Here is a 567,449-nt window from a genome sequence, read left to right on the forward strand (position 1 = left end):
AACTTCGGCCGGATGAATATAAACTAAAAAGTATATAAAATCTAAACGAGGAAAGAGTGTGAGAGTCATCTAACAAGACATACCTGATAATCCCAATTGCCACAAAAAAAGACTTTTTAAGAAACATGCATAGAGAAACATCTCTACCTCTTCTTCAATAAGCAATATATCTGGATGTTCCTCCTCAGCTGTATGCAGTATGAATGCAATACTCTTCAGTAAATACAATATCGTTTCCTCATATGCTCGTTTACGTTTAACCAAGGTTCCTGTTTCTTCAATTCCTGAAACCCGAATAGCTTAAAATAATTCCTTAGTTTTCATCAAGGGTTAATGCACTGTACGCAGTTTAATTTGGAATAGTTCTTGTTAATATAATTTCATTTCCTTCTTGTGATGTATGTTCGTTACCCAGTCAAGACATGATAGAAAACCACATATCACTATGATATCAGAAACATCTCACACGACTGATATCGTACATGTGATACAATTAAGATATCAGTCTGATATCAAAAATACAGACAGACAGACAGACCGACCGACCGACCAACCGACATAGTGAACTATAGAGTCGCGTCCACGCGACTAAAAATGGAAAAGCCCAGAGTATGCCAGCGTTTTAAAGAAACTTTGAAACGTTGAGGATTCGCTGCCTAAATCGCCAAGGTGTTACGGGGCCTTTAGGGTTTTGAAATAATTTTTTTTTGTATTGCATATATATATAATTAGCTCTCTAATTTTCCTGGCTGATTTAGTTTTTTGATTATTTTATTTTGTATCTTCATTGAGATCCAGAAACTGATACTCACAGCATTTTCATTTTTTTCAGTATTTTTATTTTGATTTATAATTATTCATAAATATTACTTTCCTGCATAGTGTTTTATATAATAATAATATTATTATTTTATATTATTATATTTTAACTTTTCGTGTAAACTATTATATGTACCGTTGTTTTGTGAACTGTTGAGGGCGTCATGTATGTCAGCCAATGCCGTTTTGAGTTACACTCGTTAAACAATAATTAATACAATAATAATTATGTAAAACTAATCTTAACAGCGCATGAGTAGAAACCTTCAATCAATTGTTGTCGGTATTATATTCGGTATATTTCACAGTTTATTTACCAAGAAAGACATCAAACAACTTAAACAACTAGCCAATGAGTAGATCCGATTGGAAAAAAAAAAATTCCCAACAAGAGATATACGGAGCAGCCCAAGCGGAAATGTCGGCAGACTTTTCATCGTAGAGGCAGTAATAATCATCATCACAGTTTATTTTCATATCACATGATATTTATACTCCGTCCTTCAAACATTATAATTATTTCTATACAGAATAGTGTATCTAGGCCTATAAATGCACATTATGCCTAGACGAAGATCAGTATATCACAAGTGACGTCATTCAATACTCAACAATATGGGCTACTCTCTAGTGACATTCCCATTTCCCGTCTGTTAGCCTAGGCGCTAGAAAACGTATAGGTTAACGAATGTAATGATACTTACGTTAATCAAGTGAAAATTGTTATGAAATCGACCAGCATTAGGAAATTGTAGGCTTACACACTTTGAAAGATATGTTTTAAACTTCGCGCGCTAACTGGCTATTACGACACGTCATTTCATCGCAAGGCCTGCGGGTGGACTGCAATATAGCATTACAATTACTGTACAGCGTAAACATTCATTATTCCACAGTATACCAAACCCATGCTATTCTCCAAATTCAACTCATAACATGCATTTAGTAAACGTAACTTAACGTTCTTGTTTTGGTTGCTTTACGTAGTTTTTGTCGTCAGTTAAAATTTGAAAAGCTCGGCTCTTTGTCCAGTCGTTATCATACAGTCGCAAACAAAAATAAAAGAGGCCACCAGTTGTCGGAAAAACAAAAATTACTTATTATTATTTATTTCCTTATTTTATATTACTATTCTTCTTTCTTATAGATTTATCGTATTTCAACATTACAGTAGACTTTAGTCCTGACGACGGAATAGTTTTTGAGAACCGCCGCTGATACGACGTAAAATAAAATAGAATACTTATTACAAAATAGAATGTATGTAAGCTTTTATTACCAAAAGAATTAGTAAGTATAATAATAATCAAAATCTTAAATAAAATATAATTTCAGAATTAGGCCTAATATCATATAAAATACCATAACACACTCGCCTGCGCCAAGTTAATTAGAATTGTTAGTGTATTGTACAGAGCAATTGGATAATGATTTACATAAAGATATTTAGGATATAATAACATTTTTAATTTAATATCTTATTTTTACTATTTTTTTTCAGAAGTAAAAACAGTAAATGTTGACGATAAAGAAAGCACAGGACTGATCGGTGTTGGATAGAGGCGGGATTATTTTTTTTTATAAAATACAAACATTATTACCGATATAGCTCTGAGTTTTGTCCACACATCAAACTGAGGCATTCACTGTTATAATACAAAAAGCTTTGATTATTTACATCCTATAAAGACTCTAAAACATATACGCGCTTGTACTATGCAGTATATATTAGTTTTATGGTCCAACATTACATAAAGAACTCCTTCTGAAATTGTTCAAAGCACAAGTTTTCTTTTTGAACAATTGTTCATATTCCCTTTTTTCCCTTTACCGCATTTTTAAAGTTTAGGTTGAATAAGAAAGTTTCTTTTCTTAAAAGATATATTGTCCCCCAAAAAACAAAATACTCAGTTAAATTCAACTAAAACCGCATTAGTAGGCAGCCAATTTTGGTAAATATATATTTTTTTCGATCCAATTTTTGATAGGAGTGAATAATTATTATGTGATAGGCTATATTAAAAAAAATGTTTTTGGATTTTATAGTACAACATTATTACACGTTGCAATCTTGTCCATGAGTATGGCAATGTTAACCAGTGTAAAAGCACTACATCCATTTAACTTAACAGTTGTATTTAGTGGTATTTTACTTTACGTTAGCATATTCCTCGTACATTTTCAGGTAACACATGGCAGCATCGTAGCAAAAGCTGTACTGAACCTAGAAACACAATATTAAACACTATTACTATTTTTAAATACATCTAAAGCTCTGTCAACACTGTCAAACTAGTTTGACAAAAAAGTGTGATGTACCTAAATATTGTAGTGATTTTACATCAGCATGTCCATATATGGGCACATCACTTTGTTGTCGTAAGTTTGATAGTGTAGACAGAGCTTTACATTGACGATTATTTCTAAAAGCTTCTGATTCTGAAGTAGTTTGATAAGACGTCGATTTTTTGGCGTATTTTATTTACGATATAAAACAATTTTGTTATTAGCAATGAATGTCTTTATCGAAATTCAGCTTTAAAGCAACCTTTGGTTTAATTTGAGTCACATTTTAAGCATTTTGTTTTAAACTGTACTGATTATTATAAACCGCAAAACAGTTGTATGCCCATTTGAACAAATACAATGAACTGTAACTTGTAAGTTATGCTAATTGAAATATGAATTATCATGTAGCAAGAAATTGAAAGAAACAAACACAATTGGTAATGATAGAAAGTTAAATGATAACAATAATACAATAAAAACAAACTTTACCTCCGAGTCCACCGCAGTAGGGCATGCTGACCTCAGTGCTTTAAGTGTCTGGAATACATCCACCATCTTGTCTTCTCGCATTTTCTGGATCACTGAATAAACTAGGCAGAATAATCCAGATCTACCAAAATCATTCCTATTACATAAATACATTGTATTAATAATACATTACATTCACTCTTCCCCTGGAAATACGAATTCAATAGATTATGTATTAACAAGTTGTTACTGTAACAATTTTGTTTTTGTGAAGAAGAGAAATACATGTTTATCAGTGGAAAACATTTATCATATAAAATAATTATTTAAGTTTACTTTTACTTTGTTGTTACTTACATGCAATGAACAGTGATTGGTGAAGTATCATCTCGTTCCATTATTTTCATAATGATTTTAACAAATGCATCAACTTCTGGAACAGTTTCGTGTTTTGGCCATTGGTTAACCTCATACTGAACAATGTATCGTATTCCATCATCCTTAACGAAAAACAAATCAATGAATCAATTCCGTATCTACAGCAGGAAGATACTGGAAATGATGGTTGATAAGCAGACGATGATTTAAATCACCATCTCATTTAATTAAAATACACAGAAAGGTTACTACGGTTACTTATAATATTTTCGTTTCAACTATTTCATTGATAATTAGTGTACAATTCATGGCATCATCTATGCATAGGCCTATTCACTGACTTTACGAAAAATTAAATATTAACCTTTTCTAAGACAAGTCGTCTCTCATTCATAAATTCATTCTGATAATTTGATTTGACAGTGACTGTATATTCACCAAATGTTTGTTTCTGATTGATCTTTTTTGGGAGGTACACTGCAATCGTTATATCTTCCATCTCATTTAGTTGTACAATGACGTCAGATTTATAGTCAAACACCAAACGCCAGAAATCCATAGTATTGGTAGTATGCAATGGTGTCCGAGTAACGATAAAAGCACGATGATCACTGTAACGCTTCGGAATAAAACAAACTAAACTTTAATTGAAAAAAACACGATTATAGAGAAAGAGAAAATGTGGGGGGGTAAATAGCATATGATGATGATGTCTTTTTATATCGTTGTATAGTACTGTAAGTTATTTTATTCGAAAGAAATCGCTCTGTCTATCTTACTACGAGTAAACCTACAATGCCTACTGTACGTCATTTTTGTGTTTCTTAAATGTATCAAGATGATTTGAAATGTTGAAATAACAATGTATATTGTGCCATTTTCTAATATCAAACTGGCTCGAGTTAATTGTTAATAGATGTAAACGAGTTTTCACATTTTGATGTTAAAACTTAATATTGCATGTTATGAGACTGGTTGTAACGACATCCTCAGTCTCCTCAATACATGCTTTCCCACAACCTGGTACCTACCTCAGCATGTGAAGCGTTAATGTATTCTTCACCAGCGTCAACATTTATTTGGAAACACCGTTTATTTACTGTAAATTAAATAAAAACAAATCATTATAGAGTAATTATTATTGTATTGTCATTATATTTGATTCTGGTCACCTAATTTCACTGCGTCATCAACTCAGCTAACGTCAAGTCAAGTCTTCTTTTAATTAACAAGAATGGTGTAGGCCTAATTTTACGGCATTTCACATTAATGCTTAAAAAAGTTCCTCTTTAAAAAAAAATGTTTTTATATTTGTATAGACAAAGAAAATGAAAGAATTTTTTAACGTCAATTGTTATCGTTTAACATCAAGTCGTAACATACTAATCCTAAGGTATAGAACTTACAGATCAAAACATCTGGTCGTCTGGCACGTGACGTGTCACCATCCAAATGACGTAGATGCAAACTGTTTACAGTCTAAAAAGAAAAGAGGCTATTATTTTACGAATTGATTATTTGTTTTATTTTACCGTTTTATAATAATTGAAAATCGTGGTTGGAGAAATGGAAACCATAATAATACACGTATTTAAGACGTGTAATTTACAAGACAAAAAATTTAAAAAACGTATTACTTATTATTATAGTGTTGGTATTTATAAATATTTTTATTTCCATAATATTATTCTCTACCAAGCCTCTTCCTAAAATGCTACGTTTTCCTAAAACAGGTGGAGGAGGAAGGAAGGTTGATCTATTGTATGTATATGATTATTATTAATCTACTACATCTATATTTTTCTATAATATTTTATATTGTGTGTTTTTACCACTTTTAAACTATCTTGTTATTTTGAAAGATTTAAAATAAATTTTAATTTAATAAATAAATCAGTAGTAAATATAGCATACCTCAAATTCTTTCTTGAAACCGTTCCTGACGCTTGATTGGCGTTTCCTCACATAGTCAAGAAGTTGGGACAACTCAATAGGTTTGCATTCTTCGTCATCTAGTTCTGTGACATCAACAGCATGATTTGGTACAGGCTCTGGTACCGGCTCTGGTTCCGGAATTGGTTCTATGTACACGGGCTCAGCAGAAGAAATGACAAGATCAGACATAGGCATTTCATATGCACCTTGATCTTGTTTACGTTCGGGTTCTATGCATACTGGTTCAGCAGCAGAAGAAGTGGAACCATTAGACTTTTCCAGATTTGCAACATCATTAACAGGATCCTGTTCAGGCTCAGCGTATATGGGTTCAAAAGAAGATGTGGCACCACTAGCTTGAACACTTTCATATTCATTCGGTTCATATTTTTTGTACAAACTTTGGTAATTTGTATCTATTGCGTTTATATCTTGTTGACTAGTAGAAGTTTTACCAACCTCTGTTTTCTCACTTGATTGTTTCAAACTAAAATAAAACAAAGAAATTCATACGATTGTTATAAGTCGATGGTTATTTTGAGTTTCTTCTTCTCCTTTTTCCTTGCAACGCCACTCCGAGTAAATTGTTATTTTAAAATTGGCAAAAAACTATATGACTGATACCTTACCGTTTAAATATTATCAAAGTGATAGTAACTACGAAAACTGCCACAACTACCGAACCAATTACAACACCTATTACGTAACCTAGAAAGTAAAATATTACTGTACTTGAATATGAATACCTTGTTTTAATGCATTCAATGTGAACTGGTCGGGTTTTCTTTCAATTAAGTTTAACCCAATGCACAATTTAAAAAAAAAACCCACAACAATTACAGTGGGAACGGTCAGATATTTCGATAAAATTGTCTAATTCTTATGATTTTGGCTTATTCATACTGAATGCAAATAAGAAAATTCAAAAAAGTAAAGTGTGTTGATGATTTCACTAACCTTCTAGTTTCTTTTCGTCTGAAAAATTATTGTTAGTTGACGGATTACAATCAATCCCAAACATAATTGTCTTTGTGTCAGACGTCGTATTAACGTTTAGATACGACGCAAAAACTGTGAATGTATATTCAAAACAGGGCTCAATTCCGTCACTAAATATAACTTCAGTTTCCGTTGTAATTCCTTGACGATATATACCACCTGATAGTTCATAATGGTAGGTCACCTGACAGTCTGGTGCGTCACATGAAGCGTTCCATTTCACCAGTAAATGTGTTCCATTTACAAAATAATTACTTTCTATCGATGGCTCTATATACGAATAGAAATAGAATTTGTAGAACAGGTGTTGATTTTACTTACACTATCAATATAAAAATATTTAGAAATTATTCAACACAAAATATTTGTTTAATTGTCAATCCTCTTTTTAATTTATGTTTTAAAAAGATAACAAGCAGAAAGTAGTTTTCTTTTGTGTTTGATTCACCCTCATTAAACAAAGTTTTTTTTAATGAAATAAATAAATAGGTCTAAAAGAAATTAATATATAATGGGTTAATTATTATCATGTTGTCATAGTATTCAACAAACTAAGTGTATTTTTGCATACAAAGTCTAACTCACCTGATGGTGCAGTTTGTACTGTTATCTCCGGTCCCCAATTACCAGCAATCCCCATATTATTAACAACTCGAGCGTTTATGATATAACGAGTACAACGTGATAATCCTGATAGTTCAACCTGTTTAGAACTGTTTGTTGTGTTGACTACATCTAGTATATTTCTATTTATGTCTGAATACTGCACTTGATATCCAAGAATATAGTTACACTGGATTCGATCATAATCACTAGATACAGGCTGAAAATAAAGTATACCATTAATTTACACTGTATTTGTAATTGTATAATAATGTTGAATTTAAAAAAAAAACAAGAAATAAAAACGGTTTATAACAAATATAAAACTCTTGAGAATAATGTAACATTTATAAAAAAAAAAAATTTATTTTATTCAACTGTTTCTTTGAATGATTGAATCCAATTATTTGGAGGTCTGGCATAACTTAATCCATAAATGAATGCTGATTACCTTTAAATTCAAGATTACTTTTCTATCTTTCCTTGTTTGTAATGTTGTTACTGGTTCTACCAACGGTTCTAGAGTAAGTGTAACAAATATTGCAATACATTAGGAAGAAAAATATAATGAAGTAATTGGCCTATAAAAACAGCCAGAATAAAGTATAAACATATATGTAATAGAAAAATATTTACAGGCAATCAAATAATTATTTTTAAAAGATATGTACAGTTCTAATCGTATTTGTTATTTAGTGGACTGAATAAAAAATTCGTGTTTTTTTTTTTCATGCACTGAAATGTTAAAATTGTTTTTTTGTATCTTTAAGTTTATACGTTTTCAGTAGGCACTTTCAGCACAAGCTCTGCTTTTTTAAATCAGTGCCTCTTTCATTTTTTCTGTATATTGAAGGAAATTATAGTTATTTTTGTTTATTAATGAAGGAAATAAATGTTATTTTGATTGATTGATTGATTGTAAAGTAAATACAGTATTTATTTTCCCTTTTTAACACTAACAATGAGGGATTTAATTGCAGTGAAACAAACATTTTACCATGAATGATTTTCTTTCTTCAATGCTACAATTATGATATAATAACTATTAATACGGTGGTTATTTTTTTATTTTTAAATTAACGTTTATGGTATCTGAAAAAAAAATTAAGATTAAATTAAGTTATAGTACTAGGAAGTTTTTACTACTATATTGTTTTTTCTTTATTTTATTTTTTGTTTTAGGGGGGCTATTCATTACAAGCTACCGTATGCTTCCTTTTAGGCTCCTACACTTTTGTAAGACAATAAAGTGTGTAATAAAATTAAATGAAATAGTAGGCGTATTCCATTAAAAAAAAATAGTTGGCTAGAATGTTATGGGTGAATATGATCTGCATGCGTATAGATATCTCAAGGTTAACAAATGATGCTGAAAAATAGTGCTTACTTGAACAAAGCAATTTCGTCGATCCAACGTTACTTGTTGGTCCACCTTTCGGACTATTGTAAACCTTTCTAACAAATTGTGATCTAAACTTTATTGTCGCATTTGGAATTAGGTTATCAATTTTCAATAAATTATTCTTAACAGGAAGAAGAGTCCATGTATTATTAAACTCTGGCAATTTATACGAAAGCTTCCACTTTGTAATTGTTCCTGTTCCATAGTCTTCACCTGGAATCCAAGTGACGTCAAAAGTCAATGTAGTTGCTGTCTGGTTTACAATAGTTGGCGGCTCAGAACGATATGGTAATGCTAAGACAAAATAAAATACAGAATAATTTTAATGTGTGTGTAAATTGTTTAGCCTACTATATAATGACAAATATTTGTTCTATAAGAAATTAGAATGAGAATTTCAGAATAGAAATATAAGAATGTTTTACTTTATGTTTTTATTTATGACTTGTCCACCTGGCAGATACACTGCCAACAAATATTAATATGAAAACGAAAGATCAGAAAATTACAGGGGCGGAGAGTGAATTGTATACTAGTAGTAAATGTGTATCAACACTTTATGGTGTTACCTATACTACAGTTTGGTCCGGCCCAAGCCTTATGACACCCATTATCGCAACTTCCATCTCGATTACAATCTTCAGAGTCTTTGCAGTGACATGGGTAGTTACACAAATCACCAAAGAATCCGGATGGACAGAACAGAGGTACTAATGTAACAAAGCAGAGTATTAATTATAAACCAATGTGATTTGAATACATATCAAAGTATGCTGTGTGAGAATATAGTAAATTCTTTGTTGGAATCTAGATTTAGACAGACGTTGATGTTCGTATTTTATTGCAAAGTAATATTTGGTGTTATAGGCCACGCGTGTAAGAAATTCTATAAGAGTTGTTAATTATCTACCACATGCGTATTTCTTGGCTTTTCATTATATTTGTTGTTTTGTTTATTATATTATATTTATAGTATACATTCTTATAGGCCCATAACGATAAGTCATGTTGGTACACTCAGTAAAGAAATTTTTAGAATCACAACAACGATTAAATACAGCATTAATTAGGCCTATAACTAGATAATGTATACATAATTTAATAATAACTACAAATACTACCGAGACATATTTTTCCAGTGTAATCGTCTATACACGTTGACACAGGCCCACATCCACGCGTTGTATCACAATTTCCGCTGTCACAGTGACAAACCTGGCGGCAATCAGCTCCATAGAAACCTGTGTCACACTCTATAATATACAGATTTTTTATACAATGCAGAGACAACAATTATAGAATTATGTCACTGACAATTATAATACAAACATTAATAAATATACATACCTGAACTTAATAAAATTATAATACATATTTGTAATGACAATAAAAACAATACAATGATGACAATGTAAAAATCAACGAATATTGTAATAATGAATTACAATTTTTTTAAACAACATATAGATAATTAGTAGTATATTAGTCAGTATACCTAATAATATTCAAACTAATAAAAACAGTAATCATTATTGTGTTTCTAACCATTATAACATCTATTTCCAGTGTTAAAATGCATTGATGCATGCAAAACCAACACTATATTTATAATATTTAAATGTTAACCTTTATTGCAATCGCTTCCTCCAAAACCATTGTGGCATGCACAACCAACTGGATCAGGTGGACATAAAAGATTTCCTTTGCAATTTCCACCAGTAGCACACACATAGTTGCAGTCACGGCCCCAGTGGTTATTTCCACAACCTTTAATAAATCAAACAACAGGTAAAATATGCAGATCTACAATAGGCATTACGCTATAACCAATCGATCTAAATCATTTCAAGAATCAAATGTAATATACATACATACAAACCTATATATTTGGTTAATGTCTGTTTTGTGCATTAGCTTAACAAGTAAATTATTCATTATTGCATAATTTTAAAGAGCAAACGCAATATTAGTCCCTACCATGTTGACAAGATAGGCCATTGAATCCTGCTGGGCAAATACAGATACCCGTCTTATCGTCACAGACTCCACCATTATAACATACGGGACAGTCCATTTCACAGTCTGGAGGATTCCACTTTGGCGAGGGACAAGCTAAATACAATTATGAATAATTAAACAACACGACATTGTGAAATACGATAACGAATAATTATAAGAAAGTTTATCTATCAGATTATATGTTGGCACAGAATAGATAAATAAACATATAAAGAACTTTAAAGAACCCCAATTAACAAATCGGCCTTATAATTATAGAGTGATAGATATTATCATAAAGAAATTATTTCAAGAACGAGGATGCTAATTATTATAGACATCTGAATTACGTAACTTCATACAAAAATTATTTTGTAAAATACACATTATGAATGAGATCTGCTTTACAACATGATCAAATAATAAGCCTTCCTGTAATATTACAAGCATAATAAACATTTTTCTATGGAAAAGTTGTAGCAATCAATAATTTTGTAAACGTACTGTACCTCTAACAATAAGTCTCATGATACCATGGTTACCATTAGGACTATCACCTGTATAACATTCATATACGCCATCATCTTTTCTTCGTATGTTCTCAATCACAGCAGACGTATTACCCCTCAGATTGTGTATTTCTTCACCGTAATTATGTCTCCAACGTAAATCATTAAGATCACTACCTTTACTGATATTGATAGTGACACTCTCTCCAATACCGACTGTTATCGTTCTGTGCTTCATTTCAATAGTGGCTGTAAACAATATCATTTATACCAAGCGCATTGTCACAAATGGTAATAATAATTAATCGATAGTTTACTTAATGATCATTCTATTTAAAACATATCAAACAAACCAATGAAGACTATTAAATAAGTACAGGTTATTTTAACATTACTAGATGTTCTAGTTAACAAGAATACAGTAAAAAGAGATATATTTACTAAAAAATATAATAATTTAAGTAAAAATGTGTATAACATTATATTACTTGACAAATAATTAGATTAAATTTTGTTTAGTTAATTTAACCAAACCGGAAATAGCGAGAAACAAGTCCTATGCATATACACTGTCCAAATTATAAGTAATTATGGTTGGGTTGCTTGTCTTGTGAAGTCGTGAGAAATAAAAGGTTTAAAACTATGCTGGCTTTTTGTAGGTTTAGGCATTATATTTTATGTTTACCGTAGGTGTCGTACTGAAAAGTTTAAAAATCAACAATACGATATATAGAGAAATGTTTGTGCCTGTTTTTTTTTTCTTTGGTAATTCCATTTCATCTTTGACTGTCAATGTGAACTTGTATGTATTTAAATCGTAATAAATAAAAAATTACGGCGTGCATGCCATGTACTAACCTGAAGAGGATGTCAACACAATTGCTGAATGTGTTACTACTTCACCTTTCTTTGCTACAAATGAAAACACACCAAATTTTTTAGTTGTTTGTAATTGAGCAACACCTAGATACGTGTGTTGTCCGTGTAATCGATAATCAATCTTGCTGTTTGTGTCAAATATTTTACCATCCGGCATATCTATTAGTTGACTTTGATCGTCGTCAGTAACACTAACAATATCAGCCCAAGTCACGTTATCCTTTCCATTAATGTTCTTGTATAATATTCCAACTGACAATTTTCTAATGTCTTTGTCTTCTTGAAGTGCGTATCCTCGAAACCAACTGTTACGAATAGAAGGTGACGAAAATGGTTTTCCAGAAAATACGGTTATATCCAATGGATCTGCAATATTTAAAAACATAAAATAACTCTATAGATTTAAATAAAACAGAAATCGGTAGCATTTCAGTGCTATGTTAGTGCCAGGTTCAGCTGAATGTTAATTGATCATTCAAATAAGTACTGATTTGTTGTATTACACGATTTAAAAAAAAGAACCTTCTTTGCAGTAAGGGGATAATTATTATAATTATTCAGTAACATCCATATTAATAATTTTAACACAAATGTTTTAAATGAAGACATTGAAAATAAATTAAATAAACGGGGGAAAAATTCAGATGAATTGAATTTTACGTTTGTAGTATTTTTGTAGTTGTAATTTCCGGGAGAGTAACCAGATATAACATAAGCTAAGAGAAAAATAGATATATTACTGAAAAGTAGAATTTCTATATTTAACCATTTTAGGAAAGTCATGTTTTTCGTTACGATTTTTGTTACACATATTAAACGTTATGTACAATTAATATATTAAATAACAATTACATATTTATATTTGACGCCTGTAGCTGAGCTTCGTTTATAAACTTGATATAACTATTTGCATTAAAAATGTAGGCTGAAATAATGTTCATCATAATGTGAAGGCCTATTTCAAAATAAAAACTGAAAACACACCGGAGCAGGAAATAACTGCAATCAATCATTTTTGATTAAAAAATGTAGGCCTAAATAATTTTCATCATAATGGTAATGAAACTGTCATATAATTTGTAGGCCTATTTTCAAAAACAAAAACACATCGGAGCAGGAAATAACTGCAATCAATCACAATACAATAACTATAATAAACATCAACGATATTTACATGGTAATCTGCAAAAATCTGATTATGAATTTGAGTGTATTTTTTTAGGGGAAAATTTTGCAAAACTTCGGCCGGATGAATATAAACTAAAAAGTATATAAAATCTAAAACGAGGAAAGAGTGTGAGAGTCATCTAAAAAGACATACCTGATAATCCTAATTGCCACAAACAAAGACTTATTATACAAAGCTGAACACTTTTTAAGAAACATGTATAGAGAAACATCTCTACCTCTTCTTCAATAACCAATATATCTGGATGTTCCTCCTCAGCTGTAGGCCTATGCAGTATGAATGCAATACTCGTCAGTAAATACAATATCGTTTCCTTGTATGCTCGTTTACGTTTAACCAAGGTTCCTGTTTCTTCAATTCCTGAAACTCGATGATTATTTTAATAGCTTAAAATAATTCCTTAGTTTTAATCGAGGGTTAATGCACTGTACGCAGTTTAATTTTGAATAGTTCTTGTTAATAAATATAATATCATTTCCTTCTTGTGATGTATGTTCGTCAACGTTTTATGTTTAGACAAGTTTCCTGTTCTTCCAATTCCACCGGACACAGATGATTATTTTAATAATATTTAAATTGTTTCCTTTTACGTTACTTGAACATTTACTTCCTCCATTTCAACTTACAATGTTGTATTTGAATTTTATTTACAGTGATTCCTTAATTATCTGAGGGGCTGATAGGTGATGAGGAAAGATGACGAGGTCACAGGATGATCGAAGATGTGAACTGATGTTAAAAGGAAGAATGTAGATGAGATAGGTAACGCAGACTTTCTCGACCAGTATGATTGGTTCCACATTTTATGTGGTTTTCACAACTTGGGATCAATCGTAACATAGGGGTCAGCAGGAAAACAATAAACAAAACATGATAACAAAAAACTTATGCACACAAATAACATAATACAGTTTTGTCTTTCGCACAAATATACATTGTTTTGATCTTCAGGTTGTTCATGGATTTAGGATCAAAGGTCAGGAATGAGGTATTTTTTTGCTGTAGTAGCCTAATTGGCGTTATACTAAAACGACGGTACTGACATTTTAGCTATATACAGCTTGGAAGCTGTATATTAAAGCTAAAACTAATTAATAATTGGTAGAGTATTTTTAAATACTCTACATTTATTATTTTCAAAACAATTTTTCATGTGTGGGCAAATCAAGCTTAAAACAAATGTTAGTGTAAGGGATCACATAAAAAAGTATAATAATTTACTAATTCTAGTTATGATTCGAAATGGTCTACTAGGTTAATGTTCTATTGAACACTATATATCTAAGGACAACTTGACCGATGACCATATTTTTTACAACGTGTTAGGGATGTACATATGATTTCAGAACAATCGTGAGATTAAGGATATCGCCGCACGCGCTCGCCGTAAAGCCGTCGCCGTAAATTGCTGTAACGTCACAGGTGTATCGCAAAATCTACTTAATGAGTCCAGGTAAGCAAAAGAAACAATCAAAAAATCAACATTTATATTTTAAAAAATTTATTTACAAAGTGTGTTTATTAGAAATTTTCTCGATTTGCCAGACTTTGCCATAAAACTCATTACGTAAATTTTGCGATGCACCTGTGACGTCACAGCAATTTACGGCGACGGCTGTACGGCGAGCGCGTGCGGCGACATCCTTAATTTCGCGATGGTTCTGAAATCATATGTACATCCCTAATACGTTGTTAAAATATGGTCCTCGGTCAAGTTGTCCTTTAAATTTGAGTGTTTGTTATAATCATTACGTTATTTCCAATGCATAATTACCTCTGATTAAATAGTACAAATCATGTACCAACAACTTATTTTCTATATATTCGATTCATTTGCTTTGTATTGTTTGTATCCTGAATTAAATGCTATTTAATTACATAAGGAATAAGCATACCATTATTCTAAGCACTACTCAGGCTCTGAAGTTGACAATTAAGGAAACGATTGGAATAGACAACAAAGCCGATAATAACGAGGAAACAATAATAACAGATCAAATATTTCTGGCATGAAGGTCAAAAAAGGTAACAATGTTTTTAAACAATTCGGAATATTAATTGAAAAATGTATCAATGTCGCAACATTTTGAAATTAGTTCGCTAACAACGTGAGACAGAAGATACTTTAGTTCAATCTATTTTTCTATTCAGTAAAAATGTAATTATGATAGCATTTTACATTATCTGATATTGAGGGAGGCGTTTATTCGAATAAATACGGTATATAAAATATAACGTATTACCTATGATGAATGACAACATACAACTTACATAAACAAACGTACACAAACTACTGAAATTAACGGACACGCAGTCAGCAGATGTACACGTCCAATACGTCATGTACATGTAAGAAATGGAAAAGCCCAGAATATGCCAAAAAGAAACTTTGAAACGTTGAGGACTCGCTGCCTAAATCGTAAAGGTGTGACAGGGCCTTTGGGTTTCAAAATAAATTGTTCACAAACAAATATTTTTTTTTGTAATACATATATATATAATTAGCTCTCTAATTTTCCTGGCTGATTTAGTTTTTTGATTATTCTATTTAGTATCTCCATTGAGATCCAAAATACTAATACCCACAGCATTTTTTCAGTGTTGTGCTTTTGATAATTATTCATCAACATTACTTTCCTGCATAGTGTTTTATATAATATTATTTTATATTATCATATTTTAACTTTTCGTGTAAACTATTATTATGTACCGTTGTTTTGTGAAGTGTTGAGGGCGTCATGTATGTCAGCCTATGCCGTTTTGAGATATCCTCGTTAAACAATAATTTATACAATATTAATTATGTAAAACTAATCTTAACAGCGCATGAGTAGAAACCTTCAATCAATTGTTGTCGGTATTATATTATTCGGTATATTTCACAGTTTATTATCATATCACATGATATTTATACTCCGTCCTTCAAACGTTATATTTCTATACAGAATAGTGTATCTAATGCACATATGCCTAGACGAACATCAGTATAGCACAAGTGACGTCAATCAATACTCAACAATAGGGGCTACTCTCTATAGTCACATTCCAACAGCGTCTGTTAGCCTAGGCTCTAGAAAACGTATAGGTTAACAAATGACATGATACTTACTTAAATCAAGTGAAAATTGTTTCATTAGGTAAATGTAGGCTTACACACTTTAAACGATAATGTTTTGAACTTCGCGCTAACTTGCTATTACGACACGTCATTTCGACTCAGGGCCTGCCGGCCGGCGGCAATATATTAGCATTAGCATCATGACTGTACTGTATAATTCAGCGTAAACATTCATTAATCCACAGTATACCAGTCCGTTGTAAACCGATATTATCCTTGTTGACGGAAACAATCAGTCTTTAAATTCATGCTATTCTCCAAATTCAACTCATAACATGCATTATTTAGTAAACGTAACTTAACGTTCTTATTGTTGGTTGTTTTACGTTGTTTTTGCCGACGGTTAAAATTTGAAAAGCCCGGCTCTTTGTCCAGTCATTATCATAAAGTCAAACAACAATAAAGGAGGCCTTTAGTTGTCGGAAAAAACAAAAATTACTTATAAGCAGCGCATTTATTATTTATTTATTTATTTTATATTACTATTCTTCTTTCTTAATTGATCGTATTTCAACATTATAGTAGCATTATACTGACGACGGAATAGTTTCTGACAACCGCTGATAGGAAGTGAATTTAAATAAAATACTTATTACAGAATAGAATGAATTTATAAGCTTTTATTACCGAAAGAAGTAGTAAGTATAATATTAATAAGCTAAATCTTAATTAAAATATGATTTCAGAAATAATATAACCAGTTCAAAACGTAGCATAACACACTCGCCTGCGCCTAGTTAATTAGAATTGTTAATGTAATGTACAGAGCAATTGGATAATGATTTACATAAAGCTATTTAGGATATAAAAACATTTTTTATTTAACGTCTTATTTTTATCATTTTTTAGAAGTAAAAACAATAAATGTTGTCGGTAAAGAAAGCACAGGACAGATCGGTGTTGGATGGAGGCGGAATTATTTTTTCCATTATTTCGCTTATTTTCAACGGATAATTAACGCCTACAGTTCGTTTTCTTACTCCACAAAAAACTGGGACATTCACTGTTATAATACAAAAAGCTTTGATTATTTACATCTTCTAAGACTCTAAAACATATACTCGCTTGAATGCAGTATATATAGTTTTATGGTCCACCATTAAATAAAGAACTCCTTCTGAAATTTTTCAAAACACAAGTTTTCTTTTTGAACAATTGTTCATACTCCCTTTTATGTTTATATTATGTTATGTTCGCATTTAAAGTTTAGGTTGAATAAGAAAGTTTCTTTTCTTAGATATATTGTCCCCCAAAAACAAAATAACCAGTTAAATTCAACTAAAATCACACTAGTAGGCAGCCGATTTTGGTAAATATATATTTTTGTCGATCCAATTTTTGATAGAATTTAAATTGGCATATTTTAAAAATGATTTTTTCTTCAGAGGGACAATATAACACAAAAAAGTTAATTCAAACAAACTGAATTAAACAGGGCTGTCCATCTGAAGATTAGTACAACTAAACTACCCCCAGAATTGAAAGACCTTAGCTATGATACAAGAAGTAATGCAATGCATCTTTCGACACATGACTATAGAACGTTCTTGTCAACTATTCAAAATGGTCCATGGTTACAACAATTTAAATTCAAATGATTATTTTACATTCAATAAGGAAAATAGAACACAAGGCCATAACTTCAAAATCCTTAAGCAACATACCAGGACAATGCACAGAAAAAAAGTTTTTCTCATATTTCATTGTCGAAAAATGGAACAATTTACTGCCCGTCACAGTAAATTCGAAGTCAATTAATGAGCTAAAAACACAATTAGAAAGATACTACAACCAGAGAGAGCTCAACAAACAATAAGAAGAATTGATGGTCACAAAAGCGAAATCTTAAGAAATCTCTATTAACAAATGAACAAATGAATTAAATCCATTTAACAGTTGTATTTAGTGGTATTTTACTTTACGTTAGCATATTCCTCGTACATTTTCAGATAACACAGGGCAGCATCGTAGCAAAAGCTGTACTGAACCTAGAAATACAATATTAAACACTATTACTATTATTAAATAAAGCTCTGTGAACACTGTCAAACTAGTTTGACAATAAAGTGTGATGTACCAAAATATGTTAGTGATATGACATCCCCATTTCCATATATGGGCACATCACATTTTTTGTCACATAAAGTTTGATATTGTAGACGATTACTTCGAAAAGCTTCTGATTCTGAAGTAGTTTTATATAAGATGTAGATTTTTTTGGTTTATTTTATTTACGACATAAAACAATTTGTTTTGTTTTGCAATGAATGTCTTTTTGGCGATTCAGATTCTAAGCACCCTTTGGGTTAATTGAGTTTGAGCACACAATCAACGAATTTTAAGCATAAGTAATTATTAAAATGTATAAGAAATTAAACGAAAAAAATCATTGGTATGATAGAAAATCAAGAAAGATAGGAGAGACAATAAGACGCAATAAAAAGAAACTACCTCAGAGTCCACCGCAGTAGGACATGCTGACCTCAGTGCTTTAAGTGTCTGGAGTACATCCACCACCTTGTCTTCTCGCATTTTCTGTATCACTGAATAAACTAGGCAGAATAATCCAGATCTACCAAAATCATCCCTATTGCATAAATACATTTTTTAAAACAATTTTTTTTTTGTGAAAAAGAGAAATACATGTTTATCATTGGAAAAGCATTTATCACATACAATAATTATTTAAGTTTACTTTTAATTGTTGTTGTTGTTACTCACATGCAATGAACAGTGATTGGTGAATTACCCTCTCGTTCCATTGTTTTCATAATGATTTTAACAAATGCATCAACTTCTGGAACAGGTTCGTGTTTTGGCCATTGGTTAACCTCATACTGAACAATGTGTCGTTTTCCATCATCCTTAATGAAAAACAAATCAATGAATCAATTCCGTATCTACAGTAGGAAGATACTGGAAATAATGGTTGACAAGCAGACCATCTACTTTAATTAAAATACACAGAAAGGTTACTAAGGTTACTTATAATAAAAAAATTTCATTGATAATTAGTCTATAAATCGTGGCATCATCTATGCATCATAGGCCTATTCACTGACTAGTTGTTTTACGAAAACAAATATTAACCTTTTCTAAGACAATTCGTCTCTCATTCATAAATTCATTCTGATAATTTGATTTGACAGTGACTGTGTATTCACCAAATGTCTGTTTCTGATTGATCTTTTTTGGGAGGTACACTGTACTCGTTATATCTTCCATCTCATTTAGTTGTACTGTGACGTCACATTTATAGTCAAACACTAAACGCCAGAAATCCACATTGTTAGTATGCGATGGTGTCCGAGTAACGATAAAAGCACCATGATCACTGTAACGCTTCGGAATAAAACAAACTAAACTTTAATTTAAAAAAACACGATTATACAAAACAAAAGAGAAAATGTAGGGGATACTTGCGCATGTCTTTTTATATCGGTGTATAATACTGTAAATTATTTTATTCGAAATAAATCGCTCTGTCTATCTTACTACTAGTAAACCTACAATGCCTACTGTACGTCGTTTTTGTGTTTCTTAAATGTATCAATATGATTTGAAAAGTATTATTAGTATTCTGCCATTTTCTAATATCAAACTGACTCGATTTAATTGTTAATAGATGTAAACGAGTTTTCACATTTTGATATTAGAACTTAATATTACATGTTGTGATACTGGTTGTAACGACATCCTCTCCTCAAAACATGCTTTCCCACAACCTGGTACCTACCTCAGCATGTGAAGCGTTAATGTATTCTTCACCAGCGTCAACATTTATTTGGAAACACCGTTTATTTACTGTAAATTAAATGAAAACAAATCATTATAGAGTAATTATTATTGTTTTGTCATTATATTTGATTCTGGTCATCAACTCAGCTAACGTCAAGTCAAGTCTTCTTTTAATTACCAAAAATGGTGTAGGCCTAATTTCACTGCGTTTCACTTTAATGCTTAAAAAAGTTCCTCTTTCTTCAAAAAAAATTTTTTTTTATATATATTTGTATAGACCAAAGAAAATTAAAGAATTTTTCATCGTCAATTGTTATCATTTAGCCTAACATAATCAAATCGTAACATACTAATCCTAAGGTATACAACTTACAGATCAAAACATCTGGTCGTCTGGCGCGTGACGTGTCATCATCCAAATGACGTAGAAGCAAACTGTTTACGGTCTATAAAAAAATAAGAGGCTATTATTTTACACATTGATTAATTTTTGTTAGTTTTATGTAACCGTTTTATAATAATTGATAATTAAAATCATGTTTGGGGAAATGGAAACCATAATAATCAATACACGTATTAAGACATGTAATTTACAAAACAAGAAATTTAAATAACGTATTATATTATTTTTAGTGTTGGTATTTATAAATATTTTTATTTCCATATGATATTATTCTCTACCAAGCCTCTTCCTAAAATGCTACGTTTTCCTATAACAGGTGGAGGAGGAAGGAAGGTTGATCTATAATATGGTTATTATTAATCTACTACATCTATATTTTTCTATAATATTTTATAATTACAGTTTTATTTGTTTTTTACCACTTTTTATTTGAAAGATTTAAAATAAATTTTAATTTATAAATAAATCAGTAGTAAATATAACATACCTCAAATTCTTTCTTTAAACCGTTCCTGACGCTTGATTGGCGTTTCCTCACATAGTCAAGAAGTTGGGACAACTCAATAGGTTTGTATTCTTCGTTATCTAGTTCTGTGACATCAACAGCATGATTTGGTACAAGCTCTGGTTCCGGCACTGGTTCTATGTACACAGGCTCAGCAGCAGAGTAAGTCCCAATAGCAGACATAGGCATTTCATATGCAACTTGATCTTGTTTATGTTCGGGTTCTATGTATACTGGTTCAGCAGCAGAAGAGATGGAAACATTAGACGTAATGTTTTTATATTCACTTTGCTCTTCCAGATTTGCAACATCATTAACAGGATCCTGTTCAGGCTCAGCGTATATGGGTTCAACAGAAGGTGTGGCACCACTATCTATTGCGTTTAAATCTTGTTGACTAGTAGAATCTTTACTAACCTCTGTTTTCGCGCTTGATTGTTTTAAACTAAAACAAAGAAATGAATACGATTATTATAAGTCGATGGTTATTTTGAGTTTCTTCTTCTCCTTTTTCCTTGCAACGCCACCCCGAGTAAATTGTTATTTCAAAATTGACAAAAAACTATATGACTGATACTTTACCGTTTAAATATTATCAAAGTGATAGTAACTACGAAAACTGCCACAACTACCGAACCGATTACAACACCTAGTACGTAACCTAAAAGTAAAATATTACTGTACTTGAACATGGATACATTTTTTAACCCAATGCACAATTAAAAAAAAAACCCACAACAATCAGAGTGGGAACGGTCAGATATTAAAATATTTTCTAATTCTTATGATTTTGGCTTATTCATACTGAATACAAATAAGAACATTTCAAAAAGTAAAGTGTGTTGATGATTTCACTAACCTTCTAATTTCTTTTCGTCTGAAAAATGATTATTAGTTGACGGATTACAATCAATCCCAAACAGGATTTTCTTTGTGTCGGATGTCGTATTAACGTTTAGATATGACGCAAAAACTGTGAATTTATATTCTATACAGGGCTCAATTCCGTCACCAAATATAACTTCAGTTTCTGTTGTAATTCCTTGACGAAATATACCACCTGACAGTTCATAATGGTAGGTCACCTGATAGTCTGGAATGTCACATTTAGAAGCGTTCCATTTCACCAGTAAATGTGTTCTATTTGCAAATGTATTACTTTCTATCGATGGCTCTATAAACGAATAGAAATAGAATTTGTAGGTCAAAGGTGCTCATTTTACTTACACTATCAATATAACAAATATTTAAAAATTATTCAACACAAAATATTTGTTTAATTGTCAATCCTCTTTTAATCCCTGTTAAATTTATGTTTTAAAATGATAACAAGCAGAAAGTAGAAGTTTTCTTTTGTTTTTGACTCAACCTCATTAAACAAAGTTTTTTTTAATGAAATAAATATATAATGGGTTAATTATATCATGTTTTCATAATATTCAACAAACTAAGTGTATTTTTGCATACAAAGTCTAACTCACCTGAGGGTGCTGTTTGTAGTGTTATCTGCGGTCCCCAACTTCCAGCAATTCCCATATTATTAACAACTCGAGCGTTCATGATATAACCAGTACAACTTGATAATCCAGATATTTCAACCGGTTTAAAACTGTTTGTTATGTTGACTTTACCTTGTATATTTCTATCTATTTCTGAATACTGCACTTGATATCCAAGAATATAGTTACACTGGATTTGATCATAGTCACTAGAAACGGCCTTAACGTAAAGTATAATATTAAATTAAAGTACATTGTATTTACAATTGTAGAATTTTAAATTTTAAAAAAGAAAACAATTGTGAATTGAATCTTGTGAATAACATATCATACCATGATAATGATTCAACTTGTTCTTTGAATTATTGAATCATATAAACCATAGATCCAGTGTACACAGTTATAACCGGTGCACTTTAAAGAACCCAGTTTATTATTCAGAAAGAGTAGGGGGTTACCCCGGTAAACTGGTTCACACAATAGCCCCAGGGGATTACCACCTATCTGATAGGACATTGAATAATTCACTATTGGTAATCCTTGGCCACATTGCCTAAAGACATAAATAAAATAAAATAAAAATAAAATTCGGTGTCTGATAAAAACTTAATCCATAAAAAAAAATGCTGATTACCTTTAAATTCAAGATGATTATATTATCTTTGCTAGTTGTTAATGATATGTCTGGTTCTACCAAAGGCTCTATAAAAAGAAAAAAATTCAAATCAAAAGATAATAAAACAACCAGAACAGTAAATTGAATAACAAATAAAATCAATATTTACAGGGAAAATAAGATTTCTATTTTTATATATTTAGTAAAATACTAATTCGTCTTTTACTAGTATATGAATAGATAAGTTGTGTTATTTGTAATACATCGTGTAATTGAATCATACATTTAGGCCTCTTTTATTAAGCTAAAACAGAAAATATGGTCAAATAATTGTAGTGAAACAAACTTTTCACCATGGAGTATTTTGACAATAACACAATTATAATAATTAAATATGATAAAAAAAAATCCTATTTTCCCTCTAATCAAATCGCGATTATGTGGTATGTAGAAACAAGGCATGTTATATTAGCGTAACAAACACTGTTTTGATTTTTAGATTTTAATTTTTGATTCGAAAATAAATAAAAATATTTGTCGTTGAATTAAAACCACATTGTACATGTAATCTGAAATACGCATGCTCTGATGATTCCTCGAATCCGACATGAAGTCATCCGACATAAAACATGATGGTAACTCTGAACATTCAGAACAACTCTGATGATTCAATTAGGCCTCTATAAGTATATTATGACCTCACAATTTTAATTATTCAGAGTTATACATTTTAAAAACTATTATTCTATTCTTTTGGAATAATAGTTTAATTCATTTGGGGTGAATATGATCTGTTCCTTGAGTATTGGATTCAGTCTTTAAGGAACGATTATGGAAAAATGGTGTACATTATTATGCTTACTTGAACAGATCAGCATTATCTTTCGTGTATTACTTCTTGGCCCACCTATCTCTTCACCATTAACCATTCTGAAAAATTGTGATTGCAACTTAACCAGCTCATTTGGCACTAGTTTATATATTGTCAATGTGTTATTGGTATTATCTGTAGATTTCCAACCATTGTTCCCGGATTTATACAAGAGTCTCCATTTTGTAATTATTCCCCTTCCATAGTCTTTACCAGGAATCCAAGTGACGCCACATGTTAAAGTGCTTACTGTCTGGTCTTCAACAAATGGCGGTTTAGAACGGTATGGTAATGCTAACAAAATAATATAATTAAATTAATAAATAATTAAAATATAGCTGTTAAATGAAAGATAGGATTATATTTTCTGTATGTAATGAAAAATAATTAAAGAAAGAACGAAATAAGAAAAAAAAGAAAAGAAAAAGAAAGAAAGAAAAAAAAAACATGGAAATGATGTCATAGATCCGAGTAGAAGTAAAACTAAAGTTCCATCCTCTTTTACATATAATAATGATATTATACATTATTTGCAAATTAATGATTATTTTGTTAGAAACGATATTGAGTTTATTTTGACACAATATTCTGAATACCCTACAAACACAGCGCAACTATAATGTTTATTGCTATGTTAACGAAGAAGAGGTACAGTACTCAAAGTTATTGAATTTATTGATTCAAACAAAGCCCCAGGATATGAAGATTTTTTTTACAATATTAATTTAACGCCGCTATCACACACACGCACACACCCCACACCCCGCGATTTTTAGTCGCGTGCAACGCGACTCTATAGCTCACTATGTCAGTCGGTCGGTAAACTCTAAATGTCGGTAAACACTAACTCAAATTTGCGCACGCGACTGCAGGCATGTATATTGTCTTGTTAATTTGTCGCTTCAAACTGGATTGATACCACCAGGGAAGTTGAAAAAGTCCAAAGTAGTTACTGCCATTTACATGTGGAAAATGGGACCTCCAATTATACTATTATTTAAGTTTAAAGTGTTAAGTCAGTGTGGGTTGCGCTAAACAAACACTAAACTTATCATGCTATTTATCGAATTGGTCCATAGAATACTGAAAGTGTTCTAGAAAAAGGACTATGTACTTTTATGAATTTGTCAAAAGCGTTTGATATCGATCATCGTATTCTGTTGAGCAAATTGGTATCGTTTTAAAGATGTTTACGAACTATTAAAATTGATATGGAAGTCCTCTTGAAGTGCCATAAACGAAAGTTGTCAAATGTATTACTTTCTCTAAATTGTCATTTTAAACGTATATGATATTCATAAAGTAAACGTCACAAGATTTGTGACAAATGTAAGAATTAAATCTTGTTTTAAATATGTCTAATAGCACTGTTTCATAGACTGAATTCGAAATTCACTTGACTTGTAGTCAATTTATACACATATGAGCCTATGGACAAAATGTTGTTTTATGTAAAAGGGTCCTGCAAAAACAGATTGGTCAATTTCGGAGTGCAAGATCCTTGCCATCGATTATGTACTGTAATTGTATTATAAACGATGGCTTACAGTAAACAAATGTGAATTAAAAAAAATGTAGAACATTTTTTTTGCCGTATTTGCATTGTTGTACCTTTTCGAAAATGAAATGGTACGTTGAATGAAGGAGGTAGAAAGGGCCTACACCACAGAAGAAGCTAAAAAGAATACACAATAGGCCTATTTATGAAAACTAAATATAGTAAATATATAAAAAAATCTGCAAGGATTTAAAATGTCACTAGCCTTAAACAACTACAAATAAAAGAACAATGGATTGAAATAATACTACTTCACACGTCTTGGAGCATCGTACAAGGTTTTTTGTCCTTTAATTTAATGTTATTTGTAATTGAAGTAATGCCTGTGACAATATATGTGACAATATATGTAAACGAATGTGCTTAATCAAAAGTAACATGTAATGCTACGTTTGATGGTAATAAAAGTGGGATGATCCACAAAAACGTTACCTATGCTGCAATCAGTTCCAGCCCAAGCCTCGTTACATCCCTTAGTACAACTTCCATCACGATTGCAATCTTCAGAGTCTTTGCAGTGACATGGGTAGTTACACAAAACACCGAAGAATCCGGATGGACAGAACGGAGGTACTAGTGTAACAAAACAGAGTATTAAAAATAAACCAATGTGATTTAAATACATATCAAAGTATGCTGTGTGAGAATATAGTACATTCTTTGTTGGAATCTAGATTTAGACAGACGTTGATGTCCATATTTTATTGCAAAGTAATGTTTGGTGTTATAGGCCACGCGTGTAAAAAATTCTATAAGAGTTGTTAATTATCTACCACATGCGTATTTCTTGGCTTTTCATTATATTTGTTATGTTTATTATATTATATTTATAGTATACATTCTTATAGGCCCATAACGATAAGTCATGTTGGTACACTCAGTAAAGATATTTTTGGAATCACAACAACTGTTAAATACAGCATTAATTAGGCCTATAACTAGATAATGTATACATAATTCAATAACTACAATACTACCGAGACATCCTTCTCTAGCGTAATCGTCTGTACATGTTGACGTAGGCCCACATCCACTCGTTGTATCACAATGTTCGCAGTGACAAACCTGGCGGCAATCAGCTCCATAGAAACCTGTGTCACACTCTATAAACAGATTTTTTTATACAATGCAGAGACAACAATTATAGAATTATGTCACTGACAATTATAATACAAACATTAATAAATATACATAACTGAACTTAAATAACATTATAATACATATTTGTAATGACAATAAAAACACCTATTATATTTAATCAATACGATGATGACAACGTAAAAATCAACGAATATTGTAATCATGAATTACAATTATTAACAACAGATAAATAAGTAGTAGTATAGGTATCAGTATACCTATTAATATTCAAAATAATAAAACAGTAATCATTATTTTGTTTGTAACCATTATAACATATTATTTCCTCTCAAAATGCATTGATGCATGCAAAACCAACACTATATTTATATTATTTAAATGTTAACCTGTATTGCAATCATTCCCTCCAAAACCATTGTGGCATGCACAACCAACTGGATCAGGTGGACATAAAAGAATTCCTGTGCAATTTCCACCAATAGAACACACAAAGTTGCAGTCACGACCCCACACAACCTTTAATAAATCAAACAAAACGGGTAAGTATGCAGACATAGGCATAAGCTAATAAATAGACCTAAATCATCTCAATAATTAAATAATAATAATAATAATACACAGGTACATCCAAATGATAAATTATAAAAACAAAATTCAACCTTATTTTGTGTATAAGCTTAAGAAATCAATTTTAATTATTAATTATTACGCACTTTTAACGAGCAAACGCAATACCTTGTTTGCAAGAAGTTCCTTTAAATCCTGCTGTGCAAATACAGACACCCGTCTTATCGTCACAGACTCCATTATAACATACGGGACAGTCCATTTCACAGTCTGGAGGATTCCACTTTGGCGAGGGACAAGCTAAATACAATTGTGAATAATTAAACAGTGCCAAAATGATATCTAATAATATAAATAGACAAATAAAGGTTTCAAGATTACAACAGATTACAAAAAAATCCAATAAACAAATAGGCATAATATCTTATAGAGTGAGTGATGGATAAAATAAATTATTTGAGGAACGAGGATGCTAATTGTAATAGACTTCTGAATTACGTAACTTTAGATAAAAACATTCAGAAGTCAAATTTATTTTGTAAAATACACATTATAGATGAGAACTGCATTACAAAATGATCAATATTAACAAACATATATTAATAATCATTCTTCTATGGGAAAGGTTGTAGCAATCAATAATTTTGTAAACGTACTGTACCTCTAACAATAAGTCTCATGATACCATGGTTACCATCAGGACTATCACCTATATAACATTCATATACACCATCATCTTTTCTTCGTATGTTTTCAATCACCGCAGACGTATTACCCCTCAGATAGTCTATTTCCTCACCGTAATTATGTCTCCAACGTAAATCGGTAAGATCACCACCTTTACTAAGGTTGATAGTGACAGACTCTCCAATACCTACTGATATTGTTCTATACTCCATTCTAATTACAGCTGTAAAGAATAAGAGATAAAAATGTGGTTTTAGAATAAGAGTAAATTTTATTAGTTAAAATAATGGTAGTAGGTTCCATTACGATCTATCTGGACTTACTCACCAGAATCGGATGTCAAGACAATGGCTGAATCTGTAACTACTTTGCCTTTCTTTGCTTCAAATGAAAAAACTCCAACTCTATCATCAGGTTGTAAGTCAGTAACACCTAGAAACTTGTGGTCGATGAACGTTCGAAATTCAATCTTGCTATTTGTGTTAAAGATTTTACCATTGGGCATACTTTTCTCTTGTTGTTGTACAGTATTTTTATGAGGCTTAGTATCATTCCAAGTCACTTTATCTCTCCCATCAATATTCTTGTACAATATTCCAACTGATAAATTGCTGATGTCTTTGTCCTCTTGAATTGCGTATCCTCGAAACCTGCGTTTACCACTATATCTGGACGTCAATGGTGTATCAGAATACACGGTTATATCTAATGGATCTTCACAAAGAGATATATAAATAATGTTTGACTTATTATACAAATAATAAGTATAAGTATAATACAAATATGAATACTATTAAATATAAATACTTAAAGTACAAATATTGTTATGGATAAACTTGGTATGTGAATATTTTTAATTAAAGTGGTTTTGAACAAAAACTGAATATCTAATTGGGCGAGAAAACACATCGTAGAAAATTATTATTATTTTTGTTTTTTTAATTGTAATAATATCTTTTAACTTTTATCTAATTTATATTATTTTTATCTAATATTCTAAGTGAAGATAACTGGATAAATTGATTGTTAATAATAATTGATATCCGTTTTTGTATGTAACTCTGAAATATTGTATACTAGGTCTTTTGTTCTACTTCAATGGATATTTTATTTTTAAGATTGCAATAGTTTCAGTAATTGAATGAATAACAAAATTAAGCGGATTGTGTAACAATATAAAATCTAAACAATGGAATTAACTTGATTATATTTAATTTTTCCTTTAGGCCTAATGGTTTAAAAAAATTGTGTTTCTAAAATAAACACATTTCGGTAATATAATAAATCCATGTCCATATTCTTTCGTACCGATTTATAATGCTTATTTAAGAGATTGGGCATTTTGTACATAATAGGCAACTTATTCCACTAATCAATAGAGGTGTGTATGAATGATAATCTACTATGTATTACCTGATTTTAGTTTATATATAGACTTTCTTGTTTAAATAAAGTTATTCTTCGGGCATTCATCAATTCAATATAGACCATATTACTGCTATCAATTGACATACCCTTTCGACTAAAATAATCCAAGGAGTCCATTAAATAAGTCGTAATAGGCTATATAACTCATAACAATAAATAGTGAACTCAAACGAAGAAAGAGAAAGAGATTGCTCTAACCTTTCAAGACATACCTGATAATCCTAATTGCCACAAACAAATACTTAAGATAAAAAGCTGAAAACTTGTATAGAGAAACATCTCTACTCCTGCCCTACTAACCACTATATCTGGTGGTCTTCAATTGTACTCCATATGAACGCAATGTTTGTCAGTAAATATAATATCGTTTCTTTGTATGATCGTTTTATGTTTAACCAAGTTTCCTGTTTCTTCAATTCCTGAAACTCGATGATTATCTTAATAACGTAAACTAATTCCTAAGTTTTAATCGAGGGCACTGACCGCAGTTTAATTGTTTCTTTGTGATTATGTTCGTTAACTTTTTATGTTTAAACAAGTTTCCTGTTCTTGCAATAATAAAATTTAAATTGTTTATTTTTACGTTACTTGACTATTTACTTCTTCGAGTCCATTTCAATTTCCAATATTGTATTAGAATTTTATTTACAGTGATTCCTTAATTATCTGAGGGGCTGAGGATAGATGAGGAGGAAAGATGAGGAGGTCACAGGATGATCGAAGATGGGAACCGATGTTAAAAAGAAAGAATGTAGATGAGATAGGTAGAGTATCTAGTTGCAGAAGACCATTTTACGTGGCGTTCACAACTTGGGATCAAAGGTAACATAGGGCAGCATGGTAACAATTAAAAAAAGTTAAGAAAAAAAAACACTCCTCATGCACACAAATAACATACTACGTTTTAGTCTTTCGCACATTATTTATACATTGTTTTGATCTTCATGTTGTTTAGGATCAAAGGTCAGGAATGGGGTGTTTGTTTTTGTAGTAGAGGCGTTATAATAAAATAATGTACTGAGATAGACTTATTTGTATTTATATACAGCTTAAATACTCTACCAATTATAATGATGATATCTTGTGAAAAGTTGTGGGTCAATCAAGATTAAAACAAATGTTAGGGAAGGGATCACCTCAAAAGAGTATATTAATAGTCATATTATCATAATAGTAATATCATTTGTTCAATGAAGGTCAAGTAAGTGATGTAATTAAGTATATTAATTGAAAAATGTAACAACATTTGGAAATTAGCTCGTTAACAATTACGTGAGACAGAAGATACATGTTTAACTAGGCTTAAAGGACAACTTGACCGAGGACCATATTTTAGGGATGTACCTATATGATTTCAGCACCATCGTAAGATTAAGGATATCGCCGCACTCGCCCGCCGTACAAGCCGTCGCCGTAAATTGCTGTGACGTCACAGGTGCATCGCAAAATTCTGGCAAATCACGAACATTTCTAGTAAACACACCGTAAAAATATAAATGTTGATTTTGTTATTGTTTATTTTGCTTATCTAGACTCATTAAGTAGATTTTGCGATGCACCTGTGACGGAACAGCAATTTATGTAAATGATTTAAATAAATTGTTCACAAAAATAAAATTGTAATGCATTATTATATAATTATCCATACAAATAAAACATCGAAAAAGCCCGTACCTTGGCTGGTCAATTTAAAGTGTCTTACATCGGCTCAATGTTTTGGAACAACCTGCCTTTAGATTTAAAGAATATTTTTTCTAAAAATTAGTTCGTTAAACATATAACAGAACTTTTATTATCAAGATACTGATTTAAGGTGGCCCATCTCTTATGGTTTTTGTCTGTCCTTTATTTTGTTAATTTCATTGTATTGCTATTTTCCATTGTTATTGTTTGTATACAATGTAGGCCTATTTGTTAGTTTGGGACAAACGCTCGATTAGCGAAAGCTATTTTTTTTGCTCCAATTTTCTATTGGTGAATAAATAAGTAAATGATACATTCCTGCTTAGTGTTTTTAAATTTTATTTTGATATATATATATATTATTATTATTTTATATTATTCATTCATTCATCTTTTTATTTCAGAATACAATGGTGATATAATATATCCATAGCAAAAGAGAAAAAAAATCTTAATATAAGAGCTCATAGAACAAAAATAAAAATGTATATACACCTATATAAAAAAGTCAATGCAACAAGGCATTCCATTGTGTGTGCATTCTTGACACATTAAGAACGTGGCGATTAATGGCCATGATCAAAGAATTACTACTTGCGTTCACACGATTTTTAAAACTAAAAACAGATTTTCTAATGAACTCTAATGTTCTAAAGTTTCATGTAAACTTTTATGTACCGTTGTTTGGTTTGTTGAGGGCCTCATGTATGTCAGCCTATGCCGTTTTGAGTTACCATCGTTGAATAATAATTAATAAAATGATAACTAAAACTAATCTTAACAGCGCATTCAATCAACTGTGGGTATTTGTGTATCTGTTGTATCATATGCTATTTTCATAGCACATGATATTTATACTCCATCCTCCAAATCATTATTGTTCTATTCATAATAATATATCTATGCATATGCCTAGTCACCTAATCAGTATAGGACAAGACGTCATACAAGCCAACAATATGATCTACTCTAAGTTTATTCAGGTCCAAAAATGGAATTATACTTACGTAGATCAAGTTAAAATTGTTTTGCAATCGGCAGTAAAATGTAGGCCTAGCCTCGTTGAAAGAAAGTGTTTTGAAATTTGCGCTACCTGGCTACTACGACACGTCATTTAGACATGGCAACCTATTATTGAATGTAGATTCATCGTAAACATTCATTGTTTCACAGCCACTCAATATTAAACCGATATAATCCTAGTTGAATGAAACAGTTTGTCTTGAAGTTCATGGTATTTTCTCAACATTCAACTCCTAACATACATTATTCAACAAACATATCTAAACTGTTTTTGTTGATCTACCTTGTTTTTGTCGTCGGTTAAAATTTGAAAAGCTGGGCTCTTGGTCCAGTCGTTATCATACAGTCGCAATATTCGACAATGAAGGATGCCATCAGCTTCCAGAAACGTTTGCTTCTTCAGTATGTTACAGTTATAAGCAGCGAATTTATTACGATTTTTTACTATTATTACTCAACTATCAATAATGTTTTGCAATAGATATTTTAAATAAATGGTTTTTAATTGTAACAAATCTAATAACGCTGTATCTTATTATAATTTGATTTATTTTAATCACTTTTCTGGATGGTTAAGGATCATTAATTGTTAATAACCTTAGTAACAATGTTATTCTTAGTTGTAAACTTGAACTGGTGAATTTGTACATCAACGGAGATTGAAAAAAAAAATGTTGGAATGCCTTTTTGTTGTTTTTCCTGGTTATTTGCTGTTTATGAAAAAACCCAGTTTTTATATGTATCTGTATTCCTTATGTTTATGTTAAATGAATAATAGTTACAGTTTTTCTTGTTAATATCGAGCCGGGGATTTTTTTCTTAACGTTCATAATTTCAGCAGTACAGTATTGCGTACTTTTAGCCATGGTGACGGAATTTTTTCTGACTCTCTTTTTTAAAATGTTGAACCGCTGATACAAAGTGAAATAAAATAAAATACTCATTATAGAATAATGAATTAAGCTTTTATTACTTACAGTAGTAGGCCTAAGTATAATTATAACTAAAGAGCAAAATAATTCTATAAAATATGTTACAACTTCATGCATCGCCATGGGATAAACATAGGCCTAAACTAATTAGAATATTAGTATATATATAATAATAATATCAGTTAGTGTGATGTAAAGAGAAATCAAATAAGATTTACATTAAAATATTATTGCCATGTCGGTTCGTCGGCTTGTTCAGAAGTGAAACCCGTGTTGGGTTGACGATAAACTAAGCACAAGAGAGATCGGCCTCCATTATTTAGCTTGTCACTCATTGGGTTCGTGTTTTTCGTACAAACTTTGATAACTTATTGCGTTTAAATCTTGACTAATAGAAGCTTTATTAACTTCTGTTTTCGCGCTTGATTGTACAGTATTAAATCTAGAATGAAACAAAGAAATTAATACGATTAAGTCGATCGTTATATTGAGTTTCCACCCGAGTAAATCGTTATCTTAGACGGCAAAAACTGTATGTGTGATACTCTACCGTTTAAACAAAGTGATGGAAACTATAACAAATGCCACACACACTACAACTACCAAACCAATTACAACACCTATTACGTAACCTGTAAATAAAAGCATTACTGCACTTATTTAATAAGTATTATTTTACTATTAAGTATTATATATAATATTTTGTCTCTTACTGTAAAATAGTTTAGACAATAATACCAAAATAATTCTAACTAGACATGAAACTCGTCACTTTGACGAGTTAGTTATCCGCACAACGACAAACGCCACGTGCACGTCATACGTTGGAATATTGCACACAGATAAAGATTATGGCATTATGACAAGAACTGAAGAATATGATATGCTGTTAGTGCTGAATTCTGTCAATTTGTGTCATATAGTATATACATGCAAACAGTATAATCTGTATACATATTACATACAGTGTAGAATAGGTGAAATTACGGGACCCGCCATTTATTCCAATTTTTAACATGGCGACGGTATCAAAATGAAACACTTAAATAGCAATTTCTGAAGGAAATTATCTCAGGAACAACATATTAACGTGTAGAAGTAATTTGAATACGTAAAATATAGATGCGCACCCTTTTAAATGTGATGAACTATTACGCAAAATATGAAAATACGACTTTTTTTATTCAACTGGCCATATGATGACGTCACAACATCCGATTGGCAAAATGTTTACATGAATTCGTATCTACAATCCAATAGCTTCCAGAAAAAGTTTTAATCGTGATTATCACATTTTATTCTTACGAGCTATTACAGATTAAAATTTACTGTAAAGATGAAATTAATGACCCACGTAATTAAAATTTTTAGGCATGATGACGTCATAAAAATTAAAATATTTTTATCTCATGCTAAAGAAAGTTGATTGACCTACACAATATATAAATTTAGGAGAAAAAGGAATACAGATAAGCGTGATGCGCTCTATTGAATGTGATGAGCAATAACGAAAGAGACAAAAATCCTATATTTTACATTCGTGTGGCCATACGATGACGTCACAATGTTTTTTTAGCCTTATCGATGCATGATCCGATATCTACAACTCATCAACTTCTAGATTTTGTAATAAAAATAAACGGTTCACGGTTTACTTTAGAAACTATGACTGTTTAAAAAAAGACATAATTTTGACGATTTTTTAAGCTTTTTCATAAAAAACGCGCACGAATTGTCTTATTCAACGTGTTCGTATGGCGTTATTTAAACTGGAAAAGGTCTAAATTGTTTTCAAAATTACTAGGAAAGACTTGAAAAATATAATTCAAGAGAAAAAAATATGTTTTTAACGCTACGTGCGCACCGCGTGCGTAAAAAATTGCGCGCCCGTGGGAATTTTTGACATGCTCAAAATGACAAGAAACGCATAAAAAGTTGATTAGAAATTAATTTTGCGCATTTTGAAATTTTAAATGCGCGTGCGCGCGTAACTTCTTGTGAAACATGCCATTTTTAATCCGTAGAAAGTTTGCCCCTGATATGACTTAAATTTTGTCAAAGTGTCAATACTAAATGACTTTTGGCTTTTAATCTATAATCAATCATTGAAATTCATAAAATTGCGCGTAAGTCACGTTGCGCAACTATGACGTCATTCAAAAATAGGAGGTGCACAACTTCACGTAAATGCCCATATGTTGTCAAAGTTATGAAATGTTATGTTTACATATTTTAGAGAAACACGACTCACAAAAAGGAAGGAAGGAAAGAAGAATAATACAGAAAAAAAATATTGATCTCATACAATAACAAGGAGTTATCCGCTTGGTATACCAAGCGGATAACTAATAAAAGTATTGCTTGAACACAGTATATCAAATGTAAACGGGTCGGGCTTTTTCTGGATTGTGAAGTTTAACCCACTGCAATTTGAAAAAAATGATCAGATATGTATCGTCTGAACTTAAGAGTTTCTGATCTGGGCTATTTCAACCAAATTAGAAAATCCCAACAAGTAAAGTGTGTTTATTATTTCACTAACCTTCTAGTTTCTGTTTGTCTGAAATGTTATTGTTATCTGGCTGATTACAATCAGTTCCAAACATGAACTGTGTTGTGTCACATGTTAAAGTGGTTGCTGTCTGGTTTATAACAGTTGGCGGTTCAGATCGGTCAGGTAATGCTAACAAAACAAAATAATTAAACTTATAAATATGGTTATTTAATAAAATAAAAGATAGGATTTATTATTTTGCCGGAAGTCAGGGAACAATGTCAGTTGTACAGGGCGACTATGTGAAAATAACCCTGTGATATCAGTTGTACAGGGCGAGTATGTGAAAATAACCCTGTGATATCCACACATTTCGATCGGAAACGCTACATTTTGTCGTTGTAAAAGGCAAAAATGGAAAAATATCGTAATATCCGGGCGGTTTAGAATGTATTCTGTGCCTGTGATGTTTAACGCAGATCATGAAAGCGAAAGTGCTTGATACAAAATGTAGAGCCAAATAGAAATAAAAATAGAAATAAAAATAGAAATAACTGATTATTTAGAGCCAAGCACATGAAGATTGAGTTTATACTCATGAAACAGCCTGTAGTGCAATAAAATGTTCAGTTGGTAATTTACTAGCGTCTTTATCATTTATTTCTATATACTATATATTTAGATCTTTGACAATTGTTTACACAAACAATAAGTGATCACATAATAATTAAATATTTACAAAATGGGATATAACTTACAAGGAATCGGTATTGTTGAAACTATGAAATCATCGCTCCATGGACCAAAGCCCATATCAGTAAACGCACGTACAAGAAATGTGTAATCTTTATTTTCTTCCAATGTTTTAAAAACAACTCCAGGGGTATTGACAGTAGCTGTTTTAATCATGTAGGTATTACGTGATGTGTTTCCTTCGTACAATTCGTATTCAAAGTGAGTTATTATACCATTTCTTTTATCCTCACTCGGTTCTTTCCATTTTAAAATTAAGGTGTTCCTCGACAACTCGTAGGTGATATTCTTTGGACGACCAGTAGGTACTGTGGAACAAGAAGATGATCAAATTATGAGATTGATAGTGTAGACATAACACAAAACGTAACGATAATAATAGTTACATACCAGACTGTTGTGTGGTAGCGTTCATGGTGGAAAATTCTCCAAGCTTTGTTGTCTTCGCACCGACCATAATAATATAGTTAGTGTATGGCTTCAGGTTTTGAATGTAAAAAAAGTGTTTGTAAAAAGATGCATAAAGTGTCTTAACTACACCGGTTCTTTGATCAATGTACGTTATATTAAACGATCTGATTTCGCCATTTGTGACAGTTGGGTTCTTCCATGTCACCAATATAGTCTCACTGGCCTGAACAGTTACTGTCATCATTTGTACAGGTCCCGGAGCTGTGTATCAGTAAAAACAATACATCTCTACATTAGCTTACATTTAGTAAATGGAGCGATAGTATTAAATGTTCTTCTGTAATGAATGTTAAACGGACCGGACAAAGTCATGGACTAAATTAAAATTAATTTACTATAACCTATTGTTCTGTCTTTAACAATTTAGGAGGTTGAAAAATATTTCTTATTTTCAATAATTGTATTGCATGCTAATTTTATCTTAAATTAACTTGGTAAATCGAAAATGATTTTTTTATAGGTTGCTTCACATAAGATTCAGTCAAGATTTTAAATTGTTGAAGAATACATAAATCACTCTACCTCCATCTTCTGTATAGACTCTTCGCAAAACGCTAAAAACTCCCCGGCCTCCACAGCTTTTAGCCAAAATTTTGCAATAGTATAGTGTTGACGCTTTCAGTCCCGTTACGTCATATTGATATACATCTGGTGTGGTGACTGAAATTGTTTTCCATATCAATGTTCCCTTCATTCGGCACGTAATGACAAACTCTGTTATAACCATGTTGTCGGATGTTGTGAACTATAAGTAAACAAACGTATCGCACATTAATATTTGCTTTTATGATACAAGTATACATAAAAAACAATACAGTATGTATTCTACTAGATGTGTTTGACCAGAATATTTGGAGCGAACAAGTTTGGTATAAGGAGAGCTTTTATTCAGTACTATGTTTTTTTGCATGAATTATCATTATTTAAATACATTAATACAAAATTATATTGAAACTTACTGTCCAAGTCACACGAATACTACTTTCACTTGTTGCTTTTAATTCAAAATCGGGGCTTCGATATGGCGCTGAAAACAAAAATATATAAATATCCACCAAAATAAACAAAACTGTAGACGAATAAATGTAGATGTATGGGAATAGCATGTGTATCGCAGTCTAGCTGGACTGAATTGCGCATAGAAATATACCGTACCGATTCATTTGTAGTTTATTTCTAAAGTACCGTTCCGCTAAATTAATTAATTCATATAAATTCAAAGGAAGGAGAACAGATTTTTCATAAGAGAGGTTTGTTATGTTATACCTCCGTGGTTAAGTTAACGCTGCGAGAAAGAAACTTGCTGGTTTTAGATATAGGTCTATATTTATAATTCTCGCAGATTTTCCCATCTGCTTTGCAATTCAATTTTGATATATACATTTTTTTCTATTTACTAAATAGTAGGCTAATGAATACCAACATTTCATCGTTATACTGCCAGTACCTATACAGTGATGTTACCTTTACAGCTTAACCGGATTCTGATTGATGGCCCCGCATGCCCTTCTCCTCCAGGACCAGGTCTTTTTAGAGAAACATACAACTCATACTCGGTATCATATTCTAATAATTCACTTGTCACTTCAATAACACTGCTGTTTTGCAATCCACTATCGATGACTTGTTTTTGCCATTGAGCAGTAGAAGACGCAGTTCTCTTGAAGTTAAGTATGACAGCTATGATTGGTCCACCCCCTGAATGTTCTTCAAAGTTAAGGTCTATGCGCATTACCCCCTGTGCATTACTGATTACAGTCGGTGGGTTCAGGGGAGTAGGTGGATCTGATGAACAACAAATGTTAAATATGCATACGTCAAATCAATGGTTAACAATACTAATTTCTATCTCTCCCTTTTAATTAAAGTTATTTTTATATTCTTAGTGCATGGAATTAAAATGTTCTAAAAGATATTACTACTATCAATAGATTGAATATAAGTAATGCATACGTCATATAAATGATTATATGGAAACTCAAACCAGGGAAGAGTGAGAGCAATTACTCTACTTTTTCAAGACATACCTGATAATGCTAATTGCCACAAACAAAGACTTATAAAAAGCTGAAAACATGTACAGAAAAACATCTCTCTTGTAACTCCCTAATCAATATATCTAGGTGGTCCTCAGTTGTACTCTAGTATTTGTGTAATGTTCGCACAGTAATAACACAACGTTCTCGGTCAGTATAGATATATTGCATTTTTTTTATAGTGAATTGTTTCCTGTTTCAGGCACTCAATGGTTATTAGTTATCCGCAATTGATTAGGCCTATACCCTGTGATTGTGATTAAACCCCTTGTGATTCTCACATTACTTGTTTTCATAGCTTTTCTTTTCTATTTATGTCTCTTTGTTTTGGTTACGTACCTCCAAAATTTTACATAAAAAATCATTTTGTAACTTGGCCAACATATAGAACATATGTGAGTTTGTGCGCCTCCTGTTTTTTTTAATGAAGCCAAATGTTCGCAACGTGATTTATGCGTGATTTGATGAAACTATATGATTGATCATAATTTAAAAATCAACAGCCATTTGGTTTTTATTGAAAGGTCAACTTCATATGAATTAAAATCTCATATCTTTCGTGTTCAATTCTATTAATTTTCATGAACTTCAAATGCAAAATAACGAAACACGTGCACGTTAAACTTTGTGAATAAATATGCCTATGTCGAATCTATTATTGCTCCTTATATCAATGGTTACCGCCATTTTTTAAAACTCGTTATGGAAGCTTATAAGCTGTAGTTTTAGGGCCTATAATTTATAATTTATGTAAAATGTCTTAATTTTTCCTTTTACGTAACATATTTACAATATTGTATTGGATACATTATTTACAGTGTGGTGTAAGAATGAAGTATATGCCATATACGGAGGATTATTGGTCATTAAGATAAAGATTTAAATATGTCGATGTACAATATTGTATTGGATACATTATTTACACTAGTTTTTTATCTGAGGGGCTGATGGTAGGAGAGTAGGAAGGACGACGAGGTTACAGGAGAAAATCGAAGATGGAAAACGATATCAAAATGAAGAAGTGTGATGTCAGAATGAAAATAGGCCTATATGCCATATACGGATATTGATCATTAGGATAAAATGAATGTTTCCTAAAGGCAAGATGCATTCCTCTCACTGCTTCATTAAACCATTTTCCAATAATGTAAGTATTATAGATTTTGTGATTCAAATTGCAATAACACTTTTGACTGTGTTAACCCATTTAAAATCAATGTAACTTTTGAACTGCTATTTTTCTAATATATCTAGGCCTATAAAGTGGTGTTATACTCACGTTATTCCAATAGAAAATGTAGGCAGATAATACTTTGAACTTCGCGCTACCTCGTTATTTAGCTCATATTTTGTACTATTGATTCATCGTAAACATTGATTATTTGTTGTTATTATCCTTGTTGAATGAAACAATCAGTCTTTAAATTTATAGTATTTTCCATATCCAACTCGTAAAATGCATTATTTAACAAACGTTCCTGTTTTGTTTGCTATTGTCGTCGGTTAAAATTTGAAAAGCTGGGCTCTTGGTCCAGTCGTTATACAGTCGCAATCAACAATGAAAGAGGCCACCAGTTAGGATTAGGCTGCGAATGATTAAGCCTACTATAATTGTTACAAAACTGCTTATGATTGAGATTATTTTGTCAATGACAATGTAAATAGACAACATTAAATAAAGAATCACAGACTGAGATATATTCGTTTGTATTAAAATCAAATGACTCGAAATGAATGAATTAATATATAAATCTCGAAGTGTCCAGTTTATTATTATTTTAAGCTTTATTACAATTCGCTATTTACGGAATGATTATATTTTGACTTTTCATTGATATAAATAATTTAAACAATCAAAGAATTTCTTTCTTTTTTAAACAAGGAACAGTAGTTTAATTAGTAACTATTAATATCTAAATTTTACAATAAACGCTTGTTTATAATATCATAACAAAAGAGGATAATATGGAAGAATTTATATGGACATTTAGAATTTACACGATGTCTGGCACTGAATAAAATGATAAGTATCATATTTATTGTTTATTATGATATTTCTAATAAAATTGGTAGTTCACTCCAGAGAAAAAAAAATCAATCAATAAAATGGTTATTTATTTGTACATAAACCAATGTAACTTCTCTATCCGTTGGTATACCATTTACAACATACTTTTAATTGGCCTATTTTACCATTGAATGTGAGGCAGAATTTAATTTTATGTAAATTTAACTTTAACATTTATATATAATCACTTTAATTCTCTCTGCATTTAAAACGTATTTGTCTTTATAATAATAGTATTTAATGTGTGTATACATGATAAAACCAATGTAAAACAATTATATAATAATATATTATAAATATTGTAGTTAAAATAATTAAAAAGTCGTCTACAATTAAGTGTAATATTATCTAATATTAAAATATTATCTATAACTTTACGAGTGCTTAGTGTTGTGGGATAATATAGAATTTGCGTTTGAATAAACGTCTACGTCTACGTTTACGTCTGATAGACTTAAGCTTGGTTCCTATTAGCGCAAAGTAAGCGAGTTGACCAATCACAAGCGATGGATAATTCAAACTGTCGATTGTCATTGGTCAACTCTCTTCTTGCCTTGCGTTCTAGTGGGAACCAAGCATAAAGAAAAAACGCATGTCTTGACAATAATTCTCTGACACTCTGAAGCAATGTTCCTGTATTCAAGCTATGAATAAGGATGGTTTTAATTGTGAACATTAATCAGTAATGTAACCTACCAAACGATACTTTTATTTTATTTAATGTTGAATGAAGTTTGATTATTATTTCCTATGAAAGAGTGTACCAACGATTACATTACTTTAGAATGGTTAAACATGAATCACTGTATAACTGCAATGTACGTACAACTAATAACTATGACCTTGTCAACAAGCAGTCAGGTGATAAAGATCTCTGATAAAAATCGAAACGTTCGAGTAAATACTAAATAAATCTTTTAAAAAAGAAAATACAACTATAAATAGTTTAATGACTTCACTACTTTAAACATTGACATATTCTTGATAATTCTGCAGGTAACATTTTGCTGCATCGTAACAAAAGTTGTATTGAACCTACAAGTAAAAACATTTAATCAATTTAAGAAGTGTACAACAATATTTTGGGTTGTTAGTGATTTAGTTTAATTCGTCTAACTATATAATTCATATAACAAGACTAACATGTAATGGTGGTGGGCTGGTTGAGTCTTTATTATACACTGTTTGGCTGTGATAGTAATGTGTACACGACGCATATAACGAAATAAAAATCTAGTCTGATGTTCTTGTACGATTTCACAAACTCACCTAAAAAACTAGTATCGTATGCTTAATGATTTTGGTAGGAGTGGAATTTAAATTAACCTAAAAGTTTATGACAATTTTTAACAATAATTGCAATACCTTAGTTTTCACCATAGTAGGACAGGTTGAACGCAGTGTTTTAAGTGTTTGGAATACATCCACCACCTTGTCATCTTTCATTTTCCCAATCATTGAATGAACTAGGCAGAATAATCCAGATCTGCAAACTCCATCTCTAATAATACAGAAAAGAAATTCAAAAATCAGACTCAACTATTGTAATTCGACGATGAAGCTAATTAATGTAAATAGAAAATATAAATAGGCATAATGGTTATTTAATTTAGATATTCAAATAATTATAATCACTCGACCTAATATTTTTTTAAAAAGCTTGTGAAATTCTCTATTACTTTCCAAAGTTAAATTAGCAATTTATTTGATTGTTAAGTGACATTATTGTATTACAATTATGTTTTTTATAACATTGTAACATGTACACAAATACTTTTGAAGATAATAAAAGTGGGATGTTGTTTTTGATAACTCCATTGGGTAATTATACTATTATTAGTTCAAATAATCTTGAATCTTGAAAACGAAACAACAACAGCAAGGAACAATAATTACGATACTGTACTTACAGACAGTGCACGATGATTGGCTTGTTACTAGAAACAACGCCCTCTCCAATGTTTGTAATGAACCTCACAAACTGATCCATCTTTGGAACGTTCTTTCCTTTTGGCCATTGCCGGAACTCAAAGTGAACAATTTCCCGTACGTTGTTTTCCTTAAAAATATAATAATAAATTTAATTACTCCTGTTTCTTTCTTTAATTTTCTACGTACGCCGTTATTGTTAATAATAACAAATGTTAAAATAAAATAATAATAACTAAAAACAATATTTATTATTCATTTATTTATTCACTTCCTTAAATTTAATCTTCAAATAGTAATATTTTTTTAGGCATATCATGGTTGTTTTTCTTCTTATTTTTTCAATTGTTGACTCATATGCAGTACATTCATTACTCAGAAAATTCAATAATTTGTAGCAACTACTGTAGTAATAATAATATATATCGAATATCGACATAATGTACAATAATAAAAAGTCACCTTTTCTAGTGATATCTTTCTTTCGATCATAAAGTCATTCTTCACTACTGATTTTACAGTGACGGTAAATTGCCCGAATTTCATAGGTTGCTTTATTTGCTTGTCAAAGTACGCGCCACACGTTTGGTCCATTTCATTCAGCTGCACAATGACGTCAGATTTATAGTCAAACACCAACCGCCAGAAATCCTCAGTAGTATTAGCTGGGTCAGCCAAAGGAGCCTGTGTCACGATGTACGCGTCGCGCTTCTTGTAATTCTTTAAAAATAGAAATACGTACTATGATTAATGTCATAAAACAGAAATAATTTATTTGTATGAAACAATATAGCATTTTACTTAACGCACTAAGGTAATAAAATATAATTCATATTTTGCGTAATACCAATTTCAATGTTATAGAAACACACTGAAAAATACTGATAATACAATAAATAATATACAAGTAAGTGTATGTTACGTAAATATCGTCTTACGTCACAGAATGATGCGTTGATGTAATCAGTACCACGGTCGGATGGTGAAATTAAGAATGGACGAGCTTTGTTTACTGCAAGACAACAAGAACAGTTTTATCAACATCTCTACCTACTGTATTGAATTATGTGCCAATACAACGCAATGAAGATATCAATTATGTTTGTAACCAGAATAAATAAGGATTTTAACTATATTTTGTATTTCATTATATGCAGTATTCGTTGGCCTATTTTTGTAAACAGAACCAACCAAATATTGCAAATTCAAAAAAACAAAAAAGCTTAACATTAAAAGATACAAAGGCTTAAAAGTATAAAAAAGAGAGATTATGTCATTAACATGAATAAATAATGACAAACAAATGAAAAAAAAAACGTCTGAAACTGAAATTTTAGTTATTTAAAAAAAATCATAACCTAATGTGTTTCTTATATCATACAGCAGAAAAACAAAATCTAGAACTTACGAGGTAATACGTCATCGAATCTGTTCTTGAAAATGTTTTCAGGTTGCCTTGCGTGTGACGTAAGATCATCAACAGGAAGTGGAAACAAACAGTTCAAAGTCTATGTGTAAATAAAATAAAAAGTGTTGAGAGGGCGTCTCATACTAGGAGAAAGTTCTTAAATAAAATAAATAATAAGCAATATCGTGAATTATTCATTCATTCAGTATAATAGTTACTGAAATGAATTATGATTAGAATTAAACTTAGCAATGCTCACCTTGAGTTGAAAATCAAAATGTGTGTGAGTTTGTTGTGTTTGTCTTGGTAGTTCGTTTTGCAATTCAGTTACAGGAATTACAGTCTTTCCACAAAACAGTTCTTCAAGTAGGACGGCATAGATGAACTTATATTGTTCCTGTAAATAAAATTAATAACAATTTAATTGTTAGTGTTTATACGCCATACTGACATATGATTTATGTTGAAACCAACCAAAATAAACAAAGGCATTCTGAAGTTTGCTTTTATATGTGAAAGTGTGAGCATACGTGAAATATAAACTTATTTATTGAATTTGATATTATTTTGCTAATTTTGTCAGTTGAAGAGAGATATTTAAATAATGAACGAATTGATTATTAACCTCTGTTTGAACCATTTGGATACGGTTCTGCCTCATACTTCGTACAAAATTGAAGACGTCCACTTTGCATTGGTCCTTCGACATATCCAACATGGCTGCAATGGCGATCACAGTTCCCGTCCTACCAGCTCCAGCGCTAACCAATGTATAGTAAAAGTTATATCAACCGAATAATATAATAATAACAATATATACAACATGACTGCAATTGCGATCATTATTCATCATATGTTACATATTCAATGGTGATAATGAGACTCATCTGTCATGGAAAATCCTAATTACCATATTGATGTAATCATAATGTCATGGTTGTTTAAATATCTAAATTTTTTGAATAAAATAGAGTACCGAAACTGATGCTGTCATTCGGCTAACTAAATTAATATGATTTTGAAAAAGATCAAAGCTTATAATCTCAGTTTGTAGTTTTTCAGTTAGATTAATTACCTGCAATGTACAATAACTGGCCCACTGTTACTAGCAAACTTCTGCTGAGTTTTTCTAAACGCTTGGATAAAATCGATTAACTGCGGGACTGCATTTGGGACACTTTTGTCAGGCCATTCGGTGAAATGATACTGGTATAAATTATAGATGCTATCCTCATCTCCCACCTTCAATAATAAATCAAGACAAATAAACAGTATTTTATTATTTTATCTAATGTTTTGGTGTGATCTTTAAAAATAACGGCTAAATACATGATGGTAATTAAAATGATTATATTAAAGCAGCTTATGGATGACTAATGATCATTTTAAATTGAGACCACAATAATAACATTGTTGTCTCAGTTACAAACGTGTTAGTAAAATTTGTTTTGAAGTGTAATGTTTTAATAAAGAAACGGTGTTGTAGGATAGAAAAAACTTCAAATGAATGGATAAAAAATTATTTTTACCTTCTGAATTTGAAAAAGTCTTGCCACATAGTAACCGTGATTGGTTTCACCCGCATTCGTTACAGACAATTCTGCGTACACCTGCATATTATGTAAGTCAGGCCAATATTGTTCACATTTTTTCTGCAAAATTAAAACAAAATTGAATACAACAAAATTAAATACAACAAAGCACATTATCAATTATAGCAGCGACTAAATTAATGACATTAGTTTAAAACGTAGGCTACGCATTACTTGAACGTACAGAGAAAAATAATTTGTATCATGAAGAATTTTGCCATGTCCTAAAGAATGCTCAATATACATCTTATTCAAACATTTCGCACCGTCTGAAAGTTAGTATTTGTAAATCAAAATTGGTACAAGTACAGAGAAAAAAACTCAATAATGTCATTATGAAGATGATAATGAACATTTCGTCTTTTTTAGTATTTTTTTAAAATATTTTATCGGATACCATCGCAAATATATACTAGAAAACTATAATACCCTCGTTCCCTCTACAAGATTTGTAACAACGACAATAACTCTAGACTTCTCCTTCCAGACCATTCTCCACATATCGTTGATTGAAGCCATACTTGGACCTGAAAATGTAAAGCTAATACAAATTACTATTACTAACACATTAAAACATTGTATACATTATTAGTATCTTGTTTATATTTTGTATACATTTTTAGACTCTTCAGCTCACTATGTCGGGTTGGTCGGTTGGTCGGTAAACATTAACTTGAGCACGCGACTAAACTAAAGAGGTTTGATGATATGATGTATTAAACTGGCCTAATTAGTTCTTACCTTGGCAGGCGATGAACTCATGTGGTATTGTATATCCCTGAAATAAAAAAGTGTAGATTAAAATGGGTAAAATTCAAAACAGCAACTAACTAACGATTGATGATTACATAGCAACTCGGGAATAAAGCTTTTGATTTTTCTACTAATATACTGCATAGGCCTACATACAGCATTATATTATATCACCTATAACTTGCTTAAATGATCATAACACAAACTCGCTCGGACAGATTGCTATTTTTCTTGTATCATCACTGTCTCTATTCCTGCATGCAATTTAAACATTGCTTAAATCGCACTTGAAGTAGTAGAATGTATTGTTATGCACCAGAAATAAATATTAAAAGAAAATAATATTTATCACTTGTGGAATATCAGTCAATATTTATGTAGTCTGGTCACTTTAGCCCAATGTAAAGTATCTCAGTTGCCAATTACCTTCTTTTATGCAAAAATGCAATTATCATCACTTGAGGAATGTCAGTCAATATTTATGTTGCCTGGTATGGCAAGCCCACTGGGAAGTATCTCAAGAAAAATCAACCTTTTTTGCAAATTACCTTCTTTTATGCGAAAATATCTTGTTTTTAAAATAATATTTATCTCATTATCAGAATTGTATTAAAATGGCTTACATCAAGATATGAAGCGTTTATGTAGTCGGATCCCGGATCATCTTCGATCTTGTCAAGAACCACACGGGTGTTGTCATCTGAAATGTGAATAGTTAATAAGATTGTATAAATAAAAACAACTCAGACAGCGACCGACCTAAAAGCTACGCCTGACGCTAGCTCAAGTCGGGATTCAACTCAGACAGCACCAACGAGTCAAGACGTTTAGTCGGACTCATCGTACGAGGCTGTCTGAGTTGGCTTAGGTCTAATGATTAGGCGCGGAATAATGCCAGCCATAACCCTTCATGCGAGCTGAAACGAAAAATAATGTTACTCAATGTACGTTTAGGAAAATAAAAATATAGCATATCTATGTTACGATAAATGATGATAACAACATTTTTTTTATAAAACTTACATGGAATTACGTTTGCATATCGATTTTTCTTTGTATTTATTGACGATTTTGCGATAGTGCTCGAGAATAAGGGCTTGTTGCCAAGATCCTGAAACAAATTATATTATTAATTAATAATTAATATACTCTGAGTACAGTATGTGATAAGTACTTTCTGAACAATAGAGTGGCTTAGTATTTAGGGTAAGCCATGTAAAAAAAAATAATGCTGGCAATTTTGAAAAAGCCTTATATAAAGTGATGTGCATCAACAATGTGTAAGGCTAAATATTGAGAAAACAATTCATGAATTTAGAGTAAATAATTATTTTTAGAGGTTGTAAGTAAAACACAATACTATATTTTACCCTATTGGTAGTCAGTTTTATACTATGCTATATTTTACCGTTAATAAAAAAAAAACAATTTTTGCCCTTGCAGATTGCAGTGTAATGTCACACATTTTTATACATTTATCAATCAAATTAAAGAATATTATCTACCAGGAAACAAAGTAAAGTAAGTTTTACTAATAGGCCTACTGTACGAAGCATAGCAATACGTACCTCAAACTCTTTCTCAAAGCCACGTTCAACACTTAATTGACGCTTCGTCACATACTCATGTAGTTTGGATAACCCAATGGGTTTGTATTCTTGGTTGTCTAAGTTTGTGTTATCATACACTGGTTCCAGGTCAAGTTCAGGATCAGGTTGATTTTCACATTCAGAATCGGCATCATTATCAGCGTGCTTTTTTGAAGAATTGTCGACACCTCTCACTTCATCATATGCAGTGTCTTTAAATACAATGCAACCCATTATCATTGACATTATATAAACCTTTTTTTTCAAAATCAGTACTCAAAACGATGATTAAATCTTCATTTTTTACCTTTAATATATCAAAAATCAAGTCTAACCGAATACCATGATAACATAGTTTTACTTCTCTTCACTGAAATCCTACCACGCCTTCCAATCCTAACCGCCTAGTTATCCTACAGCACTTACTAAATCCACTCACCTACTAAACATACTCTGCCTATTATTCCTATCCCATCCTTCTAAACCCAATCCGCCCACAAATCCTTATATACATGTAAAAATCTTACCTTCTATGTCTTGTTCTTGTAGAATGTTGCGAGATAAAATACAGGTGGATAAACTAGCGTCTTTTTTATTTCTTCGCCTAATTAAAAAGACAATCCAGAACAAAAATAATAACCAAAATAATATATAGACTCAGAAATTCATTATCTCCAAACTAGCTCATTGCATATTTGTAATGTTAACTTTGACCAATAATGTACTGTACAATTCCTCATCTTATTTGTATGTGTATTTTAAAACTATTTTTATCTATCTTTCGTCTTTTTATAACCTCTGTATACATTTGTATTACTTTTGGAATAAGGAAAAAAAATTTACTTTCGTATTTTGATAATAGGCCTAAAAATATCTTGTATTTCGAATGATTTAATAAGAATATTATTATTTGATATGGTTAACAACAATGTATCATATAGTATCATTATACAACAATGCAGATATTACCGTTCAATTAATATCAAAATTAGAAGAAGTACCACAACCACCGGAACCAAGCTACCAATTATCACACCTACATACGAGTCTAAAAACAATTGGAATAATGACTGAGTACTAAAAATAAAAGTCAAGCATTTCAACAACCGAAATTTGCTAACGGAAATAACATATACTAAACAAGTATAATTATGTTACCCACAAGATTCTCATCTTATTGGGATCCTGCCTTCGTCCATTTTCTAAATTATCTCGTGTCATTATTGTTTTTGTTACTTTTTGTCTTTTGGGCGTAAATAAAAGTTGCTTTGAATTTGAGATGTTGTTTCTAATTAGTAATAAAACAACAAACAAACAACTTAAACGATTATTATTTATTAAAATGTAAATAATAAAAATAAATTTCAATTTAAACCAAAAATATAATACATTAAAAGAAAGCTGAATGAAATTCTTATTCAACAACAATAAAGTCAGCAAGCATTATGACAAGATTTACATTCTTTTTCTAACCTTTTTACTTACCTTTATCGCAACCAGTCCCAACCATTAGTTTTATTGTATCAGATGTACCATTAACGTTTAAATATGACGCTAATACTGCGAATGTATATTCTATACAGGACTCAATTTCTTTTCCAAATATAACTTCAGTTTTTGTTGTATTCCCTTGTTGAAATATACCACCTGACAGTTCATAATGGTAGGTCACATGACGGTCTGGGATGTCGCACGAAGCATTCCACTTCATTTGCAAGTGTGTACCATTTAGGAACGGATTGCTTTCTATTGATGGCTCTATCATTGGAACAGAAAGAAAGTGACTGCGCTGGAGGTAGCCATTTAGCAAAAGGTCGATATAGGCCTAGGCCTAATAGTGCCAAAACGTTTGATTATATCGGATGTTCTTATCATAATCAATGTAGATAGGAGTATAACATTTCTTTTAAATCCATAGTCTAGTTTTAATTACAGAAAAAAAAATGTATCGATTTCATCCATATTTTGAATTAGCCAATATATTAAATTTCTACCAAAAATATAGTATTTTTACGGGTGCGTTAAAAAAAACTCACCTGACGGCGCTGTTTGTACCCTTATATTCTGTCCCCAATAACCAGCAATCTCCAAATTATTAACAACTCGAGCGTTTACGATATATTCAGTACAGCTTGATAATTCGGATAGTTCAACTTCTAATTGAGTACTGTTTGTTGTGTTGACTACACCTTGTACATTTCCATCTATGTACGAGTATTGCACTTGATATCGAAGAATATAGCTACACTGGATGTGTACAGGAGCACTAGAAACAGGCTGAAAATATAAGAAAATGATGTTTATTTATATTTAGCAAACTGTATTAATCAGAAACGACAAATAAGAACAAATGCTCACTTGGCGTGGCAAATCTGTGAACCTTTAAATCATATGGCTTTCTATATTCTGTATTAATTTCATTATCATCATTTAGGTTTATTTTTTCTTCGAACTTGCATAAATATTTTTTAAACAAATAATTACCACCGAACTTGCGCTAATGGCTAGGGTTGGATAAAAGCCCAAGTAAGCAACGGGTACTGCATCAAATGGATGATGATTGTGTGCTAGCCTTGCGTCTCAGTGAGTTAAGTAATGCCCTATTATACTCTGGCGTAATTGTGTAGACCTACTTTATACTAAGTACATTGAGAACACTTGCAAACAAATTGGAAGTAATTCTCGAGTGAGATTCGAACTCACAACCGCAGATCACTAGCCTAATGATTCCAGCCCAAGTAACAGGCTGAAAATATAAATATCAAACGTTTTTACAAGAAAAAATAATAGAATGAAATATACCTTTAATCTTACGATGACCTGATTATCTTCAACGGTGTTTAATTCTATCTCAGGTTCTTCTAAAGGTTCTATATAATACGTAATAAAGTTCATTATTACTGATAAAATAGGGGACCATATAGTTTTAAAAAATGTACAAGTTACTTGATAGTTACTAGCAAGTTTATAATATAATAAATGATAGTTTGGACACTGACATTTACAAAAACAAATTATTTAAAAACCTAAAATATCAATAATTATTAAAATATTAGAGCTTACTTGTACATATGGTGTTGGTTGATCCAATGGTACTCTGTGGTCCATCTACCTCAATACCACCAACCATCCTCGAAAATTGAGAGTAAAATTGAACTTGAGTATTTAGGGTAAGATTATCAATAACAATTAAATTGTTACCCGTGTCATTTATTAATACAAATGAATTCATCTCCGATGATTTATACGAAAACTTCCGTCTTGTAATTGTTCCTGTTCCATAGTCTTCACCAGAAATCCAAGTGACGTCAAATGTTAGAGTAGTTGCTGTTTGGTGTACAATTGGTGGTCCAGAACCATATGGTAATGCTAATTATGAACACAAATAAAAGTATTTCATTAGGGTAGACCACTTGTAGAACGAGATGGCCATCCGACTCGGTGAATGAAACGAAACATTTTATCAGGGCCTTCGTTTATAAAGAATATATATTTAAAAAAAAAGGATTTCATACCTCTGTATATAGTTAGACGTTTAAAGCTAAAAAAACATATAACAAAATAATATCTTGCATAATAATAGTGTATGGCATTACCTATGCTGCAGTTTGGTCCAGCCCAAGCTCCATGACATCCATTAGGACAACTTCCATCTCGATTACAATCTTCAGAGTTTTTGCAGTGACATGGGAAGTTACACAAAACACCAACAAATCCAGACGTACATTCTGAAGGTACTACACAAACAAAGCATACTTGAATAATGTTTGAACATTGAAATAAAAATGTGTTCACCTCGGTCGTAGTTTTTTAGTTTTTACAGTATGATATGGATGTGCTTATAAAGGATGGTAGTATATATTTTAGTGTATTAGCAACTTAAGAAAAGGGGTCAGAAATATTGACATAACTAGAAAGCCACTCCTAGAGTGCATACCTCCGCCTACTGTAAATTTCTCCTACATAAGATTTCTCCGGGGAAAAAATATATATTTATATATATTTGTGTGTGTCTTAATGCTGTTATAAATGATTTAGGCTAATTTCACTACAAGCATGTGTATGCGAGTTTGGTGTAATGGTTATGTAACAATTAGCCTTTCAATTAACAATAGCTTCAGTTGACTAACAATAGAACAGCAACGCGAAAATCAAACGAGTGAATTTGAAAAGAAATAGGTTTTTTAAACTACTCTCATCAAAAAAGGTGCACGTTAAATCAAATGTTTTAAAATTACAAATCACCAATTATAACTCTTGCCTCTTGTACAAAAATGAAGTGTTTTGGACAAGTAGTTCTCGAAAAAATGCAATTTCAGTTTACTTGTTACTTTAAGACTGCTCGCCGGCTTTTGAAAAATTCTGTCCTATCTTTTATCGCTTTTATCACTAGCAGGTCTGAAAAGTATACTAAAAAGTGGTCCAGAATCCAAAATTTAATGGAATGGTCCTTGACCACATATCTATCTGTATATTTATTTTGGTAAAGATCTTGTAATTACTTTTTGAGTAATCCTGCTAACAAACAAACAAACAAATGAAAGCACTCAGAAACTGAGTGAAGTACTTGGCAAAATATATCAACTGATAGGGAGCATGTTAAATGATACATTTTTTGCTTTAGGTATTAGATTTACATGGTTCAAATCCTGCTGGGGTTTATAATTTGTTTAAATAATTTTTTATACAATGACCTTTCTAAAATCAAGATTGACCAGGAGTTAAAGAGTGTCTTGAACCTGTGTCGATTTTCGGCGCCCCTGTCTTAACCCGTGGAGTAAGCTTAACCGCTCGACCAGTCGACTAATATGTTGGTCCATATAAAAGAATATGTCCATGTTAAAAGAAGACAGAATGCGTGCTATTTAATATATCGTACGGAAGATAGGCTTTTGTGACATGACCAATATATCCATTTTCCTGAAAATCAATAGGAATGTTCTGTAAGTATATTATATCTATGTTCAGAATAAAATAAGAAAGGACACGACACGCTGGTACTAAAAAACTAATTATCAACTAACAATAGATTCATTTGAATAATAATAGAACAGCAACGCGAAAAATAAACGGGTGAATTTGAAAAGAAATATGTTTTTTAAAACTACTCGTATCAAAAAATCTGTAAATTAAATCAAATTATGTTTTGAGAATTACAAATCACAATTTATAACTCTTGCCTCTTGTCCAAAAATGAGGTTTTTTAGACAAGTACTTCTCGAGAAAATGCAATTTCAATACACTTGTTACTTTAAGACTGCTCGCCGGCTTTTGAAAATTGTCTCCTATCTTTTAACACTAGCCGGTCTGAAAATAATATCATTTTTGTTATTTGTGAAGTTATTAATAAACCAATTTTGTCGATTTTCAATAGGCATGGTCTGAAAGTATATACCTATCTACACCCAAAAATTCAGAATTATAACTTGAAAACTGTAGGCGCTATCGTGCTAACAAACAAACATACAAACAAACAAAGTAAATACTATACTTGGCAAAATTTTTTTTGCCAAGTAATAAACAGACAGACAAACAGACAGACAAACAAACACACGCGATCGATTACATATACCTCCTTGGCGGAGGTAAATTATGTGCAACTCATTCTGTGTAATCACATGCGTTTGTGGCAGGCTTGGAAAAAATAGGGTATGTATCCCAGACGAAGTTGATTAGAAGGATTTGCATTGTCTGCTTATTTCTATGGGCATACTAATAAATAGAAAATGGCTATACGATACCTTGACAAGTATCACCAGTGTATCCATCCAAACAGTCTGACCCGGATGAACATCCTGTGTGTTTATCACAAACACTATCGTCACAGTGACATTCTTGGCGACAATCAGCTCCATAGTATCTAGCTGCACATACTATAAACCATTTAGTGTTTTATTATTGTATATCATAGCCATGATTGTTTTGAAAATTATAGGCATACAGTATACTGTTCCGTAGTTTTTATGCAAAGGAATTCCATTATTTTATATATGTCCCCCGAATTTTTGTATTATTTATATGCCATTTTAAAGTCACATACTATTTATGCACTTGACAATGGATCGGAAAAATAATATTTACCTAAAAAACTAAAATTTCAAGCAAAACATAATAAAATTGTCTGTCAATTGGGGGTCATAATGTATTAAAACAGTAAAATAGCCTATTCAACGTCTATTTATTTTTCATGTTTTTGAGAGAAAATACATCTTCAAAATGTAACAATATTATATTACTTGACTATTCTCATAGAATTCCAACAATTATAGTTCCTATGATATTAATACTCTATAACCTGTACTACAATTGTTTCCTCCAAAACCATTGATGCATGTACAACCAACTGGATCAGGTGGACAAAAAAGGTTTCCAGTACAAGTCGAACCCTCATTTTTACTACACACAGAGTCACATTTACGACCCCAGTTGTTATTTCCACAACCTATCGGATTAAATAACATACAATTACGTGCAATATGATGCATGTTATATAAACACCTCTGCGTATTTTAACAGTATATAATTGAGGCCTACCGTTTTCACAAGAATCGCCGTCGAATCCTGCTGGGCAAATACAGACACCCGTTTTATCGTCACACACTCCACCATTATAACATACGGGACAGTTCATTTCACAGCCTGGAGGATTCCAATTTGGCGAGGGACAAGCTATTTGGTAAATATGTACGAATAATTTAAGTATATGAAAATGCATTTAACAAGTTGTTATCAAATTCAGCTGCACTGCAAAATATGTTTAGCTTATAATTTCAGCAAAATTAAGCCTCCAATATTAGATCTAAGGCCTATACGTCTAAGCATTGCCTATGGTTTCTCAGAAACCAAATTGTCAAAACCTATAATATAGAGCTTTTAAACCAAAATAAATTTAGTTAAATAATTGTATATGCAATTAAAATATTAAATTCTTGTATTGCAACCTACCTCTAACAATAAGTCTCATGATACCATGGTTACCATCAGGGCTATCACCTGTATAACATTCATATACGCCATCATCTTTTCTTCGTATGTTATCAATCACAGCAGACGTATTACCCCTCAGATTGTATATTTCTTCACCGTAATTATGTTTCCAACGTAAATCGTTACGATCAACATCTTCACTTAGATTGATAGTGACAGACTCTCCTATACCGACCGTTATTGTTCTGTACTCCATTTCAATATTGGCTGTAAACAATAATATTAGTAAACTATAGTATTGAAATAAAAATGAAATTAGAAATGCTTTAGTTATAAACATTAAACACATTAATATGTATATATTTGACAATAAAGATAAGCATCATAACATTACTCACCAGAAGCGGATGTCAATACAATTGCTGATTTCGTAACTACTTCGCCTTTCTTTGCTTTGAATGAAAAGACACCAACTCTTTCGGTCTGAGATTGTAAGTTGTTATTATTAACACCAAGCCACGTGTGAATCACATCGTTTACTCGGAATATAATTTTGCTGTTTGTGTTAAATATTTTATATTCTGGCATATTTTTTGATTGTGGTTTTTGACCACTATCATATTCAGTATCATCCCAAGTCACGTTGTCTTTCCCATCAATATTCTTGTATAATATTCCAACTGATAAGTCTCTAATATCGTTGTCGTCTTTAAGTGTGTATCCTCGAAACCAACTACTACCAGATGACATCAGCGGTGTTTCAGAAAAACATGTTATATCTAATGGATCTTGAAAAAAAATATTTTTGAATAAATCATTTTGAATCAGGCCGCTACTTGCTCCAGAAATGGTCCCAATTGTAGAGAAAACAGTACCGTACTGTATACACAATTTAATTTATAAAGTAATTTTCATAGGTGGTCGTGTTAGCCTATTTAATATAGTAGGCCTTTATATTTCATTTATTGGAAACCACATAGCACCGGTCAGAGTAATGTTTAATTTTACAACATACTTCGACCAAACAATACGTAAACTTTTGCAAGTAATCTATACGATTTACTGAATTTAGAATCAGACGGATCAAGTAAAATGTAAAGTAAAGACTATTATGCATGCTATGTGAATGCACAGAGGAATTTGACGGACCTTCGGAGTTTTGATAAAATTAAATTATATTGAGGGACGAATTTTGAAAAAATATGTTATCTTTTGAAAATCCTGTAAAAAGATAGCTGTTATACAAAAATAAACATTGTTCCAGTTGGTATATAAAAACTTTCTAAAAAAATCTAAAATCTAAAAATCTCTAAACCGAGAGGATTTGAGAGTACACAAAACTACCTAAAAAATTAAATTAAAATTGAACAATATAAAAATTATTTAAGACGAATACATGAATGAAATACAACCGAACAAATAGGAGAAGTATGGCCGATCGTCAGTATGTTATACAAGCATCAATTAAAAGGAATCATTGATAAATGCTAAACTAAATAGGCTAATAAAACCTACCCGATGATCTGCTTTGGCACGTCAGAAAGAGAAGAAGAAAATAGTTTCGAAAACGTTTGACCAACATCTCCACGAAAGTCACGAATGTGTTACATTTACCCACAATCTTAACTAAATGCCTAACACTGTAAATCAGTTCAACTATACAACAGGTAGTAGTGAATTATTATTGTAAATTACAACTTATACTAGTTTATAATGCGTTTCCTTGTTTATTTAGGTGTCCATTTGGCGATAAGATGAACTTTAGTTAGTTCCTAGTTCTTATGTAAATAGATTAGTTATTTTGATACTGAAACTTCAGCATCTTTCATCTAATTATAGTAGTGTACTGTATTTGTTGATTTATATGTTTTTATCACTTTAGTCAAGACAAAACAACACTACATTTTACAATAATCATCATGAAGTGTATGAAAGTATATTATTACTACTTTCAGAAAGTGTTTTTCTTTGTTCTGCCCAACAACTAGTCTATACTCTAGCGAATAACTGTAATATTAGCCTTTTATTATTATTTTTTTTTTTTAAACGGGATTTCTGTAGTTATGTGTTGAATGCCAGAGGTTAATTTCAGTTTCAGCAGTATATTTTCGATAATGAGCAGTGACCAGTTTGACCAAACTATTTAATCAATGGCGAAAGTCAAGACATCAAAAAGCTAAAGCGGTGACACCAGTCTTAGCGATTGTCTGCACGAAAATGTCAGCAGCCAGAACATGTTTATACTAGAAATGGCACTGTATGCACAATCTGACTTTCCAATATCATCATCACAATTTTCTACATTGAACAAAATTGAACTGTATCGTGAAATTTCACTTGCTAGAGTTTTTTTTTCAAGAATGATTTCCTTGTGTATTTAGATGTCATTTATCAAATATAATAGGAACTTGTATGCTATATACTAGTGCATATGTAAACTAGACATAGTGATTTTGACACTTGACTACTACTTACTTCACACGATACACGATAATGAATAATTAGAAGTAGATTCAATTGCATAATACATCAGCTGTTTACACTTGTAAAATGGTAAGAAACTTTTAATAACTTCTTATCAGTCAGGGTGATTTAACATCATAAAAAATCCAAAATGTCCTGCATCTTACTAGGAAAATTTCCAAATTAAGTTTAATTTAGAAAGTATAAAACAATAGGTAATTTAATTGAAACCATCTAATGAATTTTACATGACTAGGAAAATAGTTAAAGATAACAGACCAATTCAGACATTAGTTTAAAGAAGTCGACAGATTGTCAACGAATCGTCACTAAAGCCTGGTTTCCACGAGAGACGCAACGCAAGGACGATGGATTTTTAGGACTGCCGCTTTTAGGTAAACACAGTAGGTATTCAGTAAAAAATAGTAACATTTAAAATATATATGTTTGACATATTTTCTACTTCTTGGTGAAACTACGGATTTCACACCGTAAAGTAAGCCATTCAAACTACCGGAATAAATGGTTACCTACTGAGTACCATACCCAATAATAAAACTGCTCACCATTGTACTTCCCGCGTAATGTACACGCAAATAACAACAGTCTCCAATAAGTGTGCTTACGACTTGCGATCTACCAGCTTAAATAAACAATGTAAACACTAATCACTTATTCTTTCAATTACTGTACTAAATTATGTTAGTAATTTTCCAAACATTGACGGTATTCTTGATATACTAATAATACTTACTGTGGAAGATAGCGACTGACGATTAGTTGGCGGTAACTCTATGGAAAATATGCCATTCTTCAAGTCGTAAATATGCGAAGCTTGTGAAGCCACCAGCCGTTTCATAATAAGACAGATGCGAATTATAACAAATGGACCGAGAATATTTTGTGATGATGGCTTTCCTTTATTAAATTGCATAGTACATTAATATATAATACAGTTAGTTTACAATTTGTTTTTTCAATCGGTAAGTTCAGGAATGTGATGATGTAAAGCTGTATGTTATGTTATATATGTATGTTATTAGCTTCAAAATTATTTAAAATTAATTTAGTTGCTCTACGCTGAAGTCCCTCAATTTGTCTTATATAAGTTTTATAATTGGGAGACCAGACACTAGAGCAGTATTCTAGGTACAATACTTAAATATATATTAAATATATATATATGCATATATTATGCGTTGTGTTGGTGTGTGTGTGTGAGTATACACACATAGCCTGTTTTATATTATTTGTATTCATACTCTTGCTATAAAATATAAAGAAAGAATTCACATGTACTGGATCTAATAAACTGAATATTTTCTTTTTAAGAAAAATAAATATATAAATAATCATGTTAGAAAAACACTATTTATCGCTTTATGCTGACAAACAACTCTAAAATGTGTATAGGAAATGTTTTTTTAATTTTTATATCTATTATGTTGTGTTTATTGTTTTATGTTTTTAATGTAAAAAGGTCCTGCGAAAACAGAAGTGTAAACTTCTCTATGTAGGATCCTTGCCATCATTTATGCTATGAAACTATATTTATAAACCAAATAACGGTCAATAATTCACTGATGTTGATATTGGCACATTATGTCGTCATTCGTGAAAACGCATATTGGCGATACACAGTCAGAAACGTATACAGTATACTGTAAATAATAAGTAAGACAATTTATTATACTACATATAATATATTATTAAAAGTATAATACCGAAATAAAAGAATCACAGATAATACGTCCTTTGCTAATACGTCCTTATATTGCTAATAACTATGATTTAGAAATTGATTAAATATCAGCCTATTTATCTTTTTATTGATATCACACATTATAATATATATTGTTACGGTTTACTTCTTTTTGTGTTTCCAATGCTGTACTATTACATATGCCTATATGTATGTGACTCATTATGAACTATACTATGTATATAAAAAATGGAGGTTATCTGTGCCTATTCTCTACTTAAATATTTTAAAAGTATATATTATATAGAATCATGTGTAGATGTTTACATTAGTGATATTATGTAATGTTTTAGATAATATAATTTAGTTATATTACAATAATAACAGTATCAAAGTGTCTGAATATGAAAATGATATACGATAATTACAATTGGAGTGAAACAATACACATGGTCTAACATTTCAATCGAATGATGAATGGTCCAATAAATAACAACAAATGAGTGTCGGCCAGTATGTAAAGTAGCCTATTTATTGCATCTGGTGAGGATGAGGTTGCATTAACTATGAATGAATTTGAGGTTTGGGGTGTTTATTACCTGAATGATGCGAGTATAGGTTTCGGTTTTCGGCCAGTTTTCCAGTATTAGCCTACTATACCTCCGAATGATAAGTGTGATTGTTTCCAACGTATAGTAAAATGAGGATGTTAATGACTCGGTTTGCGCGTAGTATTCAATCGTTGTGAGGTTTGTATGAAAGTCAGTATTCAACTTATTACCTGACTAATGAAGGTTGTAAAGTTGTATATTGTCTCTGCTAGTAGTACTGTACTACTATACTTGTTTTGTGAAGTTTTGGATATTCAGCTATAAATGGTATTGAACGTAGAGTCGATAATAAGTGATGTAATGTTTGGGAGTGTCTCAACTAGTAACACTCAACATATTACCTCTGATGAAGGCTGTGAGGTTTTAGTCTGTTATATTTAAAGTAGGAAATGGAAAAGGCTATCTTGCACGGTCAACCATGTGTATAAATTTAAAGGTTTTTCTATAGGTAGTTATTACTTTTAGGTTTCTAGATAATGAAACCGTATACGAATGAATATACGTATCAAGTATTAAGCACTGCTTTAAACATTGACATATTCTTGATAATTCTGCAGGTAACATTTTGCTGCATCGTAACAAAAGTTGTATTGAACCTACAAGTAAAACAGTCAATAAAATAATATAAGTATAATAAGTATGTGTGTAAGTAGGTCTAAGTAGGCCTATAATAAGTATTAGTATAAGTATTGTATATTATGTATGGTACGATATGGTTCTCACAAATAATAAAAAAAAATAGACTTGAATCATTGGTTATGAATCATTTAACTTTAACTCACAATATATGATGAAGGAAGTACAATTTTTTTTTATGGAAGCAACCATTAAAACAGAAATACTCCGAAACTATATTCTACAAATGTGAATCTTATTATCGGTGGTGATGGATGACGATGGTGGTACTAACAATGTGTTATCTGTGACAAGTTTATGACAATATTTAACAATAATTGCAATACCTTAGTTTTCACCATAGTAGGGCAGGTTGAACGCAGTGTTTTAAGTGTCTGGAATACATCCACCACCTTGTCATCTCTCATTTTCCCAATCATTGAATGAACTAGACAGAATAATCCAGATCTGCAAACTCCATCACTAATAGACAAAAAAAAGCATATTGTTAGAAACTTTTTTAATTAATACAGTGAAGTTAATAATTCTTCATGTCCTCGTTTTATTAAAAATATAAACATGGTTCCAAATTGATATTCAAATAAATATTAGATAAAAATAGCGTACACCATACAACCTAATAATTTAAAAGATTGTACGTAATCATGGAGGAAATATATATATTTCCCCCATAGTGTAATAATCCTAAATCAATTTTTATATTCTAAAAATTAAATTGACATTTCTTGATTGAAAAGTGAGAATGTTGTAAAAAGATTTTTTATTAAAATATTATGTTTTTGTCATTGAAATGTACTTTTATATAATGTACTAAGATATCGAACTTACGTAATACAAACATAGATTGTAAGTTTTTTAAATTTTGTTTGATAAACTCCAAATGGTTAATTTAAGTTATACTATTATTAGTTATATAATCCCTTCTTTAAAAAGAAACAGCTAATAAGGAAACATAATGACAATATGTATTCTTACAGACAGTGCACGATGGTTGGCTTGTTACTAGAAACAACGCCCTCTCCAATGTTTGTAATGAACCGCACAAACAGATCCACTTTGGGAACGGGCTTTCCCTTCGGCCATTGCCGGAACTCAAAGTGAGCAATTTCCCGTACGTTGTTTTCCTTAAAGACGAAACATAGCAATAGACTCAAGATTCATTAAATGTTGGTCTAATTGTTTTGCTTGGCATAATTAAGACAATAAAACAACAAAGAAAAACTGTTAAAAAACTGGAGAAAAAAAATGCAGATTGTAAAAATGCCATAGGCCCTGTAAAATACTGTTAAAATTCAAAGTAAAAATTACAGCAAAGAGTTATCTTCGAACGTTAGAATTGTACATATTAATGATATTTACAACAAAAGACTTCCTAGTTCTACATAGATTATAATAATAATATTCATGTATACTTCCTTATATTTATTGTTGTACAGTAATACCTTTACTAGACATAATATTTATTCTATTCTTCGTAATTGTTTTAATAATTGTAGAAATTACATCCATCTCTAATAATAATAAACAAAAAGTTACCTTTTCTAATGATATTTTTCTTTCGATCATAAATTCCTTCTCCATTGCAGATTTTACAGTGACAATAAATTGCCCAAATTTCATTGGTTGCTTTATTTGCTTGTGAATGTACGCGCCACATGTTCTGTCCATGTCATTCAGCTGTACAATGACGTCAGATTTATAGTCAAACACCAACCGCCAGAAATCCTCAGTGGTATTGGCTGGGTCAGCCAAGGGAGCCTGTGTCACAATGTACGCGTTGCGCTTCTTGTAAACCTAGACAGAAAAATAGAGAACAACCTTTGTAACAACACACCATTTGATATCAGCAATCAAGACAATGATGTATTTGTGTATTTATAATGTAATATATGTAAAATTGTAATTTTTTGTGTTAAAAAATGTAATATCCTTACGTCACAGAAAGATGCATTTATATAATCAGTACCACGATCGGATGGTGACATCAATATCGGACGAGCTTTATTGACTGCAAAAAATAAAAATTATATTAATTTGAATTATTCCATCTCATCCAAAACGCGATAAAGAAGAGGCAGCTTATTTTTTCCAGCAAAAAGACGTCATTTATGAGTTATTAATAGGCCAGCAAAACTTATTTTACAAAAAAATAAAAAAAATAGGGCTAGGCCTACTATGTGTTTAAGTGACTAGATTTAAATGCTAGTTTTGGTATGGCCTTGTTTATACTGAGCATAACTCAATGGTTTTCTTTTTAGTAGACACTAGAACTTACGTGGTACTACGCCATCGAATCTGTTCTTAAAAACATTCTCTGGTAGTCTTGCATGTGACGTAAGATCATCAACAGGAAGTGGAAACAAACAGTTCAAAGTCTAAATAAATAAAAAGTGTTGAAAGGGAGTTTCAAACTGGGGAAAGATTTTCTTTTAGAGTGAAGCAAACGTGTTTTTTCATTCCTTGTAAGTTAAAGATTGTCCCAAAAAAAAAAAATGAACAATAAATGAATAGGTTATTTTGTAGTTTAATAAAAACCGAAAACAAATGTTTTCACTTAAAAATGACAAAATAAAAACTAAAAACTCATTGACTGGCAGCAAATATTGTTTTGCCTTAAATTAAAGTTTTTAGGTAAATACACTTTGATTCAATTAATGTGGCCATTAAAATGGCATATTCAATTAAAACATTTATCAGTATTTATTCAGGGAGGCAATACACTTATTATTAAAACAAATGATTGAAAAATAATGCTCACTTTGAGTTGATAATCAAAATGTGATGGCGTTTGTTGTGTTTGCCTCTGTATTTCGTTTTGCAATTCAGTTACAGGAATTACAGTCTCTCCACAAAACAACTCTTCAAGTATGACGGCATAGATAAACTTATATTGTTCCTGTAGATGAAATACATAGTTTAACAATGCAATATTAATGTTTGTAGGCTAAGTGCGAGGAGCGGATGCTTAATGCTTTTCGGATATGGCTCTGAGTGCCAAATAACGACAGGATGCGAACAATATTGTAGGTTTGATAACATACTGTAATCGGAAAAGTAAGGTAATCCAAGATTATTATATTGTTATAGATATCATTACCGTACCGTAATGTATGTAGGCCTACACTTTATAGCTTATCGAGATCACTATTAAATAGTGAACTCGATAAGCTATATTTTCAAGAAGGTAGTTTTTGGTAACACAGGTCATCCGTATGTGTACATTTGGTTTATATTTGGTTTATTGGAGTAAGCAAAAAGGGTTTATCATTAACTTCCTTCACTAAATTATTTATAAAACGGTTTATATTCTGCCATATAACGTAAACAAACCAATTACCCCACCCCTCCCCACCCCCAAACAAACAAAATATTGTTTCTTGTAACTTTTCTTTATTTTGTTTATTTCTATTGTGCCAGTTTGGGACTCATTCATAAAGAAACAATAGATCAACTGATTGACGTCTAACCTCTGTTTGAACCATTTGGATACGGTTCTGCCGCATACTTCGTACAAAATTGAACACGTCCACTTTTCCTTGGTCCTTCGACATATCCAACATGGCGGCTATAGCGATTACAGTTCCCGTCCTGCCAGCTCCAGCACTAACCGATTAAAATATAATGATACGTCAGTATATTTTTAAATTTATTTGAACTTTATAACAATATAAAGAGTTGTTTGTGGAAATTATTTTTTTATTGACGTAATTGTAATGTCATGGTTGTTTTAATATATTTTTTCTGCAATGTGCAATGCTTGGAAAAAATGTATAAATGTATTTCAAAGTTATTGAATCCAATCGATTAAGTAATCGACGATATTGGAAACACTCTTGTTTGGTCATTAAAAACAAAGTTGATGATCATATTACCTGCAATGTACAATAACTGGTCCACTGCTAGCAAATTCCTGCTGAGTTTTTCTAAACGTTTGGATAAAGTCGATTAACTGCGGAACGGCGTTGGAAACACTCTTGTCTGGCCATTCCGTGAAATGATACTGGTATACAACATTGTAAGTGTTTTCTCCATCTCCTACCTTATACATTTAAATACAAGATTAAACTTACGATAAACTTTTAAAGAAACCGAGGAAACTGTAATGTGCAAAACAATGACTGGATGTTCGAATTAAATACCTTTTTTGGGTTAGAGAGAGACTTATTCGTATAAAAATAATTGTTTCAAGTTAATTTGTATTACCGACGTATTAATTTAAATCCTCAGATCTCACGCATTATATATTTAAAAAAAAGATATTCTGTTATTGTTTTCTAATAGATGTTAGTTGATTGCATAAGTACAGACTAAAGAGTTTTCATTTGTACTAAAAACTAAAAACAAAAAAACAATGATTTCAGGCCTACCGTATGTCGTACAAGTGTACACATTAGTTAGGACTGCCATTTTTCGGTCTTTTCAAAGTTTTAAATTACAATCAAAGAAATAACAATTAAATAAATTAAAGAAAATAAACATGCATTAGCATTAGCTAGACATAAAATAATTTTTACCTTCTGTACTTGGAAAGTTCGGATCACATAATAACCGTAGTTGGTTTCATCGGCATTCGTCACGGATATATCTGTGTATACTTTTCTACTGTTCAAGTCAGGCCAATATTGTTCACATTTTTTCTAAAGTAAAAGAGCAAAAAAATGTTTATTAACAACACTAAAGTTACAATAAACATTATATCTATGTCTGTAAATTGTTTTAAAATTGTCAAAGGATATTGCATATTGATTTTACAGCATACAGAATATGTTTTTTTAAATAATTTACCCACACCTCTATTTCTCTTACGTGCACACTCACCATTTCTGGGACAAATCCAACGTGTAGATTAACAGTGTTTGAATCATTCTTTGATTATTAACCGGGTGTAAGTATATGCATAAAGTTAGCTCAATACAACTAATCATTGTTACTTCTTTCTAAAAGCAGTGTAAATGTATACTTAATTATGTAATAAACAAAATAAAGTACCCTCTTTCCCTCTACAAGATTCGTAACTACGACAATAACTCTAGACTTCTCCTTCCAGATCATTCTCCACATATCGTTCACTGAAGCAACATTTGGTCCTGAAAATCATAAATAATTAAGGGTGTTTATTAATTCCAAACTATACTATATTGTCGTAAATGTTATTATTATCTTGTCTATTTGAATTTATTTTTTGCAAATTGAAAAAAGTTTTTTTTTTAGATAAAATTTATGATGCCATATAAAGTGTAGACTTTAAAACACAATTACATTTAAGAAATGTTTACCTTGGCAGGCGATGAACTCATGTGGTATTGTATATCCCTGAAAAGAAGTAATTTCAATTTGTAAAAATAAAAGTTTTTTTAAACTAGCAACTATAATATCATCATAATTATTTTCAAATGAATGAAAGAAAATTGTTATGTGCGTACATTCACTATAATACATGTTTGGTTGAAATCGTGCGTGTGGGCATAATGTGACTTGGTCTACTTTGAGAGCATCCTGGACATTTGCTCACTTTTAGTTGCGATTTTAAATTAGTTTTCTTCTAACATGCGTAATCATGTAATAATTTCAATAATTTATTCTTAATTTTAATAACATTTAACAACTTACATCTAAATATGAAGCGTTAATGTAGTCAGATCCCGGAACATCGGCAATTTTGTCAAGAACCACACGGGTGTTGTCATCTAATGTAAGAAACTTAATCATTACTTAATACTGAGCAAACGTTCAGAACGTTTGAGAGACGTTCAACTGATTATCACATAAACAAATATATTGTTACGAACTATCACCATACTTTCTATGTTTAGAAAAAGTACGCATAATAATGAAATATAAACGTTTTAAAAATATGTAACTTACATGGAATTACGTTTGCATATCGATTCTTCTTTCGATTTACTGATGATTTTGCGACTATGCTCGGGAATAAGGGCTTGTTGCCAAGATCCTTAGATAAAAAACAATACTCAATCAGTATGGGAACATTAAGGAAAGTCATGTTTCAAAACTGTGCATTACGTAGATGCAGTAGATAAACAACCATACAGTATACAGTGCATTAATTTTTCATTATTATTATTTATTAAGGCAAAAGATATATTTCACAAAATATAATAATAATCAGCAAATTAAACAAGCAAAAGCACAAAACAGCCTAAGCCACTGACACCAATTGACACATATGCAATGTAACCTACCTCAAATTCTTTCTCAAAACCTTTTTCAACGCTTAATTGACGCTTCGTCACATACTCATGCAGCTTTGATAAATCGATTGGTTTGTATTGGTTATCCAACTGTGTGTTGCCATAGACAGGTTCCTGGTCAATTTCATTATCGGGTTGATATTCGGATTCAGACTCGACCTCGTCTTCGGTGTGTACTTGCTCTTTTGAAGAATTGTCGACACCTCTCACTTCATCATATGCATTGTCTATAAACATAAAACAAATTGTTTTTACTTATCGTGTACCGGTATATACATTTGGTTTTCAAAATATCACTAGTTATGTTATCGCTTATAGTTATGAACATGATGTAATCGAAATATATAATCTTAATTGTAAACAACTTTTCAGTCCAACCTAATAGTATATTAACTTCTAATTTAAAATCTACTCCTCAACCCCTCTCTCTTTTACATATACATGGGTATTTTACCTCCTAAATCTTGTTCTTGCAGAATTTTACGAGCTGAACCACCGGCCGAGGATACACCAGTGCCAAATGCGCCAGCGCCGGATACACCGGGACTTTTATTACTTCTACGTCTATAAGTGAAAAAAAAACAAGATTTTATTATCGTTTTCTTGCGATATAATCATAAAAAGGGTTAATGTTTCAATAATAGGCATAATGAAAAATAATATAATCGGAGAGGAATACAAATTTTAATTCGGTTTAAATTTATCCGTTTACCGTTTGATTACTATTAACACAACAATAAGTACCACCACGAGCGCTGGAATCAGGCAACCAATTATCACACCTATCGAAGCCCCTGTACCTGAAAATGAACAGAAATACAGTTGTTTTGTATTGCAGTCTTGTTGAAACCCAATTTGCAGTAATCGTATAGCCTATTATTAGTCTTTTTCACCATCCTTCAGATACCACCACCTCAACCAACATTAACTTTTACACCGTAAACACCCGATTTGTACAGTGCCTAAACGAGGCAAAGTAAAACAAAGAATGTTTAGAATTTAGAAAAATAATTGCACTTACCTTGATCCGAACAATTCGATCCAACAATGATTGTTGTTGTATCAGACGTCCCATTAACATTTAAATAAGATGCTAATACTGAGAATGTATATTTTATACATGACTCAATTCCTTCACCAAATACAACTTCAGTTTCTGTAGTATTTCCTTGCTGAATTATTCCACCTGACAGTTCATAATAGTAGGTCACCTGATAGTTTGAGATGTTGCACGTAGATGCTATCCATTTCATCACCAAATGTGTTCCATTGAATGAATCATCTTCTATTGATGGCTCTAATAATATTAGAATAAATAACTACAGAAATAAATTATTATATAATAATATTATATATATATTAAATTATTTTATATTAGTAACACTAAAGCTGGTTTTGTTAAATGTTCATGCACATTTTACGATGGACACCTTCTCCTTTGTTAAATCCTTTTTGGAACGAACTCAAACTTTCACCCTCTTATTTAGCCATATTAGCTAATTTCAGGATACAATGCGACTTTTAAATTTTTGTTTTGTTTTAATTGGAACTATATAAATGTTTGATTATTACTGTGACCGATTATATGAGTTTTACTGGTTCTGGAATCTTTTTCAGTCTTTTTGCCAAGAATTTTCTAACGGTAGAGTTGCTTAGATTGTATTCACCCACGATGCCAACCGAATACATTTTACAGTCAAACCACTAACAATTGTTTTACTGAATCAACATATTCTACAAAATGTAATTGAATAGAATACATTAAAATGACTGGATTGAGAGGCCATCTAAAACCGCGATAAAAAAGTTTGACCGCTTATGTCGACACTTTCCATCAACCTCGTTCACTCTAAATGTCTTGATGTATTTAAAACCTGACATAGTATGAATATTTTAGGAACACTTTTGTAAAGTAGATTGTCTGTTCTAAAATTAATGAAAACGATACCTGATGGAGATGTTTTTACCGCCGATAGTTCCTCTCCCCAATTACCAGCAATATCCATATTATTAACAACTCGAGCATTTACGTCATATGAAGAACACCATGATAATTCTGATATTTTAACTTCTAATTGAGAACTACTTGTATTGATTACACGGTTTTCATTTCCATCTATCTTCGAGTATTGCACTTGATATCGAAGAATAGAGTTACATTGAATTCTATCATAATCATCAGAAACATTCTAAATAATAATAATAATTATGAATATTAAAGTTTAGTAGTAATTTAATGTAATAGTAACTAAGTATGTACTAATCGTCTACAAGTTAAATAATGCACGACCGATTATGAATGTTACTATTTGTATTATGTAACTATTAACTGTAGGCCTATGATACGTTTGAAATATATTCTTAATAAATTCTAAATTTGAATGATTATAGACCTACCTTTAAATTTACGATGACCTGATTTCCAATAATTGTTGTTAATTCTATCTTAGGTTCGTCTAAAGGTTCTAAAACATAAAACAATTGGTTAATACCGAGCAATTGGAAACTATACAGTACTCTATCGAATGCTGACAAAACAGATTTATTACATCATGTATAGATTCATATTGGCCTATAATAATATATGAAAAGATAAGTAGGCCTAATAAAAACGATTTACCATGAACTTCAACTGATGCTAATTAGTTTACACATAAAACAAACAATTTAATCTTTTTTTGGATTGCAAGATTTCAATGATATTGTTGTGAAACGTTGTAGCTTACTTGTACATATTGTATTTGTGGATCCAATTGTACTTCTTGGTCCTTCTACCTCAATACCACCAACCATCCTCGAAAACTGAGAGTAGAATTGAACTTGCGTATTTGGGACGAGTTTGTCAATGACAACAATAAATAAATCATTATGTGATTCAGTTACTGAATTAAATGAATCCATCTCTGATGATTTATACGAAAGCTTCCGTTTTGTAATTGTTCCTGTTCCATAGTCTTTACCAAAAATCCATCTCACGTCAAATGTTATAGTAGTTGCTGTCTGGTTTACAACATTTGGTGGATCAGAACCGTATGGCAATGCTATTTTTTAGGAAAAAATAAAAGCATTTTTTATTTACAAACTGAAGTTATTTTTTAAATTGAAAAGGTAGCATGTTGATCCTGTTGTCATCATATACCGTGGAGTATCTTATCGGGATCTTATAGTAGTTTGTCATTATTAACATTTACTGTATTTCATTACTAACTCTAGAATCTAAAAAATTGACATTGTAGGCCAACATATGAGTTTACTGAGTCATTCATTGTTGGTATATGCCACTAGTGCCAATAATGTATTGTATTGATGATATACTAGAAATTAATGAAATTCCGATAGCCAACAACAAAACAACTCTTATTATTAGCGCATCTATTCTATACTGTATAGTTTTAATCGTTACCTATGCTGCAGTCCAGTCCAGCCCAAGCCTGATGACATCCAGTAGTACAACTTCCATCTCGATTACAATCTGCAGAGTCTTTGCAGTGACATAAGAAATTACACAAATCACCAAAGAATCCAGACGAACAGCCTGAGGTGGCCTCTACACAGAGCAAAGATATATTTGTTCAAATTTATCACATGGTACAGCAACAAAGTTGAAGATAATGCGACTTTAAACTACTCTATTGGCATATACAGTACCTTGACATGTATCACCAGTATATCCAGACCAACAGCTTAACTCGAAACATCCCGTGTGCGCATTACAATTGTCACAGTGGCATTCTTGGCGACAATCAGCTCCATAATATCCAGTCTGACACACTATAAAAGAAATATGTGTGATCATACTTTGTTTGTTATCATTATTATTATTTCTGATCTTACTATACTTGATTTACTACATTACAACAATATTAAATGTACTTTTTTATCATATATAATACTAATAATTCTACTACTAATGTACTACTATAACAATTACCTGTATCACAATCGTTTCCTCCAAAACCATTTTGGCAAGCACAACCAACTGGATCAGGTGGACATAAAAGAGCTCCTTTGCAATTTCCATCAGAAGAAGAAGAACACACAACGTTGCAGTCACGACCCCAATCATTATTTCCACAACCTATCGCAAATAAAAATGTTCAATAGAATCCATGTACACCTCAGCGTATTTTAGCAGTTTATAATTAGGCCTACCTTTTTCACAAGACGCGCCGTTGAACCCTGCTGGGCAAATACAGACACCCATCTTATCGTCACACACTCCACCATTATAACATACGGGACAGTCCATTTCACAGTCTGGAGGATTCCATTTTGGTGAAGGACAAACTAATAGATAACGTTACACAATTTAAATACATGTTGTATTGGTAAAGCTTATAATAAAAATAATATGTGAGAGTTAGGCCTATAGAACAGAAACTAAACTTTATATAGTAGTTTGATGTTAAAGTTAGTTAAAGTAACTAGGCTTATGGTTCATCTTTTCCCTATAAAACAACGTTTTAAATTACACAAAATAGTAAACTATGATTAAATTTCTTTTTTATCTAGTGCCAGAAAAAATAACAAGATACAAGATAAATTTACTCATAATTTTGGATTCAATTGAATTTATTTCAAAATGTAAATTTTAGGTTCTAAAATTGAACTTTTATAAATCAATACAATCCTAACAACAAGCTAAGTTCAAAATCTGCTTGTGCTTTGTACCAGTACCATGGATGGAATCCAAATATTAATAAAGTTGGAAGACGATTGCAGCATTAACCGATCAACATTGAGGCATTCTCTACCATACTTTATTTTGTTAAACTTCAATTTTAATGTATTTTGAAATTGCAATAAACTTTCCTCGTATCGTACCGTATACTTTATTTTGGAAACACATACCTAACTTTAACCTTTAAAATGTATTAATATTCAATAATTGTGGTGGTCTGACGTGTTTTTATTTTATAGAATGTCTTGTTTTTATCTGCAGTTAATCATGTAATAACTGTTAACACTGACCTCTAACAATAAGTCTCATGATACCATGGTTACCATCCGGTCTATCACCTGTATAACATTCATATACGCCATCATCTTTACTTCGTATGTTTTCAATTATAGCAGACGTTTTATCCCTTAGATTTTGTATTTCCTCTCCGTAATTATGTCTCCAACGTAAATCGGTAAGATCAACACCTTTACTGAGATTGATAGTGACAGACTCTCCAATACCGACCGTTATTGTTCTGTACTCCATTGTAATATTGGCTGTAAAATCATATCAAACTAGTAATAGACGTATTACTAATATGCTGGTGTGTTATTATCTAGTTAAACATCATAGCTAAAAAAACAAATTGACACTAGTTTTGGTATAAGATTAGATAGTCATGCCTTTTACTCACCAGAAGCGGATACCAGTACAATTGCTGAGTTCGTGACTATTCCATTTTTCTTTGCTTCAAATGAAAAGACACCAACGCTTTCAGCATCCTGTAATTCACTAACACCTAGATACGTAAAATCTTTGTGTAATCGGTATATAATTTTACTTTCAGTAGTAAATATTTTACCGTTTGGCATATTTTTACTTTGCGCCCTAGAGCCACCATTAAAATTCCCAGTATCAGCCCAAGTTACGTTTTCTTCTCCATTCTTGTACAATATTCCAACTGATAAATCTCTAATGTTCCTGTCATTCTTAAGTGCGTATCCACTAAACCCACTATTTTCGCCAACCAGTGGTGTTGCAGAATATGTTGTTATATCTAATGGATCTTGAAAGAAAACAAATTGTATTATCAATTACAGTCAATTCACTGCAGTTAAGGTAGTTCAGTAAGATATCAGGTAAATCAAACTAGAACATAGCCTCGGAAATTTGACTTCATCAACATGATCTAGCATCAACTTCATTTGAGTAGGCTATAGCACAGTAAAGAGAAACAGTTTACATAAAGATTAATAAATATCATCCGTCAGGGCACTACCAGATTCACAGTGAATTAACAACGTAATGTTAATTATGTGCCCTGACGGATGATACATTAATAAATTTCATCCGTCCTAGATAAGCCCATTGAATTTACACATTTACACAATATTATATCCAATAAAATATCAATACATTCAAACCAATATATTTGAAATTACAACATCGATACAAATTTCACAATGAAGTAAAAAGATGAGAATTCCAATCAGGAAATAGTGGAAATATTAATTGCCGAAAGAGATGTAGACGGTTAGGACAGAAACAAAAACAACAAAAATAGAAGCAATGAAAACATAATATTTATGCTGGAGAAATGCCCTACCTTTTAAAAATAAATAAAAATGGAATATTGCTTTGTAATCGACACTGTAACGTACAGAAAGAAAAAAAAGAGATTTGGAAGACGGAAAATGAAAAGGCATGCGTGTTAGTGGAAAACATCTAGCTGTAAATAAAAAATTCCCACATTATAATATACGCTATGAAATATTCTTTAGATTAGTGGATATTACGTTCCTTTCATGAATATATTGTTTGTAGAGTCATAGAAAGTTTATCAAGTGTGACTTGTGTAGAACACGATTTATTCATACGTAAACAAATAATACAATATCTGTTTTTATGCGTGTAACTGGATCTCAGCTTTTATATAGTAAACAGTTCTTATAACTCATCATGATCTTAGCCAATGATTGCCAACATACGCTGTTATGGTCACCCTCTTTAAATAAGGTTGAATAGAACAATAAATAAAAACAAATAAGACAAAATTCTTCAAAATATTTTGCATCGACAAATGTGGGACTTTGTTGACTAGTTGCTGATTAATAAAACTGTAGGCCTATTCGTCTAGGCTATGTTAACCAGAACATGTGCTGTGTTTAGCAAAATGGCACCCTTACTCTATTTAAATTAATTATAATGTGGCCATAATTGCTATTAAAACATAATTATACAGTATGGCTTCCTTATAATATGTATTATTTTATCTTATTGTTTTTTTAAAACAGTCTGAAATATTGAATATTGAAACATTTTATTTATACTGGGCGGTCGCTTCAGTCAAAGACTAGTCTCCCATAGGCCAGTTATGATCAGTGACTGTGATGTACTAGTACACCGGGGTAACCCCCTACTCGTCTCGAAAGTGGTTCTTTAAAGTGCACATAAGCTAGATGTGTACACTGGACTCACGGTGTATATAGTCCCTATCCTAGAAGACTCGTTCTACTACCAGAACCACGGAGTGAGTGAGCCTCGAACCCTTGTCGATGATGGCTAGTTCCACTGTTTTAACCGCTCGGCCACTCACTCGTGTAGGCCTATCCCTTATGTCAAGTACCACGTTTATTTAAATAAAACTAAAAACTCCGATTTCAAATAAAGTAGCCCTGAGCAGGATTATACAAAACATAATTATAAACATACCTGATCTTGAATGGAATGCCAAAGAGAAAGCTATAACCAGGCGGAACAAGTTTACACAACGTTTAGCCAACATCTCCACTAATGTCTACACGTCATGTTCATTAGGTAGCCAGTTATAATAGCAATGGTACGCTCATACACGTGTCTAGAATTTAATATTCGAATAGAACGCTATATAATACAATCTATAGCAATGAAGTAGTTAAATTAGTGAAACACAACGGACTTATACGGCACCAAATAATAATATGAAGTGTTTCCTTGTTTATTTAGGTGTCTGTAAATTAACCCATGACCCTTTTATCTAGTAATAATCCTATTTCCTCATACTTTAAAACCGGTACTATAAAAGCTGAATAGATATCACCAACAACAAAAACTATTGTCTAATTTTAGCATCGCGAAAGAAAAATAAATATTATATAATGGTATATTTGATTGATTCATGTACAACATCAGAACTTTTCATCAGCAGTGATATTTATATTTCGCTTATTATTCATAACAATGAGTTTGCTACTTTACACAACTCGTTTGGTAGGCTATATTAAGTCTTGGTAGTGTTTTGTTTATGTATCACTACGTATATTCACACAACAGGTTATAATCAGAACCTCCCCTACAAAAATTGCTTATTTTGAAAAGTGCACTTTACAAAGCGTATAAGGAAATAATATTATTAACAATTATAAGTGGCGTATACAGAACCATGGAGCGCACCCTTTAGTATTATTGACTTGGGACGATATGCTTCAATGCATTTTGATAATAAAAATAGACTATCTTTTCAAACTATCACGTAGACTAACATTGAATCCTGATTGGATATCAAGCGACGATATTTTAACCAACAATAATGTAACATTAATCCTAAATAATAGAATAATTATAGCATGTAAACAATATTTGTAAAGGTTTATATTCACAAATATTTCTAAAATCATTACTACTATAAAAATGTTGAGGCAGCTGATTATAAATATAATACTGCTAAGATTATCGGATTAAATGATCTTTATAAGGTTGAAGTTTGTTATGTTTATTTTGTTTATAATCATTAAATTTTCCCAAAATACAGCATGTTTCAAAATGGTCTTTTAAAATATGCATTGAATTAATATTTGTTTCTGTTTAAAATTCGTTAGTACAGTATGGCTTTCAAAATTCTACAGCGATATATTTGTTGTCAAAACACAGGTGTAGGGACAAACCGGAATGTATGGATGTTTTTATATTATACATAGTCAACAGGTTTACGAGAGTTATCCTACATTTTCGGCCTGAAATAATGTAACGTACCGTACTGCTTGAGTTTAACCGATAGAGAACGATACATTTGTCAATGTTGTTACTTATTTCGTCGTTGTAAAACGTTTCTTCCACCTGTCAGCATCATTACGTTTCATGTTGTTGTTGTTGCTACACTTTATAAAACTCTCCCTTATACATATCAGCCTAATTACTTTGCTTTCTGTTGCTTTGGATTGAGTGCTTGTTCCATTCATTTGCATAATATATGGTCAAACCAGGTTAGCATACGTAGACCCTTACTAACTTCGTGACGGTTCTTGAATTGATGATTACATTTTAATCTCCGACAACTCTCTTTTCAGAATAATTAGTGAATAATTGTAACTTAGAGTTTTGATTTGAAGTAATTTGAATTTTATTTCAAAAATAAACTAAATAAAAAAAACATTATTGGTGATAATAATTATTTATTAAAATAGTTATTTGTGAAGATTGTAAGAAATAATTCAGGTAGAAACTCTTCGCAAAATAAATTTTTATTTTTATGTACACAGTAGAACCGTCGGGATCGCGAATGGTTTAAACTCTTAGAATATTTGAAAGTAGGCCTACATCTAAGAAGATCTTTTTATTATATTAGTTTACAAAATTGTATATCATGTTCCGTTATTATTTCTTAATGTGCAACTAGTTTTAATAATAATGTCTTTCAAATGTTAGTCGTGAGAGAGTTCTGAAGAGATATTGTTGTTATACATTAGGAGTAGTCAATTGACAAATCCGTTTTTAAAATAAAAATTTCCGTCAACAGTTTTAAAAGAACGCTTACATTTATACACATATTTTAGAACTACTAATTTTAAATAACAAAAAACAGGAAGTTTAAATTATTGTGGTATTTATATCATCCTAAGGCTAAATATTATATTTTTTCCACTTGAATCTTACTGTAAACCTCTGTACACGTGTCTGCTCTATTTATTTCCGTTAAAAATATCTATCTTCTATAATTTAAACATTTTGTTGAATAATAAAAAGAAGCGTGTTTTTTTCAATTTTGTTTGCATATTGGTTAACCATTTTTTTGGAGAAGAGAACTTTATAAGAAAGAGCGCTTTTTATCCAACTACCATGGTTTTTTTTTCAAAAATCGTACTATTATCTACATTTTGTTGCAGAATGCTTATTGAATTTTCCATTCGGTGTTTCTTCTCTACTACGGATAACTCAATAGGTTTGTATTCTTCAATTTGTAATTGTGTTACCATAAACATGTTCCGGTACAGACTGTTGAGAGTTTGCGTAAACGTGTCTAGGTTGAGAAGTAGCAACAGCAGGCTTAATACCTTCATATTCACTTTCTTTATATTTTTTAGACAAACTTTGATAATCAGTATCGATCGTGCTTATATCTTGTTGAGTAGTTGATGATTTACCAACGTCTTTTTCTGAATGTATACGTCTAAACCTAAAATTAACAAATTGTAGCGTACCGTTATAATTATTTTCCCCTCTGTCTGTCAAAGAGGCAAGGCTTGTGGTTTCGTCAGATAATTAATTATCTATCTATTTTCAACTACAGTAGTAGTCTAAAAGTAATATCTTACCGTATAAATATCATCAAGGTAATAGCAACAGTTGCAATTATTGAGCTAATTACAACACCTATAACGTAACCTGGAAAATATAAAAGGATACATTTAAATATTGTTTAATGTTGAATTGTCAAGCTCCTTGACGAAAAGTCTAGATTCTAAACTCAATATTCTTTTAAAATTATCATAAGAATTACTGATTCAGAAGCGAAATAAGGAAATGTGTCCCTAACCTTGCTTCTTTTGGTCACAATCTATTCCAAACATAGTTGTTTTTGTGTCAGAAGTCCCGTTGACATTTAAATAAGATGCTAATACTGTGAATGTATAGTCTTTACATGACTCAATTCCTTCACCAAATACAACTTCAGTTTGTATTGTAGTCCCTTGCTGAAATAATCCACCTGACAGTGCATAATGGTAGGTCACCTGATAGTCTGGGATGTCGCACCATGACGCTTTCCACTTCATCAGCCAATGTGTTCCATTACTAAATGGATTACTTTCTATCGATGGCTCTATTATTGAAGATATAGAATAGACTATATATTGGAAATAATTACTTATAATTAGGCCAATTGTTTTTATATTTAAGTAACCATGATCACTTAAAACGTATTCCGGCGATTTTATACCAAAACATAGCATTTGAAATAATAATAACTTAATATTCAAAATAAAACTGATGTATGTTACGTTAGTTTACCTGATGGCGCTGTTTGCACCGTTATCTCCTGTCCCCAACTTCCAGCAATATCCATATTATTAACAACTCGAGCGTTTACTACATAAGCAGTACAACTTGATAATGCTGATAGTTCTACTTCTAATTGAGAACTGTTTGTTGTATTGACTACGTATTGTGTATGTCCATTAATGTCCGAGTATTGCACTTGATATCGAAGAATAGAGTTACATTGGATGCTATCATAATCACTAGATACAGGCTGAAAATACAAAAGAAAAACATCCAGTATAGAATAGGAGAATACAGTATTGACCCTTTATTTGGATCAGATACAAGTACCCATTACCAATTTTTGTTATGTTATGAGGAATAACAATTAAAGAATTCTTCGATATGAGTTACTACGTTTAAGTCTTCTACTGAACTAAAGGGTTTGACATATTATACCGACCCTTTGAGAAACTATTTACGTTGTTAAAACGTATGTTGGTCTAATACTTTTAATAAATTCTGCAACGTAATTTATACTTTTAAAATAATGGTGGAATATTTTCGGACCCTTTTAGAAACTTTTTACGTCGTACAAAAATACTTTTACTAAACGTACATATACAGAAACGTAATGTATAGGCTACTAACAAGAAGAAATCTATAGTAAACACTGATATCATGGAGCTATAAAATTATTATTATTATAGCTCCATGCTGATATAATACCTTTAAACGCACGGTCATCTGGTTATCTCCAACGGTTTTAAATTCTATCTCAGGTTCTTCTAAATGTTCTACATATCACAATGTAATACAATTGATTAGAACCGGAAAAAATAACATACACTCAGGTATGTTCATTAGTAGCTCCATTTTTATATTATTTTTATTATTTTGTATGAGATCTTTATGATTCTTTATTTTGTTCATTGTGTAACACTTATCTCAAAAAGTGAAATGCCAATGATCACCAAAATAAAAAAAAAAAGTCTTTTAATTATTTGAACTTAATCCTAATAAGCTTTTCAGCGTGATTCGTGACGTCATTTATACGCCATTTTGATAAATCACTTTATCAATCATATTATTTTCCATAACTCTTAATCAAAATATTAATGAAATTCACTATACATACACTTCAGGTCAAAAGTAAAATATTAGGAAAACAATTAATGTATGCGTACACAAGGTCGTTAATAATTTAAAAAGCTCAAAATTACGTTTGAGTATGAATTAGGCCATTTGCGTTGTTTAAAAAAAGTACGCGCGATACTAAATACGATTTTTTTTCAACAAATCACATTCTACTCATCTTTCTTAAATCTGTCTACAATATCAAACTAGTTTGACAAAAAAAAGTGTGATGTGCCCAAATATGGTAATGATATGACATCATCATGTCCATACATGGTCAAATCACATAAAGTTTGATAGTGTAGACTGAGCTTTAGGACATTCGCCAAATTTGAGTTCATTCCGACTTAGTGCTATACGAGCAGGTTAATAATGACAAAATGCGCAAAATGAAAGGTGACCTCCAATTTGTTTAACTTTCATAAGTGCTAATGAGCAGATATGAATTCATGTGCACATTTGACATGCACAGTTTTATGACGTCATCATATGGCCACCTTTGATTTGTTTTTCCTTTTATCTTAGACCATCATATTCAACAGAGCGCATATCACTTATCTGTGATAAATTTTCTTTTAAATTGTAATTTTATGCTTGCTCAATCAATTATATTTCTCATGCATTGCCAAAATATTAATTTTGAAGACGTCATCACGCCTAATCGAGAATTACGTAGGTCATTATAATTTCACCTACACCGTTTACTGAATATCTCACAGCTCTTTAGAATTTATAGGTGACCTTGATATTTATAAGTTATTATGAAAAAGCTGCTGAAATGTAGATTTACATTACATTATACAACATGCACCGCGCTTCTACGTGTCCAATTTTCTTCCAAATATTATATCATTTTGCTCAAATCATTATTTTTCGAAATTGTCATCTTCATGTTTGATTTTGATAACGTCATCATACCAAAATATTAGAATATATTTGGGTCCCGTAATTGTACCTATGCTATACTGTAGCTATGCAGAATACTGTATATGAAATAATAGCATATAACTCAGCAAGATTAAGATTAAGATTTTCTTAAATTAGATGTCGGTAAAATTATCTTTTATCACAATGACCACCTATCAATCGTCAAAGTGACGAATTAAATTCTAGTTATTATTTATTACTGTCTATAGGTCTATTAAGAGTAGTTCAACTTACGTCTGCAGATGCTTTGTTATTTTACTTATGTAACTGGTATAATTAGTAATTTTGTTTTAATGATTTTGCTGAATATTAGAGCTTACCTGAACATATTGTGTTGGTTGATCCAAGTACACTTCTTGGTCCATCTACCTCAATACCACCAACCATTCTTGAAAATTGAGAGTAGAATTGATATTTTGTATTTGGGATGAGATTACCAATAGAAATAAATAAATCATTATCTTCTTCAGCTAATGATATAAATGAATCCATCTCCGATGATTTATACGAAATTTTTCGTTTCGTAATTGTTCCTGTTCCATAGTCTTCACCGGAAATCCAAGTGACGTCAAACGTTACAGTAGTTGCTGTCTGGTTTACAACTCTTGGCGGTTCAGAACGGTATGGTAATGCTAATTGTTATATAAATAAATGCAAACTTTTTTATGTTTCAATCCAATAGATTAGATATTTTGCATCATGAATGATCGTGAATGTCACACGTTAACAGATTTGATTATTATAATTTGTGTTATAATTTTTATTGGAGTTGTTCCATTATTACGGTACGGGGTATTTTTTGCTCGAATATTTCATAGTAAGTTGTATCAGGCCCAATTGTGCCAATCTAAACTAAAAAAACACACAGATTTTTATAATATTTATGTCTATCGTTACCTATGCTGCATTTTGGTCCAGCCCAAGCTTCATGACATCCAGTAGGACAACTTCCATTTCGATTACACTTTACCGAGTCCTTGCAGTGACATCGGAAATTACACAACAAACCAAAGAATCCAGATGAACAGGACGGGGGTACTTTAAATAAAAAAAGCAGGTACATGTGTTTTTTTTTAAATAACGCATGGGATTTGTTCAAGCTTTGGGGTATCCTAAATATACATATATACTATAAAACTGGTATATAATATATTGTAATATAATGATATACATTTATAATTGAGAAATCAACCTTTGTATTAGAATTCAAATAAGTTCTCAAACTTGACCCAGAAAGTCCAGAGGAGAGTTTGTCCAGATGTTTAAAAAGTACATTTAGTCCATTTAGTTTATAATAGGATCCCTAAAGAAAACACTTTGTTTAACTTTGTGACTTTTCCCATCGTTAAACCAGGAGAGATTGACACTATTTAAGTACAGATTTGACAGTGTTATCCGTCATCGAAATACCTTATTATACCGTTAATCACTCCCACCTAAACACCCCTGGATCAACTTATGACCAATCGTTACCCACACAGATGACGTAGTGACATATGCAAATGAACCGAAGCGAATATACCCCCAAGTTTCAGAAGAGCCAAGACACACCTTACAGCCACTTCATGGAGTACACACCTTACAGCCACTTTACAGAGCACACACCTCACACCTCACCGACAGCATCACTGATCCTCTGTTCCTTGGTAAGTTAGTTAGCTGCATCATTATTATTGTATCAAGTATTATACTGAATAAACAATATATGTGTTACGACAGTCAAGCGAGTAGAGTCTTCCTTACAAGTCAGTACCTCATAACAACACTATATTACAATATCTTTCAGAATTACTACGTATGCAAAAGTGACAAAAAACAAAACTAAACGATTATACAATTGAATATTAAATAACATCTAAAGATATGGTGAGTTAGTGTTAATTTGCAAAGTGAAGATAAAACAAACTACAATTGGTAATCTCCTTGGTAGTATCAGGGAAATAGTCTGATTGTGTACACTACCTTGACAAGTATCACCAGTGTATCCATCCAAACAGTCTGATCCGGTAGAACATCCTGTGTGTTTATCATAAACACTATTGTCACAGTGACATTCTTGACGACAATCAGCTCCATAGTATCCAGCCACACACGCTGTAAAATAATTTATTATATTTTATCACAGATACCTGTTATCATCTAACTGTTATTATTTTTAATTTTACTTGATTTAACAAATAATTACAATATTAACTAGATTTAATTCGTCATTATGCATTGATTAATAAAATCAATTGAATAAAGATAATTGATTTTTAAAGGATATATTGATTGATTGATTTTGTCAGAATCTTTAATTATTTATAATGAACGAATAGGATCTTGCTATCGCAAATAGCCGGTGTCACAATCCGATCAAAGATCCCTCCGCGTATTTATTTAATTTTTTAAATTATTTATTCCACATTTATTTAGTCAATTTTATTTTTATTTTATCAATTACATCATAATTGCAATACAACTGATAACAAGGATCCTGCATCAATAAGCTGTAGCTTCGTTTTTTGTAGGACCTTTTTACATAAAAACAATTTTTAACTCAAAGATTGTTAGATCATAATAGCGCACATGCAATATATATTTTAAAGTTTTACTGTTGATGGATGTTTTAAATAATGTTTTAAATTGTAAATTTGTTCTATGTATGATGTAATTGTGAATCATTTAATTTTAATCAATTTTTTTTGTCGAGGAAAACAATTTTCCATGTACATTTTAGTATATATGGGACGAATAAAGATTTGATTTGATTTGATTGATTTGAATATACGTAAATAGAACTTAGATAAAACAGTTTGTTATTTCAGCACAAGAAAATGTCATAATTTGATTTGTCGAAATTAATTTTTTAAAATGTAACATGCAATTAATGATGACTTCAACTTTTTTCACCTAATTTCATAAAAAACATACATATGATACACTTTAACACTTTAAGAAAATAAATAGGGGTTCCCGAGCATTTTGACGATCTATATTAATTTTTAAATTTAACATATTTTCACCTTTTTGTTAACTTACACGTGCGTATCTTGTCACTTTTTATGTGCTCCTCTAAAACAATTTCGAGTTGAAAAGTGAATCAAATATGATGATATATTAAAGAAAGGTTGTAAAACAGAAATCGGGTAAAAAAAGTGCGTATCAACGTTTAACGCGTAATGCGCTTGAAAAAAATCTGCGCACTCATGGTAATTTTTTAAACGCCTGAAACGTACTCTAATTTCATCGAAAATAAAATTTTTAGGCGCGCTTACACATGCGATGTATGCGCTACTCACTAATTGTATTGCCATATGATGAAATATGATCTGAAAGATATGAGTACCAAATTTGACCGCGTAATGTTTGATTGCGCACCGTGAAAACATAATCACATCGATTCCTGGCCATAAGGAATAGACTCTAAAAAACTGACTTATCTAGATAAAACTGATATCAAGATAATTGACAGACAAAATAATGCTAAAGAAAGAATAAATAAAGATTTTGACAGAATCAAAAAGGTTATATGCATTATCATAATATTACAATACTACTACTTATCATAACAGTAGGCCTACAGTACTGAACTATAATGTATTAACCTGTATTACAATCGTTTCCCCCAAAACCATTTTGACAAGCACAGCCGACTGGATCAGGTGGACACAAAAGAGCTCCTTGGCAATTTCCATTAGAGGCACATTTAACGTTGCAGTCACGACCCCATTTGTTATTTCCACAACCTATCCCAAATAAAATACTTAATGTTGAATAGCACGTTATCTTTATTATCTTTTCACATACTGTACATTAGCATTATTTATATATTACCGTGTGCACAAGCGTCGCCGTCGAACCCTGCTGGGCAAACACATAAACCCGTCTTATCGTCACACACTCCGCCATTATAACATACGGGACAGTCCATTTCACAGTCTGGAGGATTCCATTTTAGCGAAGGACAAGCTAATAGACAACGATTTACAAAATGTAAATACATGAAATTGTATTGTAGTTTATAATACATCTTTATGTGAGCTATAGAACAGAACGTAACTTAAATGTGGCATTAAAGTAATTTGAGGCAGTTTCAATTACGTTGTAAAATCACACAAAGAAATATAAACTATGACTAAACTTCTTTTTAACCAGTACCATACTGTAGTAACTATACTTATTTTATTCTATTTGATCAAAAGAAGACAAATTTACCAATAAATTGATTATTTGGATCCAAATATAATTGTTTCAAAATATAAACTAGTTTATTTTGGAAATAAAACCTAACTTTACTTGTTTATTCGCCACTAAAAACTTTTAAGTAATATTGAAATCAAATGTCTGTAGTAGTTTTTACAGAATTTCTTGTATTCATCAATGTAGTTGAAAATCAAAACAATGATTGACTTTTAATAACTGTTTATTACCTTAATACCTTACCTCTAATAATAAGTCTCATGATACCATGGTCACCATCAGGACTATCACCTATATAACATTCATATACGCCATCATCTTTTCTTCGTATGTTTTCAATCACAGCAGAATTAAACCCCATCAGATTTTCAAGTTCATTATTGTAATTATGTCTCCAACGTAAGTCAGGAAGATCACCACCTTTACTGAGATTGATAGTGACAGACTCTCCAACACCGACCGTTATCGTTCTGTACTCCATTTCAACATTGGCTATAACATTTATGAATATAAACTAATAGTAATACTGTTTAATATTTTTTTATTTAACAATAACCTCTTTTAAAAAAGTTATATTTTTGCTATACTTTAGAGATGCATTGTCCTCCTGAAAAATAATTCTTAATCATTTTTTGTTGAATATGCAATTTTAATGTAACATAATAGTTATCCACTTTGACTAAAAATTGGATAGAAAAAAAATGTATTTATCTAAACATAACTGTAAATTAAAGCAAGAAATGGGAATTTTGTTAACCATTTATTTTGTTATTTTGTTTTATATTTTTACAAAATAAGATACTTCATGTCATTACTCACCAGAAGCGGATGTCAGTACAATTGCTGAGTTGGTGATTACACTATTTTTTTTGGCTTTGAATGTAAAGACACCAACTCTATCTGAAGCCTGTAATCCAGAAACACCTAGACATGTCCAATCTGTAGCCTGTATTCTGTATCTAATTGTGCTTCCGATGGGAAATATTTTACCTCCTGGCATAACTTTTTGTTGTAGTCTATTGTTGGGAACAGTATCAGTATCAGCCCAAGTCACGTTATCCTTCCCATCTATATTCTTGTATAATATTCCAACTGATAAATCTCTAATGTCTCTGTCATCTTGAAGTGCGTATCCTTGAAACCAACTGTTACTGTCAACTAGTGGCGTTCCAGAGTAAAGAGTTATATCTAATGGATCTTGAAAAAAAAACATATTGTATTATCAATTACAGTACATTCACTGCATTTAAGTTAGTTCAGTTACTCAAAGTAGACCATAACCTCGGACATTATGAGACTCATTATCATTATCAGATATATATCAACAACCTCATCATAATGTTTAGCACAATAAAGAGAAATAGTTATTATAATTATACCATAATCTATTTATGCTAATAAGGAATATGTATTATATTAAAGCCAATAAGGTGTGCAATGACTTTTAAGCACTAATACTGATTGGTTGATTCTATCTTCAATTTAAATTAATGTATTATTTATTACTAGCTTAATCATGATAATCAACGTGTTCTCATGATACGTAATTTACTTCCATAGAAGAGCATGTTAGCAAACCAAGTTAAATTTTCATTGTGAACACAATTACTATTACTACTTTCGTCAACCAGTGGTGTTCGAGAAAATGGCCAAATGGATCTTTAAATAATAGTGTACAATTTACTGCAGTTAGGTTAATATAATCACAGTATAATATTTACCTAACAAATAACACAGTATCTTTGTTGAATACAATTCAAATTTTCCGCGTCTTATGTACATGTGTTCGATCCAATCATTAAAGAAATAATAGTAAAATTAATACAGATATTTTTCCTCGATGATCTAATCATGGAGGTATTATACATCCATGGTCCAAACGTAATGATTAGCATGGGGAAACCTGTTTCGGTTCTAATTTAACCTGTGATATACCCTTGGAGAAATAATTCCATGATATACCGTAACACCGTTGTGTAAGCTTCATCTTTTATTTATAATAAAAAAGCAATACAGTTAAGCAAAAATTCAAATTAATCAAATATTTCTGTGTCACCTAAATTGAAAAGTCATAGAAAAATAATTTGTCACATAGGCGCGGCCTTACATAAGTCCAATGAATTTACACATTAATTTTAAAAATGTTATATTCAATGAAATATCAATAAATTCAAAACAATATATTTGAAATTACAACATCGATACAAATTGCACAATGAAGTAAAAAGGTGAGAATTTCAATCAGAAAAGGTGGAAATAAGAATTCCTGACAGAGATGTAGACGGTTAGGACAGAAACGAAAACAACACAATTTATGCAGGAAGAATGCCCTACTTATTAAAAAACAATAACAATTAATGGAATATTGGTTTGTTACCGACACTGTAAAGTACAGAAAGAAAAAGAAAGAGATTTAGAAGATGGAAAAATGAAAAGGCATGCGTGTTAGTAGAAAACATCTAGCTGTAAATAAACATTCTAGATGCCCACATTATAATATATACGCTATGACATATACTTTAGAATAGAAAATATTACTTTCCTTTCATGAATATATTGTTTGTAGAGTCATAGAAAGTGTATCAAGTGTGACTTGTGTAGAACACGCTCTACCCATACATAAATAAATAATACAATATCTGTTTTTGTGCGTGTAACTGGATCTCAGAGAGTAATAGTTATTATAACTCATCATATTCTTAGCCCTTGATTGTCAGCATAAGCTGTTAGGGCCACCCCTATAAATAAGGGTTAATAAAACAATAAACAAAACAAAATAAAAAAAAATCTTCAAAATAGTTTACATCGACAAATTGGTGACTTTGTTGACTAGCTGCTAAATAACATAATATAAGTTTAGGCTAAGCTAACCAGAATATGTACGTTGTTTAGAAAAGGCACCCTTACTCTATTTAATTTAAATAGATGTGGCCATAATTGATATTACAACATATATTGCTTCCTTATCTTTTATATTATATTATTAGTTTATTGTGTTTTGAAAATAGTCATCAGAAATATTGAATACTTGAAATATTTTATTTATACTGGGCGATCGCTTCAGTCAACGACTAGTCTCCCAGAGTGCCCAGTTATGATCAGCGACTGTGATGTACTAGTACACTGGGGTAACCCTCTACTCGTCTCGAAAGATGTAATCATGGTTCTTTAAAGTGCACATGAGCTAGATGTGTACACTGGACTAACGGTTTATATAGTCCTCTTATACTCGTTCTACCAGCAGAACACCGGATCGAGTGAGCTCGAACCCTTGCCAATGTTATGGCAAGTTCCACTGTTTTAACCGCTCGGCCACTCACTCGTATATCCGTTATGTCAAGTAACACGTTTATTCAAATAAAACTAAAAACTCCGATTTCAAATAAAGTAGGCCTGAGCAAGGTTATACAAAATATAATTATAAACATACCTGATCTTGAATGAAATGCCAAAGAGAAAGCTATAACCAGGCGGAACAAGTTTACAAAACGTTTAGCCAACATCTCCACTAATGTATACACGTCATGTTCATAAAGTAGCCAGTTATAATAGCAATGGTACGCTCATATACGTGTCTAGAACTTATTATTTGGATAGATTGCTATATAATACAATGTTATTTTGAAAAGTGCACTTGGCGATTTACAAAGCGTTTAAGGAAATAATAATATTAACAATTATAAGTGGCGTAAATCGAACCATGGAGCGAACCCTTTGTGTTTATCATAAAGAGATCCGTTTAGAATTATTGACTTATGACGATATGCTTCAATGCATTTTGATAATATCTTTTAAACTATCACATAGGCTCACATTAAGAATCCTGATTGAATGCCGCTTGATATCAAGAAACGATATTTTAACCAACAATATGTAACATTAATCCTAAATAATAGAATAATTATAGCATGCACACAATATTTGTAAGGGGTTATATTCACGAATATTTCTAAAATCATTACTACTATAAACATTTTGAGGCAGTACAAATCTAATACTGATAAGATTATTGCATTAAATTATCTATAAGGTTGAAATTTGTTATGTTTATTTTGTTTATAATCATTAAATGACCACAAAATACAGCATGTTTCAAAATGGTCTTAAAATATGCATTGAATTAATATTTCGTTTCTGTTTAAAATTCGTTAGTACAGTATGGCTTTCAAAATTCTACATCGATATATTCGTAATTGTCAACACACTCTACAGGTGTAGGGACAAACCGGAATGTATGGATGTTTTTATATCAGGTTTACGGGAGTTATCCTACATTTTCGGCCTGAAATAATGTAACGTACCGTACTGCTTGAGTTTAACCGATAGAGAACGATACATTTTGTTAATGTTGTTACTTCCTCCGTTGTTGTAAAACGTTTCTTACACCTGTCAGCCTATTACGTTTCATGCTGTTGTTGCTACACTATATAAAAAAGCTTCTTTATTCATATCAGCCTAATTACTTTGCTTCTCTGTTGCTTTGGATTGAGTGCTTGGTCCATTCATTTGCATAGTATGTGGTCAAACCAGGTTAGCATATGGTGACGGTTCTTGAATTGATGATTACATTTTAATCTCCGACAACTCTCTTTTCAGAATAATTAGTGAATAATTGTGACTTGGAGTTTCGATTTGAAGTAATTTGAATTTTGTTTCAAATAATAAAAGAAACATGATTGGTGATAATTGTATATAATATGTATTAAATAGTTATTTGTGAAGATTGTAAGAAATAATTCAGTAAAATATTTTTATGTACACAGTTATAGGCCTACCAGTCTGGATCGCGAATGGTTTAAACTCTTAAAATATTTGAAAGTACATCTAACGAAGCATGTTTTTATTATATTAGTCCACAACATTGTATAACATGTTCCGTTATTATTTCTTAATGTGCATCTAATTTTAATAGTAATGTCTTTCAAATGTTAACATCTAATTACTCAACTCCCTGACGCAAAACTACACTTACAATCCTGTCGGTGCAGTACCCGCTGCTTACTTGGGCTCGAATCTAACCACTAGCCATCAGCGCAAGCTCGGTGGTCTAGAGGTATGAACGCCAGGCTAGTGATCTGGAGGTCGTGGGTTCGAGTCCCACCCGAGAACTACTTGCGAATTTTTTCGCAAGTATTCTCAAATGTACTTAGTATAAAGTACACAAATTACGTCAGAGTAGGGCAAAACATCTAATTACTCAACTCCCTGACGCAAAACTACAATTACAATATATTATATAAGTTATATTACAATAATAACAGTATCAACGTGTTTGAATATGAAATTGATATACTATAATGGCCATTGGAGTAAAACAATACGCATGGCCCAATAGAATATAAAAGGGTGACCTAATTAAAAAAGAGTGTCAGCCAGTATGTAAGGTGAAGAAGAGGTTGTATTACCTCTGAATGATGATGATTATGAGGTTTAAGGGTGTTAGCCAGTTTTCAAAGTGTATTACTGTACCTCCGAGTAACAGACTCGGTTCGGGCGTACGTAGCATTCAATCGTTGTGCGGTTTCTAAGAAAATCAGTATTCAACTTTTTACCTCTGACTAATGAGTGTTGTAATTGTTGGGATATTCAGCTAGTGTGTGAGTGTCTCAGCTAGTAGCACTAAACGTTGTGAGGTTTTAGTCTGTTATATTTAAAGTAGGAAAAGGAAAAGGCTATCTGCATAGTCAACCGTATGTATAACTTTTTTTTGTTTTTCAATAGGTAGTTATTACTTAGTTTCTAGGTAATGAATATACGTATCAAGTATTAAGCACTCCTTTAAACATTGACATATTCTTGATAATTCTGCAGGTAACATTTTGCTGCATCGTAACAAAAGTTGTATTGAACCTACAAGTAAAACAGTCAATAAAATAATATAAGTATGATATGTATGTGTAATTAGGCCTAAGTATAATAAGTATCGTATAATAACGTATGCAACAAATGTCCTTAATCTATGACTAAAAACAAATAATTTAAATACTTACCTGTAGACTTACTCGTGTTCGTGTAAGTATTTAACGAGACTTGAATTATTGGTTATGAATTTGTTAACCTTAACTCAAAATAATGATAAAGGGAGTACAAATCTCATGGAAGCAACCATTAAAATAGAAATACTCCGAAACTATATCATAACAATGTGAATCTTATCTCGGTGTTCATAGCGCTGATGATTGACGATGGTGGTACTAATATTACCTACAATTCTATGAAATAATTTAACAATAATTACTATACCTCATTTTTCACCATAGTAGGACAGGTTGAACGCAGTGTTTTAAGTGTTTGGAATACGTCCACCACCTTGTCATCTCTCATTTTCCCAATCATTGAATGAACTAGGCAGAATAATCCAGATCTGCAAACTCCATCCCTAATAGACAAAAAAGGCATATTTTTAGACATTTTTGTAATTAATACAATAAAGCTAATTCTTCATGTAATTCGTTTTATTAAAAATATAAATATGATTCTGAATAGATAAAAATACCGTACGCCATACAACCTAATAATTTAAAAGATTGTATGTGTAATAATCCTAAATGAATTTTTACATTCTAAAATTAAATTGACATTTCACATTTTTTTATTAAAAAATTATATTTTTGTCATTGAAACATTATATAATGTACTAAGATATCGAACTTACGCAATACAAACATAGTGAGTTTTTTAAATTTTGTTTGATAAACTCCAAATGGTTATCCTAATTTAAGTTATACTATTATTAGTTCAATAATCACTTCTTTAAACGAAACAGCTAATAAAGAAACATAATGACAATATGTATTCTTACAGACAGTGCACGATGGTTGGCTTGTTACTAGAAACAACGCCCTCTCCAATGTTTGTAATGAACCGCACAAACAGATCCACTTTGGGAACGGTCTTTCCTTTTGGCCATTGCCGGAACTCAAAGTGAGCAATTTCCCGTACGTTGTTTTCCTTAAAGACGAAACATAGCAATAGACTTAAAATTCAAGAAATGTTATTTTTCTACTTTGAAATGGAAATTTGTTTTGAAGGCATAATTAAGACAACAAAACAACAAAGAAAAACTGTTTAAAAACTTAAAAAAATGCAGATTTTAAAAATGCCATAGGCCCTGTAAAATATTGTTAAACTTAAAAAAAAATGAAATAACAAAGAGTTATCGTCGAACGTTAGAGTTGTACAATGATATTTACAACAAAAGACTTCCTAGTTCTACATAGATTATAATAATACTATTCATGTATACTTCCTTGTATTTATTGTTCTACAGTAATACCTTTATTAGACATAACATTTATTTTAATTACTGTAGAAATTACACTCATCTGTATTAATAATCAACAAAAAGTTACCTTTTCTAGTGATATTTTTCTTTCGATCATAAATTCATTCTTCATTTCAGATTTTACAGTGACAATAAATTGCCCGAATTTCATTGGTTGCTTTATTTGCTTGTGAATGTACGCGCCACACGTTCTGTCCATGTCATTCAGCTGCACAATGACGTCAGATTTATAGTCAAACACCAAACGCCAAAAATCCTCAGTAGTATTGGCTGGGTCAGCCAAGGGAGCCTGAGTCACAATGTACGCGTTGCGCTTCTTGTAAACCTAGACATTAAAATAGAGAACAACACTCTACCTTTGTAACAACACAAGATATACAATGCTTATTGCAATAACCATAACCATATTGTGTTTTATGGAAAATTGAATCATATTAACTGCCAAAAAAAGGGCAAGAGGTGGGGCGGGGAGAGAGAAAAACTACACCATTGATATCAGACAATGATGTATTTGTGTATTCATATGTATGTAAAATCGTAACTTATTGTGTAAACAAAATTTAATATCCTTACGTCACAGAAGGATGCATTTATATAATCAGTACCACGATCGGATGGTGACATCAATATCGGACGAGCTTTATTGACTGCAAAAAATAAAAATTATTCTATCCAATTCAATTGCAACGAGATAAAGAGGTAGCTTATTTTTTCCAGCAGCAAAAACAAAAAATAGGGCTAGGCCTAATATCTGTTTAAGTGACTAGATTTAAATGCTAGTTTTGGTAAGGCCTTATTTATACTGAGCATAACTCGATTAAAATATATTTTCTTTATGTAGGAGACACAGGCATCAGAACTTACGTGGTACTACGTCATCGAATCTGTTCTTAAAAACATTTTCTGGTAGTCTTGCATGTGACGTAAGATCATCAACAGGAAGTGGAAACAAACAGTTCAAAGTCTAAATAAACAAAAAGTATTGAAAGGGAGTTTCAAACTGGGGAAAGATTTTCTTTTAGAGTGAAGGAAACGTGTTTTTAAAGATGTATTGTTCACAAAAAACATGAAAAATGACTGAATAGGTTATTTTGTAGTTTAATAAAATCACTTCCGTAGACTAAAAACAAAGAAAAAATGTTCTCACTAAATGAAAAAATAAAAATGATTAAATTCAAATGATTGTTGGAAAAAAAATGCTTACCTTGAGTTGATAATCAAAATGTGATGGCGTTTGTTGTGTTTGCCTCTGTATTTCGTTTTGCAATTCAGTTACAGGAATTACAGTCTCTCCACAAAACAACTCTTCAAGTATAACGGCATAGATAAACTTATATTGTTCCTGTAGATAAAATACATAGTTTAAATTCAATGCAATATTAATGTTTGAAGTGCGAGAAACGGATGCTTAATGCTTTTCGGATGTGGCGCCAAGTGCCAAATAACGACGGGATGCGAACAATATTGTAGGTCTTATAACATCTGTAATATGGAAAAGTAAGGTAATCCAAGATTGTTAAATTGTTATAGATACCATAACCGTACCGTAATGTATGTAGGTCTACACTTTATAGCTTATCGAGTTCACTATTTAAAAAAGGTAGTATTTGGTAACACAGGTCATTCGTATAATTATGTGTACACCAGAATATATATTGGTTTTTGTTCAATAGAGTAAGCAAAACAATATATGATTAACTTCCTTAATTTACTTTTATATTCTGCCATATAAAGTACAAAACTGATTAACCCAAAAATAAAGAAAATTGTTTGTTGTAACTTTTCTTCATTCTGTTTATTTCTATCGGGACAGTTTTGGGGTCATTCGTTTAAAACAGATCAACTGAGTTATGTCTAACCTCTGTTTGAACCATTTGGATACGGTTCTGCCTCATACTTCGTACAAAATTAAACACGTCCACTTTGCCTTGGTCCTTCGACATATCCAACATGGCGGCTATAGCGATTACAGTTCCTGTCCTACCAGCTCCAGCACTGATCAATTTAAATATAAAGAACATAAAAACAATTGTCTACTTTTCTTTAAATTTCTAGAAAAATATTTATTGCAATTTATTATATTTAATGTACAATAACGTTTGTTTTAAATATCATATTTCTCTTTTGAAGTATTATTACCTGCAATGTACAATAACTGGTCCACTGCTACTAGAAAATTTCTGCTGGGTTTTTCTAAAAGTTTGGATAAAGTCGATTAACTGCGGAACGGCGTTGGAAACACTCTTGTCAGGCCATTCAGTGAAATGATACTGGTATACATTGTAGATACTTTCTTCATCTTCTACCTTCAAGAATAAAACAAATATGATAGAAACTAATTAAACTAGAAACTTTCGCATGCAACAGGCTAGTGATTGATCTTACATTATTTTCAAATGGGCTTTAACTTCTTAAATTATAGAAATGTTCATTCACATGAATTTAAGACAGTGTATTCAATGCAATTTTGTTTTGTAAATTTTGTTTCGTTAATAAAAACTAAATCTACATTTCCAGGTAAAATTACTACTTTAGGAAATAAATACCGACGAAAATTAAGTTTGGACTAAATTATTGATCAACTTTAAAAAAAAAATATTGTAATTTATAAAAGTCTGAGCTTGACGTGTAATTAACTGGATACAACACAACATAATTATTTCACCTTCTGAACTTGAAAATTCCGGGTGACATAATGACCGTAGTTGGTTTCACGGGCATTCGTCACAGCTATATCCGTGTATACTTGTGTATTGTGTAAGTCAGGCCAGTATTGTTCGCATTTTTTCTGAAGTAAAGAAAACAAATGTACCACCAAATTTAAAAAATTTGTAATGTTTGTGATTCGTGTAACCAATATAACGTAAAAGCATGTTGAGTTATGATAACATTTTGTTTTAATTTGACCCACAACTATTGTTATTAATTTCAGTCTACATCAATATGCGTTCAATACACAGGTAATAATATTTAAAATAAGGATTGTTATTATAATTATTTATATTATTATTTGTTTATGTATTAGATTCCATCTAACACCGATTGCACAATTATAACATAAATTAGAGTACCCTCTTTCCCTCTACAAGATTCGTAACAACGACAATAACTCTAGACTTCTCCTTCCAGATCATTCTCCACATATCGTTGACTGAAGCCACATTTGGTCCTAAAAGTTATTTAATGGTGAATAAATAATATTAATAGTAATTAATAGTATATCGTCATAATAAAATATGTTTGGAAAATGTTTAGATCAGGTTTGTAAAAATGTAATTTATCATATCAAAACTTACCTTGGCAGGCGATGAATTCATGTGGTATTGTATATCCCTGAAAAAGTATACAACCTCAATATTTGTCGAGTGCACAAATGATTGTTAACAAATAAGCTAAATTTAGTGACTAGAGTACGATCATTCCAATTAAAAATCACCTTTTTTAAAAGTCAAATTTCTCAATGAATCTATGACGGATATTATGTTGTTGTAGTAAATGTGTTTTTGAATGTACTCTTTTGTTGCCAATTAATTCATAGTATGCGTAACTACTTTAAAAAGTATGGCTTTGTAAACTTACATCCAGATATGAAGCATTGATGTAGTCAGATCCCGGAACATTGTCAATCTTGTCAAGAACCACACGGGTATTGTCATCTGAAATTTAAATATTATAATCATTATAGTTGTAACTAAAATTGTAAGTTGAAGTTTAGCTAATAAAAAGAATAACACATTAACACCATTACGTCTTTATTAACGTCATAAATCTGTACGTTTCTGCAGACCTTAATAATGATAGTGAACATGTTTGTGAAACTTACATGGTATTACGTTTGCATACCGATTCTTCTTTCTATTTACTGAAGATTTTGCGACTGTGCTCGGAAACAGGGGCTTGTTGCCAAGATCCTTAAGATAAAAGAACAATAAAATGGTGTATTATAGTGTTATGTAGTATTATATTATCATCACAAGAATCAGACCACATGCATTCATACAAAAATACAATATTAAATGACCAAGTACAGTAAACATAGTAAAGCTTAGTTCTCACTAGGACGCAACGCAATGACGTAAGCGCAAGTGAGTTGATCAATCACAGTTGACAGGTCATCGCGTCGTGATTGGTCAAGATGAGCTTGCGCTGTACTTACGTACCTCAAACTCTTTCTCAAAGCCACTTTCGACACTTAATTGACGCTTCGTCACATAGTCATGTAGTTTCGATAACTCGATTGGTTTGTATTCTTGGTTGTCCAACTGTGTGTTACCATAGACAGGTTCCTGATGAATTTCAGTATCAGGTTGATATTCGGATTCAGACTCGACCTCGTCGTCAGTGTGTACTTGTTCTTTTGAACAGTTTTCGACACCCCTCACTTCACTAGGGGCACCGTTCACTTCGTCATAGGCACTGTCTATAAACACAAAACTTCAATTCAATTATTTTGTAAAATTTAATCAACCGGTACTTGTAAAACATAATAATACATCTTTAATTTTCAGACATACTACCAACAATCATCACTCGCCAATGAGTACGGTACCTTTTTCACCCTTTGAGTTTAGTATCTTACCTCCTATATCTTGTTCTTGTATAATTTTACGAGATACATGACCACTAGTGGATACACATGCACCGGATACACCGCCAGCACCTTTATAACTTCTACGTCTAATTTAAAAGAAAAACATGTATGTGTTTTGTTTTTTCTGAAAGTGCATATTAAAGAAAGCGAGGTATTCTCAAAATACAAAATAATCCCACTCAAGAATATTACTGGAAAGTATTCTAAAACTTATTATAAAGTACAATTACGTAAGATTAGAGAAAACCTCTGACCACATAGTGATAAAAACAATTACAGGATTGGATTATAACAGAATATTAAGAACAGCAAAAATGTCAATTACCGTTTAATTACAATCAACACCAGAAGAATTATCACAAGCACTGGAATCAGGCATCCAATTATCAAACCTATTGGAGTTCCAGAATCTTAAAATAAATAATTAATGTATAATTATTTAGTAATTTATTAAGTAAGTTGTTGAGAGAAGGGAGGAATTTTACGTATAAGTATTATATTACAACCAACATGAAAGTACAATGGTTCTTTACTTAATCCAAAACGGAATATAAAGCAAGTGCGATATGTTTATAACATTGCTTACCCTGACTTCCAGAATCACAATCTGTCCCAAGCATAACTGTCGTTTTGTCAGATGTCCCTTCAACGTTTAAATATGACGCTAGTACTGTGAATGTATATTCTATACAGAATTCAATTTCGTCAAAAACAACTTCAGTTTCTTTAGTATTTCCTTGCTGAACAATTCCACCTGACAGTTTATAATGGTAGGTCACCTGATAATCTGGGATGTCACATGTAGAAGTGTTCCACTTCATCTGTAAATGTGTTTCATTCGCGAATGGATTACTTTCTACCGATGGCTCTATTATAGGAACAGAGAATAAATAGACTATTGAACATAATTAGGCCCTTAAAATATCTTTAGAATAACAATACTGCAGTTCTCGTATAAGTACTCATTTTAACTCTGTCTCTTTTCTTATTTGTATCTTATTATTGATATTGTACTAAACCAGCCTAAATAGTTTATAGAATTGCTAACCATTACCTGATGGTGCTGTCTGTATCGCTATGTCCTCTCCCCAATTACCAGCAATATCCACATTATTAACAACTCGAGCGTTTACGGTATAAGCAGTACAACTTGATAATCCTGATAGTGTAACTTCTAATTGAGAACTACTTGTTGTATTGACTACACCTTGTGTATTTCCATCTATTTCTGAGTATTGCACTTGATATCGAAGAATAGAATTACACTGGATACGATCATAATCACTAGAAACAGGCTGAAAATAAAATAAGAATAATGTATGTCTTGTTCTAACAATTTTGTTCATTATTATAAGGTAAACACCTACTTTAACAGGAATATAGCAGATACAGATGAAGGCAATCTGTTTTGTCTTTTAGAATCCACAAGCATCTAAATTTAACTCTGTCGTTTCAATTCCTAATTAAATTATAATAAACATTTGCGCAAATATTTATGATCAATCAATTTATTATTAGAGAAATATAAATTAGATTCTCAATACAAGACGATTAAAAATTGACGAATACTCGGCATTTTCTCTGTGTTAAGGAATAGCTATACTACGGAAGCCCGTTCGGGCCACAAGTTAAGTTAACTATATTTTAAAAGCTGTTATCTGGCGGCCGTCACTTAATTATCTGGCGGCCGCCACTTAATTATCTGGCGGCCGCCACTTAATTATCTAGCGGCCGCCACTTAATTATCTAGCGGCCGCCACTTAATAATTAGTACATGTCCCGTCACGTGACATGTACGTGCATTGGATCAGAGGCGATGTTGCATACAATAAAAGGCATGATTGCATTGCCGCCAGATAATTAAGTGGCGGCCGCCAGATAACAGCTTTTAAAATATAGTTAACTTGTGGCCCGAACGGGCTTCCGTACTATACTGCTGATGTCGTTTGTTTATCGTTAACCAGAATAAAAGTATATAGGCCTAACCATATTATAAATTGATTGCCTAAAGAAAAAAAGTTTTATTTTGTTAAAAAGTTATTTCGTAAACTTGTGATTACAAAATGTGATATATTATTTTAATCTTAAACGATAGCATGTTTAATATGCCTACAATAATATTAACGACATTGTGAGAAGAAATGCATCAAAGAATACATTTATGAAAACCTAGTGAAAGCTCTTACACGGCGTATATTTCAGAGCATAGATTAATACAGCAAACAATCCAAACCACGATGTACTATTTTTAAGACATGCATTATGCAGATTTATGACAATAATAATTTGAAATTTACCATTAAACGTATGGAGACTTGGTGATCTTCAGTGTTCTTTAACTCAATCTTGGGTTCTTCTAAAGGTTCTATATTATAGGTAATGCAATACTTGATTAGACTGAGAAACGAAATGGAAAGTAATTATCAAACCCTGTATACAACCAGGGAAGAGAGTCACTCCTCCCTAATAAAACTGTGTTCTTTTCTAAAAATAATAATCTTCCTTACTTTTTATTATATAATTTTAGACAAATTACAAATTATATACAAAATGCCATCATTTTTCTCTTGTAGTAACAAAGTAATTGCTAGGTTTTTCTTTTTTGGTAGGTTTTAATTTAGATCTCAAATTAATAAAAATTAGAGCTTACTTGTGCATATGGTGCTCGTTGATCCAAGTTCACTTCTTGGTCCATCTACCTCAGTACTACCAACCATCCTCGAAAATTGAGAGTAAAATTGAACTTGCGTATTTGGTATGAGATTATTAATGACAATAAATACATCATTATCTGGTTCAGTTATTGACATAAATGAATTCATCTCCGATGATTTATACGAAAGCTTCCGTTTTGTAATTGTTCCTGTTCCATAGTCTTCACCAAGAATCCAAGTGACGTCAAAAGTTAGAGTAGTTGCTGTCTGGTTTACAGTTGGAGAATCAGAGCGGTATGGTAAGGCTAATTACGAAAAAAAAGAGAATAAATAAACTATTGAAATATATTTAGTAGTTTATTCTTGGATTCTCCTTTTTTAAATTGTACAAATACTTGCCCTGAACACGCACAATTTATTATAAACAATTACCTGATGGCGATGTTTGTACCATTATGTCCTCTCCCCAATTACCAGCGACCTCAAAGTCATTAACAACTCGAGCGTTTACGACATAAGCAATACAACTTGATAATCCTAATATTTCAACTTCTAATTGAGTACTGCTTGTTGTATTGACAATATCTTGTATATTTCCATCAATATCTGAGTATTGCACTTGATATCGAAGAATAGAGTTACACTGAATTCGTTCAGGAACACTTGAAACCGCCTGAATATAATTATAATAAAAATACTTATATCAAGGTAAAGTAAATTCCTTCTTTATCAGGAAGTTAAAGAAATATGTTATGTTCATTCATTTTAAAACTTTTTTATTTGTAACTAATTATCGTATCGTTTATATCGCCGGGAGCATTTCTTCTTCTGCTTCATATCTGTTGCGCGTACAATTGAGTGCAGTTGTTAAAGAAAAATATATAGTGAAAAACCTAGTAAATTTTAGAGTATAAATTAATGTATCAATCATTTGAAAAACCATGGCATTTTATTTTTAAAACATACATTCCGTATATTTATTTCGGCAAAGCTGCGTAGAAACATGATTCCAAATGTTTAAAAACATTGTGAAATTTACCATTAAACGTATGGTGACTTCGTGATCCTTAATGTTCCTAAACTCAATCTTAGGTTCTTCTACAGGTTCTATATCATAGACAATGCAATAATTGATTAGAACTGAGTGAATAGAAACGAAATAGAATGTATCCTGTCACTTCAAAACATAGGCCTATAGATGAAACCATGTATAAAGAAAAATTACAAAATGTATCTATTTTATCTATCTATAATATTTATTATTATAGAATGTTTAGAAATATATTTACACATAAAAAATGTATTAGTAATACAAAATGTATTTGAAAATATTTTTCAAAAATGAATCAATTGATGATATTAAAAATAAAAAACAAATATTGATGCTACATTTAAAAGCCTACACCAAATATTCCTAATTGGTTGATTGTTGTGAAACAATACTGATAAATGTGTTGGAAGGATCTGAATTCGACCTGAAATGATACGTTACTACCGGTACTATACTTACTAGTACATATGGTGCTCGTTTGTCCAAGTGCACTTCTTGGTCCATCTACCTCAATACCACCAACCATCCTCGAAAATTGAGAATAGAATTGGACTTGGGTATTTGGGGTGAGATTATCAATAACAATAAATAAATCATTATCTGGTTTAACTATAGATGTAAATGAATCCATCTCTGATGATTTGTATGAAAGCTTCCATTTTGTAATTGTTCCTGTTCCATAGTCTGCTCCGGGAATCCAAGTGACGTCAAACGTTAAGGTAGTTGCTGTTTGGTTTACAGTCGGTGGTTCAGAACGGTATGGCAATGCTATTATAAAAGAAAACGCATTCGAACTTTTTTTAAATAACACATTGTGTTTTTTTTTTAAATATAAAATCAGAATTATTTATTAGAATATGCAAATGTGGCCATATGGTTTATATGATGATACATATATACAAAAAAATAAAACTACATTTTTAGTAATACGTGATCCTTATGTAAGCAAACTATATCGATGTCATGATATATGCAAGATACATAAACAACTGTTCTGTTTTTAACAATTTCTATTCACAGCAGCAGATAGTAATAACTAACAGGCCTATTCTCCCTACTTTAAGAAACGAGTTTATCTACAAAATGCTACTTCTGAGTAATTTACCTAAACGCGGTTTATAGTATAGTATTTTATTTTCAAATGAATATATATTTTTTAGAAGTAGATTAAAAAATATTTCTCATAGTTTTCAATTATTATTTTTTTGGCGGGGTGGGGCGTGAATGTGGGGAGTGAAATTGCAGATAAAGCCTTTTCCCGAATTATTTTGTACTGTACTTTTTTGTCATATTTGCAGTTATTTTGTTAGTTTTTGAGTTGAAATACATTTAAAATGTAATTTAGATCAGGTAATTTGCTGAATAAGTTGTAAAAATACAAATATATATAAAAAGAAACTTTTCTGATGAGAGCATAAAAAGTGCTTCATTATTTATTCATCATACTGATATCTGATAGGTCAATATCTATTTGGTTTCACTTAATTGGGAAGTGATTGTTAGTTAAGTTGAGTTGTTAGATTATTTATATCGGTGTTTGTAGATAACATAAATTTTATAATAAACTTCATATTTATAGACATATTTTGAGATAAATGGTCAATTTGGGCAGTATTATTCTCTATCTCTATTATACATTCCTGACTAATATTTTATGACATGTCTTAATGTGTGTCGTTACCTATGCTGCATTTTGGTCCAGCCCAAGCCTCATGACATCCATTAGTACAACTTCCATCTCGATTACACTCTTCAGAGTCTTTGCAGTGACACGGAAAGTTACACAACACACCAAAGAATCCGGGTGAACATAAGGTAGGTTCTTCGGAAGCAAGCGTATGTTTTTAATTATTAATTAGTCTATCAACTAGATACGTGTCCTCGCAAATTATAAATTATTATAAAAATAATATTGTTAATATATACTAATACAAAAATATGGTGAAAACAATAGAAAATAGAATCTAATTAATATATACTTAGACATTGGTCACCAGTGTAACCAGATGAACATGCTGATGCTGAATTGCATCCTCTTACTCGATTACAGTTGTTATTGGCACAGTTACATTTTTGCTGACAATCAGCTCCAAAGTATCCATTTCCACACCCTTAAAAACAAAGTGGCTCTAGTAGTAACTATTCAGAAAATTGTGAACAACAATGACGAAAACAGTAACAGCGATAGAAACAAAAAAGACACGTGAGGCACCGAAAGTTCTATCACCATAATATTAACGTGACGGAGAATTAGAGAGCGTCGATTACGCTTAGGAACGTAAGGCTCATCAGTTCCACACCGGTGTGTGAATTACATACGGTACCGTCGATAACTGATTTAATGTTGGCGCTAATTTACGCTTTGTGGCTGCACTCTGCCAAATGAACGTTATCATGAGAAATGAACGTTATCATGAGTAATAAACGTTTTATTTCTTTATATTAAGTGTATCATTGAACATCTAAATAATACATCATACAACTTTTGAAGCAGATGGAAAGTAGGGCTACGTATCATAAGTAAAATTGTTTTTGAAACAATATTTTACGACATTATAACGGATTTATTAATAATAATATGTAAATATCTTATCTAAATATTTCCATCATAGAAAAACATTACCAATAATAAGTATTAACCTGAAGTACAGTATTTTCCTCTAAAACCATTGATGCATGCACAACCAACTGGATCAGGCGGACATAAGAGAGATCCACTGCAATCTCCACGAGAAGAACACACAGCTGTGCAGTTACGACCCCAGTTATTTCTGCTACAACCTATTATGTTATTACAGTGCACATTAAACAAATACCAATTCTATATTTTTTAGAATGCTTTTCAATCATTGTTTTAGTTCTTATATCTGTTTATGCAGATGTGCCTATTATTCTCATAACCCAAGTTAAGAATGTTTTTAGTCACGTGCAACGTGACTCTACAGCTCACTATGTCGGTCGGTTGGCCGGTCTGTCGGTTGGTCGGTAAACACTAACTTGAGCACGCGACTGCAGTCATGTATATGGCCTTATTTACAGAAGTTTTAATACATCTTTTTAAATAAATGTTCACGGTTTTTCTTTTACTATGAATAACATGTAGTTTTTGGCTTCCAAAAACCAGTAACGAATCCGAGTATATTTTATAATAACCCATTTCAGAATTTAAATTTTGTATCTTTCAACAATAACTATTATCTGCATACTTAAAACAATATAAACTACTGTATGTTTTTACATTATGTAATTACCGTGTTTACAAGCGTCGCCGTCAAATCCTGCTGGGCAAATACAGACACCCGTCTTATCGTCACACACTCCGCCATTATAACATACGGGACAGTCCTTTTCACAATCTGGAGTATTCCATTTTGGTGAAGGACAGGCTAAACAAAATTGATAAAAATACAATAATAATAATATTTACAGTCTCTCTGCAAGCCAAATTATGGTCAATGTATTTTTATTTTTTATAATCAATTGATATAAATTAGGCCTATACTTCAAAATTAAATCATACACACTCAAAATTGATTTCAGAACTTGATTGATAGTGTGCAATTACAGTTAGTATCCAAAGGTCTATACAGTGGTCTTTTCATTGCATTTAGCCATAGTAGAAAAGGTAAATAATTGCTGATTAAAGATTTTATTAGAACATATTTAAAAAAAAACTTAAAGCTTACATCTAACAATAAGTCTCATAATACCATGGTTACCATTAGGACTACCACCTGTATAACATTCATATACGCCATCATCTTTTCTTCGTATGTTTTCAATCATAGCAGACGTACTACCCCTCAGATTGTGTATTTCCTCACCATAATTATGTCTCCAACGTAAATCGTTAAAATCAGCACCTTTAATGAGATTGATAGTGACGGAATCTCCTATACTGACTGTTATTGTTCTGTGCTCCATTTCAATAGTGGCTATAAAATAATTAGGCAAATATTAATAATAAAAGTTAGGTTTGCGCGTTATACGATGTGTTTCGAAAGTATAATATGATTGAGAATGTCTTGACGTTTCGGTTGTTATGCTAAAACAGTCTCCTGGAGAAAGCTAGGCAAGGAAAGATGAGTATCAGGTGAGGTCAACAGAATGCAAATAATAGTACATAACGTATTGATATATAGACTTTGTTTTATGTTTTTGAATAACCTATCAAACAGATATACATTTTTTTAATGAATTAAGGCATGAATAACACCATGACCTTACTCACCAGAAGCGGATGTCAAGACAATTGCTGAATTTGTGACTACTCCATTTTTCTTTGCTTCAAATGAAAATACACCGACTCGTTCAGCCTGGGTTGGTAAGACAACACCTAGATACGTGTTGACAGTGTGTACTCGATATCTAATTGAGCAACTTGTTGGAAATATTTTATTATTTGGCATAATTTTAGATAGATCAGTACGAGTATTGGTACCCGTATACGGCCCAGTATCATCCCAAGTCACGTTGTCTTTCCCATCAATATTTTTGTATAATATTCCAACTGATAAGTCTCTAATGTCTTTGTCGCTGTCAATTGTGTATCCTCGAAACCAACTATTACCAAAAGTTTCAACCAGTGGTGTTCCAGAAAATGTTGTTATATCTAAAGGACCTTTAAAGAAAATTCCATTTTATGATTAATTTATTATTAATTCCATACTCATGTTCATATTCCCCTATAGAGTTAGCAGTCGCATTAAAAAAATCACATACTCAGCCCGTCAAGATATGAAACGTAAATAATATCATATTGGGGTTATTCTCTTCAAAAAAGGAGGAACACGCGATGTTTTAACATACTAGATAAATTAAATACAATTGTAATTGTGTATATTTCCTAACCATACCATAATGCCGTTGTGTTGTAAAAGCCTTCAAACAGACATGCGTGGAAGAACTTCACAATAATTATGTGGTCACTACAATATTGTTTAAAGTATTGAAATAGCTATTAAAGTTCCCGTTTAGCTATGGAAATGTTCCCATGTTCCCATCCTCTATCGTCAGTGTCCTACGCCATCCATGACAAGCGAACAAGATTACGTAACCTTAATTGGTTTAAATTAGTCGTCTTGTCTATTTAAAATGAATAGTATACACATGTACAAGTTTATAGTAGAGTCAAGATCTAAATTACGGAACTTCTGTACAGAAAACATTCAGCCGACTACTGTAAGTTGATTACTGCGAGGATTAACTATGTATTAGTATATGTTCCCTATGCATGACGTAGTGTCAGTACAATAACATTTATTGTATTATATATTAACAATTTATTCATACAAGAAAAAAACAATACAGCTTATTCCATTGTGTTGGTACTAATGTGTAGTGTATAATGTTGATCTGCTGTCAGCTGTATCGGAGTAGGCCTAGTTGACTATTATATAACAGTTTCGTTAGAAACGCAATGTGAAGCGCACCAAATCAGTTTTTTATGGAGATTTTTAATCATTGTGTAGTAGAAACACACCCTATACAATCCTATATATGTTATATTTACTAGTAGAGTGACCACTTAGTTTGGCTTCCTTCTACACGCACATCTCTCAATATGTTTGAAAAACATCGGTGGTATAGGCCTACCGGTTTCCCATCCCTGAACAACTAAATGTAAACTGTATGCTTGCGTACACTGTAGTAAAAGGAGTAGGCCAACGTCAAACCTTTGTTTTATTTATGTAGGCCTAGGATCAACATAATATCAATGAATACAATTACAGAACACCGAATTTAAACAATGTATAAACTAAGTAGCCTACATACCTGAGGAGAACCCGGAATGAAACGTCATAGACAGAGCTAGTATCAAGTAGAACGAGTTTGTAAAAAGTTTAGCCAACATCTCCACTAAAGTCCACACACCTTCTTGTGTACAGAGAATGAGAAGGTGGTTAGTTCTAGCAGTGGTACCTTATTAAGTGTCTGAAACTTAATATTCGGTCGGTATGCCGTAGTATACTTAACAAGGTAAAGCAATGAAGTTAACAGTCGCATTAGTAAATCTATTCTTAACAACAACAGACCTATCTCTCCCAATACAAATTGTTTCCTTGTTTATTTAGGTGTCGGTATATTAACCCATGACCCCTTTATCTTATAGTAATCGTCACTATTTCCTCATAGGCTAAAACCGGTACTAAAAGTTGAATAGATATACACTCTATTTTTAAAAACAACTCATAGAGAACAGAAACATTATAATGAATATGTAAAAGAAAAGAATAGTAGTATGCTATACAGTGAGCAGAAGTCTGAACAGAGGAAGAAAACGGAGGGCCAGGGAGTGAGGTGGGAAGGCGTAGACATGTACATTACATCCCAACTGTTCACGTCTGAATATTATATTGTTTTTTGCTTTATTCACCAAAATGATTTGGATAGGTAGTGATGTTATGACAATGAATATAATCACTACTTCAGGCCCATCATAACCAGGAGTTTTATAAGGTGTTTAAGACGGGTCTTTCCCAAAAGTTAGGGTTAATTTAAGAAGAGTTCTTCAGCGAAGATTTTAAATGACGTGGATTGAACCTTGGTGTTTAAATAAAGAGATCCGTTTTGTATTGTTGACATTTGTGACGATCTGCTTCAATGAATAACATATTATAATAGAAATAGACCATACTTTTAAACTATCACAGGCCACAACTGAATCCTGATTGGTATCATAGATGATAGAATAATTATAGGTAATTAATACAGTATGCAATATTTTTAGGGTTTATATTCATGAATATTTCACATTTCATTGATATTAAGCCTATATACAAACTGCCAAACTGTTGGGATTACACCAATGTATCATTGTTCACTTCGAACCGTATGAACCTTGGTTTAATTAAATTATTTCTATATGGTTGAAGTTGTTATGTTATTTTAATTTAATAATACCAGGGTTCTGATAATCTTACTCATTAATTTTTACAAAATATATTTCATAATGTTATCCAAGTGGTCTTTTAAAATATTGTATTTAATAAACTGTTATAAAATATATATATATATATATATATAAATACGTTGGTTCAGGAATAATAATAAACCCACATAGTTTTCATCATTTTGTAGAGCTATTCATTGTCAAAGCACTTTACATGTGTAGGCACAGATAACAATTGATGTATGTTTTTGTATGTTTATAGGCAAAACGTATCGACGGTTCCTTTACGCGAGTTATCCGAGAGATTCAACAACCTGTATAAATAAAGTAACGTACCGTAGGCCTACTCTTCATGAGTTTCTTTTAACTGTTAGCATAGACAAACGATACATTTTTTGCTATTAGTACTTTTCCGCTTGTTGTTGTTGTTGCTACCACACGTTCATTCTACCCGCGCCAGTCTCATTATACAAACAGTTTCTTTTACCCGTCTGTCTCATTACTTCTTGTTGTAGGCCTATATTGTATAAAACGTTTCTCTACCTGTCATTACTCCTCCTGTTGTTGTTGACTGTTGCGTTGGCTTGAGTTCTTGATCCATTCATTTGCATAATATGTGGTCAAACCAAGTTGGTGAACGCCGAACACAACATTTTTTTACTTTATGACGATTCTTAAATTGATGATACAACTCTTACTGTATTTATTTTTTTTTCAGAATAAATTATTGATTTCGAGTTTTGATTTGAAGTGATTTTATTTTTTTGCAAGCACGAGATAAATATATTATAGGTAAAAGCAGATGAAGACGGATACAAATGTTAAAGTAAACAAATATATTCAAACATATTTTTGAAAAAAACCACAGAACACCGCCCAATGATATCTGAATTATTAATTAATTAATTAATAAGTTACATATTTAATCTGCATACAGATATGTATAATATCTAATTATTACTAAAGATGTTTTATGAAGTGATGAAGAATTGTTGTATTAATAATCTATATATAAATTATGGTTAATTCTGACATTGGCGAGCACAATGCAAAAACTTCGGTACAAATCTCCGCCTTGGATACCTACCTTATCTATCTCAGATGTATCGCGAAACGTAGATTTGATAACATTAGTTTTCACATCGACGCTATTATTCCATTTTTGTCTTTTACAACGACAAAATTTTGCGGTACCAATCGAAATTTGTGGATTTATCACAGGGTTATTTTCACACACTCGCGCTGTTAGTACGGGTTATTATGTCTTCCAGCTCGATATTTGTGCCAAAATATATTTTTTTAGCTAACTTTGTTATTCTTGAGATGCTGAATCCAAAAAAGTTAGGTGCCATTTTTTTCGACCACTCCTTCAGCCGCCATTTTGTATTTCAAAATGGCCAAAGTTGGTCATCCATGGTATCATTGGAAAGGGAATTTAATATTGATTATTTTATTCCATTACACCCATATCAATAAACGCATAGTTACATAGTAATTGCGAAATAAAACAAATCACGTGACCAATAAAGGTCAAAGGTCAAAATGCAATTTTACCAAAATACTGTACTGTTTGGTATCGTTGGATAGATTTTTTTTATTCTGAATACAGTTTACTAATATCTATTCTATTTTACTTTGTTTGTTGTCATAATGTTCCAATTATGTAAATAAATTGTTTTTAAATGTTCCTTGTTGTTTTATCATGCTAATTACTTCCTTATTTACATACAACCTGTCCTATTGGAATATAAGTATACTTTAGGCGTTGTTTTCTGTTCTTCTGATGACGAGAATAGTTTCTCGAAACATGTCACATTTTAAGGCAGTTTGCCTATTCATTAAATGCCTCGCTATACTCATTTTAACAATGAAAAAATAGTCTCCTTCGTATTAAGATTAATACGGTTTTTCTTACTGGTTTTACAATTCATTCAAAATATGTTTGTTTGATTTTCTTTCTACTTTGTCATTGTCCATTTATATGTTTTATATTATATATTATCTTAATACTGAATAAGTACCGTACGGTACTGGATTACACTTAACTTCAATGTCAAGTTTCCGAGTTATTTAATTTAAAATCAAAATAACTATAGTCCGTGAAGAAAGGTGAAATAAACTGTTGTCAAATCACATCTTTGTTTTGTTTCGTTGGATAGCTTTTTAAATTCTGAATCTATTTTATTTTTAGTAGTTTACATTTCTGTTTTTCGAAAAAAGAAAAAAATGCTACGGGGAATGGTATCATTTGCGTAGCGTTCAAAATCATTTGTATTTTTGTCAAAGCGGGTACCAAACAATTTAAAGCCATTGTGCACAATGCCAATGTTAATTAGCATGCCTTTCTCTTTCTCTTTGAACGTCAGATTAAGTGCAGCAAACAGAATGTTTGCATTTGATATTATTATACAGTGAAAAAATCTTAAGAATTAAGAAAAAAAAACAAGATCAATTAGTTTTCCTTAAAGAAAGTTTACACGAAATAAAGAAAAGTCAGTGTCATACTGCTGCCTTTACTACCTTTACAAAATACCAATCGATATTATATTGTAAAGAAACGAATTACGGTGTTTTTAACGTCTAAAAGATCCCTTTGATTTTTACGTATGGTTTGTGATTATCGCAATATAAAACTATACGTTGTTATTAAAAGTCACATAGAATAATTAATCAAACTATACTTGTTTGTGGTAACTTAACTTTAAGAAAGAAAGAAGGGAAACAAAATCCGCTTTCCAGCAATAATATTCAAATTAGTTTGAGAAAAACGAAATCTTTTAACTACAAAGACACTTTATAAATATGTAACGTATGTAACGATTTCAGTTATTGAATTTCCTTTTATATATTTGTATTTTAATTTTGTTACTTTTACTGCATTTCTCAGTTATATTTATCAAAAATGCAGTGGGGGTTTTTTAAAGAGTGAAGTGCGACCACACTCCGGTAGGGGATGGAATCGGCTTTTCAGTCATCGGTGCGTTTTGAATTATTATTATTATTATTATGTTATTGTTCTTGGGCATGATCCCATTGTATCTGTTTGTTGTTAGTATTTGTATTCTTATGTGTATGAGCATATGCCACCGATGAATTGTATATTCAATAAATTATGTTATCATCTGGAACGGTGGAAGATTTTTCGACTACTTATACACAGTATAGATGAACTGTTTTCTATCCTGTCTTTATGGTCACACAAATATCCAATATATATAATATAAGAATGTGTACATAAATTAATTTAAATAAGCAACAACTTTTTTATCGATTTACTTTATCTATATGCAACCATGCTATTGCCAGAAAACCATGTTTGAAAAAAAACGACATAGACGCCACTGCACTGGTTATAGTTATAAATAAAACTACATTAACTAGCAGAATTAAGACATATCTAAATTCTGCTGTAGTAGTTGTATGAACTTGCTCAAATAAAAGGTACCAAAATCAATTACTTTACCTCCAAGATTATGTTTGCGTCGCAACCGGCAAAGCAATGGTTGTTTGATCTTGTTTTTAGTCGCGTGGACGCGACTCTATAGTTCACTATGTCGGTCGGTCGGTCTGTCTGTCTGTCGGTCCGGTATCACTATGCGTTTTAGCACGCGACTTATGGCTGTTGGCCTTGTACTGTACTTGCAATGCGAAAACCGGGCATATCGAGGATCTTGATAGTTAAACTTAACTTATACTAAAGTATTTTCACACTGAAATTGTTATTATAACCAGATAAATGTTACCAACATTTGAATGAATTATGGTTATTTAACCAATAAGAAAAACCGTATTTATCTTAATACGAAGGAGACCTTTTTTATTGTACATTTAAAAACAATTTATTAATTGGAAAATTATGACAATAAACAAAGGAAAATCGAATAGATATTAGTAAAACTGTATTCAGAATAAAAAAAGCTATCCTACGATACCAAACAGTAAAGTATTTGAGAAAATTAAAATGTTGACCTTTTGACCTTTTTGGTCACGTGACTTGTTTTATTGTTAAATAAATATGTAACTATGCATTTTTTGTAATGGGATAAAATGATCAGTATTACATTCCCTTTCCGATGATACCATGGATGACAAAGTTCAGTGTAGAATGTCGGCCATTTTTAAATACAAAATGGCGGCTGAAGGAGTGGTCGAAAAAAATGGCACCTAACTTTTTTGAATTCAGCAACTCAAGAATAACAAAGTTAGCCAATAAAATCTATTTTGGCACAAATATCGAGCTGGAGCTAGTTTTTCTTACATATGTGACTGTACTATGTTGTTCAGATGGCTTCCGGGTCCGTCACTTCCGGCAAAATGGCCGTTGGTGGCGCCATTCGATATTAAATACAAAAATATTTTAGTGGTTCAACGTATCGTGAACTCTGAAATTAGATTCTATTTATTAATCATTTAGGCCTAATCAAATTTAGGTGCGATTCAATGTTACTATAGGAGGCCTGGTAGGCCTACCAGGGAAACACCTTTACTGTTTATATTATCGATTATTTCTGTTGCTTGCTCTATTTATAATAATTATAAATGGTGTGTACTACGACCAATATATGCCATTCGATATTAAATACAAAAATATTTAGTGGTTCAACGTATCGTGAACTACTGAAATTAGATTTACATTTAATCAAATTTAGGTGCGATTCAATGTTACTATAGGAGGCCTTGTAGGCCTACCAGGGAAACACCTTTACTGTTTATATTATCGATTATTTCTGTTGCTTGCTCTATTTATAATAATTGTAAATGGTGTGTACTACGACCGATATATAAGTAGGCTACGACAGTTGTTATTTGATAATTTGTGATATAAATGTTAAAGCACCGCTGATTGTCATCCACTTTGATAAACTATGCTTTTGGTCTCTTGGTACGGTCACGTTAGAGACTGTTTCAGTGATTGATGACCCCTATTAACGGTTTCCTCCTGTGTCTAACGTTCAGATAATATATATAATAATATAATATGTATATTATACGTATACTTGTCTTTACAATTATATTATTTGCATTAATACCTATTGTTGTAAAGTTTTTATATCATTACAGGATAATTAATGTACATTATTTTTAATTACATCTATTGAGTGAATTTTTCTCCCCTTTACTGTCCTATAACCACCGATTGCTGTCAAGTGTCCATACATCAACACTGACAGGGGACATAATCAATCATAATTGGTATACATTTCGCATCTTACCAAACTTATTTTCAGTACAGGTTCAAATCTCACACACTCAATCGCCGGAAGACCGAATATAAAAATTAGCGTTGTTCATGTTTTCGAGAACCATTCGGGTACAGCCACTAGAGGGTCGCGAGCGAAGCGAGCGAACCCTCTAGTATTTATAATAATCAACATTTGCATATTGCCTGAAATATTTGTATTTTCTATTTTAGATATTTAGACAATTAATAAAAGAAAGATTGGTTTTCTCTGCGTAAGCTTGGTTCAAACTAGGATAATCAAAAGCGAGTTGACTAATGCTACGTGACAGGTCGGATGATCTATCGTTTGTGATTAGTAAACAAACAATTTACTTACATTCACATTCCTTTGGAAATGATTAGTATAACTGTCGACTTGATTAATTTTTGTGTCGGTACTGTATCTACATATTTTTTACATTTGTTTCTCTACTACAGAAAACTAAATTGTTTTATAATCTTCACTTTTCAAATGTATTATCATAAACATGATCCGGTACAGGTTGAGTGTCAGCAGGCTGGGTGTTTGCGTACACGTGTTCACCAGAACCTGCAACGATAGGCTTTATACCTTCATATTCACTTTCTTCATATTTTTTAGACAAACTTTGATAATCTGTATCTATGGCACAAACATTTTGTTGAGTAGCAGATACTTTATCAACGTCTTTATCAACGTCTTTTTCTGAATGATTTCTAAATCTATAAAATGAACAAATGTACCGTAGTTGTTAATAATAGTTCATCATCGTAAAGGTTGTCTTTCTATTTTTTTTTCAGATATTATTTGATCGTAATGTTCTGTATATATCATTGTCTAATTTCTTAATTTTTTCAACCATATAGTAACAGTATAAAATTAATCAAATTAAATACAGAAATTACTTTACTTTAGAGTAATACTTTACCGTTTAGAAACCGTCAAGGTGACAGCAACTGTGATAACTGTCCAAAGTATTGAGCCAATTATAACCCCTATGACGTAACCTGAAAATAGGACATTTTATCGTTTTTATAGTTATTATTATTATTTTTTTAAATGGTTTTTCTCGTGTAGAATTTTTTTTAACGAAATACTACATACAGCTTCTTGACGAAAGGTCTAGTTTCTAAACAATTATTTATGTATCCTTTAACATTTATAACATCCATATATAAAGCTAGTACGAAAGCCCAATCTTAATCCAAAAGCAATATAGAAAAATACACACCTTGATTATTCTGGTTTTTTTCTGGTGAATCACAATTTGTTCCTAACATAAATTTCTTTGTGTCAGATGTCCCATTAATGTTTAAATGTGACGCAAATACTGTGAATATATATTCTTTACATGACTCAATTCCGTTACCAAGTACAACTTCAGTTTCTGTAGTATTTCCTTTCTGAAATACACCACCTGACAGTTCATAATGGTAGGTCACCTGATAGTCTGGTATGTCGCACAGAGAAGCTTTCCACTTTATCACAAGATATGTTCCATTCGTGAATGGATTACATTCCATCGATGGTTCTATATTGGGAATATAAAATAAATCAATTAAATTGAATAGATATACTGTAAGTGGTATTTAACGTGACAAAGAATCTTTAACGAACCATTATGTCCTCTCCCCAAGTACCAGCAATCTCCCAGTTATTAATAACTCGAGCGTTTACGACATAAGCAGTACAACTTGATAATCCTGATAGTTCAACTTCTAATTCAGAACTACTCGTTGTGTTGACTACATCTTGTATATTTCCATCTATGTCAGAGTACTGTACTTGATATCGAAGAATAGAGTTACAATGGATTCGATCATAATCACTAGATACAGGCTGAAAATATAAACAATTTATGTAAAGTAAATAGATAAAATATTCTGTTAAAATATTTGTTTGCTATGTAGATCTGACAATGTATGCTTTACTATAATAATTATACTGTTTTGCGAGAAGAAAGAGTTTTAAAAATAGGCTTCATGTGAAAGTACCGCACTGATGTAATAATCACAAACGTTTTATACGATTCAATGACATACTTTTTAATTAGTGTAACAATATAATAATGAGACATTTGCCGTGTTTGAAATCTGTGAATTATGAACAATAACATTGAAAACTATAGGCACCATTGTAAATATACTTCACCTTTACACTTAAGATCATCTGATCATTTGTTGCTGCTTTCAACTCTATCTCAGGTTCATCCAAAGGTTCTGTATTATAGAATAAAACAATAAAAAACCAAAATTTATACCAAACGACAGTTTGTGAATTAATTGTATGACTCTAATTTTGTTATTATACTGTAGTATCTCTGTAGTTAGCAATTTCACAGCTTACTTGTGCATATGGTGCTTGTTGATCCAAGTTCACTTCTTGGTCCATCTACCTCAATACCATCAACCATCCTCGAAAACTGAGAGTAAAATTGAACTTGAGTATTTGGTATGAGATTATCGATAAAAATAAGCAAATAATTATCTGGTTCAGTTATTGATATAAATGAATTCATCTCCGATGATTTGTATGAAAGCTTCCGTTTTGTAATTCTTCCTGTTCCATAGTCTTTACCAAAAATCCAAGTGACGTCAAACGTTAAAGTAGTTGCTGTCTGTTTCACAACAGTTGGTGATTCGGAGCGGTATGGTAAGGCTAATTACGAAAAAAAAAAAAGAAAAGACACTAAACATAAGTTATTCTGTTTTTTTTAAAAATAAAATTGAGAATAATTTATAAAGGTATGTCTATGACATTTTTTACTGTGTTACCTATGTTGCAGTTTGGTCCAGCCCAGGCATCGTGACATCCAATTGAACAACTACCATCTCGCTTACACTCTTCAGAGTCTTTGCAGTGGCATGGGAAGTTACACAAGACACCAAAAAATCCAGATGAACACGACACAGGCTCTTTAGAAACAAAGCATATTATTATTGTAGCAATTACCAACAAAAATTATAAAATTATGTGAAATTATACTTTTTACTCAACATAGATAATGCTTGCCACTGATGTAGAGTACAAGATGATAACCAAATGTACGTTCGTTTGTAGAAAAGACATTGGATGAAGTATTAATTTTTAAATGATTATGATAAGGAAATCTGTAAGAATGTAAAAAACGCCGCACAAACCGAGATTCGAACTTAAAATTGTATAAAAAAAAAGTTACCGAAATCTTTAAATGTTTTTAGAGTTTGCATATTAAGGATACGCAAAATGCCTGCGAAAAGTATTTGAATATTTGTAGAATGTTACTACTAAATACGCTTTTTTATCAAAACCATTTGTTTAATTACATTAAATGTATAATTATGACAGGAATAGATAAAGAAAAGTATCTACAGCAGATAATATATTACCTAAACATTTGTCGCCTGTGTAACCAGACGAACATGTTAACACGGTACCGGTACATCCTGCTATTTGATTACAATCACTGTTACAGTTACATTTTTGCCGACAACCTGCTCCATAGTATCCAGCCACACACTCTGAAAAAATGAAATACGGTAATTCAGGTTTATTGAAAAGGTAAATACAAAGACAATACGCCAGGATAAACCGGTTATTGTCACTGAAGTAAAGTGATAAAACTACACTTAGCCTACACTTAGCCTAATTTTGTAAACTATACAAATTATGAAACACCATCAGTGGTGTTGGGAACTAATTAGTTATCAATAATTTTAATTATTAACCTGTAGTGCAATCTTTGCCTCCAAAACCATTGATGCACGAACAACCAACTGGATCAGGAGGACATAGAAGAGCTCCTTCGCAATCTCCACCAGTAGAACACTTATTCTTGCAGTCACGGCCCCAGTTGTTATTTCCACAACCTGTTGTTATAGATATTTTCATAAATTAAAATGATACACCAAACGCAATTTCAAATGGCATACATACCAATAAATTCTATGTTTCAACATTGTTTAAATTACCATCTTTACAACTGACGCCTTCAAATCCTGCTGGGCAAATACAGACACCCGTCTTATCGTCACACACTCCGCCATTATAACATACCGGACAGTCCATTTCACAATTTGGAGGATTCCACTTTGGTGAAGGACAAGCTATTAACAAATTAGTATAAAATAATAATTAATTTGTCTGATAATATATTATCTTTGTAAGCCAAATTATAGGGTCAAAATTGTCTTATTCTTAGAACCAATTATGAAGTACAATAGTACATTTAAACACAAAAGTTCATACGACAATCGTACACAAAGTGATTTCAAAATGCCAACGTGTGCAAATGGCTATTGGTGTTTAAAGCATGATTATCAATTAAGTCTAGACTTGATCCTTTTCTTGATCCAGGCATGCAGTTGCAAAAATAATTGCTGATTGACTTTTTTTAATAGAAACTGCAACCCAGACATAGGCCTACCTCTTACAATCAGCCTCATAACACCATGGTTACCATCAGGGCTATTGCCTGTATAACATTCATATACGCCATCATCTTTTCTTCGTATGTTTTCAATCACAGCAGACGTATTACCCCTCAGATTGAGTATTTCTTCACCGTAATTATGTCTCCAACGTAAATCGGTAAGATCACCATCTTTACTGAGATTGATAGTGACAGACTCCCCAATGCCGACAGTTATCGTTCTATATTCCATTTCAATATTGGCTGAAGAATAATAAAATTACTATTACTATTGCTAAATAGACTTACGTAATGTGATGTTCTGTTAATACACTATAAAAAGAAATTAAATTTTAAAAAAAGAGTATCAAATCAATCAATCAAGTATTCGTTATTTATCATCATAAACATGAAAATAACATCGTGACCTAACTCACCAGAAGCGGATGTCAATACAATTGCTGAATGTGTGACTACTCCATTTTTCTTTGCTTCAAATGAAAATACACCAACTCGTTCAGCTTGTGTTGGTATAGTAACGCCTAGATACGTGTGAACATTGTGTACTCGGTATCTAATTGAGCAACTTGTTGGAAATATTTTATTGCTTGGCATATTTGTTGTTCTTTCATAACCAGTATTAGTACCCGTATACGGCCCAGTATCATCCCAAGTCACGTTGTCCTTCCCATCAATGTTTTTGTATAATATTCCAACTGATAAATCTCTAATGTCTTTGTCGCCGTCAATTGTGTTTCCTCGAAACTCACTATTGACATTTCCAATCAGTGGTGTTCCAGAAAATGTTGTTATATCTAATGGACCTTTGAAAAAATTTGCAGTTACATTATGTTAAGTAAGTGGGAAAGAAAGAGAGAGAGAGGGTAGATATATTTGCTTTAAAATGTCTATAGAAAAGAGAAGAATGTGATACACCGTAATGAATTTGGAAGACAATATAATTTATTGTGTCTTAACTGTATTTAGAAACCGCAAGTTTTTACATCAGAATACCGATCGGGTGAATGCATGTTTTTGCTTTTTTATTTGAATTAGAAAAAGTTAATTCAATACTCATGTTCATATTCCCCTCTCTAGAGTTAGGACTCGTATTCATACTAATAAATCACATACTCAGCTCGTGAAGATATCAAACGTAAAAAAAACAAAATACAAAACACATTGATAAATAATAATATTATTAGATCTTTAAAAAAGAAGGAACACGCGATGTTTTAACATACCAAATGTTTAGAAAATTAAATAAAATTGTAACATAATGCACCGTTGTGTTGTTAAAGCATTCAAACAGACATTCGCGAAAGAACTTGACGCATAAATATGGGGCCACTATGATAGTATTGTTTAGGGTATTGAAATAGGTATTATTAACCGATATACGGTCAGTTTCCGTTTATCTATGGAAATGTTCCCATCCTCTATCGGAAGTGTCCTACAAGATTACTGTGGACTAACATATGTAACATTAATTGGTTCAAATTAGTCTAATTTGTCTATTTAAAATGAATAGTATACATGTACAAGTTTATAGTAGAATCAAGATCTAAATTACGGAACTTCTGTACAGAAAACATTCCAGTCGCCCAGTTGCTAGGAGTATGTTTCCTCATGCATGGCTAGACGTAGTATCAGTACAGTAAATATATATCAGTTTACATTACCGATGTATTCATACAATAACAAATAATACAGTTTATTCCATTGTGTTGGTACTCACGTATCTCTACTGAGTAAGGCATGAATGTCATAATGAAAGCAGTTTCAATAGAAACTCAATAAAGCGCACTAAATAAATATGTATAGGGATGTTTAACGTTGTAATTGTAGTTTTGCGTTGCGTAGATTTTTAACGTTGTTCAGTAGAAACCACAATCCTCTATTATTATGTTATATTTACCAGTAGAGTGGCCGAGTATTTTGGCTTTCTTCTACACGCGCATCTCTTATTATGTTTGATAAATATCGGTGATAATTCATACCTCAGTTTCCCATCAACTAAACTCAACTAAATATAAACTGTAAATATAAAGTACATTGTAGTCTCATTGCAGTCCTATTTCAGTATAGGGAGTATGTAAAACCTGTTTTATCCACATGTAGGATCAACAAGAAATGAATAAAAATAGAGAACACCGATGTTAAACAATGTAAATCTAAATACATACCTGATGAGAATCCAGAATGAAACGTGAAAGAGAGAGTTATTATCAAGTAGAACAAGTTTGGAAAGTGTTTAGCCAACATCTCCACTGAAGTTCACACACGTTCTTGTGTACAGAGAATAAGAAGGTGGTTATAGTTCTAGTGGTACCTTATTAGACGTGTCTGAAACTCAATAGATTCTGTTAGTATGCCGTGGTATACTTAACAAGTTGTTTCCTTGTTTATTTAGGTGTCGGTACATTAACCATTTAATCGTCCTAAAACCGAAAAGTTGAATAGATATACAATACAGTACTAGTATATCATTAAAAGCAACTATTGAGGCCTGGCATCACAAAAGCAGCGCAGAGTCGCAACCCGAACTTTTGAGATATTTAGCCTTGAAGTTTAGAATGTGAAAAACGGCCTAACCTATCCATTTTAAAATTTCAATAAAAAAACGATACTATAAACACTTATCTTTAACATATTAAACTCTTATTCATAAAAAAAATATCACAAGTATGTGTATTTTGCAATTATTTAAGTCCTTTAAGCCATTGAAAATCATTAGGAAATTGTATTTTTATTCACTCAAAATCAACTGACTTTTACGGCGCATTTGTAAACAAACCGCTAACACGAATCACGTCATGTTTGGTACCTATCTGTTCGAAAATATATCAGCTACCATAATTTTTAACAACCAAAAGAATTTTTTTAATCTACCCAATGGAAATTGGTTTTATTAAGGTGTGTATTTTTCTTACTGTTATGTATATTTTAAGGAGGGATGTGAATAGAGGTGCTTGTCACCTGTGCATCCCTTTCTTTTCGCTGCTTTTTTTGTGTTGTGTTTTTGTATGCAGTGATAAAGTTTAATAAATAAATAAAAAATAAATAAAAAGTTAGGTTGCTGAAATTTCTAACAAGAATTTGTGAATCCTTGACTGTGATTGGCTATAGAGATAAATTACTTCATAGAAAACACAAAAATCATAATGGAAAATGAGATAAATGTAGAAGAAAAGAAGAGTGGTATGCTTTATGTACAAGATGAGAAGTCGTCTGAGTAGAGGAAGAAAACGGAGGGCCAGGGAGTGAGGTGGGTAGGGGTAGATGATTGATATGTGTCCTTTACATCCATCTGAAAGCACTGTATTATGTTATTGATTTGCCTATTTATTCACCAAAATGATTTTGGTAGGTAGTGTTGATATGTCAATGAATATAATAACATGATGTCACTACTTCAGGCCCATAATAATAAGACGGTGGAGGACGATCCCATCCAAAGTTAGGCTTATTTAGAAAAGAGCAGTTCAGTCAAGTTTATGAGGAGGAAATGAATAATTAATTTCAAAATTAAGTGGCGTGGATTGAACCCTCTGTGTTTATAAAGAAATCCGTTTTGTATAATTGTTGATATTTGTGACGATATGCTTCAAAGAATGTTTATAATAAAAAGAGACTATCTTATTACACTATGACGTAGGCCACAACTGAATCCTGATTGGGTGCCCCTTGTTATTATTATATCAAGAAACGATTCTTAACATTCATCCTGATTATAGAATTATAGAACGTAATTAATACGGTATGCAATATTTGTAGAGTTTATATTCATGAATATTTCACATTTCATTGATATTATAATATACATTGGTAGCGTACCTGACTACAAACTGTCAAAAATTGGGGATAACACAAAATGTATAACATTGTTCACTTTGAACAGTCTAAACCTTTGTTTAAATACTACAATTAAATTATCTCTATGGTTGAAGTTGCTATTTATTTAATAATACCAGGATCCCTGGTAATACTCATTAATTTTCACAAAATATGTTTTATAATGTTATCACAATGGTCTTTTAAAATATTGTATTTAATAAACTGTTTGAAATACGTTGGTTCAGTAATAATATTACTGATTAATAATAAACCCATATTATGGTTTTCAACATTTTGTATATAATATTATTCATTGTCAAAGCACTTTAAATGTGTAGGCACAGATAACAACGCCATATACATGGCTGCAGCCGCGTGCTCAAGTTAGTGTTTACCGACCACCCGACCGACCGACCAACCGACCGACATAGTGAGCTGTAGAGTCGCATTGCACGCGACTTGCACGCGACTAAAAATTGCTGTAGGTTTTTGTATGTTTATAGGCAAAAAGTGTCGATGGGTCTATTACGAGAGTTATCCGAGAGATCCGATAAAAACCTAAATTACCTGTATAAATAATGTAACGTACCGAACTGTTTCTTCTAACTGTTAGCATGGACCAACAATACATTTTTGTCAATGATGTTTTTTTGGCGCTTGTTGCTACATTCATGTGTATAATAATGGTCAAACCAGGGGTTGAACGACGAAAAACATGTTTTACTTTGTGACGATTTTTGAATGATGATACAACTCTCACTGTATTTATTTTTTTAAGGAATAAATTATTGATTTCGAGTTCTGATTTGAAGTGATTTTAATTTGTTTCCAAGCAACACGAGATAATGTACATCAGATGAAGACGGATACAAATAAAAAGAGATATTAAAATAAACAAATATACTTTTTAAAATATTTTTGAAACCCACAGGCAAATTCTAAACCGCCCAGTGATATATGAATAATAATTAATAAATTTGAAACGATAAATATATAATTAAATATTTAATGCATACATTTAAATTGAATTAAAAAGTCAACTAAAGTATATAAAGCTACATTCTCATTCAAGCAAATTAAAAAGTTTATGAAAGATATATTAGGTCCCTGGAAAAATTAATTAAAATATAATATAATAATTTAAAGTTAAATTGAGTTGAATTAGCCATTTTATTGTTGCATGATAGTTAAACCGGAGCTTAATGGGTTTCTTTTGTCAATTCGGTTTATTTTGTTTTTGATAAATAAAAATAATAATTATATATTTTCGAAAATGTTTTTTTTTTGTGCTGTGTGAGAATAATCAGAAATCGGCCTAATTCATGTAGAAACGCAGAAAAAGTCAGACAAACAGGCCCGCCAAAATTAAAAGTTGTGAAAAGATATTTTAATTACAAATTAGGAGTAGAGCTGCCAATTATTCCAAATGATTTGATCAATGCTAGAGCCGCGAATGGTAAAATCAACGCAATGTTAGAGTTTTGATTTGAATCTTTAAAAAAAAAAAAAAAACCATGAATAGTGATAATAATTATTTATTATTAAATAGTTTATTTGTGAAGATTGTAAGAAATAATTCAGGTAGAAACTCGGCGCAAAATAAATTCTCATTTTTTATGTACACAGTTATAACAGTCGGGATCGCGAATGATTTTTTTATTGAACCATGTTTCATGAGGGTAGCCCATCCAGCAAAGCTGATCATTGGGGCGCTCGACAATACAATACAAACACTGAAAAAATACATTATCATAAAAAATTAATTTTAAAAAACTACTATAAATATAAAAATTGTGATAACATTTCAAGATTTAAGGTTTAAACCCTTAGAATATTTGAAAGTACATATAACGAAGCATGTTTTATTATATTAGTCCTGAAAATTGTATAACATGTTCGGTTATTATTTCTTATTTCTTAACATTTTTAAAAAGTCGTATCCTATTTACATTATCTATATTTTGTTGTAGTATGCTTAAATGTAACATCAATTTGGTATTTCTTCTCTGCTACAGAGAACTTAATAAGTCTTCAATTTGTAATTGTGTTACCATAAACATGTTCTGGTACAGGCTGTTGAGGGTTTGCGTAAACGTGTTCAGGTGGAGAAGTAGCAACAGTAGGCTTAATACCTTCATATTCACTTTCTTTGTATTTTTTAGATAAACTTTGATAATCAGTATCGATCGTGCATACATCTTGTTGAGTAGTTGATGATTTACCAACGTCTTTTTTCGAATGTATACGTCTAAATCTAAAATTAACCAATTGTAGCGTACATTTATAATTAGTTTACCCTCTGTCTGCCAAAGAGGCAAGGCTTGTGGTTTCGTCAGGTAAGTCATTATCTAATTTCTTTAATTTTCAACCACAGAAGTAATCTAAAAGTAATAGCTTACCGTTCAAATATCATCATGGTAATAGCAACTGTCGCAATTAATGAGCTAATTACAACACCTACAACGTAACCGTAACCTGAAAATAAAAAAGGACACATTTAAATATTTTTTCATGTTGAATTTTCAAGCTCCTTGACGAAACTTCATATTGTTTTAGAATGTTCATAACAATTACTGATTCAAAATCTGAGAGAAAGAATGGATGCTAAATAAGGAAATGTGTTCTTAACCTTGCTTCGTTTGGTCACAATCTATTCCAAACACAGTTGTTTTTGTGTCAGAAGTCACGTTATCATTTAAATATGACGCGAAGACTGTGAACGTATATTCTATATTTGACTCAATTCCTTCACCAAACAAATTTCAGTTTTTGTTGTACTTCCTTGCTGGAATATTCCACCTGACAGTTCATAATAGTAGGTCACCTGATAGTCTGTTCGAGTGTCGCACATAGATCTCCACTTCATCAGCCAGTGTGTTCCATTAGTAAATGGATTACCTTCTATCGATGGCTCTATTGGAAAATAGAATAGACTATATATTGGAAATTATTAGGCCAATTAGTGTTTCTAACGAAATAATGTTTCATATTATTTGTATAAATTAAAGTAACCCTGATCCCTAACCCAAAAACTGATGTCTGTTACGTTAGTATACCTGATGGTGTTGTTTCTACTGTTATGATCTGTCCCCAATTTCCAGCAATCTCCAAATTATTAATAACTCGAGCGTTTACGACATAAGCAGTACAACTTAATAATCCTGATATTTCAACTTCTAATTGAGAACTGTTTGTTGTGTTGACAACATCTATTGGATTTCCATCAATGTCCGAGTATTGCACTTGATATCGAAGAATATAGTTACATTGGATACTATCATAATCATCAGAAACCACCTAAATGATAGGAATATTAAAGTTTATGTGATAACATGAACATATGTAATAGTTAGTAGTTACATTGAATTCACTAGATATAGACTGAAAATACCAGGCAATGTAAATTGTTTTTAAATATAGAAAAAAATACAGTAAACGACTCGTTATTTGGATCTGATACAGAAATAATTTTATTTCATGAGAACAAACAATTGGAGAAAACTTCGAATGAGTTACTACTAGAAACATTGTACGTCGTTAAAACTGTGTAACACTTTTACTGAAGATACAGATACAGAAACGTAATGTATAGGCTATTTTTAGGTGGTGCAGTATTTGCGGACCCTTTGAAGAACATTAAGGACGGGAAAGCTATAAATACTACTTTCATTGAACGTACATATACCAATAACGTGATGTATTTGAAACATTCTAACAAGAAGACATCTATAGAGAACATTGACAGAGAGGCATCTGTAGTAAACACTGTTACAATACCTTTAAACTCACGATCATCTGATTATCTCCAACTGTTTTTAATTGTATCTCAGGTTCTTCCAAAGGTTCTATATTATCATATGTAATACAATTGATTAGAACGGAAAAATAATAAATTACTTGTTTTATACAGTACTCTCAGGTATGTTGTTCATTGGTAGGTTCATTTTCATAGTATATATTTATTATGACAGTTTATGAATTGCTATTAGTATTACATCTTTCGTATGCAGATGCTTTGTTATTTTTTACGGATTACTGTAATATAACTAGTATTAGGTTATTTTTTGGTAATTTTGTTTAATTATTTTGCTGAATATTAGAGCTTACCTTCACAGATTGTGTTAGTTGTCCCAAGTGCACTTCTTGGTCCATCTACCTCAACACTACCAACCATCCTCGAAAATTGAGAGTAGAATCGATATTGTGTATTTGGGATGAGATTATCAATTACCATAAATAAATTATTATCTGATGCAGTTATTGATATAAATGAATTCATCTCCGATGATTTATACGAAAGCTTCCGTTTTGTAATTGTTCCTGTTCCATAGTCTTCACCAGAAATCCATGTGACGTCAACAGTTATAGTTGTTACTGCCTGGTTTACAACACTTGGCGGTCCGGACTTGTATGGTAATGCTATACTTATTTAAAAAAATAAATGTCATTCACTTGATCCTGTGTCATCTTATACCAAGGAGGGTCTAATATAAGTCTCTTACAAATCTTATAATATATCACATCATTAACAGGTATTTGATTACTATGTATATAATTATTATGATTAGTTCTCACATAAAAGTATTACTGTAGGCCCTACATTTTTTATTGATGCATATCACTGAATGAACTGAATTATAGAGTTCTATGCTAACATATACCAATAATACATGTTATATTAATGTAGGCCTACATGCATGAATAAACTGTCTAAATCATCCTGTGAAAAACTAAACTGGAAATTAAATAAATTAAACTATAGCCTATCTTTCCAACCGTTGAATTATAAACAATATAGGATATAATGTGTTCATATTATGTTATCGTTACATATGCTGCAATCAGTTCCAGCCCAAGCCTCGTTACATCCATTAGGACAACTTCCATCTCGATTACAATCTTCGGAGTCTTTGCAGTGACATGGATAGTTACACAAGACACCAAATAATCCCGACGGACAGCCTAATGTGGATTCTAAACAGAGCAGAGATATAGTTAAATATATTACATCGTACAGTTAGTGTTATTAAAAAAAAGATAATACGACTACAATATCAAGCTACTATTTGCATATACAGTACCTTGACATGTATCACCAGTATATCCAGACCAACAGGTTAACCCGAAACATCCCGTGTGGGCATTACAATTGTCACAGTGGCATTCTTGACGACAATCAGCTCCATAATATCCAGTCAAACACTCTATAAAAGCGATCTGTGTTTTCATACCTTGTTTTTGTTAAATATTATTTCTGATCTCACCATACTTTATTTACTATATTACAGCAATAATATAAATATTAACGTCACTTTTTTACCATAATATAACATTAATACTTCTACTACTAATAAAGTACTACTATAACAATAACCTGTATTGCAATCCTTTCCTCCAAAACCATTGATACATGTACAACCTACTGGATCAGGTGGACATAAAAGATATCCTTTGCAACTTCCACTAGAAGAACACACAACATTGCAGTCACGACCCCAATTGTTATTTCCACAACCTATCGCAAATAAACACGTTAAATAGAATCCATTTAATATTTATTTGTTTACACAGATTTTAGCAGTTTATAATTAGCCCTACCGTTTTCACAAGAATCGCCGTTGAATCCTGCTGGACAAATACAGACACCCGTCTTATCCTCACACACTCCGCCATTATAACATACTGGACAGTCCATTTCACAGTCTGGAGGATTCCATTTTGGTGAGGGACAAGCTAATAGATTTTCATTAAAATATAAAATACATGCAGTTGTATTACTCGACAGGTTTATAAATTATAGAACAGAAAGTAACTTTATATTCGGCAAATCTGAGTAATGGTTTAAATTACAGAAATATAAACTAATATATAATTAAATGTTTTTCAATATCAGAAAAAAAATAACAACTGTACTATTATCTGTACTTATTTATTTTCTCGCAGGTCTATTTTTATCAACAGAAGATGAATTCACTATTTGGATCCAGATAAAATTAATTCAAAATATAAACTTTTGGAAACAAACAAGTTACAGTATTCGGCATGAAAACCTTTAAACAATATTGTACAGTAATTATAATATTTGTGGTGGTTTGACGTGTTACACTTTTTACAGACTATTTTGTATTATTCATTTGTAACACTTACCGCTAACAATAAGTCTCATGATACCATGGTTACCATCCGGGCTATCACCTGTATAACATTCATATACGCCATCATCTTTTCTTCGTATGTTTTCAATCACAGCAGACGTATTACCCCTCAGATTGTGCATTTCCTCGCCGTAATTATGTCTCCAACGTAAATCGTTAAGATCACTTCCTTTACTGAGATTGATAGTGACAGACTCTCCTATACTGACCGTTATCGTTCTGTGCTCCATTGAAATATTGGCTGTAAAAATTGAATCAATACGTCAAAGAAACTAATCGTAATAATGTAATGGGCTGATGTGTTTTTCTAGTGAACAATCACATCACATGTCTTCACCGTAGTTATGTCTCCAACGTAAATCATTAAGATCACCACCTTTACTGATATTTATAGTGACAGACTATCCAATACCGACTGTTATCGTTCTGTACTCCATTTTCACATTAGCTGTAAAATTATGGCAATGTCAACTAAGTAGTGTAATAGGCTGATGTGTTTTCTAGTTGATCATTTTGATCTTTATAACAATAATAGCATGAGATACATCATGTCATTACTCACCAGAAACGGATGTCAGTACTATTGCTGAGTTGGTAACTACACCATTTTTTTTTGCCTCAAATGAAAATACACCAACACTTTCTGCAGCCTGTAATCCACTAACACCTAGAAATGTCCAATCTCTAGCGCGTATTCTGTATCTAATTATGCTACCGATGGGAAATATTTTACCGTCTGGCATATTTTCCAATCTCTCTCTAGAGCTGGGACCGTTAAAATTACCAGTATCAGCCCAAGTCACGTTATCTTTCCCGTCGATATTCTTGTACAATATTCCAACTGATAAATCTCTAATGTCTTTGTCATCTTGAAGTGTGAATCCTCGAAAATAACTATTCTGGTTAACCAGTGGTGTTCCAGAAAATATTGTTATATCTAATGGATCTTGAACAAAAAAAGATTGTATAATCCTCACGAGGCAGATGCAGAATTTACAGTACACACATATATGACAGTCAATTTACTTTTTATTAATTATGTAGGTCTAAAAGTAGACTATTGCCTCGGAAAGTGTCGCAAAAATAATAAAGTAGGACGGAATGCAATACATACATTACTTTAAGTGATAACGTATTATTTTATCACAGTTCTACTTAACCGATGTTACGAAAAAAATCGGTATAGGGCTATTTGCAACAGATAGTTCATTTATCACATTGACAATGTGACACCCACCCTGTCTTGTATAGAGCGTATTTCAATTAGGGTGGGTTATAAAATTAATAACAGCTTTAACGTTTCAGTATTTATAAGACAGAACATGGTCCGAACCGTCCCACGAAATTATTGCTTCCGTACACTTCAACAAGAATAGCATTTGTAATACAAAGCAGGGGCGGATTTTGTAATATATATATCAGGCAAAGAACAGTAATTCTAAACCGCCCGGTGATATACTGAAATTTAATTGATTAGTTTTAAGCGATAAAGATAAGGAAATCTGTGAGAATGAGAAAAAGTCGCCCCAACCGAGACTCGAACTCGGACCGCCTGCTTGATATGCAGATATCCTAACCATTAGACCACTGGGGCTTTCATGGTATTGTTCAAACTCGATTGGATAGCGACTCTTCAACATTCTCGGCGTGGTACAGCGGAACAGCACTAGTCCTCAGTTGTACGCACGCGCACCAGAGATCAAATTGATACGCCCTCATCTTTCAGTATTTTTATTATATATAAATATTATGCAGCCATTTACATACGATTTTATCAACGATTTTACAGGAAAGGGGGGTACAAATCAACATTTAAAATCGTTAAAATCTTCAAAAATTTTTAAAAGTTAAACCGAGTTCAACTTCAACGTTACGATCGGTAAAACTGACTGACCAATCAAATAGTTCATAAATTACGTCATCATTGTTTGTGAAAAAATACGTACGCGCTGACAATTCTTGATTTTTTACAACGCGACGATGTTTTTTGTACTCTTTTAAAGTCTGATATTTCAAAATAACAAGTGTAAGTAAAACTAAATTTTAATATAAAAACAATTTAATTTAATGTCTTTAGTGTAAAGACTAGATTAAGATATCGGCGAAAACATGTCCTATGCCGGCTGGGTTGAAGCATCAAAACTTTTTCAATTTTCACACGGGCCCGGCTGCGCGTGACCGGCCTTGGCTTCGCAAAACTTCACGTCCATGTGTCCCAGCAACGTTGAAAGAACCAAGAAACCATTCACGATCGCGTAAAAAATGTGTGAAAATTCGCGACGGGAAAACAGGCTTTAGGCGCAAAAAAAACAGTTCCGTATATTAAATATGGTCTATAAAACCTACTATATTCAGATAATTATATGACAACAATCGACTGGCCAAAACGCCTCAGATGCTATCTCTGGGCGTTTAGAAACACATTTTCCGGGGGAGCATGCCGGACCACCCTAGACGATTATTTTTCCCATATCGGCCCCCTCTCTATCAACATCCTAGATCCGCCCCTGCAAAGATTATTTTAATGAATACATATTAGAACCCTGAGCAAATAGTGAACAAGCTATATACAATTATGATAATATGCCTGTATAATTAAAAAACACTACCTGCGAATCCAAAATGGAACGTCAAAGATAGAGCTATAACCAGCCGGAACAAGATTGGTAAACGTTCGGTCAGCATCTCCACTAAAGTCCAATTTGTAGGTGGCTACTAAGTTTAAGTGGTACGCTCATTTACGTGTCTAAACTCAATATTTGGTTAGTATGCTGTGTTATATTTAATATGTAAAGCAATGAAATTAACAGAAATTAATAGATTACTCAATCTTAACAACATACCTATACGGTACTCGCTCAATAATAATACAAAGTACTGTATTTCCTTGTTTATTTATGTGTCGTTATTAACCAATGGCTCCTTTATCTAGAAATCAATAGATATGTATACAGTATAGCAAATGAAAAAGAAATATATGTGAAAAATGGCAAGAATTGAAGATGGTATGCTAAATGGACAAGGTGAGAATATGTATGATCCTATGAAGAAAATGAAGGGCCTAAAGAGAAGGGATGGGGTAGATGATGATTACAATAATATATAGTCCTACTGTTTTGCTTCTTTATTCATCAAAATGATTTCCAACTTTACAGAACAATTTGTTATATACTGTAAATGTTTTTGAATACCATAACCTTTTATCACTACGTACAATGATTATTATTCACATAAGGTCTTGGGGCGAGGAAGGGGTTTTCCGTCAAAAGAAAACTCAGAAAAGCGTATAAGGAAATAAATAAAATTGTAAAATTAAGTGGCGTGGATCGAACATTGGTGTTTATAAAGAGATTCGTTTTGTATTTTTGACAATTGTGACGATATGCCTCAATACATTTTTATAATAACAATAGACTATCAAGCTTAGCTATTACTTAAGGACTTCTTTAATATTAACAATAGAACGTAAACATGTTATACTTTGGTGGTATGGGTTTATGTTCACTAATATTAGATTTGTGCAGCTGATCTAATACTGCCAAAACTTATTGGATTACACATATTTATTACATTTTCTCAAATTCATTCGTCTGAACTTTTATGCAAAATAAATAAATATTCTAAAATTAATTATCTTTATAAGGTTTATCCATAATCACTATTTTCCTCATAATGTTTCATTGGTTCTGTATATTTTGTTATACAGAATTATTCGTTGTACAGCAAACAGGTATCTGTTTAAGGACGTTTAATTTTCATACAAAACATACACAAATACCGATTTTCATATTTTAGTCAAAAAGCGCTAACGATCGGTTTCGAAGAAAGGTAGATTCCATCTGTATAAATAACAACTGATATTACTGTAGTACCTGCCGATAGAGGACGGTAAATCGGGACGGTAAATGAAGGGGACGGTAATTAAGCGAGCGTGACGGTTATTTGGAGACAAACACGATGGCGGTCAGTGTGTCCCTTTCTCTCCCTCCCTTCCTTCCTCTCCTCCTAGACATAGTCCGCAGAAAAAAAAACAACATGAAAGTATGTGATAATATAGGCCTACAACAAATGAAAACGGATACAAAAAAAACAGATATATGTTTAAAATTGTTTTTAATAGGCATAGACCTAAATTTAAATGCAATTAAAAAAGGATTCAATCAGCGTATGAAATAGCAACATTCTTTATCATTCCAGACAATTAAAAGTTTATTATAATACTACACCCCTGAAAAAATAATGTTTCAAAAGTTTTTGAGTTGAGTTGAGCCATTTTATTACTGCATAATAATATAGTTATTATTTATGTATTGGACAGAAAATTGGATTAAACAAAAATAATTATTTGCGGATTTGAAAAAAATAGTCAATGATCTGGAAGTCAATGCGTTTTTTGTTAATTTAACTGTTTATTTTATTTTTTTATAAGCGAAATCATTATTATTTTTTTTTTTTTAGCAAAGGCGGAAAACTATTAAATTAACAATGGCCTATTAAATGTTTTATTTTAGTCATCTTTGCACAATACACCTTTAATTAGTGACATTTTATTAAATTCTACTCGCGGAAGAGTCGGAATCTATATTTTAAGTTTTCTTCCATATTATTTCGAATTTTAAGAATGTTCTCTTTAGGCTAGCCTACTACTTGTTTCAGTTCCAGCATATTGTTTTTCTTTAGGCTAGCCTACTACTTTCAGTTCTAGCAGTTTTCCTATATTGAGAACAGACGTTAAAGTCTTAATTGTTGTATCTAGATAATCCTATCATATTATTTTAATTCCGTTCCACTTGAATCTTACTGTAGGCTATTTTACACGTGTCTGCACTAATGATTATTATTTATATATTATGTTAACTTAAAAATTGCAATTCTCTAATATACAATTGTACAATTGATTTTTTTTTGGCATATTGGTTAAATATTTTTTTTTAGAGAAGAGAACGTGAGAATTAGCGGGGTTGTTTTTCAAACTACCATATCTAAAAAAAATGTATTTACATTATTTACATCAGTTGATTTTTATGTAGTATGATTAGCGAAAGCATCGATTTGATTGTTTTCCCTTCAGTATTTCTTCTCTACTAAGGGGAACTCAGTAGTTTGTTTTTTTCATTTTTCAATTATTACTATAAACATGATCCTGTACAGAATCAGACTCGGAGTTTGCGTAAATGAATTCAGGCGGACACGTAGTAACAGTAAGCTCAATATCTTCATATACACTTTGTTCATATTTTTCCGACAAACTGTGATAATCAGTATCTATTGTGCATACATTTTTTTTAACAGCAGAGGATTCAACAGCGTCTTTTTCTGAATCTATACGTCTACATCTAAAATAAACAAAGTGTATGTATATTTTACCAACAAATTTACAATTATATAAATGGAAAATTAAAAACACAAAAAAATGTGAGTTATGTGATGTAACTGAGGATGAAAACCACATGTTTTTCAAATGTAAAAGCAATGTCTTATTATGGAAAAAAATCAATGAAATATTTAAAAAGTTAGATAATAGTAACTGTTCTTTTGAAGAACTAGTTTTTGGATCTGAATGCAACATAAAGAATAAGTTATACTCAATTGCTCTATATTCTATATATAAAATAAAAATATTGTCAGAATTAAATAGGTCAATCTGTAAAAACTCATGGATTATGTTTAAAAATATACTTACACAAGAGCATTCCATGAATGTATTTTATTAATTTTTTTTTTTATTTTTTTTTATTTTGAAGGTAACTGTAAATAAAGTAATTTGTACAAAAATGTAAATAGTATAAATAAAACAGAAAGAGAAAAAAAAAAGGAAAAACACTAAAAAGGAGAGTAAACAAGAAGCACGGAAAAAGCTATACTATACAAGAAACTAGTTGCTTTTGATTCTATATATGTATTGATATTGTTTCTGTTTATATGTAATGTAAATGTATAAATGATTGCTTACAGACTTCTTTTATTTTTAAAGATGTAAGGGGAAACTTTATATTTATAAATGAAAATATTTATATATTTAAAAAGATAATACGCAAACATAAAAAAAAAAATTGTTTATTTATCAAAATGATTATGTTTTGAAATGAAATAAAGGTGAGTGAACCTCACAAAAGAGAAAAAAAAAAAAAAAGTGTATGTATATTTATTTCATCAACGGATCTCTTTTTCAGAAATAATTTGATCGTAACATTCATAAGTCATAGTCATTATCTAACGTCTTTTCATTTTCAACCACAGTAACAGTCTAGGAGTGATACTTTACCGTTTCGATATCATCAAGGTGATAGCAACTGTGAGAACTGTCCAAAGTATTGATGATCCAATTACAACTCCTATTAGTATTACGTAATCTGAAAAACATGAAACATGTCACATTGTTATAGTTGTAATTTTTAATATTTTTTTCCATGTAGAATTCTAGGTCTAAATCTCTTCCACTGTTTCCATTAACAATACCAATACTTTATATCAATCAATCTCAATACACACCTAATTGCTCTTTCTGGCTTGGATCACAATTGGTTCCAAACCTAAATTTCTTTGTTTCAGATGTACCATTATTGTTTACATATGATGCAAATACTGTGAATGTATATTCTATACTTGGCTCAATTTCTTCACCAAATAATACAAGTTCAGTTTCTGTTGTACTTCCTTGCTGAAAGAATCCACCTGACAATTCATAATAGTAGATCAGCTGATAGTCTGTGATTCCACAAGTAGGAGATTTCCACTTTATCACAACATGTGTTCCATTTGTGAATGACCCACTTTCAATCGCTGGCTCTAGCATTACAATATAGAATAAAAAATAAATTATTATAAGCCTAATCGTTACTTACAAGGATGGTAATATGTCTAGAATAGGGAAGAGTAAACATTTCACTCTTCCCTGATTAGGACTATTATATATTTTAGTAAATGGTCAACCAACCTGATGGCGCTGTTAGTATCTTTGTATTTTGTCCCCAATTACCGGCAATATCCATATTATTAATAACTCGGGCGTTTATGACATATTCAGTACAACTTGATAATCCTGATAGTTCAACTTCTAATTGAGAACTGTTTGTTGTGTTGACAACATCTTGTGTATGTCCATCAATGTCCGAGTATTGCACTTGATATCGAAGAATATAGTTACATTGGATGCTATCATAATTACTAGATACAGGCTGAAAATACAACAACAAAAATTCAGGTAAGGTAAAATTGGTATGACAGCTATGACATGGAAACCAGAAGGAAGTGGGAGAGTCGGACGGCCCAAAACAACATGGCGAAGAACAGTGGAAAAAGAGGGAGAAACCCTTAGATGGAGGATATGAAACGAAGCAAAACTATAACCAACTGGAAAATTTCCACTGCAGCCTTATGATACACGAGGCATGCAGAGGTTAGGTAAGGTAAAATATAACCAAAATACAGTAAATGACAAATACCGTTGTTTGGATATGATACTAGTAACCGATTTAATATTTAAAATCTAAAAAACTTTGACACCTAGCTACTACTAAACTATAGGCGATGAAATATATGCGGACCATTTTAGAAACTGTTTACGTCATTAAAACCTAAAACAGCAACATAATGTATACTTTTAGGCGACAGAACATCTGCGGAACCTTTGAGAAACCATTTACGTCATGAAAACTATGTAATACTTTCACTGAACATACATAAATACCAATAACATAAGGTATAATGTATGAAACATTCTAACAAACAAGAATAAATCTATATTAAACAATGTACCTTTACACTCACGATCATCTGATTATCTTCAACTGTTTCTAATTCTATCTCAGGTTCTTCTAAAGGTTCTATTTCATAATACAAAAAATAAATTGCAAACAGTAGGTAAGTTGATGTTGATTTACGGCCTATTATTATAGACCTAAAACAACGACTTTGGGTTTAATTGCTGATTAACAGTAACATAACTAATAGACTTCGCATCTTTTTAATGATTTTGCTGTAATATTCTTACCTAAACAGATTGTGTTGGTTGATCCAAGTGTACTTCTTGGTCCATCTACCTCAATACCACCAACCACCCTCGAAAATTGAGAGTAGAATTGAACTTGAGTATTTGGGATGAGATTTTCAATAACAATAAATAAATCACTATCTGGTTTAACTATAGATGTAAATGAATCCATCTGCGATGATTTATACGAAAGCTTTCGTCTTGTAATTGTTCCTGTTCCATAGTCTTCACCAAGAATCCAAGTGACGTCAAATGTTATATTTGTTGCTGTCTGGTTCGCAACACTTGGCGGTTCAGAACGATATGGTAATGCTAATTATTAAATAAATGCAAATTGTTTATGTAAAAACTGTTTAAATTCATTTCAATAGGGTATAGCAGAGAATGCTGATCATGTGCCATCAAGGGGAATCTTGAATATGTCACACATATTAACATATTTTATTTTTGTTATAATTTTTAGACTTACCATTATTACGGTAGAGTATTATAGTGCTCGACTAACAGTAGTTTATAATGCTATTTCAAGCTACTGCAGTATTGTGTTGTGTATTATGCATGTCTATCAAAACTGAAAATTACACTTTTTATATTAGTGTTTATGATCCTTACCTATGCTGCATTCATTTCCAGTCCAAGCCTCATGACATCCATTAGGGCAAATTCCATCTCGATTACAAATTACAGAATCTTTGCAGTGACATGGATAGTTACACAAAACACCAAAGAATCCAGACGGACAGAACGGAGGTACTAATATAAAAAAACAAAAACAAAACAGGTCCATATGATTTTAAAAACAAAAAACTTTCCATAAAAGATATGACTATAAAACGATATCTTTTGGATTTAATACTTAGGCAAAAGTAAAAAAAAAAAATTATGGAGCAATGGTTTTGAATATTGAATAATATTTATATAGTAAGTTAACTTTAGTTTGCAAAGTGAAGATAAACCAAACAACTTAAATAAATTAGAAACTGAGTGAAATACTTGGCAATACAGAGAAAGCAATAGAGGGCGTGATATTTATTATTTCGGCCCATATTGAAGATAAAAATAACTCGAGATTTTAATCAGAATTTGTAACCAATACATCAATTATTCTGACAATCAATAGACATGTCTGGAAGTATATAACTAATAACGCCTAAAAAGTCAGGATGATAACTTAAAAATTGTGGACGGATCCGTGCAAACAAACAACCAAAAACAAAAGAAACAAAGCTATAACTATACTTTTGCTAAGTAACAAATAGTGGTAGTATCACAGAAGTATATACTTATAGAGTATACAGTACCTTGACAAGTATCACCAGTGTATCCATCCAAACAGTCTGACCCGGATGAACATCCTGTGTGTTTATCACAAACACTATCGTCACAGTGACATTCTTGGCGACAATCTGCTCCATAGTATCCAGCTGCACACACTATAAAACGTAGTTCAGTATTATTCCATCACAAATAATAATATGTTTACAGTTTTCACATCTTATTTTATCATTATTTCTTATCTTACTTGATTGCACATGTAATAATAACCAATCATAATATAGCAATAATGCTAATACAGTATTAATTATAAACTTGCAATTAAATCTATATATTATAGATTTACATAAGGGCAAATTTCAATAACCTGTACTACAATCGTTTCCTCCAAAACCATTGATGCATGTACAACCAACTGGATCAGGTGGACAAAAAAGCATTCCAGTACAATTCGCACCCTCACTGCTACATACAGAGTCACATTTACGACCCCAGTTGTTATTTCCACAACCTATCGCAAATAAAATACATACAATTACGTTCAATAGGATGTATGCTATGTTTTATTTGTTAATTACACGTCCACGTATTTTAGCAGTTTATATTTAGGCCTACCGTTTTCACAAGAAGCGCCGTTGAATCCTGCTTGGCAAATACAAAGACCCGTCTTATCGTCACACACTCCGCCATTATAACATACGGGACAGTTCATTTCACAGTCTGGAGGGTTCCATTTTGGTGAGGGACAAGCTAATAAAGACAACATTTAAAGTGAACACACTATACGATTATATTGGTTGGTATATTTGTTTTAGTACAAACAGAATTCTGTGACTAATGTTTAAGTTTTAAGTTTATACATCATGTTTTCCAAACTAGCATTTCAAATCTCAAAAACTACATAATAAACTAATTTAAAAATAAAATAAACGTAATTCATTTCAAAATGTACTTTTCTTTTGTACCATTGTTTAATAATATCCCTATAAATCTGTATCCATGCTGTTTATTTTTTAAAAAAGTAGAATTATTATTATTATATGAACCGGCCACATCAAATATTTTATCTGACGTGTTTCCATCTGATTAATTTATGTGTAATAAATGTTATAACTTACTTCTAACAATAAGTCTCATGATACCATTGGTACCATTAGGACTACCACCTGTATAACATTCATATACGCCATCATCTTTTCTTCGTATGTTTTCAATCACAGCAGACGTACTACTCCGCAGACTGTGTATTTCCTCGCCGTAATTATTTCTCCAACGTAAATCGTCAAGATCACTTCCTTTACTGAGATTGATAGTGACAGACTCTCCTATACCGACTGTTATCGTTCTGTGCTCCATTTCAATATTGGCTGTAAAAATTGAATCAATAGGTCATACAAACTGAACGTAATCATGTAATGATGCTGATGTGTTTTTCTAGTTAATCACCTCTATACAAACAAATAATTGATAATTTTGAACACCATAAGGATAGCAGGCATTACTCACCAGAAGCAGATTTCAATATTATTGCTGAATGTGTGACTACTCCATTTTTCTTTGCTTCAAATGAAAAGACTCCAGTCTGAGTTTGCAAGTTATTAACACCTAGAAGTGTGAAATATTGGTGTGTTCGGTATTTAATTATACTTTCGGTTGAAAATATTTTACCGTCTGGCATATCTTTTGTTTGCTGCCTAGAGCTTGGCCCTTTAAAATTACCAGTATCAGCCCAAGTCACGTTATCGTTTCCATCAATATTCTTGTACAATATTCCAACTGATAAATCTCTGATGCCTTTGTCTTTTTGAAGTGCGAATCCTTGAAACCAACCATTACTATTCGCGTCAACTAGAGGTGTTCCAGAAAGTGCTGTTATATCTAATGGCTCTTTAAAGAATTAAAAAAATAGTAATTCTTAATGAAGTTAAAGTGAATCCAATCGGGTGAATAATAGTACTGTAGACCATTTGCGGGAATACGGTATACATGTCGAATAAATAGATTATAATATAAAAATGTGACACACTATTAGCAGTGGCTGTTTGCAGATTGGAGGTAACCTTATGATTGGTCTTTCTATTGTTACGGCAACTTTCAGATAGTTATTGCTTCCACACACAAAATATATATAAGTATATTTCAATACAAACTAATGAATAAAATGAGGAACCCCGATTTCAAAAAAATGTAAGCAAGTCAGTATAAAACATACCTGAGAATCCGGAATTAAACGTAACACATAGAGTCGCAATCAGGTGGAACAAGTTTGAAAAACGTTTAGCGAACATCTTCACTAAGCTCACAGGTACCAGAATTAGTAGCTGGCTAGTCCTAGTAGTACTCTCATTCAAAACTCAATATTCGATTAGCAAATATACCATAGGCCTAATATTTAAGAATGTGTAACAATGACATTAACAGTTGAATTAGTGAATGTTCGGATTTCCGAAATTGACGTTTGGGGGCGTAAAGATTGGTTTTGGTTGTTGAAGAATTATAGTAGTGGAAGTTATTATAGCAGATAACAATTAGATTCTTATTCCTGAAGGTCGATACCGAATTATGATTTGAATACATGCGGCAAATAAAGCCAGAATCAATAGTTCAGTAGGCATGTTTGTATCATATTAATATATAAAAGTATAAGTTTTAACGTCATACCGTAGGCCTATTTTATTTCTCAAATTGTATTCAGTATAGTATTTAAAAGTAAGTAATTTATTTTAGCTATTTTTATATTTTCCTTCTGCATTTATATATTCTATTTGTTACTGTTAAGTGTATTTTAAGGGGGATGTGGATATAGAGATGCTTGTCACATGTTCATCCCTTTCTTTTTTCTGCCTACATGTTATGTTATGTGTAGTGATAAAGTTTAATAAATAAAAAAAAAATAAACGATACAAAGTTCGATCTTATGTTTACGAAATAAAACTGAAACAAGGGAACACCGAGTGCAATCTCATATGTCATATTACTAAGTCAATTATTGGATTCTCTATGATGAGAATCATTCGTTAATTGTGTGGAGACGATTTGTCTGCTCTCGGGGGATCCACCCGGTAACCGTTTTAGTGATTGTGGCCGTAAAATATGTATGCGCACAGCAGTAGCTGAGAGATTGGATCAAATAGTGGACGTCGTATAGCCGATTACCATCATTTTAGTGCCCTTGAATTGCAGACTATTTTTGGTGAAGTGACATATACACAGTCAACTCACAACCATTGTTCGCGGATGGACCTGATCCCTGAATCATCGCCAATTGCTTTCTTTTACCACACGGACAACCTGTAATTTTGCAACCCAACTTGGACGTGCTAACGAATCAGAAAGGTATTTTCGACATGGCACAACGACCTATCCTTGCATTCTGGGATTGTTCAAATAGTACAACGTTCAAAGATTGGATATTTTCGTTCTAGTACTTGAACCTGGGTTAAAGGGGGCACAGTACCTTTCGAGGATTAACAATGTATAATTGTTGTGGATGTAAAGCCTGGGAAGGACAATCTTGTTCTTAAGGCCATGTAATGGTAATGGTAATGTAGAAAGATCGCAATTTTTCTTCTAAATAAGATAATATATTACGTAAAAGTCCTTCAGACGTCTGAACATTTAATTACTGTAATATTATTAAATATAGATTGTTTTGTAGTGGTTATTCATGTTAATTCGTCACAAAGCGGGAGTGTTTCGAATTTCCGAACATTGGCGTTAGGGGTGTGAATATTTTGGTTGTAGAAGAATTGACAGCGAGAAAGTCAGAGTTATCTAATAATATTATATAGGTGGACGTAAGTTATTATATTATAGTTTGTGTATTCAGACTTTTCCAAAGGATAAAGTACGGCTAAAGTAACTATAACGAGTTCGTTGTATCATCATCCGGATGGATGATACGTAGGCCTACGTATTAATAATACAAAGTGTTTCCTTGTGTGGTTTTATCAACTCGTGACTATATCTTTTACAAATAATTGTCTTATATTTAACACTTAAATGGAACAGTTATGGCATTCATTCGCAAAAAGAATCGATCTACAATCATTTAAACATAAACTTAATTTAAATGTTTTCCTTTTTTGACAGTTTATACTGTACCATAATAATAATTATAATTACTAGGAAGTGTAGACGATGGTTCTCGGAATGATAATGTTCTTCTTTTAAGTTTTCTGTCGGTTACCATTATTGAAAATGCTTGACATTCGTAAAACTAAACTATTCTGTTTCACAGTGTCTTAGATGATTAATAACATTTTAAAGTATAGTCTTTATTATTTGGTAGGGCCCTTATAGGGCGGAGGTGGGGAGGCGGAGTTCATTTGACTCGAGGGAGGGGCTTATTCGAGGGATATATGTTAAATTTTTTAGTTTTAATAATATGGTAACATTTATAATCAAATGAAATCCTCTATCTAATAGATATGAAAAGTGGTAAAAAAGAATAACAAATGCTTGGTAAATTGTAGATAACAGTGCGATGAATTCTACTACAAATAGTATAATTGTGTTATTATAAATGTGGATGGGATGGACGTTTATTAGATAGTTGGGTTGGCGTCGTGATTATTATTCAAAGTGATGTTTTATTGGAGAGGCGTTTATTTAATAAATATCATCCTAATAAGTATTAATACATTATTTAATTTAAACATCTTTTGAAACTAACTGCCGTGACAGAGTGGGCCATTTCGGCCCAAGAAAGAAGACATTACGGCTTGCAACATGGGCAGACATCTCGGTCCTAACAGGACACAGATAGCCTACAGTTATTCCTGCCAGCTTACTTAATAAAACTCAGCTATCGGGATTTCACTCGATTAATGTCTTATCATCAAATCTCCCTATGTAATTTTATAATACTATTCTTCACAATATATTCCGATTCTTTATGGCGTATATTTAATTTGATCTTTATTAATTTGCAGTATAATTTTTATTTATTAACTACTGTACCTTTCACACGCGCGGTCCGTTCCTAAAATAAACAAAAAACTAAAATGGCTATGACTAATGGCCAACTTAAGCTCCAGTCCTACTATAGTATCTGTTTTTTTCTTCCGTCTTCCAAAGGGACACTGTATTGATTGATGGAAAGTGCCTGTTTCCAGTCACCTTTAGGGTCAAATCTATTATTTTAACTGCTCCCTTATGTATAAAAGAGTGAAAATAGTTGAAACCAAGTTTCTGCAAGGTGAACTTATCATAAACCCGGAAATAACTTGACCACCAAGAATTGAAATTGAGTAGAAAATCTACTGTTGAAATCATAAATGTTGTTAAAAAACTCTTTATAATATCTTGCTAAGATAGAAATATGGAAAAATAGCGTCGAACTGCACATTAATGTTATCAAATCTACGTTTCGCGGTACATCTGAGATAGATAAGGTAGGTATCCAAGGCGGAGATTTGTACCGAAGTTTTTGCATTGTGCTCGCCTATGTCAGAATTAACCATAATTTATATATAGATTTAAAATGTGTTGTGCATGTGCGCGGACGCAGACGAGAAGTAAGACAGTGAGTTGATCTGGGTCTCCGTATTAATTTAATTAATTAGTTAAATTAAACTTAATGTCGGTAATTGTAGATCTTAATTAAGTTGGTTGATTATCGTAACTAATTTGCCTTTCAAATTTGTTTGTTTTGGTATTGACAGATAAATAAATGTATTTTTTTTAAATAACGATTTTATATAAATAATTTCATTTGATTTCAGTCTTTTAATTAAGATTTTCCATATTACACAGGTACGATAAAATATCGTCCGATAGAATACCAAACTTAGCGCGCTTATGAAGAACAATATTTCGAGGCGCGATAAGACATTGAATGTACTTTATGCTTTTTTTCATACTGTTAAAATATACTGGTAATAGGCCTATTAGTTCAATGTGATTTGCAGTATTTTGTATAGAATTTGAATCGTCAAAATAACTAGTCGTTTGCCTAGGTAGGTAAATTATAATATAAAACATATATATCTCAATTTGATGATGTTAAAAGTGCCCGTTTTCGGATTTGATTGATTTGATTAGAAAATAGAAACACAAGCATAAGATAAACGTATACAGTATATACCAGGTAAATACAACAAAAATACATTAAAGCCATATTTTTTTTAAAGCATTCTAACTTTATTGTTTGTAAAATGCTACCGAATAATATTTAAGGTTATTTGTTATTATTTATTATTAGTGACATTTAATTCAATCATACACAAAATAAAAGTGTATTACGTTTTCTCACTCCGAACCTTTAATGAACCTTTAACTAAATAATTAAATTATAAAACTAAAATAAAATGTATAGCTCTATTATACATGCAAGCGCATTTGAGTGAACACCTATGTCTATGTTTTAACTTAACTACTGTACATCTACATATCTAATTACATAATATGGAATGCAGTTTGCAAAAATTAGAAAACAAGAAAAAGTAATGAATTGCCTCAACCAATACATTTTAGAAGTATATCTTTGACCTAAAAATGAAGTTTTTAGCATACACAATGCTCATTTTTAAAAATCAATCTAAACCTTTTGGTATGTTAGTTTTTAGTCGCGTGCAAACGCGACTTTACAGCTCACTATGTCGGTCGGTTGGTTGGTTGGTCGGTCGGTTAGTTAGTTGGTCGGTCGGTCGTTCGGTTGGTCGGTCGGTAAATACTAACTCAAATTTGAGCACGCTAACTGCAGCCATGTATATGACCTTGTTTATTTGTATTATTCTAAAATAATTACAATTGTTAGTAAAATCCCGAATGTCAATTATGTCAATACTTGCAAAACATGACAATCAAAGGGGTAATAAATTTGTTAGTACGGATTTCAAAAATATATATATTGAAATCTTAATATGAACAAAGCGCAGTGGACTGAATTAGATTAACATTATTAAAATGCTCCTCTTTTACTGTATTTTTAAAATGCTGTTATTAAAACCATGAGAATTCTGAGTAAAACAAATATTAAAATAAAATCGTAACAGTTTTTCTCCTTGAAAACGTCCAGAACAGATCTTTTCAAGTTCCAAGTTCAACAATAACAAAAGTCCATAACAATAACCATCCAAAATATCCTGAAATATAAAATTATTGAAGAAACGTTTGCATTATATTTTTTTTATTTATCTTGTGTGGTTCACCACCACCTTTATTCATTCAATGTTTCATTACATATTTTCTAAAAATGTTCTACCTTTTTTCGTTATTTTCTGTTTTTCCTCATTGATATCTTAATTTTAACCTTAGTATCATACCATTAATACAAAGTATTTACTTCTTAAGATTTTTTGTTATTAAATCCTCTATTTAAAATAACCAATTGTATATAAATTAAAATACTTAACTACATACATATTCATTTATATATATATATATATAAACAAATCAGGCAAAGAACATTAATTTGTATGCCTAGGACTAAGTCATACTTAATTAATGTATAATATTATGCAAAAGTAAAAATGTGTGGAAAGGATATATATATATATATATATATATATCCTTTCCACACATTTTTACTTTTGCATAATATTATACATTAATTAAGTATGACTTAGTCCTAGGCATACAATACAAACCTTTCAGTTGTTGAACAAAGATGCATAAGTTATGGTGAAGTACAACCGCATCTTACACTTATAGTAAGCCCAAAAGCTGAAAAGAAAACATATTACTGAGTAAGATAATACATGATTGGAAGTTTGCGGATTTAATTGTATTAAAGGCTTACCTGTGGTGGTGTTTGTTGATCCAAGTGCACTACTTGGGCCATCTACTTCAATACCACCAACCATCCTCGAAAATTGAGAGTAGAATTGATATTGTGTATTTGGGATAAGATTATTAACAATAAATACATCATCATCTGGTTCAGTTACTGATATAAATGAATCCATCTCCGATGATTTATACGATAGCTTCCGCTTTGTAATTGTTCCTGTTCCATAGTCTTCACCAGGAATCCAAGTGACGTCAAATGCTAGGGTGGATGCTGTCTGGTACACGATAGTTGGCGGTTCAGAACTGTACGGTAATGCTATAATTTTGAAAAGAAAATGTACAGAAGACTATTCCAAAAGAAAAGATAGGTCTATATGTTTTAGTTTTTCCATTATTGTATCATTTTTAAGATCAAAAGCGATTATTTTTTATTTTAACACCCAAAATCAACAAATTAGTAATTCCAATGTACGGATATGTAAGTTACCTACCTATACTACAGTTTGATCCAGCCCAAGCCTCATTACATTCATTAGGGCAACTTCCGTCTCGATTACAATCTGCAGATCCTCTGCAGTGACATGGGTAATTACACAAAACACCGAAGAATCCAGACGGACATGCCTCGGGAACTACACAAAAAATCAGTTTTTAAACCATTTAAATTAAAGGAAATGATGTACAGTTGACTAATGTTATTTACCAAGAAGTTATCGTTTTTCTGTACAGTTTCTTGATTCTTGAATGAGAAGTATTTCAATTTCTACTGTCTTTGATTAAACTGTATTGTATGTAATAGAAATTATGGTACTGCTTATTTTTATGCAAGGTTATAATCTAAAATGCATGACACTGAGAAAATGTTTTCTAAATCTTGTATATATGATCAAAAGGAGAAATGAGTCGAATTAAATATTATTGAATAAAGTCTCTGAAAGGGAGAAAATGAAAAAAAGACAAAGACAAGAACTGATATACTATTACTGTACCTAGACAGTTATTGCCTGTGTAACCAGAAACACGTGTTGACCCAGAAGTACACCCTGCTACCAGGGAGTTGCTCCCCGCTGCTACTTAATTACACTGGCTGTCGTCACAGTTACATTTTTTCGTCAATCCGCTCCATAGCTAATAACTATACTTAACAAAATTCTATTTTGCTAAGTAACAAATTGTGGTACTTTCACAGAAGTATATACTTTTAGAGTATACAGTACCTTGACAAGTATCACCAGTGTATCCAAACGAACAGTCTGATCCGGATGAACATCCATTGTATGTATTACAATCACTGTCGTCACAGTAACATTCATGGCGACAATCCGCTCCATAGTATCCAGCCATGCACTCTTAAAAAGATTTAAGATTTTAAGATAAAGATTTTAATATCAATAAGATAACCTTTGATGAGATACTGTAGATACCTTGTACGCAGAGAAGGAACGTTTGATGGCGAGGGTTTCAAATAACGTGCCAAAGAAATTGAGGCAAGGGCACGTTCTTGTTTGTGATAGGAAATGGTTCAGCGCCGTACAAGTGACTTTTATCTATATGTGATAATGCAGTTTAGGTAGGTATCCAATCCTAAAGAGAATCATCAGGCCGTAAGACCACAGAGGAAATATATGTGTAGTTACTAAATCAAAAGCCTTGGTGATGTCAAGTAAAATATTAAAATGTCATAATAGTATCAGAAACAGCTGAGATGTGAAGGTATCTTTCAACGTGATTGTGACAAATATAGTGGATACATGATTTTTACATTCTTCCAAATTGTCCATTCGGAAATCATTATGTATGTAGGTAACAACGTTGTATTCTATAAAAAAACAGCTTTCAGGACATTTTTATTATTAAATATCTATTTCTAAATTATTAAACCAAAATCGAATTGTTGCAATACGGTAGTGTTAAGCTAAAAAATATAGAAAACACGCAGTTTTAATTGGTCTACTGTCTTTTGATTTTTGTCTTAGCCAAAATAACAACAATTATTACATAACAACCTGTATTGCAATCGTTTCCTCCAAAACCATTGATGCATGCACAACCAACTGGATCAGGTGGACACCAAAGATATCCTCCGCAATTTGGAAAACAAAAAAAGTCGCAGTCACGCCCCAACTCGTCATTTCCACAACCTAAAAAATTAAAAATAAGACATATGACTTTGTATATAAGATTACATCGGAGATTGCCAGACCTTTTGCTCGATGGCAATGACTTGAAAAATCTTTGTTTATTCAATTATTTGATATATAAAACGTATGGTTATTTGTTATTCATTTTTATTTAAAGATGTATATATTCTTCACGAGTAGACTCATTTTTTGTATCGCCATAAAACAAAATCGTAGGAGGTATAATGAGCAGACCGTTTCTGTTCTGTTTCTTCATGCGTGAGAGGGCGATGAATTAGGGTGTGTACCGATGTTGCATTCGTTCAGATCATTGTCAAAGGTAAACATATATAGTTTAATCACAAAATCACTTTCAGACAGTGATATGGTGTAATGGTAAGGGATCAGAATAGTGTGTTTACTCATTCGAAAAGGCTATTGGTATTGTCTTCCAGTGTGCTGATCTGGATAGTCACTGCACTGCTGATTGCCCTGGGTCCACAGAAGGCCACATCCAATGTTCTGCTGTTTCTAGTTAAGGTTGAGGACGATTATATAATTATTTTTATATTTACATTTAGGCCTAAACATAAACACAACTTATATAATTATATATATTATTATTTTAATTGTATTATGTATTTGATCAAAATAAATTTCAATAACAATACTGTACATAAGAAAAAAGTACGGGGTTACCAGAAATACCGTAAATCTTCTAATAGTAACCCACTACTCTAATAGTAACCCTCCTTCTAATAGTAACCCACCCTAAAAACAATCAACGAATTGCAATTAGGGTTACAATTAGAAGATTTACGGTATACTAATAAAAGGAAGTAAACTTCTTCTTCTTTCTTGGAGATCCAAGAAACATTTATTATATATGGCCTTTGGCCCAAATAATATACAATGTAATACAATATTAAATAAATATAATTTGAGTGCGTTTAAAAATTCTGTTCTACGTTTAAATGAAAAAAATAAATATTTTCCAATAAGATCAGAATTTGTGGTAGACATAAGATAAATATATTTTAATTTTATGAAATTATGAATTTAGTTCTAATATCTGAATAAAATGGACAAACTAAAGTGAAATGATATTCATCTTCAATTGATTGTAAAGCACATAATTTGCATAATCTTTCATTTCTATTTATACAATTCCATCTTCCTTTTTTAATTTCTAATTCTAATATTCCTAGTCTTATATTAGTCATAATTTGTCTATGTTTGTAAGTTGTTACTTTAGTTAGATATTCTTCAATTCCAAAATTATATTTAATGTGTTTGTAATATTGGAGCTTAGAGTGTAGCCTAGTATCTTCATAGAATTTCTGTCGTTCAATGTCTGTAAGCCTTTGTTTAAAATTTGAAATAAAAGTATATATATTATTAACCTGTTGTGAGTACCATATGTTACCAAATCCATTTATGCATAGTATTTGTTTTACGTCATTGGCCCAATATTGCTCATTTCTTTGAGCTTTTCTATATTGAAAATCATAACATTGTTTAATAAATTTGTCATTATCCATTTGGATTACTCTTAGCCAGTAACGAATTATATTAATGATAATTTGAATTTGGATAGTAAATCTTCCACATTCTCCTCTCACTGCAACACTTGGTGCAGAATTACCTATTCCTAGAATGTATTTACAGAATCTTAGATGAACTTTCTCTAATACTGATATATCATTTAAACCCCATATTTCACTACCATAAAGTAAGATTGGCATAATCTTAACATCAAATATGGTTCCATATAATAACTTGGAGGTTGCCAAAACGCCTATGGGTCAATCCCTTTAATGTGAACAAAGCTTTATTAGCTTGTTGACAATTGTATTCTTTTTTGCTTTATTCCAATTACCATTTGAGTTGAAAACAACTCCTAAATATTTAAAGAATTTGACAATGTCAACTGTATTTCCATTGTAATTCCATTTTTCAAATTTGTTAAGATTACCACCATTCTTAAACACTACAATATTACTCTTGTTAACATTAACAGTTACATCCCATCTTGTAGAGTAGGTAGATAACTTGTTTAAATAATATAAGGTCGACCATAAACGGTATAACCAAACAATATAAGGTCATCTGCATAGAGTAAATGATTAATTTTTAGATTTCCTATTGGGATTCTATGCTCGTCGCCTTCCTCATTTAATGTTTCACTCAAATCATTAATAAAAATATTAAATAAAAAAGACGAGAGTGGCGAACCCTGTTGTATACCTATTAAACATTTGAAAGAATTACTAATATTGCCGTCGACCTTAACATGTGCTGATAACTTATTGTACATTGAATTAATAACGTTTAACATTTTCCTTTTACTCCTGAATTTTGTAGTTTTATGTGAAGATATTGATGTCAATGAAAGCAACATATACTTTCCCACGATTTTTTCTTAGGTATTTGTTAATTATTGTGTTAAGAATAAATACATTATCCGATGTTCTGAACCCCTTTCTAAAACCGGCTTGTTCCTGAGGTAGAATGTTATTATCTTCTGCCCAAAATTGTAATCTTTTATTAATAATATGTAAGAAAATTTTAGCAAAAACAGGAATAAGTGGTATTCCTCTATAATTCTCTGGTTGTTCTTTGTCACCTTTTTAAAATATTGGGATAATAAGGCAGGTTGCCCATTGCTGTGGAAACTGTCCTGTATTATACATTATATAATTTTGTTATTAGATTGATTACATTTTGAGATGAGTGTATAAAAAGTTCTGGTAATAATCCATCGATTCCAGGTGGTTTACCTGTTTTGTTGGGATTTAATGGCATGAATTACCTCATCTACTGTAATGTCATTATTTAGGTCAAATTCGTTCAGGTTCATTAGTAATGATACTTTCTACATTTTGATTATCTCTATTTTCATTATTATAAAATAAGGATTCGAAGTGAGTGCGCCATGTATTAATATGTATGTTATTTGGAAAATTTTGTTTTGTTTGTTTTAGTTTAATCCAGAATGATTTTGAATTTTTTTCTCCTAATGATCTAATCAATTCTCAACTACTCAACATGAGTAGTAGTAGTCGTAACAAGTCAATAAACAATATGACATAGCCCTTTAAACTTTTCTATTTCTTTATGTTTGTATGTAGGTAGCGTAGAAAGTTTCATCATACAGAAAATATAAAGAAAAAAAATAGCACTGTAAGTACGCTTCATTGCATTAAATCAACTTAAATATGATAAATTACATGCTATAGAAATATAAATTAGGCTATTACCAGTTTCGCAAGCATCGCCTTTAAATCCAGATGGACAAATACAGACACCCGTCTTATCGTCACACACTCCACCATTATAACATACGGGACAGTCCATTTCACAGTTTGGAGGATTCCATTTTGGTGAAGGACAAGCTAATAAACAAATTTAAAAAAAATCTAAATACATTGCTTTTATGAAAGCGATTTTATTGGATCGTGATTATAGTGATATTCATTTTACTTTTATTTCGGATACGTACGTCCATATAGCTACAAGACCAATTGCATTCCATTAAAAAAAACAAGTTTAAACAAAAATGGCAAACACAAAAAAGAAAAGAAACCGGTATCAGATCATCTCCATCATTTTGTATTGGAGCCTGTTGAGTCGGATGGTGAAATCCTGGTAAAAATCATTGCTTGGTTGTTTTGAAAGCTTACTTAAGAAAATATAGTAAATGACTTAAACATAGTCAAGATGATGTTTTGATAAATGTGACCCTAGATATATGAAGTGTGGTTAATAATTATACTTTTTTCCGATTTAGTTACTTTATGTTCCTATTATATGCATAATCAAGTATTTATTGTTTTCATTTTCATTATTCTTTAGATATGCTAAGTCATTTATGACATTTATTCTACTTTCAATTTGATATTCTTTTATTGTTTTATATATATGGCTAATCATAGTTTCAAAACGTTCCGTCGGTAACGGTAAATAATTATTATATCACCAAAATACTAAAGTTTAAAAAAAAATGTGTTTATAACTTATTGAAACAGAGTTCTTTTCTTATGAGTGAAATAGTCCATGCTTATTGAACCAATAATTGTGCTCAACTATTGTATGTAAGCTATTATTTGTGAAAAAAGTTGAAGGTAAATATAAACTAGTTTGCAAATTGAAAAAATAAAACGTCAAACAAATAGTTTCAAATTGTTTTGTATATCATTGTGCAAAGTGATTTAGATTTAGATAATCGCATTTACAGCGTACTCAATCAAAAAGTCATGATTTGTAATTAAAAACCTCTACCTACCTCTAACAATCAGCCTCATGATACCATGGTTACCATCCGGGCTATCACCTGTATAACATTCATATACGCCATCATCTTTTTTTCGTATGTTTTCAATCACAGCAGACGTATTACCCCTCAGATTGTGTATTTCCTCACCGTAATTATGTCTCCAACGTAAATCGTTAAGATCACCACCTTTACTAAGGTTGATAGTGACAGACTCTCCAATGCCAACTGCTATTGTTCTGTACTCCATTCTAATTACAGCTGCAAAGAATAAGAGATAAAAATGTTCTAGAATAAGAGTTAATTTTGAATAGTGAAAATGATGGTATAAATATAAGATAAGATGAGATATATCATGCAATTACTCACCAGAAGCGGATGTCAAGACAATTGCTGAATTTGCGACTACCCCATTTTGCTTTGCTTCAAATGAGAAAACACCAACTCTCTCAGTCTGAGTATGTAAGTCATTAACACCTAGATACGTGAGATCGGTGAGTACAGCGAATTCAATTCTGCTGCTTGTGTCAAATATTTTACCGTTTGGCATACCTATCGTTTGACTCGTCTCGTAGTCATCACTTGTATATCCAGTATCATCCCAAGTCACGTTATCTTTTCCATCAATATTCTTGTATAATATTCCAACTGATAAATCTCCGATGTCTCTGTCGTATCGAAGTCCTCGAAAGCAACTGCTAGATGACACAAGTGGTGTCCTAGAAGCAATGACTATATCTAATGGATCTTAAAAATAATAACACATTTATGATTTTCAGTCATCCTAATGCAGTTAATAAGTAGAAACTAACACACAAGCAAGAGTAACACTTTTTTTTCTGAATTTCAATCGCGGTCATCTGATATAAGACTGGAATTATCGACGCTTAATAGCACAAAATAAGAATAAATGTGGCTTGGATAGCAGCGTTTTATTTGTTAAGTACAATTAATGTGTTGATTACTCAGACCATAGTGTCATGTAAAAAACGTAACGCCAAAAATACAATATATTTTTAGTATCTCTTTTTCAATATACAATGGAATCATGATTGTAACATTTCAAACTTACGTTTCTCTTGTCAATTTACAATTGTCCAATAAAATGAAAAAAAATTAAATTAAAATAGAATCCCGATACCAGGTGACTGATAAAAACATACATATGTCTTCAAACATGCACCCGATTCTGTAGCTGTTAGTACACTCAGTGTGGAAGACTGTCGACAGTCTGCCAGAGACCTGTCTGACTGTATTAAGTACTTTTAATACACGATATCGCTGTCATTAGGTTCCTATCTAGAGACAATTTGTAACGTTATAATAGTGTATTCAATATAAAATCCACTCGGCAACCAGAATAGTAGCAGGTTTATCGTATTGCCATGCAAGAATGGATAGGCGTTTTCCTCTGCTTTTTGGCCTTCTAGTCAGTTATTGTTATTGATTATACGAATTACGTAATTAGTTTAGTAGCTCATCTACCTTTTTAGCAGGGCATACTCAATATCGTAGAGGCTAGGCCTACTACACTCAGGTTAAGTATGAGTTGGCATGGTACGAGTCGACCAGGGTACAACCACTAGCCTTACTAGAAGAACATAGGCTATAGGTCTGCGGGAATGGGAAATCTGGCCTAGAAGGCATAGGCCTACAGGAATCCAGTCAAGTCGCCCCATCGCAAAGTCGCCCCATCGCAAAGTCGCCCCATCGCAAAGTCGCCCCATCGCAAAGTCGCCCAATACAAAGTCGCCCCATCGCATTGGGTACGCCCAAAAAAAAGCCATCATATGAGCATTAAAAGGTCTCGTAGAGCCAGCGGTGTTAGCCTACTACGCATCACTACTACTACTAGCTAGGCCTAGCCTAGAGTTCATTTTAAATTAAGTAGGCCTAGGGCTCGAGTAGTAATTTCGGTCGCGTTTTCGGCCTATTTTTCAGGAAATGTGAGAGGTGAGGTGGGTTAGCCAAGCTAGGCTAACCTAACCTGTAAGTAGTATTCTAGCCCATCCATGATGGGTACGCCCGGGTTGGAATTGGTACATGTTGACCCGTATCCGTATTCTTCTAGCTAGGGTGCTGGTAAACCCGTACCCATGCCATCCAACTTAGCTAACTCGTACCCAAATAATTGGTCAACTCGTACCCTGGGCTAACCCATACCTAAACCAACCCGTATGTAATATAAATATAAAATATAATAGTTAATTATATCTCAACCGTAATAGTAATATTAGTAAATAACGATTATTTTATTTACCATTACTATTACTGTTACTGTTGAGATATAATTAACTATTATATTTTATTTGGAATACCAACCGAATGAATCTTTTTAATGAATATAAATATACTTTTAATAGCATTAAACATAGGTACGGGCCAGCCCATGATGAGTACGAGCCAGCCCATGAGGGTATGAGTGAGCCAAAATGTTGGGTACGAGTTGGCATGGGTACGGGTTGACCTGTATCCTTCTTGCTAATCTTACTAGGCCTAGTAGAGTAGGTCTACGCTACCAAGTCCGGCTACAATAATGGTATTCTGTTTATAGCTTTATTGGGCGATAGCTTGGTTCAAATCTGGGTTGGGACGGCTTTTTGTCATTCTAAAACAGATTTCCTTATCATAATAAAATAATATATGAATTTAACTGTAATATTGTATACATAATATTAGTAATTGCCATTGCATTTATTATTATTATTATATCATATACGGTTACCCCTTAATTATACTATAGTATAAAACTATAATTTCCTTGTTATATTTTACAATATTTTCTTCACAATTCAACAATTTTGTCTTTCACAGCACAAATTATCATACTGAATCATCAGTATTTTCTTGAGGCTAAACTACAGTACACGGTATACTGGTACTACCATCATTCCTGGCCCGTCAACCTGGACCACATTACAGTATGGTCCAACACATAAGTACAGCCATACTACTGATTTAAAATAGTGAATTACACCCTGTGGTCAAGACTTTATTTGCTCTTATGCTTATTTCCTCCAAATACAGAGTATGTAGGGCTTTCAATTTGCTTTTATACATGTTAATTTAAAAATCGTTTATGCCTATTGTTGTATCAAATTTAGACTTTAAATACTGGGATGATCACCCTAAATTTTCTTTTTCAATTAATAATTTTATATTTCACAGCTTTTTATTCATAACTGTTAAATTGCATCCCAATACATGGTACCTATTGGTATTATATCTAAAAATACAAAGGTGGCCAACACAGATAGTTTGATATATACAGTACTCTCTTATAAATAGATGTATCTCTCTAAACTACTCCAACTACCTAATTAGCATACTACTGTACACTTTGTAGACAAGAAATAAATTGTATCCACCTAGAGGACTTATGGTAGTACAGTCGATCGTCCTGTCACTGGCCCGGTCAACATAATCTACGCCTAGATTATTACAGTAATTAAAGTAATTATTACAGAGATTTTTTTTTTTTTCAGAAAAGTTATGTGTAGAGAAAGCAGTACTCGTATTAAAAACTAAGCAGGTTGTACTCTTGAACGCAAACTGGCAGGATATTTTAAATATTTTTTATTGTTGAAATGATGGAATCCTAACTTCATTTTCCACGAATTGGAGACAAAGACATATTACGATCCTTTTATTTAAATTTATTTGGATAGACCTCCATGTAAATTCATTAAAGGCTATATGATTGTTTTATATTTTAATATGTGATAGTAGAAAATCATTGTGCATAATGAGGACTAAGAATCTAATATTTACTTGCATTCTCATCTTTTTAAAATTGTATTTATAATGCTGGTAATGAGTTTACTATTGAAAAAGTCAAATTGTGGCACACCTCTAACCTTGTTAGAACTGACTGTGTTCTACATTATTCTGCTATATAATAGTGCTTCCACCATACTTCAACCTGGTAATTGAATAAATTCCACCGGGGTAAAATTTAAACTAATTATCATCCTTTAACATAAAGTATCCTCCTGAAACATGTATTTGTACTGTACTTCATCTAATATCCATTACTTAATACTAATTTGGGTGATTTATGTCTAACTTCAGGAATGATCTGAGGCTAGAAAAACGAATTTCTGTACATATAATTTATATAAAAAATAAACCAATGTTTTCCTAATAACTTAACCCCTAGGTTGATAACTAACAAAGAAATTATTGGAATTGTGTTCTTACACTATAGGTGTACTGTATCTACATATGCATACTGCGTTGAAAAGAAGAATGTTTTATAGTTATTATAGGTTATTTCCAAATATTAAAGGTCTGATATCTAACAGAAAATAAATGTTACCAAACTATGTTTTTGAAAATCTTTATGATATAATAATTATAATAATATGAACATAATATTAAATTATATTGACTATTTTTGATAATCATCATGTCCTTATAAATTCATTTATATTTATTTTGTGGTAATATAGTTCATATATTATGTATTAAATAAATTGGTAAGGCCCTATACTGTTTATATTTAAGGAAAGTTTATATACACTATTATTTTATGCCTACCAATATTAGTATTAATTGTTTATGTAACTATTTTGTCTAATTCCATTAGATTTTTGTATAGGCCAATGGCATTAATGTTTTTCTCAAAGCAAATTAGCCTAATAATGCCATATTTAGACACATAATTCATTGATTTCTGATATTCTGTACTTGTGTATGCATTACTAAAATAGTAGTTATTTTATTACTTTTATAATGTATGTATAAACATTTATTCATTTTTTTTTTTACATTTTTTAATTTAAAAATTATTAAAATACCTATCTCCTTTCTGTTATTGTTACTATTATAATATTTTTTGAGGCAGATTGATTTCAATAAAAAAAATTTAAAACAATTAATTTGACTTATAGTGTACTATGTTAGTTCAGAAGATGAAGTGTGTGTGGGCAGAATCCGGTGTGTTGGAGGTTGGTGATGTGAGGTGTATTTTTGTCACTTTAAGTCCTAAATTAGATGTTTTCTGAAGAAAAGAAGTAATAGGATAGGCTTTCAAACAACTTCAAGAAGATTCACACATAAATAATTACTTCCAAATAAAATAGTATGTAACAGTGTATATTACAGTACATTGAATAAACTCGAGCGGAAAAATAACACACATAAAAAAACATTCATTTTCTTGTCGAAAAGTGCCCTCTCTAGTTTTCTATTAATTTATTAATAATTATTATTAATTAATGAGTAATATAAACATATTTTTAACATTTATTGCTTGAAGCTTATTCTACTCCTAACAAAGTTTCATACCTCCAAATTTCATCAACGTATTCAAAGCACTTCAATAAATATCACATTGAACATTAAAAATTAGGGTTATGATAGAATTTTGCTTAAAAACATATACAAAAAACATCGATAAAAAATATTTTTTTCACATCACCAACACACCAGATTCTGCCCACACACACTTCATCTCCTGAACTAACATAGTACAGTATAAGTCAAATTAATTGTTTTAAATTTTTTTTATTGAAATCAATCTGCCTCAAAAAATATTATAATAGTAACAATAACAGAAAGGTAGATAGGTATTTTAATAATTTTTAAATTTAAAAATGTAAAAAAAAATGAATAAATGTTTATACATACATTATAAAAGTAATAAAATAACTACTATTTTAGTAATGCATACACAAGTACAGAATATCAGAAATCAATGAATTATGTGTCTAAATATGGCATTTTCAGGCTAATTTACTTTGAGAAAAACATTAATGCCATTGGCCTATACACAAATTCAATGCAATTAGACAAAATAGTTACATAAACAATTAATACTAATATTGGTAGGCATAAAATAATAGTGTATTATAAACTTTCCTTAAATATAAACAGTATAGGGCCTTACCAATTTATTTAATACATAATATATGAACTATATTACCACAAAATAAATATAAATGAATTTATAAGGACATGATGATTATCAAAAATAGTCAATATAATTTAATATTATGTTCATATTATTATAATTATTATATCATAAAGATTTTCAAAAACATAGTTTGGTAACATTTAGATTCTGTTAGATTTCAGACCTTTAATATTTGGAAATAACCTATAATAACTATAAAACATTCTTCTTTTCAACGCAGTATGCATATGTAGATACAGTACACCTATATTGTAAGAACACAATTTCAATAATTTCTTTGTTAGTTATCAACCTAGGGGTTAAGTTATTAGGAAAACATTGGTTTATTTTTTATATAAATTATATGTACAGAAATTCGTTTTTCTAGCCTCAGATCATTCCTGAAGTTAGACATAAATCACCCAAATTAGTATTAAGTAATGGATATTAGATGAAGTACAGTACAAATACATGTTTCAGGAGGATACTTTATGTTAAAGGATGACAAATTGGTTTAAATTTTACCCGGTGAAATTTATTCAATTACCAGGTTGAAGTATGGTGGAAGCACTATTATATAGCAGAATAATGTAGAACACAGTCAGTTCTAACAAGGTTAGAGGTGTGCCACAATTTGAGATAAGTGGAAACATGACTTTTTCAATAGTAAACTCATTACCAGCATTATAAATACAATTTTAAAAAGATGAGAATGCAAGTAAATATTAGATTCTTAGTCCTCATTATGCACAATGATTTTCTATCACATTTTAAAATATAAAACAATCATATAGCCTTTAATGAATTTACATGGAGGTCTATCCAAATAAATTTAAATAAAAGGATCGTAATATGTCTTTGTCTCCAATTCGTGGAAAATGAAGTTAGGATTCCATCATTTCAACAATAAAAAATATTTAAAATATCCTGCCAGTTTGCGTTCAAGAGTACAACCTGCTTAGTTTTTAATACGAGTACTGCTTTCTCTACACATAACTTTTCTGCAAAAAAAAAAAAATCTCTGTAAATATGTATTTTAATTACTGTAATAATCTAGGCGTAGATTATGTTGACCGGGCCAGTGAGAGGACGATCGACTGTACAGTACTACCATAAGTCCTCTAGGTGGATACAACTTATTTCTTGTCTACAAAGTGTACAGTAGTATGCTAATAGTACTATTATTAGATTAGGTAGTTGGAGTAGTTTGGATATCTATTTATAAGAGAGTACTTTATATTTATAGATATAATACCAATAGGTACCATGTATTGGGATGCAATTCAACAGTTATGAATAAAAAAAACTCTGTATGCTTTTTTCTAGCTGTGAAATATAAAATTGTTCATTGAAAAAGAAAATTTAGGGTGATCATCCCAGTATTTACAGTCTAAATTTGAACGTTATGCAACAATAGGCATAAACAATTTTTAAATTAACAGGTATAAAAGCAAATTGGAAGCCCTACGTACTCTGTACGTTGGAGGAAATAAGCATAAGAGCAAATAAAGCCAAACCGTATAATATATAATAATAATTATATGCAATGGCAATTACTATGTATACAATATTACAGTTAAATTCATATATTATTTTATTATGATAAGGAAATCGTGAAAGTACGTTGTTTGTTTTACTTTTGTATTTTTGGCGGCGATTGCCTTCCATAAATCTGTTTTAGAATGAGGAAAAGCCGTCCCAATCCAGATTTGAACCCAGCTATCAATAAAGCTATAAACAGAATAGACTATTATTGTAGCCGGACTTTAGCGTAGACCTACTCGAGGCCTAGTACGATTAGCTAGAAGGGTACAGGTCAACCCGTACCCAAATTTTGGTTTACTCGTACCCAACACTTTGGCTCACTCGTACCCATCATGGGCTGGCTCGTACTAATCATGGGCTGGCCCGTACCTATGTTTAATGGCGAATGCTATTAAAAGTATATTTATATTACATACGAATTGGTTTGGGTACGGGTTAGCCCAAGTGGGTACGAGTTGACCAATGATTTGGGTACGAGTTAGCCAAGTTGGGTTGGCATGGGTACGGGTTGACCAGCACCCTAGCTAGAATACAGATACGGGTCAACCCGTACAAATGCCAACCCGTACCCATCATGGATGGGCTAGAATACTACTTACAGGTTAGGTTAGCCTAGCTGGGCTGGATTAGGCCAACTTCGGCCACAGACAATTTCGGCCACAGACAATAATACTACCATATCTATGGAACGCCCATAGTGCCATTGATAGAGGAACAATGAGACACGACAATGTAATACAGGATTATCGATTTCATTGTGTTTTACTTTTGTTTTTTGTTTTTACACAGGAAAACACGGACACAGACAAACTTGGCAATTAATTAATTAATGAAAATAAAATACGAACACGTATTTTGTAGCTAGGTGGCATGATGAGAGAAGAAACAAAGAATTACGTAGATACCGATATTTCAGAGTACAAAAAATACAATACGGTTGAAATTAAAATGTATAGTTTTTACAAATAAAAGAAATGAATTGAATGAGGCCTAAGTGATACTAATTGTATGTACATTTTTCTATAAATATAAAACGAATTGAAGTACGTAGGGATATATACTAATTTTATTGTGTCGAGGTACAATAAATATAACTTTGAAGGAATAAGAATCGGAAGAAACAATTAAAGAGTATATAATTATTAAGAATTAATGTTGTAAGATGTAAATGAAACACAAATAAATGTTAATAGAAATGCGTGCGTTTGTTTTTGCGTGTAAAATTTTACCTAATAAAATGAACTTGAAATATTAGTAAAACACCACTACCCAAGAGGAATTATGCGAAGGCATTGAAGAATTTTTTTTTAGATATGTTTCTGAACAGGCTCAGAATGAATTTCTGCCTGTGTGCGTCATGAGGTAAGGTAAAAACATTGAATTACTCCTGTTTGTATTAAAAACCAATCAAATTAATGAAGACGACAAAGTTTTATTAAATTTATTTTTTTTATCACTAATTTTCTTCTTGATTCTGCTTGTATTGATGTGTGAGTTCCTGATATTCTTTATTGCTCCTGGAAATTTTAATTAATTTCCACTTTTTTGACCATATTTTTAATGATTCAATGTAATTGTTTCAACATTGAATCCAGAAGATGACTTATTTTCCTCAATATTTCACTTCTGCTTCTCATTTTAGTGTTTTTAGTAGTGATTTTTGTAGGCTTCAAACTGGTGGAGTACAGCCTACTTGTTCTGAATGGTTCACTGTTGGTAAGCCCTTTTGGCCCCCTCAACCTGATGTAAACATTAGGCCTAGCCCTGTGCTATGCTGGCCTAGGCCTAGCCCCATTAATTCCTTTGGTGTCTATCCATCTCTCTATACTGGGCCTAGCCCTGTATCTACCTTTGACTTGCGTGTGTATAGTAGGGGTACGCTACTACAACTTCGAAATTGTCGTAGACAATGGATTTCCCCCTCTACATATCAGGTGTTGAAAGAATGCGGTATTTTCAGATCATACCGTGGCTGTAGGGCTGGTAAAAGAGTTACTATTCGGAAACCTATACCTGTTCTTTCTACCCAGCATTCTTTACCTAAAGCAGGTCGTGGTGTCAACTTTACCAACTTATGCTACCCCACCACCATCAGCCATCGCCTGCCCAGTCACTCAGGTGCTAAGATTAACTTAGCCACATGGAATGCCAGATCTATTAGGGCCAAGAACAAATCAACTGCGCTCTGTGATTTTATCATTGATAATCATCTTGATATACTGGCTGTTGTGGAGACATGGCTGACGGGTGATAGTAGAGATGATCGCACCATTGCTGATATAAAAACAACACTGCCTAACTACAATGTTGTTCATACCCCTCGGACTCATGGCCGGGGTGGTGGCATTGCAGTCATTGTTCGTGATGGTATTCAGATACATTGTTGCGAGTCTCCTCCTTTCAAATCCATGGAATGCTCAAAGATTACTTTGGCTTCTTTTTCTTCCTCTTTTCAGCTTGTGGTTGTCTATAGGGTTCCTCCAAATGCCAAAAACAAATTAACCTCATCTATGTTCATTAATGAATTTTCTTCTTTACTAGAATCATTAAGTGTGAACTCCTCCAAGTTAGTCATTTTAGGCGATTTTAACTTTCATGTTGATAATTCTAACAACAGGGATGCTGTATTGTTCCTCAACACTCTTGAGACATTCGATTTATATCAGCACATCCATGACCCAACTCACATCGCCAACCATACTTTAGATTTACTTATCTCCCGCAAAGAATCTGACCTGCTTAGCAAAATATCCATCCAACATGGTATGCCTTCGGACCATCATGCCATTAAGTGTCAGGTTAACATTAATCGTCCTGGGCCCAGCATAACACAAGTAGTTTCACGAAATGTCAAAAACATAGACATCGTCAAATTCCAGTCTGATGTTCTTGATTCTCTCTCACAATGTTCCCTGGCCTCTGACATTGATTCTATGGTGAAGGGGTATAATGTGTCGTTACAGAAAATATTAGATTCTCATTCTCCACCTGTGCTTCGCACTCTTGTGCTTCGCCCTCATGCACCCTGGTATACAGGTGAACATCGTTCAATGAAGCAGGAGCGTCGACGTCTGGAGCGCAAGTGGCTGAAATCTGGTCTCATGGTAGACAAACAACTGTACCATAATCAGTGCACTAACTACAATGAACATCTTTATAAGGCCAAGACGGAGTATCACAAAGATGAGGTATTAGGATGTGATCAACGCAAGTTATTCCGTGTTGTTGACAAGTTAACATCTACTGCCATCTCTAGTCCTCTTCCAGCTCATGATGATGCTAAAACTCTTGCAAATCTATTCTCTGACTTTTTTAAGAATAAGATTGAGAGATATTGCAGAACTTTTTCATCAACCTCCCCTCATTATGTTGAATCTCAATCATGTAAAAGTAATTTCAATACCTTTGACCCTGTCTCTGCTGATGATTTACTTAATGTCATTAAGTCAGCCTCCATTACCTCTTGCTCCCTGGATCCGCTTCCTCTTAAATTATTTAAGACTTGTCTTCCTACCCTTCTTCCCTTCTTTACAAAAGTTGTCAACACCTCACTGAGCTCAGGTATCTTTCCATCTTCACTCAAACATGCCTGCATAACACCATTGTTAAAGAAGCCATCTTTGGATGTTGAGGAATTTGCAAGTTACAGACCCATTTCCAATCTTCCATTCCTTGGAAAAATTATTGAGAGGGTTGTGTCCAGTCAGCTGCAATCATATCTGAATAGAAATGGGTTATTTGCCACTAGACAATCCGCCTATCGTCCAAACCATAGTGTAGAATCTGCACTTCTTCTTGTGCATAATGATATTAGCATTGCACTTGACAACCATAATGAGGTTCTTATGGTCCTTTTAGACTTCAGTGCTGCTTTTGACACCATCAACCATAAGCAGTTATTACATCGTCTATCATCACGTTACGGTATCTCTGGAATTGGTCATAATTGGTTTGCATCATATCTAAATGATAGGTCCCAGTCCATTGTCATCAAGGATGTTTTGTCGAACCCGACTCTGCTTACAGTTGGTGTTCCACAAGGGTCTGTGGTTGGTCCTCTTCTGTTTATTTTATTTACCGCCCCACTACTTGACCTTATTGAATCTCACAATGTGAAGTGTATGGCGTACGCTGATGACACTCAGCTTTATGTCACTTTCAACCCTAATCAGCGTAATTCTGCTGTCAGTAAACTTGAATCCTGTATTGCCGAAGTCAGAGCATGGTGTCAATCTAACAACCTGGTTATGAATGATGCTAAAACAGAACTTATTCATTTTTCTTCTCGTTTTAAGCCTGCGTGTTGGACTGCCTCTGTTAAGATTGGTAATTCTTTCATTCAACCATCGTCATCCTGTAGAAACCTTGGAGTTGTCATGGATTCAACGCTTTGTATGTCCAATCAGGTACATAACATCTGCAAAGCTGGGCTTCACGCTATTCGTAAAATTGGAAGCATTCGGAAGTACCTGGATTCAAGATCAACTGAGATTCTTGTTCACGCCTTTGTTACATCAAGGCTAGACTGTTGTAACTCATTACTTTATGGCTTACCAGCAAAGGATATCTCTAAAATTCAGCGAGTCCAGAACACAGCTGCCCGATTGGTCGTTCAAAGCCCCATAAGGCAACATATCACACCTGTGCTGAGACAGCTTCACTGGCTTCCGGTAACACAAAGAATTACATTCAAGATCCTGCTCTTTGTTTTCAAAGCTCTTCATAATTCTTCATCTAAGTTCATTTCTGAACTTATTCAACCTTATGTTCCTAAGCGGTCTCTGAGATCTCGATCTGAGTCTCTTCTTGCCCATATATTTCATCCCTCCACTAAGTTTTATGGAAATCGTTCATTTTCTTCGGCATCCGTTTCTCTATGGAATGCGTTGCCTATTGAAATCCGTCAGGCTACTTCCACCAGTGTCTTCAAATCTCTCCTCAAAACCCACCTTTTTAATTTGTAATTTTTCAAAATTTTCTGTCTTTGTAAAGCGCATTGAGGCTTTCAGCATAATGCGCTATATCAAGTACCAGTTATTATTATTATTATTATTATTCCTCTTTGTTCCTTAGGTCACCTAAGCAATGGAAGGAAAAACGTTTTAATTAAATTTCTTTTTTTTTCTTAGCATTTCTTTTTTCATAGCCAAACTATTAATACATGAGATGCGATAACTAATAGCAAAAACAATAGCACGGTCTAATATATGCGTGAATGGCGCGCCATAGAAATCTGTTGTGGCCGAAACTGTCTGTGGCCGAAACGGTCATATGCCGCTGGGCTAACCCACCTCACCTCTCACATTTCCTGAAAAATAGGCCGAAAACGCGACCGAAATTACTGGAGCCTAGGCCTATCTACTTAATTTAAAATTAACTCTAGCCCTAAATAATAGTGATCCATAGTAGGCTAACACCTCTGGCTCTACGAGGCCTTTTTATGCTCATAGGATATGATAGGATAGCTTTTTTTGGGCATACCCAATGTAGGCCTATGCCTATCTAGGCCAGATTTCCCATTCTCGCAGGACTATAGCCTATGCTCTAGTAGGTGTACCCTGTCGATTCACCCCCTGGTCGACTCGTACATGCCAACTCGTACTTAACTCCCTAAACTCGTACCACCCAAATAATTGGTTGATTTGACGCTAGTAGGCCTAGCCTAGCTACGATATTCATTATGCCCTGCTAAAAAGGTAGATGAGCTACTAAACTAATTACGTAATTCGTATAATCAATAACAATAATTTACTAGCCTAGGCCTAGAAGACCTAAAAGCGGCGGAAAACACCTATCCATGCATGGCAATACGATAAACCTGCTACTAATACTATTCTGGTTGCCGAGTGGATTTTATATTGAATACATATTATAACGTTACAAATTGTCTATAGATATGAACCTAATGACAGCGATATCGTGTATTAAAAGTACTTAATACAGTCAGACAGGTCTCTGGCAGACTGTCGACAGTCTTCCACACTGAGTGTACTAACAGCTACAGAATCGGGTGCACCATAAAACATACCTAATGATTCCGATAGACACGTCAAAAAGAGACCTACAACCAGGCGAAACAAGCTTGGAAAACGTTTAGCCGACATCTCCATTAAATTTCAGGATAGGTTGTATAATACTTTTCGATTGGAAACTTTCGTTGTTAACGTAAAGATTCGTTGAGTACTTTTTGTATTCGAATTGTAAATTTGTGCTCAACAGAAAGTCATTCGAATAGAAAACGTTGACAACGAAAGCTTTTTCGTTAAGAACAATCTCAACGCTCAAAATAGTCCGTTAAAAAGTACTCAACGGAAAAACTACTCAACGGTTCACTCGAATACGACAAGCATTAGCAGTGACTGTAATAAGTGAACGACTGACTGCACAACAGTTACAATTATTGTCCCTATCATTACCCAATACCACTGCCCAATACTATAAAGTATTTCTTTGTAAATTGAGTTGTTGTTCATAAACTTGACTGACTGATTCTCTTGTCCTTTTTTTTCCTCATACAATTGTATCAGTACTGAAACTTGAATAGATTCCCCCATGATTCTATAGACCATAGTTTATTTTAACATAGTGGAGATAATTAATAGACATTTAGGGTAAATCAGGAAAGAAAGAGCTGAAGAATGATAATGAATAATATATTTTTCTATTGTAACAGTATTGTACAATGGGTCGTAGGCTTGTACTTATTGAATAAATAAATGAAATGAAAATTAATGTAAGTGTTTATCGAGAATTAATAGTTTGTAATAAAAGTACTATATATTTCTGACATTTCTTATTATATTAGTTGATTCTATTTTAAGCTCTGTCTACACTATTTATGTGACAACTAATGTAGAAACAGTCAACAGCTTATGTAGTAACGAAAATTGCCTCCCAGCTTATGTAGTTACTATCGCCAGCTAATGTAGAAAATGTTATATATTTTACAAAAATGTCTATAATTCATGTGCAAGCATCGATCTTTACTTAGCAAATGACCACCTCTTTTAAGAAACCACAACCTCTTTCTCTCTATTAAAGAACCGCTTCTCATAATCGACTATCTCCCGTCACAACGACCTCTGGTAAGTGACCACATCTATTGAACGACCACCATCTCTTTTAAGGGACCATTTATCATAATCGACCACCTCTCGGAAGTGGTCCCTTAAAAGAGGTGGTCATTTACGAGAGGTGGTCGCTTACGAGAGAGGTGGTCGATTATGAGAAGTGGTCCATTATGAGAGGAGGTGATCCCTTACGAGAGGTGGTCGATTATGAGAAGCGGTCCCTTAACAGAGATGGTTGGTTACGATATGTGGTCGTTTTAGAAAGTTGGTTGCTTACGAGAGGTGGAAAGACTGATAGCTAAGTAAAGATCGATGCATTTGCACATAAATGAGACATTTTTGTAAAATATATAACATTTTCTACATTAGCTGGCGATAGTAACTACATAAGCTGGGAGGCAATTTTCGTTACTACATAAGCTGTTGACTGTTTCTACATTAGCTGGTGTTGATTTTTATTTACTACATAAGCTGTTGGTGTTTCTACATAAGCTGGAGGTTTTACTACAAAAGCGGTGGATTGTTCTACATTCACGGTTGTTTCGACATTAGCTGGCGTTTTCTACATTAACGGTTGTAACAAGGCAGCCCAGAGACATTTGGTTAAATGAGCTAGGTACCAATATCTGACTATTTAAGTGTGTTGGGGGTCACTTGAAGTCAATGAAAATGGGAGTCTGTCGGGTACGAACTGCGTCTGCGTCTAGACTGGGGGGGGGGGGGGGGGGACTCCGAAAAGTGCTAAAAAATCGGCACCGGTTAGATGAGAGAGATACCACCTAATTTTACCACCATGGGATGCCCATTGGCAATCATCCTTATACCAGTATCACAAACAACAGACTTGTTGTCTGCTGCAATAGGCCCGCCAGACCCCCCGAGGGACCACTCAAAATAATGCCAAATGAACAAGTTGTGTTCATACAATACTAAACGGATAACAACAGACTAATTGTCTGCTGCACCGCAAGTACCAGACACCCTAAAGTTAGACTAGAGATTGTAGCACAAAACGTTGAATTTCACCTATATGGTTTCCATTTCTGTTTTCTAATGTCAAATTAATATTATATTATTAGTATCTCTATGTAATATATAATATATTCATATTGTACTAGTTAGCATCTACATACGGTTATACTGCACTTTAAAATGATTGTATTTTATTATCAATATTTTGCTATATTTTGTTATATTTGTACTGTATTAGTCAAATACATGTAAATAACTCCACATTTTCTGTCCGATTTTTTTAGGCCTAGCTACCTACTTTAGCTAGCCCAGCCAGGTCAAGTAGACCTGACCATTTTGACAATAATATTATAAGACAAGACACACTGTGGAATGGCGAAACCTACCACAGCTTTGGAACAACAAATAGTAAAGGAGTTTCTATCTTGTTTAAGTCTAGTTTATATGTTAAAGATATTAAACTCAAATTTACAGACGAAGAAGGTAGAATACTAATTTTAAGCTTCAGTTTTAATGAAAAAGTAATAAATCTTATAAATGTGTACGCTCCTAATAATTATAAAGAAAGAGAAATGTTCTTTAAGAAACTGGATAGAAAAATTGTCTCTCTACGCAATGATAATGATGAACTCATTATAATGGGAGGAGATATGAATTGTATTTTAGAACATAAAGTAGATCAAAGAAATAGCAAACCTATTCAAAAATATGACAATTCATCGAATATCTTTAAAAAATTAATGAAAAATCACAATTTAACTGATATATGGAGACAGTGCCACAGTGATAAAACACAATTTACCTGGAGGCGAAAAGATACTTTTCGTAGATTAGACTACTGGTGTATTTCTAGTGATCTCCAAAAAAATGGCGATATTCTTTCAACAGATATTAGGCCCTTTTTATTTTCTGACCATCAAGCAATCTCACTTAAACTCGTAAATACCAACCAAGTGAAAGGTCCAGGAATTTGGAAAATAAATAATAGCATCTTAAATGATGATACATACGTAGAAAATATAATACACATAATAGAAATCATTAAAAATAATGAAAACAATTTAAGTCCAGACCTTCAATTGGAATTCCTGAAAGTTAAAATAAAAGAATTCACTCGTAGATACTGTACAAAGAAAAAAAAAGAAAGAAATACCCAACAACAGTTACAATTATTGTCCCTATCATTACATAAGCTGGGAGGCAATTTTCGTTACTACATAAGCTGTTGACTGTTTCTACATTAGCTGGTGTTGATTTTTATTTACTACATAAGCTGTTGGTGTTTCTACATAAGCTGGAGGTTTTACTACAAAAGCGGTGGATTGTTCTACATTCACGGTTGTTTCGACATTAGCTGGCGTTTTCTACATTAACGGTTGTAACAAGGCAGCCCAGAGACATTTGGTTAAATGAGCTAGGTACCAATATCTGACTATTTAAGTGTGTTGGGGGTCACTTGAAGTCAATGAAAATGGGAGTCTGTCGGGTACGAACTGCGTCTGCGTCTAGACTGGGGGGGGGGGGGGACTCCGAAAAGTGCTAAAAAATCGGCACCGGTTAGATGAGAGAGATACCACCTAATTTTACCACCATGGGATGCCCATTGGCAATCATCCTTATACCAGTATCACAAACAACAGACTTGTTGTCTGCTGCAATAGGCCCGCCAGACCCCCCGAGGGACCACTCAAAATAATGCCAAATGAACAAGTTGTGTTCATACAATACTAAACGGATAACAACAGACTAATTGTCTGCTGCACCGCAAGTACCAGACACCCTAAAGTTAGACTAGAGATTGTAGCACAAAACGTTGAATTTCACCTATATGGTTTCCATTTCTGTTTTCTAATGTCAAATTAATATTATATTATTAGTATCTCTATGTAATATATAATATATTCATATTGTACTAGTTAGCATCTACATACGGTTATACTGCACTTTAAAATGATTGTATTTTATTATCAATATTTTGCTATATTTTGTTATATTTGTACTGTATTAGTCAAATACATGTAAATAACTCCACATTTTCTGTCCGATTTTTTTAGGCCTAGCTACCTACTTTAGCTAGCCCAGCCAGGTCAAGTAGACCTGACCATTTTGACAATAATATTATAAGACAAGACACACTGTGGAATGGCGAAACCTACCACAGCTTTGGAACAACAAATAGTAAAGGAGTTTCTATCTTGTTTAAGTCTAGTTTATATGTTAAAGATATTAAACTCAAATTTACAGACGAAGAAGGTAGAATACTAATTTTAAGCTTCAGTTTTAATGAAAAAGTAATAAATCTTATAAATGTGTACGCTCCTAATAATTATAAAGAAAGAGAAATGTTCTTTAAGAAACTGGATAGAAAAATTGTCTCTCTACGCAATGATAATGATGAACTCATTATAATGGGAGGAGATATGAATTGTATTTTAGAACATAAAGTAGATCAAAGAAATAGCAAACCTATTCAAAAATATGACAATTCATCGAATATCTTTAAAAAATTAATGAAAAATCACAATTTAACTGATATATGGAGACAGTGCCACAGTGATAAAACACAATTTACCTGGAGGCGAAAAGATACTTTTCGTAGATTAGACTACTGGTGTATTTCTAGTGATCTCCAAAAAAATGGCGATATTCTTTCAACAGATATTAGGCCCTTTTTATTTTCTGACCATCAAGCAATCTCACTTAAACTCGTAAATACCAACCAAGTGAAAGGTCCAGGAATTTGGAAAATAAATAATAGCATCTTAAATGATGATACATACGTAGAAAATATAATACACATAATAGAAATCATTAAAAATAATGAAAACAATTTAAGTCCAGACCTTCAATTGGAATTCCTGAAAGTTAAAATAAAAGAATTCACTCGTAGATACTGTACAAAGAAAAAAAAAGAAAGAAATACCCCAAAAAATAATTTACTTAATGAAGTTGATGAACTAACTAGTCAATTAAATGTTTCCTACACTGAAAATACAGACAAAATATTAGGAGATAAAATAAAACAGTTAGATGACATCTACCTTCTAGAAGCACATGGTGCGAAAATAAGGTCTAGAATCGAATGGTTCGAAAAAGGTGAAAAGAATAATAAATTCTTTTTAGGATTAGAAAAAACTAAAGCAAAAAGAAAACACATTAACGCTGTATTAAAAAGAAATGGTAAATATACTTCGAATAACGAAGAATTTTTGAAAGAAGAAGTTATATTCTATACAAACCTTTATTCTAATAAAGAGATACCTGCAGATAAAATGAATAAATACCTAAACAATACATATCTTAACATTTTATCTGATGAAGAAAAAGTAAAATGTGAAGGTCTTCTATCTGTAGATGAATGTACAAAAACGATTTTTAAAATGAAATTAAATAAAAGTCCAGGTATTGATGGCCTAAGTGTAGAATTTTATCGCACTTTTTGGAACCATTTAAAACATATCCTATGCGATTCTTTAAACTATAACTATAATAATGGAAAGTTATCTACAACACAAAAAAGAGGTATAATTAACCTTCTATATAAAAAGGGACAGAGAGAAAACTTAGAAAACTGGAGACCGATTACTCTTCTTAATGTCGATTATAAAATATTAGCCCATGTATTAGCTAACAGATTACAAAATGTGATAGGATCTATAGTAAATGAAGATCAAAAAGGATATGTAAAAAAAAGGTTTGGAGGAGAAAATGTAAGACTAGTAAATGACATACTAGACTTTACAAGCTTAAACAATATGCCAGGTGCAATTGTATTTCTAGACTTTGCAAAAGCCTTTGACTCATTAGATAGAGTACTATTATTTAAGACTTTAAGTCATTTCGGTTTTGGTAATTCTTTTATCAAATGGATAAATGTAATTTATAAAGAAACAAATTGTGTTATAGTAAATAACGGATGGCTCTCAGAAAGCTTTAATATGGAGTGCGGGGTGAGGCAAGGCTGCCCATTATCAGCGCTACTATTTATTTTGGTGACAGAATTAATGGCCACAAATATAAGAAAAAATCCTAAATGTAAAGGAATTACATTACCAAACAGCAATAACGAAAATGACAACATTGTAAAGATTGCTCAACTTGCAGACGATACAGTTATTTTTACGCAAGATGAAAGTAGTCTAAAATATTTTTTCGATGAAATTGATCTATTCTGTAAAGTGTCAGGATTAAAACTAAATAAAAATAAGACAAATGGTATGTGGATTGGTTCAAACAAAAATAATATGTCAAAACCATTCAATATTGTATGGTCCAGTAAACCTGTACAATTTCTAGGAATACATGTAGGCTATGATAAACAATTATGTGAATACAGAAATTGGGAGAAAAAAGTTACCAACTTAGAAAATGTATTAAAATTATGGAAAAGACGTAACCTAAGTTTTTTTGGTAAAATTACTATTATAAAAACACTAGCAATATCAAGGTTTATATATACTGCTAGTATTATTGAGGTACCTAAGGAAATAATTACAAAAATAGAAAAACTGTTATATGACTTCCTTTGGGGAAATAAAAAAGAAAAAATAAAACGAACAACATTAATTAGAAATGTGAAAGAAGGTGGTTTGAATATGCCAGATCTCACTTCGGTGATAGAATCTCTCAAACTAACCTGGGTTAAGAGACTCTTAAGCCCAGATCCAGGTAAATGGAAATGCATTCCAAAGTTTTACCTTCACCCTATTGAATATACAGTTAACATAACGCAGTTGAATTTAGAAGAGCATGCTAACTTAGGCAGTATGCCTTTATTTTATAGAAATATGATGAAGTCTGTTGTAAAATTAAATAATATCATACATGTAAAACCAAAAACTACTATGGAAATAAAAAACCAACAATTATGGGAAAACAGACATATCATATTGAACAACAAATCTATGTATTTTAAGGTATGGTTATCTTCTGGGTTTAAAACAATCGGAGATATTTACATGAATGATAGAGTACTTTCACCTTGTGAAATATTTCCTAAACTGTATAAAAGGCATAATGCCTTAATTGAATATATGCAATTGTTAAAAGCCATACCAAAAGAGTGGAAAGAAATTATTGAAAAAGATAATACAAAAAAGGAAGACAATAGTATTCCTAGTCTACGACTTTATATGAAAAATAAAGGAACTGTCTTCTATAATCATTTTATTAATAGATGTTCAAATATACCAAATTCACAAATGAAATGGGAAATAGAACTAGGTAAAGCAGACATTGATTGGAGTAATGTTTGGTACTATAAAGTTTATAGACTAAAACATATACCCAAAGTTGCTCAATTTAATTTTAAACTTCTGCATAGAATACTACCATGTAAAAAACGATTGAAAATTTGGAACTTAGCAGGTAATGATTTATGTGATAAATGTATAAACAAGGTTGAAACTGAAAAACACATGTTATATAAATGCAGTGTAATTCAATGGATATGGCTTAAATTTAAAAATGTCATAGCTAAGAGCTTTTCAAACGAAGACCCAATAACTTGGTCTACAATTATTACTGGATCAAATAACATAATTGTAAATGAATTGATTTCATTATTTGTATTCTCTATATATAAGTTGCATATATTAACAAAACCTGAAAAAAAAGGAAACAACTATGAAAAAAAGATCTGGAATCTTTTTATTACTGAAGTAAAGCATTTAATTGAGAATGAGTATAAGTGCTACTACTTTAAAGCTCAATGTAAATGGGGAGATATAAAGGAAAATCTCCTTAAATTAATGAAATAAAAAAATTCTATTTGTATCTCTTAAATACATTGTATATAGGCCTAGTAAATATAATACGTTTAAGATATGTCATCCGGGTATGAAGCGTCTCACATACACACAGAGCCAAAATATTACCTTGGACTTGCACTTTGTATGGACTCTAACCTTACGGTTCTCATTATATATATCATTCCATCCTATCCATTCTAAACACCCTTTTTTCAAGCTTTTGCATTCTTCGTTTTTCATCTCATCCATTTTTGTCTTGGTGAAAAGGAAAGATACTTTATATTCTTCCCCCGAGTTTATAGCCTCTCTACCCAGACACGGACACGAACAGAATAAAACAATAATAATCACTTTTTCATAAGTACGTTTTTTTTTAAATCAATTTTTATCGTCATTTTATTGCCATCGACATATTTTAACTAATTGTATTTTTAAAAATGTATATGAATGTAAATGTGGTTTCTTTTTAACATCAAAATAATCTTAGCCTATGTATATACTGTTTAAAAGAGATGTATTTTTTTTTAGCAATATACCTTATAAATAAGAGAAATATATAAATGTGCATATATATATAATATTATATTTATAACTGTCAGAGAACTATAATAAAAGTGGGACGAACCCACACAAGACAAAAAAAAAAGTAGACCTAGTTGTCCAATGACTCCCAGCCAAGTTAGGCCATGGCCTTATTTCTTGTTTTATACTGTTGGACTGTATCCTGCAGCCCCCACCCCCGGGTGGGGGTTGGGGGTCATTATTTCCTCGAAAACACAAGGAGACGTGATGGACTGAAACATGCCAGGTGTGTGTAGGGCACAGTCATGTCGGACAGCAACAGTTTGGTATGGTGCCGCGGTGCGGTGTACAGTATCAGGCATATTTTCTACCAAACATCCTAATATTTTCAATAACACTAATTTCCAAGCATCTAGCGCAGGGGCGGACCTAGGGGTGTTGCCATAGTGGCCCGGGCAACACCCTTAATTTCATACTAAATGTTGTTTCTGACACTAAATTAAAATTGAGTCACATTTCTTCGTATACAATATCCATATTTATACGTTATAGAAGTCCAGTCTGAAAGAGAATATTTGTAAATTGGCATAGCAGTCACCAATAGGCCTACTATACCGCGCACAGATAAAAGTAGATAAGTTTCTGAGCATACGCAGAACAAATTTCTGATTGACTAGTTTCTTGTGGTGCGCGCGTCAGAGAGCAGGGAGATGTATCTCTCTTGATGAGAGGTACGAAAGGAGGCCAACACACACTGTGTTCGGGAAAAACCCGTCATATGGGTCGTCAATTTGTTCATAATTATTGCTTTTTTCCATAATTAAAGGCCAAATCATAGTTTTGCGTATAGTTTTATTTTTCCGTGTAGTACCCAGTTTATCTTCATTTCCGTATACGTCCGTAATATTAGGGCGAATTTCAGAATTAACAGAGAATTATTATAACGCGTCGGTAGCTGAGCAAACTCGGAACTTGATAGACTTAGTCATAAAGTAGTTACAGAGTTTTACGGCATTTTATCATTGTTCAATGTTTTGTTGTTAGCTTATTGTTAAAATTGGTAAAAGAAGTAAGTCTGGCGCCAACGAATTTAGCGACCTTCACAACCAAAATATTTCACACAAAAAAATTATTTTAAATGGAACGCTACATAAACAATCCTCCGGCACTTCACCACTGCATAAATACCAGAAAAGGTCGTATCTTTGTTACGTTTTACATCAATCCATTTTGATATCACGCAATCCATTTTTCAACAATGGTAGTATAATAAATTTTGATTGAATAGTGAGGGATTAGTTACAGTGTGTTGACCTTAAATAAACCATTGGTAATTTACTGAAAATCCAAAATAAACTTGTGTTATAATACAAGCAATAACCTCTAATGGATCAAGCATTCACATATGAACTTTGCGACAAAACAAAAATATAGCTTATTCATTCCTTTTAAATATTAGGCATATTACCTAGGCTGATAATCGATTTGTCCATAATTATTGCGTTTTGCCGGGGGTTTTCCATAATCTAAGGCCATTTTTTAGGCCGTCCGTAAATATTAGGCCGAATTTCCGTAGTAATTTATGGAAGTTCCGAAATTTGAACCGTGTTATACAGGTAGCAGAGCAAAGTTTGCTTCCTTCTGCAAATGTCATATCATAATTTTCTTTGTTTTATTTTGGAGTGTGGTTTAAACAACACTTTTTTAAAGTTTAGTGGATAAATAAAAAATGAATTTTTGAAATTGTGGTTTTAACATCTGACTTTATTTAGCATTTAATTGAAAATAACACAATTTAACGTTTTGCTCAATATATTTATAGCAGCTTCATATTTTTTGTATAACTTTTTGAAATTATTAATTGCTAATAAATTTACAATAACTGAGTACAGTTATTAGAATGTAATACCGTACCAGAAGTACCTTCATCGGGAACTTCCCCGTGATGTTCGCATTGAACGAAAACAAAAATGTTATCCTATAGGCCTATTGTTAGTCGCGTATGTTTTATTACCGGTCGAATAACATTATGCTACGATCCTCTGTTTGCTAGCGCACTATAGAGTGAGTGACATTTCCGTCGAACTAGAGGTGCAATTTATTATGAATTTTACGTGCGAGTACCATGTAGGGGTGTCATTTAACAATTTTCTTGCCCAAATACTCATTGTCTACAGCACTGGAATCTTTGGGCAATCCTCTTAAAATAGTCCTGCGAGTCTGCGACCGCCCCTGTAGCGCTCTATCTTTTCTATTTGATATTAAATCACATAAGCTGGTTACACCGGAGGTAATTCCCATAAGAGGGGCCTTTTTGGGAAAAAAGAACCCCCCTGTAAAAATCCTGGCTACGGGCTTGGGCATCCTTATACCAGTATCACAAACGACAGACTTTTTGTCTGCTGCAATAGGCCCGCCAGACCCCCCGAGGGAGGGCCTAAAATATGGCTAGCATAGATGAGTGAAGTACCACTCAAAATTAATACCAAATGAACAAGTTGTGTTCATACAATACTAAATGGAGAACAACAGACTAATTGTCTGCTGCACCGCAAGTACCAGACACCCTAAAGTTAGACTAGAGAACCCCCCCCCCCTCCCCCTTTCCCCAACTAGCCCAGCTTAGATATTGTAGATACCACCAGCAACCAATGTTTTATGATTTAGCACATTGTAAGCAATACCAAATGACCTATTACAGACTATCTGTACACTGCCTTCAGGCCCGTAGCCAGGGGAGGGGGGGGGGGGTGTTTATGGTTCGGGCGAACCCCCCTTTACAGCGTACCTCAAATAACCCTTTTTAAGGCTCAATATTAACTTTAAAATGATTGTATTTTATTATCAATATTTTGTTGACTATTTTGCTATATTTTGTAATATTTGTACTGTATTAGTCAAATACATGTAAATAACTCCACATTTTCTGTCCGATTTTTTTAGGCCTAGCTACCTACTTTAGCTAGCCCTGCCAGGTCAGTAGACCTAGTTGTCCAATAATTCCCAGCCAAGTTAGGCCATGGCCTTATTTCTTGTTTTATACTGTTAGACTGTATCCTGCAGCCCCCACCCCCGGGTGGGGGTTGGGGGGTAATCATTTCCTCGAAAACACAAGGAGACGTGATGGACTGAAAAATGCCAGGTGTGTATAGGGCACAGTCATGTCGGACAGCAACAGTTTGGTATGGTGCCGCGGTGCGGTGTACAGTATCAGGCATATTTTCTACCAAACATCCTGATATTTTCAATAACACTAATTTCCAAGCATCTAGCGCAGGGGCGGACCTAGGGGTGTTGCCTTAGTGGCCCGGGCAACACCCTTAATTTCATACTAAATGTTGTTTCTGACACTAAATTAAAATTGAGTCCCATTTCTTCGTATACAATATCCATATTTATACGTTATAGAAGTTCAGTCTGAAAGAGAATATTTGTAAATTGGCATAGCAGTCACCAATAGGCCTACTATACCGCGCACAGATAAAAGTAGATAAGTTTCTGAGCATACGCAGAACAAATTTCTGATTGACTAGTTTCTTGTGGTGCGCGCGTCAGAGAGCAGGGAGATGTATCTCTCTCTTGATGAGAGGTACGAAAGGAGGCCAACACACACTGTGTTCGGGAAAAACCCGTCATATGGGTCGTCAATTTGTTCATAATTATTGCGTTTTTCCATAATTAAAGGCCAAATCATAGTTTTGCGTATAGTTTTATTTTTCCGTGTAGTACCCAGTTTATCTTCATTTCCGTATACGTCCGTAATATTAGGGCGAATTTCAGAATTAACAGAGAATTATTATACCGCGTCGGTAGCTGAGCAAACTCGGAACTTGATAGACTTAGTCATAAAATAGTTACAGAGTTTTACGGCATTTTATAATTGTTCAATGTTTTGTTGTTAGCTTATTGTTAAAATTGGTAAAAGAAGTAAGTCTGGCGCCAACGAATTTAGCGACCTTCACAACCAAAATATTTCACAAAAAAAAATTATTTTAAATGGAACGCTACAAAAACAATTCTCCGCTTCACCACTGCATAAATACCAGACAAGGTCGTATCTTTGTTACGTTTTACATCAATCCATTTTGATATCACGCAATCCATTTTTCAACAATGGTAGTATAATAACGTTTGATTGAATAGTGAGGGATTAGTTACAGTGTGTTGACCTTAAATAAACCATTGGTAATTTACTGAAAATCCAAAATGAACTTGTGTTAAAATACAAGCAATAACCTCTAATGGACCAAGCATTCACATATGAACTTTTCGACAAAACAAAAATATAGCTTATATTCATTCCTTTTAAATATTAGGCATATTACCAAGGCTGATAATCGATTTGTCCATAATTATTGCGTTTTGCCGGGGGTTTTCCATAATCTAAGGCCAATTTTTAGGCCGTCCGTAAATATTAGGCCGAATTTCCGTAGTAATTTATGGAAGTTCCGAAATTTGAACCGTGTTATACCGGTAACAGAGCAAAGTTTGCTTCCTTCTGCAAATGTCATATCATAATTTTCTTTGTTTTATTTTGGAGTGTGGTTTAAACAACACTTTTTTAAAGTTTATAGTGGATAAATAAAAAATGAATTTTTGAAATTGTGGTTTTAACATCTGACTTTATTTAGCATTTAATTGAAAATAACACAATTTAACGTTTTGCCCAAAATATTTATAGCAGCAGCTTCATATTTTTTGTATAACTTTTTAAAATTATTAATTGCTAATAAATTTATAATAATTGAGTACAGTTATTAGAATGTAATACCGTACCAGAAGTACCTTCATCGGGAACTTCCCCGTGACGTTCGCATTGAACGAAAACAAAACTGTTATCCTATAGGCCTCTATGTTAGTCGCGTATGTTTTATTACCGGTCGAATAACATTGTGCTACGATCCTCTGTTTGCTAGCGCACTATAGAGTGAGTGACTTTTCCGTCGAACTAGAGGTGCAATTTATTATGAATTTTACGTGCGAGTACCATGTAGGGGTGTCATTTAACAATTTTCTTGCCCAAATACTCATTGTCTACAGCACTGGAGTCTTTGGGCAATCCTCTTAAAATAGTCCTGCGAGTCTGCGACCGCCACTGTAGCGCTCTATCTTTTCCAATTTTTCTTACCTCAGCCCCACCCTTGATGAGGCCAGGGTCCTGGGCAGGAAACTCTTAACAGAGAGGGTGCTCTTGTGGCTGGTGACCAATATCATTGGTGTTTTGATCGTTTGATATTAAATCATATAAGCTGGTTACACCGGAGGTAATTCCCATAAGAGGGGCCTTTTTGGGAAAAAAGAACCCCCCTGTAATATGTCGAGTTAAAAAATCACTATGTGCATGTTCCCGAGAATTTGCAGTTTAGTGGAGCGTGTACACAAAAGTTCTCCAAGACAAAGTGTTCTCTTATCTGCTTAGGGTAATTATTTTAAAAACGAAATATTGAGGGCGCCGTCCAAAATATGACTGTGGTAAATTTGAGCGAAGCGCAGGTACGTGTTGCTTGGTGCTTGGCTGCCTATGCCTAGCGTAACATCAAAGCGAGTGAGGACTTTAAAAACTGCCATTTATCAAAATTGACCTGGCATTTTAGTAAATTTTTTTAGTAAATTACTTTCAATAAAAGTATAATTATATTATAATCATGAATCATTCCTGATTCAAATGCAAAATGTGCAAAATAGATCAAAAACTATACTCGTTTTGTAGTTACGAATATGACTGGTGATATTCGTCAACACGAATACGCTTTACGAATATGAAATGGGGATCAGCTCAAAAGTTTCACAAATGTGTGACGTATCCGTTTTCGTTATCGTATTCGTAAGATTGCGAAAACTCCCTATTGTCGATTATAAATACGCTTTCCTAACCACTACAAATTACAGTCTTCGTTGTTTTTAGACTATGCCTAGTTATAATTATTGACTTCATTTATTTTTCTTCCGATACTCTGTTGCCATCATCACACCTTCTCAGATAACACAATGCAGCGTCATAGCAAAAGTTGTATTGGATCTAAATTAGTAAAATAATAATAAAAATACTGTTAAATACAAAGTAATACGTTCACGTAATGTGCTTGTTAGATTAGTTAGTCCAGGGTTCACTCTTCCCTGGTTAGTCCAACGATTGTTACGTATATAATTTTCTCATAAACTAAATTTCGTCACTATTAAAACTAAATAAAAAAAACCTTGTCTTCTCACCTCAGAGTCCACCATAGTGGGGCATGCTGACCGCAGTGCTTTAAGTGTTTGGAATACATCTACTACCTTTTCATCTCGCATTTTCTAGATCATAGAATAAACTAGACAGAACAAGCCTGATCTGGAAACACCGTCTCTAGAGATTGATATAGATTGTGTTTTTATAGTTTCCGTAAAACTTAATTTAAAACTGACCAACTTACAGGCCCGTCGTGTTTCCGCAGCTACAAATTAACTAATAATTAGCCGATAACCGAGGTTTAACTGATTCTACTCGAGAAATATTAACCGATAATTATCTCATTCAAATCGGATAACTATCGGAAAAATGCGATAAAGTTTTACCTTTGACCTGAAGAAAAATGGTTGTGTTGTGAGTGTGTACCTGGTTGTTTTATAATGAATGATCATGCGCACTTTATTTTTTAATTGATTACCTGATTGGTTCACAAATTTCCGAACAATTTTTTTTGTGTCTACGTTGAAAATACAAAATGTTAACATAATTATAAAATTTCAATATTTTTAGTATTACATAATACGATGACAAACTGCTGTAGAAAGAATACGCTACATTTTCCGTTACTAATATATTAATATTCTAATAACAAATAGAGAATATTTCAATTTATACCCACGTGCAATGAACAGTGATCGGTGTATTGATAGAAGACGTAGCACGTCCTTTCATTATCGTCATAATGAATTTAACAAATGCATCAATTTCAGGAACAGGTTTATTTTCTGGCCATTGGTTAACTTCATACAGAATAATTTGCTGTACATTGTTATCCTACAAACACAAAACAGATAGTTATTAGTTTGAATTTTACTTACAAACATTTATTTTATTGTTCAGTTGCTATTTTTGCAATAACCATTTTATTTAAACGTTTTCTGTTTTTTCCCCTCATCTTAGGAATTATGTAAACAATTGTTCTACTGCAGTTACTCCAGTAACTACATCATTTACTGCAATAAGGATAATCAAAGTTGGTTTTAATGTAGAGGTGTAGGCATATGAGGCAGTCACTGCATTAACAGTGTATATTATATTATAATCTTCGAAAGAATCTTGCTAATATTTGTTGTAATAATTGTAAACAAATTTAGATAGTGCTGTAACTCATGCAATAGCATGATTTTGACATGGTACTTCAGTAAAATACAACAAGAAAAAAATGTAGTAACCTTTTCTAGATTTAATTTTCTCACAGTCATATATTCGTTCTGAAAGTTTGACTTAGCAGTCACAGTTAATTCACCAAATGTTTGTTTCTGGTTGATCTTCTTCGGGAGGTACACTGCACTCGTTAGGTCTTCCATCTCATGTAATTGTACAATGACGTCAGATTTACAATCAAACACCAAACGCCAAAAGTCGATCGTGGTATCCGATAATGTGTCCGAGTAACAACAAAAGCACGGCGACCCTTGTGACTCTAGGATATAAATAAAACAGAACACCGGAAAATATTAAAATAAGTATTTAAAAAAGAGTATTCCTTCTATAATTGTCTTGCATGTGAATATTACTATCTTTAAAAATTGCTTTTGAGATCTGTTTTTCATTTTATTACGTTCTCATATTAATTGAGAAACAACATGGTTTTAGGTTCAGTTTGATTTCACATAGCGCTAGCTTATGCCCTTCCTTTGAATGAAACGTTCATGTCCTCATACCTCAATGAGCGCAGCATTTACGTAATCTGCACCACTGCCAACATCCGGATTTAGTTGAAAACATCTTTTAGTCACTATGATAAATTAAATAATATTAAGAAGCTTAATTGATTGCTACTAATAATCGGGCTTATGATAGTCGAGGTTTGTCCTGAGTACAAACATATCAAATTCGGTGCATGAATAAATATATTGATCTTCAGATATACATACGGACTGACAAGCAAAACTAGAATTTTAAACCTAGGACTATACTATTCATTTCCACTATACTTAATTCTAACATTCTCATGTAAATAGTAGGTTATTTAGGTCACTAATTGGAAAGTTAGAAACATCATGGAGAAAACTAATAATCCTCTATTAGGTAAACTCTCGCACATTACATTTGGTATTAAAAGGGAGTTAAGTCAGAAATTCGTTTGTAAGAGTACAATTTTAAACATTATATTAGAGCCACTTATTGCAAATAATTAAAAAAGTAAGCAGATTAATCTTAAAGCAGCATACCTGATAAAACAAATCCACACGTCAAACTGAGAGTAATAACCAGACGAAACAAAATTGGAAAGCGTTTGGCCAACATCTTCACTAAGGTTGAAACATATTCACTTGTATAGACCTAACCAATACTAAAATAACTATATACAGTATGGTATTGTATTATTTGCGTAACAATTGGATAACCCAGTCACGTACAATGTATAAGGAAATAAAACATATTAAAAAATACGTGTTTCAACAGCAAGTGTCCCGGGATGTAAATAAAATAGATCTATTGTCAACGTTGTTACAGGGTTCGTATATATGCTTCAATTGATTTCGACAATAATAACTAGAAAAATCAACGCCCACACCAAACTAATATATGCAGCCCAAACACATTCTCTCGGCTGCGGATAATTATTCCATTGTAACTAATTGATGTATGTCGCTTCATAAATCTTTTACATCATAAAGGAATCGATCTGATAACAAACCAGCAACTTTTAACATAAATATTTTACACTACACAAAATCAGTTTGTCTTTTATGAGTGTTTGTTTGTGCTGTGTGCTTGTAAAAACAGATTGCAGTAGAATAAAAATAATAATTAATAGATAAATGACAATTTTGTTTTTAAGTACAGCATTTTGAATTACTTATTTTACTCTTGACATCCGGAGGTTGCTGGGACACCATTTGTCTGGGTGGTTGAGGGAATTGCCCTGGTTCTTGCTCTGCCATCAATGTGTGGTGGCTCAAGTCACTTTTGAAATCCTTTTGCTCTGTTTTTTCTTATTTTTTTTCCTTGAAATATTTTTCACGCTGCTGCTTTAGCCCGCTACGTCACAAGAGATGACTCATGTATAAGCTGAAAGCAAGCAGCATTTATAGTACTAGAGACTGACGTTTTTGGCTAAAATGCATACTCGACTATAATTTATAGGTCCCAGCTGCTGGACCCAAAAAACCTCTGGGAAAAGAGTCTATGAGGGCTCACGGTTGAACGATTTTGGATTCTTGCCCTTTGATTGGTTGACGCGAATCAACAAATTGTAGAAGAATTTCCACTTGTACCAACTTGAAGTCACGTCGTCTCTAGAGGGTATTCAGTTGCATGCCTACAGTTCAGTTTGAGGTCACAGACAAACAGGCTACAGCACATTAAATTTAAAAATTGACCATTTTTAAATGTCATTTTTGAATTAGTATAATAATAATAATAATAATCTATAGATTAATATTTGTTGGCAAATAATACATTTTTGGAAAGGTACACATGTCTTCTTTCAAATGCTGTGTATACAATTAACTAGTGAAAAAATGGGCATGTGATTCATAATTAAAGAACTATCTGTGATTTGTATGCGATAAAGGACATCTTTTTAATAATTAATCATAAATTAATCAAAAGAACAATGATTAATTTTAAAATGTCGAGCGGCGTTTTTTGTAAGAAATATTTCTTATTTATGTACGCTTTTTATATATTTTTTATAATATAAAAAATTGTAAATAAGTGCCCTAATTCAACTTTTTTCATTTAATCTTTTTTTTATTTTTTATATTGTACTTATGATGTTTTTATTGAAATAAAGATACCGATATATATATATTTAATTATTTTCTATGAATTGGGTTTCAACTTAACCTTGTATGTAGAAATCAATACCTCGACGTATGTAGTAGTATAATGTCGGTCCATAAACTTCTGACAAGTAAGCGTATACAATAACGACAATCAGCTAAATTTATTCGTACTTTATTTACAACACATATCCCTACCAATTTTTCTCCGTCTTTATGCTATTTATACATTACTTCATTCTAGTAATCAATAGCAATAACTAGCGACATAAATAATAGTGTAACTAGCGCCGCCACATACCATTCAAAACGTCGTATGAGCATGTAAGATAATACGATACAATGTTCTGATTTCTGATTAGCTTAGCAACAATTATTTGCACGATACCACTGACAATAATATATAAACAATTTCAGCAAAAAAATAAAGGAAAGCAAATAAAAAAGTTATAATAATATTATTCGGACATCTGCGCTATTCCACCATCATTGTATACGTTGCTTGCGTGTCCATCCAGTTTTATTTGCAATACATTTTCTGTATGTATACATGTTTACAATGCTACTATATTTGTTAAGTGCCAGATCACAATGTCTTATAGTCCTACAATGTAACCATTGTCTGACACAGCGACACAAGGTAAATAACGGTTATTTATAGTGATAGTCATCATAAAGAACTTATATGGTAGTGCTTTCTGGGTTATATCATTATTCTACATTTAAGAAAAACACTAACTACTCATTCAAAATCATGTTTTTCGTAAACTATTTGTCAAATATTCTTTATCTGGTTTTATCAGTTTGGGTTGTCGAACAGAGTCTTCAGGTATGTTAAACGATTAAAATACGATACAGAGTAGGAGTAATATATTTATAGCTTGCAAATTTGTTTAGCCAGTTTTATCAGACACAAGGAGTGACAATGGAAATAAAGTGAACTAACAATGTAGCCAACTTTCAGAATGGCAATTTTAATCAAATGCATTTCTTGATTCTTGTTCCTCTCTTTTCAGTTTTAAGTCTCATTTAGATTTAACTGAAATTTGTTGAAAGTTGTTCATAATAATTCAAAATGAATCACTTACTATCCATTTGCAGATCCATTGGATATAAAATTATTTTCTACGACACCACTAACGACGCCTAGTGGTAGTTGGTTTGCTGGATACATACTTCGAGGCGACAAAGACATTCGAGATTTATCAGTTGGAATAATGTACAAGAAAATCGAAGAGAAAGATAACGTGACTTGGAATGATACTGGGCATACGGGTGGTAATACTATTTATACAGATTTTCAAAATAAGCCTATGCCAAACGATAAAATATTTACTCCCACAAGTGAAATAATATACAGAGTACACTATAGTCTAACAGCACTCTGAGTTACAGAATTACAACCTCGAATTGAAAGAGTTGGCGTTTTTTCATTTGAAGCAAAGAAAAATGGAGTAGTCACAAATTCAGCAAATGTCAAAAATAATAGAATTAATAGTTTTTCACTTTGATCGACAAAAAAATTATTTACCTGATAGAAAAACGTAATTTAAAGCAAGAAATACTTAAATGTCTGTCAGACAATGGTTTTTGGTTAAAATTAACCGTTTCTTTTGTCTTTTTATAAGTGAAATAATTTTGTTTTCGCTTATTTTTTTTACAGAAGTGAACAGCTTTATTAAAACTGCAAAATGGCCTATTTTAAGTCTGATTTTATTAATCTTTATTTTTCATATTTTTGGGACAATAGGCTACATCTTTAAAACTATACTTTAAAACACGGATCGACACTTTGGTTTTTATATTATTCTCAACACGCAAACTAGACTATTTATTTATTTGCTGATCCCGCTTGTAAACAATAATATGTATTAGGAATTGTTTAATTTAGTCAAGCCGCTATGTCATTACCGCTTTCAAATAAAAATTACGACTTACGCTACCGGGTATTGCTAACAATTAAAATTAGTTTAAATATAGGTAAAGGTATTGAAACAATGCTTTGTTTGGCCGCGTACTCTACGGTTTCCTTTACTTACTAGTCATTTAAGTTTACAATTACGTTATTATAGTTCAATTATGTATAAATAATTGTCACCACTAAACAGATGTTTATAAATAAACATGTACATGCGATACCATGTTTTAGTTTCATTGACTAAATAAGACAAAACGTTTATTGTCGAAACGTGTTCTTTTAACCATTAATTTTTCTTTCAGTTTCATTTGAGTAATAATTCTTGTAAAATAATATAATGTAAAAGTTAGATTGAGTATACAAGAAATCAGTTATATAAAGTCTAGGACTGCTACACTATGCTGGTCTTTTTAGGCATAAGTGAACATAGAAGGTGAACATTGAAATGTTTTTCGTTAAACATCTGTCAAATGTGTGCCATCTGGTTATAGCAATTATATCTTTTGGTTGTCAATTAGAATCTACAGGTAAGCTAAACGGTTAAACTAATATCACAAGGCTTAGATAACCTATTATAGTGTTCCATTATTTATTTTATCATGGATTCATACAAAGATATATACCACCAGCAGTGGTTATAGAATAACGACTGTTAATATTCTATAATGTCACGTCACAAATCAACTAAAAAGCCTAAAAGAACTACTTGATGCTCTTAATAATATAGCAGAAGGAAATAGTCATTCAAACCAAATTACGCTCTTTCAGTACCATGAAAGATTGTAATAAGCCGAGAATAAATTATTAATCATATATTATCTCATATAAATATTTCCTATAATTTAAGATCCATTAGATATAACATTATTTTCGGGTAGCCCATTGTCGCAAAGGAGCGCCTGGTTTCGAGGATACGCACTTCAAAACGACAGTGACATCAGAGATCTATCAGTTGGAATATTATACAAGACTATTCATGGTAGAAATAACCTGACTTGGAAGAATACCGAGTATTCGGGTAATCATACTGGTAATATGAAAGTTAAAGATATTCCAGACGGAAATGTGTTGTTGTGCAAAATTATATACCGATTACACCCCAATTTGACTTTTCTTGGTGTTTATAATAACGTCGTACGACCTCAGATGATTGGTGTATTTTCATTTCAAGCAAAGAAGGATGTAATAGTCGCCAACTCGGCAATTGTCTTGACATCCGCTTCTGGTGAGTAACTAATTATCAGCTATTTATAATAATAATATATCTATTTACTCCAAAATAAATCTATACAAATGATTCAAATTTATTTATTTGTCATCGCATACGTACACAGTGATATTTCGAAACAGTTTCAAGCGTTTTATTAGTTTAACGATTAGTTTACACTTCGTGGTCCATTTGCTTTAATGAGAATAGGCTACATGATATTTTGAAACATTTTCACAGATATCAGCACTCAATTGCAATTTTTAGTATTTAGGCTATTATTGGTATTTCACAGCCAATATTATAATAGAGTACAGAACGACAACGGTCGGTATTGGAGAGTCTGTCACTATCAATCTCAGTAAAGGTGGTGATCTTAACAATTTACGTTGGCGACATAATTACGGTGAGGAAATACACAATCTGAGGGGTAATACGTCTGCTGTGATTGAAAACATACGAAGAAAAGATGATGGCGTATATGAATGTTATACAGGCAATATTCCTGATGGTAATCATGGTGTCATGAGACGTATTGTAAGAGGTAAGATTTAAAATTATTGCTCATGAATTGTTTTTGATTTTAATTTATCATTATGATCGTATACATAAATAGAATGAATATTTTTTAATAGAGCCGTCGTTCATTATCACCATTATTATATCACTTTTTATTAAGAATAATTCCAATTAAATGACACGTGATAATCAAATTGAAATAAATACAATGAGTCGTTTTATATCTATGATCAGAGCAAAGATATCGTCACGATTTCTGTTAATTGCTCTTTACTGTAATATTCAAGCTTGTCCTTCGCCAAAATGGAATCCTCCAGATTGCGAGGAAGACTGTCCTGTATGTTATAATGGTGGAATTTGTGATGATAAGACGGGTTTCTGTATTTGCCCAGCAGGATTCGACGGTGATGCTTGTGAACACGGTAATATAAACTATTGCTAAATTACATGGTATAAACAAATAAACATAACATACATTATTATTGAATATAGTTTTATGTATTTTATTTGCAATAGGTTGTGGAAATAACAAATGGGGTCGTAAATGTGACTCTGTGTGTTCTTCTACTGGGGGAAATTGCAAAGAGGCACTTTTATGTCCACCTGATCCAGTTGGTTGTACATGCATCAATGGTTTTGGAGGAAACAAATGTAAAACAGGCACGAATCATATTAGTTATCATAATTAGGAGGCCTATGTTACCCTATGATAATGTTAATTATATATAGTTATTAATTAATTAGTTATTATATTATTACCTTTCTCTATATCACTTAAAAATAGTGAAATTACTTAATATTGTTGCAGTATCATATAATAAGATGCCAAACAAATTTGCAAAAACCCGTTTATAGTTAAGGTAATGTAGAATATTAAGAATAAGAAGGTAGTAAATAGGTTATTGGTGAAAGTTTAAATTTGAGAGTTGTTCGATAGACCATATAATGTATTTTGTATTTGTTTCATTCCAATCTAATAGCGAATCATCGCCACTAACAGGCTGGTTAAAATCTATAAAAAAAACTACTTAAGATAAAAAAAATAAGGCAAATGAAGTGACAAAAATCGTGAAAACCTCATGGCTTGTAGGCTATCTTGTTAGAACCACACATTTGAAACACATGAAGTAGGCCTACTCTTGGATAAGTCCACATTATTCAATAATTATTAATTTTAAATATTTATAAACAATCGTTTTGGTCTATATGAAAAATTTCAAATAGAAATATTTTCATGGAATAAAACCCAAAGGTACTTCGTACTGGACTGTATTCCAAAAACTTGACATTTAATTTTTTATTTGTAGGATTAGATAAAAACTAATCATATTAAACTATGTTTTTTGAAGAATGCGAAGCTGGTTTCTATGGAGCGGATTGTCGTCAAACATGTCATTGTGACATTGTTGATTTTAATCCACACACAGGATGTACTTCCGGGTCAACATGCTCGTCAGGTTATATTGGTAGTATGTGTTTAGGTAAAGGATTTGGCGTTTTATGCATTTGTACCTTTAATAAATGTATGTGTGCCTACAAACACACTGTTATGATTTGTCTTTTCCATTTTGGGACGCTATCACATGTTAATGTAAACCATCCATTAAGCCGTCCTCAACTATATTTATAAATTATAATACATTTTACATGACGAATACTGCCAATAGTTCAAAATACAACATTACCATAATAATAATCACTAACACAAACAAAATAGTAACGTAATTATATCCTAGGTGTATCAAATAGGAATAAAATCGATCCGATCATTCTACTGTTTTCTACAGTTAATCACTGTTAGTTTTTTAACTGTATGGCCAATATTCTGAAAGATAGAACAACTGTCAAATCAGAATCTTTAAATTGTTTTTATAGAACCTATATTCTGTCCGCCGGGATTCTTTGGTGAGTTGTGTAATTTCCAATGTCACTGCAAAGACTCTGAAGATTGTAATCCAAGTGGAAGTTGTCCTAATGGATGCCGTGAAGCTTGGACTGGATCAAAGTGTAACATAGGTAACTGTACTTACTTACTTACTTAGGCCTACATTCATTTATTTAGTAGATTCAAAGACACCCTGATTACAGGCCAAATTTAAAAAAACAACACGTCTCTATAAAAAAAATGTGTCTTAATAACTTACTGAAAAGCAAAAAAAAAAACAACATACAAACAAATTGATGAGTATAAAAGATTAAGAATAATGTTGTCTAAAATTTAAATAAAGAAGAAAGAAAGGACCTTATAGATGTGAAGTTCATACAATGTTATTCAATCAGTCATAATCTGTGTTTTTAATTACAACTGTACAGTTAAACTGTACAACAATCATCAATCAGGCGGTAATCAATGTGTTCGATGCAGTAACATAGTATTCTAAAATCTTCAACATTTGTTTTAAGTTGAGCTGTGATGCTTATGATTTACTTTCTGTTAAAATTTACATTATTCAGAATAATTCCAAGTTGTACCAATATATGCCTTATTGTTTCAATAATTAGCATTACCATACCGTTCTGAACCGCCAACTATTGTCAACCAGACAGTATGTACACTGACTTTTGACGTCACTTGGATTCCTGGTGAAGACTATGGAACAGGAACAATTATAAATCGAAAGCTGTGGTACAAATCATCGGAGATGGATTCATTTGTATCAAGAACTGAACCATGTAACGATGTATTTATTGTTATTGATAATCTCATCCAAAATACTCAATATCAATTCTACTCTCAATTTTCGAGGATGGTTGGTGGTATTGAGGTATATGGACCAAGAAGTACAATAGGATCAACAGACACAGCAGCAGCAGGTACGTTATTAAATTGTTACACAAATATATTTAACAATTATATTATAATGGATGTGATAAGTAGGGTCTTAAATTATCATAAAAGATTTAATATATAATATTTAAATGGTTGATAGTATTCTTTCCAATTCATAGGTTTTTTTGTTTCACTTTCATTTTACGATTTATACTTTGTTTAGACTAAACTGTCGTATATTGCAATAAAAAATGCTTTGAAACGATGCACTCATCACAGGCTAGATTCCTTAATATATTATATTATTGATTAGTAAAATAACCCTGTCATTTGTCTTTCTTAAAAATATTTAATTGCTGAGGATGACTCAGTTTACCAATTTACTATGATAATAGAACCGCTGGAAAAACCTGAGATAGAATTGAAAGCTAATGAGGGAAATCATGTCATCTTAAGTATAAAGGTAAGCCTATATAGATTTAAATTATTGTTTTTTTATGTATTTATATGTATACGTAATTGACTTATGTTTATATGTATTTGTTTGCTATGACTCAAAACATTTAAACATTGCTATCCGAAAAACTGCAAATATTAGCCAAGCTTGCTGCCATCCCTTTATACCTCTATTAACAAAATTAATAATACTAGAGGGTGAGCTCGCTTCGCTCGCCCCCCCTCTAGGAAGTGTAGACGATGGTTCTCGGAATGGTAATGCTCTTCTTTTACGTTTTCTGTCGGTTACCATTATTGAAAATGCTTGACATTCGTAAAACTAAACTATTCTGTTTCACAGTGTCTTAGATGATTAATAACATTTTAAAGTATAGTCTTTATTATTTGGTAGGGCCCTTATAGGGCGGAGGTGGGGAGGCGGAGTTCATTTGACTCGAGGGAGGGGCTTATTCGAGGGATATATGTTAAATTTTTTAGTTTTAATAATATGGTAAAATTTATAATCAAATGAAATCCTCTATCTAATAGATATGAAAAGTGGTAAAAAAGAATAACAAATGCTTGGTAAATTGTAGATAACAGTGCGATGAATTCTACTACAAATAGTATAATTGTGTTATTATAAATGTGGATGGGATGGACGTTTATTAGATAGTTGGGTTGGCGGGGGCGGGGGGGGGGGGGGGTGTGGGGGTGGGGATGTGGTGATTATTATTCAAAGTGATGTTTTATTGGAGAGGCGTTTATTCAAATAAATATCATCCTAATAAGTATTAATACATTATTTAATTTAAACATCTTTTGAAACTAACTGCCGTGACAGAGTGGGCCATTTCGGCCCAAGAAAGAAGACATTACGGCTTGCAACATGGGCAGACATCTCGGTCCTAACAGGACACAGATAGCCTACAGTTATTCCTGCCAGCTTACTTAATAAAACTCAGCTATCGGGATTTCACTCGATTAATGTCTTATCATCAAATCTCCCTATGTAATTTTATAATACTATTCTCCACAATATATTCCGATTCTTTATAGCGTATATTTAATTTGATCTTTATTAATTTGCAGTATAATTTTTATTTATTAACTACTGTACCTTTCACAATAATAAACAAAAAACTAAAATGGCTATGACTAATGGCCAACTTAAGCTCCAGTCCTACTATAGTATCTGTTTTTTCTTCCGTCTTCCAAAGGGACACTGTATTGATTGATGGAAAGTGCCTGTTTCCAGTCACCTTTAGGGTCAAATCTATTATTTTAACTGCTCCCTTGTGTATAAAAGAGAGAAAATAGTTGAAACCAAGTGAACTTATCATAAACCCGGAAATAACTTAACCGCCAAGAATTGAAATTGAGTAGAAAATCTACTGTTGAAATCATAAATGTTGTTAAAAAACTCTTTATAATATCTTGCTAAGATAGAAATATGGAAAAATAGCGTCGAACTGCACATTAATGTTATCAAATCTACGTTTCGCGGTACATCTGAGATAGATAAGGTAGGTATCCAAGTATTTGCATTGTGCTCGCCTATGTCAGAATTAACCATAATTTATATATAGATGCTTAATAATATGCCTTCTTTATTTTCAGCCTGTTTATAGTGATTATGAGCGAATCCGGTGTAACTCTATTCTTCGCTACCAAGTGCAATACTCAGACATAGATGGCACTATACAAGATGTAATAAATACAACTAGTTCTCAAATAGACTTAGAACTATCAGGATTGCCAAGTTGTACTGGTTATATCATAAACGCTCGTGTTGTTAATGTCCTGGAGATTGCTAGTAGGCCTAAATGGGTAGAAGACATAATTATACAAACAGCACCATCAAGTATGTTCAGTTATTCACTGTGTTTTTATTGCCTTGACTTGATAACAGATTTAAGAGATTGCTGGTTAAATTACGGACAGAACTTAACGATACAAACACCGACCTCAGTTTTGACTGTAGGTTAAAGTATCTCTAAAGTACATAAACCAATAGTGGTTACCTGGATGAATTGACATAGGCCTTTTCCCCTTCAAAGGGGAGAACATAACCGAAAAGTAAAAATTTCTAAACTCCCCTCTAAGACAGAGGTATCGCCCATGATCCACGCCCTCAAGTGGGCGGCAACGCCCATGCATACCTCAAATAAATACATTTTTACTTTTCGGTAAGCTAGTCACGTATTAGACTCCATTACATATAGTGTTACATTTATATGTTCTACGAATAAGAAACAAATAATTTCTATAGTTATCTAAAAAATATACAGTACTAGATAATATAATGAGTACTCAGAAATATAGACTTATAGTTTCAATTTCAGCTCAAGTGTAAGTTTAGACACGCTATGAATATTAGTCTACAGCATAGACTATCAAAGGTGAAACCTTGCATAACACACTGGTTTTTATTACAAAGTGACAAGTTGACTATTTGATTTAATTGTTATTACTTAATTGATTTTTTATTTTGTTTATAGTACCATCAATAAAAAGTAATTCATTTGCAAATGATACATATTTGCTTATTAAGTGGAACGCTTCTACATGTGACATCCCAGATTTTCAGGTGACCAACCATTATGAACTGTCAGGTGTAACATTTCAGCAACGAAGTAGACCTACAAACAAAACTGAAGTTGTATTTGGTGAAGGAATTGAATCGTGTATAGAATATACATTCATAGTCTTGTCATATTCAAATATTAATGGGACATCTGAGACAAAGAAATTTATATTTGAAACTGATTGTGATCTATCAGATAACATCTCAGACAAAAACAAATTTGGATTCAGTAAGAAACATATTTTTCAAAATAATCAGAAATATTAATGTCATGTTATATTTTAACGATTATAAACTCTGCTATTTAGCAGATAACTGGATAGTGATTAAAAAAGGAAAGGTATTGCTTAAAAACCAATGTCTTGTAAGGAAGCTTTCGATTCCAGAAAATGCTACTATAGGGATATACACACCAAGATATATTAAATTACCATGGATGTTATTTATAATGATTGTTGCAATGTTATATTTTTCAGGTTACGTAATAGTAGCAGGTGGTTCATTGCTTGTTGCAATTATCACAGTTGCAATAATGTTGGTGATATTTAAACGGTAAAGCACTCTATCAACTAAAATTGAAAGTAGGCCTACATATTTTAAAACTTTTACCATTAAAAGTCAGCGTGTACTTTTTTTTCCTATTAGACCGATCTTGAAACAAGAACAAGATACAGATTATCAAAGCCTGTCTAAGAAATATCAACGGAATGAATATGAAGTTATTAGGGATAATGTCGATGATAATTCTGCTGCTGAATCCATCTACCCAGATTCTGAGCTTGTATCGCAACGGGAACCTGGCCCCCACAACTTAACAATCGATAATGAAGAATACAAACCAATTGAGTTATTAAAACTACATGACTATGTGAGGAAACGACAATTAAGCGTTGACAATGGTTTTGAGAAAGAATTTGAGGTAAGCTAAAAGTTGTTTTAACTGCTTAGTATATTATAACACATTTCATTTTCAGTTTCACTAACTATTTACAATTCCTTTAATTTTACCGAAGATTTTTAATAACGACATTTCCAAGCCAGAATCTCTTTGATCTGTTAGATATCCATAATTCCATCCATATACGGTTCTGTGCCAATGCTATTTGTCAGTCAGTTCACATAACTACAGAGTTCCATCACATGATTCATTGTGCATTTAGTGTTGAAATATCATTTTAGGTATCGCAACTTGATACCAACAAGCCTTTCCATTCTTGGAACGTTGCCGAATTACCGGGAAACAGAAAGAAAAATCAAAATTCTAATGTCATTTCATGTGAGTTTATTATTTATGTGTTTAATGTATCTAATGTTAGTTGCACTTGCCAGCATATGTCAATCTAAAAAAAATATCCTAAGTTTGTATTTACGAAAGAATGAATAAAGAGAAAAGAAAAAAGTTTGAACCGTGAAACAGATATTTCGCTTTATTAAAAAAATATGTATTCAAGATTTTAAAAATGAAAAAATGGTAATAAATAATGAATAATTTAAGACTAAATCGCTTTATTTCAGATGACAACTCTCGAGTGCTTGATACTGTTCCCGGATCTGACAATATAAATGCTTCGTATGTAGATGTAAGTTGCTTTATGAAAGTCTAGTTGAGAAGATACTATTTATTGCGCAATCAATCGATTACCTAATGTTATATCTTACACCATTACAGTGGCAGGGTCTTCAATTTGTGAAATTAAGTGCTGTTGTTACCCTAATTTCTATTTATAAAATTATAGTGATGGAGGGCTGGGTCAACACGTCACAAAATGTTTTAGGAGAAACGTGCATTGTTATACAATAAAAATCTGTGTTTTATTTTCAGGGACGTTATGAACCACGAGAATTTATTGCATGCCAAGGTAAACTTTATTTATACCAAGATCATCATAATAATAAATACAATCTATAAAATCCTGTTTCCGAATTTAAATATTGTTTACATTTGAAATTTATACTGACAGCCAACCAGCAATCTTTCAACATATTAACATCAACCAATCAACAGTACTAGCAATAGTATGTTTAATATCATTTTTAAGAGCCATTGTCTGTAAGAATCAAAGAAATATCAAAAATAGTGGCAGACTCAAAAAAATGGATTTCTTTCAAATTTTGCACATGGCTATATATGTGTTGAGAGAAATCAAATATGAAGTATTTTTTATTTCACACATATATTTCCATGGCAACGGCCAAATTTGTGTTTTTGACAAATTTTGTCCTTTTTTAAGGTTTTTTAAAATGGATATTGGTACTACTTTGATGAAGGGTATTTTTGTTTTGTTCATTTAATTATAAAAAATAATTAGTGTATGCATAATAACAATGCATTGTGTACCTGTTTCATATTTTTTTTAAATTTTTGATTTCATACTTTGGGAGATACCATTTATTTAAAAAGGGGTGTTTTTCACTTTTTTTTAATTGTTAAATGCAACTAAACTTTACTTCACCATAACGCCCAAAGTGGTGTTTTTTTTAGCTGATTTATTACAAATAGGTAGTTCTAATGTTTAATAAGTGATTTCTAAAATAAAATACTGGGGTATTTTAAAAATCTACAAGCAGTGTTGCGAGAAACATAGACATTTTTATAAAAAAAAAACATGGTATATTGGTAAAAACATTTTATTTTCTTTGGTTATCTGATTTGAAACTCATTTGTCAGAAAAATTCTTAATGTTTTATATAGTTCTAGTTGTGTTGTGAGAAAAAAAAACAATATTTTTAATTATAGATTCTGTAATTCCCAGTTTTAATGTCATTTTATAGGTTTATCCTCTAGAAATTTGAATAAATTATCATATCGTTGTGAATTTTTTTTTCTTTGCAACAGATTACTCATCTATTATTTTGAAGCTCCTCTTTCATTTTGTTACTTCTTTTATTTGCTAACCTAAACAGATCCCACATGCCCATCCACCACCACTTCCGACTACACCCTCACCCCCTTACCCCGACAATAACCACAAAAAGATAAACTGCAACACTTTGGTCGATCATCCACTATAGAGTGTCAAATTCATGCATTCAAGCACAACCCACACTGCCGCTACCATCGCCCCAACCAATAGACCGATTCAAACTCCTCCATCCCACCCCCTCCACCTTTCTCCAAGCCCCCACCCACCCCAAGTTAAAAATTGCAATACAAAAGATAGGACATAAAGTTAAGTTTTTAGACCCTCGTCTCCAACCCCCTAACTATTTAAAACTCCTGGATCTACCACTTTCCCCTCCCCAAAATTGAACCAATCAAAAGTCAATGATATACTCAGATATGTTAATGCTACATAACAAATATTGAAGACCTGATGTGAAATTTCATTTCATTTAAGGTCAGCATGTAAAATATCACACTTTATATTAAATATTGGTTTTAAATTCTATATTTTTTTTACTGTGATGGTTGTATTCAGTAGTAATTATTAATTAATAATTATCTGATAATGATTTAATTTCCCTTAGTTATGCATAGCAACAGTTACTATGGTAACTAAAATTGAGATATTCTTTAGATTTTTCATACTTATCTTATACAAATTTAAATTTGTAGATTATTAGCAGGCATACCTTATTAGCATTTTCAAATTACCATTTCACAAGGTCATATTCGTAAGGATTCTGTGATTATTTTTGTTCATGAAAACCCCATATTTTATTTACAGCGGGCACCTCCCGTAAACGGCCACCTTCCTTAACGAATGCACTTTGAAAAGCCTGTTTGTTCTATCTAATTAGTGCATTTGGTACCTACCGTAAGCGGCCACCTCCCGTAAGCAGCTGCGGGCACCTTTTTATACTAAAAATGAGATTTTTTGTATGATAAATGACCTCCCGTAAGCGGCCACCCGAAAAATGTGATACTTATTGCATGGACTTATGAATTAGAGGTCCATGTTTATTGTATTTCTTTATATATTAGCTTTATTTCGAAGCGGTTTTAAAAACATTACTGTGAAGAGATGAGAAAACTACACAGATTTTGACCGACCATTTTTCATATGTTAAAAGCTTTTAAAATTTGTCTGAAATTGCTAAAAAAAACTAAACCACCTGATTATAAATAATAATACAATTAGCTGGAAAATTGAGAGGCTCGTTTCGTTAAGAATATCGTGCATAGCCATAATACGTGATTTTGGCCCATTATCGGCAGACCACTTTTCCAGGTCCCGAGGGTGGCCACTTACGGGAGGTTCAACTGTATTTTAAAAAACAATTATCCTTAGTTACGCATAGAAACAGGTTCTAAGATAACATAAATAATACATTTTGACATAATTTGACCCAACAAATGACCCTTTCACAAGATCAGACATTATCTGGGATTCAGTAGATGGGTAAATTTGGAGAGAAAGTAGTAGCTATGTAATCAATTTTTTGTAGTCATGAAACCCCATATTAAAAACATTGTACTTAGTTACGTATAGAAACAGTTGCTACAATACATTGTAGGTAAAATGTTGATGTCATTTGACCTTAATATGTAAAATTTAAATTATGAAAAAACCCATATTTTTAAAATATTTTCGCATAGAAACAGTTACTATGGTAAAATGTTGACCTCATTTGACCTAAAAATGAATGAATTTACAAGGTCAAGTTTGTCATCACTTTAAGATTATTAGAATGCAGTAGAAGTAAAATTGAGAAAAATTACAAATGCAATCAATTCTTTGTATTCATAAAAACGCCAATTTTTTCGATTTTTTTTTAAATTACTTTCCTTAGTTACACATAGAAATGGTTGCTAAGGTAACACTAGAGGTAAAATATGAAAATTGTTGAGAATTTTTATGAACTATCTTGTAAATTTTGATCAAACATTAATAGTTGTAGTAAAGTGGGGACCTGTCCTGTTTTGCATTCTGACCCCTTTTGACCTCAAATGACCAATTTACAAGGTCAGATTTTTTGGGAGGTCTTTCTGTATCTCTTTACACAAAATAGATGTAAAAATTTATAAAAACCTTGACGCAATTATTTCAAAGTTTAACATTATTTTCCATCAACTAAATATTTCAATACAAAATACTGTTTTTCTGGCAATTAATTGAAATAAACCTGGCAACACATTCTCCTATGTTATCTAAACTATTCGTATGACTCTAGTTGCATTATGACAAGCCATATATTATTTTATTATTGGATTAGCCATATTTAAATTGTGTTTCATGTGTTTTGTTTGTTGATATTTTGTTTGTATTTTTTTGTATTTTTCGTATTTTCCTGGCAACACAAAACCTATGTACGTAATTTACCCCAGTGTTTTTTTCGTGATTATTGTTGACAAACCTATTGACTATCAAATTTCAAAACCTCATTGATATAAAAACACCACTTTGGAAGTTATAGGTACGTTTATGATGTATACTTTTATAAAAAAAATATTTTTTAAAAACACCCCTTTTTAAAATAATGGTATCAACCAAACTCCATTTTGTAAATTTTTTTTTTCTACATTAAATGAAACTCAATACATGTTGTTTACACTGCTATAAACAAAAACTGTATACTGTAAGTATTTTTGGTTAAAATAAGTATACAAGTTTGTACTTTTTTACTATAGAAAATCTGTGAAAAATGGCAAAAACATCAAAATTTGAATAATTGACCGTTGTCATGGCAACGGAGGCTAAAAATTAAAATGAATGTTGTAGATATGCTTTTTATTGAAATGTCTATTCATGGTAAAAATTTGAGAGAAATCCATTTTTTTACATCTGCCACCAAATCTTTGATTTTTACAGACAATGGCTCTTTTAATATTCTAACATTGATCAGTTTTATTGGAACTGGATAGGCTACCCTCAGTAAAGATGGTAATAAATAAATAAATAAATAAATAAATAAATTATTGTTTGTGGTTACCAGTTTTACAAGCATCGCCTTTAAATCCTGCTGGACAAATACAAACGCCCGTCTTATCATCACACACTCCTCCATTATAACACACGGGACAGTCCATTTCACAGTCTGGAGGGTTCCATTTTGGTGAAGGACAAGCTAATAACATTAGTAAAATAAAATAATAACTTGTACGGTAGGCCCATTTATGAGGTCAATAATGTTATTTTATTTATATAAAGTATAATTTAAAATTTAATTTAAACAATACTCAGTTTACACAAATTGATTTCAAAAGGTTAACTTGATTGACATTGTGCAATTAGTATAATATAAAGGTATATACAGCTTGATCTTTCAAATGGTATGTTTAAGGAATTGTAGAGTCATATTGAAAAGGTAGATAATTGCTGATTGATGATTACCGTTTCATAAAAACAAAACTTCTACTTACATCTAACAATAAGTCTCATGATACCATGGTTACCATCAGGACTACCACCTGTATAACATTCATATACACCATCATCTTTTCTTCGTATGTTCTCAATCACAGCAGACGTATTACCACTCAGACTGGGTATTTCCTCACCGTAATTTTGTCTCCAATGTAAATTGTTAATATTACCACCTTTACTGAGGTTGATAGTGACAGACTCTCCAATACCGACAGTTATCGTTCTATATTCCATTTCAATATTGGCTGAAGAATAATAAAATTACTATTACTATTGCTAAATAGACTTACGTAATGTGATGTTCTGTTAATACACTATAAAAAGAAATTAAATTTTAAAAAAAGAGTATCAAATCAATCAATCAAGTATTCGTTATTTATCATCATAAACATGAGAATAACATCGTGACCTAACTCACCAGAAACGGATGTCAATACAATTGCTGAACGTGTGACTACTCCATTTTTCTTTGCTTCAAATGAAAATACACCAACTCGTTCAGCTTGTATTGGTATAGTAACGCCTAGATACGTGTGAGCATTGTGTACTCGGTATCTAATTGAGCAACTTGTTGGAAATATTTTATTGCTTGGCATATTTGTTGTTCTTTCATAACCAGTATTAGTACCCGTATACGGCCCAGTATCATCCCAAGTCACGTTGTCCTTCCCATCAATGTTTTTGTATAATATTCCAACTGATAAATCTCTAATGTCTTTGTCGTCGTCAATTGTGTTTCCTCGAAACTCACTATTGACATTTCCAATCAGTGGTGTTCCAGAAAATGTTGTTATATCTAATGGACCTTTAAAAAAAATTGCATTATGTTAAGTAAGTGGGAGAGAAAGGGGGAGAGAGAGAGAGAGGGTAGATATATTTGCTTTAAAATGTCTATAGAAAAGAGAAGAATGTGATACACCGTAATGAATTTGGAAGACAATATAATTTATTGTGTCTTAACTGTATTTAGAAACCACACGTTTTTACATCAGAATACCGATCGGGTGAATGCATGTTTTTGCTTTTTTATTTGAATTAGAAAAAGTTAATTCAATACTCATGTTCATATTCCCCTCTCTAGAGTTAGGACTCGTATTCATACTAATAAATCACATACTCAGCTCGTGAAGATATCAAACGTAAAAAAAACAAAATACAAAACACATTGATAAATAATAATATCATATTAGATCTTTAAAAAAGAAGGAACACGCGATGTTTTAACATACCAAATGTTTAGAAAATTAAATAAAATTGTAACATAATGCACCGTTGTGTTGTTAAAGCATTCAAACAGACATTCGCGAAGAACATAAATATGGGGCCACTATGATAGTATTGTTTAGGGTATTGAAATAGGTATTATTAACCGATATACGGTCAGTTTCCGTTTAGCTATGGAAATGTTCCCATCCTCTATCGGAAGTGTCCTACAAGATTACTGTGGACTAACATATGTAACATTAATTAGTTCAAATTAGTCTAATTTGTCTATTTAAAATGAATAGTATACATGTACAAGTTTATAGTAGAATCAAGATCTAAATTACGGAACTTCTGTACAGAAAACATTCCAGTCGCCCAGTTGCTAGGAGTATGTTTCCTCATGCATGGCTAGACGTAGTATCAGTACAGTAAATATATATCAGTTTACATTACCGATGTATTCATACAATAACAAATAATACAGTTTATTCCATTGTGTTGGTACTCACGTATCTCTACTGAGTAAGGCATGAATGTCATAATGAAAGCAGTTTCAATAGAAACTCAATAAAGCGCACTAAATAAATATGTATAGGGATGTTTAACGTTGTAATTGTAGTTTTGCGTTGCGTAGATTTTTAACGTTGTTCAGTAGAAACCACAATCCTCTATTATTATGTTATATTTACCAGTAGAGTGGCCGAGTATTTTGGCTTTCTTCTACACGCGCATCTCTTATTATGTTTGATAAATATCGGTGATAATTCATACCTCAGTTTCCCATCAACTAAACTCAACTAAATATAAACTGTAAATATAAAGTACATTGTAGTCTCATTGCAGTCCTATTTCAGTATAGGGAGTATGTAAAACCTGTTTTATCCACATGTAGGATCAACAAGAAATGAATAAAAATAGAGAACACCGATGTTAAACAATGTAAATCTAAATACATACCTGATGAGAATCCAGAATGAAACGTGAAAGAGAGAGTTATTATCAAGTAGAACAAGTTTGGAAAGTGTTTAGCCAACATCTCCACTGAAGTTCACACACGTTCTTGTGTACAGAGAATAAGAAGGTGGTTATAGTTCTAGTGGTAGTAGTCTTATTAGACGTGTCTGAAACTCAATAGATTCTGTTAGTATGCCGTGGTATACTTAACAAGTTGTTTCCTTGTTTATTTAGGTGTCGGTACATTAACCATTTAATCGTCCTAAAACCGAAAAGTTGAATAGATATACAATACAGTACTAGTATATCATTAAAAGCAACTATTGAGGCCTGGCATCACAAAAGCAGCGCAGAGTCGCAACCCGAACTTTTGAGATATTTAGCCTTGAAGTTTAGAATGTGAAAAACGGCCTAACCTATCCATTTTAAAATTTCAATAAAAAAACGATACTATAAACACTTATCTTTAACATATTAAACTCTTATTCATAAAAAAAATATCACAAGTATGTGTATTTTGCAATTATTTAAGTCCTTTAAGCCATTGAAAATCATTAGGAAATTGTATTTTTATTCACTCAAAATCAACTGACTTTTACGGCGCATTTGTAAACAAACCGCTAACACGAATCACGTCATGTTTGGTACCTATCTGTTCGAAAATATATCAGCTACCATAATTTTTAACAACCAAAAGAATTTTTTTAATCTACCCAATGGAAATTGGTTTTATTAAGGTGTGTATTTTTCTTACTGTTATGTATATTTTAAGGAGGGATGTGAATAGAGGTGCTTGTCACCTGTGCATCCCTTTCTTTTCGCTGCTTTTTTTGTGTTGTGTTTTTGTATGCAGTGATAAAGTTTAATAAATAAATAAAAAATAAATAAAAAGTTAGGTTGCTGAAATTTCTAACAAGAATTTGTGAATCCTTGACTGTGATTGGCTATAGAGATAAATTACTTCATAGAAAACACAAACATCATAATGGAAAATGAGATAAATGTAGAAGAAAAGAAGAGTGGTATGCTTTATGTACAAGATGAGAAGTCGTCTGAGTAGAGGAAGAAAACGGAGGGCCAGGGAGTGAGGTGGGTAGGGGTAGATGATTGATATGTGTCCTTTACATCCATCTGAAAGCACTGTATTATGTTATTGATTTGCCTATTTATTCACCAAAATGATTTTGGTAGGTAGTGTTGATATGTCAATGAATATAATAACATGATGTCACTACTTCAGGCCCATAATAATAAGACGGTGGAGGACGATCCCATCCAAAGTTAGGCTTATTTAGAAAAGAGCAGTTCAGTCAAGTTTATGAGGAGGAAATGAATAATTAATTTCAAAATTAAGTGGCGTGGATTGAACCCTCTGTGTTTATAAAGAAATCCGTTTTGTATAATTGTTGATATTTGTGACGATATGCTTCAAAGAATGTTTATAATAAAAAGAGACTATCTTATTACACTATGACGTAGGCCACAACTGAATCCTGATTGGGTGCCCCTTGTTATTATTATATCAAGAAACGATTCTTAACATTCATCCTGATTATAGAATTATAGAACGTAATTAATACGGTATGCAATATTTGTAGAGTTTATATTCATGAATATTTCACATTTCATTGATATTATAATATACATTGGTAGCGTACCTGACTACAAACTGTCAAAAATTGGGGATAACACAAAATGTATAACATTGTTCACTTTGAACAGTCTAAACCTTTGTTTAAATACTACAATTAAATTATCTCAATGGTTGAAGTTGCTATTTATTTAATAATACCAGGATCCCTGGTAATACTCATTAATTTTCACAAAATATGTTTTATAATGTTATCACAATGGTCTTTTAAAATATTGTATTTAATAAACTGTTTGAAATACGTTGGTTCAGTAATAATATTACTGATTAATAATAAACCCATATTATGGTTTTCAACATTTTGTATATAATATTATTCATTGTCAAAGCACTTTAAATGTGTAGGCACAGATAACAACGCCATATACATGGCTGCAGCCGCGTGCTCAAGTTAGTGTTTACCGACCACCCGACCGACCGACCAACCGACCGACATAGTGAGCTGTAGAGTCGCATTGCACGCGACTTGCACGCGACTAAAAATTGCTGTAGGTTTTTGTATGTTTATAGGCAAAAAGTGTCGATGGGTCTATTACGAGAGTTATCCGAGAGATCCGATAAAAACCTAAATTACCTGTATAAATAATGTAACGTACCGAACTGTTTCTTCTAACTGTTAGCATGGACCAACAATACATTTTTGTCAATGATGTTTTTTTGGCGCTTGTTGCTACATTCATGTGTATAATAATGGTCAAACCAGGGGTTGAACGACGAAAAACATGTTTTACTTTGTGACGATTTTTGAATGATGATACAACTCTCACTGTATTTATTTTTTTAAGGAATAAATTATTGATTTCGAGTTCTGATTTGAAGTGATTTTAATTTGTTTCCAAGCAACACGAGATAATGTACATCAGATGAAGACGGATACAAATAAAAAGAGATATTAAAATAAACAAATATACTTTTTAAAATATTTTTGAAACCCACAGGCAAATTCTAAACCGCCCAGTGATATATGAATAATAATTAATAAATTTGAAACGATAAATATATAATTAAATATTTAATGCATACATTTAAATTGAATTAAAAAGTCAACTAAAGTATATAAAGCTACATTCTCATTCAAGCAAATTAAAAAGTTTATGAAAGATATATTAGGTCCCTGGAAAAATTAATTAAAATATAATATAATAATTTAAAGTTAAATTGAGTTGAATTAGCCATTTTATTGTTGCATGATAGTTAAACCGGAGCTTAATGGGTTTCTTTTGTCAATTCGGTTTATTTTGTTTTTGATAAATAAAAATAATAATTATATATTTTCGAAAATGTTTTTTTTTTGTGCTGTGTGAGAATAATCAGAAATCGGCCTAATTCATGTAGAAACGCAGAAAAAGTCAGACAAACAGGCCCGCCAAAATTAAAAGTTGTGAAAAGATATTTTAATTACAAATTAGGAGTAGAGCTGCCAATTATTCCAAATGATTTGATCAATGCTAGAGCCGCGAATGGTAAAATCAACGCAATGTTAGAGTTTTGATTTGAATCTTTAAAAAAAAAAAAAAAACCATGAATAGTGATAATAATTATTTATTATTAAATAGTTTATTTGTGAAGATTGTAAGAAATAATTCAGGTAGAAACTCGGCGCAAAATAAATTCTCATTTTTTATGTACACAGTTATAACAGTCGGGATCGCGAATGATTTTTTTATTGAACCATGTTTCATGAGGGTAGCCCATCCAGCAAAGCTGATCATTGGGGCGCTCGACAATACAATACAAACAGTGAAAAAATACATTATCATAAAAAATTAATTTTAAAAAACTACTATAAATATAAAAATTGTGATAACATTTCAAGATTTAAGGTTTAAACCCTTAGAATATTTGAAAGTACATATAACGAAGCATGTTTTATTATATTAGTCCTGAAAATTGTATAACATGTTCGGTTATTATTTCTTATTTCTTAACATTTTTAAAAAGTCGTATCCTATTTACATTATCTATATTTTGTTGTAGTATGCTTAAATGTAACATCAATTTGGTATTTCTTCTCTGCTACAGAGAACTTAATAAGTCTTCAATTTGTAATTGTGTTACCATAAACATGTTCTGGTACAGGCTGTTGAGGGTTTGCGTAAACGTGTTCAGGTGGAGAAGTAGCAACAGTAGGCTTAATACCTTCATATTCACTTTCTTTGTATTTTTTAGATAAACTTTGATAATCAGTATCGATCGTGCATACATCTTGTTGAGTAGTTGATGATTTACCAACGTCTTTTTTCGAATGTATACGTCTAAATCTAAAATTAACCAATTGTAGCGTACATTTATAATTAGTTTACCCTCTGTCTGCCAAAGAGGCAAGGCTTGTGGTTTCGTCAGGTAAGTCATTATCTAATTTCTTTAATTTTCAACCACAGAAGTAATCTAAAAGTAATAGCTTACCGTTCAAATATCATCATGGTAATAGCAACTGTCGCAATTAATGAGCTAATTACAACACCTACAACGTAACCGTAACCTGAAAATAAAAAAGGACACATTTAAATATTTTTTCATGTTGAATTTTCAAGCTCCTTGACGAAACTTCATATTGTTTTAGAATGTTCATAACAATTACTGATTCAAAATCTGAGAGAAAGAATGGATGCTAAATAAGGAAATGTGTTCTTAACCTTGCTTCGTTTGGTCACAATCTATTCCAAACACAGTTGTTTTTGTGTCAGAAGTCACGTTATCATTTAAATATGACGCGAAGACTGTGAACGTATATTCTATATTTGACTCAATTCCTTCACCAAACAAATTTCAGTTTTTGTTGTACTTCCTTGCTGGAATATTCCACCTGACAGTTCATAATAGTAGGTCACCTGATAGTCTGTTCGAGTGTCGCACATAGATCTCCACTTCATCAGCCAGTGTGTTCCATTAGTAAATGGATTACCTTCTATCGATGGCTCTATTGGAAAATAGAATAGACTATATATTGGAAATTATTAGGCCAATTAGTGTTTCTAACGAAATAATGTTTCATATTATTTGTATAAATTAAAGTAACCCTGATCCCTAACCCAAAAACTGATGTCTGTTACGTTAGTATACCTGATGGTGTTGTTTCTACTGTTATGATCTGTCCCCAATTTCCAGCAATCTCCAAATTATTAATAACTCGAGCGTTTACGACATAAGCAGTACAACTTAATAATCCTGATATTTCAACTTCTAATTGAGAACTGTTTGTTGTGTTGACAACATCTATTGGATTTCCATCAATGTCCGAGTATTGCACTTGATATCGAAGAATATAGTTACATTGGATACTATCATAATCATCAGAAACCACCTAAATGATAGGAATATTAAAGTTTATGTGATAACATGAACATATGTAATAGTTAGTAGTTACATTGAATTCACTAGATATAGACTGAAAATACCAGGCAATGTAAATTGTTTTTAAATATAGAAAAAAATACAGTAAACGACTCGTTATTTGGATCTGATACAGAAATAATTTTATTTCATGAGAACAAACAATTGGAGAAAACTTCGAATGAGTTACTACTAGAAACATTGTACGTCGTTAAAACTGTGTAACACTTTTACTGAAGATACAGATACAGAAACGTAATGTATAGGCTATTTTTAGGTGGTGCAGTATTTGCGGACCCTTTGAAGAACATTAAGGACGGGAAAGCTATAAATACTACTTTCATTGAACGTACATATACCAATAACGTGATGTATTTGAAACATTCTAACAAGAAGACATCTATAGAGAACATTGACAGAGAGGCATCTGTAGTAAACACTGTTACAATACCTTTAAACTCACGATCATCTGATTATCTCCAACTGTTTTTAATTGTATCTCAGGTTCTTCCAAAGGTTCTATATTATCATATGTAATACAATTGATTAGAACGGAAAAATAATAAATTACTTGTTTTATACAGTACTCTCAGGTATGTTGTTCATTGGTAGGTTCATTTTCATAGTATATATTTATTATGACAGTTTATGAATTGCTATTAGTATTACATCTTTCGTATGCAGATGCTTTGTTATTTTTTACGGATTACTGTAATATAACTAGTATTAGGTTATTTTTTGGTAATTTTGTTTAATTATTTTGCTGAATATTAGAGCTTACCTTCACAGATTGTGTTAGTTGTCCCAAGTGCACTTCTTGGTCCATCTACCTCAACACTACCAACCATCCTCGAAAATTGAGAGTAGAATCGATATTGTGTATTTGGGATGAGATTATCAATTACCATAAATAAATTATTATCTGATGCAGTTATTGATATAAATGAATTCATCTCCGATGATTTATACGAAAGCTTCCGTTTTGTAATTGTTCCTGTTCCATAGTCTTCACCAGAAATCCATGTGACGTCAACAGTTATAGTTGTTACTGCCTGGTTTACAACACTTGGCGGTCCGGACTTGTATGGTAATGCTATACTTATTTAAAAAAATAAATGTCATTCACTTGATCCTGTGTCATCTTATACCAAGGAGGGTCTAATATAAGTCTCTTACAAATCTTATAATATATCACATCATTAACAGGTATTTGATTACTATGTATATAATTATTATGATTAGTTCTCACATAAAAGTATTACTGTAGGCCCTACATTTTTTATTGATGCATATCACTGAATGAACTGAATTATAGAGTTCTATGCTAACATATACCAATAATGCATGTTATATTAATGTAGGCCTACATGCATGAATAAACTGTCTAAATCATCCTGTGAAAAACTAAACTGGAAATTAAATAAATTAAACTATAGCCTATCTTTCCAACCGTTGAATTATAAACAATATAGGATATAATGTGTTCATATTATGTTATCGTTACATATGCTGCAATCAGTTCCAGCCCAAGCCTCGTTACATCCATTAGGACAACTTCCATCTCGATTACAATCTTCGGAGTCTTTGCAGTGACATGGATAGTTACACAAGACACCAAATAATCCCGACGGACAGCCTAATGTGGATTCTAAACAGAGCAGAGATATAGTTAAATATATTACATCGTACAGTTAGTGTTATTAAAAAAAAGATAATACGACTACAATATCAAGCTACTATTTGCATATACAGTACCTTGACATGTATCACCAGTATATCCAGACCAACAGGTTAACCCGAAACATCCCGTGTGGGCATTACAATTGTCACAGTGGCATTCTTGACGACAATCAGCTCCATAATATCCAGTCAAACACTCTATAAAAGCGATCTGTGTTTTCATACCTTGTTTTTGTTAAATATTATTTCTGATCTCACCATACTTTATTTACTATATTACAGCAATAATATAAATATTAACGTCACTTTTTTACCATAATATAACATTAATACTTCTACTACTAATAAAGTACTACTATAACAATAACCTGTATTGCAATCCTTTCCTCCAAAACCATTGATACATGTACAACCTACTGGATCAGGTGGACATAAAAGATATCCTTTGCAACTTCCACTAGAAGAACACACAACATTGCAGTCACGACCCCAATTGTTATTTCCACAACCTATCGCAAATAAACACGTTAAATAGAATCCATTTAATATTTATTTGTTTACACAGATTTTAGCAGTTTATAATTAGCCCTACCGTTTTCACAAGAATCGCCGTTGAATCCTGCTGGACAAATACAGACACCCGTCTTATCCTCACACACTCCGCCATTATAACATACTGGACAGTCCATTTCACAGTCTGGAGGATTCCATTTTGGTGAGGGACAAGCTAATAGATTTTCATTAAAATATAAAATACATGCAGTTGTATTACTCGACAGGTTTATAAATTATAGAACAGAAAGTAACTTTATATTCGGCAAATCTGAGTAATGGTTTAAATTACAGAAATATAAACTAATATATAATTAAATGTTTTTCAATATCAGAAAAAAAATAACAACTGTACTATTATCTGTACTTATTTATTTTCTCGCAGGTCTATTTTTATCAACAGAAGATGAATTCACTATTTGGATCCAGATAAAATTAATTCAAAATATAAACTTTTGGAAACAAACAAGTTACAGTATTCGGCATGAAAACCTTTAAACAATATTGTACAGTAATTATAATATTTGTGGTGGTTTGACGTGTTACACTTTTTACAGACTATTTTGTATTATTCATTTGTAACACTTACCGCTAACAATAAGTCTCATGATACCATGGTTACCATCCGGGCTATCACCTGTATAACATTCATATACGCCATCATCTTTTCTTCGTATGTTTTCAATCACAGCAGACGTATTACCCCTCAGATTGTGTATTTCCTCGCCGTAATTATGTCTCCAACGTAAATCGTTAAGATCACTTCCTTTACTGAGATTGATAGTGACAGACTCTCCTATACTGACCGTTATCGTTCTGTGCTCCATTGAAATATTGGCTGTAAAAATTGAATCAATACGTCAAAGAAACTAATCGTAATAATGTAATGGGCTGATGTGTTTTTCTAGTGAACAATCACATCACATGTCTTCACCGTAGTTATGTCTCCAACGTAAATCATTAAGATCACCACCTTTACTGATATTTATAGTGACAGACTATCCAATACCGACTGTTATCGTTCTGTACTCCATTTTCACATTAGCTGTAAAATTATGGCAATGTCAACTAAGTAGTGTAATAGGCTGATGTGTTTTCTAGTTGATCATTTTGATCTTTATAACAATAATAGCATGAGATACATCATGTCATTACTCACCAGAAGCGGATGTCAGTACTATTGCTGAGTTGGTAACTACACCATTTTTTTTTGCCTCAAATGAAAATACACCAACACTTTCTGCAGCCTGTAATCCACTAACACCTAGAAATGTCCAATCTCTAGCGCGTATTCTGTATCTAATTATGCTACCGATGGGAAATATTTTACCGTCTGGCATATTTTCCAATCTCTCTCTAGAGCTGGGACCGTTAAAATTACCAGTATCAGCCCAAGTCACGTTATCTTTCCCGTCGATATTCTTGTACAATATTCCAACTGATAAATCTCTAATGTCTTTGTCATCTTGAAGTGTGAATCCTCGAAAATAACTATTCTGGTTAACCAGTGGTGTTCCAGAAAATATTGTTATATCTAATGGATCTTGAACAAAAAAAGATTGTATAATCCTCACGAGGCAGATGCAGAATTTACAGTACACACATATATGACAGTCAATTTACTTTTTATTAATTATGTAGGTCTAAAAGTAGACTATTGCCTCGGAAAGTGTCGCAAAAATAATAAAGTAGGACGGAATGCAATACATACATTACTTTAAGTGATAACGTATTATTTTATCACAGTTCTACTTAACCGATGTTACGAAAAAAATCGGTATAGGGCTATTTGCAACAGATAGTTCATTTATCACATTGACAATGTGACACCCACCCTGTCTTGTATAGAGCGTATTTCAATTAGGGTGGGTTATAAAATTAATAACAGCTTTAACGTTTCAGTATTTATAAGACAGAACATGGTCCGAACCGTCCCACGAAATTATTGCTTCCGTACACTTCAACAAGAATAGCATTTGTAATACAAAGCAGGGGCGGATTTTGTAATATATATATCAGGCAAAGAACAGTAATTCTAAACCGCCCGGTGATATACTGAAATTTAATTGATTAGTTTTAAGCGATAAAGATGAGGAAATCTGTGAGAATGAGAAAAAGTCGCCCCAACCGAGACTCGAACTCGGACCGCCTGCTTGATATGCAGATATCCTAACCATTAGACCACTGGGGCTTTCATGGTATTGTTCAAACTCGATTGGATAGCGACTCTTCAACATTCTCGGCGTGGTACAGCGGAACAGCACTAGTCCTCAGTTGTACGCACGCGCACCAGAGATCAAATTGATACGCCCTCATCTTTCAGTATTTTTATTATATATAAATATTATGCAGCCATTTACATACGATTTTATCAACGATTTTACAGGAAAGGGGGGTACAAATCAACATTTAAAATCGTTAAAATCTTCAAAAATTTTTAAAAGTTAAACCGAGTTCAACTTCAACGTTACGATCGGTAAAACTGACTGACCAATCAAATAGTTCATAAATTACGTCATCATTGTTTGTGAAAAAATACGTACGCGCTGACAATTCTTGATTTTTTACAACGCGACGATGTTTTTTGTACTCTTTTAAAGTCTGATATTTCAAAATAACAAGTGTAAGTAAAACTAAATTTTAATATAAAAACAATTTAATTTAATGTCTTTAGTGTAAAGACTAGATTAAGATATCGGCGAAAACATGTCCTATGCCGGCTGGGTTGAAGCATCAAAACTTTTTCAATTTTCACACGGGCCCGGCTGCGCGTGACCGGCCTTGGCTTCGCAAAACTTCACGTCCATGTGTCCCAGCAACGTTGAAAGAACCAAGAAACCATTCACGATCGCGTAAAAAATGTGTGAAAATTCGCGACGGGAAAACAGGCTTTAGGCGCAAAAAAAACAGTTCCGTATATTAAATATGGTCTATAAAACCTACTATATTCAGATAATTATATGACAACAATCGACTGGCCAAAACGCCTCAGATGCTATCTCTGGGCGTTTAGAAACACATTTTCCGGGGGAGCATGCCGGACCACCCTAGACGATTATTTTTCCCATATCGGCCCCCTCTCTATCAACATCCTAGATCCGCCCCTGCAAAGATTATTTTAATGAATACATATTAGAACCCTGAGCAAATAGTGAACAAGCTATATACAATTATGATAATATGCCTGTATAATTAAAAAACACTACCTGCGAATCCAAAATGGAACGTCAAAGATAGAGCTATAACCAGCCGGAACAAGATTGGTAAACGTTCGGTCAGCATCTCCACTAAAGTCCAATTTGTAGGTGGCTACTAAGTTTAAGTGGTACGCTCATTTACGTGTCTAAACTCAATATTTGGTTAGTATGCTGTGTTATATTTAATATGTAAAGCAATGAAATTAACAGAAATTAATAGATTACTCAATCTTAACAACATACCTATACGGTACTCGCTCAATAATAATACAAAGTACTGTATTTCCTTGTTTATTTATGTGTCGTTATTAACCAATGGCTCCTTTATCTAGAAATCAATAGATATGTATACAGTATAGCAAATGAAAAAGAAATATATGTGAAAAATGGCAAGAATTGAAGATGGTATGCTAAATGGACAAGGTGAGAATATGTATGATCCTATGAAGAAAATGAAGGGCCTAAAGAGAAGGGATGGGGTAGATGATGATTACAATAATATATAGTCCTACTGTTTTGCTTCTTTATTCATCAAAATGATTTCCAACTTTACAGAACAATTTGTTATATACTGTAAATGTTTTTGAATACCATAACCTTTTATCACTACGTACAATGATTATTATTCACATAAGGTCTTGGGGCGAGGAAGGGGTTTTCCGTCAAAAGAAAACTCAGAAAAGCGTATAAGGAAATAAATAAAATTGTAAAATTAAGTGGCGTGGATCGAACATTGGTGTTTATAAAGAGATTCGTTTTGTATTTTTGACAATTGTGACGATATGCCTCAATACATTTTTATAATAACAATAGACTATCAAGCTTAGCTATTACTTAAGGACTTCTTTAATATTAACAATAGAACGTAAACATGTTATACTTTGGTGGTATGGGTTTATGTTCACTAATATTAGATTTGTGCAGCTGATCTAATACTGCCAAAACTTATTGGATTACACATATTTATTACATTTTCTCAAATTCATTCGTCTGAACTTTTATGCAAAATAAATAAATATTCTAAAATTAATTATCTTTATAAGGTTTATCCATAATCACTATTTTCCTCATAATGTTTCATTGGTTCTGTATATTTTGTTATACAGAATTATTCGTTGTACAGCAAACAGGTATCTGTTTAAGGACGTTTAATTTTCATACAAAACATACACAAATACCGATTTTCATATTTTAGTCAAAAAGCGCTAACGATCGGTTTCGAAGAAAGGTAGATTCCATCTGTATAAATAACAACTGATATTACTGTAGTACCTGCCGATAGAGGACGGTAAATCGGGACGGTAAATGAAGGGGACGGTAATTAAGCGAGCGTGACGGTTATTTGGAGACAAACACGATGGCGGTCAGTGTGTCCCTTTCTCTCCCTCCCTTCCTTCCTCTCCTCCTAGACATAGTCCGCAGAAAAAAAAACAACATGAAAGTATGTGATAATATAGGCCTACAACAAATGAAAACGGATACAAAAAAAACAGATATATGTTTAAAATTGTTTTTAATAGGCATAGACCTAAATTTAAATGCAATTAAAAAAGGATTCAATCAGCGTATGAAATAGCAACATTCTTTATCATTCCAGACAATTAAAAGTTTATTATAATACTACACCCCTGAAAAAATAATGTTTCAAAAGTTTTTGAGTTGAGTTGAGCCATTTTATTACTGCATAATAATATAGTTATTATTTATGTATTGGACAGAAAATTGGATTAAACAAAAATAATTATTTGCGGATTTGAAAAAAATAGTCAATGATCTGGAAGTCAATGCGTTTTTTGTTAATTTAACTGTTTATTTTATTTTTTTATAAGCGAAATCATTATTATTATTTTTTTTTTAGCAAAGGCGGAAAACTATTAAATTAACAATGGCCTATTAAATGTTTTATTTTAGTCATCTTTGCACAATACACCTTTAATTAGTGACATTTTATTAAATTCTACTCGCGGAAGAGTCGGAATCTATATTTTAAGTTTTCTTCCATATTATTTCGAATTTTAAGAATGTTCTCTTTAGGCTAGCCTACTACTTGTTTCAGTTCCAGCATATTGTTTTTCTTTAGGCTAGCCTACTACTTTCAGTTCTAGCAGTTTTCCTATATTGAGAACAGACGTTAAAGTCTTAATTGTTGTATCTAGATAATCCTATCATATTATTTTAATTCCGTTCCACTTGAATCTTACTGTAGGCTATTTTACACGTGTCTGCACTAATGATTATTATTTATATATTATGTTAACTTAAAAATTGCAATTCTCTAATATACAATTGTACAATTGATTTTTTTTTGGCATATTGGTTAAATATTTTTTTTTAGAGAAGAGAACGTGAGAATTAGCGGGGTTGTTTTTCAAACTACCATATCTAAAAAAAATGTATTTACATTATTTACATCAGTTGATTTTTATGTAGTATGATTAGCGAAAGCATCGATTTGATTGTTTTCCCTTCAGTATTTCTTCTCTACTAAGGGGAACTCAGTAGTTTGTTTTTTTCATTTTTCAATTATTACTATAAACATGATCCTGTACAGAATCAGACTCGGAGTTTGCGTAAATGAATTCAGGCGGACACGTAGTAACAGTAAGCTCAATATCTTCATATACACTTTGTTCATATTTTTCCGACAAACTGTGATAATCAGTATCTATTGTGCATACATTTTTTTTAACAGCAGAGGATTCACCAGCGTCTTTTTCTGAATCTATACGTCTACATCTAAAATAAACAAAGTGTATGTATATTTTACCAACAAATTTACAATTATATAAATGGAAAATTAAAAACACAAAAAAATGTGAGTTATGTGATGTAACTGAGGATGAAAACCACATGTTTTTCAAATGTAAAAGCAATGTCTTATTATGGAAAAAAATCAATGAAATATTTAAAAAGTTAGATAATAGTAACTGTTCTTTTGAAGAACTAGTTTTTGGATCTGAATGCAACATAAAGAATAAGTTATACTCAATTGCTCTATATTCTATATATAAAATAAAAATATTGTCAGAATTAAATAGGTCAATCTGTAAAAACTCATGGATTATGTTTAAAAATATACTTACACAAGAGCATTCCATGAATGTATTTTATTAATTTTTTTTTTTTTTTTTTTTTATTTTGAAGGTAACTGTAAATAAAGTAATTTGTACAAAAATGTAAATAGTATAAATAAAACAGAAAGAGAAAAAAAAAAGGAAAAACACTAAAAAGGAGAGTAAACAAGAAGCACGGAAAAAGCTATACTATACAAGAAACTAGTTGCTTTTGATTCTATATATGTATTGATATTGTTTCTGTTTATATGTAATGTAAATGTATAAATGATTGCTTACAGACTTCTTTTATTTTTAAAGATGTAAGGGGAAACTTTATATTTATAAATGAAAATATTTATATATTTAAAAAGATAATACGCAAACATAAAAAAAAAAATTGTTTATTTATCAAAATGATTATGTTTTGAAATGAAATAAAGGTGAGTGAACCTCACAAAAGAGAAAAAAAAAAAAAAAAGTGTATGTATATTTATTTCATCAACGGATCTCTTTTTCAGAAATAATTTGATCGTAACATTCATAAGTCATAGTCATTATCTAACGTCTTTTCATTTTCAACCACAGTAACAGTCTAGGAGTGATACTTTACCGTTTCGATATCATCAAGGTGATAGCAACTGTGAGAACTGTCCAAAGTATTGATGATCCAATTACAACTCCTATTAGTATTACGTAATCTGAAAAACATGAAACATGTCACATTGTTATAGTTGTAATTTTTAATATTTTTTTCCATGTAGAATTCTAGGTCTAAATCTCTTCCACTGTTTCCATTAACAATACCAATACTTTATATCAATCAATCTCAATACACACCTAATTGCTCTTTCTGGCTTGGATCACAATTGGTTCCAAACCTAAATTTCTTTGTTTCAGATGTACCATTATTGTTTACATATGATGCAAATACTGTGAATGTATATTCTATACTTGGCTCAATTTCTTCACCAAATAATACAAGTTCAGTTTCTGTTGTACTTCCTTGCTGAAAGAATCCACCTGACAATTCATAATAGTAGATCAGCTGATAGTCTGTGATTCCACAAGTAGGAGATTTCCACTTTATCACAACATGTGTTCCATTTGTGAATGACCCACTTTCAATCGCTGGCTCTAGCATTACAATATAGAATAAAAAATAAATTATTATAAGCCTAATCGTTACTTACAAGGATGGTAATATGTCTAGAATAGGGAAGAGTAAACATTTCACTCTTCCCTGATTAGGACTATTATATATTTTAGTAAATGGTCAACCAACCTGATGGCGCTGTTAGTATCTTTGTATTTTGTCCCCAATTACCGGCAATATCCATATTATTAATAACTCGGGCGTTTATGACATATTCAGTACAACTTGATAATCCTGATAGTTCAACTTCTAATTGAGAACTGTTTGTTGTGTTGACAACATCTTGTGTATGTCCATCAATGTCCGAGTATTGCACTTGATATCGAAGAATATAGTTACATTGGATGCTATCATAATTACTAGATACAGGCTGAAAATACAACAACAAAAATTCAGGTAAGGTAAAATTGGTATGACAGCTATGACATGGAAACCAGAAGGAAGTGGGAGAGTCGGACGGCCCAAAACAACATGGCGAAGAACAGTGGAAAAAGAGGGAGAAACCCTTAGATGGAGGATATGAAACGAAGCAAAACTATAACCAACTGGAAAATTTCCACTGCAGCCTTATGATACACGAGGCATGCAGAGGTTAGGTAAGGTAAAATATAACCAAAATACAGTAAATGACAAATACCGTTGTTTGGATATGATACTAGTAACCGATTTAATATTTAAAATCTAAAAAACTTTGACACCTAGCTACTACTAAACTATAGGCGATGAAATATATGCGGACCATTTTAGAAACTGTTTACGTCATTAAAACCTAAAACAGCAACATAATGTATACTTTTAGGCGACAGAACATCTGCGGAACCTTTGAGAAACCATTTACGTCATGAAAACTATGCAATACTTTCACTGAACATACATAAATACCAATAACATAAGGTATAATGTATGAAACATTCTAACAAACAAGAATAAATCTATATTAAACAATGTACCTTTACACTCACGATCATCTGATTATCTTCAACTGTTTCTAATTCTATCTCAGGTTCTTCTAAAGGTTCTATTTCATAATACAAAAAATAAATTGCAAACAGTAGGTAAGTTGATGTTGATTTACGGCCTATTATTATAGACCTAAAACAACGACTTTGGGTTTAATTGCTGATTAACAGTAACATAACTAATAGACTTCGCATCTTTTTAATGATTTTGCTGTAATATTCTTACCTAAACAGATTGTGTTGGTTGATCCAAGTGTACTTCTTGGTCCATCTACCTCAATACCACCAACCACCCTCGAAAATTGAGAGTAGAATTGAACTTGAGTATTTGGGATGAGATTTTCAATAACAATAAATAAATCACTATCTGGTTTAACTATAGATGTAAATGAATCCATCTGCGATGATTTATACGAAAGCTTTCGTCTTGTAATTGTTCCTGTTCCATAGTCTTCACCAAGAATCCAAGTGACGTCAAATGTTATATTTGTTGCTGTCTGGTTCGCAACACTTGGCGGTTCAGAACGATATGGTAATGCTAATTATTAAATAAATGCAAATTGTTTATGTAAAAACTGTTTAAATTCATTTCAATAGGGTATAGCAGAGAATGCTGATCATGTGCCATCAAGGGGAATCTTGAATATGTCACACATATTAACATATTTTATTTTTGTTATAATTTTTAGACTTACCATTATTACGGTAGAGTATTATAGTGCTCGACTAACAGTAGTTTATAATGCTATTTCAAGCTACTGCAGTATTGTGTTGTGTATTATGCATGTCTATCAAAACTGAAAATTACACTTTTTATATTAGTGTTTATGATCCTTACCTATGCTGCATTCATTTCCAGTCCAAGCCTCATGACATCCATTAGGGCAAATTCCATCTCGATTACAAATTACAGAATCTTTGCAGTGACATGGATAGTTACACAAAACACCAAAGAATCCAGACGGACAGAACGGAGGTACTAATATAAAAAAACAAAAACAAAACAGGTCCATATGATTTTAAAAACAAAAAACTTTCCATAAAAGATATGACTATAAAACGATATCTTTTGGATTTAATACTTAGGCAAAAGTAAAAAAAAAAAATTATGGAGCAATGGTTTTGAATATTGAATAATATTTATATAGTAAGTTAACTTTAGTTTGCAAAGTGAAGATAAACCAAACAACTTAAATAAATTAGAAACTGAGTGAAATACTTGGCAATACAGAGAAAGCAATAGAGGGCGTGATATTTATTATTTCGGCCCATATTGAAGATAAAAATAACTCGAGATTTTAATCAGAATTTGTAACCAATACATCAATTATTCTGACAATCAATAGACATGTCTGGAAGTATATAACTAATAACGCCTAAAAAGTCAGGATGATAACTTAAAAATTGTGGACGGATCCGTGCAAACAAACAACCAAAAACAAAAGAAACAAAGCTATAACTATACTTTTGCTAAGTAACAAATAGTGGTAGTATCACAGAAGTATATACTTATAGAGTATACAGTACCTTGACAAGTATCACCAGTGTATCCATCCAAACAGTCTGACCCGGATGAACATCCTGTGTGTTTATCACAAACACTATCGTCACAGTGACATTCTTGGCGACAATCTGCTCCATAGTATCCAGCTGCACACACTATAAAACGTAGTTCAGTATTATTCCATCACAAATAATAATATGTTTACAGTTTTCACATCTTATTTTATCATTATTTCTTATCTTACTTGATTGCACATGTAATAATAACCAATCATAATATAGCAATAATGCTAATACAGTATTAATTATAAACTTGCAATTAAATTTATATATTATAGATTTACATAAGGGCAAATTTCAATAACCTGTACTACAATCGTTTCCTCCAAAACCATTGATGCATGTACAACCAACTGGATCAGGTGGACAAAAAAGCATTCCAGTACAATTCGCACCCTCACTGCTACATACAGAGTCACATTTACGACCCCAGTTGTTATTTCCACAACCTATCGCAAATAAAATACATACAATTACGTTCAATAGGATGTATGCTATGTTTTATTTGTTAATTACACGTCCACGTATTTTAGCAGTTTATATTTAGGCCTACCGTTTTCACAAGAAGCGCCGTTGAATCCTGCTTGGCAAATACAAAGACCCGTCTTATCGTCACACACTCCGCCATTATAACATACGGGACAGTTCATTTCACAGTCTGGAGGGTTCCATTTTGGTGAGGGACAAGCTAATAAAGACAACATTTAAAGTGAACACACTATACGATTATATTGGTTGGTATATTTGTTTTAGTACAAACAGAATTCTGTGACTAATGTTTAAGTTTTAAGTTTATACATCATGTTTTCCAAACTAGCATTTCAAATCTCAAAAACTACATAATAAACTAATTTAAAAATAAAATAAACGTAATTCATTTCAAAATGTACTTTTCTTTTGTACCATTGTTTAATAATATCCCTATAAATCTGTATCCATGCTGTTTATTTTTTAAAAAAGTAGAATTATTATTATTATATGAACCGGCCACATCAAATATTTTATCTGACGTGTTTCCATCTGATTAATTTATGTGTAATAAATGTTATAACTTACTTCTAACAATAAGTCTCATGATACCATTGGTACCATTAGGACTACCACCTGTATAACATTCATATACGCCATCATCTTTTCTTCGTATGTTTTCAATCACAGCAGACGTACTACTCCGCAGACTGTGTATTTCCTCGCCGTAATTATTTCTCCAACGTAAATCGTCAAGATCACTTCCTTTACTGAGATTGATAGTGACAGACTCTCCTATACCGACTGTTATCGTTCTGTGCTCCATTTCAATATTGGCTGTAAAAATTGAATCAATAGGTCATACAAACTGAACGTAATCATGTAATGATGCTGATGTGTTTTTCTAGTTAATCACCTCTATACAAACAAATAATTGATAATTTTGAACACCATAAGGATAGCAGGCATTACTCACCAGAAGCAGATTTCAATATTATTGCTGAATGTGTGACTACTCCATTTTTCTTTGCTTCAAATGAAAAGACTCCAGTCTGAGTTTGCAAGTTATTAACACCTAGAAGTGTGAAATATTGGTGTGTTCGGTATTTAATTATACTTTCGGTTGAAAATATTTTACCGTCTGGCATATCTTTTGTTTGCTGCCTAGAGCTTGGCCCTTTAAAATTACCAGTATCAGCCCAAGTCACGTTATCGTTTCCATCAATATTCTTGTACAATATTCCAACTGATAAATCTCTGATGCCTTTGTCTTTTTGAAGTGCGAATCCTTGAAACCAACCATTACTATTCGCGTCAACTAGAGGTGTTCCAGAAAGTCCTGTTATATCTAATGGCTCTTTAAAGAATTAAAAAAATAGTAATTCTTAATGAAGTTAAAGTGAATCCAATCGGGTGAATAATAGTACTGTAGACCATTTGCGGGAATACGGTATACATGTCGAATAAATAGATTATAATATAACAATGTGACACACTATTAGCAGTGGCTGTTTGCAGATTGGAGGTAACCTTATGATTGGTCTTTCTATTGTTACGGCAACTTTCAGATAGTTATTGCTTCCACACACAAAATATATATAAGTATATTTCAATACAAACTAATGAATAAAATGAGGAACCCCGATTTCAAAAAAATGTAAGCAAGTCAGTATAAAACATACCTGAGAATCCGGAATTAAACGTAACACATAGAGTCGCAATCAGGTGGAACAAGTTTGAAAAACGTTTAGCGAACATCTTCACTAAGCTCACAGGTACCAGAATTAGTAGCTAAGTACCAGAATTAGTAGCTGGCTAGTCCTAGTAGTACTCTCATTCAAAACTCAATATTCGATTAGCAAATATACCATAGGCCTAATATTTAAGAATGTGTAACAATGACATTAACAGTTGAATTAGTGAATGTTCGGATTTCCGAAATTGACGTTTGGGGGCGTAAAGATTGGTTTTGGTTGTTGAAGAATTATAGTAGTGGAAGTTATTATAGCAGATAACAATTAGATTCTTATTCCTGAAGGTCGATACCGAATTATGATTTGAATACATGCGGCAAATAAAGCCAGAATCAATAGTTCAGTAGGCATGTTTGTATCATATTAATATATAAAAGTATAAGTTTTAACGTCATACCGTAGGCCTATTTTATTTCTCAAATTGTATTCAGTATAGTATTTAAAAGTAAGTAATTTATTTTAGCTATTTTTATATTTTCCTTCTGCATTTATATATTCTATTTGTTACTGTTAAGTGTATTTTAAGGGGGATGTGGATATAGAGATGCTTGTCACATGTTCATCCCTTTCTTTTTTCTGCCTACATGTTATGTTATGTGTAGTGATAAAGTTTAATAAATAAAAAAAAAATAAACGATACAAAGTTCGATCTTATGTTTACGAAATAAAACTGAAACAAGGGAACACCGAGTGCAATCTCATATGTCATATTACTAAGTCAATTATTGGATTCTCTATGATGAGAATCATTCGTTAATTGTGTGGAGACGATTTGTCTGCTCTCGGGGGATCCACCCGGTAACCGTTTTAGTGATTGTGGCCGTAAAATATGTATGCGCACAGCAGTAGCTGAGAGATTGGATCAAATAGTGGACGTCGTATAGCCGATTACCATCATTTTAGTGCCCTTGAATTGCAGACTATTTTTGGTGAAGTGACATATACACAGTCAACTCACAACCATTGTTCGCGGATGGACCTGATCCCTGAATCATCGCCAATTGCTTTCTTTTACCACACGGACAACCTGTAATTTTGCAACCCAACTTGGACGTGCTAACGAATCAGAAAGGTATTTTCGACATGGCACAACGACCTATCCTTGCATTCTGGGATTGTTCAAATAGTACAACGTTCAAAGATTGGATATTTTCGTTCTAGTACTTGAACCTGGGTTAAAGGGGGCACAGTACCTTTCGAGGATTAACAATGTATAATTGTTGTGGATGTAAAGCCTGGGAAGGACAATCTTGTTCTTAAGGCCATGTAATGGTAATGGTAATGTAGAAAGATCGCAATTTTTCTTCTAAATAAGATAATATATTACGTAAAAGTCCTTCAGACGTCTGAACATTTAATTACTGTAATATTATTAAATATAGATTGTTTTGTAGTGGTTATTCATGTTAATTCGTCACAAAGCGGGAGTGTTTCGAATTTCCGAACATTGGCGTTAGGGGTGTGAATATTTTGGTTGTAGAAGAATTGACAGCGAGAAAGTCAGAGTTATCTAATAATATTATATAGGTGGACGTAAGTTATTATATTATAGTTTGTGTATTCAGACTTTTCCAAAGGATAAAGTACGGCTAAAGTAACTATAACGAGTTCGTTGTATCATCATCCGGATGGATGATACGTAGGCCTACGTATTAATAATACAAAGTGTTTCCTTGTGTGGTTTTATCAACTCGTGACTATATCTTTTACAAATAATTGTCTTATATTTAACACTTAAATGGAACAGTTATGGCATTCATTCGCAAAAAGAATCGATCTACAATCATTTAAACATAAACTTAATTTAAATGTTTTCCTTTTTTGACAGTTTATACTGTACCATAATAATAATTATAATTACTAGGAAGTGTAGACGATGGTTCTCGGAATGATAATGTTCTTCTTTTACGTTTTCTGTCGGTTACCATTATTGAAAATGCTTGACATTCGTAAAACTAAACTATTCTGTTTCACAGTGTCTTAGATGATTAATAACATTTTAAAGTATAGTCTTTATTATTTGGTAGGGCCCTTATAGGGCGGAGGTGGGGAGGCGGAGTTCATTTGACTCGAGGGAGGGGCTTATTCGAGGGATATATGTTAAATTTTTGAGTTTTAATAATATGGTAACATTTATAATCAAATGAAATCCTCTATCTAATAGATATGAAAAGTGGTAAAAAAGAATAACAAATGCTTGGTAAATTGTAGATAACAGTGCGATGAATTCTACTACAAATAGTATAATTGTGTTATTATAAATGTGGATGGGATGGACGTTTATTAGATAGTTGGGTTGGCGGGGTGGGGGGGGGGGGGGGTTCGTCGTGATTATTATTCAAAGTGATGTTTTATTGGAGAGGCGTTTATTTAATAAATATCATCCTAATAAGTATTAATACATTATTTAATTTAAACATCTTTTGAAACTAACTGCCGTGACAGAGTGGGCCATTTCGGCCCAAGAAAGAAGACATTACGGCTTGCAACATGGGCAGACATCTCGGTCCTAACAGGACACAGATAGCCTACAGTTATTCCTGCCAGCTTACTTAATAAAACTCAGCTATCGGGATTTCACTCGATTAATGTCTTATCATCAAATCTCCCTATGTAATTTTATAATACTATTCTTCACAATATATTCCGATTCTTTATGGCGTATATTTAATTGAACTGCACATTAATGTTATCAAATCTACGTTTCGCGGTACATCTGAGATAGATAAGGTAGGTATCCAAGGCGGAGATTTGTACCGAAGTTTTTGCATTGTGCTCGCCTATGTCAGAATTAACCATAATTTATATATAGATTTAAAATGTGTTGTGCATGTGCGCGGACGCAGACGAGAAGTAAGACAGTGAGTTGATCTGGGTCTCCGTATTAATTTAATTAATTAGTTAAATTAAACTTAATGTCGGTAATTGTAGATCTTAATTAAGTTGGTTGATTATCGTAACTAATTTGCCTTTCAAATTTGTTTGTTTTGGTATTGACAGATAAATAAATGTATTTTTTTTAAATAACGATTTTATATAAATAATTTCATTTGATTTCAGTCTTTTAATTAAGATTTTCCATATTACACAGGTACGATAAAATATCGTCCGATAGAATACCAAACTTAGCGCGCTTATGAAGAACAATATTTCGAGGCGCGATAAGACATTGAATGTACTTTATGCTTTTTTTCATACTGTTAAAATATACTGGTAATAGGCCTATTAGTTCAATGTGATTTGCAGTATTTTGTATAGAATTTGAATCGTCAAAATAACTAGTCGTTTGCCTAGGTAGGTAAATTATAATATAAAACATATATATCTCAATTTGATGATGTTAAAAGTGCCCGTTTTCGGATTTGATTGATTTGATTAGAAAATAGAAACACAAGCATAAGATAAACGTATACAGTATATACCAGGTAAATACAACAAAAATACATTAAAGCCATATTTTTTTTAAAGCATTCTAACTTTATTGTTTGTAAAATGCTACCGAATAATATTTAAGGTTATTTGTTATTATTTATTATTAGTGACATTTAATTCAATCATACACAAAATAAAAGTGTATTACGTTTTCTCACTCCGAACCTTTAATGAACCTTTAACTAAATAATTAAATTATAAAACTAAAATAAAATGTATAGCTCTATTATACATGCAAGCGCATTTGAGTGAACACCTATGTCTATGTTTTAACTTAACTACTGTACATCTACATATCTAATTACATAATATGGAATGCAGTTTGCAAAAATTAGAAAACAAGAAAAAGTAATGAATTGCCTCAACCAATACATTTTAGAAGTATATCTTTGACCTAAAAATGAAGTTTTTAGCATACACAATGCTCATTTTTAAAAATCAATCTAAACCTTTTGGTATGTTAGTTTTTAGTCGCGTGCAAACGCGACTTTACAGCTCACTATGTCGGTCGGTTGGTTGGTTGGTCGGTCGGTTAGTTAGTTGGTCGGTCGGTCGTTCGGTTGGTCGGTCGGTAAATACTAACTCAAATTTGAGCACGCTAACTGCAGCCATGTATATGACCTTGTTTATTTGTATTATTCTAAAATAATTACAATTGTTAGTAAAATCCCGAATGTCAATTATGTCAATACTTGCAAAACATGACAATCAAAGGGGTAATAAATTTGTTAGTACGGATTTCAAAAATATATATATTGAAATCTTAATATGAACAAAGCGCAGTGGACTGAATTAGATTAACATTATTAAAATGCTCCTCTTTTACTGTATTTTTAAAATGCTGTTATTAAAACCATGAGAATTCTGAGTAAAACAAATATTAAAATAAAATCGTAACAGTTTTTCTCCTTGAAAACGTCCAGAACAGATCTTTTCAAGTTCCAAGTTCAACAATAACAAAAGTCCATAACAATAACCATCCAAAATATCCTGAAATATAAAATTATTGAAGAAACGTTTGCATTATATTTTTTTTATTTATCTTGTGTGGTTCACCACCACCTTTATTCATTCAATGTTTCATTACATATTTTCTAAAAATGTTCTACCTTTTTTCGTTATTTTCTGTTTTTCCTCATTGATATCTTAATTTTAACCTTAGTATCATACCATTAATACAAAGTATTTACTTCTTAAGATGTTTTGTTATTAAATCCTCTATTTAAAATAACCAATTGTATATAAATTAAAATACTTAACTACATACATATTCATTTATATATATATATATATAAACAAATCAGGCAAAGAACATTAATTTGTATGCCTAGGACTAAGTCATACTTAATTAATGTATAATATTATGCAAAAGTAAAAATGTGTGGAAAGGATATATATATATATATATATCCTTTCCACACATTTTTACTTTTGCATAATATTATACATTAATTAAGTATGACTTAGTCCTAGGCATACAATACAAACCTTTCAGTTGTTGAACAAAGATGCATAAGTTATGGTGAAGTACAACCGCATCTTACACTTATAGTAAGCCCAAAAGCTGAAAAGAAAACATATTACTGAGTAAGATAATACATGATTGGAAGTTTGCGGATTTAATTGTATTAAAGGCTTACCTGTGGTGGTGTTTGTTGATCCAAGTGTACTACTTGGGCCATCTACTTCAATACCACCAACCATCCTCGAAAATTGAGAGTAGAATTGATATTGTGTATTTGGGATAAGATTATTAACAATAAATACATCATCATCTGGTTCAGTTACTGATATAAATGAATCCATCTCCGATGATTTATACGATAGCTTCCGCTTTGTAATTGTTCCTGTTCCATAGTCTTCACCAGGAATCCAAGTGACGTCAAATGCTAGGGTGGATGCTGTCTGGTACACGATAGTTGGCGGTTCAGAACTGTACGGTAATGCTATAATTTTGAAAAGAAAATGTACAGAAGACTATTCCAAAAGAAAAGATAGGTCTATATGTTTTAGTTTTTCCATTATTGTATCATTTTTAAGATCAAAAGCGATTATTTTTTATTTTAACACCCATAATCAACAAATTAGTAATTCCAATGTACGGATATGTAAGTTACCTACCTATACTACAGTTTGATCCAGCCCAAGCCTCATTACATTCATTAGGGCAACTTCCGTCTCGATTACAATCTGCAGATCCTCTGCAGTGACATGGGTAATTACACAAAACACCGAAGAATCCAGACGGACATGCCTCGGGAACTACACAAAAAATCAGTTTTTAAACCATTTAAATTAAAGGAAATGATGTATATATAGACAACAAGCGAGGGCGTTTTCTAAGTAGTTTATTCCCTAATTCACTTCGTAAAGTCAACTATACAAAGTTACAGCCATCACTCCCATCGATTTTCCTGACTAACCCGCGTTCTTTAATCTACCGTGTGGACGAACTAGAAACCCTTCTACTTCAAAATTGTATTGATTTAGCAGTTGTCACAGAGACTTGGCAAACACCGCAAATAACAGATGATGCACTGATGATTAACAACTTCAATATTTATACCTATCATAGAACGCATAAGAAGGGTGGTGGAGTGGCCGTATATGTTAATTCTGAATTTCTGTCGCGAAGAATACCTGAAATAGTAGTACCCGAAGAGCTAGAGTGTGTTTGGGTTTTTATAAGACCGAAGAGGCTCCCCAGAGCTGTATCCTCTATTATAGTTTGTGGAATATATATTCCACCTAATTCTTCTGACCAACAACTGCTTTTGGATCATATTATTAAATCTCTTGACAGTCTTAAACTTAAACACCCAGACGCTGGCTTCATTATTATGGGGGACCTGAACAGAACTGACCTAGCCCCACTATGCCGTGCACATAACCTAAAACAAATTGTGAAAGAACCAACGCGAGGGGATGCAATACTAGATATTATAGCCACCAATCTGAAGCAGTATTATTGCAATCCCCGAATTGTGTCGCCGATGGGTGCTAGCGATCATAATTGTGTTCTGTTGTCAGCAACTACAAGGACGAATAGCAACAAAATCGAAAAGCGTGTAATCAGACCAATGAAAGCGAGAAGTGTTGAAGAATTTGGCCGTTGGATAACTACCCATGACTGGAACGAGGTTATTAACGCGAGTAATACTGAACAGAAAACGCAATCATTTTATTTGTCATTGACTTCTGCTATCAACACTTTCTTCCCGGTTAAATCCATTAAGATACATCCAACTGATAAGCCATGGATTTCGCAACAAGCAAAGGATCTTATAATGAAACGTCAACACGCTTTTACTAATCATGGTAAATCGCTGCAATGGAAATTCTATAGGAATATGGTACAAAAAGTGATCAAGAAAGACAAAATGAACTTTTACAATGAACGTTTATTAAACTTAAAAGCCACTAATCCCCATAAATGGCACCAAGGCGTGCAGATGTTAGCTAATAAAACTAAACCCCAACCACTTATTAGTGTAGAGGATATTCCGCAGGATGACTATCATGGTATAAGTAATTTTGTAAACAACCATTTTGCTATAACTTCCCAAAGCAGACCTAGTATTGATTTATGTAAGCTTCCTACGTATTTACCTGCCAATAAACCCCCTAATGTAAAAGAATGGGAAATGTACAATCAATTAAGAAAAGTTAAAGTAAATAAGTCCCCGGGCCCTGATAATGTGCCTAACAGATTAATAAGAGATTTTGCATGCGAACTAAGCATCCCTATGACTAATATCTTAAATGCCTCCCTCAGTGAGGGTCATGTCCCAACTATGTGGAAGGATGCTATTGTTACTCCTGTCCCCAAAGAAAATGGTTGTACTAGGGTTGACAAATTTCGACCAATCTCGCTTACATGTATCCTAGCTAAGGTAGCTGAGGGCTTCATTAAAAAATGGCTCTTAACAGATATCGAGAAAAATCTTGATAACAACCAATATGGTTGCCGTAAACACTTTTCTACAACCCATAATTTGGTTGATCTACTAAATGTGTTCTATGAAGGTAGTAACATTCCCAAATCTGTTGGTCAGTTAGTTTTAACTGACTTTAGTAAAGCATTCGATTGTGTTGACCACACAATAGCAGTTTCTAAATTAGTAACACTTGGCTGTAGACCTGAAATTGTACCGTGGTTAATTAGCTTTTTGTCAAACAGAACCCAACAAGTACGCTATAAATCCACATTATCAATGAGTGTTAATCTAACATGTGGCGTCCCTCAAGGCACACTCCTTGGGCCTATGATCTTTCTTGCTCTAATTAATGATGCCATGCAAGACTCGCCATGTAAAACTTGGAAATATGTAGATGATTTGTGCATAGGACAGATAGTAAAAAAGGATGAAATTTCCTCAATTCAGAATGATGTTGCTTTACTGAATGTATGGTCTAATGAAAACAAACTAAAACTTAACCCAACTAAATGTAAAACTATGTATTTTAACTTTCAAAGAAATCAATATGAACATGAACCCCTTTTGATTGGTAATGCTACAATTGAAATCGTTAATGAAACTAAGTTACTAGGTTTATGGATACAAGCCAACCTCAAATGGGACCGTAATGTTAAAGAAATTGTATCGAAAGCCAGCAGACGTCTGCATATATTGTGTAGATTAAGAAAGTTCAATCTTCCGAAATTTGATCTTGTAGATGTATTTAAGAGTTACATAAGACCAAGTGTTGAATATGCTGTCCCAGTATGGCATTCTAGTCTCACTAAGAAACAAAGGGATATGATAGAATCTGTCCAAAAAAGGGCTTGCAGAATAATATTGTGTAATGACTACATATGTTATGACCAAGCACTCAATGATCTTTCTTTAGATACTTTATCTGATAGAAGGCGTAATCTATGCTATAAGTTTGCTCTGAATTGTTCAAAAAGTATTCATTTTGGAAAATGGTTTCCAGTGAAGAATGTAAGTAACATGAAACTAAGACGTGTAAAGTATCAACAACCCAAATGCAGAGTTGAAAGATATAGAAAAAGTGCAATACCATACCTTATCTCGCTTCTAAATGAATAATCATTATATATCACCCAGTACAGCTATGCAATTCTTATTGGTCCTTTTTGGTGTTTTTTTTTTTCTATTTTAATATTTTAATGCTAAACTTGTTGAATGTTCCTGTATTGTATTTCTTGTGTAAATTGCCTCCTTTTTTATATATAATTATCATTGGTTTTATACTTTTATACAAATTTTAATATTGAGAAAATGTAAATATCTTTGTAATTCAGCTAAGGCTGCGATGATGATAGTGAAATAAATGAAATGAAATGAAATGAAATATACTTAACAAAATTCTATTTTGCTAAGTAACAAATTGTGGTACTTTCACAGAAGTATATACTTTTAGAGTATACAGTACCTTGACAAGTATCACCAGTGTATCCAAACGAACAGTCTGATCCGGATGAACATCCATTGTATGTATTACAATCACTGTCGTCACAGTAACATTCATGGCGACAATCCGCTCCATAGTATCCAGCCATGCACTCTTAAAAAGATTTAAGATTTTAAGATAAAGATTTTAATATCAATAAGATAACCTTTGATGAGATACTGTAGATACCTTGTACGCAGAGAAGGAACGTTTGATGGCGAGGGTTTCAAATAACGTGCCAAAGAAATTGAGGCAAGGGCACGTTCTTGTTTGTGATAGGAAATGGTTCAGCGCCGTACAAGTGACTTTTATCTATATGTGATAATGCAGTTTAGGTAGGTATCCAATCCTAAAGAGAATCATCAGGCCGTAAGACCACAGAGGAAATATATGTGTAGTTACTAAATCAAAAGCCTTGGTGATGTCAAGTAAAATATTAAAATGTCATAATAGTATCAGAAACAGCTGAGATGTGAAGGTATCTTTCAACGTGATTGTGACAAATATAGTGGATACATGATTTTTACATTCTTCCAAATTGTCCATTCGGAAATCATTATGTATGTAGGTAACAACGTTGTATTCTATAAAAAAACAGCTTTCAGGACATTTTTATTATTAAATATCTATTTCTAAATTATTAAACCAAAATCGAATTGTTGCAATACGGTAGTGTTAAGCTAAAAAATATAGAAAACACACAGTTTTAATTGGTCTACTGTCTTTTGATTTTTGTCTTAGCCAAAATAACAACAATTATTACATAACAACCTGTATTGCAATCGTTTCCTTCAAAACCATTGTTGCATGCACAACCAACTGGATCATGTGGACAAAGAAGAAGTCCTGCGCAATCCACACCACAATACATCTGGCATTCAGGCCCCGAGTAGTCATATTCACAACCTAAAAAATTAAAAATAAGACATATGACTTTGTATATAAGATTACATCGGAGATTGCCAGACCTTTTGCTCGATGGCAATGACTTGAAAAATCTAGTTCTATGCTGGGGATACTGTGGATGCATTGCAGGAATTTAGGGGGCATTATTATGAATATGCATCATCTGCTCTGCGCTCACCCTCTGAATGAACTTTTTAATACGCTTTCCGTCGAGCCGGCTGACTTGTGTAGTCGAATGGATTATACTATGGACTTTGCATGTCAATGTATAAGGTTTGAATCCCATGACAAACTTGTTTTTACTTTAGTGTGTGAGAGAGATTATTTAGAGTTAGAGGGTTAAGTCTTAGTTGTATTTAGGAAGTAGTTCGGCTATCTTTCACGTATCTTTCAGAGAAAGTCTCTGGAAAAAATCTACGCGCCCGGGTCACTTAACCACCCGGGTAAGTGATGGGGAATGTATTCAGCTCGGGAAGAACCCGTGTGCTTGCGTGCTCGCGGTGTAAACAGTCCCGCGTATGTTTTCCCGGTTGGTTGCTATCCTCGCTCACTAATAGTATATAATCTACATATAATTAAGATAAGACTGGTTTTGTTTATTCAATTATTTGATATATAAAACGTATGGTTATTTGTTATTCATTTTTATTTAAAGATGTATATATTCTTCACGAGTAGACTCATTGTTTGTATCGCCATAAAACAAAATCGTAGGAGGTATAATGAGCAGACCGTTTCTGTTCTGTTTCTTCATGCGTGAGAGGGCGATGAATTAGGGTGTGTACCGATGTTGCATTCGTTCAGATCATTGTCAAAGGTAAACATATATAGTTTAATCACAAAATCACTTTCAGACAGTAATATGGTGTAATGGTAAGGGATCAGAATAGTGTGTTTACTCATTCGAAAAGGCTATTGGTATTGTCTTCCAGTGTGCTGATCTGGATAGTCACTGCACTGCTGATTGCCCTGGGTCCACAGAAGGCCACATCCAATGTTCTGCTGTTTCTAGTTAAGGTTGAGGACGATTATATAATTATTTTTATATTTACATTTAGGCCTAAACATAAACACAACTTATATAATTATATATATTATTATTTTAATTGTATTATGTATTTGATCAAAATAAATTTCAATAACAATACTGTACATAAGAAAAAAGTACGGGGTTACCAGAAATACCGTAAATCTTCTAATAGTAACCCACTACTCTAATAGTAACCCTCCTTCTAATAGTAACCCACCCTAAAAACAATCAACGAATAATAACCCAGGGTTACAATTAGAAGATTTACGGTATACTAATAAAAGGAAGTAAACTTCTTCTTTCTTGGAGATCCAAGAAACATTGATTATATATGGCCTTTGGCCCAAATATTATACAATGTAATACAATATTAAATAAATATCATTTGAGTGCGTTTAAAAATTCTGTTCTACGTTTAAATGAAAAAAATAAATATTTTCCAATAAGATCAGAATTTGTGGTAGACATAAGATAAATATATTTTAATTTTATGAAATTATGAATTTAGTTCTAATATCTGAATAAAATGGACAAACTAAAGTGAAATGATATTCATCTTCAATTGATTGTAAAGCACATAATTTGCATAATCTTTCATTTCTATTTATACAATTCCATCTTCCTTTTTAAATTTCTAATTCTAATATTCCTAGTCTTATATTAGTCATAATTTGTCTATGTTTGTAAGTTGTTACTTTAGTTAGATATTCTTCAATTCCAAAATTATATTTAATGTGTTTGTAATATTGGAGCTTAGAGTGTAGCCTAGTATCTTCATAGAATTTCTGTCGTTCAATGTCTGTAAGCCTTTGTTTAAAATTTGAAATAAAAGTATATATATTATTAACCTGTTGTGAGTACCATATGTTACCAAATCCATTTATGCATAGTATTTGTTTTACGTCATTGACCCAACATTGCTCATTTCTTTGAGCTTTTCTATATTGAGAATCATAACATTGTTTAATAAATTTGTCATTATCCATTTGGATTACTCTTAGCCAGTAACGAATTATATTAATGATAATTTGAATTTGGATAGTAAATCTTCCACATTCTCCTCTCACTGCAACACTTGGTGCAGAATTACCTATTCCTAGAATGTATTTACAGAATCTTAGATGAACTTTCTCTAATACTGATATATCATTTAAATCCCATATTTTGCTACCATAAAGTAGGATTGGCATAATCTTAACATCAAATATGGTTCCATATATTAACTTGGAGGTTGCCAAAACGCCTATGGGTCAATCCCTTTAATGTGAACAAAGCTTTATTAGCTTGTTGACATTTGTATTCTTTGGCTTTATTCCAATTACCATTTGAGTTGAAAACAACTCCTAAATATTTAAAGGATTTGACAATGTCAACTGTATTTCCATTGTAATTCCATTTTTCAAATTTGTTAAGATTACCACCATTCTTAAACACTACAATATTACTCTTGTTAACATTGACAGTTACATCCCATCTTGTACAGTAGGTAGATAACTTGTTTAAATAATATAAGGTCGACCATAAACGGTATAACCAAATAATATAAGGTCATCTGCATAGAGCAAATGATTAATTTTTAGATTTCCTATTGGGATTCTATGCTCGTCGCCTTCCTCATTTAATGTTTCACTCAAATCATTAATAAAAATATTAAATAAAAAAGACGAGAGTGGCGAACCCTGTTGTATACCTATTAAACATTTGAAAGAATTACTAATATTGCCGTCGACCTTAACATGTGCTGATAACTTATTGTACATTGAATTAATAACGTTTAACATTTTCCTTTTACTCCTGAATTTTGTAGTTTTATGTGAAGATATTGATGTCAATGAAAGCAACATATACTTTCCCACGGTTTTTTCCTAGGTATTTGTTAATTATTGTGTTAAGAATAAATACATTATCCGATGTTCTGAACCCCTTTCTAAAACCGGCTTGTTCCTGATGTAGAATGTTATTATCTTCTGCCCAAAATTGTAATCTTTTATTAATAATATGTAAGAACATTTTAGCAAAAATATAATATAATTCTCTGGTTGTTCTTTGTCACCTTTTTTAAATATTGGGACAATAAGGCTGGTTGCCCATTGCTGTGGAAACTGTCCTGTATTATAAATTATATAATTTTGTTATTAGATTGATTACATTTTGAGATGAGTGTATAAAAAGTTCTGGTAATAATCCATCGATTCCAGGTGATTTACCTGTTTTTTGGGATTTAATGGCATGAATTACCTCATCTACTGTAATGTCATTATTTAGGTCAAATTCGTTTTCATTTACAGCAGGTTCATTAGTAATGATACTTTCTACATTTTGATTATCTCTATTTTCATTATTATAAAATAAGGATTCGAAGTGAGTGCGCCATGTATTAATATGTATGTTATTTGGAAAATTTTGTTTTGTTTGTTTTAGTTTAATCCAGAATGATTTTGAGTTTTTTTCTCCTAATGATCTAATCAATTCTCAACTACTCAACATGAGTAGTAGTAGTCGTAACAAGTCAATTAACAATATAACATAGCCCTTTAAACTTTTCTATTTCTTTATGTTTGTATGTAGGTAGCGTAGAAAGTTTCATCATACAGAAAATATAAAGAAAAGAAATAGCACTGTAAGTACGCTTCATTGCATTAAATCAACTTAAATATGATAAATTACATGCTATAGAAATATAAATTAGGCTATTACCAGTTTCGCAAGCATCGCCTTCAAATCCAGATGGACAAATACAGACACCCGTCTTATCGTCACACACTCCACCATTATAACATACGGGACAGTCCATTTCACAGTTTGGAGGATTCCATTTTGGTGAAGGACAAGCTAATAAACAAATTTTAAAAAAATCTAAATACATTGCTTTTATGAAAGCGATTTTATTGGATCGTGATTATAGTGATATTCATTTTACTTTTATTTCGGATACGTACGTCCATATAGCTACAAGACCAATTGCATTCCATTAAAAAAAACAAGTTTAAACAAAAATGGCAAACACAAAAAAGAAAAGAAACCGGTATCAGATCATCTCCATCATTTTGTATTGGAGCCTGTTGAGTCGGATGGTGAAATCCTGGTAAAAATCATTGCTTGGTTGTTTTGAAAGCTTACTTAAGAAAATATAGTAAATGACTTAAACATAGTCAAGATGATGTTTTGATAAATGTGACCCTAGATATATGAAGTGTGGTTAATAATTATACTTTTTTCCGATTTAGTTACTTTATGTTCCTATTATATGCATAATCAAGTATTTATTGTTTTCATTTTCATTATTCTTTAGATATGCTTAGTCATTTATGACATTTATTCTACTTTCAATTTGATATTCTTTTATTATTTTATATATATGGCTAATCATAGTTTCAAAACGTTCCGTCGGTAACGGTAAATAATTATTATATCACCAAAATACTAAAGTTTAAAATGAGTGAAATAGTCCATGCTTATTGAACCAATAATTGTGCTCAACTATTGTATGTAAGCTATTATTTGTGAAAAAAGTTGAAGGTAAATATAAACTAGTTTGCAAATTGAAAAAATAAAACGTCAAACAAATAGTTTCAAATTGTTTTGTATATCATTGTGCAAAGTGATTTAGATTTAGATAATCGCATTTACAGCGTACTCAATCAAAAAGTCATGATTTGTAATTAAAAACCTCTACCTACCTCTAACAATCAGCCTCATGATACCATGGTTACCATCCGGGCTATCACCTGTATAACATTCATATACGCCATCATCTTTTTTTCGTATGTTTTCAATCACAGCAGACGTATTACCCCTCAGATTGTGTATTTCCTCACCGTAATTATGTCTCCAACGTAAATCGTTAAGATCACCACCTTTACTAAGGTTGATAGTGACAGACTCTCCAATACCAACTGCTATTGTTCTGTACTCCATTCTAATTACAGCTGAAAAGAATAAGAGATAAAAATGTTCTAGAATAAGAGTTAATTTTGAATAGTGAAAATGATGGTATAAATATAAGATAAGATGAGATATATCATGCAATTACTCACCAGAAGCGGATGTCAAGACAATTGCTGAATTTGCGACTACCCCATTTTGCTTTGCTTCAAATGAGAAAACACCAACTCTCTCAGTCTGAATTTGTAAGTCAGCAACACCTAGATACGTGAATGAGTTGCTTACAGTGAATATAATTCTGCTGCTTGTGTGAAATATTTTACCGTTTGGCATACCTATCGATTGTGTCGTCAAGGTATCACTATATCCAGTATCATCCCAAGTCACGTTATCTTTTCCATCAATATTCTTGTATAATATTCCAAGTGATAAATCTCTGATGTCTGTGTTGTGTTGAACTCCTATAAACCCACTGCTAGATGACACAAGTGGTCTGCGAGTATAAACTAATGCATCTTAAAAATAATAACACATTTATGATTTTCAGTCATCCTAATGCAGTTAATAAGTAGAAACTAACACACAAGCAAGAGTAACACTTTTTTTTCTGAATTTCAATCGCGGTCATCTGATATAAGACTGGAATTATCGACGCTTAATAGCACAAAATAAGAATAAATGTGGCTTGGATAGCAGCGTTTTATTTGTTAAGTACAATTAATGTGTTGATTACTCAGACCATAGTGTCATGTAAAAAACGTAACGCCAAAAATACAATATATTTTTAGTATCTCTTTTTCAATATACAATGGAATCATGATTGTAACATTTCAAACTTACGTTTCTCTTGTCAATTTACAATTGTCCAATAAAATGAAAAAAAATTAAATTAAAATAGAATCCCGATACCAGGTGACTGATAAAAACATACATATGTCTTCAAACATAAAACATACCTGATGATTCCGATAGACACGTCAAAAAGAGACCTACAACCAGGCGAAACAAGCTTGGAAAACGTTTAGCCGACATCTCCATTAAATTTCAGGATAGGTTGTATAATACTTTTCGATTGGAAACTTTCGTTGTTAACGTAAAGATTCGTTGAGTACTTTTTGTATTCGAATTGTAAATTTGTGCTCAACAGAAAGTCATTCGAATAGAAAACGTTGACAACGAAAGCTTTTTCGTTAAGAACAATCTCAACGCTCAAAATAGTCCGTTAAAAAGTACTCAACGGAAAAACTACTCAACGGTTCACTCGAATACGACAAGCATTAGCAGTGACTGTAATAAGTGAACGACTGACTGCACAACAGTTACAATTATTGTCCCTATCATTACCCAATACCACTGCCCAATACTATAAAGTATTTCTTTGTAAATTGAGTTGTTGTTCATAAACTTGACTGACTGATTCTCTTGTCCTTTTTTTTCCTCATACAATTGTATCAGTACTGAAACTTGAATAGATTCCCCCATGATTCTATAGACCATAGTTTATTTTAACATAGTGGAGATAATTAATAGACATTTAGGGTAAATCAGGAAAGAAAGAGCTGAAGAATGATAATGAATAATATGTTTTTCTATTGTAACAGTATTGTACAATGGGTCGTAGGCTTGTACTTATTGAATAAACAAATGAAATGAAAATTAATGTAAGTGTTTATCGAGAATTAATAGTTTGTAATAAAAGTACTATATATTTCTGACATTTCTTATTATATTAGTTGATTCTATTTTAAGCTCTGTCTACACTATTTATGTGACAACTAATGTAGAAACAGTCAACAGCTTATGTAGTAACGAAAATTGCCTCCCAGCTTATGTAGTTACTATCGCCAGCTAATGTAGAAAATGTTATATATTTTACAAAAATGTCTATAATTCATGTGCAAGCATCGATCTTTACTTAGCTATCAGTCTTTCCACATCTCGTAAGCGACCACCTATCTTAACGACCACACCTCTCGTAAATGACCACCTCTTTTAAGAAACCACAACCTCTTTCTCTCTATTAAAGAACCGCTTCTCATAATCGACTATCTCCCGTCACAACGACCTCTGGTAAGTGACCACATCTATTGAACGACCACCATCTCTTTTAAGGGACCATTTATCATAATCGACCACCTCTCGGAAGTGGTCCCTTAAAAGAGGTGGTCATTTACGAGAGGTGGTCGCTTACGAGAGAGGTGGTCGATTATGAGAAGTGGTCCATTATGAGAGGAGGTGATCCCTTACGAGAGGTGGTCGATTATGAGAAGCGGTCCCTTAACAGAGATGGTTGGTTACGATATGTGGTCGTTTTAGAAAGTTGGTTGCTTACGAGAGGTGGAAAGACTGATAGCTAAGTAAAGATCGATGCATTTGCACATAAATGAGACATTTTTGTAAAATATATAACATTTTCTACATTAGCTGGCGATAGTAACTACATAAGCTGGGAGGCAATTTTCGTTACTACATAAGCTGTTGACTGTTTCTACATTAGCTGGTGTTGATTTTTATTTACTACATAAGCTGTTGGTGTTTCTACATAAGCTGGAGGTTTTACTACAAAAGCGGTGGATTGTTCTACATTCACGGTTGTTTCGACATTAGCTGGCGTTTTCTACATTAACGGTTGTAACAAGGCAGCCCAGAGACATTTGGTTAAATGAGCTAGGTACCAATATCTGACTATTTAAGTGTGTTGGGGGTCACTTGAAGTCAATGAAAATGGGAGTCTGTCGGGTACGAACTGCGTCTGCGTCTAGACTGGGGGGAGGGGGGACTCCGAAAAGTGCTAAAAAATCGGCACCGGTTAGATGAGAGAGATACCACCTAATTTTACCACCATGGGATGCCCATTGGCAATCATCCTTATACCAGTATCACAAACAACAGACTTGTTGTCTGCTGCAATAGGCCCGCCAGACCCCCCGAGGGACCACTCAAAATAATGCCAAATGAACAAGTTGTGTTCATACAATACTAAACGGATAACAACAGACTAATTGTCTGCTGCACCGCAAGTACCAGACACCCTAAAGTTAGACTAGAGATTGTAGCACAAAACGTTGAATTTCACCTATATGGTTTCCATTTCTGTTTTCTAATGTCAAATTAATATTATATTATTAGTATCACTATGTAATATATAAAATATTCATATTGTACTAGTTAGCATCTACATACGGTTATACTGCATTTTAAAATGATTGTATTTTATTATCAATATTTTGCTATATTTTGTTATATTTGTACTGTATTAGTCAAATACATGTAAATAACTCCACATTTTCTGTCCGATTTTTTTAGGCCTAGCTACCTACTTTAGCTAGCCCAGCCAGGTCAAGTAGACCTAGTTGTCCAATGACTCCCAGCCAAGTTAGGCCATGGCCTTATTTCTTGTTTTATACTGTTGGACTGTATCCTGCAGCCCCCACCCCCGGGTGGGGGTTGGGGGTCATTATTTCCTCGAAAACACAAGGAGACGTGATGGACTGAAACATGCCAGGTGTGTGTAGGGCACAGTCATGTCGGACAGCAACAGTTTGGTATGGTGCCGCGGTGCGGTGTACAGTATCAGGCATATTTTCTACCAAACATCCTGATATTTTCAATAACACTAATTTCCAAGCATCTAGCGCAGGGGCGGACCTAGGGGTGTTGCCATAGTGGCCCGGGCAACACCCTTAATTTCATACTAAATGTTGTTTCTGACACTAAATTAAAATTGAGTCACATTTCTTCGTATACAATATCCATATTTATACGTTATAGAAGTCCAGTCTGAAAGAGAATATTTGTAAATTGGCATAGCAGTCACCAATAGGCCTACTATACCGCGCACAGATAAAAGTAGATAAGTTTCTGAGCATACGCAGAACAAATTTCTGATTGACTAGTTTCTTGTGGTGCGCGCGTCAGAGAGCAGGGAGATGTATCTCTCTTGATGAGAGGTACGAAAGGAGGCCAACACACACTGTGTTCGGGAAAAACCCGTCATATGGGTTGTCAATTTGTTCATAATTATTGCGTTTTTCCATAATTAAAGGCCAAATCATAGTTTTGCGTATAGTTTTATTTTTCCGTGTAGTACCCAGTTTATCTTCAATTCCGTATACGTCCGTAATATTAGGGCGAATTTCAGAATTAACAGAGAGTTATTATAACGCGTCGGTAGCTGAGCAAACTCGGAACTTGATAGACTTAGTCATAAAGTAGTTACAGAGTTTTACGGCATTTTATCATTGTTCAATGTTTTGTTGTTAGCTTATTGTTAAAATTGGTAAAAGAAGTAAGTCTGGCGCCAACGAATTTAGCGACCTTCACAACCAAAATATTTCACACAAAAAAATTATTTTAAATGGAACGCTACATAAACAATCCTCCGGCACTTCACCACTGCATAAATACCAGAAAAGGTCGTATCTTTGTTACGTTTTACATCAATCCATTTTGATATCACGCAATCCATTTTTCAACAATGGTAGTATAATAAATTTTGATTGAATAGTGAGGGATTAGTTACAGTGTGTTGACCTTAAATAAACCATTGGTAATTTACTGAAAATCCAAAATAAACTTGTGTTATAATACAAGCAATAACCTCTAATGGATCAAGCATTCACATATGAACTTTGCGACAAAACAAAAATATAGCTTATTCATTCCTTTTAAATATTAGGCATATTACCTAGGTTGATAATCGATTTGTCCATAATTATTGCGTTTTGCCGGGGGTTTTCCATAATCTAAGGCCATTTTTTAGGCCGTCCGTAAATATTAGGCCGAATTTCCGTAGTAATTTATGGAAGTTCCGAAATTTGAACCGTGTTATACAGGTAGCAGAGCAAAGTTTGCTTCCTTCTGCAAATGTCATATCATAATTTTCTTTGTTTTATTTTGGAGTGTGGTTTAAACAACACTTTTTTAAAGTTTAGTGGATAAATAAAAAATGAATTTTTGAAATTGTGGTTTTAACATCTGACTTTATTTAGCATTTAATTGAAAATAACACAATTTAACGTTTTGCTCAATATATTTATAGCAGCTTCATATTTTTTGTATAACTTTTTGAAATTATTAATTGCTAATAAATTTACAATAACTGAGTACAGTTATTAGAATGTAATACCGTACCAGAAGTACCTTCATCGGGAACTTCCCCGTGATGTTCGCATTGAACGAAAACAAAAATGTTATCCTATAGGCCTATTGTTAGTCGCGTATGTTTTATTACCGGTCGAATAACATTATGCTACGATCCTCTGTTTGCTAGCGCACTATAGAGTGAGTGACATTTCCGTCGAACTAGAGGTGCAATTTATTATGAATTTTACGTGCGAGTACCATGTAGGGGTGTCATTTAACAATTTTCTTGCCCAAATACTCATTGTCTACAGCACTGGAATCTTTGGGCAATCCTCTTAAAATAGTCCTGCGAGTCTGCGACCGCCCCTGTAGCGCTCTATCTTTTCTATTTGATATTAAATCACATAAGCTGGTTACACCGGAGGTAATTCCCATAAGAGGGGCCTTTTTGGGAAAAAAGAACCACCCTGTAAAAATCCTGGCTACGGGCTTGGGCATCCTTATACCAGTATCACAAACGACAGACTTTTTGTCTGCTGCAATAGGCCCGCCAGACCCCCCGAGGGAGGGCCTAAAATATGGCTAGCATAGATGAGTGAAGTACCACTCAAAATTAATACCAAATGAACAAGTTGTGTTCATACAATACTAAATGGAGAACAACAGACTAATTGTCTGCTGCACCGCAAGTACCAGACACCCTAAAGTTAGACTAGAGAACCCCCCCCCCCCTCCCCCTTTCCCCAACTAGCCCAGCTTAGATATTGTAGATACCACCAGCAACCAATGTTTTATGATTTAGCACATTGTAAGCAATACCAAATGACCTATTACAGACTATCTGTACACTGCCTTCAGGCCCGTAGCCAGGGGAGGGGGGGGGGGTGGGTGTTTATGGTTCGGGCGAACCCCCCTTTACAGCGTACCTCAAATAACCCTTTTTAAGGCTCAATATTAACTTTAAAATGATTGTATTTTATTATCAATATTTTGTTGACTATTTTGCTATATTTTGTTATATTTGTACTGTATTAGTCAAATACATGTAAATAACTCCACATTTTCTGTCCGATTTTTTTAGGCCTAGCTACCTACTTTAGCTAGCCCTGCCAGGTCAAGTAGACCTAGTTGTCCAATAATTCCCAGCCAAGTTAGGCCATGGCCTTATTTCTTGTTTTATACTGTTAGACTGTATCCTGCAGCCCCCACCCCCGGGTGGGGGTTGGGGGGTAATCATTTCCTCGAAAACACAAGGAGACGTGATGGACTGAAAAATGCCAGGTGTGTATAGGGCACAGTCATGTCGGACAGCAACAGTTTGGTATGGTGCCGCGGTGCGGTGTACAGTATCAGGCATATTTTCTACCAAACATCCTGATATTTTCAATAACACTAATTTCCAAGCATCTAGCGCAGGGGCGGACCTAGGGGTGTTGCCTTAGTGGCCCGGGCAACACCCTTAATTTCATACTAAATGTTGTTTCTGACACTAAATTAAAATTTAGTCCCATTTCTTCGTATACAATATCCATATTTATACGTTATAGAAGTTCAGTCTGAAAGAGAATATTTGTAAATTGGCACAGCAGTCACCAATAGGCCTACTATACCGCGCACAGATAAAAGTAGATAAGTTTCTGAGCATACGCAGAACAAATTTCTGATTGACTAGTTTCTTGTGGTGCGCGCGTCAGAGAGCAGGGAGATGTATCTCTCTCTTGATGAGAGGTACGAAAGGAGGCCAACACACACTGTGTTCGGGAAAAACCCGTCATATGGGTCGTCAATTTGTTCATAATTATTGCGTTTTTCCATAATTAAAGGCCAAATCATAGTTTTGCGTATAGTTTTATTTTTCCGTGTAGTACCAAGTTTATCTTCATTTCCGTATACGTCCGTAATATTAGGGCGAATTTCAGAATTAACAGAGAATTATTATACCGCGTCGGTAGCTGAGCAAACTCGGAACTTGATAGACTTAGTCATAAAATAGTTACAGAGTTTTACGGCATTTTATAATTGTTCAATGTTTTGTTGTTAGCTTATTGTTAAAATTGGTAAAAGAAGTAAGTCTGGCGCCAACGAATTTAGCGACCTTCACAACCAAAATATTTCACCAAAAAAAATTATTTTAAATGGAACGCTACAAAAACAATTCTCCGCTTCACCACTGCATAAATACCAGACAAGGTCGTATCTTTGTTACGTTTTACATCAATCCATTTTGATATCACGCAATCCATTTTTCAACAATGGTAGTATAATAACGTTTGATTGAATAGTGAGGGATTAGTTACAGTGTGTTGACCTTAAATAAACCATTGGTAATTTACTGAAAATCCAAAATGAACTTGTGTTAAAATACAAGCAATAACCTCTAATGGACCAAGCATTCACATATGAACTTTTCGACAAAACAAAAATATAGCTTATATTCATTCCTTTTAAATATTAGGCATATTACCAAGGCTGATAATCGATTTGTCCATAATTATTGCGTTTTGCCGGGGGTTTTCCATAATCTAAGGCCAATTTTTAGGCCGTCCGTAAATATTAGGCCGAATTTCCGTAGTAATTTATGGAAGTTCCGAAATTTGAACCGTGTTATACCGGTAACAGAGCAAAGTTTGCTTCCTTCTGCAAATGTCATATCATAATTTTCTTTGTTTTATTTTGGAGTGTGGTTTAAACAACACTTTTTTAAAGTTTATAGTGGATAAATAAAAAATGAATTTTTGAAATTGTGGTTTTAACATCTGACTTTATTTAGCATTTAATTGAAAATAACACAATTTAACGTTTTGCCCAAAATATTTATAGCAGCAGCTTCATATTTTTTGTATAACTTTTTAAAATTATTAATTGCTAATAAATTTATAATAATTGAGTACAGTTATTAGAATGTAATACCGTACCAGAAGTACCTTCATCGGGAACTTCCCCGTGACGTTCGCATTGAACGAAAACAAAAATGTTATCCTATAGGCCTATTGTTAGTCGCGTATGTTTTATTACCGGTCGAATAACATTGTGCTACGATCCTCTGTTTGCTAGCGCACTATAGAGTGAGTGACTTTTCCGTCGAACTAGAGGTGCAATTTATTATGAATTTTACGTGCGAGTACCATGTAGGGGTGTCATTTAACAATTTTCTTGCCCAAATACTCATTGTCTACAGCACTGGAGTCTTTGGGCAATCCTCTTAAAATAGTCCTGCGAGTCTGCGACCGCCACTGTAGCGCTCTATCTTTTCCAATTTTTCTTACCTCAGCCCCACCCTTGATGAGGCCAGGGTCCTGGGCAGGAAACTCTTAACAGAGAGGGTGCTCTTGTGGCTGGTGACCAATATCATTGGTGTTTTGATCGTTTGATATTAAATCATATAAGCTGGTTACACCGGAGGTAATTCCCATAAGAGGGGCCTTTTTGGGAAAAAAGAACCCCCCTGTAATATGTCGAGTTAAAAAATCACTATGTGCATGTTCCCGAGAATGTGCAGTTTAGTGGAGCGTGTACACAAAAGTTCTCCAAGACAAAGAAATGTTCTCTTATCTGCTTAGGGTAATTATTTTAAAAACGAAATATTGAGGGCGCCGTCCAAAATATGACTGCGGTAAATTTGAGCGAAGCGCAGGTACGTGTTGCTTGGTGCTTGGCTGCCTATGCCTAGTGTAACATCAAAGCGAGTGAGGACTTTAAAAACTGCTATTTATCAAAATTGACCTGGCATTTTAGTAAATTTTTTTAGTAAATTACTTTCAATAAAAGTATAATTATATTGTAATCATGAATCATTCCTGATTCAAATGCAAAATGTGCAAAATAGATCAAAAACTATACTCGTTTTGTAGTTACGAATATGACTGGTGATATTCGTCAACACGAATACGCTTTACGAATATGAAATGGGGATCAGCTCAAAAGTTTCACAAATGTGTGACGTATCCGTTTTCGTTATCGTATTCGTAAGATTGCGAAAACTCCCTATTGTCGATTATAAATACGCTTTCCTAACCACTACAAATTACAGTCTTCGTTGTTTTTAGACTATGCCTAGTTATAATTATTGACTTCATTTATTTTTCTTCCGATACTCTGTTGCCATCATCACACCTTCTCAGATAACACAATGCAGCGTCATAGCAAAAGTTGTATTGGATCTAAATTAGTAAAATAATAATAAAAATACTGTTAAATACAAAGTAATACGTTCACGTAATGTGCTTGTTAGATTAGTTAGTCCAGGGTTCACTCTTCCCTGGTTAGTCCAACGATTGTTACGTATATAATTTTCTCATAAACTAAATTTCGTCACTATTAAAACTAAATAAAAAAAACCTTGTCTTCTCACCTCAGAGTCCACCATAGTGGGGCATGCTGACCGCAGTGCTTTAAGTGTTTGGAATACATCTACTACCTTTTCATCTCGCATTTTCTAGATCATAGAATAAACTAGACAGAACAAGCCTGATCTGGAAACACCGTCTCTAGAGATTGATATAGATTGTGTTTTTATAGTTTCCGTAAAACTTAATTTAAAACTGACCAACTTACAGGCCCGTCGTGTTTCCGCAGCTACAAATTAACTAATAATTAGCCGATAACCGAGGTTTAACTGATTCTACTCGAGAAATATTAACCGATAATTATCTCATTCAAATCGGATAACTATCGGAAAAATGCGATAAAGTTTTACCTTTGACCTGAAGAAAAATGGTTGTGTTGTGAGTGTGTACCTGGTTGTTTTATAATGAATGATCATGCGCACTTTATTTTTTAATTGATTACCTGATTGGTTCACAAATTTCCGAACAATTTTTTTTGTGTCTACGTTGAAAATACAAAATGTTAACATAATTATAAAATTTCAATATTTTTAGTATTACATAATACGATGACAAACTGCTGTAGAAAGAATACGCTACATTTTCCGTTACTAATATATTAATATTCTAATAACAAATAGAGAATATTTCAATTTATACCCACGTGCAATGAACAGTGCTCGGTGTATTGATAGAAGACGTAGCACGTCCTTTCATTATCGTCATAATGAATTTAACAAATGCATCAATTTCAGGAACAGGTTTATTTTCTGGCCATTGGTTAACTTCATACAGAATAATTTGCTGTACATTGTTATCCTACAAACACAAAACAGATAGTTATTAGTTTGAATTTTACTTACAAACATCTATTTTATTGTTCAGTTGCTATTTTTGCAATAACCATTTTATTTAAACGTTTTCTGTTTTTTCCCCTCATCTTAGGAATTATGTAAACAATTGTTCTACTGCAGTTACTCCAGTAACTACATCATTTACTGCAATAAGGATAATCAAAGTTGGTTTTAATGTAGAGGTGTAGGCATATGAGGCAGTCACTGCATTAACAGTGTATATTATATTATAATCTTCGAAAGAATCTTGCTAATATTTGTTGTAATAATTGTAAACAAATTTAGATAGTGCTGTAACTCATGCAATAGCATGATTTTGACATGGTACTTCAGTAAAATACAACAAGAAAAAAATGTAGTAACCTTTTCTAGATTTAATTTTCTCACAGTCATATATTCGTTCTGAAAGTTTGACTTAGCAGTCACAGTTAATTCACCAAATGTTTGTTTCTGGTTGATCTTCTTCGGGAGGTACACTGCACTCGTTAGGTCTTCCATCTCATGTAATTGTACAATGACGTCAGATTTACAATCAAACACCAAACGCCAAAAGTCGATCGTGGTATCCGATAATGTGTCCGAGTAACAACAAAAGCACGGCGACCCTTGTGACTCTAGGATATAAATAAAACAGAACACCGGAAAATATTAAAATAAGTATTTAAAAAAGAGTATTCCTTCTATAATTGTCTTGCATGTGAATATTACTATCTTTAAAAATTGCTTTTGAGATCTGTTTTTCATTTTATTACGTTCTCATATTAATTGAGAAACAACATGGTTTTAGGTTCAGTTTGATTTCACATAGCGCTAGCTTATGCCCTTCCTTTGAATGAAACGTTCATGTCCTCATACCTCAATGAGCGCAGCATTTACGTAATCTGCACCACTGCCAACATCCGGATTTAGTTGAAAACATCTTTTAGTCACTATGATAAATTAAATAATATTAAGAAGCTTAATTGATTGCTACTAATAATCGGGCTTATGATAGTCGAGGTTTGTCCTGAGTACAAACATATCAAATTCGGTGCATGAATAAATATATTGATCTTCAGATATACATACGGACTGACAAGCAAAACTAGAATTTTAAACCTAGGACTATACTATTCATTTCCACTATACTTAATTCTAACATTCTCATGTAAATAGTAGGTTATTTAGGTCACTAATTGGAAAGTTAGAAACATCATGGAGAAAACTAATAATCCTCTATTAGGTAAACTCTCGCACATTACATTTGGTATTAAAAGGGAGTTAAGTCAGAAATTCGTTTGTAAGAGTACAATTTTAAACATTATATTAGAGCCACTTATTGCAAATAATTAAAAAAGTAAGCAGATTAATCTTAAAGCAGCATACCTGATAAAACAAATCCACACGTCAAACTGAGAGTAATAACCAGACGAAACAAAATTGGAAAGCGTTTGGCCAACATCTTCACTAAGGTTGAAACATATTCACTTGTATAGACCTAACCAATACTAAAATAACTATATACAGTATGGTATTGTATTATTTGCGTAACAATTGGATAACCCAGTCACGTACAATGTATAAGGAAATAAAACATATTAAAAAATACGTGTTTCAACAGCAAGTGTCCCGGGATGTAAATAAAATAGATCTATTGTCAACGTTGTTACAGGGTTCGTATATATGCTTCAATTGATTTCGACAATAATAACTAGAAAAATCAACGCCCACACCAAACTAATATATGCAGCCCAAACACATTCTCTCGGCTGCGGATAATTATTCCATTGTAACTAATTGATGTATGTCGCTTCATAAATCTTTTACATCATAAAGGAATCGATCTGATAACAAACCAGCAACTTTTAACATAAATATTTTACACTACACAAAATCAGTTTGTCTTTTATGAGTGTTTGTTTGTGCTGTGTGCTTGTAAAAACAGATTGCAGTAGAATAAAAATAATAATTAATAGATAAATGACAATTTTGTTTTTAAGTACAGCATTTTGAATTACTTATTTTACTCTTGACATCCGGAGGTTGCTGGGACACCATTTGTCTGGGTGGTTGAGGGAATTGCCCTGGTTCTTGCTCTGCCATCAATGTGTGGTGGCTCAAGTCACTTTTGAAATCCTTTTGCTCTGTTTTTTCTTATTTTTTTTCCTTGAAATATTTTTCACGCTGCTGCTTTAGCCCGCTACGTCACAAGAGATGACTCATGTATAAGCTGAAAGCAAGCAGCATTTATAGTACTAGAGACTGACGTTTTTGGCTAAAATGCATACTCGACTATAATTTATAGGTCCCAGCTGCTGGACCCAAAAAACCTCTGGGAAAAGAGTCTATGAGGGCTCACGGTTGAACGATTTTGGATTCTTGCCCTTTGATTGGTTGACGCGAATCAACAAATTGTAGAAGAATTTCCACTTGTACCAACTTGAAGTCACGTCGTCTCTAGAGGGTATTCAGTTGCATGCCTACAGTTCAGTTTGAGGTCACAGACAAACAGGCTACAGCACATTAAATTTAAAAATTGACCATTTTTAAATGTCATTTTTGAATTAGTATAATAATAATAATAATAATCTATAGATTAATATTTGTTGGCAAATAATACATTTTTGGAAAGGTACACATGTCTTCTTTCAAATGCTGTGTATACAATTAACTAGTGAAAAAATGGGCATGTGATTCATAATTAAAGAACTATCTGTGATTTGTATGCGATAAAGGACATCTTTTTAATAATTAATCATAAATTAATCAAAAGAACAATGATTAATTTTAAAATGTCGAGCGGCGTTTTTTGTAAGAAATATTTCTTGTTTATGTACGCTTTTTATATATTTTTTATAATATAAAAAATTGTAAATAAGTGCCCTAATTCAACTTTTTTCATTTAATCTTTTTTTTATTTTTTATATTGTACTTATGATGTTTTTATTGAAATAAAGATACCGATATATATATTTAATTATTTTCTATGAATTGGGTTTCAACTTAACCTTGTATGTAGAAATCAATACCTCGACGTATGTAGTAGTATAATGTCGGTCCATAAACTTCTGACAAGTAAGCGTATACAATAACGACAATCAGCTAAATTTATTCGTACTTTATTTACAACACATATCCCTACCAATTTTTCTCCGTCTTTATGCTATTTATACATTACTTCATTCTAGTAATCAATAGCAATAACTAGCGACATAAATAATAGTGTAACTAGCGCCGCCACATACCATTCAAAACGTCGTATGAGCATGTAAGATAATACGATACAATGTTCTGATTTCTGATTAGCTTAGCAACAATTATTTGCACGATACCACTGACAATAATATATAAACAATTTCAGCAAAAAAATAAAGGAAAGCAAATAAAAAAGTTATAATAATATTATTCGGACATCTGCGCTATTCCACCATCATTGTATACGTTGCTTGCGTGTCCATCCAGTTTTATTTGCAATACATTTTCTGTATGTATACATGTTTACAATGCTACTATATTTGTTAAGTGCCAGATCACAATGTCTTATAGTCCTACAATGTAACCATTGTCTGACACAGCGACACAAGGTAAATAACGGTTATTTATAGTGATAGTCATCATAAAGAACTTATATGGTAGTGCTTTCTGGGTTATATCATTATTCTACATTTAAGAAAGACACTAACTACTCATTCAAAATCATGTTTTTCGTAAACTATTTGTCAAATATTCTTTATCTGGTTTTATCAGTTTGGGTTGTCGAACAGAGTCTTCAGGTATGTTAAACGATTAAAATACGATACAGAGTAGGAGTAATATATTTATAGCTTGCAAATTTGTTTAGCCAGTTTTATCAGACACAAGGAGTGACAATGGAAATAAAGTGAACTAACAATGTAGCCAACTTTCAGAATGGCAATTTTAATCAAATGCATTTCTTGATTCTTGTTCCTCTCTTTTCAGTTTTAAGTCTCATTTAGATTTAACTGAAATTTGTTGAAAGTTGTTCATAATAATTCAAAATGAATCACTTACTATCCATTTGCAGATCCATTGGATATAAAATTATTTTCTACGACACCACTAACGACGCCTAGTGGTAGTTGGTTTGCTGGATACATACTTCGAGGCGACAAAGACATTCGAGATTTATCAGTTGGAATAATGTACAAGAAAATCGAAGAGAAAGATAACGTGACTTGGAATGATACTGGGCATACGGGTGGTAATACTATTTATACAGATTTTCAAAATAAGCCTATGCCAAACGATAAAATATTTACTCCCACAAGTGAAATAATATACAGAGTACACTATAGTCTAACAGCACTCTGAGTTACAGAATTACAACCTCGAATTGAAAGAGTTGGCGTTTTTTCATTTGAAGCAAAGAAAAATGGAGTAGTCACAAATTCAGCAAATGTCAAAAATAATAGAATTAATAGTTTTTCACTTTGATCGACAAAAAAATTATTTACCTGATAGAAAAACGTAATTTAAAGCAAGAAATACTTAAATGTCTGTCAGACAATGGTTTTTGGTTAAAATTAACCGTTTCTTTTGTCTTTTTATAAGTGAAATAATTTTGTTTTCGCTTATTTTTTTTACAGAAGTGAACAGCTTTATTAAAACTGCAAAATGGCCTATTTTAAGTCTGATTTTATTAATCTTTATTTTTCATATTTTTGGGACAATAGGCTACATCTTTAAAACTATACTTTAAAACACGGATCGACACTTTGGTTTTTATATTATTCTCAACACGCAAACTAGACTATTTATTTATTTGCTGATCCCGCTTGTAAACAATAATATGTATTAGGAATTGTTTAATTTAGTCAAGCCGCTATGTCATTACTGCTTTCAAATAAAAATTACGACTTACGCTACCGGGTATTGCTAACAATTAAAATTAGTTTAAATATAGGTAAAGGTATTGAAACAATGCTTTGTTTGGCCGCGTACTCTACGGTTTCCTTTACTTACTAGTCATTTAAGTTTACAATTACGTTATTATAGTTCAATTATGTATAAATAATTGTCACCACTAAACAGATGTTTATAAATAAACATGTACATGCGATACCATGTTTTAGTTTCATTGACTAAATAAGACAAAACGTTTATTGTCGAAACGTGTTCTTTTAACCATTAATTTTTCTTTCAGTTTCATTTGAGTAATAATTCTTGTAAAATAATATAATGTAAAAGTTAGATTGAGTATACAAGAAATCAGTTATATAAAGTCTAGGACTGCTACACTATGCTGGTCTTTTTAGGCATAAGTGAACATAGAAGGTGAACATTGAAATGTTTTTCGTTAAACATCTGTCAAATGTGTGCCATCTGGTTATAGCAATTATATCTTTTGGTTGTCAATTAGAATCTACAGGTAAGCTAAACGGTTAAACTAATATCACAAGGCTTAGATAACCTATTATAGTGTTCCATTATTTATTTTATCATGGATTCATACAAAGATATATACCACCAGCAGTGGTTATAGAATAACGACTGTTAATATTCTATAATGTCACGTCACAAATCAACTAAAAAGCCTAAAAGAACTACTTGATGCTCTTAATAATATAGCAGAAGGAAATAGTCATTCAAACCAAATTACGCTCTTTCAGTACCATGAAAGATTGTAATAAGCCGAGAATAAATTATTAATCATATATTATCTCATATAAATATTTCCTATAATTTAAGATCCATTAGATATAACATTATTTTCGGGTAGCCCATTGTCGCAAAGGAGCGCCTGGTTTCGAGGATACGCACTTCAAAACGACAGTGACATCAGAGATCTATCAGTTGGAATATTATACAAGACTATTCATGGTAGAAATAACCTGACTTGGAAGAATACCGAGTATTCGGGTAATCATACTGGTAATATGAAAGTTAAAGATATTCCAGACGGAAATGTGTTGTTGTTGTGCAAAATTATATACCGATTACACCCCAATTTGACTTTTCTTGGTGTTTATAATAACGTCGTACGACCTCAGATGATTGGTGTATTTTCATTTCAAGCAAAGAAGGATGTAATAGTCGCCAACTCGGCAATTGTCTTGACATCCGCTTCTGGTGAGTAACTAATTATCAGCTATTTATAATAATAATATATCTATTTACTCCAAAATAAATCTATACAAATGATTCAAATTTATTTATTTGTCATCGCATACGTACACAGTGATATTTCGAAACAGTTTCAAGCGTTTTATTAGTTTAACGATTAGTTTACACTTCGTAGTCCATTTGCTTTAATGAGAATAGGCTACATGATATTTTGAAACATTTTCACAGATATCAGCACTCAATTGCAATTTTTAGTATTTAGGCTATTATTGGTATTTCACAGCCAATATTATAATAGAGTACAGAACGACAACGGTCGGTATTGGAGAGTCTGTCACTATCAATCTCAGTAAAGGTGGTGATCTTAACAATTTACGTTGGCGACATAATTACGGTGAGGAAATACACAATCTGAGGGGTAATACGTCTGCTGTGATTGAAAACATACGAAGAAAAGATGATGGCGTATATGAATGTTATACAGGCAATATTCCTGATGGTAATCATGGTGTCATGAGACGTATTGTAAGAGGTAAGATTTAAAATTATTGCTCATGAATTGTTTTTGATTTTAATTTATCATTATGATCGTATACATAAATAGAATGAATATTTTTTAATAGAGCCGTCGTTCATTATCACCATTATTATATCACTTTTTATTAAGAATAATTCCAATTAAATGACACGTGATAATCAAATTGAAATAAATACAATGAGTCGTTTTATATCTATGATCAGAGCAAAGATATCGTCACGATTTCTGTTAATTGCTCTTTACTGTAATATTCAAGCTTGTCCTTCGCCAAAATGGAATCCTCCAGATTGCGAGGAAGACTGTCCTGTATGTTATAATGGTGGAATTTGTGATGATAAGACGGGTTTCTGTATTTGCCCAGCAGGATTCGACGGTGATGCTTGTGAACACGGTAATATAAACTATTGCTAAATTACATGGTATAAACAAATAAACATAACATACATTATTATTGAATATAGTTTTATGTATTTTATTTGCAATAGGTTGTGGAAATAACAAATGGGGTCGTAAATGTGACTCTGTGTGTTCTTCTACTGGGGGAAATTGCAAAGAGGCACTTTTATGTCCACCTGATCCAGTTGGTTGTACATGCATCAATGGTTTTGGAGGAAACAAATGTAAAACAGGCACGAATCATATTAGTTATCATAATTAGGAGGCCTATGTTACCCTATGATAATGTTAATTATATATAGTTATTAATTAATTAGTTATTATATTATTACCTTTCTCTATATCACTTAAAAATAGTGAAATTACTTAATATTGTTGCAGTATCATATAATAAGATGCCAAACAAATTTGCAAAAACCCGTTTATAGTTAAGGTAATGTAGAATATTAAGAATAAGAAGGTAGTAAATAGGTTATTGGTGAAAGTTTAAATTTGAGAGTTGTTCGATAGACCATATAATGTATTTTGTATTTGTTTCATTCCAATCTAATAGCGAATCATCGCCACTAACAGGCTGGTTAAAATCTATAAAAAAAACTACTTAAGATAAAAAAAATAAGGCAAATGAAGTGACAAAAATCGTGAAAACCTCATGGCTTGTAGGCTATCTTGTTAGAACCACACATTTGAAACACATGAAGTAGGCCTACTCTTGGATAAGTCCACATTATTCAATAATTATTAATTTTAAATATTTATAAACAATCGTTTTGGTCTATATGAAAAATTTCAAATAGAAATATTTTCATGGAATAAAACCCAAAGGTACTTCGTACTGGACTGTATTCCAAAAACTTGACATTTAATTTTTTATTTGTAGGATTAGATAAAAACTAATCATATTAAACTATGTTTTTTGAAGAATGCGAAGCTGGTTTCTATGGAGCGGATTGTCGTCAAACATGTCATTGTGACATTGTTGATTTTAATCCACACACAGGATGTACTTCCGGGTCAACATGCTCGTCAGGTTATATTGGTAGTATGTGTTTAGGTAAAGGATTTGGCGTTTTATGCATTTGTACCTTTAATAAATGTATGTGTGCCTACAAACACACTGTTATGATTTGTCTTTTCCATTTTGGGACGCTATCACATGTTAATGTAAACCATCCATTAAGCCGTCCTCAACTATATTTATAAATTATAATACATTTTACATGACGAATACTGCCAATAGTTCAAAATACAACATTACCATAATAATAATCACTAACACAAACAAAATAGTAACGTAATTATATCCTAGGTGTATCAAATAGGAATAAAATCGATCCGATCATTCTACTGTTTTCTACAGTTAATCACTGTTAGTTTTTTAACTGTATGGCCAATATTCTGAAAGATAGAACAACTGTCAAATCAGAATCTTTAAATTGTTTTTATAGAACCTATATTCTGTCCGCCGGGATTCTTTGGTGAGTTGTGTAATTTCCAATGTCACTGCAAAGACTCTGAAGATTGTAATCCAAGTGGAAGTTGTCCTAATGGATGCCGTGAAGCTTGGACTGGATCAAAGTGTAACATAGGTAACTGTACTTACTTACTTACTTAGGCCTACATTCATTTATTTAGTAGATTCAAAGACACCCTGATTACAGGCCAAATTTAAAAAAACAACACGTCTCTATAAAAAAAATGTGTCTTAATAACTTACTGAAAAGCAAAAAAAAAAACAACATACAAACAAATTGATGAGTATAAAAGATTAAGAATAATGTTGTCTAAAATTTAAATAAAGAAGAAAGAAAGGACCTTATAGATGTGAAGTTCATACAATGTTATTCAATCAGTCATAATCTGTGTTTTTAATTACAACTGTACAGTTAAACTGTACAACAATCATCAATCAGGCGGTAATCAATGTGTTCGATGCAGTAACATAGTATTCTAAAATCTTCAACATTTGTTTTAAGTTGAGCTGTGATGCTTATGATTTACTTTCTGTTAAAATTTACATTATTCAGAATAATTCCAAGTTGTACCAATATATGCCTTATTGTTTCAATAATTAGCATTACCATACCGTTCTGAACCGCCAACTATTGTCAACCAGACAGTATGTACACTGACTTTTGACGTCACTTGGATTCCTGGTGAAGACTATGGAACAGGAACAATTATAAATCGAAAGCTGTGGTACAAATCATCGGAGATGGATTCATTTGTATCAAGAACTGAACCATGTAACGATGTATTTATTGTTATTGATAATCTCATCCAAAATACTCAATATCAATTCTACTCTCAATTTTCGAGGATGGTTGGTGGTATTGAGGTATATGGACCAAGAAGTACAATAGGATCAACAGACACAGCAGCAGCAGGTACGTTATTAAATTGTTACACAAATATATTTAACAATTATATTATAATGGATGTGATAAGTAGGGTCTTAAATTATCATAAAAGATTTAATATATAATATTTAAATGGTTGATAGTATTCTTTCCAATTCATAGGTTTTTTTTGTTTCACTTTCATTTTACGATTTATACTTTGTTTAGACTAAACTGTCGTATATTGCAATAAAAAATGCTTTGAAACGATGCACTCATCACAGGCTAGATTCCTTAATATATTATATTATTGATTAGTAAAATAACCCTGTCATTTGTCTTTCTTAAAAATATTTAATTGCTGAGGATGACTCAGTTTACCAATTTACTATGATAATAGAACCGCTGGAAAAACCTGAGATAGAATTGAAAGCTAATGAGGGAAATCATGTCATCTTAAGTATAAAGGTAAGCCTATATAGATTTAAATTATTGTTTTTTTATGTATTTATATGTATACGTAATTGACTTATGTTTATATGTATTTGTTTGCTATGACTCAAAACATTTAAACATTGCTATCCGAAAAACTGCAAATATTAGCCAAGCTTGCTGCCATCCCTTCATACCTCTATTAACAAAATTAATAATACTAGAGGGTGAGCTCGCTTCGCTCGCCCCCCCCCCCCCCCCCTCTAGGAAGTGTAGACGATGGTTCTCGGAATGGTAATGCTCTTCTTTTACGTTTTCTGTCGGTTACCATTATTGAAAATGCTTGACATTCGTAAAACTAAACTATTCTGTTTCACAGTGTCTTAGATGATTAATAACATTTTAAAGTATAGTCTTTATTATTTGGTAGGGCCCTTATAGGGCGGAGGTGGGGAGGCGGAGTTCATTTGACTCGAGGGAGGGGCTTATTCGAGGGATATATGTTAAATTTTTTAGTTTTAATAATATGGTAAAATTTATAATCAAATGAAATCCTCTATCTAATAGATATGAAAAGTGGTAAAAAAGAATAACAAATGCTTGGTAAATTGTAGATAACAGTGCGATGAATTCTACTACAAATAGTATAATTGTGTTATTATAAATGTGGATGGGATGGACGTTTATTAGATAGTTGGGTTGGCGGGGGCGGGGGGGGTGTGGGGGTGGGGATGTGGTGATTATTATTCAAAGTGATGTTTTATTGGAGAGGCGTTTATTCAAATAAATATCATCCTAATAAGTATTAATACATTATTTAATTTAAACATCTTTTGAAACTAACTGCCGTGACAGAGTGGGCCATTTCGGCCCAAGAAAGAAGACATTACGGCTTGCAACATGGGCAGACATCTCGGTCCTAACAGGACACAGATAGCCTACAGTTATTCCTGCCAGCTTACTTAATAAAACTCAGCTATCGGGATTTCACTCGATTAATGTCTTATCATCAAATCTCCCTATGTAATTTTATAATACTATTCTCCACAATATATTCCGATTCTTTATAGCGTATATTTAATTTGATCTTTATTAATTTGCAGTATAATTTTTATTTATTAACTACTGTACCTTTCACAATAATAAACAAAAAACTAAAATGGCTATGACTAATGGCCAACTTAAGCTCCAGTCCTACTATAGTATCTGTTTTTTCTTCCGTCTTCCAAAGGGACACTGTATTGATTGATGGAAAGTGCCTGTTTCCAGTCACCTTTAGGGTCAAATCTATTATTTTAACTGCTCCCTTGTGTATAAAAGAGAGAAAATAGTTGAAACCAAGTGAACTTATCATAAACCCGGAAATAACTTAACCGCCAAGAATTGAAATTGAGTAGAAAATCTACTGTTGAAATCATAAATGTTGTTAAAAAACTCTTTATAATATCTTGCTAAGATAGAAATATGGAAAAATAGCGTCGAACTGCACATTAATGTTATCAAATCTACGTTTCGCGGTACATCTGAGATAGATAAGGTAGGTATCCAAGTATTTGCATTGTGCTCGCCTATGTCAGAATTAACCATAATTTATATATAGATGCTTAATAATATGCCTTCTTTATTTTCAGCCTGTTTATAGTGATTATGAGCGAATCCGGTGTAACTCTATTCTTCGCTACCAAGTGCAATACTCAGACATAGATGGCACTATACAAGATGTAATAAATACAACTAGTTCTCAAATAGACTTAGAACTATCAGGATTGCCAAGTTGTACTGGTTATATCATAAACGCTCGTGTTGTTAATGTCCTGGAGATTGCTAGTAGGCCTAAATGGGTAGAAGACATAATTATACAAACAGCACCATCAAGTATGTTCAGTTATTCACTGTGTTTTTATTGCCTTGACTTGATAACAGATTTAAGAGATTGCTGGTTAAATTACGGACAGAACTTAACGATACAAACACCGACCTCAGTTTTGACTGTAGGTTAAAGTATCTCTAAAGTACATAAACCAATAGTGGTTACCTGGATGAATTGACATAGGCCTTTTCCCCTTCAAAGGGGAGAACATAACCGAAAAGTAAAAATTTCTAAACTCCCCTCTAAGACAGAGGTATCGCCCATGATCCACGCCCTCAAGTGGGCGGCAACGCCCATGCATACCTCAAATAAATACATTTTTACTTTTCGGTAAGCTAGTCACGTATTAGACTCCATTACATATAGTGTTACATTTATATGTTCTACGAATAAGAAACAAATAATTTCTATAGTTATCTAAAAAATATACAGTACTAGATAATATAATGAGTACTCAGAAATATAGACTTATAGTTTCAATTTCAGCTCAAGTGTAAGTTTAGACACGCTATGAATATTAGTCTACAGCATAGACTATCAAAGGTGAAACCTTGCATAACACACTGGTTTTTATTACAAAGTGACAAGTTGACTATTTGATTTAATTGTTATTACTTAATTGATTTTTTATTTTGTTTATAGTACCATCAATAAAAAGTAATTCATTTGCAAATGATACATATTTGCTTATTAAGTGGAACGCTTCTACATGTGACATCCCAGATTTTCAGGTGACCAACCATTATGAACTGTCAGGTGTAAAATTTCAGCAACGAAGTAGACCTACAAACAAAACTGAAGTTGTATTTGGTGAAGGAATTGAATCGTGTATAGAATATACATTCATAGTCTTGTCATATTCAAATATTAATGGGACATCTGAGACAAAGAAATTTATATTTGAAACTGATTGTGATCTATCAGATAACATCTCAGACAAAAACAAATTTGGATTCAGTAAGAAACATATTTTTCAAAATAATCAGAAATATTAATGTCATGTTATATTTTAACGATTATAAACTCTGCTATTTAGCAGATAACTGGATAGTGATTAAAAAAGGAAAGGTATTGCTTAAAAACCAATGTCTTGTAAGGAAGCTTTCGATTCCAGAAAATGCTACTATAGGGATATACACACCAAGATATATTAAATTACCATGGATGTTATTTATAATGATTGTTGCAATGTTATATTTTTCAGGTTACGTAATAGTAGCAGGTGGTTCATTGCTTGTTGCAATTATCACAGTTGCAATAATGTTGGTGATATTTAAACGGTAAAGCACTCTATCAACTAAAATTGAAAGTAGGCCTACATATTTTAAAACTTTTACCATTAAAAGTCAGCGTGTACTTTTTTTTCCTATTAGACCGATCTTGAAACAAGAACAAGATACAGATTATCAAAGCCTGTCTAAGAAATATCAACGGAATGAATATGAAGTTATTAGGGATAATGTCGATGATAATTCTGCTGCTGAATCCATCTACCCAGATTCTGAGCTTGTATCGCAACGGGAACCTGGCCCCCACAACTTAACAATCGATAATGAAGAATACAAACCAATTGAGTTATTAAAACTACATGACTATGTGAGGAAACGACAATTAAGCGTTGACAATGGTTTTGAGAAAGAATTTGAGGTAAGCTAAAAGTTGTTTTAACTGCTTAGTATATTATAACACATTTCATTTTCAGTTTCACTAACTATTTACAATTCCTTTAATTTTACCGAAGATTTTTAATAACGACATTTCCAAGCCAGAATCTCTTTGATCTGTTAGATATCCATAATTCCATCCATATACGGTTCTGTGCCAATGCTATTTGTCAGTCAGTTCACATAACTACAGAGTTCCATCACATGATTCATTGTGCATTTAGTGTTGAAATATCATTTTAGGTATCGCAACTTGATACCAACAAGCCTTTCCATTCTTGGAACGTTGCCGAATTACCGGGAAACAGAAAGAAAAATCAAAATTCTAATGTCATTTCATGTGAGTTTATTATTTATGTGTTTAATGTATCTAATGTTAGTTGCACTTGCCAGCATATGTCAATCTAAAAAAAATATCCTAAGTTTGTATTTACGAAAGAATGAATAAAGAGAAAAGAAAAAAGTTTGAACCGTGAAACAGATATTTCGCTTTATTAAAAAAATATGTATTCAAGATTTTAAAAATGAAAAAATGGTAATAAATAATGAATAATTTAAGACTAAATCGCTTTATTTCAGATGACAACTCTCGAGTGCTTGATACTGTTCCCGGATCTGACAATATAAATGCTTCGTATGTAGATGTAAGTTGCTTTATGAAAGTCTAGTTGAGAAGATACTATTTATTGCGCAATCAATCGATTACCTAATGTTATATCTTACACCATTACAGTGGCAGGGTCTTCAATTTGTGAAATTAAGTGCTGTTGTTACCCTAATTTCTATTTATAAAATTATAGTGATGGAGGGCTGGGTCAACACGTCACAAAATGTTTTAGGAGAAACGTGCATTGTTATACAATAAAAATCTGTGTTTTATTTTCAGGGACGTTATGAACCACGAGAATTTATTGCATGCCAAGGTAAACTTTATTTATACCAAGATCATCATAATAATAAATACAATCTATAAAATCCTGTTTCCGAATTTAAATATTGTTTACATTTGAAATTTATACTGACAGGCAACCAGCAATCTTTCAACATATTAACATCAACCAATCAACAGTACTAGCAATAGTATGTTTAATATCATTTTTAAGAGCCATTGTCTGTAAGAATCAAAGAAATATCAAAAATAGTGGCAGACTCAAAAAAATGGATTTCTTTCAAATTTTGCACATGGCTATATATGTGTTGAGAGAAATCAAATATGAAGTATTTTTTATTTCACACATATATTTCCATGGCAACGGCCAAATTTGTGTTTTTGACAAATTTTGTCCTTTTTTAAGGTTTTTTAAAATGGATATTGGTACTACTTTGATGAAGGGTATTTTTGTTTTGTTCATTTAATTATAAAAAATAATTAGTGTATGCATAATAACAATGCATTGTGTACCTGTTTCATATTTTTTTTAAATTTTTGATTTCATACTTTGGGAGATACCATTTATTTAAAAAGGGGTGTTTTTCACTTTTTTTTAATTGTTAAATGCAACTAAACTTTACTTCACCATAACGCCCAAAGTGGTGTTTTTTTTAGCTGATTTATTACAAATAGGTAGTTCTAATGTTTAATAAGTGATTTCTAAAATAAAATACTGGGGTATTTTAAAAATCTACAAGCAGTGTTGCGAGAAACATAGACATTTTTATAAAAAAAAAACATGGTATATTGGTAAAAACATTTTATTTTCTTTGGTTATCTGATTTGAAACTCATTTGTCAGAAAAATTCTTAATGTTTTATATAGTTCTAGTTGTGTTGTGAGAAAAAAAAACAATATTTTTAATTATAGATTCTGTAATTCCCAGTTTTAATGTCATTTTATAGGTTTATCCTCTAGAAATTTGAATAAATTATCATATCGTTGTGAATTTTTTTTTCTTTGCAACAGATTACTCATCTATTATTTTGAAGCTCCTCTTTCATTTTGTTACTTCTTTTATTTGCTAACCTAAACAGATCCCACATGCCCATCCACCACCACTTCCGACTACACCCTCACCCCCTTACCCCGACAATAACCACAAAAAGATAAACTGCAACACTTTGGTCGATCATCCACTATAGAGTGTCAAATTCATGCATTCAAGCACAACCCACACTGCCGCTACCATCGCCCCAACCAATAGACCGATTCAAACTCCTCCATCCCACCCCCTCCACCTTTCTCCAAGCCCCCACCCACCCCAAGTTAAAAATTGCAATACAAAAGATAGGACATAAAGTTAAGTTTTTAGACCCTCGTCTCCAACCCCCTAACTATTTAAAACTCCTGGATCTACCACTTTCCCCTCCCCAAAATTGAACCAATCAAAAGTCAATGATATACTCAGATATGTTAATGCTACATAACAAATATTGAAGACCTGATGTGAAATTTCATTTCATTTAAGGTCAGCATGTAAAATATCACACTTTATATTAAATATTGGTTTTAAATTCTATATTTTTTTTACTGTGATGGTTGTATTCAGTAGTAATTATTAATTAATAATTATCTGATAATGATTTAATTTCCCTTAGTTATGCATAGCAACAGTTACTATGGTAACTAAAATTGAGATATTCTTTAGATTTTTCATACTTATCTTATACAAATTTAAATTTGTAGATTATTAGCAGGCATACCTTATTAGCATTTTCAAATTACCATTTCACAAGGTCATATTCGTAAGGATTCTGTGATTATTTTTGTTCATGAAAACCCCATATTTTATTTACAGCGGGCACCTCCCGTAAACGGCCACCTTCCTTAACGAATGCACTTTGAAAAGCCTGTTTGTTCTATCTAATTAGTGCATTTGGTACCTACCGTAAGCGGCCACCTCCCGTAAGCAGCTGCGGGCACCTTTTTATACTAAAAATGAGATTTTTTGTATGATAAATGACCTCCCGTAAGCGGCCACCCGAAAAATGTGATACTTATTGCATGGACTTATGAATTAGAGGTCCATGTTTATTGTATTTCTTTATATATTAGCTTTATTTCGAAGCGGTTTTAAAAACATTACTGTGAAGAGATGAGAAAACTACACAGATTTTGACCGACCATTTTTCATATGTTAAAAGCTTTTAAAATTTGTCTGAAATTGCTAAAAAAAACTAAACCACCTGATTATAAATAATAATACAATTAGCTGGAAAATTGAGAGGCTCGTTTCGTTAAGAATATCGTGCATAGCCATAATACGTGATTTTGGCCCATTATCGGCAGACCACTTTTCCAGGTCCCGAGGGTGGCCACTTACGGGAGGTTCAACTGTATTTTAAAAAACAATTATCCTTAGTTACGCATAGAAACAGGTTCTAAGATAACATAAATAATACATTTTGACATAATTTGACCCAACAAATGACCCTTTCACAAGATCAGACATTATCTGGGATTCAGTAGATGGGTAAATTTGGAGAGAAAGTAGTAGCTATGTAATCAATTTTTTGTAGTCATGAAACCCCATATTAAAAACATTGTACTTAGTTACGTATAGAAACAGTTGCTACAATACATTGTAGGTAAAATGTTGATGTCATTTGACCTTAATATGTAAAATTTAAATTATGAAAAAACCCATATTTTTAAAATATTTTCGCATAGAAACAGTTACTATGGTAAAATGTTGACCTCATTTGACCTAAAAATGAATGAATTTACAAGGTCAAGTTTGTCATCACTTTAAGATTATTAGAATGCAGTAGAAGTAAAATTGAGAAAAATTACAAATGCAATCAATTCTTTGTATTCATAAAAACGCCAATTTTTTCGATTTTTTTTAAAATTACTTTCCTTAGTTACACATAGAAATGGTTGCTAAGGTAACACTAGAGGTAAAATATGAAAATTGTTGAGAATTTTTATGAACTATCTTGTAAATTTTGATCAAACATTAATAGTTGTAGTAAAGTGGGGACCTGTCCTGTTTTGCATTCTGACCCCTTTTGACCTCAAATGACCAATTTACAAGGTCAGATTTTTTGGGAGGTCTTTCTGTATCTCTTTACACAAAATAGATGTAAAAATTTATAAAAACCTTGACGCAATTATTTCAAAGTTTAACATTATTTTCCATCAACTAAATATTTCAATACAAAATACTGTTTTTCTGGCAATTAATTGAAATAAACCTGGCAACACATTCTCCTATGTTATCTAAACTATTCGTATGACTCTAGTTGCATTATGACAAGCCATATATTATTTTATTATTGGATTAGCCATATTTAAATTGTGTTTCATGTGTTTTGTTTGTTGATATTTTGTTTGTATTTTTTTGTATTTTTCGTATTTTCCTGGCAACACAAAACCTATGTACGTAATTTACCCCAGTGTTTTTTTCGTGATTATTGTTGACAAACCTATTGACTATCAAATTTCAAAACCTCATTGATATAAAAACACCACTTTGGAAGTTATAGGTACGTTTATGATGTATACTTTTATAAAAAAAATATTTTTTAAAAACACCCCTTTTTAAAATAATGGTATCAACCAAACTCCATTTTGTAAATTTTTTTTTTCTACATTAAATGAAACTCAATACATGTTGTTTACACTGCTATAAACAAAAACTGTATACTGTAAGTATTTTTGGTTAAAATAAGTATACAAGTTTGTACTTTTTTACTATAGAAAATCTGTGAAAAATGGCAAAAACATCAAAATTTGAATAATTGACCGTTGTCATGGCAACGGAGGCTAAAAATTAAAATGAATGTTGTAGATATGCTTTTTATTGAAATGTCTATTCATGGTAAAAATTTGAGAGAAATCCATTTTTTTACATCTGCCACCAAATCTTTGATTTTTACAGACAATGGCTCTTTTAATATTCTAACATTGATCAGTTTTATTGGAACTGGATAGGCTACCCTCAGTAAAGATGGTAATAAATAAATAAATAAATAAATAAATAAATTATTGTTTGTGGTTACCAGTTTTACAAGCATCGCCTTTAAATCCTGCTGGACAAATACAAACGCCCGTCTTATCATCACACACTCCTCCATTATAACACACGGGACAGTCCATTTCACAGTCTGGAGGGTTCCATTTTGGTGAAGGACAAGCTAATAACATTAGTAAAATAAAATAATAACTTGTACGGTAGGCCCATTTATGAGGTCAATAATGTTATTTTATTTATATAAAGTATAATTTAAAATTTAATTTAAACAATACTCAGTTTACACAAATTGATTTCAAAAGGTTAACTTGATTGACATTGTGCAATTAGTATAATATAAAGGTATATACAGCTTGATCTTTCAAATGGTATGTTTAAGGAATTGTAGAGTCATATTGAAAAGGTAGATAATTGCTGATTGATGATTACCGTTTCATAAAAACAAAACTTCTACTTACATCTAACAATAAGTCTCATGATACCATGGTTACCATCAGGACTACCACCTGTATAACATTCATATACACCATCATCTTTTCTTCGTATGTTCTCAATCACAGCAGACGTATTACCACTCAGACTGGGTATTTCCTCACCGTAATTTTGTCTCCAATGTAAATTGTTAATATTACCACCTTTACTGAGGTTGATAGTGACAGACTCTCCAATACCGACAGTTATCGTTCTATATTCCATTTCAATATTGGCTGAAGAATAATAAAATTACTATTACTATTGCTAAATAGACTTACGTAATGTGATGTTCTGTTAATACACTATAAAAAGAAATTAAATTTTAAAAAAAGAGTATCAAATCAATCAATCAAGTATTCGTTATTTATCATCATAAACATGAGAATAACATCGTGACCTAACTCACCAGAAACGGATGTCAATACAATTGCTGAACGTGTGACTACTCCATTTTTCTTTGCTTCAAATGAAAATACACCAACTCGTTCAGCTTGTATTGGTATAGTAACGCCTAGATACGTGTGAGCATTGTGTACTCGGTATCTAATTGAGCAACTTGTTGGAAATATTTTATTGCTTGGCATATTTGTTGTTCTTTCATAACCAGTATTAGTACCCGTATACGGCCCAGTATCATCCCAAGTCACGTTGTCCTTCCCATCAATGTTTTTGTATAATATTCCAACTGATAAATCTCTAATGTCTTTGTCGTCGTCAATTGTGTTTCCTCGAAACTCACTATTGACATTTCCAATCAGTGGTGTTCCAGAAAATGTTGTTATATCTAATGGACCTTTAAAAAAAATTGCATTATGTTAAGTAAGTGGGAGAGAAAGGGGGAGAGAGAGAGAGAGGGTAGATATATTTGCTTTAAAATGTCTATAGAAAAGAGAAGAATGTGATACACCGTAATGAATTTGGAAGACAATATAATTTATTGTGTCTTAACTGTATTTAGAAACCACACGTTTTTACATCAGAATACCGATCGGGTGAATGCATGTTTTTGCTTTTTTATTTGAATTAGAAAAAGTTAATTCAATACTCATGTTCATATTCCCCTCTCTAGAGTTAGGACTCGTATTCATACTAATAAATCACATACTCAGCTCGTGAAGATATCAAACGTAAAAAAAACAAAATACAAAACACATTGATAAATAATAATATCATATTAGATCTTTAAAAAAGAAGGAACACGCGATGTTTTAACATACCAAATGTTTAGAAAATTAAATAAAATTGTAACATAATGCACCGTTGTGTTGTTAAAGCATTCAAACAGACATTCGCGAAGAACATAAATATGGGGCCACTATGATAGTATTGTTTAGGGTATTGAAATAGGTATTATTAACCGATATACGGTCAGTTTCCGTTTAGCTATGGAAATGTTCCCATCCTCTATCGGAAGTGTCCTACAAGATTACTGTGGACTAACATATGTAACATTAATTAGTTCAAATTAGTCTAATTTGTCTATTTAAAATGAATAGTATACATGTACAAGTTTATAGTAGAATCAAGATCTAAATTACGGAACTTCTGTACAGAAAACATTCCAGTCGCCCAGTTGCTAGGAGTATGTTTCCTCATGCATGGCTAGACGTAGTATCAGTACAGTAAATATATATCAGTTTACATTACCGATGTATTCATACAATAACAAATAATACAGTTTATTCCATTGTGTTGGTACTCACGTATCTCTACTGAGTAAGGCATGAATGTCATAATGAAAGCAGTTTCAATAGAAACTCAATAAAGCGCACTAAATAAATATGTATAGGGATGTTTAACGTTGTAATTGTAGTTTTGCGTTGCGTAGATTTTTAACGTTGTTCAGTAGAAACCACAATCCTCTATTATTATGTTATATTTACCAGTAGAGTGGCCGAGTATTTTGGCTTTCTTCTACACGCGCATCTCTTATTATGTTTGATAAATATCGGTGATAATTCATACCTCAGTTTCCCATCAACTAAACTCAACTAAATATAAACTGTAAATATAAAGTACATTGTAGTCTCATTGCAGTCCTATTTCAGTATAGGGAGTATGTAAAACCTGTTTTATCCACATGTAGGATCAACAAGAAATGAATAAAAATAGAGAACACCGATGTTAAACAATGTAAATCTAAATACATACCTGATGAGAATCCAGAATGAAACGTGAAAGAGAGAGTTATTATCAAGTAGAACAAGTTTGGAAAGTGTTTAGCCAACATCTCCACTGAAGTTCACACACGTTCTTGTGTACAGAGAATAAGAAGGTGGTTATAGTTCTAGTGGTAGTAGTCTTATTAGACGTGTCTGAAACTCAATAGATTCTGTTAGTATGCCGTGGTATACTTAACAAGTTGTTTCCTTGTTTATTTAGGTGTCGGTACATTAACCATTTAATCGTCCTAAAACCGAAAAGTTGAATAGATATACAATACAGTACTAGTATATCATTAAAAGCAACTATTGAGGCCTGGCATCACAAAAGCAGCGCAGAGTCGCAACCCGAACTTTTGAGATATTTAGCCTTGAAGTTTAGAATGTGAAAAACGGCCTAACCTATCCATTTTAAAATTTCAATAAAAAAACGATACTATAAACACTTATCTTTAACATATTAAACTCTTGTTCATAAAAAAAATATCACAAGTATGTGTATTTTGCAATTATTTAAGTCCTTTAAGCCATTGAAAATCATTAGGAAATTGTATTTTTATTCACTCAAAATCAACTGACTTTTACGGCGCATTTGTAAACAAACCGCTAACACGAATCACGTCATGTTTGGTACCTATCTGTTCGAAAATATATCAGCTACCATAATTTTTAACAACCAAAAGAATTTTTTTAATCTACCCAATGGAAATTGGTTTTATTAAGGTGTGTATTTTTCTTACTGTTATGTATATTTTAAGGAGGGATGTGAATAGAGGTGCTTGTCACCTGTGCATCCCTTTCTTTTCGCTGCTTTTTTTGTGTTGTGTTTTTGTATGCAGTGATAAAGTTTAATAAATAAATAAAAAATAAATAAAAAGTTAGGTTGCTGAAATTTCTAACAAGAATTTGTGAATCCTTGACTGTGATTGGCTATAGAGATAAATTACTTCATAGAAAACACAAAAATCATAATGGAAAATGAGATAAATGTAGAAGAAAAGAAGAGTGGTATGCTTTATGTACAAGATGAGAAGTCGTCTGAGTAGAGGAAGAAAACGGAGGGCCAGGGAGTGAGGTGGGTAGGGGTAGATGATTGATATGTGTCCTTTACATCCATCTGAAAGCACTGTATTATGTTATTGATTTGCCTATTTATTCACCAAAATGATTTTGGTAGGTAGTGTTGATATGTCAATGAATATAATAACATGATGTCACTACTTCAGGCCCATAATAATAAGACGGTGGAGGACGATCCCATCCAAAGTTAGGCTTATTTAGAAAAGAGCAGTTCAGTCAAGTTTATGAGGAGGAAATGAATAATTAATTTCAAAATTAAGTGGCGTGGATTGAACCCTCGGTGTTTATAAAGAAATCCGTTTTGTATAATTGTTGATATTTGTGACGATATGCTTCAAAGAATGTTTATAATAAAAAGAGACTATCTTATTACACTATGACGTAGGCCACAACTGAATCCTGATTGGGTGCCCCTTGTTATTATTATATCAAGAAACGATTCTTAACATTCATCCTGATTATAGAATTATAGAACGTAATTAATACGGTATGCAATATTTGTAGAGTTTATATTCATGAATATTTCACATTTCATTGATATTATAATATACATTGGTAGCGTACCTGACTACAAACTGTCAAAAATTGGGGATAACACAAAATGTATAACATTGTTCACTTTGAACAGTCTAAACCTTTGTTTAAATACTACAATTAAATTATCTCTATGGTTGAAGTTGCTATTTATTTAATAATACCAGGATCCCTGGTAATACTCATTAATTTTCACAAAATATGTTTTATAATGTTATCACAATGGTCTTTTAAAATATTGTATTTAATAAACTGTTTGAAATACGTTGGTTCAGTAATAATATTACTGATTAATAATAAACCCATATTATGGTTTTCAACATTTTGTATATAATATTATTCATTGTCAAAGCACTTTAAATGTGTAGGCACAGATAACAACGCCATATACATAGCTGCAGCAGCGTGCTCAAGTTAGTGTTTACCGACCACCCGACCGACCGACCAACCGACCGACATAGTGAGCTGTAGAGTCGCATTGCACGCGACTTGCACGCGACTAAAAATTGCTGTAGGTTTTTGTATGTTTATAGGCAAAAAGTGTCGATGGGTCTATTACGAGAGTTATCCGAGAGATCCGATAAAAACCTAAATTACCTGTATAAATAATGTAACGTACCGAACTGTTTCTTCTAACTGTTAGCATGGACCAACAATACATTTTTGTCAATGATGTTTTTTTGGCGCTTGTTGCTACATTCATGTGTATAATAATGGTCAAACCAGGGGTTGAACGACGAAAAACATGTTTTACTTTGTGACGATTTTTGAATGATGATACAACTCTCACTGTATTTATTTTTTTAAGGAATAAATTATTGATTTCGAGTTCTGATTTGAAGTGATTTTAATTTGTTTCCAAGCAACACGAGATAATGTACATCAGATGAAGACGGATACAAATAAAAAGAGATATTAAAATAAACAAATATACTTTTTAAAATATTTTTGAAACCCACAGGCAAATTCTAAACCGCCCAGTGATATATGAATAATAATTAATAAATTTGAAACGATAAATATATAATTAAATATTTAATGCATACATTTAAATTGAATTAAAAAGTCAACTAAAGTATATAAAGCTACATTCTCATTCAAGCAAATTAAAAAGTTTATGAAAGATATATTAGGTCCCTGGAAAAATTAATTAAAATATAATATAATAATTTAAAGTTAAATTGAGTTGAATTAGCCATTTTATTGTTGCATGATAGTTAAACCGGAGCTTAATGGGTTTCTTTTGTCAATTCGGTTTATTTTGTTTTTGATAAATAAAAATAATAATTATATATTTTCGAAAATGTTTTTTTTTTGTGCTGTGTGAGAATAATCAGAAATCGGCCTAATTCATGTAGAAACGCAGAAAAAGTCAGACAAACAGGCCCGCCAAAATTAAAAGTTGTGAAAAGATATTTTAATTACAAATTAGGAGTAGAGCTGCCAATTATTCCAAATGATTTGATCAATGCTAGAGCCGCGAATGGTAAAATCAACGCAATGTTAGAGTTTTGATTTGAATCTTTAAAAAAAAAAAAAAAACCATGAATAGTGATAATAATTATTTATTATTAAATAGTTTATTTGTGAAGATTGTAAGAAATAATTCAGGTAGAAACTCGGCGCAAAATAAATTCTCATTTTTTATGTACACAGTTATAACAGTCGGGATCGCGAATGATTTTTTTATTGAACCATGTTTCATGAGGGTAGCCCATCCAGCAAAGCTGATCATTGGGGCGCTCGACAATACAATACAAACACTGAAAAAATACATTATCATAAAAAATTAATTTTAAAAAACTACTATAAATATAAAAATTGTGATAACATTTCAAGATTTAAGGTTTAAACCCTTAGAATATTTGAAAGTACATATAACGAAGCATGTTTTATTATATTAGTCCTGAAAATTGTATAACATGTTCGGTTATTATTTCTTATTTCTTAACATTTTTAAAAAGTCGTATCCTATTTACATTATCTATATTTTGTTGTAGTATGCTTAAATGTAACATCAATTTGGTATTTCTTCTCTGCTACAGAGAACTTAATAAGTCTTCAATTTGTAATTGTGTTACCATAAACATGTTCTGGTACAGGCTGTTGAGGGTTTGCGTAAACGTGTTCAGGTGGAGAAGTAGCAACAGTAGGCTTAATACCTTCATATTCACTTTCTTTGTATTTTTTAGATAAACTTTGATAATCAGTATCGATCGTGCATACATCTTGTTGAGTAGTTGATGATTTACCAACGTCTTTTTTCGAATGTATACGTCTAAATCTAAAATTAACCAATTGTAGCGTACATTTATAATTAGTTTACCCTCTGTCTGCCAAAGAGGCAAGGCTTGTGGTTTCGTCAGGTAAGTCATTATCTAATTTCTTTAATTTTCAACCACAGAAGTAATCTAAAAGTAATAGCTTACCGTTCAAATATCATCATGGTAATAGCAACTGTCGCAATTAATGAGCTAATTACAACACCTACAACGTAACCGTAACCTGAAAATAAAAAAGGACACATTTAAATATTTTTTCATGTTGAATTTTCAAGCTCCTTGACGAAACTTCATATTGTTTTAGAATGTTCATAACAATTACTGATTCAAAATCTGAGAGAAAGAATGGATGCTAAATAAGGAAATGTGTTCTTAACCTTGCTTCGTTTGGTCACAATCTATTCCAAACACAGTTGTTTTTGTGTCAGAAGTCACGTTATCATTTAAATATGACGCGAAGACTGTGAACGTATATTCTATATTTGACTCAATTCCTTCACCAAACAAATTTCAGTTTTTGTTGTACTTCCTTGCTGGAATATTCCACCTGACAGTTCATAATAGTAGGTCACCTGATAGTCTGTTCGAGTGTCGCACATAGATCTCCACTTCATCAGCCAGTGTGTTCCATTAGTAAATGGATTACCTTCTATCGATGGCTCTATTGGAAAATAGAATAGACTATATATTGGAAATTATTAGGCCAATTAGTGTTTCTAACGAAATAATGTTTCATATTATTTGTATAAATTAAAGTAACCCTGATCCCTAACCCAAAAACTGATGTCTGTTACGTTAGTATACCTGATGGTGTTGTTTCTACTGTTATGATCTGTCCCCAATTTCCAGCAATCTCCAAATTATTAATAACTCGAGCGTTTACGACATAAGCAGTACAACTTAATAATCCTGATATTTCAACTTCTAATTGAGAACTGTTTGTTGTGTTGACAACATCTATTGGATTTCCATCAATGTCCGAGTATTGCACTTGATATCGAAGAATATAGTTACATTGGATACTATCATAATCATCAGAAACCACCTAAATGATAGGAATATTAAAGTTTATGTGATAACATGAACATATGTAATAGTTAGTAGTTACATTGAATTCACTAGATATAGACTGAAAATACCAGGCAATGTAAATTGTTTTTAAATATAGAAAAAAATACAGTAAACGACTCGTTATTTGGATCTGATACAGAAATAATTTTATTTCATGAGAACAAACAATTGGAGAAAACTTCGAATGAGTTACTACTAGAAACATTGTACGTCGTTAAAACTGTGTAACACTTTTACTGAAGATACAGATACAGAAACGTAATGTATAGGCTATTTTTAGGTGGTGCAGTATTTGCGGACCCTTTGAAGAACATTAAGGACGGGAAAGCTATAAATACTACTTTCATTGAACGTACATATACCAATAACGTGATGTATTTGAAACATTCTAACAAGAAGACATCTATAGAGAACATTGACAGAGAGGCATCTGTAGTAAACACTGTTACAATACCTTTAAACTCACGATCATCTGATTATCTCCAACTGTTTTTAATTGTATCTCAGGTTCTTCCAAAGGTTCTATATTATCATATGTAATACAATTGATTAGAACGGAAAAATAATAAATTACTTGTTTTATACAGTACTCTCAGGTATGTTGTTCATTGGTAGGTTCATTTTCATAGTATATATTTATTATGACAGTTTATGAATTGCTATTAGTATTACATCTTTCGTATGCAGATGCTTTGTTATTTTTTACGGATTACTGTAATATAACTAGTATTAGGTTATTTTTTGGTAATTTTGTTTAATTATTTTGCTGAATATTAGAGCTTACCTTCACAGATTGTGTTAGTTGTCCCAAGTGCACTTCTTGGTCCATCTACCTCAACACTACCAACCATCCTCGAAAATTGAGAGTAGAATCAATATTGTGTATTTGGGATGAGATTATCAATTACCATAAATAAATTATTATCTGATGCAGTTATTGATATAAATGAATTCATCTCCGATGATTTATACGAAAGCTTCCGTTTTGTAATTGTTCCTGTTCCATAGTCTTCACCAGAAATCCATGTGACGTCAACAGTTATAGTTGTTACTGCCTGGTTTACAACACTTGGCGGTCCGGACTTGTATGGTAATGCTATACTTATTTAAAAAAATAAATGTCATTCACTTGATCCTGTGTCATCTTATACCAAGGAGGGTCTAATATAAGTCTCTTACAAATCTTATAATATATCACATCATTAACAGGTATTTGATTACTATGTATATAATTATTATGATTAGTTCTCACATAAAAGTATTACTGTAGGCCCTACATTTTTTATTGATGCATATCACTGAATGAACTGAATTATAGAGTTCTATGCTAACATATACCAATAATGCATGTTATATTAATGTAGGCCTACATGCATGAATAAACTGTCTAAATCATCCTGTGAAAAACTAAACTGGAAATTAAATAAATTAAACTATAGCCTATCTTTCCAACCGTTGAATTATAAACAATATAGGATATAATGTGTTCATATTATGTTATCGTTACATATGCTGCAATCAGTTCCAGCCCAAGCCTCGTTACATCCATTAGGACAACTTCCATCTCGATTACAATCTTCGGAGTCTTTGCAGTGACATGGATAGTTACACAAGACACCAAATAATCCCGACGGACAGCCTAATGTGGATTCTAAACAGAGCAGAGATATAGTTAAATATATTACATCGTACAGTTAGTGTTATTAAAAAAAAGATAATACGACTACAATATCAAGCTACTATTTGCATATACAGTACCTTGACATGTATCACCAGTATATCCAGACCAACAGGTTAACCCGAAACATCCCGTGTGGGCATTACAATTGTCACAGTGGCATTCTTGACGACAATCAGCTCCATAATATCCAGTCAAACACTCTATAAAAGCGATCTGTGTTTTCATACCTTGTTTTTGTTAAATATTATTTCTGATCTCACCATACTTTATTTACTATATTACAGCAATAATATAAATATTAACGTCACTTTTTTACCATAATATAACATTAATACTTCTACTACTAATAAAGTACTACTATAACAATAACCTGTATTGCAATCCTTTCCTCCAAAACCATTGATACATGTACAACCTACTGGATCAGGTGGACATAAAAGATATCCTTTGCAACTTCCACTAGAAGAACACACAACATTGCAGTCACGACCCCAATTGTTATTTCCACAACCTATCGCAAATAAACACGTTAAATAGAATCCATTTAATATTTATTTGTTTACACAGATTTTAGCAGTTTATAATTAGCCCTACCGTTTTCACAAGAATCGCCGTTGAATCCTGCTGGACAAATACAGACACCCGTCTTATCCTCACACACTCCGCCATTATAACATACTGGACAGTCCATTTCACAGTCTGGAGGATTCCATTTTGGTGAGGGACAAGCTAATAGATTTTCATTAAAATATAAAATACATGCAGTTGTATTACTCGACAGGTTTATAAATTATAGAACAGAAAGTAACTTTATATTCGGCAAATCTGAGTAATGGTTTAAATTACAGAAATATAAACTAATATATAATTAAATGTTTTTCAATATCAGAAAAAAAATAACAACTGTACTATTATCTGTACTTATTTATTTTCTCGCAGGTCTATTTTTATCAACAGAAGATGAATTCACTATTTGGATCCAGATAAAATTAATTCAAAATATAAACTTTTGGAAACAAACAAGTTACAGTATTCGGCATGAAAACCTTTAAACAATATTGTACAGTAATTATAATATTTGTGGTGGTTTGACGTGTTACACTTTTTACAGACTATTTTGTATTATTCATTTGTAACACTTACCGCTAACAATAAGTCTCATGATACCATGGTTACCATCCGGGCTATCACCTGTATAACATTCATATACGCCATCATCTTTTCTTCGTATGTTTTCAATCACAGCAGACGTATTACCCCTCAGATTGTGTATTTCCTCGCCGTAATTATGTCTCCAACGTAAATCGTTAAGATCACTTCCTTTACTGAGATTGATAGTGACAGACTCTCCTATACTGACCGTTATCGTTCTGTGCTCCATTGAAATATTGGCTGTAAAAATTGAATCAATACGTCAAAGAAACTAATCGTAATAATGTAATGGGCTGATGTGTTTTTCTAGTGAACAATCACATCACATGTCTTCACCGTAGTTATGTCTCCAACGTAAATCATTAAGATCACCACCTTTACTGATATTTATAGTGACAGACTATCCAATACCGACTGTTATCGTTCTGTACTCCATTTTCACATTAGCTGTAAAATTATGGCAATGTCAACTAAGTAGTGTAATAGGCTGATGTGTTTTCTAGTTGATCATTTTGATCTTTATAACAATAATAGCATGAGATACATCATGTCATTACTCACCAGAAGCGGATGTCAGTACTATTGCTGAGTTGGTAACTACACCATTTTTTTTTGCCTCAAATGAAAATACACCAACACTTTCTGCAGCCTGTAATCCACTAACACCTAGAAATGTCCAATCTCTAGCGCGTATTCTGTATCTAATTATGCTACCGATGGGAAATATTTTACCGTCTGGCATATTTTCCAATCTCTCTCTAGAGCTGGGACCGTTAAAATTACCAGTATCAGCCCAAGTCACGTTATCTTTCCCGTCGATATTCTTGTACAATATTCCAACTGATAAATCTCTAATGTCTTTGTCATCTTGAAGTGTGAATCCTCGAAAATAACTATTCTGGTTAACCAGTGGTGTTCCAGAAAATATTGTTATATCTAATGGATCTTGAACAAAAAAAGATTGTATAATCCTCACGAGGCAGATGCAGAATTTACAGTACACACATATATGACAGTCAATTTACTTTTTATTAATTATGTAGGTCTAAAAGTAGACTATTGCCTCGGAAAGTGTCGCAAAAATAATAAAGTAGGACGGAATGCAATACATACATTACTTTAAGTGATAACGTATTATTTTATCACAGTTCTACTTAACCGATGTTACGAAAAAATTCGGTATAGGGCTATTTGCAACAGATAGTTCATTTATCACATTGACAATGTGACACCCACCCTGTCTTGTATAGAGCGTATTTCAATTAGGGTGGGTTATAAAATTAATAACAGCTTTAACGTTTCAGTATTTATAAGACAGAACATGGTCCGAACCGTCCCACGAAATTATTGCTTCCGTACACTTCAACAAGAATAGCATTTGTAATACAAAGCAGGGGCGGATTTTGTAATATATATATCAGGCAAAGAACAGTAATTCTAAACCGCCCGGTGATATACTGAAATTTAATTGATTAGTTTTAAGCGATAAAGATGAGGAAATCTGTGAGAATGAGAAAAAGTCGCCCCAACCGAGACTCGAACTCGGACCGCCTGCTTGATATGCAGATATCCTAACCATTAGACCACTGGGGCTTTCATGGTATTGTTCAAACTCGATTGGATAGCGACTCTTCAACATTCTCGGCGTGGTACAGCGGAACAGCACTAGTCCTCAGTTGTACGCACGCGCACCAGAGATCAAATTGATACGCCCTCATCTTTCAGTATTTTTATTATATATAAATATTATGCAGCCATTTACATACGATTTTATCAACGATTTTACAGGAAAGGGGGGTACAAATCAACATTTAAAATCGTTAAAATCTTCAAAATTTTTTAAAAGTTAAACCGAGTTCAACTTCAACGTTACGATCGGTAAAACTGACTGACCAATCAAATAGTTCATAAATTACGTCATCATTGTTTGTGAAAAAATACGTACGCGCTGACAATTCTTGATTTTTTACAACGCGACGATGTTTTTTGTACTCTTTTAAAGTCTGATATTTCAAAATAACAAGTGTAAGTAAAACTAAATTTTAATATAAAAACAATTTAATTTAATGTCTTTAGTGTAAAGACTAGATTAAGATATCGGCGAAAACATGTCCTATGCCGGCTGGGTTGAAGCATCAAAACTTTTTCAATTTTCACACGGGCCCGGCTGCGCGTGACCGGCCTTGGCTTCGCAAAACTTCACGTCCATGTGTCCCAGCAACGTTGAAAGAACCAAGAAACCATTCACGATCGCGTAAAAAATGTGTGAAAATTCGCGACGGGAAAACAGGCTTTAGGCGCAAAAAAAACAGTTCCGTATATTAAATATGGTCTATAAAACCTACTATATTCAGATAATTATATGACAACAATCGACTGGCCAAAACGCCTCAGATGCTATCTCTGGGCGTTTAGAAACACATTTTCCGGGGGAGCATGCCGGACCACCCTAGACGATTATTTTTCCCATATCGGCCCCCTCTCTATCAACATCCTAGATCCGCCCCTGCAAAGATTATTTTAATGAATACATATTAGAACCCTGAGCAAATAGTGAACAAGCTATATACAATTATGATAATATGCCTGTATAATTAAAAAACACTACCTGCGAATCCAAAATGGAACGTCAAAGATAGAGCTATAACCAGCCGGAACAAGATTGGTAAACGTTCGGTCAGCATCTCCACTAAAGTCCAATTTGTAGGTGGCTACTAAGTTTAAGTGGTACGCTCATTTACGTGTCTAAACTCAATATTTGGTTAGTATGCTGTGTTATATTTCTTTCTTCTTTTCTTTTATTCAATTTTTCACACTTCAAAAATAATACAAGTTATGTGAAACATTAAGGTAATCAAACTAATTTAAACAAAATATATAGAGAAACTTGTACAACAAAGAAGTGTGAAAGGAGGTCAAATAAGTAAGACACTTTAAGCTTGACCCCCTAACAAGACTGCAGTTACGGTACATGACAAAAAACAGCACATGAAATATTGATATTTGCTGTACAAAATGCCTAGTAAAAATTAGAGAATAACAAATATCAGTAATAGTTGTGACTAAATTATAATATATAAAAAATAGAATAACAATAAATTAACATTATTAAAAATAATCATAACACCTTATTCATCATATGCTTGGATTAGAGATTGCTTATATGTAATTTTAAAACTAAAAAGTGAAGGTTTCTTTATCAGTGAATGTGAAAGACTTTCCCAAAGTTTAGGTCCGGTATAAAGTATTGAATGACGTCTAATGTGCGAGTCGCAGTTTTTAACAGTGTATACATTAGTATTGGAAAAACGGGTAAAATGTGTATGGGTATCAGAAGGTTTAGTAAAGAGTGAACATATGTGGGTCGGAAGTAGATTATTTGTAAGTCGGTACATGAATAATGCAGTTTGAAGTTTATTAACATCAAAGACGTTGAGAGATTTAAAGTTAAAAAATAAGTGTTTTGAATGAGATCTGAATGATGCCCCTGAACAGATTCGGATTGCTCGTTTTTGCAATTTAAAAATTCGGTCAATATTGGTAGTTTCGAAACTAGTCCAGGGGCATAAAGTGCTGAACTTGCCAGGTGTAACGGCCCAGGCAATGTTGCAGTATGATATGTACGGAAGAATTAAAGTATTATATAAATTAAATAAAATGTTTGATGGAAGTGTGTACTTTAATTTGTTCATCATACCAGTGTTTCTCGCAATTGTGTTGCAGATTGTATTGATATGATGTTTCCAAGATAATTTTGAGTCAATGGAGACGCCAAGAAATTTGGTTTCCTCAACACGTGTGATTACCTTGTCATTAATTAAAACTTTTAAGTTTTGAGAGATGGATTTTTTGTTTTTATGTTTAAATATAATATAATTTGATTTGGATTCATTTAGCGATAATTTATTGATTTGGAACCAATCAGAAACTTTGCGTAATTCACTATTAATTGTATTAACTAAAATTTGATCATTTTTATGAGAATAAATAATATTAGTGTCATCCGCATAAAGTATAAATTTGAGTAATTTGGAACAGTTGGGGAGATCGTTTATATATGTTAAAAATAATAAGGGACCGAGTATGGAGCCTTGCGGAACGCCGCATAGAATGGAGGATAGTTTTGAGTCAAAAGGGGGGAAAGCAGTGAATTGTTGGCGACTGGTAAGGTAGCTTTTTAAGAGTTTAAGAGGAAGGCCTCTGACACCATAATGCTGAAGTTTGTGAAGAAGTATCTCATGATTGATAGTGTCAAAGGCCTTACTCAAGTCAAGAAAAATACCAATGGTGTGTTCATTGTTTGAAAGTGCAGAAGTCAGTTTATCATAGAGATCAGTTATTGCAAGGTCAGTGGAAAAAGCTTTTCTAAAACCGTACTGATGCTTAAAGAGGATATCGTATTTAGAAAAAAAAGTATAAAGTCTGTTGTAGATTAGGCGTTCTAAAACCTTGGACAGGCAAGGCAGCAGGGAAATCGGTCTGTAATTTTCAAAGTAATGGGGATCGCCTTTTTTGAATATAGGAATTACTTTGGCAATTTTTAAAAGGTCTGGAAAAATTCCAGTTTGAAATGATAGGTTAAAAATATGGACTAAAGGCTTGGATATAAAGTTTATGATGTTTTTAATAACTTGATTGGAAAATCCATCAGATCCTGGACTCTTATTGTCCCTAAGTTTTAAGATTATATCAACAATTTCAGTTTCCGTTATTGGAGTTAAATAGAGAGAGTTTGAAATAGAGGAATGATTAAGAAATGATTTAAAATTTGAGTTGCCATTATATGAAATACTTTGCGCAAGGTTGTTCCCAATATTAATAAAATAATCATTAAAGTGTTCAGCAATAAGTCCGGGATTAGTAATTTTACAATTGTTTTTAAATAAGTGAGAGGGTTGGTTTTGTTTTTTATTTTTACCTAAGATTCCATTGATTGTTCGCCAGGTTTTATGAATATTGTTGGTATACTGGTTGAATTTTGAGGCATAATACTCTTTATTTGCTATGCGAAGTAAATTAGTTAGTTTGTTTCTATAGTTTACGTATTTGTACTTATCGGTCTGTTTCTTAGATTTGAGGTAGGCAGTATAGAGCTTATTTCTGGTACCAATTGATTTAATCAGACCGACAGTGATCCATGGTTTACGCTCTTTGCGAAAATTACGTTTAATACGTGTAGTTTTAATACTGGAATTGTACAGACTGGTTAACTTGTTATTAAACAATTGATAGGCACGATTGGGATTGTCATTATTCGCATATATATCGGACCAGTCTGTATTTAGGAGGTCAGCAGATAAAGATGATATAGATTCATCGTCAATTTTTTGTAGGAGGATGAACTTATTGCTATTGGAGTTAGGTGGCTGGGAATATTGATTTTGATGGGTTAAAGAAAAAACAGGAAAATGGTCAGAAATATCTGAGTAAGTAATACCGGTAGAAATTTTGTCATATGTATTATTAGAGAAAATATTATCAATCAAGGTTGCCGTTTTTGTAGTTATTCGTGTAGGTTTAGTAATTAAAGGGAAGAAGTTGTTATTAAGCATTGTAGTAAGGAATTGGGACGTGCTATTATGAGTATTGCATTTTAACAGATCTATATTGAAATCCCCGCAGATGTACGCTGTTTTATTTTCATTATTAATGATGTCGAGAATAAGGGAGATATTGATGTTAAATGAGGTCACCGATAACTCAGGCATACGATAAACAAGACCAAGAATGATGTTTTTCGGTTTGGCATTGATTTCAATAAAAATGGATTCGGATTCTTGAGAAATAAGAGATGAAAGATCGGAACGGTCGTTGTGTTGTAATCTCTGATCCAGGTATATGGCTACACCTCCTCCTGTTCTGGTTTTTCTAGATAGCTCAATCAGTTTGTAGCCCTCAATGTTATAAAAAGAAAAATTTGTTTTATTGGAGTTGAAAAAGGTTTCAGAAAAACATAAGGCAGAGAAATCATGACTAATGGATTTTAAATAATCTGTTACTTCACTAAAGTGTTTAACGAGACTACGTGCATTTAGATGAAATAAACTGAAAGAAGAAACAATATTATCATATTTAGAGTTAAAATTATCAATGTGGTCATAATTACATGGTTCATGTAAAGTAGCATATTCGTCATTATCACTACGACCATTTAGACTAATATCAAATGGATTTAAAATAAGAGAGTTGATCCGATCGTATTCAATATCGTGGTCAAGTGAGAAATGCTTTAAAACATGTAAGAATTCATCATTGTCAACTATTGAATTAAAAGGAAATAAGTTTCCAGTGCAAGAGAGGCAGATCCATGAATTTACTTCAGACCTATGTATACATATTTTATGAGCCATAGAATTACAAGCAATGCATTTTAATAGGTCTGAGCCATGGACATTATTACATAAAATACAATTCATTGTAAGAAAATAAAATATTCAAATAAATACAAATGTTGTGAAGACATTCAGTTTGTAGTTTTGGGACAATATAGATACAATATGTATAGGCTAGTAAGATTAGGCAATGAAAAAATAAATAGTAAAATAAAACAATACAAAACAACAAAAGTAGAGCTATAAAAACATTGGTTCTGAGACAGCGTGTTGAAAGTATGATGAATGCTGCATTGAGATGTACCGTATGCAAATTTGACATGTGGTAAGAGTGCTTTACAGAAGTAAATCAAACAGGAGCTCCCGGTATAATAATACGATGTAAAATTATTGTAAAAGTGAACAGCTAACGGAAAACGATATCATTGCATATTTTAAAATAATATAATTATATAAAGACAAGGAAAAAAAAAGTTCTTCTTAGATAGATGAAGTTGGATATAGTTCATCATTGTGCAAACAGGTTACTACTTAAACGCATGTGGGATACCAGTTGATGAACGCCATTTCCCGGCTCTGAACCTAAGCTTGATTCCTTGATCATACAGGGCTTTAACTTGGGTCTTCCACTTGTTCTTCTCTTGCCTGTCCGTACGGGTTAAGTCGTCTATAATGTAGGCACCTGAACTAGCGAGTTTATGTCGGTTTTTGAGGATTGTTACTTTGTCCACATATGAAAGCACTTTAAAGAGTATATGGGGCGGCTTGCCTTCGAATCCTAGACCGTCTCGATGGGCTCTCTCAATCGTCGGTTTAATTTTAAAATGAGTGGCTAAGAAATCTTCAACAATGTTGATTGGGTTTTCGTTATCCGATTTAGCGATTCCCACAATGCGAATATTATTTCTCCTGGAGAAGCATTCAGCCTTGTTCAGCTCAGCTTGCATAGACGCAATTGTGTTGCGAGCTGTATGCAAATCGTCGACGAGTTCCGCATGCCTAGCTTCGTATCGCGACTGAGCCTTTTCCAGAGCAATAATTCTGTCTTCGTTAAATTTAATAGATTCAGCTAGTTTACTCTCAAGGTTATTTTGTGATTTCATGATATTGGAAAGAGATTCTTTAACAAATTCTTCAAAACTTACGTTGTCAGGCTTTTTGGAACGTGTTGTAGCCATTATGAAAAGTAATATCGGGAGCTCTCGTTCAGCACGTCTTACTCAAGCGGAGTCATATATTATATGTAAAGCAATGAAATTAACAGAAATTAATAGATTACTCAATCTTAACAACATACCTATACGGTACTCGCTCAATAATAATACAAAGTACTGTATTTCCTTGTTTATTTATGTGTCGTTATTAACCAATGGCTCCTTTATCTAGAAATCAATAGATATGTATACAGTATAGCAAATGAAAAAGAAATATATGTGAAAAATGGCAAGAATTGAAGATGGTATGCTAAATGGACAAGGTGAGAATATGTATGATCCTATGAAGAAAATGAAGGGCCTAAAGAGAAGGGATGGGGTAGATGATGATTACAATAATATATAGTCCTACTGTTTTGCTTCTTTATTCATCAAAATGATTTCCAACTTTACAGAACAATTTGTTATATACTGTAAATGTTTTTGAATACCATAACCTTTTATCACTACGTACAATGATTATTATTCACATAAGGTCTTGGGGCGAGGAAGGGGTTTTCCGTCAAAAGAAAACTCAGAAAAGCGTATAAGGAAATAAATAAAATTGTAAAATTAAGTGGCGTGGATCGAACATTGGTGTTTATAAAGAGATTCGTTTTGTATTTTTGACAATTGTGACGATATGCCTCAATACATTTTTATAATAACAATAGACTATCAAGCTTAGCTATTACTTAAGGACTTCTTTAATATTAACAATAGAACGTAAACATGTTATACTTTGGTGGTATGGGTTTATGTTCACTAATATTAGATTTGTGCAGCTGATCTAATACTGCCAAAACTTATTGGATTACACATATTTATTACATTTTCTCAAATTCATTCGTCTGAACTTTTATGCAAAATAAATAAATATTCTAAAATTAATTATCTTTATAAGGTTTATCCATAATCACTATTTTCCTCATAATGTTTCATTGGTTCTGTATATTTTGTTATACAGAATTATTCGTTGTACAGCAAACAGGTATCTGTTTAAGGACGTTTAATTTTCATACAAAACATACACAAATACCGATTTTCATATTTTAGTCAAAAAGCGCTAACGATCGGTTTCGAAGAAAGGTAGATTCCATCTGTATAAATAACAACTGATATTACTGTAGTACCTGCCGATAGAGGACGGTAAATCGGGACGGTAAATGAAGGGGACGGTAATTAAGCGAGCGTGACGGTTATTTGGAGACAAACACGATGGCGGTCAGTGTGTCCCTTTCTCTCCCTCCCTTCCTTCCTCTCCTCCTAGACATAGTCCGCAGAAAAAAAAACAACATGAAAGTATGTGATAATATAGGCCTACAACAAATGAAAACGGATACAAAAAAAACAGATATATGTTTAAAATTGTTTTTAATAGGCATAGACCTAAATTTAAATGCAATTAAAAAAGGATTCAATCAGCGTATGAAATAGCAACATTCTTTATCATTCCAGACAATTAAAAGTTTATTATAATACTACACCCCTGAAAAAATAATGTTTCAAAAGTTTTTGAGTTGAGTTGAGCCATTTTATTACTGCATAATAATATAGTTATTATTTATGTATTGGACAGAAAATTGGATTAAACAAAAATAATTATTTGCGGATTTGAAAAAAATAGTCAATGATCTGGAAGTCAATGCGTTTTTTGTTAATTTAACTGTTTATTTTATTTTTTTATAAGCGAAATCATTATTATTATTTTTTTTTTAGCAAAGGCGGAAAACTATTAAATTAACAATGGCCTATTAAATGTTTTATTTTAGTCATCTTTGCACAATACACCTTTAATTAGTGACATTTTATTAAATTCTACTCGCGGAAGAGTCGGAATCTATATTTTAAGTTTTCTTCCATATTATTTCGAATTTTAAGAATGTTCTCTTTAGGCTAGCCTACTACTTGTTTCAGTTCCAGCATATTGTTTTTCTTTAGGCTAGCCTACTACTTTCAGTTCTAGCAGTTTTCCTATATTGAGAACAGACGTTAAAGTCTTAATTGTTGTATCTAGATAATCCTATCATATTATTTTAATTCCGTTCCACTTGAATCTTACTGTAGGCTATTTTACACGTGTCTGCACTAATGATTATTATTTATATATTATGTTAACTTAAAAATTGCAATTCTCTAATATACAATTGTACAATTGATTTTTTTTTGGCATATTGGTTAAATATTTTTTTTTAGAGAAGAGAACGTGAGAATTAGCGGGGTTGTTTTTCAAACTACCATATCTAAAAAAAATGTATTTACATTATTTACATCAGTTGATTTTTATGTAGTATGATTAGCGAAAGCATCGATTTGATTGTTTTCCCTTCAGTATTTCTTCTCTACTAAGGGGAACTCAGTAGTTTGTTTTTTTCATTTTTCAATTATTACTATAAACATGATCCTGTGATAATCAGTATCTATTGTGCATACATTTTTTTTAACAGCAGAGGATTCACCAGCGTCTTTTTCTGAATCTATACGTCTACATCTAAAATAAACAAAGTGTATGTATATTTTACCAACAAATTTACAATTATATAAATGGAAAATTAAAAACACAAAAAAATGTGAGTTATGTGATGTAACTGAGGATGAAAACCACATGTTTTTCAAATGTAAAAGCAATGTCTTATTATGGAAAAAAATCAATGAAATATTTAAAAAGTTAGATAATAGTAACTGTTCTTTTGAAGAACTAGTTTTTGGATCTGAATGCAACATAAAGAATAAGTTATACTCAATTGCTCTATATTCTATATATAAAATAAAAATATTGTCAGAATTAAATAGGTCAATCTGTAAAAACTCATGGATTATGTTTAAAAATATACTTACACAAGAGCATTCCATGAATGTATTTTATTAATTTTTTTTTTTATTTTTTTTTATTTTGAAGGTAACTGTAAATAAAGTAATTTGTACAAAAATGTAAATAGTATAAATAAAACAGAAAGAGAAAAAAAAAAGGAAAAACACTAAAAAGGAGAGTAAACAAGAAGCACGGAAAAAGCTATACTATACAAGAAACTAGTTGCTTTTGATTCTATATATGTATTGATATTGTTTCTGTTTATATGTAATGTAAATGTATAAATGATTGCTTACAGACTTCTTTTATTTTTAAAGATGTAAGGGGAAACTTTATATTTATAAATGAAAATATTTATATATTTAAAAAGATAATACGCAAACATAAAAAAAAAAATTGTTTATTTATCAAAATGATTATGTTTTGAAATGAAATAAAGGTGAGTGAACCTCACAAAAGAGAAAAAAAAAAAAAAAGTGTATGTATATTTATTTCATCAACGGATCTCTTTTTCAGAAATAATTTGATCGTAACATTCATAAGTCATAGTCATTATCTAACGTCTTTTCATTTTCAACCACAGTAACAGTCTAGGAGTGATACTTTACCGTTTCGATATCATCAAGGTGATAGCAACTGTGAGAACTGTCCAAAGTATTGATGATCCAATTACAACTCCTATTAGTATTACGTAATCTGAAAAACATGAAACATGTCACATTGTTATAGTTGTAATTTTTAATATTTTTTTCCATGTAGAATTCTAGGTCTAAATCTCTTCCACTGTTTCCATTAACAATACCAATACTTTATATCAATCAATCTCAATACACACCTAATTGCTCTTTCTGGCTTGGATCACAATTGGTTCCAAACCTAAATTTCTTTGTTTCAGATGTACCATTATTGTTTACATATGATGCAAATACTGTGAATGTATATTCTATACTTGGCTCAATTTCTTCACCAAATAATACAAGTTCAGTTTCTGTTGTACTTCCTTGCTGAAAGAATCCACCTGACAATTCATAATAGTAGATCAGCTGATAGTCTGTGATTCCACAAGTAGGAGATTTCCACTTTATCACAACATGTGTTCCATTTGTGAATGACCCACTTTCAATCGCTGGCTCTAGCATTACAATATAGAATAAAAAATAAATTATTATAAGCCTAATCGTTACTTACAAGGATGGTAATATGTCTAGAATAGGGAAGAGTAAACATTTCACTCTTCCCTGATTAGGACTATTATATATTTTAGTAAATGGTCAACCAACCTGATGGCGCTGTTAGTATCTTTGTATTTTGTCCCCAATTACCGGCAATATCCATATTATTAATAACTCGGGCGTTTATGACATATTCAGTACAACTTGATAATCCTGATAGTTCAACTTCTAATTGAGAACTGTTTGTTGTGTTGACAACATCTTGTGTATGTCCATCAATGTCCGAGTATTGCACTTGATATCGAAGAATATAGTTACATTGGATGCTATCATAATTACTAGATACAGGCTGAAAATACAACAACAAAAATTCAGGTAAGGTAAAATTGGTATGACAGCTATGACATGGAAACCAGAAGGAAGTGGGAGAGTCGGACGGCCCAAAACAACATGGCGAAGAACAGTGGAAAAAGAGGGAGAAACCCTTAGATGGAGGATATGAAACGAAGCAAAACTATAACCAACTGGAAAATTTCCACTGCAGCCTTATGATACACGAGGCATGCAGAGGTTAGGTAAGGTAAAATATAACCAAAATACAGTAAATGACAAATACCGTTGTTTGGATATGATACTAGTAACCGATTTAATATTTAAAATCTAAAAAACTTTGACACCTAGCTACTACTAAACTATAGGCGATGAAATATATGCGGACCATTTTAGAAACTGTTTACGTCATTAAAACCTAAAACAGCAACATAATGTATACTTTTAGGCGACAGAACATCTGCGGAACCTTTGAGAAACCATTTACGTCATGAAAACTATGTAATACTTTCACTGAACATACATAAATACCAATAACATAAGGTATAATGTATGAAACATTCTAACAAACAAGAATAAATCTATATTAAACAATGTACCTTTACACTCACGATCATCTGATTATCTTCAACTGTTTCTAATTCTATCTCAGGTTCTTCTAAAGGTTCTATTTCATAATACAAAAAATAAATTGCAAACAGTAGGTAAGTTGATGTTGATTTACGGCCTATTATTATAGACCTAAAACAACGACTTTGGGTTTAATTGCTGATTAACAGTAACATAACTAATAGACTTCGCATCTTTTTAATGATTTTGCTGTAATATTCTTACCTAAACAGATTGTGTTGGTTGATCCAAGTGTACTTCTTGGTCCATCTACCTCAATACCACCAACCACCCTCGAAAATTGAGAGTAGAATTGAACTTGAGTATTTGGGATGAGATTTTCAATAACAATAAATAAATCACTATCTGGTTTAACTATAGATGTAAATGAATCCATCTGCGATGATTTATACGAAAGCTTTCGTCTTGTAATTGTTCCTGTTCCATAGTCTTCACCAAGAATCCAAGTGACGTCAAATGTTATATTTGTTGCTGTCTGGTTCGCAACACTTGGCGGTTCAGAACGATATGGTAATGCTAATGATTAAATAAATGCAAATTGTTTATGTAAAAACTGTTTAAATTCATTTAAATAGGGTATAGCAGAGAATGCTGATCATGTGCCATCAAGGGGAATCTTGAATATATCACACATATTAACATATTTTATTTTTGTTATAATTTTTAGACGGTAAAGTATTATAGTGCTCGACTAACAGTAGTTGATAATGCTATTAGGCCTACTAATACCATGCTTGCATTAGGTAACATTTCAAGCTACTGCAGTATTATGTTGTGTATTATGTATGTCTATCAAAACTGAAAATTACACTTTTTATATTAGTGTTTATGATCCTTACCTATGCTGCATTCATTTCCAGTCCAAGCCTCATGACATCCATTAGGGCACATTCCATCTCGATTACAAATTACAGAATCTTTGCAGTGACATGGATAGTTACACAAAACACCAAAGAATCCAGACGGACAGAACGGAGGTACTAATATAAAAAAACAAAAACAAAACAGGTCCATATGATTTTAAAAACAAAAAACTTTCCATAAAAGATATGACTATAAAACGATATCTTTTGGATTTAATACTTAGGCAAAAGTAAAAAAAAAAAATTATGGAGCAATGGTTTTGAATATTGAATAATATTTATATAGTAAGTTAACTTTAGTTTGCAAAGTGAAGATAAACCAAACAACTTAAATAAATTAGAAACTGAGTGAAATACTTGGCAATACAGAGAAAGCAATAGAGGGCGTGATATTTATTATTTCGGCCCATATTGAAGATAAAAATAACTCGAGATTTTAATCAGAATTTGTAACCAATACATCAATTATTCTGACAATCAATAGACATGTCTGGAAGTATATAACTAATAACGCCTAAAAAGTCAGGATGATAACTTAAAAATTGTGGACGGATCCGTGCAAACAAACAACCAAAAACAAAAGAAACAAAGCTATAACTATACTTTTGCTAAGTAACAAATAGTGGTAGTATCACAGAAGTATATACTTATAGAGTATACAGTACCTTGACAAGTATCACCAGTGTATCCATCCAAACAGTCTGACCCGGATGAACATCCTGTGTGTTTATCACAAACACTATCGTCACAGTGACATTCTTGGCGACAATCTGCTCCATAGTATCCAGCTGCACACACTATAAAACGTAGTTCAGTATTATTCCATCACAAATAATAATATGTTTACAGTTTTCACATCTTATTTTATCATTATTTCTTATCTTACTTGATTGCACATGTAATAATAACCAATCATAATATAGCAATAATGCTAATACAGTATTAATTATAAACTTGCAATTAAATCTATATATTATAGATTTACATAAGGGCAAATTTTAATAACCTGTACTACAATCGTTTCCTCCAAAACCATTGATGCATGTACAACCAACTGGATCAGGTGGACAAAAAAGCATTCCAGTACAATTCGCACCCTCACTGCTACATACAGAGTCACATTTACGACCCCAGTTGTTATTTCCACAACCTATCGCAAATAAAATACATACAATTACGTTCAATAGGATGTATGCTATGTTTTATTTGTTAATTACACGTCCACGTATTTTAGCAGTTTATATTTAGGCCTACCGTTTTCACAAGAAGCGCCGTTGAATCCTGCTTGGCAAATACAAAGACCCGTCTTATCGTCACACACTCCGCCATTATAACATACGGGACAGTTCATTTCACAGTCTGGAGGGTTCCATTTTGGTGAGGGACAAGCTAATAAAGACAACATTTAAAGTGAACACACTATACGATTATATTGGTTGGTATATTTGTTTTAGTACAAACAGAATTCTGTGACTAATGTTTAAGTTTTCAGTTTATACATCATGTTTTCCAAACTAGCATTTCAAATCTCAAAAACTACATAATAAACTAATTTAAAAATAAAATAAACGTAATTCATTTCAAAATGTACTTTTCTTTTGTACCATTGTTTAATAATATCCCTATAAATCTGTATCCATGCTGTTTATTTTTTAAAAAAGTAGAATTATTATTATTATATGAACCGGCCACATCAAATATTTTATCTGACGTGTTTCCATCTGATTAATTTATGTGTAATAAATGTTATAACTTACTTCTAACAATAAGTCTCATGATACCATTGGTACCATTAGGACTACCACCTGTATAACATTCATATACGCCATCATCTTTTCTTCGTATGTTTTCAATCACAGCAGACGTACTACTCCGCAGACTGTGTATTTCCTCGCCGTAATTATTTCTCCAACGTAAATCGTCAAGATCACTTCCTTTACTGAGATTGATAGTGACAGACTCTCCTATACCGACTGTTATCGTTCTGTGCTCCATTTCAATATTGGCTGTAAAAATTGAATCAATAGGTCATACAAACTGAACGTAATCATGTAATGATGCTGATGTGTTTTTCTAGTTAATCACCTCTATACAAACAAATAATTGATAATTTTGAACACCATAAGGATAGCAGGCATTACTCACCAGAAGCAGATTTCAATATTATTGCTGAATGTGTGACTACTCCATTTTTCTTTGCTTCAAATGAAAAGACTCCAGTCTGAGTTTGCAAGTTATTAACACCTAGAAGTGTGAAATATTGGTGTGTTCGGTATTTAATTATACTTTCGGTTGAAAATATTTTACCGTCTGGCATATCTTTTGTTTGCTGCCTAGAGCTTGGCCCTTTAAAATTACCAGTATCAGCCCAAGTCACGTTATCGTTTCCATCAATATTCTTGTACAATATTCCAACTGATAAATCTCTGATGCCTTTGTCTTTTTGAAGTGCGAATCCTTGAAACCAACCATTACTATTCGCGTCAACTAGAGGTGTTCCAGAAAGTGCTGTTATATCTAATGGCTCTTTAAAGAATTAAAAAAATAGTAATTCTTAATGAAGTTAAAGTGAATCCAATCGGGTGAATAATAGTACTGTAGACCATTTGCGGGAATACGGTATACATGTCGAATAAATAGATTATAATATAAAAATGTGACACACTATTAGCAGTGGCTGTTTGCAGATTGGAGGTAACCTTATGATTGGTCTTTCTATTGTTACGGCAACTTTCAGATAGTTATTGCTTCCACACACAAAATATATATAAGTATATTTCAATACAAACTAATGAATAAAATGAGGAACCCCGATTTCAAAAAAATGTAAGCAAGTCAGTATAAAACATACCTGAGAATCCGGAATTAAACGTAACACATAGAGTCGCAATCAGGTGGAACAAGTTTGAAAAACGTTTAGCGAACATCTTCACTAAGCTCACAGGTACCAGAATTAGTAGCTAAGTACCAGAATTAGTAGCTGGCTAGTCCTAGTAGTACTCTCATTCAAAACTCAATATTCGATTAGCAAATATACCATAGGCCTAATATTTAAGAATGTGTAACAATGACATTAACAGTTGAATTAGTGAATGTTCGGATTTCCGAAATTGACGTTTGGGGGCGTAAAGATTGGTTTTGGTTGTTGAAGAATTATAGTAGTGGAAGTTATTATAGCAGATAACAATTAGATTCTTATTCCTGAAGGTCGATACCGAATTATGATTTGAATACATGCGGCAAATAAAGCCAGAATCAATAGTTCAGTAGGCATGTTTGTGTCATATTAATATATAAAAGTATAAGTTTTAACGTCATACCGTAGGCCTATTTTATTTCTCAAATTGTATTCAGTATAGTATTTAAAAGTAAGTAATTTATTTTAGCTATTTTTATATTTTCCTTCTGCATTTATATATTCTATTTGTTACTGTTAAGTGTATTTTAAGGGGGATGTGGATATAGAGATGCTTGTCACATGTTCATCCCTTTCTTTTTTCTGCCTACATGTTATGTTATGTGTAGTGATAAAGTTTAATAAATAAAAAAAAAATAAACGATACAAAGTTCGATCTTATGTTTACGAAATAAAACTGAAACAAGGGAACACCGAGTGCAATCTCATATGTCATATTACTAAGTCAATTATTGGATTCTCTATGATGAGAATCATTCGTTAATTGTGTGGAGACGATTTGTCTGCTCTCGGGGGATCCACCCGGTAACCGTTTTAGTGATTGTGGCCGTAAAATATGTATGCGCACAGCAGTAGCTGAGAGATTGGATCAAATAGTGGACGTCGTATAGCCGATTACCATCATTTTAGTGCCCTTGAATTGCAGACTATTTTTGGTGAAGTGACATATACACAGTCAACTCACAACCATTGTTCGCGGATGGACCTGATCCCTGAATCATCGCCAATTGCTTTCTTTTACCACACGGACAACCTGTAATTTTGCAACCCAACTTGGACGTGCTAACGAATCAGAAAGGTATTTTCGACATGGCACAACGACCTATCCTTGCATTCTGGGATTGTTCAAATAGTACAACGTTCAAAGATTGGATATTTTCGTTCTAGTACTTGAACCTGGGTTAAAGGGGGCACAGTACCTTTCGAGGATTAACAATGTATAATTGTTGTGGATGTAAAGCCTGGGAAGGACAATCTTGTTCTTAAGGCCATGTAATGGTAATGGTAATGTAGAAAGATCGCAATTTTTCTTCTAAATAAGATAATATATTACGTAAAAGTCCTTCAGACGTCTGAACATTTAATTACTGTAATATTATTAAATATAGATTGTTTTGTAGTGGTTATTCATGTTAATTCGTCACAAAGCGGGAGTGTTTCGAATTTCCGAACATTGGCGTTAGGGGTGTGAATATTTTGGTTGTAGAAGAATTGACAGCGAGAAAGTCAGAGTTATCTAATAATATTATATAGGTGGACGTAAGTTATTATATTATAGTTTGTGTATTCAGACTTTTCCAAAGGATAAAGTACGGCTAAAGTAACTATAACGAGTTCGTTGTATCATCATCCGGATGGATGATACGTAGGCCTACGTATTAATAATACAAAGTGTTTCCTTGTGTGGTTTTATCAACTCGTGACTATATCTTTTACAAATAATTGTCTTATATTTAACACTTAAATGGAACAGTTATGGCATTCATTCGCAAAAAGAATCGATCTACAATCATTTAAACATAAACTTAATTTAAATGTTTTCCTTTTTTGACAGTTTATACTGTACCATAATAATAATTATAATTACTAGGAAGTGTAGACGATGGTTCTCGGAATGATAATGTTCTTCTTTTACGTTTTCTGTCGGTTACCATTATTGAAAATGCTTGACATTCGTAAAACTAAACTATTCTGTTTCACAGTGTCTTAGATGATTAATAACATTTTAAAGTATAGTCTTTATTATTTGGTAGGGCCCTTATAGGGCGGAGGTGGGGAGGCGGAGTTCATTTGACTCGAGGGAGGGGCTTATTCGAGGGATATATGTTAAATTTTTGAGTTTTAATAATATGGTAACATTTATAATCAAATGAAATCCTCTATCTAATAGATATGAAAAGTGGTAAAAAAGAATAACAAATGCTTGGTAAATTGTAGATAACAGTGCGATGAATTCTACTACAAATAGTATAATTGTGTTATTATAAATGTGGATGGGATGGACGTTTATTAGATAGTTGGGTTGGCGGGGGGGGGGGGGGGTTCGTCGTGATTATTATTCAAAGTGATGTTTTATTGGAGAGGCGTTTATTTAATAAATATCATCCTAATAAGTATTAATACATTATTTAATTTAAACATCTTTTGAAACTAACTGCCGTGACAGAGTGGGCCATTTCGGCCCAAGAAAGAAGACATTACGGCTTGCAACATGGGCAGACATCTCGGTCCTAACAGGACACAGATAGCCTACAGTTATTCCTGCCAGCTTACTTAATAAAACTCAGCTATCGGGATTTCACTCGATTAATGTCTTATCATCAAATCTCCCTATGTAATTTTATAATACTATTCTTCACAATATATTCCGATTCTTTATGGCGTATATTTAATTTGATCTTTATTAATTTGCAGTATAATTTTTATTTATTAACTACTGTACCTTTCACACGCGCGGTCCGTTCCTAAAATAAACAAAAAACTAAAATGGCTATGACTAATGGCCAACTTAAGCTCCAGTCCTACTATAGTATCTGTTTTTTTCTTCCGTCTTCCAAAGGGACACTGTATTGATTGATGGAAAGTGCCTGTTTCCAGTCACCTTTAGGGTCAAATCTATTATTTTAACTGCTCCCTTATGTATAAAAGAGTGAAAATAGTTGAAACCAAGTTTCTGCAAGGTGAACTTATCATAAACCCGGAAATAACTTGACCACCAAGAATTGAAATTGAGTAGAAAATCTACTGTTGAAATCATAAATGTTGTTAAAAAACTCTTTATAATATCTTGCTAAGATAGAAATATGGAAAAATAGCGTCGAACTGCACATTAATGTTATCAAATCTACGTTTCGCGGTACATCTGAGATAGATAAGGTAGGTATCCAAGGCGGAGATTTGTACCGAAGTTTTTGCATTGTGCTCGCCTATGTCAGAATTAACCATAATTTATATATAGATTTAAAATGTGTTGTGCATGTGCGCGGACGCAGACGAGAAGTAAGACAGTGAGTTGATCTGGGTCTCCGTATTAATTTAATTAATTAGTTAAATTAAACTTAATGTCGGTAATTGTAGATCTTAATTAAGTTGGTTGATTATCGTAACTAATTTGCCTTTCAAATTTGTTTGTTTTGGTATTGACAGATAAATAAATGTATTTTTTTTAAATAACGATTTTATATAAATAATTTCATTTGATTTCAGTCTTTTAATTAAGATTTTCCATATTACACAGGTACGATAAAATATCGTCCGATAGAATACCAAACTTAGCGCGCTTATGAAGAACAATATTTCGAGGCGCGATAAGACATTGAATGTACTTTATGCTTTTTTTCATACTGTTAAAATATACTGGTAATAGGCCTATTAGTTCAATGTGATTTGCAGTATTTTGTATAGAATTTGAATCGTCAAAATAACTAGTCGTTTGCCTAGGTAGGTAAATTATAATATAAAACATATATATCTCAATTTGATGATGTTAAAAGTGCCCGTTTTCGGATTTGATTGATTTGATTAGAAAATAGAAACACAAGCATAAGATAAACGTATACAGTATATACCAGGTAAATACAACAAAAATACATTAAAGCCATATTTTTTTTAAAGCATTCTAACTTTATTGTTTGTAAAATGCTACCGAATAATATTTAAGGTTATTTGTTATTATTTATTATTAGTGACATTTAATTCAATCATACACAAAATAAAAGTGTATTACGTTTTCTCACTCCGAACCTTTAATGAACCTTTAACTAAATAATTAAATTATAAAACTAAAATAAAATGTATAGCTCTATTATACATGCAAGCGCATTTGAGTGAACACCTATGTCTATGTTTTAACTTAACTACTGTACATCTACATATCTAATTACATAATATGGAATGCAGTTTGCAAAAATTAGAAAACAAGAAAAAGTAATGAATTGCCTCAACCAATAAATTTTAGAAGTATATCTTTGACCTAAAAATGAAGTTTTTAGCATACACAATGCTCATTTTTAAAAATCAATCTAAACCTTTTGGTATGTTAGTTTTTAGTCGCGTGCAAACGCGACTTTACAGCTCACTATGTCGGTCGGTTGGTTGGTTGGTCGGTTAGTTAGTTGGTCGGTCGGTCGTTCGGTTGGTCGGTCGGTAAATACTAACTCAAATTTGAGCACGCTAACTGCAGCCATGTATATGACCTTGTTTATTTGTATTATTCTAAAATAATTACAATTGTTAGTAAAATCCCGAATGTCAATTATGTCAATACTTGCAAAACATGACAATCAAAGGGGTAATAAATTTGTTAGTACGGATTTCAAAAATATATATATTGAAATCTTAATATGAACAAAGCGCAGTGGACTGAATTAGATTAACATTATTAAAATGCTCCTCTTTTACTGTATTTTTAAAATGCTGTTATTAAAACCATGAGAATTCTGAGTAAAACAAATATTAAAATAAAATCGTAACAGTTTTTCTCCTTGAAAACGTCCAGAACAGATCTTTTCAAGTTCCAAGTTCAACAATAACAAAAGTCCATAACAATAACCATCCAAAATATCCTGAAATATAAAATTATTGAAGAAACGTTTGCATTATATTTTTTTTATTTATCTTGTGTGGTTCACCACCACCTTTATTCATTCAATGTTTCATTACATATTTTCTAAAAATGTTCTACCTTTTTTCGTTATTTTCTGTTTTTCCTCATTGATATCTTAATTTTAACCTTAGTATCATACCATTAATACAAAGTATTTACTTCTTAAGATTTTTTGTTATTAAATCCTCTATTTAAAATAACCAATTGTATATAAATTAAAATACTTAACTACATACATATTCATTTATATATATATATATATAAACAAATCAGGCAAAGAACATTAATTTGTATGCCTAGGACTAAGTCATACTTAATTAATGTATAATATTATGCAAAAGTAAAAATGTGTGGAAAGGATATATATATATATATATATATATATCCTTTCCACACATTTTTACTTTTGCATAATATTATACATTAATTAAGTATGACTTAGTCCTAGGCATACAATACAAACCTTTCAGTTGTTGAACAAAGATGCATAAGTTATGGTGAAGTACAACCGCATCTTACACTTATAGTAAGCCCAAAAGCTGAAAAGAAAACATATTACTGAGTAAGATAATACATGATTGGAAGTTTGCGGATTTAATTGTATTAAAGGCTTACCTGTGGTGGTGTTTGTTGATCCAAGTGCACTACTTGGGCCATCTACTTCAATACCACCAACCATCCTCGAAAATTGAGAGTAGAATTGATATTGTGTATTTGGGATAAGATTATTAACAATAAATACATCATCATCTGGTTCAGTTACTGATATAAATGAATCCATCTCCGATGATTTATACGATAGCTTCCGCTTTGTAATTGTTCCTGTTCCATAGTCTTCACCAGGAATCCAAGTGACGTCAAATGCTAGGGTGGATGCTGTCTGGTACACGATAGTTGGCGGTTCAGAACTGTACGGTAATGCTATAATTTTGAAAAGAAAATGTACAGAAGACTATTCCAAAAGAAAAGATAGGTCTATATGTTTTAGTTTTTCCATTATTGTATCATTTTTAAGATCAAAAGCGATTATTTTTTATTTTAACACCCAAAATCAACAAATTAGTAATTCCAATGTACGGATATGTAAGTTACCTACCTATACTACAGTTTGATCCAGCCCAAGCCTCATTACATTCATTAGGGCAACTTCCGTCTCGATTACAATCTGCAGATCCTCTGCAGTGACATGGGTAATTACACAAAACACCGAAGAATCCAGACGGACATGCCTCGGGAACTACACAAAAAATCAGTTTTTAAACCATTTAAATTAAAGGAAATGATGTACAGTTGACTAATGTTATTTACCAAGAAGTTATCGTTTTTCTGTACAGTTTCTTGATTCTTGAATGAGAAGTATTTCAATTTCTACTGTCTTTGATTAAACTGTATTGTATGTAATAGAAATTATGGTACTGCTTATTTTTATGCAAGGTTATAATCTAAAATGCATGACACTGAGAAAATGTTTTCTAAATCTTGTATATATGATCAAAAGGAGAAATGAGTCGAATTAAATATTATTGAATAAAGTCTCTGAAAGGGAGAAAATGAAAAAAAGACAAAGACAAGAACTGATATACTATTACTGTACCTAGACAGTTATTGCCTGTGTAACCAGAAACACGTGTTGACCCAGAAGTACACCCTGCTACCAGGGAGTTGCTCCCCGCTGCTACTTAATTACACTGGCTGTCGTCACAGTTACATTTTTTCGTCAATCCGCTCCATAGCTAATAACTATACTTAACAAAATTCTATTTTGCTAAGTAACAAATTGTGGTACTTTCACAGAAGTATATACTTTTAGAGTATACAGTACCTTGACAAGTATCACCAGTGTATCCAAACGAACAGTCTGATCCGGATGAACATCCATTGTATGTATTACAATCACTGTCGTCACAGTAACATTCATGGCGACAATCCGCTCCATAGTATCCAGCCATGCACTCTTAAAAAGATTTAAGATTTTAAGATAAAGATTTTAATATCAATAAGATAACCTTTGATGAGATACTGTAGATACCTTGTACGCAGAGAAGGAACGTTTGATGGCGAGGGTTTCAAATAACGTGCCAAAGAAATTGAGGCAAGGGCACGTTCTTGTTTGTGATAGGAAATGGTTCAGCGCCGTACAAGTGACTTTTATCTATATGTGATAATGCAGTTTAGGTAGGTATCCAATCCTAAAGAGAATCATCAGGCCGTAAGACCACAGAGGAAATATATGTGTAGTTACTAAATCAAAAGCCTTGGTGATGTCAAGTAAAATATTAAAATGTCATAATAGTATCAGAAACAGCTGAGATGTGAAGGTATCTTTCAACGTGATTGTGACAAATATAGTGGATACATGATTTTTACATTCTTCCAAATTGTCCATTCGGAAATCATTATGTATGTAGGTAACAACGTTGTATTCTATAAAAAAACAGCTTTCAGGACATTTTTATTATTAAATATCTATTTCTAAATTATTAAACCAAAATCGAATTGTTGCAATACGGTAGTGTTAAGCTAAAAAATATAGAAAACACGCAGTTTTAATTGGTCTACTGTCTTTTGATTTTTGTCTTAGCCAAAATAACAACAATTATTACATAACAACCTGTATTGCAATCGTTTCCTCCAAAACCATTGATGCATGCACAACCAACTGGATCAGGTGGACACCAAAGATATCCTCCGCAAGTTGAAGAACAAAAAAAGTCGCAGTCACGCCCCAACTCGTCATTTCCACAACCTAAAAAATTAAAAATAAGACATATGACTTTGTATATAAGATTACATCGGAGATTGCCAGACCTTTTGCTCGATGGCAATGACTTGAAAAATCTAGTTTTATGCTGGGGATACTGTGGATGCATTGCAGGAATTTAGGGAGCATTATTATGAATATGCATCATCTGCTCTGCGCTCACCCTCTGAATGAACTTTTTAATACGCTTTCCGTCGAGCCGGCTGTGTAGTCGAATGGATTAGACTATGGACTTTGCATGTCAATGTATAAGGTTTCAATCCCATGACAAACTTGTTTTTACTTTAGTGTGTGAGAGAGATTATTTAGAGTTAGAGGGTTAAGTCTTAGTTGTATTTACGAAGTAGTTCGGCTATCTTTCACGTATCTATCAGAGAAAGTCTCTGGAAAAAATCTACGCGCCCGGGTCACTTAACCACCCGGGTAAGTGATGGGGAATGTATTCAGCTCGAGAAGAACCCGTGTGCTTGCGTGCTCGCGGTGTAAACAGTCCCGCGTATGTTTTCCCGGTTGGTTGTTATCCTCGCTCACTAATAGTATATAATCTACATATAATTAAGATAAGACTGGTTTTGTTTATTCAATTATTTGATATATAAAACGTATGGTTATTTGTTATTCATTTTTATTTAAAGATGTATATATTCTTCACGAGTAGACTCATTTTTTGTATCGCCATAAAACAAAATCGTAGGAGGTATAATGAGCAGACCGTTTCTGTTCTGTTTCTTCATGCGTGAGAGGGCGATGAATTAGGGTGTGTACCGATGTTGCATTCGTTCAGATCATTGTCAAAGGTAAACATATATAGTTTAATCACAAAATCACTTTCAGACAGTGATATGGTGTAATGGTAAGGGATCAGAATAGTGTGTTTACTCATTCGAAAAGGCTATTGGTATTGTCTTCCAGTGTGCTGATCTGGATAGTCACTGCACTGCTGATTGCCCTGGGTCCACAGAAGGCCACATCCAATGTTCTGCTGTTTCTAGTTAAGGTTGAGGACGATTATATAATTATTTTTATATTTACATTTAGGCCTAAACATAAACACAACTTATATAATTATATATATTATTATTTTAATTGTATTATGTATTTGATCAAAATAAATTTCAATAACAATACTGTACATAAGAAAAAAGTACGGGGTTACCAGAAATACCGTAAATCTTCTAATAGTAACCCACTACTCTAATAGTAACCTCCTTCTAATAGTAACCCACCCTAAAAACAATCAACGAATTGCAATTAGGGTTACAATTAGAAGATTTACGGTATACTAATAAAAGGAAGTAAACTTCTTCTTCTTTCTTGGAGATCCAAGAAACATTTATTATATATGGCCTTTGGCCCAAATAATATACAATGTAATACAATATTAAATAAATATAATTTGAGTGCGTTTAAAAATTCTGTTCTACGTTTAAATGAAAAAAATAAATATTTTCCAATAAGATCAGAATTTGTGGTAGACATAAGATAAATATATTTTAATTTTATGAAATTATGAATTTAGTTCTAATATCTGAATAAAATGGACAAACTAAAGTGAAATGATATTCATCTTCAATTGATTGTAAAGCACATAATTTGCATAATCTTTCATTTCTATTTATACAATTCCATCTTCCTTTTTTAATTTCTAATTCTAATATTCCTAGTCTTATATTAGTCATAATTTGTCTATGTTTGTAAGTTGTTACTTTAGTTAGATATTCTTCAATTCCAAAATTATATTTAATGTGTTTGTAATATTGGAGCTTAGAGTGTAGCCTAGTATCTTCATAGAATTTCTGTCGTTCAATGTCTGTAAGCCTTTGTTTAAAATTTGAAATAAAAGTATATATATTATTAACCTGTTGTGAGTACCATATGTTACCAAATCCATTTATGCATAGTATTTGTTTTACGTCATTGGCCCAATATTGCTCATTTCTTTGAGCTTTTCTATATTGAAAATCATAACATTGTTTAATAAATTTGTCATTATCCATTTGGATTACTCTTAGCCAGTAACGAATTATATTAATGATAATTTGAATTTGGATAGTAAATCTTCCACATTCTCCTCTCACTGCAACACTTGGTGCAGAATTACCTATTCCTAGAATGTATTTACAGAATCTTAGATGAACTTTCTCTAATACTGATATATCATTTAAACCCCATATTTCACTACCATAAAGTAAGATTGGCATAATCTTAACATCAAATATGGTTCCATATAATAACTTGGAGGTTGCCAAAACGCCTATGGGTCAATCCCTTTAATGTGAACAAAGCTTTATTAGCTTGTTGACAATTGTATTCTTTTTTGCTTTATTCCAATTACCATTTGAGTTGAAAACAACTCCTAAATATTTAAAGGATTTGACAATGTCAACTGTATTTCCATTGTAATTCCATTTTTCAAATTTGTTAAGATTACCACCATTCTTAAACACTACAATATTACTCTTGTTAACATTAACAGTTACATCCCATCTTGTAGAGTAGGTAGATAACTTGTTTAAATAATATAAGGTCGACCATAAACGGTATAACCAAACAATATAAGGTCATCTGCATAGAGTAAATGATTAATTTTTAGATTTCCTATTGGGATTCTATGCTCGTCGCCTTCCTCATTTAATGTTTCACTCAAATCATTAATAAAAATATTAAATAAAAAAGACGAGAGTGGCGAACCCTGTTGTATACCTATTAAACATTTGAAAGAATTACTAATATTGCCGTCGACCTTAACATGTGCTGATAACTTATTGTACATTGAATTAATAACGTTTAACATTTTCCTTTTACTCCTGAATTTTGTAGTTTTATGTGAAGATATTGATGTCAATGAAAGCAACATATACTTTCCCACGATTTTTTCTTAGGTATTTGTTAATTATTGTGTTAAGAATAAATACATTATCCGATGTTCTGAACCCCTTTCTAAAACCGGCTTGTTCCTGAGGTAGAATGTTATTATCTTCTGCCCAAAATTGTAATCTTTTATTAATAATATGTAAGAAAATTTTAGCAAAAACAGGAATAAGTGGTATTCCTCTATAATTCTCTGGTTGTTCTTTGTCACCTTTTTAAAATATTGGGATAATAAGGCAGGTTGCCCATTGCTGTGGAAACTGTCCTGTATTATACATTATATAATTTTGTTATTAGATTGATTACATTTTGAGATGAGTGTATAAAAAGTTCTGGTAATAATCCATCGATTCCAGGTGGTTTACCTGTTTTGTTGGGATTTAATGGCATGAATTACCTCATCTACTGTAATGTCATTATTTAGGTCAAATTCGTTTTCATTTACAGCAGGTTCATTAGTAATGATACTTTCTACATTTTGATTATCTCTATTTTCATTATTATAAAATAAGGATTCGAAGTGAGTGCGCCATGTATTAATATGTATGTTATTTGGAAAATTTTGTTTTGTTTGTTTTAGTTTAATCCAGAATGATTTTGAATTTTTTTCTCCTAATGATCTAATCAATTCTCAACTACTCAACATGAGTAGTAGTAGTCGTAACAAGTCAATAAACAATATGACATAGCCCTTTAAACTTTTCTATTTCTTTATGTTTGTATGTAGGTAGCGTAGAAAGTTTCATCATACAGAAAATATAAAGAAAAAAAATAGCACTGTAAGTACGCTTCATTGCATTAAATCAACTTAAATATGATAAATTACATGCTATAGAAATATAAATTAGGCTATTACCAGTTTCGCAAGCATCGCCTTTAAATCCAGATGGACAAATACAGACACCCGTCTTATCGTCACACACTCCACCATTATAACATACGGGACAGTCCATTTCACAGTTTGGAGGATTCCATTTTGGTGAAGGACAAGCTAATAAACAAATTTAAAAAAAATCTAAATACATTGCTTTTATGAAAGCGATTTTATTGGATCGTGATTATAGTGATATTCATTTTACTTTTATTTCGGATACGTACGTCCATATAGCTACAAGACCAATTGCATTCCATTAAAAAAAACAAGTTTAAACAAAAATGGCAAACACAAAAAAGAAAAGAAACCGGTATCAGATCATCTCCATCATTTTGTATTGGAGCCTGTTGAGTCGGATGGTGAAATCCTGGTAAAAATCATTGCTTGGTTGTTTTGAAAGCTTACTTAAGAAAATATAGTAAATGACTTAAACATAGTCAAGATGATGTTTTGATAAATGTGACCCTAGATATATGAAGTGTGGTTAATAATTATACTTTTTTCCGATTTAGTTACTTTATGTTCCTATTATATGCATAATCAAGTATTTATTGTTTTCATTTTCATTATTCTTTAGATATGCTAAGTCATTTATGACATTTATTCTACTTTCAATTTGATATTCTTTTATTGTTTTATATATATGGCTAATCATAGTTTCAAAACGTTCCGTCGGTAACGGTAAATAATTATTATATCACCAAAATACTAAAGTTTAAAAAAAAATGTGTTTATAACTTATTGAAACAGAGTTCTTTTCTTATGAGTGAAATAGTCCATGCTTATTGAACCAATAATTGTGCTCAACTATTGTATGTAAGCTATTATTTGTGAAAAAAGTTGAAGGTAAATATAAACTAGTTTGCAAATTGAAAAAATAAAACGTCAAACAAATAGTTTCAAATTGTTTTGTATATCATTGTGCAAAGTGATTTAGATTTAGATAATCGCATTTACAGCGTACTCAATCAAAAAGTCATGATTTGTAATTAAAAACCTCTACCTACCTCTAACAATCAGCCTCATGATACCATGGTTACCATCCGGGCTATCACCTGTATAACATTCATATACGCCATCATCTTTTTTTCGTATGTTTTCAATCACAGCAGACGTATTACCCCTCAGATTGTGTATTTCCTCACCGTAATTATGTCTCCAACGTAAATCGTTAAGATCACCACCTTTACTAAGGTTGATAGTGACAGACTCTCCAATGCCAACTGCTATTGTTCTGTACTCCATTCTAATTACAGCTGCAAAGAATAAGAGATAAAAATGTTCTAGAATAAGAGTTAATTTTGAATAGTGAAAATGATGGTATAAATATAAGATAAGATGAGATATATCATGCAATTACTCACCAGAAGCGGATGTCAAGACAATTGCTGAATTTGCGACTACCCCATTTTGCTTTGCTTCAAATGAGAAAACACCAACTCTCTCAGTCTGAGTATGTAAGTCATTAACACCTAGATACGTGAGATAGCTGTTTACATGGAAGTCAATTATGCTGCTTGTGTCAAATATTTTACCGTTTGGCATACCTATCGTTTGACTCGTCCCGAAGTCATCACTTGTATATCCAGTATCATCCCAAGTCACGTTATCTTTTCCATCAATATTCTTGTATAATATTCCAACTGATAAATCTCCGATGTCTCCGCCGTATCGAAGTCCTTGAAACCAACTGCTAGATGACACAAGTGGTGTGGTAGAATAAACGAGTATATCTAATGGATCTTAAAAATAATAACACATTTATGATTTTCAGTCATCCTAATGCAGTTAATAAGTAGAAACTAACACACAAGCAAGAGTAACACTTTTTTTTCTGAATTTCAATCGCGGTCATCTGATATAAGACTGGAATTATCGACGCTTAATAGCACAAAATAAGAATAAATGTGGCTTGGATAGCAGCGTTTTATTTGTTAAGTACAATTAATGTGTTGATTACTCAGACCATAGTGTCATGTAAAAAACGTAACGCCAAAAATACAATATATTTTTAGTATCTCTTTTTCAATATACAATGGAATCATGATTGTAACATTTCAAACTTACGTTTCTCTTGTCAATTTACAATTGTCCAATAAAATGAAAAAAATTAAATTAAAATAGAATCCCGATACCAGGTGACTGATAAAAACATACATATGTCTTCAAACATAAAACATACCTGATGATTCCGATAGACACGTCAAAAAGAGACCTACAACCAGGCGAAACAAGCTTGGAAAACGTTTAGCCGACATCTCCATTAAATGTAAGGTTTAAGATAGGTTGTATAATACTTGTCGTATTCGATTGGGAACTTTCGTTGTTAACGTAAAGATTCGTTGAGTACTTTTTGTATTCGAATTGTAAATTTGTGCTCAACAGCATTAGCAGTGACTGTAATAAGTAAACGACTGACTGCACAACAGTTACAATTATTGTCCCTATCATTACCCAATACCACTGCCCAATACTATAAAGTATTTCTTTGTAAATTGAGTTGTTGTTCATAAACTTGACTGACTGATTCTCTTGTCCTTTTTTTTCCTCATACAATTGTATCAGTACTGAAACTTGAATAGATTCCCCCATGATTCTATAGACCATAGTTTATTTTAACATAGTGGAGATAATTAATAGACATTTAGGGTAAATCAGGAAAGAAAGAGCTGAAGAATGATAATGAATAATATGTTTTTCTATTGTAACAGTATTGTACAATGGGTCGTAGGCTTGTACTTATTGAATAAACAAATGAAATGAAAATTAATGTAAGTGTTTATCGAGAATTAATAGTTTGTAATAAAAGTACTATATATTTCTGACATTTCTTATTATATTAGTTGATTCTATTTTAAGCTCTGTCTACACTATTTATGTGACAACTAATGTAGAAACAGTCAACAGCTTATGTAGTAACGAAAATTGCCTCCCAGCTTATGTAGTTACTATCGCCAGCTAATGTAGAAAATGTTATATATTTTACAAAAATGTCTATAATTCATGTGCAAGCATCGATCTTTACTTAGCTATCAGTCTTTCCACATCTCGTAAGCGACCACCTCTCTTAACGACCACACCTCTCGTAAATGACCACCTCTTTTAAGAAACCACAACCCCTTTCTCTCTATTAAAGAACCGCTTCTCATAATCGACTATCTCCCGTCACAACGACCTCTGGTAAGTGACCACATCTATTGAACGACCACCATCTCTTTTAAGGGACCATTTATCATAATCGACCACCTCTCGGAAGTGGTCCCTTAAAAGAGGTGGTCATTTACGAGAGGTGGTCGCTTACGAGAGAGGTGGTCGATTATGAGAAGTGGTCCATTATGAGAGGAGGTGATCCCTTACGAGAGGTGGTCGATTATGAGAAGCGGTCCCTTAACAGAGATGGTTGGTTACGATATGTGGTCGTTTTAGAAAGTTGGTTGCTTACGAGAGGTGGAAAGACTGATAGCTAAGTAAAGATCGATGCATTTGCACATAAATGAGACATTTTTGTAAAATATATAACATTTTCTACATTAGCTGGCGATAGTAACTACATAAGCTGGGAGGCAATTTTCGTTACTACATAAGCTGTTGACTGTTTCTACATTAGCTGGTGTTGATTTTTATTTACTACATAAGCTGTTGGTGTTTCTACATAAGCTGGAGGTTTTACTACAAAAGCGGTGGATTGTTCTACATTCACGGTTGTTTCGACATTAGCTGGCGTTTTCTACATTAACGGTTGTAACAAGGCAGCCCAGAGACATTTGGTTAAATGAGCTAGGTACCAATATCTGACTATTTAAGTGTGTTGGGGGTCACTTGAAGTCAATGAAAATGGGAGTCTGTCGGGTACGAACTGCGTCTGCGTCTAGACTGGGGGGGGGGGGGAGACTCCGAAAAGTGCTAAAAAATCGGCACCGGTTAGATGAGAGAGATACCACCTAATTTTACCACCATGGGATGCCCATTGGCAATCATCCTTATACCAGTATCACAAACAACAGACTTGTTGTCTGCTGCAATAGGCCCGCCAGACCCCCCGAGGGACCACTCAAAATAATGCCAAATGAACAAGTTGTGTTCATACAATACTAAACGGATAACAACAGACTAATTGTCTGCTGCACCGCAAGTACCAGACACCCTAAAGTTAGACTAGAGATTGTAGCACAAAACGTTGAATTTCACCTATATGGTTTCCATTTCTGTTTTCTAATGTCAAATTAATATTATATTATTAGTATCTCTATGTAATATATAATATATTCATATTGTACTAGTTAGCATCTACATACGGTTATACTGCACTTTAAAATGATTGTATTTTATTATCAATATTTTGCTATATTTTGTTATATTTGTACTGTATTAGTCAAATACATGTAAATAACTCCACATTTTCTGTCCGATTTTTTTAGGCCTAGCTACCTACTTTAGCTAGCCCAGCCAGGTCAAGTAGACCTAGTTGTCCAATGACTCCCAGCCAAGTTAGGCCATGGCCTTATTTCTTGTTTTATACTGTTGGACTGTATCCTGCAGCCCCCACCCCCGGGTGGGGGTTGGGGGTCATTATTTCCTCGAAAACACAAGGAGACGTGATGGACTGAAACATGCCAGGTGTGTGTAGGGCACAGTCATGTCGGACAGCAACAGTTTGGTATGGTGCCGCGGTGCGGTGTACAGTATCAGGCATATTTTCTACCAAACATCCTGATATTTTCAATAACACTAATTTCCAAGCATCTAGCGCAGGGGCGGACCTAGGGGTGTTGCCATAGTGGCCCGGGCAACACCCTTAATTTCATACTAAATGTTGTTTCTGACACTAAATTAAAATTGAGTCACATTTCTTCGTATACAATATCCATATTTATACGTTATAGAAGTCCAGTCTGAAAGAGAATATTTGTAAATTGGCATAGCAGTCACCAATAGGCCTACTATACCGCGCACAGATAAAAGTAGATAAGTTTCTGAGCATACGCAGAACAAATTTCTGATTGACTAGTTTCTTGTGGTGCGCGCGTCAGAGAGCAGGGAGATGTATCTCTCTTGATGAGAGGTACGAAAGGAGGCCAACACACACTGTGTTCGGGAAAAACCCGTCATATGGGTCGTCAATTTGTTCATAATTATTGCTTTTTTCCATAATTAAAGGCCAAATCATAGTTTTGCGTATAGTTTTATTTTTCCGTGTAGTACCCAGTTTATCTTCATTTCCGTATACGTCCGTAATATTAGGGCGAATTTCAGAATTAACAGAGAATTATTATAACGCGTCGGTAGCTGAGCAAACTCGGAACTTGATAGACTTAGTCATAAAGTAGTTACAGAGTTTTACGGCATTTTATCATTGTTCAATGTTTTGTTGTTAGCTTATTGTTAAAATTGGTAAAAGAAGTAAGTCTGGCGCCAACGAATTTAGCGACCTTCACAACCAAAATATTTCACACAAAAAAATTATTTTAAATGGAACGCTACATAAACAATCCTCCGGCACTTCACCACTGCATAAATACCAGAAAAGGTCGTATCTTTGTTACGTTTTACATCAATCCATTTTGATATCACGCAATCCATTTTTCAACAATGGTAGTATAATAAATTTTGATTGAATAGTGAGGGATTAGTTACAGTGTGTTGACCTTAAATAAACCATTGGTAATTTACTGAAAATCCAAAATAAACTTGTGTTATAATACAAGCAATAACCTATAATGGATCAAGCATTCACATATGAACTTTTCGACAAAATAAAAATATAGCTTATATTCATTCCTTTTAAATATTAGGCATATTACCTAGGCTGATAATCGATTTGTCCATAATTATTGCGTTTTGCCGGGGGTTTTCCATAATCTAAGGCCATTTTTTAGGCCGTCCGTAAATATTAGGCCAAATTTCCGTAGTAATTTATGGAAGTTCCGAAATTTGAACCGTGTTATACCGGTAGCAGAGCAAAGTTTGCTTCCTTCTGCAAATGTCATATCATAATTTTCTTTGTTTTATTTTGGAGTGTGGTTTAAACAATACTTTTTTAAAGTTTATAGTGGATAAATAAAAAATGAATTTTTGAAATTGTGGTTTTAACATCTGACTTTATTTAGCATTTAATTGAAAATAACACAATTTAACGTTTTGCGCAATATATTTATAGCAGCAGCTTCATATTTTTTGTATAACTTTTTAAAATTATTAATTGCTAATAAATTTACAATAACTGAGTACAGTTATTAGAATGTAATACCGTACCAGAAGTACCTTCATCGGGAACTTCCCCGTGATGTTCGCATTGAACGAAAACAAAAATGTTATCCTATAGGCCTATTGTTAGTCGCGTATGTTTTATTACCGGTCGAATAACATTATGCTACGATCCTCTGTTTGCTAGCGCACTATAGAGTGAGTGACATTTCCGTCGAACTAGAGGTGCAATTTATTATGAATTTTACGTGCGAGTACCATGTAGGGGTGTCATTTAACAATTTTCTTGCCCAAATACTCATTGTCTACAGCACTGGAGTCTTTGGGCAATCCTCTTAAAATAGTCCTGCGAGTCTGCGACCGCCCCTGTAGCGCTCTGTCTTTTCTAATTTTTCTTACCTCAGCCCCAAACATGATGAGGCCAAGGTCCTGGGGCAGAAAACTCTTAGCAGAGAGGGTTCTCTTGTGGCTGGTGACCAATATTATTGGTGTTTTGATCGTTTGATATTAAATCATATAAGCTGGTTACACCGGAGGTAATTCCCATAAGAGGGGCTTTTTTGGGAAAAAAAAAACCCCTGTAAAAATCCTGGCTACGGGCTTGGGCATCCTTATACCAGTATCACAAACGACAGACTTTTTTTCTGCTGCAATAGGCCCGCCAGACCCCCCGAGGGAGGGCCTAAAATATGGCTAGCATAGATGAGTGAGGTACCACTCAAAATTAATGCCAAATGAACAAGTTGTGTTCATACAATACTAAATAGAGAACAACAGACTAATTGTCTGCTGCACCGCAATTACCAGACACCCTAAAGTTAGACTAGAGACCCCCCCCCCCCTCCCCCTTTCCCCAACTAGCCCAGCTTAGATATTGTAGATACCACCAGCAACCAATGTTATATGATTTAGCACATTGTAAGCAATACCAAATGACCTATTACAGACTATCTGTACACTGCCTTCAGGCCCGTAGCCAGGGGAGGGGGGGGGGGGGCGGGGTGTTTATGGTTTGGGCGAAACCCCCTTTACAGCGTACCTCAAATAACCCTTTTTAAGGCACAATAATAACTTTAAAATGATTGTATTTTATTATCAATATTTTGTTGACTATTTTGCTATATTTTGTTATATTTGTACTGTATTAGTCAAATACATATAAATAACTCCACATTTTCTGTCCGATTTTTTTAGGCCTAGCTACCTACTTTAGCTAGCCCTGCCAGGTCAAGTAGACCTAGTTGTCCAATAATTCCCAGCCAAGTTAGGCCATGGCCTTATTTCTTGTTTTATACTGTTGGACTGTATCCTGCAGCCCCCACCCCCGGGTGGGGGTTGGGGGTCATTATTTCCTCGAAAACACAAGGAGACGTGATGGACTGAAACATGCCAGGTGTGTGTAGGGCACAGTCATGTCGGACAGCAACAGTTTGGTATGGTGCCGCGGTGCGGTGTACAGTATCAGGCATATTTTCTACCAAACATCCTGATATTTTCAATAACACTAATTTCCAAGCATCTATCGCAGGGGTGGACCTAGGGGTGTTGCCTTAGTGGCCCGGGCAACACCCTTAATTTCATACTAAATGTTGTTTCTGACACTAAATTAAAATTGAGTCCCATTTCTTCGTATACAATATCCATATTTATACGTTATAGAAGTTCAGTCTGAAAGAGAATATTTGTAAATTGGCATAGCAGTCACCAATAAGCCTACTATACCGCGCACAGATAAAAGTAGATAAGTTTCTGAGCATACGCAGAACAAATTTCTGATTGACTAGTTTCTTGTGGTGCGCGCGTCAGAGAGCAGGGAGATGTATCTCTCTCTTGATGAGAGGTACGAAAGGAGGCCAACACACACTGTGTTCGGGAAAAACCCGTCATATGGGTCGTCAATTTGTTCATAATTATTGCGTTTTTCCATAATTAAAGGCCAAATCATAGTTTTGCGTATAGTTTTATTTTTCCGTGTAGTACCCAGTTTATCTTCATTTCCGTATACGTCCGTAATATTAGGGCGAATTTCAGAATTAACAGAGAATTATTATACCGCGTCGGTAGCTGAGCAAACTCGGAACTTGATAGACTTAGTCATAAAATAGTTACAGAGTTTTACGGCATTTTATAATTGTTCAATGTTTTGTTGTTAGCTTATTGTTAAAATTGGTAAAAGAAGTAAGTCTGGCGCCAACGAATTTAGCGACCTTCACAACCAAAATATTTCACAAAAAAAAATTATTTTAAATGGAACGCTACAAAAACAATTCTCCGCTTCACCACTGCATAAATACCAGACAAGGTCGTATCTTTGTTACGTTTTACATCAATCCATTTTGATATCACGCAATCCATTTTTCAACAATGGTAGTATAATAATTTTTGATTGAATAGTGAGGGATTAGTTACAGTGTGTTGACCTTAAATAAACCATTGGTAATTTACTGAAAATCCAAAATGAACTTGTGTTATAATACAAGCAATAACCTATAATGGATCAAGCATTCACATATGAACTTTTCGACAAAATAAAAATATAGCTTATATTCATTCCTTTTAAATATTAGGCATATTACCTAGGCTGATAATCGATTTGTCCATAATTATTGTGTTTTGCCGGGGGTTTTCCATAATATAAGGCCATTTTTTAGGCCGTCCGTAAATATTAGGCCAAATTTCCGTAGTAATTTATGGAAGTTCCGAAATTTGAACCGTGTTATACCGGTAGCAGAGCAAAGTTTGCTTCCTTCTGCAAATGTCATATCATAATTTTCTTTGTTTTATTTTGGAGTGTGGTTTAAACAACACTTTTTTAAAGTTTATAGTGGATAAATAAAAAATGAATTTTTGAAATTGTGGTTTTAACATCTGACTTTATTTAGCATTTAATTGAAAATAACACAATTTAACGTTTTGCGCAATATATTTATAGCAGCAGCTTCATATTTTTTGTACAACTTTTTAAAATTATTAATTGCTAATAAATTTACAATAACTGAGTACAGTTATTAGAATGTAATACCGTACCAGAAGTACCTTCATCGGGAACTTCCCCGTGATGTTCGCATTGAACGAAAACAAAAATGTTATCCTATAGGCCTATTGTTAGTCGCGTATGTTTTATTACCGGTCGAATAACATTATGCTACGATCCTCTGTTTGCTAGCGCACTATAGAGTGAGTGACATTTCCGTCGAACTAGAGGTGCAATTTATTATGAATTTTACGTGCGAGTACCATGTAGGGGTGTCATTTAACAATTTTCTTGCCCAAATACTCATTGTCTACAGCACTGGAATCTTTGGGCAATCCTCTTAAAATAGTCCTGCGAGTCTGCGACCGCCCCTGTAGCGCTCTATCTTTTCTATTTGATATTAAATCACATAAGCTGGTTACACCGGAGGTAATTCCCATAAGAGGGGCCTTTTTGGGAAAAAAGAACCCCCCTGTAAAAATCCTGGCTACGGGCTTGGGCATCCTTATACCAGTATCACAAACGACAGACTTTTTGTCTGCTGCAATAGGCCCGCCAGACCCCCCGAGGGAGGGCCTAAAATATGGCTAGCATAGATGAGTGAAGTACCACTCAAAATTAATACCAAATGAACAAGTTGTGTTCATACAATACTAAATGGAGAACAACAGACTAATTGTCTGCTGCACCGCAAGTACCAGACACCCTAAAGTTAGACTAGAGAACCCCCCCCCCCCCCTCCCCCTTTCCCCAACTAGCCCAGCTTAGATATTGTAGATACCACCAGCAACCAATGTTTTATGATTTAGCACATTGTAAGCAATACCAAATGACCTATTACAGACTATCTGTACACTGCCTTCAGGCCCGTAGCCAGGGGAGGGGGGGGGGGGGTGTTTATGGTTCGGGCGAACCCCCCTTTACAGCGTACCTCAAATAACCCTTTTTAAGGCTCAATATTAACTTTAAAATGATTGTATTTTATTATCAATATTTTGTTGACTATTTTGCTATATTTTGTTATATTTGTACTGTATTAGTCAAATACATGTAAATAACTCCACATTTTCTGTCCGATTTTTTTAGGCCTAGCTACCTACTTTAGCTAGCCCTGCCAGGTCAAGTAGACCTAGTTGTCCAATAATTCCCAGCCAAGTTAGGCCATGGCCTTATTTCTTGTTTTATACTGTTAGACTGTATCCTGCAGCCCCCACCCCCGGGTGGGGGTTGGGGGGTAATCATTTCCTCGAAAACACAAGGAGACGTGATGGACTGAAAAATGCCAGGTGTGTATAGGGCACAGTCATGTCGGACAGCAACAGTTTGGTATGGTGCCGCGGTGCGGTGTACAGTATCAGGCATATTTTCTACCAAACATCCTGATATTTTCAATAACACTAATTTCCAAGCATCTAGCGCAGGGGCGGACCTAGGGGTGTTGCCTTAGTGGCCCGGGCAACACCCTTAATTTCATACTAAATGTTGTTTCTGACACTAAATTAAAATTTAGTCCCATTTCTTCGTATACAATATCCATATTTATACGTTATAGAAGTCCAGTCTGAAAGAGAATATTTGTAAATTGGCACAGCAGTCACCAATAGGCCTACTATACCGCGCACAGATAAAAGTAGATAAGTTTCTGATGAGTCTGATTGACTAGTTTCTTGTGGTGCGCGCGTCAGCGAGAGCAGGGAGTTGTATCTCTCTCTTGATGAGAGGTACGAAAGGAGGCCAACACACACTGTGTTCGGGAAAAGCCCGTCATATGGGTTGTCAATTTGTTCATAATTATTGCGTTTTTCCATAATTTAAGGCCAAATCATAGTTTTGCGTATAGTTTTATTTTTCCGTGTAGTACCCAGTTTATCTTCATTTCCGTATACGTCCGTAATATTAGGGCGAATTTCAGAATTAACAGAGAGTTATTATAACGCGTCGGTAGCTGAGCAAACTCGGAACTTGATAGACTTAGTCATAAAATAGTTACAGAGTTTTACGGCATTTTATCATTGTTCAATGTTTTGTTGTTAGCTTATTGTTAAAATTGGTAAAAGAAGTAAGTCTGGCGCCAACGAATTTAGCGACCTTCACAACCAAAATATTTCACAAAAAAAATTATTTTAAATGGAACGCTACATAAACAATCCTCCGGCACTTCACCACTGCATAAATACCAGACAAGGTCGTATCTTTGTTACGTTTTACATCAATCCATTTTGATATCACGCAATCCATTTTTCAACAATGGTAGTATAATAATTTTTGATTGAATAGTGAGGGATTAGTTACAGTGTGTTGACCTTAAATAAACCATTGGTAATTTACTGAAAATCCAAAATGAACTTGTGTTATAATACAAGCAATAACCTATAATGGATCAAGCATTCACATATGAACTTTTCGACAAAATAAAAATATAGCTTATATTCATTCCTTTTAAATATTAGGCATATTACCTAGGCTGATAATCGATTTGTCCATAATTATTGCGTTTTGCCGGGGGTTTTCCATAGTCTAAGGCCATTTTTTAGGCCGTCCGTAAATATTAGGCCAAATTTCCGTAGTAATTTATGGAAGTTCCGAAATTTGAACCGTGTTATACAGGTAGCAGAGCAAAGTTTGCTTCCTTCTGCAAATGTCATATCATAATTTTCTTTGTTTTATTTTGGAGTGTGGTTTAAACAACACTTTTTTAAAGTTTAGTGGATAAATAAAAAATGAATTTTTGAAATTGTGGTTTTAACATCTGACTTTATTTAGCATTTAATTGAAAATAACACAATTTAACGTTTTGCTCAATATATTTATAGCAGCTTCATATTTTTTGTATAACTTTTTGAAATTATTAATTGCTAATAAATTTACAATAACTGAGTACAGTTATTAGAATGTAATACCGTACCAGAAGTACCTTCATCGGGAACTTCCCCGTGATGTTCGCATTGAACGAAAACAAAAATGTTATCCTATAGGCCTATTGTTAGTCGCGTATGTTTTATTACCGGTCGAATAACATTATGCTACGATCCTCTGTTTGCTAGCGCACTATAGAGTGAGTGACATTTCCGTCGAACTAGAGGTGCAATTTATTATGAATTTTACGTGCGAGTACCATGTAGGGGTGTCATTTAACAATTTTCTTGCCCAAATACTCATTGTCTACAGCACTGGAATCTTTGGGCAATCCTCTTAAAATAGTCCTGCGAGTCTGCGACCGCCCCTGTAGCGCTCTATCTTTTCTATTTGATATTAAATCACATAAGCTGGTTACACCGGAGGTAATTCCCATAAGAGGGGCCTTTTTGGGAAAAAAGAACCCCCCTGTAAAAATCCTGGCTACGGGCTTGGGCATCCTTATACCAGTATCACAAACGACAGACTTTTTGTCTGCTGCAATAGGCCCGCCAGACCCCCCGAGGGAGGGCCTAAAATATGGCTAGCATAGATGAGTGAGGTACCACTCAAAATTAATACCAAATGAACAAGTTGTGTTCATACAATACTAAATGGAGAACAACAGACTAATTGTCTGCTGCACCGCAAGTACCAGACACCCTAAAGTTAGACTAGAGAACCCCCCCTCCCCCTTTCCCCAACTAGCCCAGCTTAGATATTGTAGATACCACCAGCAACCAATGTTTTATGATTTAGCACATTGTAAGCAATACCAAATGACCTATTACAGACTATCTGTACACTGCCTTCAGGCCCGTAGCCAGGGGAGGGGGGGGGGGGGGAGTGTTTATGGTTCGGGCGAACCCCCCTTTACAGCGTACCTCAAATAACCCTTTTTAAGGCACAATATTAACTTTAAAATGATTGTATTTTATTATCAATATTTTGTTGACTATTTTGCTATATTTTGTTATATTTGTACTGTATTAGTCAAATACATGTAAATAACTCCACATTTTCTGTCCGATTTTTTTAGGCCTAGCTACCTACTTTAGCTAGCCCTGCCAGGTCAAGTAGACCTAGTTGTCCAATAATTCCCAGCCAAGTTAGGCCATGGCCTTATTTCTTGTTTTATACTGTTAGACTGTATCCTGCAGCCCCCACCCCCGGGTGGGGGTTGGGGGGTAATCATTTCCTCGAAAACACAAGGAGACGTGATGGACTGAAAAATGCCAGGTGTGTATAGGGCACAGTCATGTCGGACAGCAACAGTTTGGTATGGTGCCGCGGTGCGGTGTACAGTATCAGGCATATTTTCTACCAAACATCCTGATATTTTCAATAACACTAATTTCCAAGCATCTAGCGCAGGGGCGGACCTAGGGGTGTTGCCTTAGTGGCCCGGGCAACACCCTTAATTTCATACTAAATGTTGTTTCTGACACTAAATTAAAATTTAGTCCCATTTCTTCGTATACAATATCCATATTTATACGTTATAGAAGTTCAGTCTGAAAGAGAATATTTGTAAATTGGCACAGCAGTCACCAATAGGCCTACTATACCGCGCACAGATAAAAGTAGATAAGTTTCTGAGCATACGCAGAACAAATTTCTGATTGACTAGTTTCTTGTGGTGCGCGCGTCAGAGAGCAGGGAGATGTATCTCTCTCTTGATGAGAGGTACGAAAGGAGGCCAACACACACTGTGTTCGGGAAAAACCCGTCATATGGGTCGTCAATTTGTTCATAATTATTGCGTTTTTCCATAATTAAAGGCCAAATCATAGTTTTGCGTATAGTTTTATTTTTCCGTGTAGTACCAAGTTTATCTTCATTTCCGTATACGTCCGTAATATTAGGGCGAATTTCAGAATTAACAGAGAATTATTATACCGCGTCGGTAGCTGAGCAAACTCGGAACTTGATAGACTTAGTCATAAAATAGTTACAGAGTTTTACGGCATTTTATAATTGTTCAATGTTTTGTTGTTAGCTTATTGTTAAAATTGGTAAAAGAAGTAAGTCTGGCGCCAACGAATTTAGCGACCTTCACAACCAAAATATTTCACCAAAAAAAATTATTTTAAATGGAACGCTACAAAAACAATTCTCCGCTTCACCACTGCATAAATACCAGACAAGGTCGTATCTTTGTTACGTTTTACATCAATCCATTTTGATATCACGCAATCCATTTTTCAACAATGGTAGTATAATAACGTTTGATTGAATAGTGAGGGATTAGTTACAGTGTGTTGACCTTAAATAAACCATTGGTAATTTACTGAAAATCCAAAATGAACTTGTGTTAAAATACAAGCAATAACCTCTAATGGACCAAGCATTCACATATGAACTTTTCGACAAAACAAAAATATAGCTTATATTCATTCCTTTTAAATATTAGGCATATTACCAAGGCTGATAATCGATTTGTCCATAATTATTGCGTTTTGCCGGGGGTTTTCCATAATCTAAGGCCAATTTTTAGGCCGTCCGTAAATATTAGGCCGAATTTCCGTAGTAATTTATGGAAGTTCCGAAATTTGAACCGTGTTATACCGGTAACAGAGCAAAGTTTGCTTCCTTCTGCAAATGTCATATCATAATTTTCTTTGTTTTATTTTGGAGTGTGGTTTAAACAACACTTTTTTAAAGTTTATAGTGGATAAATAAAAAATGAATTTTTGAAATTGTGGTTTTAACATCTGACTTTATTTATAGCATTTAATTGAAAATAACACAATTTAACGTTTTGCCCAAAATATTTATAGCAGCAGCTTCATATTTTTTGTATAACTTTTTAAAATTATTAATTGCTAATAAATTTATAATAATTGAGTACAGTTATTAGAATGTAATACCGTACCAGAAGTACCTTCATCGGGAACTTCCCCGTGACGTTCGCATTGAACGAAAACAAAAATGTTATCCTATAGGCCTATTGTTAGTCGCGTATGTTTTATTACCGGTCGAATAACATTGTGCTACGATCCTCTGTTTGCTAGCGCACTATAGAGTGAGTGACTTTTCCGTCGAACTAGAGGTGCAATTTATTATGAATTTTACGTGCGAGTACCATGTAGGGGTGTCATTTAACAATTTTCTTGCCCAAATACTCATTGTCTACAGCACTGGAGTCTTTGGGCAATCCTCTTAAAATAGTCCTGCGAGTCTGCGACCGCCACTGTAGCGCTCTATCTTTTCCAATTTTTCTTACCTCAGCCCCACCCTTGATGAGGCCAGGGTCCTGGGCAGGAAACTCTTAACAGAGAGGGTGCTCTTGTGGCTGGTGACCAATATCATTGGTGTTTTGATCGTTTGATATTAAATCATATAAGCTGGTTACACCGGAGGTAATTCCCATAAGAGGGGCCTTTTTGGGAAAAAAGAACCCCCCTGTAATATGTCGAGTTAAAAAATCACTATGTGCATGTTCCCGAGAATGTGCAGTTTAGTGGAGCGTGTACACAAAAGTTCTCCAAGACAAAGAAATGTTCTCTTATCTGCTTAGGGTAATTATTTTAAAAACGAAATATTGAGGGCGCCGTCCAAAATATGACTGCGGTAAATTTGAGCGAAGCGCAGGTACGTGTTGCTTGGTGCTTGGCTGCCTATGCCTAGTGTAACATCAAAGCGAGTGAGGACTTTAAAAACTGCTATTTATCAAAATTGACCTGGCATTTTAGTAAATTTTTTTAGTAAATTACTTTCAATAAAAGTATAATTATATTGTAATCATGAATCATTCCTGATTCAAATGCAAAATGTGCAAAATAGATCAAAAACTATACTCGTTTTGTAGTTACGAATATAATAATAATAATAATAAATAACATTTATAAAGCGCAAGAGACAAAGGTTTCAAAGCGCTGTGTTTTCCAAGATATGTGCAAGTAGTAGCGTGTGATTATGCTTCTCTGAAGAGATGAGTTTTGAGTTTAGTTTTAAATGTGATTACAGATTTTGATGAGCGTATTTCGAGGGGTAGAGTGTTCCAGAGTTTTGGGGCTGCGACAGCGAAAGCACGATCACCGTAAAACCGAGTTCTGGAACGGGGTCCAGGTTTGAGAAGAAGTCTGCAGGATGAACGAAGCGAAGAGTTGGTTGACGGAGTAATGATGTCACATATGTAGGCTGGAGCACATCCGTTGATGGCCTTATATGTCAGCAACAGGATTTTAAAACGAATGCGCTGAACTACAGGCAACCAGTGTAAGTCACGAAAAACGGGAGAAATATGTTCATGTCGTTTAGTGCCAGTGATAAGTCTTGCGGCGGAATTTTGGATTCGTTGAAGAGGAGACAGATAAGAAGTTGGTAGGCCGTACAGAAGCGAGTTATGACAGTCAAGACGAGATGAAACAAAAGCATGAACAAGACGTTCAGTTGATGTTTTGTCAAGGTACTTACGAATCTGTCCGATCTGGTAAATTCCAAAGGAAGCACCACGACAAACATTACGAATGTGTTCTTTTAAACCGAGGCTGCTGTCTAGTTGGACGCCAAGATTTTTGGCTGAGCTGGAGGTAGAGACACTAGTATCTCCGATATGGACCAAAGGAAATGATGATGCCTCACGGAACTTTGAATGAAAATGGATCATTTCAGTCTTGGAGTCGTTGAACATGAGTTTATTTTGAATGGCCCATGAGCGAACATCAGTGATGCATAATTCAAGGCTGTTAACAGATTCAGAATGATGTGTAGGTTTCATGATTAAATATAGTTGAGTGTCATCTGCATAGATCATATGACGAACTTCCGGGTGGGAATCAATGATGTTGCTGAGTGGTCCAGTGTATAAGATGAAATCGAGTGGACCTTTTACGGATCCCTGCGGTACACCCCAGGGTAGAGCGAACTCATCAGACATCGAATCACCCACAATGATTGCTTGTCTACGATTCTCAAAATATGAAATAAACCATTTCAATGCGGTTCCGCTTATGCCGTATCTTTTCTGAAGACGTTGAAATAATAAATCATGATTGATAGTGTCAAATGCGGCGGAGTAGTCGAGTAGAATAAGTACCGCTTCATTACCTTTGTCTAAAGCAAGTAGTAGATCGTTTGTAACACGTAATAAAGCGGTTTCAGTTGAGTGGAAGCGGCGGTAGGCTGATTGGACTTTTGAAAACAGGAAATGTTCATCCATATATGCTTTTATCTGAGCAGTTGCAATTCTTTCCAAGACTTTGAAAAGGAAGGGAAGATTTGCAATTGGTCTATAATTTTGTAGGACGTTGGAGTCGAGATTTTGCTTTTTCAACAGTGGAATAACGAGGGACAATTTAAATGCAGATGGTACAGTACCTGATGACAGCGACATGTTGACGATTTTAGTGATATGCGGTAGTAGAGCGTCAATGCAGTTTTTTAGTAACCATGTTGGAATTGGGTCAAGTCTACTGGACTTAGATGCGCTTTCAGCAATGACTTTGCGTACCGTATCTTCTGATGTTTGCTCGAATTCAGCGAAACTACTATTACATGAATCGTCGACGTTGACAGTTATTAGTGGAGTGTTTATGGAGTTAAGTTTCTTGCAAATCTTCAGAATCTTTTCATTAAAGAAACAGCCAAACTGGTTTGCGAGATCCATTGAAGATGTGTGTTTCGGCAGAACAGGAGAAGAATCGACCGAGTACAGTTTACTTATGATGCGGAAAAGGTTCTTGTCATCCGCATTAGCGATTTCATTGCGATGATAATTGCATTTTGCTAGATCTAGCATATCTTTATATGCTTTGCATTCCAACTTGTACCTCTGTTTGTCGATATCCAAACCAGATTTCAACATTCTGCGTTCTGATCTCCGTTTGACGCACTTCGCTTCACGGAGTTCATTCGTGTACCATGGTGCCCGTGGTCTAATGGTGATCAGTTTAGTTGCTAACGGAGCATGTTGGTCAAGGATGTACTGCAATACATTATTGTATTGGTCAGCGAGATCGGAGACATTATCTTCCGGTGCGCAGAATATGACTGGTGATATTCGTCAACACGAATACGCTTTACGAATATGAAATGGGGATCAGCTCAAAAGTTTCACAAATGTGTGACGTATCCGTTTTCGTTATCGTATTCGTAAGATTGCGAAAACTCCCTATTGTCGATTATAAATACGCTTTCCTAACCACTACAAATTACAGTCTTCGTTGTTTTTAGACTATGCCTAGTTATAATTATTGACTTCATTTATTTTTCTTCCGATACTCTGTTGCCATCATCACACCTTCTCAGATAACACAATGCAGCGTCATAGCAAAAGTTGTATTGGATCTAAATTAGTAAAATAATAATAAAAATACTGTTAAATACAAAGTAATACGTTCACGTAATGTGCTTGTTAGATTAGTTAGTCCAGGGTTCACTCTTCCCTGGTTAGTCCAACGATTGTTACGTATATAATTTTCTCATAAACTAAATTTCGTCACTATTAAAACTAAATAAAAAAAACCTTGTCTTCTCACCTCAGAGTCCACCATAGTGGGGCATGCTGACCGCAGTGCTTTAAGTGTTTGGAATACATCTACTACCTTTTCATCTCGCATTTTCTAGATCATAGAATAAACTAGACAGAACAAGCCTGATCTGGAAACACCGTCTCTAGAGATTGATATAGATTGTGTTTTTATAGTTTCCGTAAAACTTAATTTAAAACTGACCAACTTACAGGCCCGTCGTGTTTCCGCAGCTACAAATTAACTAATAATTAGCCGATAACCGAGGTTTAACTGATTCTACTCGAGAAATATTAACCGATAATTATCTCATTCAAATCGGATAACTATCGGAAAAATGCGATAAAGTTTTACCTTTGACCTGAAGAAAAATGGTTGTGTTGTGAGTGTGTACCTGGTTGTTTTATAATGAATGATCATGCGCACTTTATTTTTTAATTGATTACCTGATTGGTTCACAAATTTCCGAACAATTTTTTTTGTGTCTACGTTGAAAATACAAAATGTTAACATAATTATAAAATTTCAATATTTTTAGTATTACATAATACGATGACAAACTGCTGTAGAAAGAATACGCTACATTTTCCGTTACTAATATATTAATATTCTAATAACAAATAGAGAATATTTCAATTTATACCCACGTGCAATGAACAGTGATCGGTGTATTGATAGAAGACGTAGCACGTCCTTTCATTATCGTCATAATGCATTTAACAAATGCATCAATTTCAGGAACAGGTTTATTTTCTGGCCATTGGTTAACTTCATACAGAATAATTTGCTGTACATTGTTATCCTACAAACACAAAACAGATAGTTATTAGTTTGAATTTTACTTACAAACATTTATTTTATTGTTCAGTTGCTATTTTTGCAATAACCATTTTATTTAAACGTTTTCTGTTTTTTTCCCCTCATCTTAGGAATTATGTAAACAATTGTTCTACTGCAGTTACTCCAGTAACTACATCATTTACTGCAATAAGGATAATCAAAGTTGGTTTTAATGTAGAGGTGTAGGCATATGAGGCAGTCACTGCATTAACAGTGTATATTATATTATAATCTTCGAAAGAATCTTGCTAATATTTGTTGTAATAATTGTAAACAAATTTAGATAGTGCTGTAACTCATGCAATAGCATGATTTTGACATGGTACTTCAGTAAAATACAACAAGAAAAAAATGTAGTAACCTTTTCTAGATTTAATTTTCTCACAGTCATATATTCGTTCTGAAAGTTTGACTTAGCAGTCACAGTTAATTCACCAAATGTTTGTTTCTGGTTGATCTTCTTCGGGAGGTACACTGCACTCGTTAGGTCTTCCATCTCATGTAATTGTACAATGACGTCAGATTTACAATCAAACACCAAACGCCAAAAGTCGATCGTGGTATCCGATAATGTGTCCGAGTAACAACAAAAGCACGGCGACCCTTGTGACTCTAGGATATAAATAAAACAGAACACCGGAAAATATTAAAATAAGTATTTAAAAAAGAGTATTCCTTCTATAATTGTCTTGCATGTGAATATTACTATCTTTAAAAATTGCTTTTGAGATCTGTTTTTCATTTTATTACGTTCTCATATTAATTGAGAAACAACATGGTTTTAGGTTCAGTTTGATTTCACATAGCGCTAGCTTATGCCCTTCCTTTGAATGAAACGTTCATGTCCTCATACCTCAATGAGCGCAGCATTTACGTAATCTGCACCACTGCCAACATCCGGATTTAGTTGAAAACATCTTTTAGTCACTATGATAAATTAAATAATATTAAGAAGCTTAATTGATTGCTACTAATAATCGGGCTTATGATAGTCGAGGTTTGTCCTGAGTACAAACATATCAAATTCGGTGCATGAATAAATATATTGATCTTCAGATATACATACGGACTGACAAGCAAAACTAGAATTTTAAACCTAGGACTATACTATTCATTTCCACTATACTTAATTCTAACATTCTCATGTAAATAGTAGGTTATTTAGGTCACTAATTGGAAAGTTAGAAACATCATGGAGAAAACTAATAATCCTCTATTAGGTAAACTCTCGCACATTACATTTGGTATTAAAAGGGAGTTAAGTCAGAAATTCGTTTGTAAGAGTACAATTTTAAACATTATATTAGAGCCACTTATTGCAAATAATTAAAAAAGTAAGCAGATTAATCTTAAAGCAGCATACCTGATAAAACAAATCCACACGTCAAACTGAGAGTAATAACCAGACGAAACAAAATTGGAAAGCGTTTGGCCAACATCTTCACTAAGGTTGAAACATATTCACTTGTATAGACCTAACCAATACTAAAATAACTATATACAGTATGGTATTGTATTATTTGCGTAACAATTGGATAACCCAGTCACGTACAATGTATAAGGAAATAAAACATATTAAAAAATACGTGTTTCAACAGCAAGTGTCCCGGGATGTAAATAAAATAGATCTATTGTCAACGTTGTTACAGGGTTCGTATATATGCTTCAATTGATTTCGACAATAATAACTAGAAAAATCAACGCCCACACCAAACTAGTATATGCAGCCCAAACACATTCTCTCGGCTGCGGATAATTATTCCATTGTAACTAATTGATGTATGTCGCTTCATAAATCTTTTACATCATAAAGGAATCGATCTGATAACAAACCAGCAACTTTTAACATAAATATTTTACACTACACAAAATCAGTTTGTCTTTTATGAGTGTTTGTTTGTGCCGTGTGCTTGTAAAAACAGATTGCAGTAGAATAAAAATAATAATTAATAGATAAATGACAATTTTGTTTTTAAGTACAGCATTTTGAATTACTTATTTTACTCTTGACATCCGGAGGTTGCTGGGACACCATTTGTCTGGGTGGTTGAGGGAATTGCCCTGGTTCTTGCTCTGCCATCAATGTGTGGTGGCTCAAGTCACTTTTGAAATCCTTTTGCTCTGTTTTTTCTTGTTTTTTTTCCTTGAAATATTTTTCACGCTGCTACTTTAGCCCGCTACGTCACAAGAGATGACTCATGTATAAGCTGAAAGCAAGCAGCATTTATAGTACTAGAGACTGACGTTTTTGGCTAAAATGCATACTCGACTATAATTTATAGGTCCCAGCTGCTGGACCCAAAAAACCTCTGGGAAAAGAGTCTATGAGGGCTCACGGTTGAACGATTTTGGATTCTTGCCCTTTGATTGGTTGACGCGAATCAACAAATTGTAGAAGAATTTCCACTTGTACCAACTTGAAGTCACGTCGTCTCTAGAGGGTATTCAGTTGCATGCCTACAGTTCAGTTTGAGGTCACAGACAAACAGGCTACAGCACATTAAATTTAAAAATTGACCATTTTTAAATGTCATTTTTGAATTAGTAGATTAATATTTGTTGGCAAATAATACATTTTTGGAAAGGTACACATGTCTTCTTTCAAATGCTGTGTATACAATTAACTAGTGAAAAAATGGGCATGTGATTCATAATTAAAGAACTATCTGTGATTTGTATGCGATAAAGGACATCTTTTTAATAATTAATCATAAATTAATCAAAAGAACAATGATTAATTTTAAAATGTCGAGCGGCGTTTTTTGTAAGAAATATTTCTTGTTTATGTACGCTTTTTATATATTTTTTATAATATAAAAAATTGTAAATAAGTGCCCTAATTCAACTTTTTTCATTTAATCTTTTTTTTATTTTTTATATTGTACTTATGATGTTTTTATTGAAATAAAGATACCGATATATATATTTAATTATTTTCTATGAATTGGGTTTCAACTTAACCTTGTATGTAGAAATCAATACCTCGACGTATGTAGTAGTATAATGTCGGTCCATAAACTTCTGACAAGTAAGCGTATACAATAACGACAATCAGCTAAATTTATTCGTACTTTATTTACAACACATATCCCTACCAATTTTTCTCCGTCTTTATGCTATTTATACATTACTTCATTCTAGTAATCAATAGCAATAACTAGCGACATAAATAATAGTGTAACTAGCGCCGCCACATACCATTCAAAACGTCGTATGAGCATGTAAGATAATACGATACAATGTTCTGATTTCTGATTAGCTTAGCAACAATTATTTGCACGATACCACTGACAATAATATATAAACAATTTCAGCAAAAAAATAAAGGAAAGCAAATAAAAAAGTTATAATAATATTATTCGGACATCTGCGCTATTCCACCATCATTGTATACGTTGCTTGCGTGTCCATCCAGTTTTATTTGCAATACATTTTCTGTATGTATACATGTTTACAATGCTACTATATTTGTTAAGTGCCAGATCACAATGTCTTATAGTCCTACAATGTAACCATTGTCTGACACAGCGACACAAGGTAAATAACGGTTATTTATAGTGATAGTCATCATAAAGAACTTATATGGTAGTGCTTTCTGGGTTATATCATTATTCTACATTTAAGAAAGACACTAACTACTCATTCAAAATCATGTTTTTCGTAAACTATTTGTCAAATATTCTTTATCTGGTTTTATCAGTTTGGGTTGTCGAACAGAGTCTTCAGGTATGTTAAACGATTAAAATACGATACAGAGTAGGAGTAATATATTTATAGCTTGCAAATTTGTTTAGCCAGTTTTATCAGACACAAGGAGTGACAATGGAAATAAAGTGAACTAACAATGTAGCCAACTTTCAGAATGGCAATTTTAATCAAATGCATTTCTTGATTCTTGTTCCTCTCTTTTCAGTTTTAAGTCTCATTTAGATTTAACTGAAATTTGTTGAAAGTTGTTCATAATAATTCAAAATGAATCACTTACTATCCATTTGCAGATCCATTGGATATAAAATTATTTTCTACGACACCACTAACGACGCCTAGTGGTAGTTGGTTTGCTGGATACATACTTCGAGGCGACAAAGACATTCGAGATTTATCAGTTGGAATAATGTACAAGAAAATCGAAGAGAAAGATAACGTGACTTGGAATGATACTGGGCATACGGGTGGTAATACTATTTATACAGATTTTCAAAATAAGCCTATGCCAAACGATAAAATATTTACTCCCACAAGTGAAATAATATACAGAGTACACTATAGTCTAACAGCACTCTGAGTTACAGAATTACAACCTCGAATTGAAAGAGTTGGCGTTTTTTCATTTGAAGCAAAGAAAAATGGAGTAGTCACAAATTCAGCAAATGTCAAAAATAATAGAATTAATAGTTTTTCACTTTGATCGACAAAAAAATTATTTACCTGATAGAAAAACGTAATTTAAAGCAAGAAATACTTAAATGTCTGTCAGACAATGGTTTTTGGTTAAAATTAACCGTTTCTTTTGTCTTTTTATAAGTGAAATAATTTTGTTTTCGCTTATTTTTTTTACAGAAGTGAACAGCTTTATTAAAACTGCAAAATGGCCTATTTTAAGTCTGATTTTATTAATCTTTATTTTTCATATTTTTGGGACAATAGGCTACATCTTTAAAACTATACTTTAAAACACGGATCGACACTTTGGTTTTTATATTATTCTCAACACGCAAACTAGACTATTTATTTATTTGCTGATCCCGCTTGTAAACAATAATATGTATTAGGAATTGTTTAATTTAGTCAAGCCGCTATGTCATTACCGCTTTCAAATAAAAATTACGACTTACGCTACCGGGTATTGCTAACAATTAAAATTAGTTTAAATATAGGTAAAGGTATTGAAACAATGCTTTGTTTGGCCGCGTACTCTACGGTTTCCTTTACTTACTAGTCATTTAAGTTTACAATTACGTTATTATAGTTCAATTATGTATAAATAATTGTCACCACTAAACAGATGTTTATAAATAAACATGTACATGCGATACCATGTTTTAGTTTCATTGACTAAATAAGACAAAACGTTTATTGTCGAAACGTGTTCTTTTAACCATTAATTTTTCTTTCAGTTTCATTTGAGTAATAATTCTTGTAAAATAATATAATGTAAAAGTTAGATTGAGTATACAAGAAATCAGTTATATAAAGTCTAGGACTGCTACACTATGCTGGTCTTTTTAGGCATAAGTGAACATAGAAGGTGAACATTGAAATGTTTTTCGTTAAACATCTGTCAAATGTGTGCCATCTGGTTATAGCAATTATATCTTTTGGTTGTCAATTAGAATCTACAGGTAAGCTAAACGGTTAAACTAATATCACAAGGCTTAGATAACCTATTATAGTGTTCCATTATTTATTTTATCATGGATTCATACAAAGATATATACCACCAGCAGTGGTTATAGAATAACGACTGTTAATATTCTATAATGTCACGTCACAAATCAACTAAAAAGCCTAAAAGAACTACTTGATGCTCTTAATAATATAGCAGAAGGAAATAGTCATTCAAACCAAATTACGCTCTTTCAGTACCATGAAAGATTGTAATAAGCCGAGAATAAATTATTAATCATATATTATCTCATATAAATATTTCCTATAATTTAAGATCCATTAGATATAACATTATTTTCGGGTAGCCCATTGTCGCAAAGGAGCGCCTGGTTTCGAGGATACGCACTTCAAAACGACAGTGACATCAGAGATCTATCAGTTGGAATATTATACAAGACTATTCATGGTAGAAATAACCTGACTTGGAAGAATACCGAGTATTCGGGTAATCATACTGGTAATATGAAAGTTAAAGATATTCCAGACGGAAATGTGTTGTTGTTGTGCAAAATTATATACCGATTACACCCCAATTTGACTTTTCTTGGTGTTTATAATAACGTCGTACGACCTCAGATGATTGGTGTATTTTCATTTCAAGCAAAGAAGGATGTAATAGTCGCCAACTCGGCAATTGTCTTGACATCCGCTTCTGGTGAGTAACTAATTATCAGCTATTTATAATAATAATATATCTATTTACTCCAAAATAAATCTATACAAATGATTCAAATTTATTTATTTGTCATCGCATACGTACACAGTGATATTTCGAAACAGTTTCAAGCGTTTTATTAGTTTAACGATTAGTTTACACTTCGTAGTCCATTTGCTTTAATGAGAATAGGCTACATGATATTTTGAAACATTTTCACAGATATCAGCACTCAATTGCAATTTTTAGTATTTAGGCTATTATTGGTATTTCACAGCCAATATTATAATAGAGTACAGAACGACAACGGTCGGTATTGGAGAGTCTGTCACTATCAATCTCAGTAAAGGTGGTGATCTTAACAATTTACGTTGGCGACATAATTACGGTGAGGAAATACACAATCTGAGGGGTAATACGTCTGCTGTGATTGAAAACATACGAAGAAAAGATGATGGCGTATATGAATGTTATACAGGCAATATTCCTGATGGTAATCATGGTGTCATGAGACGTATTGTAAGAGGTAAGATTTAAAATTATTGCTCATGAATTGTTTTTGATTTTAATTTATCATTATGATCGTATACATAAATAGAATGAATATTTTTTAATAGAGCCGTCGTTCATTATCACCATTATTATATCACTTTTTATTAAGAATAATTCCAATTAAATGACACGTGATAATCAAATTGAAATAAATACAATGAGTCGTTTTATATCTATGATCAGAGCAAAGATATCGTCACGATTTCTGTTAATTGCTCTTTACTGTAATATTCAAGCTTGTCCTTCGCCAAAATGGAATCCTCCAGATTGCGAGGAAGACTGTCCTGTATGTTATAATGGTGGAATTTGTGATGATAAGACGGGTTTCTGTATTTGCCCAGCAGGATTCGACGGTGATGCTTGTGAACACGGTAATATAAACTATTGCTAAATTACATGGTATAAACAAATAAACATAACATACATTATTATTGAATATAGTTTTATGTATTTTATTTGCAATAGGTTGTGGAAATAACAAATGGGGTCGTAAATGTGACTCTGTGTGTTCTTCTACTGGGGGAAATTGCAAAGAGGCACTTTTATGTCCACCTGATCCAGTTGGTTGTACATGCATCAATGGTTTTGGAGGAAACAAATGTAAAACAGGCACGAATCATATTAGTTATCATAATTAGGAGGCCTATGTTACCCTATGATAATGTTAATTATATATAGTTATTAATTAATTAGTTATTATATTATTACCTTTCTCTATATCACTTAAAAATAGTGAAATTACTTAATATTGTTGCAGTATCATATAATAAGATGCCAAACAAATTTGCAAAAACCCGTTTATAGTTAAGGTAATGTAGAATATTAAGAATAAGAAGGTAGTAAATAGGTTATTGGTGAAAGTTTAAATTTGAGAGTTGTTCGATAGACCATATAATGTATTTTGTATTTGTTTCATTCCAATCTAATAGCGAATCATCGCCACTAACAGGCTGGTTAAAATCTATAAAAAAAACTACTTAAGATAAAAAAAATAAGGCAAATGAAGTGACAAAAATCGTGAAAACCTCATGGCTTGTAGGCTATCTTGTTAGAACCACACATTTGAAACACATGAAGTAGGCCTACTCTTGGATAAGTCCACATTATTCAATAATTATTAATTTTAAATATTTATAAACAATCGTTTTGGTCTATATGAAAAATTTCAAATAGAAATATTTTCATGGAATAAAACCCAAAGGTACTTCGTACTGGACTGTATTCCAAAAACTTGACATTTAATTTTTTATTTGTAGGATTAGATAAAAACTAATCATATTAAACTATGTTTTTTGAAGAATGCGAAGCTGGTTTCTATGGAGCGGATTGTCGTCAAACATGTCATTGTGACATTGTTGATTTTAATCCACACACAGGATGTACTTCCGGGTCAACATGCTCGTCAGGTTATATTGGTAGTATGTGTTTAGGTAAAGGATTTGGCGTTTTATGCATTTGTACCTTTAATAAATGTATGTGTGCCTACAAACACACTGTTATGATTTGTCTTTTCCATTTTGGGACGCTATCACATGTTAATGTAAACCATCCATTAAGCCGTCCTCAACTATATTTATAAATTATAATACATTTTACATGACGAATACTGCCAATAGTTCAAAATACAACATTACCATAATAATAATCACTAACACAAACAAAATAGTAACGTAATTATATCCTAGGTGTATCAAATAGGAATAAAATCGATCCGATCATTCTACTGTTTTCTACAGTTAATCACTGTTAGTTTTTTAACTGTATGGCCAATATTCTGAAAGATAGAACAACTGTCAAATCAGAATCTTTAAATTGTTTTTATAGAACCTATATTCTGTCCGCCGGGATTCTTTGGTGAGTTGTGTAATTTCCAATGTCACTGCAAAGACTCTGAAGATTGTAATCCAAGTGGAAGTTGTCCTAATGGATGCCGTGAAGCTTGGACTGGATCAAAGTGTAACATAGGTAACTGTACTTACTTACTTACTTAGGCCTACATTCATTTATTTAGTAGATTCAAAGACACCCTGATTACAGGCCAAATTAAAAAAAACAACACGTCTCTATAAAAAAAATGTGTCTTAATAACTTACTGAAAAGCAAAAAAAAAAACAACATACAAACAAATTGATGAGTATAAAAGATTAAGAATAATGTTGTCTAAAATTTAAATAAAGAAGAAAGAAAGGACCTTATAGATGTGAAGTTCATACAATGTTATTCAATCAGTCATAATCTGTGTTTTTAATTACAACTGTACAGTTAAACTGTACAACAATCATCAATCAGGCGGTAATCAATGTGTTCGATGCAGTAACATAGTATTCTAAAATCTTCAACATTTGTTTTAAGTTGAGCTGTGATGCTTATGATTTACTTTCTGTTAAAATTTACATTATTCAGAATAATTCCAAGTTGTACCAATATATGCCTTATTGTTTCAATAATTAGCATTACCATACCGTTCTGAACCGCCAACTATTGTCAACCAGACAGTATGTACACTGACTTTTGACGTCACTTGGATTCCTGGTGAAGACTATGGAACAGGAACAATTATAAATCGAAAGCTGTGGTACAAATCATCGGAGATGGATTCATTTGTATCAAGAACTGAACCATGTAACGATGTATTTATTGTTATTGATAATCTCATCCAAAATACTCAATATCAATTCTACTCTCAATTTTCGAGGATGGTTGGTGGTATTGAGGTATATGGACCAAGAAGTACAATAGGATCAACAGACACAGCAGCAGCAGGTACGTTATTAAATTGTTACACAAATATATTTAACAATTATATTATAATGGATGTGATAAGTAGGGTCTTAAATTATCATAAAAGATTTAATATATAATATTTAAATGGTTGATAGTATTCTTTCCAATTCATAGGTTTTTTTTGTTTCACTTTCATTTTACGATTTATACTTTGTTTAGACTAAACTGTCGTATATTGCAATAAAAAATGCTTTGAAACGATGCACTCATCACAGGCTAGATTCCTTAATATATTATATTATTGATTAGTAAAATAACCCTGTCATTTGTCTTTCTTAAAAATATTTAATTGCTGAGGATGACTCAGTTTACCAATTTACTATGATAATAGAACCGCTGGAAAAACCTGAGATAGAATTGAAAGCTAATGAGGGAAATCATGTCATCTTAAGTATAAAGGTAAGCCTATATAGATTTAAATTATTGTTTTTTTATGTATTTATATGTATACGTAATTGACTTATGTTTATATGTATTTGTTTGCTATGACTCAAAACATTTAAACATTGCTATCCGAAAAACTGCAAATATTAGCCAAGCTTGCTGCCATCCCTTCATACCTCTATTAACAAAATTAATAATACTAGAGGGTGAGCTCGCTTCGCTCGCCCCCCCCCCCCCCCCTCTAGGAAGTGTAGACGATGGTTCTCGGAATGGTAATGCTCTTCTTTTACGTTTTCTGTCGGTTACCATTATTGAAAATGCTTGACATTCGTAAAACTAAACTATTCTGTTTCACAGTGTCTTAGATGATTAATAACATTTTAAAGTATAGTCTTTATTATTTGGTAGGGCCCTTATAGGGCGGAGGTGGGGAGGCGGAGTTCATTTGACTCGAGGGAGGGGCTTATTCGAGGGATATATGTTAAATTTTTTAGTTTTAATAATATGGTAAAATTTATAATCAAATGAAATCCTCTATCTAATAGATATGAAAAGTGGTAAAAAAGAATAACAAATGCTTGGTAAATTGTAGATAACAGTGCGATGAATTCTACTACAAATAGTATAATTGTGTTATTATAAATGTGGATGGGATGGACGTTTATTAGATAGTTGGGTTGGCGGGGGCGGGGGGGGGGGTGTGGGGGTGGGGATGTGGTGATTATTATTCAAAGTGATGTTTTATTGGAGAGGCGTTTATTCAAATAAATATCATCCTAATAAGTATTAATACATTATTTAATTTAAACATCTTTTGAAACTAACTGCCGTGACAGAGTGGGCCATTTCGGCCCAAGAAAGAAGACATTACGGCTTGCAACATGGGCAGACATCTCGGTCCTAACAGGACACAGATAGCCTACAGTTATTCCTGCCAGCTTACTTAATAAAACTCAGCTATCGGGATTTCACTCGATTAATGTCTTATCATCAAATCTCCCTATGTAATTTTATAATACTATTCTCCACAATATATTCCGATTCTTTATAGCGTATATTTAATTTGATCTTTATTAATTTGCAGTATAATTTTTATTTATTAACTACTGTACCTTTCACAATAATAAACAAAAAACTAAAATGGCTATGACTAATGGCCAACTTAAGCTCCAGTCCTACTATAGTATCTGTTTTTTCTTCCGTCTTCCAAAGGGACACTGTATTGATTGATGGAAAGTGCCTGTTTCCAGTCACCTTTAGGGTCAAATCTATTATTTTAACTGCTCCCTTGTGTATAAAAGAGAGAAAATAGTTGAAACCAAGTGAACTTATCATAAACCCGGAAATAACTTAACCGCCAAGAATTGAAATTGAGTAGAAAATCTACTGTTGAAATCATAAATGTTGTTAAAAAACTCTTTATAATATCTTGCTAAGATAGAAATATGGAAAAATAGCGTCGAACTGCACATTAATGTTATCAAATCTACGTTTCGCGGTACATCTGAGATAGATAAGGTAGGTATCCAAGTATTTGCATTGTGCTCGCCTATGTCAGAATTAACCATAATTTATATATAGATGCTTAATAATATGCCTTCTTTATTTTCAGCCTGTTTATAGTGATTATGAGCGAATCCGGTGTAACTCTATTCTTCGCTACCAAGTGCAATACTCAGACATAGATGGCACTATACAAGATGTAATAAATACAACTAGTTCTCAAATAGACTTAGAACTATCAGGATTGCCAAGTTGTACTGGTTATATCATAAACGCTCGTGTTGTTAATGTCCTGGAGATTGCTAGTAGGCCTAAATGGGTAGAAGACATAATTATACAAACAGCACCATCAAGTATGTTCAGTTATTCACTGTGTTTTTATTGCCTTGACTTGATAACAGATTTAAGAGATTGCTGGTTAAATTACGGACAGAACTTAACGATACAAACACCGACCTCAGTTTTGACTGTAGGTTAAAGTATCTCTAAAGTACATAAACCAATAGTGGTTACCTGGATGAATTGACATAGGCCTTTTCCCCTTCAAAGGGGAGAACATAACCGAAAAGTAAAAATTTCTAAACTCCCCTCTAAGACAGAGGTATCGCCCATGATCTACGCCCTCAAGTGGGCGGCAACGCCCATGCATACCTCAAATAAATACATTTTTACTTTTCGGTAAGCTAGTCACGTATTAGACTCCATTACATATAGTGTTACATTTATATGTTCTACGAATAAGAAACAAATAATTTCTATAGTTATCTAAAAAATATACAGTACTAGATAATATAATGAGTACTCAGAAATATAGACTTATAGTTTCAATTTCAGCTCAAGTGTAAGTTTAGACACGCTATGAATATTAGTCTACAGCATAGACTATCAAAGGTGAAACCTTGCATAACACACTGGTTTTTATTACAAAGTGACAAGTTGACTATTTGATTTAATTGTTATTACTTAATTGATTTTTTATTTTGTTTATAGTACCATCAATAAAAAGTAATTCATTTGCAAATGATACATATTTGCTTATTAAGTGGAACGCTTCTACATGTGACATCCCAGATTTTCAGGTGACCAACCATTATGAACTGTCAGGTGTAAAATTTCAGCAACGAAGTAGACCTACAAACAAAACTGAAGTTGTATTTGGTGAAGGAATTGAATCGTGTATAGAATATACATTCATAGTCTTGTCATATTCAAATATTAATGGGACATCTGAGACAAAGAAATTTATATTTGAAACTGATTGTGATCTATCAGATAACATCTCAGACAAAAACAAATTTGGATTCAGTAAGAAACATATTTTTCAAAATAATCAGAAATATTAATGTCATGTTATATTTTAACGATTATAAACTCTGCTATTTAGCAGATAACTGGATAGTGATTAAAAAAGGAAAGGTATTGCTTAAAAACCAATGTCTTGTAAGGAAGCTTTCGATTCCAGAAAATGCTACTATAGGGATATACACACCAAGATATATTAAATTACCATGGATGTTATTTATAATGATTGTTGCAATGTTATATTTTTCAGGTTACGTAATAGTAGCAGGTGGTTCATTGCTTGTTGCAATTATCACAGTTGCAATAATGTTGGTGATATTTAAACGGTAAAGCACTCTATCAACTAAAATTGAAAGTAGGCCTACATATTTTAAAACTTTTACCATTAAAAGTCAGCGTGTACTTTTTTTTCCTATTAGACCGATCTTGAAACAAGAACAAGATACAGATTATCAAAGCCTGTCTAAGAAATATCAACGGAATGAATATGAAGTTATTAGGGATAATGTCGATGATAATTCTGCTGCTGAATCCATCTACCCAGATTCTGAGCTTGTATCGCAACGGGAACCTGGCCCCCTGTCTTACAACTTAACAATCGATAATGAAGAATACAAACCAGTTGAGTTATCCAAGCTACATGACTATGTGAGGAAGCGCCAATTAAGCGTTGACAATGGTTTTGAGAAAGAATTTGAGGTAAGCTAAAGTTGTTTTAACTGTATAATAGTATATTATAACACATTTCATTTTCAGTCTCACTAACTATTTACAATTCCTTTAACTATAACGAAGATTTTTAATAACGACATTTTCAAGCCAGAATCTCTTTGATCTGTTAGATATCCATAATTCCATCCATATACGGTTCTGTGCCAATGCTATTTTTGTCAGTCAGTTCACATAACTACAGAGTTCCATCACATGATTCATTGTGCATTTAGTGTTGAAATATCATTTTAGGTATCGCAACTTGATGCCAACAAGCCTTTCCATTCTTGGGACGTTGCCGAATTACCGGGAAACAGAAAGAAAAATCAAAATTCTAATGTCATTTCATGTGAGTTTATTATTTATGTGTTTAATGTATTTAATGTTTTTAGTTGCACTTGTCAGCATATGTCAATCTAAAAAAAAATATCCTAAGTTTGTATTTACGAAAGAATGAATAAAGAGAAAAAAGTTTGAACCGTGAAACAGATATTTCGCTTTATTAAAAAAATATGTATTCAAGATTTTAAAAATGAAAAAATTGTAATAAATAATGAATAATTTAAGACTAAATCGCTTTATTTCAGATGACAACTCTCGAGTGCTTGATACTGTTCCCGGATCTGACAATATAAATGCTTCGTATGTAGATGTAAGTTGCTTTATGAAAGTCTAGTTGAGAAGATACTATTTATTGCGCAATCAATCGATTACCTAATGTTATATCTTACCATTACAGTGGCAGGGTCTTCAATTTGTAAAATTAAGTGCTGTTGTTACCCTAATTTCTATTTATAAAATTATAGTGATGGAGGGCTGGGTCAACACGTCACAAAATGTTTTAGGAGAAACGTGTATTGTTATACAATAAAAATCTGTGTTTTATTTTCAGGGACGTTATGAACCACGAGAATTTATTGCATGCCAAGGTAAACTTTATTTTTACCAAGATCATCATAATAATAAATACAATACAAATTACATACACAAGAAGGAACGTCAAATTGTCTCCTCTAAGGTCCAAATTCTATATATCCAATTAGTGTCAATAATTAGTATATATATTTCTATTAGTTATGTGAGCTAAAAGAAAATAAGAAAATATATTATTATGAGTGATACGATTTTTAATTAATGTCACGTCAAAGCTTGTTTCAAACGGATCCAAACATCAAATCAGTATAATTTATTAGTTATCCGCTTGGTATACCAAGCGGATAACTCCTTGTAATTGTATGAGATCAATATTTTTTTTCTGTATTATTCTTCTTTCCTTCCTTCCTTTTTGTGAGTCGTGTTCCTCTAAAATGTGTAAACATAACATTTCATAACTTTGACAACATATGGGCATTTACGTGAAGTTGTGCACCTCCTATTTTTGAATGACGTCATAGTTGCGCAACGTGACTTATGCGCAATTTTATGAATTTCAATGATTTATCATAGATTAAAAACCAAAAGTCATTTAGTATTGACACTTTGACAAAATTTAAGTCATATCAGGGGCAAACTTTCTACGGATTAAAAATGGCATGTTTGACAAGAAGTTACGCGCGCACGCGCATTTAAAATTTCAAAATGCGCAAAATTAATTTCTAATCAACTTTTTACGCGTTTCTTGTCATTTTGAGCATGTCAAAAATTCCCACGGGCGCGCAATTTTTTATGCGCGCGGTGCGCACATAGCGTTAAAAACATATTTTTTTCTCTTGAATTATATTTTTCAAGCCTTTCCCAGTGATTTTGAAAACAATTTAGACCTTTTCCAGTTTAAATAACGCCATACGAACACGTTGAATTAGACAATTCGTGCGCGTTTTTTATGAAAAAGCTTAAAAAATCGTCAAAATTATGTCTTTTTTTAAACAGTCATAGTTTCTAAAGTAAACCGTTAACCGTTTATTTTTATTACAAAATCTAGAAGTTGATGAGTTGTAGATATCGGATCATGCATCAATAAGGCTAAAAAAACATTGTGACGTCATCGTATGGCCACACGAATGTAAAATATAGGATTTTTGTCTCTTTCGTTATTGCTCATCACATTCAATGGAGCGCATCGCGCTTATCTGTATTCCTTTTTCTCCTACATTTATATATTGTGTAGGTCAATCAACTTTCTTTAGCATGAGATAAAAATATTTTAATTTTTATGACGTCATCATGCCTAAAAATTTTAATTACGTGGGTCATTAATTTCATCTTTACAGTAAATTTTAATCTGTAATAGCTCGTAAGAATAAAATGTGATAATCACGATTAAAACGTTTTCTGGAAGCTATTGGATTGTAGATACGAATTCATGTAAACATTTTGCCAATCGGATGTTGTGACGTCATCATATGGCCAGTTGAATAAAAAAAGTCGTATTTTCATATTTTGCGTAATAGTTCATCACATTTAAAAGGGTGCGCATCTATATTTTACGTATTCAAATTTCTTCTACACGTTAATATGTTGTTCCTGAGATAATTTCCTTCTGAAATTGCTATCTAAGTGTTTCATTTTGATACCGTCGCCATGTTAAAAATTGGAATAAATGGCGGGTCCCGTAATTTCACCTATTCTACACTGTATGTAATATGTATACAGCTTATACTGTTTGCATGTATATACTATATGACACAAAATTCAGCACTAACAGCATGTCATATTCTTCAGTTCTTGTCATAATGCCATAATCTTTATCTGTGTGCATTATTCCAACGTATGACGTGCACGTGGCGTTTGTCGTGGTGCGGATAACTAACTCGTCAAAGTGACGAGTTTCATGTCTAGTTTATTACTACTTCTGTAGGCCTACTAGTACTAAATCCTAATAATTTCGTTTTGTATGGAAGCGAATTACTTTGTACTAAAGTAAACCTAACAGATAATTGGATTGTTTTCAGTTAAAATGGGTTTAACATGTTTGTTTCACATTCATTTTTAATAATCACGTTTATTGTAGGGCCTATATTTGATTCTATCAACGATATGTGGAAAATTATCTGGAATGAGAAGTCTGTGATTGTTGTCATGGTTACAAACATTATAAAAAGAAAAAAGGCAGGTTATTTGGTTACCAAAACAGTATCCCAACACTAACCCTAAACAAATTACAGTACAACAAACATATTCTCACATATATGGGTACACCTTTCACATCAACGTTTGTGTGGATTTGGCTTATTAACACAACAACACGATTGACAATACAGGTCTAATATTACAGATTATCAATAGAGTTTAGCTGACTCAAATGTTAAGGAGAGATTGCGCCAACACTCTAGTGTGGAAGTTATTAATGTTATGTTTTTATTTTAATAAAATGTATTATAACAAATTTAAAATTATCTGTTTGTATTACAGCAACAGTGTGAAAAGTATTGGCCAGACTTAGGCTATTCTAAAGACTTTGGAAGTCTTCTTGTAACCAACGCAGCAGAAACCGATTACGGGTACTATGTTGTTCGCAACTTTAAAGTTCAACAGGTACTGTAATATTGAAGTATTCCCCAATACAAAACTAACACAGTAACTTGTTAATAAGTAAGCCCATGTTTAGCATGAATAAAATATTGGAAAGTTTTAGATATCTAGTAGAATCTACCCTAAATTAACATATGGATTCGTTCATTAAAACTAATAATTTAACGGAAATTATTCCGCTGAAGTGTGTGGGCCCTGTAACTAGTATATAATTATGGTTTAAATCAAATTGCACTCTAAAGGTTGGAGAAAATGATACGATCCACAATGTGTATCAGTATCATTTTACTGAATGGCCTGACAAGAGTGTTACCAGTACAGTCCCGAACTTGATTGATTTCATCAAGAAGTTTAGAAAAACTCAGCTGAGTTATGGTACAGAAAGTGGGCCAGTCATCGTACATTGCAAGTAAGCAGATAGAATATAATAACAATATAAAACATCCACGATTCAAACGTACAAGCAGAATGTAAATACTTTTTAAAAAAGTTTTACAATCTTTTCAGTGTCCAATTCAGTGTATTTTCAAAATGCTAAATCTTAACATGCAAAGAAAACTAGACGTTCTGTTTAATTTTACAATATCAGAAGTGAATCAATGCTACAAACTTTTTAAATTAAATCTATAGCATAATGTAAAATCAAATAACCTTAAAGCAATTATTGTCTAATAGTTCAGGAGCCGGTAGAAGTGGAACTTTTATAGCTATAGCAGCCATGTTGGATATGTCATATAAAGAAGGGAAAGTGGATGTCTTCAATTTTGTACGAGTATCCAAATGGTTCAAAATAAGGTTACAATGCTTATATTATCCTATGTTTTCCTTTTCAACGTTTTCGTATTGTATTTTTCTGGTTCATTAAAAATCATTCTTTAATTTTTTTTTTTCATATTATTGAAACTTTTACACTCATTTTGTTTTCTTAAGTGTATTCAGTTGAACTGCTGTAATGCTTAACAAGGCCAACAGCCATAAGTCGCGTGCTCTCAGAAAAAAATGAACTTTCAAAAAGTAATGTACTTTAAAACTTTTCTGTACATCAAAACAGTTCAAAAAGTACAGAAAAGCGATAAAACGCATAGTGATACCGGACCGACAGACAGACCGACAGACCGACAGACCGACCGACCGACATAGTGAACTATTGAGTCGCGTCCACGCGACTAAAAAGTGAACGATTTTAATTACTATCAGTACACTCTACACAATGCTTTCATTACTTGCAGTTTTCCAAATTAGGTCTTACTTGTACAAATAAACATTATTATTTACTATTGGTTTCTTTATTCTTTATTACTGACCCTTTTAAAAACCTTTTTTAACCTATCTATAAGTTAAGTTGTTTGTTGTTTATTATATAGGAGCAATATACATTTATCTATGCAGTTTTACTTGAAGAGTGGTTCTGTGGACAGACTGTCATTCCCGTGGGTGACATACAAAAAATAATACAAAAACAAAAATTGAAAACTTCCTCAGATTTTGAATACCAACTGAAGGTAATGGTAGTTTATTCAAATCATAGTTAAATTGTAAAATGAATGATGTTAAAAAGAGGTGATTGAAGTTCATATACAAAAACTACGCAATGTAACGAGTAATTGTATTGTATTACAATATGCGATTCAGTTAATGTGATGGTAATGGTAATTTGAAAGTAATGATGACGACGCTGATTATACATATGATGTCATCATCATTCGAACTTAATCAGGGTGATGACAAAACTTGATAACAGTTGATGAAAATGATATACGGTAACTATGACAAATATGATTTTAAAAAATAACTTGTTTATTGGATATAACATTGTTTTTAACTTGCAGACTTTGAATAGTTTGTTTCCACGTCCTTCGGATGGTCTTACATCACATGCCAGACGACAAATCAATGTAGACATATCTCAAGATGTTTTGATATGTAAGTTGGATCGATCTATGTTTTAGAGTGTAGATTACATTGTCAAAGACCCTAAATGAAAAGTAAAACTAATCAAGAAAGATCTTAGATCGTGGTTACTAATAAGTTTGTTATTTGTTTAGTAACTAAAGGATGCTTCAGTTTAGAAGTTGACAGTGATGGTGATTACGTTAACGCTTCGTTTATTGAGGTAAGTACAATTAGGAAAGATACAACGTGTGTACTTTTTACTGCAATGTCTTTCTTGCTGATTTACACTGTAAACGCGTCGATACTAGAAAGTGATGAAAATGATACGGCTTTTGTTTTTACTGCAATTTCTTTATTGCTTATTTACACTGTAAACGCGTCACTATAAAGTGACAAAAAGGGTACAACGTTTTCTTACAGCATAGCCTACACATCAGTAGGACTATTCATTGAGTGCGTGATTATGCCCTGACGCTCAAAATTGTGTTTTAGTTATGTATTTGTACACATTCTATTTCTTAGAATTGGAAGGATGGACATGCATATATCGTTACACGGACCCCATTTACCGACGACGGCAGTGTCGATTTCTGGCGTTTGATGGCTGACGTCATAGTGCAACTAAATGATATGGAAGATCAATCGTGCGTGTACCTCTCAAATAAGATCAATCAAAAACATACATTTTGTGAATTTACGGTCACTATCAAGTCAACGCATCAGTACGATTTTTTTACCAAGAAAAAAATCATTCTAGAAAAGGTTGTTATTTTTTTTAAGTCAGAAGTTGTCCTGTAGTATATGTTGCGATTTTTCTAAAAGCACACACAAGAATCAAGAGTATTAGATAAATATAACCAAATTTCTCAAACAGATTCTGCCCTTGTTGGTTCCTGGATATGATATGATTCTAGATGTGATGTTGGTTCATTATGTACATCTAATTATATAATAAAATTTATGTTTTCTTTAAGGATAATAGAAAACAACGAATTTTTCAGTATGAGGTTAACCAATGGCCAACAAACGAACTTGTTCCCGACGTTGATGCATTTGTTAAATTCATTAGAACAGTAATGCAGCGAGGTGGTTCTTCATCGCCAATCAAGTAAGAAGAACATTAATGTATAGTATCTGAAATTATGGTGGTTGGTTAATTAGTTGGTTAGGTAGTTCAAGATATGATCTGTGACAGTAGGTCTAAAATCACCCCGATAAGAATGTCTTTCCTTAGGAAATATTCACTTCTATTTCCACAAACTATAGAGAGCAATTATGACAGTTTAAACATTGACTAAACCAAGTGACTGAAAGAAAGACTAGAGAAATTTCATTTCTATTTAACCACGACAAGTCGGGAGAAATAACGGACTGTAATTAGATCATGTTTTAACTGCACGATTGTCTAAAAGAAAAACTTGTAGAATGTACATTTTTCTTTAGAGACGGTGTTGGTAGATCAGGATTATTCTGGCTAGTTTATTCAGTGATCCAAAAAATGCGAGAAGACAAGGTGGTGGATGTATTTCAAACACTTAAAGCATTGCGGTCAGCATCTCCATCTATGGTGGACACTGAGGTAAGTTTCTATTTTTTTCTTTGTTTGAGGTAGGTTTTTGAATTATTTTTTTATTTCATGCCAAATTCCGTACGATAATACTTTCGGTCATTTTGTTGAAAACTGTTTTTGTATAAAGTACACTTTAAATTATTTTGTTTTTGTTTTGTATATTCTAGGTCCAGTACAACTTTTGCTACGATGCAGCCCTGCGTTATTTGCAAATATACTCGGAATGAGTGAAGTTGACAGAACTAAAATAAATGTATAATTGCTGTTCAAAGCGTTGGAGCGTTGTAAATTGTACATTTTGCAGTAAACCTATAGATTTAATCCTAACAAAGATACATACATTGCAATGGTGAATAGATCCAACGATGGACAACATGTAGCATTGCTGTTATAAGTAAAAAATCGTTTATATAGCAATGTGTGTAATAAAGGCTTTTGGTTTGTTTTGGTTTAAAAGCCTTAATAACGCAACGTATATTGTAACGTAATCTAACTTGCAAATCCTGTGAAGTTTTTATTGAAAAAGCACACACAACCACATTCACTGCTCAGTAGATAGAGTACATAATCATCACATATGAAGAGACATAATGTTACACTATGAGCCTCGAATATAGAATAAAATATATTTACTTTGACACTGACCTCTATGTGTATTTATAAATATTCCTTGATCTTGTAACACCAAAAACGACATAATATTCCACAAAGCAAACTGCTAAGATAGATAAGATAAGATAAGACTACTGTATGGTGCGTCAACAGTAGTTACAATCTATTCCATTAGTCAAAACATTGCCGTAATATTATTTCAATCTCCATTATTGTGTACAAATAAGACATAAGAAACAACTACGTCTTTAATGACGAAAATTCAAAACCATGTCCACGTACTATTGAGATACAACACACTGACGTAACGTGTATTTAAATGTTGATTTCCTATATCTTGCAACAAAACATACTTCCACAAAGCAGTCTGCTAAAAACCATGAACAACAGCTAAAAAAATTGCAGTAAAATATAAATTATAACGAGCCAAGAATGACAAGCAATCATTGTCTTATTCCTCTGTTTCATCATTATAATCTAGTATTGAAGTTGCACTGCCAGCACAAATGAGTTTGCTTCTGGGTCATTCATTCATTTATTCAATAGCATGTAGGCCACTGACCCAAGTACAATAATAGAAAATAGTACATATTATAAAATTTAAGAAGTAGTAACAGCAAATACTAAAACAAGTGATATTCATTTTCAACCTCATTACATTTGCAAACTTCACAGATTCGTTTTTCCGTTTCAATTCCTGTCCATCTTCCATTTTCGTTTTCAAGATCTAACATTCCTAATAATTATTCTTCTAGTATAGATCCTCAATATGATATTGAAATAAAGATAACCGTTGACGGATTTGTTTATTTAAATTTAAGTTTTGAATATCAATATGAAAATCTTCTAATTTAAAATCCATCTTAATTTCTTTGTAATATTTGCCTTTCAATATCCTGTAGACTTAATTTAATTTCTCTAATGAAATATTTATGATCTTCTACATGCTGTATCATCCAAACATATCCAAAAAAAAAAAAAATTCTTAACTTGCATCGCCCAACATTCTTCGTTTCCCTCAACCTTTTTAATTTGAAACTCATGGCATTTTGATATGAATCTTACTTTACTGGTGTTTAAGATATTTAACCATGAACGAATAGTATTTAATATGCAAGTTACATTCATCGGAAAACGCCCCATTTCTGAAAGAACTTAAAGATTTGTGGCATTATTTTCAAGGGCATATCTACAAAATTGTGTGTGTACCTTTTCAACTCTCTTTACACTATGAAATCCCCATATTTCTGAGCCATAGGTAAGTATTGGTGTTATTTTCAAATCAAATGTATGGTTCCATTCATTAGCAGGTAAGTATCTAAAGTTTGATTTGATACTGGATTTCATTGAAAATAAGGCAACAGTTATATTGTATTATTCCACTTTCCATTTGCACTAAATACAACCCCAAGAAACTTAAACGAATCAACAATTTCAATGGAGTTTCCTTTATAAAACCATTTTTCAATACTTCTTAGTTTGCCCCTATTTTTAAATACCATAATTTTTGTTTTTATCTACATTTACAGTTAATCCCCAGTCATCACAATATTTACCCAAGATGTTAATCAGTCTCTGTAAACCTTTATCTATTAGTACAATATCGTATGCATTATAAAAAGTGATTAATTTCACAATCTCTAATCTGTATTTTATCAGATTGTTTTGTATAATTTAAATTATTTAATTATAGTTGTATACCAATTTCATTTTTTAGGGAATTCGATAATTTATTTTCAATTTTAACAAAAGACGTTAGCTTTGAATAGAGTGAATTAATTACATTTAAAATGTCACCTTGCAGACCTAGTTTCTTTAATTTGTAAGTAAGGTAATTGTGGTTTATTGAATCAAAGGCAAATTTTAAGTCGACAAAAGTAACACAAATTCTGCCCCTTTTCTTACTAAAATATTTGGATACAATTGAGTTCAAAATAAATATATTGTCGAGGGTTTGATATCCTTTCCTAAACCCCGCTTGCTCCTGATTCAAAATGTTACATTCATCTGTCCAGTCTATGAGTATATTATTGATGATATAAAGGAAAGCCTTAGCTATAGTTGGTATCAGAGATGTCCCTCTATAGTTTTTTCTTTTTTATGTATTGGTACTGTATAATTACATTGGTGGCCCAACGTTGATGGAAATTCCCACTGACAAATATTAAATTGAAGAGAAGCTTAACTTCCTCATATACAAAATTTGGGACATTTAATAATATTTCGCTCGTGATACCATCAATACCCGGTGGCTTTACCCTTTTTTGTGCTTTAAATGCACTTATGACTTCATCTAATTTAATTTCTGTGTTCAATATTTGATTGACATAGGGCAAGTTGTCCACTACGTTTGCAATTTTTGGAAGTGTTTGCTACCGATTGTTATCTTTGATGCAATATACATTACTAAAGTGTCGATGCCATTCCATTAATGAGATTTCATTTGATGGATTGTTTTTTTCTTCTCGGAGGTTTCGCCAGAATCTTTTATTATTGTTATCTTTGATGAGTCTTATTATGCTTTTTCTTTTTGTTTTGTAGTAGTCTAGTGTAGTAGTTTTTTTTTGTAATTGTTTTTAGTATTTATATATATATTTTTTTAATTCCTCTGTTTGAAAATGTCTAAACTGTGATCATTTTCTTTTAACTTGTATTTTCATGGTTATACATTTTCTATCATACCAGGTATTATTATTAATTGCTTTTCTTGATTTTTTATTATTGGTTTAATAATGTCTTTACATGCATTGTTGACGGAATTTTCAAATTAAGTAATTTATTTTCGCTGATTGCCAACATGAAATTGTTATCGATTTCGTCCATGTACACATGGCACCATCTATTTCTAAATGTTTGAGCATAGTCATCTGCCCATGTGTATTTGTATCTAATATCCATTTTTGCTTCAATTTGGGTTGCGTTGTTTTATTTTAGCGGTCGAACTGGTAATGCCAAATGATTATTTCCCTTTAGGATATGACGAGTAGGAAACACTTGCAAACTAATAGACAAAATGTTAAAATGTACCTTCACTTGTGTATACCAACAGGAAATAGGTTCGGTAATCCGAAAATAACTATGTGTATACAGTACATTGCTTTTTATGTTGTATTGTTTGTTAAACAAACCACGTACAATGTACTGTATAAGGAACTAAAACATACTTTGCAAAACAAGTTTCTCAACAATATTTATATAAAGGGTCTTTATTGTTACGGAGTTCATCAATTCAATTGAGTTCATCTTTAATTGATTTTGGCAAAAGAGTAACAAAATAAACATAACCCAAGTTAATATGTTAGGCACAATACTATCCCCTTGGCCGACTGCAGTTCTTTTTAACACTGAATTATATTTGCTTCATGAATTAAAACGTTAACATCATTATGAAAAATAATAAACTGGCAACTGAACATAAAGATTCATGAAAGATCAAACTAATAAATATGCCACTTACTTTTAAACAACAGTAATAATTTTGATATCTAATAGGCCTAGGCTATTTTATGTTGAAGTCAAGTTTCTGCCCTAAATATTGTATTTTTGTGCATGATTGTGCATCCAATTTTATACTCCATTTTCCCATGTTTAAGATCTACAATATTGTCTTTCTGTAATTGACACGGAGTGACACAATATAAATATTCATTTCTTACAATGGTAATCTTTTCCGGGTGATTATTTATTTATCGTTATTCTAACTTATAGTCGTGAACGACACTGACTACACATTGAAAATCATGTCTTTCGTAAACTATTTGTCAAATGTTCTCCATCCGGTTTTAGTAATTCTCAGTGTGAGTTGTCTAATATCGTCTTCAGGTATGTTAAAGAGTAGAAGTAATCTTTTTCTTTATATTTGTTTGTTTTTTTCAGAGGTGGATTCAGACAACGAGTGACAATATAGACTAAAATGGACTGGTAAAGTGAACACTTAAGGAAGTAAAATGTAACAAATGTTTAATCATTTGCATTTCTCTTTCCTGTTACTCTCTTTTCATGAATTAGTTTTAACTGAAATGTGTTGAAAGTTGAGAATTGAAAACATTAATCAATTATAATTATTTTGCAGATCCATTGGATATAACATTATATTCTCGCACACCACTGACGACATCTAGTAGTTGGTTTCGAGGATACGCACTTAATGAAGACAGAGATATTAGGAATTTATCAATTGGAATATTATACAAGAATATTGATGGAAAAGACAACGTTACTTGGAATGACACTGATGATGTTACCAACAGACAACCACAAAATAAAGATATGCCAGATGGTAAAATATTTCCCACGAGTAGCAGTATTACATACAGAGTATTCAGAACCCACACTTATCTAGGTGTTGCTGGCTTAAGCGCTCAAACTGAGAAAGTTGGTGTCTTCTCATTTGAAGCAAAGAAAAACGAAGTAGTCACAAATTCAGCAATTGTCTTATCATCCGCTTCTGGTGAGTAAAGCAAAGATATCCATCATTAACTATATACATGTTTCATTCATTTGTGTTCATTGTAAGATGTTGACACACACGTAAAGCTTATGAACCGACTTGTTAATATTATTATTTATTTCAAATATAATTTGTATAGCCAACATTGCAATGGAGTACAGAACCATGACAGTCGGTATAGGAGAGTTTGTCACTATCAATCTCAGTAAAGGTGGTGATCTTAATGATTTACGTTGGAGACATAATTACGGTGAAGAAATACACAATCTGAGGGGTAATACGTCTGCTGTGATTGAGAACATACGAAGAAAAGATGATGGCATATATGAATGTTATACAGGTGATAGACCGGAAGGTAACCATGGTATTATGAGACTTATTGTTAGAGGTAGGCCAACGTATACTAACCATTTATCTTGTTTTATCTATTGGCATAAAGTAGTTGTATTAAAAGCATTCTGATCCAAATCAGATTATAAATTTTGCACTATTTGATTGATGTTATAATGTAATGTAAAAATAATAAAATAATAAATAACTTTTTTTGTATAATAATAAAGAATATATTTATTCGTATAGGCCAAATGTGGTCATTATGGTAGTTAAAAAATACTAATATATAAAATCGCACCCTTTATTGCAAATTATGTTTAACAAAATATTTTCTATTAGCTTGTCCCTCACCAAAATGGAATACTTCAGGCTGTGAACAGGATTGCCCAGTATGTTATAATGGCGGAGTGTGTGACGATAAGACGGGTGTCTGTATTTGTCCAGCAGGATTTAAAGGCGATGCTTGTCAAAATGGTAATAGGCCTACAGTAACTATATTGTACATAGAATGTGATTTACGTTGGTAAAGTCGCTAAATATATTGTGATAATTTAAATAGAATATTACTGATTGATGAATTATGTAAAGGAAATTACCTTAATTAATGTTGAATAAAAAGAGAACACGAAAGATGGAATCAGGAAGGGACGCCAATAGATGAACTGATTATGTTGAAATAACATAGTGTATAAGACCAATTCCAAATAATGAGAGGAAAATCATGATTCGACGTTTCTATCTTTTAGTAGATCATCATCAGAAATGACAATAATTCATCAGGGAGAGAACCCCAATTATAGGGGTTGTGATTGAAAAAGGGGGATTTTCGTATCTAACTTATAATTGTTCAAATAAATGTTTTAATGAAAAACTTTAAATTTGTATTTGAGAAAAACATAAAATAATCTTTTACTTTTTAATAGGTTGTGGAACTAACAACTGGGGTCGTGACTGCCTTAATGTTTGTGCTACTGGTGGGAATTGCAGAGGAGCTCTTTTCTGTCCACCTGACCCAGTTGGTTGTGCATGTATAGATGGTTTTGGAGGAAGATATTGTGAAGCAGGTTAGGTTTTAATTAGGTCTATTATCATTATAATATGGCAAAGATTAAAAGAACAATAGTAAGATTGTTTATTTTCAGGAAAAAAAATACATATTACGTAATATTTTGGTAATATTTTGCTGTATTCAATCGTAAAATGATTGTTACTTCAACCGAAAATAGCAATCAAAATCAAGGTGTGGAGTCAGCTTTGTTATGTTCTTTTAATTGTATTTCATTTTAAAATACATTCATATCATTATAACTATTTTGATTACTATGTTGCGCATGGTTGGTGCGTCGCATCTTTTCGATTTTGTATAGGAACTTTTGTGTTTCGTACGCCATCTAATGGTATCAAAGAAACCTCAACAGATGTTTCAACTGCCAAACAAAACATAAGTTCTTATAAAAATGTCATCATTTAAGAGCAGGACGAATTAATTCTGAATTCTGAATCTAGCTTTATTATTACTATTACAAATATCTACCATGTCATGTCTTTAAGTATGTGAGGATGGATACTATGGTGGTGATTGTCGGCAAAAATGTAACTGTGAGAATTGTACTCAAGAAACAGGATGTACTTCCGGGTCAACGTGTTTGTCTGGTTACACTGGTTACATGTGTCTAGGTAATATGACTCATCAACATGAAAATAAAGCTCAGTGAACTAACATGAATAAACATGTTATACGTAACACCTCTCTAGCTTTTATGTCTGACCCAATGACAAACTCGCAAGTTGTCTGGTAAGGTTATCAAACGTTCTACACAAGTTTCAACAACCAGAATTGCTTACTTGGCTGAATTGAATAATTTGCTGCTAAATTATTCTATTAGGCCTAAACTATACGTTAAATTTTTTTTTTTCTTTTACATTAAACAATTATTTACCTTAGTTTAAGTTTCTAACATAATAATTGTATCCTTTGTTTGGAAAGAACCTGTGTCATGCCTATCCGGATTTTTTGGTGTGTTGTGTAACTTTCCGTGTCACTGCAAAGACTCTGAAGATTGTAATCGAGATGGAAGTTGTACTAATGGATGTCATGAGGCTTGGGCTGGATCAAAATGCAGCATAGGTAACAACGCACATATGTTATACAGAATAATTATACTTTTGTGGTGTTTACTGAATGAATGAATAAATAATGGAAACTAAAGCAAAGAGAAAGACGAGTAGGAAACCAGAAAAGAAGACGGACGTGTATGAAGCTAATGGAAAGAGATGATGACGAGAACGAGAACGAGATAAAGTCACATGACCATTCTGAATATACGGTAAAATATCTAAGTTTTCAAATATAAAAAAGTTATTTTATGTGTTTCAATATCTAGCATTACCATACCGCACTGAACCGCCAAGTGCTATAAACCAAACAGCAACTACTTTAACGTTTGACGTCACTTGGATTCCTGGTGAAGACTATGGAACAGGAATAGTTACAAAACGGAAGCTTTCATACAAATCATCGGAGATGGATTCATTTATATCAATAACTGAACCAGATAACGATTTATTTCTTGTTGTCGATAATCTCACCCCAAATACAAAATATCAATTCTACTCTCAATTTTCGAGGATGGTTGGTGGTGTTGAGGTTGATGGACCAAGAAGTACAATTGGAACAACAAACACCATCTGTTCAGGTAAGTTATACAATTGCAAAAAATATATATATTTTTATACAATTGTTTTCTATTGGATGTGATAACCTTCCTATTATTATATTAATATCAATACATGAAACATTATTGTAGTAGTAGTAAGTATTATTATTTATTTTACCGTACTAAGACTCTTACTCAGTTTTTTAAGATACTACTAACGTGGTTTATAGGAATTAATTATAATTTATTTTAAACCGAAACTTAATGTAGTATATTTAGTAGAGGATTTTTAAAAAAAATGTTGAAAGATTTTTTAATGTTGTTGCTTAATGTTTATTTCAATACTAATCCATTTAATAAAATATAGAACCGTTGGAAATACCCGGGCTAGAATTGAAAGCTAATGAAGAAACCCACATTATATTAAGCTTAAAGGTAGGTCTATAGGATTAGGGTTATTGAATTAAATTGAATTGATCACTTTATTTCAGAATAAATATTCCATAATATACAACAAAAATTAATATAAAACGGAAAATCACACTAAAATTGCATTTTTTCCCACTTAGTGTAGATATGTGAATATTGTAACAGCTAGTTTGTAGTACACCTAACATTTTCACTAATCACACTTCTTAATCTTAAACCATTAACTACATACTCGTAGAAAGAGGGAATTCTTCTCGTGGCAAACATGTTACTAGCCCTACAGTGCTTAGGTAAGTCTAGCAACATTCCCAATAAGTTGTTATAGCACACCTTCAGAGATTTTAAATTGATGTTTTACTTATATTTCCTGTAAACAATGTTTACGTGAAAAGTTTTTCCCTATGGCCCAAAGTTCTCATCCCTTATCTTCTTATTATTCTTCCAAGCACGCTTAATTTAAATCTTCGTTAAATTTTCAGCCAGTTTCTAGTGATTATGATCGAATCCAGTGTAACTATATTCTTCGATATCAAGTGCAGTACTCGGAGATTGATGGAAATTTAACAGATGTAGTTAATACAACAAGTAGTTCTCAATTAGAAGTAGAACTATTAGCATTATCAAGTTGTACTGCTTATGTTGTAAACGCTCGAGTTGTTAATAATATGGAGATTGCTGGTAATTGGGGAGACGATGTGGTGGTACAGACAGCGCCCTCGGGTATGTGAAATTAGTAAATTGTTCTTATATGGGATAAAATGTAACCGTAGAGTACGTTACACATATGTGAAGTTTCAATGACCTTCGAGTAAGAAAATATGTCAATATTATAGCTAGAAATGCATAGTGATACCGGACCGACAGACAGACCGACAGACCGACAGACAGACCAACCGACCGACCGACCGACCGACATAGTGAACTATAGACTCGCGCCCACGCGACTAAAAACATTAAATGACCGAGTTTCATTTAACAAGAGACACGTTGGCCATTTTAAATCTTTTTATCTAAAACCTGATACCAAGAGTAGTAATTTACATTTTTTTAAACCGATTTGAAAAGAATTAAAGAACCGTACTAAGACTCTTTAAAGATACTTTTTTAAAGATACTACTACCGTGGTTTATAGGAATTAAATATGTTTATATTTTGTTCTACATTATGTAAATTTATTATTTTTAATACTTCTGATTTACTATTATAGTGCCATCAGTAAAAAGTAATTCATTTGTAAATGGAACATATTTGCTTATTAAGTGGAACGCTTCTACATGTGACATCCCAGGTTATCAGGTGACCTACCATTATGAACTGTCAGGTGGAATATTTCAGCAAGGAACTACAACACAAACTGAAGTTGTATTTGGTGAAGGAATTAAGTCATGTAAAGAATATACATTCACAGTCTTAGCGTCATATTCAAACGTTAATGGGACATCTAACACAAAGAAATTTATGTCAGGGACAAATTGTGATACATCAGATGACTCTAACTCAAACTTGGGTTCGTGATAAAAAATATTTGGTGTTTTTTTAAATCTTTTTTTCCCCATTTCAATAATAATATTTTTTTTATTAATCTGGCTTAACTGTTAATCTAACACTTGCTTGAAACTTTGCATCGAGACAACATGCAAAGTAGTTTTTTATAAACATTTTAATTTTCTTTTCAGGTTACATAATAGTTTTAGCATGTGGTTCATTGATTGCAATAGTTATCGCAGTTGCTATCATCTTTATGATATTTAAACGGTAAAGTAAAAATTCTATGTAGTCATATTAAACAATTCAAAATGAAAATTATTTAGTAACGGTTTTCATGCACTTGTTTTCCATTAGATTTAGACGAACTAATTCGAAAAAGGAAAGCAGTTCTTCTACTAGTCAACAAGACGTATGTGCATTAGTCCTAGAAACAGACTATCAAACCCTGTCTAAAAAATATGAACAGAATGAATATGAAGGTGTTCAGGAAAATGTTGAGAATTCTGCTGATGAACCAATCTACACAGATCCTGACCTTGCATTACAACAGGAACCCGGACCTGTGTATAACAACACAGAACTAGATAATGAGGAATACAAACCAATTGAGTTATCTAAGCTACATGACTATGTGAGGAAACGTCAATTAAGCGTTGAAAATGGGTTTGAGAAAGAATTTAAGGTACGCTACAACATAATAAAAACTCATTATATATTTCCTTGTCTACCAACGAAAGTTTTTGTTACTAGTAACTACGAAAGATTTTTTTTAAGTTATTGGTAGAATTCAAGCAAGAATCTCTTGCTTACAGACCTATGTTAGACAAAATGGAACCATACAGTATAGAGTAGTAATAGTCAGTTTGATTCAAATGATTCATTGTGAATTTAGTGTTGAAAATAATATCCTTTTAGGTATCCCAACAGGAACTTGATGACAACAAGTCTTTCTATTCTTGCAAAGTTGCCGAATCCTTGGGCAATAGAAAGAAAAATCAAAATCCTAATGTCATTCCATGTAAGTTCTTAATTAGTGTTGTTTTACTTAGCAATAGAAGCTTATCAAAACAAGAAATACTGTTTATGTATTGTTTTTGTTTGTTCTCTATAAATTTCGAAACATGATATGAAAGGTGTTTATTTAAGATATTGGGATTTCAACAAATAAATAAATCATTAATCATTAAAACTAAACAACTTTATTTCAGATGACAATTCTCGAGTAGTTCTTGATCTGCTTGATGATGTTCCCGGATCTGATTATATAAATGCTTCGGACGTAGATGTAAGTTGCTTATGTGTGAGAAGACATTATTGGCAATAAATAACCTAACTTTATTGTACAATGGCCTAAAAACTCGGGAGTTGGATAAACTATAATATCTTTGTGTTGAGGTATTCGAACTCGTATCCACTGTTCATTTTATGTATTAAGCAATGTTTTCGTACAAAATCTCATCTCAATATTTAGGCAATATTTACATATGTATGTATTTCTATAATATGGGACCGAATCTTATGCTAGGTATGAAAATGATCATACCGATTTATCGGATCATATTTGAAAGAAATACACTATAATAGTATAATAATAATGAATACAATAATCATCTTTTGCTTTCTTGTAGGGATGCTATGCACCACGTGAATTCATTGCATGTCAAGGTAAAACATACATATTTCAGTTACGTGGTCTCCGCCGCAAAGGCCCGAACTACATACATATTACATATCTAATTAATGTTATCCATTACGTTTATTGTAGGGCCTACATTTGACTCCATCAACGATATGTGGAGAATGATCTGGAAGGAGAAGTCTATGCTTATTGTCATGGTTACAAACCTTACTGAAGCAAAAAAGGCAGGTTATATATTTGTCCCCATAACGGTTTTTGGAGTAATACAGTATGCTGGAGTTATACGTACGGTGCCCAACCTGTTTTCAAAATAAGATTGAAATAATTTAAAAAGTGTGTAATTTAACTCGATTGTAAAATTTCCTTTTAAATTGTTAAATGTATTAATATATTTCAAAATTATTTGTTTGTATTATAGCAACTGTGCGAAAAGTATTGGCCAGACTTAAGCTATTCTAAAGAATTTGGAAAGCTTCTTGTAACGAACGCCGAAGAAACCGATTACGGGTACTATGTATTTCGTAAACTTAAAGTGCAAAAGGTAAAGTAATACTATGACAATTTTGACTTGAAATTAACATTGTAAGTTAGCATGACTAACCGATTGGAAATTTTTATAAAATCGTTTCTAAAGCAAATGTGTGCTGAATTTTCTAATGAAACTTAAACTAAAACTTCAGATACCTAGTTCTTGTTTCTCTTTACGTATTTTCACCAATGGATTTTTATTCCAGTATAGTTATGGCAAGCCATTTGTACCATAACGTTTTTTCTTGTTACGTTTGTTAAGCCGAAAAACTACAATAATTGAATGGAACTTTTCACCAACTAATACTGTGTGTATGCCCTAGAACTAATATATTATTATTAATATTAACTTTTGCTCAAAAGGTTGGTGAAAACGATAGGATCCACAATGTGTATCAGTATCATTTTACTGAATGGCCAGAAAAGAGTGTTCCCAGCAAAGTTCCACACTTGATTGATTTCATCAAGAAGTTTAGAAAAACTCAACTGAGTTATGGTACAGAAAGTGGGCCAGTCATCGTACATTGCAGGTAGGCAAATTAAATTAAGTTTATAATATATATATATATAAAGAATAATACGGTTCAAACGTACCATCCAAATCTTACAGTTTCTTCAGATTCAAAACATTTTTTCCAAATTTAAATTTGATATATTCGACAAATGCAACAAATGTTAGTTATGGTTGGTTACATCTTAGCATGCAAAGAAAACTTTATTTTTATAATTTTATTAATGCTATATATCGATAACTTACTGGGAAATACAATAACGTAAGTAATAACTTATGTATAATAGTTCAGGAGCCGGTAGAAGTGGAACCACGATAGCTATAGCAGCCATGTTGGATATGTCAGATAAAGAAGGGAAAGTAGATGTGTTCAACTTTGTACGAAGCATGAGACAGAAACGTATCCAAACGGTTCAAACAAAGGTTGTACAGTTTAATTAAACACAAATTAAAATATTTTATTTCATTCATTATTTTCTTTTTCTTTGTTCTTTTTGTATATCTTTTTTGTTTTGTTTTTCAAATGTTGTATTGTGTATCTCTCGGGGTTTTCCCAATGTTACTGTTTGTTTTTTATCTTTGCCATATTGGATCTTCTTTTACAGTCTAAATAGTCCACGTATACTCCTATTTACTTACACTAAAATGACCACTCTTAAATCGAGTTAGAAAACTTAGACAGATTACACAGATTACAAAACATTTGAAATGTTTATATTCATACAATTTTTTTTCTTAGTCTTTACTAAGTTTACTTTCGTATTATAGGAGCAGTATACATTTATCTATGCCGTTCTACTAGAAGAGTGGTTCTGTGGACAGACTATGATTCCTGTTGATGACATACAAAAAATAATACAAAAACAAAAATTGAAAACTTCTTCAGATTTTGAATACCAACTAAAGGTGATATTAATTTAATTTCAATTATCTATATTGTAAACTATAAAAAAAATTTCAATCCAGCATTTTAATTATGAGGATAAAGATGATATGTGAATAAGTTATACAAACAAAATGACTTATTTATTAGATAACATTGTTTTTAACTAGACTTTGAACAGCTTGTTTCCTCGTCATGTGGATGGTCTTACGTCACATGCAAGTCGACCAGATGAACAAAAATACCAAGATGTTTTGTTTTGTAAGTTGAATAGATCTATGTTTTTGGAAAGATGCTAAGAATAACGATGGAATATAAAACAGTAAATAGAATGTAATTAAGAAAAAACGTCGTTGTAGACTATTAGCTAAGAATAACGATGGAATAATTTATAAATAATAAAAAGTAAAACTAAAGTGAACCGTCGTTATAGGTGATAAAATACCTAAAGTATGTTCATTTTTTAGTAACTAAGGGATGCTTCAGTTCAGAAGTTGAAAGTGATGGTGATTACGTTAACGCTTCGTTTATAGAGGTAAGTCCATGACCAAACGACAGAGATGGCAGATAGTGTGGATAGTTAGATGCGAGTTGATGATACCTAGTTATCATTGGAACGATCTTGCTTATTAAATAGGAAATACAGAATTTTGATGCGTCAAATTATTTGAATAGGATCAAATGTTTCTATATAATGTTTATTGTAGTTTGTTTCTTGCGGACTTGTACTGTAAACGCGTCTACAGTTGTACTAGGAAAATACTTTTTATTACGCTAAGGAAGGGATTTTACTTTACTAGAATTGACAAACTTATTATGCTTCTTCTAAGGAAAAGGATACGATTTTTTTGACTTTTACTGCTACTACTGTGTTTCGTCTGCCTAACGCGTCTATGCACTACAAAGTGACGTAAATGATTACGCTTATGCTAAGGAAAATGATACGATTTGTCTGCGTACCTCCAAAATGCGTTTCTCTTACAGTAGTCATAGGTTGTGTGCCAGTATGCCAAAATATCACAAAAATATACTTTATTTAATTTAAATTTAAGTTTTTAATAGTCATGCTTCGTACACATTCTATTTCTAAGCATTCCAAAGAGGATCATGCTTATATCGTTACGCGGACTCCATTGGCTGATGAAACTAGTGTCGATTTCTGGCGTATGGTGTGTGACTATAAATCTGACGTCATTGTACAACTAAATGAGATGGACGATCTGACGAATGCAGTGTACCTCCCAAATAAGATCAACCAAAAACAGATAGTTGGTGAATTTACAGTCACAATCAAGTCAACGCATCAGTACGATTTTTTGACCAAGAAAAAAATCAATCTAGAAAAGGTTGTTATTAAATATTATTTTGTGTTTAGTCAGTAGAATTTGGAAAAGCATTTATCAAACAAACTAAAATAATAGACTAGAATTTAATTCGTCACTTTGACGAATTATAGGTGATCATTTTTATCATTTTACTGAAATTAATTTTTTTTAAACATGCACGTACGTTAACATACGATCGGAAAATGTTGATGTATGCCATCCTATTATATGCTTATAGTGCTGAGTTGTGCCTATATGCCATATACAATATGTACAGTATATACTGTATATCTATATACAGTGTAGCATAGGTGAAATTACGGAACACACATGTTCTAATTTTTTGGCATGATGACGTTATCAAACTAAACTTTAAGATGACAATTTCGAAAGATAATTAATTGAGCAAAAAAATATAAGATTTGGAAAAAAATTTGGCACGTAGAAGCGCTGTGCGCGCTCTTTGAATTGTGTATAACTTTGACGAAAAATATGAAAAAACTACTTTTTCACTTCAACTGGCCATATGTTAACGTCACAACATCCGATAGCCTTAATTTTTATATGAATTAATATCTACATTTCATCAGCTTTCATAATAAATTATAATCATCAAGGTAACCTTCAATTCTGAAGAGCTGTAAGATATTCAAATTTACTGCGAAGGTGAAATTACACGGCCTACGTTATTCAAGTTTTTACGCGTGATGACGTCATTAAAATGAAGATAGTGTCAACTCATGACAAAGATAATTAATTAAGCAAGCACATACTGAAAGTTGTGCGAAATTCGAGCACACATAACCAAGATGCGCTCTGTTGAATGTGATAACCTACACAAAAAGATAACAAATCCTAATTTTTAAATTCAAGTGGCCATTTGATGACGTCAAAACATTTTGTACGTAAAATGAGTACATGAATTCATATCTACAACTCAATGGCTTCCAGAATAAGTTAAAAAAATCGGGGGTCATCTTGCATTCTGAAGAATTATTTTCATTTTAAAAAAGACCTATTTTTCACCATTTTCAGAACTTTTGTAAAATTAATGTGCGCATTTTGTCATTTTTAACGTGCTCGTATAGCGTTATTTTAAGTCGGAACTGACTCAAATTTGGTGAATGTACTTAGGATGGTGAGTAGAATGAGATTTGTAAAAAAAATTCATATTTTTTACGCTTTTTAAGTATCGCGCGCGCAAAAACGCATTTTTGCGCAGTAATTTTTTGAAACACGCAAATGGCCTAATTCATGCTCTAAATTGATCAAAACTTAATTTTGAGCGTTTTAAATTTTTAACGCGCGATATCACGCGCATGAACCTACGTGCGCGTGCGTTTTTATTTGCTAATATTTTTACCCTTGATCTGAAGTTTACGTGTAGTGAATTTCATTAATATATGATAATGAATTATGGAGATATGATTGATAATGTGATTTCGCAAAATGGCGTATAAATGTCGTCACGGATGAGTGATCACGCTGGAAAGCTTATTAGGATTAAGTTATATTATTTGAAAGATATTCTGAAATTTTTGTAATCATTGACATTAAACTTTTTTAGATAATTGTTACACAAAATAGTGTACAGAAACAATAAAAAGAAAAAAAATAAAAAAAATAAAAAAAACTAGAATTTAATTCGTCACTTTGACGAATTATAGGTGATCATTTTTATCATTTTACTGAAATTAATTTTTTTTAAACATGCACGTACGTTAACATACGATCGGAAAATGTTGATGTATGCCATCCTATTATATGCTTATAGTGCTGAGTTGTGCCTATATGCCATATACAATATGTACAGTATATACTGTATATCTATATACAGTGTAGCATAGGTGAAATTACGGGACACACATGTTCTAATTTTTTGGCATGATGACGTTATCAAACTAAACTTTAAGATGACAATTTCGAAAGATAATTAATTGAGCAAAAAAATATAAGATTTGGAAAAAAATTTGGCACGTAGAAGCGCTGTGCGCGCTCTTTGAATTGTGTATAACTTTGACGAAAAATATGAAAAAACTACTTTTTCACTTCAACTGGCCATATGTTAACGTCACAACATCCGATAGGCTTAATTTTTATATGAATTAATATCTACATTTCATCAGCTTTCATAATAAATTATAATCATCAAGGTAACCTTCAATTCTGAAGAGCTGTAAGATATTCAAATTTACTGCGAAGGTGAAATTACACGGCCTACGTTATTCAAGTTTTTACGCGTGATGACGTCATTAAAATGAAGATAGTGTCAACTCATGATAAAGATAATTAATTAAGCAAGCACATACTGAAAGTTGTGCGAAATTCGAGCACACATAACCAAGATGCGCTCTGTTGAATGTGATAATCTACACAAAAAGATAACAAATCCTAATTTTTAAATTCAAGTGGCCATTTGATGACGTCAAAACATTTTGTACGTAAAGTGTGTACATGAATTCATATCTACAACTCAATGGCTTCCAGAATAAGTTAAAAAAATCGGGGGTCATCTTGCATTCTGAAGAATTATTTTCATTTTAAAAAAGACCTATTTTTCACCATTTTCAGAACTTTTGTAAAATTAATATGCGCATTTTGTCATTTTTAACGTGCTCGTATAGCGTTATTTTAAGTCGGAACTGACTCAAATTTGGTGAATGTACTAAGGATGGTGAGTAGAATGAGATTTGTAAAAAAAATTCATATTTTTTACGCTTTTTAAGTATCGCGCGCGCAAAAACGCATTTTTGCGCAGTAATTTATTGAAACACGCAAATGGCCTAATTCATGCTCTAAATTGATCAAAACTTAATTTTGAGCGTTTTAAATTTTTAACGCGCGATATCACGCGCATGAACCTACGTGCGCGTGCGTTTTTATTTGCTAATATTTTTACCCTTGATCTGAAGTTTACGTGTAGTGAATTTCATTAATATGTGATAATGAATTATGGAGATATGATTGATAATGTGATTTCGCAAAATGGCGTATAAATGTCGTCACGGATGAGTGATCACGCTGGAAAGCTTATTAGGATTAAGTTATATTATTTGAAAGATATTCTGAAATTTTTGTAATCATTGACATTAAACTTTTTGAGATAATTGTTACACAAAATAGTGTACAGAAACAATAAAAAGAAAAAACTAGAATTTAATTCGTCACTTTGACGAATTATAGGTGATCATTTTTATCATTTTACTGAAATAAATTTTTTTTAAACATGCACGTACGTTAACATACGATCGGAAAATGTTGATGTATGCCATCCTATTATATGCTTATAGTGCTGAGTTGTGCCTATATGCCATATACAATATGTACAGTATATACTGTATATCTATATACAGTGTAGCATAGGTGAAATTACGGGACACACATGTTCTAATTTTTTGGCATGATGACGTTATCAAACTAAACTTTAAGATGACAATTTCGAAAGATAATTAATTGAGCAAAAAAATATAAGATTTGGATAAAAATTTGGCACGTAGAAGCGCTGTGCGCGCTCTTTGAATTGTGTATAACTTTGACGAAAAATATGAAAAAACTACTTTTTCACTTCAACTGGCCATATGTTAACGTCACAACATCCGATAGGCTTAATTTTTATATGAATTAATATCTACATTTCATCAGCTTTCATAATAAATTATAATCATCAAGGTAACCTTCAATTCTGAAGAGCTGTAAGATATTCAAATTTACTAAGAAGGTGAAATTACACGGCCTACGTTATTCAAGTTTTTACGCGTGATGACGTCATTAAAATGAAGATAGTGTCAACTCATGATAAAGATAATTAATTAAGCAAGCACATACTGAAAGTTGTGCGAAATTCGAGCACACATAACCAAGATGCGCTCTGTTGAATGTGATAATCTACACAAAAAGATAACAAATCCTAATTTTTAAATTCAAGTGGCCATTTGATGACGTCAAAACATTTTGTACGTAAAGTGTGTACATGAATTCATATCTACAACTCAATGGCTTCCAGAATAAGTTAAAAAAATCGGGGGTCATCTTGCATTCTGAAGAATTATTTTCATTTTAAAAAAGACCTATTTTTCACCATTTTCAGAACTTTTGTAAAATTAATATGCGCATTTTGTCATTTTTAACGTGCTCGTATAGCGTTATTTTAAGTCGGAACTGACTCAAATTTGGTGAATGTACTAAGGATGGTGAGTAGAATGAGATTTGTAAAAAAAATTCATATTTTTTACGCTTTTTAAGTATCGCGCGCGCAAAAACGCATTTTTGCGCAGTAATTTTTTGAAACACGCAAATGGCCTAATTCATGCTCTAAATTGATCAAAACTTAATTTTGAGCGTTTTAAATTTTTAACGCGCGATATCACGCGCATGAACCTACGTGCGCGTGCGTTTTTATTTGCTAATATTTTTACCCTTGACCTGAAGTTTACGTGTAGTGAATTTCATTAATATGTGATAATGAATTATGGAGATATGATTGATAATGTGATTTCGCAAAATGGCGTATAAATGTCGTCACGGATGAGTGATCATGCTGGAAAGCTTATTAGGATTAAGTTATATTATTTGAAAGATATTCTGAAATTTTTGTAATCATTGACATTAAACTTTTTGAGATAATTGTTACACAAAATAGTGTACAGAAACAATAAAAAGAAAAAAAATAAAGATTTCATACAATAACAATAGGTGATCATTTAGCATTCTAAATGATCACCTAAAAAAGAAAAATAATAATAAAGATTTTATACAATAACAATAGGTGATCATTTTATTCTAAATGATCACCTAACTAGAATTTAATTCGTCACTTTGACGAATTATAGGTGATCATTTTTATCATTTTAATGAAATTAACATTTTTTAAACATGCACGTACGTTAACATACGATCGTAAAAAGCTGATGTACGCCATCCTATGACATGATGCATAAACACTTATAGTGCTGAGTTGTACCTATTATGTGTCATATACAATATATACAGTATATACTGTATATCTATATACAGTGTAGCATAGGTAAAATTACGGGACCCACATCATGTTCAAATTTGTTGGTATGATGGAATTATCAAAATAAACTCAAAGATGACAATTTCGAAAGATAATGAATTGAGCAAATAAATATAAGGATTGGAAGAGAATTTGATACGTAGAAGCGCAATGCGCGCTCATTGAAATTTGTATAACTTCGACTAAAGAAATCTAAAAACTACGTTTTAACTTCAACTGGCCATATGATAACATCACAACATCCGATAGGCTTAATTTTTATATGAATTCATATCTACATTTCAACAGCTTTCATAATAAGTTATAATCTTCAAGGTCACCTTTAATTCTGAAGAGCTATTAGATATTCAAATGTATGGTGTAGCTAAAATTACACGACCTAGGTTATTCAAGTTTTTACGCGTGATGACGTCATCAAAATAAAAATGTTTACAACCCATGAGAAAGATAATCAATTCAGCAAGCACATTCTAAAATTTTTGCGAAAATCGGGCTCAAATAACGGAGATGCGCTCTATTGAATGTGATAACCCACACAAAAAGATAAAAATTACTAATTTTTAAATTCAAGTGGCCATTTGATGACGTCATACCATTTTGTACGTCTAATGTGTACATGAATATGTATCTACAACCCAATGGCTTCCCGAATAAGTTAAAAAAATTAGGGGTCACCTGCCATTCTGAAGATTTATATTCATTTTAAAAAGGCCTTATTTTTCACCATTTTCAGCACTTTGATGCAATTAATTTGCGCATTTTGTCATTTTTAACCTGCTCGTATATCGTTATTTTAAGTTGGAACTGACTCAAATTTGGTGAATGTACTAAGGCTGGTGAGTAGAATGCGATTTGTATAAAAAAATTGCATTTTTTACGCTTTGTAAGTATCGCGCGCGCAAAATATTTTTTTGCGCAGTAATTTTTTGAAACACGCAAATGGCCTAATTCATGCTCTAAATTGATCAAAACTTAATTTTGAGCTTTTTAAATTTTTAACGCGCGATTTAACGCGCATGACCCTACGTGTGCGCGCGTTTTTATTTGTTAATATTTTTACCCTTGACCTAAAGTTTACGTGTAGTGAATTTCATTATTATGTGATGATTAATTATGGAGATATGATTGATAATGTGATTTCACAAAATGGCGTATAAATGACGTCACGGATGAGGGATCACGCTGGAAAGCTTATTAGGATTAAGTTGTATTATTTGAAAGATATTCTGAAATTTTGGTAATCATTGACATTAAACTTTTTGAGATAATTGTTACACAAAATAGTGTACAGAAACAATAAAGATTTCATACAATAACAATAGGTGATCATTTAGCATTCTAAATGATCACCTAATAATAATAAAGATTTTATACAATAACAATAGGTGATCATTTTATTCTAAATGATCACCTAATAAACCATGCGAAATTCTTTCAACAATAATTTAAAATGGAAGATTCTTCCCTAGTTTGTTACTGGATACTGTATGACCCAGGCCAATTTACGAGCGGTAACGGTAAGCGGAAAACCACGTAGCTTGTCCCACGTAGAATCTGCATCTACTGTATCGTGAGCGGAAACAACCACCAGTCCGCTCCTTCGCTTTGTGTGTAAATGGTCATAAGGAATAACATAGGTTCTATATTATTATTACCGTTACCGCTCGTCTCTGTAAACTGGCCTTTAGGACACCGAGTGTACTAGTTATATTTTCTTCAAGGATGATACTGTAAAACGACGAATTGTTCTGTATGAGGTTAACCAATGGCCAAAAAACGAAACTGTTCCCGAAGTTGACGCCTTTGTTAAATTCGTTATGACAATAATGCAGCGATCAGATGTCACATCATCACCAATCACTGTTCATTGCAGGTAGGTATAAACAAAGTAAATAGGAATATCAATTTATATTAGTATCTGAAACGAGGCTGGTTGTTGGTTAATAGGTTGGTTAGGTAGTTTGGAAACTTTAATTTCTAGTTCCAGTTTTTTAAAGTTCAGACTAAGCTAATTTACTGTATTGGAGCTGTGTTTTTTAGAAAGTTTATATAGATCCAAAGGCAAATTACTGAAAAAAATGAGAATAGAAATTTCAATAGAGAAACAAAAAAATAATCAAAAAGCTAAATCAACACGATAAAATAACCAGAAAGAAATAGCAAAGTTTTGTTTTTATAATGTATTATACATGTGAGTAAAAACAAAATAACGTGGAATAGTAATGATGTTGGTTATGTTGATTGGTCAGTTAATTTAGACATGGGCCTGCGCCGTGATATAGTAATGATAGATTTTGGTAGGTTAGGTAGGTTAGGTAGTTTAGACGTAGGCATGCAGCGATAAGCAAAACGCCTTTCTTCGGGTTTCTCAGACTATTACTACTATTAATACAGTAACTTGGTTTAGTAAGTTACTGTATATTGAAGTTTGTTTTAACTGCAAGATTTTTAAGAAAGGAAAACTTATAAAATATATATTATATCTTTATTCAGAGACGGTGTTGGTAGATCTGGATTATTCTGCCTAGTTTATTCAGTGATCCAGAAAATGCGAGAAGACAAGATGGTGGATGTATTCCAAACACTTAAAGCACTGAGGTCAGCATGTCCTACTGCGGTGGACTCCGAGGTGAGTTTCTTTTATTTTGTCTGTTTCATTCTAACGTTCATTATTTTTTCTTACCATGCTATAGTAAGTATGATATAATATGTTATTATTGCAAAATTGTTTGTATAAATTACCGTTTAAAATGATTGCATTTTTGTTTTGTATGTTGTAGGTCCAGTACAACTTTTGCTACGATACAGCCCTGTGTTATCTGAAAACATACGAGGAATAAGAACTAAAATAAATGTAAATAACATTGCTGTTCGAAACGATGGAGCGTTTTAAATTGTAAATTTTGCTGTAGTCCTACTACAAACCTAACTAAGATTAATGTACATAATTATGTAGAGGGGGATAGACCTAGCGATGGACAAAATTACAAACTTACCTATACTCGAATCTGGAATATAGTTACGATTAAAAGCGCTAATAATAGGCCTAAATAAATCTACAACGTAAAAATAAACTCTAGCTTAAGGAAGGTTTAAGTAACTAGGCTCTTGCTTGTAGAGCTCAGATGTTTCAAAATCGTATATCAGAAATACTGAGAAGAATTGCGTAGAACTAAATGTTTTCAGTTACTGTGGATAGATTGAAAGAATAATTGAGTTAGTAAAGTATAAAAAAGTTTAGTCAAGCTTAAGGAATGTTTAAGTCACTAGGCTGTAGAAGTGATTTGTAGAACTCAGATGTTTAAAAATAGTATATCGGAAATAATGAGAAGAATTGCATAGAACAAAATGTTTTGAAGAAAATCATTGGGTTAGTAAAGAATAAAAAGATTTAGATTTAAATTTAAAAAAGTATGATGGTCTTCAAATAATGTGTCTGAAACGACTGATAAACTATGGCACCAAGATACAGCGTCTACAGTAGGCTAGATTATTGATGTTTGTTTTCATTTTAAAAATTGTGGTATTGAAATTAATAAAAGTAAATTTCGTTGACATAGCCATGTGTATAATAGGCATTAATAAACATTGAACATTATAGCTGCTACAGACAGTTATTTTTTTACTATCTTGATTTTTTATTTTGCGCATGCGTGATCAAGGTAAGAGAACATCTCAATCAAACGATTCTGAACCATTTTACTATGCATAGCATACATTCACGATGGAAGAATTCAAGAAGTAAACATTTAAAAAGGAACCAACATCAAAAACTAAGCACTATGCCTAAATGGTACCTTAAGACAGGGTGTGTAAAACAAGAAGGTGTACAAATGTGTTCGTAATTTCGCCATGTTCCAACTTTAACAACTACAGATGTGGTTAAAACTTGAAGTAAAAACGTGACCAAACATGTTCAAGTTGAACATGAAACAAATGGCGGCCTTAACAAACACGGTTGGGATGGAGTTTCAATCATTTAATTATTAATTTGTTTTCTTAAACTTTTAAGAAGACGACCCAACCTTAAAGAATGTGATTGCCACCACCAGGAATTGTGAAACAAAACAATTTAAAACAGCCCTCAAAGCAACTACCTGTCTATACGACCCAATCTTGTTTTCGTGACAAAACAATCGCATAAACATTCGGGAAAAAGCTTTGACTTTCAATTATAATTATAATTTTTAGTTGGAATGACGGAAACCGGTCGCTTTAACAGATCCGATAATAATTACTTATTCACTTCTCAATTAATCTTATCCATGTAATAGAAAAATTGATATCTATTATATAAACAGTTACCGTTACGTTATATGTCACTAAAGCTTGGTTCCCACTAGAACGCAACGCAAGGACGTAAACGCAACGCAAGCGTTTTAACCAATGACAAGCGAAGTTATAGACAGTTAGCAATCACAAGCGAATAAGCCATCGCTTGTGATTGGTCAATTCACTTGCGTTGCGTTACGTCCTTGCGTTGCGTCGCTAGTGAGAACCACGCTTAATATGGCGCAACGTTACTAGTTAACGTAATTTATTAAAACAACTACCTACTAAGTTATTACACAGTTACTACTCAATAGAGCACATACAAATCACAGGTGAAGGGACAAGATCTTACATAAGCCTTAAATCTAAAATCAAATAGAAATACTTATGACACTAACCTCATTCCTTGATCTTGTATCACCTATATTCCACTTAATAATCTATGGTGCGTAAATAATCCAAGAAATTTTATATCAATCTCCATTGTGTATAATAAATAAGACATATAAAAAAGAACAACTTCTTTAACGGCGAAATATCAACGCCATGACACATTCCATTGAGATACACATTGACGTAACGTATTTAAATGTTGATCATTCCTACATCTCGCAAGCAAGACGAACGACATGATTTCCACAACTATGCGACGACAGTTTAAAACATTTCTTACGTCAATAAATTCCCATAATAATAAAAATGATCAAAAACATGTTATATCAATTATTGTGTATAAGACAGAGAAACAACTACTTCTTAAACGGAGAAAATTCAACGCCTGTTCACATTGAACAACACACAGCGACTGATAACAACAACGGCATATTTCCACAAAACAATAGGGTAAAATCATGCGACAGCCGTTATAAAATATTTCGTTCGTCAATAGACGTATTCAACGCACCGACGCGTCGCGACGTAACGTATTTAAATACAAATCGCTCATCACTAATCGCTTAGTATCGTAAGGCCTAACTATTACAGTACTATGAGAAAAAAAATCATTAATCATTATTTGCATTTTCTTTACACATATTTTTACATACGGTAAAAAAACACCTAAAGCATCTATTACAAGGCTACTTATTTTGGGAAGTTTTTTGATTAGTTTGTCTCTTTTGTTTACGAAACGAAGAGAAACAGAGTAAGCATTAATTTTTGGGTTTATTGCATTAGTTATTGACATGTCTGATTGAATGATGACGGAGGTTGTCTAAATGATGACGGAGGTTGTCTAAATGATGACGGAGGTTGTCTAAATGATTACGGAGGTTGTCTAAATGATGACGGAGGTTGTCCAAATGATGACGGAGGTTGTCTAAATGATGACGGAGGTTGTCCAAATGATGACGGAGGTTGTCTAAATGATGACGGAGGTTGTCTAAATGATGACGGAGGTGATCTAAATGATGACGGAGGTTGTCTAAACTAGAATAAAACAACAAACAGCAATACTAAAGATAAAACATGTTTATTTCAATATAACCAGGTCACTATAGTCACTGTAACCATCACCGTAACTACATAACGAATGGGAGAACTTCACTAACTGTGATATTACACAAACCAACAGTGGTGTAGTGGACTATACCATTTGTGGATAGGGATGCTCAATGCATTTTTCTACTTTTCGAAGAGAATAGGCTATTTTTTGTTTATCCAGGTAGGGTAGGCACGAAATGGACTAACAAACAAAATGAATAACAGTTATAGTAAATCTTGACGGATAGGTACAAAGTACTGTAATTGAAATGGTATTTCTTGCATAACTAAATGCTGTACAATCATTATGATCATTGCCTGAACGTTGACCAGCAAGGCACTTTCAATTAATGTTTCAAATAACATGACCGCATGAATATTGCTTAACTAGAGCTTTTACCAATTTATTTTTAACGCCACAATAACAGGCTATTATCAAATCCGACAGCTAAATTAGAACACGCATACTTTTTTCAAAATAGTATAAAACATTGACATACAAGAAGCCAAAAGTCCATCATTGCTGACTGCTGTGCAACCATGCTATTTAATAACAGGTAAACCAAACCATGAATATTTATTTTATCAATCAATTAAAAGCCATGATAGGCTATATCCGACAGCTAAATTAGAATATTCAGCGATACGTCATCAAATATCGATAACATGATTGGTCCTTATTTCTAATGTACAAAATGTCCACTTAACTACAAATATGTTCAACACACTGTTTATAAATACCAAATAGATTCATTGAAAACAATAGCATGGATTTACTTTAATTGAATAAAATAATTTGAATTTTATTAATTATTGAATTTATTAAATTCATTAAACTTAATCGGTGGTTAGTACGACTATTATATCACAACTAAATTATACTAATTAGTATCGTGTATAAATATTCATACCTAAAAAGTAATAAAAATACAGTAACCAAAATGATAAAAATGTCCTATTACAACTACTATAAATGCGTCTTAAATATGATAAAAATAAATAAACCACAACTGCAGTAGAACACCATATTGGGACACACAGTTACAAGAAAGAGCTTTAGAAATGATGGATAAAGTTTCCACTCCGGACATTAGGCCCACCATAAAGTTTGACCAATCACTACGCGTTGGGTCATCCAAATTGTGATTGGTTAACTCACTTGCGTTGCGCCTACGTTGTGTTGTGACAACCAAAGGTTAAGCTTGGTTCCCACTATATAGGACACAACGCAATGCCGTAGACGCAACGCGACGAGTTGACCAATCACACGCGACTGTTCGAATAATCTATCGCTTGTGATTGGTCTTGTGATTGGTCAAATCACTTAAGCTTGGTTACCACTAGAACGTAACGCAAGGACCTAAACGCAACGCAAGCGTTTTAACCAATGACAAGCGAAGTTATTGACCGTTAGCAATCACAAGCGAATAAGCCATCGCTTGTGATTGGTCAATTCACTTGCGTTGCGTTACATCCCTGCATTGCGTCGCTAGTGGGAACCACGCTTTAGGGTTGTGATACGTCCTTGCGTTGCGTCATAGTGGGAACCAAGCTTTAAACACAACATATACACTTCATTTAGTCGCCAAAGGTGCACAGAACTACGGTAAGCACACACCATACACTGTCTAAAACAAATAGTATTTCCACAATTTAAAATTCTTGAAAATAAATACACATTAACTGTGTATGTATCAACATTATTTTAAAATTATTTTAATATTGATAAATATTCAATGCATATGATAATTAAACAAATGATAATTAATAATTGATACAATAATTATTACATGATTAACTTGATTAAAAACTATAAATATTGTAACTAAATTATAGATAAGGAATTATAAGATACCACATGAAATTGAACTATTACTAACTTTTAATAATATGCATTAGCAGTTTTGGTTATTAAAAAAATGTAGTTTCGTATTCAACATTCACAATAAATCTTGGTTCCCATTTGGACGTAACGTAACGACGTAAGCTCAACGTAAGCTAATTGACCAATGACAAGCCACAGTTCAAATAATCCATCGCGTTATGATTGGTCAACACTTGCATTGCACTTACGTTGCGTCCTAGTGGGAACCAAACTAACATTTAAAAATTCTCCTATTTAAGTGAATACCAATTGAGTGATCCTTAAATATTTATTGACTTAAGTAAAATAGTGTATTATCTCACTTAAGTGTGATTGGTAAATACGACCACAGTGGCCGTCGTAAATGAGATAATTTACATATTTTACTACATTTTATATATATTATCAATAATTTAAATTCACAGGTTAAAATATTTAATTACAAGTAAATCATTTCAGATATTTTTCACAATCATGGATGGTGTTTATAGAAAAATAGATTTATATATATTTTAGCTTGATTCAATGAAAATGTTTAAAATCAGAAAAAAAAAGTGATTTATACATTTTTTAGCCCCAACAATTTTTACTAAAAATAAATAGAAAACACGTAAAATCAGATTTTATCTGATTTTAAAAGAAATAATTGAAAGGAATGTAGACATCTTAAGTAAGAAAAAATGAAAAAAACATTTTATTAGTTTCAAATGATTCATTTTTTAGCTATTTAGCAAACAAAAAGGTATCACGTGAATGATGTCATGTGACATGATATGGTTGAGTAACTCATAAGTGTTTATGTGGAATGATAAACTTGAAAGACATTAAATGAGGTTACCGTCCAAATATGGAGAAAAAAGTACCCCAAAAATATTGTTTTAAAGAAAAATACTACAATAACATACACATACAAGGCATAAATCATTAAGTTCATAAAATTGAATAGTCGTAAAACTGAATAGTCGTAGTAAAATTGGGGTTAGTCTTTTATGGGTTCTATTGTGCATTGATTAAAACAGAGTAGATTTTTAATTAAATATTAATAACAAAAATAAATAATTAGTAAATTGCTTATTATTCAAAAGTAGTTACAAAATGTTAATTTATATATTTAATAAATACTGTATTATTATTATTTAGGATTAGAAAATAAATAGATAAAAAGATAGTAGTAGGTCGCTTGGCCTATTTGCAAGAAGTCGCATGTTCGAGTCATAGATAGTGTTTATTTTTAAGATCATTCATACACTTTTCACATCGTCTAACAAAAACTGTTTACACCCACCAGGGCGACAACACCGGTATTTTGCATGACGTGTGTCCGCACGGTGTGTTTGGAGTTTCGCTAGGCAGTATGAAAGGGGTACTATTACTGAGCTACGATCAATAACATTACATATGTTCGCAATTTAACACTATAATTTGCTAGCTTGTTAATGTTCATAATATGAAAATACAATCATTTAAATTAATAACAATAAATTTTAAAAATTTAAAGACTGGTGGGGTAAATGTTGAGCACGGAACAAGCATGATTTAGGTCTGCAAAATGAAAAACATGTTATGATTCTACTGCAGTTACTGCAGTAAGTAAATGTTGTTTACTCTTTAACCTGTTTTGTAATTATTTAGTAAGTATGGGTAATCATACACAATGTTTATAGCCTTAACAAATTCTTCATTAAAACATAATATGTAGTTACTGCAGTAACTGCAGTAGAATCATTTTTAAATGATCTCTAACTCAATTTCCTCTCCGAAGTGTCAGTAAAACATTTTTATAATGTAAAATTTGAAAACTTATCATTATATACATGTAAAAAGATAAAAATTAAAAAGACTTTTGATCCGAACCTAAACATTCCTTTATATACACATATGAATAAATTTATGAAAAACTAACGCCATTGTCTTACAAATAAAATTTAAAATTACTTATACTTATACTATAGCAATCTGAGAAAACAGAGAACTTATAGTAACTCCTCATTTTCCATCTAATGGGAAAGAAATCCAAAATAAATTCGCCATGGTAAAATATAAAATGGCACCAGGTACCCCTCATAGAATACTATTGTTACATCAAAGAAACACAAAGTAAAAAATCAATTTTCACGACTTTTTTTGGTCATTTGCTAAATACATAATTCAGAATCAAAATGCTCATGTAAGGATTACATTCCCATTTTACAAATCTTCTAAAGACTCTTTCGTTGTGATGACCACACTGACGTTGCCCTGTTTCGGATCTTGGCCTTTTCTGCCGCGGTCTTTAAGTGGTGCAACATGGTGCTTGGCTTCTCCGCCGGACTGTGCCATAAAGATGGCCTGACCCATGAATGTGTCCTTCACGAGGTTATGATTCCAAATCTAAAAAAAAATGTTTCTTTATGTATTTTTTGAAGACTCTTAAAATATTATAAGTTTATCTAACCAACGTGTCTACCATTGTTGCAACCAGATAAAAAAACAAATGATAAAAGCATCCCTGGGTCCACAAACAGGCTGGCATTTATCAATCTTTGTGAAGTGAATAAATAAGGCTTTATTTGTCACACCAGTATTGTTTTTATCTTATGGATTAGACTTCATGGAAGATAAAAACATTTACACATAATTACTTAGGTTATTTTATTTTATTTATGAGGAGTGTGTAAAAAAATAGTGAATAGAAATTATATCCTTACCTCGACAATGATTGGCTTGTTAACGTTGACACGGTAGAAAATGGCGCTGAAATCCCACTCAGGGTTCAGGCTATCCTTCTTAATCTCTGATCTGACCTTATGACCTTCACAGTTAATGTACACATATGGGTCAGCACCTATACAAAACAGAAGATAATAAAGAGAATTTCTAAATTCGTAAGATAAAAATAGGATACTACAGTAATTAAGTGTAAAGCTCTGTCTACACTACCAAACTTTATGTGACAAAAAAATGTGATGTGCCCATATACATGATGACATCATATCACTGCCATATTTGGGCACATCACACTTTTTCTTGTCAAACTAGACAGAGCAACAAACCCCATCCTATATACAACTAGAGAAATCTTTGGGTACAACAATAAACAACCATGTATACGTATATTTATTCCACATATGAAGTACATATCACGGAACTAACACCGCATTCTAACCACGAAATAATAAAAAATAATTGAAACCTGAGAAAGCTAGGGTGAGTAAACATAGATGGTTATGTACACAACCATTTTGCATTGTTTCCTCTATCTCAAAATTAAGCATATTTATTGTATTTACCTCCTTTTAGATCTTGTTTCTCTAGATTACTGGCAGACAGGACTTGCACAGATGTCACTGCGCATGGGTACTTCTTGAGAGGGTTCGAACTCTTGGATGGAACAGACTTCTCAATTTGCCTATAAACAAATAAATAATCAATTAAATATTATCTAATTCAATATAAGTATACACATTTAGAACTTTATTGAAGACTTGCCATAGTGGGATCTTTTAAGTTCACACAAGCCAGATGTGTACACTGGACCTCCACTGCGCTTATTACTAGCTGAATAATTCGTGTTTGATTCAATGACCAGGAAATATTGCGAAGCGCTTAGAAGCTGTGAGCATTAGGCGCTATATAAGATTGACATAATTATTTGTAGTGTTCGTAAATTTCTAAAACTATAGAGAGCCATTAACGGAATCAATCGCAAGTATGGTACAAAACAAACAGGATAAACTTGTATTTTAATACTATTTAATCCTCTTAACATGTGTACTATTAACTGCCCTAACGAAAGACTACTACTTAACTATGTCGTCGTCGTAGTTGTTGATTCACAAAGTTTTGTGGCTCAATAGAAAACAATTACGAATCTACAATTTATAAATAAATCTTTAACAACTTGAAACTTAAGGGCGAGGCACAACCACACTGTTTACATGGAGGCCGCCGTGATACAGTACTTCTTTTTGTGCCCTCATTAGACCAATTCAACAGGAACACTATATTATTATTATTATTAAGCACAATATCTTATGAAATAACTGGAAATAATACCCACTTGAATTGAGATCCACCATCACAGAAGAACCTCATCATGAATCTACTTTCTTCGTTAGGGCCGAACGTTGATGGTACTACGATGTAGCGCCCTCTCTTCAAAGTCTGTTTCTCAAAAACGCTCCTTGAATTAATGAATGTTGATGTGAAGGCCTTGGGTTTAACACTCCTGAGCAAATATTTGCGATTTGCTTCAACCTAATCAAAATAATTTTTTTTAAACAATTTATATTCTGCTGTAGTAGAAATAATACCATGAATATTGGACTTGGAATTCGTGAATTTGTATATTAGTTTTTTAAAAATATATATATTTAGCTATTAATTACTTGTTGTTAAGCTCTGTCTACACTATCAAACTACTTTGAAAAATGTTTGATGTGCCCAAATATGGTAGTGATATACCCAAATATGGTAGTGATATGACATCATCATGTCCATATATGATCACACTTTTTTGTCACATAAAGTTTGATAGTGTAGACATAGCTTTAAGATATTACCTTCATAACATGAAACCCAACAGTTAGGTTAGCTTGTTGCTGGTCTGCCCTCACATCTGGCTGTGTCAGCTGAAGCATGACATCATCCTCATCATCGTCAATGGTAACCAAAAACTAAAAATAAATAAATTATTATTAGCTGTATCAATCAATACTTTGATATACTTAAGTGGGAGACAAACTGCTCAAAGAACTTATTTGAAAAAAAATTAATTTATTAGAATCTTATGACAATTTTCTGCAAACAATAATCACATACAGTAGTTTGTCTCATAATTTAAAAAAATAATATCAAGAAATAATATCCATAATAACATAACATAGTTTTAATTCAAATAATCATTTCTCTCTAATACAAATGCCTGACGCCACAAATTGACACCAACATGACAATAGACAATTATTATTCATTGCCTTGTCATTTTTGCGAATGGCTACACAAGCCTAGCTCCCAATATTTTTTAAAGATTTAAACGACTCACAAAAATGATACAATTTGAGCAAAAACTGTGGAAACAGCAGAAGAATTAAATGTTGTAATTTTGTATTTTATTGTTGGATGATTATGTTTTTTGCTTTGGAGACCCACTTGATAGCTTGATTTAGTTCGCCTTTGGGAATCCTGTCTCTCTCTATTGTTTGTTATTTTTTTTTATATGCGAGACAAAATAAATGAAATGAAAAAAAAAAAGATTCACTTCTCAGAATTTTATACCTGAGGATTTTTAAGGAATGTTTCCTTGTTATTGACGCAACCGCCTGCTGACGGCCCTTTCCAATCAGCATGTATCGTCTTCTCATGCCACGTACGGTGCAAGGTCAGGTACTTCTTGTTGGGCATGCGACAGATGACCAGGTTCGTAAAATTTTTCAAAAAGAGATCATACGGCATCCTAATAAATAAATTTGATTTTCATAATGAATTAAAAAAAAAAACATTTTGAGGAGGGCGTTTGTTCCAAATGATGTTCAATGGGGAGGGGTAGTTTATTCAAAGTGGTGAAATTATTCGAACAAATATGGTACATAACAAATTAACTCATATGACGAATAACTAAATCTTGCTTATAAATCAAGTCTAATTTGAGGGAGTGGAGTATTGACTAGGTCAGTGTTGAAGATAAAAAAGAACACCTGGTCAAAGGTCAGGATTGAACCTGGACATTGGGAATTAAAGGAAAGCATTGTAGCTTAAGTTAGTATTATAGAGCTCCTAAACTTTGTTTAATTAAAACTATTAACATTTTTTTTGTTTAAATATATTTTCTTACCAAAATTCTCCATCATCTTTTACGGTTACACCCATTTCCTTTCTTTTGCTTTCGCTTACTTTTTTCCATTCATCAGAGCTGTTGATAAAAAAAATACAATAACAATAACAGTAACAGTAACAATAAAAATAACAATAATAATAAAAGCATTTCTAATGTGCCATATATCCAATCAATGATTGTTCATAGGTGCAGTACGTACATTATAAAAATTAAAATAACTTTAGAAAGCAAACAAATTGCTAAGTAAATAGCAATAAAGCTCTATGAGTATAAATACTAATAAATATGCCACAAATAAGAGGAAGCCTTCATGTTTAAATATGTATGTAGTTAGTACAAATCATAAATCGTATTTTTAAACTTCACGACTATCAAAAATACTGTATAATTACCCATCACTCCATGGGCCATTCCATTCTTTCTCGCCCCAGGGGTTACGTAGACGAACCAACTTGACCTTTTCACGGTTGAATAAGCTTAGCACTCCATGTTTACTCAGTTTGACATCTTTGACCCCTGTGATACCATACGCATGACCTTTGACCAATCCTACTTCGGTTTTTGCCTCCATTTCATCAGCTGATTTGATCTGAAGATTCAAAATTAAGAATTACAATACTGCATAGTATAACAATTTACAGACACATGGAAGTGGAATTGATGTTTAAGGATTAGAACCACAAACCATAGAATTAGAAGGTAGTCAGTCATCTTACTGCTTTTGCTCTAGCCCAAAGTTATAGCCCAAGCTTGAGCTGGAACCTTTATTTAAAGGACACCTTAAAGGCCCATTTACACTAGGGCGATAACGATCGACGATAAATAGATAAACATACATTTTTCGTGGATAAAACGAAAGAAATCAGAACAGTTTTTGTTCTTGGACTATAGGATAATCATGTATGTTGGTTGAATGGGAAAGTGTCCCCTTTAAATAAGTGTGTTCCTTTAATATAGGGGTATCTCAAAGGAGCAAGTTTTACTGTGACTGACTGGGACCTTTTTTGCTGAACAAGCAATACATAGCATGCACTGAAGGCAACATACACAATAGCAAATACAGGATAATGTTTATAAACACTACAGCAAACCACTATCCACACCTCCATTGGTTTTCCACTGTACCTCCAGATAGCCAGAAGGTGTAGGTGGTCTTAACTTAATACCTTTAACTAGATGTTTGTAAGACTTGGCGAAAAATATATTATACTACCTTAATTGAGCAGCTCATTAAGAAGTTGCGATGGTGGGCTTTGCGGAGTTCAGCCCACAGGTCCTCCTTCTCTTGTTCTCCCTCCTGTAGCTTGGGGTCTGTGAGTTCAATTGTCTGGGCGACGCCAGCAGTGAAATCTGTTAAGGCATCTGCAGTATTGCCTCCATCTAGGTTCTCATAACATCCACTTAGCCTAAAAGTTACAAAACAATTTTTCTTTATTTTTTATCAACAGTTTTCATGTCCCAAAAAGTGACCCCATAAAGATAACAATTTTCATAATAAGACTATTATACAGGAATATACCAGAAACTCTCCGGAAAAAAAACCAGACTTTTCTTTAGGTTTAATAGGTGCCAAATTAGTTTTTATCATGAAAAACACATTTGGAATACTAGCGTTTCTAGAAAACCAGCTATATTAGTCCAGGTAAAGGGTGTCCTGTATTATTAGGGTTGACTGAACAATCTTTAAGGTTAGGTCTATGATTAAGCATAAATAATACAATAAAAAGAGAATGCTAGGCTCTAACTCTCTCCAATTTCACACTACATACTGTACAAATACAAAAGAAACTCACTTGGCATAGGCTTTCTCAAGCAGGGCAGACCAGAATTCATTTTTGGACTGTGAATGTATATAAATAAGCTCTCCATTAACTGTTGGCAGGCGATCATCGATCACAACTTCAACCCAGGCTCCAAAACGCCAGAATCGGAATCTGAATACTCCGCAATAATTATCCGGATTCTCTTTGTCCCATTCCTGATCCTGGATTTTCGGGATCACCTGTAGTAAATCGATTTGCCTTAAATGATTGATTTTGCTTAAGTGAGATTTATTAATATATCTAAGCAAAAATATTTGCTTAACTTTGTCTTTTTCATTTAAGATGAATAAAACCCTGCCTGCCCAATTTTTCTGCTAAGACGGTTTGATAAATAATCAGTTATTTATTACTTATTTGCTTAAGCACTTCTTAAATATTCAGCTTAAGCAAAAATATAAGCAAATATTGATAAATGCCAACTCTGTACTGTAGATTTAAATTAAATTTTTTTGACAAACCTTTTCAAATATTTCTTCCTGTTGAGCAAGACTAGATGACGCTGCTACAAACCAACAGTTGCCAAGCTGACCCTGAGTCACATCACCGCTATCGGCGCCCTCAACAAGTAACTTAGGATCCTCACAAATATCCTAAAAAATATAAAATGTGAGTTGCCGAAATTGTATATTCTACAAGGGCTTTCAAAACTATTCTTTACTGTACCACAAATTGTTAACTAGACTGCTTGACTACTTTACTACTAGGGATGATGTTTAAATCTAGCTACCATAGAACCCCTGTTTGGGACACCCCTATTTAGGGTACACTACTATTAAAGTGACACTTTTTCGTCACAGAAACAAGAAACCGTATACTGTATGTTTTAACACTACAGAGGGACACCTGTTTTGGTCCCAAATGTGTCCCTTTAATAGGTTGAGTATGGTGTGTGTTCTAGGCACATGGTCATCAAACCTTCAACTTTAGTGTGACCAGCATGTGTATAGAACAGTGGAACATCTCTAGGGGACACCTATCAAAGGGACATTTTCCTGAGAAACATGGGGAAGTATATGTTTACGGCCAACCACCCCTATTCAGGGGACACCCCCATTAAAGGGACATTTTTGGGTCCCTAAAGTAGGAAATTATCTGATGGCACAATACCCTGGTGTATAGTAATACAGTTCACATAGCACTGCAGTTACAAAAACTACTGTAAAACTACAGTTTACTGTATACAGTATAGATAATAGGTACTCCTATATGGATGGAGTTTGTTCACTTCCTTCCATCTGGAATACTACTGTACCTTTGGTCTCTTCCATACAAGTTGTCCCGGAGCGCTCCTGGTGTGAAACAGCGATTTGCTCTCTGCCGGAAACAAAGGATCTTCCCAGAGTGCTCCACTTGCTTTTGCAGCCTTGCATATATCCTCGTAATTCTGGTTACCGAAACGAGTCGGAGGAGTTCCAAAAAGTCCTCCCATTTTATCTTTAAAAAAAAAGAAAAAAACCATTTAATTATATTGTCATATTGAATAATCAAGAACAAATTACCAATTCATAAACAGTAGTATAAAACAGGTTAAATATACTGTATTTGTACTGTATATTTAGCACTAGGTAACTCTTTGTAACTTTATAGTAAATAATGTACTGTTATGCAGTCTTTGTTTGACTTAATTAAGTACAGTACTGTATATAGGATAAGGAATTTAGTATAAGTATTAATCTTTATTAAGGCCAATCGAAGAGCGGTATATGGTAATAAAAATATAGAATCTATGTTATTCCTTATGACCATTTACACACAACACGGAGGATACTGTACAGGCCTTGTTTTTTAAGGCGAGTGAGTGAGATCACTCACCTAACACACTCCTAAACTGCCCTTAAGGAGTGCGATTTACAACACGCCTTCTACACACGAAAATACAAACAGCACACATACAACACCCCTGAATGTATTGAGGAGTGCAATTTGTAGCACACCTATGATTTTCAAAAGACAAGGCCTGACTGTAGATACAGATTCTACAGCATGTGGGACAAGCTATGCGATTTTCCGTTGATCTGTGTAAATTGGCATTTAGACTTAATTAAGTGTGGGATAAGGAAGTGGACGACAATTCCATGATTATTTTTTCAGATTCTTCATAGAATTTTAAATTACATTTTAATAATGTGTCAATATTATCAAATTTCAGGATTTCCTAATGATTTCATTTACTAATATTAATAAATACAAAATATGAGCATTTGATACTGTATGTAAGATTTTATTTCTTTGATCTTTTACATACTGTACAGTAGGGACTTTTTTTTAAAAGGTAAAACAACAACTTATCTTTAGTAATTATAATTTCAGCTGGTGTAAATTTTATGCATAAAAACCTTTACAGTAAATGATACTTTAAATAATTATGTTAGCTTTGTCTACATGCAATCATTCATAGGTAATAAGATCAAAGTCCAACCAAAGGCAGTGACTGCAAACAAAGATAATCAATTAAACAATTATAATATTCAAAATATTTCATTTTCTTTAAATATTAAACAAGGACAAAAAATGTCTTTTGTATATATATGTTTAGTAAGTTACAAAACATTGCGCCAATTATATTGTTAGTAACAGTAGCCATGACCTAATATTTTATAAAATAAATAATTGTTCTCCATAAAAAATACAATAATTACTTTATTTGTTGTTATTAATATAAGGTGTTATTAATATAAGGTGATTGTGTTTAACATTTGACATTCAAAGGGAAAAAACATGCTGCTACATTGATTGCAAATTGTATTTTTTGAATGAAATAAAGATACCAAAGATATGGAGTTAATCCAGGGACATCTACAGAACTTTAATTTTGACTTTAATACCCCAACACATTCTGGTGTCCTGGGATTCTTGGTAGGAGAATTTACTGATGGTATTGTGGGTTGCATTTTCAATGAGATCACCTAAAGTTAACTAATCTTCCTTTTATTTTGAATTGTATAGAACTGGAAATTCCATACATTGTACAGTTATGATACAATACAGAACAAATTCCTATCTACAGTGCAGAAACTGACATACAAAAGCAATGAAAGGCTCATTCAAATTTTTATATGTAAAGACTAAAATAATACTACAGTAGTTGCACAGGGGGCGGAGTCACCTTTAAGTTTGTGCAATTTGTCTATAATTTTATTTTGCAAGCGTTAAATCTAGTTTAGTTTTACTGTAGCTCATACCGCTTGGTAGTAAAATTGGGCTACCATTTCAATTGGATGTTATATGGTGGGTCTAGGCATAATCTTACTTTGTAAAGGTTCCTATTATATGTGTGCATTTACTGGTAACTACAGTTTAGGATTATTAAGGGAACACCTACGGGATCCATAAAAGTGTCCCATTAATAGGGGAATCCCCTTATAGGGTGTTACTGTCAATGGAGAAATATCCTATTTAAGATTACAGTTTTCAAATTTTCTTTTTCCTTTTTCTGTTTGTACATTTTTTTTATATGAATATTCTGAAATAAAAAAAATTGAATTGAAAAATAAATTATTATTCAATTTATTTTATACCTCTCTGGTTAAAGATATATTGTCCCCCTAAAAAAATATTTTTTTAAATTTTGTTGTTGAATATGTTATTTTAATGTCACATAATAGTTATTCACTCTCACAAAAAATTGGGTCTGAACAAAATTGTTTTATCTGATTTTATAGGTGAAATAATTTTTTTCCCCCGTTTTTTTTTCTTATGGAAGTGAACAACTTCATTAAAACTGCAAAATGGCCTATTCAAAGTTCGATTTTAAAAATCTTTATTTTTCATGATTTTGGGGAACAATACATCTTTAAAGATATTCACCTCGTTAGTTTCACAGGAAAGCCTTAATAGGGATGTAGCCTTTTTAATAGGGATGTCCAAAGGAGGGGTTCTATTGATATTAATTTCCACCCATCCATTTTGTAGCCTTGGAGTTTACACCCATAATTATAAAGTAAAGTATGTCCATGACACACTACAGAAGCACATGGGATTTATGAGTTACTTATCTTAATCAATTTCCACTGACTGAAAAAATTATCAAATTTAAAAGCATTTATAAGTTAAAAACACCTTGATTTAGTTGTGGAAGGGCATCTGTTCAAATAGCAATGAAATCAATGAGAAAGCAAACATGAAAAGTTAATTTATAATGTGTACCATTGTAATTTGTTTCAATTTATTATTCTTTTGTTATTCACTAAATAGCGCATCATACTACCGTAGCCAGATATCTGGTGAAATCAATTTCAAACAATTAAACCAAACACTAGTGCAGTATCTGGTGTTTACACAAACTATAGATTTAACTCTTCTTCTATGAACTTCTAAGCTGATATGAATAAAATCTTAGTCTATGTCCAGGGTGTGTTTGTGTGATCAATCAACTCTTTTACAGTATACCTCAGTGTCATTAAATAACAGTGATATTAACTGATGAAGTACCTCTGATTCTGATGGGTTTCAGTAGTACATTCAATGCAACTGATAGGTTCAGACAAGCGCTTTCCATCGATGTGTGTCACAAGTTTAAATGGCCAGTGTTTTTTCCCTTTGAATGCAAAACAATGTAACTCGCTGATAGACTATAATTCATCTCAGCTTTTAAAAGTTATACAGTGTATACAGTAGCAAACTGTTCTATTAATGGTTAAAAACTATGCCATTTGCATATTGTTGTTTTCAGAATACAGATGCAATATTTAATGAATACCATATATCCTTGGGTATAATCCGACTTCAGGTCTAATCCCACCCCCTACTATCCCCGGGTATAGTCCCAGAATATTGACCTTTGGTCTGGATGTAGAGTAGGCCTCTCTCTAGCCAGATGTGTTTTTACAAGAAATACTTACCAATCATTTTTTCCTGAAACAGGGTCTCCTCAGGTATACAGTAGTCCCACTCCCCAAAGTTGGCCCAATTTTGTGTTCTAGGTAGGTGGGATTATACCACAGGATATACAGTTAATAAAAAATAAGAATTTTATTTCACTGTATGTCTCTGCTACTAAAGAAATAGAGTAAATTTATTCACAACCTTATTTGAGCAGCAGTCATATATCCCTGCTGCAGAAACATTGTAAACTAGCAATAATCATGTAATTATCTCTGTTTATTTTTAGAAATATAATCAAAGCTAATGGCTGAGCAATATGGGTCGTTTTAGCAAGATACCACTTTACTATATTTATACACAAAAGAATATTATAATTTTGTTTTTTTTTAATACAGTAGTGAGTACTGTACAACATTACAAGCAATCAGTAGTATAACTGTAGTGCTACAAACATACTAAATTGAGGCTTCAATAAATAAATGTACTGTATGTACAGTATACAGGTCCGGATGGTTATTGTCCGATTTCTAGTTCAGTAATACAGTTTGCAGGGAATTGCTAAACTGTGCATTTACAGTAAGTGAGTGCAGTATATGTACAGTATAGTATCATTAAAAAAAAATAAATTGAAAGAAAAAACTGTGTTTTAATACAATACTATTTTACTTATTTCAATAATTAAATTAAAATTAGGGGCCCCGGCTTCACAAACAACTGTACAGTAGTACAGCACACTCTCATCACTAACAAAATTAACGTACCAAAATACTGTACTCTAATGTGAGACATAAAGCTCTGTCTACACGATCAAACTTAATGTGACAACAAAAGTGTGATGTGCCCAAACATGGTAGTGATATGCTCAAATATGGTAGTGATATGATTGACATCATAATCATCATGTCCATATATGGACACATCCCATTTTTGTGTCACAAAAAGTTTGATAGTGTAGACAGAGCTTTAGAATGGTAGTCACATAATAATAATAAATGAAAACTTGTAGCGCCGGTGTCCCCCACCCATGTGGAGCTCATGGCGCTTTGTGCATTTAGCATCCCAGAGTTGTGACACTCCGGATTTGAAGCAAGGACCCACATTTCACTAGAACATTTTTACCACGGCTTTCATAAATTTTGCCAGCAATTTCTTTTGCTCCAGCTATTGTCAACTAAATGCAAGTCAAGTACAGTAACAATGGAAACAGTTATTTATTGTCAATCAAATCATCTGCTTGTAATAATAACAAAGAAAGCATTGTCATCAAGACAGTAGATCTGTTTGTAAAAATAAAGCTCAATACCACCCCCATAGTATTATACCTATGGTCATGCTTGAATTCACAAGGTCACACATGTACAAGGACAGCGTTTGTATTATGAGTAATAGAAGCACATCCACTTCAGATACTGTATTATATTATATCTCTAATATAAATAGTTTACTTAAGCCTCGATCCAAACACGCACACCCACAACATACATTCTTCAAAAACACATTACAAACTGGAGAAATTATGTTTTTTTTTTATCCATGACGACCGCTAAAAATATTACATTGGAATTACCTTATAGATTGTAACTTAAGAAATAAAAGTAGGCCTACTCTTGTATATTTTAATTTTGCTCACTGAAAGGTGCACATAGGCCTATAGTTGGTGGGTTTTATGGAAATTTAAATTAGAGTGAAAATCGTTGAGAGAAGTGCAAGATTGGTTGTTTAACTGCATTTGTCTGTGCATGGAGCTAAAATTATAAATTAGTCTAATTTCTCCATGGTCTGTGCATAGGCCTAATTAAATGTAGCTTATTTTGTGATTTTACCACAGAGCTATAATTTATAGTTCCATGATTTTACCATGCTTAACACCTTTTCATTTTTGTGGGCAGTTCTAGGAAAATTGAATGTACTGTACTACAGTGTACATAGTCTAAAGCAAAAATAACTGGATGTTAAATTTGTCTAAAGCCTATCAATCACTTCAAAGAGATTTATCCACTTAGCTACTTTACTCAATCAATTACTATTTTATACCCTGTACTGTACCTACAGTAAACAAGTTTATAATATAATGAAAAGATACTTTTTAATATTCATTAATTAAACCATGGCCTAATTAATACTAAAATAAACAACAGTTAAAGTAGAAAAACAGTAATATCAGTATATTAAAATCTAAACACACAGACACTAAACCACCTGACAAGCCTACAGTATCATAAATTATTTAATTAAGTGAAATGTCAGAATCATGAATAGCCAATTGAAAGAATAGCATTCCAAACATTTTTTATCTTTAAAATAATAAAAGTTTAAAGTAATTCAATACCTACAGGAAAAAGAAGACAAAAGTGAAAAAAAAGACAAAAATAACAAAGTATAAGTAATTTAATATCATTAGCAGGAAAAGTCAAATGAAATCAACAAAAATTGAAAAAATGAATAGCTATAAAGTTCACAATAATATAATAACGTGGTATTGCCCTATCTACAGACACACGCATTAATAGGCCATACACAAAAGATTGATAATGAAATCGACACAAAATGATTTGTTTTATTGTACCAAAATATATCCATTGATGAACCATGATGATAGTTGCACTATATACTAATAAAATATTAAAGTTGGTTGATTCTAATCATTTTATTATTTGTTTCTCTGTTGTATTGTGTACAATAAATAATATTTTAGGCCATGTCCATATATTTCCACACTTTACAGCAGTCTGCATAGTAAAAATTAATGAGAATTATTGTACATGCTTAGGCCAAAATGTGATTTCTTAAAATCCTTTAACCCGGCTAGGCTTAATAATTACAGAATGCTAACAAAAGTACTTAACTACCGTAAAATTAATAGCTATTTTCCATTCACCACAAAGTAATCAATAACAAGTAGGCTTGGCATCCTTCCCTTTGATGATCCATGACTACGTCCGACGCCCCCAACCAACCTCAGTCAGCAGGTAAACAACAAACCATTTTCAATATCGTCGGGTTAGTTCAGGGCCTAACAATCTCCACGTTTTGATAGCATTCAAAGTCATTGAAATATTATATAAACGTAAACAATACTTTCAGAATACTTACAAATATCAAGTATGATACGGCAGAAAACTTGAGAATAGAGAAATATGCGATAAAACAGTGGATTTAATCCTGAAAATGACAGAAACACACTCAAGCCCCGCGCGAACTCAAAATAATCTCTGCGGCAAATCAACACACAACAAACAACGCCCTTCTTTCCTGAACCGCGATAGAAGGACGTATTTGATTGGTTGAATTAGTAATCATTTCAAAGATGTCTGCGCCCATGATAAAATTGCATGAACAAAAGTGGTAGATTAGTAAATAGTTTTAGTATTCAATTCATTGTTTTTTTTTGTTTTTAAATTATGCACAATACGTCTAGTACATTCGTTCAAAATGAGTTGTGTATAAAATGTATTTTATAGCATTTAATGAATTTATAGTCCACTCATATTAGACTAGCCTAGGCCTAGGCCTATAGTATAGACTACTCTAGCTAGTCCTAGGAGGGCCAGGCAAGAAGGCCAGACCTATCAAGCAGTAGATGTCTAGGCCATAGAGTAAAAGTAAATTGTGGTAAAGTAGTATTCCTAAGCCTATCAAGTCTGTCAACAACAAACTTGCATTAATAATAAATAAATAAATAGGCCTAATAGATTATACAGATCAGATAAAATTTAATTTAGTAATACTAAATAGAATAATTAATATTATTTATTAAAATTTATTGTTAATTAATATATTAATCAATCAAATCAAATTTAATATTCTTGTTTTATCTTCCAGATACAATCTACAGACAAATCCAATATGCAAATTAGATGATATTGGAATTTTATTATCAATAAAGCAATATTCAAATAAAGATGACAATAAAAGATATAATATCATCACTAGGTGATAACCCATACTTTGGTGCTGGATTTGGCCTAGTTGGGCTAGGCTCTCTATTAGCCTTAGCAAAGAAAGGCTCGCAGTATGGAATGATAGCCTTTCGTAGAAACTTTATGATGACCTTAGAAGTGCCGAGTAGAGACAAGAGTTATTACTGGTTGCTTCAGTGGATAACGGCACACGCAAACAAAACGCAGCACTTGAGCGTGGAAACCACGTTTCAGCAAAGCCAAAGTGGCAAAATTGACACAAAATTTGCTTTTGTACCGAGTCCAGGAAATCACTTTTTTAGGTAAATTATTTTAAGAAGACATAATGTTATGTTCAACTGTATAAACATGATTTTTCTTTTTTCACATCCAATAGCCATTACAAAACTAGAATTTAATTCGTCACTTTGACGAATTATAGGTGATCATTTTTATCATTTTACTGAAATTAATTTTTTTTTAAACATGCACGTACGTTAACATACGATCGGAAAATGTTGATGTATGCCATCCTATTATATGCTTATAGTGCTGAGTTGTGCCTATATGCCATATACAATATGTACAGTATATACTGTATATCTATATACAGTGTAGCATAGGTGAAATTACGGGACACACATGTTCTAATTTTTTGGCATGATGACGTTATCAAACTAAACTTTAAGATGACAATTTCGAAAGATAATTAATTGAGCAAAAAAATATAAGATTTGGAAAAAAATTTGGCACGTAGAAGCGCTGTGCGCGCTCTTTGAATTGTGTATAACTTTGACGAAAAATATGAAAAAACTACTTTTTCACTTCAACTGGCCATATGTTAACGTTACAACATCCGATAGGCTTAATTTTTATATGAATTAATATCTACATTTCATCAGCTTTCATAATAAATTATAATCATCAAGGTAACCTTCAATTCTGAAGAGCTGTAAGATATTCAAATTTACTGCGAAGGTGAAATTACACGGCCTACGTTATTCAAGTTTTTACGCGTGATGACGTCATTAAAATGAAGATAGTGTCAACTCATGATAAAGATAATTAATTAAGCAAGCACATACTGAAAGTTGTGCGAAATTCGAGCACACATAACCAAGATGCGCTCTGTTGAATGTGATAATCTACACAAAAAGATAACAAATCCTAATTTTTAAATTCAAGTGGCCATTTGATGACGTCAAAACATTTTGTACGTAAAATGTGTACATGAATTCATATCTACAACTCAATGGCTTCCAGAATAAGTTTAAAAAATCGGGGGTCATCTTGCATTCTGAAGAATTATTTTCATTTTAAAAAAGACCTATTTTTCACCATTTTCAGAACTTTTGTAAAATAAATGTGCGCATTTTGTCATTTTTAACGTGCTCATATAGCGTTATTTTAAGTCGGAACTGACTCAAATTTGGTGAATGTACTAAGGATGGTGAGTAGAATGAGATTTGTAAAAAAAATTCATATTTGTTACGCTTTTTAAGTATCGCGCGCGCAAAAACGCATTTTTGCGCAGTAATTTTTTGAAACACGCAAATGGCCTAATTCATGCTCTAAATTGATCAAAACTTAATTTTGAGCGTTTTAAATTTTTAACGCGCGATATCACGCGCATGAACCTACGTGCGCGTGCGTTTTTATTTGCTAATATTTTTACCCTTGATCTGAAGTTTACGTGTAGTGAATTTCATTAATATGTGATAATGAATTATGGAGATATGATTGATAATGTGATTTCGCAAAATGGCGTATAAATGTCGTCACGGATGAGTGATCACGCTGGAAAGCTTATTAGGATTAAGTTGTATTATTTGAAAGATATTCTGAAATTTTTGTAATCATTGACATTAAACTTTTTTAGATAATTGTTACACAAAATAGTGTACAGAAACAATAAAAAGAAAAAAAATAATAAAAAAAAAAATAATAATAAAGATTTTATACAATAACAATAGGTGATCATTTTATTCTAAATGATCACCTAATTAAAGAATGAAAACTAGCTAGAGGCAGGTGGATATCCAGGATTTTTTTAACAGGTGGGAGCGCTAACATGACTATATTAATAGTCTGTCAAAAACACTGATATCAAAAAGTAGTGTCAAGGTGAAGCGCTCTGTATCCATCCCTGTTACCAAGTAATAAACTTGGCTGAAATGATAAAAAAAATTATAAGGATTTTCACTAATACATATTTACGTTTATTTTGAAGCTACAAAAATAGTTGGATTCGAGTTGAGCGAAATCGGGAAAAACAAATGATGGACCTTCACTCTGGAATACCGTTTGAAACCGTGACCTTGACTGCACTTGGAAGAAACAGAGCCATGTTCTTTGAAATCCTCAACAAAGGTTGAACTAGCTTAGATTTATATATTTTTACTAAAGCTCTGTCTACACTATCAAACTTTATGGGACAAAAAAAAATGTGATGTGCCCATATATGGACATGATGATGTCATACCACTACTATTTATATATTTAAACTTATTTATGCAATTGATTTTGTAACTATGGACATGCATTTCTGAAATAAAAATAAAATGAATGAATATTTGGGTATATCACTACCATATTTGGGCACATCACACTTTTGTTGTTGATAATGTAGACAGAGTTTAGGCCTATATATTTATATTGGGACATTGAAATTGTTCAAGTGGAACATTACAGTTTTGAAGTTTGAGTTCTTTAAAGCAGAACAATTTTAATTAATCAATGATAAAGTAATGCATTACTTGATAATACCTTCACTATACACAATGGCGTAACACAGAGGCCTAAGGCGCGGGTTTAGGAACCAGGCATTTTTAGCCTTTTTTGACGTATTTTAATGCCTGTTTTTTCCCCTGGGCACTGCTCAGGGGCTCCCATAAGCTCTGGGGCCCCTGGGGTTAGCCATTGAGCGCTCATAGCCGTTATGCCCCACTGACTATACACTTGTTTTAATGTTAATGCTAACTTTGTGGTTTATTAATATTAGCAAGAGAGATGGCATTGGAACAACAGGAAGGCAAGACAATTATGTACACGGCAATGGGGTCCGAGTGGAGGCAGTTTGGTTATCCTAGGAGAAGACGACCAATTGACTCCGTCATATTAAATGAAGGCATATCCAATTTGCTAATAGATGATGTTAAGGAGTTCAACAATAATCCAAAATGGTACTCGGATAGAGGTAAATAATCCTATAGGATTATAAGTTAATACTGTACCAAATAACAAGCTGGTGCAAATACAATTTTTATCTCATTAGAGGAGTATCCAACAATTTGGAAAAGTTGGTGATTGTGCGACCAGGAGGACTGCATTATAGTATAGTATACCATATGTTTTTTTTAGTACTGTTATTAATTAATTATATAAATTTTTTTTCTTTTATCACAGGGATTCCCTACAGACGTGGATATTTACTACATGGACCACCAGGATGTGGAAAGAGCAGTTTCATGTACATTAACAAATTTTATCGAATTACCATTATCAACTACATCACTTTTTGTGTATTAGAAATTGTTTAGTCAGGAGTACTGTACATTAAAAATTAAGACGTACTGCAATACTAACCATAAGTGTAAATCTGACACATTTCATCATCATCAGCCATTATCCATCCACTGCTGGATGAAGGCCTCAGCATCTCCAATACCATCTGTCTTTTGTCTTCCTGTACCAATTGGTACTGCTCCAATACTGTTGGAGTTCATCTCTCCAACGCTTTCTTTGTCTGCCTCTGCTTCACTTTCCTTCCATTGGTGTCCACACTGTTAGCCCTAAATGATTTCATCTACTTCATCCTAGAATGGCACTGGCAGGAGAACTCCAATACAGCATCTGTGTTCTGAACCTGAGTGATAGAAGTCTGACAGATGACAGGCTCAACCACCTATTAAACGTTGCTCCACAGCAGAGCATCATTCTACTGGAGGATGTAGACGCTGCATTTATTACCAGAGAAGAATCAGAAGAAAGTAGGTATCTAAATTAATTGGAAGACATCTTTTTCGCAGGTGCTGCCACTCTGGTTAGAGAGAGATCGTGGGTGTCTTTTTTATGACTATATGCTGTTTGAGATTTCTTTTGGGGATGTACAGTAGCTAGAAAATAAAGTATGGGTGCCATGGGTAGGTGGGAAAAAATAACACTACTTATAAACCAGCTGTTTCTTGGGCGGGTGCTAAATGTTTAAATTTGGGTTGATGAAATACCTTAAAATAAGTTTTAGGGTGGTAAGAAAACTTTGAATGTCGGCCCACCTCCACCCAGCACAAGTACATTCATGTTCTTGTGCAGCTCCTAATGGAGAAGAGTCGCTTTCTTAATACCTATACTAATTGTATTTTAGTTGCAGGCAAGTATCAAGGCCTAGGGCGTGTCACTTTTAGTGGATTACTCAACACACTGGACGGTGTGGCATCTACAGAGGCTCGCATTGTATTTATGACGACAAATTATATTGACAGGTATTCTACGTTATTCAGCTATTAACCCAGAGATTGCAAGTTTGTGTGTATCTTTTTAACAAGAAAAATAAACTGGTATATGGCAAAAGAGTCATTTCAATAAGCAAACATAGAGAGCATATTTTGCGATTATATTGAGTTATTACAACATAGAGGGTGCTATATACATTTTCAATTTACTGTCTCGCACCATGGAGATGCTCGCACTGAAAAAGTTGGCAGTACAGTGAGTACATATTACTTAGTATCATACTTCTTGTCTTTTATAGATTGGATCCAGCGCTTATACGTCCAGGGCGTGTTGATGTCAAACAGTTAATAGGCCATGCAACTCCTTATCAGCTTAAACAGATGTATCAAAGATTTTATCCAGAACTCGGCCCAGAAAAAGCAAATGAATTCGCAAATCTTGTAATCAAAGAAAACAAGAACGTTAGTGTAGCCTCTGTGCAAGGCTTTTTTATGTTTCATAAAAATGATGGACTAGCGGTATTAGAAAACATTGCGAAGATCTGGACATTATGATTGTTTACTATCACTAGGCAACATCAAATACAAATTGGTGCGATTTGAATTCTATTAAACCTTTTGATCTTCTGCTATAATTGAATACAAATTGAGAACCCAATAGATATATTTTCAGTACTACAGTAAAGTATATGAAAGGTTACATTAAACAATACATTGTTATATTTAAAAAGGCAAAAAAGTTTCATTATTATTCTAAAAAAAATCTGATAAAAAGTTTTAATTTTCTACTGAATATTATAGTATTCCATTACTTCAACTAACTTTAGCTCATGATGATATCTCCCCTTTTGTTGAAAAAAATAATGTCCCTATAAAACATGACTTGATGACACAGGAACGTACTTCCAACTAATTACCCTGCAAGTTTCTAATTGCTATATATAATGACACGCATCAATATTCAATGAACTACTACACCAGGAACTACTTTGTACAAATTTAAACTAAACAATGCTCGATACTTCCCCATTGTTGATAAATTTACATAGCTACGTTCTGGATGGTTTACGCAGTTGTACGTTGGAAAAAGTTCTGGCAAATCTTCTGTACTTATATGTGGAGTAAATTGTTTCTCAAGTTTAAAATTGAACTTAATATGCGTTCGACAAAATTGAAGATCTAAGGACGACGGACTTGCAATAAAAATTTCTTTTACGTACGGTTCATAACTTTCCACTTCTTCGTAAAGTTTTTCTACAATGTTATGCATAGTCATACGGTCTGTGCCTGCTAGGTCGTAAACAGTTACAATGTTCGGAAGTCTTTTGCCGTTGGCTTGGTTTAGTTCGCTTAAATTTGGTTCTTTATACGCTAGTAGGTGTTCTGGCGGCATATAAGTGTGGTAAAATACAATATGATAATGCACGGGATTGTAATGCACATCTGGTTTAGTAACCGCGTGACTAAGATGTCCTAAGCACGGTATCAATCCACCCTGATGTAGAACTCCGAAGATCACGCACGCTAAAAGATTCCACACAATCCAGGGCATGTTTGGCTCCAGAGAATTCGATGACATGACATATCCCGAATATAACATAACGAGTGGAACCAAAAGAGGAATAAGGAATCTCGATTCTTGATGAGGAAAAAATGAAAGAAGGAGTAACGGAGTAAAGAAACTCAATTGAAAGAAACTTCTAACAGTTGGTAACAAGTTATTACCCCATCCGGATTCACCGCCCAGAAATATCGCGACGATTTCGGAAGCGAAACAAACCATGAGCGGGAGGAACAGTAACGGGGCATTTACTAATAAGTGCGTGATATGTGGGTGTATGCCATGCTCTTCGAGATTTGAACTATCTAAATTATACTGAAGAAAATTCAATGGTGTAATTGTCAAATTCTGCATAAAATTTGTGCTCAGAAAGTCAACAAGACTATGCATGCAGCAAATAGATGATGTATCAAGTGATTCGTAATACCGCGAGTCGACGACAACAAAAATGATGATGCTCATAAAAGTGCCTGGAAGCAGTTGAACACCGTTTGAGAAAACGTTTGTAAGAATACTTGATTTACTGTTAGATGTATTGATTGAAAGCCAGAAAAGCATGGGAACAAGTGCAAAGAAAACAAATGTCGGTCGGTTAAAAAATCCAGCAATCAGAACAGCAGCAATTTGCATAGATTTACCACCGCTATCATTTGATACCATTGTTTCATCATCATCATCTTCTATTTGATTTGTCCTTTGTTTTTTACGCTTTTCACTGCTATCCTCCTTACCCGCTTTTTCTCCAGTTGCAAAATATGTTTTTCTTGCGTCTATTACTAACATCAGAAGTATAGAAAACAAAACTGCTTCAATGCTGTTTGACAATGTGCGTGTGTAGAATACTAAGGTCACAAATGAACTTGCAAAAATAGTCAAACATGCTGCGGAGTTAAAATTCAGGATTTTACACATTTTATAAATGGAATAATCCATTGTAAGTGACAGGAATACCATTACAAGCCTTGGTAAAGTCACTAGCATAGCTGATGTCATGTTAAGGATGTCTTGTTCGTTTAGGAATTTCAAAATCTTGAAAGCTAGTCCACTTGTTAAGTAGGGGAGCACTGCTGAACGGCATGGAAATGAAGTGTTGAACTCCCATGGCTTTTGTACTTTGTAGCCTAATATATCTCCTGTAAAAATAAATAGAAACTGGTTAAATCTGCAATAATTTTAAACTATTTTACAATACCACATTAATTTTAGAGCAAAAAAAAGTAACTGGCAATTCCGTACAATATTTTTAAGTCTGAGTCTCACCTGCCATTGGTTCAGGATTTTGAAAGAACTCATCTGGATGAATGTAACCAGTTTGCAGCAGAATACACCAAAGAATTCTGATGGTTACCAAAGCATACCAGGTCCGATAATCACCCATCATTTCCTGATTAAAATAGAAAATTATTACGTTAATTAATTATAGTTAGGCTAACAGTAGTGCGATGATGAGCACTCTTAGTCTTTCTGACTTTGCAACTAAAAATGTTAACTGTAAAATGCTAATAATACTACACAAGACAGTTTAGTAGATTATGGTCTAGAGCCTTTATAATCTAGGCCTAGACTAGCACTACAGCAGCAGCAGTCCACTGCTGGTTGGGTGGGTTGGTAGGCTAGCTGCAGGCCTAGCCCGCCTAGCTAGGCCTACTTTACAGCCTCCTACTACTACGCTGGCCTAGGCCTACTACAGGTTTCGCCATACTTACTATGGATAGTATACAGGCTTATCAATAAAGTTATTAAATATGTAATGCTATTACTTTACAGTATTTATTATTACCGAAATCCAATCTTATTTACGGACGCGACGATGCCACGACGGCCGGAAAAAAGGGAGAGAGGGAGAAAAACATGTTGTTTTATGAGCGCGCCGCCAGTGACTGGACAATAATTTCGTTCGTGAAAAGGCGCGAAACTAAAAAAGGTAAACAAAAACAAGGCAGTGAAGTGTTGAGTGTAACATCGATCACAAACAGTAGTAATGATTGCTTAATATTATTCTTTGAATTAATTTACTGTTTCTAGCTTTTGTTGGTTTGAAGATTTCATAGAGTTGATAGTTTACTACCTTCCTTGTCAGGCTACCATGGCGAATTCTCCATCCATATATTTATTTGTTTTGGCCTTTTATTTTTAGCTAGGCCGCCCTCTAGCTAGGCCTATGCAGCCCGGCCCCAGGGAGTTATGTAAATACTACTACTCTAGGCCCACTGGTACTAGGTCTAGAGGCTAGCTTAGAATAGAAGGCATCTACTCTATAGCGCCGACAGTCATGGGAGTACTACTGCACAATCTATCCATCATCAATCATCATACTATCTGTAATTTCGCACCTAGGCCTAATAATTGTCTTAACTTGAAATTGCTCGGCGGCATAAAAACATCATTTATATTCATTATACAGTATAATAATATGAAATATTTTTTTTACAGGACAAGAAGTAATAATTAAGTACAATGGAACCATCAACATCAACCAATAATTGCGATGAGCACAGTTCTGTTACCATCCATGATTTATCTGAAAAAGATGAGAACCACGAACTACAGGAGGACGACACCTACTCAGAAGACGATGCATTCATTCCAGTTACTCTCTGTCCAAAAACACCGGATTCGAAAGCATTTGACAAACTTCACGATCTATTCGAAAAGCAATGCAGCTCGACCCCCCTCGCAACACCGAGAACCCCACGTCTGGGTAAAATATCAGAAGAAGATTTAAGCATTGTTTCAAGTTTATCGACCGGAGAATTCAGTGAAAATCCATCGGTGTCAAAATCCGAGAAGAAAAGTCGTTTTCATGTCATACTTGCATTGGCAGTGCTCATGTTTATGATCGGTTTTGGGTGTGGGTTTTATCTGTCTTTTCCAATTAAAGAAGTCAATCAGGAAATAAAGGAGATAATGATACAGACGGCAGTTTCTAATGGAGATGTACTGCTTCAGGGTGGCGTTACTAGTACAGTTGTACAGGAACGATCTTATACTTTAGGAGAATCGGCAACAGTTTCTAATGGAGATGATGTACCGTTTCAGGGTGGTGTTACTAGTACAGCTGTACAGGAACAATCTTATACTTTGGGAGATGTAACTGAATCGGCAACAGTTCTAATGGAGATATATTGTTTCACGGTGGCGTTACTAGTACAACTGAACAGAAACAATCTTATACTTTAAAAGATGTAACTGAATTGGCTACAGTTTCTATTGGAGATGATGTATTGTTTCAGGGTGGCGTTACTAGTACAACTGAACAGAAACAATCTTATACTTATACTGAATCGGCAACAGAAGATGTCACTTTAAACGGATAAACTTTTGAACATTTATATCAGTATGTTTCTTATTCACTAAAAAATGGTACCAGCACATGTTGGTTTCTTGATGAAATCGTGCAATTTTACAATTTCTGCTTGACTTCTTGTACTGAATATTAGAGACATTACAGTGACGTGTGTATTTTATTTCTACTTATAAATAGCCTTGCAATTATTTTTAACCACATGACGGTGGTGAATAATTTTATTAAGTTATTGTTCTATTGTATACTAGTACTACAGTGTTAATATTTTCAAAATAAATGATAAAAGATCAAACAGCTGTAATAAGTATTGTGCACGGCTCAGCAGGTTTCACTTTTAACATAGGTCCTTCACTTCAAGCAATCGAACAACAGGACACTGAGCTTGCCTTGCCAAGATAGCAACTCGTAACAGTCATTTGAGCTTAAGTCTGGCTGCGACAAATATCAACAGTACTATGTACATATTCTCGACTACTGAGCGCAGTGTCTGTTTAGAGGTGTGGAACTGATCGTGTCGCAGCCACAGATAAACCATTTGATCTGTAGAGCTCAGCATCCTGTTATTAGATTCACTTCTTCAGTATAAACCTGAAAAAAGGGTATCCTCGCTTGGCCTGGCAATTTTGTAAAAAATTGTCATGCTTAGTACACACTACTGTATCTTAAGCTCTTTCTACACTATCAAACTTTAGGTGACATGTGAAAATGTGATGTGCCCATATATGTACTGTACACGATGTCATATCACTACCATATTTGGGCACATCACATTTTTTGTCAAACTAGTTTGACAGTGTAGAAAGAGCTTTACTGGTAATAATGTAGGAATAATGAATGATTGATGATAGAACTGAAATCCATCACAAAAAACATTATTCCAAATTTAATACAGTAGTGTGTAGTGAATACCACTACAGTGTACTGTACTATATTCATGATACTATACCATACGCGGTTACTTTCTTGTCAACAGGTGTATAGTGTGTGCTAGAAACTAACCCACTGCATTATGAAAGTATAGGTTCGAGTCACAGACTTCTTAGATAGACAAAACCATTCAATTTAAATGCCTTCAAACCAATAAAAATAATGGGTCTCCATATTAAATTGGCAATTTCATATTTAAACAAATAACAAAACTACAATTTGGTGAATATAAACATGTATTTATTAGTTGATTATTTTCACTTCCATACCACGAGAAAAAAAAAGGATTGAGTCATTTAGCCGATTTACAGTACTTTTATACACAATGATCACCATGACAACAAACACATCTGACCAATCAGAGTTCATGGTAAATTACATGTCTGCTGCCACCAAGTGGTGAAAATTTGAACTACAACAGAAGCTATCTTTATTCAAGGAAAGCTATGATTCTCAAAAACGCTATTTTTTCATTATACAGAATAATTTGACCCATAATATGGAAATAAGCATATACCCATTTTAAAACACTAAATATCTTGAAAGAAAAACATTGAAAAAGATGTATACAAAGTAAATGAAAATATAAAGCAGTTATATCCCCAAAAAAGATTATCTACAGAGTTCTCAAAAGCAGAAACATATTTACATATAATTTTAATGTTGCTTTTGCTCAAACAGCTTTATTAGAGACATACATTCATTTAAAATTAATAACTTTTGCAGAAACACAAAATTGTAAATGATAAAATACACATTAAAAAGGCATTTTAGTAAAACATTTATAGTAACACTTTTGATTAAAACAATGCATTTATTTAACAAGTATCTTTTAAAAATCGTGATAAAACATCGCGTTCTGTTTCAGTAGGATTGTACAATTAGATTTTCATATTGTCCAGAAATGCGCTTTTAAGTTTTTGTGTCTACATAATATAGTCTATTACAATACCTGCCTATGTCTATTTTAGTCCTATTTAATTTTTTAGTAGGATGTACACCTATAGAGGGCTCACTTTGACTTGAGCGTAACACTGATATCCGGGTAAATTGTTTGCAGCAGATACAAAAACTACATTTCCAGGTAATATTTGCATTGTACAATGTAAATCTAAAATTTATACAATAAAACAAAACTCAATTAAAATAACTATAACAAAAAAAACGGGTGCAAAAATAAATTGTAAATATCATTTAGGTATTAGTTTTATATATTTACAATTTTGTCATATTAACATGACAGTTGATATTAATATAATCAACACTATAATTATGTACACGAAAATAATAACATTAAAACAATAAGATCATTCTTATATTACTCGACGACATCCTCACAACCTAATCTAGATAATAATATTAAACAATATAAGTCTTGAATTTACAATACACTCTAAGTCACCTCTTCATCTACAAATAACTTGTTTCAAGTATTTCTTTTTTCTAATTTCTCAAGATCGATAAAATTTCATTAGATATGTAAAAATCTTTATTAAAATAATAACAATCAGTATTGTAATAATAATTGAAAATAAAAGCATGCCTGTCCCAATAAATGAATCTTCTACATATACAATTAAATAATTATAACACAAAAAAAAAAACTATAAATAGAAAAATGGCAAAAAGATTTCTGAGCTGCTCAACCAGCTGAATTATGGGATTTACCAACTGATATATTGTCATAGCAACCGATCTCCTTGATTCTTGTCAACTCTCGTTAAAATTAAATTACATATTAATAATTCCCATATACATAATCATACACATTGAATCAAGTAGACAGCTTTAAAATTATTACATTAGCAGAAAATGTATAGAATAAAGGGGTTTCCCCTTCCCTCTTCTGTTGTCTAGTTTCTACATTCAGACATGGTGCAGACATAGCGCTTAAAACATGACAAATCCAGATATACAGCTTTTCAATTTGTTTACGTATGTAACCATAGCAATAGACCATGTTTATAATGTCCAGCCTTCCCACAATGCAATTAAAAGGTTTTGTACGATTGATCTTGGCAGTAATTTGCTGTGCAATGCATAAATGTTAAGTTTGCGTGTGTATATTCACCATGCTTCAGATAGTCTATTGAAAGTTTGGCATGATAAATTTGCATGACTTCACTAAATTTCTTAAAATGTATCAAATAATTATTTCCAATATGGTTATTTCTGTAGGGATCTATGGCTGAAGAGTTGATCACTGCCTATCATAATAATATATCCAAATTTGAAGCAAGATTTTCAAGTCTCCATTCAGTTAACCATTTATGATGTCAGGTATAAATCACCAACACATTATCTCTTTACATTGTAAACACTGCCCTCTTGTGATGACATTCTTCGTTTACGATTCGATACATAGTGAACAATTATTACAGAATCAATTTTGTTTATGTTTCTTCGAGTATTTTGCATTTTTTGCATTTGGTACTGGGAATTCTGCAAATTCATGTGTGCATCTATGCTGCTATTCTTTTTTACTTTTCTAATACATGTTCTGCAAATAATCTTTATAACTGTACAAACATACTTCGCAGCAGAAAACTGCCAATTTCCTTTAAAAAACCTCGTTCTTCACTGAACTTGTCTTGATATAAAATAGAACACCAAACATTAAAATTGCCAATCGTAATCCTCCAATCACCGTCGTCCTTATCAAATTATTCAAAAGATGAGTTGAAATAACTGGCCAATCACCCATCACTATTGCCTCTCAAATACATCCTATCCACACTGCATCCTGGTACTTGATATGCCAATTCTGTATGTGTCTATACGTAAACGTATTAAAGTTTTTCCTTGGCTGGTACCCAGATGGCTGGGCCTGCGTTTTCCTGTATCACTGCTTTTACCTCTTGGTAAATATCCTGGATTGTATCGCCTTGAACAACAGCTGTAAAGAAAAAAAATGTTTTGTTAATTTCTGTCATGTTAAAAAGAAAACCGTGTGTCACTTTTAATTTGCTAGCATGGGGATACCAAAAAACAATGTGGTCTTGATTCCACGTGATGGAAAAATATACTTGTACTGCAGAACACATATCAACAGGATCTGATGTCACATAGAAAACAAAATATGTAAGTGTGTAATCGGAACTGGTGGTCGTTTCAATCCATGGCAGTTTTGAAAGCTTCCTGAGCACAATGTGTTCAAGAACAGTGCAGTATAGTATGGTCCTATGCAATTATACCAATGGCACACATTTCTGGGTGTATTTAGGATTTGTTAATAGGGACTGCACTAACATAAAAATATAATATTAATATTATCAAAAATCCTGGATCCAATTAGCTTACCTGTAAAGTACTCTGCAAATTCCTGTTCTAGTTTGAGAGCGCGATCATAGGTTTTTCTAGCTTGGTCTTCTGTCATCCGCTTATTCATTTCCAATATTGATTCCACTGATTTAGGTTTTATGAATATTGCGATTGGATGTAATGACGCTACTTGTAATCGTTTGATGGCGTTACCACTCACATCTAAGATACAATGCTTACCCTGGAATGGGAGAATAGTTTAAAATCAATAATTATCATTTAGTTTAATTTTACACTACATAAATTACCAAAACATAATGCCAGTTAACAAAGCACCCAACATGGTGTTCTAAAAAACTCCAGTCCTCTTGATATAATTGGGGTATAGCTTTAGTATACAACATACAAGAAAATAAATTTTCTTTGTAAAAAAAAAGAAATGTCTGTATATATTTAGGAATATAAAATCATTGGCGAGGGTGTAATTCAAAACAAAGGAAAACAAAATAACATTTTTTTTCTCCCTATAAAGTTTGTAATAACCTTTAACATCAAGAAAAAAGAATCTTTATTTGTGACTCTTTAATACAGATTTGAATTTAACAAAAGTCTTGAAGCGCTGTGAAAACAAGTGAAGATGTTCAAAGAAAAGGAGTGGAACTCTGTGGCAACATCAGAGTTTTGGGATATGCTCTTGTCAATAACCAGGATTCAAACTAATGAAATGCAATTCTCACCTTCTCTGCGACCTCTCGTACGGACTCTACACTTGTACCATACAGGTTTTCATTATATTGTCCAGCCTCAATAAATAGATGATCTTGAATGTCTTTTTCCATTTGCTCTCTGGATTCAACAAAATGATAATCACGGGAATCTACTTCGTAAGGCCTCCGCTGCCTTGTCGTGTCTAACATAAAAAATTTAAAATTTGCTATTATCAGTTAAAAATTAAATATAGAGCATTCTTAGACAGAGAGAGATTCAAACCCGGGCTAGATAGAGAATTACCTGTTACGCCACAAAGTACAAGCATCATACTCTTTAATTAAGGTGTATAATTGAGATGTATGAATCCCAGGCTAGTGACCTGGCTGTGGGTTTGAGTTCATCCCATCTCTTTGTCTTATAGGTTAAGCCTCCCATTTCAATTTGTTTAAAATAGGGAAAATAGAATAGAAATACTAACGTGGTATGCAGCTTCCAAATCGGTCTGGCATTTCAGAGATGAGGTCATCGTTAATGCGATCTTTACTAGGTCCAAGGATAATACAAGGTCGTGCATAGTTGACTGAAAAAGAGGGAAAATAAAAATAAATGCAAAGTTTCTCAACCTACATGTTTGGGATTGTATGGATTGGAAGGTTAGCTGAAACAGATCCCATGAACTTATTGAAGAGGACGTAATCCACATTTTTTTAGTTTCCAGTGTGCGATAAAATATTTACATTTATTAAAAAACGTTTTATTTTTAATAAAATTATGTGAATACTTACTTTCTTGTTGTACCACTGCCTCATATGACAGAATCTGTTCCTCTGTTGATAAAAAAGAAAAACAGTCAAACAAAAACATTTTTGGATAGAGGTACTGTACAAAAGAAAAAAAAAACAACTTTCTATTAATCTATATGTAAAACCCTTTTTTAATTATCAAATATGTTATACTCAAAACTTGCTGAATATGTCTTTATGAAATAAATTTTACATTGGGTGTTTTTCGTTTTTCCTACACCCATACCATTATCATTGTTATTATATACACTAAAGATACTCAACATCAACAACAGTGTAAAATTCATACATGCAATGCACTAAAAATACCATGCACGTAACATTTCAACAAACAACAAAATGTAAATGACAAGATCCAAGATAGCAACTTACGATGGTTACTTTCACTGTCACTTGCATTAGACGTAAATTCTGTGAAAGGACAAAAACACAATAGGGTACAGAGTTAGTCCAAGAGGATGGGGGAGAACGGTACTACTACTTCTACTACAAGTTCACTTTAGCACCCAAATTAGTCTGACGTGAGAGGGAAGAGAACAACATTGGTACTCTTCTATACACATTGTCAACAATCAATCATTTCATTGTGACAGGGAACAATATTGTTACTGCTACCAAATATATATATACATTATTATTGTCAACAATCATTTAATATATTGTGACAAGGGACAACACTGGTACTTCTACTACAAACTCAACAAATTCACTTTTAGCAGATTAGTCCAATGGTATAAAACAAAGAACACAAACGATGTTGATATTAAAATATTCAATATTTAACAAAGTTCACATTAGTTAAACTATAAGCAATGCTACTTGTACTACTATACCCATTAAAAAAATAATTGTTTTGAAATCACAAAAATGAATAATATTTCTACTTCTTTATAGTTCAAAATAGGCACTTCTAAGGTACTGTACACTAGTCAACTCTTTATATCAAACAAGCGAAAGCTTTTTATTTGGTCTTTTTGTCAAATAAGTTTTGACAATAAAGAGATATGTACTGAACTCCTAACACTAGTACCTTCTTCTACATACGGTATTCTAAAATATTTTTGTTTTTTCAGCCTAAACGAGCAAGAAAAAAACACTACAAACAAAATTAATAATACTTATGCTACAAAATCTTACCCTACCCCACATATATCAACTGAACCAATCTACTACCAATACCAAACTTTATTTTAAAACACCATAATCAACAACCACCACCTAATTTAATATTTTTTTAAACCAAAACTAGTAGGTTAACTTTAATTTTTAAAAGTTACATATTGTAACATATTTAGTAAGCATTGCTGATGTTTGAATAAAATGTATTTAATAATCTTAATTGTTCTCAGTTCAAATTACTATTTCATATAAAAATATAATTGTAATTAAATGGCTTATTTCTTTCAGTTCTATAGCAGTCCTGAAGTATTTCAAAAATTAAATCCAAATAAATTAACATACTTTTATTAATAATAATGTGAAATACAGTTATAAAAACGGAAGGTGGCAAAATCTTGGTTGGATATTAAATATTAAAATAATATATAAGGCAGGTTTGAAATAAAGGTAGGTGAAAAGGTTACTAAACTTTGCCCACTACCGCCCACTACAAATCTAATTTTAGTTTTGGGTTTTGAAAATAAATAAATAAAAAAAAAAAAAAAGGAAATCTACAGTATCAATGCTTACCTAGTAACATAAAATGACCTGATAATTAAATAAATATTAGTAAAAATTTTAAAAATTAAATATTTATCAAATGCAGGATTTCATGCGGTTATATTTTATTCATGAACAAAATAAATTTGTTCTGCCTTGAAATTATATAGTGTACCACCAGTATGACGCAATTCCTACAAAAATTGTAAATGTTACTATGGAACTGAGCAACAATATTTGTCAAATATAATTCTAAAGTAAATAGATATAACATGTGTATTTTTAATTTACTTTTTTCACCATTAATTTTTAAATTAAAAGGAACATTTAGATTTAAATGTTAAAATTATCATACTGAACAGACTAGACTAAGGTTACTACAAAAATCATATTCATTAGAAATACTTATATTTAATAAAGATTGAGAATGTCAAAGATATTGTTTCTTGAATTATCATCCAGGGGATTCAATAGATTTGTTTAGTAAAGTCAATTGATATATGTAATGGTTCCTTAGACACATAATGTAAAGCTAGTCTCCATCCATAAGACAAATACTTAGTGATCTCATGTGAAACCAATTGCCTGTCTATGGCTGTTCATATCATTATGTGGAAATAGCTACTATTACTTATTGATATTTGATTATGACATATTATTGATATTATGTCCAAAAATACCAATGGAGTATGATACTTTCTGGTCAAATATACATTATAAGCACACTGGTATTAAATATATTGCGAGGACCAAAAAAATATAATATTAAGTAATAACAATTATGTAAACAATTTGGATATAATTATCAGATTAGAATTATTTTATTTTATTGTTTGCTACCTACAGTAGACCCTTTTCTTTTTGAAAAAATGCTTATTCAAATGGAAAACATGAACATGAAAAATAAAGATAAATAAAATCAAACTTTTAATAGCCCATTTTGCTAAATTTAACCTAAACACATTGACTCTTAATAATAGGCTTCCATTTTTCTTTATAATTTTTTCTCTCTTTAAAACAACCATTATTTATGATTTTTGATGGGGAAAAAAAACAAACTTATTTGCTTATTATGTTTACAGACTGTAAAACAAAAAAATATGAAAAACTGATCACAATGCAGATCACATTACGTGATCATCAACCTCATGTCATAATCAACAGGCTCATGCTTGAGTTATTGTTATTCTCGATAAATTCAAAATATATATTAAACTGTACACTTACGTTCTGCGTCACTTGTGTCCAGATCGCTATCTTTTCCTTTCCTAAATTTCGAGAAAATTCCTTTTTTCTTTCCATCTCGTTGAAGTGAATTCTGAAGAATACAACATGAAACCATTTAAACAGTATAAATTAATATTTTTGTAACATTAATGTTATTAATTAGGAGTGGAGCTGTAGCTTGGTGTTTAACATGCTTTCCTTCCAATCCAAATGTATAGGATTTAATCTCAATTTAATTTCAGTCTCAATTGCACCTACCCTACTATCATTCATAAGGCCTCCTTGACTACCCTGACCAAATTTCACATTTTTCAGCCTCGATCTTTCTCTTTTTTCAACTCTACAAAAATGAAATAATGAATAATTATTATGTATTATTATAATCAACACTTTTTGAACTCCTGTATGAAATAATAAATAGGTTAAAGCTCTGTGTACACTATCAAACTTTATGAAAAAAAATGTGATGTGCCCATATATGGACATGATGATGTCATATCACTACTATATTTAGGAATATCACTACCATATTTGAGCACATCACGCTTTTTTTGTCGAACTAGTTAATGTAGACAGAGTTTTATAAGATATTGTTTTATGTTCTTTCTTGTACATTAAGGCCCTGGCAGTATACCAAGTTAATTAACTTAAAGATGCTTCGTGTCCAAAAACATTTGTATAAGCCATTGTAGTTTTTAAGTACAGTATGTTTGGTGGAGTCAGTGACACCTCTCCAGGCCTTGGCCTTTAAGTCTTTTTTGACTGCTTGTAATTAGACATAAATAAGATAAAATAGTACAGTACTGTATTTTCAAACCTAACAAAGAAAATAAAAATAGAACAAGGAACTTGAAGTAACTGTTTAGTATGTATACCTTAATTGTTTCTAAAACTAATTGTACTGGTATAAACAAGACAATACATTGATGTTTTAATGTTTGCTATTAAATCTATTTTTGTATCAATGAAAAACGCAACAATACTATTCAACCATTCATCAAAGATGTAACAGACTTTGTTGTTATGAACCAGACAAAAGATGATATATTACAATTAGCTTGTGTAGTATTTCCTTTTAATATTATAATTTTTAAAAATACAGTAAAATTCTTTGAAAATTGGCTGCCTAGCAAAATTGAAGGATATTCTAAAGCTCTGTCCACACTAGGAAACTGTAAGTGACAAAAAAATGTGATGTGCCCATATATGGACATGTCATATCACTACCATATTTGGGCATATCACCACCATATTTGGGCACATCACACTAGTTTTATAGTGTAGACAAAGCCTTTACAAACAAAGTCTGAGCCAAAAATATTCTTGTATACTTTGATGCCTTTAGAGCAATACCCCATACAGTTTGCTGGAATCATAAAGCTCTGTCTACACTATCAAAATAAATGGGTACATCACATGTAGTTTGATAGTGTAGCTTAAGATCCAGGTAGATTTTTTGTATGTTCTTGCATAATTCAACACAAGCTCACACATACCTCTTTTTACTTGGAATAATGCCAACTTCTGGATCTACTCCTGTTGCCGTGAGACGACAAGCTTGCCACCATTCATCATCACTGGCATTTATTACATATAAAATATCTCCAAATTTAAAACTTAATCCCCGACTTGGTAGACCACTATCTTTCAGCATGTCATAATCAAACATTGCCCTAAAAAAATAAGAATATTAGAAATAAATATGCTTTACAATTTATTTGTTAACCTGCTTAAGTATTTTTGTAAAAAATAAATATACCGTATATCCTCTGGTATAATCCCACCCACCTAGAACTTTTGGGGTATGGAAAGGGAAAGCCTGGCTCAGGAAAAAAAATGATTGGTAAGCATTTCTTGTAAAAACTCATCTGAACTGGCTAGAGAGAGGCTTACATCCAGATCAAAAGCCAATACTGGGACTATACCCAGGGATATGAAGTAGGGGGTGGTGTTAGAATGAAAGTGGGATTATACCAGAGGATATACAGTAAATAATTATGTGGGTTTTTTTTTAACGGTACAGCGTCAACATCAGCCCAACTGCAAAGTGACATTGAATGATTTTAAAGCATTTAGCATACATCACAGCATAGGCTACTTACCTGACGTAGAGGGATTTCTTTGGTGATGTTTTGAGACTCCCAGTGGGATTAGAGCTGTTCATCATTTGTTCTCGAAGATCGTGGATCTTGGCCTCAAAACGATTATATTCTATCAATGAAAAAATTAATATTAAGAAGAATAAAAATGGGTTTCATGTAAAACAAAGAGATCTAGTCAATAAGACTACTTTGACATAAATATAATATATATATATATATAATATTTTATTGATACTGCATGCCACTCAGTCCAGTAATGATGATGATGGTAACTAAGCTTATATTTTTCACCCAGACAAAGGCCTTGTAGCCTCTAGTCCCACCCCTCTATGAGTCTCTATCTTCTATTCTCTGCCAGCCTTAACTCTTTATAAACCAACAAAGCTACCGTGTTCATTTAAAAATTGATTTATTATTTATTTTTGTTGCTTCGGTTACTATTACTGTATACACTGAAACACACGTTTATTAAACAAACCTATTAAAAAACTTGCTGTGTTGTTTAATATAATTAATAGTACAAGCAATGTTATTGTTGTACATTAATACATTAGGATAGCTATGATAAATATAATACTGATAATTTCAAAAGGTATCTTCGGCTAGTTTAAAGACCATTGACAATTTACCGGATATGACAACTGGAAGCAATAGGAAATACAGGAAAACGTAGGCCATATAAACCTCAATTGGTTATATAGTGATCAAGGTCCCTGTCCCAGGAAACTGGTGTGGTTAAGATACAAACAAAATATTTGTTAAGCCTAGATGAAAGATGACTAAATGTGGCCATTAAATATATGCACAACTTGTGTTTAATATTTTTATTTTAGTATTTTGTTTGGCTAGAATATTGAGGATTCTTCCTACAACTTAATAAGTACTATATGCTGCCAAATAAAATTAAACCCGATTAAGACCTTGTGACGTAAGAAAGAAGGCCCGAGAATCACTATACACTGTCCAAAAACACAACACAAAATGTGCTGTTCAACGGCACTAGTATCGGTAATGCTAATTTAAGATGAAATAGAGTAACAAATTTCGGGTCAGTGCTAAAGGCCAACTCAGCCAGCATCGTACGACGAGGCCCGCCAAACGTCTTGACTCGTCGATGCTGTCCGAGTTGAATCCTGACAAGGTAAGTCGTCTTAAGATAACGTCGGGAGTAGTTTTTAGGTCGTCGTCATGTTTAATTTTCTCCCGACGAGACGACTCGTCGGGCCTCGTCATACGTCATACAATAAACAAACAGCATTTTGACATATGTTTAGGCTTAATGTTCACAACTTGGCCTGTACACCTTTCAGTTCTAATGCCCCTCTGCCCATTACTTTACAAATAACCCATGCTCGTTTTAGCATACCTTCAGGCTTGTACTGGGCTAGAATGGTGACCGTTTGTCCTGCACCTTTTAGCGCCAATGCAGCATCTTCATGCGTTGCTCTCGATAAATCTTTACCATTCACCTGTAAAACATAATTAGTTCTGAAAATTAGATTTCAGGAATAAAAGACAAAAAGAAACAAAAAAAAAATCATTTTATTTACAAAACAGCAAATAAATTGTTAAACAGCCAAAAAAAAAAATATTTATAAATAAAAAAAATATGAACCACAACTATAATATAGTTGTGGTTCACATAATATGCTATATAGGCCTATATAAATATCGTTTTCATAGTGCAATTGGGACTGGACAGTTTTAGAGGCGCTTGCCACCTGTTAGTCCTGTCCTTCACTAATGTGTATATTGTCTATTTTTTTCTGTATATGCAGCATTTTTAGTGAGAAGTTGAATAAATAAATTGACAGTTATACATAGTGCACTGTTGTAAAAGCAAGGCCATGACAGTACTTGAGTTGCAAGAACCAAGTTACAGTCACTTGTTAGACTGTAAACACTGGTTGTAGGATCACTTCCTAAAGGCCTTGGTATAAAGTATATACTATTATCTTTAGACATGAGAATATTGACATTGGGATCACATCCTGTTACTGAATTGTAGTGTAAAATGGTTTTAGTTACAAATGTAAATTTATGGAATTGCAGTTTGGCTGCTACCAGGCTTGCCTATCAATCCCTGGGTCTTTAATTCTAGTCATAGGAATTTTCTCAAGATACTTTATAGGTTTTACTTAGTTTTTTAGGTAATTCTTTAGGTTTTATACCAGACTATATTACAGGCATTTAAATAAACAATTATTAAACTACTACTACTACTATAAAGTAAACAATACAAATATACTGTTTGTATGTTACAGGCATTATACCACAAGTTCATTATAGTACCAACATACTGTACCCCTTAATACAAATTGTGTATATCTATACACTGTCACTGTCATCCTCTCCTCTACCTAGGGTGGTGCAACTATTGCTCTATGAAACACTTTGATCATCCCTATATTTACTATCGGAGTGTATAAAACATTCAGGGACCACTCCTATTTAAGATACTTTGTAGTGTCCAGAGCAGTACATTTGATAAAGAGTTCTATTTACATACAATTAATATGAAATGACATAGTATTAGTAGATGAGCTAATGAACAAGTATACAAAATCAATATACAGCCAAAGTTGTAATCTCTAAATTTCCACAAATCCTATTTTCTAGGAATCGACTGTACTATCCGATGCCTACTATGTATGTAGGGCACTCTGGTCTATTTTATTTGAAGGGTGCCTTATAAATATCATATTTTTACTACAACTTACTTACCTTTAGGCCTATGAACAATGTACTAACTACGAGACCTTACAAATACTGTACATAGTCTACTAGACAAGAAATCACTGGCAAGGGAAGAATTTCATCACCATTGGACTACATCAACAATGAATTTACACGCATGACCAAATTTCTTTTATTGTGTAAATATTCACTATATCTTTGACTTTGCAGTTTGTTGAATGAAACGAAAAGAAATAGGTACTTGTTATTAATCCTATTGTACATGTTTATAGTACATGGAATTTACCATTGATGTTTTAATATGCTGTACCATGAAAGTCATTTTTGCATATAGTAGAACGCCTATTAAGGGGTCACATTAGGACCCAACAGTGTTCCTTTTATAGGGGTATTTATTACATGAATATAGGAGTTGGTTGTAATTTAAAAAATATATTTATCTTCCTTCATTTTACAAGGAATCCTCCTCCCTATTATGAATAAGGATGTCCCTAAGGAGTGGTTCTACAATTTACTGTAAATATGTATATACAGCATTACATTGTAGGAGTCAATGGTTCAACCACCAGCAAATCCAATAAGTAAAACACACTAATTATAAAATATATTCAAATTGTTATAAATTCAACCACCAAAGAATTAGGTCAATTATGACCAACAAACGTGGTAAACACTCACAATCAAATGGAGACTAACTGTTGAGCTTAGAGTTTGATCTGTGGTTTATAATACAGATTAAATGGAAGATAACTTTATATGTCAATAGAAGCGTAGGCTGATGCAGTCTGGGAGGTGTAAAACATGTTAATGTAACAGACATAGTACGACTTTAGTCTGTGAGAGGCACGAAAATTGTAATTTATTAAGTATGCAAGTAGAAGTTGAATAAAATTAAGTATAAATTGAAAAACATGTTTTCTTTTTTTCTTTTTTTATTTTGGAAAATTGCAACATAAAGTTGAATTGAAAAAAAAAGAAAATGTTTTTAAAAACTTCATAGAGGATTTCAGTCTCAGATGCAACATTATATGCACATATTTAAAGTAGTTAATGAATAGTATTATTGAATATGAATTGAAAAAAAAACCACATTGTTTACATCTGATTTTCTAAAAACAACAGTAATTTTGCTTGCATTCCTAACTGTTCTGTTAGTACAGTACATACTGTATAATTTCAACTACAGAATTTCAAAATAAGCAATTTAATTAATTTGAAATATTATGTATTGTATTTGTACAGCAATTTAAGTTTGAGTTGAATCTCAAAATGACATGGCCATTATTATGCCCATTGTTCAATGTAACATACGCATGGCTGAATACAATACACTAATTGTACTATAATTAATTATATTGTCACACTTTCCATGACAATCACAGTTATGCAAAAATAGTTCCTTTGAATTGAAATTTGATGATCATCAGGTCTGGAAAAATAAATGAATTATGTCGGCCTTCAAACAATACGACATCAAATATAAATTGACATCTTGTTGTTTGAAATAATATGTAAACACTATTACACGTCTTGTGATCACAATTTTGTCCAATCAAATGACTGGAATTTATTTAGGTTAATAATAATAATAATGGTAGTCTTATATAGTGGCCAATACAATAATGTTATTGTTAGTAATTAATAATACTAATAATGTATAATACTAATAACTTATCAATAATGCTGCACAGTTACAATCGATTAAGAATTAGAAATCAACAAGAATATTGTTTCTCCAACAACGTACATTAAAAGTACAGGTAGTGTCGTGAGAGATATGATAATTATCTGTATGACTAATTACTAATTAGGATAGGATAACAAACTATTGTATTTCATTGTCATCATTGTAAGTCGTAAAACAAATTAGACCGTGACTGAACAAATTGAATACAATACGTACAGCACAATATCCTGGTGTAGGTATTGTACAGATAAAACATATATGGTATCTATGATGGGTAAAGACTTTCTGCATGACACAAACAATCTTCCTTTGATTTGATTTGATCACTTTATTTCAGAATAAATATTCCAAATCCAAAGGCAAATTACTGAAAAAATGACAATGCTGTGGGTATCAGTGGCTGGATCTCAATGGAGATACAAAAAAAAAGCGAAAAGCTAAATCAAAACGATAAGTAAAACAGCCAGAAAAGTTAGCAGAGCCACTAGTCCTTCATCAGTGCATAAATAAATATATAAATATTCCATATATACTGTACAACAAAAAATAATACAAACCAGAAAATCAAACTAAAATAGGATTTTTCCCACTTAGTGTAGAGATTTGATTATCGTAACAAATAGTTCGTAGTACACCTAACAAGATCATTTTCACTATTCAAAACTCTTATTCTAAAGCCATCGACGCATTTGCGTACATGCACGTAGAAAGAGGGAATTCTCCTCATGGCAAATATGTTTACTAGCACTCCAAAATTACAATTAGTTTCCTTTGGCATCCAAGCTGCAGTACATTCATTGAAGATTTCCCCAAAGGAAAAGGGAACACTATCAATGTGCACTACAGTAGTGACTCAACATAAATATGGGCCGGGGAAGGGGGGGGGGGGAAGAATCCATGCGACATTCTATGTGGAAGTTCTAAAGCCTTGTCTACGCTATCAAACTTTATGACAAAAAAATGTGATGTGCCCATATATTGACATGATGTCATATCACTACCATATTTGGGCATATCACTACCATATTTGGGCATAGCACTACCATATTTGGGCACATCACTACCATATTTGGGCATATCACTACAATATTTGGGCACACCACACTTTTTTTGTAAAACTAGTTTGATAGTGTAGAGACAGAGCTTAAGAAAATTATTCTACTGCAGTTATTGCAGTAACTACATTTTGCAATAATATTTAGCAAACTATTTCTGGGTTTGATTATTGTAGTGACTGCCTCAAAAACTTGAAACTAAATTGAAACGAAAATCAAATAATATATACAGCATAAAAATGTAATTTTTTGCTGCAACTTTGACATATCATACAGTAACACAATTGTATGAAAGTGTGGGCTTATAGATTAACCCATCTTTAATTTTTAAGGTAAAATAAATGTTCAATTTTCTCAAAAACACAGACTCATGGAATATAAAAGGAGATATGGTATTTCAATTATGGCATATAGCTTCAAATGTTGGACATTAATTAAAATGTAATCCATTTTGTATCCTAATTGAAAACCGGAAAAACGATACATGATGAAAATCGGCAGTTATCTATCTTATATCAAGTCAAAGCATCAACTGAAAATGTCACTAATGACATGTACCATCCATCTAGTTTCAAAAAGTTCAGTATGAACGAATAGCAGATTACATGATTAATATATATATATTACTGTCTTGTTAATAAGTCGGTCATGCATGCTTACTTGATATGTTGTTGCATTTACAAACGTGGTCTAAACAGGCAATAAAATTGGCGCTCGATTTAACCGTGATTTCACAGTTCAATTTGAAACTATTCTTCTTCCCACCGAAAAATGCTTAAAGCTCTGTCTACACTATCAAACTAGTTTGACAAAAAAAAATGTGATGTGCCCAAATATGGTAGTGATATGCTTAAATATGGTAGTGATATGACATCATCATGTCCATCACATTTTTCCTTCAAAGTTTGGTGGTGTAAACATAGCTTTAGAGTATTATCAAACTAATATGAGAGTTCAAGGATGCAGTACACACTATAATACTATACAGAGATCCAGATGAACCTTTTCAATAAACTATACATACAATACTAAAGTATACCCGGCCTCGGTTTACCAAATTCACAACTCCATTAAAAATAAAAATGCCCAAAAATAATGTCTACATTATTCATGAATGTGCCAACTCTCCTAATACCTGATATGTTTGTGCTGACCCAACATATTTTAGAAAGTCCATTTCTCGACAAAGCTTTTTAAGAATTAAGAATGTTTAGCATTTCTTGATTTCTGCGTTTGAGAGAAAGTTTTGACAATAATACAATTGTTTCAAATTGTGTACATTACATTTTGTGCAATTTCAGGATCATATAACATCTACTTTGTTGTTTCTTGTTTGTACACATATGTTGATTTGGGTCGAAAATAAATTGAATTGAATTTTACAAGACGTAATCAAAACTTACCGCTAATAATTGATCTCCTCTGCGAAGCTCTCCACTCAAATCAGCAACTCCTCCGGCAAGGATGAACGATATAAATATCCCTTCACCATCTTCTCCACCGACAATATTGAACCCAAGACCCGTCGAGCCCTTAGTTAACACAACTTTTCTTGGTTCCCTGAAAGAATACGTCAGAGTATTACAATTTATACATACAATGTAAGTACAATCCGCAAATGTACCATTTATTCAAATAGATGCCCTGCTTTAAATAAATACACGCAACAAATGAATGCCGTCCATGGAACAAAATAAGCACCACACCTTAAATAAACAAGGGATTAACAGTGTTTGACAATAATGTACTGACTGCATAATGTAAGCCCACCTGAGGATACATGTACTACAATCACAAGCCCAGGTAAAAATCTACTGCTATAGCAACTAGCCTAGTAGTCTCTTTATAAATATTAAATGAATATACACGCACAACTCATCAATAAGTTTTGTAATGACTTAATTTAATTAATTTTTTTTTGTAATCACCAATTTCGATATAAACACCACAATTGCTAGTTTTACTACCTGATATTATAATTCAGGTTTGCGTTGGTTAGCAACCACGAGTGACCGATCATGCATATCCCGTCAGAGCCTGATGATCCAGGGATTGAAATTACCCAAGACATTTATGAGAAAGATGTTTTGCAGATATTGAAACAGATATGATGAAAGAACATCAGTTGGATGATGAATACAAGATGTACTCAACCAAATCACAAAAATTATAATATTCAAGGTTTAGGATTTTAATTGAGTTAAATAAAACAAAATCAACTAGAAGAATTAGCTAAACAGATAGTAGAACTAACATTAAGGGGATGCCTTCGGTACCAAACAAATGATCACACTGAGCTTGGATTCTGGTCCGGTTCAGGATAAAAAAAAATCGTAAATAGGTGTACATTTTTAGAATAGATTCGTTCACAACTAGTTACGTATTCTGAATTCCGTACATATGTGTGATAGAAAGAATAACATAGCTGCCCGTAGTCTTCTCTGGTTACCAGACCGAATCCGGGCTCAGTGTGAACGTAGCTTAATAGGATAAATAGGATGTTGCCATAGTGTTTGTTATAAAACTAAATGAAATGTTGATAAACTGAGTTGGCTTTATATATTTGTAATAACGTTAGATTGATTCAATTATCGCTGTCTGGGCTCAACATTCTTTAGATGGTCTGTGTTATGGTAGTTTGTTTGCCGTTTTGACGTTTGGGCAACATCTGGATTTATCCTTTAAGTCTGGTAACGAGAGAAGACTCCAGGCAGCTATGTTGTTCTTTCTATCAAAGATGGTCAGACATTGTATTGGATGGTGTAGATATTAGGTGAATGAGATATGATCGGAAGGTTTGAATTTTATACAAATGAATTATTGGTAGATATATATTATGTATTTTTGGCAGGTTTGGCTTTCCATATTCCAATTTTAAGCAATATAAACTATCATTTATAAAAGAAAAGTATAGAAAACTTACCTTGGAAAATCGACATCATCTGGAAGGTACATCTTGGGGGTACTTGTTGTATTATTATACGTCTGTGGCTCCTGCTTGTGTACTGTACTATACATGCTTTCCTGGCCCTGTACTGCTGGTGACTGCATTGGACTCTGATGATAATCTGTGGATCGAAAGGTCAACAACTTCAATGAATGCTTTTACGAGTATAAGTTAATACCTCCAGTCTTATCTAATTAAATATTAACTTTATACAGTTTTGGGCTAGGTTACTACTGTTACCTTTTATAGCATATGTGTGATTCTACAGTAAGTTAGTACTGTATTTAACTGAATATTTACAGTAGTCTGGTCATATTTTGTTATCAGAAAAATATCTACCAATGAATGTAATTTATGCTATGATCCCTCTACCTAATTTGTTATATATAAACACTATACCATATATATACTATATCTCTATGACTGTACCAATATTATATATTGCTATATCAAGTTTTTTTCTGGGAAATTTTACTAAGCTCAACTTTATAGACTACTATTTTTAGCTTTATGTTGCGCATTATCTTAAACTGATAGCCACATCCAAGTACTGTATCATACAAAAATCCTGAATGTGATTTTACAAAATTGTACAAATTGAAAACAAATCCTGCAATACAGTATTCCATCTAAAGTACAGTAACTTTAGGCTATTTGTTAATAAACTTTCAGTTACTATTTTTTTAATGAGCCTAAAGCTATGTCTACACTATCAAACTTTATGTGACAAAAAAATGATGATGTGCCCATACTGTATATGGACACCATGATGTCATATCACTACCATATTTGGGCATTTCACTATCATATTTGGGCATATCACTACCATATTTGAGCACATCACACTTTTTTTGTCAAACTAGTTTGATAGTGTCAACAGAGCTTAAGCCTGTAGATACAGTAAACAGAGGTTGCAAAAATGAACAGGGTTAACATCAGCATATGTTGTGTGTGGGTACATTCCTATTCCTATCATCTGTACTGTAATCAAATCCTCCAATCAATGTACAAGTCTATGTATGTTATGAATGGGTAACACTACTGTATCTATCTCATCTGCGGAATGTAGTATCTCACAAATATTCCCTGTGAGCAAAGCTGACATAACAAAATCTAACATTACACATGATACTAATGTAATTATAAATGTGTTAACATAAATCAAGTATACGATATAAGATACATACAGAGTAGCCAGAAAGTCATTAACTAAGAAGATATTTAATAAATGATTAATTGAAAAAGCGGTTCCATCTGATTAGGTTTGAATATAATTGAATCTTTTATCACTGCCCTATTCACTGTTCAGCTTTATAACATAGCTGGAGGCTACAGGATTTTCAACATACTATCAATGACGTATTAATATTTTAAAATAATATTTATATTGATCATTATCATTGCTATCAGATTGATAGTGATATCCATTTTCAGCACATCATCCCATATCTCTGAAACCCCACCCACACAAAATTGAATAAAATCCTCCACCCAATAATGACTAAAATCTCCTACCCAACAATAATTAAAATCTCTCACTCAACAATAATTAAAATCTCCCACCCTACAATAATTAAAACCCTCCCAACAATGACAAAAACCCCCTTCCCTGAACACTAAAAAAAAAGAGTATGATAAACATTAAAATAACATATCATAAAAGATTACACTATACTATAGTAGCAAAAATTAGGAGATTAGAGTATACTTAAGTTATACAGTGTGGTATATTGTATTTCATTGACAGTTTATAATTACAGAAACACATCTGATATTTCATTAATATTTAAATTAACTGTACAACAAATAATTGTCATCTCACCACCTCATTATACACACCTTTTACAGATATTAATTAAGTTATGTAACATTGGTTTAAAAGGCTGGCAGACTTTGCATTGCTTGGCAATACAATATTTACAGATAGAGGAATTAAACTGGCCACCATGTCTTACTACAATACTACTATCATACTAGTGCTAATACTGTAAATAGGAAGGAAGGTATCATGAACAATATTAACACTAAAATACACCTACCCACTTTTTTTTTAAAAGCTAAGTTTATTGTTTCAATCCCTTGACACTTAAAACATACCAGACTACCATAAAAAAAAAATTTAAAAAAATCTTGAAATAAGACAAATTTAAAATAACACTAACACCCACAATAACATTAGGTCATAAATTGATCATCTCAAAATGTTAGTAAACACAGTATAAACCAATCTTTACAACCACTTCAGCAGAAACAACTAAAGTCAGACATATAAATTCCAATGCAATTATAAAACCACTGAAGCGTGTCAAAAAACAGGGTATGGCATACACCCATTTTAGTTAAAAACAAAACCTCAGAACAGTGCCTAAAACAATTACTCTATTCATTACCTATCTCAATTTTGACAATCCTCTCCCCTAAAAGGTGTTTCCTTCGAAACGTCTTGACACACCTGAGTGGGTAGTACTCAGCAGAAATGACGACACCGGCAAAAGGAAGTGAACAACTCCAAAGAAAGTGGATTAGAGGAAGCCATTGCCAGCAAACAAACAGTAGCAAGTCAATTTCTATAGCTCGGAATAATCCAGTTATTATACCAAAAGAAAATTGTACTGGTGTATTTGCATTCAAATGATGTCAATGATGCATGTCAATGAATATTCTACACAATGCAATAGGAACTCCAACAATGCTGATGGAATACTGCCCTCTACAGGTAGTATGGTAAACTTAAATTAGAAATTAAGATATTTGAAGTCTGCCCTCTATATTTCTAGGTGAGAAAATAAATATGGTACAAAATTCTAGATTTTGAAATAAATAAATTACTATTTCGCACTACTACATCAATTAATATCTTATCTTGTTTATTATGCACTCCTTTTCTTGTAGTATCAATGTAACTTTACAGATGCAGAATAAAAATTGTTCCAATGGTTGGGATTGGGTTCAGCTGAATCCTGGTAGAAACAGCAGGCCCTCAATAATGTTGTAAAATCTACATAGCAAACCAAAACACCAAGGTAACCCCACTCTTATCGCAAAAGATGCACACAAGCCATACAGTATTGTGTACCATGAATCTCCATTTTCTCCACAATTATTATCCTAAGAAGAAGACTTGTTCTATCCCTAGAATTAAATTAAGGATGAGGAGAGCCTCAAACCTGCTCAGATTGTATGAGTATGTTGCAGTTTCTTTATTTCTAACACTTGCCCTCTCAACTCATCCTTCAGTGACCCACACTCCCACATTACTTTCATAAAAAACATGAAAAATATATACTGTTGTATATATTTTTATACCTATCTTAAGAATTTTAATTCTTTGAGATTAATACTACAGTAAAAGCTTATTAAGGGGATGGGACCAACTAAATTGTCCCCTTTTGTAGTAGTGACTCCTGAATAGCGATTGGCTGTAGTGTTAAACATATACTGCCCGTCACTATTTTGACAGTTGTGTCCCCTTACTAGCTCGGGGTGTTCCCCTTACTAGCTAGGGGTGTCTTCATTACTAGCTAGGGGTGTCTTCATTACTAGCTAGGGATGTCTTCCTTATTAGCTAGGGGTGTCTTCCTTACTATCTAGGGGTGTCTTCCCCACTATCTGGGGGTGTCTTTCCCACTAGCTAGGGGTGTCTTCCTTACTATCTAGGGGTGTCTTCCCCACTATCTGGGGGTGTCTTTCCCACTATCTGGGTGTGTCTTTCCTTACTAGCTAGGGGTATCTTCCCTACTAGCTAGGGGTGTCATCCTTACTAGCTATGGGTGTCTTCCTTACTAGATAGGGATGCCACCCTTACTATCTAGGGTGTCCCCTGAATAGGTGTCCCAAAGGATTGTTTCTATTGTAGTACAATTTTAAATAAAATCAAATGACTTACTCTGTTGATTAAGTGAGATAGCCGAGACGTCTGGAGGTGCATTCATATGCTGCGGAGCATTCATGTGTTGTGGTGCTGCCATATGTTGTGGTGCTGCCATATGTTGCGGTGACTGGACGGGAGCTTGGGGCATTGGCATGGGAAAGTACGTTGCAGGTTGGGACGACATATTTGACTGGCCTTTGATTATCTTCAGTAAGACGACCTCATTTGTGGCCTTCAGTGTTGCTACGGCAACCTCGTGTGATACATCTTCCAAGCTAACTTCCCCAACCTGAATAAGTAAAAAAAAATAATGTGAAGAAAGTTAACAAACTGAAAAACATTTTTAAATAAAAAATAATAAAATCCAAACCAAACTAGTATGTAAGACAAAACAATTTGTAAAAAAAAATACAATATAACAATGTATGAGAATGTTATCCAATGACATTTGGAGTAATATTCAGAACCCCGTCTCAAACTGTACTGACCAATCAGAAACCTTGAAATTAATGAGCACTTACGGCAACAATCTTGTCTCCTACACTGAGTCTGCCATCTTGTTGAGCAGCACCACCATCGATGATCTTTGTGACATATATACCATTATCTCCGGGTATGTGTTGATTTCCTTTACCTCCTGCGATACTGAATCCTAGGCCCTTAGAACCTTTGATTAATTCTAAGGTGAAACACCCTCCACTGGGAGGCGGTCTCCGCCTCACAATCTGTAGTGAAAAACACAAAGAAACATGAAAATGCAAATCTAAAACTAAATAGTCTAAATTCTAATGTGAGTAGTAATGGTGTTGTACGCCAGTCTGTATCACAAGAGCCCAAGGGGTGACACACAATCACTGAAGAATCACAATCATTTGATTACACTTGTTACCAAAAAAAACAAAGTATTATATAATGCTCACAGACTTTATTTGGACATGCAAACTCTTCTGAGGTAGTATAACTATTCTTCCCAAGACGAAATCATGGTAGCGTAAAATAACCATTATTAAAGTTTATGTTTCAGTTATTATATGCAACATGTTAATTCCATTTTTAGGAATTTGTTTTGATAATCACAAGTTATTTAAAGATGTATTGTCCCCTAAAAACTTGAAAAATGAAGATTAATTTGAATAGGTTACTACGTAGTGTTAACTATGAAGGTTAATCACCTCCATAGAAAAAAAACGTATAAAATGACAAAATAAGCAGTTAAATTCAATCAAAAACCTATTGGCTGGCAGACTATCTTTTGCTTTAAATTACAGTTTTTTCAGGTAAATACATTTTTTTTTCAATTCAATTTTTTGTCAAAATGGATAATTATTATGTGACATTAAAATGGCATATTCAACAAAAACTTTTTAAATATTTATTTTTTCAGAGGGACAATTATTATTTATTTATTTATTTAAAAAGCATAATTATTCTTTGTCTGACTACCATGTGTACTGTGTTTCCTGCTCTTTTCAATGCATCTACAGCTTCTTGGTGAGGAACTCCAAGGACTTCACATTCGTTTACCTTAACAACAACATCATTAACTCTGGGGAAAAAAGACAAGATCAATATTAATGAATTTTATAGATTTTATCTTTACAACTGGATTATTTTAAGACAGACATTGAAAAGGGTTGATTACAAAACTAAATGTTTTGTGTGTTTCATGCATGCAAGTTAAAAGCCAGAACTTGTCAAAATGCTGATCAGCATTTGAAAAAATATCTTGCCACTCTTGCTCAAGTTTGTAAATTCACTTTCATTTGTGACTTAATTAATAAATCTTGGTTCCCACTAGCAACGCAACGTAATGTAACATACGAAAATGCCCTTCCAATGATTGATCTGCGATGCTTGCAAAAAACATGTGATTACGCAATACAGCACTTTGCGCCAGTACGTCATTGCGTTGCGTAAACCACGCTTAATAACTTACTGAAGTCTTCCATCTAATGCTGCTGCTCCCCCTGGTATTAACTTTGTTATGTAAATACTTGGGTCATTGTCAACATGAGGGTTGTCTGCTCCACCGGCTATGCTAAACCCTAGTCCTGCTCCACCCTATAAAAGAAAAAAAAAACATTCATTTACAATAACTTTAACTATTTAAAGAATATTGAATCTAGAGATCTACATTATTTCAATAAATGTTTATGTCCTGAAATAACCCTAAATATTTTCATTACAATTAAGCTTGTATTCCAATCTTTTTACTGTATATTGGCTGTTGACATAGGACAAACGATTAGGGTTAATTGAGAATTTTGAATGCGGCACTTGTTCTATACAAAGTGTTTTACCCCAAATAAATAAATTGCATTCTACCACTAAATGCATAGGAAATAAACCACAATTATTTGGAAAATTTTAATGCTTTTAATTTCAAATTAAACGTTCTTCAAAATACTTTCAACCTATGAGCATAAAGATCAATATATCCAATTTGTGTATAGCATCACGTTAATCAACAGAAATGGTTTAATCCGAAAATAGAAAACCGTTTCAACAATCGTTTAAAAGAAATTTACACATAGTCTAATGAACTCCAATTGTGAATTTCAGTTTAATGGATGATAAAAAAAAGGTTAATGTCTGTTCTAACACTATTGTATGCTTAGTTATTTATGGAAATGACAGTTTCGCGATTCAAATTGAGTTGTAAAATTTCTTTATAAGAATTTGTGTACTGTACAGTTTTGTCTATTAAGGTACAAGCTTTCTTAAAATAGATTATCATTCATTTTGAAAAAAAACACTCCAACCACATAAACGAGTGTACAATAGCTATACTGTAATAATACGATTCAAATTGAGTTGTAAAATTGTTTTATGAATTTGTCTATTAGGTACAGTACAGGCTCTCTAGATTTAATCATTCATTTTTAAAATAACACTCCAACCAAGTAAATGAGTGTACAATACATACTGTTATATAATATTTGACTTATTTTATATAGTGCCTATACATACGTTCCTTTATATAATATTTATATTGCGGTTTAAATAGTCAAATCGCAGTACTGTAAGAGTCCCTTTGAGTCGATTTACCTTCTGCCCACAACGACATAAACATCAATTTTACTACGAGCCTTCGCTATAGACTACAATATTATTACCAACACAAGTCAACAAGAAGTAGCCCTTAATTGTTAACACTGTACACATAATCTAATAACAACAGTGGTTGCAATATTGATCAATTCCCAAAGGGATCCATTCTAGAAGGGCTTGTGTTGTGAACATCAAATAGTAATCTAGAGATGCAGTCTTAATAATATATTATAATTGGAATGAATAATGAGGAAGGAATGACCATTTATAGGTAAGAAGGATTGGATCCGGTGGGATGCTGTAATTAATGACAGTCACAAAATAAGATCTGGATGACCCCTAGAGATCTGACCTTCTGCATGGTTACCATAAATAGGAAGAGAACAAGGTATGGAGATGACCTAGATAATTAATAGGCTGGGGAAGAAATCATCATAATGAACAATTATCATTGTGGAATTGATGGGTAGAAAGACCAATGAAGGTGACATAGAAATTGCTTCAAAAGGATAGATAGATAATGTGGCATGCTACTGTGGATTTACTGTACTTTCAATTTTATTGATCATACTTTTCTTTCACACAACTGCGAACGATATACTTTATACAACGTGTGTTCTGCACTCAGAGCCTCATTGATTTAATCTACTTCGCAAATTGAGATCTCAACAATACTTACCCTTTTAAGAGTTATTTCTTCATAATCCCATCTATCATCTTCTGTTATAACTGGCTGTAGAGACAAGAAAAACAAAGAGAACAAACATTATTAAAAGCGTATGTTGAGAAATATTAAGTTAATCTTTTAAGCTCAGTCTACACTATCAAACTTTGTGACAAAAAAGTGATGATATCATATCACTACCATACTTGGGCAATTCACACTTTTTTTTGATAGTGTAGACAGAGCCTTTAGACATATTAATTCTACAGTTAATGTAGTACTAAATATAATAAAATGGAAACTAATGTTATGGTAAAGCTCCTTTAATTGTTTTGGGATACATGGCATTAGATTTTTTAATGAGAATTTAGCTACTGTTTTAGGAGAACACAGGCTTTTTCCAAAATACAGTTAAAGTTAATTAGAAGTACTGTACCAAACATGGATTTACTTTACTTGCTGTTAAAACTAGGCTTTCAGAAATGTATCACTTAGGTCAGAGTAGCGCCCCATTAAGGGGACATATTTGTTTCTGTATGGAGGTTGGCTGTAGTGTTAAACAACACATTGTCCCTCGTTCATTTCATTCTACTGAGTAGGGTTGTCCCTAAGGAGGTTCTAACTGTATATGGTAATAATTAATGGTGAGCTGTAGTTCACATCATTCAATAACCATTGAACTGAACTAGTGTTTTATGATCAATTGACCCAACAAACACATCCGAATATGCCAACTTGTATTGATCCTGTACGAAACCTGCGTTTAATGTCAATAGACAGCTACCATTGATTTTCAATGTTAATTACTCTGGAAGGTTTTCAACTGATTATATTATGAAGCCTAGTACCATGACCAGGGTTTGGTTTAAATATTATTTCTAAGTAGTTCAATTGGCTAGTTTACTATCCCACAGGCCAGTTTGCTAGCCCAAATTAATTACTAAACAATGTATTATACAGTACTCTATACAGTATAAGCACAGAGGGAACTGGTGTAATTTTTTGCACTAGGACTAGAGTATAAAATAGTTACTGAACATTATCACAGTGAGTTAGCTTTACAGTAATAAACATATTAAGGAAACACTTTGAGGCACCAACAAGTTGGGGTTGGCTATAGTCTTAAAACATATACCGGTACCACCGTCACTTGTCATTGGTCAACTGGCTTGCTTTGTGTCTTTGTCCTTGCGTCCTAGTTGAAACCAAGCTTTAGGTTTTAAAGCTTGGTTCCAACTTGGATGCATCGATGTAGGCACTAACGCAAATGAGTTGACCAATCACAAGCGATAGTTTGGACATTCCATTGTGTTGCGATTGTTCAAATTAACACGCTTATGTGGGAACCAAGCTGCAGTGAAAGCTTGGGGTCAAATAATTCATGCTTGGTGACATTGATATAGTCTTCTTTACTTACGTTAACATAAGGTGCAGGTTGTCGTACCATGGCCGGCTGATGGTCTACGCGCTCTGTGTTGACACGAACTGGGGCAGGTGATGGCTGCAAGAAAAAACAAAAAAACTACATTATAATGTACTATATTTATCAAAATGTAATATTTGTTTGGGGTGCGGGATGTGTAGAGAGGCAATGCCTGCAGCCAAAGACGTGGTAGTTTAAAGGACTGAAACTCGTAGTCCCTATTCTCCATGCGGAAAGAAGGAATTAATATTATATTATATTTGAAAATGTTTATTTGTTGTTATGGTACTTTAAAAAGAAGAAAAGTTAAATAATTTTATTTTTTTTGAACATCTTGGTGTTAAACTGTATTATTGTTAAGAACAAATACAGTTAATCTAAACTAGACTAAATACATATGTTATTCATATTGTAAATGAAAGTACTGTACATTCTGAAGGTGCTAAAAAAACCAAAATCAATAAGTACTATACTAGAATAAAACCATGATGAATTTGAATTTATTCACAATAGCTAGTAAACAAAATCGAACGTCAATTTGAAAATGCAATATTGATATTTTTTTATGATATCAATTGAATTTACAGAATAAGCAATACTGTAGGTACTGTATATACTTTCGGTTTACAGCGATCTACAGTATGAACAAGTTAAAGTCATGTCAACTAATTTTAGACATATTTCATCACTATTTTCTAGACACAGTTTGGATTTTTTCAGGTTGAAATTGGTAGTTCTTATAAGTCATCGTAAATCGGCCGCTCCCTAATACACAAAGTATGTACTCTATCTACTGTACTATATGTACTGTACTATATGTACTGTACTATATGTACTGTACTATACTGTACTATATACTGTACTATACTGTACTATATGTATTGTACTATACTGTACTATATGTACATTTCAAGAAAGTTGAATATGTATACTTTGTTTAACCAGGAAATTTCAATTCATTCAATACGAGATCAATAAACGAAATCGAAAGACTTTATTTGAACATTGCCATATTTTCTATAGAATTCAACAAATAAATTAGTTTAATATTAAATGTCAAATTTACTGTACAGCAGTAAAATACTGGTACCTGTACGTTGGAAGATCAAAAAAAATATGGACTAAAATATTTTTAAAATGTAATATATCTACGATACAACTACACAGGTTCATTTAACACACCTGGATATGACCACAATAGAAATGAATGTATTAATGCTTTTTTCAACAAACGATAAAGACAGGGACTGAAAATACATATCAATTCTAGTATCAGTAATACAGTATCTGTACTACAGGCCATTTGTCTGTTTTTCAGGAAGCTTTTATTCAGACTAACTTCTACAAAATCAATATTTCTCAAATATCTATGTAGTTTCTGCGAATTTTGATCCCAACCTTACCTTATGGAAATGTATCGACGAGAACAACATTATAATCCAACATACAAACTATCTCAACCAAAAAAAAATATGTCCAACTAAAGAAACAATTCTTGATGCATTGTATAAAATCTCAGGAAATATTTTTTTCAGATAGGAAAACGAACTTGTAACAACTTTTGAGATGACGCATATGGAAAGGAAACGGGGAATATATGACGCGGCGCCTCAAGTGCACAGGGATAAAGTGAACAGCGATACAATCACTATGCATTGCTTCATTGAGCAATTATTACAATAGGTAAGGTGGAATCTGGCAGCGAACACGCAATCAGATATTATTACATAGATTCTACATTATAGATGTATACATTATAATCAGATACCTAAGAACTGGTATAAAAAGAATTGATTTTCAGATTGTATTTCGAGTACAGTAAGAATGTAAGGCTTTAAACAAATTTGTACTGTACTGGGTAACCCGGAAAATCTCCCCGAATGTAATTGTCATAGGATAGGACATCCACCTTTGAAGTCTTCCACCTAACATAAAGCTTATTGTACAGTAAAGCTTTCCACCCAGCCTAATTCTAACACCCTGTTTGGTTGCCTAGAAGTACTATAGGGTAATTGTTCTATTTTGTTCCCGCCCACCCTTTTGTTAACATCCTAGATTTCCAGCTACAGTATTACAGTACAGTACATCCCTAAAATTGTGTCGGATATTAGGTAGAGTTTTAGTATTAAAATATACTTTTCATTTTAAATTTTGTGTCATTGTTATCTATGTTAATGAAAATACAATACCCATACTCATTTGTTCATTAAATATGGCAAGTGTGAAATAAATATTTATATTACAAGCCTATGTAAATACGTGAACGTGATTGGTTGAAACTGCGTCACATGACTGTCGCTTCGAGGATCGTAAATCGTATATATCCTCGAGAACGATGATATTGACTGAGTAATTTTCGCGTAATTATCGTGTCCCCTGTCATTAATCATATACATTCTCGAGTTCGATGATATTGACTGTGTAATTTTCGTGTGGCAACACTCGCGTTCGCCGATAAATAAACAAAAGTCATCTACTGGATTTGAACTCGGGTGGAATTGTCACTCCACCATCGCAAGACAACGCTTCCACCGTTGCGCCACGCAGCTTGCTTGAAGAAATTATTCATCTAAACTATTTAAACTATGCATACATAGCGCCCTCATTTGTTATTAGTCCTCCCTAAATGTGATGAAACACCGTTTGTGATTGGTCAATACTCACGGTAGTAACCTAGTAACTACGCGCTGAACATCCGGTGATTCGGCTAGCTCCTCGAAGAGAAGACGATGAATTGTTTATTCGGCCTACCTGATTATAATATTATTATTAATAGGCTTATTGATGGAAATTCTTCTGTTAATTTAAACGACCTAGGCCTAAGTGAATATTTTATTGCCAAGGAATCATTAATTAGTAATTATCTGTATATTATTCTTCGCAAGGTAAGGTGTCTAGGCAGGAGGCTTGTTTACATACAATACAAATACTATCTATAGAATAGGAGGCCTAGCCTAGCTTCACCAGCAGACTTGTTCTTGGCTATATAATATAACAGATATTGCCTTTTATATCGGTTAAATATAAGATTTGACATCCCCTTGGGAATGATATTATGTTCTCGGGGAATATATATTTCCCTCAGCTGGCGCTTCGGGAAATATATATTCCCTCGAACATAATATCATTCCCTCGGGGATGTCAAATCTTATATTTAACCTCTAAGCAGTCAATATCTGTATAATAACGTCAGTTATTAGTAACTAATATTCATAAGTCAATATTTGTACATCTGATGTTGGTAGCATTATTGAAAAAAAAAATGTACAATACTGTCTATCATTATGCAAATAATAATATCAAGTCTCTTTGACTTGAGTATGACATGTTGGCTATTTTGCATACAGTATTTAGAAGATCAATGCAACTATTTTTATACAGTATCTACTTCCACATTTTGTTAAGCTCTGTCTTACACAATCAAACTTTATGTGACAAAAAAAAGGTGATGTACTCATATCTGGACATGATGATGTCATATCACTACCATATTTTAGCATACAGGTATCACTACCACATTTATGGAAAACTTCACACTTTTTTGTGTAGTGTAGACAGAACTTTACATTTATCCTAATATACTGTATGATGATGGGTTAATACTGTACTGCATGTTGTACTTTATACATTTCTATCTGGGCATACTGTAAAGCATTCATATTTGCGCTTTACAGTACTATATACAGTACAGTAAAGTGCATAGGACCAGATGTTATACAGACAACTTTTCATCTCCCCTATTAAGTCCCTTGTCTCTCGTGTACAGTAAGTTCTGCTACCAAACGGCGCTCATACGTCTACTAGTACTCAATGATAGGGAATAAGATGGACCAGTACACCAGGGTAGCCTTACACTCTTCCAAGAACGCACTGTACACAACAAGCCAGATGTGCCAAATTTGATTTTTTTTAACAGAAAGTGCCAACATAATGAGATACAATATTATAAAGATGATGAAATTTGGGAGTGAAATGAAATCAGACTTCTTTTGTGATTTAATTAAATTAATATTATTCGGAATTGTTTTATTAGAAATGTTTTATAAACAGAAAACTAATTGAACATACTTTAAATTAACATGAATGTAATAAAGAAATCAGATGACATGACCTTGGTACGCACAATTTCAATCTCATTTTAGTCAACATCAATAACGATTGATGAACAACAACCAGCATGGCTCGTTACTTCGGGCAGCGTAAGCACGTGTTATAAAAAAAAAATCATCGATATCATGACACGAGTATATCTAATTAATTTGACGTAATCAACTTAACAACCTTCCAACATTCGAACATGTACAATGAATTGAATGAACATAGGCGAATAAATTTAGAACAACACCCCAAAAGAATTTGTACAATACTATACAGTACATATGGAGGCTTACTGCATATAGTGAAAGCAATAGTGTACTTTACCGTACGTACAGTATGTTAATGGAGTTTTAGCATTTTTTTATTGCTCTCTGTCCTCCCCATTAACAGCTCTAAAAACATTTTCCCAATAATTTGTAAAATGATACAATGTAAAATGTTTAATTGTGCAGGCCTCCTATCCACATACAGTACAGTACCCCTAGATGTCTCTAGCTATTGTTACTGTATAGTACATCTCTACAGTGAGTGGCCGAGCGGTTGGAAAATTGAACTTTAATAAGTAGCGATAACATCGGTAAGGGTTCGAGGCTCGCTCACGTCATGGTTCTGGTGGTAGAGTGTTCTCTAATAAAGACTATAAACTGCATGTCAGTATACACATTTGGCTCATGTGCATGAGTAGGGGGTTACGATGGTGTACAAGTATACACAGCCACTGTGTCACACACATCACTCATCATCCAGTATTACTCGGCCCTCTGGGAGAAGAGTCTTTGACTGAAGAGGTCACCCAGTATAAAGAATATATTTAAAGTCAACCCAATTGGATGCTATTTTTAAAGTATGGCTTTTGGTCCTGTACCATACATCATTGTTAAATATTTTTTCAGTATCCAAACAGCCTGGCTTCAATAAACAAACCAGCAAGGACATGAAAGTTCATGGCAAAATTATCAAAATAATATTGTATTGTTATTAATATAGTTGAATATTGTATTGATATTCACCTACCAATAAAAGTAACAAACACCTGGCTGGCATGCATAATTTGAAGCCTTGATTTAAACAAAAAATATATAAAATCCATACCAAGTCTGTACTGTGCATTATCACTATCAAACGTGTGACAAAAAAATGTGATGTGCCCATATATGGACATGATTTCATATCACTACCATATTTGGGCATACCACTACCATATGGGTACATCATACTTTTGTGCTATCAAACTAGTTTGATAGTGTAGCTTTAAACACAAAATATTGTAGCAACCTACACAATTTACTAGTGAAAAGGGAAAAATTTTAATACCGTAGAAAAAAATAAAATTAGACAAATAAAAATTGATTACACAGTACACAATTAGATAATAAGAGAGTAAAGAAGCACTTGTTTTATGTATGCCAAATATCCTCTCATCTCGATTCTCTATACATATTATGTGAAAGTGACTTTATGGTACGGTATTAATTATTTATACTATTATTTGCTTACCCTACGCTTTCCCTTTCTAAGCAGCAGTGAAGATGATACATCAACTGCAACATGCATCTTGTCAATTTGTTAGATCATTAACTTCCCAGAATTGTCATATAGCAGTCTATATGATCCAAAGCTTTGTTCACACAGTATTAAAATCCAAACCTACTGTACTCTTTATAGAGTATTATCTTCCTACCACTTAGCGCCTGTTTACACTGACAACAGTCAAATATGCGTACGCTAAGTCCAATAAATGATTCGTCCACACGCAGACAAGTGCAAACAGTAAGACAAACACGAAAGCTGATAAAATACCTTCTTGTTAATTTTAAGATTAGCGTATAATTGCAAGCAACATGAAACAAGTCTGTGGCGATGTAAATATAAATCCAATACAGAAAAACAATTCAGTATGCGAAACAAAGTATATCATCCAGCACTTCCTATTATTCAATACAGAAAGTAATATTATTAGCAAACAATAAACACATTGTCTGATATTATTTACTTCTTCCTGTATCTGAAATACACACAAAGCCTGCAAATGAGCGCTCTTTCCGTGTTTACATTTCTCCAGGGTAAAACTAACCACTCAGAAGCCCTTATTCTCTTCCAATAGGCTCTTCTGAACTGTGTTCCAATGTGTGAATCAGCAGAATGTGTTAGAACTGTATAGAAAATTGATTTCTTAATGTTCCGATACCAGGATACTTTATCAGTAACTGTACTAAACTGTTATCTACGTTATTAATATCTGACAATCATTCATTGATAATAAAATACTTTCCAGCTGAGATTCAAAACAGAAACCAAAATAACGATATATTAAAATAAGATAAAAATCGCCAATATTAATGATGAATGCTTTTTCCTAGTACCGTGTAACCAACAACAACAGCATCTTACAAAAGGCTTGATGACTAAATTTAACACGACTTCATGTCATTTGTGCTAATTACAATGGTTAATGGTAGTAGCTCTATAGAGTGAAAGCACGTTAATATCCACAGAGAAATTGTTAAAATGATCTTACAAAATGGAGATCTTCATTATAACAGTTTCAACATGTTTTCCATTGAACAATAAAAGCAATAATGAAAAGCTTCCAGTTATCTAACAGCATCCAAACCATGTGAATTACAATAAATCAACCTACCCAATACATCCCTGACTGTACAAAACCAACAGATGAACGACGGACAAACATTCAAAAGGTTAAAAATACTGGTAGAGAAAAACAAACTCAAGAAGCTTGCTTGCACCTTAATGTGGCCAAGCACATTTGAAAAGAGACTGTTTTAGCTGAGGTATTGTGTAACAAAGCTGGCGGACAATAGGCCCTTTTATTACCAGCTGAAGTACAAACAATACGTTCACAATACCCTGTTGATGTTCAATCAATACTGCTGGGTGCTTTGAAACTGGAGCTGGTAATGGGCAAAACAACAAATTAGCGCGGTACAGAACGGTTATGCTTGTGCGATCAAGTGTGCAAACAGTGAACTGCTTGAAATAAAACACACTTTCGTTAATACTGTATGTACTGTTACGATGGTTTAGTGTTTAAAAAAACCAGATAATAAAACTTGTAACATAGTATTATTCAGAGTAGTATAAACTCTAAACATATAAAATATTGGATTGGATAACACAGACTATATCTTAAGATTTCTCCAAAGAAGCCTACCGGAAGAAAAGACACATTACTAAATAATAATTATAATCCATCAACTAAACCATTCCTATTGGTCAGGAGAATATCTTCAGAATTTAGACTTGTGGTCGGAGAAATTGATTAGTATTTTGTTAGTTTCCGATAGTGGCTTACGTTACTGAACCAGTCACTAATGGCTTAGGAATCTTCTAATATAAGAATAGATCTAATGAAGACTTCAATCTAATTAATAAACTGGCTGAATAATTGATCAACGACTGCAAGCTATGCGATACAAGTCACAGTCCCTAATTCGGCATCATGTGCTGAATTTAAATCCCAAATTGAATCAATTCCTCACACAAGAAGATAATGCCTAAACAATTTTGAATATTGCTCTCATAAATTATAAAATCATAGATAGCAGAGTGATGGCAAACTTAATTTTAATTAATTTATTATTCTTTAATACTGGGTGACAAAAGACTGTTCTCCCAGTGGGGCCAGTATGCATATCACAAAACAATTAAACTACAGATACAAAAAACAAATCTATTTTTATTAAGCCATTCATTAGGCATGGCCTTCACCAGAAAAACAAAATCAACCTTATTTTATTAGGCATTTAGTTGTGATGGGTGGGTCTAAATCACCTGTACCTGTAACGGTGTGTGGCGCAGTGTGTTAGACGTTGGACTACTGATCGTGAGATCGCGGTTCGAATCCAACTCTGCCGCAGTGCTTGTATCCTTCGGCAAGATGCTTTACTTACGTTTGCCTCTCTCCACCCAGGTGTATAAATGGGTACCTGGTTCGATCAAGACACAACTTTGCACTGATTACTAGCTGCATTGCCATTATGGGAGTATGTTTCCATACAGTACATGTTTGATGCAAAAAATGAGTGGGGTAATAATGTTCAGCGCTTTTAGAAGTTTCACAACATTAGGAGCTATATAAATCCAGGATATTATTATTATTATTACCAGGCTGTCTAAATTACTTATTGTATCACCTACCATGAAAAAAACCCCTCTTCATAGCCTCCTATTATACCAAACTACAGCTACATTCATAAGGGTTTGGGAATACTGTAAGTAAAGATAGTAGGTTCTCATTGCCTAAATTAAACTAACACTGCAACTAGTATTCTAAAAATACATACTACAATCTCATTTTTGTTGTATTATTAGGTATCCCAATGAAGCGGATTTTCGTTACCGCGATTTTAACACGTTCGGGAAATTTCAAAAAGTGACGTGTCTTTGATGTTAAAAATATACTATTTCTTATGTACCCATGTGAATAAAAATTATATGTTTGGAAAGATCTTGTTTAAGGGATTATTTTTATATATTTTTAATCTATGTTTATTAAACATTTTAATAGAAAACGCGAGTTAAAAATGAGGTACAAAAGCCGGCGAGCCGAAATCCGCGCGCTAAAAATAACTTTGGAAAACACCTACCCATTTTGAAAACACGATCGCACGAGGTCCATAATAGGTGGTGGAGTAATTTTTGCTGCATGTTATCAGGCTTTAAATACTCTTTTTTTTGGTATGTAAATCGGTTATTATTATTATGTACATCCGCCTCAAATGTCAATTTTAACGATAAAAATTGAATTTTTGAGTCATTCTAATTATCAAAATTTGGCTAATTTAGTATTGAATTGAAGCTAATTTATATTTCTGTTTGATAAACCACATCGTTTTATTTGACTTTGCGTGGACCTCGTGCGAAGAGGCCAACAAGACCAACCACTGAAAAAATAATCCCTACCATAAATATCAGTGTTTACCATTTTCCTTACGGGGGATTCAGTTCTCCGCTTATTACTAAATTACCGTCGCACAGGCAATGTGCATGGTATGCATGTATTAGCGCGTTAATTCATGATTGGATACCCCCGCAGTGGACTGTTCCATTTTCTGAAGTAGTCTTCGCCGCACACGAGGCATGTCGAAAAATGTCGCCTCGCATGGAATATTTTGCTTCGAAACGTCAATTTTACCGATTTATTAAATTATTTAATAAGTGGAATATTTATCAATCTGCTATATAAAGCAAGTACGTTAGGAAGAAATGTACCGAAGAAATTTAAGAAGCTTTGAATTTGCTATGCAGCGGCCGTAACCCATTCTATGTAGGCGGCCGAAACGCGCTTTGGTCAGGGCTGCCGTTGTATATGTATACGCTGTTTCTTGGCCTTATTTTATTCCGTATATTTCATTTTAAAGTACAACTTTCGGTTAGAATAATCGAAAGGGAAATAAAATTAAACATGTTAACATTATACTATTGAGGTAATTACTTTGTTAAATTTAAAATTTGTCTGTTTCTTCTCGATATTTCTTAGGCAGAATTTAGCGTTAGGCTTTACTTTAGGCCTATATATAACTTAACTTGTAGGCGCGGCCGAGTCTACGTCCGGCCCGGCGCTCGAAATGAAATCGAACACATAATAAGTACGGGCTTAATTATTATTTTTGGCGGTTCGAAAATCAATTAAAATAATATATGATTATAATTATAAATTTAAATACTAGAATTATAAAAAAAAATTATACTTACGAAAAATAATATTTAATGAAAAGAAACAATACCCACACAGTATTTTAACACTATATATTTTTTTTTTTCACATTTTCAACATTTTTTAACAATATTTTATGAAATAAATGAAATACCTACCTGTCAATATAAATAACCTTACTAAAATACATATTACATTCTAATGCAATGCACAAAAAAAGAAGTCAATTTACACACTGGTTCAAAAGTTGGGACCTTTTTTGACATTTTTGAGACATTGGTAAAAATACGCGCAAAAAGCCCTCGGACGAATTTTGGAGGGCGATATCTAAAAAAAAAAATGTCGAGGACACCCCAAAAAAAATAGTCTTGTACAACTCTGTTGTATCTATGGGTTTGGCAAAAATAAGAACTTTAAAGTTATTAATATAAAAGTTATAACCCTTCAAAAGTGGTTCCAAATATAATTGGAAAAAATGCCATTTTTCAAGCAAAAATCATTGTTTTTTTAGCATTTTAACGGACCATAACTTTTGAATGGATAATCCGATTTCAATCATTTAAATTGCAAAAGTTTATGTTCAGTAAGTTCCTTTTGATTAACTGAAAGAAAAAGTACCATCATTAATTTGAATTTTGTCATTGGGATACCTAGTATTATTAATAAAAATAAAAATGTTACTTGGTGGTATTGATCTATCACTTGACATTAAACACAAAACTACAGAAGGCTTGAACCAAGTGCATGCCATCACCATGGTAACATAGCAATTATTTAGGCTGATTGTTGGTTTTATTCAACTTGTTATATTAAGTGCATGATACCAAGGACATAAGTAATATAATATATTTAAAAATTATAATTTGCTATCTAAAAAAAAATATCTTCCATTCATATTTATATAATGTATTTTATCATACTTTTTTCCAGTCTCAAAGAATACTGTAGTTACTAATAATATTACTATGAAGCAATTTTGTTGCTCCATGCTAGTATTATTATTACACTATAGTCCCAATGTGGATAGGAAAATTGGAGAATTTAAAGGGTGGGATTATACTCGAACATGGGATTTTTTTAGAGAATGGGATTATATTAGAGCATGGAATTATATTAGAGCATGGAATTATATTAGAGCATGGAATTATATTAGAGCATGGAATTATATTAGAGCATGGGATTACATTAGAGGATGGGATTATATTAGAGCATGGAATTATACTGAAGCATGAGATTATATTCGAGCATGGGATTATACTCCGTCATTTTTTCATTAATAACAATGTAAATATATTCCATAGATTTATTAATATCAATCTTAAGAAATAAATTAATATTTTAAATAAGACACCCAAGTGAAATTATACACCATAAATTGTGAATACTAAGCACACACCAAAATAGAATATACTTAATATTAATTTTATAAATAAATTTTAAAAAAATATTTAACAATGAGTAAATTTATATCAAGTTAAAGTTAATAATTTCGAGAGATTAGCCAACAAACAAAAGATGAGAATTAGAATTTATATTTTGTCTTTTAAAAGCATTGAGCTCGAAAATAATAGTGGTTATTAAAAAAAATTACTTTTAATGAAAAAACCAGTAAATATTAATTTAGGAATTTTTTTTTTGTAGTGTTTTATAAAGAAATTTTCTCACATTCTGTAAAAATAATAATAGTCAAAAACAATCAGGTGATATGTATGATATTTATGAATCAATGTCCCAAAACACGACAAATTTGTTACAGATACCGAAGTTTTTTATATATATATTTGGCCTTACAACCGTGTATGACTAAATTGCACTTAACTTCCACTGTAAAATATAGAGTTGATGTTAATTACTATTGATATGCAATACAATCAAGAGTTACTGTACATAATCAATATCTTGGCCACAAAATGCTGCTCATGTAATTTATAATACGTTCAGTTGCCCGTGTAAGTATGTATGCACGCACATAACTGCATTTACGTAGCATAGTGTATTAGAGTTCTTTATAGAATTTGAATGTTAAAGCCCTGTCTACACTATCAAACTAGTTTTTGATAAATAAAATGATATATGATAGTGATGCTCAAATATGGTAGTGATATGACATCATCATGTCCATATTTGGGCACATCACATGTTGTCACATCAAGTTTGATAGTGTAGACAGAGCTGAAGATAGAGTATATTGTTATGTCATTGTCAGACATCTTTTATATTTATTTTGTTCATACAATAGCATATAATTATTATACAGTTTGTCACATATTGTATGCAGTGTATAATTAAAAATTTCATAAACCGCATCTAATTGTAAAATCGACTAGACAAGCATTTAAAACTGACTTTAAATATAACATTGCCGGTGACACACACTGTGACTACAGTCTTTATAGGTATTAACAAATGATATAAATAATTTCCTGGCAAACAATGCTACTGTATGACTCTTTTTATAAAATAGTTCATTGGTTTCCGACGACGCTATATACATTAATGTATTAATAGGTGGAGACGAGTCATTGCCAGACAGGTCTTAAAGTCTGCAAATTGGTATTATCCTTAGAGAGGTTTGTGTTATTCTGTTTATTTAATTAGTTGACATGTCTAGAAAAACAGACAATAGTTTGATGAAATATCAATATACTATATTATACTGTAGAAATCTTTAAAATATATAAAACAGAATATATTATGAAGTTAAATGCTGCTATATATCTATTGTCTCATTAATTATTCTTTATTAAAAAATTCAGTTTGTTCAATTAAACTGTTGATGTTGGTTAAAGTCTGGTCAATACGTCACCTCTGTGATTTTTAGGCCGATGTGTTTTTTTTCCGATAATTTTTGTATATTTTTTTCCTCAAGTATACAGTATGTACTGTACGTCCATATCAAATTATAATGATTAGGGTTATTAAAGTTATCATATGAGTGAATGTTAGCAAAGGAATATTATAATGATGTTATTTTAACAATGAGGTTTCTGTACAATAGATACATTTTAATCAATCATACTGCATCTAATGTAAGGAGTTAATATTATTTTTTAATTGTTAATAATAATGAAGCTAAATTATAATGCGATGCAATATCAGTCACATAATATTGATTTTTTGCCAAAAATATACTTGATATAAGATTTCACTACCACACAATACTGTATACATAGTACGTTCTTTCCCTGAGGTATACAACAGATGACTAGTGTTTATGAAAAATTAATTAGTATATAAAGTGTAAAGTCCAATGTTTATTTTCTCATTGTCCAATAAAGCAAAAGATGAAGAGAAATTAAAAAATAATAACCTGACTGGTGAAACATTTAATTCATATAAAATTATAATGAGCTAGAAATGAAAAAAATTAATTTAAAATGCAATTGTTAAGCATCTGCCAACATCACGCCTGAATCTACTTTACTACATACATTTAAAGGTGAAGGAGCATGGCTAAGCTCTGTCTACACTATCAACTTGTTTGATATTGATAAACAAAAGTGTGATGTGCCCAAATATGGTAGTGATATTCCCAAAAATGGTAGTGTAATGACATCATCATGTCCATATTATATGCACATCACATTTTTTTTGTCACATAAAGTTTGTAGACCTGAAGGCCTATGGTATTTGAAATTTTTTCTTTTGCCTATTCTGCTACCCCTTTTCACTCTGTTCCTTCTCGTTCCTAAGTATCCTGAATTTTAATATTATACACATATTTTTGTTATTGTATGTTTTATTTTATTATGTTTTTTGACAGACATGAAATAAATTGAATTACTGCATCTTAAAACAAAAGCAGTGCCATTTTTAAACTTACCTATTATATAATTTATACTAGTACTATAATAATATAATACTAATATACTATACAAACAAATTCTCAATGGTTGTGTTCTTCAACACTCAACTAACAAGTATCCCTCTATATTAATTTTTTGAAAATCCAATTATTTAAAATAATAGAGGGCACTATTGCTATTCAAGAGATGCTCAAATATTTTCTCAATTGCCATGTTTGTCCTGTACATTAAAAAATATGTCTAGTCTGCTCTCATATTTTCTAACAGATGCGTATTTAGGCGGCAGCTAAACAGGTTTTAGCACCCCCCTAAAATTTAACAGCCATGTCTTTTTAAAATAAAATGACTATTTTTATTTTTCTGCAATCTGATGGATCGTTTTGTTCATTTCTGAAATATTTAGCCCCACCTAATCTATAATGCTGGATCCGTCCCTGATTTTTAATTCAACTATGTATTTCTATGGTTAACTTTTCAACTTTTTGCTATTTTCTAGAACATGGTTTTTCCTATGGTTACCCAACTGATCAATTACTTCAATATAATTTAATCTACAATCTAAATAGCATACATAAATTATATGAAAATCAAGTATTTCTATGGTTAAATTTTCACTAAACATTGCTATTTTCAAGAACATGGTTTTTCCTATGGTTACCCAACTGATAAATTGCTTCTCAATATAATTAAATCTGAAATATAATTTTAACATACATAAATTCTATGAAAATCAAGGCAGATTAATTAACTATGTTGCAATTAATTACGTCACATTCCGCATCTAGTGAAAAGTCCTTTAGCGTCATATAGCCTATTGGATTTTTTTATACTAAAAACTCATTTATTTCCCATGATGTAACTTGTGTCATTTTGTACATACATGGTTATTTTTAATCATGGTTACTGCATTTGTAGCTCGTTTGTAAATGATGTTGATACAATTTTTTATGAAGTACGGCACTTTTATCTTTTCTTTTAAATGGCGTCTTATACTGTAAATGTGATGTTACCAAATCATTATGATTATTACTTTCATTTTGTATTAGCTTTTAATTATTTAATATTAATTCATTTGAAGCCATTAGACAAAGCATTTCCTTTAAGTAAGTGGTAGGATTTTATCATTTATCTAGGAATTGTTATTGCTGAATATTGATGGGTACTAGTACAAATCTTTGAAACCCCAAAATCTATTAAAAATCTCCACAGTTGAGATGACTCGTTTAAAATTCTATCATGAGTTTAAAGATATATTGTCCCCCTAAAAAATAATATAATTTTTTTTTTACAGAAGTGAATAACTTCATTAAAACTGCAAAATAGCATATTCAAAGTATGATTTTATTCATCTTTATTTTTCAGGTTTTTGGGGACAATACATTTTATAATGTTTTTAAGGTAGAATTTCCTTTCAAGTGTTATTGCTGAATATTGCTGGGTACTAATACAAATCAGTGAAAACCCAAAATTTTATATTTAACTCTCCACAGTTTCTCTGCTGAGATTTAACCACTGATAATACTCTATCATGAGTTTAACACAAAATTATGAAGAGAAAAAGATTAAAATCGCTCAAAATAATATTTACAATTGACCTACAAATTTTACCTGAGCATTTTGAACTGTAGATTTTTGTACGTAGGTTTGTATATTTTCTCTCCTCTGCTCAACACTGCCCCCAACGACGGGTACCAGTTGTGGTCCGTCCATTCTATCTATCTCATCTTCATTGTAATTATACTGTAAGATACAAATGTGATAAATATTTAGTTTTCAAGTTCACTTAACAGGTGTTCAGGTAACTACAGTATCTGCAAATAAATATTAGATTTATTTATTTTCCGAGACATTCAACAGTGGGAAACCTGCCACTTCCCACAAAATGGATTAAAAATATATAAACAATTAACATAAAATATTTCAAAAATATTTTAAAAACCTTAAACAATATATTAAAAGAAATCAAATGTTTGAAAATGAAATGCAACATTATTGTATTTGAGATGAAAATCAGTATTTAGTTCAATAATAGATGTTAAAACAGGATTACAAATATATATAAAGCTCTAGTTACACTATCAAACTAGTGTGATGTGCTCAAATATGGTAGTGATATGCCCAAATATGGTAGTGATACGACACAATCATGTCCATATATGGGCATTACATATTTTTGTGCCGTCAAGTTTGATAGTGTAGACGGATCTTAATATATTGAGATACACCATACACCATTGTCTAGCCAAAGCAACTAATTTAAAAAGCATTTCTAATTTGTTATCAAATTTAATTGGCTGCTTAAAAATTAAAATCTTCAACATAATCTGTAATAAATTATGACAGGTTTGTACTGAAATAAAAAAGCTTATCTAACCAATTTATCATCACTGCTAATTGCATTTTTCATCCGATAAATATGACTAAATTTGATGTTGTGATAAATACGTAGGATTAAAAAAAATAGTACATTAAAGATTCTAACATGAGTCATGCAACAAATTGAGAGAATTATTAAATTGCTATGGTGATAAGAAGGTGAGTCAGTGGAAAAATCATTGTCAATATTGTCCTAAATTATGCATAGTAGTTTAGTACCCACTGCAGTTCTACAGTATAATAAGGATCTTGTTATCCACTTCATTAATTATTCAATTTGGAAATGTTCACTATTTGTTGCAGAGCAAAATATTTTGTATTTTATTTCATGTATAATATTATAAATATGGTAGTAATATGACATGTCCATATATGGGCACATCACATTTTTTTGTCACATAAAGTTTGATAGTGTAGACAAGGCTTTAGCTGTCAAATGAGTTGGCATTAGTGATAAAAAAATATATTACCCCTGTTTGTTTAATAGGGTTGTCTATTAAAAAATGATGTCTCAAACTAATTACTGATGGACGGCATATGAAATTATACAAAAATGGGAAACCTCTATTAAGGGGACATTTTGTTAGGCTCCTTTAATAGTGGTTCTACTGGATCTATTGTTTACATTTAAACAATTTGTGAATAGTCTATATTTTATTACCACTAAGTTAAAAAAAAAACACTGCGCCAATGAACTAGCATTCCTTGTATGGACAATTTCATACTTTCCCCTCAGAGCTTCATACATAAATTTCAGACGTTTCTTTCAATCAAAGTTAATAACATAAGACAATTAGAGGCTATGTTTTGACAATAAATGCTTTTACATTGACATATTGCTATTGTTATCTTGCCTAAAGTCAATCAGTGAACAGATATTAATGTATTTCTATTCTTTTAAGAGTAATAAAGTAACTAAAGGAATGCTATTGGATGATATTGGAAACTCCACAAGGTATAATTTGAAAAGCATTTTTTTTTCTATAACATATCATACAGTAGAACGCACCTTTTGGGACACCTCTGTTAAGGGGACACTGGTAACAAACAATGGCCAATATATGTTTTAACACTAGGCAAATCCCGATTCAGGGGACACCTCTATTAATTTTTTGTTTTAATATTTTGTTTTACTCACCATCTTTTTTATTGACCATCTTTTGTCACCATTTTCCTAGAGGGATGATTTTTTTTATAGACTACAGCCTGAGACCAGATCGTCTTAATAGTCGTAGAAATAGCACAGGGATTTGCATCTACGACTAGGCGTAGACGTAGCCTCTGCGATTAGTTAAAGGTTTGCTTTTGTTGGACCTGAAGATATCTCCTTACTAGGGGTTCTAAGTATTTGGAATTTTACATTACCAGTAATTTTGTCTAAATTATGTTCTATATAAAACCAATTTTCTTATTCTACAAACGCGTTAAACAATCCGTGCCTCTTTGTGGTGTTAATGACAAAAGTTAAATTTTTATCGAACACCTGAAATATGAATGTCTCTAACTAAGTAAAAATTATACGACTCAAAATTGTGTCAGTTTGAGATGGTGATACTTTAATAACACTGAGTTCTAGTCAATGATATCGACATTATGAGTAAATGATTTGTAATTCATATCATTAATAAACATTAAGTTTCACTTTTTTGCTACTGTCGTTTGCGAGTAAGATATCAGCTTACACATTAAATATGTTGTATGCGATATTCTATGGCTATACGGTAGTTAGTAATTGATGTACAGTGGATTCCTTGGTTGATATACTAGGGCAGAAGCAAGAATTCGTAATTGGTACTAGCGATTTTTCAATTTATCATTTAAAAATTACGTTCGTGTTGATATCAAGTTACGCAGAAACGTATCAGTTTCAAGAATATTTATTCATTTTCATTGGTCTACAAAATCAAGAAATAACTACAGTACAATTTTATAATATTGCATTTACTTGTACAGGGTGTTTGTTAAGGCAGAGATCTACTACTAGACTATTTTGGTTTGAGTCTCAGATATTTTCCAAATCTAGGCCTAAATAGAAAACTAGACTAGAAAATTTTTTTTTGATAAAATACGTAGATGTATATTAAAGAAATTAATATTAATTGTTCTGTATTTTGTGTTGTCGGTAGAAATAGTCCCAGTGATCCCAAGCCATCAATTTTGCTTATGGCCATGTACACACAACGCAGAGCGAGCGGTTTCCACTCAGGATAGAGACAGATTCTATTTTTTAGACAAGCTATGCGGTTTTCCGCTTACTATTATCGCTCGTCTGTGTATTGACCTTACGTTATGCTCACTTTGAATCACTGTGAGCTAACTTTTTATCATTATGAGACATAGTTGATGAGAAAGGTTTTCGTAGAACTGCCAATACATAATATAAATCGCATCAATTATAAATCCTTCCAATTTACCAAAAAAATATTTAAGAAAACATTATATTGAGAAAAATGGCATTAATCTTTTTTTTGTTAAATAATAAAATCCTTACATTTGATTCACTGCGCCTCCTAATACGTCGGCAACCGAACATTGCATTTAGGCAGCTCAACGGCCAAAAAGAGCTCGTCGGCGAGTCAAGTACCAACTCGTACTCTTGCATTTTGATAGTAAAGTTCTTCAAAATCCTAATCAGAACGTGTTTTTTTTTATTGTGCGTAGTACAAATTGAAGACAAGTCACAACGTTCGTATGTTGCTGGTTTCGTTGTAAAACATGTGTCAACTATCCTTTGTTGTCATATCAAGCATCTTCAGAATTTAGAACTTTTCAAGATTTGTATTTGAAACCCTTCACAATGGAATCGAAATATGTCATTTCTCCTCTAGTCAATACCTGGAATAAACAGAACTTTTATGGTATATCCTAACTGTATAAATTCCTTTTCGTATCTAAGCTCTCCCTCTGGAGATCACGGGTTATTGTCGGTTTATCCAGGTAAGCTAGGCACGAAATAAACTCCTACACTTTAGCAACGTTCAAGAAAAATAATCTTTACAGCACTGTGAAAATCACAACTCAAAAAAAATACATAATTTTCCAGTTGATATGGATGTCAATATTTTGTCCTTACTATTCCATTAATAAAACCAGATTGAATATAAAAACTAGAAATGAATGAATTACATTTATCTACATATCTGAAATCAATACTTCCATAAAAAAACACAGTAATCAATTCACATACACCTTGAATATATACTGCAAAACCAGCCTGCAGTTGAAGAACACAGTTATAATCCTAGGGAATTTGATTTTCCCAATGTTTGCTCAATCAAACTGATTATTTGATGGAAGCCGGTTGGTTTGTGTACACACGCAGAAAAATTACACAGCCTAGAATATTCCATTAACCAGTGAATGCTTTGAAAATTACAAACTCATCATTAAAGAAAAAAAAGATATAATGATAGTGTATTCAATCTCCGGCTGAAGAAACTATAAAAACACTGCACATGTTTAGCAATATATGCCAGATTTAATCAGAAGAGAAGAATGATCAGTTATTATAGTGACTATGAAAACCGTCTACTACAACCACATAATATCATGAATGAAAGAAATGACTCTAGCGGCTTCAACTGACTCACAATTCACAGCCTTCATGTGATACTTTTAATATTTAATTACTGTTCCACAGAGAGCTAGTAAGAAACGTATATAGCATTTAACATAAATGCAACAGTGGGTACACGCAAAAATTGACTATTTTTCATTCGGTAATTACAAGGTGTCCTTGACTACAGGTTTCGTGCGATTGGAGGTAGCTTGCTGAAGAAAATTCTCACCGTGCCGTTCCGTGAATTTCTTACTCTTTATCTAAAGGTTTGAACAGTATGTTAAGATCACATGGGGATCCTTGGCTTAAATGGAAAATGAAGTAAAAGGCATGTTTAATGGCCTATTAAATATCTACATTTATTAATGCAACACAATTGATTTTATAATTAAACAATTATTTATTTTTACTCTTTAATGATACCTCAACATGTGTTCTATTATTTTAAACTACAGATCAAAATCTGTATTTAAAATGTACTCCCTTTTAGATAAAAAACAATTTTGTATTATTAATAATTATTTATTGATTTTGATATTTATATTTATATACTTGACTAAATCTGCCGTTTCTCTGTAAGAATCACATCCCTTTTTTGGGACACCACCCCTCTTTTTGGATACCACCGCTCTTTTGGGACACAACTCCTCTTTAATGACACCACCCCTCTTTAAGGGACACTTTACTGTGAAATGAATGATGAACAAATGTATGTTTACACTATTCAGTGGACACAATTATTTTAAAACTCTGTCTACACTATCAAACTAGTTTGATTAAAAAAGTGTGATGTACCCAAATATGGTAGTGATATCACAAAATATGGTAGTTATATGACATCATCATGCCCATATATGGGCACATCACATTTTTTTGTCACATAAAGTAGACAGAGCTTTAGGGGACATTTGATTGGGTCTTGTATGTGTCAATTGTCACTGGATTAGTATGAAATGATTTTTAACTTTGGTAGAACAAAAGACAGTTATCAAATTTATAAGAGATTTAAAAATCAAAGAGAGTATATTGTACAGTCTTGTTTATTTTTAATTAATCTAAATGTAATTTTACTTTCTATGCACCAGAGATTCCGAAATAAAAATTGAATAATAGTAATTTCGATCCTTTATGATTTTTCTTTCATTCCGAATAAAAAGACAACAGTCCGGAATGGACTATGCATGCAGCCCCTCCCATTCATAATAGAGTTACGAGAATGAATGGTAAAGCAAATTGATTACGTGCTAAATATCACCTGCCTTTCACTGCTCTGAACTTTAAGCTTCACGCAAACTGTATACCTATAAATCACTAGCTTTTTGTTTCACTAAAGATGATTTCTGTAATATTTTATGCAAACTATCATTATCAAGTGATATACTGTATACTGTGTTTATAGATATTAAAAATAGAAAAACTTTCTATTTCATATGCATGTGACCTAAAAAGTGAGAACTATATTAATGTTATTAAAACAGTGAAATGATAATCTCACAAAAAATTTTAGCATTCTAGCTTTTTAAGACTAATACCGATGGAGGAGTGTCCCCTGAATAGAGGTTGACATACTGTGGAAACCTTTTCCCTTATTCGTTTTCAAGAAAGTATCACTATAGTGGTGTCCTCTGAATAGAGGTTGACATACTTTGGAGACCTTTCCCCTTTTTCGTTTTCAAGAAATGGTCCCTATAGTGGTGTCCCCTGAATAGAGGTTGGCATACTGTGGAAACATTTCCCCTTATTCGTATTACGAGGTGTCACTATAGTGGTGTCCCCTGAATAGGTGTCCCCTGAATAGGTGTCTCAAAGGAGGAGTTTTAACTGTAAAAGCGAAAAAAAATTAAACATATGATTTTTACTCCCACACTAATGACTCAATTTCTGTTACCAATATTGAGATACATAATTGAGTTTAATATGCAATTTTATGTGCTAATTTATTGTTAATCACAAATTATTATTTCTTGTCACAAATATTTTAATATGCACACTGAATAATGCAATGATTCTATGCGACTAGTCAAATAAATTACAGAATTATTCATATTTCTAATAATATGGATAAATCACAACTTTCTTCTTCTAAAAATAAAAAGCATAATAAATTAAAACTGACAAATTCGAGAGTCTACACAGTTTTATTACAGTATTTATTACTGAATGAAACTACTAAATATCTTTAATTAATTATTTCAATTCAGAATTTATACTTAGTTTGCTTTTAATTCAGGAAAATAATATTTGCAAATGTCCTGGATCTGACAAATTTGCAACACTCAAAATTACTTCTTTTTTTTGCCATCAATGTAGCAGTTTCCAAAAAACATTGAGTATCACATTTTTATGAAGAAAATATGAATAAAACATGTTTAATCTATTTGGAATAAAACATAAAAATAATGGAATTACAAAGTATTTTATGACTTAAGTGAATTCTTTTAAAGGTAAAAGTTGAGATTTTTGTAGTTCATTTGTAAAATTAATGAATATATTGTTCTACTATACATCTTTGCCATTCAACAAGGTTTTTTCAATTTTTTTGTTTTATGTATTTATCGTAATAATACTCAAATTAAATAAACATTCTGTTAATTTATTTTAAAAATTCAGAATCAGATTCACTAGAGACCATGCCTAATTGGGATGGCCTACAATTGACAATTCAAACTCTAAATGACCATAGTATTTTGATAAACAATTTTGCAGTAATGGATTTTGGAAAATGGCATATTATTTGTAAGAATGAGATCAAATGCTACAACACATGAAATCACCCATGAGGACATTTCTTCTAATAATTAACAGACAAAATAAGGCATATCATACACGTACTATGTGGGCAGAATACTATGATTGCATAGAGGCCTTATTTGGGTGCTAAACTGTACTTACATTCACTATTAACTATATGGGGGTTTTGTGACATACTTATTTATGTAGTGCTCTTATAATTAAAGGTCACTGTGGTTTCTTCAGGTAAGCTGGGCACAATATTTAAGTTAATCGTTTGTGTGTGTTGGAGAGTTTATATATTCTATTGCAAAAAAATGATAGGGGTTTTGTGGAACACTTTTACATACTGTAGTGCTCTTTCTTATAATAAGGCCACTTTGGTTTATTAGGGTAAGCTGGGCACAAATTTGAGTTAACCGTTTAAGTATATTGTAGAGTATATATTCTATTGGAAAAAAAACAGATTAATACCTCTATTATGGCGACACCTTCAAAATCTAAGTTTTCTCTTAATAGTGGGTGTCCCATGGACAGGAGTTGGCCAGAAGTGTTTCAGCCTATCAACTATGTACCCATAATAAATAGGGGTGTCAAAAAGGAGGGGTTAACTATTGGAATTCTTTTGTATTCTATTACTATAAATGTTTTTATTGCTCAACAAAGGGGCTTTCTAAAGCCAAAATGATTTGAAAAATTTGAAAACGAATAAAAATATCTTAAATAGGCAGATTATCAGTGGTAATTTCTAATAATTGGTTGAATTTAATTTTGTGTTAAGACAATTATTTTGTTTTGCATTAATAATTTTAATTAGCTTGTAAACGTGTTTAGCAATATGATTTATTGACGCACGGTTTATGATTACTAATCTAATAATATTCTTTAGTAATCACGCATTGAAATTTAGTTAGTGCAAAATTTTACTATAAAAAATAACATTGCTAGATGATCAGTTATTAAGCGGAGGTCCGAGAGCTTCTATTTCTACACAAAGCCTAAAGGGACAATATGTATTCTACTGCATTTATTTAACTACTTATAACATGATTATGCAAACTTTTTTGGGGTAACCTCTGCCCCAAAAATCATACACATTATTGATAGAAAAAATGTAGTTCTTATTCTTATTCTTTATTGCCAATCAACAACAACAAACAAACAACAACAAACAAACAACTACAATGTAAGTGGCAGGAAACACAAAAGGAAAATAAATCCCTATGACAAGATCCTATGAATCCTTTTACCAAGTAGCACATAAAGATAAAATATAGCATTTCAATAAATATATCAGAAAATATCCACACAAGAAATATCAAAAAACCATTCATAAAAATACAAAAACAGAGTAGAAATAAATAATTTAATTTACTGCATTAGAATAAATTGGACATGTTGCCTAGAAGCACATCACATTTTTTCACTAGCAATAGCATACACACTTTGGAGAAATAATTTAAAAATTAACTGAGAGCCCAGAGTTTTAATGATCTATACCTACTGATCTAAACAAGAAATATTTCTTACAAAAAACGCTGCTCGCTTATTGACCTAACAGTTTTAAAGATATATTGTCCCCCTAAAAAATATTTTTTATTTCAAATTTGTTTTTGAATGTGTCATTTTATTGTCACATAATAGTTATTTTACCTGAAAAAAATGTAATTTAAAGCAAAAAATACTTAAATTGTCTGTCTGACAATAGTTTTGGGGTTATAATTAAACGTTTCTTTTCTCTTTTTATACGTGAATAAATATTATTTTTTTGTTACAGAAGTGAATAATGTAGCCGGCTAAAGCAGCAGCGTGAAAATAGGAAGCGAAAGATAGTGAAATCGAGGATGAACCAACGCTTCAAAAGCAGATGCTAAGTTTAGTCTAGGCCTAGCCTTAGGCCAACATCACACCTTGTTGTTACACCATCATTGTTGTAAACATCAATAACAAAATCTAGGACAAATATTGATTGGTTCATACATTGCTCTTAACATTGAATTTCCCTTAAGACACTATGACCTACGTTTTTTTTACCTAATTTAAGGTCACACGCTACATTTTATGTAAAAATAATTATCACATGGACCTATTGCGATAATTTTTTTGTTTTTAAACGGTTAAAAGTGTGAAAAATTAGTCGATTCTAATAATTTTGAGTGGCCTGCAATAAATCTCAACATGCATCATGAGCAGATTGATATTTTCATATTTTGATGTGATGCACCCACTTCGATCGATTGCGTGAAAGGGTAAACAAATAAAAGAACACTAACATTTCAGAGAAAATACCAGGTATTTACCGGATTCTACCAAAAAAAGGAAAGACAATTAATTCAGCAATGAGACGTCAGGCTAGGCCTATAGCTGGCGAAAATATTGATTATTTTAATTTAATAAAACTTTACAGACAACTCCTTGCTAATAAACCACTACAGTACTATATACCCACAACAATTCTTGCCTTATGGGCAGTTACATTTTTTTATAAACCAATTTAAATAGACGGCGCTCCAGATGGTACGCAGACTAGAACAATTATATAGAGACTTATACAGGTTGACGTAGGGGTTCATTGGAGCATTTTATTGGATATCATGTGACCCACAATTTTCTCCAATCAAATAACAAGAAACTAGTCAGGTTTTTTAAAAAGATTTTAATTTTAATTATTAGTTTTTACAACAAATAAAAATAAAGTGTACCATGTTTCATTTCATTTTTAAAGATGTATTGTCCCTTTGACCGATTCAAAAAAAAATTTTTTTTTTTAATTTCGAAAAAAGTGGGTCATTTTGAAGTATCATAGTAGTTATTAACTTTCACCAAAAATTAGTAAAAAAAAAATTATTTAACCGAAATACACATTTTTTTGTTCAAAAAATAACTTTGACTTCCAGTCAAAGTTTTCAATCAAAACATATCTCATAATGCAACGCGCTTGTTTGGCTACTCTGTATGCATAATCATAAAACTTCCTCGCGATCTGTGTGAAAATACCTTCTCAACCGCGACGAGTTGTAAACAATCCTAATTAGCATCATGTATAATGCATACTCGTGGTTTGAAATCTTTGTTTACTTTCGCTTGTGATGATTTTCCAGACGAAATGTAATCAAATTAATTTACCTGTTAATTACGTAAACTTGTTGTTTTTGGCTCAAATTTTTGGCTTAAAGTGAATACCTTTAATATTACTTTGATATGGCCAATTTAAATTTAGAATATTTTTTTTTTCATTTTTTGTGTTTCAAGGGACAATACATCTTTAAACAGGGTGTTTTTTAAGTTAACAGTATCGCATTGAAAACGAAAAGGTACGAAAATTGCAGAAAATGAAGGTTACGGTATGAATGGCCAACGGCGGTGGCTCATAAACAAGATGTACACTTGCCCTTTAAAAGCATTTATCTTCATTACTTGTAATCAATACCATTAATGTACAAATTCTAAGAGCAAACATAAAGTGAGGAAACTGATCATTTGTACTAAATTATAAAGGTTATAGAAATGTCAAAGGTAAAGTGTCAAAGGTCAATTAGAGTAAAAAGAAAATGTAAGATTTATTTCGATCGCAACAAGGTAGGACATACAACATTTGGTGTGCTTCCTCGCTAGATTCTTGATCAAGACAGTTTTGTCACATTCTACAGTCATAGGTACAAGTGACGACCTCTGACACAGTTTGCGTAGATTGCAAATCAAATCCTGCCAATTAAAGTGAATATTGAGGTTAAATTATGCTATAGATAGGTGAAAAACAAGTACCCAGCGATACTGTAATAATTATCTACATCATTGAAAATCTCTGATGTGAAAATATAAAAAAATGGTTGAAGAATGAATAAACTTCAGAATAGGCTGGCTCTACTAACTTCTTCCAAAAGTACATGTTTATACATTATTTGATTTACATATTACTTTAATTGACGAATAAAAACCATATTTAACTTTAGCTCTTTCTATAAATAATAATTTCTATTTTTGTAACACTACAGCCTAAAATTAAATATTCTTATCTCATTCACTCAATGTTTATATAATAATACTTAGTGAAATATGAATTTTATAGCCAGCAAATATGTAGGCTCCCAACCTCCTTAATAAAGAATCGATAAAACCATTACTACCAATTATAAACAGCATCTCTCGGGAATTTACTTTTCTTATTAGCATTATTTTCCTTTATTAATGGAATATCTTTGTTGTAATCTCATTTAATACGAACTCGTTGGATGCTAATTACAAATGTTTTATCTTGTTTTTCGTTTTGGTGAGATCGCCCTAGTTTGTATGTACAATCTTAAGATTACAAACTTCAATCATCTTATAGATTGAATGTTTCATTCAGTAATAATGATTATTTGTTACTCATCAGGTTGAGTCTATATTCGTAGTCTAATGTATTTTAAATAAGGCAATTTGATTAAAATATACTTGTTCGTTTTATGGGAACAGGGATGCCTCAAAGAATGGTTCTACCATAGTAACAGTGTCTTCCCGAAGCAGGTTTTTCTAGAAAGATTTGCCTGACTAAATTGGCTGCAACCGGTATTAAAAATAGCGTTAAGAAAATTTTACATAAAATAAACACTTACTACACAGTAGTGGTAGGTTTGGCATAGCCATTAAAAACATAGACCAAGAGCAATCGAAAGCTATATTTTGTCAATTGGATAGACAAAGTACAATATTATTTGACCTTTTTTGTATTTACAGTAGTAATAGTAGATTGGTTATATCTAATAATATCAATAATTTGGTACTTCGCTTAATTTGCCAGTTTATATATTGGGAGAACACTTGATTAAATTCCTATTCATTGAAAGATTTTATGTTCGTTACATACTGTACATATCTACATTAGCAATAAATTATGTTTCTTTACATGTGACATATCTTCCTATAAATAAAAAACATACTGTAGTAAATCAACAACAAATAGGTCGTTCAACACTTTAAACTGGCAAGAAATGGTGAGTCAGTCAGGACATAATAGACTACAACACCTTAGCATATGGATAACAATGTCATGGGCCATAAATAAAAACAAGCATGGCAAAAAGAAATTCATAAATATGTAGGTGCATGGTAGTAGTAATCTATAATTAACAATATTATATAATTAGTAGAACCTCACATGACTATAGACACTTTCCTGTAAAAGGAACAAGACATGTACTACTGTATGGCCAACCTCTATTCAGGGGACACCCTAAAAAAATGGAGACTTTCCCGTGAAAGCAACCAGGGTACTGTAATATTCAACACTACTGTACGGCCAACCTCTAATAAGGGGACACACCTATTAATCCGACACTTCTTGTAGAAGCAACGAGGGGAAATATTTGTTTTAACACCAAGGTCCAACCTCTATTTAGGGGACACTGTTTGGTTTCGAAGGTGTTAATAGGGGTTGTAAATTATTGTAGCATAACATTATAAAACATGTAGTTTATTTAATTTTGAGATAAGCCAGTGGAAAGTAACCCACAAATGAATGGTAACCATATTTTTATTCAAACCAAAACATTTTATATTCCTTGTTTATTTTAAAATACATATAAAATAAACATAATTTGTCTAAAAATCTAATCATTAGCAAATTGAGAAAAACATGTGGATACTTAGAAAAGAAGAACATATAGCATCCGCTTCAGAACAAAATGTAGACATGGACTACCAAAAAAAACAACCAAAATTACTAAAAAAACTGCAACCACAAAGTCTGCAGAAACCATTCTTCCAAGAATTCTATACTTAAACATTGACACTGTCATGACTAATCGACAATCAATTCCAAAAATACAATTTCTTAAAATTTGAAGAAATTGAAATTAACAAAATTCCACGGCAAGAACATTTCAATAAAGTAAAATTGTAAATTCCACAAATTTTGGACCAAAATCCTCAATATATATAGCAATTATTGACCTCAGTCACAATCTTGCAAACAGATGAAGATGAAGAAAATATGTTTTTTTCCTACTAAAACCACAGGCACATTCCATCAGCTTAGAACAACATCAGGGTATTACAATACTAGCCTCTGAAGAACAATATATTCCTTTGCTGGTGATCCAAGGAATGACTTTCTAATCCCAACGCTTTAAGCCAGCTTCGGTGATCATCTATATAATGGTCATACACATCTTTGCGAAACGCTTCAACGATTGCAAGTCTTGTAGCAAAATTGATGCCCGTTGAGGTGTAATAGAAAGTGAAAAGAATATATTTTTTTGTTTCTAATTACCTAGATTTGACATTCCTAACGATTCTTAGTTTAAAGCAAAGCTTATGGTGTTTTTCATTACATATGACTCATAGAGGGCACTGTTGGCACATTGTTAAAAACCAGAAAGTAATGAATTTTTATGTCTACTGCCCTCAAAAACAAATAAAATGATTAGAAATCTTACGAGGATGTAATAATTCTATAACATATTCTATATATATATATATATAACAGTTTTAAGAACTTTCACAAATGACATAACAGTAGGCCTAATAACAGGTGTGGTTGACTAAATTGTACTATTCATTGACTATATTACAATAGTACATCCATACAACTAGCAATTCTCCTAATCTAATCCTTTCCAAATAAACTAATCCATATTTTCTTGAATAACAATCTCTAAAATATACGGTATTAAATTTAAGAATGCAACATATTTATTTATACTTTATTGCATATGAAATATGCAACCTTATTATAAACATCTACTGTACATGCACATACATATTATAATAATTGTCTACTCTTATTCTGCCTTCCAATTAATCTTCATTATTAATTTATTTTGTTTATAGTAATATAGTATAAGAAAATTAATTATTCAACTATTAATACAATGTACAGTACTTTATAATTCTTACCTTTATAATTCTTACTTTTTTAAAGGTATTCTATAGAGGGCAGCAGACATGTTTAAAACAATCTGTGGTATTAAAAAAAGTATTCACATTGTGAATAGGGAATTTCCCAAAACAAATCTGGGCATTTCCAATTAAGAATGAGGTTGATTGATGTTACTTTAAATTTATGATGCATGATGCCCATATAAATCAATAGTGAAAACACTAAATTAGTCAGAAAAGATTCACATCAATTTGTGTACAAATTTGTACTACACTATAAAACTTTATGTGACAACAAAATTTGATGTGCCCATATATGGACTTGATGATGTCATATCACTACCTGCCATATTTGGGCATATCACTACAATATTTTGGCACAGCAAACTTTTTTGTCAAACTAGTTTGATAGTGTAGACAGAGCAATACACTATCAAACTTTATATGACAAAAAAATGTGCTGTGCTCATATGGACTTGATGCCATATCACAACCATATTTGGGCACAGCACACTTTTTTTGTCAAACTAGTTTGATAGTGTAGACAGAGCATTAAAGGAGTTAACTATTTCTACATGTGTAGAATACCTTCTTTGGAATGGTTTGACCCAAAAGAGTACCATACTATTATGAATGATGAAGATCCCAATGTCATATTGGACAGTTTTTAGCTATTAAAACATAAATTATTGGTAATTTCATCCCACCACAAATGCAAAAGGTGTCATTTATGGTTAAACCACATCCTGCCAAAAAAAATAAGCAGACACAGCCTGGAGTTAAATATGTTGTGTTACAACACCATAGTATACTCACTACAATACTTAATTTTGTACCAAACTTTCTTTAAAATATTTTATTTATGTTATTATACTCTTAATAAAAGTAGATGTCATTTCGTATACTTTATTAAATTGGATCTGGAGTAGAAAACATTTCTCGCATGTTTGGCCAATTACTTACTTTTGCGTACTGTAGTAAGTAACAAGGTGGTATAATTGTTATAGCATTTGGCTACATCCTACAGTACACTGGTGAAAATATTCCCTAGTTAGTAGCAAACATTAACAGTGCTTAAAAGCAATCATCTGCAGATAGAGTTTACTCTTTTTTGCATATGCAGGCACTATGCTGTATCATTGGTTGTAAAACATTTAAGACCGTCACCCTGTGTCTCCCTAGTGAAAAGGTTTATGTAGGAAAATAAATAGATTATTAATACAATTTTACAATAAATACAGCATTATTAGCACACATTAGTGATATTGTTCCCAAGCGCTCATGTTTTTGACAAATGATGTTAATCACTAGATGTCATATACTGAATGCATGTCAATGAATTGCATCACAGCTAATCACCTCAAGGGTCAACCAACTGTTTAGCACAGTAAATTCTACTGCTTCCAAACCTTTTCATTTATCGGTGTTTTTTCTATCAATTTATGCTAAACCATAACCTAGAAACAGGCAGAAACAGGCCTCGAATTTAGGGATTTTAGGGGCAAGGCAAGTGTACTATAGCTAGTTGGCCGGTGGAACATCGTGCCCTAACTCATTGTTGAAAATTTATATTTTTATTTTCGCCATTCAGTGGTTTTTTATTGTGGTGAAAATTCTAGGGCACTACGGCTGTTGTTCATTTTCAAAAGCATGATGGCCAATTGAAAGGGCACCGACAGTACTGACCATGGTAAAACCTGAAGCCTGCTTGGATACATGTAAAGTAGGCTGGTGAATGTCGATGCACATTAGAATACCAACATGTAGTGTGCATTATCTCTCACTCTTCCTCATCAAACAGTAAATCTGTCAACTCATGAAAATATTCTGCCCATGCAACTTATAAACATTCATTAATTGTATACTATAGCATGAAACAATTGTTATTTCTATAGCTTTAGCATACAGTATCTGTAATGTCTTATTTATCTATGTGTATATGATATACGCTAATTATTTCTATCCTGATAAATAGGAAACGGTCCTTTCCAGTATCTCTATGAAAGATCATATTTGTCCGAATTGATACTGTAACAAATGGTTTTTTTTTGTTCTGCCCTAGATATAAGAAGAATTTTACTGATTCGTAGAGTGGGAAACAATCCAAAAACGAAATTTTTAAGATTTGGGTGGACAGATGTTAAAAGGAGGTAAAATAAGTTTAGTCATTTGAAAACAAAACCTTTTTCGCTTAACCACAGTAAAAAAAAAACACCTGTCTACAGATGGTGTATTCAATCCTAGCCTATTTCCTGGCAAACTCTCTTTTTTAAACTGTGTACAGGTAGTATGCTTGGTAATGGCAGACTTACTACAGATTATTCGTAAGAAATATTTCTTGTGTATAACTATGTTCTTGGTAATGACAGACAATATCTGCCAAGAAAATATATTTTATCTTGGCCAACGTTGTAATAGCGATTTTCCTGTAGAGTTGAAAGGTCATCATACTGTAGGGATTATCTAAACCAAAAATCTATCTATGTTATCTCGTAACACTGCAATATATTTATTTTTTGGCAGACATTGTTAGCGATTTTTCAAGTGTTTCCCGGCAAGTTGAATGACTTGTTGAAAAGATGACAAGTCCCAAAAAGTACTCATTCCCAACGTAATACTTCCTGAATAGCAATTTATTAAATTGCCTTTAGGGTCCTGTAGTTTCCCATTTAATCTAATGTAACTTTATGTGAAATGCTAAATATTACTCAACAGCATCAATCTATATTGAATGTTGGGGGTGGGGGATGAAAGCCAGCCATTCACAAGGAGCTAAAAAAAGAACCCCAGAAATGGTTTACCGTTTGACGTTTCCGCTTATCAGTTTTTTTATATAATGTTTTCTGTAAAAAAATGTGACGGAACCAAGGACTGTAAAAATTTAGCATTTTATTGTTATTGTGTTAAGCATACAATAATGGCCCTTATTGAAACAGCAATCCTGCCATGTCTTTACTACAACATATTGATTGTATCTTTTGGCAAGAATAAATGCTCTTGTTGCTTCATGGATTTGAATGGGATGTAAAGCTTTTGGTCCCATGTACATTATTATTCTTTATACTTTTCAGTCAAAGACTGTTCTCCCAGAGGGCCCAGTGTATAGTACTATGATGAGTTTGTGACAGTGGCTGTGTATGAACTAGTACACCGGGTAACTCCCTACTCCCTGTTCTTTAAAGTGCACATGAACCAGATGTGTACACTGGTCCTACGGTTTATATTCCTTATCCGAGAAGACTTATTCTACCATCAGAAACATGGAGCGAGTGAGCCTCGAACCCTTGTCGATGTTATGGCTAATGTATTACGGTTCCACTGTCTTAACCGCTCGGCCACTCACTCACTCACATACACAGCACATGTGCACAATAAAGAACGTGGTACACTATTTGAAAAGAAGATTCATGGCTCTGTACTGGGTGTACTGGGCTCTCTGGAGAAGTCTTGAACTGAAGAGGTCACCTAGTATATACAAACAAAATCCTTGTGGGGTTGCAATGGAACCACAGTGGGATCTACAAGAGGTTTCTGTACTCAAAAAGAAATAGGATAGCACTTCTACATGTGTAAAGTAAAAAAAGAGAGAATTTTGAATTAAAAAAAATGTTGACACCAGATTAAAAACAGATAAATCAAAAGACACATTTAATTCAAACTAAATAATTCAAAAAATGTCCTTCGAAATCCATCTGAAAGGAATTAACATAGGATGCATATTCCAATGGTTAAATTGCAATATGAGGTTTAAAGGAAAAAAGCAAAATTCAAATAAATCATATTTGTTACAATCTTTACAGATGTAGACACGGACAATGGCATTTGAAAACATTAGAAAAGCACATAAAAAATGCCATTTAAAATTTAAATTTGCCACAGTAAGCTGAATTTGGTTCCCAGACCGTGACACTAAAACATTTTCAGTATTATGCAAATTTTATTTGAAATGGAACAGCAGGAATAAAAATATATCTATGTTGATAGTTTAGTATCATGCTGAAAATACAAGTATGGCATACAATATGGCCTAGCTTTTATAACAGCTACATCTTATTATTACAGAGCTAATATAATGTTCTATATTCAACCTTTTCATCTGCAGGAAAAGTAATAAAATGTTAGCCTACTACTTACAGAACTAACACAGCATAAACAGGTCTTCTTAAGTAGCTTTCTCTCCTGTGTGGCCATGGTAGTAATGCTTGCTGAATTAGACCACCAACAGGCCTAGCTTATTTCTAGGCCAGTTTCTTAGCTTAGACAGATGTTACCAGCTTTTACTTCTTTCTCCTATGCACATTAAAAACAATTCAATGAAGAGCTTGAGGCAAATGAATCATGTATGCCTGTCAAACAAGTAATCTAGCCTCCATGAATACATCAATTTCCACCATGCTTCAATTGAAGGTGCCTATTTCCACTCAGAAAAATCTTTCTTCTACAACATTGTTTTAAGTAAAATCTTAAAGACAAGGCAATTGGACTCTTCCATTCTTTAAATAGGGGATAACTTTAATTATTGCTTCAAAATGTGTTTCAAATCTAAAATATGCATTGTTTAATACCTATTTTAATTACATAATCTAACCCTCTAATTACCTTTCAAAGAAACTACATAACCTACTCAATTGTTATAAATAAATTAAAAATTCTGTCTAATTTGTCTGAGAGATATGTAATATATCCCACCCGAGGTAAATGTAAACACAGAGTCTAATTAAAGATTCCTCCGAATGAATAACTCGTGCATGTTTTCACATAGTAAATTACAAGTATGTAGGTTCTTTATCTTCATTACATGGCGTGTATAAATCATAGACAAACCGAATGCCTTGTTAACGAAAAACTGTTTTTATACCTATATAAATTTACCATTACTTACTGGAATGAAACACTATCATATCAATGATTGTACTAAACAATGTGTCAATTATGGTAGTTAGATTTAATAGGAAACTAGGTACAAATCATATCATATACTATAATTCATAATGATTTAGCAATACATAAAATGTTCATAGAACTTACTATACTACTGTACTAATTAATACACATAATATATCTATAGGCATAATATTATTATAAAAAGGTTTGGAAAAAAAGGTCAAAGCACAGATGACCCCTTCGTCCTAACTAGAGGTCATACAGGTCACCTTGTTCGTTAATACCAAGTAACCACGCTTAGCTTACATACAAGCTCGCAAAGCTATTTGTGCATAATTCTTGTATATCTATGGTACATCCCTAAACATATTATTATTATTGCAATACACTTAATATAATTTTTTAAACTACTGTAGCAATAGGACTTCCTAACTCGCTACGCAACCATATTAATCATGTCATCACTATACATTTGGCCAGAGAAATTTATTGTATAACGCGCAACGTATCACCATAGCAACAGTGGACAGAGATGCAAAGAATGTTATAAGCATGTAGACACATCATACATCATATTAATCAGAAGTAAGTAATCCATATCAAACCCGTCAGTCACCAGTTTAATAATGGATGTTGTATCTTCCAACCACTCTGAAGGAAAAAACACTTACCAAGAACATCGCCGCCTCACCATCTCTCTATCTAGCCTACTACAGTAATATTGCCACTACCTTTAACTATCCGGAGTTGGTAGCTGAAGCTTCTTTATAGTCTTACTTTTATACCCACCCTTAACTTCAACAAAATGGATTCGCTTGAAAAAACTTAATCATCATAAACATATATTTACTATCTATCTTATTCTCTCAACCTTGTTAAAAGGATAAAAGTTACAGGTGTGGTTTTAAGATTTAGATTTATTTTACAGTACCTTAAAAGACGACCAAAATTATCGCAATAGGTCCATATAGTATTTATTTTTACATAAAATGTAGTGTGTGACCTTTAATTAGATCTAATATGGCTTTAAAAATAACAGCTTGACAAAATAACTTTGAACACTCAATATTTAGTAGTGATATGTAATATTAAAATCAGTAGTGAACAATGTTATAGCAGGCTAACAACTCATTAACCTAATCAATAAACCACTTATGGGATGTCATTAATTCTATAAAAGAGAAAATAGCAAGAAGATCAGATTACTCTTAGAACATCCCTACATTTAAAATGGAATGACCAAGATTTTAAGTTGCTTGCTTTTCTTAAGCAAGCAGCTGTGAATTACACTAAATACTCTACATGCCATGGAGGCTCTGTCATGTTGAAGTCAAAGGTCACAAATTTATTCCCTGAATATATTATCAATATTTTAAAAAATAATTTAAAGGAAAAAACAAATTTTAATCTAGTATGGTTTTTACATAGCCAGATGGCAATATTGATGGTACAAAAAAAAACAGAAGAAGAGAAGAGCCAATCAAATAAAAGCCTGAGGAAATAGGCCAATCGTAGTATAGTGATCTGATCATGTGACTGGAACCGATCTATATTCAAATTGATGTGACAACTAGCAACATACTTAACTTTTGACCTATTGGTTAAAAATTTAAAGATGTATTGTCCCACAAAAAACATGAAAAATGAAGATTAATCAAATCAGACTTTAAATAGGCCATTTTGCAGTTTTCATTTATTTTCAATTCTGTAAACAAAAAACCCCAAATTATTTCACTTATAAAAAGACAAAAGAAACAGGTAATTTTAACCAAAAACCATTGTCTGACAGACAATTTAAGTATTTTTTGCTTTAAATTACATTATTTTCAGGTAAATTTTTTTTCCGATCTAGTTTTTGTCAAAAATGAATATAACTATTATGCGACATTAAAATGGCATATTCAACAATTTTTTTTTTTTAATTATTTGTTTCAGGGGGACAAATATACAGTATCTTTAATATTTTCCCATATTGACAAATTATGATAAGAATAATATAGTTCCACAGTATAATAGTATGCCATCTTCTTTTTCATGCACATCAGACAGTAAGAGATCTTATTTTTGACAGACTATTAATATTACAATTTTAGCACTATCCAGTTTTAAAAATCCTGTATCCGTCCCTGACAGTTTAACTACTGCAATACCTAATTGCTCTTGTAATACATTTAAATTTGAGATTTACCTGCTTAGATATCAACTTTATAGTCTTAGGGACGTTAAAACCATAGCTTCAACAGGTTATAAAAGATAGGCTTACAAATTAATTACAAGATAAACTTTTGACAGAGCCAATTTAAAAACAAGAAATGACATTCATCCCCAAAGATCGTCACAAGATTATCGGGTGAAGGAATTAAAGTTCAAAAAACTCATCCAACAGAGTCGTACAACCTTTGATAATCATCACTCTCGAAATGCATCTATTAGCTGCGAGACATTACAGTTGCAAGGATAAGTTCTCCGACCAGTTTACAAAAGCAAATCCGCCGAGTACAGAAATTACTTGTTTTTACTGGCCTGTATCAGTTGACATTTAACGGACACTGAATTTGACATCACTGAGCTAAAACCTACCAAATCACAATTGTTTGTTCATTTATAGAATATGGCAGAATAATTGAAATAAACAAAATTGAATTTCAAAAATTGTAGAATTATTCTTGACTCACAGGTGTAAGAGCGGAATAATTGAAAATGGTAGAACAATTGAATTGAACAAAATTAAATCTAAAAAATTGAAGAGTTAGTCTTGAACTAGGGTAGATCAAACTTCGGATAGTAGTTTCCAGAAACAACATTTGCCTTTTATATATTATCCATTGACAATGACAGCATATTGTCTATATTAAGTATAGTAAAATAAATGTATTCAAAAAGAATGTTATTCATAAATCAATCGAATATTCCAAGGTGATTTATTACATCATACATCAATTGTGGAAATTGTAAAAGTTTTCTTGGGTAGTGTGCTTATTGCTTGGAATTAAATGACAAACAAATTGTTTTAGTTCAATAGAAATTTTATAAGAACGCATTATTGTTACTTTTAATAACAGTTATGGTGAATCATAATATAAACAAAAGTATCTGAATGTGTGTGTTTACATCAAATGTCAAACAGGTAAGTTTACATGATAACCACTGGCCTCCTCCCACCTACAATACATTATTTTAAAATGTGGGTGGGGTGGGGGACATGGTCCCTCTCACATTTGTGTAAAGCAGTTCAATTGTGAAATCTGTCAACAACCCTGTTACCTATTCTTCTCTCTTGATTATAACCAGTTAAATGGCATTCCAAAATACAATAAATTATGGGTTTTCAACCTTATTCTGATAACATCATTCCAGTTATTATTATTAAACTACTACAAGAAACGGTCCTTTTTTGTAATTTGTAATTTGTAATAAATTGTAATTAAAACAAAAGTAAAACTGTGTATTCTGTTTTTTGTAAGCAATTAATTATTCAACCATCATCTGCATTTAACGAGTAGTCGTGGAAACATATAAATGCATTACATTACAATTATATTCTACACTCGTTAGTATCCAGTAGTGATGCATGTAAATGTATGCAATGTATAATAATATGCATTAAGACTACCCAGCTATCAAACACACAATGACTAAATTGCATATATATCTGTACACATAAATCACAAGTCAGAATAAGAAAATGTGTGCACTTATTATACTGTACTACAGTAGTACTATATGTACTGAGACAAAGGCCTACATAAAATATTATGTACATAAATCAAATATACAGTTTATGTACTAGATATTATTATGTGCATGCACCTAAGACATGATTTTCTATTTTTCAAATATTTTCTATTTTTCAAATTTTCTTATTATTTTTAGTCTTTTGTAATTAATTTTATTTTTTTCTTTTACTTTTCTGTTCTTGTTGTCTTTTGTATATTGTATCTGTTTTGAGGGTCCCAAATGATCAGCAAATGCTGGATGGATCACCCTCATTAAATATGGTTAAAATAAATTTTAAAAAAAATACGCTAAAACTGTATAAAAGCGTGCCCATAAAACCGCCAAATAAAGTATGTGCATGCACGTATGAACGTACTGGTAAAGATGTGGATCACATCGCAATGCGCGTTCACATTCTACGAGTCCACTACTGAAATTTTGTTTTAACTGGATTACGTGATGTGGGGGTATAAGTTAAAAAGCTCGAGCCTCATGCCAGATGGGGACTTGACATGGTATAATAACAAACAATATATAAACTGCATTTTGTAATTATCAAACAAAACTAGTCTCTTCCTTCCAAAACACATTGCATACTCACAAATTGAACCCTACATATACACAAACATATTTCAAACCAAATGTAAAATACAATTTTCGGTAGATAAATTAAATATATCAATAGTCTTGTATAAATTCCCAATTCAACTATGCAAACACAACCCAGGCTCCAAATTACACATGTGATCACACTACTACTACATATTACCATACCATAGTACAGTAGTATGCATGTTCAATATATTACCTACAACTAACAATGCACCTATTGTTAAAAGCTAATCAATAAATGCATTGATAAATATATCTGTGAGTTCATATTCTATCTAAAAACTGCAATACTGTATAAACAAGATTGTTTTATGCATGTAATTTATTATGAATATAATTTCATACCTCGACTTCATCCTGTTCTGGTGGATGGTGGTACTTATTATTTTTAAACCAACGTACTCTTAAGCCAGCCATCTTGAAAGCAGCCACTACGGTAGCAGCACACTCGTCCTAGATGATATTATTTATTGATTCTGTGACAGTCCCTCTCGACAATAGAAATATCATCACACATTTATTCAGTACACCTTCCTTTGCTAAAAGGGATATGCTCCGTCACCTGTCAGCATTATTGAATCAGATGGGATCAGAATGACTGTAAAGTGCCGGCCAAGCTTCCGATATGAACAACGTATAACAATAATAATCACTCGTGTAGGCAGGCTTGCTCACCAATGACAATTAAGCAATGGTTATTATTGTGGCAGTATAACAATGGAATCAATTGCGTTTGATGATGTCGAAGTCTGATCAAGATACTAATTAGTGAAAGTGGAAAGGATTTTAATCAAAAGAAGAGGCTTAATTTAATCTCTTGGATAATTGTATATTGCTTAAAATCTTCTATTTATAAAAATTGTTTATTTTTATCGTTAATTTATAATAAATGTGAAAATAATTAGCCATCAGATTAATTTATAAATTTATAGAATAATAATAATAATAGTATTTATGCATAGTGTACCATAGGCTATGTATTCATCTTAAAAATATGCTCATTTTAATAAGTTATTTTCTTTTACCGTATATCCTCGGGTATAATCCCACTTCAGGTTTAATCCCACCCCTACTTAATGTTTAACAAAACGGCATTCCCCAGGTATAGTCCCAGTATTGACTTTTGGTCTGGATGTAGGCCTCTCTCTAGCCAGTTCAGATGAGTTTTTACAAGAAATGATTACCAATCATTTTTTTCTCCTGAACTAGGGTTTCCCCGGGTATAGTCAGTCCAACCCCAAAGTTGGCCGAATTTTGTGTTCTAGGTGGGTGGGATTATACCACAGGGTATACAAGTCAAATTGCAAACTGCACCCAGTTTTGAGGAATAAAAGATGGGGGACAGACAGGCAGACAGGTTTGCATAAAATGTGGTCATCAACATTATTGCTGTGTGGACAAAGTCTGCATGTCCACTCAAGCATGTACAATCAATTGCTTTATAAATAATTCAGAATTATTCATAAAGATCTATTAAATCAAAATACATTCAGAATCTGAAAATAAATACAGTATAGCAAAAAAATCATAAGAATAATCAATATATAAGAATAAATTTGTTTTCATTTTAAACTGATTCTTGATAAAGTATTTTTTATTTTATCTTGATCCATCTGGAAAAATAATTTTGACAAACATTAAATTTAGAACGAATCTTTGGGATGTGATTTTTTATTTATTTCATTCATTTTTGGGTATTTCTAAACACCGCAAAACTCCAAAAAACATAGCAAACCCCATCGAACCAACATAAAAGTAATTGAATTGTGTGTAATGTGCTACTTATACACACTATGTCATTGTCAATTATTTTTAAAATTTAAATTTTCTTATACTGTTTTAGTTTAAAATAATTGCTAAACCCCGCCTTTTAGCCTTTTTCCTACAACTTTTAGGTTGCTTTTTTTTTAATATGTCATGCTCTTTAATAACGAAGACTTATCATGTAAAATTAGCATTTAAGTAATAACAATTTATATGATTATTGTAATCCTATGAAATAGCCTACAAACCAGTACTTCGCCCAATAACAATGATTCTACAGATGATGATAATGATGATGCTGCAATCACTTAGGGATCACCTCGATTATTAGAATGATTGTATTTAGGGATCACCTTAAATGTGTCAGTAAAAATGGAATGAACTTGTTATTTTTCTATTAATTTAATTCAATGAAAATTATACTGTGGGTAATAAATTGTAATAAGACGAGTTTAAATTGTATTGCCAGTATTTATTCAAATGTATTTTTTATATTGATTTTCCAAATTAATTCAAATCAAATCCAAATCATATTTTCAAATACACCACAAATAGCTACTACAATACATCCTTGAATATTGTACTGTATCTAAAATGGGAAACAAGCATTGCACTAATGAACAGCCATATTCATTAAAATGAATTGCTTTTTAAAAATTCACTCTCCGCAGGCTAGTAATCAATATTACACTCATCAATGTTCTACATTGTGTTCTAAATATTGGACATATCGGCAGTAATGAATGAAACATGAATTTTGTAGACGTTTCCCAGAGGGAGCCCTTCAATCATCCGATACCCGAGAACCCAACAGAACATAAAATCGATAACATATATTGAACAGGATTAACATTAATTCATGAGAATTTCAGTGATTCTTGGCTTAACATGTTTTTCTAAACATTCTTTCTTAACTCCAAATCCTTCCCTCAACTCAATCTTACACCCCCCTCCCTGCAATGTTTGGCACCCTACATGGTTTTTTTTTGGTACAAAGAAAATGGTAACTAAAACTCTGACCTATTTCAAATTAGTATAAATCTAAATGTCACTGTAAAATGAATAATTTTAGTGCAAGAATATTAAAAAGGTCAAATCTATTTTTAAAAATAAAAATAATTACAATGTGTTAAAAGTTTTGCAGAATACACAAAAAACAAAAAAAGAAAATGACATTCAGCTGTCGGTAGTAGCACTAATATAAATATTCTCGACTACCTGACTGACCACCACCAATTGACCACCACCAACTGACCACCATATAAAGAATACACTTTCCGCCCTTGTTATAACTGAATAAGTATGAATGAATGAAAAATTTGCCAAATTTGTCATTGTATAATGAATTTAAAAATTGTCTGTGCTTTTCTGTTTAACAATTTTTTTATGTATTTTAAACTGTGTATAAACGCTGATTTTTATTTTTATATGAATTTGACAAATAAAAGACAAATGAATGAATTTTAAAGTAATCTGTTTTTAAAAAGCAAGGTAAGTAAATTCAAACCATAATAATAATTAACATCAAAATATTGTCAATTTTTTCATTATTATTAGTTGACCGTGATAGTTTCTTTTTATGCCAATAAAAACGGTTGTGAATTGCGGTCTACTCAGTAATTGATTAATAAAATTCAAATCTTTTTAGGAAATTATAAAAATCCACATTATAATCTCCTAGGTAACCAATTCTTATTTGGAAAATTAAAATGTTACATAAAATCTTGAGTGGATACTTAAATTGTTAAATGTTAATAATAACTGCCAACAAAATTCAAATCAACTAAAATAGAGTCATATCATTACGGCTAAAGCAGTAACTATGGTAACACATGATTCATACAATTTTATATGAAACTTGTAAGTTATCATGAGAAAGTGTTAATAATTATTGAACTTTCACTTTTTTTCATATATTAAATTATTATTATTATTAAATATTAAATTATTAAATATTAATTAAATTTGAATAATATTATATTATTGGTGCTACACTAATCTAATAATGTTACAGTGGTGTTGGTACAGTAATTGGTAGGCTATGAATGACTTACAGTAACTGGATAATGAGTACCTGCAGCGAGTGACCGAGTGGCCGAGCTGTTAAGACAGTGGAATTGTAATTACGTAGCCATAACATCGGCAAGGGTTCGAGGCTCACTCACTCCATGGTTCTGGTGATAGAACGAGTCTTCTCGGACAAGGACTATAAACCAGAGGTTCAGCATATACATCTAGTCCAATGTGCACTTTAAATAACTTAGCACATCTTTCAAGACGAGTAGGGGGTTACCCCGTGTTTAGTACAGTACATCACAGCCATTGATTATAACTGGGAGACCAATCTTTGACTGAAGAGGTCACCCAGTATAAATAAATAATAACAAACAATCTGACAATGGCATATTCTCCATAAAAGAGATAACTGGAACAGCACAGTACACAGACCATGAAAAAATAGTTGGTACAATGATTAAAACAAAAATATAACAGAGTATTAAACATATCATAATTATGAAATAAAAATAAAATTATTACAAACAGTTACGTAGTACCTCCTAATAAAAATCATTAAACCTTTCAACTAAAAATGTGTGATTATTGTTCTAAAAATAATCAATGTCAAAACTCATTATCTTTTTTATGTTAATGTGAAAATTATCCAGCTTTATGTGTAGTTGTTAAATTTATATTCTGTTTTATTTTTATTTATTTTTATTTTTATTTTAACCATATTTAATGAGGGTGATCCATCCAGCATTTGCTGATCATTTGGGACCCTCAGAACAGATACAAAAAACAACAAGAACAGAAAAGTAAAAGAAAAACCAAAAAAATAAAATTAATTACATAAGACTAAAAATCCGAATAAGAAAATTTGAAAAATAGAAAATAACTGAAATCATTTATGAGGGCAAAAAAAATTGTTTGTTTGCCGTTAACTGTCGCCCAAACGGACAGCCATAAAAAAACTGATTAATTATCTAGTTACACGAGGATGTCTGTGGAAGTTTCGTACATATTAGTACTGCAGTGTATCACACTGACTCCAATCACTCTGTAGGTCTTTTTAACAATTTCCAATTTATAAACATTACATTATGAGATAACCTAATAATAATATTAACAGGAGAGTCCTCCTCCCATCATCGAGACCTTAGAAAACGTCCCATTAATGAAAGTTGGTCATAGTGTTGAAACATCCCATTCTTTTAATTCACAATGAGAATTGGATTTTCCAAAGTAGGTTTTACTATATTACAATATTACCTAGACAGATGGAGAAACTTGAAAAAAAAAATGAAATTAACCTGTTTTTTTTTATCCCTTCTTTTTTTATAAAAACAGTATAGTGTTGATATGAATAATGATGAACATCCATTCATGAAAAATCCATTTCCTCATAACACCTCTCCCCTTATTTTTCCAATATAAATTAAAACCTTGTTTGGCAAACACTCATTAATATTTATGACCATCGACCCGTAGACGTCAGGATGGATGGTCAACGTTGTATTCTGCACCCTGAAGCAAAATCGTGATGGACACATTCACTCTTGACGACAACTTTCATTAACTAAGTGACAATATCTATAGCTATTCCATGCATTAAATTTAAAGTATTTTTGTCATCATCATCAGCAAGCTTGACTTCATCTTGTCTTTCTTGCATAGGCTCTCCATACACGATTTATTTTGTACTGTGAAATTCATACTAAAGCCTTGATCAAACTGAATTTAATTTGGTCAAATTAACTCACTAACAATTATATTGACTAAGAAATGTCCAGTCCGAACACTGGCTGCAATTTCTTAAGTTGCCTACAACCAAATTCACCCATGATGCGTTTTTCTTGAATGCATGGAATCTAGATTATGATTTAGGTTGTTTAGGCTTTTTATTTCCCTTTTTTATATTTAAATTTTGTTTTTCTTCTGTTCATGTATTTATGTGTTCTTGTTACTGTATATATTATGGCAATACTGTAGTGTACATACAGTGAAAGTTATTAAATTAATTTTAATGTAAATTAACCAAGACAAATTCATTATACAGACCACTAAATGCTTTCTCAACATTTTAAATGATTTCCAATGGTGTGTAAAATAGAATATTTTAATAAATTTTATATTGTACCAATTAATGAGATTAGTAGCTTTAACTGCACAATTTCCTATCATTCGAATGAGAAAATCTTCTACTTCTCATTGAAATAGAACATATAGAGGACAGCAGACAGATGATTTTGGTTATCACAACTTCTGTCAGTGTCGTACAATAATAGTATGAATATCATCAATAATCTCAGATTTTTCTTATAAATTTCCTTACCGTACACTTCTACCAGGTTATTTAATTTGTCTTCATCTGCAATTATCCTTGAAGGCTGGCTCTTTATAACATAGTTAACGCTTCTCTCATAGAAATTAATAATTAATCGGACAGCTTTGGGACTATAATAAATAGGGGTTTCCTCTAAATAGGAGTTTGCATTTTTTTAAATCATAAGTTTGTTTTCCCTCGTTACTTACATGGAAAGTGTCCTCCTTAATATAAGAATGTACCCTAAATAATAGTTGGCCATGATGTTAACAACATATGTCACCTAGTTCATTTCATGGGAATATGTTCTATTAAAATAAGGGCCTAGGTATGGTTCTACGCTACCTGGTTGTCGGTAAAAGTATTTTTTGTTGGCTGTTGATTGTAAGTGTTATCTTTATTGGGAGCTACCCAAGGCTCTGCATTACCAACAAACACTAAACAATGGGTGATAAGAAAATCAAATCTAAACAAAATTGTGCACAAGACAACTTACATTGTTTTTTGTGATTGTTGGTGTCATTTGCTGTTGATTTTCAAACCTATCTGCTACTTGATTAGTTTCTTGTATTTTCTGCAGCAGTGATTTCTCAACGTCCATTAACGTCGCTTGGTAAAATTCTTGAATATCTACAAAAAACAAAATAAGTACATGTGCTGTGATATACTAAAAAAAGTGAAGTGAGCCCTCTACATTTACTTGAAGATTATTCATACTTCTGTCGATTAAAGTCCTGCCTTCAACCCAGAGATTAATTTAGTCAATTTCGTAATTAATTTATTGGAAATAATACATAAATAAAAACTGTATATCAGATTAATTTTAACATGATGTGTCAAACTGAATATAATTTTTAAAGATGAATTTATAATGGTTTCAAAATAATATACTGTGATTATTATTGCAGTACTTCAAATAGCATGGTGAGACATTGAAATCCTAATTCTACCCCTCATTTTGGACACCCCTATTTGGGGGACACTGCTATTCATCAAACACTTTCTCAAAAAATGAATAAGGAACATTATATTATATATATATTTGAACACTAACAACCATGCAGGACATTTAGTTGGGACCCGGTGTACCCTTAGTAATACAGTAGTGGTCCTACTATAAACGAAACATTGATGTTCGATCCGTCTGGACCGGAACCGTGCCGAAACAGGTATGAAAGACCCGCAAACCATTGTACACTACAATAAGTAATATAGTATTAGTACTGTAATCTATGATTATACTTTAAAGTAATTTATGATAGAGAATTTATCAATCACAGAAAAGTCACTACAAAGATAAATTAGATTTTCTAATTTCACTTTTACTAAACACATTTTTTAGCTCGAAGGAAATGAAATCAATAAAGAAATCGGCTGATAATGAACACAGAATCTGACTGAACCAAAAAGACAATAAAAAAGCTATTCACAATACTATTAACAGTGAAATCGCTCTAGGCTATACTAAACAAAGACATAAAATAGAACTCCATCACTGTAATTACCTAGCCTGCAAAATGATGCATGGGGCATTGAAATAAAATGAAAAATCCAGGGATATATTGTTTATTTCCCTCACAAGATTCGATGTAAATTTTGAGCCTGACAAAAAGAAGACGGATACCACATTATACTGTACACATTTTAGTTATATTGTCCCTCTAAAAAATATTTTTTTATTGAAATGTCATTTTCATGTCACATAAAATGTAACAAGTTTTGATCAGAAATTGGATTGAAAAAAGAATTAATAAAAATCATTATTTCTGTTGGTTTTATTTTTTCTATGGAAATGAATAACTATTAAAACTGCAAAATGACCTTTACAATGTTTGATTTATATTTTCATGTTTGGGGGAACAATCTTAACCAAGTCACATTCAAGCATGCTAAATGGTTTATAAAAAGTGTTTGTGTAATAAACAAATATTTATAACAACAATATGTACAATTCTGCATATTCCAGAATGCGTATAAAGATAAATTTTCTGTTTCTTTATATTTCATATTTTACTCAATTGAAAACTACTTGTTGTAGCTAACAGAGACGTATCATAGACCTGTCACGTCACATATTTTTAGTTCATACAACATTGAATAATAATGTCATTTAAAGAGCCAATTTTGTACCTGCCAAATACAATAAAAAAAATCAAAATGAAAGTTTATTCAGAAAAGAAAAACTAAATATAAAAAAAAAAATTATTATTAATTCAAAAGTTCATGAATTTATACTATATCCATACTTAATTCTCATTCTATATCTTCAGAGAATTTGACAAATCTGTCGTTATCTAAACCGGAGTTACCATGGCAACTATCTTGGCTAACTAAGATGTCACAGAATGAGAAATTCATTATTTAAAGTCAAAGATAATTCCTATGGATTTTGAAAAAGCGTTTCACAAGTAACCGTACCTGTAGTTCTTTGCTTGATGTTATTTTAATGAATGTTACAGTATAGTGCCAATATCAACACATTTGGTAATCAATTATTAATCCATCTTATCTAGTTCATTGTCAAGCTGTGTAATTTAATATTATTTTTTTGAATTACAACATTTAAAAGTAGTTTGCTTTTAAAAAAAAAAACCAGGTACTATAAAATGAATCATTTCACCTTGGCACAGTTTAGAAACATGAAATTTCATTTTTTAAAAAGGGCTAACAATGTGGTACTTGTAGTAGGCCTACATTGTCAACCAGTGTTTTACTTGTTGGGTCCCAAAGGTGTCTCCTTAATAGGGGTCTATTATAATTGTTTAATTTTCATGAAAAATATATAGGTACAGTAACCATTTTAGCTAGTTATACAGTATGTCTATCCCAAAGTTGACCCAATTTTAATTTTAAAAACAACTTTTATTAAGGCTCCCAAATATAAGTTCATAACTGTATCACTCTTTGGAAAGAAATTATCTATGTGCCCAAATATGGTGGTGACATGCTCAAATATGGTAGTGAATGACATCATCATGTCCATGGCGCATCACATTAAGTTTGATAGTGTAGACAGAGCTTAAGGTCTTCAACTGGAAACATAAATTCTCCTTATTTCTTATTACTTTGAAATATTCTTTGACTTTGAAAAGATAAACGAGGGTTCACAAGAAAAATGTGACATAAAGAAAATAAACGAGTTGTTAGTTTCGCTTGGAATATTCTTACATGTCCATAATTCATATTTGATTGCAAGAGCTAGCATTTATTTTCTAGTCTTCACAATCCATCCTCTCCCATCAATCGTGACTAACTTAGTAACTACTGGAGCGTGAAAGACTAATGCTGAAATGGAGAATTTAAAATATGTTTAAAGTGTATTCTATCATTAGAAAAAGCGTTGTATTATACAGATATTGACTGCTTAGAGGTTAAATATAAGATTTGACATCCCCGAGGGAATGATATTATGTTCGAGGGAATATATATTTCCCGAAGCGCCAGCTGAGGGAAATATATATTCCCCGAGAACATAATATCATTCCCAAGGGGATGTCAAATCTTATATTTAACCGATATAAAAGGCAATATCTGTTATATTATATAGCCAAGAACAAGTCTGCTGGTGAAGCTAGGCTAGGCCTCCTATTCTATAGATAGTATTTGTATTGTATGTAAACAAGCCTCCTGCCTAGACACCTTACCTTGCGAAGAATAATATACAGATAATTACTAATTAATGATTCCTTGGCAATAAAATATTCACTTAGGCCTAGGTCGTTTAAATTAACAGAAGAATTTCCATCAATAAGCCTATTAATAATAATATTATAATCAGGTAGGCCGAATAAACAATTCATCGTCTTCTCTTCGAGGAGCTAGCCGAATCACCGGATGTTCAGCGCGTAGTTACTAGGTTACTACCGTGAGTATTGACCAATCACAAACGGTGTTTCATCACATTTAGGGAGGACTAATAACAAATGAGGGCGCTATGTATGCATAGTTTAAATAGTTTAGATGAATAATTTCTTCAAGCAAGCTGCGTGGCGCAGCGATGAAAGCGTTGTCTTGCGATGGAGCCACCCGAGTTCAAATCCAGTAGATGACTTTTGTTTATTTATCGGCGAACGCGAGTGTTGCCACACGAAAATTACACAGTCAATATCATCGAACTCGAGAATGTATATGTTTAATAACAGGGGACACGATAATTACGCGAAAATTAATCGGTCAATATCATCGTTCTCGAGGATATATACGATTTACGATCCTCGCAGCGGTAGTCACGTGACGCAGTTTCAACCAATCACGTTCACGTATTTACATAGGCTATGTAATATTATACAGATATTGACTGCTTAGAGGTTAAATATAAGATTTGACATCCCCGAGGGAATGATATTATGTTCGAGGGAATATATATTTCCCGAAGCGCCAGCTGAGGGAAATATATATTCCCCCGAGAACATAATATCATTCCCAAGGGGATGTCAAATCTTATATTTAACCGATATAAAAGGCAATATCTGTTATATTATATAGCCAAGAACAAGTCTGCTGGTGAAGCTAGGCTAGGCCTCCTATTCTATAGTATTTGTATTGTATGTAAACAAGCCTCCTGCCTAGACACCTTACCTTGCGAAGAATAATATACAGATAATTACTAATTAATGATTCCTTGGCAATAAAATATTCACTTAGGCCTAGGTCGTTTAAATTAACAGAAGAATTTCCATCAATAAGCCTATTAATAATAATATTATAATCAGGTAGGCCGAATAAACAATTCATCGTCTTCTCTTCGAGGAGCCGAATCACCGGATGTTCAGCGCGTAGTTACTAGGTTACTACCGTGAGTATTGACCAATCACAAACGGTGTTTCATCACATTTAGGGAGGACTAATAACAAATGAGGGCGCTATGTATGCATAGTTTAAATAGTTTAGATGAATAATTTCTTGAAGCAACTTCCGTGGCGCAACGGCGGAAGCGTTGTCTTGCGATGGTGTGACAATTCCCACCCGAGTTCAAATCCAGTAGATGACTTTTGTTTATTTATCGGCGAACGCGAGTGTTGCCACACGAAAATTACACAGTCAATATCATCGAACTCGAGAATGTATAGGATTAATGACAGGGGACACGATAATTACGCGAAAATTACTCAGTCAATATCATCGTTCTCGAGGATATATACGATTTACGATCCTCGAAGCGACAGTCATGTGACGCAGTTTCAACCAATCACGTTCACGTATTTACATAGGCTATGTAATATAAAAATATGGACAGTGATATTTACATTTGCCGAGGCATATTATTGCGATAATATCGACACATTCCAAAAGACCTAGATAGGTTATATTATCACAAACCTCTTACGGGAAATATTCATCACTCGTCACCACGTCATCTTCCTCTAAGTAACTTAAATACATCTACTTTATTTATAGTCTCTTTAGGTTATATTTTATGTGAAATCTGAATATATATCTATCATGAAAAATAATAGTAAAAAACTAATAAAAATCAATTTTTAATGAGTAAGATAAGGTAGACTCATTCCTTAATAATAACAGAATGACAAACAAATCATGTTACACTATCAAAATGCCATTAATATTATTATTATTTGTAGAGATAAAGCTCTGTCTACACTATCAAACTTAATGTGACAAAAAAAAGTGTGATGTGTGTATACAAAGCTTTAGACTTGCTGAAACTTTTACAGAAATTTATTTTTTTAATATCCAATAGAAAACCTTTGCTAATTGTAACAAAAAAACTAACTAGGAAAATGGGCAACCCAACTAGTAGCACATAGTTTAATAAATGAATGAATTCTACAAAACGTTTAATTTACAGAAATTGGCAGAATCAGCCCTCAAGTATCTTTACTAATGCAACAATCAAAAAGACAATATTGTTTTCACAAATGAATACAACCAGAAAACACTACTAGTAAGAAAAATCTAATACAGAAAATTGCTAGTTTGCCACTTGTAAATGTTGAGCCCTATGACAGTATTTTATTCAAATTAAAAGCAACAAAGTGCATGACAAGAACCAAAACTATCAATCTCTTTCTAATGTTGTGATATTTAAACGATCTGACGTACTAATTGAATAGTTTACCTGTTAATACCAATCAACCGAAATATTAAACCTTTACATAAATTTATAGATGTCAGATGTATACAATCATAATAGGTCATTTAATTAGTGCCTGTCACAAGTAAATAGTGTTCTCATCTATAAAGTAATTAGAATTCTCACAATCTTTAACGATGGCTTTAAACACTTCTTGTTGTATTGGTTGTTTTGAAGTTCAATCTCTTAGTTCTAGTTTTGTTGGCAGAAAACATAGACAGACATTGTAGACTTGGCAGGGCTTGACATAATGACATTGTAACACTAACACAGTATTCAACAACAATTAATAAAGATACAATTTTGTAATTTTTAATATACTCAACACTTGAAATATAATAATATGTAGTTGATAATGTATTTAATTTGTACTGTAAGTTACAGTACAAATTAAATACATTACATATGTTTAATCGAGAAGTTGGGGAATGCTATAGTAGGGATTGGGGAGGTGTTATTTTGATGTAATATGTATTGTAAAATACCAAAGGGTGAGGAATGCTATGTTTAGTGGAGAATGTTACTTTCAGAGTTTTTTTTTCGGTTTTATATCTTATAGAGTAGAACCCCTACTTTATTAAGGGGACACCTTTGGGAACTAGTACCCAATTAATACTGTAGGTGTGTTCCCTGAATAGAGATGTCCTAGTATGTAGCTAATGAGTGTCACTGATGTAAATACTGTATGTCAATAAATATCATTAATAATAATATTACTGGGCTAAACTACCAGACTAAACACAGGCAATACCACTGTCTTGGAGGGAATTCATAAAAAATTGTTCGTGTTATTTTCTATCCTTGAAGGGGATAAGGCCTATGTCGGTTTATCCAGGTAAGCTAGACACGTAATAGACAATATTCTTTAGATACTGATAATTTAATTTCTTATAGTCACTCGATTATTTTTAATGCATCTCAATTTGCTAATAATTATCATAGAAATCCCTACAAAATATTTCACACTTAACTGCTCCCAAGTCTCTCATGTGTATCTTAGCAAAAGGTACTTTTCGCACTCAACTGAACACACAAACAATTCAACTCGTACAGGGACACGCACAATTTCCGTTGTTAAAAAGAAATATTTTAAACTTGTTTGAAATATCCAGCTGGTTTAAATGGAGCTATGCCAGTTTGTAAGACACTGTAAATTAGTTGGTTAGTACTGTGTAGAATCTCCTTTTCAAATACACTAGGGGGTTAGAAAATTGTTTATATGGAGGTAATTTGTAAGCAATTTGCCTACAGCCTTTTTCTAAATAACACTTTTAGCAATGTGATGAACACAGATATCCTTGAAAACATGATGGCAATATTTAGTTAAATCTGAGATGACAAGCCTATTAAAAAATTGTAATTATCTGAACTGAAGAATCAAATATATATAATGGCATGTGATACTATGCCATAGTAAATCTGTGTATAGTGCCATAGTTTATGCTCCAATTACTATACTTTACTGAATATCTTATGCCATAGTAAATCTGTGTATAGTGCCATAGTTTATGCTGCAAATACTATACTTTACTGCATATCTTATGCCATAGTAAATCTGTGTATAGTGCTATAGTGTATGCTGCAAATACTATACTTTACTACATATCTTATGCCATAGTAAATCTGTGTATAGTGCCATAGTTTATGCTGCAAATATTATACTTTACTGCATATCTTATGCCATAGTAAATCTGTGTATAGTGCTATAGTGTATGCTGCAAATACTATACTTTACTGCATATCTTATGCCATAGTAAATCTGTGTATAGTGTCATAGTGTATGCTTCAAATACTATACTTTACTGCATATCTTATGCCATAGTAAATCTGTGTATAGTGCCATAGTGTATGCTGCAAATACTATACTTTACTGCATATCTTATGCCATAGTAAATCTGTGTATAGTGCCATAGTGTATGCTTCAAATACTATACTTTACTGTATATCTTATGCCATAGTAAATCTGTGTATAGTGCCATAGTGTATGCTTCAAATACTATACTTTACTGTATATCTTATGCCATAGTAAATCTGTGTATAGTGCCATAGTGTATGCTGCAAATACTATAATTTATAGCATAGTATGCTGCATATATTTTGCCATAGTAATGCTGAATCTTATGCCATAGTAAATCTGTGTATAGTGCCATAGTAAATAGTACAGTATATGCTGCAAATACTATCTTTGCCATAGTAATGCTACATCTTATCCAATAGTAAATCTGTGTAGTGCAATAGTAACAGTATATGCTACAAATACTACAGTATGTCATAGTATTTATAACTGTAACACATACCTGTATACTATTACATGTTGCATATTTGTGCCATAGTATTATGCTGCATACTACTGCAAGCTACAGTATAGTGTATGCTGTGCATACTAAGCTATAGTGTATATGCTGCATATTCTATAAACTCATCTACATGCAAAAGATGGAAAGTCCAAATTTGAAGGTGAATACTATAGGAAAACTTAAAAATTGAAGGATAGAAAAAAAACACAAACTCTTTAAAGTTTACTATTAAATAATTAATAAGGAGTAACATAAAACATAAAAAATAACAAAACTAAGAATCTTACTTGAGTCGTTGGCAGTAATAACTGTAGCATCTTGGATATCTGTACAAAAAGAGGAAAGAGAAGAAATGGAACAGTTAAATAACGACAAGTATTAGCAAGGACAAAGAAACTATGTTAGGGAGAAAGTTGAACAGGTAAAACACATGAGGTACTGTACAATAAGTAGGTTGTTAGTTTCAATATTAATACCATAGTTATAAAATTAAGAAAATATTAAACAACATTGATAATTCTCAGTTCATGTATCCATAACTGGTTATATAATTTGGAGGTGGGCTTATAAGAACAGAATGTACCTGCAATAATTTTATTATTTGTTTTGTTTTTTGTACTACTTTTATAACAACAAAAATAATTAGAAATTATAGAAAATCTAAAGCTCTGTCTACACTATCAAACTAGTTTGACAAAAAAAGGTGTGATGTGCCCAAATATGGTAGTGATGTGCCCAAATATGGTAGTGACATGTTCAAATACGGTAGTGATGTACATATATGGGTACATCACATTTGTTGTCACATACAGTTTGATAGTGTAGACAGAGCTTAAAATTAAATACATAATCTCTTTAAACCCATTCTCTAATAATAAAATATAACCTCTTTGAACACATACAGTTTACTCTCTAGTAAATTATATAACCTCTTTGGGTTAGTACTTTAAAAAGAAAACAGTGGCATGGTTCATTATCAAGGTAAGAATTTGTAATGGTTCAAATGGGAAGCAATAAGAAAGTATAGGAAATAATAGGAAAGGTAAAGGAGCACTTTAAACAAATTGTAGATTAGAATTAGAATGTTAATCTGAAATCTAAGGTGTGTATTACTACTGTGTAATATCCTGTATTATTGTTATTAGTATTTCATTGGCTAGCTTTCTTTGTGGTTTTATCAATTCCTGTACAAGGAAATATAAGGACTGTGATAAAAGCCACAATATAAGTCATTTTTCATGAAAAAGTTAAACTTAGAAAAAGGGCCTGTTACTATTCAAATGAAAGTACATAGTATTATTAACACCCTTGAAAAAACAGTATTGATCTCAGTGTCTTTAGAAGATGTCTCCTAAAGAAAAACACAAATAAAAAGAGCTGATCTTTTTTGAATCACAATTGATGATTCCATGGGTGGTTTATGTTTATTGGAAAACAGTGATTTTCAGCATTGGCTCCAGCAGACAAATATAATGTTGTGTAAACAGCGCCCTCAGTACATGATAATAATACACATGCAACAGCATAATGACAAATAAAAATTGTAAGTTTCATGTTCATGATTTTTTTCTGATGTGGGGCTTTACTAACTATTATGATGTACAGTACCAGACATGAGAATTATACTAAAGTATAGTCACCGTTTATAAAGCGTATTTGGGCATATCATTACCATAATTGGGCATATCAAACTAGTTTGATAGTGTCAGACAGACCTTTAAACTAATTATAGTGGGGAAAAAAAATGATGCAGCTTAAAAATTTGATAAGGAAAGAGACGTGAAACTTATTTTATTTGCCCTTAGGTTATACTTTACATTGACTCCATTCTCAGATCTTAGCCGCTTGTTAATCTAATGAATTCTTGTCTAGGGTGAATCTAATGTTTCAATGATAATGGCAAAACAAACACCAGGCCTTCTAATTGAATCATCCGAATCAATGGAAGAATACATTTTGATAATGGCATCTCGTCCCATTAATAGAGGCTATACACTATCATTTTAATAAATCTATACTATCGATATATGACTCGTAATATCTTAAAGGTAAACCATCACTCCTTGCTGTAAACTAAATTATTTGAATATAGATTAAGTTAGTAAATAAGTATACCATAATCTATACTGTAGTGAAATGTACCCAATAGTAACAGAACCCCTCCTGGGGACATCTGAATTCAGGCACATCCCTATTCAGGCACAGACACTTTCCTGTACAAATTAGGATATGTTTGAACACTAAAGGTCAACCTATTCAGGGAAAACCCATTTTGTTGGGTCCTGAAAGTGTCCCCTTAATAGAGAGGTTCTACTGTAGTTTGACATCATCAGTATCAACATGTAGGTCTAGTAATTTAGTATTGGTGGTTACAATCTATTCAGACCTACGAAGGTACAGTTATACAGTAGTACTGCATGTGATGTAAAACTTAAGGTCTTAAGTTTTAACTAGGAAAAGATCTTTTGTACAACACTTTACAGAATGAAAGGTCAGGAGGTACACTATTAGTGCAAAACTGACTTAATACAAACCAATCAAATCGATTCCTGCATGTTCTCCCGATCATTGATAATTAAATTTGTAACAATACATTTATATAAATTTGTATCCATGGTTTTATTGAAAATATGGAGAAATAGCGGTCATTATATATTTGGTAAAATGATATTGACAGAAAACTAATTTCTTAAATTCTAGAATTGGAAAAAAAACGGCAGTATACACCTTAAAAATCAATATGTTTTTGCTACTGTAAAATAACATTAACTTAGAGAATTCTATAATAAAGTCCAAGTATGCTATACTGTACAGAAAGACAATAGAGCAAGGCACTGGCTGCTATATGAATATTACTAGCTATCCTGTTAATAGAACTAAGTGTACATTTTATGGGCAATAAAATACACATCACTTAACAATTGACAAGACTGTTTAGCATTGTAGCAATGAAAGTTTTGAGAAACGTTTTATTATGTTTTTTCTACAATTAACAGTAAAAAAAAAGTAACCTTTAACAATTTAAAAACAGCTCTTATCATAGAACAGTACCTTTAAACACACTAAAATATGCAACGAGCATGCATTGTAGTCACACATAGGACAATTAAGCTGTGTTACTATACCTACTTGCCCAGGGCAAGTGTTATAAACATGAAAGTGACCCAAAAACTAGGGCAACAAAACTGTACATTATGATAATTACTGTTCATCTTGTTAAGAATATAGCTTGTTCTGTTAGATTCATAGTAACGTAAGAAATAGGATGTCGCTTTGAATTGTACATTGAAAATTGACTAAACAATATAATTATGATTTAACCAAAAGGTTATTTTATCATGAAATAATTTAATCTCTCAGTAACCTGTACAGTAATAGATAACGCTATCATTGTTTAGTCTCAATATATGCCAGAACAAATTTATTTATCAGGTGAAAAGAGAGAAATTAGACAAGGGTCTGTTTCTGCTGCATAACGCAAATTAACCGTTTATTTTAAAATGGATTAAAAATAACAAGACCGCGTTTCTGCTCAATTTGTGCTCCGAAATAACCGGTTAAATCAATGGGTGGTCGTTGTTAGAATTACCCAAAATGCAGCAGAAACAGGACCATAGGCCAATCTAAACTGGTCCAATTTTTTTATTTAAAATAGATACAAATATTTTCTTTAAGACTATGTTGGATCAAAATTGTAAAAAATATGTATTTTAATTAAATCTTTGTGATTTGTTTGTATGGTATTTTTTAGTATTAAAAAGTGAATTCTTCAAATACTGTAGAAAATATTATAACAACTATCTATTATACTGTACTGTAGGATTACACAAACCAACAGTGGTGTTGGTAGTCTATGAGTGCTGCTTACCTGGATAAACCGACAAAATAGCCTCTCTCTCCGAAGAGAGAATACAATTTACGAAAAAGAAAAATCCGTATATATAAAATAGCACCCCTATCGGATAATGCATGCATCCGTAACCACGCCCTCAAGAGGGAGCCATCCAACGTAATAGCGTCATCATTTCTTCTCGTACTGCCGTTGTCGGTTTATCCAGGTAAGCAGGCACGAAATAGACTAATCTAATCAAATCAATTAAATTTATTTTTGGACTGTTTAATTAATTTCTTGACTAATTAAAAGCAATATATTGTTAATCATCTGATCAATATCAAAACATTTTTATTAAATGGAATGAAAATATTTTGATTAGGCTGAATAACAATGAATAGCTAAATCCAGTCGCAAAACATGGATTTTCAATGCAATGGGATACAAGGAGTCTCTTTGGCTACAGAAACACATTCATAAAAAAAATGCAGTCAATTTTTCATGGACAGTTTATCGCGTGAATGTTCAACGATAATTTCCGTTTATCAAATAAAATGTCGTTTTAATTTGTATAAATTCAGCAGACTTACATTTTATAAGCTTTTTCATTAAACAGTTTCCTAATAGTACTGATGACATGAGCATTTTATTCAAATTGATTATTGAATATGCCCAGAATCACACAGGTGAATACAGGTTAAATATTCAACGTTATTAGAATGTTAATATTTCTCTTTCTACAGTGTCACAGATAATCAGTAAAATACAGTATGGGAGGTATTTGGCCGATTTAAAATTGTAAATTTAGATCTGAATTAATTTGTTTTTATTTGTTTCCCTTGGGTTGACTAATAATTATAGCACCATGTTTGTTTGTTTCCTATTATTTATATTTCCTCGTTTTGTATTTGGCAGAAATTTGAATAACAAAATAGTAAAACTAGCTATAGTTTTACTTTTAGTCTGCACAGTAACAATTGTAATTAAAACTTCAAACATAATTTACAAAAATTCTATGCATGAGAAGACACGGCCATTTGAATAAAAGCACACTGCTTGAATAACGCCCTCCCTCCTCTTCCTCATACTAAAATAAATAAAAAATCTAATTTAATATTCCTATAAACAATATTTCACACCCAAATCTCATCCAAAAAATATCCTAAAAATAAAATTGTAATCTAATTATCTATAGAAAAAAACATAAATTGAGTATTGAAAATATCATTGTATTATTTTTATAATTATTTTGAAATACAGATCAAGCTAAAAATATTGAACAAAATATTATTTAAAATCCATGAAAATAGTTTATCCATGATTGTACTAAGTAAAATGTGACGCATATAATCCTGTACCGACAAATTACTAATAACAAAAAATGACAAGAATGCTACGATAATGAGCTAAAAATGCTTAGCGGGAATCAGAAAGCGAAGCGCTATTAACTTGATGTCAACTTAATACAAATTAATCAAGAAAGATATCTTTCTATAAAATAGATAATAGTCTATACTTATAATGTTAAAATACCACTATAGTTCAATGTCAAATAATAATCGAGTAGTTCATATATTACTGCAAGTCTTCACTATAGATCTGCCAACAGTCAGAGTTATAAAAAAAAAGCACATACAGATGATAGGCATAAATAGCTTGTCGGTTTTGAGCAGATTTTTCTATGCACAATTTTACTATTTAGTTACAACATTTATTCTAAATGTTTCTTTATCCAATCAGTGCAATAGGAGACCTACTAGATAATGATTAAGTTCGCTTTTTATGAAGCCTGGTTTTGTGTGTTGTTTTTTCTTGTTCTTTGTCCAAGTGTATTTTTATAGACAAATAAATGAAAGGAAAAAAAACATACAGAACAGTATATCAATAGATAGTTTAAGTACTGAGTTATCTTATTATCAGATCTTTCTAAAGACATTTTTCCGAGGTTTGACACAACAAAATTTACTAGACGCTAATGTTCCTGTATTTGTAAATTGAACATTTTAAATAGGATTGCCTGCACCCATCGCCCATCCCCTCCTCCCCCAGATGGTACTACTACAGTATAATTGGGTCACAATATAGTAAATAAACCTTTAATACTAATTATTTTATACCGATCATAGTGTTTGATTATACAGTAAATCATGCATACATATTGCTTCAAAAGAAACTGTAGCAATACCAACACACCATTTAATAATAAACCTTTTATTCATATTAAATAATGCTTGAGTAGCCTCCAACAAGGTAATGTTATTTCTACTACTAGGTGTCTCTGGACAATTAAATGAAAGGTGTCTAATAATAATAGAACACCGCTTCTACAACAATAGCAAAGCAACATGTTTCACTGTAGTGTTGAATTATTTCACTACAGCGTTGAATTATTTCACTCCGTTTCAAATTATTCATACCTGAACAAACCCATTCTGATTGTGATAAATAAATATATGAGGCATTCATTCAATATTGTCAATCGGTTATAGGTTAGATAAACTACAGTGAAGCTGACTATGTGACGTAAACAACATATAAAATGTAAAGCTCTGTCTACACTATCAAACTAGTTTCACAAAAAAAGTGTGATGTGCCCAAATATGGTAATGATATGGCCAAATATGGTTGTGATATGACATCATCATGTCTGGGCACATCACATTTTTTTGTCGCATAAACTTTGATAGTGTAGACAGAGCTTTCAATATTAAAATTTAAACACTTCATATGGAGACCAAAGAAAACTGCATAAGCAAAATAAAAAAAGATTTAAAAGGAAAAAAATGTAGACTTTTAATAGCACAATCAACAAACCATCCTGCCCAAAACAGAAAAATATGGAAGCAAATCGTGGAATGCGTAATGTCGGAATGATAGAAAAAATTTCAAGAGAGAGAGATAGTAAATAAACCATAATAATTATTTTATATTATGATTTCTAGAATTTCCAATACCATCTCAATCAAAGGATGTTTTAATAATAGTACAAATGCTTGTGAATTCGATTAAAGGAATCAAATTTATTTTGTTAATAATACAATAACTTTATAAAAGGAAACTAGACAACCATTTAAGCAATAGATAATTGAATGTCTGTAAAATGGCATCTTCGTATATCATATCTCTTAGAATTCCTAGACGTTTACCCCAAAACATTTATGAATTTTGCTTCTTTCAGGAAATTGCAAATCTGCCTGCCAGACATTTTGACATGGGATGAACAGTTCATATAATCCAGCATAATTGGTGTCTGTAAAATTAACTAAAGGAAAGATCACATGTATGGAACGCCAAATTACTTTGTATTTGTAATCACTGTTAATCAATTTATTTTCTGAGCGTTCCATCGTAAGTCTAATAGCACTAGTGCGTATAGTCAGTGATCCAATTCATCTCGTTTCAAATTATTATGTTTCTGGCGCCATGATTTTGTGCAATATTTTACAAGCAGGTGAACCTAGGCTAAAGGAAGCTCAGCTGTTTACTTTTATCATTGAATAGTCTATGAATATGAAAAAAGAAACTTTTTAACAGACATCTTTGATCCTATAAAACACAAGTAAATAATCAAAACAATGCTAATTTTAGAACATGACATCATAATCATTATACGCTTCAAGCAGTGACGACATACTCAACAACGCACTTCATTTTTGTCAACATGCAATCACTTAACAACGAAAACAGTCTTAGCTGATTACAATAACATTAACAAGATGAGAAAAACATTCACTAAAATACATATTAAATTTTCATTATAACATAAATATCGTTGTCAACGTTCACAATATTTAAAATTTGCTCTGTATTATTATACTACTGTACATTTCTCAAAATCAAAAACTTTGTTCTAAAATGGCAAATGGAGCACTATTTTCTTTCTTGTTCAATTTCTATTCAAAATCAGGTAATCATGTATTTTCACTATACATGCCTTCCATACTCTCTATGGAGTGCAAACACCGACATAATTGATAACAAAAAAAAATCATATGATGTTCTATTGTACAGAAGGGAATGGACCTTTCTCTGTAGTTCATAAATAATAAAAGTAAATGTTATTGAAATAAAATACTATCACCTACAGTACTGTATGTAGTGTGTCATTTAATAAATTCTGTGAGAAAATAAGTTCACGTAATTGACAAGTCTACATAATTATATTCCAATGTTCAAACACAATTTTGTCACCTATGTAACATTCGATTTGATCACGTGATCAACCTACAATTTTCATATGAGGCTTTTCTTCCACATGAATGATTTTTGTAAAACCTGAAATAAATTGTGTTTTATCTCCAATTTGTAAGCTTTAGTCAATTTTTTGTTCTGCGAGATTTTGTTTGAGACTGTTGACGAAATGAGATGGTAATTTACATGATTAATCTTCATGTGTACAACTCCTATACGTCAGCGTCCCCAACAATTGGTTGAACATTCGGTCTGACAACAAGGCGAAAGTTTGAAATGTCTATTGGAAACATCTCCACGACAAAAATGGCTAATCGTAAAATGTGCATGCACGTGTGATAGGAAAGCCTAAATTTTGCATTTTTAGTTGTTCATACTGTATCCCCCTCCACCATTAAGTTTAATATTTTTTATAATGCAACAGATAGGCTCATGGGCGATACCACTGTCTTCTGGAGGGGAGGTCAGGAAAAATTTTTACTTTTTGGGTTATGTTGTCCCCTTCGAAGGGGATAAGGCCTATGTCGGTTCATCCAGGTAAGTTAGACACGTAAGCCATACAGTACTGTATAAAGCTACGCACACATTACAAGGATTGTTTGAGGAGGCACTAAAGAACTCACAAGGGCAATACAAATGAAGACACAATTCACAATTAGTTAATAAGGCTATAGAGAATTAAATGCAAATGTCTTTCAGTAATATGAGAATGAAGAAAAGCTGAATTCAAGTATAAACAATCAGATGTTATTTTCATAATTTGAATCAAAAGTCTTAATAATTGCCATGAGATTTTGTTGATTGGTTTGAAATCACATTCGAGAAAAAATGGTCTTCATTGAAGTAACTGTTTTCTTATTTGTCATCGTTGTTGGTTCCACAATTTTTAAACCCAAGCATTTCTGTCATTACTGCATTTTCTAGATATTTTAATAAAAAAATATTGTACGTACTATATTTTTATTTGGTTGGAGGACAAAATTCCATTAATGTATTTTGCCATTATAAAATAATTTTAAGATGCAATATTAACCATTAATGAACCAAAAAATTAAGAAAATTAATGGATGTACAACTCCGCAGCAAAGCGTGATAAATTCTCCGAAAAAAGTAGGTCGTGTAAATCTGCATATATCAGGTGTTCTTCTACACTAATTCGCCAATGGAATCGTACTTACAAAACGCCTGCAGAACATTCAAAATAGCAAATATTTCACGATTAGACATGAACGTAACATTCCGACATAACATAATAGACTAGTAGAAGATATTCATTAATCAAACCATTCACGTTGACATAACTGCTGTTATGGTAGCTAGAATGTTAATTGCGGATAGATACGTGGCATTTTCTTTATTAACTGGTTGCAGCAAAAACACGTACTTAACGATTGCTCAAAATGATTACATAATCTCCCTTTTATACTGCCTTTCTTGTTTTCTTTTTCAGATTGAAAAGTGAGTAACATTTCTTAGCTTGAAATTCATCATAGATATTCTTAGGCTGTGTTTCCGCAGCCAAAAATTAGCCGATAATTAACCGATAAAGTTCCTGTGGAAATGGGCTTCCGCTCGAGAAGAAGAGAAGAAGAAAATTATCTCATTCTTAAAATCAGATAATTATTTGATAAATGCGATAATTTTTAACCTTTGACCTGAAGCAAATTGTTGCATTGTGGATTGGGCACTTGGTGGTTTGATAAATGTCTGATCATACCAATAGTGATAGTCTATGAGTATGAGTGCCGCTTACTGTACCTGGATAAACCAACAATAGCCTATGCTCTCGAGAGGAAGAGCTTAGATATGAAAAGTATTAGAAGTTCCTATAATGGACTAGTCGACAACCACTCCCTCATGTGGGACAAAACAATGAACATCATTGAAGATTATTCATAATTTTGTAAATGGGAAGTATAAATGACAGTAGATCCATTATAAGGGGACAACAAAGGGCTGCCTTATAGTGATCCACTAAATAGGGGCTGGCCATAAAACATTTTCCTTGTTCATTTCACAGGAAAGTTTCCCTTTAATTAATATCATTCATTTCAAATGTCTCCTTATGGACTCTGAGTAAGAATGTCCAAAGGAGATTTTTGGCAGTATTCTAATTTAACTGTTATGTAAAAATTGTTATGATCCTCACTGAAATTTGGTTTTATGAAATGACCTAAACAGGATTAGTATTTATTAACCACACAGTACTTTAGGTATTAGAATAATGCTTCTAATAATACCACACAAATTTTATTTCATTGAACAATATACTAGTGTGGTATTTATGTGGGTTGGTAGTATGCCAAGGACTGGAGTGTGTGGGAAATACAGTAGTAGCATCAACAGTTTATAAAGTATAAACACATCAAAACTGATATTTAAACTAAATTAGAAACCCTATTAGGGGGTACCTTTGGGACCAAACATACAGTAGTGTCCTCCTTAACAGGGGTGTCCCCTGAACAGGGATTAGTCGTAGTGTTAAAACATACCTTGCCCTTTGTTCGTTTAAAGGCAAAGCGTTTTTTTTTTTTATTTATTTAATATTTTATACAGAGTTGCTTCACAAGGTGAAACCACCTTAAATAGGAACAGGGTGTCCCAAAGGAAAGGTTCTACAGTATTATACAGTCGACTCCGCCTAAGTCGAATTCGCGTAAGTCGAAAAATCGCGAAAGTCGAATTTTTATGAAAGTCCCAATTCTTTCCTATACATTACTGTGTAATTTTTATTTGTAAGTCGAATTTTTCTAAGTCGAAATTCGTCTAAGTCGACGTCTTTTTGCGGTCCGAATACACACATTCTTTAGTTATTTATATCGTATAAGTCGAAGTCACAAATCACGCGGCAACAACGCGCTAAAAAAGCCGATGAAACGTACGTAATTCGATAAACAAACGACAGAGGATATAATGTGGGACCATATCGGTTCTCTCAATCAGGTTGTATAGTATAGGCGGCGTCCTACAACTCGCGCTAGTGTATGAGTTCGTTTCAGAGTTGAGAACTTGAGCGGCGTTTTGTGGGTACCCATTTTGTGCTAGACAGATGGCAATAAACAATGGACACCGATTTCGAATAAGAACCGAAATGTATTTATTATACGTTTTCGTATTGTTTCGGGCTTAAACCATAAAAGGAAATACAGTTTATCATTGCCGATAAAAGAGGCTTAGCATTTATTAGGCCTAGCTAGCTAGCTAAGCAAACTCAATTCAAGAACATCGCGTGGGCCGCGGTCGCGACAGGGCAGGGTCTACTAGGCCTAGCCATAGCGCGGCTAGTGAGTGAACCTAGGCCTAGGCCTAGCATTTTTTTTGCAAATCTGTAAGTCGAAGTTCGCGTAACTCGAATTTTTATACCGGTCCCATTAGATTCGACTTAGGCGGAGTCGACTGTAGTAACATTTTGTAATTTTATTAGCTTGTAAATAGAGATAGATTTCAAAAACTTTCAAAATAGAAGTGAAACTGTCAAAATGTTCACCCTTATCATATAAATATTTATTATAAAATAGCACTAGCAAATTCTATTCTATAACATAGGGTCATATAATGTTTGTATCACAGGTGGCACCATGTTAATGTAGGGTTTAGGCTCATGGCCTATGATACAGATGTCATATGTGAAAGACATGTTATTCTGTATCACAGAATCTGCCTACAGTATCATGTATGATGCATTAAATATACAGTACTGAGAATTGACCAAAGTGTTTAAGGCTTCTTTATTAGGCTGAATACTACAGTACTAAGGCCTACCAAAAGTGAAAAAAAAAATCAGACAGAAAAGCTGCTACTACTACAGTATATAAAATGTATGATTGATTGTACAATTAATAAGAATTCTAACTTTAAACTTTAATTAATATCTATGACCATTTACTGACCTTCAACAAATAATTACAATTTCAATTGGCTCCAAGGTATTATGAATTAAAGGTTTAATTTAATTGCTTTCTTTAAATTACTATAAAGTTTTTGTATAAGACTGCTTTAATCTGATAAATTGGTACAAAGGATTGCTAGAGAATTAAAATCTTTAATAAATCATAGGTAACTACTGTACTGTACATGGGTATTTTCAAGAGTGGAAAATGAGGTTGAAATCACCAAGCATAGAATAGGGCGGCCTACTGTAACTAACAAATCAATAAATAGGATTCATATGAATTGCAAATTGCAGTAGACAAAATCTGTTTTTCAATGCTCTAAACAGTTGCAGTTTTTAATAAAACAATGAAAGAAATCTCTTGCTTTATGGGCTTAAAGCTCTGTCTACACTAAACTAGTGATGTGCTCAAATATGGTAGTGATATGCTTAAATATGGTAGTGATATGACATCATCATGTCCATAATATAGGCACATCACATTTTTTTATTACATCTGAGTTTAATAGTGTAGACAGAGCTTAAGAAAAATGTTGGAGAACTGCCCTAAACAAACCAATTCTCCAGCAACAGACAATAAGGTAAAGACCATTGTGTTTACAGTACTTTAATAGTTTTTTACACATAAAAAATGTTGTATCCATCCTAAAAAAAACATACAAAATACCCATCTTAAACTTGATTCTCACTTGGACGCAACGCAACAGGTGACCAATCACAAGCAACAATGGGCGTTCAAGTGGGAATCAGGCTTTACAACGTGCCACAATGTACGTTGCATACTTTCGCATCTGTTTAGTCCAATTATTCTTGAACTCCGTGGCACAATGCCCCACATTATCAGCAATTTCACAATAATTTGAATGCTAAAAAAATCAATGCCAATCAAATTCAAAGCCAGCTTTGAATGGTTAAACCAGCAAAATCAATTTTGAAAATTAATCGACGATGAACTAGAATTATGAATGGAAATGTACAGTAGAATGGATTGGTGAAATTACAATCCAAAATATGTTTATAAATGGATTTGACCTATACTGTACTGTAGGTTAAAAAATGTTGACTCGCGGCACAATTTTACAACATTGCTTAGTCCTGAGCATCTAAGGATAGCATGATGGGTTACCTACTGTACTGTAACAACATGTGCTACAGTAGTATTATTTCTTAAAATAATCGGGGAGGGGGTAGGGCAGAGGACGCAGTTACTGACCTGACCACCACTCTTGACATGTTGCAGATACAAATACATAGAACAAACCAACCAAAGTAACCAACTTTAATTTGAAAAAAATATATTTCAATGTTGTCATCCAAAAAAAAATGATGAGCAACAGAAAGCTGAATATCAGGCGAGGGATGGCGCAGGCCATGACGAATGACAGAAGGTCATCACGGAGTCAGTTGCGTGACGAAGACTATTAAAAATAGCCGAAACGTAGTGAGTACTTGATAATTGGTCTATCCAAAGTTAAATTTTTCATACAATTTTATTTTGAAACCAGAAGAAATTTTTCGAGAGTATAATGACTGAAATAGCCAAATAATAATGAGTCCACTAATTAACAAAGCATTTAGTAATTATTACTACCATATTGTACTTTAAAACCAAACCTCTGTTGTTATATATTATAATCCAAATTGTGTATGATACTACAGAAATGATAATGTTATGAGTCAATTCCCAAAGGGTACGCAATTACACCAGCCTGTCATAATATTTATCTCTGTAAACTGAGAAATTAAGTTGAATATGTTAATGACAGGTGTGTTATTTAAAGCCAGATTATTAGCTTGACCATGCAGTCTATGTTACAAATAAATTGTAACAGATATTTACGTTTTACTAGAATATTGCTTCATACTGTATTCGTGGTCAAGAGTTTATTGTATTCTGTATAAATTTAACGATATGATTGAAATAACAAATGCAGAAGATAAAACACACAGTACAATAACCAACCAGACATTGTTAGAGAGGGCGGGGCTGAGCAATGTTGGGTGGGGATTTATCGATAACTGCTTATACAGTAAAATATGCCTTTAGGATGAGATGTTATGGAAATATAACATTTCTCAGAACAATCCTCTACAATAATGGACTGATCCACCAGCCACTCTATCACATCAGCACACTTCCAACATATTATCACTGTCATCATCCATTATTGTAGAGGGATGTTTAGCAGGGAACTTTTATATTTGTATCATAGCTTGGGCTATTGTTGGTTTATCCAGGTAAGCCAGGCACAAAATAGACTGCTAAGACGAATCTTAATAATCAAAAGTGACTGTACATAATACACATTTTTAACTGTCCATAATGCTGTTTGTACTGCACCATATTTTAATTATGAATTGGTTGTGATACCGTGTACTGTACTATCAGTACAGACTGTCAATCAAAAGGAACCATGCTGATTAAATAGATTTTCAATATGTTTATCTCATAACTAACATTATTTATACATTTAAAAGTACATGTTATACAACAACTATTACTCAAGATAAATAAACACCCATGTAGGTAATTAATAAACAATCTGTTAAACCAAAGACAAACTTGACATTTGAAAAATAATCTACAGTATTCAAGTTTGTAAATGAGTATTGTACACTACTAAAGTACAATCAGCGTTATTCTATTCTTAGAGAAACTTTGAATTTTAAAAAAAACGTACAGTCAATAAAATTTTAGTATTATAGTAGATAAAGGAAAAGATACAAGGGGAAAATTTCATACTGTAGGTTTATTACCTACTATAATCTGATTTCTCCATTGAGGTCCAGCCACTGATACACACAGCATTGTCATTTTTCAGCAATTTGGCTTTCGATTTAAATAAATAAAATGTCATCCATTTTAAAAGGAAACTGTTCACTTGACAGAATAATACAGGTATATCTTCAATCAAATGCTAGTTACAAACTGACAATTGGACTTGTTGATTTTGTATTAGGAAACAATACAACACTATTGTTTTTGCATTACGGGTCAAGAATAACACACTGTAGTACACAACTCAGTCCTGCTTTTGTATCTATTTAATACCTCTGAAAGGTGTATGTTCAGATAAGGAGACACCCTACAATAATGTGAAGACTTTATTATGATATAGCCTAATCTTGACCAGTATCAAAATAGCTGCATTAAAGTCTCTACATCTCTGCCATAACAAAATTTTGCTCTGGGCAGTTAGTACTCGTATAGTGTTGTGGAACAATCTGAAGAATATCCAGAATGCCTGATTTCTGTTGTGGTAACACAAACTAACGTAGATAACTGCGTAGCTGTCCCACGTAGAATCTGTATCTATCCTGAGCGAAAAGTGCCCATCCGCTCTGCATTGTGTATAAATGGTCATAAGAAATAATAACAGATTCTATATTTTTTATTGCGTTACCGCTCGTCTGTGTTACTACAGTGCTGTTTGACAGAAGTATCCATTATCCGATGGGGGTGTGATGTAATTGTATTCCTCACTTCAGAAGGAGAGGCTACAGTAGGCATGCAATAGACAAAGCAAGCAAAATGGCATGTGGGCTAGTAATTTTAAATACTGTTGTTGCAGTGTCACGGACCTGCCGAATGGCAGATGGCAAAGTAGGTAGTTGTTGCAGTCACTGATAGGTGGTCAACTGAAATGTCATGATTAGTTTAGGCAAAAAAATTACATAATGGGATTGGTAGTCACTATTATTATTATAGTTTAAAATACAATATCATCATTTTTTATAAAAGCGTAATGTAGCACATCTCATCTCCATTTGAAACTGTTGTACCGTACTATTTTTCTTCTTGTATTATAACATCATTATTAATGGCGAATCGTAAATTATTCAGAAAATTCTAAGTTTGGTTATAAAAACGAGTCTGCGTTTTCCCTATAGAGCAACCCATCATAACGTCTTCATAAATGCTGAAAACGGCTAACACTTCCATACATTATAATTATATTTGTAACCTCCTTTAACTACAGATCCACGGTGATGCGTAATATTTTTATTTTAGAGCTTTGTATTAAAAAAGCACACAGCATTATGAATTCACAACATTATATCTCTTATCACAATCCGAAAAGCAACGGTTTATCGCAATATTGAATGAGCAATTACTTGTTATCAAAGTCTGTTATTTAGCAGTGAGAAGTCCATTGGTAGAAGCATTTATTCATAAACCGACAATCATATTATATGTCTAAATATAATACAATTCATGGATATCGTACTCATCAAAAATGGTGAAAAATAGTGGTGTTGTATAGTCTATGTGCTAGCTTACCTGGATAAACAAACATTATATTAGCCTATTCTCTCCTAAGAAGAGAGCTATAACTGTACAACTCAAATATATTAAATGTTTCTAAAACACCCATACCATGACCCCTAGCATCCTAACACACAACCATCAAAAATGGGAGGGAGGGAGGTAGGATGGTTAAATATGTTTTTGTTCATTACAACAATACAAAATCTGTATACTCTTTCTATTTGAATTAAATTACTTTATAAAATGTTAAGGATCCATTTAAAATTCAATATTTTGTTAGAATATCGTAATAAAGTGAACTGGTCAATATGATCATTCAAATAATCCATATTTTTCTCTGCGACTGAACAACAAATTGGCAGTTAATTATAGCATTCCATCACTCAAACAATTTGGTGTTTTTAATACGTTTAGTTTTTTTTAATAGTTTATTATAACTGTATTAAATGTAACTTTTTAATATCTAATTATTTCATCACAGAAAATTATTTATAAAACTGTTAAAATCCATAGATTTCAAATTCAAGGATTTTAGTCCATCTATCTAATCTAAAGCATTGTTAATATTTGTTTTATGAACATAAAATGATCAACGTTGCAACATAAACTGTCCTTGTGCCTTCATTCATTTCATATTATACAACAAGTAACTGACGTCAACTGTTCATTATTTAAACCACATAAAAAGCTTCAATCGTTTCATGGTTAAGAGACAGGGAAAAGAGAATGATCAATGAAATATTAGTGCATTGTGTTGAGATTTAAAAATTAAACAAACTGCATAATTTAATAACACCCAGTCTTTGAAAGGTTAACAGATCAGTCATGGCAGTACTATACACGTACTGTTGGGCCTAGGGCTGCTCCAGGGTTAGGTCGAATTGTTGGGGGGGGGGGGGGGGCGCAATCCAGCCTGTTTACACTTGGCTCCATTGATTGATTTTCATCACATGTCAAACCATTGGTCACTCACAGTATTCACTGCATTTAGGCAGGCCCAACTCATTTGAACCACCTTCATCAGGTGGTCTGTAGCTCAAACCGTAATGTAATGTTGTCTAAAGCTCTGTCTAAACTATCAAAATGTGATGTGCCCATACTGTATGGACATTATGATGTTATCATATCCCATATTTGGGAACACTTTTTTTGTCAAACTAGTTTAATAGTGTAGACAGAGTTACAGTTGTAGTGTTGTCTGGTTTCTACATGATGACAGTAAATCATTTTGTTAGGGTATGTTTTACAACATTTGGGTGCATTTACGTAAATTTAAGTTCATTTATCCATCTGCATAGCATTGTAGCAAGGTTTCACAGAGGCCAGAGTTCACAAATTTGCAGGGTACACACTAGCCATTGTCAAGTGATAAACAACAGATAGATGCAAATCATTCTATTTTTTCTTACAAAATTTGATATTGTTATCTGGACTACATAGATTCAAAGATGTTGTGGTTCGTCTGGTGCCATCAGCAAGTTCTGAGTGCTTAAAAATGTCATAACACAGCCATACTAGATGTCCATTCATACTCACTCACGTTAGACAACAATACGATCATAACAAGTTGTTTTTATAAATGTTTACTAACTGTATATTCAACTGCCTTCAAAACAGTGTGACAGAAGAAAATAATGATCATTGCCAAAGTATGTCAAATTCAAAAGAATACCTCGATTCAATGAACAAAGCACCCTCGAGTGAATATTATTGATTTACCATCGTACAGGTAAATCTTTTGAACTGAAGCCAGGTGAATTTTAGTATCAAAATACTCACCCTCAGGGAATAGTTTCAGTATTTCCTATACCAATTGTTTATCTAGCATTTAAAAAATTCCTATCAATTTTTCAGGACATATTTTGAGATGCCAAAACTTGTACTTGCAATCTGATAAGTTTCAGTACTGTATTACTTTTTAAAAAGAGGATGGCTTATTGTCAATATCAGTAAATGTTAATAGTAGGCCCTTTCAGTCACACCTTGTTAAAATGCCATTAATATTGAAACATTTTTTATACTAACCATACAAAATGACCCATAACAGTTTCAACTTGGTGGCCTTGCTTTAAACATTATTGATTATTTCATCCCATAGTTGTTAAAGATATACTAAGCATGTACAACGCTGTGATTGCAGCTGGGCTAGCCAGTGAAAATTAATCAACATGATAATTAAACAACTTTCAAGTATCAATACCTTTACAGTTCAAACTAACTACAGCTATTAATTAAAGTGGATTCATCATTATGATGATAAATATGCCTCTTTTGTATTAAATATAGTTATTTTGCTCGGTAAAAAGACTTGCATCAACGTACAGTAAGTGAATAACAAGAACATACAGTATTCTATAATGTTTGACCTCCTGTACATTACTGTACTGTACCATACAATGCATTTTAATTTGGAGCACTGCACAAAAAATAGTTTGCCATTAAAACAGTTGTACAGTATACAGTACAGTAACTTCCCTTTTGTTGTATTTTAATCACCTTACCCCAAGCTGTACTACAGTATAATATTATTTTCAGTACAGTACATACATACAGTACTGTAGCATCAACTATCAATTTCAAATGAAATACTCTACATACTGTATAATTACTATGTATATCCACAACTTTTCATTGTTAATTATTGACTTATGGCAAAAATGCACATCATTTAATCCCTGCAATCAAAATGATACAAAACTAAAAGCCTGATCTATTAAACCACTATGACAAACAAACTGAAATTGCTACAATTATGTTTTGCTGACAAACTAAGTGCATACCAATTAGTACTGAACGACTACGGCATGGTAATTCACATTATGGTACGGTGGAAAATCTCAATTATTATTTATACTATAGCCCCTTATTATAGCAGAATGCACCTACAGTACAGTGTACAGTAGGCTATATGCTAAAGCTGCATTCCCAGCTTGCCCAGATTCGGTGTCGTGCCCTGAGAAAAATATCGTGGAAAATGCGTTCAGTGGTAAAGAAAAGGATCCTTCATACCAAATTAGTACAATTTGAATCCGTACCTGATTTGGGCTCCGAATTCATAGCGATTGGTATTTTCTTTCGTCCAATCAGCAGTGAGCATGAATGACAAAGGATAACCAAATTCATGCTCAATGTGAAAACATGCTCAGTTTGAAAATTTTGTTTTGTATTTTTTTGTAGTGATTTTAAATAATGGGAAACAGAAAACCAGAAAAAGATCATTAGTTCCAGGCTCGTTTTTGCATTTCAACAACTCGACGACAAAAGCTTCTTTTTGCTAAATTATTACGATTCATCATCACCCCCTTCTCACGCCCTATTCATTCATTGATAGATTTTACTGTACAGTTTATACAGTAATACATGATCCTTTTAATAAAGTTGTAATGTACAATCTTAATTCATTACTCTTAATGCATTGGTTACATGCACATCTTAGCTACTCATGCTAAGTAAGAAATCTTAAATATGTGACCCTAACCTACATAAAGATGACCTTCAGAATGTAAAAAAATATTTTTTAATATATTTGTGAACATGATTCAGATTCACTTGCGTTTTACTGTAGACAAAGCATTGTTCAGCAGACAATTAGTTTTACATAAAAATCAATTTTATACTTAGAAATTCATTTAAAAATTATTGATTTAAAGCTTATGGGATAATTTCCACAAAATGCCATAAAATAATATTGACTCAAAATTAAATATTATTGGATATTTTATGACATAATTAAACTACAATGACAGTTCAAATAATGATACATATTCTTTTATTTTGACTGGATGAAAAAAAATTGTGCAAATTTTAAAATGTCAAGTAATTTTTGTTTTAGCAGACCTACAGTACTTATACAGTACAACATACTGTATCTTATGGGAAGAAGATGCAATAGAGTACTACTGTACACATATAGGCTTTGAGGAGTGTAGGTTTCTTCTGGTCCTGCATCAGTGCAAGTAGACAAAAACTATATCAAAGTACTTTAAATTGAAAAATTAAAAAAAGTGGTTTATGGACTATACCATTTATGGAGAGGGGTGTAAAATGAATGTTCACTTTTTAGAGTTACACAGTACAGTAACTTGCTCTTCAATGAGAATGGGCTATTGTCAGTTTATCAAAGTACAATAGTTACAGTACTTATAGGTACTCTACACAATATAATTTGTACTTTTATCAATAATTAATCTGTCCACATCAGCTGTTCTTTCTTAATATATACAGAATGAATGAATGAATGAAAATAAAATACATACCAAGTAGCGCTTGGAACAAGTGACTCTTAAAGATGCGTATGACCCTTTCGATAGCATTGCGTAAAGGGCGGTCACTTGGTTTGCTCAACTTTGAGTGATAATCCTCGAGAAGTTCCAGTGCCCTGTGGGCCTCTACAATAGATAAAAGAAAAACAAAATACAATTAATTATTACTCAATTTTATTATTATTTTTATGCATAGTATTTTTGTTTACAAAATCTAATTTACAGTATTACAGTAACAAGGAGTTCCAGAGTGCTCTATAAAGTATAAAATATAAAGTTTAAAATTAATTATTAAATAAAGTTAACAATTCCTATGACAAAAATATGTCTAAATACAGAGAGTTGATTATAAAGTCAGTGAATATATTTAAACCCTTCAATATTTCCCACTCCCACTTTGCCCCTGTATAGAGCTCAATTCATCACAAGTTACAATCCCGGAGATCAGTGTTAATGGAAACCCTTGGTACAATAAAAATTTGTTCCTCAATTTTACTGTACCAAATTTTACTATTTTTACTGTTCTATAAAACTCAGCTATAGGCTACTAAACAGAGGACACTGTACAGTACAGTAGCTTTAGTTACCGGTGTCAAGCATGTACTGTACTGTACTGTATGAGCCTAATTGTAATAAAGTATCATACTGTATGCAGTACTTCATTTGCTTACTGCAGCAAAGCAGTTCAGTGCAATTTTCAGTAATTATTAATTAATTTAAACATCATCATGAAAAGTAGTAGCATTAAACAGTACTGTACTTTTTGTAAAGTCCTCCCTTCACTACAGGAAAACCAATTCATCAGTTTACATAATTCATTTCCACAAGTAAGTGCACTAACAAAGGTCAAGGGAAACATATCAGTCAGACTATCAGAATGATTAGAAACTTTACAAATTGATACGAAGGTCAGCGCAAGGTCATACAATATCTACAATCAACCAATGAAACTGTTGTTTGCAATACTGATAAACTACTTTATGTTCAAATGTAAAAGGTTGAATTGTGGTGTACATTATTTATAATTTATAGTCAATACATTTTACAGTAATGGTACTGTACTGTATTGTAAAGATATATATATAGTACTGTACAAGTACAGAATGTCTTTAAATAAATCAATTTCAATGCATGCCGTCTGTAGTTACAGTACAGTAGTATTGTACAACACTGTTTATTCAAAATGTCTAAATAATTATCATCAAATAAATTCCACTATTCAAACTGAAATTATTTTAGTAACATGGACATACATAAAATCAATTTCACTGCATGCATTGCAGTACAGGTACTTACAGTACTGTGGCAATCCCAGTAACCTCATTCGGCTGGGCAATCTCATTTGCAAATCTGTAGGCTTGTTTTTATGGAAAGGGGTTAGACTGTTGAATGGAATCATTCCTGCTTATTTATAGGGCTCTAGTTATTTGCCTTGATAATATTTTAATGAGAAATAAATCAGTACTTGTCAGTAGTAGACACTCTATTGTATATGTTTACATTATTAATCTCTGTCTAAACTAAGTCTGTAGAGTCTGCATTATTGTATATTATTTAATTATTACTGTACATGAAAAAAACTACTTCTAGTCTACAGTAATTTGTACAGTACTACTACTACTACAGTAGTGTGAGAGCCTCATGATTAGTACCAAAGATGTTACATCTCTAAATATGTATATAAAACAAATAATCAATGTTTTATAATTCGTGTAAATTGGTACTATACAAATAATGGCATTTGGTGAATGATGAAAGATTAAATATCAACTCGGCTATAACCTTTCATCATTCACCTCATGCTATTATTTGTACCATTACACTCATAAACATTCATTATTTAATATTTGTATTTCAATGTTCCAACTACAGTAATATTTATAAGTACACTGTATAGGAATACACTATACAGTACTTAGTATAATACTGTACTACTAGTACAGTACTACTAGTACAGTTACTACTAGTACAGTTACTACTACTACAGTACTACTACTGGGACACTCGATTACTCAGCGTATTTCCTGTTGTGGTTTTCTCAATTATCTTTCTACAATAGTAAAGCGGGAAAGAACAAAAGGACGAGCAAGTGAAGATAATAAGGACCGTAATTACAAAAAAATCAAACTGTAGAACTTTTTAAAACAAGTACACATAGGAAACAGCCACATCCTTGATAAACTTACTCATCTGTGTCAAAGTAACAACAGGCACGTTCACAGAATCTTCAATTATGTCGCTTCATTTTGACATTAAAACTTTTTAAAATCGGAACATTATCAGCTTTAATAATCATAATGATGATGTGGCCTAAACAGAGCATGACAATTATTGTAAATAGTAGTGTGTGTGTTTTTGTAATTTACATATTTAATCTGCAAAAGTTATAATGCTTTATGCATGCTATATTACTACAGAATGGAAGTCACATACAGTACTGTATAATTGATGTTACAGTACTTGTATTGTACAGAAGGCCTATAGTACAAACCATTAAAAAAAAGGTAATTTTAAGCTGGGTGGTGTAAAGAATTTAGGCCGAGTGCCCTTTGTTTATAGTCAAACAATACGAAAATATTATATGATAATATTATAGGCTGCTGTGCATACTAATTGTTGTACAATATAAATAAGAAATAACAATTGGTACAAACAAATTTTAAAATATTAACATTTTTTTTTTTTTTCGATTGAATAAAATAAAAAAAATAAATAAAATGTTAATATTTTTACATTTTTTTGTACCAATTGTTATTTCTTATTTATATTGTACAACAATTATGTAAAATATAGTACACCCTATACATTGGACTATTATAGTATTGTGTTATTTTTTCATGCAATCATTGTTATTGTGAAGGTTTTTTACTCGGCCAATATTTAGCGACTTCATTCATGTTTATGACACAGGTACAATTCATGCGTTTAGTTGTCTACAATCTGTCATTCTACTCTACTGTTCATATATTTCAGAGCATGTGCAATAAGTATGGCTATTTGACTCAATAGCTAGCATAGTCTAGTGCCATGTTGTGAAAATCTGTATAGTACAGTAGTACTATTTTTTATGGTATACTGTCACATTTTATTTTTGCTTTTCTTCACCTTTCTTGCCTGTTGTTTTCTGACTAGGCTAGGAGGCACCGGATCACTGAAAAGATCAAGACTTAACCGATGCTAACTGGGGTACTTACACACTGATCCCCAGTTAGCGGCTGATGGTGTATTTGTGCTATAATCTATACATAACAGTATTATTATTATTATTATATTTTACACAATGTAAATTCCAAAATATAAATTTGTAAAGATATTTTCATTCATTTCACATTTGATACTAAAGCTTACTACAGTACAGGTAAAGCATCTGTAATCAGGGGAATCTGCATTCTGTATAATAAAGGATTTAGCAATCAATTGTACCTTTTAATTAGCTTAAGACATTGAAAATCCTATTCTATTAATTTCACAAGACTTAAGATTCCAGGTCCCTCTGGTCCCCTCCAAGCCGGTTAGTTAAATTCCACTTAAGGCTGAGCGCAATCAATATTTGGTATAGGATTGGCTAGTTACGCATAATGCAAGCTGATTATAGACAGTTTTACAATGAAGAATTCCTATAATGAAATACTACAATCACTGTATACTTATTTGTTTAACATAAATTTCATATCTGTGCAATCATTGTTATCTGCCATGCAGTTATCTGCTACCCTGTCAAGGATGCTACTCGGAGTATAAGTGTTTTTACTTTTCTGCTTGTATTTGTATTTTTATGGGGTTTTTTTTATATTTTTTGTGTGGATATTTTCTGATATATTTAATGAAATGCTATATTTTATCTTTATGTGCTACTTGGTAAGAGGATTCACAGGCTCTTGTCATACGGATTTAGTTCCCTTTTGTGTTTCCTACCACTTACTTTCTAGTAACAGTAGTTTGATTGGCAATAAAGAATATGAATAATGCACAATACAGTAATTACTATATGCTGGGCAGAGGTGAGTGGGCACACCCACATTTAAAGTCTTCCCCCAGCCTAAAACTAATTTATTAAAGATGTATTATCCCTCAAAAACATCAAAATTAAAGGTTTTTAATAAAATCAGATTTTGAATAGGCTATTTTGTAATTGTAGTTTAAACAAAGTTAATCAGTTCTGCAGAAAATAAAAAAACAGAAAATATATTTTTTTCACTTATAAAATGACAAAATAAATGGTTAAAATTAAATTGAACCAAAAACCCATTGACTGGCAGTCAATTTGACTATTGTTTACTTTAAATTTTTTAAAGTAAATAATTTTTTTTCCAATCCAATTTTTGGTCATTTAAGTGAATGCCAAAACAATAACATCGTATAACAAAAAAATTTTTTTCAGGGGGACAATCTAAAAAATGCCTTCCACATGACGGGATTTCAAAACCTGTTTTAATTGGTTTTAAATTAACCACCCTTTCTGACATCCACCATCTACTGCATATTTAAAGCTGTCTACACTAGTTTAAAAAAAAAGTGTGATGTGCCCAAATATGGTAGTGATATGCCCAAATATGGTACAGTAGTGATATGACATCATTTCCATATATGGGAAACATCATATTTTTTGTCACATAAAGTTTGATTGCAGACAGATCTTAACATCTGTGTTTTAGTTAAAAATTTGGCTTAGCCTTACAGACTGTCATGTACTGTATATATTAGGATTGTACAGTACAGTATATTTATTATACAGTATTCAATGTACAAACATTACAATCATTTTAGTTTAAACATGTACTCTACAGTAATGCTATGCAACAACATAAATGTATTACTGCATATTCACATTCCTTGTGTCAACAAAATGTGTACAGCTGCATTATTTATTATTATAAGCTTCATAAATATATTGCATATTTCATCTTTATTTATCAAACTAGAAATTGTTTTCTTTTGCCTTTGACAGCTACAATATTGTGTATCAAAACATATTCATATCAATAATCACACACAAAATTTAGCGCCCTTTCGTCACACCTTATAGGATACCTCAATGTGTATTCTATCATAAATCAATATGATTGTATTAACACAGTTCGTAATGTACTGTATAATCACAGGTAAAGCAGGTAGGTATTTTTGATGAGTACAATATTACATGTTTAACATATTTTTTAAATGTCAAATTCCGGTTAAATATTCATTAGAATGGTTGTAATAATTTTAAATATATCTTGTGAACTTTACAGCAGTATATCATTGCAGAATTACTGTAAATAAGTGTAACAAGCTGTAGTACAGGAGGGTCATGTTTTGGCAGCCAAAAATGATTATGATAAACAGTGGTGCTATTATTCTGACTATTAAACTAAATACAAAATTATCAGATAATTATCTACGAAATTAAAAAAGTAAACAGAGATGGTTTTGAAATGACAGACAGTTGGGAACATGAAACTATTACAGACAGTAATCAGGTATAACTGCACCGTAGATAGCATATTATAATTCATCACAACCAATAGTAGTCGGCCTAGGCTACAGTATGTAAATCGTGATGTATGAGGTACCGTAGCATTGCTGCTGCCCTGCTGCGTGCATTCAACATCATCTTCTTGACGTATACTACTACTAGTACTAGGCTAGCTACTACTACTACAGGTACTACTACAAAAATAAATGACTTGGACTAGGCCAGTGCTATTATGCACTTGTCAATTGTATAACCCACTATACAACCCCGGGAGAGGTGCGTCATTTACAAATAATTACTGACACAGGGGTGCGTAAAAAAACCTAGAAGGTACGTCACATCAATGAACAATGGTGTGTCAATGTCCGTCACTTTATGCATTTGTCAATTGTATGACCCACTATACGACTCCCGAGAGAGGTGTGTCATTTGTCCGATGTGCGTCATACCTTATGAATACCATGACGCACCCATGCGTCAAAAATGTGACTTAACTTTAGGTGACCATGACGCACTGTAATCATGTTGTTTATGATATTTTGGGTGGTAAAGTGACGAACATTGACACACCATCGCTCATTGATGTGACGTACCTTCTAGGTGTTTTGACGCACCCTTGAGTCAGTAATTATTTGTAAATGAAGCACCTCTCATACAATTGACAAGTGCATAGTACAAAACTTTCGCACCACACTCTCGAATACCCAATTAAAAAACATTCACCTGCTGCGCTGTAGTGATGGTTGAGTGACCGTGAATGAAGTCTTGTGCCCAGTTTTAGCGGAGTAACTAGGCTAGCTTATAAAATAATAGGCATAGGCTAGCTAGGCCTAGAGACTGTTGGTAGTTCTAGGTCTAGCATATGCCCTGCATCACAGATGAGAAAGAATACATTTTGTGTTTACTTTGAATTTATCATCATGATCAGACATTAATTCTCACATTTTTTGCAAAAACACAGCAGTGAAGTTTGGTTAAAAATTAAATAGATATTGCAGTGTATTGCTAAATACCTCACCTTGCTTACGAACTGGCATACTGTTTAGGCCTAGTATGATAAATCCCAAAGTTAGAACAAGTTATTTATCCAAAAGGGTAACACAAACACGATGGTGAGTAGTATCAGAAGCAGACAGGAGGCTAGCTGGCAACGTATCTCAGTTTTCTTCGCTAGAGCGCACACGGGGTCACACCCGCCAGCGGTTTTGTTTTGCTAGGCCTCACGAAAGTTTGGCAAACAATAAAAGCTCGTTACGAAATAAAAAGGCAAGCAAGAAACTGATAATAGTAATAAATTAGCATAAACAACTAAATTCCAGTGCCGTTTTCAAACATTAATTAAGCTTCTTCGTTGTGCACACACAAACCACAATCCGGCCGTGCGAATTCCTACGATCCCTGACTAAAAAAAACCACGGTGAAATCCCTGCAAGATGGCGGCAGACGCGGAAGTGATCATGTGACCTTCAAAAGTTCACAACCGCAAAACGACAATTTCTGTGATTTTTATATAAAATCAATGCTATTTATTAGTTTTTTTTAACTTCCTTTATTTCAAATCAATATTTTAGATACCTAATATGTTTATCTGAATATACAATTATTTAAATCAATAATATAACCCTAACCAATTACTGTATATTACATAAAAATTATTTCTGGCGAAGTATTAAATGACGCAAAAATTCATAAGACAAATAAATTAATTAATTGCAGTGAAATATATAATAATCATTAATTTTAATTCATTTCTGGCCATCTAGGGAAATTAATAAAATTTACTTCGCCACAGCCCCCGCCCAAGTACTTCATGTCCGAACCCCCCAGTCAGATCCTGGTTAAGGGGCCCTGATTAAGACCTAAGACATAGCTATTTCTCGTTACGCCTTATCTACAGGCACTATAGGTCCTACATTAAAAACAAACATACAATAAATTATTAAATTTAATAAATTAAATTTTAAAAAGTAAATAATGATTAAATTCATAAAGTTTCTGTCATTGTGAAAGTTATGTTGTATTATTACAGTATGTTCATGTAGGTAATATTATGCACAATTAAAACTACTGCATGTGTAACTGTATTTTGATAGGCCTACTGTTTAGGCATATTTTAAACTGCTCGTCGACTGATTTAGAAAATTAAAATATCCAATTCAATAATGACGTAATAGGGATTCCCCAATAATTTCCGCGATATGTTTCCTACATCTATATATAAATTATGGTTAATTCTGACATAGGCGAGCACAATGCAAAAACTTCGGTACAAATCTCCGCCTTGGATACCTACCTTATCTATCTCAGATGTACCGCGAAACGTAGATTTGATAACATTAGTGTGCAGTTCGACGCTATTTTTCCATATTTCTATCTTAGCAAGATATTATAAAGAGTTTTTTAACAACATTTATGATTTCAACAGTAGGTTTTCTACTCAATTTCAATTCTTGGCGGTCAAGTAATTTCCGGGTTTATGATAAGTTCACCTTGCAGCAACATGGTTTCAACTATTTTCTCTCTTTTATACACAAGGGAGCAGTTAAAATAATAGATTTGACCCTAAAGGTGACTGGAAACAGGCACTTTCCATCAATCAATACAGTGTCCCTTTGGAAGACGGAAGAAAAAAACAGATACTATAGTAGGACTGGAGCTTAAGTTGGCCATTAGTCATAGCCATTTTAGTTTTTTGTTTATTTTAGGAACGGACCGCGCGTGTGAAAGGTACAGTAGTTAAAAAATAAAAATTATACTGCAAATTAATAAAGATCAAATTAAATATACGCCATAAAGAATCGGAATATATTGTGGGGAATAGTATTATAAAATTACATAGGGAGATTTGATGATAAGACATTAATCGAGTGAAATCCCGATAGCTGAGTTTTATTAAGTAAGCTGGCAGGAATAACTGTAGGCTATCTGTGTCCTGTTAGGACCGAGATGTCTGCCCATGTTGCAAGCCGTAATGTCTTCTTTCTTGGGCCGAAATGGCCCACTCTGTCACGGCAGTTAGTTTCAAAAGATGTTTAAAATAAATAATGTATTAATACTTATTAGGATGATATTTATTTGAATAAACGCCTCTCCAATAAAACATCACTTTGAATAATAATCACCACCCAACCCCTAACACAATTATACTATTTGTAGTAGAATTCATCGCACTGTTTTTCTACAATTTACCAAGCATTTGTTATTCTTTTTTACCACTTTTCATATCTATTAGATAGAGGATTTCATTTGATTATAAATGTTACCATATTATTAAAACTAAAAAATTTAACATATATCCCTCGAATAAGCCACTCCCTCAAATGAACTCCGCCTCCCCACCTCCGCCCTATAAGGGCCCTACCAAATAATAAAGACTATACTTTAAAATGTTATTAATCATCTAAGACACTGTGAAACAGAATAGTTTAGTTTTACGAATGTCAAGCATTTTCAATAATGGTAACCGACAGAAAACGTAAAAGAAGAACATTATCATTCCGAGAACCATCGTCTACACTTCCTAGAGGGGGAGCGAGCGAAGCGAGCTCACCCTCTAGTAGCTTAAATTAGGGCTATATATGCTTTCCTTATGCTTTGTTTGTTTTATTATTGTTTTGTATTTGTTTGTTGTTTTTTTTTTGATAAGGAAGTAATTTAAAATTGTGTTTTAATTACTTTTGGTTGCACTTTTGAGTGGTGTCTACATTTACGGATCGCAAAAAGAAAAATGACACATGCATCACGTCAACCAACACCCATGCCAGCTGCTTTTAACCAATAACAACATTATTCGTTTTTTATTTATCCATTATCATCATCATCATCATCATCATCATCATCATCATCATCATCATCATCATCATCATCACTGTACTCATAATTAGAAGTTTTGTTTAATGTGTGTAAATCTGTTCAAAGTGACTACTACACTACACTCACTATCTTTGACATGTATCCGCTATCAATTGATCTCGTCAGCATACTGTGTACTCAAAACTTTTTAATTATAATAGAGGGCGCACGTCTATTTTAAAGAACGTTTTCGGTCATATTAGATGAAGGATTTTAGTCGCGACACCGCATTTCTTTTAGCCTTACTTTTTTGACTAGGCCTACTATGATTTGGCATGGCGTTATTTATTTTATTTTAAATATATACTCTGATTTACTCTATTTTGTAGGCCTACTTCCAGTTTTGAAATAGAATGGATGATTTATTTATTTTATTTATTTTATTTCAACAATATTTTACGAGGGTGGTCCATCCAGCCGAAGCTGATCATTAGGGACCCTCACAAAAATACAACATGACGGGACATAAACATGTAACAATACAATTAAATAGAATTCATAAAGATTAACGAAAAAATAAAGCACAAAACAAGAAGATGGTTCTTGAGCAAAAATTTGAATGAAAAGTAAGATGAAGCAAGTCGAATATCTAAAGGAATAGAAAAAAAAAGTTGAATGAAGCTAAAGACTGTTTGAAAAGTTCCAAGTAAGGTCTGGGGATAATTTATGAATCGCCGTGTGGTAATAAACAAGAACTTGGAGCCCAGACACTTCAACAGACTAGAATGTTTGTTTTAATCATACTCTGTGTAGCCTATATTATTGAATATATAATATATATATAATAATACCATCGTTGCCAGGGAGAAACATTTAAGACTTGTGCAGAAATCGGAAATCTAGACTTCAATTTAATAAATCAGTTTATTCAAAATAAAGGTGGGCATACCCTTGCAGTGATTCAATCTCGTGCATCAAGGGCCTTCTGTGCTGAAACATAATGTTTGTGCAGATGTATAAAGGAAAAATCTTGAAATATAACCACCTAATTTCAACTTAGGCCTATGTGTAATCATCCTTTCCAATTACTTTATATTTTACAGGGAAGAGTGCTCCCTGACATTTGTACTTTGTCGGTACCAAATTTTCATTACTGGTTTTTGTCGGTCCCGTGTTGATGTACTTTATTACTTGTTGATGATAGAATTTACAAGACTGATTGATGAATGAATGAAAAACAACAATAAATACAAGCTGTTTGATTTTCTTTGATACAAGTACCCAATTTACAAATTGTTGCAGATTACGGCTCTTTAGTGTCCACATCACTGTTCCTTGTCATTGCAACCATCTCAACTGAAATAAGCTCAAAATAATCAGACAATAATTTAAATGAAAGCACTCAGAAACTGAGTGAAGTACTTGGCAGAATATTGCCACAGAGGGCGCATGTTGATATTTCGGCCCATGTTAAAAGAATACAAATTTGTCTTTTTTATTTGTGAAGTTATTAATGAACCGATTTTCTTAAATTTCAATAGACATGTTCTGTAAACGGTTCCCACTAGAACGCAACGCAGTAACGTATTGACGCAAAGTGCTGTATTGCGTAATCACAAGTGGCAACCGACGACGCAATAGTGCTGCAAACATCTCAGGTTTGATTTCACGCAGGCGGGGGCAAACGCGATGGTTGGAAGGGCATTTTCTTACGTTGCGTAGATTGCGTTACGTTGCGTCGCTAGTGGGAAGCAAGCTTTAGTATATATCTATTTACACCGAAACATTCAGAATGATAACTTGAAAACTATCGTGCTAACAAACATACAAGGCAAGTACTAAACTTTTATTTATAAGTAATAATTAATAAGAACAAACGTATGCTGTATATTTTTATTAGAATACAAATTTACATAAATTGGTGGCGCTATTATGAAACTGTACATGTCAAAGAAACCTTGTGCATAAAATATGTTCTTCAACTATTAGACCAACTATTGTGTGATAAAAGCTAGATATTAATATTGTTTTGGCGAGCACAAATTCATTTGATTATGTTTTAATTAAGCGTACTGTTTCATAGAAAATTTAGATCTGAAAACTTACATATACAGTATAATAATATAATGAAATACATATCAGATTGCGTTTAATATTAAGTTCGCTCGAGAATTGTTTTGGAAGGACGCTCTCTAACGTCTGTCAAATTTCTTCTTTTCAATTTTAACTACTGTACCCGCAAGTTAATAATAATTACTATATATAATCTATTGCAATCCATAAATACCCAACACACAACTATTAATTTGGATTGCCGCAATTTATTTTTCTTTTAAATCAATTCATTAAGTGCATAAGTACGATAGACCTACCTAGGCCTAAACAGTATTTGCTTAACTTTAGTTTATAGGACTAAGACCTACTTATGTACACATGGCCAAAGGAACATTTTACCATGTCATTCCTTAATTAGGTTGCCAGGGCCTTTATATAGCTATCAGTAATACAGCAACAACACAGAGGCATAAATGATGATCGAAAACTGTTTCAGTACCGGTACGCGATATTTCTTTTCGTTGGGGACCCCTCGTGTAACGTCACAAAATAAACATGAATATTCATTAGTCATATCTATAAGGTGTGACATAAGAATTGAGCTGACTACAATTAGCTAATGCAAACGCTTTCTGTCAAGCAGTCTGTGTAGTCGAGTGGATTAGACTATGGACTCGCTAACGGTACACTTATTCCAAATTTGTATTCTACAGTAATTGGGCCTCATGCTATACATACTAGGACGAAAATCGACGATAAATAGATAAACATACATAATATTAAATAAATAAATAAATAAATTTAAAAAGAACTACCGGATAACCATTTATTTGATAAAAATATTGTTTTTAATCCAATCAAATGACGTCCTGATCAATAAAATCGTTGTAACGTCACAATATTATTGTTCTTACTCATCATAATCATTTGATTTGACGTGTGAAATATTATTATAAAAATGGTTTTCTATACATAGTTCTAGGATCAACATTTTCTTTTGTTTTATGTAAAGCTCTGTCTACACTATTAAACTATAGAGTGACAAAACAAGTTTGATGTGCCCAAATATGGTAGTGATATGCCCAAATATAGTAGTAATATGACATCATCATGTCCATATGGGCACATCACATTTTTTTGTCACATAGAGTTTGATAGTGTAGACAGATCATTTTAAACATGCAAATAAAGAATATACCGTACTAATGCATTCTTTAAGTTTTGTCTTTGATGTGCATTGGCATTATATTTTCTTCTTAATTAAATTGTTTCCACATATTATACTTTATTCTAGAAAAAAAAGACAGGTGTAGAATGTAAAAATATTTAAAACAAATAAATGGTCCTCGGGAAAGCTGGTACTAGAAACGGTGCATTTTTTTAAACGTATAAATAATTTCTTTCTAGAACATTATTAAATTCTTCTGTAGATTCTATATTTCTATGAGACATTGACCTAAATACATATACAACGCCCTCTATATTCTTATGTACATGGTGGGATAAATAAGGCACACATGCACTTATTTAATGCTAAACGTCCCGTCAATAAAACAATATATTTGCACAGTGATTATTGCCGAAATTGCTATATTTATATATATATATATGTTATAACAAACCTTAAATATAATTAACCGTATATAAATTGCTATAGAGTAAAATCTTACTGTGCATTTTCTACCCCTGAAATAAGACTTAATGCTACTTACAATATTTAAACATCTTTTTTGAAAAATACACAACCTAGGCCTAGTTGCTATCGGACGCGATTAGAGAAAGGGTGAATGCAAAAAGTAACGTAGGTAAACATGCGTCTGCATTAAGCTTGGTTCTCACTAGAGACGCACTGCAAGGACGTAGACGCAACGTAAGTGAGTTGACCAATCATAAGCGATGGATTATTCGAATTGTCACTTGTCATTAGTCAACACGCTTGCGTTGCGTTTACGTCCTTGCGTTGCGTCCTAGTGAGAACCAAGCTTTATTAGCAGAAACACTCCTATCATCTGAGGAGTTTTATATTTTGCGACGACAGGATTTACTCTCGTATACCGGTACTTTCTGCCATACGTAGAGTTTCGTTTGTAATTTTTTTTTTCAGTGTTACAAAGCTAGACGTAGGCCTAGATAAAATCCTTTCATTAATAGTCACTATCTTTAAAAAAAAATCATATTAAAACTTCATAATGAGAAATAGTTCGGTTCACTTGTTATAAGAATTCAATCATTAACCAAATACTTGGGGAATAGAAAGGAAAAAAATAAAAATGCAGTCCATGAAAACCCATGGTTTCATTAAAATGTTTAAAATTAATAACGGAATTGTTTTATTACCCTGTCTGTATGTCTTGGACGCCATTTTGTCGAAGGGTATGAATATATCAACGGTGTCGCATAACAGACAACATTGGGGCATTTTGAACCCGTTGGTGTTGTTTTAATTATATAATGTTACAATACATTGATGTTTATAACCTGATCTTTAATAATAAACTCTCAGAATAATTGCGATCGAGTTACATTTTCAAAAACCCATATATACTTGATGTCCCTTGCGATAGCTGCATGCTCTTGTGTCTACTTTTTATATTATTGCCAATAAATAAATAATAAAAGAGGTATCAAATATCTAGAATAATAATCATTACATCAAATCAATGATTTACAATTCTATATTTATTTTATATTTATAAGTTTTGGTACTCGTGTATCATCGTGTTTATACATAATGCCGTATACATTGTATGTGCTGATGTCATCATTATCTGTGCAACTGCAGGCTGCCAATTGACCATCGTTTCCACGGGTGCTGTGGTTTGGGTATTTTGAATAATGACGTTGAAAGAAAATATTTAGAATGTATTTTGCTTGAATCATTGTTCATCCGGTAAATTACAAAATCACGGTTTGGCCACACGAACCAGAAAAAGGAAAGAAATGTGTTCACACTTTATATGTATACGGTAAGTATAATGTACAAAGCTGAAGATATGTTATAGTAAAACAGGTGGACGTTACATAAAGCACGGGCAGCCCGATTAAGAGTTGACCAATCACAAACGATGAATTATTCGAACGGTCGCTTGTCATTGGTCAACACGCTTGCATTGCGTTTACGTCCTTGCGTTGCGTCCTAGTGGGAACCAAGCTTTAGCAATCCTTAAACTTAAGCGTACCTTCGCTCACAGTTAACTCGAGCGAACAGGAGAAACATATTTGGTTATTATTTTGCGAAGCGCCCTCTTTTTATAAAATAATAAAATGGTAATACATTTCAGAAATTAAAACGTTCTATTGAGGCATCTTGCGTCCGGATGGGTTAAAACCAACCAATGCATTTGTTAATCTGGGCAGATAAACAAACAGGAGTAAAAGCAACATCCTTGGCGGATGAGGTAATACTTTTTTAACATAGTGTTGCAACAATTAGGAGGAGTTTAGACAGGGCTGCAATTATTATAATTCCAGAGGTTAGTAAGTTTTAATGGTGGAGAGTCATAATTATGAATCCAGCACAGAAGACCTACCATTAATGACAAGAAAGCCTGCACATAATGTTTAATACCAACACAAACAGTGGGCCATGCGTGATTAAGGTTTCATGAGGCCTTGTGCCATATTGTCACTCAGCAATAACGTAACAATATGCCTAAATATTATACAGTCTTGAGAAAAATCAACGGTATTTTACGAAATAAGTATGTTTCTTATTTTTATGTTGACGCAACAAAACGTTTCTGTAGACTTAATAACAACTTAACTTAGTTAATTTTAGTCTTAATTTTTGAGAACCTAATTGTTATAGGACCAATCTATTTAATTAATTACTATAATAACACAGACAAAAATATCAATCATATCTTTGGAATAAATTAAATATTTGCAATTATACATATTTTACAAATCGTCGTCACACGTCCATTTCGTATTCGTTTTTCTCTGCACGGATTTTTGTGGTCGGGGAAACAACATCATTTCCACGACTGTGATTTGCTAACCGTTCTGCTGCTACTCGCGTCATTAAACGTTCATCCTCAAAACTGCTATCCTTACGCATAGCCCGTGATATCATTGCTTCATTGTATGTGTTGTTGTTCACCGCTATGTTCCCGCCATATTTCTTCCTATAATGGTGAATGTAGTATATTGCAGATAAAATAGCAAAATTTAATAAAAGAAGGGCGGCTCCTACGATCAGAACTATGCTCATTTGAGAACCACCCTTGTTACTGTTTGAAGTTGCCGACGCAACTTTTTCTATTTCGATGACTGCTGGCGTACTAGTTATTGAGCGTGTAGTAACTGATGACGTCATTTGACGCGTTGTTGGTACGTTGTTCTCAACTTCATTATCCTCCATATTGTAGCATTTGCCAGAAAGTATTTCTGTCACTTTTGGAATGTAATGTTCCCAAAATGACATTTTATGAAGACGATAAAAATCGTTAACTTTTCGTTTTTGGCCTATATGAAGATACTCCTGATTGGCAACAGTGTATTTCAACCAATCGTACTCAGAATCACCATTGAGTAAATCCTGCATCTTTGGCATATTAGGATTTCTAAAATATAAAAAAAAGCAAATGAATACATAGGATAATTTAGATATTATGATATATAGAACCGTAAGTCATGGAAATAATTTAACATAACACGAGAGAGCACGTTCAGATGTAGCAGGTTTTCTAGGTTGTTACGCTTGGTTCTCACTAGGACGCAACGCAAGGACGCAAGTGGCAACGTAAGTGAATTGACCAATCAAAAGCGATGGATTATTCAAACTATCACTTGTGATTCGTCAATTCGTTTACGTTGCGGCTTTAGGTATATGCACACATTCACCATGCTCAGCTCGGATTGGTTGCGCATTTTTGTCACATGATCGAAAATGTAGATGGAAATATGATACGCATGCGTATCATACAAACTGCCGCTTTTAATATTCCCGCAATTTAAAAAACACTCGGAAATCCACATTAAAGTCTGTTTTCCAATAGGCGAATTTTTCCGCGCGAAAAAAGCGTGAAATGCGCATGTGCGCGCAATCAATCAATCAAATAAGTTCTTGGCGTCCTGTAGTCACTGTGGAACGTTGTGCATTCAACAGCTAGTTACATCCTTAATATGATGTTTTTAAATGTAATAATTAATGTATCTAGCCCGTTCTCACGAGGTCATTTCTAGCGCAAGATGTTTTTGCAAAACGATATTATACTTTTCAAACTTAGAAAATCTCCTTTAATTCCAAATAATTACCCTGTTTTCACAAAATTTGTCCAGTGGGTCATTACTGAACGGCTAATCTGAGCCTCTCTTCTTGTGTAGTTATATGCATACACCCCAATGCCACTTGGAACCAGTGGCGCACCCAACACGAACGGCAATTCGTCCAGGAATATTGACCCTACAAGACAATAAATATAAACATGTCACAAAAGACAAAAATCATGGAAAAAGAATTATTATTATACTATAATGCACGGTCCTCACAAACTTTGCGCCCAAAAGTCTTTAGGCCTACAATATAACACTTTGTTATTATTTGTTAAAATTTCACAATCTGTTACGACGTCCTTTCCATTGATAGCAGCGCCTTGCGAAAAAGCCCCTAATATGAAAGGATAATTTGCGCCCAAAAGTCTTTACGATATAACACTTTATTATAATTTGTACAAATTGTGTTTTACAATCTGTTACGACGTCCCTTCCATTGATAGCAGCGCCTTGCGAAAAAGCCCCTAATATAAAAGGATATTATTTCTACACATCTTGAAAATATGATTATGAATATTGTCAGAAAGTGTCGCGAGACAGTGTTATCGAATCTCAGACAAATATTATTATATTATATATCGTGTATCGACTGGGGATATAGAGTTACAGCTATCTGATACTGAATATTTGACGTTTATTTTTTATAAATGTGTTTTAATGGAGTAAAATACAAATCGTCAATATAAAATTAAACTGGTGAAGTTAATAATATTAAAGTAGTTACAACACTGTTAATTAGACTTCGACTAGTATTAATATATAACGAGGTAAATATATTATTATAAGCCAGAGGGTATATAGCGACAACAACGGTTATATCATAGTTTTGTAATAGTGTAACAGTGCTTAAATTCCAATAACCACTGTTAGACTTCATTAATTTCATTTTTGTAAAGTTCACAATAACAAAGGTATACAGACAAAAACGTACACTTGTAGACATAATAGATTGTTTTAGGCATGTACTTATAATGACAAATAATAAGTAATGTTGAAACAGTCGAATTATCCCAACTATTATATTGTAGAAGGCAAGCCTTGTCTCACTGGGACTTTCATTTATTTATTTAACAACATCTTTATACAGGATTACACAATCAGATAAAAGAAAACCTGTTTTGCATTGTGGTCCTGTCTTAAATACAAAGTCGGGGGAAAAATGTTTAGGTTTGTGGGGAAAAAGAGATCGATATCTAACTTTTAATTAAGCAATTGTTGGGGAATATTTAATTTCAGTTGGAGGTTATTCCATATTTTAACACCTGCAATTTTGAACGAGTTCATCTCATTTACACCAAAAACCAAATAAATACATATGCCTACCTGCCCAGCGTCGTGCAAAGCTAGTCCTCATTCTCGATGCGAAGAAGTAGAGATATCCCACAAGACCCGCTTCGTCGAACATTTTAACTGTCTGTATCGCTGGAACAACCCATTGTCTGTCACTTATGAATGACAGGACGTTCTCTGAATACGATTTTGATTCTGCCGTTGTACCGTCCTCCCAACCAGTGTATTCGAAATGAATAGCTTTCTTTATAATATCACTGCCGGAGAAAGACGGTGTTAGTACTATAATGTATAGGCCTACATCTGTGTTATCGAATATAGGCCTGTAAGACCTACATTAATGGTACATATCATTGAATTAGGTCCGGGTGGTTAAAGCAGGGGCAACCTAATAGCCTAAAACATAAAGTCATTTCATACAAAATACCCAGACTATGATTATTTAAATTAACAATAGAGAGGGAAAACATACAGAATCACAATATACCATTGGTGGCGCTAATTTTCATTATACACGTGGGAAAATCGGGATTTATGTTTAAATATATAAACCCAATATTAACCTGGCGTATTTATAATTTTAAACTTTCCATTTTCTTAAAAATGTTAAATATTTCAAAATTCAGGTCTTTTATCCACTTATTTACTTGCAGATTAGATTTTTAGAGGATTAAACAAATAAATAATTATCGTAGTTGAATATGACACTGTGTAGCCAATAATATAACTACTAGGCTACCCCATGGACTCAATACTGTTAGTATTCACTGCAACAAATACCTATACAAAATATATTTCTCTTCCGATGGGAGTATTCGGTAACGTCGTAGTATAGCGCTTGACAAATAATAATATAAAGATTATCATTATACATAATGATAGCTTTAAGACAACCGAATGTTGTATAGAATAACACAATAATCCACACTATTATATATTTTGATTAATGATAGTAATAAAATGTGATAATATTATAATGTTCATATGCTTTTGTCCCTAAGGTAATTTTTATTTGCGATTAGATTAAATTTTGAATCTATGTCATTGTGAGAATGTGTTGATGACCATTAAAGTTTAATATGCATGACACTCGTATAGAATTAGGTATTGTAAAGAAACGTTATTCATTTCACATTAAAAGAAAACAAAATCAACGTACCAAAATAAGGAAAATAACTATATAAGAAATAAAGAAATTATAAAAGAAATAAGGAAATTATAAAAGAAATAAAGAAATTATAATGAAATGAAAGATGGGCAGGACACATAGAAGAATAACGAACAATATGTGGGGAAAGGGAGAAGAATGGATAACAGAATAGTAACATCTGACCGAAGAAAATAAAAAAAAACATGATTGTGGAGGGGTGACATCACAATAATTAAATCTAAAAACTTCAAACTAGCCAATAGCATCACATCACACCCCTTGCCTCAAATGAACCTCAGTAGCCTAATTAAATACTTTTCAGGAACGAACAACTGATCGTGACGTCATGCAAAAATATACCTTGCATAATTAGGACTTTAGCTCTCTAACGCGTCTTATCTTTTGTCCTTTAGGCCATCACTCACTTACTCACAGGGTGAAATGATTTATTATTTTTATTGAATTCCTCAGAAACTTGAATGTGTTTCATAAAGAATTTTAATACATTAGTTCCATTGACTGCGTTAAAATGAACGCTCGTGTGAGAAATCCTATTGTTTAGTTTTTGGTGCCTCGGGGGTTGCTTAATGATAACGTTATTTTTCTATATAACCGTTTAAGACATTTTTTCTCATTATCTTCTCAAATGGTGTGGTAATAAAATACATTTAAAAAACAATGATGATAATGCATCAATGTATGCGATCGCGTTCAAAAGTAAGCTGAAGCTATATATGACAAAATATTGATAGTAAAAATTATTATATTAATTTTATTTCAATGTTTGTATAGTGTCACTGTAGCTTGGTGGTTGGCATGCTTCCTACCAATTGAATCCCAGTATTAGTATAGTTTATTTCAATTTAAGTCAATAATATTGTAAAGTTCTTAAATGTTAAAGGTGTATGAAGCCTAAGTATGATTGGTGAATACAGTCACTCATTCATGATTGACTCAGAGCTCCGATACTATGTATGCAAATTAAAGATTCAAGAACCGGATATAGGCTGCCCCCTATAGACCAGTATCAAAACCAAAGCCGGATGTAGCCAACTCTGAATCCTATACAAATAAAACTCACTCAATAGCAACAACTAAAGCTACTCTGGAAAATGACTGCACCGGGTTATTTCCTGACGATATGACGATATAATTTTGACAGTAGTTCCAGAACCTGATATAGGCTGCCCCCTATAGACCAGTATCAAACCAAAGATGTAAATTATCTCTATGTAGCCTAATATTCTCCCAGGTTTTCAGCGATTTATAAAATGTGTAAAAGGTGTACCGTACATATTGACCTACCGAAAGTTTATGCCACTTCCATAGTGGTTTTGTACAAATCCAAGGAGAATTTCGTCATAATCTTTCGCTAGTATTGCCCCATTTTCGTTTGTTTGTAGCTCAACTAATTCGTACGCATCGCCTTCCGTAAAACCCGTCATAATGCTAACCTTCCGTACTGTATTACGTATCAGGTTGGCCGGTACGTCCGTAATTATATCTCCGTCTATTACAGGCCCAAAAGCGATGAAATATAACGGGGCACGTATATCTTTTTCTGCCAGTAGAAGCTCTTCGAACGGTACATTTCGGAGTTCGTCGATGATGTCGGACTGTGGTTTCTTCTGGCAGCCAAATCGTTCTGCTAGGCGGTCAAAGTAGGTAGAAGGTTCGGTAGACATGACCCAGGGAGCCAATGGGGAGCCGCCTTGTGCAATCACACGATGTATAAGGCCTATTTAAAAGATAAAACAATATTGATATATTTAATTCAGACAACTGTTTAATTTGACATTCTATGTATAGCATACACCTTGTACACATTGGATAGAGGAGGCCACATGGCAATGTACATTGGTTAAGACCCTTAAGTTACTGTAAAATGCAATGTATAATGTACATGAACTGTTTATGGTATTGCCTACTGGCAGTCAGGAAAACGTGAAACACAACGTTGCCTTATGTTATTTAAGATTAAACTCGTACAAGCAAATTAACAACATTTGTAGGCCTACCACTTGTGCGATTGGACAGGGCCAATATCCCAGAGCTAGCTGCACCAGATCCAGCTCCAACTACTGTTACCCTACTTTTATCTCCATTGAATGCTGATATATTATCTTGTATCCATTGGAGAGCTGCAATTTGGTCTTGTAGTCCGTAGTTTCCCTTAGCTGCGCCAGTACCAGAACTTAAGAAACCTATAATTGAAGGATTATTCGTGTGTTGTATAGGTCTAATAAGTACATTATAAGAAAAAACCCAAAAGTATATTCTAGATATTTTAGTTTATGTTATAGATAAAAACTATCCAGGGCCGGCTTTTTGATTTTAGAATATTGAAATGGATGATTTTTTTTATAGCCCTCTATTTTTTTGCCTTTTTATGACCGCAAACGTCCTTTTCAAAATGTCTTTTTTTTTTACTAAATTTTTTTAAAATACATTAAAAACAATATTAAAAGAAATCTTCGTAACTACCTCTGTCCATGTCACCTACATTCATTATCGATATGTCATTTATATCATGGAGAACTTAATGTTGAATAAATAGTCACTAATCGTAGAACCGGAAATAGCCTGCCCCCTATTGACCAGTATAAAATCAAAATGATAGATCTCACACGGTAACTCTTCTTATACAATATATGCAATTACACAGTAACTGCATGCTGTATTTCTGTTTTAGAGCCCATAAACATAAACCGGTAGTAGCTCTGGTATTTATTATGCAAATTAAACACAATAATTCCAAAACCGGATATATACTGCCCCCTATAGACCAGTATCAAACCAAAGCGGGATGTTGCTCACTATTTTAAGGTAAATAATAATGAATCATGCTATATTCTTAAAGTAACGAGGCCTACTTCATTCTTAGCAAAGAGATACTGTAAATATATAGTACACTACTATGATTCTTAGACAGGTTATATAGCGCTCCAATCGGCGATAACTCTGTTATGTACATTAAGATGTAGTAAAGGAATTCTATAGTAATCCCAGGTAGTACTTACCTAATATCCCTAGTCTGAAATTAACAGTGACAACGATAACACCGGCATAGCCTGCTAGAATACTACCGTTGTATATCGAGCCGGAACCGGAGCGAAACTCTCCGTCATGTATAAAAACCATAACAGGAAATTTGTCGACACCTATGGAAAAATGAATATTGTAGTATATTATTCAGTAAGACAGAAATTGGTGAATACAACATATACTAATACAAAAAAATATACTTATCATGGGCCCTAGTTATCTTACTTACTCTATAAACCCCTTAGGTTTAGTCATTTACCAGGGTAAGGTCATTCACTAACCACAAAAGCTAACGATAAGGTTTTTAGTCGCGTGAAAGCGACTCTATAGTTCACTATGTCGGTCGGTTGGTCTGTCTGTCTGTCTGTCGGTCTGTCTGTCTGTCTGTCTGTCGGTCCGGTATCACTATGCGTTTTATCGCTTTCTGACCTTATCTTGATATCAGTTTAATCTAGCTAAGTCAATTTTTCACAGAATATTCCTTATGGCCAGGAATCGATGTGGTTATGTTTTCACGGTGCGCAATAAAAAATTACGCGGTCTACGCACGATTTAACGAAATCACGTTTGTAATCATATCTTCACAACCATGAATCACAATTAAATAAAATTTGGTACTTATAAATTTCAGGGCATAAATCATCATATGGCAATACAATTACGTGCGTAGCGCATGTAACGCATGCGTATGCGCGCTTTAAATTTTCAAAATTTATTTTCGATGAAATAAGAGTACGTTTCAGGCAATTTTAAGCGTTTACAAAATTGCCATGAGTGCGCAGATTTTTGCGCGCGCACTGCGCGTTAAATGTTATTGCGCACTCTTTTTGCCCGATTTCTGTTTTCTTGACTTACTTTTCAACTCGAAATTACGTTATACGAGCACGTCAAAAGTGACAGGCTACGCACGTGTAAATTAAAAAAATATAAATGTTTTTAAACATTTCAACATTTTTAAACATGTTCAGTAATTTCGGTCAGTATAGTTCACTATGTCGGTCGTTCGGTCTGTCTGTCGGTCCGGTATCACTATGCATTGTATCACGCGACTTAATGGCTGTTGGCCTTGTTTGAAATGTTTTTTGTAACTTTATAAAACGAAACAATAAAAAAGAAATAAAAGGAATAGTAAATGTCTAAACTATACTTGTGATTTACTGTATTTTACACTTCTAGCTAATAACTTTCAGAACTAAAAACCCTCGAATTGAAATACTATTACATTTCGTTGAATCTACATCGGTATTCTACTTTCCAGAGTTAATCATCCGCAGGGTTCTACTTCGATCAATAAAAAAACTATCGACCATTCGTACTGTATGATTGTCCTATATTAAATCCCATTTACTACACACTTTATTAGGGTTATGTACTAGAATGCCATTATCTTATTAAGTCATATCACTTGTATTTTTAATACATATTTAGGATCACTTCCTTCTCAATAAAGCATTCTACTTAACAGGCAAAGCGGCAATTATATACACATGCTATTTAGCGCAATATGGATTGTATAAATCGATATCGTTAAGACCTTCAATAACGAATCTTAATTTCCGTAATTTATTAAGCATTAATATTGATTTTAGAATCAATTTAGTAGAATAACAGCCAAACGTTTGCCTTTGAGTGATATCTTAACAATTGAACCAAAATAAGCAAACTTTAGGCCTAATCTATATGCTTGAATGTTCTTCTTCATAATTTGCCATAGGCCTACACCAATGTCTCAACGTCTCACAAAAGGTTTGAGACTTTCTTTAAGCTACAAAACAATGCCTCATTGTCAAGACACTGTAACCAAATGGAGAGTTGTAAATGGTTTAAATTGCAACCCCAATATCTCACCAGGGAAGAGTGAGACTGTTATCTAAGATGCACTGCAGCATTTTTGGTAAGGAGTTGAATCTATAAGAAGAATTTAATACGTTATGTCGTTGAATTTTTATGTACATCTTATTGGTAAAACTGCTATGTGGTTTCCGTATATTGTTTGTCTGATGTCTATTGCTGTTGACTGAAATGAAAGGGCCTAGCTATGTATCATTCATTGTTCTATGTTTTGATTTGTATTAAGAATAAGCACATGAAAAATATGCAGAAAGCAACAAATCACCAATGACTGTATTGAATTTGTATCATTATAATAATATTAGATGTGATATTTAGAAATAGTCGCGAAAAAATGTTGAACGTTATCATTATAGAAGATTTTACTTCAAACCATAGTTCTTCCATGGTGTGAATAACTAGTCACGTATATTTAACCAACTAATCCCTCCATGATTTAACTAGCCAATGTAACCCAAGTAAAAGCCTTATTAGCTCATCTACAAACTACGTTCTCTTGTTAAAGATACAGTTCCATAACATATTTCAGATAGGCCTACAGTTTTCACTTTCGAATAATAATCTTAATCGTAAGATAACTGCATGACACGGCTGTAATGAGGTTATTGTATTCCTATAGAATAGTAAATAACGTGAGTACCTCAGCTGAGCTACAATATAAAACAAAGTTTCATTTCTATGATATGGCATCTTTAAATGTTTATTGCAATTTTATACTCTGGCACGTACTGACACTTTCCACGGTTCGCTACACGATATTCTCAATGAGAAATCTACGTGGTATATTTTTAGTAGCACTTGGCGTACCATACACATTTGTACCTGCCTTGTCTGATATTTATTACCTGTTTAACAGAATGTCAGTGAGAAAAAGACTATTATATATATTATGTTAACTACTATAACTGAGAATAAAGTTTATTTGTCTTAGGCTTATCTAAATTCATTCTATTTTTCAATAGTATAGTATAATGTAGGCCTACTTTGAAGTACACGTTTCAAACCACATAACTTGTCGACACTTATTATATGAGTGTTGTGCTCTGGGTTGCGATTCACCTTTTTTGCCACAAACGATTATAAGAGCGAGTTTTTTTATACAACTTTATGACGACGAACACGGTACTCTACTGTATATTGCCGGAAGACTCCCTCATTACTGAAAGAGGAGACACGTGCTTACATCAACCGTAAGTTGAAAAGGTATATCAAATGTTTTAATCCAAACACTCGGAAGCAATATTTTTATTAACATGCATTCTGTCCTTTGCCGACTAAATGGCAACAGCGGTGTGAGTACGTTGCAAAATGTTCGTTGATAACATTTTTAGATGACGCGATTTTACCTTCGTTAACGCAAAGTATCCACTTAGCTAAGTGGTTGCACTATCAATGACTCAGTAAACACAGAGATTAACACGCTACATCGGAAATTGTACTCTGATGAATTGAGTAATGTTTGTACAATGAAATGAATACAGAGCCAGGTAAGGAATACCATGAAAACGTAAACCAAAGTGAACCAACAAAATATTTATACTCTACAAGGCATCAACCAAACAAATGTAATTAGATAGTGGGAATCAAAGACCGAATAAAATGGATTAACTAAACATATGTATGCAATTGGGGCTTCAATACAATATGTATAATTAAGAGAAAGAACACGAGACGAAAGAAAACATTACTAGTAAACCAGCCAAACGACTTAAAAAAAACCATAAATAACATTACATAATTAAATCGCATTAAACCAAGTAAGAGCGCAGAAGAAAAAGTAACGCTCTGTCTCCACTATCAAACCTTATGTGACCAAAAAATGTGATGTGATAATGTCATATCACTACCATATTTGGGAATATCACACTTTTGTTGTCAAACTAGTTTTATAGTGTAGACAGAGCTTTAGTATGATAAGTTCTTGATGTAAAGAAAAGCATAATGGTAAGGGAAATAAAGAAGAAGTCACTACAATTATCTACCCAAATAATATCTCTAAACAAATGATAATAGAATACGTTCACACGATAAATAGACAGAAAGAAATCAATTTCGATCCAAAATTCTTGACTTGAGAGAAGAAGACCATATCAGAGAATGGTTGATTTCCAGTCACACTTCCTTGTTTAATTAAACTTCAAATTAGCTCGTGAAAATGGTACAACAGATAACATGATGAGCTGCGGTGCCTAGTAACACGAATTAGAATCTCATTAGTGCACATAGAATCAAAATAAACGAGATAACACTACAATATATCATCAACGTGATACCAATACGACACAATGACAAGTTTCGCTAGTTCTTCATTATGAAAATGTTGTCTTGTTTGAATGCGACCATTGTTATTTTGCAATTCGTAAAGATAAGTATCTGCGCAAATTACATCTATCTAGGCTATCATTTCAATAATGTAGGGCAATGAAGGTATAGTTATCCTGAGGGTTGGGATGACCTAATAATCAACACGAGGGTTACCTACTCTTAATAGGTTTGCAGGAGAGTTTATATTCATTAAAAGGTGCACGAGGAAACGTACTTAGTTAAAACTGGACGAACGAAATGTAGTAACTATAAAACTAAGTAATTGGATATTAATAATCTGTGTTGATTATTTGTTAGTGAAACAAAAAGAACAAGAACTTGAACAAAATAAAATTAATCTCATCAAAAATATAATTAATTAGATCCAGGTTAACGTTTTTCAAGAATGGAATGAGTAGATAAAGAAACAGTGACACACAATTTGCTAATAAATAACGACAAGTTAGGTATATTGTCAACTATGAGTTCATTCATTCATTCAATAAACATTTATTTACAAAATCTGAATACATAGGAAAACAAGAAACAGGATTGTACAGAATTATAAAAATATGTTTCAGAAAATGAAGGCAAAAGCCGTGAAAGATGTTGGAAAACATTTTGAGTTGGGCGAGCCTTGACACAAATAAAAAAGAAAAGAAATGCATTGTAGAAAATAATAATAAATTTTATAATCTAAAATATGAATAACAGAAAAAAAAATAAAATCTGTTGGTACTGCAGATCGAGATATGACCGATTAATAAACATTTAATAAGTAGAAAAGGTGTATTTTTTTAATTTTAAGAGAAGTATCTTAGGGGAAGCAGATTTTGAAATGGAGGGTGGTAGGTTGTTCTATATAGCCTGGGTGCAGAACAGTTAATATACACATTTGCGGGAAAAAAGTATAGGAACATTTTTTTTTGGTTTTTCTGATAGAGTATACCATATAGAATGTCAGAAAAAAAAATCCCCATCCCAGGGTCTTGGGTAAATTTTTTTACGGAACTTTTAAATTGTGGCCTATATAACACACACAAATTCCTATTAACACACACAAATACCTATATATAGGGGATAGGGAAAATCAATTAACGGTTTTTGTTACTTGCAGTTGTGTTTTAATGATTAAAATTAGTAGAGGCTTAATTTAATACCTACTTCTCATAGTGGTTGATGAATCAAGTCGATACGATGACATCTTCAAATCGTAGCGTTTGTTTTATACGCATACCTATTCATACTGTATATTTTAAGGCAAATACTTTGTCTCTTATAAATGTGAAAACGTCTTTTATGTGCCGATGATTTAATTATCATACAGTTTTACAGTTTGCATGTACTATCAAGAAAAAATATTAGCACAAATTTGTAATTTGTAAATGGGAAAAAATCACAGAAGCTGAATGTATATTATTACAAACAAATATACGTAAGGAAAGCGTTATCAAATGTGTTTTAAAACACCACTATCGAATAGTATTGGTAAGCTCATTTTAGATTCATTACTTTAAGTGCGTATCTTTTTTTAATAAAGGAAAATACTAAACAAACTCAAAAATATCACATGTGCCGATATTCCCCTATCTATAGACAAATTAAACAAATTTATAATTATTCCATTCTGATGTGGGTTTATTTTGAGGATTTGGAACAAAGAACTATACACTAACTATATACTAAACACATTTGACAAACTTAGTATTGATTTATAAAATAATTATTTTCACAAATAAATTAAGTTATGAATTATGCGGAAACACTATTATCTGAATTTGTTCAAGTTGTTTCCTTATAATTATAGAATATTAGATAGCCGTGGATTAGAGGAAAGTGACCAGGCTGAAACTTAATTTAAGCCATCAGATTTGATCACCGCTATGACGTTTGGATTAATTAGTAGAGCTTTAATCAAGCTTAGGAAAAAATCGTGACCAAAATAAACAAATCGACTAATTCTTTTTTTAAAAAGTGGGAAATCATCATCTATATTTTCACAACTACTAATTACATGTGTTATTATACGGGATCATATCGTATTCCTGTAGTTTTGTTCAAGCAAAATACCAAATAATCATTTCATAACCTTTTAAGCATTGACCATTCATTTACTACATACATTCAAACGTATTAAGTAGGAACAATCAGAGAGTTACAGCCTCCACCAGGAGTAAACCGAGAAATATTTTTAAAGTACAGCCTAAATTGGTAAAATAATCATAAAAAGGGTCAAGAATTGGGATCCTGGTCTGGATTTCCTAAATTGGTAAAATAATCATAAAAAGTGGTCAAGAATTGGGATCCTGGTCTGGATTTCCTAAATTGGTAAAATAATCATAAAAAGTGGTCCAGAATTGGGATCTTGGTCGGGATTTCATATATTGAATCGAGTCTTCCGTGACCACATATCTTTCTATGGTTTAAATGTGGTAAAGATCCGTCTTGTAGTTTTGAGGTACGGACTAAATTAGTAAAATAATAAAAAGTGGTCCAGAATTGGGATCACCAAAATTGAATGGAGTCGTCCGTGACCAGCTGATATCCATCTGTAGTTTAAATTTGATAAAGATCCGTCTTTTAGATTTTACGTTATCCTGCTAACAGACAAACACACACATCTCAGAAAAATATAACTTCGTAGGCGGAGGTAAACATACACTAAACGTGAACTCGTAGAGTTAGGTATCCGCTATAAAAATACACATTAGTGAATTATCGGTACTAAATATTGATTAATTTCATTTTATCTTCTTCATTCAGAGAAGAGTCACTCTTCCCTGGTTGACTCTTGTAATTATAGAACTTTTATAGAGTTTTGGAAAAAGGACCACATGAATTGAAATATTATATTTGTGTTCCTTATTGATTATTGTAATGCGAGTGAACCAAAGTTAAACTCATTTTTCTTTTATTTCTCCTGAGACTGAATAAATTTAAATACTCATAAATACATAATATTATAGTAATTGATACATAATGAGATTTTCTTTTTTTTCGAATTTCCAGGTCAGATAGATTATTTTACGGAGAACTTTAATTTGCGTTACTTACAATCCATTTCCTTGGATTAGAAAAACTGATTATGCTACCCATTTTAATGTGATTTTCATTCTATACACGATTTCTATAGTGTGGTGTTGAAACTATACTGTACATTCATTAGCAGCTTACTCGGTAGAACAGTATAACTAGGTTATATCCTGGGTCATAAGTTACGTAATGTCCTATTTATTATTTTTATATATATTTTCTTGCGATTACTTTATAAAATACATTTTGGAATTCCTTGCATTTAAATGTGGAACATAAGCAAGCATAATACAAACTGTCACAGGTAGAAGACAGCCATTAACTGTCACTTCGCGATACAATATTTTTTAAATATGGTAACACAGAGATCCTGAAAACAATGGCTCACAAAAAAATATATGTTTTCGAGTTATCTCGGGTCTCTGATCTATTTTTCGAGGTCTTTCGTCGTAATATCATACAAGCAGTTAACTTTGAATAAAGCGATAAACCTCCTAACTTACAACACAGACCTCAGGCCACGAAGTACACGTAGACATTGTTCAGTACACTCACGCGCGCGCGCCTCGGGCCTTACATTAACGGTTGGATCTCTTTGTCTCTTTAAAAAGATAAATTTCCAGACAATCATTAAAAATATTCAATTATAGATGTAATTTACAATAAATATGTTGGCAATATATAAATGTCACCATCTCATTCAGTGTCATGCTTCTAGAATTTCTAAATTACACAGTCAACTCTGCGCATGCGCCATACTGTTTATTCAGAATGATATATTCAAGTTATTAGGCACAATGCATTTCGCAACTAATGGGTAGAGGTATCCTATAATTAGCGAGATAGCAGTATAATCTGTATTTATAAATTGTTCTGAATCTATGTGTCCCAATCGACTGCCTGGGGCTCGGACAGCCTCAACTAACCGAAGTTAGTAACGTGATGGGACTACACAACATGATGTTTTCAGAGTGTTGACTCAATATCTCTTACACCCCCTGGCAGTATAATGTCTGTAACAGTTACTGGTCATTGATTTTACTGCGCTACATCCCTGTGGAGGTTGACAGTCAATGTGTTCTGTAATATTCAGTTTACCAGTAATTCTTTTGGGTCTGTATCACTTGATAGATCATTTAACCATAATTGCTTAATGTAATGAAGTGTTTCTATTCAACTTCAACCAAAATTTAATCTACAAGTTGTTAACCTTAAGACTACAATTTCAATCTGTTAGATATAATATTATATAGTAGATCAATATGTTAATTATTCTTCGACCTGAAAAAATTATATTGAAATTCAATCGACTGTATAATTATTGTTAATTGAATCCTCAGGAAAAAAAAAATTCAATTTGAATATCTTCCTTTTGGAATGAAGACAGTTAGAGACAATTAAAGAAATCAATGAAACCCATTTATCGAATTATCGATTTTCTTACATTTTCGTAATTTCTCATTTCGATTTGTTGTAATTTAATGCTTTATTTACTAAGCCCAATGTCGATAGATAACAGAATTCCGTAACTTAGTAATGTTGTCATATGTTAATCAGTACTTAATCTAACATTAGGAATTGTAAGAAACTCTAACAAAAAAAATAATATGTGGTATTTATAAACATTACAAAAAAGTCAAACCAAAGAACAAGACAGAAGTCACATGCAAACATATTCCATATTAAACTTCCATGATACAGGCAGCACATGTGAAACATATTTTGCTGTATTAAGGATTTTACTGATACTCTATAGACAAATATGTTGTAATATTTGGATATACAGCACTGGGAATCAGGCGGTTATACGGTACCGTAAAGTAGTTCAATTTGTATGACACTTGTTATAATGGTATGTAACATACCAAGATAATAATAATAACAGTGTAGGCATATATACTATGTCACTTTTATACAGTCGCATGTGAGTGGCCGCAAGGATCATCAAACTGAGTGTATACACATCTGTTGAAATTGATATTGCAGAATGTTTGGTTTAAATTGTATTTGATACTAAATTCAATTTCATTTTGTGTAAAACTGAAGCTGTGAACATACTCAGAACGGCATTCTCATTTGAATTTACAACTCAACTCAATTAGCTAACTAAAATGTCGGAACCACAAGGTTCGTTATTTCCAAAGAACATCATATTAAATTCAGACTCAATTAGATAGAAGGTATACACTCTCGTTGCACGGCATTTTATTTTCAATAACAGTTAAAGAAGCTATTAAGTCAAATAAAAAAACCATCTAAATCATAATAAAAATAATTCGATGACATAGTATCTGATGTAACGATATCTGTAACTTGTTCTTGAAAACATTTACATCTACTAACGAATAATTGCATTTTATCGATGGGAGTTTTTTTTTATCGATACCGTCATAGAACAAACAGCGAGATATAGATATCCAACCGGCTTGTTTTAAGTTGGATGCCTTTAAATATCGAAATTCTACCGTTAATATAATTTACTCTTTTCTAACGCAACACTATCTTTTATTGCTTTTGGTTTGATGGGTCGGCGAGTGATGTATTTACGCAAGTCGCTAATGTAACAGACAAAAACATAAGTGTACCACTAAACCGATGTAATAATGTCCTTTAATTAGGACATATATGTCATCGCACATGCGCAGTAATTAATTGGAAAAAGTTTGGTAATTTAAACGTTACATGTTGGTTCAATTTGTCTACAGTGTCCGTCCGAATGTGTATGTACTATAATATATTTAATCATACAATAGATAGAATAATTAATAATTAAATTATAATGTTATTGTTTGCTAGAGTTCATTCACCGACGCAGAATGGCCAAACATGAAGAGAATGACAGTTTATGAATGCTGTATACATAATAAGTGTAACCAAACACTATATTGATGCTTGTACATTATTAGATACTTAGGTAAAATTGTACAGTGTTCATAAACCTTTTAATATGGAATCATGATATGAAATAGAAGACAAAATGAATTGTGAAAAATTACTATATGTAAAAACTTTACTTTAGTATAGTAAAGATCTAGGCTTACAACGTGGAGAAGAAACAAGGCCCCATACATGGCTGCAGTCGCGTGCTCAAATTTGAGTTAGTGTTTACCGACCGACCGACCGACATAGTGAGCTGTAGAAGAATAAAGAAGAAAATATGAAAAAATAGAATCATGATGGGATGTAAAAATATAAAAAGACAAGTAGAAAATATGATCTGGCTTGGAAAGTGGAAACAACGAGCATAACAAGCAAACTAAAGTCACGATGTGATGCTCAACCATGACAGTTCTTGTGATGTGTTCACATTGAAGATCATTGTTGAACAAATATGTATAGTTAATTTTGTACTAACAATCTCCATTTCATTTCATCTTTTTATTCTCTATGTTTTGCTTAGATTCTCTACACTGTTAAATAAAATCTGGTTCCGAATACACAGCATCTCCAAGACTGTACAGACCATTCCAAAGAGTAGTTTGAAGAAGTTTTCAAGGGAACGTCACTTAAGGAATTTTTTGGTTCAACAAAAAAGTTATCATTTTCCAATTTATCTACTCTGGCTGACACACTTCTGTTTGCAAACTCCGAGTTTGTCAAGAAAATGTTCCCGAAGTTTACTACTGAAGATCAAACTTTGGCAAACTGCAGAAAACAACCGCAGAACTCTACAATACACTTTAGTGAAGTTTTGGTGAAGTTTGTTAGAGTGTAGGTTATTTGATAAACCTTGATATTTTGTTTTACACTTGAGAATTAACAGGTATTCAACTAAATAAGTTTGTATTGCATAATCTTTTATTTACCTGTTATTAATCTTTTTTTACTCTCATTTATAGTAATTTTAATTGTATTATATGTCGCCAAGGTTTGGCGATTTTTAGGAGTTGATGAGTCTTTAAGCAGGTTATTCTTTTATATGGTGTATGTTATAGTATTGATGTTAAATGCCAAGCGTAACTAAACATTATGGTGATGTAGTAGTATGCATGCATCTTCTTCTTCTGGTATCATATTTGGTTGCAGACATTGATTACCATGTTGTTCTCCAGAGTTCACTGTTATATGCAGTTTGAATTAAATCGTTTTGGTGAGTGTTTGAGTGTTAAATTGGTTGTGAGAGATAAGTCAAACGTTGACGACCACGACCTTTTCTTTCTTCTACTTTTCCGCATAGTGTCAGCAGTTGTATTTTTCCTTTCCTATTATTATGTTTCGGAGATATTTCATTTGTCTTCTCTTAATTTCTTTTAGCAGACTTCGCTGATAATTGCATCTGTTGAAAATGTCTACATTTGACAACCATGTTTCTCAGTGATACTTTTAGTATTCTTCTCAAAAACCTCACATGACTCTATTCGTCTTGCTATGTCTTTTTTTATTGTCCAGCTTTCGCAGGCATACAGTAAAAATTGACCATATGTATGTTTTTGAATCGTACTTTTGTAGCCATATGCATATTTTTGTTTTAAGTTTATTTCTCATTTCCATGAATGTATTTGTTACTTCTTGCCTCTTCTGTTATAATATGACCAAGGTATATTTATGATGATAGGTGCTGCTTGTCCGCTGATGATGTTGTAGTTCAGGAGTGAAACATAATGCCACTGTATGTTTGTTCATAAAGTCGCCGAAATTTGTGTATTTACGCAGTAGTTTTTTCCTCTGTATATAACGCGTTACAGCTTGGTTGCAAACGCAATATTATTTGATGTAGTTTAGTATGTTAACTTCAACAGATATAATAAACTATCAACTATTTCATTCTGTTAATGGATATCGTTACTGTTCAATGGTCTTTCTCCCATACGTCACGCTTAAATGATTTTGTGTTTTTAAAATATTCAAATTGCTCTAAGCCTTGTTATCGAATTTTCAATTATCGAACTAATTTCCTTAATTGTGTAGCGCCCCCAGAGTATTATGATCAATAGACGATGTCTAACATATTAACTTACAAGGTTTTTGTGGCAATAAAGGGATCTTTGAAAGTGCCAAAACACTTAGGTATTTCTACCAAATCCTTTAGTATTACCATAGATCAAATACACAAAAACTACTATTCATTCGTTTCATTTCTGCGTATACAAACTAATTTTACTTTTACACGTTTAATAGTATGAATGCGATTATGTCTAGTTCTGAAGATGAAATAAATATTGATTATGCAAGATTGCGTCAAATTGAAGTATGATTGGCTAAAGGTTTATACAAGTATGTATCGTACATAATGATTTGATTGGTCAACTGTGTGCGCAGATTATTAGGTATGTGATTGGTTAAAAGTTTATACAAGTATGTATCGTATATAATGATTTGATTGGTCAACTGTGTGCGCAGATTATTAGGTATGTGATTGGTTAAAAGTTGATACAATTATGTATCGTATATAATGATTTGATTTGTCAACTGTGTGCGCAGAGTGTTAGGTATTTGAACAGATTGATTATCCGATTGGTTAAACTGTGGTCCTCTACGGTATTGTATTACTGCTTTTGATTGGCCAACAGTGTGCACAGATTGTTAGGTATTTGATTGGTTAAAAGGCTGGGCAATAATGTATCCGATTGGTTAAACCATGGAGGTATAAAACCTCCAAGGTTAAATTGTAGTTCTATAGAATTGATTGGATAGGTGTACAGTACACCGACGGTTTTCTTCCAGAAACAATTTTTAACAGTCAGTTTCTAATTTGTTTAAAATGATAACAAAATAAATCAATAACTATGCTGCAATTCTTTCTTCTTTTCATTTCGTAAATATACGGTCTCTCACTTATCTATTTGAATTAATCCTGATACCGGACGGAAAAGCTCACAAAACGCATGTATTATACGTGGTACGATAATAATATTAATAATTAAACAATTTTATCTTCAATTTATTTAATTATTCATAATATTTCTGCAATGCGCTAAATCACAAAGAAGGGTGTTAGTTATGAAGGCGGTGATTTTTTTAAAAATTCTTTGTGTTGATTTTTCGATGACTATGCTGGTTACTTATTTCACTACAAGGTTGTGTCTTGACTGAATGTATATTCAGTCAAGTCAAATGGCCGAGCGGTTAAGGCAGGGGCGCCGTTTACCGTACCTAAAGAGCCAACAACATCGGCAAGGGTTCGAGGCCGACTCGCTCCTAGTTCTGGTGGTGGAACAAGTCTTCTCGGATAAGGACTATAAACCGTAGGTCCAGTGTACACATTTATAACCTGTGTGCACTTTAAAGAACCCAGTTCATTATTCGAAAAGAGTAGGGGGTTACCCCGGTGAACTGGTTCACAAAATAGCCCCTGTATCAGGGGGATTACCACCTATCTGACAGGACAGTGATTAATTCACTATTGGTAATCCTTGGCCACATTGCCTAAAGACATAAAATAAAAAAATATTATTAAGAGAGATGGAAACCCCTTGGTAGTCGGGCGTTTGCATATTAAACATAAAAACCGGGGGTCAAGTCTCTGTTCAGCGATATTTTGTCTTTCTCACGCATTTCTTATCTTCCCTGTTTACACCGATTTATCAGCAGACCTGTACGAATAGAGTTTCTTATTTTTCCGTTTAAATTTATAATAGTATACACATAGCCATTTGGTGAATTTTGTCAAACTTGATCAACGTTAAATATTATAATACTGAGAGATGTTAAGCCACTTGCGATGCTGATACAGTTTTCGTACATTTCTACTAATTGAGTCGCAAGTCGTAGGACCTAAAGCTTTGAAGATCGGATATTAAACTAGCTTTAGTTAATGTATAGAAAATCGACAATGAATAATGATTATTAATGTCATATAATGTCCGCACTTGCGATTTTAAAACCATTGAAAATAGTTCATATGCAATATAGCACGAACTGCGGGCTAATTATCGTAGCCAAATTATGTCCTATTACATGCGGACGTAACACCTTTGATATCAATCACATCCAGCAATAAATCAGTCACGTTGGGGGCGCCTAGCCTGTCCGTGTATATATAATAGACTGACCAATAAGAATTAACGATATAGCGTATCCATATAAGCAGTCCCTATCTCTATCAATAACTGTTCACCATTTTTTATTCGTTGACTGATTAAGAATATCCATCATTCTAATTCTATATCCATCGTAAATCAACGACAGAGGATAGGTGATCACTCTCCGCGCGCAAATTCTTCATCTTCGTCGTTCCCGTTCTCGTCTGCTGTCAAATGAATGATTGAAGCAATAATGCCGTGTGTTCATTTTTCAATTTTATAAGTTTAACAAAGTTGTATTTGAGATGCATTTGTACAAGAGAAAAGGCCATTATTTTCACTAGAAATGTGCTGTTATAAGTTGTCATTATTCCGTGGTTTAGTCTTAGCTAAAAAAACACTATACTCGTCAGCCGCGACATATATTCAACTAAGGATAGTTCCAGATAAACAATTGGTTTTTTTTTTATGGGGGTTGGAGGTTGTGACTTTATTTTTTTTGTATTACTAGGGCTTCTTTCTCCTATTCAGAAATTAATGTAATCTCTGATACTGGCAGACATTTGAGACCATTCAATTAAATCGCAGAAAAATTCTTCTTAGTCAAAATATTGACAAGTTACATTATGGTTCAGAAATTGCATTTGTATTTTTTGAATATCAATATCATACATATTCAAAGTCGATAATCATTCAATTAGCTATTATTATTAATCATCAGATTCAGATAATATATTCAAAGGAGAGAGAGGAACATATTGACGTGCATATGTCTGAAATTACGACTTGATAGATAGTTTGCAATGTATCCGACAACAGCGAAATAACAGATATGTGTATCGCATTATTGCATAGCACGTATGGTGGTTATAGTCACACCTGCACGCACTAGTACTAGTACTATTTACCGTATTAAGATTTTTACATCATTGGTTTCAGTGTATTGAATCTGTGAGGTGGGAATTGGGAAATGCCATAACTAACACTCACGAAATTTCGATGATGTTTCTAGCTAAGTTAAAGCTGAATAATAAAAATGCACAAGGTCTACGATTTTCAGTGATATTTCATTATGTGCCAGACCATTTAATTTACAATCTATAGAAGATTCTAACTTAACATGATGAACTAATTTTAGAAAATAACAATTTGACAAGAGAACCAATTTTACAATCTATATAACTTAAAACAATAATTATACAAGAACACCTAATTTACAAGAGAACCATTTTACAATGCAACATATTTACAACAAAAACAATTTTACAGTAGTACCGTATTTAACAAAGAGAACCTAATTTTATAAGAGAACTGAACGTTAATTATCGACCCTACTTTATAGAACCTGTGAGCAGCAGCCGGACGCCGGTGATATAGCCAACACAGACAACAGATGTGATTTAAGCACGTGTACCATATCATTTGTACACACAACGCGTTATATTCCATTTATGATTTTATGATCTATTATATGTTTTTCTATTCATTATACAAGTTAGCCGTCGCAGTGTAATATTCGCTGAGGCAAACAAATCTTTGATATCACTTTAGCAATTGATATTACTTTTATTTCGAAATACATTAAAATGAAAAGTGAAAAAAAGAAAACTAAATGGCAAAGCTAGGTCACGTGTTAGCCAGAAAATTACGATAACAAAATTGCTGTTCAGTTAAAATCATCTCGTTATAGCGCAACAGCAGCATTATAAAGATACGAATGTCTAAAATCCAGTGCTCACCGTGTTTTTTTTTATGATTTAAGCGATTGATATGTTTAGTTTATCAATATATTCTAATACGTACGAGGCAAATACTGCATCATTAATGTATTAATGTATAAAACGCAGTCACGATTCGCTATGTAAACCTCTATGTTTATAATGAAAATATCGAAAACCCGTCATTTGACGAGGCTATTTAAATAATATTAAAACTAATGCTCTCTAAATGGCTCTAAATAACAAATACCACTTCAATCTGTAACGACATGGCAATAGGTAAATTCTTACACTATAAAAAAAAGATATGAACTAACTGCTGTTTAAATGTCATAATGTTTATCAAATAAGCTATAAAAAAAGATATTAGTTATGAAAATTGCAGACGTTTTGTTTTAATAACAGTATGGAATACGGTTTAACAAATTCGGCGTTAAAAGGCACGGCATCGACATGTTGTTCAAGGAGAAGCGGACGCACAAAGAGAGACATAAGTTATACACGTGCGTATAACGTAACATTCACTAGTTTTTGTATAAAGTGTTCTTTTACTGACGAATTCTGCCCACTTTTTACAAGAAATGACAGTAAACCTATTCTGAACAATTATTGTTAATTTCACATGTCATTTCGTTCGTCATCGGTAACGATTAGTTCTGTACATTACCAATGTTCTTCAGTGTGAACACACATCTCAAGTTAAATATATTGCGAAGTTTGCTTGCTGTGTTTGCTTTCTAGGCCTAGACGTTAATTTCGTATTTTTAATTATTCCATCCAGGGAAGAGTGAATTCTTCCCTAATTCCATCCCATATCATGATTTCATTTCATTCATATTTCCATATTTTCCTACACAACATGAGAAGATTCTATACTTTCTATAAAGCAATACTAATTACGAGAGTGTTGTATCACGTGTTTGAAGGAAACATTGAGTAAGATGAAAAGAGACTATTATTTGTATTAAAACTGTGAAAATTTGAAAAGGTGAAAACTCCATCAATGTCTCATCTAAAGAAAATGTATATTTTGGCTTAAAAAATGTCATTACTACGAACACGGTGCTAACATACACAATTCAGCTTAGTTTAATAACTACGACAAGTGACTCGTTATAAATGACAAGATACTGCACTAATTAAGAATGTGCTAATCAATAGCGTTTTAAAAAATAACTTACCTGGATTTATCGACGGTGTATACACGTTTAAATATAGGCAATCCTCTGAAATGTTCTTTACAAAGGGTCTTAAATTTTCTAGTTGTCTTTTCTTTCGAGGTGTCATACCCGGTGTAATTTCGAACGATTGTGGACAAGCAGGCCCAAAATTAAAGGCATCACGCTGCTCCCATTTTACAGGACTTTCCGGTGCACTGAATCGTCGTCGTCCTGTTGGTGGGGCGGCGTACGGTATACCTAGAAATTGGTATATTTCCGATATCTCTTCCGACGCTGGTTTTACGCGGAGGCCGCGTAACCTTCCAAATGTTGTATTTACAACTCCGTAACCGTCACTGCAAACAACTACACGTGTTGAAACTACAGCTGTGAGTATGATCAAAACGGTTATACACTGGATAACACAACACCACATGGTGAGAATATTCCTTGCCACTATATAGTAAAACAATAGTGATTAGCGGTTCAGCAATTTTAAAAAAGGAAGCGTGGAATAAAACAGTTGTGTATGTACAAGAAACTTCAACTACTTGTTACATATCACTGGAATATGTCACAACTTCTCTACGTCTGACTTAATAACTGTCGTGCCTACCATTTTGGTGGACTGCTAACGAGGCTGTGGAATATATAAAAAAAAGAACTGTAATCAATTTAAGTGCGAGCGAGAGCTAATGAACCATGCGGTGAATAATTCCTGGAGTGCAAGAAGCATCTACAACTCCTACTACTATCGGTAACCCTATCAAACGTAAATACAACAATCACAATTCAATCAATATTGTCAGTGAGGGCGCATGCTTTATGAATTCAACCAACGAGTGAGGTTCGATCAAACTCGGCAGACGATACGGCAGATGATGTAATTACCCTCGAAGTAGTTTTCTAACATCGTACGCCGTTAAACTGTGAAGTGTTGCCGGTGATAAAATGCGGCCCAAATCTGTTATTAGTTGTCGAGAGATACATCCATATCGTTCACGACGATGTTGTTTGAACTGACATGATGTACACTCTGAATGACCAAGTGTTTCACGTGATCAAATTAAATAAAGACAATACCATTTATACCAACTATACTGGCTATATACACGTTAATTATCAATAGACGGCAAATTACAAACTCATTACAGACAGACGATAACTAATAGACATGAAATCTTCGCAATTATCATTCATCAAATTTGTTATGTTATAATCTGCCTACAAAATGAAAGAGGTTTTGCATAGTATTGTTCACATGCTAATTGGGCTAAGGTAATGACAAAAGAATTTCTAATCACTTGCGACATTTCTATAACTTTAGATGACACAAATGTGAAGTGTACAAAAAAGTAGTTTTATGTCAATAATGTCAGGTAATGGAATGATCTATAGTGCATGTGAGTCTGCAGAAATAGATACACTCATGACGACATTTTCTTATTTTTATTGATTGAGACAGGTGTAGAAAATGGAAACCACAACGCGTTCTTAGTATATATCTTTATCGCAAACTGACGTCATATATTCGCGTACAAATTTGTTTTAAATTATGTACAAAACGTCATAAGAAATAGAATTACTGTAGTATCTGTTTGGAATGTGTGGTAGGTTAGCATGGATTAATGTTATTTGCAAAGTAGACATAGAAGAAAAATGTAGGCTCAACATTTGACTTCGACTTCGCGAGAAGTTATAGCCTCTTTAACGGTGCTCCTGAGTCTTCGATTGGTGTTTTTTCTCTCGGAATGGCTTGGACAATCAAAAAAAGGAGAGCGCTCCGAATCAAGGTCATTTAGAAACGCGGAGATTCGAGAAATGTTACTTGTTCTTTAAAACAGAAGAGTTCATTGTAAAGTGTTCACATTGATGATAGTAAAGTATGACGTATCAGTAGAGATTATGGATTACAAGTCACTTTTCAAACAGAGATGAGGAATAAGATGAAAAAGGCACGGTTCATTGAGCAGGAGTATTTTGTTGGATGAAAGAAAATCCAAAAGCTTATCTGGGAAATGAATGAATTGATGTACTCACGTAAATTGGAATATATGATATATATATATATATATATACATTCATACATATTATTTAGTCGCAAGTTTACATATCTTGCATAGAGCAAATACAACATATTTTTTTAGTCTACACTGTTTACTAGAAAGAATAAAGAGTACGCAGATGGGTTATCTGGGACATTCTACTCACATAAATTGTAATATGTATTGGATCGACATTTCAGAGATCTATCCTCGAAAACTGTAATTCTTCGGAGTAACTTTCTGAACATTGTGAAATGTACGTGCTAAGCCTAAAACGATTGATTTTGGTAATAATTAACCAAAAATTGTAGTGACGAATTTCGGACACTGAAAATATTAACAATTGAATATATCAATGTATGCAAATCATTGCTTGTAAGGCCTGACATTAAGTTTTTATATGTGATATTCAATCTGAGACCTTTTATTGAATTTGAATCTTATTTTTAACTTGGACCGTGAAACATGTGTGATATGGATGGGCCTTAGCTTGACATGAAACAGTACCGCAGTTTCTCGTTCTTAGACATGACACCATAAGTGAATATGTTGGCAACCACTTTCTCCCTTGGACAAATAAAAATGCTGTATGATTCTTGTTTAATTTATATTTCAAATTTAATTTGTTTTAAGATAATCGCTTTAGATTATCCGCATTAAGCACGTATTGTGTCTCTTTTAAATTATCTTTAATTATTTAAATTTGTTTGAATAAAATACCATAAATAATAAGTTTATTCATAAACGCATAATATAGATCTATGTTTAGCTTACGTTATTATATTATATCCGTGAGTTTCGTGAATATCTCATAAAATATTTAATTTATAAATTAATAACACTTGCATACAAAAGTACACCTACCTATATAAATAATTCATGAACAGCAGAGCTCATCGCTGATGCATTATTACAATATTACTTTAAACATGCGACGGATCACGTAAAGAAGATTCGTTTTTTTTCTGACATCTGAACTGTAAAAAGAAAAGGTCATTTTAGATAGTGTAACATCTGTCCTGGAGCTTTGGTGAACATTAGAAGTCAAAATAACCTTTAGTAAAACGGTAGCAGTAACTGAAGTAATAACATTCTATTCCTATTTTAACATTCATTAAGTAGATATTTTTTCAGAGAAAACAAATAATTCTTTACAAATCAAATACCATAAAATACCAACCCTTTAAGATAAATGACCAGAGAAGGAGATTGGAACACCCTAAATACTATTAAATGCATTTCTTATATGGGAAATCCAGTAAATATGCTTAGAACACAAGTATGTACATACACACACGATAAGATATTCTATTTTGGCCTACTGTCTCATAGTTTTGACAGAAATCGTTTTTCGCACTAGGAATAAAACGTGGGACGCCAGGGCGTATTTAAGATGACCAATCACGAGATGATGGATCATATCCTAGCATAAAAGTGTGGGGTGGGGGGGGGGGGGGTGGCACAGGGGATAGTCGTAACAGTATAACATTTCAGAAAATAAACCCTAGATGATACAATAACATGGTTATAGCACTGTAACTGTCGAAATAACAGTTTATTTCGACAATTGCAGATAATATTAGAGGAACGTTGCTGTCGAAATGTGTGGGGGTCGGGTAACAAAATGTTCTCTTTCCCGACTGGCTGGATATATGCCTTTTATTTAAAAAAAACTTAATTCAGAGATATATTATAATATGTCTATAAAATTCACTCAGTCATTTTTCTTCAATCCATCAATGTCATTTATTAATAACACAAGCAATTAAATCGTGTACTTTATTGTTTCCAAGGATACAATTCATAATATTGATCCTAACACAGTTCTCTATATGTATGAAATCCTTATATATAAATATACGATAATATTTAAATCAATATCAAATATTTTGTGTGTAAACATGATTATGATAACTCATACCGTATAAAGTAACTCTACCGTGTATTAAGCGTAGACCACCAACACATAATCGAAAAGGAACGAAACGTTGTTTTGTTGTTCTTTTTAAAGTTAATTTAAGAAAATCTATATTCATTTTAATTGTGAACATTAAAACTTACCCAAATCCAATTATAGCCCTACTACTTAGTATTTTTCTTACAGGCATATCTTGCTCCGGAAATTCACTTAAATATATAATCAATCAATCGAATAATAAGTGCTACAGTGGAATGGAACTGTAATAGAAGCACCCACCCGCAAAGTCGCAAATAAACGTCGTAGTAAACCAGTAAAAACAATTCAAGACCTACGATATAAACACAAATAACCACAATAAATGTGTTTATGCAATTTGTCATCAGCATATCATGCATAATTATAATAAATAAAAATATACACGATAGTAACTGCATTCATTTTGTTGTTCGGCCTAATCGATATTCTATTTTTATATATTACTTGCCGTAAGAATAGTAATCATTAATGACTAAGAAACATATTTTTAACAATAGTTGAGTATTGTGTTAGTGTTCCTGTGGATCTAATGAACTTGCTATATTATTGGATTTTATGTATGGTTCTATACAAAATTAGATTGACGGATACAAATCGAGCAAATTGCAATGGTAAATATCTATTTAACGCACTTTAAGGCGATTCCATTCTACTACTATTCAGGAATTGTACAGACCACGTGACATGCTTATATAATGCGAAAAAAACAATCTTTAACGTTGTACGTCTCCAACATAAGTATACTACGCTGGTATAACAACATTATATTAACACTTTTACTGCTAAAAAATAAAACAATTATTATCGCCTGTTTTGTATCGGCTTGTGTTGTAACTACAGGAATAGTAATGATACATAAAGCCTATTATTACTTTAAAAATTAAAGTTAAACTCCTTCAAATGGTTTTATATCGAACTGTCCGTCTAAAATAATGCAGCACCACAAGAAATCAGAATAAAATATCGACATATATAATGGCAACATAATAATGTATTCATGTGAATATATGTATTTTGATATAGAGGGCGCTTTCAAGAAACAAATGGCGACAGCGTACACACAGCTTATATGTTTAAAAAATATTTGGTTGGAAATTGGATTTTGATCAATAAATCAACTAATGAAGTATTTAATTAAGTCATTTTCAAACTTAGCAAACTTTAACATAGAGGGCGTTTTATAAAAAAATTCCGACAATCCCTAACTAAACCAGGTCTACAGTATATACTTATATCATTTGGAAATTATAATGAGCGATTTTCCACATTAATAAGTATTTGGAAAGTGTAACTTAAACAAATTTTGAACAAAAAAAATTATAAATTATCTAGTTAATATGTAAAGCGCCATGCATTTAGCGTATGATAGGTCTAATTATAAGGCCTATACATACGATACGAGCATTATAACACAAAGCAATAGCACATAACTTTCACCCTAATACATTTTCTATAGTCTGTTAAGAAACAGTATTCATACCGTTAATCACTACATGCATTCTAATCAACTTCTAATCATACATACTGACGTGTCAGACTATCAGTGGTGAGAAATGATGAATTACAACTATATATTATAGCTAACTATTTTATATACGAGGGAATGTCTACATGTATCAAAACAACACCCGATTCTCGGTGGGCCTTCTCTATCCTATATTTCTCCAGGTTCACATATACATCGCCTAGTATCATGGACCATAACCTATACCCTTAATCTAAGCATAGAGATATAAACCATACCTGACACAGTCAGATCACATGGGACGCTGTATTACCAAATATTCCTATGATACATCCTGATTGTAAAGAAACACAATTTGTATGGAGTACCCGTTGGCAACACATTTTAAAGATTAGATATACTTTGCTTGTGTGAGAATACTTCGGGAATAATACAGCAACACATGTGGCGCCTGTCTCATGGTAAGATTATTAAAGTATGATATCAGGTGATATAGGTGGAAGTCTAGGCGTACTGCAGTGGGTTAATAGGCACCTTTGTTTTCCAAATAATTGTATATAATCGAAAAAACACTTGACACGCATATTTATTTTGTATTTGAACCATGAAACGATTTTTACATTTAAATTTGGCCTTTAAAATGCACATCTGTACTGTCTGGAGAATCATTCAATAAATCTGTTAATACAGTCTCTATATTTATATTATTCAAAAATCTGTCTCGTTTTTATATATTTTTTTTCAGATTGTAACTGGTCACGTGTCTATTGCATTGACACTTATGTAACAGTAATTGAAAATAACGAATAGTGAGAACATCCGAGGCAATGAATTTAAAGTGGTTTTCCGAAGGCCTCAACAGAGTGAAGGGCGTTAATAAAAATTACATTTTCTACATGCTGATCGAGCACTGGTAAATGTCCTATACATGACTATTATCTATTGAAATTTATTCAATTCGTAAGACTCAAATCAGTAGTGTCGAGTGTGTATTTTGTCGCCTTTTCCTACAAGTCAGCAAATGACTTGTACCATGTAACCATAAGTAGTGCAAGTTTTAAATTAGCAATGCATGCTAGCGTGTATGCATGAATTGTAGGAATAGAGTACAATTCACAATTCACTTTGTAGAACAGTTTTCCATGGCAGTGTTTTTTGGTGGCATAGTGCATCCTTTAACTTGTAGAGACCTTTTCATGACATAGGCGCATAATATCAAGTTTTGAAAACATTCATTTCTACGCATGCTCATATATGATGAGCGTGCGCAGCATGTATTTTAAATTGACAGCTAACTCATAACACACGTATCAGGGCTCGAGCATACTTTAAGCATACACGGTTTAACAACCACTCAGACAAGAAGGATCTTACAATTTATGTTTAATTTAGACGTCTTACCAAACATCTTTCATGATGCCTTCTATGTGATCAATTTAAGAAGACAGAGCTGATCACATTTAAGCTTAAAGTCTACTACAAAACGCTAGGCCTACTTCTCTATTCACAGTAATAAAAAAAACTGCAGTTATAAATGTTCACAACATTGTATGTATATGTTATTTCTTAACCAAGAAAACGACTAACATTATTTCTATAAGTGTGAAAAACGTATACACCACAGCAAACTTCCATTAGAAAGACATATTTATCAGTAAAATAGTAGTACAGTATATATAGTTTAATATATTCTAACACACCTTTTTTGCAATTCAATTTTAATTTCAGACATTTTATATTGATTTTTTATAATGTTTCTGATTTATCATTTTGTATATGTGCAGTTTCCATTTTCATCACAAACATATAATATTTTATATTCTAACTGTTTTATTAAACTTGGTTTAAGAAGATCATTCTGTTGCCAAAACCACACTGTAAACATCTCAAGTATCATTTTAATTCCGAAAGGTCAAGGGTTATGCATATGAACTTCCTCCAAATTTATACTGTTATAGTATAAACACAGGAAAATTGCATTTATATAATTTTTTAAAACATTAAAACAAATGAGGCTATTGCAAAAAAAAATTAGAAACCTCCAAGTATGTGCGGTATTTCACAAATTAAATAATATATCAATTACAGAAGACCAAAATGAATAAAAAGTCTGTTAATTGACATTAAAAATAATAGTTTAAAAAAAAGAGGCTTTCTAATTTTCTAATTTCTCAATTAGCTTCGCTTTCTAACTTTACTAAAGACAAAATGTTTCATATAGAATGCCTTTCTCAGCAGAAGTTAGGACAACTATACGAAATGAAATACTCAAATTTTTATTTACTTACGAAAAAGTACAAAACACTCGTTCACCACTGAAAATGTGTTCTTCCACGAGTCCGTGAAAAAAATGTGGTCTATAACAGTTTTCTGCTATTCAACTGTTAATCATAATTGATGTGGATGTACACGTGTGTTTACGTAATACAATGTATTGAATTATGTGATTTTAAATGAATGAAAGAACATATAGGCCTATGGAAAACTAACATTTACTTTTAAAAAAACACCAAACCACTAAATCGCAAAACAAAAAAAAACTAATTTAACAATTAATAAAATCAAAATTTGACCAGCGCTCTATTACTTACTATTACAGTATAATTCTTGTGGTTTGTGAACGCGAATGATTTCTATCGAAGCGGCGTGCCGCGGCGTACTTTCAATTTATGCAGCAAGCTCCCGTATTTCCATAATCTTGGATTCATTTAATTATCTAATCATTGTTAAACACGATGCATCACTCTCGTAGCGAATGTATATGATCGTATTTGCACAGCATTCAATACAAAAAAAAGGTCGAGTTAGGTATTCCATAGTATTGACGTAATAACTGTTCACTTTATGGGACAGGGACAATTAAGATCAGGCAGAAAGTGCTCCCAACGGGCGCGCTAAGGAGTCACAATTATGAATCTGTGATTGGCTATAAGTGATAGGAAATTATTTGTATTTCCCCTCATTTTGTTGATCGCTTTCCGTTCCCTAGGTGCGATTAGTGTTTCAGATGACGAACAAACAGTTTTAAATCAATCGATATTTTCCAAAACGACCGAGAATTATGCTGATTTTATTCTCGTTCTGTTAAGCGTTTCATGTCTGTCTGTCGGCACAAATCCTACTAACTTTGAAGAATTTAAGAAATATGATATTTATGTTTTACTGAGTTATCTCTTTTCCATCAATCCGGCAAAAATCTTTTAATGCGTAAAGTTGAATAAGGCACAAAATGGCGACAGTGATTGTATGTACGAAAATAAGTTCATGCTTTATCACATTCCTTATATTGATTATTTCTTACAACGACTTTCAGAGGCTGACGCAGTGCGTTGGTAGTGTGCAGTTGATTATTGCGTTTCGGACGCACGCGTCACGTTGATTACATAATACACGTTTAGGATCTTGTTTCAATAAATGGAATGATGAATGCGAGCTCAGATAACTTGTGGACATATCAAACCTTCTTACAACAGCATCAAATCACCTTCTATCAATCTATCTAACAATTGTCTCGTTTTTCAAATCGTTAAATACAATATCACTTTCATCATACAAATCTAACAGTTTTATATCAATGTATGCTTTGTAACAAAGAAAACATCTACTGTAATTGCTAAAATAATATTTCATCTCCGATATCTCCATTAACTTGACAATGTTATTTCTCGAACAGATATCGAACGCTCAGGTAAATGGCGACAAGCTATATAACAAATTCTAGAACTAACGATTTAAGTACCGATATTTGATTGTTTTTACATTATAATTATGCATTATTACTATTGAGCTAGCCATTGTATACTGGACTATTGCCCCAAGTTGTTTAGTGAGTTGTGTTATGTTGAAATAATTAGCAAGAACTTCAAACAGAACTTTTCTTCAAATTATACAAGTATAAGCGAGTTATATCAATTCAATCGAATTGAATATTATACAGTAATTTTACGTTTACTTAGGGTTCATTTAAACCACTCATTTGCCGAGTGAATTGACAATTTAAGCTTGTTAATTTTTTTTAGAAAAGAATGTTCATTCTAGTTAAGAGTCTGTCTTCTTTGATGATATCTCTAATCTGTAAATTTCAGAGGAAATCTTTTCCTCAATCTTTACATACAGTAAATCAACTCACACGAAGATATCATTTTACTAAATCCGATTCGCTCTATTTGTAGGAACTGTGAGATTTGTGATGAGGGGGTTGGTGATTAGGTTGAATTATTGGAGGAGACCAATTTATTTGCCAATTTGGACAATAATAATCACTTAGTCTCGAAACTTTTTCGATGACTCAGCTCCCGCCAACTTTCTCCTGTATTGTATAGGTATTATTTAATTTAGGGCGCATTTTAATGTTGAACGATGCCACATAAGTACAGTGACAAAATAAGTCACAAAAGCATTGGCATATAGAAAGAAAACTCTCTAATGATTAACTCACAAGAAGTTCTATTACGACTACTAGGTATCTCTAATTGTTAAAATTCAATACATCTTCCGCCTGGCCTACATCGCACTATAGGTAACTTATTAGCTTGTCAGACCATCTCTTATAGTCTCATAGGTTATAGTCATCCTAAAGAGACACATTCAGTTAGCAGCCTTAATGTCTTGACATACTGAACTAAACATCAGACAATTTAAATAAGCAGAGCAACTTATGAGTATTTCAGACGACGTTGTGTAACAGTCATACTATTCCACATTTCATTTCATTCATTTCGTCAGAAAAGAACAAATACATAACAAAACAAATATAAAAAGAAAAGAGTTCAAATTCCATATGAAGAAATGTAAAGTGGCTCACCAAAATGTAAAATGAAAAGAGATGCAGTTAGAAGCAAGAACGAAGTCGCTGTATTTTTTCGAAGATTATTAGAAAATAAGAACGTAACACTCACTTAAAAAATCTGAATTCCGAAATACTATATACATACTTTTTAAAAAGTCACCATAACATTTTAAACACGTTGACTATTTCAGATAAACCATTCGTTGAGAAAATAACACGACAAATACAAGCTGACAAGTATTTTTATATTATATATACGATAAATAAACGTTTATTACACAGAACAAATGTTTATGTCGAACAATGCATATTTCGAACACTATTGTAGTTTACATATTAGTGTCAGCAATATAATATATAGTTATTAGGTTTATTGTAATATTTTTAAATTGTAAAACCTCAAAAAGAAAGTTTTGTTTGTATAAAATTACAAATATAAGGAACAACGAAGTAATTACCGGTATTTTTGTCAAAGATTGTTATTTTTCTAATTAGTGCTCATACCTTCATTTGATTTACGAGCAATCAATTGATCGCTTAGTATAATAATGCAATATATCTTATTAATTGTTACGGCGAATATTTTCATATTAAACAAGCTCAAAAGCCTGTTGGCAATAGTAACAATAATTTACGATCATTTCGTTGTTTGGTAACATCTAATGTAGACCGACTTAGTCTTACCAAGCCCAAGCATATCGATATCACAATAATATCTACAAGGTTGTAGACTAGCCCCAAGTCTGTATTTAATTTTCCTTTTTATGTTAGTCGACCAGTCGGCCTTTCAATTTCTGTCTGGAAAATGAGTGTCTTAGTTCAAGCATTATACGTATGAAACGCTATAAGTGCCAAAATATTAATTGTTTTACTAATATTAAGTAGAAACAGTCTAGAACATAGACTAACAAAGTTTCAATACTACTTTCTTTGACTTGTAATATGTGCCTCGTTTAAATTCTAGCAAAATATTATTTTTCGATGTTCTATCTTCATCCTATATAAACTCAAACGGATGGATGGTTTACTTAAAAACACAATTAAAATACATAAACGTTTACACTAGTCTAAGTAAACATCTTTATTAGAACGTTTACAGATTAATGACGGTATTTAAAAGTGTACATTCTCTTGTTTAGCGTCAAAATAGCAGTAATCACTGGCATTTTTACGACCTGCCTACGCTTTTTGCAGACACAACGATAATTCTCACATTAATTTAATTTTCTATAAAGGCCAGATATTCATTTAACTTTTTATTGTATATCTATTAAATGTCTTTTTATCTGTATGGCTTGTAAATTGGATTCGATTTGTCTAGATTGAAGTCACATGGGTCAATTTCTTTTCAAAGTATACTTTGTACAAACGATTGTGTTCTACACTGTTGCAGCTTTTAAATTGCTTTTCCATTATTTGGAAAAGCTTTCATTCGAGTTTAGTGATGCAGTTATTTCAATTTCTTTCTTAAGCCTTTGTGAAAAAGTAATGTCTAGTAAGGCTCACGTTCAGTTTAACTAGGTTACGGCTCAGCATGCATGAAAGTAAACACATATGTTATAACCGAATAAAAAAAAACAATAATAAATAAGTAAAATGTTGTTAGAAAATGTGGTTATCCAGAGCGGAACACTGATGCGCTCTAAACAGAGAACAGGGTATACGGTATGTTACTTTTCACTAACCTCGAAAACAGTGACATTGAGGTCATTCATGTTGGAAATGAAGATGAAATAATGACAATGACGTAATGAGAATAATGACAATGATTACGACAGAAACGATGATATAAATTAAATAACGAAGATGAAGATTCTAAAAATAAGGATGGGGAGAAAGAATGGTGGCGCAAATATTATGATAATATTAAAAATGATAATTATAATAACCACGCAAATAGTAATCATGGATGATTATGATAACTGATAAATATAGACTTTTTATCATAGAGTAATGTTTCTCCCTTTAAAAAGAGTTTTGACATACAAAGTGTTCTTTTTAAACTGTTTATCAATATTATGTTTATGTCATTTCTACTGTTGTTGGTAATCTGTCAATTATTACAAAGGAAACGGCAAACGGTTTTTTCCCTTCATCGAATATTCAAATAATAACTACAGATTAGTTTACAATACTGAAGGCAGGTGGACATAGATTGATTAAAAGATTTGTAGATATTGTACGCCGTATTGTTGATTTACAAAATATTTTCGATCGGCTTTGAGTCTTTCAAGAATTGTCACAGCCTCTAATTTTGTTGTTAAATTTAGCACACGATTGAAAAATATATTATGTCATCAGACGAAGGATAACCTAGTTTTAAAAATATTTGATTTAATGATGTATATGTGATAGTAATTTAAAAGCATGTGTTTTTCCTCTTCGCATTTATCTCGGTAATCCGTTGATAAAAGCGATTATGGCTTGTGATAATAACATCTGGATTTGAATGTCCAATACTAAAGAAAGCAAACTGGGGATTATAACAACTAGAATGGTTGCCGTCGTCAGTGACAACTGAAACTTCTGTGTATTTTAATGATTCAGTAGGAATGATGCTGATATGAGTAACATGTTGCTGATGATGGGAGCAAATTATGCTAGTGATGAGAATACTACTGGTAATGCTAATACAATGTTGCTGGTGATGTTAGTAAACTCCACGCTGGTGATGATAGTAAATGCTGATTTTGATGTGAGAAGATGCTGGTGGAACTGGTGTTGCTGGTGATGTCAGCAAAAGCGTTTGGTATTGTGTATGCAAATGTTGCTGGTGCTGCTGATGATGTCGGTAAAAGATGCTGGTGATGTGAGCAATAGCTTCTGGTGATGTGTATGAAATTTTGCTGGTGCTGCTGGTGATGTTAGCAAATAATGCTGGTGCTGCTGGTGACGTCGGTAAAAGCTTCTGGTGATATGAGCAAAATGCTGCTAGTAATGTGAGCAAATGCTACTGGTGCTGCTGGTGATGTCGGTCAAAGCTGCTGGTGCTGTAAGCAAATGCTACTGGTGCTGCTGGTGATGATGTTAGTAAAAGCTGCTGGTGATATGAGCAAATGCTGCTGGTGATGTGAGCAAATTCTGCTGGCGATGTCAGTAAAAGCTGTTGGTGATGTTAGGAAATGCTTCTGGTGCTGGTCCTGCTGGTGATGTTAGTAAAGGCTGCTGGTGATGTGTGAGCAAATGCAAATGGTGTTAGTAAACTGCTGGTGATGCCTTTGGTGATTTGGATGGAACTGTGATAGGTAATGTAAATTGGTCGTGTAGATGCAGGCAAAATGCTACTGGTGATTCATATCAATATTGGTGATGGTGATTAAGGTAAATATTGCTCAGGAAATGTAGGCAAACTGTGGCTACGAAGGAAATGTGTAAGGTAAAGGGAATACTGATACCGTTGAAGATAAGGGGAATATACTGCTGTTAATGCAGGGTAAATTCCTCTGATGATGCTGCAAAAGAAGATGCAGCTAGAGATACAAGTAACGAACGTGTTGGTGACGTAGGAGATATACAAATTTGTACTGCTTACTTAATAAACGTGAGATACATTCATTGTCATTATTGTTCTACAGCCTACTTTAATTGCGTATTGAGGTTATTCGGTTACCTGATGTAATGGTCTATAAACAGCCTAATGAAAACGTAATGTATCTATAAATTGCGTACCGTTTATGTATGACCGAACGCCACAGCTGGAATTCCAACAGTATAGCAAACCATGAAATGGAAATAAAGCAAAATATAATCTACAGTGATGCCAATTATATCACATACCACAGCGTATATTATAAATCAGTTTTAATTGATTGAAAGCTCTCGCGAATTAATGGCGATTATCAAGCCACGACAACAAGGCCGTGTATAACTTCAGAAATTGGTTTCGAATGATGTCCAAACGATTATGATTTAATACCGGAATTTGTTATCGGTTAGCAATTGGAACCGATTAAGCATTTTATTTTACCTTTCGATTGACATGTTCAGATTTCAAAATCGATCGTTATACGATATAGACGTCTATTTATTTTTTTATTTGTCGTTTCAAAATGTATCTGTTCATCAATTGTAATCACAACACATTATTTACCATGTATCCAGTTAATTTACTGACCCTAGTGCTTAAATATTACGGATACATTACTTTACAATCAAACGATCTAGAGCAAAGTTAATAGTAATCATTAAAGCGACGTTCATACGGGAAGGAAGAATTTAAAGAAACATGTCATTATAAATGTTTCCAAGTGAAATGATCGACAGCTATACAAAATAAATGTAATGTCATTAAAAACATTCAGAAATGCCAATAATAAATGTGCGTGTATGTTATGTAGAATCACAATTCATCCACTAGTGTATAGTATTATTTCCAAGAGCTACAACACTACGAGATACGGTAGATGAATAAAAAAAAAAGAAATCATTTTGTCAGGATACTAAACTTCTTTTGGACTATTTAATTATCATTATTATTTCAACAATATGTAATCAGACAAAACTATTTATACCAGTTATTACTTTAATCACTTGTCTTTAGATCTATTTTGCTGGCCTATCTGTCATCAAAATCGGACCAGATCATCATAATCTATATTTACGCGTTGTACAGTCGTTTGCAGCGATCAGTCGCTCTTTTCTTCTGCTCATCTTCATACCTGTCTCTCTGACGACTCTCTAACCATGTACTGTACAGCTAAGTCCGTTCGTTGTTTTGTAGAAACAACAATAATTTGGTAGAGTACATTAATTATGAGGTATTCACTCCTATTTAAACACTTGCTTCACCAACTGTGTAGCCAAAACATTTATTTATTTACATCCCTAAACTTACAATCGCGTATTCTGTAATTTTAGTCTGACGCTATTCAATTGTTGTTTGCCCTTCATCGCGGAGGCGAAATACATTCGCCTATTTGGTTCAACAAATTACAAAAGAAACTCAAATCGCGAAAATAAAAGGTCGCGAAATAGTTAAAAATATAAAATCGCGAAAATTTAAGGCCGCGAAAATGTTGGGCTTTACAATTTATAATCTTTGTCCACTTTTAACGCGCCTAGATATATCCTACGTGCATAATATACGTTGGATATCCCCAGTATTTCTAACAAATACAAATGTTGAAGTAAGACAATTATTCATCCTGTACGAGATTCCGTAAATAATTCATTCCATTCTGCTAAAAGGAGCATTTAAATTGATTGAAGGTTTCATAATGTAACCTAAAATAGCATAAAGTGCGTTAAATAGTACACGTTTCCGTTTCATATTAGCGTAGTAAATGTATATCGAAATAACGTTTAAGTTATCTGCCTATTGGCAATAAAACCCAAAGACGCATAAAATTACAATTAATACTACCGTAGTATTTTGTACTTTATTCAACATTATTATTCATCCAATTTTAATGTGAACCTGAATACCGTTTCGAATTTTTGAAGAGCAATAGAAAAGACTAATGCATTAAACTTAATCAATTTTGAACACATTTTAACAAGCACAATATCAACAACTTGCTTTAGAAGTATATTATGGTTTTTACTCTATACTATAGTTCACTATGTCGGTCGGTCTGTCTGTCGGTCCGGTATCACTATGCATTGTAGCTAGCGACTTAATGGCCTTGTTTTTTTAAAGACACAGTACGGTATAGAGGCACACACTGCACATTGTGATATATACCAACTAACCCAAAATTTTGAATTAAAATCTACTAAGTATAAGGTCGTTCGTTATAAGGCAATACAATGGTGGTGCAACAACAGTTTCTGAATCTTTTGCTCAATAAAAAGGACACCGTACTCAAACTACGCATGATTATAAACTTCTAGCTCGTGTTCGTGACTAACCATATTTCAGAAGTCATAGTTTTTGGTAAACAAACAGATTCATGCAATACAATAAAAGAAATTCTCTAACTTATACATAATATATTATGATAAAGTCAAACAATATAAAAATTCCAATTAAAATCGGCTTTATGAAAAAAAAAATAAAGCGCTGTACCTATTTCCGCGGGAATTAAAGTCTTTGATATGACAATTACAGAAAATAATATCCAATCAACTTCATCTATTGAAGATATAATATTTTGCAAATTATTATATAATACTTCCATAGAATTGAAGTAAATGTGTAGAAATGCGATAGTAATTACTTTTTATTGATCAAGGAGAATTTGAATAAAAACATATTTTGACACAAAACATAATATAATTGGAATACTTAAAACTCATAAGCGGAGTTAAATAGTGTTAGAATTGGATATTAGGCGATAACATTAACACTAACGGTCAATGATTCCATGTTATGGTACAATAAATAAATGAAACTACTTATTAGCTACCTATACCTACGTAAATACATACCGAACAACCTACCTACCTATACCCACCACATTCCTACATATCTACTGTCCCTACCCACCCAATTTATGTGGGACCCGCTACGACAACATTTAGGCCCAATGTTCATGTATACTGGTATGCGTGTCGAGGGCCAAGACAACGATGGTAAAATGGTTTGTAAGATACACCATTTATCTCACCAAAGGCAACGAGATTGAAGGTGATGATTGATGTGTTAGGCTCAACAGAAGCAATACCCGAACTAAGCTTAACCAGGGATTTGTTAATTAACAACTCACTGTCACAACTACTAAACATATTTGTAACAGGATAAGGAGAATGAATAATAAATGTTATCTATGTGCGACTCATAGGGTTTGGTCCCATGATGTTACAGTTCCAAATAGGCCTAATATGAATATTAAAGAAAATGCCATTGATTTTTCTGCAGTAAAATGCCTTTAGTGTCATACTTGTTCGTAGCTTACATCGGCTGGCCGACGCAGACATGGTCACTTTATAATTCTAATTCATCTTTTAGCCTCAAAGGTCAAATTTAAATCATAAGGGAGGTAATAATTATTCAGGAAAAAACATCATGATTTTATGTTTAAAATTCTTTGATTATTAAATTTACTTAATTGTTATATATTTTTACTATTTCATAAGTACTAAAATTGTGAAAAACAAATGTTTATTCCGTATGCATAAGTGCAGGTAAATAAATCATGATTTAAGCTTGTAAAAAAATAATAATGATAATTGTTACATATTTATAAGTATTCCAGAAAGTGATTAAAAGCCGAATGAATCGTCGTCTTAGCCTTGATGTATCGTATTCAATCTTTCAATCACGTCAATTAATTTTTTACATCGCATGAATGAATTGATAAATAAATAATACTTTTCTCAAAATTGGTAATCTAATAAGTGTACGATAATAATTACAACTTAAGTGCAAACAATGCCATATACATGACTGCAGTCGCGCGCTCAAGTTAGTGTTTACCGACCGACCAACCGACCAACATATCGACCGACATAGTGAGCAGCTGTAGTGCACGCGACTAAAAACCTATATTTGTAAATGTAAAGCTATGCCTACACTATCAAACTAGTTTGATGATAAAAAAAAGTGTGATGTGCCTAAACATGGTCGTGATATGCCCAAATATGGTAGTGATATGACATCATCATATGGGCACATCACATTTTTTTTGTAACATAAAGTTTGATAGTGTAGATAGACAGAGCTTAATGTAATCACCCAGACACTAATCTCATGAATAATTTTAATTCAGTTCAAGAAACTTGTAAATGTTGATAAATAGTGTCACGAAACTGTAATCAACTTTATATTGATTACTGTATTAACAAATTGTTATATTAACATTTTTGCTAACCATTTAGAAAAAACGAGGCATTAAAAGTTGGTTAATAATTAAATTCCACGATTAGTTGTCTCAATTTTATGATATTTATAAAAAGTTATGATTGATACTCATTTTCAGTATTGGTCAGATTCATATTTTGATAAGATTATTAATAGGTTATTTATTCATTGGTAAGCCCATTTCTATTCCCGAGGTTTATTTCATTATAGGTTTATCTTGAGGCATTAACAGTATGCATAATTCGAATCAGATACACTCAAGTAGAGATTGCGTTTGTGTTTATACACTGTCGAGTGTTATTTATAAGCATACCCGCAGGATTCTGTGATACAACTTTACTTTGTATTACACGTACAAGTTTGCCTTCTTTGAACTTGAGTTCTTGAATATTATTATGTAGCAATCTCACATTCACATCTTTCTCTCTTTACCTTCCGTTATTTACAGTGGAAACCATACAAGAATGTTTATTGATAATAATAGAACGTCATTTTTATAAATACAGTAATCATAACAGATGTAATTCTAATAGGTAATAACTATTTAGGCAATAGGAGTATACAGTATAGACTTGGAAATGACAGGACTGGCTAAAATCAGAAGCATATTATTAGCTCTAAAGCCGATCATTGAACGAAACCAATGATCTGAGATGTAGAGGTAAGAAATGGCTACATGGCTACTGGAAGCCGCAACGTAAACCAAAAAGAAAACTCATGACAGGAAGAATTCCAGGTAGCAAAAGCATGAAGGAATGAGCTAAAGTTCATTGAGCTTCAACAATTTTTTTTGTTTGTGTGTGTTTTCAGCGAAAATGATTTCCTCTAGTATTGTTTGGATTTTTGTTGTAGTTGCTTTAACGTTACAAATCTTTATTTCATATTCCAGCAATAGCAATATCACAAACAACTTTTCAATCCTATTTTAGTTTGATTTTCCATTTTGTAATGTTTGTTTTTTTTCTGAAATAAAGTGATTGATCAATCAATCAGTTAAAGAACAATTTTCGCTAAGAGCGAAAAAAAAATTCATTTCTATGAAATTCTCATTATCCATTTTATCTTCCACTTTATAAAATAAAAGGTCAAAATAAGAGTATTAACTAATAACTAAGAATTCTTCAGATGTAAAAAATAGAATTGTAAGGCCTCCTAGTACAAGCAAGCATACTATGTAATTTTAAATGTAATATATACTCTCTTGTCATTATTTATTGCGTCAAATATGATGGTCGGACATGTCAAATTAATGTTCAAATTAAGTCCATAGCATATCTGAGATTACAACGAGTAAATGGTAAGAAGCGTGTACAATATTTAGTCTATCTGTCGACAAGGGTCTTTAATATCAAGAAAATATAGGAAAAGAAATATTTTGTTTATGATAATAATGCGCCAACTCAGATAGTTTAGCCAGAATACAAGTAACAGCATCTTCTATTCCATCCGTTGAATAGGTAACCAATAAAGAATATCGTTATTCAACGGCTGTAAGTAAAGAAGATTCACAAAATTATATAGAATACATCAGTAGGAAAGTATTGGAGTTCCACCATCAACGAGGAAAAGTATAGGCCCTAAAGTTCTTTCTACAATATCAAACTTTACATGACAAGAAAATGTGATATGCCCATATATGGACATGATGATGTCATATCACCACCATATTTGGGCACATCACACTTTTTTTGTTAAACTAGTTTGATAATGTAGACAGAGCTTTACCTAAGTTTAACATGCAAAACATACGAATATTGAGAGTCTTTTTAAACATTTCAACATAAATGTTTCAGGTAATACCTACTATCTTATTTCTCACTTTAACTTTCTAATCGAGCAATTATAAACATAAACATAAATCATTTTGGATATTAAATGAATCACATGGGTTTTCCATAATCAGCTCAGACTGTAATAAATTTTCCCTAATCACTAAACACTTTTTTTTAAATGCGATTGGTAAATTTGACGAGTTAATCAAATGAAATAAAATCCTTGACAATTACCAATCACACGATTGACTTGAAGCATGCATCAACTTGTTAAATGTACATCTTAAATCTTGTATATTAATCTCCCGACCATCATTCTTACTTATACATAAGTATCATGGTTGTTATAATATCAGATCTTCTTTCCATAACATTTTCTAAGAATTTTAAAGATTCAACAGAATTTAAGACCAAGGTTCATTAACCAAATAATATTTATTTATATATTATTCCAAGCTTATAACTGTGCCGAACTTTGCTCTTTTGGTTTTCGTCTTCGACCTTTTTTCTCTAAAAGAATACTTATGCCTATTCTGTGTACGATTTTGAAAGTTTTTGCTCTTTACCTGAAAGTGTGAACTATTGACTCGTTAAGGGTCAGAACAAACCAAATCAAATAATAATAAAAATGAAATGTTCAATCTTTACACAATGGTGTTTAATAATTTTTGGTTTTTCGTACTTTAATGAATAATCAATTATTATGATCATATCATTATTTCAAATGAAAAAGGTTTTTTCCAATGGAAATCTAATTTTTACTCCTGTTTTAAACAAATGATCGACTTCCGCCGTTATTTTACATTTTGTTACATACTATTGATATTTGTGTAAAAATTAACACAATAATTTATGATTTGAACCAGGAAAATGGTATTCACTTGTGGATATCTTATTGACCGTACAATTCTCCAATATTTAAAATAATTTAATTAGTATATTTAATAATTTCGGCTATTTAATAGTAGTTAAGAAATATGAATTTGAATTAGTACAAAATATGACATTTTACCGGTCAACGACTGCCGGCAAATGAGTAATTGATTAACAGTTATGATCCAATATTCGTGAAACACGATATGCCTTTCAATGAAGTTAATACAAAGATTGAATAATCATTTTGGCGCCAAAATCAACATAGCTGGTCCGCCTGACTGTGTGAGTGCCTTTAGAAAGTGTCAAAGTGCGAATTCCGAATACAGTGAGAACGTGTATGGGATTACAGCTTGTCGAAATAAAATAAGACTTTGATGATGGACAAGATCTTGATGAAACTTGTCTCGCGAGATTGATATACAAACTCTGTTTAAAGATTGATTTTAAGAATCTTCAAGGCTTCAGATAAGTTCTCTTTAAGCTACCATAATCTCGCAGCAGTACTCATTAAATTTACTTCGTGTCACAAAATATGATGAATTATTAATAACGTCACACTTTAAAGAAACCCGAATAATTTCACATTACACAGAAAAGGAAGCAAATCGATCGTACATTAATATTCGGATTATTCATTCTGTTCCTATTCATAAAATTTCGATCAATGGACTCCCTAACAGAAGTTAAATTAGAGTAAAGGGTTTTCTGACGTCATAATAATTGTTGTGAATCTAATTTGCATAAAGTTTCGCGCCTATACGCGCATTGAATTGTAATTCTCAAGTTTGATGAGTACAAAATTAAATTGCTATCATAATGTATACAGATATTATGTATGATTTAATGGAATGTCAATTTTCTCCAAAAGAAGAAAGAAATCTAATAACACTGACCAATAAATATGTTTGAAACATATTTTAATATAAGATATTTTAAAATGAGATAAGATAATATATTAAGAAAAGAAGAATAATGTAAATTAAATACTGCACGAATTCCTTCTTTTAAGAGAAAGAAATTGGCAACAAATAAATGAAATTACATTATTCAAGATAAGAAACTTTGATGAAAGCTAAAAGCAAGGTTCGATACGGTTCTGAATATTTCCAAATCGAGAATAACAGATCATCACACAAATTGCTATTAGGCCGTGAATACTAACGGGGCCTAGGGTACCTTACATCATTATATACCCAGCACATTCAGCGTACGTCCACTGGGAGCGTTTTGTCGAATGCTCTGAGAACAATTCGCATCAAGTTTCCTTTCCGGGTGAATAGACAAAGTCACAACTGGAATGGGTTTAACAATATGTACGATTTGTATGACAGACTGAGAAACAATGCCTTGGAGAAAAGTATAGATATTGCTTGGCTTGGCAAAACGTAGTGTTGAAGAGAGGTGGTCTAATGTCTGTAGTTTTTGATGATAGATCCATTTGGAGCACTAACAACTAACTTTTCAAATCGCAAACATGGTGATCGTGGCACTGAAGACGATGTAGTCTCATTCAGCTTAAAATAGTTCTTCCACATTTATGTTAAAACAATCAAAAAGCTGATTTTCTTCATTTTATTTTGAAGGTAATTCAGTGTTCAGAAATGAAGAATTAATAATTGGAAAAAATGCAACCTAATTCAAGATGCAAGCGTAAATGATGACTTCTACTAGTCTACTGTACTAAAGGTGTAGAGAGACATTCGGCTATGTTTCAAACATAATAGAATAGGAACAAAGTTACTTTACTAAATTATTTAAAACATGCAGTACACCACTAAGCTTACTTTAAAATAAAACTTATCACGTAACATTCCGTATAGTCAGTTTCGTTAGAGCTTTTGAAACAAATAAATGTCAATACACAATATAGCATCAACCAGACATTGAAAAATAAATTAGAGAGCATTGACCAAGAGAATACAAAGTCATAAAAAGATGATTGAATGAACGATATAAAAATTATATTTTATATATATATATATATGTTCTTTTGATTAAAATGACAGAAAAAAGATCATTTACTCTTCGGAAATATTAATGTGAGTTATTAATCAACGTGAAAGGCAAGACGAGAGAGAAATATTTTAATCAATTAAAATACAAACAAATTAAAATTGATGCAGACTATCTTTCGTGATTAGAATAGTTCTACATGTGTATGCTTTTGCAATAGATTAGTAGATAAAACAATGTATAAGAAAAGCCAATTAATTATTTCTCCTGAGAGTAATGTAATTATTCTTATTTGGAAATATAATCAATACGAACATTTGCAAAAAAATTATTATTTCCTTTTTTGGCTTTGGGGTAATTTTTGTACCGAAGTATCCAAGTATCCAGTGTAACTATGTTCGGAACTTAATTTTACAATAAATGTTTGGCGTGATACCAGTGCACTGGCGTTTCTTGCTTTCTTAATCAGAACATAATGACTGTTCCAGTGTAGGCTAATTGAGTTTGGAACATAATTTTCCAATATATCATTATTTGGCGTGACACCAGCATCATACTGATGATTCTTACTTTTAATAATTTATCAGAAAGCCTTAGCCATTGTAATCAGGGTTCTGAACAGTTTTTTTACAATTAGAACATAATTTAGCGTCACACCAGTGACACCGATGTATCTTGCTTATGTTGCTAAAATGTACTATTAGTTCCTATCTAGGATAAGATTACCCGTATACTAAAGAGCATACAAATATATTGAATTGAACATATAACTAACAAATTATATGCACAGACAGAAAAAAAAACATTAACACAGGCTAATAGCGTAGCAACTGTAAACATATCTACAACAACAAAATCGTTAATTCTCTTTCAAATGCTGTAGATGTAGGTTCCAATAATATAACAACACACACACAATCAGTAGAATAACTAACGTACTCAGATTGACTGTGGGTTCTTAGACATAAGGCTTTGTATTAAGGGCTTTGCAGAAATCTGCAATAAAATCAGTCAATTTATCATCGATTTACGAAAGTTAAATTCTATCGACTCTTTTAGTAAAGTGCTCAACATAACCGTATACAGCTAGACGACCGCACTTTATTGCAATGAATAATTTAGGTTGATATAAAGGAAAGAAAGAGCAGAATAAAAAATAAAACGACCAGAGTAGCATGAAAAAGAAATGATTGATGTACTAGGTTGTGGTTTGTGACGATACATGATTCGAATGGGTGAGCGTCATAGCATAACTGAATTACCCGGCTCATTACTTCATTTCTACTGTCCGTGTAAATGAGTCGGAATGGTAATTTAGGAAAACTAACATTCAACCAAAGCTCTGTCTACACTATCAAACTTTATGTGACAAAAAATGTGATGTGCCCATATATGGACATGATGATGTCATATTACTACCGTATTTGGATATTTCACTACCATGTTTGGGCACATCACGTTTTTTTTTTGTCAAACTAGTTTGATAGTGTAGACAGAGCTAACATAAAGCCCAATTGCAAAAACTAAATGCATATTCATTAATTACTGAAACGAATTCTTGTAATAATTAAATTATTCACAAATTGGAACAAAGTATTAAATTAAGATAAATTACATTATCATTATGTATCCAATCACTAAGAAAGAAAACAAATTGCTATAAATATAAATGTATAAAAATAATGCACATGATATGATTATATACTTTCTATCATTATTATTACTATACAATGTTGCCGAAAGTTATAAACGGCGTCGTTTGGTAACAATAATTGGACTATGATTTAAACATTCGGATAACAGTTAGTTCGGTGCCCGAAATTGTTGACGTCAGTCGGTGAGAGTGGATCATTTAATCCAAGCAGATGTACTTGTTACGAATGTAAATTGTTTGTGTTAATTGATATGCTCTAAATGCGATGCAATCCGATCAATACGTTGGCGTCCAACCACCGAAGAGTCATTTTGATAGTTGTACAACTAATTTACATTCGGACATCCGAAGGGATAATGCTTACCAATGTTTAGGCCGAACGGAAGGCACCAAATACTGACATACACGTAATGAGCCTGCGCAGATTGACTGTCAGACTCAATAGCTGCGTAGCCGAGTGGTGAAAACGAAACGTCACCTCTACAAAAAAATTTGATAATGAAGACAATCCACATTTACAATACAAACATAATGTAATATTAATCTAATTGCTACAGATATGAATTATTAATTGTTAATCATAAACAATCACGTTTGGGAAAACATATAAGAACAAAGCAAAGTTATAGGATCATTCTTTTTATGAGGATTTACATACTGTACTGTGAAAGTAACCGTCGTAATACATAAATAATGAGCATCTATAGAAGAACTAGGTCTAGTACGAATCATACCAGTATTTATGGGACATTTTGATACCATGCTAGAATGCTGTTTTATACATTCATTTCAAGCCAATAAGTGGACACAATGCGTAAAGCTCTGTCTACACTATCAAACTGTTTGACAAAAAAAAGTGTAATGTGCCCAAATATGGTAGTGATATGCTCAAAATATGGTAGAGATATGATACATCATGTCAATATATGGGCACATCACATTTTTTGACAGATAAAGTTTGATAGTGTAGACAAGGCTTGAGACTTGGTATAAGGTATTACCTGTACTCACTCACATTCACTCTTTCATAATACCACTGGGGTATTCAATTACAGAGGCTCAAGTTTACCCAATGCATTATTAGAGTTCATACCAGAAGGTAAAGCGAGCAAAGTGGAACGTTTGGTACAACCTAATGTTTACCATTCAACGTGACAGTTGTTTAAATGCACTATGTAGGGATGTGTTACCTACTGGCTAAATTCTAATAGTCGTGGCACTGTCTTGAACTCATACGAACGAGTGGATCAGACTATTTAAAAAACATAATCTCTATCTTTCTCAAAAGTTGTCTGTATAATATTAACATACTTCGCCATACGTGGTGTAACCAAAAGTTAAGTGAATGCAGAGAAATTCACTTGTATTCCGTTAATATAGAAGGAAAAACATCTTAGAATAAACCACTGAGATCTTGGTGCTCTAAAATATGGATAAAATAAATGAACCGTTGCACAAGAAGAAACACAAATATGCATGTTCATATCCGTGGATAATCCAGAACTTAGTTCCAATAATCGCTCCCTGGCGAAACTTGTTGCAGCATCCGACATGCAATTCCACATTATACAATTGCTACACCACTTTTTAATCATCTTGAGGGAAGGACAAGTTCACAAAATTCCCATTCTAAATATTAACTATTCTTGTTGTTACACTAGTGGGCAGGCATTTAAATTAGATAGACCCAATTAATATTAGTATTATATTACCGTATGGACTCTTATAAAAGGAGTTTTAAGGTAGCTTAAAGATTCAGAGTTTTGGTGACACCTTTCACGCTTTTTAAATGGGGTATCAAAATTGTTGAGTATAACTCTCTAAAATGGTAAATAAATGGTATTTCTTTCAAATGGCATTTGGAAAACTTAAATATTAATGCATATAGGCCATAATAATAGACCCACACATGATTGGTGTAGCCTCACTATCAGAATTAAAAGCATACACCACACATACTTGCTACATCTTAAGGAACACTATACTTTAATCTGATGCTTGTACCATCCTTCTAAAATGTCCAATTATATTGATAGATACGACGACAATTATTTCTCGAAATTATATATATAATACGTCGTATGCACATACTATTAAATAGCGATTAATTTATATGCATATTTATACGTTGTATTATTCAAGCAATTCTTCAAGATCTACCAGTTTGAAACGCATAAATCTGAAAATACTCACGCATGCTTTACGGACTAATAAATACACACACATGACGGTATATTATAACTATATATTCGACGGAGCTTCTATTATTAGGAAAATCAATCGTACATCTAACGTAAATTCACATTTCATACACATAATGCCGCTGGACTCGCTTCTATTAATACTGTATTATATTATATTGCATTTGTATTTGTAGAATACATTATATTACAATTTTATTACAATACATTAACGTCGTTGCTATGAGTTAAGTCTCCATCTTACTGATAGGTAAAACATACACGTAACTTACAAAACACATTATGTCCTGTATTATCTGGGATTACAATATATTATATTACAAGTATTTGTTCATTATAGTATTTCATATAATATTACTATGTTTATCAACGATAAATATTAGGATATTTGCAAACCAAATAAGGGTCACCCCAAAAGCCGGACACGAACCCGGGACGGAAAATTGTCTCTTCTGGACCCGGGACTACTGGTTGATATGCCGACGTCGTTCCGATGATCGATACATTGGTATCGATTACAGTTAAGTGATCTCAAAAACTGTATAATCATAATTAATAGTAAGGATATATATATATACAATTAATTAGGAATAATGGTGTTCAAATTTCCCCAGTGGCATTGCACTAGACGGATTATATTGCAGATTACATTGTATACTATTATTACTATGCCTAGTAGTAGTATGGGTAATATAGGCCTACTTATATACACTTGAAGGTTTTCCCCTCTGGGTATTGTTTGGTCTTTCTCACAACCGCACAATTTAATTAAGTGGTAGGCCTAACTGTTGGCCTACTTTTTATATAGCCATGACATTCTTTTTACCGAGAGGTTTTGGTGTACTGTAGGCCTATGTTTCATTCGGAATGACTGCAAAAATGACTTTTTCTATTTAGTGGAAGGGATAACATATCCTGGACAAACATAGATTACTCTATAGACATAAGTAGTGAAATAAAATTGTATATTACGTAACAGAATTAATACTCATACTTTAGCTATATCTTATTAGTCATGTAGCTCAATGTATTTGCATTAACCCACCTATGACCATGTTGAAATCTTTCAAAAAAACGTGTTATACATATTATTCTAGTTTAACACAAACCAAGAATGACAGAAAGGCTAACCGAAAACTATCATTAAACACAGTAATGAACATAATGAATTTCGACCTTATCCCCTTTGGTGTTTCATCATTCTAAAAATCATCATTTTTTCTATACTCTTCCTCTCATTATACTGTATACACTGTACAATTAAGTTTCAATATATCGTAATGCCTACATTTATTGTATATTGCTGCTCAGATATCGATTGTACCATTAACTACAGCATTTTTTAAAAAGCAAGTCGATTTACCTGCTTGACAGACCTTCAGGGAATAGCTAAATATCTCATCCAAACTGCTGTATCAAATTTAGCTAACCATCATCCGGCCAATAATTCTACCCAACATAAACACTTAGTAAACAAACATCATATTGCACAAGTACAATTATTATCTTCTATGTGTGTTAACGGTTATTAGTTCAGAAAACGGCACAAAATAAACAGAAAATACACTATAAACTAACCTTTTACACTATCAAAATATCCCGAAGAAATCAACGCTGTGTATACATAACGTTCTCCCAGAGACTATGTGTTTGGCGTTTCACGGCAGTCGTTGAAATAGTAATCGTTGATCTTATGATGACAGTAGGAATATTACATTATGTATCCGATAAAAGCATTCAGATACATTATTGTATATGATGGATTAGATGACACGTGCTAATTTTGCGTTATTAAATATGAAATATAAGCATGGTAGTGACATAAACAAAAATGTTCCACAGTCAGAAGTGTTGTCCAAATTACAAATATTTTAACAACGGCAGATTGATTCTAAACATATGTGAAATAACTGATATATGGTAATATCTGTCCTTTATTTTATTATTTTCTTTTTTTGTAAAGACAATTTATAGATATTTTTTAGTGTTTGGACTAAAATCTTGTATAAAAATTATTCTCAACTTAATATTTTTTATACAATTAATGTGCTTTCTTACGCAATATTTCCACGAGTTGTAAAATCAAACACATGTGTTTGTGACATAAATCGTCCAACTAGAAAGGATTGTGACCAAACAGAGAACGAAAGCTATATACATTACGGATACGGCGGCCGTCTCCATTTGGAGATTTAGAATCTTACAATGCCTAAAGCAACTTATATTTGCCATCACAGGATTTGTCAAGTATTACTGCCAGAATGAGATACTGAAATACATCTAATTTATCTGACATTTGATGATGCTTAAAACACTAAATAATGCAACATTGTAACCTTTTAAACGTTAGCTAAGACAATAAATACAGAGACCCTTTACTTTCCGAAATTACAAAGAAAATCAGACTAGGCCTAATAAAAAAAAAAATTTTTAATTGGCTTGTCGAAATATTCACAAGGTTAACGAAATGCAACAGTTTAATTCTAAACTTAGGCACTACTGACGTATTTGTGTACTTAACTGTCGAAGCACCTTTAAGTTTTATGAAAAGTAGGCTTCCAACATGGACTTTTCAGAATCTGGACGACTATGGGGCTAGGCCTATATTTATTTATTTCATTACCTACCAATAATAAAAGGTTCCATTCGGTTTACAAATTACTGCATCCGTCTACTGACACCGAGCTTTAAGGACATTGTCTTGGATTTACACAACGAGAGAAACTAAAAGTTACCTAGCCCTACCGGGCCTATAATTATCTAGACTATGACATAGGCTAAGCCTAGGGCTATTTTCTAGAATAAGCTCCCATACTTAATTTTGCAAATTCGTTAGAAGTTATTATACGGTATAGGCTAGTCGGTTGGAGTTCTTTTTGTGATGAAAGAAGTGATAACTAGAGCGCAGCGCCATAAAGGCTTACTAATTTATGTGTTGAGATTGAAGCTTTATAACTGTAACTAAAGTGATCCTACCTTAATTTCAGCAATGTTGACATATTCACTCGACTATGTATAGAAAGTATTAAGACGTATGCCTAATTCCTGACTAGGCCTGCCTAGAAGATATCTTAGTTTTCTAGATCCAGAAAAGTAGGCCTAGGGCTTACATAGGCTAGATCTGGAAAACTAAGGTATCTTAAGGTCAAAATGAAGACACAAATACACCTGAATAGTCACTAGTACTGCATCCATGTTACAACAATCTTAAAATATGTTAAGCTTCGTAAAGTAGCTCTACAAGTTTAAGAAAAATTTATATTCCTCTATGACTATACATCACCTACACCATTAGGTCTATGAAGTCTATATACTATCATTGTTCAGATCGAATGTTTATTCTATTGCTGCTAGGGAACTTGTTGCGCGGAGAGTACACGTGTTTCTAACGGTCAAATCAGAAACGTCTAATCGCGCGCGCCATGACAATCGCGTAATCATGGTAACCGCAAGCAAATATACATGGTAACCATTTTCTAATGTCAGCAGCGTAGGCCTATTATTAGGAAAACTCTATCTAGTGTGAGTTACATATAGCAGTAGCCTATATTATTGCCACGGTTAGTAGTAGCCCTACTCTTATTAGGTAAAACACCTTAATAAATGGCACTTCTTAAATGACTGCATACGGCCAGACAGAATGGCCATATACATAACTGCAGTCGCGTGCTCAAGTTAGTGTTTACCGACCCACCGACCGACCGACATAGTGAGCTGTAGCGTTGCACGAGACTAAAAATTATTCTGAAACTTAATTCAAACTAAATGGTACAAAAAAACCTTCATAAACACAGGGTATACAGAACAAACTTATTATTAAAGCACTCCACATCTGATCACATGATGGAACTACATATTATGATGAACTTATTATTTTTATATGAGCGTTTGATATATGTGGTAAATTAAGTCTGCGTTTAGATATACAAATCACCTCAGACAGGATCTAAACTCAGAACGTTTTCTGTGACCATGATAATAGCATGCACGCATCTTTCTGAGCAGACACACTTTTATATTAATCTTTGATTTCATAAATCTATATTATAGCATAAACAGATATATGTACTGCACAATAGCATGTGGTGGTATTATGCAGTGTCACATACCATGTAGCACTTTTATCATCATATGTGATACGTGTGACACTGTATCACAGAATGTTCCTATGGTACTGTACACATTAATAGATACAGTACCTAAAATCGGTTAGTTAGTTCGTTCCAACACTTTGATCTGAAAACTGTATTCGAAATATTTTAAAAGAAAACACTAATTATTTTGTCAGGAAAAAATTAATTGAATAAATTTCTGAGTATGGTTTGATAAATCCAAGATAATGAATCAATAATATCCATAAGTTATATAGCTTCATGAATATTAATGAGCGCCTTGTAATTATTCGATAAAAGCTCAAGCTAATGGACTATGAAATTACGAGTGTCCTTGCTTCTTTTTGTGACTCATTAATGTACACTAAATATAAAGAAATGGAGTCACATTTTACAGTAACAAACTAATTGATAACGCCTAACTAGTAAATACAAGAGAATAAACGATGGGAAGAAAACATCAATAGCCATTATCTTGTGAGAGGGATAATTGAATGAATTTAGAAAGGAAATAAAGTATTACAAATAAAAAACACCTTTATTTTTATTTTTTAAACGAAAATCAAGAAAGAAAACGAAAATACAAAATAGGAAAACAATTTGAATAAACATCGCATCACCTCAAACCAGGGAGGAGGGAAATATTTGCTCGTCCATGCCTCAAACCATCCTGCCCAAATATAACAAAGTGGGGGAAATAGTTGACAGCGTTAAATGTCGTAACAAGGTAAAAAAAGAGGAAGAGTATTCTTCTTACATCGTGTCCAAAAAACTGAGAAGCAAAGATAGAATCGAAAAAAATCTGCCTAACCAGGATTGATGCTGTGGTCGAAAAAGTCACAACTTGTTTCAGCCTTACGGCAATGTTTAACCATTTCTAATGGCTCCATCCACAAAGCCAAAGTAGCCACTGCAAGGATTATCTTTGGATTATCTTGGAAATCTTAGTGAAAATGTAATACAGTCAATAGGAAAGGAAAAGAAAAGTCAGAACAACTTTTTGATGAAAGCAAAAGATAGTGATACCCGGTAAAAATGTATACATAATACGATAATTACGATTCGGAGCTCGAACTGGTCGTAACTAGAATCATTCAAATCAAAGACAAACCTTTGATGAAATCAACATGATACTTGGTAAAAAACGATTTTCAACTTTCTTTAGAATACGGACATAACTAAATGTATTAGTAAAGTAGAATCATATTTTACCGCATGACAAGATTAATTTCAATTCGAAGTCGTGATACCACAAATCTTCGCAAAAATCAAAGAAAAATTGAAGATTCTTGAGTAAAATTATATAACACTAATCACAAATGCCTTGTAGCGACACGAATATTGAAAACAAGAACAAATGAAAGAGGAAAATGACGAGCCACGACTGAAATGGAATAAACAATAAAATGCATCAAACCAATTTTGTATGCAATCAGCAGCGTTGGAATATAAATAACTTTGCTTTCACCGTTATATAATTTAACATGATGATTGATATTTCCACGTGTCGTGTTAAAAATATCATCAAGAAGATACTTTGTCGGAATGGCAAAGATATAATAATTGAACTGAAAGCTACAATTATTTACAATTCAATATCAGTCAGTATGTTGTAAACCTTTACAAATGACGCTCGTAAAAAAAAGTGGCGATGTGAAAAGTCGGCTTTCACTGAATGATTTCTTAAATTTCATCGCTAATCAATAAACAGAAATATAAGACAATCTCAATTTAATGATGGTTTATTGGTATTACTGTACTTTAGTATAAAACCAATAAGACACTAAGGGAAGGCGGGAGCAGTGTATAAATGAAAGGAAAGAACAATTCGGTTCTAAAGCTTGGTTCCCAACGCAAGGGTGTGAACGCAAGCGAGTTGACCAATGACAAGCAACAGTTCACATAATCTTTCGCGTGTGATTAGTCAATTCACTTACGTTGCGTTACCTCTTTGTGTTGCGTCTCTAGTGAGAACGAAGCATTAAACAATTGATTTCTACCACAAGAATCGAACAACCATGAGCTCTGATTGGCTGCGACTAGTTAAGAAAGCTAAAGAAGAATATAGAGGATGGATATTAAACAATTTTTGAAATTCTACACACATTAAACTGGTTTAAACTGTTCAGTGCGGTTATTTAAAACAATAACTAACAACATTCATTTGTCATCCGGGTTTTGAAGAAAATTTCTGGGAAAATGAGAAAATCAATTATTTTTTATGTACCAGTCATATCCTCGCGTCTACATGACAAACCAAATAAACTTCCCGCTCATACAGTGTGAAACAAATGCATAGATGAATAAAAAAATCCATTAAGTGGGGAAGACTTTAAAGGCATTCGTCCCACCAATATTCTAAACACGTGATTATGTTCACACACGTCAACATTTTATGTCACTTATGGTTTACTAGTTAATATATAACAACCTATTGGATTATTTTATTTCAGCCAACATTTTAACGGTAAAGTGGACGGATTGTTTCTATGATAACTAGATAACTAGTACAGCTTACGTAATGTTAAGTTAGTAGGCCGATAAATGAGAACAGTGTGCGGTGATTTTCGGATTATAGGACATCACAAATGACATAATACAACTACTCACCACTTTAAGCAAAAGCACTGTGCGTAAAGTTTTTTTCTTTATGTCCAGTTACAGTTTCTTTACAGTTTTAAAGAAAATTGCATGATAATGTGGGCCTGTTTTGGTTTTTAGTCGCGTCGCGTGCAACGCGACTCTACAACTCACTATGTCGGTCGGTTGGTCTAACTTGAGCACGCGACTGCTGCAGCCATTTATATGGCCTTGTATTGGAATGTACAAACGTATTGGTAAAAAAATCGTTTTATGTTGAAGATAACTAGGATCTGCAGTAGAATACGGTGTGCCTTTGAGCGTTAACCTCTGTGTACACTATCAAACTCCATATGACAATGATGGATATGATGATGTCATTCACTACCATATTTGGGCATATCACTACTGTATTTAGGCACTCTACACTTTTTTTGTCAAACTAGTTTAGACACAGTTTAAGAAATTTAGCAAGTAGGCTGATTAGCATTCTTGTTATACTTCTTTAATAAAAAATCTTTAATTCCACCATCTAATACGGTATTGCATTTTCAGTACAGTATATATAGAAATAATGTGACATTAATTTGTTGAAATTTATTTTATTACCATGTAAAATAATACATCGTTGTAATGTAAGGTAATGTAATATAATTGGATATATTTAACTTTGTAATAATTAGTCAGTTTTTTACTCATCCAATAAAAAATGCTACTGCTATTATTATGAAATATCCGTAATAAACTTATTTCCCAAGATATGGTTTTATTTATTAATACGAATTAGAACTATTTATTGTAGTTTTACAATAATACGAACATTCCTTTAAAAAATAGTTTTTTCTTTTTTCAAAGTACTGTATATAGAGAAGTTACGAAGCCAACGTTATTATTTGTCACTGTCAATGAAATGCAAAATAATAACAAAATATTTTAAACACACATCTGTAAGTTTGGTTTGTTTTACAGAAATGTTTAATAACCAATTTATCTTAAATTGGTTGCCATCCATTTTAATAGTAACGTAACACATTTTATTTTGCAATTTACAAATGTTTCTGTTTATTAGAAAAGACGATTATTTTCTATTCTATTTTTATAATTACAGTACGGACAAACCGAATTTATTGAGTTTAGACATAATTTAGAAAACCAGTATTTAAAATTGTCTGTATTGTATTAGTTGAATAATGTGTACGTTTGTTTTCGGAATGGATTGCTAGTAGGACCCATGTACAGTAACATTTGAAATTATCAATCTTGTTACATTTATCTTACTACCTTCCTGTATTTTGGTTTGTCAGTCGGTATGTATGTTTCCACTTGTTCAGTGTTAACAATAACAACACTTTAAAACGGTAGGCCTACATTATGCCTGTAATTTGTATTTTTGAAAACGACTCATTTAAATTACAAATAACAAAATAGATCACACGTAAAAACGTCATTACTTTTCGAACATTATTCTT

General features: G+C 32.4%; 31 protein-coding genes, 2 long non-coding RNA genes and 1 other non-coding gene across 47 annotated transcripts; 6 read left to right on the forward strand and 28 right to left on the reverse strand.

Moving 5' to 3' along the window:
- Positions 1-2,184: 2,184 nt before the first annotated feature.
- LOC144843267 (uncharacterized) lies at positions 2,185-7,528 on the reverse strand. Its single transcript, XM_078700061.1, has 10 exons — positions 7,474-7,528; positions 6,847-7,158; positions 6,519-6,597; positions 5,869-6,376; positions 5,361-5,433; positions 4,986-5,053; positions 4,319-4,573; positions 3,934-4,076; positions 3,598-3,733; positions 2,185-3,043 (listed from the first exon to the last, which is right to left on the reverse strand). Exons 1-10 carry the CDS (start codon positions 7,526-7,528, stop codon positions 2,969-2,971), a joined length of 1,704 nt encoding a protein of 567 aa, XP_078556187.1. The 3' UTR covers positions 2,185-2,968.
- Positions 7,529-7,570: 42 nt separating this feature from the next.
- On the reverse strand, positions 7,571-8,955 carry LOC144842734 (uncharacterized). The gene is made up of 3 exons (XR_013612171.1): positions 8,879-8,955; positions 7,943-8,010; positions 7,571-7,711 (listed from the first exon to the last, which is right to left on the reverse strand). It is a non-coding gene; the product is annotated as an uncharacterized LOC144842734 (long non-coding RNA).
- A 487-nt stretch (positions 8,956-9,442) lies between these two features.
- Positions 9,443-29,849, reverse strand: LOC144843268 (uncharacterized). The gene is made up of 7 exons (XM_078700062.1): positions 29,772-29,849; positions 28,459-28,845; positions 28,106-28,354; positions 27,613-27,744; positions 10,520-10,660; positions 10,015-10,146; positions 9,443-9,603 (listed from the first exon to the last, which is right to left on the reverse strand). The coding sequence occupies exons 1-7, from the start codon at positions 29,836-29,838 to the stop codon at positions 9,443-9,445; spliced, it is 1,269 nt and encodes a 422-aa protein (XP_078556188.1). The 5' UTR covers positions 29,839-29,849.
- On the reverse strand, positions 18,401-27,432 carry LOC144842298 (uncharacterized). Its single transcript, XM_078698731.1, has 15 exons — positions 27,264-27,432; positions 26,754-26,879; positions 26,209-26,349; positions 24,210-24,512; positions 23,366-23,433; positions 22,714-22,951; positions 22,092-22,406; positions 21,815-21,893; positions 21,215-21,677; positions 20,698-20,770; positions 20,323-20,390; positions 19,677-19,928; positions 19,308-19,450; positions 19,038-19,173; positions 18,401-18,574 (listed from the first exon to the last, which is right to left on the reverse strand). Exons 1-15 carry the CDS (start codon positions 27,430-27,432, stop codon positions 18,500-18,502), a joined length of 2,649 nt encoding a protein of 882 aa, XP_078554857.1. The 3' UTR covers positions 18,401-18,499.
- A 3,894-nt stretch (positions 29,850-33,743) lies between the features above and the next one.
- On the reverse strand, positions 33,744-38,647 carry LOC144843270 (neogenin-like). The gene is made up of 7 exons (XM_078700063.1): positions 38,380-38,647; positions 37,875-37,942; positions 37,438-37,660; positions 36,835-37,116; positions 36,450-36,752; positions 35,740-35,880; positions 33,744-33,829 (listed from the first exon to the last, which is right to left on the reverse strand). The coding sequence occupies exons 1-7, from the start codon at positions 38,645-38,647 to the stop codon at positions 33,744-33,746; spliced, it is 1,371 nt and encodes a 456-aa protein (XP_078556189.1).
- A 2,191-nt stretch (positions 38,648-40,838) lies between these two features.
- Positions 40,839-58,496, reverse strand: LOC144843099 (uncharacterized). 2 transcript variants are annotated; one of them, XM_078699805.1, is made up of 28 exons: positions 58,435-58,496; positions 55,616-56,005; positions 55,236-55,484; positions 54,825-54,959; positions 54,586-54,732; positions 54,032-54,163; positions 51,887-52,027; positions 51,354-51,659; positions 51,093-51,160; positions 50,327-50,567; positions 49,776-50,048; positions 49,260-49,338; positions 48,818-48,894; positions 48,270-48,502; positions 47,725-47,812; positions 47,325-47,401; positions 46,690-46,726; positions 46,378-46,475; positions 45,886-46,008; positions 45,432-45,598; positions 44,982-45,117; positions 44,616-44,753; positions 44,357-44,456; positions 43,887-43,960; positions 43,411-43,668; positions 42,930-43,078; positions 42,385-42,520; positions 40,839-42,054 (listed from the first exon to the last, which is right to left on the reverse strand). In XM_078699805.1, the coding sequence occupies exons 2-28, from the start codon at positions 55,965-55,967 to the stop codon at positions 41,983-41,985; spliced, it is 4,086 nt and encodes a 1,361-aa protein (XP_078555931.1). In that variant the 5' UTR covers positions 55,968-56,005; positions 58,435-58,496; the 3' UTR covers positions 40,839-41,982. The 2 variants fall into 2 exon arrangements, with proteins under 2 accessions (XP_078555931.1, XP_078555930.1); XM_078699804.1 differs by lacking the exon at positions 58,435-58,496 and adding an exon at positions 56,733-56,818 and having other exon boundaries at positions 55,616-55,996.
- A 248-nt stretch (positions 58,497-58,744) lies between these two features.
- On the reverse strand, positions 58,745-74,828 carry LOC144843098 (uncharacterized). Its single transcript, XM_078699803.1, has 28 exons — positions 74,217-74,828; positions 72,199-72,570; positions 71,813-72,061; positions 70,994-71,128; positions 70,773-70,919; positions 70,490-70,612; positions 70,245-70,388; positions 69,568-69,882; positions 69,239-69,306; positions 68,790-69,030; positions 67,863-68,138; positions 67,554-67,641; positions 67,296-67,405; positions 66,833-67,068; positions 66,495-66,582; positions 66,240-66,316; positions 65,906-65,942; positions 65,619-65,716; positions 65,144-65,266; positions 64,502-64,668; positions 64,097-64,232; positions 63,388-63,525; positions 62,905-63,004; positions 62,564-62,637; positions 62,166-62,423; positions 61,605-61,753; positions 60,956-61,091; positions 58,745-60,589 (listed from the first exon to the last, which is right to left on the reverse strand). The coding sequence occupies exons 1-28, from the start codon at positions 74,287-74,289 to the stop codon at positions 60,518-60,520; spliced, it is 4,230 nt and encodes a 1,409-aa protein (XP_078555929.1). The 5' UTR covers positions 74,290-74,828; the 3' UTR covers positions 58,745-60,517.
- A 1,575-nt stretch (positions 74,829-76,403) lies between these two features.
- On the reverse strand, positions 76,404-80,293 carry LOC144843121 (uncharacterized). Its single transcript, XM_078699846.1, has 5 exons — positions 80,123-80,293; positions 77,769-78,009; positions 77,296-77,580; positions 77,075-77,144; positions 76,404-76,935 (listed from the first exon to the last, which is right to left on the reverse strand). Exons 1-5 carry the CDS (start codon positions 80,165-80,167, stop codon positions 76,713-76,715), a joined length of 864 nt encoding a protein of 287 aa, XP_078555972.1. The 5' UTR covers positions 80,168-80,293; the 3' UTR covers positions 76,404-76,712.
- An 8,042-nt stretch (positions 80,294-88,335) lies between these two features.
- On the reverse strand, positions 88,336-264,317 carry LOC144843093 (uncharacterized). The gene is made up of 40 exons (XM_078699782.1): positions 264,196-264,317; positions 262,451-262,837; positions 262,029-262,277; positions 261,599-261,733; positions 206,090-206,230; positions 205,797-205,919; positions 205,546-205,689; positions 148,423-148,557; positions 135,676-135,819; positions 135,335-135,466; positions 103,797-104,186; positions 103,252-103,500; positions 102,817-102,951; positions 102,206-102,346; positions 101,545-101,676; positions 101,247-101,387; positions 100,025-100,333; positions 99,554-99,621; positions 98,947-99,187; positions 98,511-98,819; positions 98,158-98,225; positions 96,915-97,155; positions 96,447-96,728; positions 96,186-96,270; positions 95,849-95,946; positions 95,430-95,689; positions 95,093-95,180; positions 94,849-94,925; positions 94,566-94,602; positions 94,341-94,438; positions 93,935-94,057; positions 93,409-93,575; positions 93,129-93,264; positions 92,474-92,611; positions 92,134-92,233; positions 91,843-91,916; positions 91,337-91,594; positions 90,787-90,935; positions 90,228-90,363; positions 88,336-89,834 (listed from the first exon to the last, which is right to left on the reverse strand). The coding sequence occupies exons 1-40, from the start codon at positions 264,272-264,274 to the stop codon at positions 89,763-89,765; spliced, it is 6,471 nt and encodes a 2,156-aa protein (XP_078555908.1). The 5' UTR covers positions 264,275-264,317; the 3' UTR covers positions 88,336-89,762.
- Trnat-agu (transfer RNA threonine (anticodon AGU)) lies at positions 89,021-89,095 on the forward strand. Its single transcript has one exon. It is a non-coding gene; the product is annotated as a tRNA-Thr (tRNA).
- LOC144842609 (uncharacterized) lies at positions 111,568-113,185 on the reverse strand. The gene is made up of 3 exons (XM_078699062.1): positions 112,890-113,185; positions 112,587-112,665; positions 111,568-112,380 (listed from the first exon to the last, which is right to left on the reverse strand). The coding sequence occupies exons 1-3, from the start codon at positions 113,179-113,181 to the stop codon at positions 112,140-112,142; spliced, it is 612 nt and encodes a 203-aa protein (XP_078555188.1). The 5' UTR covers positions 113,182-113,185; the 3' UTR covers positions 111,568-112,139.
- LOC144842300 (uncharacterized) lies at positions 113,267-118,397 on the reverse strand. Its single transcript, XM_078698733.1, has 10 exons — positions 118,235-118,397; positions 116,486-116,872; positions 116,064-116,312; positions 115,609-115,743; positions 115,366-115,506; positions 115,027-115,158; positions 114,433-114,573; positions 114,005-114,316; positions 113,810-113,877; positions 113,267-113,497 (listed from the first exon to the last, which is right to left on the reverse strand). The coding sequence occupies exons 1-10, from the start codon at positions 118,311-118,313 to the stop codon at positions 113,267-113,269; spliced, it is 1,875 nt and encodes a 624-aa protein (XP_078554859.1). The 5' UTR covers positions 118,314-118,397.
- LOC144843131 (uncharacterized) lies at positions 120,876-124,310 on the reverse strand. Its single transcript, XM_078699857.1, has 6 exons — positions 123,993-124,310; positions 123,663-123,730; positions 122,942-123,182; positions 122,515-122,798; positions 122,285-122,360; positions 120,876-122,139 (listed from the first exon to the last, which is right to left on the reverse strand). The coding sequence occupies exons 1-4, from the start codon at positions 124,162-124,164 to the stop codon at positions 122,614-122,616; spliced, it is 666 nt and encodes a 221-aa protein (XP_078555983.1). The 5' UTR covers positions 124,165-124,310; the 3' UTR covers positions 120,876-122,139; positions 122,285-122,360; positions 122,515-122,613.
- LOC144843125 (uncharacterized) lies at positions 126,442-128,866 on the reverse strand. The gene is made up of 3 exons (XM_078699851.1): positions 128,650-128,866; positions 126,603-126,986; positions 126,442-126,488 (listed from the first exon to the last, which is right to left on the reverse strand). Exons 1-3 carry the CDS (start codon positions 128,723-128,725, stop codon positions 126,442-126,444), a joined length of 507 nt encoding a protein of 168 aa, XP_078555977.1. The 5' UTR covers positions 128,726-128,866.
- Positions 130,208-135,157, reverse strand: LOC144842302 (uncharacterized). Its single transcript, XM_078698734.1, has 9 exons — positions 135,145-135,157; positions 134,646-134,786; positions 134,034-134,345; positions 133,811-133,866; positions 133,486-133,503; positions 132,978-133,218; positions 132,533-132,829; positions 132,306-132,393; positions 130,208-131,376 (listed from the first exon to the last, which is right to left on the reverse strand). Exons 1-9 carry the CDS (start codon positions 135,155-135,157, stop codon positions 131,160-131,162), a joined length of 1,383 nt encoding a protein of 460 aa, XP_078554860.1. The 3' UTR covers positions 130,208-131,159.
- Positions 150,677-153,619, forward strand: LOC144843133 (uncharacterized). Its single transcript, XR_013612227.1, has 3 exons — positions 150,677-150,864; positions 152,250-152,463; positions 152,921-153,619. It is a non-coding gene; the product is annotated as an uncharacterized LOC144843133 (long non-coding RNA).
- Positions 176,766-179,157, reverse strand: LOC144842562 (tyrosine-protein phosphatase non-receptor type 1-like). Its single transcript, XM_078699016.1, has 5 exons — positions 179,084-179,157; positions 178,592-178,842; positions 178,039-178,193; positions 177,401-177,536; positions 176,766-177,209 (listed from the first exon to the last, which is right to left on the reverse strand). The coding sequence occupies exons 2-4, from the start codon at positions 178,724-178,726 to the stop codon at positions 177,485-177,487; spliced, it is 342 nt and encodes a 113-aa protein (XP_078555142.1). The 5' UTR covers positions 178,727-178,842; positions 179,084-179,157; the 3' UTR covers positions 176,766-177,209; positions 177,401-177,484.
- On the reverse strand, positions 201,706-205,140 carry LOC144843132 (uncharacterized). Its single transcript, XM_078699858.1, has 6 exons — positions 204,823-205,140; positions 204,493-204,560; positions 203,772-204,012; positions 203,345-203,628; positions 203,115-203,190; positions 201,706-202,969 (listed from the first exon to the last, which is right to left on the reverse strand). The coding sequence occupies exons 1-4, from the start codon at positions 204,992-204,994 to the stop codon at positions 203,444-203,446; spliced, it is 666 nt and encodes a 221-aa protein (XP_078555984.1). The 5' UTR covers positions 204,995-205,140; the 3' UTR covers positions 201,706-202,969; positions 203,115-203,190; positions 203,345-203,443.
- LOC144842303 (uncharacterized) lies at positions 211,143-216,579 on the reverse strand. The gene is made up of 10 exons (XM_078698735.1): positions 216,507-216,579; positions 216,166-216,297; positions 215,477-215,617; positions 214,865-215,176; positions 214,642-214,697; positions 214,317-214,334; positions 213,809-214,049; positions 213,364-213,660; positions 213,137-213,224; positions 211,143-212,206 (listed from the first exon to the last, which is right to left on the reverse strand). Exons 1-10 carry the CDS (start codon positions 216,577-216,579, stop codon positions 211,990-211,992), a joined length of 1,575 nt encoding a protein of 524 aa, XP_078554861.1. The 3' UTR covers positions 211,143-211,989.
- LOC144842304 (uncharacterized) lies at positions 221,926-224,428 on the reverse strand. The gene is made up of 5 exons (XM_078698736.1): positions 224,422-224,428; positions 223,977-224,117; positions 223,496-223,801; positions 223,344-223,419; positions 221,926-222,845 (listed from the first exon to the last, which is right to left on the reverse strand). Exons 1-4 carry the CDS (start codon positions 224,426-224,428, stop codon positions 223,373-223,375), a joined length of 501 nt encoding a protein of 166 aa, XP_078554862.1. The 3' UTR covers positions 221,926-222,845; positions 223,344-223,372.
- LOC144842316 (tyrosine-protein phosphatase non-receptor type 1-like) lies at positions 241,758-244,287 on the reverse strand. Its single transcript, XM_078698753.1, has 5 exons — positions 244,214-244,287; positions 243,722-243,972; positions 243,169-243,323; positions 242,531-242,666; positions 241,758-242,339 (listed from the first exon to the last, which is right to left on the reverse strand). Exons 2-4 carry the CDS (start codon positions 243,854-243,856, stop codon positions 242,615-242,617), a joined length of 342 nt encoding a protein of 113 aa, XP_078554879.1. The 5' UTR covers positions 243,857-243,972; positions 244,214-244,287; the 3' UTR covers positions 241,758-242,339; positions 242,531-242,614.
- Positions 264,318-266,840: 2,523 nt separating the features above from the next.
- Positions 266,841-269,807, reverse strand: LOC144843128 (uncharacterized). The gene is made up of 5 exons (XM_078699853.1): positions 269,628-269,807; positions 268,907-269,147; positions 268,480-268,763; positions 268,250-268,325; positions 266,841-268,104 (listed from the first exon to the last, which is right to left on the reverse strand). Exons 1-3 carry the CDS (start codon positions 269,643-269,645, stop codon positions 268,579-268,581), a joined length of 444 nt encoding a protein of 147 aa, XP_078555979.1. The 5' UTR covers positions 269,646-269,807; the 3' UTR covers positions 266,841-268,104; positions 268,250-268,325; positions 268,480-268,578.
- Positions 269,628-279,573, reverse strand: LOC144843108 (uncharacterized). The gene is made up of 10 exons (XM_078699818.1): positions 279,484-279,573; positions 274,615-274,821; positions 272,568-272,951; positions 271,998-272,246; positions 271,449-271,583; positions 271,225-271,365; positions 270,932-271,054; positions 270,681-270,824; positions 269,958-270,269; positions 269,628-269,695 (listed from the first exon to the last, which is right to left on the reverse strand). Exons 2-9 carry the CDS (start codon positions 274,688-274,690, stop codon positions 270,046-270,048), a joined length of 1,476 nt encoding a protein of 491 aa, XP_078555944.1. The 5' UTR covers positions 274,691-274,821; positions 279,484-279,573; the 3' UTR covers positions 269,628-269,695; positions 269,958-270,045.
- A 1,491-nt stretch (positions 279,574-281,064) lies between these two features.
- Positions 281,065-288,265, reverse strand: LOC144843271 (uncharacterized). Its single transcript, XM_078700064.1, has 13 exons — positions 288,190-288,265; positions 287,484-287,864; positions 287,096-287,344; positions 286,593-286,727; positions 286,345-286,488; positions 286,004-286,135; positions 285,315-285,455; positions 284,680-284,991; positions 284,445-284,512; positions 283,624-283,864; positions 283,179-283,475; positions 282,952-283,039; positions 281,065-282,022 (listed from the first exon to the last, which is right to left on the reverse strand). The coding sequence occupies exons 1-13, from the start codon at positions 288,263-288,265 to the stop codon at positions 281,905-281,907; spliced, it is 2,382 nt and encodes a 793-aa protein (XP_078556190.1). The 3' UTR covers positions 281,065-281,904.
- A 3,924-nt stretch (positions 288,266-292,189) lies between these two features.
- On the reverse strand, positions 292,190-301,904 carry LOC144843272 (uncharacterized). The gene is made up of 10 exons (XM_078700065.1): positions 301,829-301,904; positions 301,011-301,388; positions 300,654-300,902; positions 299,629-299,763; positions 295,752-295,886; positions 294,963-295,094; positions 294,237-294,377; positions 293,756-294,061; positions 293,604-293,679; positions 292,190-293,099 (listed from the first exon to the last, which is right to left on the reverse strand). Exons 1-9 carry the CDS (start codon positions 301,902-301,904, stop codon positions 293,633-293,635), a joined length of 1,599 nt encoding a protein of 532 aa, XP_078556191.1. The 3' UTR covers positions 292,190-293,099; positions 293,604-293,632.
- Positions 301,905-317,766: 15,862 nt separating this feature from the next.
- Positions 317,767-364,010, reverse strand: LOC144842958 (tyrosine-protein phosphatase non-receptor type 1-like). The gene is made up of 6 exons (XM_078699583.1): positions 363,788-364,010; positions 319,886-319,959; positions 319,394-319,644; positions 318,840-318,994; positions 318,202-318,337; positions 317,767-318,010 (listed from the first exon to the last, which is right to left on the reverse strand). The coding sequence occupies exons 3-5, from the start codon at positions 319,526-319,528 to the stop codon at positions 318,286-318,288; spliced, it is 342 nt and encodes a 113-aa protein (XP_078555709.1). The 5' UTR covers positions 319,529-319,644; positions 319,886-319,959; positions 363,788-364,010; the 3' UTR covers positions 317,767-318,010; positions 318,202-318,285.
- Positions 331,732-339,561, forward strand: LOC144843273 (receptor-type tyrosine-protein phosphatase alpha-like). The gene is made up of 16 exons (XM_078700067.1): positions 331,732-331,738; positions 331,851-331,926; positions 332,020-332,299; positions 332,564-332,660; positions 332,899-332,963; positions 333,204-333,240; positions 335,262-335,383; positions 335,663-335,785; positions 336,025-336,191; positions 336,458-336,577; positions 337,147-337,216; positions 337,812-337,895; positions 338,198-338,437; positions 338,650-338,783; positions 339,119-339,254; positions 339,413-339,561. Exons 1-16 carry the CDS (start codon positions 331,732-331,734, stop codon positions 339,470-339,472), a joined length of 1,818 nt encoding a protein of 605 aa, XP_078556193.1. The 3' UTR covers positions 339,473-339,561.
- Positions 343,543-362,728, forward strand: LOC144842929 (uncharacterized). 2 transcript variants are annotated; one of them, XM_078699534.1, is made up of 27 exons: positions 343,543-343,679; positions 343,930-344,307; positions 344,447-344,695; positions 344,980-345,114; positions 345,564-345,704; positions 346,192-346,317; positions 346,628-346,768; positions 347,025-347,336; positions 347,665-347,732; positions 348,206-348,446; positions 348,934-349,233; positions 349,403-349,481; positions 349,569-349,896; positions 350,130-350,232; positions 350,423-350,499; positions 350,843-350,879; positions 350,980-351,077; positions 351,272-351,394; positions 351,745-351,911; positions 352,180-352,315; positions 352,661-352,798; positions 352,946-353,036; positions 353,243-353,310; positions 353,867-354,121; positions 360,839-360,990; positions 361,611-361,746; positions 361,898-362,728. In XM_078699534.1, exons 1-27 carry the CDS (start codon positions 343,598-343,600, stop codon positions 361,955-361,957), a joined length of 4,221 nt encoding a protein of 1,406 aa, XP_078555660.1. In that variant the 5' UTR covers positions 343,543-343,597; the 3' UTR covers positions 361,958-362,728. The 2 variants fall into 2 exon arrangements, with proteins under 2 accessions (XP_078555660.1, XP_078555662.1); XM_078699536.1 differs by having other exon boundaries at positions 344,447-344,662.
- Positions 364,011-368,108: 4,098 nt separating the features above from the next.
- On the reverse strand, positions 368,109-382,401 carry LOC144843538 (calpain-5-like). Its single transcript, XM_078700341.1, has 13 exons — positions 382,291-382,401; positions 375,626-375,807; positions 374,832-374,963; positions 374,344-374,552; positions 373,764-373,956; positions 372,943-373,139; positions 372,548-372,625; positions 371,992-372,169; positions 371,277-371,390; positions 370,775-370,971; positions 370,005-370,123; positions 369,423-369,559; positions 368,109-369,105 (listed from the first exon to the last, which is right to left on the reverse strand). The coding sequence occupies exons 2-13, from the start codon at positions 375,800-375,802 to the stop codon at positions 368,923-368,925; spliced, it is 1,914 nt and encodes a 637-aa protein (XP_078556467.1). The 5' UTR covers positions 375,803-375,807; positions 382,291-382,401; the 3' UTR covers positions 368,109-368,922.
- LOC144843541 (mitochondrial chaperone BCS1-like) lies at positions 382,233-388,102 on the forward strand. 4 transcript variants are annotated; one of them, XM_078700347.1, is made up of 8 exons: positions 382,233-382,264; positions 383,020-383,419; positions 385,327-385,466; positions 386,098-386,292; positions 386,502-386,565; positions 386,916-387,085; positions 387,460-387,577; positions 387,847-388,102. In XM_078700347.1, the coding sequence occupies exons 2-8, from the start codon at positions 383,100-383,102 to the stop codon at positions 388,100-388,102; spliced, it is 1,263 nt and encodes a 420-aa protein (XP_078556473.1). In that variant the 5' UTR covers positions 382,233-382,264; positions 383,020-383,099. The 4 variants fall into 4 exon arrangements, with proteins under 4 accessions (XP_078556473.1, XP_078556471.1, XP_078556474.1 ...); XM_078700345.1 differs by lacking the exon at positions 382,233-382,264 and adding an exon at positions 382,519-382,550; XM_078700348.1 differs by lacking the exon at positions 382,233-382,264 and adding an exon at positions 382,520-382,539.
- An 85-nt stretch (positions 388,103-388,187) lies between these two features.
- Positions 388,188-390,947, reverse strand: LOC144843539 (GPI alpha-1,2-mannosyltransferase 4-like). 3 transcript variants are annotated; one of them, XM_078700343.1, is made up of 3 exons: positions 390,889-390,947; positions 390,369-390,492; positions 388,188-390,241 (listed from the first exon to the last, which is right to left on the reverse strand). In XM_078700343.1, exons 2-3 carry the CDS (start codon positions 390,487-390,489, stop codon positions 388,509-388,511), a joined length of 1,854 nt encoding a protein of 617 aa, XP_078556469.1. In that variant the 5' UTR covers positions 390,490-390,492; positions 390,889-390,947; the 3' UTR covers positions 388,188-388,508. The 3 variants fall into 3 exon arrangements, with proteins under 3 accessions (XP_078556469.1, XP_078556468.1, XP_078556470.1); XM_078700342.1 differs by having other exon boundaries at positions 390,874-390,923; XM_078700344.1 differs by having other exon boundaries at positions 390,815-390,919.
- Positions 390,948-391,340: 393 nt separating this feature from the next.
- Positions 391,341-392,695, forward strand: LOC144842575 (uncharacterized). Its single transcript, XM_078699029.1, has 3 exons — positions 391,341-391,429; positions 391,542-392,168; positions 392,270-392,695. Exons 2-3 carry the CDS (start codon positions 391,566-391,568, stop codon positions 392,423-392,425), a joined length of 759 nt encoding a protein of 252 aa, XP_078555155.1. The 5' UTR covers positions 391,341-391,429; positions 391,542-391,565; the 3' UTR covers positions 392,426-392,695.
- Positions 392,696-393,560: 865 nt separating this feature from the next.
- Positions 393,561-500,604, reverse strand: LOC144842931 (disks large homolog 4-like). Of its 5 annotated transcripts, XM_078699540.1 has the most exons (24): positions 500,217-500,604; positions 493,738-493,869; positions 473,584-473,622; positions 465,402-465,535; positions 435,690-435,821; positions 420,495-420,578; positions 419,093-419,146; positions 417,299-417,423; positions 416,806-416,908; positions 415,884-416,087; positions 415,378-415,651; positions 411,468-411,612; positions 409,948-410,104; positions 404,472-404,574; positions 403,106-403,214; positions 402,500-402,676; positions 401,262-401,343; positions 401,004-401,094; positions 398,490-398,528; positions 398,100-398,141; positions 397,793-397,894; positions 397,341-397,513; positions 396,643-396,844; positions 393,561-396,238 (listed from the first exon to the last, which is right to left on the reverse strand). In XM_078699540.1, the coding sequence occupies exons 1-24, from the start codon at positions 500,233-500,235 to the stop codon at positions 396,132-396,134; spliced, it is 2,829 nt and encodes a 942-aa protein (XP_078555666.1). In that variant the 5' UTR covers positions 500,236-500,604; the 3' UTR covers positions 393,561-396,131. The 5 variants fall into 5 exon arrangements, with proteins under 5 accessions (XP_078555666.1, XP_078555667.1, XP_078555669.1 ...); XM_078699541.1 differs by lacking the exon at positions 398,490-398,528; XM_078699543.1 differs by lacking the exons at positions 465,402-465,535; positions 473,584-473,622; positions 493,738-493,869; positions 500,217-500,604 and adding an exon at positions 453,739-454,027.
- Positions 500,605-504,853: 4,249 nt separating this feature from the next.
- On the reverse strand, positions 504,854-562,475 carry LOC144842937 (neuroligin-4, Y-linked-like). Of its 3 annotated transcripts, XM_078699554.1 has the most exons (10): positions 562,457-562,475; positions 535,745-535,857; positions 532,857-533,475; positions 515,783-515,923; positions 514,781-514,966; positions 514,068-514,500; positions 511,646-511,869; positions 510,305-510,452; positions 509,563-509,610; positions 504,854-509,172 (listed from the first exon to the last, which is right to left on the reverse strand). In XM_078699554.1, exons 3-10 carry the CDS (start codon positions 533,269-533,271, stop codon positions 508,959-508,961), a joined length of 1,809 nt encoding a protein of 602 aa, XP_078555680.1. In that variant the 5' UTR covers positions 533,272-533,475; positions 535,745-535,857; positions 562,457-562,475; the 3' UTR covers positions 504,854-508,958. The 3 variants fall into 3 exon arrangements, with proteins under 3 accessions (XP_078555680.1, XP_078555678.1, XP_078555679.1); XM_078699552.1 differs by having other exon boundaries at positions 504,854-509,610; XM_078699553.1 differs by lacking the exons at positions 535,745-535,857; positions 562,457-562,475 and having other exon boundaries at positions 504,854-509,610; positions 532,857-533,990.
- Between the last annotated feature and the right edge of the window lie 4,974 nt (positions 562,476-567,449).

Source organism: Antedon bifida, chromosome 5 (assembly GCF_963402885.1).
Source record: "Antedon bifida chromosome 5, ecAntBifi1.1, whole genome shotgun sequence".
NCBI lineage: Eukaryota > Metazoa > Echinodermata > Crinoidea > Comatulida > Antedonidae > Antedon > Antedon bifida.

Excerpts from the sequence above, each read along its gene's own strand:
- LOC144843267 (XM_078700061.1), bottom strand. The coding sequence starts at position 7,528 with ATGGGGATTGCTGGTAATTGGGGACCGGAGATAACAGTACAAACTGCA. Across the intron at positions 5,434-5,868 it reads GTTTCAAGAAAGAATTTGAG|ACTGTAAACAGTTTGCATCT; the intron begins GTATGCTATATT and ends TTTTCTTTTTAG. Across the intron at positions 3,734-3,933 it reads CCAATCACTGTTCATTGCAT|GAATGATTTTGGTAGATCTG; the intron begins GTAAGTAACAAC and ends TTTATGTAATAG.
- LOC144842298 (XM_078698731.1), bottom strand. The coding sequence starts at position 27,432 with ATGTCTGCATACTTACCCGTTTTGTTTGATTTATTAAAGGTTGTGTGG. Across the intron at positions 19,929-20,322 it reads TTAACGCTTCACATGCTGAG|CGTTACAGTGATCATGGTGC; the intron begins GTAGGTACCAGG and ends TTTATTCCGAAG. Across the intron at positions 19,174-19,307 it reads CCAATCACTGTTCATTGCAT|GGATGATTTTGGTAGATCTG; the intron begins GTGAGTAACAAC and ends TTTATGCAATAG.
- LOC144843268 (XM_078700062.1), bottom strand. The coding sequence starts at position 29,838 with ATGTTTCTCTATACAAGTTTTCAGCTTTTTATCTTAAGTATTTGTTTG. Across the intron at positions 28,846-29,771 it reads GTGGCAATTAGGATTATCAG|ATCCATTAGATATAACCGTG; the intron begins GTATGTCTTGAA and ends CTCTTTGTGAAG. Across the intron at positions 10,661-27,612 it reads AGGAACTTCTTGCAAACAAG|GTTGTGGAAATAACCACTGG; the intron begins GTATTGCGTTTG and ends GATTTATTAAAG.
- LOC144843270 (XM_078700063.1), bottom strand. The coding sequence starts at position 38,647 with ATGCGCATAGACCTTAACTTTGAAGAACATTCAGGGGGTGGACCAATC. Across the intron at positions 37,661-37,874 it reads GTATTCGTGTGACTTGGACA|TTCACAACATCCGACAACAT; the intron begins GTAAGTTTCAAT and ends GTTTACTTATAG. Across the intron at positions 35,881-36,449 it reads TTCAACAATACCGATTCCTT|CATTACCTGACCGATCTGAA; the intron begins GTAAGTTATATC and ends TTGTTTTGTTAG.
- LOC144843099 (XM_078699804.1), bottom strand. The coding sequence starts at position 56,799 with ATGTTGGTCAAACGTTTTCGAAACTATTTTCTTCTTCTCTTTCTGACG. Across the intron at positions 52,028-54,031 it reads CACTGGTGATACTTGTCAAG|TACCTTCAGAATGTACGTCT; the intron begins GTATCGTATAGC and ends TTGTTTGTGTAG. Across the intron at positions 43,669-43,886 it reads TCAACGCATCATTCTGTGAC|AATTACAAGAAGCGCGACGC; the intron begins GTAAGACGATAT and ends CTATTTTTAAAG.
- LOC144843098 (XM_078699803.1), bottom strand. The coding sequence starts at position 74,289 with ATGTTGGCTAAACGTTGTGTAAACTTGTTCCGCCTGGTTATAGCTTTC. Across the intron at positions 70,389-70,489 it reads TACTGGTGATACATGTCAAG|AGGCCACCTCAGGCTGTTCG; the intron begins GTACTGTATATG and ends TGCTCTGTGTAG. Across the intron at positions 63,005-63,387 it reads ATTTTGATTATCAACTCAAA|ACTTTGAACTGTTTGTTTCC; the intron begins GTGAGCATTATT and ends TTATTTATTTAG.
- LOC144843121 (XM_078699846.1), bottom strand. The coding sequence starts at position 80,167 with ATGGACCAAGAAGTGTACTTGGATCAACCAACACAATATGTTCAG. Across the intron at positions 77,581-77,768 it reads GGTGCAAACAGCGCCATCAG|AGCCATCGATAGAAAGTAAT; the intron begins GTAAACTAACGT and ends CTTCAATAATAG. Across the intron at positions 77,145-77,295 it reads TTGTGACCAAAAGAAGCAAG|GTTACGTTATAGGTGTTGTA; the intron begins GTTAGGGACACA and ends TATATTTTCCAG.
- LOC144842609 (XM_078699062.1), bottom strand. The coding sequence starts at position 113,181 with ATGGAATGTAATCCATTCACGAATGGAACATATCTTGTGATAAAGTGG. Across the intron at positions 112,666-112,889 it reads AAAAAACCAGAATAATCAAG|GTTACGTCATAGGGGTTATA; the intron begins GTGTGTATTTTT and ends TCCTATTTTCAG. Across the intron at positions 112,381-112,586 it reads ACCTTGACGGTTTCTAAACG|ATTTAGAAATCATTCAGAAA; the intron begins GTAAAGTATTAC and ends TTCATTTTATAG.
- LOC144842300 (XM_078698733.1), bottom strand. The coding sequence starts at position 118,313 with ATGTTGGCTAAACACTTTCCAAACTTGTTCTACTTGATAATAACTCTC. Across the intron at positions 115,507-115,608 it reads AGGCGTCAGTTGTAAAGATG|GTTGTGGAAATAACAACTGG; the intron begins GTAATTTAAACA and ends CTATAACAACAG. Across the intron at positions 113,878-114,004 it reads AACAAGCACCATATGCACAA|AACCTTTGGATGAACCTGAG; the intron begins GTAAGCTGTGAA and ends TCTATAATACAG.
- LOC144843131 (XM_078699857.1), bottom strand. The coding sequence starts at position 124,164 with ATGAATTCATTTATATCAATAACTGCATCAGATAATAATTTATTTATG. Across the intron at positions 123,731-123,992 it reads AACTAACACAATCTGTGAAG|AACCTTTGGAAGAACCTGAG; the intron begins GTAAGCTCTAAT and ends ATGATAATATAG. Across the intron at positions 123,183-123,662 it reads AGATGATCGTGAGTTTAAAG|GTGGTTTCTGATGATTATGA; the intron begins GTATTGTAACAG and ends CCTATCATTTAG.
- LOC144843125 (XM_078699851.1), bottom strand. The coding sequence starts at position 128,725 with ATGCTGACCGAACGTTTACCAATCTTGTTCCGGCTGGTTATAGCTCTA. Across the intron at positions 126,987-128,649 it reads GTTCCATTTTGGATTCGCAG|ATCCATTAGATATAACAATA; the intron begins GTAGTGTTTTTT and ends TTTTTGTTCAAG. Across the intron at positions 126,489-126,602 it reads AGTACTGACATCCGTTTCTG|CTAATGTGAAAATGGAGTAC; the intron begins GTGAGTAATGAC and ends ATAATTTTACAG.
- LOC144842302 (XM_078698734.1), bottom strand. Across the intron at positions 133,867-134,033 it reads AACCAACACAATCTGTTTAG|AACCTTTAGAAGAACCTGAG; the intron begins GTAAGAATATTA and ends ATTATGAAATAG. Across the intron at positions 131,377-132,305 it reads ACCTTGATGATATCGAAACG|ATGTAGACGTATAGATTCAG; the intron begins GTAAAGTATCAC and ends TGTTTATTTTAG.
- LOC144842562 (XM_078699016.1), bottom strand. The coding sequence starts at position 178,726 with ATGGAAGACCTAACGAGTGCAGTGTACCTCCCGAAGAAGATCAACCAG. Across the intron at positions 178,194-178,591 it reads GAAAATTAAATCTAGAAAAG|GATAACAATGTACAGCAAAT; the intron begins GTTACTACATTT and ends TTGTGTTTGTAG. Across the intron at positions 177,537-178,038 it reads CCGATCACTGTTCATTGCAC|AGACGGTGTTTCCAGATCAG; the intron begins GTGGGTATAAAT and ends ATCAATCTCTAG.
- LOC144843132 (XM_078699858.1), bottom strand. The coding sequence starts at position 204,994 with ATGAATTCATTTATATCAATAACTGCATCAGATAATAATTTATTTATG. Across the intron at positions 204,013-204,492 it reads AGATGATCGTGAGTTTAAAG|GTGGTTTCTGATGATTATGA; the intron begins GTATTGTAACAG and ends CCTATCATTTAG. Across the intron at positions 203,629-203,771 it reads AGTAGAAACAACACCATCAG|AGCCATCGATAGAAGGTAAT; the intron begins GTATACTAACGT and ends ATTTTCCAATAG.
- LOC144842303 (XM_078698735.1), bottom strand. The coding sequence starts at position 216,579 with ATGCTTTTTTGTCCACCTGATCCAGTTGGTTGTACATGCATCAATGGT. Across the intron at positions 216,298-216,506 it reads AGGAAACGATTGTAGTACAG|TGTGTGCAGCTGGATACTAT; the intron begins GTTATTGAAATT and ends TACGTTTTATAG. Across the intron at positions 214,698-214,864 it reads AACCAACACAATCTGTTTAG|AACCTTTAGAAGAACCTGAG; the intron begins GTAAGAATATTA and ends ATTATGAAATAG.
- LOC144842304 (XM_078698736.1), bottom strand. Across the intron at positions 223,802-223,976 it reads TGGATCAAACTGTAGTATAG|CATTACCGTACAGTTCTGAA; the intron begins GTAGGTAACTTA and ends TCAAAATTATAG. Across the intron at positions 223,420-223,495 it reads ATCAACAAACACCACCACAG|CTTTTGGGCTTACTATAAGT; the intron begins GTAAGCCTTTAA and ends TTTTCTTTTCAG.
- LOC144842316 (XM_078698753.1), bottom strand. The coding sequence starts at position 243,856 with ATGGAAGACCTAACGAGTGCAGTGTACCTCCCGAAGAAGATCAACCAG. Across the intron at positions 243,324-243,721 it reads GAAAATTAAATCTAGAAAAG|GATAACAATGTACAGCAAAT; the intron begins GTTACTACATTT and ends TTGTGTTTGTAG. Across the intron at positions 242,667-243,168 it reads CCGAGCACTGTTCATTGCAC|AGACGGTGTTTCCAGATCAG; the intron begins GTGGGTATAAAT and ends ATCAATCTCTAG.
- LOC144843093 (XM_078699782.1), bottom strand. The coding sequence starts at position 264,274 with ATGTTGGCTAAACACTTTCCAAACTTGTTCTACTTGATAATAACTCTC. Across the intron at positions 93,265-93,408 it reads CCAGTTATTGTACATTGCAG|TGCTGGAGCTGGTAGGACAG; the intron begins GTAATAATACTT and ends TAAATTGATCAG. Across the intron at positions 92,612-93,128 it reads TCCAAATGGTTCAAACAGAG|GAACAATATAAGTTTATCTA; the intron begins GTTAGACATAAC and ends TTTTATCTACAG.
- LOC144843128 (XM_078699853.1), bottom strand. Across the intron at positions 268,764-268,906 it reads AGTAGAAACAACACCATCAG|AGCCATCGATAGAAGGTAAT; the intron begins GTATACTAACGT and ends ATTTTCCAATAG.
- LOC144843108 (XM_078699818.1), bottom strand. The coding sequence starts at position 274,690 with ATGCTGACCGAACGTTTACCAATCTTGTTCCGGCTGGTTATAGCTCTA. Across the intron at positions 272,247-272,567 it reads AGTACTGACATCCGCTTCTG|CCAATATTTCAATGGAGCAC; the intron begins GTGAGTAATGAC and ends CAATTTTTACAG. Across the intron at positions 271,055-271,224 it reads AGGAAAGGATTGCAATACAG|AGTGTTTGACTGGATATTAT; the intron begins GTTATTGTTATA and ends TCGCTTTTATAG.
- LOC144843271 (XM_078700064.1), bottom strand. The coding sequence starts at position 288,265 with ATGTTCGCTAAACGTTTTTCAAACTTGTTCCACCTGATTGCGACTCTA. Across the intron at positions 286,728-287,095 it reads CATGAGACTTATTGTTAGAA|CTTGTCCCTCACCAAAATGG; the intron begins GTAAGTTATAAC and ends TGTCTTTATTAG. Across the intron at positions 282,023-282,951 it reads ACCTTGATGATATCGAAACG|ATGTAGACGTATAGATTCAG; the intron begins GTAAAGTATCAC and ends TGTTTATTTTAG.
- LOC144843272 (XM_078700065.1), bottom strand. The coding sequence starts at position 301,904 with ATGTCGGCTAAACGTTTTCCAAGCTTGTTTCGCCTGGTTGTAGGTCTC. Across the intron at positions 299,764-300,653 it reads CATGAGGCTGATTGTTAGAG|CTTGTCCTTCACCAAAATGG; the intron begins GTAGGTAGAGGT and ends TTTGTTTATTAG. Across the intron at positions 295,887-299,628 it reads AGGCGATGCTTGCGAAACTG|GTTGTGGAAATGACGAGTTG; the intron begins GTAATAGCCTAA and ends TTAATTTTTTAG.
- LOC144842958 (XM_078699583.1), bottom strand. The coding sequence starts at position 319,528 with ATGGAAGACCTAACGAGTGCAGTGTACCTCCCGAAGAAGATCAACCAG. Across the intron at positions 318,995-319,393 it reads GAAAATTAAATCTAGAAAAG|GATAACAATGTACAGCAAAT; the intron begins GTTACTACATTT and ends TTGTGTTTGTAG. Across the intron at positions 318,338-318,839 it reads CCGATCACTGTTCATTGCAC|AGACGGTGTTTCCAGATCAG; the intron begins GTGGGTATAAAT and ends ATCAATCTCTAG.
- LOC144843273 (XM_078700067.1), top strand. Across the intron at positions 337,896-338,197 it reads TTAACGCTTCGTTTATTGAG|AATTGGAAGGATGGACATGC; the intron begins GTAAGTACAATT and ends TCTATTTCTTAG. Across the intron at positions 338,438-338,649 it reads AAAAAATCATTCTAGAAAAG|GATAATAGAAAACAACGAAT; the intron begins GTTGTTATTTTT and ends GTTTTCTTTAAG.
- LOC144842929 (XM_078699534.1), top strand. The coding sequence starts at position 343,598 with ATGTCTTTCGTAAACTATTTGTCAAATGTTCTCCATCCGGTTTTAGTA. Across the intron at positions 348,447-348,933 it reads GGTACAGACAGCGCCCTCGG|TGCCATCAGTAAAAAGTAAT; the intron begins GTATGTGAAATT and ends TTACTATTATAG. Across the intron at positions 351,395-351,744 it reads GTAAACTTAAAGTGCAAAAG|GTTGGTGAAAACGATAGGAT; the intron begins GTAAAGTAATAC and ends TTTGCTCAAAAG.
- LOC144843538 (XM_078700341.1), bottom strand. The coding sequence starts at position 375,802 with ATGGGAGGACTTTTTGGAACTCCTCCGACTCGTTTCGGTAACCAGAAT. Across the intron at positions 374,964-375,625 it reads TTGTATGGAAGAGACCAAAG|GATATTTGTGAGGATCCTAA; the intron begins GTACAGTAGTAT and ends TATATTTTTTAG. Across the intron at positions 370,972-371,276 it reads TTGGGTTTCATGTTATGAAG|GTTGAAGCAAATCGCAAATA; the intron begins GTAATATCTTAA and ends TATTTTGATTAG.
- LOC144843541 (XM_078700347.1), top strand. The coding sequence starts at position 383,100 with ATGACAATAAAAGATATAATATCATCACTAGGTGATAACCCATACTTT. Across the intron at positions 385,467-386,097 it reads CTTTGAAATCCTCAACAAAG|CAAGAGAGATGGCATTGGAA; the intron begins GTTGAACTAGCT and ends TATTAATATTAG. Across the intron at positions 386,566-386,915 it reads TGTGGAAAGAGCAGTTTCAT|AATGGCACTGGCAGGAGAAC; the intron begins GTACATTAACAA and ends ACTTCATCCTAG.
- LOC144843539 (XM_078700343.1), bottom strand. The coding sequence starts at position 390,489 with ATGATGGGTGATTATCGGACCTGGTATGCTTTGGTAACCATCAGAATT. Across the intron at positions 390,242-390,368 it reads AAATCCTGAACCAATGGCAG|GAGATATATTAGGCTACAAA; the intron begins GTGAGACTCAGA and ends TTATTTTTACAG.
- LOC144842575 (XM_078699029.1), top strand. The coding sequence starts at position 391,566 with ATGGAACCATCAACATCAACCAATAATTGCGATGAGCACAGTTCTGTT. Across the intron at positions 392,169-392,269 it reads GTGGTGTTACTAGTACAGCT|AAACAATCTTATACTTTAAA; the intron begins GTACAGGAACAA and ends ACAACTGAACAG.
- LOC144842931 (XM_078699540.1), bottom strand. Across the intron at positions 401,344-402,499 it reads ATTATTCCAAGTAAAAAGAG|AGTTGAAAAAAGAGAAAGAT; the intron begins GTATGTGTGAGC and ends TCATTTTTGTAG. Across the intron at positions 396,845-397,340 it reads TACGAGAGGTCGCAGAGAAG|GGTAAGCATTGTATCTTAGA; the intron begins GTGAGAATTGCA and ends CTCCCATTCCAG.
- LOC144842937 (XM_078699552.1), bottom strand. The coding sequence starts at position 533,271 with ATGTGGTGTTGTGTTATCCAGTGTATAACCGTTTTGATCATACTCACA. Across the intron at positions 515,924-532,856 it reads TACACCGTCGATAAATCCAG|GTGTCGACAAATTTCCTGTT; the intron begins GTAAGTTATTTT and ends ATTTTTCCATAG. Across the intron at positions 511,870-514,067 it reads GGAAGTGGCATAAACTTTCG|TGATATTATAAAGAAAGCTA; the intron begins GTAGGTCAATAT and ends TTTCTCCGGCAG.